The 576716-nt window shown below is 42.3% G+C and overlaps 1 protein-coding gene across 2 annotated transcripts; it reads right to left on the bottom strand.

The window, feature by feature from the left end:
* Positions 1-104866: 104866 nt before the first annotated feature.
* Positions 104867-543893, bottom strand: EBF1 (EBF transcription factor 1). Of its 2 annotated transcripts, XM_069763497.1 has the most exons (17): positions 543210-543893; positions 538842-538998; positions 537921-537984; positions 536160-536215; positions 511011-511084; positions 500717-500785; positions 221806-221887; positions 208431-208572; positions 187037-187167; positions 178336-178462; positions 152908-152996; positions 120933-120998; positions 120159-120336; positions 119858-120037; positions 118845-119039; positions 116694-116762; positions 104867-110391 (listed from the first exon to the last, which is right to left on the bottom strand). In XM_069763497.1, the coding sequence occupies exons 1-16, from the start codon at positions 543341-543343 to the stop codon at positions 116695-116697; spliced, it is 1812 nt and encodes a 603-aa protein (XP_069619598.1). In that variant the 5' UTR covers positions 543344-543893; the 3' UTR covers positions 104867-110391; position 116694. The 2 variants fall into 2 exon arrangements, with proteins under 2 accessions (XP_069619598.1, XP_069619597.1); XM_069763496.1 differs by lacking the exon at positions 116694-116762 and having other exon boundaries at positions 110216-110391.
* Between the last annotated feature and the right edge of the window lie 32823 nt (positions 543894-576716).

Raw genomic sequence — 576716 nt, 5'->3', positions numbered from 1 at the left:
CGGCAGCAGCTGCTCAGTATTGGGGTATCAGGGGCAGTAATAGGGACACATACGGCAGCAGCTGCTCACTATTGGGGTATCAGGGGCAGTAATAGGGACACATATGGCAGCAGCGGCTCAGTATTGGGGTATCAGGTGCAGTGATAGGGACACATACAGCAGCAGCGGCTCAGTATTGAGGTATTAGGGGCAGTAATACGGTCACATACAGCAGCAGCGGCTCAGTATTGGGGTATCAGGAGCAGTAATAGGGACACATACGGCAGCAGCGGCTCAGTATTGGGGTATCAGGTGCAGTAATAGGGACACATACGGCAGCAGTGGCTCAGTATTGGGGTATCAGGGGCAGTAATACGGTCACATACAGCAGAGGCTCAGTATTGGGGTATCAGTTGCAGTATTAGGGACACATACGGCAGCAGCGGCTCAGTATTGGGATATCAGGTGCAGTAATAAGGACACATACGGCAGCAGCGGCTCAGTATTGGGGTATCAGGTGCAGTAATAGGGACACATATGGCAGCAGCGGCTCAGTATTGGGGTATCAGTTGCAGTAATAGGGACACATACGGCAGCAGCGGCTCAGTATTGAGGTATTAGGGGCAGTAATAGGGACACATACGGCAGCAGCGGCTCAATATTGGGGTATCAGGGGCAGTAATAGGGACACATTCGGCAGCAGCGGATCAGTATTGGGGTATTAGTGACAGTAATAGGGACACATACGGCAGCAGCGGCTCAGTATTGGGCTATCAGGTGCAGTAATAGGGACACATTCGGCAGCAGCGCATCAGTATTGGGGTATTCGTGACAGTAATAGGGACACATACGGCAGCAGTGGCTCAGTATTGGGGTATCAGGTGCAGTAATAGGGACACATTCGGCAGCAGCGGATCAGTATTGGGGTATTAGTGACAGTAATAGGGACACATACGGCAGCAGCGGCTCAGTATTGGGCTATCAGGTTCAGTAATAGGGACACATACGGCAGCAGCGGCTCACTATTGGGGTATCAGGGGCAGTAATAGGGACACATACGGCAGCAGCTGGTCAGTATTGGGGTATCAGGAGCAGTAATAGGGACACATACGGCAGCAGCTGCTCAGTATTGGGGTATCAGGGGCAGTAATAGGGACACATACGGCAGCAGCTGCTCACTATTGGGGTATCAGGGGCAGTAATAGGGACACATATGGCAGCAGCGGCTCAGTATTGGGGTATCAGTTGCAGTAATAGGGACACATACGGCAGCAGCGGCTCAGTATTGAGGTATTAGGGGCAGTAATAGGGACACATACGGCAGCAGCGGCTCAATATTGGGGTATCAGGGGCAGTAATAGGGACACATTCGGCAGCAGCGGATCAGTATTGGGGTATCAGGTGCAGTAATACGGTCACATACAGCAGAGGCTCAGTATTGGGGTATTAGTGGCAGTAATAGGGACACATACGGCAGCAGCTGCTCAGTATTGGGGTATCAGGAGCAGTAATAGGGACACATACGGCAGCAGCGGCTTACTATTGGGGTATCAGGGGCAGTAATAGGGACACATACGGCAGCAGCTGGTCAGTATTGGGGTATCAGGAGCAGTAATAGGGACACATACGGCAGCAGCTGCTCACTATTGGGGTATCAGGGGCAGTAATAGGGACACATATGGCAGCAGCGGCTCAGTATTGGGTATCAGGTGCAGTAATAGGGACACATACAGCAGCAGCGGCTCAGTATTGAGGTATTAGTGGCAGTAATACGGTCACATACAGCAGCAGCGGCTCAGTATTGGGGTATCAGGAGCAGTAATAGGGACACATACGGCAGCAGCGGCTCAGTATTGGGGTATCAGGTGCAGTAATAGGGACACATACGGCAGCAGTGGCTCAGTATTGGGGTATCAGGGGCAGTAATACGGTCACATACAGCAGAGGCTCAGTATTGGGGTATCAGTTGCAGTAATAGGGACACATACGGCAGCAGCGGCTCAGTATTGGGATATCAGGTGCAGTAATAAGGACACATACAGCAGCAGAGGCTCAGTATTGGGGTATCAGGAGCAGTAATAGGGACACATTCGGCAGCAGCGGATCAGTATTGGGGTATTAGTGACAGTAATAGGGACACATACGGCAGCAGCGGCTCAGTATTGGGCTATCAGGTGCAGTAATAGGGACACATTCGGCAGCAGCGGATCAGTATTGGGGTATTAGTGACAGTAATAGGGACACATACGGCAGCAGTGGCTCAGTATTGGGGTATCAGGTGCAGTAATAGGGACACATACGGCAGCAGCGGCTCAGTATTGGGCTATCAGGTGCAGTAATAGGGACACATTCGGCAGCAGCGGATCAGTATTGGGGTATTAGTGACAGTAATAGGGACACATACGGCAGCAGTGGCTCAGTATTGGGGTATCAGGTGCAGTAATAGGGACACATACGGCAGCAGCTGCTCAGTATTGAGGTATCAGGTGCAGTAATAGGGACACATACAGCAGCAGCGGCTCAGTATTGGGGTATCAGGGGCAGTAATACGGTCACATACAGCAGAGGCTCAGTATTGGGGTATTAGTGGCAGTAATCGGGACACATACGGCAGCAGCTGCTCAGTATTGGGGTATCAGGGGCAGTAATAGGGACACATACGGCAGCAGCGGCTCAGTATTGAGATATTAGTGGCAGTAATACGGTCACATACAGCAGAGGCTCAGTATTGGGGTATTAGTGGCAGTAATAGGGACACATACGGCAGCAGCTGCTCAGTATTGGGGTATCAGGTGCAGTAATAGGGGAACATACAGCAGCAGCGGATCAGTATTGGGGTATCAGGTGCAGTAATAGGGACACATACGGCAGCAGCGGATCAGTATTGGGGTATTAGTGACAGTAATAGGGACACATACAGCAGCAGCGGCTCAGTATTGGGGTATCAGGTGCAGTAATAGGGACACATACGGCAGCAGCGGATCAGTATTGGGGTATTAGTGACAGTAATAGGGACACATACGGCAGCAGTGGCTCAATATTGGGGTATCAGGAGCAGTAATAGGGACACATTCGGCAGCAGCGGATCAGTATTGGGGTATTAGTGACAGTAATAGGGACACATACGGCAGCAGTGGCTCAGTATTGGGGTATCAGGTGCAGTAATAGGGACACATACGGCAGCAGCGGCTCAGTATTGGGCTATCAGGTGCAGTAATAGGGACACATTCGGCAGCAGCGGATCAGTATTGGGGTATTAGTGACAGTAATAGGGACACATACGGCAGCAGTGGCTCAGTATTGGGGTATCAGGTGCAGTAATAGGGACACATACGGCAGCAGCTGCTCAGTATTGAGGTATCAGGTGCAGTAATAGGGACACATACAGCAGCAGCGGCTCAGTATTGGGGTATCAGGGGCAGTAATACGGTCACATACAGCAGAGGCTCAGTATTGGGGTATTAGTGGCAGTAATCGGGACACATACGGCAGCAGCTGCTCAGTATTGGGGTATCAGGGGCAGTAATAGGGACACATACGGCAGCAGCGGCTCAGTATTGAGGTATTAGTGGCAGTAATACGGTCACATACAGCAGAGGCTCAGTATTGGGGTATTAGTGGCAGTAATAGGGACACATACGGCAGCAGCTGCTCACTATTGGGGTATCAGGGGCAGTAATAGGGACACATACGGCAGCAGCTGCTCAGTATTGGGGTATCAGGGGCAGTAATAGGGACACATACGGCAGCAGCGGATCAGTATTGGGGTATTAGTGACAGTAATAGGGACACATACGGCAGCAGTGGCTCAGTATTGGGGTATCAGGTGCAGTAATAGAGACACATACGGCAGCAGGGGCTCAGTATTGGGGTATCAGGTGCAGTAATAGGGACACATTCGGCAGCAGCGGATCAGTATTGGGGTATTAGTGACAGTAATAGGGACACATACGGCAGCAGCGGCTCAGTATTGGGCTATCAGTTGCAGTAATAGGGACACATACGGCAGCAGCGGCTCAGTATTGGGCTATCAGGTTCAGTAATAGGGACACATACGGCAGCAGCGGCTCAGTATTGGGCTATCAGTTGCAGTAATAGGGACACATACAGCAGAGGCTCAGTATTGGGGTATTAGTGGCAGTAATAGGGACACATACGGCAGCAGCTGCTCAGTATTGGGGTATCAGGAGCAGTAATAGGGACACATACGGCAGCAGCGGCTCAGTATTGGGGTATCAGGGGCAGTAATAGGGACACATACGGCAGCAGCTGGTCAGTATTGGGGTATCAGGAGCAGTAATAGGGACACATACGGCAGCAGCTGCTCAGTATTGGGGTATCAGGGGCAGTAATAGGGACACATATGGCAGCAGCGGCTCAGTATTGGGGTATCAGGTGCAGTAATAGGGACACATACAGCAGCAGCGGCTCAGTATTTAGGTATTAGGGGCAGTAATACGGTCACATACAGCAGCAGCGGCTCAGTATTGGGGTATCAGGGGCAGTAATATGGTCACATACAGCAGAGGCTCAGTATTGGGGTATCAGTTGCAGTAATAGGGACACATACGGCAGCAGCGGCTCAGTATTGGGATATCAGGTGCAGTAATAAGGACACATACAGCAGCAGCGGCTCAGTATTGGGGTATCAGGAGCAGTAATAGGGACACATACGGCAGCAGCGGCTCAGTATTGGGGTATCAGGTGCAGTAATAGGGACACATTCGGCAGCAGCGGATCGGTATTGGGGTATTAGTGACAGTAATAGGGACACATACGGCAGCAGCGGCTCAGTATTGGGCTATCAGGTGCAGTAATAGGGACACATTCGGCAGCAGAGGCTCAGTATTGGGGTATTGGTGGCAGTAATAGGGACACATACGGCAGCAGCTGCTCAGTATTGGGGTATCAGGGGCAGTAATAGGGTCACATACAGCAGCAGCGGCTCAGTATTGAGGTATGAGGGGCAGTAATAGGGACACATACGGCAGCAGTGGATCAGTATTGGGGTATTAGTGACAGTAATAGGGACACATACGGCAGCAGCTGCTCAGTATTGGGGTATCAGGGGCAGTAATAGGGACACATACGGCAGCAGCGGATCAGTATTGGGGTATTAGTGACAGTAATAGGGACACATACGGCAGCAGTGGCTCAGTATTGGGGTATCAGGTGCAGTAATAGGGACACATTCGGCAGCAGTGGATCAGTATTGGGGTATTAGTGACAGTAATAGGGACACATACGGCAGCAGCTGCTCAGTATTGGGGTATCAGGGGCAGTAATAGGGACACATACGGCAGCAGTGGCTCAGTATTGGGGTATCAGGTGCAGTAATAGGGACACATACAGCAGCAGTGGCTCAGTATTGGGGTATCAGGTGCAGTAATAGGGACACATACGGCAGCAGCTGCTCAGTATTTGGGTATCAGGGGCAGTAATAAGGACACATACGGCAGCAGCGGCTCAGTATTGGGGTATCAGGTGGAGTAATAAGGACACATACAGCAGCAGTGGCTCAGTATTGGGGTATCAGATGCAGTAATAGGGACACATACGGCAGCAGCGGCTCAGTATTGGGGTATTAGTGGCAGTAATAGGGACACATACGGCAGCAGCTGCTCAGTATTGGGGTATCAGGGGCAGTAATAGGGACACATACGGCAGCAGCGGCTCAGTATTGGGGTATCAGGGGCAGTAATAGGGACACATACGGCAGCAGCTGCTCAGTATTGGGGTATCAGGGGCAGTAATAGGGACACATACGGCAGCAGCTGCTCAGTATTGGGGTATCAGGGGCAGTAATAGGAACACATACGGCAGCAGCGGCTCAGTATTGGGGTATCAGGTGCAGTAATAGGGACACATACAGCAGCAGCGGCTCAGTATTGGGGTATCAGGGGCAGTAATACGGTCACATACAGCAGAGGCTCAGTATTGGGGTATCAGGTGCAGTAATCGGGACACATACGGCCGCAGCGGCTCAGTATTGGGGTATCAGGGGCAGTAATAGGGACACATACGGCATCAGCGGCTCAGTATTGGGGTATCAGTTGCAGTAATAGGGACACATACGGCAGCAGCGGCTCAGTATTGAGGTATTAGGGGCAGTAATAGGGACACATACGGCAGCAGCGGCTCAGTATTGGGGTATCAGGGGCAGTAATAGGGACACATTCGGCAGCAGCGGATCAGTATTGGGGTATCAGGTGCAGTAATACGGTCACATACAGCAGAGGCTCAGTATTGGGGTATTAGTGGCAGTAATAGGGACACATACGGCAGCAGCTGCTCAGTATTGGGGTATCAGGAGCAGTAATAGGGACACATACGGCAGCAGCGGCTCACTATTGGGGTATCAGGGGCAGTAATAGGGACACATACGGCAGCAGCTGGTCAGTATTGGGGTATCAGGAGCAGTAATAGGGACACATACGGCAGCAGCTGCTCAGTATTGGGGTATCAGGGGCAGTAATAGGGACACATACGGCAGCAGCTGCTCACTATTGGGGTATCAGGGGCAGTAATAGGGACACATATGGCAGCAGCGGCTCAGTATTGGGGTATCAGTTGCAGTAATAGGGACACATACGGCAGCAGCGGCTCAGTATTGAGGTATTAGGGGCAGTAATAGGGACACATACGGCAGCAGCGGCTCAATATTGGGGTATCAGGGGCAGTAATAGGGACACATTCGGCAGCAGCGGATCAGTATTGGGGTATCAGGTGCAGTAATACGGTTACATACAGCAGAGGCTCAGTATTGGGGTATTAGTGGCAGTAATAGGGACACATACGGCAGCAGCTGCTCAGTATTGGGGTATCAGGAGCAGTAATAGGGACACATACGGCAGCAGCGGCTTACTATTGGGGTATCAGGGGCAGTAATAGGGACACATACGGCAGCAGCTGCTCACTATTGGGGTATCAGGGGCAGTAATAGGGACACATATGGCAGCAGCGGCTCAGTATTGGGGTATCAGGTGCAGTAATAGGGACACATACAGCAGCAGCGGCTCAGTATTGAGGTATTAGGGGCAGTAATACGGTCACATACAGCAGCAGCGGCTCAGTATTGGGGTATCAGGAGCAGTAATAGGGACACATACGGCAGCAGCGGCTCAGTATTGGGGTATCAGGAGCAGTAATAGGGACACATACGGCAGCAGTGGCTCAGTATTGGGGTATCAGGGGCAGTAATACGGTCACATACAGCAGAGGCTCAGTATTGGGGTATCAGTTGCAGTAATAGGGACACATACGGCAGCAGCGGCTCAGTATTGGGATATCAGGTGCAGTAATAAGGACACATACAGCAGTAGAGGCTCAGTATTGGGGTATCAGGAGCAGTAATAGGGACACATTCGGCAGCAGCGGATCAGTATTGGGGTATTAGTGACAGTAATAAGGACACATACGGCAGCAGCGGCTCAGTATTGGGCTATCAGGTGCAGTAATAGGGACACATTCGGCAGCAGCGGCTCAGTATTGGGGTATCAGGGGCAGTAATACGGTCACATACAGCAGAGGCTCAGTATTGGGGTATTAGTGGCAGTAATCGGGACACATACGGCAGCAGCTGCTCAGTATTGGGGTATCAGGGGCAGTAATAGGGACACATACGGCAGCAGCGGCTCAGTATTGAGGTATTAGTGGCAGTAATACGGTCACATACAGCAGAGGCTCAGTATTGGGGTATTAGTGGCAGTAATAGGGACACATACGGCAGCAGCTGCTCAGTATTGGGGTATCAGGGGCAGTAATAGGGACACATACAGCAGCAGCGGCTCAGTATTGGGGTATCAGGTGCAGTAATAGGGACACATACGGCAGCAGCGGATCAGTATTGGGGTATTAGTGACAGTAATAGGGACACATACGGCAGCAGTGGCTCAGTATTGGGGTATCAGGTGCAGTAATAGAGACACATTCGGCAGCAGCGGATCAGTATTGGGGTATTAGTGACAGTAATAGGGACACATACGGCAGCAGCGGCTCAGTATTGGGCTATCAGGGGCAGTAATAGGGACACATACGGCAGCAGCTGCTCAGTATTGGGGTATCAGGGGCAGTAATAGGGACACATACGGCAGCAGCTGCTCAGTATTGGGGTATCAGGGGCAGTAATAGGAACACATACGGCAGCAGCGGCTCAGTATTGGGGTATCAGGTGCAGTAATAGGGACACATACAGCAGCAGCGGCTCAGTATTGGGGTATCAGGGGCAGTAATACGGTCACATACAGCAGAGGCTCAGTATTGGGGTATCAGGTGCAGTAATAGGGACACATACGGCCGCAGCGGCTCAGTATTGGGGTATCAGGGGCAGTAATAGGGACACATACGGCATCAGCGGCTCAGTATTGGGGTATCAGTTGCAGTAATAGGGACACATACGGCAGCAGCGGCTCAGTATTGAGGTATTAGGGGCAGTAATAGGGACACATACGGCAGCAGCGGCTCAGTATTGGGGTATCAGGGGCAGTAATAGGGACACATTCGGCAGCAGCGGATCAGTATTGGGGTATCAGGTGCAGTAATACGGTCACATACAGCAGAGGCTCAGTATTGGGGTATTAGTGGCAGTAATAGGGACACATACGGCAGCAGCTGCTCAGTATTGGGGTATCAGGAGCAGTAATAGGGACACATACGGCAGCAGCGGCTCACTATTGGGGTATCAGGGGCAGTAATAGGGACACATACGGCAGCAGCTGGTCAGTATTGGGGTATCAGGAGCAGTAATAGGGACACATACGGCAGCAGCTGCTCAGTATTGGGGTATCAGGGGCAGTAATAGGGACACATACGGCAGCAGCTGCTCACTATTGGGGTATCAGGGGCAGTAATAGGGACACATATGGCAGCAGCGGCTCAGTATTGGGGTATCAGTTGCAGTAATAGGGACACATACGGCAGCAGCGGCTCAGTATTGAGGTATTAGGGGCAGTAATAGGGACACATACGGCAGCAGCGGCTCAATATTGGGGTATCAGGGGCAGTAATAGGGACACATTCGGCAGCAGCGGATCAGTATTGGGGTATCAGGTGCAGTAATACGGTTACATACAGCAGAGGCTCAGTATTGGGGTATTAGTGGCAGTAATAGGGACACATACGGCAGCAGCTGCTCAGTATTGGGGTATCAGGAGCAGTAATAGGGACACATACGGCAGCAGCGGCTTACTATTGGGGTATCAGGGGCAGTAATAGGGACACATACGGCAGCAGCTGCTCACTATTGGGGTATCAGGGGCAGTAATAGGGACACATATGGCAGCAGCGGCTCAGTATTGGGGTATCAGGTGCAGTAATAGGGACACATACAGCAGCAGCGGCTCAGTATTGAGGTATTAGGGGCAGTAATACGGTCACATACAGCAGCAGCGGTTCAGTATTGGGGTATCAGGAGCAGTAATAGGGACACATACGGCAGCAGCGGCTCAGTATTGGGGTATCAGGAGCAGTAATAGGGACACATACGGCAGCAGTGGCTCAGTATTGGGGTATCAGGGGCAGTAATACGGTCACATACAGCAGAGGCTCAGTATTGGGGTATCAGTTGCAGTAATAGGGACACATACGGCAGCAGCGGCTCAGTATTGGGATATCAGGTGCAGTAATAAGGACACATACAGCAGTAGAGGCTCAGTATTGGGGTATCAGGAGCAGTAATAGGGACACATTCGGCAGCAGCGGATCAGTATTGGGGTATTAGTGACAGTAATAAGGACACATACGGCAGCAGCGGCTCAGTATTGGGCTATCAGGTGCAGTAATAGGGACACATTCGGCAGCAGCGGCTCAGTATTGGGGTATCAGGGGCAGTAATACGGTCACATACAGCAGAGGCTCAGTATTGGGGTATTAGTGGCAGTAATCGGGACACATACGGCAGCAGCTGCTCAGTATTGGGGTATCAGGGGCAGTAATAGGGACACATACGGCAGCAGCGGCTCAGTATTGAGGTATTAGTGGCAGTAATACGGTCACATACAGCAGAGGCTCAGTATTGGGGTATTAGTGGCAGTAATAGGGACACATACGGCAGCAGCTGCTCAGTATTGGGGTATCAGGGGCAGTAATAGGGACACATACAGCAGCAGCGGCTCAGTATTGGGGTATCAGGTGCAGTAATAGGGACACATACGGCAGCAGCGGATCAGTATTGGGGTATTAGTGACAGTAATAGGGACACATACGGCAGCAGTGGCTCAGTATTGGGGTATCAGGTGCAGTAATAGAGACACATTCGGCAGCAGCGGATCAGTATTGGGGTATTAGTGACAGTAATAGGGACACATACGGCAGCAGCGGCTCAGTATTGGGCTATCAGGTTCAGTAATAGGGACACATACGGCAGCAGCGGCTCAGTATTGGGCTATCAGTTGCAGTAATAGGGACACATACAGCAGAGGCTCAGTATTGGGGTATTAGTGGCAGTAATAGGGACACATACGGCAGCAGCTGCTCAGTATTGGGGTATCAGGAGCAGTAATAGGGACACATACGGCAGCAGCGGCTCACTATTGGGGTATCAGGGGCAGTAATAGGGACACATACGGCAGCAGCTGGTCAGTATTGGGGTATCAGGAGCAGTAATAGGGACACATACGGCAGCAGCTGCTCAGTATTGGGGTATCAGGGGCAGTAATAGGGACACATACGGCAGCAGCTGCTCACTATTGGGGTATCAGGGGCAGTAATAGGGACACATATGGCAGCAGCGGCTCAGTATTGGGGTATCAGGTGCAGTAATAGGGACACATACAGCAGCAGCGGCTCAGTATTGAGGTATTAGGGGCAGTAATACGGTCACATACAGCAGCAGCGGCTCAGTATTGGGGTATCAGGAGCAGTAATAGGGACACATACGGCAGCAGCGGCTCAGTATTGGGGTATCAGGTGCAGTAATAGGGACACATACGGCAGCAGTGGCTCAGTATTGGGGTATCAGGGGCAGTAATACGGTCACATACAGCAGAGGCTCAGTATTGGGGTATCAGTTGCAGTAATAGGGACACATACGGCAGCAGCGGCTCAGTATTGGGATATCAGGTGCAGTAATAAGGACACATACAGCAGCAGCGGCTCAGTATTGGGGTATCAGGAGCAGTAATAGGGACACATACGGCAGCAGCGGCTCAGTATTGGGGTATCAGGTGCAGTAATAGGGACACATTCGGCAGCAGCGGATCAGTATTGGGGTATTAGTGACAGTAATAGGGACACATACGGCAGCAGCGGCTCAGTATTGGGCTATCAGGTGCAGTAATAGGGACACATTCGGCAGCAGCGGATCAGTATTGAGGTATCAGGGGCAGTAATACGGTCACATACAGCAGAGGCTCAGTATTGGGGTATTAGTGGCAGAAATAGGGACACATACGGCAGCAGCTGCTCAGTATTGGGGTATCAGGGGCAGTAATAGGGACACATACGGCAGCAGCGGCTCAGTATTGAGGTATTAGTGGCAGTAATACGGTCACATACAGCAGAGGCTCAGTATTGGGGTATTAGTGGCAGTAATAGGGACACATACGGCAGCAGCTGCTCAGTATTGGGGTATCAGGGGCAGTAATAGGGTCACATACAGCAGCAGCGGCTCAGTATTGAGGTATCAGGGGCAGTAATAGGGACAAATACAGCAGCAGCTGCTCAGTATTGGGGTATCAGGTGCAGTAATAGGGACACATACGGCAGCAGCGGATCAGTATTGGGGTATTAGTGACAGTAATAGGGACACATACGGCAGCAGTGGCTCAGTATTGGGGTATCAGGTGCAGTAATAGGGACACATTCGGCAGCAGTGGATCAGTATTGGGGTATTAGTGACAGTAATAGGGACACATACGGCAGCAGCGGCTCAGTATTGGGCTATCAGGTTCAGTAATAGGGACACATACGGCAGCAGCGGCTCAGTATTGGGCTATCAGTTGCAGTAATAGGGACACATACAGCAGAGGCTCAGTATTGGGGTATTAGTGGCAGTAATAGGGACACATACGGCAGCAGCTGCTCAGTATTGAGGTATCAGGTGCAGTAATAGGGACACATACAGCAGCAGCGGCTCAGTATTGGGGTATCAGGTGCAGTAATACGGTCACATACAGCAGAGGCTCAGTATTGGGGTATTAGTGGCAGTAATAGGGACACATACGGCAGCAGCTGCTCAGTATTGGGGTATCAGGGGCAGTAATAGGGACACATACGGCAGCAGCGGCTCAGTATTGAGGTATTAGTGGCAGTAATACGGTCACATACAGCAGAGGCTCAGTATTGGGGTATTAGTGGCAGTAATAGGGACACATACGGCAGCAGCTGCTCAGTATTGAGGTATCAGGGGCAGTAATAGGGACACATACAGCAGCAGCGGCTCAGTATTGAGGTATCAGGGGCAGTAATACGGTCACATACAGCAGAGGCTCAGTATTGGGGTATTAGTGGCAGTAATAGGGACAAATACGGCAGCAGCTGCTCAGTATTGGGGTATCAGGTGCAGTAATAGGGACACATACGGCCAGGGCTGCCACTAGAAATTTCGGGGCCCCATACTGGCAAAATTTTCGGGGCCCCCTTGAAACTCCGCCCAGGCTCCACCCCAGCCCCGCCTCCAGGCTCCACCCCACGAACTGTCCACAGTCCCACCACTCTCTCTTGGAAAATCTCCACTTCTCACCTATCACACATTAACAGTTCCCATCACCAGATCACACATATAGCCGGCAGCTTTTGTTTTGGCCAAAAGATTTTTTAAGCCGCCACCACAACAAGGTAGACACTTTTGGCCGGGCCCTACTCTACTGTAACCTACTAAATATTTGTTAAAATATGCAATACAATTTAGGTATATTTTTATTTATTTTTCAATTTTTAAAATGACCTATAATACTACATACAAGGAACAAATACCACAGCACTATGACCAGATGACATATTACCACCACAGTGATCGAATAATATAAAATACAAGGAACAAATACCGCTACACCATGACCAGACCACATATTACCTCCACATCATGACCAGACCACATATTACCAACAATGACTGAATACTACAATACTGATCAGTAATACAAAAAAAACCCACAATACTATCACCATCAGTGCCATTATGCACAGGAGATCTGTAATTAGTAAGCAGTGTCTGTGTACAGGTAATACAGTGATCACTGGTGACATTACACACAGGAGCTCTGTATATAATGTATAGATAATACAGTGATCACTGGTGACATTGTACACAGGACCTCTGTATATAGTATACAGTGTATAGTGTAAGTGTATAGGTAACACTGACTCACCAGTGACGTCTCTAGGTGAAGTCCTTCATCTTTCATCCAGCACAGACCGCCATCACTTTATCCAGCCAGGACTCGTCTCTGCAGGAAATAAAACAGTTATCTCGAGTTCCGCTTGTAGAACACATTACTTAATTTTCCCAACTTCTACATTACACCACATGAAGAAGGCAACATAGTATCACTCTACACAGTAACAGGACCGCCCCCCCATTTAAAACAGTATACTCAAAAAATAAAATAAATACATCACTGCAATAATAATATCCCTTAATTAGCCCCTATGGTAATATTCGCCATCCTGGCCACCGTGTGTCTCATTTCAGGCTCCAGCCATATGTTCTCTCATCCTGCCCTCATGAGTATCCATTCTACCCCATATGATCTCCCCATCCTGCCCCATCTGTCTCCATCGTATCCATCCTGCCCCATCTGTTTCCAATCCTGCACCATCTCTGTCCAGCACTCTGCCCCATCTCTGTCCAGCACTCTGCCCCATCTCTGTCCAGCACTCTGCCCCATCTCTGTCCAGCACTCTGCCCCATCTCTGTCCAGCACTCTGCCCCATCTCTGTCCAGCACTCTGCCCAGCACTCTGCCCCATCTCTGTCCAGCACTCTGCCCCATCTCTGTCCAGCACTCTGCCCCATCTCTGTCCAGCACTCTGCCCCATCTCTGTCCAGCACTCTGCCCCATCTCTGTCCAGCACTCTGCCCCATCTCTGTCCAGCACTCTGCCCCGTGTCCAGCTTTCTGCCCCCCCCGTGTCCAGCTTTCTGCCCCCCCCACCGTGTCCAGCTTTCTGCCCCCCCCCCGTGTCCAGCTTTCTGCCCCGCCCCCCCCTGTCCAGCTTTCTGCCCCCCCCGTGTCCAGCTTTCTGCCCCCCCGTGTCCAGCTTTCTGCCCCCCCCCCGTGTCCAGCTTTCTGCCCCCCCCCGTGTCCAGCTTTACTGCCCCCCCCGTGTCCAGCTTTACTGCCCCCTCTGTGTCCAGCTTTACTGCCCCCTCTGTGTCCAGCTTTACTGCCCCCTCGTGTCCAGATTTACTGCCCCCTCTGTGTCCAGATTTACTGCCCCCTCTGTGTCCAGATTTACTGCCCCCTCTGTGTCCAGATTTACTGCCCCCTCTGTGTCCAGATTTACTGCCCCCTCTGTGTCCAGATTTACTGCCCCCTCTGTGTCCAGCTTTACTGCCCCCTCTGTGTCCAGCTTTACTGCCCCCTCTGTGTCCAGATTTACTGCCCCCTCTGTGTCCAGATTTACTGCCCCCTCTGTGTCCAGATTTACTGCCCCGTGTCCAGCTTTACTGCCCCCTGTGTCCAGCTTTACTGCCCCCCCTGTGTCCAGCCTTCTGCCCCCCCTGTGTCCAGCTTTACTGCCCCCCTGTGTCCAGCCTTCTGCCCCCCGTGTCCAGCTGCCTTCTGCCCCCTCTGTGTCCAGCTGCCTTCTGCCCCCCTGTGTCCAGCTGCCTTCTGCCCCCTCTGTGTCCAGCTGCCTTCTGCCCCCCTGTGTCCAGCTGCCTTCTGCCCCCTCTGTGTCCAGCTGCCTTCTGCCCCCTCTGTGTCCAGCCTTCTGCCCCCTCTGTGTCCAGCTGCCTTCTGCCCCCCTGTGTCCAGCTGCCTTCTGCCCCCTGTGTCCAGCTGCCTTCTGCCCCCGTGTCCAGCTGCCTTCTGCCCCCTCTGTGTCCAGCTGCCTTCTGCCCCCTCTGTGTCCAGCCTTCTGCCCCCTCTGTGTCCAGCTGCCTTCTGCCCCCTCTGTGTCCAGCCTTCTGCCCAAACCTCCCCCCCCCCCGATCGCCGCTCTCCGCTCTCCGCTCTTAATAGAAAAAAAAAAAGTTCTACTTACCTGCCGCGCTCCTGATCTCTCCACGCAGCTGCACTGTGCACTCGCCGGCGACTGACAATGACGTCAGACGCCGGCGACCTGCACGCTGCGGCTGGCGGCTGTTAACTATTGACGTGCGGGCGCGGGCCCGCATGTCAATAGCGTACAGCTGCAGCGCCGGCCGCCGCTAAGGGCCCGGTTCAGCCTGCGGCTGCCGGTAGGGGCCCGGTGAGCAGGTAAGAGGGCCCCCTCTGCTCACCGGGCCCCTTACGCCAGTCACGGCTGTAATGCCCTGATGGCGGCCCTGCATACGGCAGCAGCTGCTCAGTATTGGGGTATCAGGGGCAGTAATAGGGACACATACGGCAGCAGTGGCTCAGTATTGGGGTATCAGGTGCAGTAATAGGGACACATACGGCAGCAGCGGCTCAGTATTGGGGTATGAGGTGCAGTAATAGGGACACATACGGCAGCAGCTGCTCAGTATTGGGGTATCAGGGGCAGTAATAGGGACACATACAGCAGCAGCGGCTCAGTATTGAGGTATCAGGGGCAGTAATACGGTCACATACAGCAGAGGCTCAGTATTGGGGTATTAGTGGCAGTAATAGGGACAAATACGGCAGCAGATGCTCAGTATTGGGGTATCAGGTGCAGTAATAGGGACACATACGGCAGCAGCTGCTCAGTATTGGGGTATCAGGGGCAGTAATAGGGACACATACGGCAGCAGTGGCTCAGTATTGGGGTATCAGGTGCAGTAATAGGGACACATACAGCAGCAGTGGCTCAGTATTGGGGTATCAGGTGCAGTAATAGGGACACATACGGCAGCAGCTGCTCAGTATTTGGGTATCAGGGGCAGTAATAAGGACACATACGGCAGCAGCGGCTCAGTATTGGGGTATCAGGTGGAGTAATAAGGACACATACAGCAGCAGTGGCTCAGTATTGGGGTATCAGATGCAGTAATAGGGACACATACGGCAGCAGCGGCTCAGTATTGGGATATCAGGGGCAGTAATAGGGACACATACGGCAGCAGCTGCTCAGTATTGGGGTATCAGGGGCAGTAATAGGGACACATACGGCAGCAGCGGCTCAGTATTGGGGTATCAGGGGCAGTAATAGGGACACATACGGCAGCAGCGGCTCAGTATTGGGGTATTAGTGGCAGTAATAGGGACACATACGGCAGCAGCTGCTCAGTATTGGGGTATCAGGGGCAGTAATAGGGACACATACGGCAGCAGCGGCTCAGTATTGGGGTATCAGGGGCAGTAATAGGGACACATACGGCAGCAGCGGCTCAGTATTGGGGTATTAGTGGCAGTAATAGGGACACATACGGCAGCAGCTGCTCAGTATTGGGGTATCAGGGGCAGTAATAGGGACACATACGGCAGCAGCGGCTCAGTATTGGGGTATCAGGGGCAGTAATAGGGACACATACAGCAGCAGCGGCTCAGTATTGGGGTATCAGGTGCAGTAATAGGGACACATACGGCAGCAGCGGCTCAGTATTGGGGTATCAGGTGCAGTAATAGGGTCACATACGGCAGCAGCGGCTCAGTATTGGGGTATCAGGTGCAGTAATAGGGACACATACGGCAGCAGCGGCTCAGTATTGGGGTATCAGGTGCAGTAATAGGGACACATACAGCAGTAGGGGCTCAGTATTGAGGTATCAGGGGCAGTAATACGGTCACATACAGCAGAGGCTCAGTATTGGGGTATCAGGGGCAGTAATAGGGACACATACGGCAGCAGTGGCTCAGTATTGGGGTATTAGTGGCAGTAATAGGGACACATACGGCAGCAGCGGCTCAGTATTGGGGTATTAGGGGCAGTAATAGGGACACATACGGCAGCAGCGGCTCAGTATTGGGGTATTAGGTGCAGTAATAGGGACACATACGGCAGCAGTGGCTCAGTATTGGGGTATCAGGTGCAGTAATAGGGACACATACAGCAGCAGCGGCTCAGTATTGGGGTATCAGGGGCAGTAATACGGTCACATACAGCAGAGGCTCAGTATTGGGGTATTAGTGGCAGTAATAGGGACACATACGGCAGCAGCTGCTCAGTATTGGGGTATCAGGGGCAGTAATAGGGACACATACGGCAGCAGCTGCTCAGTATTGGGGTATTAGTGGCAGTAACAGGGACACATACGGCAGCAGTGGCTCAGTATTGGGGTATCAGGGGCAGTAATAGGGACACATACGGCAGCAGCGGCTCAGTATTGGGGTATCAGGTGCAGTAATAGGGACACATACAGCAGCAGCGGCTCAGTATTGGGGTATCAGGGGCAGTAATACGGTCACATACAGCAGAGGCTCAGTATTGGGGTATTAGTGGCAGTAATAGGGACACATACGGCAGCAGCTGCTCAGTATTGGGGTATCAGGGGCAGTAATAGGGACACATACGGCAGCAGCTGCTCAGTATTGGGGTATTAGTGGCAGTAATAGGGACACATACGGCAGCAGTGGCTCAGTATTGGGGTATCAGGGGCAGTAATAGGGACACATACGGCAGCAGCGGCTCAGTATTGGGGTATCAGGTGCAGTAATAGGGACACATACAGCAGCAGCGGCTCAGTATTGGGGTATCAGGGGCAGTAATACGATCACATACAGCAGAGGCTCAGTATTGGGGTATTAGTGGCAGTAATAGGGACACATACGGCAGCAGCGGCTCAGTATTGGGGTATCGGGTGCAGTAATAGGGACACATATGGCAGCAGCGGCTCAGTATTGGGGTATCAGGTGCAGTAATAGGGACACATACGGCAGCAGCGGCTCAGTATTGGGGTATCAGGGGCAGTAATAGGGACACATACGGCAGCAGCTGCTCAGTATTGGGGTATTAGTGGCAGTAATAGGGACACATACGGCAGCAGTGGCTCAGTATTGGGGTATCAGGGGCAGTAATAGGGACACATACGGCAGCAGCGGCTCAGTATTGGGGTATCGGGTGCAGTAATAGGGACACATACGGCAGCAGCGGCTCAGTATTGGGGTATCAGGTGCAGTAATAGGGACACATACGGCAGCAGCGGCTCAGTATTGGGGTATCAGGTGCAGTAATAGGGACACATACGGCAGCAGCGGCTCAGTATTGGGGTATCAGGGGCAGTAATAGGGACACATACGGCAGCAGCGGCTCAGTATTGGGGTAATAGTGGCAGTAATAGGGACACATACGGCAGCAGTGGCTCAGTATTGGGGTATCAGGGGCAGTAATACGGTCACATACAGCAGAGGCTCAGTATTGGGGTATTAGTGGCAGTAATAGGGACACATACGGCAGCAGCTGCTCAGTATTGGGGTATTAGTGGCAGTAATAGGGACACATACGACAGCAGTGGCTCAGTATTGGGGTATCAGGGGCAGTAATAGGGACACATACGGCAGCAGCGGCTCAGTATTGGGGTATCAGGTGCAGTAATAGGGACACATACGGCAGCAGCGGCTCAGTATTGGGGTATCAGGTGCAGTAATAGGGACACATACGGCAGCAGCTGCTCAGTATTGGGGTATCAGGGGCAGTAATAGGGACACATACGGCAGCAGCGGCTCCGTATTGGGGTATTAGTGGCAGTAATAGGGACACATACAGCAGCAGCGGCTCAAGTCACCAGTCATACGGGTTTTGTGCTATCCTATACGGGGGAGAGAGAGACACCACATCTGTGATGACCTTCCGAGAAGCTTATGCAGTAAGGAACTACACCACTACAGCGCAAAGGAAGGCTATTGATTTCCACCTGGACGAGGGGACTCTGAACTTGCCACCAAACCGGCCGGACCCTACCTGCCCTGTGATCCAGTGCCCTGGACTGTGGCTGCTGAAGTCTTCAGTAAACGAGGTAAAGAGACTGCAAACCTGTGTCCTCATTCCTTACTGCACCTCTCACCATTTTACCATCTACACACTGGAAAGCCCTGGGGATATACTTCACCTGTGGGAAGTTATACCATCTAGCTGCCATAACATCACCCCAGAGGACCCCTTAAAGCAGCGTCGGTCACCTTGACCGAATACCACGGGTGGCGTCACGATCATAAACTTTATCCCTTTGAAGACCTTTCCTTTTTACATGGGCACCCAGGGCCACAGACCAGGTTGCAGCCACTGTGACATCTCCCTGTGAACACCGGACCTGGTACCGAGTACCCCACGGCCCTGGCCGGGCGACTATTACTGCACCTGCTGTGTGGTTCTCTCTGCCTTCTAAAGCAACCCTCTATAATATAGTAATGGCGGGTGCAAGTGCCCTCGAAAACAGTGCCCATATTTTGCCCTTTAGAAAGTAATACTGCCCTGTGTGCCCCTTTGATAGTCACAGTAACCTGAGTTCCCCTATAACAATAAGTGTCCACTTTACATTTAATAATGTTCCGAGTCTCCCCCCTATACAGCTCCCCTATGCACAGCATGATGCTCTCTTATACACAGTATAATGCCCCCTCACTGTATAGTACCACCCACACAGTATACTGACCCCTTAGTAGCCACCAAACTGTTTGATGGCTCCAACACTGTATGATGGCCCCTTCACTGTAATCCCCACACTGTATGATGGCCCCCTAGATAGCTTCCATATAGTATAATGCACCAGATCGTCCTAAATATAGTATAATGCACTCCCCATAGGCCTACTCTACATTGTATAATGCACCCCATAGGCAGACTCTATAGCACAAGACAGCACTCCATAGTCAAACTCTGTAGTATAAGGCAGCACCCCATAGGCAGATCCTGTATTATAAGGCAGCACCCCATAGGCAGACCCTGTAGTATAAGGCAGCACCCCATAGGCAGACCCTGTAGTATAAGGCAGCACCCCATAGGCAGACCCTGTAGTATAAGGTAGCACCCCCATAGGCAGATCCTGTAGTATAAGGCAGTACCCCCATATGCAGACCCTGTAGTATAAGGCAGCCTCCATAAAAACAATATATACTCACCTCTTTTCCTCCTTGTTCCAGCGGTGCTCCGAGCTCCCGTTCATCTCCTGACAGCAGGCGTCGGGTGGTGATGTCATCGCGCCCCCTGTCAGTGTCGGTGACATCAGACGCTGACAGGGGGATGATGGGAGAAGGAGCATAGTGCTCTTTCTCTTATCAATGCAGTCAGCTGTATCGCCTAAATGCCAAAACAGCTGACCTTGTGGTGGGGGGGCCCCATAGCGGGCGGGCGGCGGAGCAGGGAGATCGATTTGCTGATACAGTTACAGTAGCGTAGCTCTGGGTGGGCCCCCTCTGAGCTCCGGGCCCGGGGCGATGGCCCCCTCTGCCGCCCGGTAGCTACGCTACTGATCTTATCTTAATGATATTTTTGTCTTCATGGAAACAAACAACAAGCAAACTTAATGTAATCTGATTCTGTCACACCCCCTACTCCCTTCCTGATAGATACTTGTCTTGGGTATCCCAGGTTTCGCTTCCTTCCCCTGGGTCTGCTGCCCTCTGTTGTGCTCCACGTTGGGTTTTGCAGGTTGTCTGGCGTGGACTAGTGACATCATCTAACTAGACCTATTTAAGGTTCAATGACAATCACACCTGTGTCTTAGAATTGAGTCTATAGACTTCTATGTTTGGCGTGCTCCACCATCTGTGCACATTGTGCTTTACTTGTTTCTATCCGTGCTGGCTGCTCCTGATATTCTTGAATATGCTAAGATCTCACTCCCCAGGTGCCTTTCTGTTTCCTGCACCAACACCCGCCGTCTGTGTGCCCACCCGGACCCGAGGCTTAGAGGATCCACCTCATGTGGAGCGCCCTCACATGTCCATTTTTCACTTACAGGGGAGAGATAGAAGGGAGTGTGACTGCAAGATTGGACTGCGTGGGGTTTGTAGTCGATAATCATGGATACAGACAGAGAAGCTCCTGGGCTCCAAAACAAACTCCGTGAAGGTATGTAACCACAATGTTCTTTAGATGTGTGCAAACCCAGTTTTTTAGGAGGAAGATGCTTCAAGATACATCAGCATCTTTTTTCCTCCTTTCGGTCCTTTTTTCCAATTTCTTTTGAAATCATAAACCAGTGAGTCTGAAGAATGGACCGTCGCTTCTTAAAACCGCTCCACGTCGTTGTAAACCTGAAGCAGTTAAAAGAAGCTCCAAAGACTGAACGTATAGGGGATGGGAACATGTTGGGTATTTGCAGCACATTTTTATGCAACCCAAACCAGCGTATTGGCAAGAAAGACGCTGCTCACACTATGCATTTTTTAATAGTTGTTACGTGTGTTTTTTTCCGGTTCATTTGAATAGGTGAAACACGTTGGAAAGAGACAGAAAGAATTAACATGCTGCAGATTTGAAAAAAAAATGTATTGATGGTTAAAAGTAAAAACTAATCACAAGTGCATGAGATGAAACTTCAGAAATTTAATTTATTTTGCTGGTACTTTAAACTTTTCCTGGCAAAACTGTGACATGTGAAGAAGCCCATAAAGGACAAGTTGGTTTTTCTTTGCAGTGAATATGTTTATTCTTTTTACCATTTATTTAGAGCTCTTTAAGAAGGGTCATGGGCAGGGACGGATTATAATGAGGTCAATCTGGGCGGTAGCCCAGGGCCCAGTGGTGTGGGGGGGCCCTGGGCAACCGCTCAGATTGACCGCCGCCATCAGGTCATTACTGTCCTGACTGGCGTATGGGCCTGGTGGGCAGAGGGGGCCCGCATCGGGCCCCATCTCATCTGCTCACCGGGCCCCTACCGATGCTGCGGCAGTTTAACGCTATTGACGAGAGGACGCGCACCCGCACGTCAATAGTTAACAGCCGCTGGTGCAGGACACACTGGGGCAGATTGCTGGACATACTGGGGGCAATATACTGGAGACACTGGGGCAGAATGCTGGACACACTGGGACAGAATGCTGGACACACTGGGAGAGAATGCTGGACACACTGGGGGCAATATGCTGGAGACACTGGGGCAGATTGCTGGACACACTGGAGGCAATATGCTGGACACACTGGGGGCAGAATACTGGACACACTGGGGGCAGATTGCTGGACACACTGGAGGCAGATTGCTGGACACACTGGGGGCAGAATGCTGGACAAACTGGGGGCAGAATTCTGGACAAACTGGGGCCAGAATGCTGGACACACTGGGGCAGAATGCTGGACACACTGGGGGCAATATGCTGGAGACACTGGGGCAGATTGCTGGACACACTGGGGCAATATGCTGGACACACTGTGGCAGAATGCTGTACACACTGTGGGCAGGATGCTGGACACATTGGGGGCAGAGATGCTGGACACTGGGGGGCAGAGATGTTGGACACTGGGGGGCAGAGATGCTGGACACTGGGGGGCAGAGATGCTGGACACTGGGGGCAGAGATGCTGGACACTGGGGGCAGAGATGCTGGACGCACTGGGGGCAGGACTGGAGACAGATGGGGCAGGATTGGAGACATGGGCAGAATGTAGATATGGGGCATGATTGAAGACACGGGGCAGAATGAAAGACATGGGGCAGGATTGCAGACAGAGCTGGCTGGATGAAGTGATGGCGGTCTGTGCTGGATGAAAGATGAAGGACTTCACCTAGAGACGTCACTGGTGAGTTAGTGTTACCTATACACTGACACTAAACACTGTATACTATATACAGAGGTCCTGTGTACAATGTCACCAGTGATCACTGTATTACCTATACATTATATACAGAGCTCCTGTGTATAATGTTACCGGTGATCACTGTATTACCTCTACACAGACACTGCATGCTAAGTACAGATCTCCTGTGAATACTGGCACTTATGGTGATAGTATTGTGTTTTGTTTTCTTCCTAACTGAAGGGTAAATTGACTAGATCAATGGATGTTTGACAGGTTATAGTTTCACTCAGCAACTATTTTTCTGGAATAATCTGGTTCAGGTATATGATGATCCCGTTGCATGACCCCGTCACATGACCGGGGGGCCCACAGTGTCTGAACTGCCCAGGGCCCTGGCTACCCTTAATCCACCCCTGGTCATGGGATGCTCCTGCCCAAAAAAACGTGTGGACATACCCTAACAAGACCACTAATTGTCACTTATAAATAGTACGGTTCTTCTCATATGGGGCAAAGGGAACTCTTTGGTCCTCTTAGGCTTCTAGTATAATTATGACCCTAGTGCTAAACCATCAGGTTGCAACAGGTCCCCCAATTATCACGTCATTAGTGTTGGTCTCCTTATACTGGGCACAAAGTCCTATAATGTCCATTCTTGGTGAAACATCGTTGGCCGAGTGAAATGGGTGTAATGAGCAGAGGGCCTAAACTTTCCCACCAAAGTTTTATACCCACAGAAGGTTTAGAATTCAGACTTTTACAAAAATTATAAAAGCAAAAACTTTTTGTATTGATGCACCAACAATGCTCCTCAAAAATAATATGGAGATCATGTAGATGTAAGATATAAGAAGCCTTGTTTTTTCTGAGCATCAGTCTTCGACTTTCTGGAAATCCAGAGGTATGTATGATAATGCGCTCCGCACAGCGTTACAGAGCAGTACGCAATCTCCCGCTTCTGAAGTAAGACTCCGCACCAGGCTGTGAGGACGGTGACTTCATCTGAGTCCCACAACTAAAAGGCCTCTTGGGTCCAACACACTTTTTCTTAAACTGGAGAAAATTGGCATGTTCCCAGTGGTATAAGGCTTTTCGTCCCTGCAGGCATCTGGCAGCCATTTCAGATCTTCCTTCCCTGAGTTTGCAACACTCGCTCCCCGCTCTCCCAAATAGCAGTGAGGAAGTAGAGCAGGCGGGATGTGTTCTCATGAATTAATCAGCCCCCGCTCGGGGGATGCATTATTGAAGCTCTCTGGTTAGTTCTTCATGGAGTGATGCGAGGAATATAGGCCACTGGTTTATTTATCAGGAAAAAATAATGATTTCTCTTTGTTGTCTCCAGTCTTGCCCGGCACAAGGTGCAAAGCAAGGATAAGACAACGAGAAGATGGTCCAAGGTAAGACACCTCATCTCCCTCCATAACGTCACTGCATCTACATTGGAAAATAAAGGTGTCCTTTTTTTTAACCCTCACCTGCCTGGAATTCATGCCGCCTTCTTTTCTGCTGCCACCATAAATATTTGATTTTTAGTTCAGAGAAGTGGCGGTTCATCTGTTGAGCACAAACATCGAAAGCTGAAAGAATCCTCAGGTTCTAAATTCATAATACAAGACATTATCAAGTCCGAGCAGAATGTATCCTCCATCTAAGATGGCTCTTTTTGGAAGTTGTGTAGATGTGAGGGATGAAGAAATGACATAAGGCAAGTGGGTTTACATGGTCCCGAGTTTCCCTGAAGTGTAAACGGCTTCCACGAATGATGCAAAAATTTGCGAGTAGTCAATGTGGGTAGATGGTACCAAGAATTGACTAGATAGCTGGGCAGGTAGACCGTTTCTAAGAGCGTAGGACATACATACATCTATCCAGAAATGTCTAGGCGACTTCTGGAAAAAGGGCAGACCTCCCAGATTCCTTAAAGAAATGCATAAACCAAAGAGGAAAAGGAGCGGCGGTTCCTGGGCGCCGCCAACAAGTATACATGAAGAAGGAGACAACTCAACTACGCAACACGTTGAATAAAAATCCAAGGTACCCACATCCATTGTCAGTATTTCTCGGCAGCGCCCGGGTACCACTGCTCCTTTTTCTGTTTCCTTTATGCTTCCTAGTGGTGCGTGGGTCAGTGCAGGGCTGGGACAAGGTATTTTTGTGCTCTAGCTACCGCCACCCCGATGAACTCTCAGCACCCAAGTAAAGAAATGAGTCAGAGATTAAGGTAAAGGGACTCCTATCGTATTCCACCTTTGTCACCAAAAGGTACCAGCAAAAGTAAAAGAAAAAAAGTAATGTACTTTAGGGATGAGGCTCAACAGGGAGTGGGGCTGTTTGGTTTCAATTAAAGTGTCCATCATTTGGCAGACGCCCTGATGGAAGCTAAACAGATAAAGGGATATGGCTACCTATGAATGTTTTTAAAGAATCTCTCCTCCTCCCATCTAAATTTGTATCCTCTCAATATATTGCAATCATCATATTATACAGCACAGTGTACTTACAATTGCTCATTTTGCCTTTCTACCCAGTTAATTCTTCCTTTTTACATTAGGACTATGACATCACGTGATTAATTAATGACTAGCTGAATCCTTCTAAGTCAGGCTCATATACATTCACATTTCATGAACCTACAACTCCTAGTATGTCCTTAACAGTAGCTATCCCCACATATGTCTACCATAGCCAACCTCACATTTGCTCCCCACAGCCAGCCCCACATATGTCCCCCATAGCCAGCCCCACATATGTCCCCCATAGCCAGCCCCACATATGTCCCCCATAGCCAGCCCCACATTTGTCCCCCATAGCCAGCCCTACATATGTCCCCCATAGCCAGCCCTACATATGTCCCCCATAGCCAGCCCTAAATATATCCCCCATAGCAGCCCCACAGATGTCCCAAATAGCCAACCCCACATTTGTCCCCATAGCCAACCCCACATATGTCCCCCATGGCCAGCCCCACATAAGTGTCCCCCATAGCCAGCTCCACATAAGTCCCCCATAGCCAGCCCCACATATGTCTCCAACAGCCAGCCACTCTTCTGTCCCCCACATCCAGACCCTCTTATGTCCCTCCCATAGTCAGTCCCACATATATCCCACATAGCCATCCCCACATATGTCCCCCACAGCCAGCCCCTCTTGTCCCCCGCAGCCAGCCCCTTTTATGTCCCCAATAGCCAGTCCCACATATGTCCCCATAGCCAGCCCCACATATGTTCCCCATAACCAGTCCCACATATCCCCGATAGCCAGCCCTTCATATGTCCCCCATAGCCAGCCCCTCTTATGACCCCCATTCATTGGCAAAATATATATATAAAAAAAATAAACTCACCAAATTCTGACTCCCTGTGCACCGCGGCCACTGTCTCCTCTTGCTTCCTTTGCTGCAGTGGACGCTGGATGGCGCGATGATGATGTCACCGTTTTGCGCTATCCGATGTCCCCTACAGAACACAGACCGGAGGTAGTCTGCGTTCTGCTGGAGATCCTGGCACGGCAGTGAGCTGATTACAGCTCCTGTGCTCCAGTCCCAGGCAGCGCGGCTCTGACATCAATTGCATTTGCATCTAATAAACGTGAATACAATTGAGTGCAAGTAGGAAGAGAAGGCCGGGGCGCAGGAGAGAGAGGTGAGCGGAGTCAGTGACTGATCCTGGTCCCCTGTGTGCCGTCACTGTGCTGAATGTCAGCAGCCGGAAGAAGAAGCTGGGCGGCCGCAGTCATTCAGAAATTTCACTTTTTTCCCCCAAGTGCGCCCCCTTCGTGGAGGTAGCACCCTAGGCGGGTGCCTACCCTGCCTGCCCCTTGTCCCGATGCTGGGTCAGTGGCTAGAGCAGCAGCCTTTCCATTGAAGCAATGGCCGGGGGACCACCACGATGCAGGAAGACTACTGTACACAAGATGAGGTGCAAGCAACAAAGGGTAGATTTATTGGAAGGCAAGGAAGGAAGGAAGGGAATGAGGAAGATGCAAACAGGGGTATACAATGGCAAAAGACAATTTACAAGAGTAATAAACTTTATCTTTTCCGTAAAATAGCACTGTGCTCCAGCTATAACAGACTCAAAATATGTCTAGTGAGCAAATGTAAACAATAAACGAGTGATGATGCTACTCTACGTATACCCTCCCTGGCCTTTACTAAGCAGGCCACACGGCTCCCGTGTACTGACTATTGAAGCCTACACTAGGCCCTAACAGGTGCTCCAAACAGGAACAAACTCGCGGTGATGTTGGAGAGTCAGGTCCAGTCCCAGGGGGCCCCCAGCAGTCCAATATGGTGGTGCGCACAGCTTTCTGTCAGCTCTGCGAAACGTAGTCTTCTCCTTGCTTCTGGATCCTAGGGATGCTCCTGGAAACTGTAAATCCATTTCTCTGTATCTTCGTGGTTCTCTTGCAGCTATATCAGGACACAGTTTTTCTCTCTTTCAGCTATCAGCACAAAATGTCCTCTCTGCAGTAGCCTCAGCTCACACACGCTGCTCCAGCTCCACACCTGCACTCTGCACAGAGTAGTTCATTACAACGATTATTGTAGGGGAGAAGCAGAACATTCCATCACACCAGATAAGGGGGTGCAGCCTCTTAAAGTGACAGCGTGTTCCTTACTGTCCATAACAGCACCACCCTCTTACACCATTGTCATGAATACGGAGTTGTGCTGAGTCACAACTTGGGCAGGTGAGTGAATAATTTTGTTTTGCTCGCTGTGCCTGTTGCTGGGGATAGTACACTTGAAGCGCCACTTTTCTCTCTCTTTTTGTCAGACTCCTTAGAGAGGACATGCCACTAACTTAAAAAAAAAATAGAATTAAATGCCCTGTAAAATCTCTGAGACCCCTTTATTTTACTGCTGTTTTCCTTTTTGCGCTGCTTTGGTCCATTACAGAAAAATTCACATTTGTTGTTTGTGGAGTGCAGTATGTGAAATCTCTGCATGTAGTTCAACTGGGTTTTTCTTTGGGGGCATGCGTTTTCACCCCTCCGTACCAGATGCTGCCATTCATTGAAAACTTTTTTCATTAAGGTAAAGGCACTGGGAGATGGCTGTCATTACATCTTCAATAAATCCACAAGTTTATGTTGATATTTTGAGAGATGCCCTAATGTGGCTACCAGGTACACATAAAATTGGCCATTTTTATGCGCTAAACGCTCTCATTTTTCATATTTCTAGTGCAGTAATGCAGTTCAATTTTCGTGTTTCATGTTTGCATGTTTTAGCGCTGCAGTGTGCTGCCTTATTTACTTAACTATATACGAGTTGGCAACTTTAGGTTCAGCACCTGTTCACACTTAGTCTATGTTTGGATGTGACGGTCAGGTTTTTGAAAAATATGTTGATATTTTGGACACTTTTCTTATCCCATCAATTGAAAGGATGTTTGGGGATGATGAAATCATTTTTCAAGACGACAAATGCATCCTGTCATAGAGCAAAAACTGTGAAAACATTCCTTGAAGAAAGACACATAAGGTCAATGTCATGGCCTGCAAATAGTCCGGATCTCAATCCAATTGAAAGTCTTTGGTGGAAGTTGAAGAAAATGGTCCATGACAAGAATCCAACCTGCAAAGCTGATCTGGGGACAGCAATCAGAGAAAGTTGGAGCCAGACTGATGAAGAGTCCTGTGTGACACTCATTAAATCCAGGCCTCAGAGACTGCAAGCTGTTATAAAAGCCAGAGGTGGGGCAACAAAATACTAGTGATGTGTTGGAGGGTTTTTTGTTTGTTGGTTTTTCATGATTCCATATTTTTTTCCCTCCGAATTGAGTGATTCCATAATTTTTCCCCTGTGCTTGGTTAAACAAAGGAACCATTACTGACTACCACATTTTTTGTTCTTGATAACTTTTAGTATTTCTTAGAGCCAGAAAGTTGCCATTTGAAATGACTGTGGTTTTGTGCCATGTCTGTGAATGAACACCCTCCAAGGCCGGTGATTCCATAATTTTTACCAGGGGTTGTATGACCAGTGAAACCTGCATAAGTGCATTGTCTGCTGGCATTAGAGGCAGTCTGAAATCCATTTCTTGTCTTCTGAGAGGCGAAATCTACTTCTCTGCACTTCTCTCAGGCTTTATACTACAGCTCCATCTATCTATTAGAGCTGTGCAAAAGGATTTGCTCATCCTGGTCTGGTGTCCAGTCCAGTCTTCAGGACCATGTCAGTCTTTACTTCTGTGTTGGCATCTTGGGCTTCTCTCATAGACCCATGAACAGTTGCATAACTAGAATCCAATGGGTCCCGGTGCAAAAGTTTGACCTGGGCCCTCACCTCCATGTTTGTCACATGTATGGGCCTTTGTAGTGTTCTGCAACCCCTGGCAACTTTCTGGCTTTAAGAAACACTAAAAGAAATCAAGAACAAAAAATGTGGTAGTCGGTAATGGTTACTTTTTTAACCAAGTATAGGGGAAAAATTATGGAATCACTCAATTCTGAGGGAAAAAATTATGGAATCACGAAAAACAAACAAACAAAAAAAGGAATATTAAAGCCGCTGATACCAAGACAATCACTGTGCTAGCTATGTCAAGACCAAAGGGTCATACAAAAAAATCAAAAAAAGGAAAATAGGTATCACGCTAAAAATTATGGCCCATACCAATATTGCTCACAACTGGCCCTTGTGGTAAAATATCACAATCAAGGCTGCTAGGTTATAACTACATAGACAATCTAATAGAGGATGCAGCTGTAAAGCGCCACTGTTAGGCTGGTTTCACATTGGCGTTTTTTGGGGTGCGTTTTTGCGGTAAAAAACGCAAAAAAACGCATGGTGAAAAAACGCGTGTAAACGCTGCGTTTTTTTGACGCATGCGTTTTTGCATGTGGTAAAAAAAACGCGGCGTTTTGACGCGTTTACATGCGTTTTTACATGCGTTTGCGTTTTTTAAATGCATGCTGAGAAATGTGTGACAGCTGCCAATCATCAAAAAAAAGTAAAAAACCCACTATAAACAGAAACAGTTAGGGTTAGGGTTAGGGGTAGGGATCATAACCCTAACCCTAACCCTAAAGGGATCCTACCCCTAACCCTAACCCTAAGGGATCCTAACCCTACCCCTAACCCTAACCCTACCCCTAACCCTAACCCTAAGGGATCCTAACCCTAACCCTACCCCTAACCCTAACCCTACCCCTAACCCTAACCATAAAGGGATTAGGGGTAGGGTTAGGGGTAGGTTTAGGGTTAGGGGTAGGGTTAGGGGTAGGGTTAGGTTCCCTTTATCACCTTTATGTTGGGGGGTGGCATATCAGTGTGTTTTCTGGTTTTTTAATAAAAAAACGCATGCGTTTTTTACCGCAAAAAACGCATGCACCAAAAAACGCATGCGTCCCCATTGACTCCAATGTATTTTTTGACCCCAAAAAAACGCATGAAAACGCATGCGTTTTTTTTGGTCCAAAAAACGCTTCTAAAAATACTACAAGTAGCATTTCAGAAAATGAACGCATGCAGTAAAAAAACGCATGCGTCAAAAAACGCGACCAAACGCGTACACAAAAAAACGCATGCGTTTTCAATGTTAAAGATAGGGAAAAAAACGCTGCAGACAAAAACGCAAGTGTGAAACCACCCTTATGCTGCGTATAAGTAACACTAAATGACGTATGAATTATATTTAGACAGCCCCTAAATAAAAATGTACATAGGTGTTAGCATTAGATAGTACCGTGGTTATCCCAATAGCCTGCGTATAATGGCTGTGCCCTTGATCTCACTGCCAATGCCACATAAACTTCTAGGCAAAATGTCTGCAGCAGAGCCACTATTTAACCTATTTGGCAACAAGTCAGGTCAGGCGTTCGGTCCTTATATCTTCTTCATAAACTGCAGGTAGTGCGCAAATGGTCGTATTCCTCACTCCAGAGTCTGTGCGATGAGTACACAGAGCCGTGCAGTGCCAGAGACGCCCCGGCCGGTGGCTGCGCTGGATGCTTGGAAAAAAAAGGCGGGGAGGAGGAGCGGCCGCTTACAGCGTGTGACGTCACTAGGCTAAGGAGCCTCGCTGGAGCCAAAAAGGTCTAACCAACGCGTTTCGAAGGATCGCGTCCTTCTTCCTCAGGCTCCAACTTTCTCTGGTTGCTGTTGCCAGATCAGCTTTGCAGGTTGGATTCTTGTCATGGACCATTTTCTTCAACTTCCACCAAAGTTGACCTTATGTGTCTTTTTTCAAGAAATGTTTTCACAGTTTTTGCTCTGTGGCAGGATGCATTATCATCTTGAATAATGATTTCATCATCCCCAAACATCCTTTCAATTGATGGGATAAGAAAAGTGTCCAAAATATCAACATAAACTTGTGCATTTATTGAAGATGTAATGACAGCCATCTCCCCAGTGCCTTTACCTGACATGCAGCCCCATATCATCAGTGACTGTGGAAATTTGCATGTTCTCTTCAGGCAGTCATCTTCATAAATCTCATTGGAACGGCACCAAACAAAAGTTCTAGCATCATCACCTTGCCCAATGCAGATTCGCGATTCATCACTGAATATGACTTTCATCCAGTCATCCATAGTCCACGATTGCTTTTCCTTAGCCCATTGTAACCTTGTTTTTTTCTGTTTAGGTGTTAATGATGGCTATGGTTAAGCTTTTCTGTATGTAAATCCCATTTCCTTTAGGCGGTTTCTTACAGTTCGGTCACAGACGTTGACTCCAGTTTCCACCCATTCGTTCCTCATTTGTTTTGTTGTGCATTTCCTGTTTTAGAGACATATTGCTTGAAGTTTCCAGTCTTGATGCTTTGATGTCTTCCTTGGTCTACCAGTATGTTTGCCTTTAACAACCTTCTCATGTTGTTTGTATTTGGTCCAAATTTTAGACACAGCTGACTGTGAACAACCAACATCTTTTGCAACATTGCGTGATGCTTTACCCTCTTTTAAGAGTTTGATAATCCTCTCCTTTGTTTCAATTCACATCTCTCGTGTTGGAGCCATGATTCATGTCAGTCCACTTGGTGCAACAGCTCTCCAAGATGTGATCACTCCTTTTTAGATGCAGACTAATGAGCAGATCTAATTTGATGCAGGTGTTATATTTGGTATGAAAATTTACAGGGTGATTCCATAATTTTTTCCTCAGAATTGAGTGATTCCATAATTTTTCCCCTATGCTTGGTTAAAAAAAGTAACCATTACTGACTACCACATTTTTTGTTCTTGATTTCTTTCAGTGTTTATTAAAGCCAGAAAGTTGCCATTTGAAATGTCTGTAGTTTTGTGCCATGTCTGTGATCGGCTTTTTTTCTATAAAATTAAACAACTGAATGAACATCCTCCAAGGCCGGTGATTCCATAATTTTTGCCAGGGGTTGTAGATCCTAAAAAGACATATACGGTATGTGTTCACCCTCCATGTAATAATGTGCCCGCTCTGCCACCTTCCTGTAATAACATTCCCCTGTCCTGGTACCTTTCTGTAATAATTTTCCCAGTTCTGGCCCCCATCCTGTAACAATGTCTCCCATCCTGAGCCCCTTTCAGTAATAATGTCCCTTATACTGTGCCCCTTGCTAGTATAATGTCTTCCATTCTGGGCCCTTTCCTGGTATAATGACCCTCATCCTATAATAAAATCCCTCATCCTGAGCCCTTTTCCGTAATAATGTCCCCTAAATTAAGCTCCCACCAGTAATATTGCCCCCCATCCTGGTCCCCTTCCTGGTGTAATGTCACCCATCCTTTCCCCTTCCTGTATCAATGTCCCCATCCTGATATAATATTCCCCATTCTGGGCCCATTTCTAGTATAATGTCCTTGGTCCTGTGTCACTTACTGTACTAATGTCCCATATCCTTACCACTTCCTGTAGCAATGTCCTCTATCATGCATCCCATCCTGTTAGAATGTGCCATATCCTATAACAATGTCCCTTATCCTGTGTCTCTTCCTAGTGTAATGTCTTCCATCCTGAGTCCCTTTTTTGTATAAGTATAATGCCCCTCGTCCTGTAATAATATCCTTCATCGTGAGCCCTTTTCAGTAATAGTGCTCCCTATCCTGAGCCCCTACTGTCAAGGTGAAAAGATATATCTTTATACACTTTTTGTACTTTTATATTGTGAAACAATAAGTTTTCCCCTTTGCTTGCTGATGCAAATGTAACTGTATTTAAAATGGCTGCCAGTATTCACCTATGCCCTAGTTTCATTTCTGCTGAGAAGCTAAATATCGTTTCTGCTGAAGTCGAAACTTGAGATATGTGGAGAGAGGAGGATCCACCAGATGACGTCAGGACTAATCAGAAAGACCGGATACTAGACATATATTGCTTAAACCCCGCCTAACCCCGCCTATTGCACACCTTCCCCTAAAACACTACATAATGCTGTGCATCAGGAAATAAAGTTCAGTTGCTGTGACCGTTGCTAATACTTGTAGAAGCACGAGCATGCACTGAGATTGAACCAGCACTTTGTCTGACTCATTCTTACCCGGTACCAATGCTCATAGTCTAATTTGGGATGACTGGTGAATGAAGGGTATTGTCGTGATGACCCCGACACTACCAGTAATAAAGCCAGAAATAATATTTCCTATCTTGGATCCCTTCTTGGTATACTGTCCCCAACTTGGCCCCTTCTGGTAACAATGTCCGCCATCCTGGTATAATGTTCCCAAACCTAGGCCCATTCCTGATATAATGTCCCATGTCCTATACCCCTTACTGTAATATTGTCCTCTATTTTGGACCCTTCCTGTAACAATGTCCCCCATCCTGTGCCCCTTCCTGGTGTAATGTCTTCCATCCTAGGCCCCTTCCTGGTATACTTCCCCCTCATCCTTTAATAATTTCCCTTATCCTGAGTCCTTTTAATTAATAATGTCCCCTATCGTAAGCCTCTACCAGTAATAATGTCCCCTATCCTGGACCCCTTCCTGTAACAATCTCTCCCATCCTGATATAATGTCACCCATCCCATAGAAATGTCCCGCTTTCTGTGCCCCTTCCTAGTGTAATATCTTCCATCCTGGGTCCCTTCCTGGTATAATGTCCCTCATCCCACGATGTGCTATGTCCTTCTCTATAGCCTGATATTGACTCTGGAGTGCCAGACATGGGTGGTGCATCACGTCACTACCATGCGCTACTCGTGATGGGCCCTCCGACGTCAGTTGCTGGCCTCTGATTGGCCGGTTGTGTGTAGGGCGCCGGCGGGTCTCTGTTCCGCGATACACTTCAGCTGAATGGTTGCACTGGTATCGACGGGTCCGACACCCTTTACGCCCCTGCCCATGACATCAGGACATTGCATGAAGTCTAGTCTCTATTCCTCTTACGTTTTCATGTCCCACCACAAGTCATGACATTGTGAGGCCTAATAAATGACCCAGGATGCCGGCGGAGGATGCTGGCTGGATACAGAGGTGACGACGGTCCTGGTCTGGGGGTCATGGAGGACTGATCGGAATGCCGGACCACCAGCAAGTTCATAAAGACCTATATAAGCATGTAATAGAATTACATGGAATAGCGGCTGTGATAATCTTACATAAAATCTGCTCTGGTAGGAATTTTTTCCCGTTTCGTACACCACTTGTATTTTCATTTATTTACATCCTTTCCTTTGCATGTCAGTATTTATTTCCCGTGCCGCGGTCCTGACGCCGGCACCCAAGTTTTAATTAGAGAGATGCAAACACACAAGCGAGCGGGAAGGAGCTTTAAGACAACGCAATCGTGGCAACAATTTAATTATTTATCAGTGTAAATAAAATTAAATATTTTTCTACCGGGATGTGAAGTAATTACTCTGCCACATTCATCAAAAGCCTTCACCATCAAAATAAAAGCAGTAACTTTGCTTAATAATTCATATTACAAATACCCTGAATCAGGGAGGTGTTACATATAGATGCTGAAGGTGGTAGACATGCTTGATTTTTTTTATTTTTTTTGCTGTCGCTTCCCAAATGTTGTCAGAAACACTATACATTTTTAATTTCAGTTATTTTACATTTCATTTACAGCTTCTGGCACAAAGGGAATTCAAGGCGTTTAGCATAGCGTGAAAGCGTCAAAAATACAATTTTCTTTTTTTCTTTATGCAAGGTAAAAATCAGAGTTCCATCATAGAAAAAGTCAGAGCGGGCCACACTAATAATCATAGAACTAAGTAATACATGCTGCATGGTGCCACCACTAGAGGGAGCTAACGGCCTCTCTCTGCTGTAAAGATGTCTGCACAGTGAGCTCCCCCTAGTGGTGACAAATAGGAGAAGTAGTTCAGGGGTCTATTTGTTAATGACGTTAGGCCGGGGTCACACTAGAGAGGAATATGGACGAGTGAGAGGCGCAAAAACAACGCATTGCACACGGACCAGTGTTTCTCTGTGGGGCAGCTCCCATCAGCCGTATATTTACGGGCTGAGAAAATCGCCAATGAAAGTCTATGGAGGCGAGAAAAATACGGATTACACACGGACCATGCAGCGCTAGATAGCTTAAAAGCCGGTAATTCAATTGCCGGCTTTTGCTATCTCCTTCCCAAACCCGACAGGATATGAGACATGGTTACATACAGTAAACCATTTCATATCCGTTATTTTTTTACATATTCCTCACTACTAATGTTATAAGTGTCTGTGTGTAAAATTTAGGAGCTCTAGCTGTTAAAATAAAGGGTTAAATCACGGAAAAACTGGCGTGGGCTCCCGCGCAATTTTCTCCGCCAGAGTGGGAAAGCCAGTGACTGAGGGCAGATATTAATAGCCTAGAGAGGGACCATAGTTATTGCCCCCCCGGCTAAAAACATCTGCCCCCAGCCACCCCAGAAAAGGCACATCTGTAAGATGCGCCTATTCTGGCACTTAGCCACTCTCTTCCCACTCCTGAGTAGTGGTGGGATATGGGGTAATGAATGTAATGAATGAATGCTAATGTAAGGTGACATTAAGCCTGGTTAATAATGGAGAGGCGTCAATAAGACACCTATCCATTATTAATCCAATAGTAGTAAAGGGTTAAATAAACACACACACACATTATGAATAAAGTATTTTAATGAAATAAATAAAGACATGTGGTTTTAATATCTTTATTGTATGCTCAATCCAACTGATGACCCTCGATCTTCTGAAAAAACAAACAAAAAAAAACAATATCCCATACCTGTCCGCGGTACAGCCATGTCCCACAATGTAAAATCCATCTGAAGGGGTTAAATAATTTTACATCCAGGGGCCTGCTAATGCAGCTGCCCCTGGCTGTAAAGACTGGGTAATGAATGGAATGCAGCTTCGCTGATTTGCGGTGCTGCGCCCCCTGGTGGCATAAACTCCTATGAACTGTAGCGTGGGAATTTTTCTGACGGCGAGTGATCCCCCCGCCTACTTGGGGCCCCGGCACTTGTTTGGGTGCGCCAGATGCTGATGCAGCGCCCCAGAGTCCTGGTCGTTGCACTAATGTCGTTCTTCCACCAAGGGGGAGCGATGTTACGTCTGATGGCACCAAAGGAGTTCACCCTGCCAGGTATCACAGCCACACACACATTTCACACGCCAGCCACCAGGGGGAGCTAAGGGTTCTATCTATTAGGCCACTCCTCACACTTGGGTAAAACTTGGGGTTTGGTTAGGAAGTTAGTCAGTTGGAGACAGAGGGAGATCTGACAAGGAGAGGAGAGGAGCAGACTGGGCTCGGCCCAGGAAGGAAAGAAGGACACGGAGCTGCGCCTGCACCTGATTGCGGCAGACTCCTAAGGAAGGACAAAGAAAGGAAGAGTGTCATAGTGAGTGAGCACCGAAGTCATAGCAACAGGAGTATAACACCAGTGGGAGACCAGCTAGAAGCAGGCTGCATCTCACTGTGCGCAGAGCCGGTGGCCAGAACACCGAGGGAGTAATAGACTCTATGCTTTATTTCAGAGACCGGCAGGACAGTCATCTTCAAGTTGGCTGCCCGACCTAAGAACCTAAGCAGACAAGGTGACAACCCGGAGGAGGGGCGACGCTAGGGTCCCTATAAAATAGCCTCAGGCCACCACTGTCATACGGGTTTGTCCTATCCATTTGGGGGACAGAGAGAGGAGTAACAAGAGGGAGGACCCTATGAGGGCTAATGCACGTAGGGACCTACTACTACGTTACTGTGCGCAAGGGGTAGGCTACTGATTTCCACCTAGACAAGGGGACTCTGGAATTGCCATCAGACCGGCCGGACTCTGCCTACCCTGTGATCCGGCACCCTGGACTGGGGATGCTGAAGCCTTCAGTAAAGGTAAAGAGACTGCACCCACTGTGTCCTCGTTATTCACCGCGCCTTGCACCATCCACCATCATCATCTACACTTCTGGGAAGCCCTGGGGATATACTTCACCTGTGGGAAGGTATACCATCTAGCTGCCATTCCATCACCCCAGCGGACCCCTAAGCAGCGTTGGTCACCCTGACCGAATACCACAGGTGGCGTCACGAACACTTGACAAATTTACATTACCTTTTAATTGGGCGCTCCTTAGCAGGGCCACGGACCGGGTCGGGCCACCGTGACATCCCCGCAGAAGAGGGACTGAAGGACTCGGTACCGAGTACCCCATTGCCCTGCGCCTGGGGGTGCTGCACTGACACGGCTCTTTCTAATGGTATACGAATGATAGCCATTCATCAGTGCTGTGCTGTCAGACATAATCTGTAATATTTATTCAGTGCTTTATGCTTTGGCTCGCTATCTCTATTGCAAAGCAATGAGCTGTGACATCCTTTTACCATCCGATTCATTACAAAGCGCCGCTGCTGCATTTCCTACCTCTGCTTTTATACAGGCTACAATAGTCCCTCTTGATTTGCTGTGCTATTTCATGTGATGTGATAGCTGCAAAGCATTATGGGGAAGCCTGAGCATTCGCGCCTGAGGTCATGTGAGCCTTCCTTGGCTCATACGGTCTTCTGCTTTGTGTAAAATGGCTCTGCAGATGGTGCCATTTTTAAAGACGGAGGATTCACATACCACTAATAGTATTTCTTTCCATACCACAGACAGTTTGGGGACTTTCAATACAGCCCATTGTTGGGGTAAGTGTACCAATGGTTTAATTCACTCTCTCTTTTGGTGCACACTCCAGTCTAATATGTCCAGGAACAGTCCTGACTCTGCAATTTGCCATCCGCTCTTTATAAGTGGGCGTTTCTTCATCAGCATTCTTTCAGCACTATAAGTGCTAGAACTTCCTTACTCTCACTTCCCAGCTTGCTTTGCTCTTGCCAACAAATATAGTCATTTGGAAATTGCTTACTTATCACATTATCTATTAAATGAAGTCGAGTTGTAGGAAAGTCTAGTAATTATTTGATTTACCGCCCCATCTTAGACTATTACAAAGCCATGCTGATGGTCTTATCCGCAGTAGACGGTTAATGCAACCGTACGGATGAAAAAATGCAAATTTTTGCATTTTATTGCTCTGTTTGGTTTACATTTGTAGAAATTGAGTGTCCCGTAGGCTACAAGCACAATAACACTAATATTACAAGCTAGCGTGCAACTCTTATCGCTGCATATCAATGCAGACTGATGTGAGCCCCGCGCTCTCACACACTCCGGGATCTCTCCCTTGGCTAACGGAAAGCTAGTGAGAAGCAGGTCACAATTTTCCATTGTAATAACCCAATTAGCCGCACTGCATGTTTGTTTTACGAATCTCTAAGCTCCCATAAAGCCTTAGGTATCCGAGCTAGTGAAGTAATGAGGGCGAGGTGTAAGAATTAAAGGCCTGTCTCACCGGCTCTTTAAACCTCAGCCCTTTTAACGCCTCTAACACTCTGTCCCCAAGCTTCTGGGACACAACCCAATTAACATCTCAGCATTTTTCGGTGTAGCCCCTTAATTGCATTTTGCTAGCTTTCCTCGTCCCGCTCCCTTTCAAGGTGAGAATCCGTCACCGTCCTCGGGGAATTCGGGAACATGCACACACATGCAATAGAAAGGCTCCGCTCTCATTCATTTGCACAAACGGTTCTGCAAGTAAATTACAGCAGAACGCTGTCCGTTGGCTGCACAACACTGTATTGTTTAGTGGAATGTAATGTATATCGCAAATATCCAACTGCAGAGACAAATGTTTCCATCCAATGGATTTTGAGATTTCGGATTTTTCTGTAAGAGCTAAGAACAAATTGTAGAATAGAATTTTCATTGTAATACCAGGTAAATAATGTTTTCTATTTGTATATGCTTCGAGTTGTCCTACTGGAACAATATGTCATCCGCTTCATACCCATAGTGCTCAAGTGTAAGGAGTAACTCATCTTTTAGGATACTCACATACAGATCAGCATTGAGACCACGATTGATCCTGGTCAAGTATCCAAGCCTTTGGCTGTGAAACAACCTCATATCATCAGGCTTTCTTGATTCGTTAGCCCCTTTTACCTTGTTTCTTCCAGACCTATTTGCACCCATCAGAGCCCAGTCTATTGACTTTCATTTCATCGCTCAAAATTACATGTTTCCAGTCTTCTACTGTCCACTTTTCGTACTTTTTTGAAAACTTGAGCAGATGCTTCTTATGATGATATTGAAGTCAAGGCTCCTTCACCTTTGTTTGGACCATTGAAGAGTTGTGTAACGTGCGTCGCACAATGCTTGCATGGACATCTGTGATCTCATCATTATAAAGCATACAAGCCACCTACATTTCTGATAGACCATGGGATGAGCCGACTTGTTGACTCTGATATTTTGCCTGGACGTCCACCTCTTGGCTTCTGAATGGATGGACGTACTTCATTTTGTCTTCTAACTGTCATGGCGCTCACATGATGCAGTTTGGCAATTTTCTTGGTTGAGAATTGAGTTCTGGTTGCCCTGAAATGCCTCTTCTAAACAGGAGTCAGTCATGAGTGTGTGGTGCTGTGGAATTGGTTCTGTACTCACTGTTCCTTCAGGAGTATCTTTTACCTCGCCGTCCATGGGATCGGGTCTGGCTATAGCTTCAGACAACACAGGAGACCTTTGGTCTGGGTTGACAGGTTCAGCTTTACTTTACTTTGTTACACACGGCTGCAGTATACAGAATAAGACATAGTTCCATTTAAGTGATATTTCCTTTATTTCTTGGCCTATCAGTCTTCATCTCCTTTCTGTCCGAGTTGTCCTTAGCCCAACTATCCTAGCCATCCCTAGGGATTCTCCTCATGACATAACAGCTTCCGTGAGAAACACCATCCTTTCCTTTCTCTGCGACTCGCCTGACATCTTCAGGGGCAAGGGTATGGCTCTCAATACCCCTTCCGGACCTCAAGCCCAAGACTGTCCCAGCATCCAGACGAACTTCAGAATATGTCCTCATGCTGTGGGGAAACTTGTCCTAACAACACCAGTTCAGCTTTGCTGCAGTTATTTTACACAAGGATATTTTCTGTAGTCAGACCATTCGTGTGTTACCTGATAGCTGAACATGAACCTGAAGACCCACCTCTTCCGACAAGCCTACAACCTGCAGTAACCACCGATCGACCAAACCACTGCATGACCAGCTCTACCCTCGTCTACTGTATCCTCACCCATCCCTTGTAGATTGTGAGCCCTCACGGGCAGGGTCCTCTCTCCTCCTGTACCAGTTGTGACTTGTATTGTTCAAGATTATTGTACTTGTTTTTATTATGTATACCCCTCCTCACCCTCTTCACCCCTCTTATTGTGAATAATACACCTGATCTCTGTGAGTTTCTTATTGTTGCTACTCATTTTTTGTTGAAATATTTTTTTTTTTTCTTTTGACTCTGAGTTTTTATTTACAGATATCTGGCACCATGATGGGGGTTAAAATGTTCCCACCATTTGCCAACATCTGTATGACCTGTTTCTTTGTGGTTCGAATCATGCTCTTCTGTTGAATATTACGGTCACTGTATAGACAACCTCCTCATTATTTGATGGGCACGGTATGGCAGACATTCAAGCCTATTTTATTTTTAACTATTTGAATGTACATTTTCTGTTTTCTTCTGATCCTTGTGAAAATGTTTTTCTTGACCTTAGGTTTATAGGTAATAATAATTGCTCCACCAAGTATATTGATACCATAACCCATCATAAACCAGCAGCTGGCAATATTATACACTGTTTGCAGTCCATTGTCTCCCACAACATGTAATTAAAAATACTTTGGTGGGAGAACATACATGTATCAAAAAGAATTTCTCAAAAATGTTTTTGTACTAACGTGAGATCACGGAGTTACAAGATAGATGGTCAGAAAGGGGATTCTCCAAATGGTCTCTTATCCAGACGAAATTTGCACTTGCAGATAAAGACAAGAAAATGCATCTAAGTTACCAAAAAGGGTCCAAGACAACAAAGAAGTCAGTATTCTTCTCAACGACCTATAGCGATGAATTTCCCATAATATTTAATGCAAGTTCTTACTGAATCTCTTTTAGAATCCAGCTTTAACCAAAATTTTGGGTACTGGCTTTAGACATGTCTCACAGTGAGCCAAGACCTTGGGTGGTATTTTATACCCCAATTTTATTTCGTAATTCTCTCTTAAAATCTCACATGTGGCTTCAACAGATGGGAAGCTACAAATGTGGCCATAAAATCTGAGCGTGCTGTGCTGTAAAGAACACATCTAAAACGTTCCCGTCTTTTCTACTTCTTTTTGGATTAAACATTGTATAAAGTGTAATACTTCTCTTGCGATTTACCTTGTATCCTGCTTATTAACTAAACTACAGTAGGTTGGTTGGACCACTGGACCCCTTACAATTTCGAGTTGATGACACTTGTCTGATATACAGTTGTGCTCAAAAGTTTACATACCCCAGCAGAATTTTTGCTTCCTTGGCCTTTTTTCAGAGAATATGAATGATTGATGACACCAAAACTTTTTCTCCACTCATGGTTAGTGGTTGGGTGAAGCCATTTATTGTCAAACTGCTGTGCTTTCTCTTTTTAAATCATAATGACAACCCAAAACATCCAAATGACTCTGATCAAAAGTTCACATACCCCATTTCGTAATACCTTGTATTGCCAACTCTAACTAATCAGTGACAGCTTGAAGTCTTTTATGGTGGTTGTGGATGAAGGTCTTTATTTTCTCAGATGGTAAAGCTGCCCACTCTTCTTGGTAAAAAGCCTCGAGTTCCTGTAAATTCCTGGGCTGTCTAGCATGAACTACGCGCTTGAGATCTCCCCAAGTGGCTCAATGATATTGAGGTCAGGACACTGAGAGGGCCACCCCAGAACCTTCACTTTATTCTGCTATAGCCATGGACAGGTCGACTTGGCCTTGTGTTTTTGATCGTTGTCATGTTGAGCACAACTGTAGGTAGCAATGTCACTGAGATTCCATCAGAATCTCTTCATTTTGTCATCCTTCACAAAGGCAATAGTAAAGGTTTTTTTTCTACACAAGGCACTGAAAGAGTTATTGCTCCTTTAAGGAGGGCAGATCTCTGCCGCAAGGTTTTCAGTCGTGAAATATTTTAGGTTTTTAAATTAGGAACCTGAACTCCAAATGGATGGTCTCAAAAGAAACCAGGATGTAACACTGCATTATTAGAATATCTATCTACCCTACAGGAAAAGTTATTGAATTATGGAAATCACAGGATGAGTAGACATGTTAGTGATATCTAAATTATGAAAAAATGGAAAACAAATTTTCAAAACAACTCGATTTATTCAGTAACGAGTGCAAGCACCATGAGCAGAAAACTCTGCGCTTACAACCTTGGCTGCTATCACTAAGGTTATTAATGGTCGTCTGAGGAATCTTCTGCCACGCTGAATGCATTTGGGCAAATCATCAAGATCCACAGCAGGCACTGCGACCCCTGACATCACAGATGTGCTCAATGGGAGACAAGTCTGGAGACGCTGCAGCCATGGTAGCATGTTTAAGCCACACAGGTTGCTCACAGTAAAACTAGCAAAATGTGGCATGGTGTTACCATGTTGAGAAACAACTCCTGGGATCCTTTCACACTCTCTTGTGAAGGCCTTTTCATGGTGTTGCCCACGTGGTCTCCAGACCAATCTCCGGCTATCATTGAATCCAAGATAAAAGAGGAACCCGTCACTGAAGAGGATAGATCTCCATCTCAGCCTTGATTGCCAACTTGCTCTGAACCATAATTTATTCTCAGAGAAGTGCCATGAGGTCAATGGACACCTGTAGCTGGGCATCTGGCTTGTAGCTCAATGTCATGTGAACATCTTGAGATGGTTTGTATAGACACTATTTGATGGCTTAGGCTCGGTAATTGACATCTAATTTCACTTGCAGAACTGAATGAATCACTAAAAACTATTGCCTGAATCTGACGAGAACACTTGGGAAACGCCATGAATAGGGGGAACATCATCCCGGTTTTACTCCCAGGATTATGGTGTTGGGTGGCATGGTGTACAGTAGCCGGACACCAGGTACGCTAACAGCTCGGTGTTACATTGATTCAGTTGTGGAACAAGCGTGTACGGCCATTTCTCCAAAATGCCCAAAGAGCTATTTGTCAACACAACGCAATGCGGCATGTTGCTCATGATGTTGTGCGCAACCTACATGACCTAAATGTGCAAACATGGCCTGCAGCATCTCCAGACTTGTCTGCCATCAAGCACATCTAGAACCTCATTGGCCAATGATTACACATGAGCTGCCAGTAGCGGATCTTGATGATTTGCCCAAGTGCATTCAGTGTGGCAGAATATTCCTCAACTATTAACAATCTCACCGATAACCGCCAAGGCTGCAAATGCGAGAATTTCGGCACTTGGTGCTCATATTTCACACTGAATAAATTGAGAAGTTTTTTCAAATTTTTCCCCATTTTTTAATTATTAGCATATCATTAACATGTTTATTAATCCTGTGATTTTCATAATTCCACAACTTTTCTTTTTTTGTGTTAAACTTTCACTGTTGACAAGAGTGTACACATTTTATATATATATATGTATATATTTTTTTTGTCATATTTTTATTGCTTTTTATATATTCGTCTACATATTGCAGATTTTCTTTGCATGTTAGGTTTTTCATTGCAACTTAATCTCTTCTTTATGTATTTTTGTATTTCTAGGTTGCCTGCCCTGAATGAATGTTATATAGGATCCATATAGAGTGAACTTACATTTGCCAAACTCCTTCCTCAGCATACATAGATACCTAAGTTTAATTTAATATTGATTGCTTATTCTAGGTATATATTGTTTTGACGTTGTTCTCGACATTTGCTATGACTGATGACACTGTTTATGTTTGAAACACGTTAGCAGTGTTCTTTATTTCTATGCAAATTTTTTTCTCCAGCAAAGAGTGGCGGATCAATGAAATTATTGATTATATATATATATATATATATATATATATATATATATTTATACTTATTTATATATTTGTATGTATATATTTTTACATATATATAAATAAATATATATATATATCTGCACTGATTATGCATATATATATATCTTTACTTAGCTGCGTTTTTCTTGCCATAATACAAATTCTAACAGTCTATTCAGTAGGACTCTCAGCTGTGTATCCACCAGACTTCTGCTCAACACAACTGATGGTCCCAACCCCATTTATAAGGCAAGAAATCCCACTTATTAAACCTGACAGGGCACACCTGTGAAGTGAAAACCATTCCCGGTGGCTACCTGGAATCATCAAGAGAATGTCAAGAGTGTGCAAAGCAGTCATCAAAGCAAAAGGTGGCTACTTTGAAGAACCTAGAATATAAGACATAATTTCAGCTGTTTCACACTTTTTTGTTAAGTATATAATTCCACATGTGTTAATTCATAGTTTTGATGCCTTCAGTGTGAATGTACAATTTTCATAGTCATGAAAATACAGAAAAATCTTTAAATGAGAAGGTGTGTCCAAACTTTTGCTCTGTACTGTATATATATATATTGGCTAGGATGACGGTATAGGTAGAAAAATGTCTAGTGATTGGGTTTGTGTTGTAGCATTGTCAAGGAATACAGTAGGGTTTGGTGCAGGGCATAGGCTAGGGATAGGGTTAGGGGTAAAGATAGGGCTAGGTCATAAAATTGTTACACAAAAAATATAATAAATAAACAGTAAAAAAAAAAATAATGTATGACTATTTTTAAAACTTGATGAACCTTGAGGTTCAAAGAGAAAATTATAATTATATCAGTATCTTTATAAGTATAATTATATCAGTATCTTTATAAGTACAATTATATCTGTGCTTGGGTGATAAGAGGTTTATTAATAGAAGAGACTCGAGGAACGGCAAAAGTTCACAGATTAAGGGGTGCAAAATACTTGTGTTGCCCCGGGTGTTGGTGACCCATGCTATCCTACTGAATCCAGAATAACCCATTTATCTAAAAGGCACGGAGTTTACAATTATATAATCTATTCTTGGTCATGGGACATTGATCTGTAAAGTCAGTCTGTTCTTGAAGAACCTATAGTCCTGACTATTGGATTTGCTCCTTACTTGTCTACTTTTTGGTGTCTGTTATTTACTTGCGCTTTATTCTATTTTTTTTATTTGCCCAAACTCTGTTCTATATGTTCACTTATTATTTTTGTTGTGTTTGTCATTTTGGGGCGGAAGTTTGGGACAGAATGTATGAACTGCGTCTGCCATTTTGAAAGAAAAGTCAAAATACCACAAGACAACAAAAATAAGAAAAGATAGGTTAGAAAATTGCACATGATGACTCTGACCCTATCAGTTAGGGTATGTGCACATGTTAATTATTTGCGGCAGAAATTTTCACACCAAATATGCATGTCTTGGCAAGAAAAAACTCATCAAATACGCTCTTGATGCCTTTTTTTGCTTTTCCTTTGTATTGGTAAAAAAACGGTTGACATGTTGCAGATATGAAACTGCTTGAAATCTGCAAGGAAAAAATAAACTGCGTGTGAAAAAGACCAGAAATCTCATTTATTTTGCTGGTACTGCAGGCGCGAGTACCCAAACATATTTTTGGAGCTCACAAAGACACTGGGTTAGCACCCGAGCATGCGCAAATAACGCCTTATCCAAGCAAGCTCACTCATGACTGGTCAAAAACGCAATTTTTCAACATACCCTTTAGATTATGTGACCAAGATGCATATTTGGTGAGTTTTTGACATTGTGTATTTTTGAAAATCAAAAAACGTGGTATTTCATATCCGCAACATGTCAACTTGTCGCGGGTGAGTTTTATTTGCAGATTTTTTCCGTTACATGTGAAAAATCCATAGGTAAAAGCGCACATGCGGTTTTAGTGCATTCCTGCCTCAAGAGCGCATATAATTCGCACATGACTGTATCAATAAAATGTTGTCAAAGCCAAATACCAGGAAGTATCAAAAACAAAGCTGATTTAGACATCAAACAAAACAATGCAAAAAAAAGGCGTGTAAAAAAACACACTCAAAAAACGCAATGAAAAAACACAAATAATCTAACTTAATGGGTGCAGAAATGGCGGAGAAAATCAACAACATCAAAAACTCCCCAAAAAACTCATCATGGGAATGTAGCCTTAGGTTACGTTCTCACGATGAGCTTTTGTTGCTGCAGAATTTCGACGCCATTTTCGCACCTGATATTTAAATTAGGTTATTTGCATTTTTTCAGTGCATTTTTACGTGCACTTTTTATTGCGTATATCGTGTATATATATATATATATATATATATATATATATATATATATATATATAATAAATATATGTATATATATATACAGTGCCTACAAGTAGTATTCAACCCCCTGCAGATTTAGCAGGTTTAATAAGATGCAAATAAGTTAGAGCCTTCAAACTTCAAACAAGAGCAGGATTTATATACAGATGCATAAATTTTACAAATCAAAAAGTTTTGTTGCTCAGTTAAATTTTTATAAATTTTAAACATAAAAGTGTGGGTCAATTATTATTCAACCCCTAGGTTTAATATTTTGTGGAATAACCTTTGTTTGCAATTACAGCTAATAATCATCTTTTATAAGACCTGATCAGGCCGGCACAGGTCTTCTGGAGTTATCTTGGCCCACTCCTCCATGCAGATCTTCACCAAGTTATCTAGGTTCTTTGGGTGTCTTATGTGGACTTTAATCTTGAGCTCCTTCCACAAGTTTTCAATTGGGTTAAGGTCAGGAGACTGACTAGGCCACTGCAACACCTTGATTTTTTGCCTCTTGAACCAGGCCTTGGTTTTCTTGGCTGTGTGCTTTGGGTCGTTGTCTTGTTGGAAGATGAAATGATGACCCATCTTAAGATCCTTGATGGAGGAGCGGAGGTTCTTGGCCAAAATCTCCAGGTAGGCCGTGCTATCCATCTTCCCATGGATGCGGACCAGATGGCCAGGCCCCTTGGCTGAGAAACAGCCCCACAGCATGATGCTGCCACCACCATGCTTGACTGTAGGGATGGTATTCTTGGGGTCGTATGCAGTGCCATCCAGTCTCCAAACGTCACGTGTGTGGTTGGCACCAAAGATCTCGATCTTGGTCTCATCAGACCAGAGAACCTTGAACCAGTCAGTCTCAGAGTCCTCCAAGTGATCATGAGCAAACTGTAGACGAGCCTTGACATGACGCTTTGAAAGTAAAGGTACCTTATGGGCTCGTCTGGAGCGGAGACCATTGCGGTGGAGTACGTTACTTATGGTATTGACTGAAACCAATGTCCCCACTGCCATGAGATCTTCCCGGAGCTCCTTCCTTGTTGTCCTTGGGTTAGCCTTGACTCTTCGGACAAGCCTGGCCTCGGCACGGGAGGAAACTTTCAAAGGCTGTGCAGGCCGTGGAAGGCTAACAGTAGTTCCATAAGCCTTCCACTTCCGGATGATGCTCCCAACAGTGGAGACAGGTAGGCCCAACTCCTTGGAAAGGGTTTTGTACCCCTTGCCAGCCTTGTGACCCTCCACGATCTTGTCTCTGATGGCCTTGGAATGCTCCTTTGTCTTTCCCATGTTGACCATGTATGAGTGCTGTTCACAAGTTTGGGGAGGGTCTTAAATAGTCAGAAAAGGCTGGAAAAAGAGATAATTAATCCAAACATGTGAAGCTCATTGTTCTTTGTGCCTGAACTACTTCTTAATACTTTAGGGGAACCAAACAGAATTCTGGTGGGTTGAGGGGTTGAATAATAAATGACCCTCTGAAAAGACTTTTCACAATTTAAAAAAAAATAAACAAAGAAATAACATTCTTTTTTGCTGCAGTGCATTTCACACTTCCAGGCTGATCTACAGTCCAAATGTCACAATGCCAAGTTAATTCCAAATGTGTAAACCTGCTAAATCTGCAGGGGGTTGAATACTACTTGTAGGCACTGTATATATATATATATTAGTGAAAATTATACTAATGATGTCTTCTCTTCTTAGGCGCCTGTGATGTCATCGCTGGAAGACAATTAATCACGGCCGCTCGTTACTGCTTGATTAATCCCGCGTCTGCCCCTTTGCTGAGCGTATCACTGATTTAGTGACTATATCCATTTGATTTATGTTTCTCTGGCTCCTAATCAATATTTATGATGAATGGAGGATTTTCACTTATCTCTTGTTTCGTGGCTATATTTTACATATAAAATCCCTTAATTAACTAATGAGACAAAATTATTTTTTCCTCGGGCAAACAGAAGCCAAGAAAAGTCATGGGAGGCTTATTGGGTATAGAGCGACCAAGGAATCTATAGGAGCCATTTATCAAAGTCTCCGTTCTGCAAAACTCGGGCAAAAAGTCATCAAGAAAACATATTCCTAATTAAGTTAACGAGATTTTTCTTCTTTGATAAATCTAGGACGAAATAAATTTGCACTAGTTTTGCCCCAGATTTATTTCGTGCTGCCGTTAATAAATAATATCCATTCTTCTACCTGGTCCATGGTGTTTGGTTCTTTCAATTAGTAAACTCCTCAGTACGAATTACCCAGATCTCTGCACTTGTCCCTGTAATATGGAAAAAATGTAAAGAAAACCCATATTCTAGAGGAAATCTTCTATGGTACTATACCTATGAAATATGTGAGATATTCTTCATTTTAATTAACTATTTAGTTTGGAATTGGCCAAATATCTGGATTCCACAGCTCCACTTCCCAAACCCTGTGTTTGAAGGGGGCTGGCTATAAGGACCATTTCAATAGCTAAGCCAGCCCCCTTCCCTGTCTATCCGTTGGCCTAGACAGAGAGGGAGCTGACAGCTATTAAAAAGACAGTCATTTAGCCAGCCCCAATGACTAGTGATGAGCATGTAATGTGGAGCGGGTCAGTAGCCGAAAGTGAGGCACTCATCTTCAGTGGCTTGGCACGTTACATGAAAGTGTGGGTCCTGGCTGGGCATGTGGACTTGTGCTGTGAGGCTGCAGTCCGCAAGTAACCGATGCAGATCACGATTCCAAAATAAACTCTTTACTGAACGATAATTTTATCCTTTCCCTGTAGTCTACTGCAGGGCCACAATCCAGCTTTAATGCCATAGTCCTGATCAGCAAGTCTCCTTACTTGCTCTTTGGTTCCACATCTTTTTTCTTTCACTACTGGCGCCCTAGTACCTTTGCACTCAGGCCCCTCACTGGTCCCACATACCCAGTCTTGTATAGACCTGTTATATTCTGCGTTACAAGAGTTCATGACTCTGCATCCTTTCCAAGGACCCTTCTCTCGTTAGTCACTTTTCTTAAGGATCTCACTATCCCCTGTCCTTAGTCTCCTCTCACTCCGGATCACCCATAAGGCAGCTCTGCTCACCTAGTTCTCCCAACTCTTTTCCTAAATAACTAACAAGAAGCAGTCACTTGCCCTAACACTAACCCCACCCCTGTGGGCTAGTCCCAAACATTAACTCTATATCACACTATTGTCACTACCTATGCTACATTCAGCTATCTATAGTTATGCACAAAAGTTTACATACCCCAGCAGAATTTTTGCTTTCTTGGCCTTTTTTCTAAAAATATGAATGATAACACCAAAACTTTTTCTCCAATCATGGTTAGTGGTTGGGTGAAGCCACTTTTTGTCATGGTTTCTGTTTTTAAATCATAATGACAACCCAAAACATCCAAATGATCCTGATCAAAAGTTCACATACCCCATTTCTTAATACCGTGTATTGCCCCCTCTAACATCAATGACAGTTTGAAGTCTTTTGTGGTAGTTGTGGATGAGGTTCTTTATTTTCTCAGATGGTAAAGATGCCCACTCTTCTCGGCAAAGTTGACAACTTTTTTAATTAATAAAGCAATAAATAAAAGAAAACAAATCTGTGGAGTCCCCCCAAATTTTGATAACCAGCAGAGGCAAAGCAGACACCTGGGTTGTAATGTTTATAGCCTGGGAAGGGGGTAATAAACATGGAGCTTCCCAGACTATTAATGGCAGCTCACAGCTCTATACTTAGCCTTTACTGGTTATTAAAATGGGGGACCCCCAAAAAATGAGGTGGGGTTCCTCCAATAGTTAATAACCATCAAAGGCTAGGCAGACATCTGTGGGCTGATATTAATTGGCTAGGAAGGGGCCATTGACATTGGCCCCTTCCCAGACTAAAAACATCAGCTCTCAGCCACCCCAGAAATGGCGTATCCATAAGATGCCCCAATTCTGGCTCTTAGCCTCTGCTCTTCCCACCTGCCCTGGTGCTTTGGCAAGTGAGGTAATAGGGTTGGGGTTGATGTCAGCTTTGTATTGGCAGCTAACATCAAGCCCAGGGGTTAATAATGCAGAGGAGTCTATAAGATGCCCCTATTTCTAACTCCATAGTCACATTATAAATAAAAAAAACACCCTGAATAAAGTCCATTATTTGAAAGAAAGACACTGCTACCTTTCTTATCAATTAAAAATAAAAAAGCTAAGTATTATTCACCTTAAGCCCAATCCACTGAAGCCCATGTCCCTTGTAAAAGAATTAAAATAATAAGCAACCATACCCCTCACCTGTCTGACATGAAGATAATCCTTCGATGCCCATGTGTCCTGTAAAAGAGTAAAAACAATAAACAACCATAATCCTCACCTCTCTGACTAGAAGATAATCTTGACAATTCTAGCTCTGCATCATCTATTTGCCAAGCTGAATGCTGGTGTAAAACGAGCATTCAGCCTGGCAGTCAGCAGATACACTGTTCTGTGCGTCATGGCGCAGCATCAGTGTCTCGTGGTGATGTGAGCTGAGTTCTTAGCTGATGAACTTCATTTACCTCACCGAGGTCACCGCTAGGGCTTGAGAAAGTTCTCACACTAGTGGTGATGCAATTGAGGTGAGTGGCACTCATTGGCTATGAACTCCGCTCACATTTCTCATGACATTGTGAGGCAGTGATGCCCAGCGCAGTGTCTCTGCTGGCTGCCAGACTGAACGCTCGCATCATGCCAGCGTTCAGCCTGGTAAATAAATGTAGCACGGCTAGACTCATCAAAGGACAAATAGATTATCTTCTCGTCGGAGAGGTGAGGAATATGGTTGTTTATCTATGATTTGAAACATGCACCACAGGTCAGTTTATGCTGCGTTTTTGATGCATCAAAAATATGAGCAGGGTCAAAAATGCACCAAAAGCTCATGGTGGGCACACAGCCTACAGTTACGTTCCCACAATGAGCTTTAGTTTTTGATGTTGAAGATTTTCTGCACCATTTCTGCACCTATTAAGTAAAATAGGTTACTTACACTTCTTCGAAAATATGCAGAGTACAAAAATCAACAAAAACTTATTGCGGGAACGTAGCCCAAGTGTCTTCCAAATCCCTTTATTTCCCCAGTCTATTTGCCTACCTTCCGATACCAGAATTTACTGATGTTGGCAAGTAAAGGGTCACCACTACTGTTGAGCAACCATGCTTGGAAGCTAATCGAGTGTCTTCAATGTGCTCAAATAATATGTTCATGTCTCATGGCTGTTTAACAGCTGCAACACATGCAGGGATTACCTGTTTGTTAGACAATCCCTGCATGTATTGTGGCTGTCGAAAAGCAGCGAGACATGCAAGTGCGGGGACCCAAACATTTTTTGAGCATGCAGAGGACACTCTATTAGTACACGAAAATACGCGGATAACACTTTATCCGAGCATGTTCACTCATCACTAGTCAGGAACCTGTGCCTTAGGTTAGGGTGACATCCGAGAAAATCGGTCCGATTATGGTAATCACACTCTGATCACTCACTGATTAGTGTGATCAAATTGTGATCTGATTGTCTCGGATGTGACAATTAAAAAAAAAAATTCTTACTTCTCGTCCATTCAGTCTGTCCATGAAAATCGGACTGCACTTGGTCATCACGTGAATGCGGTCTGATGTTTTCCACCCATAGACTTGAATGGCCATGTTTGATTCGATTTTATATTACACAAATTGTTTGTGCTACGATTTTTTTTCCTCTGTCGATTTGGTCAAAGAAAAAAATCGGACATGTGCCCCATTGACGGATCTCACTCGGATTGTAACTACGGTCATCTGCACGAGCCCTTACTCTGAGTGTTCGGCCTATCAAAACAGTCAGATTTTTTAATTTTTTTATTTATTGGAATGAAAACAAATCTCATAATAAAGTGATCTGCAAAGTTTCAAAACATTCTTTTACTAGACAAAATTATTAAAGCTAAAATTGAAAGTTTAGTTACTCTTTAAGTTCACATCTAAAATTCCCACATAATAAAAGTTACAAAATAGATGTGAACTAAAAAAAAACACTGGCTGGTTCCCAGTTCCCTTAATTAAAAGCTATATTTTTTTTATAAGAAGAACTAGAATACTACGGATTTGCAAAATAAGCAACAGAACATACATGAAATATCTTGCACCACGTACAGCTGTCAGGTCTCAAGTGACTCCAGACTACAAATAATGTTGCAGGGTCAACGATTCAAGGAAACAGTCCAGATTCCTGCATTGTCACATATGAGAGAGCCAAAGCCAGACATCTCTGGTGGTGGTTATCCCTGGGAGACCAAAAGGATTGGCAGCACGAAATTGGGCTCTTGGTCTTCCCGACATCATCTGTTGCGGAAGAGTCGGGGGTAGGTTGGGCCCATATGTAATAGGGTGCAGGGTAGACTATGTCACCACGGAACAGACAGACCAACTGTTGAGGAGAATTTATTAACAGGAGTAAGATTCTCCTCGCAGGGAATAAACAGGGGGTTAATAGAGATAAAGCACACAGTAAACAGTTAAGCGGAATCGAAATGGATAACGAGTGTTCTTGTAACTTATCATTCCAGGGATGTCCTGACTGGATGGTCCAAAGGCTAGGCAGACATCTATGGGCTGATAATAATAGGCTAGGAAGGGGCCATGGATATTGGCCCCTTCCCAGACTAAAAACATCAGCTCTCAGCCGCCCCAGAAATGGCATATCCAAAAGATGCCCCAATTCTGGCTCTTAGCATCTGCTCTTCCCACTTGCCCTGGTGCTTTGGCAAGTGAGGTATTAGGTTTGGGGTTGATGCCAGCTTTGTATTGGCAGCTAACATCAAGCCCAGGGGTTAATAATGCAGAGGAGTCTATAAGATGCCCCATCTTCTGTCCAGGGCAGAAAGTCCTCCCCCCAACAACCCAGCTGTCTGACTAAGTGGTTCCAGGTAAAGATCAGGGAAAGCAACCTACTTACATCATTAGACTGTTGTCCAAACATCTCAATATCGACAGGTTTGGTGAGTGTTAAGGTACCGTCACACTTAGCGACGCTGCAGCGATACCGACAACGATCCGGATCGCTGCAGCGTCGCTGTTTGGTCGCTGGAGAGCTGTCACACAGACCGCTCTCCAGCGACCAACGATCCCGAGGTCCCCGGTAACCAGGGTAAACATCGGGTAACTAAGCGCAGGGCCGCGCTTAGTAACCCGATGTTTACCCTGGTTACCATCGTAAAAAAACAAACAGTATATACTTACATTCAGCTGTCTGTCCCTTGCCGTCTGGTTCCTGCTGACTGCTGGCCGCAAAGTGAAAGCAGAGCACAGCCACAGCGGTGAGTCACCGCTGTGTGACTCACCGCTGTGCTGTGCTTTCACTTTCACTTTGCGGCCAGCAGTCAGTGCAGGAAATAGACGGCAAGGGACAGACAGCTGAATGTAAGTATGTACTGTTTGTTTTTTTACGATGGTAACCAGGGTAAACATCGGGTTACTAAGCGCGGCCCTGCGCTTAGTTACCCGATGTTTACCCTGGTTACCAGTGAAGACATCGCTGAATCGGTGTCACACACACCGATTCAGCGATGTCTGCGGGGAGTCCAGCGACGAAATAAAGTTCTGGACTTTCTTCCCCGACCAGCGACAGCACAGCAGGGGCCTGATCGCTGCTGCCTGTCACACTGGACGATATCGCTAGCGAGGACGCTGCAACGTCACGGATCGCTAGCGATATCGTCTAGTGTGACGGTACCTTTAGTCTAATGTGTATGGAACATTTAGGATAAGTCATCAATATAAGATCAACAGCGGTCCGACCTCCAGCACCCCCACTTATCAGATGTTTGTAGCTCCGCTGGCAACCAGGTGTATTCAGTGCGTAATGTGGCGTGGTAGCTGTGGGCATGGTACTCATCTGTGGCACCCTGACACGTTACATGAAAGTGGGGCTCCTGGCTGGTTGTGCTGGCTTGTGCTGACAGGGCGCATGTGACCATTGTTGCGGGTTTGCCAGGACCAGATGTTGAGGACTTCAGTGAGGGAGACCAGAATTAACAAATAAACTCTTTACTAAATGGCCACTTGAGAATGGTTATAAATAAGGGATAGCGGTACAAAGTTTTGTGGACGTTTCCTTTACAATTTGCAGCATCTTCCACACAGTTTCCTTCCTCAGTAGTTTACTCTAGGACTTTCTATCTCCACTCTTTCTCCCTACTTCACCACAATCCAGCTTTAACACAACAGCCCTGATCAACAAGTGTCATCTACTTGTTCTGCGATCCCGCATCCTTTTTTCCACTGCCAGCATCCTGGAACGCCCATGCTCGGGACCCTTACTAAGTCCAACATTCTCAGTCCTGTGCGTCCTCTCCTAGGACCCAATTTTTGAAAGCCACTCTGTCTCTTTGATACATGTCATAATAATCTCGCCATCCCGTATTTTCGGTCTCCTGTCCCTTAGAGTCACCCCAGAATGCAGCACTGTTCACCTTGGACCTTATGGTTCGCTCATTATCCAGTCCGGGCCCTATCTGACTTCCTAACAGGAAACAGTCACCTTCTCTTACACTATCCCCTCCCACTGTGGGCTAGTCCCAACCATTAACTTCAACTGTTCCTACGGTCAACTATACACATTATGCGAATGCATAACATTATTCACATAACATCAGAAAACATAATGACAATGAAACTCGTTTCTTCAAGAGGGAAATGTGGGCAACATGTCCATAGTTTTTCAGGAGAATGGAGCCGAAAATGTATGCCATGTTCTTGGGTACTGCAACTCAGATCACATTCACTTTAATAGTAGCTGAGCTTCAGCATTGCCGGACGGCCTCTACACCGTGTATGGAACTGAAACTGGGGCAGCAGTAGATTGGAGATGTCATAAGGGAGCTGATATAATGTAGTCTGGAGTCTCCAAATCACTTTAAACACCCAAAAGGCGAAACCTTTACCCACTTTTTGGAAGAGGAGTCACGTGGGCTTGGTCCATATGTACAATAGAGGACTTTATATTACTTCGATTTCCCAAGTACCCTTGCAACCGCGACTCACCCAGCATGTTGCATTGGAGCCATGTTATAGAGAGTGTGTTCCCAGCATGTACTCTCTAAGACGTTTGGTGGTTGCAATGACATTTTACAGAATAATCACCCAGCAGCTGTCAGAGCACCGGGAACCGTGTTACTAAATGGACTTTAGTAAATCAATATGAGCTTGTGAATCCACAGCTTGCAAGCTGCCTCTTTAAATCAATGTAATCAAACCAATTAATAAAGCCCAAGTAGAAAAGTTGTGATACATAGGAATTACATCAGCCGGAGAATTAACACGTTTTGTGCCATGAAGGGTTGCGAGAACGATTTACGAAGCACGATTTACACATTCCTCCATTAGTTACTAGTGAGGCCTACTCTGACTCATTAAATAATGGAGGAGAGCTGTCGCTGCTGATAAGCACTTCCGTGCCGTCATTCTACAAAACTGGTCTTTTAATTATCTGGATTAAATGTAACAACGTATGCAGTGATTAGGGCAGCACTGAGATTTACAGTGACACCGAATCCTGGAGAATCTGATATATCAGCTCAAATATCATTATAGGAGTATCAACATTAATGGCTGCTTGTGGAAAACTCCATGGAAAAATAATCTCTGCCTAAATTAGAAAAAATCTGATTAATAATGCAAAGTGAGTTGGTGAATATCATGGTGTGATTGCCGCCAAGCTGCCTTTGGTGCTTCTTCAGGCTCAATTGCTTGAGACATACTGGTTGCTAAGGATGCAATGACTTAAAAATGTCCCTAGCAACCAGATTTTCTAAGGCCTCATTTTGTAATGACCCTTACAGAGGTGCGTGGGGCCGTAATTCACCATTTGCCTTTCGATTTTGGTAATCGCAAGATGTATTCTTCGCTTGAAAACATTACTCAACATTAGCTCCCGCTTGAGTGCCTTACGAAGCTGCAGATGCCGCTTTACAGCCTGCACGTGACTATCAAAGGGAAGATTTGACCCAAAGGACGTTTAAAATAGTTGAAAGCCATCAGAAAAATTAAGGTCATATTAGTCGAGTGTTTGTCAAATTGTGTTATAGTATTGGTAGATGGCTATTAAAAAAATTACAACTTTGGATTTCACCATCGAAAATGAAACCTTTAAAAATATGATGAAAATGTATAATTATAATGTGAGGGCCCAGGAAAAATCAGAATATGGAAGTCTTCTATATTTCTCTCCTCCCTCATATCTGCAACAGAATATTTATCCGAAAAAATCAGATTTTTCCCGCCTAAAAAATTGTGTGACCATGTCCATGGGCTAAACCTAGAGACGAGCATTTCGATTAGGACCAGCATCCAGTCTGGTTCTCTTAGGCAGCAGGTCTTCACTTCTGAAACCGGCATCCTTGGCCTCTACTTTCTGCCTAAAAAATAGTGTGACCATATCCATGGCTAAGTCTAGAGACGAGCATTTCGATTAGGACCAGCATCCAGTCTGGTCCTCCTAGGCAGCAGGTCTTCACTTCTGAACCCGGCATCCTTGGCCACTTTTTCCCGCCTAAAAAATAGTGTGACCATGTCCATGGTCTAAGTCGAGAGATGAGCAATTAAATTAGGACCGGCATCCAGTCTAGTTCTCCTAGGCAGCAGGTCTTCACTTCTGAACCTGGCATCCTTGGCCTTTAGAGTTCCCTAGGTCCTCTGATGTCATATGAGGCCTAGTAAGTGTTAGAGTCACTGACCACAATACTGGGTCAAGCTGCAGAAGTGGAGACTGGCTGTATCGGAGGACTGAAATGTATGCTGAACCTCATCGAATTGATCATCTCTAGTTGAGTCTATAGGGCTGAGCTTTACTACAGCATTAAAGGCTCTGTTTACATCTGCGTTAGAGTCTCCCTTAGAAGATCCCATCATAAATTTCTTAAATTTTAAAGTAAAAATGCTGCCAAATTACAGACATCGGAAAAAAACCTTTCTTACTATCAATGGGGTCAGTCATTTAACAGATGTATGAATTATAATTTTCTTTTCTATAATGGATGCAGATGAGAACAGAGCCTAACGTCTCGTGTGATTGGAGCGGTAATGAGCATGTGCGACCAGCACTCATATAAGTAATGAATCTGGTCACACGTGCTCACTACTGCTCCATTCAAACCTTTTTTTCTTCTGGTGTTCCATTGGTCATCAGTGGTGTTCCATTGGGGGAACCCCCAGCGATCATACATTTCTCACCTATCCTGTGGATAGGTGATATGTGTGCCAAACCCTTAACTTCTCAACTAATTTCTATTCTTCTTTATACTGTATAATGGAATATTTATAGTAAACAAGTCCCAGTAATGGTGATATAATTACTAAATTACTATACTGTCTACTTTCTCTAAACATGATAGTTCAAGGAGTTATGCAAATTATTGGCAGCAACTCTTTGATATTTGCAGAATTGACCTTGCTGATGTGAGGCCCTTTCAACCATACTCCCAGCATGTAGATTAAAGACCCCCATAATGACCTAATGGAATCATAGTCAGTGAGTACTGGCTTTGATTGACAGCTGCTTGGACTGTGCAGCCTGGCACTCCAAATGTTTCCCGTTCTACTAAATCCTGTTTGCATTCTCAGCGCTTGTTTCATTGTCCAAAGAACAAACTCAATCCACTTGACTCTCACATTTCAGCAACAGGTGGCAGTTATAATTAGGCAAATGCCTAGTCTAGATAGGCCTACTGGTTTACATTAGTGCTGAATCTACTATGCGACAGTGAGGATCAAACTGCATCTGACCAGCAGGTCATAAATGAGAAGATAATTATGTGGAGAATTCAGGCGGTAAACTGGCCTCCAGGTGTTTACTGGCGTGGTGTCCGTCATTTGAAAGCTTGGCGGTGAAAATATGACTTTGACTGAGGAGAACATATGCTTGAAACTTGAGCCCATGGACTTTGTCCACAGCTATTGTAGGGTTTGTTGCAGATATTAAAGCAAACCTCCATCCCTAAGCATCCATATTTCATGGACTGAGTACAGAACAGGCATACAGGAGGTGTTGAGTTGGGGTCAGGAGACCTGTGACTAGTCCATGCGCAGGTAGAACGTATGTGTGAAACCAGCCTGAATGTGATCATGTGAGGGACGGCCTGGGCCGTGGTGGTGGCTGAGACTAATGGTCTTTGCGCACACTGGTCTCCCGTTACAAGCAAAGAAGGTACTCCTATGAGGGTACTTACCTCTCTGCTATCTGTACTTTCCGTATCTCTTCTGAGCTGTTTCAGACTCTGTTCACATGAATTGAACTTCAAACATAAATCTTTGCTTGTTTCTTTTCGCAGCACATCCTTTTCAGTTACATTTATAGCAACGGGTTCCATACAATCCACATTTCTCACTCTCCCTGCTTCTCCTCTTTCGGCCTCCAGTACGTGCCCGGGTCATACCGCCTCTTGTGGTAACGCAGCATTCTCCCTGTCCAAACTCACTGCGCTTGGAGTTCCCTCAGCCGTTTTACTACGGATCTGAGGGCAATAAGTTGCGACATTATGGAGTCACCTGTGTCCCCGTACTGTCCTGGCCCTGCTTTAACAGTATGTGATATACAAAAATTACGGTAATTTTACACTATTAGGCCCCATTCTCATGTCCGTTTTTTATATTCTTGTTCTATCCGTGTTTTTAAAGCTAGACTACATACCTCTTAGAGTGTATGGCCCTGTTCACATGTCAATGTCTTTTTGGGGAACAAGTGTTCCCAGATAAAACCCCAAAAGACGGAAACATATCCATATCATGGATCAGCAAATGGAAGCCAACGCCTTAGTGAAAAAACAAAATGAATAACACTCGAATACCATCCATGGGTCATCCAAGTGTAGTCCATTTTTTAGTATCTTCTGGGTAGAAAAAGCTTGGATCTTTTTTTGCATACGAGAAAAGCAGATGCTACACTTACTGTAAAGATGGGCAAACGCCAAAAAAAATGATAATTATCGGCTGTACCGCACTGACAAGAAAAGGTCCAGTTTTTATCATGCGCAAAAATATGGACTTCTGAATGAGGCCTTACAATCATGAGGACAGAATACTGTGAGGGGGGATTTTTGGGATATAATGTTTGAGGGGCTGTGTAGGGACATCATGCTATGTGGGGAGCTGTGTGGGGACATAACACTGTGCAAGGGGGCTGTGTGAGGACATCATTCTACGTTGGAGGCTGTGTGGGTGATATTTGGTAATATAATGTAAGGAGTGTGTGGGGGTACATCATAATGCCTGGGGGCTGTTTGGGAATATAATACTGTGTAAGGGGGCTTTGTGGGACATACTGTGTAGGAGGGCTGTGTGGGGACATCATACTGTGTGGGGGGCTCTGTGTGGATATCGCTGTGTGGAGACATCTGACAGTGTGTAGGTCTTTGTAGAGACAACTTACTGTGTGAGGGGACATCATACCATGTGAGATGGTTTGTGGGGACATTATACTGTGTGGAGGGCTCTGTGTGGATATTGCTGTGTGGAGACATCTGACAGGGTGTAGGTCTATGTAGGGACATCTTACTGTGTGAGGGGACATCATACCATGTGAGAGGGTTTGTGGGGACATCATACTGTGTGGGGGGCTCTGTGTGGATATCGCTGTGTGGAGACATCTGACAGGGTGTAGGTCTTTGTAGGGACATCTTACTGTGTGAGGGGACATCACACAGTGTGAGAGGGTTTGTGGGGACATCATACTGTGTGGGGGGCTCTGTGTGGATATCGCTGTGTGGAGACATCTGACAGTGTGTAGGTCTTTGTAGGGACATCTTACTGTGTGAGAGGATTTGTGGGGACATCATAAAGTGTGTGGACATCAAACTGTTTGAGGGGTTATCATACTGTTTGGGGGGACATTATGCTGTGGGGAGCTGTGTGAGGAGACTGGGGACATTGTATTGTGTTAATCAATTGTGGAGCTGTTAATCAATGTACAATGGCTGAAAAAAAAGGAGCAGAATGATTTACTACTTTATATAAACTTTATAAAAAGCAGTGAATTATATGGTTGATTAGCTGCTACTAGTGATGAGAGAACGTGCTCGGTGTTATCGGAGCATGTTTGGATGCTAACCGAGGGCGTTTGGCGTGCTCTAATAATATGATCGAGTCCCCACGGCTGCATGTCTCGCGGCTGTTCGACAGACACAACACAAACAGGCTATCCCTGCATGTGTTGCAGCTGCCTAACAGCCATGAGACATGCAGCTGCGGGGACTGGGGACACCCAGTTAGGACCCAAGCATGCTCAGATAACACCTTATTCGAAGACATTTGCTCCTACTACAGTAGCAGGGAGTCACAAGACATAATCCTACACAACATTAAGTGATGAAAATTGAAAGACACGCACATATAGTAGAAGTCGTGAGCTATGGGAGGGATTTTAAGCTAATATATTGAAGTCTCGAGTTGAGCTAAATTTTTTACAGGATTTAATTCATACATTACAAAAATCCTGAAGAATTTCAATTCACACTTTGTACTTCTCGCATCTTAACAAATAAACTTCCCAACTTGAACTTACTCTGCCCTTGTGAAACAGATTGTCCTCATTAAATGTTCTATTTAAAACTGATTAAATACGTAATTATGAGAGCGCAATTATCATTCCTCCTGTATAGCTGCGCTCAGCCCCATATACTATTGCAGGATACTTTTTTTTTTTCGAAGTCTCTGCCCCACGTTGCTACTGAAACTGAATGCTGGGATGTCAAAGGCCAAAAGATGTAATCAAACCGTAAAAAGCTGAAAAGACTTAAAATAGATTATAAAAACATTTATTTTGGGAAAACGTAAAAATCCTCGGCTGATTATGGAATGCTGCCCTGGCAGGGGTCAAATTCCTTTCTGCCCCATAAAATGCACGTGGATCACAGGCTAAGATATTTGATTGTATTCTTATTAGCTCAAACTAAGGGGCATTTGTCGAACCAAAGGGGTAAAACTGGTTTAGAAATTGATTTTTTAAAATCAATTATGATTAAATAACATACATTGGAGGCAGTGGCGTAACTTGAAACTCATGGGCCCCGATGCAAAAGCTCCAACGGGGCCCCCAAATATTTTTAAAATTTTAATAGCAATAGTCTTTTTCTATAGCCCAAAGGGACTTTTAGGGCCCCCAAGGCTCCAGGGCCCGGGTGCGATTGCAACCCCTGCACCTGTTGTAGTTACACCTCTGATCAGGGGCCTGTGCTGTTGGAAATATAACTTAAAGAGAATGTTTCATCTCGGATACACCCATTAATCTTAGAGCTTGTTGGAAATAAGATCATCAACCTCAGCTCAGCTTCTAAGGTCACACTTCCGAAATCCACAGTCCAAGTACGGACCTCAATTTCCGGAGCGTCAGCAGGTCTTCAGACCTGAAGCCAACAGCCTTATAGGCTCAAATAATGAGTTGGTGATTAAATTATCACCTGTGCAGTACAAGGAAATCCTGAAAGCATGACCTGTTTGCAGCCCTCGAGGAATGCAGTTTGACACCCCTGCTCTACGGGACCCTCCACTCCTCAACTTCACCTGTCCAGTGCTGCTCACTGCATCTTCAGATCACTGCTGCTCGGTCTGAAATTCTTGGGCCTTTCATGGTGGTCCGGGACTTTCAGGATCTGATGTTCTGCGCATGCACGCGCAAGGACACAGCACGCGCCGTAACCTTATGAGGCTATGAACTTTCACGCTTTCGCAGAATTTCATCAGGGCCCTCGTCAAAACCCAAACTCCAGGCCCAGTGTGATAGGCTCAAGCTTTTCAGCGTGAGCGGAGATGATCTAAAGATTGGGAGAAGACCAGACGGGTAATGCAATTGCAATGAGTATAAGGATTTTTTTATGGCATTGTATAGTTCAGAAATATGGAGGCCAGTGGGTGCATTTTGCTGAATCCACATGGAAGCTATTTCCGAAAACCAAAAAATCCACATTTTGGTGAATTTCTGTAAAATTCAAGTAGAATTCAATTCCACTCGAATATTTTTTCTCATCTGTATTCCTATCTTTCAGGATGAGTTTTCAGCAAGGCTCCGTATCATCAGAGTTAGGATTACAATGACAGGTATCATCTGCGTACTCCGCTGATAACACAGGATCCACCAATCACAACAGGTGATGTCAAAGCTGACCCTGTTCCCCCTCTCTTTGCACATCAGACACTTCAATTACAAAAGATAGGGTCATTGTTGCTATGTACTTACGTTGTTTCCTGCAACAACAGGAAGTTACAGACTAAAAAAGAGTCGGTGGCCAGTGTGAAAATTGCAATATTTCTAATTCTAGATTTAATACAAAAACCCGATTTAAGCAAGTTATTTCCCTTTAAAGATGAAAATTTAGATGTACAATTGCGGTGTTCAATGGAGTTTCCCTTAAAGAAACATTATATTTTCATATACGTAGGATCATATTATTATTCTGTCAAACTGATTATGGGACAAGATTCATGAAAAAAACAAATTTATCACTTTCATTGAATAAAATAACTTATTCTTATAACTTATTCTTTACTAACGTTATGGGTATTCCAAGGATGAAAAAATAGGGTCAGTGTGTTTTGGGAGTAGAGGTACCCTTTGTAATGCTAATGCTGGTATCCTTGCATGTTCCCTCTCTCTCCTCCTGGAAGGGGCACCAACATACTCACTGCCCCCACTGCTCGGCGCTGTCTATGTTCCCTGGGTTCTCTGAGCCTGCCCACATTGCGCAGGTCTCCCAACGGAATGCCTAGTGTGCATGCTCCCCAATTCTTAATGGGATAGTGCACGCACTCTGAATCTGCCCCGGCCAATAACTGGAAGGAATCTTGTATTTAAGGCATGCTCACCTGTAGGGAGGTGCCTGTTCAGCGTTCTCCTTAGTGTTAGTTTGTGTTTGTCTCTGCTAGTTAGTTATCAGGTCTCTGAACCTATTCCTGAATTGTTTCCTTGGCCTGTTCTCTTAGTTTCTGAACTTGTTGTAGAACCTGCTTAGTCTGAACCTGATCCTGTGACCCATGTTATCTAACCCAAAACCTGTTCCCGTAGCCTGAAGGTTGCTTTCACACATCAGGTTTTTTGTTTCAGGCTAAATCCGGCTCTCAGGAGAAAAACCGGAACCGGAAAAAATAAAAACCGGATCCGGTTTTTCCCCCATTGACTTGTATTAGCGCCAAAATGCGCCGGATGGCCCAGCATTCCTTCCGGTTTGATGCCGGATCCGGCGTACACTCGATTCCGGCGTCTGGAAAAACCGTCTACTGTAACGTTTTTTGTCTCCGGCGAAAAAGCCTGAAGCGCTGGATCCGGCGCTTCCAGCTGTTTGCTAGAATGGAAGCCTATGGGAGCCGGAAGGTGCCGGATGCAGAAAATGGCGGATCCGGCGGCCTGATCCAGTTTTTTCAACTGAGCATGCTTCAATTTTTTTTTTATCCTATAATCTAGATAGGCTAGCCGGATCCGTAAAAAAAACGGATCCGTCGCATCAGTTTTTCACAATCTGCGCCGGATCCAGTTTTTCCAACATTCGCCAGATTTAGCCTGAAACAAAAACCTGATGTGTGAAAGTATCCTTACCTGAACCTGAAGCCACTCTGGCTGTACCTGAACCTTAAATTGCTCTGGTGGTACATGAGCCTGAAACCACTCCGGTTGTGTGTGAGCCTGAACCGGCTCCGACAGTACATGCGCCTGAAACCACTCCAGCGGTGTGTGAGCCTAAAACAACTCTGGAGTTACATGAGCCTGAACCGGCTCCGACAGTACGTGCACCATGAACAGCTCTTGCGGTAAATGAGCCTGAAGCCGCTCCGATGGTACGTGAGACTGAAACTGCTCTTGCGGTACATGAGCCTGAAGCCGCTAATGCTGTACTTGAGACTGAAACCGCTTCGGAGGTACGTGAGCCTGCCGCCGCTCCGGCGAAACCTGAATCTGCACCAGTGCCCGTCCTGGCAAGTGTTGCAGGATCCATGCTGTCTGAACCTGCTTCAGTATCCAGTCTTGCCTTGCACTCCGAGTCCGTGTCTGTGATCCTGACCTTTGGGGTCAGCTGCCGCAGTACCGGAGACTGCCCTTGGAGTGGTGCCTGGCGGCTACCTGCAGCTCAAGCCTAACTCCACCATCAGGTGCTATATAGAAAACCGGGTGGACGCTTAGTCAAGACAGTGGCGCACTGAGACCACGATCCACGTGCGTGGCACCCTTTAATTGACTTCAAACCCAAACTTGGGAAAGGTGCAGCACTTTGCCTAGAAGAAAGCAGCCATGTTTTTCTAATCAGCCGTTTTTATTCTGCAGATTACATTGAATTATTTTAAAGCCTCGTTTCGGGTAATAAAGTCTTGGGGCCTGTGTTTTTTAATCCATTGTATCCATGTGCGTGAAAGAGGCAGATAACACTTGCACATTATATATGGACGTTATTAAAATCTGGATCAGTGCTGCTTGTATTTTCCCTTTAAAACATTGAAGCGCCAATTTCCATGTGTGCCATTCCGCTCCGTGAGTCATAAGGGCTCTTCGTCCATATATTATTTACAAGGACATAAACATTATTCTCGCTGCAGGGAAATACGCAATAATGTAAATAGTGACACCATAATAGCTTATTAATGTTACAGCAATAACGTGATATTGTTACACGGCTCTAATCATTTCCTATTATTGGTGTAATTGAGCTGCAGTTATGCGGCACGGAGAAGTATATTAACAGAACGTAAGTGAAAAGTTGTATAACGACTGGATAAAGGATAATGTGCGGGGCCGAGGAGATCTAGAAATGGCAATTATAGTCATTTTCAGGGAAAGCGCTCTCACTCATTGCACAACCGGTCTCTGACATTTGTTTTTCAGCTATGGCTCACATGCTATGGGCCCTGTAGCTCATTACTTGTATATACTGGCAAGGAAGATGTGATCGCCTACACACAATGCCTTCCCGGGGGATCACATTTGCCTTGCCCCATCTTTTAATTGTAGGTACTAGTCACCATTGCTTGCACTGTGGCTGAGAATCCAGACAGATCATTCAGGCTCAGCCCCTACTGCTTGTGAGGGTGGTATATTTTGTATTGCCCCCTTAGGGTTGGCAGAAATTGCATTTTTTTTGTATTGTTTGTTGTACGTGTGATCCATGAATGTTGGTGCCTTGGAATGGTGGACCTAGGTTGCATCGATCGGCAGGCAATGTCATTGCTGTGTCCTGTTGGTGGTGGCCTCGATTCTGTCTGGCAGATAGCAAGAAGAGGTGCCAGGTTTGTAGGCCAAGGAAGAGCCTGATGTTGATTTGTGTGTGGTGAGTGCTGTGATAGGAAGGTCAAAGAAGAGCAGATATAAATATCCATCTTTCCACCAAGGACTCAAGTGACGTTGATCCTTATTGGGTGCCTGGAGAACCTGTGGTTGACTCATGAGACAGTTAGGCCGGGGAATGTCCATTGTGGAAGTGTTGTTAGGAAGCGATCATGGGTTCCAGCACAGTTAGGAGTCGGTGGGCTGAAGGCCTGAGGAAGAGTGACAGGAGACCTGAGAAAAAAGCTACGTCACCTAAGAAAAGGTGGATACTGGTGGAGAGCCATAAGCTAAAACTGCCATCATAGAGTAATCCAGCAAGGACTAAATATGTTCTAGGGCTCTATTTCACCTTATATCAGAGAAAACCCCATACCAAAAGTCAATGATTTGTGCCATCATGCTTATCCACCAAAGGGTGGCATACCTTAAAGGGTTATTCACAAAAAAAACAAGTTATCCTCTATCGTATGGACTGATGATGTCCCGAAGTCTGACCACAAGGACAAAAGATCAGGGCTCTGTTCCCGAGAAAGGAGATCTTGATTGGAACGGAGGCGCATGCATTCATTATATATTGGACAACTGAGTACAGCACTTGATCTTTTTTTGGAAGTACCTGATCAGCACTTGATCTTTTTATGTACACCCCTGCGCTGTTCAAGTCGAGGCTGTAAGACTCAGTTTTTGGGGTTCCAAAGCCCAATCTCAGAATCACTCAGAATCCATGGGGGTCCCCTGATAATCAGCAAGTTATCCCCTTTCCTAAAGGCATTGATAACATGACTTTCTAGGAATAAACTGTTTTGCTTCTTAAGCTAAATCTATAGCAGGACCTCTTGTGTAGTGGAAATTTTTGGTCGCCTCAGGATCCAAGGGCTGGGTGCACCGTGCAAGTGCAAGCTTTAAGCCACCTGTAAGTATGCAACTAGCATGACTTATTTCTGCTTTGGGCTTGACAGAGAAACGAGTTTCTCTAGATATCGAAATGAGTCTATGAGTCCATTTCAAATGCTACTGGTCACCTGCTCACATCAGTATGTTTCTGGAATGTGGGAGGAAACCAGAGTACCTGGAGGAAACTCACGCAAACACGGAGAACATACAAACTCCTTGCAGATGTTGTCCTTGGTGGGATTTGAACCCAAGACTCCCTTGCTGCCCACCGCGGCTAGTTCACTATCATCGTTACGAAAGGCCAGGTGATGCAAATTTCACAATTTAAAAAAAAAACAGACTCCTCTAACCTTGTGCAAAAATACTACAGCTATGGGTTCTTCTAAGCATCTACACTGAAAATGAAAATGGTGGGGGCCCACAAAGCAGAAGGCTATAAGAAGATAGCAAAGTGTTTTCAATTTGCCCTTTCCTCAGTTCGAACTGTAATGGTAGTTAACAGGAAAAGTGGAGGTCAAGATAAGATCTGGAAAACCAAGCAACATTTCAGTGAGAACTGCTTGTAGGATTGCTAGAGAGGCAAATCAGAACCCTCAATTAACTTCAAAAGACCTTCAGAAAGATTTTGCAGACTCTGGAGTTGGGGTACATTGCTCTACTGTTCAGAGACACCTGCACAAATATGGCCTTCATGGAAGAAGAAAACCTCTCCTAGGTCCTCACCATAAAATTCAGCATCAGAAGTATTATTATTATTTATTATTATAGCGCCATTTATTCCATGGTGCTTTACTTGTGAGGAGGGGTATACATAATAAAAACAAGTACAATAATCTTGAACAATACAAGTCACAACTGGTACAGGAGGAGAGAGGACCCTGCCCGCGAGGGCTCACAATCTACAAGGGATGGGTGAGGATACAGTAGGTGAGGATAGAGCTGGTCGTGCAGTGGTTTGGTCGATCGGTGGTTACTGCAGGTTGTAGGCTTGTCGGAAGAGTTGAGTCTTCAGGTTCCTTTTGAAGGTTTGGATGGTAGGCGAGAGTCTGATATGTTGGGGTAGAGAATTCCAGAGTAGGGGTGATGCGAGAGAGAAATCTTGTATACGATTGTGGGAAGAGGAGATAAGAGGGGAGTAGGGAAGGAGATCTTGCGAGGATCGGAGGTTGCGTGCAGGAAAGTACCGGGAGACGAGGTCACAGATGTATGGAGGAGACAGGTTGTGGATGGCTTTGTATGTTATGGTTAGGCTTCTGTACTGGAGTCTCTGGGTAATGGGGAGCCAGTGAAGGGATTTACAGAGGGGAGAAGCTGGGGAATAGTGGGGGGACAGGAGGATTAGTCGGGCAGCTGAGTTTAGAATAGATTGGAGGGGTGCGAGAGTGTTAGAGGGGAGGCCACAGAGCAGGAGGTTGCAGTAGTAGAGGCGGGAGATGATGAGGGCATGGACTAGGGTTTTTTCAGATTCTTGGTTTAGAAATGTACGGATCCGTGAAACATTTTTGAGTTGAAGGCGGCAGGAAGTGGAAAGGGCTTGGATATGTGGTTTGAAGGAGAGATCAGTGTCAAGGATTACCCCGAGGCAGCAAGCTTGTGGGACTGGGGAGAGTGGGCAGCAATTTACTTTAATGCATAGGTTCGTTGGGGGGGTCGCGTGAGATGGGGGAAAGACAATGAATTCTGTTTTGTCCATGTTAAGTTTTAGAACTCTAGCGGAGAAGAAGGATGAAATAGCGGGCAGACATTGAGGGATTCTGGTTAGTAGGGAGGTGATATCTGGTCCAGAGATGTAGATCTGTGTGTCGTCAGCATAGAGATGATACTGAAAACCATGAGATTCTATGAGCTGTCCCAGGCCAAAAGTGTAAATGGAGAAGAGCAGGGGCCCTAGAACTGAACCTTGCGGGACTCCGACAGATAGAGGGTGAGGTGATGAGGTGGTGTGTGAGTCGTAGACGCTGAATGTCCGGTCAGTTAGGTATGACGAGATCCAGGATAGGGCCAAGTCTGTGATGCCAAGGGATGAGAGGGTCCGCAGCAACAGGGAATGGTCCACTGTGTCAAAGGCAGAGGACAGGTCAAGAAGGAGGAGGATAGAGTAGTGTCGCTTGCTCTTGGCGGTTAATAGGTCATTGGTGACTTTAATTAGGGCAGTTTCAGTGGAGTGGTGTGACCGGAAGCGAGATTGTAAGCGGTCGAAGAGGGAGCAGGAAGATAGATGGGAGGACAGTTTAAGATGGACTTGTTGTTCCAGTAGTTTTGAGGTATAGGGGAGAAGTGATATAGGGCAATAGCTAGATACAGAGGATGGGTCAAGAGAGGGCTTTTTGAGGATAGGTGTGATTGAGACATGTTTAAAGCTTGAGGGAAAAACACCAGTTGTTAGTGATAGGTTGAAGAAATGGGTTAGGGTTGGGATGAAGACTGTGACGAGGTTTGGGATGAAGTGGGAAAGGATCGGGTCAAGTGCACAGGTGGTGAGATGCGATCTTGAGAGTAGAGTGGAGAGTCAATCTTCTGTAATGGTGGAGAAGTTGGTTTTGGAGGTGGAGGGCTGGGTAGTTGGGAGGAAGGGCGCTGGGGGTTGTCGACTAAAACTGTCTCTGATGTTCTCAAGAAGTATGCAAAAGAACATCTAAACAAGCCTGATGTATTTTGGAAACAAGACTTGTGGACCTATGAGGATAAAATATAACTCTTTGGCCACAATGATTAAAGGTGTGTGGCACAGAATTTCAGGAAAAGACCATCTTGCCAATCATTAAGCATGGGGGTGGATCAATCATGGTTTGGGGTTGTATTGCAGCCAATGGCACGGGGAACATTCCACGGGTAGAAGGAAGAATGGATTCAATTAAATTGCAACAAATTCTTGATGAAAACATAAAACCATCTGTAAAAAAATGTGATGTTGAAAAGAGGATGGCTTCTAAAAATGGACAATGATCCTAAACACACATCAAAATCCACCATAGATGACCTCAAAAGGCGCAAGCTGAAGGTTTTACAATGGCCCTCACAGTCCCCTGATCTGAACATCATTGAAAATCTGTGGCTAAACGACAAAATAGAAGTGCATGCAAGAGGAACCAGGAATCTCACAGAACTTGAAAAATTTTCCAAAGAAGAATGGATAAAAATCCCTCAAATAATAACTGACTCTTGGCTCGCTACAAAAAGCGTTTACAAGTTGTGATACTTTAAAAAAGGGGTGCTACCAGGTTCAAACCATGCAGGTGTCCAAACTTTTGCATCGTCCTATTTTCCTTTTTTTCTTTATTCTTAAAATGTAAAAGATGGCAATATTTTTTGTGTGCCTAAAATACAAAGGAAATGTGTCCTCTTTAACTTTTAGGCCTTTTAGAGATCATTTTCTCTTTAACTTGCTTAACTGTTCGCAATAACAGTAATTTTGACCAGGGGTGCCCAAACTTTTACATGCCACTGTAGCCCTGAAAACGATTTTTGTTTTAATGGTGCGGCAACGGTATACAAGTATTGCAATAGCAATTAAACCCTGACTATGGTCCCTCACTAATCTAAGGTCTCCCTCTTACATCAACTCTCCCTGAACTGCTTCCAGACGAGAGTGTGCTGAGCATCACGTCACTGGGTCTTATATAAGACCTGAATACGGCTGGCCAATCACATTAATGCCAGTAGCCAACATGGCTATGGCATCACCGTGTATGGCAGGCGATCCCCGCATGTTTATTGGGTGTCTAACAGCCTCGAAACATGAGGGCCGCGCATTTGAGCATGGGACTTGAGCATCCGCGATACTCAATCAAGTAACGAGGATACCCAAGCACTAGACTGTCTCATCACTAATCAGGGCACCTTTCCTAATTCAAATAAATTACATATATTTTTTATTTTAAACACATTTACAATATATTTCTTTCCAGGTGGACAACGCCTTCAAATGATGGACCACTGCAAAAGATGGTGGACAGATCATCTCCAGTCTTTTTTGTTTAGAAGAATTTTCAGGCTTGGACTATAGATCGTAGACACGGCGGTAAGTTGTTACCCAGTAAGCAGGTTACTTATAAATTCTCCAGGTTGTGGCACTTGGATTCCTATATATTATTCTCACCTCTTCATAGCCTAATGATTTCCGAAACGTCCTGTGGTAATAGTTAACGTAATCTGCCAGTTCGTATCTAACGTCTTCCTTCCCTGCTGGGGGCAGATAGTGGATCTCATTATTGCCATCCATCTGCTTGTCTTTACGTCTGTTGTAAATTACTAGCAGGTTTTCTGCTGGTGGAGCAGACATAGATTTACCGAACTCTAGAGTCAGCAAGAAAGGGATGAAACGTTCTCGTGAATATATACCTCGCTGTCATCTGTCCATTTACTCTGTGATTCACCGCATCTGATTTCCGCTTGACCACATTGGAAATGGAAATATTCATGGAACGATTACTACTATAGTGTGGGACCAAAGGTTTAATTTCTCCATTATGAAGAGACGCCATTGTTATAATTGGCTCATGATAGGTAGAACCCTACTATAGGCATAACTAGATGTCAAGACCAAAATATGTAGTAGGACCCCATCTACTGTGCTTCTGGTCAATGTAAAACTGTGCGAATGGATCCCATATAGTGACCTAAGGAGCACTCACAGGCATACCTACAGAAGCTGTTATGGCAGCTCTTCTAAACCCAAAGGAAACGATATAGATTGTACCCCCAACCAATTCTGCCATAACAGTTTCCAATCTTCTGGGATGTCTTTTTAAAAGATCTTGGAAGTGTCTGTGGACATTTTTGTTCATTCATCCAGAAGAGCATCTGTGAGGTCAGACTCTGATGTTGGATGAGAGGGTTGGGCTCAGGGTGTTCGATGGGGTTGAGGTTAGGGCCTGTGCACCAGGACACAGTAGTGCTTGAGCAGAAGAGGTCTTCTCCAAACTGTTCCCACAAAGCTACAATTGTCTAAAGTGACTTGTATGCTGAAACATTAAGATTTTCCTTCACTGGAAGTAAGGGGCTCAGGCTGGCTCCTGAAAAACAAGCCCATAGCATGATTCCTTCTCCACCAAACTGTACAACTGGCACAATGCAGTCAGACGGATAACCTTCTCCTGGCATTCACCATCACCAAATCCAGACTTGTCCGTTAGACAGTACATAGAGAAGTGTGATCCACCACTGTACAGAACACTTTTCCTCCAGAGTCTAGTGGCTGGTGCTTCATACTATTCCATCCAATGCTCGGTATTTTGCTTGGTGATGTAAGGCTGCATGCAGCTGCTCGGCCATGAAGGTCCACGCGGGGGCGCAGTGTTTCTGCTGATGCTAATACCAGAGGAGGTCTGGACTCTGCAGTTATGGAGTCAGCAGAAAGTTGGTGACTTTTCTGCCCTCTGCTCCTCAGGGAGCAAAGGGCCAAATGTTATATATCTGGGGCTGAGGGGCTGGGTGTTACACACTCGGGCCAAGATGTCATAAACGGGGCGAGGGCCTGGATGTGTCATGCCATGTTCCAATGTGGTGTGCGGAAGTTGCCACTCTGCCATGCCAGTGACGACAAGGAAAGTTTGTGACAATTAACCTCTGTTTCTTGGTAGTGTGGTGTAATGTGATGCACTCCAACAAGTGCAGAAAACAGGGAGGCCACACGGGCAGTAGATAACATTTACTTGTTGCAAGAATATAGAAGTAAATAGCGATATATGGGGCTTGAACACACATTCATATCTTATGCTGCAATCACAGTTATATAGCTGCATTACTGCACAGGAAAGTATCAGGTGCATTGACTCTAGAGCTCCTCTTTTGCTTGTATACACAAGCCCTATCACACAACTGCTGCACATAGGAGCTATGGCCACTCTGCTCCCTCATATATAGGAGCTATGGCCACTCTGCTCCCTCATATATAGGCGCTATGGCCACTTTCCTACCTGCTCCCTCATATATAGGAGCTATGGCCGCTCTCCTACCTGCTCCCTCATATATAGGAGCTATGGCCACTCTGCTCCCTCATATATAGGAGCTATGGCCGCTCTCCTACCTGCTCCCTCATATATAGGAGCTATGGCCACTCTGCTCCCTCATATATAGGAGCTATGGCCACTCTGCTCCCTCATATATAGGAGCTATGGCCGCTCTCCTACCTGCTCCCTCATATATAGGAGCTATGGCCACTCTCCTACCTGCTCCCTCATATATAGGAGCTATGGCCGCTCTCCTACCTGCTCCCTCATATATAGGAGCTATGGCCACTCTGCTCCCTCATATATAGGAGCTATGGCCGCTCTCCTACCTGCTCCCTCATATATAGGAGCTATGGCCACTCTGCTCCCTCATATATAGGAGCTATGGCCACTCTGCTCCCTCATATATAGGAGCTATGGCCGCTCTCCTACCTGCTCCCTCATATATAGGAGCTATGGCCACTCTGCTCCCTCATATATAGGAGCTATGGCCGCTCTCCTACCTGCTCCCTCATATATAGGAGCTATGGCCACTCTGCTCCCTCATATATAGGAGCTATGGCCACTCTCCTACCTGCTCTACTACCTCTCCTACCTGACTCACTCTGGCTGAAAAGTCTCCTTCCCTTCACTGCTAGGCCCAGAACCAGGTCATGTGGTCTAACATGTGGCTTTATGACCTTATTTGGAAAGCATAGCTGCTATATTAACCCCTTACCGACCTCCGCCGTACTATTACTGCGCATGTCGTGTCTCCCCCTTTGATGCGGGCTCCGGCGGTGAGCCCGCATTAAAGCCGGGACACGTCAGCTGTTTTGAACAGCTGACATGTGCCTGCAATAGCGGCGGGTAAAATTGTGATTCACCCGCCGCTATTAACTAGTTAAATGCCGCTGTCAAATGCTGACAGCGGCATTTAACCGGCGCTTCCGGCCATCGTGCCGGAAATGCACGCATCGCCGACCCTCGTCACATGATCGGGGGTCAGTGATGCGTCGGCATAGTAACCAGAGGTCTCCTTGAGACCTCTATGGTTACTGATGCCAGCTTGCTGTGAGCGCCACCCTGTGGTTGGCGTTCATAGCACACCTGCAATTCAGCTACATAGCAGAGATCTGATGATCGTTGCTATGTAGCAGAGCCGATCAGGCTATACCAGCTTCTGAAGCATGGCAAAAGTAAAAAAAAAAAGTTTAAAAAAATATGAAAAAAATAAAAAAATAAAAGTTGAAATCACCCCCCTTTCGAAATAAAACAATAATAATAATAAAAAGCATTAACCTGATCGCTAAATGGCGTAGCGAGAAAAAAATTGAAACGCCAGAATTACGCTTTTTTGGTTACCGCGACATTGCATTAAAATGCAATAACAGGCGATCAAAAGAACGTATCTGCACCAAAATGCTATCATTAATAACATCAGCTCGGCGAGCAAAAAATAAGCCCTCACCCAACCCCAGATCACGAAAACTGGAAAATTTTCCTATTGGAAAATTGCGCAATTGTTTTTTTTTAGCAAAGTTTCGAATTTTATTTTTTTTACCACTTAGATAAAATGTAACCTAGACATGTTTGGTGTCTATGAACTCTTAATGACCTGGAGAATCATAAAGGCAGGTCAGTTTTAGCATTTAGTGAATCTAGCAAAAAAGCCAAACAAAAAACAAGTGTGGGACTGCACTTTTTTTGCAATTTCACCGCACTTGGAATTTGTTTCCCGTTTTCTAGTACACGACATGCTAAAACCAATGATGTCGTTCAAAAGTGCAACTTGTCCTACAAAAAACAAGCCCTCACATGGCCATATTGACGGAAAAATAAAAAAGGTTTGGCTCTGGGAAGGAGGGGAGCGAAAAACGAGAACGCAAAATCGGAAAAGGGCAAGGTCTTGAAGGGGTTAACCCTTAAAGAAGTTGTCCACATATGCTACTAAACTTTGGGGTATTACAGATGTTATAATCAAAGGGCCAGATGTTTAATACTGGTGGCGAGGGGCTGAATGTTATACACCGGGGTGAGAGGTTGGATGTTACAGGTGCTTCTCACAAAATTAGAATATCATCAAAAAGTTAATTTATTTCAGTTCTTCAATACAAAAAGTGAAACTTATATATTATATAGAGTCATTACAAACAGCGTGATGTATTTCACGTGTTTATTTCTGTTAATGTTGATGATTATGGCTTACAGCCAATGAAAACCCAAAAGTCATTATCTCAGTAAATTAGAATACTTTGTAACACCGGCTTGAAAAACGATTTTAAAATCTGAAATGTTGGCCTACTGATATGTATGTTCAGTAAATGCGCTCAATAATTTGTTGGTCTCCTTTTGCATCAATTACTGCATCAATTCGGCGTGGCATGGAGGCGATCAGCCTGTGGCGCTGCTGAGGGGTTTTGGAAGCCCAGGTTCCTTTGATAGCAGCCTTCAGCTCGTCTGCATTGTTGGCTCTGGTGTCTCTCATCTTCCTCTTGACAATATTCTCTATGGGGTTAAGGTCAGGCGAGTTTCCTGCGAGTTTCCTGCCAAGTGATACTGTTGTTTTTACACCAGGTATTGGTACTTTTGTTAGAGTGGACAGGTGCCAAGTCCTGCTGGAGAATGAAATATCTATCTCCCAAAAGCTTGTCGGCAGAGGGAAGCATGAAGTGCTCTAAAATTTCCTGGTAGACGACTGCACTGACTTTGGTCTTGATAAAGCACAGTGGACCTACACCAGCAGATGACATGGCTCCTCAAACCATCACTGACTGTGCAAACTTCACACTAGACCTCCAGCAGCTTGGATTGTGGCCTCTCCACTCTTCCTCCAGACTCTGGGACCTTGATTTCCAAATGAAATGCAAAATTTACTTTCATCAGAAAACAACACCTTGGACCCCTGAGCGACAGTCCAGTTCTTTTTCTCCTTGGCCAGGTAAGACGTCTCTGGCGTTGTCTATTGGTCATGAGTGGCCTGACACAAGGAATGTGACACTTGTAGCCCAGGTCCTGGACACGTCTGTGTGTGGTGGCTCTTGAAGCAATGACTGCAGCAGCAGCCCACTCCTTGTGAATCTCCCCCCAATTTTTTAATGGTCTTTTCCTAACAATCCTTTCAAGGCTGCGGTTATCCCGGTTGCTTGTGCACCTTGTTCTACCACACTTTTTCCTTCCACTCAACTTTCCATTAATCTGCTTGGATCCAGCACTCTGTGAACAGCCAGCTTCTTTAGCAATGACCTTTTGTGGCTTACCCTCTGTAACAACTTTGCTGGCATCAGTACATGGCCTCCCATCCCTCACACACCATCTTACTCACTGCTCCATGTCATGTTGTGTTGTGTCTGTTGCCAGCTCCATATTCTGCTCTCTGCATGCTTCCTGGCTGTGTACATAGGGGGGCAGCGCCAGAATTCTCTGGTTCTTATAGAATCAAGGTGCACCTGTCTAATCTGTTCCTGACCAATTACCAAGTGGCCTCCAGTATTTAGGGCAGCTCCACCCTGTGGACTGGGCCTGTGCAATGTGTTAACTCAGTTAGTGTTTTGCTTCTGAGCTGCCAGGCATTGCTCTGTGTGCCTCCTTCTCTGGAGGTTCTACTCTTAGCTTTGCCTTGCTCTTGTTGGTCTGCCCTCCAGGAGGCTGTATATCCTGGTCTCAGTGTCTTTGTCCTTGCTTTGCCTTGTTTTGGTCTGTCCGCCCTCCAGGAGGCAGAAAATCCTGGTCCCTGTGCCTTTGTGCTTGTGCCTTGTCTCGTTCCATTACCTTGTCTGAACTTTGTCCTATCTCTGTCTCCCTGTCTCCTTGTCTGTGGCTTCTTTCCCTGCTGTGTCTTTCCTTTTTCCTTGTGTCGTCTCTGTTTGCTTATGCTCTGCACTCTTGCGGCTCTGCCTGCTCTGTACCCTTGTGACTTTGCCTGTGCTCTGCTCTCTTGCAGCTTTACCTCTGCTCCACACTCCTGCAGTTCTGCTCCACTCCTGTTGCTGCAGGAATCTCTTGCTGCAGCTCCTCTCCACATTCCTTGCGGTTCCGCTCTGCTTAGCTTCTGTTGCTGCTCTATCTCTTGCTGCTCTACTGCTCCTATCTGCAGCCTTGCGGTTCTCTTCCTGTGTGAACAGGTCCCAACCTGTTCCTTCATACTTCATTCCTTTCTGCTTGTTTCCTTACCTGCACCTCCTGTGTGAACAGGTCCCAACCTGTTCCTTCATACTTCATATCCGTACCTGCACCTCCTGTGTGAACAGGTCCCTACCTGTTCCTTCATACACCACACCAACCTGCCCTGTGTCTCAGCCGTGCCTGCCTGCCCAGTGTCTCAGCCGTGCCTGCCTGCCCAGTGTCTCAGCCGTGTCTGCCAGCCCTGTGTCTCTGCCGTGCCTGCCAGCCCTGTGTCTCTGCCGTGCCTGCCAGCCCTGTGTCTCTGCCGTGCCTGCGAGCCCTGTGTCTCTGCCGTGCCTGCCAGCCTTGTGTCTCTGCCCTTCCTGCCAGCCCTGTGTCTCTGCCAGCCCTGTGTCTCAGCCGTGCCAGCCTACTCATCTGAGTTTCAGCTGTGCTCTTCTGCCAGTCCTGCCTGATGCCCGCACCAGTCCTAGTGTTCCTGTTCTCCAAGTGGGATCAGCAGCCACAGCCAGACACCTGTTATGGACCTGGTGGTTAGGAGCACCCGAAATGACCTGATGGTTAAACCGATACAGGACAAGCTCTGGGAAGTGGGAACTCTGCTGACCGCAATCCCTAATCCTATCACACACACTAGAAATAGCCGTGGAGCGTACCTGACATGGCCTAGACGCCTCGACACAGCCTAAGAACTAGCTAGCCCTAGAGATAGAAAATAAAGCCTACCTTGCCTCAGAGAAATTTCCCCAAAGGAAAAGGCAGCCCCCCACAAATATTAACTGTGAGTTAAGATGAAAGTCACAAACACAGAAATGAAACAGGTTTTAGCAAAGGGAGGCCAGACTAACTAAACAGACAGAGGATAGGAAAGGTATCTTTGCGGTCAGCACAAAAAACTACAAAAGACCACGCAGAGTGTGCAAAAAGACCCCCGCACCGACTCACGGTGCGGAGGTGCCACTCTGCATCCCAGAGCTTCCAGCTAGCAAAGCAAAATCATGAAAGCAAGCTGGACAAGAAAACAATGAACAGAAAATAACAATCGGGGACTTAGCTTCTTGCAGGAAGAGACAGGTCACCAGAAAGATCCAAGAGCGAACTGAACCAGTACAGGAACATTGACAGCTGGCATGGAGTAACGATCTGAGTGGAGTTAAATAGAGAAGCCAGCCTAAGAATAACCTAGGTCACCTGTGGAAGGAACCTCAGAACCAGCAACTCCACTCACAGCCACCAGAGGGAGTCCATGGACAGAACTCGCCGAAGTACCATTCATGACCACAGGAGGGAGTTCGATAACAGAATTCACAACAGACACCACCCTGGAGTAGCACCTGGCAGCTGCCTGCCGCACAAGTCTGACCTCACCATCAGAGGCTCCAGTGAAGACCAAGGCAGCTGTCATAGTCACGCCCCTTCCAGGGTAATCTGGTTTGTTGCACAGTGGGGCCACTAACCCCCCGAGCTCACGCCCATCAGTCAGGGCGTGAGCGTGACACTCTCCTTGTGGAGTGTGTCAATGACTGCCTTCTGGACATCTGTCAATTCAGCAGTCTTCCCCATGATTGTGGAGCAGTAGAAACAGACTAAGGGACCTTTATAAATGCTTAGGAAGCCTTTGCAGGTGTTTATTGTTAATTATTCTAATTTACTGAGATAATGACTTTTGGGTTTTCATTTGCTGTAAGCCATAATCTTCAACATTAACAGAAATAAACACTTGAAATAGATCACTCTGTTTGTAATGACTCTATATAATATATGAGTTTCACTTTTTGTATTGAAGAACTGAAATAAACTTTTTGATGATATTCTAATTTTTGTGAGAAGAACCTGTATATTCAGGGGGTGAGGGGCTGCATGTTACACACTGGGGGTGAGGGGATGGATGTTACACATTGGGGGGGGGGAGAGGGGAAGGATGTTATACACAAGGCAAGGGCGAGGGGCCGGATGTTATACACTGGAGGCGAGGGGTCGGATACTATATATCGGGGAAGGGTGAGGGGCCAAATGTTATACACTGGAGGCGAGGGGTCGGATGTTAGGATGTTATATATCGGGGAAGGGAGAGGGGCCGCATGTTATACACTGGAGGTGAGGGGTCAGATGTTATACATCGGGGAAGGGCGAGGGGCTGGATGTTATACACTTGGGGTGAGGGTCCAGATGTTATACACCGTGGGCAAGAAGCCAAATGTTATACACCAAGGGCAAAGGGCTAGATATTATACACTGGGAGGGTGAGGGGCCGCATGTTATACACTGGGTGGAGAGGAGGGGAGTGAGGGGCCAGATGTTATGCATTGGGAGGGTGAGGAACCAGATGTTATACATCGGGGCGAAGGAGGCAGATATTATACACCATGGGTAAAGCAGCTGAGTGGAAAATCTAAATTTCGTGCTTGAGATGTGTGTCCCAACACCTTTGTCAATACAGCGTACAAGATTGGACCATTTATTAGGAAGTCACCACTCATGCATAGCCTCTAATGATAATGCTTACTTGCCAACTTTCCTTGAATGTCCAGGAGGCTACTAGAATAAGTGGAGATCTCGGGAAACAGCTAGCAAATCTCTCGAGTCACTAAAGTTTTCCAAAAAATTTTGAATAAAAAACTTCTCAAAAGGTTTCCTGTGCATGGTGCTCCGGTAGGAGGCTTCCTCCTAAGACAGAGCTTCAGCATTGTGACTCACATGCAGGAGGCGAGAAATGGGGAGTATGGTCTTTAAAAAGGGTAAGATTAGTTGGCAGCCCTCCCAGAATTCCCAGATCCTAATCTCCTACTATGTGCCATTTATATTATTAATGTTTTTGTATGAGGCCAAAGGGAATTTAGACCCTTCAGGCACCAGGCCTCAGGGCCAGTGCTACCCCTCTAACCTCTGTAGCTACACCCCTGCCCCAGGGACATTACCTTGCTATCAAAGGTAGAATTCTAGTGCTACTCTATAGCAGCGTCTGGTACTTTACCCAACGCTACGAGTTGTGGGTCATGTTGATATAGGTTCCAATGCAAATATTATGTCACATATTTAATCTTCCCGTCATCATCACAAAACCTGCTTAAGCGTTTCATGTTTTTTTTTTGTTTGGGACAATTAATAAGCACAAGCCTATATTTATACAATAATACACGTTTCTTGGATGGTCCTGTCAAAGTGCTCTGCGCTGCGCACATAATTCTGCAGATGCCATTATTTCATGCCCCGTGGGGCTTAATTACAATTTAATTGCTATGCCTGAGGCGTAGGAAAATTAAACAAGATAAAAGATCCGGTGAGAGTTGACAATCTAACGTGTGTGAAATGCGTGTCCAGAGAGTGACATTAGCACTGAAACGAGGGGCTCTCACGCGATATCTTATTATTGCATTGTCTGCCATTTTCCCGTTAGATGTAAATCTTCGGGATTATTTGACAGATTTTTTTTTGGAACTTGAATTACGTTTCCATTAACAAGTGTGCGGATGGAGGACGTCAGTAAGAGCAGATCCCAACCTATAACGTACGCTAATAATAGGCAACACTTGATAACTTACAACGTGTAGTCTTGGGCGGAGAAGACAAGAACCTCAGCAGTAAGGAAAATTATAAATTATATAATAATATTTAGTGTTTTTCTTTATGCTTCATGATATTTTTTTTAGCAATATACGGCACTAACATATGTAATATATGTCCTGCGTATTATAGTATTATCTTAACACTATTGGCAAACACAGAAAGTACAGAGCCCCGGTGCAAGAATTGTATATATGCCCCCTCTTGTCCCATAGAAATAGTAAATACTATCACATTACCCACATACATTAAGATGCCTCCCTGACAATTCCCCTCCAGACAATAAAATGACCCCCAACACAAAGTATGATGACCCTTTATTCCATTTTCCCCCAAAGTGTCCCCCATACATGATGCCATTTATGGTTCCCCCTAATGATACGGTTCCCCCCAGATACTTTACTGAATCATAGTGCTCTTCCTCACAGCATAGTCCCCACTCACCCCTACTCGATATAGTGCTTTGGTTAGTAACAAATAAACATATTTAGCCCTGCTCCCACAATGAGCGGTGCTGCGTTTGGCTCGGCGTGATCTCTGGACATCATTGCACCTCGGACGGCATTAGCAAATGACTCCCAGCTCCACCATATTCTTCAATGGTTTCTTCATCCTGGAGACACAGATTCAGTTGACATTGGAACTTGCCGCCGATCTCCCGGGAAAGCTTCTCAAATCTGGTAATATTTTGGTGGATCCGGGGCAGTTGGGAGGTATGTACTAAGTGCCATCATGTTATTACAATGTGGACGATGTTGATTATCTCACGATCACGATTTTATCAGCAGAAGATTATCACTAGAGGACTACTTGGCCTGCTGTTGAGTAGTCCAACCATGCCCCCAATCTACTGATTGGCAGCTTTCTACCTATGCACATAGAAAGCGGCCAATCAGTGGTGTGGGCGGGGTTATACAGAGCTCAGCATTCCGAGAACTGGTAGATCTGCAGCAGATAAATCAGTGATTATATCAAATCTGCAGCCAACAGCGATACATCACTAGAATCGGGGTCTCGGTCTCTACATCATGTTGCTCTCATGTGGTGTAGCAAAAATTAGGAGACAGATTCCCTTTAAATAGGTTATAATTTAGTGCCAAATGTCCAAAATTCTGACTTTTTGAAACCTAAACATCAGATTTGGTTACTAAAAACTGGGTAATTTGTGGTGGCGTCTGGATGGATTAAATACATAGTTTAGTTTCATCATGGATATATAAACCGAGGTAAAGAGGCTTATGCTTTCTGGGAAATTGTCCAGTATTATGGGCTGTTCCATGGAGAACGGATCATATAATTGTGGCAGGATTAGCGATTTTGTACAATAAAAAATATATACAATTTTACACTATCCATAGCTTTAAGAGCTTTGCTTTCTGTCATACATAAATATACTCTACTTGTCTTGTCCAAGAGCAAATGTCACTTTTCTTCTCCAGCAACTTTCAGAATTTCATACACTGAGCAGCAGGGGGTGATAATGAGTACAGAAAAAAGCTCCTCCCACAGTAAAAAGAATTCAAAAACTGTGCTATCATGGGAGTGACATTGAAAATACTTAAAAATTTAATAATTGTGCCTATTGTATTTAATAATTTCCTAACCATGCGCTTCATTATGGCAATATCAATCAAAATAGATATTGACCTTTAAATTGGTTGTCAAATTGATTTGAAGTTTGCCGCCCGAAAATCAGACATGTCATGAAAGTAAGTGATATGGGGGTCTCTCAAAGGTATCTAAAAAAGGTGGAGACATTAAAACCTTTCCCCAACCATGCTCATTCCTTTCATATGTTACACAACTGTCTTGGGAATCTCGGGCTCCGCTTCCTTCCTCTGAGCCCGCTGCCCTCTGCTGTGCTCCACATAAGGTTTTGCAAGATGCCTGGTGTGGATCAATGACTTCATCTCCCTAGGTCTCTTTGAAGCCCATTAAGACAGACACTTGTGTCTTGGGATTTTGTTTCTTGACCTCTATGTTTGGTGAGCTCCATATTCTGTGCATACTGTGCCTTAACTTGCGTCCATCACTGCTGGGTTCCACTTTATCCGTCCAGCTGCTCTATAGATACCTGACTATGCCAAATCTTCACTTCCCATGTGCCTTCCTGCCTGCTTCACCAACGCCCGAGGTCCATAAGGCCACCTGGACCTGAGACTTAGAGGATCCACCACACCAGATGAGCCTAACACCGAGGGACACGCAGACCCCTCCACTATTGATCAGGAGTCTGGTATAATCCCTGACAGTCTACAACTATGCTTATGCATTCTTACACTGAAAAGTATGCAAATTAGCTCTCCTACAAAAGGAAAACTCTTTAGTACCTCTTCTAGGCCACCACCCAGTTGAGGGATGGTGAATGCTTCTCCTGCCGTTTGGCTGAGAATGTGAATTTCTTGGAAATGGTAGAGGTTACAGAGGTCATACCGCTACCTACTGAACAATACAAAATTCAGCTATTAACCCCAAAAATCTGGTTGGACATGTTGGACTTATGTTAAAGAGATTTTATATCTATTAAATTCTGATTCCTAAACCAAGAGACCAAGCCTACATAGAAAACTGTGAGAACCGTCTTCCCCGCGGTCAAGTCAATGTTCACCCAGAGCACAGCTCCCCAAGCTATCGTTATACGCAACCTACACTTAATCATGCCGATAGCTTTGTGCAAATCAACTCTAGTCTCCATCTCTGCAGACCCTTAGATGAAGATACCAGGAGATAAAAGAATAACTCCTTTGACAGCATCAAACCTTCCACATTTCTAAATGATAAATTAATTATTCACAGGTCTTCGGGGGCAGGCTTGAGAAAGCTTAAAGCTGCTGTACAAGGAAAAAAAGAAGGCTCACTGAGCTTCAGATATTAGTTCTCAAAGCCCTTTAAATCCACTTGTTTGCCTGACTTACGCCTCTCAGTTTTTTGCATCTCAGAGGATTCCGGAGATGAAAAGAAAATCCAGACGTTTGATATAACGGCATCAGAACTTAACAAGGGGGGCAGAGGCTCGACTTTTAACTGCGGGAAATTCTAGGGGTTGTAAGATAAAGGAAATGGGTTCTTGACTGGTCAGATCCTGGAGGACAGCTCATTTCACCTCTTATACAAGACTACACCAGGATGGACTGATTCGCCTTCCCTGCATGGTTTAAAGGCACATAAATTATATGTCGGTAATGGCGATCAAGGCGTGAGAAGGCTGGGAAACATCTGGTGTACAGGGCTTGTGGTAGATACACACTGCACTCAGTGCTATAGGGTGTCTGATTAGGGTTACACTCTTTAAAAAAAATGGTATGAAGAAGAACTTGGTTGTCACAAGTATGTCGCTTCCCCCTAGGAGATCTGGGGTTAGAAAGTCGTTACGTATTATGAATCGCAAATCTTCCATTTAGCCTATGTGTTTCATGTTCCATATTAAATGAATTTAGTTTCCTTTTGTGCTGAAGAGGTTAACAACCTTTTCTATGCTGGCTAGAAACATGCAGATCCATCTCTCAGCTGCTCCTGATCTGGTCATTTTCTTTCTCTATAAAAACTGGCCAGACTTTCTCTTCCTTGCCAGTGAAAGTTCTACTTCCTGGTTGCCTGGAGTTGCTTTGCTGAGTTGGAGATCGTTTGTTGCTGCTGGAGATTGTTGTATGTTGTTTTTGGGTGCATGCTTTTCTCCTTGTCCTAGTTTTATTTGGTTTTTAATTTCTCCGCTTCCCTATATAACTCTCTTCCTTTGGTGAGTGTTTTTGTGTGTTTGTGACTTTTCTGTTAATTATGTTTGTCTTATGTGTTGATACACTAACGTTTCTGTCCCGAGCCTCCTGGGGGGGAAAGCTAAGGATATAACAGGAGAGCAGTGAGGCCGAAGGCCCAAACCTCCTCACCTTTAGGGCCCCAGCCCGAGGCGAGGAACAGTGAATGGCCCATTTCTCTATCTACAGTCACAGCATGACATTGGCATTACAAAAGTTAGTAAAGGAACTTTCTATTCTAACAACTCAAAAGAGAATCAAGTGGCGTTACGGTCTGTCACTCCAGAGGTTTGTGAAACTCATTTTAGCTTAAAGAAAAATACATGGGCTGAACCCCGGAAAAGTAGACAAGTAAAAGGGAGAAGAAAAAGAGAAATGGACAATAAAGAGAATAAAGAAAATTGGGGAGGAAGTACCGGTATATCATGAGTTGGGGCAGGGAGTGAACAGAGACGACAACTGTGAGAGCTGGATTGAGATAATAACCCAAAGATAGATAGCTAAGAGAAAAAATTCAAGAAAAGAAGAGGGAAATGGGAAATGGAAAAGAAGATACTGTAGATAACTCACACAAAATTACAGCTTGTTGAGAAATTGATTTTACTTTTTACTGTACTGAGAGATGTTACCATAGTTATTTTCTTACGTATTACACGCATGGAAGGAAATGGAAGAAGCTGTTGATACCCCCCCTTCCTGAAGATCTTATGGTAATATAATGCATTGACCTATGTTCTATGTTGTTTTATCTGTTCCGTGGCCAGCAGCAGTTAGTTAGCCTGCAGACTGAGTTAAATGTTAGTTCAGCCCATCTTAGGAGGAGTTAAATGGGTTTAATGACCGAGTTCCTGTTTGTTAGTTGGTTGGTTGTTGGAGGAAAAGGAGCAGACCAGCTTTGATTAAGGGTGTTGTGTGTGGAGAAGAGAGAAGACTACACCCAGGTAGCAAGTTCTTAAGTAGCTGAGTATCGACAGGCAGAAGTAGTCCTTCATGTCAAGCAAGTAAGATGCCTACAGCTAGTGTTATCTATACTATATAAGAAGGCTGGAGTATAGCCACACCTGAGGGTCAACTGGCCATGACTGGCCAGGTTAGGACACCTTATCTCCATAAGGAGTTGCTGCAAGCCTAAACAAATAAGATGCAGCAGAGCACCTGGATGTAGGTGTCCCAAATGAACCAGAAGTTGAGATTAGTTGTGAGGAGCCGTATCAACCCATCTTGACCCATGTGGCCCTCACAAGAAGAGAAGATGGAGGCCCTCATAGTAACCTGCTCTTTCAAGCAAAATCAGAAATGTCGTGATTCCAACCACTTGTTGAAGAAAAAGAGGTGAATGGCACCAGGAGTTAAAACCGCATCAAAAAGTATACGGGATTCGATCCTTATGGACATGTAAAACACGGTTGCTAATTGCCACTGGGAAATGGTGCTCAGCATGTTACAGCCAAAAGATTGTCCATTGATAATAAAGAAGAGATGTGGCACTCACCCAGTTTGCAGTGGAACTGATGTCTTTAATTTACCATAATCCGGATACAGACATTCACTTGGAAGTGGCAGGTAAAAGTGAGGGTGCGGGGAGTGAGGAGAGGACGATGGCCGTTTCGCACGGATAGCTCTTCTACGGGTCCACATGGATCCGTAGAGGACAACGCCCGTTTCACGCGGATAGCGCTTCTACGGGTCCACATGAATCCGTAGAGGACGATGGCCGTTTCATGCGGATAGCGCTTCTACGGGTCCACATGGACCCGTAGAAGCGCTATCTGCATGAAACGGCCATCGTCCTCTCCTCACTCCCCGCACCCTCACTTTTTCCTGCCGCTTCCAAGTGAATGTCTGTAACCGGATTATGGTAAATTAAAGACATCAGTTCCACTGCAAACTGTGTGAGTGTCACATCTCTTCTTTATTATCAATATCAGAAATGTGCAGCCACACGTAACCATCAAGACTATACCTCTGTCCTGTGCAGAAGATGTATTCTTTACTGTCATGCCTACTACTGGATGTACATATGTTTTGCCAGTTCATTTAAGAAAGAAAAGTTTATTTTCATACTCTTGTCTTTCTCATTCATTTCTACTGCATCGGGTACTGGCCTGCCTTGTCAAGTTTTAACATATGGTCTGCAGTCATGTCTACAAGTGGTGATAACACACACACCCAGCCAGATCCCCTTTTTGGTAGTCTCTTGAGTTAAGCACAATGGCCCTGATTCATCAAAGCTTTTACAATAGTGTAAACAGATTTGAAGAGTTGCAAAATTTTTGTGCAACATGGGACTGCACAAAATTTTGTGACATTTGTCATTTTCATGCCATTTTTGCCTAACACCGACAAAGTGGGTGGAGCTTGGGTGGGACAGGGGCATGGAGGCCCCTGTTTGTCACATTCACAACGAGCTGTTGCTTTACTTACACCACAAAGCATACCCCAGTTGTCATTACTCTGTTGTCTGGTGTTCCGGGACCAGGCGCATCCTTCCTGTCTCTAATGCTAGTGGCACCCTAGCTCTCTCTGTTCCCCAGATTACTTCTGAAGGTGAAGATGCCGGGGCCACGTACCTTGTCTTAGCTCCTGAATCCGCCCTCAGTCTGTACCCTTTGTGAGGGGTTGACTCACTCAGCTGCTTCCCAAGGTAGACACAGGAACGCTTCTTGTGGCAAATCACCTGCTGGTTTATTGTGGAACAGCATAAACCATAGTAGGGTTAAAAAAGAGCCTTTCTGGCATAATGGCAAAACAAAATGATAACGTATAGCAAAGTCAATTGAGGGATTTGCCCTCTGGACCACAATGTGTCTTCAGCTCCACCTGGAGCCACCATTTGGAGTCTTTTCCTCTACAAAACACAACACACAGACTACCTTTCAAGTCCAGCCATTTAACCTCAGACCATGTGACTTCTCACATGACTGTGACATCACGCAGGTCCTGTTAGCACACGGCTGTGCCAACTCTGCAGGTGGAGATAAGGTGGACATCTTCCCACCCACTCTATAGATGTCCACATAAAACCAGCCCATGTATACAACTTTAATTTAACCCTCACAACACGTAGTGGGCTGAAGGAAAATACTCTGGTTTCACATCATTGATGCCATTATGCGCAGTGACACATATCTGCCCTCGTATACCATGCCAGTGACTCGGTCACACCTTCCCCCACCCAGGGAAGAGGGGAATAGTAGTGTACCGTAATACAGCAACCAGACTAACAATTTAATATGAACAGGGGTAACAAAAAATACCAAATATATCACATAAGTAACAGAGGCAAATACTGGGGAGTGGCGGATGGGGTTCAACCAAAGTAGGAGAAGAAAGGGAATTATCACACACTCAAAACCTAGCAACAGTCTCAGAAAAACTTACCAACCGCCTTCTCTTACAAACCACCAACAACCTCCAGCCATGCAGCATAAGCTAACTCTGACAATGAGTGCTAGCCAGGACCCAGATTATATAGGAGTTGGGAGTGACTAACAGTGAACAGCTGAGAGCCTTAATGCAGGAAAGAGTCCAGGAGCTCTCAACTGAGCAGACTAACCCTTGCACTGCCAAAAGAAATTTACACTGTTTAAGAAGGTGAAGTGCTTCTAATCAGTGCAGGAGTAGAAGAAATCAGATGCTGCGGTCTTCTGGATCCTCTATGTCGCGGTAATCCCATAACACCAGTCTTTGACTGGAGTAAGGTTTGAGGCTAGGCACACACAGAGGCACATGTCACTTCGCCCCTCGCCTGGTTCATTAAGAGATGTGCGCCTCTTTATGAATAAGGCACCTCACACCCCGCCCGCTCATCAACGCTGATGTAAAAATTGATGGTCTTGATGAGTCGTGCCCAATGTTCTGTGCAATAGTGTAATCTATTTAGCGGTTTGTTTGCCTCTCACTACTTACTATTTCATGTCTTTGGTATGTGGAAATAAATCTAGTTTCTTATGCTATTTTACACTATGATTGTCACTTTAAAATTAAGTTGTCAGCAGGTTTTGCTGTGCAATCTGAGAGCAGCATAATATAGAGACAGATACCTCGATTCCAGCGATGTGTCACTTACTCGGCTGCTTGCGGTAGTTTTGAGAAAATCACTGTTTTATCAGCAGGAGATTATAACAAGAGGAAACCTTCTTCCATGTAGTGAGGGGCGTATCGATCGCAAGGGCAGAGGGTGAAACCTTGTGTGCCCTGCAGGATTTTAATCCATGACAACGTAGTGTGTTACTAACGGTAATGTTTGAGACTGTGGTCCCAGCTCTCTTCATATCATTGACCAGGTCCTCCCGTGTAGTTCTGGGCTGATTCCTGACCTTTCTCACAATCATCCTTACCCCACGAGGCGAGATCTTACATGGAGCCCCAGACCGAGGAAGCTCGGCAGTCATCTTGTGTTTCTTCCATTTTCTAACAATTGTGCAGACAGTTGTTGCCTTCTCACCAAATTGCTCGCCTATTGTCCTGTAGCCCATCCCAGCCTTGTGCAGGTCTACAATTTTGTCCCTGGTGACCTTAGACAGCTCTTTGGCCTTGGCCATGGTGGAGAGGTTGGAGTGTGACTGTGTGTGTGGACAGGTGTCTTTTATACAGGTAACGAGTTCAGACAGGTGCAATTAATGCAGGTAATGAGTGCAGAGTAGGAGGCTTCTTAAAGAAAAAACTAACAGGTCTGTGAGAGCCAGAATTCTTGCTAGTTGGTAGGTGATCGAGTACTTTTTCATGCAATAAAATACAAATTTAATTATTTAAAAATCATACCTAAAATCCTTATTTTCCTCTCTATATACGTAGAGAATCTATAGAGCTCTTGTGTACAACTGTCACTGGTGGTAATATTAGTGTTAGTACTGCGATTTTTTATAATGATCAGTATGGTGGTATTATTCAGTTGCTATGTGCAGTAACAGGATAGCGGTTATATTTAGACACTATGTGGTGATAATATATGTTCATTGTGTGGCGGTATTTATCATCTTTATTGTTGTTTTTTATGGGTACAATATATTAGTTTTGGTAATATCAGACTTTTTCACGAACAATATGGTGTTATTTATTAACTGCATGACTACTTTTTAGATGTGCTTCTTAAAAAACGATCTTATTGCCATATTTTCTATGAGATTTAGATATTTTATCTGTAGCCTATTTTATTAAAATGAGGAGAGGAGTGAATACAGTATGTCTTTATAGGATTATAAGATCTAGAATGCTACCAGGGCCCATATATCTGACCAACATGCTGGTGGGGCCTGGGTCCAAATTTGGCACCGGGGCCCATTAGACTCTACGCTATTGCATGTGGTCCCCCCATATTCAGGAGCTCTGTATAGGCCAGTTTCCACCATTAGTTGGCAGCTTTATGTCTATGCACAGAGAAAACTGTGGGCGGGTTATTCAGAGCTTAGCAGTCAAAGAACTGGTAGATCTGCAGTAGATAAAACATTGATTTTATCAAAACTGCAGCAATCAGCCCAGTAAGTAACACATTGGTGGAATTAGGGTTTTGCTTCTACATCAAGCTGCTCTCAAATGTGGGTAGCAAAAACTTGGTGTCACTTTCCCGTTAAGGCCGGTTTCACATTTGCGGTTGCGTCTGCAGCGTTTCTTCCGCAAATTTCCGCATGCGTTGTGTATTCCTATATTTAACATTAGGGACGCATGCGTCTGCGATCGATTGCTTTTTGCCGCGTTTGACGACGCATGCGTCGTTTCGGCGTCTGCGGTTTGGCGCGGTAAATGCTACATGTAGTAATTTTAGAGGCGTCAATTTGCCGCCTAGAAACGTATGCGGTTGATTGCGTAAGGAATGCGCCAAAAAAATGCATTGCTGTCTATGTGAACGCATGCGTTCACAAGCACATGCGTTTGCTTGCGTTCGTGAACGCATGCGTTGCACCAGAGAAAAACATGTCTAGACACTGATTAGCCACCCCCCACATACAAGGTGATAGAGGGAGGGAGTGGACAGTTGCAGGTCACTACGCAGCAGACAGAGAAGCTTTCCAGACGCAGCAGACCAGACACAGGAGGGAATCTACACTCAGAACAATGTGAGTATATCCTAGCCAATGCCTTTATTTTCTATTTTCTGTCTCTACATGTCCTAATTTCTGCCATTTCTTTCTATCTGCGTGCATCAGAATGTCTTCTTCTTCTGATGAGGAGCAACGTCCTGGGCCTTCTGAAGCTGAACATGTCAGTGAAGTAAGTATTCACCTCCTAAGATTGGTAAGTATTCACTGTCACATCTACACATATGACAATTTTTGTTTTTCATTTTTTTAGAGCACTTCTTCTGCGGCAGAGTCTGGGCAGGAGCAGCGGACTCACAATCGGGTGGCAAGGCGGCAGCGTGTACAGGGCCGGCGTCAGCACCCGGCGTACCCGGGCAAGTGCTGGGGCCCTGGCGAGACAGGGGGGCCCATTCAGGGCCGGCGCCAGGGGCCCTCAGCTAGTGGCACATCACGCAGCCGCTATGGGGCCTCTGTGAGGCAGGGGGGCCCGCCTGTCGCCAGCGCCAACTCCCCCACCGCATTGAACTATACTGGCGCCTGCCGGTAAAGTTCAAAGCAAATGATGGAGGAGAGAGCGTCACCTGATGATCCCTCTCCCATCATTCCCCACTCTCTGACACTGCCGCTGATGTCATCGCGCACTTGGTGTGTGCCAGGCAGTGCAGCGGCAGCAGCCGAGACCAGAGGAGGGAGCAGCGCGGGCATGTTAAGAGGTGAGGAGTGTTTTTTTTTAACTATAACAGTGAGTACTGGACTATGGGGCCATTCTTGGGGGGAGGGGGGCTGTACTGTATACTTCATGTCTGTGCTATATACTACATGGCTGTGTTATATACTACATGGGCTGTGCTATATACTATATGGGCTGTTATATGCTACGTGGGCTGTGCTATATACTACATGGCTGTTCTATATACTACGTGGGCCATGTTATATACTATGTGGCTTTGCTATATACTATATGGGCTGTTATATGCTACGTGGGCTGTTATATACTACATGGCTGTGTTATATACTATGTGAGCTGTGTTATATACTACATGGCTGTGTTATATAAGATCATGAATCGTGGTATGTGTTAAAGGGGGAGCCCACTGAAACTCTTTCGCCCGGGGCCCTCAAAAACCTGGAGCCGGCCCTGAGCGTGTAAGTATACCTGGCTGGCTGTTTACTGTATCCTCACTTTAGTATTCTTGAATCTTCCTTTCTTTACATTCTTATTTCTTTACATTTTTCTTCTGGAATCCTTTTGTATCTTGACTTTCCTTATTCATGCCAATTCTCAGCATCTGTTTTCTTTCTTTTCCTTATGTTAATGTATCCAACATTAATGTCTGTATTTAATTTTAAGGTTCCAGAACGGGATGAAGACCTCATAGAAAATGACCTCCTCATCTCCCTAGTCCAGAAGCAAGTCCCATTGTGGGACACCCGGGTTCCACAGCACTCAGACAACGTGACGATCCGTCGCCTATGGAATGAGGTGGCCAAAGCGATGTGGGATGGCTGGGACAACGCCCCTAGTCGGGTCCGAAATGCATTTTGTAAGTATTAGAATGCAGTATGAAGCAGCAAAGACCTTGGCCGTGCTCACACAACTGTGTGTGATGAGAGAAACTCTCAGGAGTTTCTCTCATCACACACAGTTGTGTGAGCACGGCCAAAAGTCCTTTTTCTGACCATAATTTTTTGTTTTTTTCAACAGTGCTCAAAGTCAAAACACGTTGGCGTTCGATGAAGGACCGCTTCAACAAGGACCTGCGTCAAGAGAGCCATGTTCCCAGTGGTTCAGGAGCAAGGATCCGAAAGTACAAATACCATCGCGGTCTGGCATTTTTAAGACCGGTCCTTGCCCAGAGAACGTAAGTATTTCTCCCGTGCATTAGGTTGTGCTGTATTGCCATAATCTGTATGTTTCTATTCCACAGGAGTTGGTTAATTTTTGTTATTAATTTTTTTTTCCTTTTTTCACAGCACATGGAGCAGCACTGTTGGCGCAGGTTCTGGAGTGGTCCTTCATCAGACAGCCACGGACCCGTCCCAGCCATCTAGCAGCGCTGCAGCAAGTGGGCCTGCCACACAAACTGGAGACCAGGAAGCTGGTCCATCAGGTCTTCCCCTTCCCCCCCCCCAGTCCTCTGCCTCTGCCCCTTTTTTTTGGGGCTCCTCCCAGCAGCGGTAGAGGGCATCGGACAGGTCCCTCTTGCCCGAGTTTTTGCACTTGAGTTCGGTTTTTCACGAAGGACTCAAGGCTTTGGGTGACCGAATGGATATTTCCCTTAGCCACATGAATACACGTATCCAGGAGTTCACCAAAAGCCTTGACCAAGTAAAAGCCGACCTCCAGAGGCCAGCACATAATTTTTTAACCAAATTGAGCAGGGCATGTCGGATCACCTTACTCCTGATCTCCAGCTTAGTGTCATTCAGGCCTGCAATGCTGCTTACGTGCAGGCTATGCAGCAGAGTCGGTGTTTTCAGCAGACAGTGGCGGCATATCCACCTGTGCCTTCACTGTCACGATTAACCTCAATGCCGACCTCTGCTGCATACCACTGCACGGCCACCTCTATTCTTAGCACACCACGATGCAGCAGGACCCTGGCATGGCCTTCCGTACCACCACCACCACGATGCAGCAAGACCATGGCATGGCCTTCCATACCGCCACCACCACGATGCAGCAGGACCCTGGCATGGCCTTCCGTACTGCCACCACCACAATGCAGCAGGACCCTGGCATGGCATTCCGCTCTACAAGCGCTATGAACTCTGTCATGGCCTTCCGCTCTACGAGCACTATGGACTCTGGCTTTGCTGCATGCTCTACGAGCACTATGGACTCTGGCATGGCTGCACGCTCTGCGAGCACTATGGACTCTGGCATGGCTGCACGCTCTACGAGCACTATGGACTCTGACATGGCTGCCGCTCTACTAGCACTATGGACTCTGGCTTTGCTGCATGCTCTACGAGCACTATGGACTCTGGCATGGCTGCACGCTCTGCGAGCACTATGGACTCTGGCATGGCTGCACGCTCTACGAGCACTATGGACTCTGACATGGCTGCCGCTCTACTAGCACTATGGACTCTGGCTTTGCTGCATGCTCTACGAGCACTATGGACTCTGGCATGGCTGCACGCTCTGCGAGCACTATGGACTCTGGCATGGCTGCACGCTCTACGAGCACTATGGACTCAGACATGGCCTTCCGCTCTACGAGCACTATGGACTCTGGCTTTGCTGCATGCTCTACGAGCACTATGGACTCTGGCATGGCTGCACGCTCTGCGAGCACTATGGACTCTGGCATGGCTGCATGCTCTACGAGCACTATGGACTCTGACATGGCTGCCGCTCTACTAGCACTATGGACTCTGGCATGGCTGCATGCTCTACGAGCACTATAGACTCTGGCATGGCTGCACGCCCTACGAGCACTATGGACTCTGGCACAGTGCAGCCGGACCCTGACAGGTCATCAACCATGACCATGCCACGACATATGAGCCCACTGAGGCTTACCAGAACCCGGCGATCCCAGAAAGGGAGAAAAAATAAAAAACAGCGTACTCTTAGTATTCCTCCCCCCTCACCTCCCTGTGTGTCTGTAATATCAGGTTTGTCTCACCCATCCAGTGCATCTCAGGCCTCTCATGTGTCAAGCCCTATCCCCGAACTACCAAACCCCACAAGTTTCATTGCCCCTTTTCCTGCCACCCCTGCGTCATCCACTGTTAGCCAGGCCTCACTGCTTCACACCCCCCGTTTCCATCACTCTACCCCAAGCAGGCGCAGTTAAATAATAATATTATTTTTAGCCCCCAATCATGTGTGGTTTAATTGTGTATTTCGCCACCGTCAACACACACCGTGCGCCGAACACTTAATTTTTTGGCCACATCATAGCTCCAGTAGTTAGCAAGTAAAAGACTGCAGCTTTGTGTATCTTTAGTATAGAGATATGAGGTGGGCCAAAAAATTAATACTTGTATTATCTCCATAATCTCTTCCTTCTGCTTAGTCTGTGATTAGTGTTGCAGACTGAAGAGAAAATGGCGGGTATACAATGCAGAACTATACTCAACAGGTCAGGTGTCCAAAAACTCATTAGTTAGGACACCTGACCTGGTGAGTAGAGAACTGCCTTGTATAACCTCCATTTTCTCTTCTGTGTACGTAATCTATTTCACACAAAGTGAAGGGACGATGGCGGTCATACATGGCATATCTATGCTCACCTGCACAGGTGTCAGAAATAGTGAATTCATGAGGCTGTTATATGTGCATCATAAATTCATTATTTCTGACACCTGACTTGATGAGTATAGATCTGTTTTGTATGACAGTCATTGTCTCTTCAGTCTGTGTCCAATGGATACTGCAGAACAGAATCAGGACGCAATGACGTCAACAACCTTACCACTAAAACAACATGGCTGCCGTCACAATAACAGTATGTGGGCAGTATTTTATATCAGTACTAGCTGAAGAGCCCGGCGTTGCCTGGGCATAGTAAATATCTGTGGTTAGTTATAGCACCTCACTTGTCTTATTTTCCCATCACGCCTCTCATTTTCCCAATCACATCTTTAATTTTCCCCCTCACAGATCTCATTTTCTCCCTCACTCCTCTCATTCCCGCCTAACACTTGTCATTTCGACCTCACATCTGTCATTTTCCGATCACTACACTATTTTTCCTCACTCCTCTCATTTTGCACTCACACCTTTTCATTTTCACCTCACACCTCTCATTTTCACCTCAGTATATACATGTTTGTCATCTCCCTTATATATAGTATACACCTGTATGTCATCTCCTGTATATAGTATATACCTGTATGTCATCTCCCCTGTATATAGTATATACCTGCTGTGTGTCATCTCCCCTGTATATAGTATATACCTGCTGTGTGTCATCTCCCCTGTATATAGTATATACCTGTATGTCATCTCCTCCTATATATAGTATATACCGTATATACTCGAGTATAAGCCGACCCGAGTATAAGCCGACCCCCCTAATTTTGCCACAAAAAACTGGGAAAACTTATTGACTCGAGTATAAGCCTAGGGTGGAAATGCAGCATTTACCGGTGAATTTCAAAAATAAAAATAGATCATTATTTCCCCATAGCTGTGCCATATAGTGCTCTACACCGTTCATTATTTCCCCATAGCTGTGCCCCATATAGTGCTCTGCACCGTTCATTGTGCCCCATAGCTGTGCCATATACGGTGCTCTGCACCGTTCATTGTGCCCCATTGCTGTGCCATATACGGTGCTCTGCACCGTTCATTGTGCCCCATTGCTGTGCCATATACGGTCCTCTGCACCGTTCATTGTGCCCCATTGCTGTGCCATATACGGTGCTCTGCACCGTTCATTGTGCCCCATTGCTGTGCCATATACAGTGCTCTGCACCGTTCATTGTGCCCCATTGCTGTGCCATATACGGTGCTCTGCACCGTTCATTGTGCCCCATTGCTGTGCCATATACGGTGCTCTGCACCGTTCATTGTGCCCCATTGCTGTGCCATATACGGTGCTCTGCACCGTTCATTGTGCCCCATTGCTGTGCCATATACGGTGCTCTGCACCGTTCATTGTGCCCCATTGCTGTGCCATATACGGTGCTCTGCTCCGTTCATTGTGCCCCATTGCTGTGCCATATACGGTGCTCTGCACCGTTCATTGTGCCCCATATCTGTGCCCATATACGGTGCTCTGCACCGTTCACTGTGCCCCATTGCTGTGCCATATACGGTGCTCTGCACCGTTCATTGTGCCCCATTGCTGTGCCATATACGGTGCTTTGCACCGTTCATTGTGCCCCATTGCTGTGCCATATACGGTGCTCTGCACCGTTCATTGTGCCCCATAGAAATCTCTGCCGCCGCTGCTGCAATAAAAAAAAAAAACACATACTCACCTCCCTTGATTGCAGCTCCCGGCGTCTCGTTCCGGCGCCTCCATCTTCCCGGCGTCTCTGCTCTGACTGATCAGGCAGAGGGCGCCGCGCACACTGTATGCGTCATCGCGCCCTCTGCCTGAACAGTCAGAGCGCAGACGCCGGGAAGATGGAGGCGCCGGCCGGGAAGATGGAGCGGCGCCCGGCGGCTGGAACGAGGACAGGTGAATATGCTATACTTACCTAGTCCTGGCGATCCTCGCGCTGTCCCTCTGCCTGGTCTTCGGTGCCGCAGCTCTTCCTGTCAGCGGTCACCGGCACCGCTGATTAGAGGAATGAATAGGCGGCTCCGCCCTTATGGGAGGTGGAGCCGCTTATTCATATCTCTAATGAGCGGTCCCACGTGACCGCTGAAGAGGGGAAGAAGCTGCAGCACAGAAGCCCGTGGGACGGCAGGGACAGCGCGAGGATCGCTGGGACTAGGTAAGTATACCTCAGCGCCCTCACCCCCTCACCCGCCGACCCTGCCACCCACATTGACTTGAGTATAAGCCGAGAGGGGCACTTTCAGCCCAAAAATTTGGGCTGAAAATCTCGGCTTATACTCGAGTATATACGGTACCTGTATGTCATCTCCTGCTATATATAGTATATACCTGTATGTCATCTCCTTCTATATATAGTATATACCTGTATGTCATCTCCTCCTGTATATAGTATATACCTGTGTGTCATCTCCCCTGTATATAGTATATATCTGTGTGTCATCTCCTCCTGTATATAGTATATACCTGTATGTCATCTTCTATATATAGCATATACCTGTATGTCATCTCCTCCTGTATATAGTATATACCTGTAGGTAATCTGCTCCTGTATATAGTATATACCTGTGTGTCATCTCCTCCTGTATATTGTATATACCTGTATGTCATCTCCTCCTGTATATAGTATGTACCTGTATGTCATCTCCTCCTCTATATAGTGTATACCTGTGTGTCATCTCTCCTGTATATAGTATATATCTGTGTGTCATCTCCCCTGTATATAGTATATACCTGTGTGATCTCCTGTATTAGACCTCGTTAACACGTTATTTGCTCAGTATTTTTACCTCAGTATTTGTAAGATAAATTGGCAGCCTGATAAATCCCCAGCCAACAGGAAGCCCTCCCCCTGGCAGTATATATTAGCTCACACATACACATAATAGACAGGTTATGTGACTGACAGCTGCTGTATTTCCTATATGGTACATTTGTTGCTCTTGTAGTTTGTCTGCTTATTAATCAGATTTTTATTTTTGAAGCTTAATACCAGACTTGTGTGTGTTTTAGGGCGAGTTTCGTCTGTCAAGTTGTGTGTGTTGAGTTGTGTGTGGCGACATGCATGTAGCGACTTTTGTGAGATGAGTTTTGTGTGGCAACATGCGTGTAGCAAGTTTTTGTGTGTCGAGTTGCATGTGACAGGTTAGTGTAGCAAGTTGTGTGCAGCAAGTTTTGCGCATGGCGAGTTTTGCGCGTGGTGAGTTTTATGTCTGGTGCCTTTTGAGTATGTGCAAGTTTTGTGTGAGGCAACTTTTGCATGTGTTGCAAATTTTGTGCATGTGGCAATTTTTCCGCGTGTGCAAGTTTTGCGTGTGGCGAGTTTTCCATGAGGTGAGTTTTGCACTTGTGGCGAGCTTTGCGTGAGCCTAGTTTTTGCATGTGGCGAGTTTTGCGCGTGGTGAGTTTTGAGCGGCGACTTTTGTGTTTCGACTTTTATGTGGCGAGGTTGGTGTATGTGTGGTGAAATGTGTGCTGAGGGTGGTATATGTGTTCAAGCACGTGGTAGTGTTTGGCGCATTTTGTGTGTGTGTTCATATCCCAATGTGTGGTGAGTATCTCATGTCGGGGCCCCACCTTAGCCACTGTACGGTATATACTCTTTGGCACCATCGCTCTCATTCTTTAAGTCCCCCTTGTTCACATCTGGCAGCTGTCAATTTGCCTCCAACACTTTTCCTTTCACTTTTCCCCATTATGTAGATAGGGGAAAAATAGTTTGGTGAATTGGAAAGCGCGGGGTTAAAATTTCACCTCACAACATAGCCTATGACGCTCTCAGGGTCCAGACGTGTGACTGTGCAAAATTTTGTTGCTGTAGCTGCGACGCTTCCAACACTTTTCCTTTCACTTTTTTCCCCATTATGTAGATAGGGGCAAAATTGTTTGGTGAATTGGAACGCGCGGGGTCAAAATTTCACCTCACAACGAAGCCTATGACGCTCTCAGGGTCCAGACGTGTGACTGTGCAAAATTTTGTTGCTGTAGCTGCGACGCTTCAAACACTTTTCCTTTCACTTTTTTCCCCATTATGTAGATAGGGGCAAAATTGTTTGGTGAATTGGAACGCGCGGGGTTAAAATTTCGCCTCACAATATAGCCTATGACGCTCTCGGGGTCCAGACGTGTGACTGTGCAAAATTTTGTGGCTGTAGCTGCGACGGTGCAGATGCCAATCCCGGACATACACACACACACACATACACACACACACACACATACACACATTCAGCTTTATATAGTAGATTTGTAAGCCAAAACAAGGATTGGAACAATTAGAGGAAAATTAAAATAATAACATATCTAGCACCTCAGCTTTTATCACCCACTCCTGGTTTTAGATTACAAATACTGATATGAAATACAGACCAAATACTGCTAGTGTGAGGGCAGCCTTGGTTTGTAGAGGACATACATAGGAGACACAGTCAAGACACCAAAAAATAAAGTTTATTGACGAGAAATATTAGTAACATTTAAGAAAATAACTGGTACAGATAAAATCCCAACAGGACATTTACACAACATTGTCCTGCCATGACACACGCCCAATATCCGAATCAAAAAAGGCAGTAAATTGGTCCCGCATGTGGCCAACTTCAGCTGTTGACCGCAGCGGGTGATGCTGATAATCGGGCAGTGGGTGTGCAACTGGTTCATCCAGTTCAATGTTGGGCCGCTCCTTAGCCATTATGTAATTGTGCAGAACCACACAGGCTTTGACCACCTCGTCGACTGTCTCCATTTTTAGATTAATGGCTGATGCAAGAATGCGCCATTTTGAGACTAGAATCCCAAAGGTACACTCTACTGTTCAAGTCCCGACTGGAATATGGCTTCAGTAGGTTTTCACACATCTGAAAGGCCTCATCACCAACCATAACAAATGGCATTGGTGGACCTTGAGTGTTGGGGAGCGGTCGTGGCCGTGGAAAATTAAAATTTTTGCCATACACACGGCGGCCCATATCAGAGTTCTTAAAAGTCTGCGAATCGTTGCCATGGCCAAAAGCTCCAATGTCCACGGCGATGAAGCGACAGTCCGCATCGGCTATTGCCATGAGCACAACAGAAAAATATTTTTAATAATGGAAGATCCTGTTCTGGCAGGTTTGATAATGTGGATGTGCTTTCCATCCACCGCTCCCAAACAGTTGGGGAAATCACACACACTCCAGAATTTTTCCGCAATTCCAATCCACATGTCCGTGGTGGGTAGGGGTATTGTTATGGACCTGGTGGTTAAGAGCACCCGGAACGACCTGATGGTTAAACTCACACAGGACAAGCTCTGGGAAGTGGGAGCTCTGCTGACCGCAACCCCTAATCCTATCACAAACACTAGAAATAGCCGTGGAGCGTACCTAACACGACCTAGATGCCTCTTCACAGCCTAAGAGCTAACTAGCCATAAAGATAGAAAATAAAGCCTACCTTGCCTCAGAGAAATTCCCCAAAGGAAAAGGCAGCCCCCCACATATATTGACTGTGAGTTAAGATGAAAGTCACAAACACAGAAATGAAACAGGTTTAAGCAAAGGGAGGCCAGACTTACTAAACAGACTGAGGATAGGAAAGGTATCTTTGCGGTCAGCACAAAAAACTACAAAAGACCACGCAGAGTGTGCAAAAAGACCCCCGCACCGACTCACGGTGCAGAGGTGCCATTCTGCATCCCAGAGCTTCCAGCTAGCAATGCAAAATCATGATAGCCAACTGGACAAGGAAACAATGAACAAATAATTAACTAGCAGGGACTTAGCTTCTGCTGGAGTAGACAGGTCAACAGAAAGATCCAAGAGCGAACTGAACCAGTACAAGAACATTGACAGCTGGCATGGAGTAACGATCTGAGTGGAGTTAAATAGAACAGCCAGCCAAAGAATAAACTACGTCACCTGTGGAAGGAACCTCAGAAGCAGCAGCTCCACTCACAGCCACCAGAGGGAGTCCATGGACAGAACTCGCCGAAGTACCATTCATGACCACAGGAGGGAGTTCGAAAACAGAATTCACAACAGGGTATAGACTAATCCCGGAGTAAATTCCACAGAGCCCAGCAGGTGTTTGCATCTATTCCAGACAGGGTGGATGTTCCAAGCCGGTATTGGAAGTGGAGGGATGATAAACTCTCTCCGGTTGCCAGAAATCTGGAAGAAAAAAAAAAAAAAGAAATTACAATCAATTCTATTTATGGTGTTGTTATGCTAAAGACATAAAGGAAAATACCAAAAAAATACATGTCAGAACACCCAAAATTTGCACTGCCATTGGTTTAGATTTGTTACGTACCTTAATGTAACCAGCAGACGTTCCTCTGGTGGAATCGCTCTACGGAGCTGGGTGTCCTGTCTCCGTATGGTTCCTTGGACACGAGCAAGCAAATCCCGGAACGAGTCTTGCGACATCCGGGTATATTCTGGGGATTTGTCCCGGTTGGCATTAAGCTTGCCATATAGCGTGTGATAGGCTCCACGGCTCTCACGTAGTTCAATAATGGGGTGTCTCCAAAAATGTCTACGACGTCTCCTTCTCCGTCTTTCTCGATTTCTGTCTTGCTCCCAAGCAAACGCACAGGCAAGAAACAGCTTTATGTTAAAATCCAGGTTGAAATAAAAGCTCTCCATGCGAAGATCCATTATGACACAGGATACAGAAGCAAAATCTGAAGATTTTAGCTGTTCAAGGGTCTATATATAGATATCCCATAATACACGCCCTCTGTAGTCACATTGGCGGTGTCTGGTTATCTAGATTTTTCTCCTGTAAAATTTGTCACCATGTGCACCAAAAATGCAAAATCAGGAAAAAACGCATTGAGAAGCATGCAAATGCGGCGTTTTTTTAACCGCATGCGTCTAAAAAACGCTGCGTTTGTACGTGGTTATGTGCGTTTTTTCCTGTACTTGCGGATGCGGATTCTAACGCAAATGTGAAACTAGCCTAAGAGAATGGTGGTTTTCTTATGTCTGCTGGAAAACATTCTTCATTAACTGTTGGAGTGCTGAGTTCATCTTCATATCATACATTATTAATTTAGAGATAAGCAAATAAATTTGGAGGACCCAGGTCCAGCAGCTGCGTTTCACAGTACCTACTAACCAGAAGAGGTGCTGGGGATGCCGACAGGTAGAAGGCGGTGAATAGGGCTTCTGTCCAGTGACCACGAAATACTGAAGTGGCCGTTGGACCAGGGTCCTGCGACTTGAATAATTTCTACTCGCTACCCAATCAGAATGTGCTTTAACTACATACAGTCTCTTGTAAATATAGTTATGTCATTCCTTCTGTTTAGGGTCCGGTACTGTTTCTCCGTGTAGAAATGATCAGCTCGCTGACAGTGCTAGCGGTGATCTCATCAAGGTCACTGCAGTTCAGCCTGGCTGGGAATGTAGTCTCAGTGACCGGAGGTAACCTCATTGACGTCACCACTAGTCACTGAACTGCGCTCGCAGCAGCTCATTCCCCAGTCGTTCTCAGTGGTCGCACCTTGGCACCGTCCAGGTTGAAAACTGTTTATTCCCCAGACATGGATTTTGGCCTGGGACAGAACGACGAACAGGTGAGGAATATTGTTGTATTTTATTTTTGTTTTATTACAGGAGAACGAGGGCTTCAGTGTAATTAGGCATTAGGTGTAGTATAACTGTGTTTGTTATTTTAAAATAAAAATTGAAAACGGTGTTTTATTTTATTTCAAATAAAAGACTTTAGGCTATGTGCCCACATTGCAGAATCGTTGCAGAATTTTCCTCATCAAAACCAGACTCCCTTGCCAGGAAATCCGCTTGCATTTTTCTTAGGGTTTTGTCACTTTTTTTGCGGTTTTATCACCTATTTGTTGCTTTTTAATGAATTTTTTTCATGCGTCCCAATACCATTCTTTACCGACAATATCGCTGAAATTCCACAAAATGAATGAACATGCTGCGTTTTTGTCCGCGATGCGTTTCCGCTGCGGAAAAAAACGCAGCATGGGCACAACAATGCGGAATGCCATTAAAAATAATGGGATGCTTTATGTAGGCGTTTTTGCAGCGTTTCAGCAGCGGAAAAATGCTGCGAAAACACAAAAAACCCGCAATGTGGCTTTATTCTTGCTGTGTCTTTATTTACAATACAACTATAGGATTAGTAATGGATAAGTGTCTTATAGACACCTCTCCATTACTAAGCTGTGGGCTTGATGTCACCGGACAATACAAAGGTGACATCAACCCCACAAATATGAACCCCATTTGTCACCACTACAGGGAAAGTGGGAAGAGCCAGGCAAAGCACCAGAATTAGTGAACCTTTTTTGGGCGGCTGCAGGCTGCTATTTTTAGGCTGGGAGTGGGCCAATATCCATGGCCCCTTACCAGCCTGAGAATACCAGCCCCGAGCTGTCTGCGTTAACTTGGCTGGTTGTCAAAAATGGGGGACCCCATGCTGTTTTTTTTAAAATTATGTATTGAATGTTGACAGAACACCCTTTACAACATAGCTCAGGTCAGATAATGCAGTGATAGTGTCAGTTTCCAGTGTATAGTTGTAGAGACACTTACAAGGTTAGCACTGTTGCTCTGCTGTCCTGTGTCTGAATCGAACAAAGGAAAACATCTGTAAGTAATTTATTTGTTCCTCTTACGTCTCTGTGGGTTTTCTTCGGGTACTCCATTTTCACCCTACTCTCCAAAAACCTACTGATTGGTCAATTTAAAATTTAAATTGCGATTCCCAATGGGAATGGGAACCAATGTGAGTGATGTCAATCTCTGTATGGTGCTGGAAAGAATGTTGTGACTATATGAAAAAATAAAATAATAAGAAAACACTACAAGCTCTGGGCGGCAAACAGTGAGCCAGGAAGGAATGTTGGGAAATTTCAGCTCTGGAGCTTTCATAATTTTGTAATTCAGTTTTGTTCTATGAAATAGACTGTAACTCATGAGTTGAAAATACATCATTTAATGCATGTACTAAAGTATATGGAAAGCATAAAATGACTTTCAAAGGTGGACATGTGGTTTAAAGGATTTGGGGCTCAAGTCACTATATGTGACTGCAGACTTGTGAATCTTCACAGAGTGCACATTTCGCGCTGCCAGGATTCTCCGGCGCCAGGAGCAGGTGGTCATGTGACTGATTTGCATGCTTCGGGCTACATTTCCACTAGACGTGCTGGCCTTGCTCAATTCATTTGTATTGAGTGAGGCTGCACACGTCTAGTCGACATGTGACCGCATGTATGAAAACTGCATACTCACAGTCATGTGCCCGCCTGCTTCTGGCATCTGTACTGGACAATCATGGCAGTGTACACTGTGAGGATTCACAAGTCTGCAGTCACCAAGATCACCCAGAGGCTTAAAATGTCTGGGAAGACTGCGTATTTCTCTGCAATGACGTTTTTTAAATAATCTTTGCAGAGTAAACAGTTGCACAAGATCGTACAGCTGCAAGAGAGGAGAGATAGATGTCAGACACAGCCATACTAGTAGAGAAGGCAGAGACGGTTATCTAACAAGACAATGACCCAAAGCATACTGCTAAAGCAATATTCGAGTGGTTTAAGGGAAAACATGTAAATGCTTTGGAGTGGCCTAGTCAAAGCCCAGACCTTAATCCAATTGAGAATCTTTGATCAAACTTGAAGATTGCTGTTCATAGAGACTTATCTAAAGCGACTGCAGCTGTAATTGCCATAATAGGAGGCTCTACAAAGTAATGACTTTAAGGGGCTGAATAGTTATGCACACTGAAGTTTTCAGTTATTTTATCCTATTTGTTGTTTGCTTCACAATAAAAAGAAAACAATATGTTCACAGTTGTAGGCATGTTCTTTACATGAACTGATGCAAAAAACAGTGAAGTTTCAGGTTGTAAGATAGCAAATATCGAAAAATGCACAGGGGATGAATACTTTCACAAGCCACTGTAGCATAGAGCCAAAAATTATGGTCCTGATTCATCATTTGTGTTTGTTTAACAATGATTCTTTTTTTTGTCATGTGGCTTGCGTTGATGTTTTTTTTGCACCAAACTCTTCAAAATGGCTCACGTGGATTATGAATTTTGCACAAAATCAAAAATGCTCTTCATTTTTGTCTTTTACATATTGTGTGACTTTTTAGCGGGAAAAAGTTGTATGTTTTGCTAAAATCATGCAAAAGTTTCATTAAAAAAATGACTCCTGTAGGGAACTGGAGTAAATTTGCACCAAAATTTTGTGACTTTTTAAAAAATTTGTAATTGATGAATCAAGCAGTATTAGCTGGAAATCCCAACCATGGCCACAATGACGAACATGAAAAATAAAAGCAAACACATATAAAATAGACTAAAATAGGTTCAAGTTAAAATGAGAATAAGGCGAAAAACACCAAAAACTTAAAAAAAGAAGCAGCAAATGTAATAATGAATTGGGTCCTATACGCGTAACCTGTGATTTTGGGTATTTTGCATCCCTCTTCGTAGAATTCTATTATTACAGAATGTAGTCTTACATACAAAAGCACAAGAAACTGCAGCACCATCCCCCTTCTCTCCCCTCCTCACTGTTATTTTTTTAGGGCCCGATGAGGCTTGAAATGTAGATTTTATGTGTTCTTCTGCAAGACCAATTACATAGGTATATTTAGGCCAGCACAATTTCAGCATGGCTGGCAGACCGAGATTAATCCGGAAAACTTTATTTAATGAGAAAAAAAAAAGGGAAAGTCGAGATACACAGACAGGAAGTAACTTTAATTAAACATTGTGAAAATCAAAAATTTTTTACAGCTTCAAATTTTTTTTAGCAAAAAAATTAGAAGAATCTCTATTGTTTCATCAGAACTGTACAGTGCTCCTATTTAAAAGGTGAGATTCATACGTAGGATAAAATGCAGACGTTTCCATTGTATTTTGTATATGTACATGATGGAAAAACAACCCCTCGAAACTCAAACAGCCATGTAACATTGTGAGAGCTAGGCCCATGTACGTTTTTGTAAGCATAACCGTGGTATTTGGAGAACCAAAATTAGGTTTTGGGACCACTCAGTATTAAAAGGTTCACATGCTTTAATGGTGACAGCCCCTGTACATAAAAAAGTACAATTATCCTGAGCTTATTTACATTCTTTGTAGGTGTATATACGTCTTGGGGCAAATGACCAATTCTTCTCCTAGCTGTCTCAAGATCGTAACACCCAGAGTACCATGATAGTTGAATGATGATGGGTGGCAGGAGTTGCTATAGAGCCATAGTGTCAACCAACAATTGGCCCATATGGGCAATTTTGTCTACTTACACAGTGACTTTGTAAGGAACTTAGACAGTTCAATAACTATACATAGCAGTTGGTATGGTCCAGTGGTGGGATCCAGTCTTAGATCATGGCCTACAATTCTGTATACAGTATTTATACGGTAAAGGCTATAGGTTCTCTTTTGTTAATGGGGTGTGGGGAGCATTTTATGACCAAATTAATTTCATAAGAAATGACCAACAATAAAGGATGTACAGACTTCCTTTAAGACATCAGGACTAATTCTATTATCCATTGATTACCATTATGTTCTCTTTTACTATCTCCCTTGACATCTATTATCAGCCGATCTATATTGACTCGATCACCTATTAAATACCTATTAAAATAGTATAAAATTATAAATTACTATTTATACTCTTGTACATTGTAGGACGTTGACCTATCTCTGAGCACATGGAACAGGAAAAATGTCTGACTGTTGAATTGTCCTATAAAAAGACAGAAATAATGGTGATCAGGTCTGGACTGAGCAGTTGGCCAACTATAAAGTCCTCATACATAAATAAAGCATACTTGTCAAGTCTCCTGGAACATCCGGAAGGATCTCAAACAAAGAGGAGACCTCTCAAACTTCCAAAATAGTTGGAACATCTTCTTGGCACTGCTGATTCCTCCCAAAATCCCTTGAAATCAGCACTTTTGAAGCGTTTCTTCCATGGAGGTAGCATGGATGTGTTGTGGTGGGACGTAGTATGGAAAAGAGTTGGCAATGGGGACATTGTTTTAGGTCTGCACTCTATATTGCCCGAAAGGGCTTACTCAAATGTCAGCAAGTATGAAATTAAGGGCATTGGAAAGGGACTACTGACTTAAAAAGTGACTGCTATGGGAAACTCTACCTTGAAGATGGATCCCATCTATGACAGGGTTTATGTAGCGCCACGCTTGACCCAGTCTGAGATTATCTCCAGTCTCTCATACAGCTTTTGATGTTTAACCAGCTACAAAACAAGCCTTCGGACTACTTCTCTGTGCGTTAAAGTCTCCAAGAGTTGGAATTTAGGCCTCAAATTTGATGGGGTTGTCCAGGATTTTCAAAAACAATCCTGGCAAATATAGGCTTGTCTCGAGATCCAAAGAGGTGGGATAAACTTGCACAAAAGTTGGAGTTTCCATTCGGTTTGGCTCATTCAAGAGGCGGACATTGGGTCAAGTCTTAAACTTCCTATGATGCGAACCATGATGTTGGTAGGTATGAGACCAATATCAGCGATATGCAAGTTGGCCATTGTTTGGAATTTGTTAATGTGGAAGGGGAATGGTAGTCCAAAATTTCTCATGTGTCTACTTTCTATTTTGAAAAATGGTCGACATCATAATTTACAATTTAGCTCAAAGATAGTTGTCAGATTTTGAGCTAATATATATATTTCATGTCCATTTTTTTTTATCTCACCAATGAACTGTAGCCCCCTTCATCCTGTATTTAATTTAATGAAATAGATCCCACAACAGTGCCTTGCTTATTCATTCCCACCCTAAGTATTCTGTATCTATGAAAAAAAAAATATTTGTCAACTTGCAAAAACATGTTTCTCTTGTGCTTTTCCAGTGGTTTTTGTTCTGGGTGATGGTGGTGATGGGTGAGGGTAAGATACATGTTGAATGGACATGATTTGCATTAAGGCATTTAAACTGCTGGTTTCTATTCATGTGAAAGACACGGGTAAAATGTTAGAGCAGACTTCAGAACGAAAGTATGTGCACCCTTTGTATAAAAAAAAAAACCCTGCCCACATTCTATGAACATGCATATGATGAGAGGGGGGACAAACCAACATTCAGCCCATCCGAGTCATTTGCTTAGTACCTCATTTAGGTGCATTCAGTCTTAGCACAAATGTCTTAAAAATTCAGCAGTATATGACTGTCCAAAGGTAATTTTGCAACTTGAACCAACTGTCTCGCGACAGATTGAGATGCAGACAGTCCGGTCAAAGTCTCTATGGTGACCCTCAAGGCCGAGACTTAAAAAATCTAAGGTGCTTACCTAGCTGTCATGGTCAACTTTCTGTGCTAAGTACTTACTAAAGTATCATTACAGCTTTGTATTTCATGCATAGACATAGAGTGAAATAATTAAATTCTGGCTACTTCCAGGAACCATTAGAGGATACTTAGCTTACGGCACAATGTTCGAAGGGGAATTCTCATCTCAGAAAGTCATGGCTTATACCTAGGATATGCCATTACTTTATAAATGGTGTGGTCCAACCTCTGATCTTAAGGATGAAGGGAACACAGCGCTGGACTAGGGGCTCTATTTCCCCATATCTGGCAGTATTGGTTATTTAAATACACGAGACAGTCTGCAATTTTTTTACACAGTTTGTTTATCTGTAGACCTGCTGTGTAGGGAATATTTAGTAAGAGATGCAACACTAAATCATTTCCCCATCTTCATCATTCTTTGAACCCTTCACAGACCATAAGGTGGTGCCCTGTCCTAGCAATAGACTATAAGTAGAGTTGAGCACAAAGTTTCGCAGGACCCTGTTCCAGTGGCCATATTGGTTGCCGGACTAGAGTCCTCTTCCACCTCCCGGAATCTTCTGATGCAACAGTTGACGTTGCTCCGCGCTCACGAATCAAAAGAGGCGTCAAGTGATGCTGGCAGGTAGCTTTGGTCCGGTGATCACGGACTACTGATGTAACCACTGGACAAGGGTCCTGCAAATCTTTTTGCTCAACTCTAGCCATCACCTTATGACATAAGAAGACCTCTTTATAAAGTAAGCTTTCTATAAAACCATTATTCAATAATCTCTTATCCAAGCGATGGCATCAGATTATTAGAATTATATTACTTATAGGGGTTGTAACCAATCATTGGACCCAGCATTCACATACCGACTGTCCTACCGGTGATTGGCTGCAGTGGTCTTGTGCCAGCCCTGTATCCCCCAATGATTGCTCAAACCAAGGGATAGAAGTACTCAACCTATCCTACAGCGTGAGTACAGCAGTATATAGACTCAATAAAAATACCTATCTAGACTTGGGGCGTATTTTGACTACAACATGGCTTCCGATTCTTCAACCTAAAACAATTGGGTCTTAATGCACCTGAGAAATAAAACTAGCTAAAATTAGACATTTGCATAGCAAAAAAACAGAATGCACCATCAAAGCTATAGCGCTGATATAAGCAACAGAAGCAACCATACAGTACAATCTTTCATCAGCGTAAAGACGTACTAAAGTCAGAGAGATTTCAATGTAAAAAATCAATGATAAAAAAAGACGGGTCAATCTGTGTGTAAAAAAAAAGCTAATTTTGTTTTAACATAAAGTGTAAAATGACAAATTAAGAAAAAAAAAGAAAAAGAAAAAAAAAATTGTTCATCAGGCTTAAGAAACAATAGAAAAAAAAGTAACAGTCGGCACTTTTTCACATTTTAACGCACACAATAAAATAAACTGGGTAAAGGGCTGTACAAATTCCAGAGTTAAATACATTATTTATATGGATATTTTACAAATTCCCCTTAAAATAATAATAAAAAAACAAGATATCTTAAAAAAAATGCTTCCTTTTCTGTTGTGAGGTGTGAGGCAGTGTCACATTTGTTCATTCCTACGTTATATATATTTATATGTTTTTTTTTTACATTTGTTTGTGTTGGCTGAATAGAGAAAAAAGGAAATATTTTTTCCCATATAAATAGGATTCTAACTTTGGCAAATTAAAAAACATAATAATAAAAGGTCATAAAATCATATACATTATTTATAAGTTGATAAAAGGGTCAACATAAAAACTAAAGGGGGTATGAAAAATGAGACATCCATTGACCAGCATTCAACAAAGGGATTCAATTAGTAATCTGCAACCTACTTGATACTCCGATTTGTGCTTAATTTGCCAAAGCTCACTTGCTTTGCATTGGTTGATTAAAAACAAACAAAAAACAAAACAAATAAAAAACAAAAAAAGTAAAAAAAATATTGGCTAACATTCTTTAGTGAATTGCACTTGAACATAAATGGAAAAGGCAGGAAGTTGTAACAAATCATGATACAGAGATATACACTCTGAATAATCCAAGGCTAGGTGGGCAATCATCTAGGTGTCCATGATATGTGGTGAGAGGCAAAGTAGAGGTCTTGACATCTCAGAATTGGCCCACCAAGTAGATGCCCGATACATATTAAAAATAGGTCATAGGAATGATGGTTGACCTCCGTTTGATTAAAAGATGAAAATAAAAAAAAGTCAACCAGATTGAAGTGATGAATGGAAAATATATATTGATGGAAACTTGATTTGAACTATGGAAAGAAATAAAAAAATCGATCCATAGTGTGGAACCCTCTGTTCTGTTTATAACCTAGATTCATTGTCCCAAACCTAAAAAATACCCCCTGTCTCTCAATCTCCATCAACATTTGGAATAAAATACAAAACTCATAGCAAAAAGTGTACTTTTTTCCCATGACCCTTTTATGATCTTCTTGAGAAGATCCTTGGTTTCCTACGATCCATCCATTCGATTGGTTTGAAACTCTTTCAATTGATCAACCACAAGGACATCTTAGAAGCTCATGGTGCATATCTATCCATGGACATTAATAAGTTACTTCAAGCACAGGTAAAATTGTAATAGGAATGTCCAAGGATTTTCTTCGTTTCTGTGATCTTCTTGTGAGACGTCCTCATCACTGAGCAACGTAGACATCCATGATGGTGGTGGCCTGGACAACAAACACTTCTTAGATCTATAAGTCTTGATTTGTGTACATCTGCAGTTTTATGGTTCCTCTGTACAGAGGCCTGAGTTAAAAGTTGCTCTTGGTCAGAGAGAAAAAAAGAGAAACTGAGAGAAGTTCTTCCCAAACCTTTGAGGTGAATTTCTCTTAGCAAAGTACCCCCAGGTGATATCTTCCTTGATTTGTTTCACATGGGTGGTGCAATCATGCCGGAGATAGCTAGAAAGGAGCACAAAGAGGAAAGTGAACATTAGTGATTTTCTTAATACCGAACATTAAAAACCATAGAAAACGTGGCACGACAAAATCACACCCAAATACAATAACCACACACAACAAACACTAATGTTTTAAGGATGTGTAGTGGTGTGGAATTTATCTTGAAACGATTGTGCTCTTCCCTTTCAACAGTCATTGGTGGCCATTAAAGAGGATATCCAATTTTCAGGCCTGTAAATTATATAAAATTACAAAACCAACAATTCTCATCCCTTCTTTTTTTGGAGATCCAACAATGAAGCTGTTTACAATCAGTCAGCCTGTGACCGCTGCAGGCAATCAGAGGCCACAGTCATCACGTGAGGTCAAGCACTGTTTACCAATGGGTGCCATGTTGACAGTACATATTGTAGAGATGAAAGAATTTATTTGAGTAGAAACTGACAAAAATTCGTATTCTCTAAAATGCAGATTTTTAGAAATTTGCTCTGAACAAATTCAGCAAAATAGTGGCCAAGTGGCAAAAGGTAAAAAAAAGAATACTCACCTCATCACTAACTTGTCTTGCCACCCCTGCAGTCCACTGTCCAGTCCTCCGCACTACTCATTTTCATCTTCTCTTGTTGTGCATCCTCTTTGACCTTCTACACTCATGCCAAATAGGCCTCAGGCAATGCATGTCGTAATGTCATGACATCATTACATGCACTGCGACAGCATGGCACACAGTGACTTTAGAGGCCTACATGCCGTCAGAAGCCCTGGCATTGAGTGAAGTGCAGAATGAAGAAGATTCGACTCGGAGGAGAATGAGAAAACAAGTGTTGTGGAGTACCGGACAACCGGCTGTGAGGTGCAGAATGAATAGGATGAGTGCCACAGGAGAAGGAGAGAATGAGAGGAGTACTACACAACCGGCTGTGAGGTGATAGGTTGAGTGCCACAGAAGGAAAGAATGAGAGGTAAGGAGTACCGGACAACTGACTGGAAGATTGCAAGGAAGCCGAATGATGGTGATGATGTAACTTTTTTTTTTTAACATCCTACGTTTATTATGCCCAGAGGTCTGAAGAGTCGCGAAGAGCTTAATAAGGAACACTCAGTTCACAGTGAATTACTTTGACACAAATTGAATTTCAATGTTAAATTTGCGATATCGAACCTCCACAGATTCGAACTTCTCTAACAGCTTTTAACTAGTGATGAGCGAGTGTACTCGTTGCTCGGGTTTTCCCAAGCACGGTCGGATGCCTCCGAGTATTTATGACTGCTCGGAGATTTAGTTTTCATTGCGGCAGCCGGATGATTTACAGCTACTAGCCTGCTTGATTACATGTGGGGATTCCCTAGCCACCAGGCAACCCCCACATGTACTCAGCCTGGCTAGTAGCTGTAAATCATTCAGCTGCCTTGATGAAAACTAAATCTCCGAGCAGTCATAAATACTCGGAGGTCACCCGAGCGTGCTTGGGAAAACCCGAGCAACGAGTACACTCGCTCATCACTACTTCTAACCATTTTGACCCATGATGGAAGGCTGCCATCAAATATTTACAGCTGGAAACAAAAGACAGAAAGGACTAATAGAGCATTGATGTTGGATCGCCAAATTAAAGAAGAGGAGAGCATTGTTACGTTTTTGCGCCAATAGTTTTTTCCACTTTGGTACTCAACTCAATGCATTTCAGCCTTGAACTGAATCTAAGAGTGGTTTCTAGGAACATGCTGCCTCACAACCCCCATAAAAAGCAAGTCCTTATCAACTAACCACATCCATAGCAAGTGGTGGATCTCCAGGAGTGTAACTAGGGGGGCTCTAAAAACCCAATTTTGCTTGCTTAGCATTTAGATATAGGGAAAGGGCAAGAAACTGAACCGTTGCCCAAAGTGAAGAAAATCCAAGCCTGAATTGGTACTATGATCAGAGCCAACTTAAGGTATATGTGGGCACCAGGATAACAGAGTCACGATGGGCCCCTTGTATACTTCACTCTCAACTTGACAAACATAGAGCATGTTTAACCAGATCCCTATGTGGACCCTGCCTAGATTTGCCTAGTTATAATTCTGGCACTGAGAGCATTTGAGTATGAGTGAAGCCATGCATTTACTCTCGTCTTGGCTGCCATTATTAATAAAAAAAATATTTCTTCTGTAATTGACCTTATTAAAAAAAAGTCCATTAGATCACTGATTTGGGTCGGTGGGTCGGTCCGTTATCATTTTGCTTTTAAATACAGATGTAATTGGTCTTGAATCTATTTCCACTTCAGTATGTCATTTCTTCAGATAGATAGGATTAATTCAATGACGTGAAACTTAAATTTAGAAAATGAAGAAAAATATAGAAAGGTGATAATTAGGATTTCTTCAGAATCGTGAGTAAGACAAATGTAAAGGTATTTCATGGAAATCCACACATTTGCCGAAGGTAGTTACTTTTATTTCAATCAAAAACCTATCAAATTACATCAGTGGTAAACTTAAAGGTTTTGTCCTCACATTATGGCGGCACGCAATGTGAGGATTCCCCGATGTCAGCGGCGAGACCGAGTGGTCATGTGACTGCAAGTGTCGGATACACATACTCCCAGCCACAGTCTTACTAGACATGTGCGACCTCACTCAATTCACTTGGATTGAAAGAAGACGTCTAGTCTGAATGTGACCGGACTATGCATATCACACATAACCGTTCACATGGTCTCAGTGCTGGCACCGGAGAATCCCCTTTAATGGCAAAAAATGTATAAACTGGGAACTAATTGAATCAGCCTTATCCTATCAGCAGCACGAGTTTTAAGTGGTGCACCCACTATTGTTTGGCTTGCCCCATCTGTGAGTCCTAAAATATTTTACTGAACAGCAAAGAAGAGATCCTCAAGCGATGATGAGTGAGTATAAAGCTTAATGTATAATCCAATATGTTAAAAGCAGAAAAATGCAGACAAATCCACAGGGATTAATATAACCTAGGCGTTTCGCCGTTATGACTTAGTCAGGGTAGCATATTGGATTAAACGTTAAGCTTTATACTCACCTATCATGGCTGGAGGATCTCTTCCTTATTGTTCGGTCGCTTCAGCCCTGACACCGTGTGATGTCTCCCAGTGAACACTACTTTGGAGAGCTGATTCTCATTCCCTGTTCTCTTGATGTTTAATTAAGAATATTTTACCAACTAGCTGTTAAAGTGGGCGACTTCCTACTTTTTGAGCAATGACAAAACTTTTGCAGTTTGGGCCCCCGGAAAACTTGGATTATCATTTAACAAGTGCTATAGTATATCTGACTGCAGGATTTTTGATTCATTCTTGCCATGGGCCCATAGACACAGACCGAAAACCATAATGGTCAACTTATAGCTAATTAATAGTAGTAAGGTGACAGCATCCTTCTATTCATACTCTGTTTCTATGAAGTTGTCTGGCTTCTATTTTCCCACTTAGATCATAACACTATGATGTCCCCTTTGTTACGTGCACAGGTGCACGCCGCTAGGTTCAGACAGGGGCCGGACAGGTCTCATGAATTCTTTGGAACTCTGAGGGAACCTTTACTCAGTGTGACCATGCACGGTAGCTTCCTCAGGCACAAGATGGATCCACTTGCTCACACAGACACAATTTATAGAGTCCTCATGAACAGATGAGCAGTGTAGTTTAATATCACAGTACGTCCAGTACAATTCAAGTCTCTTAAGCACGGGCTTCATAAACAGTACAGCTACTTCTTAAAGGCACATTGACTAACAGTCTCTTATGACAGCACAGTGGGATGGAGGACGAGGAGGGGTTTGCTGAGGGAGATGATCCATGTGACACAATTCCTTCCAGTCCTTATCCTTCTGCTCCTGATAGACTTTGTCAACTAACAGCACAGGGGTTAGCTCAGCTTCACTCTTTAATTGAATCCTGTGTCCCTATGGTTTTATTGCCTGAATTTTTGTGAGAGACAGATCACAAACCACTCATCCCTTCGGTTGCTGCCAGAATAGTCAACAACTTCCCCGCAATCCCCCCTGGGGCTCTGCTAACCACTCCCTGTCTCCTTTGACTGTGTTCACCCCTCTAGTTGCTGGATAATTTTGAAGCGACAGCACTCAGCACTACTTCTGTATGTCACACCTTGGCATCTTTAACCTTCTGATATTACTTCTACGAGATTAGTAAAACCATCTCCATTTGGTGCCATCACTCCCATTATCTGACTATTTCAAGGAATGGTTTTTATCACTTCTCATCAACAAAAGGGTTGGATACTTTGGCCCCCTGAAAGCAAAAAATGTTGCTCCATGGCAGGGCCGAGCTGGGGCATCACAGGAAAAGGTCCAAATCAGCCTTCCCTTCATGGGACCCGAGCAGCCATGATAACAATTCCCATCTTACCACTTTGATGCCATGGCCGATGTTCACCAAAGCATCTAAAGGGTTAGACAATTGCGATCAAAGCTTGGTCAAATTGCAGCGTATACTGGTGGGTTTCTCCTGTGTAAAATGGCCAACACCTAGCAGTTATGGAGCAGAATCAGAGACTAAAGGGGGTCTATCATGTTTGGAAGCTATTACCTGTCGCTGTGAGTCCTTCAGCTGGGACCTACACCCATCCCGAGAATTGGGGCTACATGTCAATGGAAAGGAGATCGATCATGCGGACTGGTGCTCTAATGCCAAAGACTAGCTGAGTACAGTAGTTGGCGATTTCCGAAGTGGTAGTGCCCACGATCAACCAAGGCTTCATTCACATGAGGCTCTTTGATGCCCCAGTTCTTGGGATTGAAGTGGGTCCCAGTGGTTTCACCCCAGAGATCGAGAAGTTATCCCCTATCCTATCTAAACTTTAAAATACTCCTGTCAGCCCACATCATACAAATCCTCTAGACTTCTACATACACAGCCAGGGCCGGACTGTCCATCTGGCAATTCTGGCGAAGGCCAGAAGGGCCTGTCTGGTTGTGGGCTGCCTTGTGTGCTACGTTGTTAGCAGAATCTGTGTTCTCAAGACACCCATACTGTTAAGAGTTGTGACGGAGTACAAAGTTGCTGACTCCATCATTTACCCCAGCAGGCCACAGGTATCATTAGAAATATTGGTCTTGTGGTAAATCTTGCTTTCCACCATTCAAGGTAATATTAGTAATATATTCCATCTGGTGCTCAGGGGCGGGGACACCATGGGCCTGTGTGATTTCAAATACCAGGGCTGAATTTCAGTCCCAGTCCGTACCTGTACACAGGGCATATTGGGAGATGCTTCAACTTACAGGCCCTATATGAGTGTCATGGTCTGCCACTGCTTCATGGCAAAAGTTAATGTAAATGGATTGTCTCAAGTTAAAAAACATGGTTATTTTCTTCCAAAACAGCACCATATTTGTCCCCAGGTTAGATTTGCTATTACAGCGCATCTCAGTGTGGCCACAGCACATCAACAAGGGTGTCACAAGCGTCATCCCATCCCATCTCCACCTTATGCACATATAGTATACGTGTACCATTTAAACCAAATACATGGTAATGGTCTTGTATCAGTGTTTTTTTTTTTTATGAGGGTCTTAGCTAAACTAACAAAGTCCTTAAAGAAATTGCACACTATGGTAGGTAGAAGATGAAGTTGACTACTTGGATCTTTATGAAGGTTCTAAGTAACCTCCCCGTTTTAACATATCGGGCTCAAAGAAGACCTGTCGCCAGGTGAAAAGTGGACAGTTTTTGCTCTTATTTAATTTCTGCTGAGTATTACATTTTTTTTTTCATTTCAATCCTCCATACGGTTGCAGAAATATGGGACATTTTAGGTACTACAAATTTTTAAGGCCTTAACAAAGGGGCGTAGCTGACAGGATCCTCTGGGGCGTAGCTGACAGGATCCTCTGGGGTGTGTCGTTAGGTGGCTCTGCATCATTATCCTGTGAGGACCTCCTCCAATACTCAGGAGAGCAAAAACTGGACACTTTGACCTGGTGACAGGTTTCATGTAAATCTGGAGATGCAGGGATTTAGGTGACAATACTGGCCACAACCCTGTGTATGACTAACCAATTCATTCTCTGCAACTTTAGAAAGCAACACTGCCAAGTAGTCAGTCCCTCTGTGTCTACTGTTTAACTACAGTCACAAGTTGGCCAGTGAGCCCCCCCAGTGTTAATATACAACCCACAGTTTGTTGTAGGCCTTAGCTACTCTACCAGGCCCTAATAAGTGTATATGTAAGAAGAATACAGATAATTTCTCTAGTCAATAGACACAGACAGAACACAGAAACAAGACAGGAGCAGAAAATGGGAAGAACTGGTCACATACTTCAGGAGAAGGCCAAGCCCTGCAGAGAGCCTGTACTGAGGAACTTGCCAGTGTCCACAAAAGACTGGTCTGATGAGGGAAGACAAAAGGGCAAATTAGTGAACCGGGAAAAATGGCATAATGACAAACCCTGTAAAAATGGGTTTATACTGTGTTCCTGTGGCTGCTGTGTGGAATACGCTCATTCATTCTTGCCATCACAGTACTATTCTAATTGTGTCTTTAGACGACTACTTTCCTAGTATAATAAGCGTTCTTAAAGAGCAAGTCCTGTCAGATGCTTCTCTCCGTTAAAGAAAAGCTGTCACTTCGTGTGAATGCCGTCATTCTCCTGAATCTGGCATTGTTTTTCTTTTCTTCTTACGCCTCTCTGTTCCTGAGATATGGCCATCTATTTCCTGTTTAGAAATCTAGCATAGATAGGCAAGTGGGCGTGGTCCTTAACTCTCATTTGTGGGAGTCTTCTTGAAGATCATGCCCATTTGGCTAACAATACTAGATTTATATACAGGAAAGAAAAGGAACGGATAGGCACAGGAAAAAAAAAGAAAAGCAACGTCGTATTCAGAAAGAAAGCGGTATTTACACCTGGTCAAAAAAATAACCATAAAATTATAGCAGATGACATTTTTCCTTTTAAGAGTCATATTTTTCACCATATTCTACTAGTGCAGATCAAAAAAAGAAAATAGTAAGTTTATTCTTTTCAGCTTTTCAATAGCTGAATGAATGGGTAAAAAGTGACAACTATTCTGAGCTAGAAATGTGCACCAGGCAGTTGTTACTCAAATTTTTGTAAATCCGTATACGCATTATTCAGCAGAAGGCTACAATGAGGACAATGAGCTCCTCCCAAATGTTAATCTAGGCTGTATTGTTGTTTTTTTTCAAGGTACAATTGTAATAAGATTCATAAAAAAAAGCATTAAGCAAAATTTGTATTAAAAAATTCCATTTTATTTAGGATTTTCTTATGGTGCCATTAATTTTAGTGCCAATTACGACTGAAATTGCTCTTTAAAAAAGAGACTTCTGCCTCTAATTACAATGAGGATACTAATATTAATCTAGGTGTATAATCGATAAACATTCTGCTATCCTGTTGTGTGAGATCCTGTGTATCATGACATGATCTGTATTTATTCTTTTGCTAAAAATAACCTTTAGGGTATGTGCACACGTTCAGGTTTTTTCACGCTTTTTTCCCGTTTTTTCACGATAAAAACGCATTAAAAATGCAGACATATGCATCCTATCATTTAGAATGCATTCTGTGCACATGATGCGTTTTTTTTTCCGCGAAAAAAACGCATCGCGGTAAAAAAAAGCAGGATGTTCATTAATTTTGCAGATTTTTTGCGTTTTTCCCGCTATTTAATGCATTGGGAAAAACCGCAAAAAAAGCATCAAAAACGCAAAAAAAAACGCATGCGGATTTCTGGCAGAAATGTCCGGTTTTTGTAAGGAAATTTCTGTAAGAAATCCTGACGTATGCACATAGCCATAAAGTTAAAAGACTGGACAATATTCTACTATCTAACCAGGGTTCTAACGTTCAATGTTTTTTTTAACTATTGGGACACTGGTTATTAAAGGGCCATAAACTACAATGATGGGAATAACTTTCTGAAATCTTTCCTATCATTGTAAAGATCACTTATATATAATGTTTGACATGTACTATCTTATAAGACATTATCTTTTAATAGGAAATTAGAAAAATGTAGAATAAAACCTATACCTAGAACTTTTTGCTTTAGTCCTATGCGTTTAATGATGGTGAACCATAGGCAAATGTCCACCAACCCTAATCTCAGGGTCTTGGATCATCCAAAATAAGGTAAAAATGCATATTTTAAAGTATAATCTTCTAAAAATGAAAAATGTCAACTACTTTACGAGGGCTCCTTTCTGTTTCTGTAGGTTCTAGGTCCTGTTGGAAGGAACTCCTAAATTTTCATAATTTTACTTTGACATATCTTCTTCTTGACAGAAATATTAACTCATCACCATGTGAGGTTCCCCGCCCAAAAGAAATCAACAGAATATTTTTAGATCTATGGACCATGTATTGATATCTATGGTGATCATGGCCTCAATTGTTTCCTCAGTCTAATTCATGAAAGAGTTTGTGCAGAAGTTCCCTCTCACCTTGTAGGCTTGTGCCATTGGAACTGGTACAGGTGGGTGGTGGAGACGCTTGTGGTCTGACCACTGGAGCAAAAGCGCTTTTCTGTTTTACGGCCGATACCATATTGGCTGGGGAGAAGGAGAAAATCCCAGAGGAACTGCTACAGTTGGATGGTAGGCTGGTGGAAGAAGCCATTGTGGGACTAGATGGAACTACTGCAAAAGAAATATAAAAAAAACTTAGCAAGACAATTTGACAAATCTTTAGTTTGAGCCAAGTAATGAAGATGTATTTATAAACAGGGGGAGGTCATGAAGGATCCTGGTCAAGATTGTGGTACAGGCTCTGAAGGGTCCTGATCAAGATAATGGTCTAGTAAATGGCTTAGTATGGGGAAAGGATGTAAGCACCATGAACCCTCAACATTATCTGCTTGACCAAGATTGTGGTCAAGGAAGTGGAGTAGTAGCAGAAAGATATCACCATGGACCTTCAACATTATATGTTTGGCTAAGATTTTGATCAAGCAGGTGGAGTAGTAGGAGAAAGGACATTGGCACCATGAATCCCCAACATTATCTGGTTGACCAAGATTTTGATCAAGTAAGTGAAATTTTAGAGGAAAGGACATCAACACCATGAAGCTTCAACGTTATCTGCTTGACTAAGATTATGGTCAAGTAAGTGGAGTAGTAAGAGGAAGGACATCAGTACCAGGGACCCTCAACGTTATCTGCTTGACCATGATTGTGGTCAAGTTAGTGGAGTAGTAGGAGAAAGGCGATCAGCACCATGAACTCCCAACATTATCTGCCTGACCAAGATTTTGATAATTTAAATGGAGCAGTAGGAAGATGGACATCAGCACCATGAACCCTCATCTTTATCTACTTGACCAAAAACTTGACTAGGAACTTTGATGTGCATTATATTTGTGGACACGTAATTCTTGTGTAAATATAATTTTATCATTTCATACCTATGATAGTTTTGCATCTTATTTTTACCCTAAACTTGTAAAAAAAACACTTACTGGCATAGGGTGAGTTGGCGGCAGAGCCATTAAGGAAACTGGGTGATCCGGCGAGATTGGACATAGCTGTGTTCCCATAGCCATTCATGCTGGTGGTGACGGAGCTGTAGTTGGTCTGTTGAGGGGTGGTGCTGGGGGCATAGCTATGTGGAGAAACGCTGCTTGTATTGCGAGAGAAACCTAAAAAGTGAAGGTATCATGTAATCAATAGTAGAGGTAATAAGGTAAGGTACAAAATGGAGGAGCCTGAATCTGTAATTGGATTGTTAAGCCCTTCTTGATTCGCTTGTTGACTTCTTACCTTGGTTGGTGACTTGTGATGTCTCTGACACGTTAACGGCAAGTTGCCCGCTGAAGGAGTTGACTCCCATCATGCTGGGGTGCACAGAAGAGTTGGCTAGGGTTTGGAGCTGGCTGTGGTTCCTGGGAACACTGTACAACGCCTCGGCAATGTCAGCCGCTCTCTTAAGTATAATTTCCTGAGTAAAGACGCACCACGGTTAAAAAAAAGCAAAAAGGGAACAAAATGGCATCAATAATTATACAATCGCTTCCAAATAAAGCACCAAATGTAAGTAAGTCCCTAAGAGATCCTATAGGGGATTATGGCAGAACATGATGAGAAAGACACGTGGACTTTATTATTTCAGGTGGAAATGTTCTCGGGACCACAGGCATGATGGAACAACTATCCGATTGTGTCTTAACTGTATTGCAATATACCAAACAAACATTTCTCCTGAGGGAATAATATAACATAGGGGATGAGTTCAGATTATATTTATATAAGAATGCCCGATGACGAGCAGTTCAATTTCACGTTTTCTAATAACAGTGATCCAGGAAACGTAAGAAGAGACAGCGAGGGGGGTGATCAAGAACAGGTGGGTTCATGGTTTCTGGAAAGTCCTATAGTCAGACTCAATATTCTCACTAATAAATATCAGATTTGTAAAACCAGTATCCTGCCGCTGTGGGCCCCACGAGCTCGTAGTTGGCCCTTGCCCTGACCTCTTGGAATTTCCAGATTTTTCTAGATAATATGTGCATAATATTGATAAAGTGACTTTTTTACCTGATTATTATGTGGCATCCCGTACAATGCTTCTACCAGATCCGCGGCTCTTTTCAGGATAACTTCCTGCGGAAAAACAGAGGAGGAAATAGTCATTTGATATTTTATTAAGTTAGGTAATAACCAATACGGCTGACATTAAGGGGGCTGTTTCGGATAATGTAGCATATTACTAGGATATGCAGGCTGGGTAGTCCAATTGCTATGACCTCTGATGATAGCTAAGAAGAACTGTGCAATTTTCACAAAAATGTAAGAGTCCATCTTTCTGTTGGGTATATCGACATATATCGACATTAGCGTCAATGTCTATTGACTATCAATACTCTATGTCTATTCTATACTCTATCTTTTGTATGGAAGCCCAGTAATTGCAGTCTTGCCTGTGATGATAATGAGACTGATGAAAAGTTATCAGTACAAAACAGGAAGTCTGAAAATAAATCATTTTGATTTTGTATTGTAATATAGATTGTGATATAGATAAAAACAAAAATAAACATAACATAAATTCACAGTGGTTGGACCCCCACAGATCAGCATTTACACATTATGAGTACCTCTTAGAATCGTTGTATCTACTGTAAAGTGGCCAACAGACAGGTCCTCGAGGGGAGATATGTATCATCGAGGTTGGTAGCCTCGGTGATATAAGCCCGCAAAAGAGGGCTCTAGCACATAGTGCTGAGAGAGTTAACTGGGCATGTCAAGGGCTGGGCTTATGAACAGTCAGACAGATGGGTGGTACTGACTGCTCACATATCCCCACCCCTGGGCGTGGTCCGGCAGATAAAAAGGAGACCAGTGGTCTCATTCAGTGACTGAGAGTGGAGGTGAGGAGTCCTCCTGTGTTAAGTCTCCTGACAGACTATTTTTTTACTGGATGTTACGCTGTCGGGACGAGCCGGAAAAACACGTATGTGCCGTTGTTCTTGGACCACTTTTGTTGATCCCAAACCTAAAATTAGGGTCAACTTGTTAAAGGCTCTCAGTTTCTGTCCCTCAGTTTGTAGCGATCGCTCATTACACTCCCTCTGTACTGCAGTCACTAAAGTCGTAAGTTATAGTGAAAAACAGTGTCGAAAAGTTATCGAAATAAAAAAAAAAAGTTTAACAAGACAAAAAAGAAAGTCACTGCCCTTCCCCAAAAAGCAAATAGTTATTATTCATTCCTTAGCAGTTTCTCATCAGAAAATTGAGATCTAATTGCATTCATTTTGCTGTCACCATAAACCTCTCGCAAACTCTCAGATGACACGCTTTTAGATACATATTAGCATTTCTTCAATTTAAAATTCCGCACCGTATGAAGATGAATTGCTTAGCAAGCTAAGGGAACCGGGCTGGGAGATATAGGAGGGGCGTCTACTTGCCGAGTAAGTACATTCAAAGTCTCCCTCTGCCGTATCCCAATTTTAACCCTTTACTGGTTTCTCTTTCATTGTTAACAAGCAACGTTTAAAGCCCTTTGGGTCATTTGTGTTACTTAGTGCGTCGTCCAATTATTTACTTACGTCAGATATTGAATCAATCATCCCCAAAAGTTAAGGAAGCACTGAGCCTTGAAAATGAACAGGATTGAATGTATTTTTACAAACAAAAAGCATACAGCAGCGCTCTGTACAGGCTGAGATGTATGCAAACTTTGATTTTAAGTTGCATTACTGCTATATAGAGTATACATATAAAATGAAGGTTCAAAAATTGACAAATTCAAGTGTGCCCAACGGCGATGATAAAGCATATCTTCTAGAACGGGATCTTACTGGAACCTACGTGCCTATTAAATTTGTAGGCTTTTAGCATGTTTAATAAATATTAGAACAAATAAATATTAGGTTCAGGGTTCTACCAGAGAGAGTTTGCCTTGTCGTGGGCAGTGGGCACACACAAATTGTGCCCTAACACCTTCATTTTGTATGTCTATTGTTTCTAGAATTAATTCTTCATAGATTTCATATGTCCAATGTTTGCATACATCTTAGTGCTTACAGAGTGCTGCTGTATGCTTTTTCTTGGTTATTATGCAGTCAGGGTTGCGAATTTGACTTTTTATGTTTTCATGATAGCTTATCAAAACAAATAATAGACAGACAATATTTTTTATTGGTACATTGGAAAACCACAATAAATAATTCTGAAGATAAGTGATACATGTCTACAGCTCATGATTCTGATATGAGGACATCAGCTGCATTCACTGTGAAAAGTAAAATTATGATAATTACAGTTAAAATAATTTGTACAGGTTTCTTCAGTCTTATAAAAAATCATTGACAACGCAACTTTTTTTATGGATAGGGCAAAAAAGTGCCTTATTTTAGTTCATTGACCAGGAATTATTTCATACCTCATAAGCCAAAATAGCTGAAGGATTTCCATGAACAAGCTTTCCTACGAATGCTCATTTCAAGATAATCTAGCAGTCAAGATGCCGATCATCTAACGAACAACCAAAATGGTCATTCATCTTCCTTGGGTGAAATGATCTTTAGTGCCAAACAAAAGACTATTGTTCTCAGCAGCACAACGAGGACCTGTGCTGCCGAGAAGAACCGTAGCCTATGTGTCCTGAACGATCTATTACAGATCGCTCAGTAGGCATCTGAAGTTGGGTCGGCCTGTGTAAACATGCCACAAAGCAGCAAACAAGCAGAAGATCGATGGTCATTTAGTGACCCTGATCGGCCCATGTAAACGGGCCACGATTATTCTGGTAGCGGCTCATCCGCCTGCAGAACAAAAGGATTGGGTGGAAAAATTCAAGCTTGACATCATTGGTCAGTGGAGAGTAGGGAAGTTCTCCTACCCATTCGATAGTCAACCGATCACGATGAAACAGTGGATTCCGACAACTTTGAGAATATCCGTTGGCCAAACATTCGTTCCGCAGACAGTTATCCTTTTTAATGACCCCTCACACATTGAGCATTCAACTTGGCCAAGCGTTCATGTGTTTTCAACAAGAAGACAGGAGAAAGCCACCGCCAGATACCTTCACTGATAACAGGAGAATCGGTGTTGAAATTCTAAGAGTCTGATCCTTCCCTCCCCGGCATCATCTGTTGGTGGCGAGTTGGGAGACCCATCAATATACTGGTTGGCCAGTCCGGCCAAAAACAGCAGGTTCCCCTATTTTCATAGAATGCGAATACGGGTCTTTTGGTTGACTGGTGATGCTCCTATGGGCATATATGGCACAAATAGGCAATGCTATCTGATGAGTTGGCAATGAAGGGTCTAGGGATGTGTAAGGGTGCCTTCTACGACGTTCATAAGCCACAGAGGTCCAGCGTATGACATGATCACCTACACAGATGGCTTACCTATAGACGGATGACCACGGGCACCTATTTAGGGGCATATATGTAACAATAGAACATCAAAGTAAATGAAAGTTTGCTCGTGGGCTGATAAAATGAGGCGTATAAATGTGTAACAGGCAGGAGATTTCCTGGATTATTTTAATTAGCAACACCTAATGGGAAGGTAATGAGAATTGCGCGGTGCAGGCTGTATGTTTTTGATCTATAGTTCGGTGCCGTTATCAGTGTATTATATGCAGCCCGGGGAAGAATGTGCGTAAATAGGCTCAGAAAAACGAGTGAATTATAATACTGTGTTGTAATGACAAAACTTTTACGGAAAAAATATACCGAAGCCTCTGACACCTTTTCTTAATCCCTTTTAGAGACATCACGGATAATGATGTCAGGTACCTGGCAGGAAATTTGTGATAATTTAGGTATTATTTTTTGTGATGTATAATTTTTCCACATTGATGCATTTTTTTCAGTTGATGGATCATTTCATGTTTTTTAAAGGGTAAAAAGCTATTTAGAATTTTGTAGTGTAGGATCACTTGTACAAACAGCACTTGCTTGCCCAGAGCTAAGCCTGCCTGAACTAAAAACTCGGCTGTGCATGCACATGAACGCATATAGTGTGAGTGCAGTGGCCAAGCGCACACACGCAGTAGCCAAGCGCACACACTGACACTGCAGGAGCCAAGCATATACACAGACACTGCAGGAGCCAAGCGCACACACTGACACTGCAGGAGCCAAGCATATACACAGACACTGCAGGAGCCAAGCGCACACACTGACACTGCAGGAGCCAAGCATATACACAGACACTACAGGAGCCAAGCGCACACACTGACACTGCAGGAGCCAAGCATATACACAGACACTGCATGAGCCAAGCGCACACACTGACACTGCAGGAGCCAAGCATATACACAGACACTGCATGAGCCAAGCGCACACACTGACACTGCAGGAGCCAAGAGCACACATTGACACTGCAGGAGCCAAGCGCACACACACGGTAGTCAAGCGCACACACACAGTAGCCAAGCATACACACATAGTAGTCAAGCGTACACACTGACACTGCAGGAGCCAAGCGCACACACTGACACTGCAGGAGCCAAGCATACACACAGACACTGCAGGAGCTAAGCGCGCACACACAGTAGGGAAGAGTACACACAGACTGCAGGAGCTTAGTGCACACACACAGTAGCCAAGAGTACACACTGACACTGCAGGAGCCAAGTGCATGCTGCATCAGTGCAGGAGCTGAGAACACACCCTGACACTGCATGAGCTGAGCAAATACACTGATATTGCAGGAACCGAACACACACAGTGTCAGTGTAGCAGGAAGGAGAGAGGGATATGTGCGAGTTTGCTCAGCTGCTGCACTCACATTGTGTTTGCTTGGCTACTGCAGTGTCAGTGTGTATTCTCTGCTCTTGCTCTGACACTGTGTGCATTTAGTTTTTGCAGTCAGTGTGTGTGTGCTCGGCTCTTACACTCACTGTGTGCGGTTGGTTCCTGCAATGTCAGTGTGCACATTTTCAGTTCAGTCAGCGCTCATTCTGCGCAAATGAGAGCTGCCAATCATCATAAGGCGGAATGGTGCACCTTGTGCTTGGCCACACCGAGGGTGCACCGAGCACCACCACCAGCATAATGAGTAAAGATGATTTTCTGGATAACAATATCTGAGAGTCATAGACTAGGGGCGCCATTTTTACAGGGGCAGCTATGACTATTTGCCAAGTTAAAGATTGACTTTTGGGAGAGACCGACTGCTTCCTGTAACTCTTCACGGATATTACTTTTTGGCTTAAGCTCTTGATGTCCGTCCTTATGAACTAGAATGAGCAAACCATGATATCTCAGCGAGTTGAGCCAAACCGTGAAACGCAACTATGTCGAACTCTTTTAAATGACTTTGCGTAAACTTTGGGTAAGAATAAGATTGTCTTTGCCATTGAGGGGAAGAAATTTAAAAAAAAAAAAAATAGAGAACGAAGAAAGACTTAGCAGAGTCGTTTAAGGCTGAATAAGACAGATTGGTACATGCGGTAGTTCTGTAAAGTTAACCAGCGACGCCTGGCTCGCTGCCCTAGAGTATAGTGACCAGAAAATTACAGTCCCTCCGTGTCACCGCTCTCCCAGCGAGGGAACGAAGCCGGAGGCATGTTTGTGTTCAGAAACTAATATATTGCCTTTCAATCAGAGGAGAGAGGCGAGGAACACACAGGCAAAACATGCCGAGTGGGTCAGAAAAGCAATAAAGATTTTTACAGAGCTGTCCAAGGTGCTAAATTCCCTCAATAATGGGATTGGCACTGCAGAGTTAACCTCTCATTTACTGCTGGAGTGCGGAGCCCCGCTCTAATGTCATCGCATGTTTACCCTGAAATGTATATTTTATCACATTATGTTAGTGGATTGAAAGGGCATCGCCGCCGGAGCAATTTCCAGGCCCGGGCATGGTTTATAAGAGCCTGAAAATATTTATGGCGAAGACGGAGAAAGGATTGAATTGTGTTTTCTGACCTTCCAATTACCCAAGGTGATTTCCCTAACCAAGCCATTTACTCCGTCCGCCACTCTCGGCCCCCCCATTTACTCCGTCCGCCGCTCTCGGCCCCCCCCCATTACTATTTATTTAATGTTCGTCGCGGGCTTATGCGGTCCGTACCGGCGATGGTTAATGGCTGCATCTTATTTGCGCTGCTTTTCGGGAACGTGAGAACGGATAAATAGATGGGATCTTATAACATATGCTCTCACTCCCACCCGACAGGGAAAGTAATAAATACAATGGCTTTTTTTTCTCATTTTTTTTTCTTTTCCCCCGGCTTCTTTCCATCAGAATACAATAAACACAGCTGGTTTACATTACATCTAGAATGGGGCATTATGGAAAAGCGGAATCCCAGCTAAATGGATGCGAGTTCTGGAAGCTTAGCTGTATCCCACCCAATACTCGCACCAGGCGGCGGCCCGCCAGATCCTGTGCGCTCAGGGGAAGGAATTTCCCGCGTTGCACCTTCCGCGTGGATAAAGTGCCAGCGATACAAAGCTCTTGGCGCCGCCATAGATTTGACACCGATCTGTGTGCGTTTCTAGCAGACGGTGTTATATAACCCTTAGTGGCTGATTGGACATAAGGGGGGCTAATCTGATCATAATCCCTGGGGGGGCTGAGCCTGTGAGAAGAGAACACACTTATGTATTAGGGAATAGTATAAAAATACAAATATATTCCTGTCCCTTAAAATTGGGATCCTTTTGGGAACACTCTTTATGGAAAAGGATCGCAATTTTGCCTTTCTTCCAGCAGAGGAAAATCCCTGGTGACCATAGTGGCCCCTCCTATTAAGAAATAAAGGGGCTTTCCAGGACTTTAAGATTGATAGGTCATCAGTCTCTGATCAGTCGGGGTGTGACATGTGGCAACCCTTTCGATCAGCTGTTCCCAGTGTCAGCGGTGGTCAGAACTGTTCCGTTACGGAATAGTGGTCACACACTGGTATCCCACATTCACCCCTTAGGCTACTTTCACACATCAGGTTTTCGCTGTCAGGCTCAATCCGGCTAAATTTCAAAAAAACAGATCCGGTGAATGTTGGCGCCGCATCCATTTTTTTCCCCATAGACTTGTATTAGTGCCGGATTGCGCCGGATGACATTGCGTTTCGTCCGTTTTTCGCAGGATCCGGCAAATCTGCCGTTTCCGGTTTCTGGAACAGCGCTTCCGGCTGTTTGCTAGAATTGGAAGCCTATGGGAGCCGGAAGGTGCCGGATCTGGAAAATGACAGATTCCGGTGCCAGATTCCATTTTTTTAAACTGAGCATGCTCCAATTTTTTTTAATACAATAATTTAGGTATGCTAGCCGGATCCGTCGAAAAAAAACGGATCCGTCGCATCAGTTTTCCACAATCTACGCCGGATCGAATTTTTCCAACATTCGCCGGATTGTGCCTGATCCAAAAAACCTGATGTGTGAAAGTAGCCTTAGTAATATGAATAGTGTGCGGATGTACAGTAAACTACTATACAGTTGTCGGAGCTGTGCCGCCTACACCGGGAACAGCTAATTGGAAGCGGTTCCGGATGTCTCACCCCACTCCGATTCTTAGATCCTAAGGATAGGCAATCAATGTTAAAGGGGTTCTCCTGGCATATGGTATTGATAACGTTACGTATCATTACGATAGATCATCTATATCAGAGCATTGTTTTAGTCCCAATGGAGCTGCACTGCACAGTTCCTATGAATGTGTAGCAGCCACTGCCGGGTACTGCAGATCAGCAGCTGATCGTTTTTGGTGCCAGGTATTGGAACCCCAAGGATAAGTCATCAATATCATATGACCGGACAAGTCCATTAACTAAACCTCTGGGCAGTAAAACCCAAAATGTATTTATTTATTTTTTCCAGCCATGTCTCTTTCTTTTACACATTTTTTGGGTCACTTACTGCTTTTGGCTTTGTCTTGTTGATTTTAAAAGGGTTCTCTTGGACTATAATATTGATGACCTATTAGTTATGTCTTATTCAAGTGAATGGGACTCATTCGCAGTACCAGGCATTGGCACTACTTAATGTACTGCGTTGTGCCTGCTAAATAAAGAAGTGTCACAACCACAAAGGTTGCTCCAGCGGACAGTAAAACACACACCAAAAAGAGGATGGGAAAAGTGGGAGGAAGGCCCTAATAGTGGGGAATGAGGGATGTGGCACCTCCTAACTCAGCCTGTGCCTATACCTAAGCTCCCCTAACGCCCTATGTGGGTCCTTCCCCCGCCGCAGTTACATACCTAGTCCCTAGCTGTCACCTTTCTTAACCCTGGTTAGTGCTCTGGCCGGCAAGGACGCTAGCCTCACCACTGCAGATAGTACAAACACAGGGGACAGTGACAAGCACGAGACAGACAAGGTAAATAAACAAGCTACTTAGCTCCAGGCTCCGCTGCCAAGCTCCACACTACGGAGGATACAGAAACAGGACCCAAAACTCCACAGAAGTAGTATAATCAGCACTGACACCAGAGAGCTCAAGGCTAGCATACATAGAAAACTCTATTACCAACAGTCAGCTGATGCATCATGTGACTATTTAAAGGATGGCGGGAGTGGTCACCACTCACATCAGCTGACCTAGCGGAACAACAGTTTCCAGCAAGGAAGACTGATATTAACCCTTGCTGGCACAAAAAAATCCAACGTTTAAATTAAAGCAGAGTCAGCGCTGTCATGAATCCAAAAGTAGATCGTGACAAGAAGGCAGCTGATTGGTGGAATTATTGGACCCCTCACTGATCTAATAGCGATGGCCTACAACAATTAAAGGGAATACTTCAGAAGGTTTGTGTCATGTAATCCGAGAGAAGCATGATGTAGGGGCTGACAGCCTGTTTCAGTGATGTGTCACTTACTAGGTTTTGCGTTTTTGTTTCAATAAAGTCAGTGTTTTATGAGCAGGAGATTATCACTACAGGACTAGGTGTCTCGTGCCTCCTAGTCAACTGGTCTGTATAACCATGCCCCCAACACTTAGCTTGCTACCAACAGTGTACACAGAAAGCTGCCAACCAATCGTGTGGCTGTGTTTATGAACAGCTCAGCATTCTGAGCTTAGCTAGATCTACAGCAGGGAAAACAGGGATTTTATTAAAATGGCAGCATGCAACAAGCAAGTAACACATCACTGGAATCAGGATCTCTGTCCCTACATCATGCTGCTGTCGGATTACACTGCCAAAACCTGGTGTCAGATTTCTTTTAAGGGCATATGTATAAATCTGCATGCATTGTGCTCCCCCTAGTGGTGGCTGCAGGCATGCAGTATTTTATCCTTTATGACCAGAAATAGGGGTTTTGATTTTATATGCAGCCCCTAAATATATATATGGTGCAGTTGAGGGCTGTTGGTGATTTATTTCTGCCGAAAAGAGAGAAAGATGCAACCACTCTACCCAGCTGTGAATACGATATAGTGAAAAGGGAAATTTTGGAGTTAAAACCGCAATCACGCCTGAATTGTACAATTTGAGCTTTTAATTCTAAGCAGTGCAGGGCGGGTATGATGTAAGTACCCAGTGACACACACAACCGTCTGCGCAGAGGTGACAGAGAGTGGTTTAATGACACACAGAGCATGTGGTTTCCGTCATTATATCACCTTTAGTCTCTATTGTGGAAATGCACTTTCCCCCTTTTGCTCCATGCATGGGTGTACAGAGTTATGAGCTGAGGCTGTCAGTGGAGTCTTAGAATTATAAGTGTGAAATCTTGCACCTGTACCCTTTTCTTACATTTTGAAAAATGAAAATTAACTTCTGTTGTGCCAGATTGACTGCGTGAACCAATACTATATATTTACAATGGGTACGGACAGTATTCAGACCCCTTTACATTTTTCACTCTTTGTTTCATTGCAGCCATTTGGTAAATTCAAAAAAGTTCATTTTTCTCATTAATGTACCCTCTGCACCCCATCTTGACTGAAAAAACAGAAATGTAGACATTTTTGCAAATTTAATAAAAAACAAAAACTGAAATATCACACGGTCATAAGTATTCAGACCCTTTGCTCAGACACTCATGTTTAAGTCCCATGCTGTTCATTTCCTTGTGATCCTCCTAGAGATGGCTCTACTCCTTCATTGGAGTCCATCTGTGTGTAATTATACTGATAGGACTTGATTTGGAAAGGCGCACACCTGTCTATATAAGACCTCACAGCTCACAGTGCATGTCAGACCAAATGAGAATCATGAGGCCAAAGGAACTGGCCAAGGAGCTCAGAGACAGAATTGTGGCAAGGCACAGATCTGGCCAAGGTTACAACAGAATTTCTGCAGGTTCCTAAGAGCACAGTGGCCTCCATAATCCTTAAATGGAAGAAGTTTTGGACCACCAGAAGTCTTCCTAAACCTGGCCCTCCAGCCAAATAGAGCTATTGTGGGAGAAGAGCCTTGGTGAGAGAGGTAAAGAAGAATCCCAAGATCACTGTGGCTGAGCTCCAGAGATGCAGTAGAGAGATGGGAGAAAGTTCCACAAAGTCAACTATCACTGCAGCCCCCCACCAGTCAGGCCTTTATGGCAGAGTGGCCCGATGGAAACCTCTAGTGCAAAACATATGAAAGCCGCATAGAGTTTGCTAAAAAACACACGAAGGACTCCCAGACTATGAGAAATAAGATTATCTGCTCTGATGAGACGAAGATAGACCCTTTTGGTGATAATTCTATGAGGTATGTGTGGAGAAAACCAGGGGCTGCTCATCACCTGCCCAATACAATCCCAACAGTGAAACATGGTGGTGGCAGCATCATGCTATCGGGGTGTTTTTCAGCTGCAGGCACAGGATGACTGGTTGCCATTGAAGGAAACATGAATGCAGCCAAGTACAGAGATATCCTGGATGAAAACCTCTTCCAAAGTGCTCTGGACCTCAGACTTGGCTGAAGGTTGACCATTCAACAAGACAATGACCCTAAGCACACAGCTAAAATAACAAATGAGTGGCTTCAGAACAACTCTGTGACCATTCCTGACTGGCCCAGCCAGAGCCCTGACCTAAACCCAACTGAGCATCTCTGGAGAGACCTGTAAATGGCGTCCACCAACGTTCACCATCCAACCTGACGGAACTGGAGAGGATCTGCAAGGAAGAATGGCCGAGGATCCCCAAATCCAGGGATGAAAAACTTGTTGCATCATTCCCAAGAAGACTCATGGCTGTACTAGCTCAATAGGAGCTTCTACTCAATACTGAGCAAAGGCGCTGAATACTTATGACCATGGGATATTTAGTTCTTCTTTTTTAATAAATGTGCTAAATTTTCTACATTTCTGTTTTTTTTTCAGTCAAGATGGGGTGCAGAGTGTACATTAATGAGAAAAAAATGAACTTTTTTGAATTTACCAAATGGCTGCAATGAAAGAAAGAGTGAAAAATTTAAAGGGTCTGAATACTTCACGTACCCACTGTATATACAGCTGAAACCAGAAGTTTCCATATACTATATAAAAAGACACCTCTCACCTCTGCATGTTTTTCTAAATATCTGACATGAAATCAGAATAAAACATTCCCGTCTTAGGTCAGTTAGAATTACCATAATTATTAATATTTGCCAAATGTCAGAATAATGAGAGAGAGAATGTTTTAAGGCATTTTTATTACTTATTACTTTCAGGGATAGGTAATCAGTATCGGATCGGTGGAGGCACCATCACCGATCAGCTGTTTTCAGCTTCGTTACAGCTCCGTAGACTGTAGCAGCCATACTTGCCGCTTAATTGAAGTGAATAGGAGCTGAGCTGCAATATCTGAGACAATATCGAAGATCTGGAGAACTTTCTTAAATTTTACAGGTCTTCGAGCCTCATTCAAGTGAATAGGGCCGAACTGCTATATCAAACCTACCAGACAATGGATTGTTTCTTGAATAAAACAGTCCCTTTAAAATTTTACACAACCCCTTTACGTAGACACCAATAGGATAGCTCCGTTGATATGATAAGCGTCCCAATGGTTTGTATAATACACGAGTTGAAAGTCTTCCATTATATACCGAACGTACATAAGAGCCCAATAAATGCGATTGGCACCAGAACAAGCGGGATTGTTGGAGATGAATGATTTGCTGTGTGATATTATCAAGTTCCGAATTCTGTCCTATTCCCTAGGCTGCTCCCTTCCATCCCTGCTGCTCAATTACTGTCCCGCCTGCAATAATAGACTTGTAAGCGCTGTTCCTTCGATCGGCTGGCCTGTGCACAGCTGCCTGGGACAGATGACTTTACAATGATGGATCACACAGCATAGCCATGGTGCTGAGCGCTCAGCCCCAGGGAGAGACACTAATGAGCCAGAGCTCTGCTTCTAGCCAAGGCAAAGGATCAGCAGCTCAACTAAGCCCCAGAGGTGTCTGTCTCCAAAGACTTCTCAAGAGGAGCAGGTGAAGAAGACGCAGAACCTGCCGTTCGTCATTTACCTTCTGTAATACCGGCTGACCCAATAATCAGGACACTTGTATTCTAATATCAAATGAGCATTTTACCAATAAATTGCATTGACAACAAAATGTGGCGCAAATATTACCTTTTTTTTATATAGTACTGAGCAAAGGTATACATTTAAAGGGATCTGTCAAGACATTTTTACGTACCAGAAGTAGTGGTATGGCTGTATAGTCCCTTATCCCCTAATCAAAATTATACTTTTTTTTCTAGCGATCCGATGTGCCAGTCATGAGAAGTATGGTCTAGAAATTATATGCAAATGAGGTTGGAAGTGTGGGCTTGGAGTGCTTCTTCCTAGTTCATGGACACGCCCCCAGTGCACTAAAAGCCTGATTTCTCATGACTGGCACATCGGATCTCTACAAAAAAGGTATCATTTTAATTGGGGGACAAAGGCCTATATAGTCATTTCACTGTCATAACTAAAAACATAGATTTAAACTTTTTTTTCAAGATTTTGGCAATCCTTACAAAATTTGATAAAAATTATGAAATGAAGAAGAGTTTTATGGAGCAGTTTTTTTTTGCACCCCAATTTTCTCGACACAAAGCGTGTATTTCTTTAGATGATTTCCGTCTCTTGAATTCAGCCCTCAACTACATACCCTCCCATATTTTTGATCATCTGCTATCCCAGCACGGTTATTCCCACCCAGTATATTTATATATTTAATTACACTATAGATTGTCAATTCCATAAACCTTGTTTTTTTGCGGGACGATTTGTACTTTTGAACGACACCACTGGTTTTGCCTTATAGTGTACTGGAAAATGGGAGAAAAATTCAAAGTGCAGTGAAATTGCAAAAAAAAAGTGCAATTCCACAAATGTTTTTTGGTTAGTTTTTTTACCATGTTCACTATGATAAAACTGACCTACCATGATGATTTTCCAAATCATTACGAGTTCGTAGACACCAAACATGCATAGGTTTTTTTTTTACTTAAGTGGTGAAAAAAAAAATCAAAATTTTCTAAAAAAAATAAATAAATAAAATCGCTATTTTTTGTGACCTCGAGTTGGTTGAGGGCTTTTTTTTTTTTTTTGCGCCAAGCTGACGTTTTTTAATGATACTATTTTGGTGCAGATACATTCTTTTGATCGCCCGTTATTGCACTTTAATGTAACATTGTGACAACCAAAAAAATGTAATTCTGGTGTTTTGATTTTTATTTTCGTTACGCCGTTTATCGATCGGATTCATTATTTTTATATATTGATAGATCGGGTGATTCTGAACGCGGCAATACCAAATATGTTTTTTTTTATTGTTTTATTTTGAATGGGGGGGTGTTTGAACTTTTTTTAAAACATTTTTTTTTACTTTACACTTGCTTCAATAGTCTACATTGCTATGAGCACCGACTGTTGGGCGGCGCTCATAGCAGTCTGGCAATGACAACCCCGCGGTCTGCTGCAGATCCTGGGTTGTCATGCCAACCCATCGGTGACCTACGGGCGCCGATGGGCAGGATAAGTGAAGCGCTTCCGAAAGGTGTTAAAGAAGCCCTCCTCCCATAGACGTTTTTATCCTCCTTATATATTGAAATCATCATATTATACAGCACTGTGTAATTATAATTGCTCATTTTGCCTTTCTACCCAGCTAATTCTTCTCTTTTATCTGCTCTATTTAGAAACAGGAAGTCTCTTGTCCCTGCATTTATCATTCCCCTCTTCAACTCCTGACCCAGCTGCTCCCCTCAGGGACTTTTGAAGTGACTCATGACTCATACAGGGAAAATTGACCTCCTGTTTCTACATAGCACTTAGAAGGATTCAGCTAGTCAGTTTTTAATGGAAAAGATAAGAATTAACTGGGTAGAAAGGAAAATGAGCAATTGTAAGTACACATTGCTATATAATATGATGACTGCAATATATTAAGAGGACAAAAACTTCTATGGGAGGAGGGCTTCTTTAACCCCTTTGGGAGGAAGAAGAGGAGTAGGAGGAGGAAGAGGAGGAAGATGAGGAAGAGGAGGAGGAGGAGGAGGAGGAAGAGGAGGAGAGCTTTTTAACTAAATGCCCCCTACTGCACTTTTTGCTTGACATTTATACCATGAACCTGGTATTGCATATATACACGCAACCACTAATGATCAAACTGTGTGCATGTATTCAGACTGGCATCTGCCCACTTCCCTTTCCTGGGCACACAAATTCCTGGCAAGCAGGGAGAAGAAGTGCCAACAGCTAAATGGCTGATTTACCAAATTGCAATGAGTCGAGCTCTCACCCAGGCGTTGTGTTTAAATATTCAGCATGAGGCTAATGTGAACTGATGAACTGAGACTGCAAACATTCCCTTTCAATTGAGACAGAGCTGTATCAGATCATGAGGGCCGGGGAGGTGAAAATGATTTATATTTAAGGATCTTGCTGACGACTTCCATTATTGTAAGGTGGCTATTAATTGGCTCGGAGCTTGAATCGGTAATTCTCCAGTGCATCGCAGACACACAAACACAGAACAAGCTGCCGCTCGTTTCCTCTTATCTCCACTGGCTTGACTTGCAGGAGTTTATTATCCAGTATTTTATATTAGTTGTGTGTTAGGTCGGTGGTGCTACGTTATAGTTAAAATAAAAAATAGAAAATAGCTAGCTTCAGTATAGATGAACAATAAAATCATACCTCCCGGGATCCAGAGGGGGAGTCCTGAATTTAGGGAAGATCAGGGTATGTTAGGGGGGGAAGGGGACCTCTACTTGAACTGAATACAATGGTGGAGTTGGTTGCCATCAAATACTACTACATCAATCTATAATGTATTTGCCACATGGGTTTTGTTTGCCTTCCTCTGGATCAACATGTTAGGGCATGTTAGGTTAGGCTATGGGTTGAACTAGATGGACGTAACGTCTTCCTTCAACCTTAATAACTATGTTACTATGAGACTAAAGGACCTTCAGGTCACGTAATGGACAGCAGAGAGCCACTGTGTGGTGTGCGGGGGAATCATAATATTGGGGGATGTGGGGGCATTGTACTGTTTTGGGGCACTGTGGGAGCATCATATGGTGTAAGGAGGCATTATATTGTTTTGGTGGCGCTGTGGGGTTATCATACTGTGTTGGGGGTCTCTGGGAGCATCTTATTATTAGGGTGAACTCTAGACAACCATCATACTGTGCTGGAGGTGCTGTGGGGGCATCATATTGTGTTGAGGGTGCTGTGGTGGCATCATACTGTTGGGGGTGTGAGTTGTGGGGTTGTCATGCTGTGTTGGGGGCTCTGGGAGCATCTTATTATTAGAGTTCACCCTAATAGTAAGATGCTGCCAGAGCCCACAACACAATATGATGCCCCCACAGCACCTCCCACACAGTATGACGGTCCTCTAGAGTTCACCCTAATAGTAAAATGCTGCCAGAGCCCCCAACACAATATGATGCCTCCACAGCACCTCCCACACTTTAGGGCTGTCATACTGTGTGGGAGGTGCTGTGGGGACATCATATTGTGTTGAGGGTGCTGTTGTAAGAGGGTGAACTGTAGTCCCACTGAGAGGGCACTAGGACCCTGTGGTTTTTGCCTGTTGCAGCAGAGGACAGACCTCCCAGAGACAATGTGTGCTGCGGGGTGGGGTCTAGTGTCTCCAGTGTAAAGTGAAAGTAGGAAGTGAGAGCTGAGAGAGAAAAGGCGGGAAGAAAAGGAGAGGCTGCTGTGAGATCTTAAAAAGAGACTGTGTGGATTTACTGCAAGTGTTTTTGGAGGAAAAGAAGCTTTTGAGAGACTTTTTGTTGCTAACGTTCCCCTGGAGAAGAGCTAACCTTTTGTTTAACTCTGTGAGAGACTTGTGTTGCTAACGTTTCCTGGAGAGGAGCTAACCCTTTATCTAAGAAAAGACGGAGACTTTGCTAAGAACCCAGTACGAATTTGGAAGTCTGTGGATTCCCTGTGCATTGAGTGGAGAAACAAGTCTGGACAGACTGCTGATACAGAGACGGACGGATTGTCGTGGAAGCATTCCTAGGAGCTACAGAAGCAGAGACTACATCGTGAGACCACTAACTAAGTCCCCGGCGTTTGGGCTCGGCATCGGCCGACAAGACAAGAGGAGCTTGCTGTAACTTATTGGCGCTGAAGATATGGACTGGCTACAGCCTGTGCGGATTCCTGCCTGAGAGGAAATCTATCTCAGGATACGGTACCATAGTTATAGATACCCGGGTATCTCTGCTCAGAGTGTTAAGTTGTTACTTTAGAGGTGTATCTTATATTAGAGTTGTGTAAGTTATACTCAATGTGCCATTCCAGGGGCTCCCTTAATAACACTACATTCAATTTACACTTGTTCCTGTTTTTAGTTGTCTGTTAGGTAAATTTCTTACTAGTCTGTTGTAGTATACAGTTCTCAGAAGACCTTTGAGTGGCACAGTGATTTCAGCTGCAGCTGAATTAGTGTATCTTTGGGGTGCATCTGCCTTAATATTCTCCATATTACCTTGATTATTTTGCCTTTGAGTAAATACCGTTGGAGATTTCTGCCTTGGTCTTGGTTTGTGACTCACTGGATCTTATTCGGACCTCTGGTCATTACATTTTTTTGGCATAGTCGGCAGGATCCAGTGTTTGTCATGGACGAGGGCGAGGGTGGAAATGACCCCGCTGTATCCGCATCCTCCTCGGGGGTTGGGGTTCCCCTGGCAGCCGCTGCGACTCCGGGAGGGTATGTGCCTGTAGGAGCTTTACTTCAGCACATGCCGAAATACGATGGGCGCAATATGGCGTTGCAAGATTGGGCTGAAAGAATCCGGAGTATTCTGCGCATGTGTAATTTGAGCCCCGCGTTACGCGCTGAGCTGGCATTAAATGCACTGGAGGGTGATATTAGGCGTATGGTGATGGTGCGCCCAGAATCAGAGAGGGATACATTAGAAAAGATTTTGGAACTGTTAGAGGGGAGTTTGGGGGGCCGAGCGCGTGTGGCCCAGCTTCGGTCCCTATTCTTTAATCGTCCCCAGAGAGAGTGTGAGTCCCTGATGCAGTACTCTAATATTTTACAAGAGATGTTGAATGAGATGCAGCGACTAGACCCGGGGGCCATGGGGGCGTTCCGGGAGGTAGACCGCTTGCTCCGGGACCAATTCATCACCGGTTTAGCCCATAGACTTCTCCGGAACAAGCTGTTGGAAATGGCCCGGGTTGCACCAGAGTTATCTTTCTGGCAGATTTACCGAGCTGCAGTGGAAAGGGAAGAGAAATCAGCCTATGTTCCCGAGGGGTCAGTGAACAGTGCCCAGCTGGAGGAAGGTGTGTCATCAGGGTCGGGGGCAGAGGGGCTTGTAAGCGTGGTACAAGCTTTGCGTGCTGAGGTGAAGGAGTTGAAGCTGAAATTGTCTCAACTGACAGTTGATCCCGCCTCTATCCCCTCACAGGAACCTCCTGCCCCACCCCCTGGAACGGTGACCCCGCAAATGGCCAGGTCGTCCTATCAGAATGAGTCAAGCCCTCGCCCACGAGGAACAATCACCTGCTGGAAGTGTGGCCGCCAGGGACACATCTCGCGCTACTGCCGGGCGCTTACAGCCCCAGAAACCCTGTCGCCGGCTTTAAACGTCCGGCCGCTGCCATGAGAGGGCAAGCAGCAGCGGCCCCACCCACACAAAGCCCTCGACGGAATGAACAAGATTTGTTTGCATGTAGTCCAGTGATAGAAGCAGAGTTTGAAGGGCGGAAGATGAGGTGCTTGGTTGACCCGGGATCCGAATGTACTATAATGCCTCTAGAAGTATATGAGAGATACTTCAGTCGACTAGTGATTCCAGAGGATGGCCGAGTGATACGACTGACCGCCGCAAATAATGGTCAATTGTCAGTCAAAGGGATCGTGTGGATGCAACTAAAAATGTTTGGTCAAGAGCTGGGGCAGAAAGGGGTAGTACTGGTGGATCACCCCCCTAGAAGAGGGATGGAAGTGACGCTCGGAATGAACGTGCTGCGAGATTTGAATCACCAGATGTATGCCAGTGAAGGACCCCGATACTGGGCCCGTGCGACAAGACACCGACCCACACAGAGAATTCTACACCGTCTAGTGCTGAGTTGCGACTTGCTGAAAAGTGCGGTCCCAGGTGGCCGGGTGGGCCGGGTCCGAGTGACTTCGAGGGCCCCGATCCTGCTGGGACCCAGACAAGAGGAACTCTTAATGCTGCCTGTGGGAGCTGCACAGAAATTGAATGGGCTTGAAGTGCTACTTGAGCCCGCCCGAGAGGGTTCCTCATTTGCCAAGGTACATGTGGCCCGGTCTTTGGCGATTGTGAAGAATGGACGAGTGCCGGTCCGATGCATCAATGTTTTAGATGAAGCTGTTGCAATTCCCGCTGGGACCATACTGGCTGAACTGTTCGTGCCGGCAGAGAAGGTGCCGGAAAATGCAGGGTTCGAATTGCGACCAGACCAACAGTCATCCTGGACATTCGCGGTCGAGGTAGGCCGGACTGAACCTCCTACGGAGGAATGGAATGTTCATGTGATCATGGAGCAGATGGGAGTGGATCGGGAGAAGCTGACCCCTGTGCAGTTGGAGCAGTTGGAGAGAGTTTTGTGGGAACATCAAGAGACATTTTCCCGACATGGAGAGGACTTCGGGTGTACCCAGACGATTGAGCATGAGATTCCAACGGGGGATACTCCACCCATTAGAGAAAGATATCGTCAAATTCCTCCGGCGCTCTATCAAGAGGTGAAGAGCATGGTGGCCAGTATGCTGGACAACCAAGTGATCCGAGAGAGCCGGAGTCCCTGGGTGGCCCCTGTAGTCTTGGTCCGCAAGAAGGATGGGACACTCCGATTTTGTGTGGACTATCGGAAATTGAATGCCCACACCGTACGGGACGCATATCCTTTACCCCGTATTGAAGAATCCCTGTCGGCCCTGGGTCGGGCCAAGTATTTCTCAACGTTGGATTTGGCAAGCGGGTACTGGCAGGTCCCAATGGCTGAAAAAGATCGGGCCAAGACGGCGTTTGTCTTGCCAATGGGGCTCTTTGAGTTCAACCAGATGCCCTTTGGCCTCGCTACCGCCCCAGGAACCTTCCAACGCCTGATGGAACATTGCTTGGGCGATCTAAATTTTAAATCAGTCCTGATATATCTAGACGACATTGTGGTGTTCGGAACCTCATTTGAAGATCATCTGGAGAAGCTGCGTCAAGTTCTCCGGCGGCTCAAGAGCTACGGCCTGAAAATAAAGCCAAAAAAATGTCAACTGTTACGAAACCAGATTGAATATTTGGGGCATCTGGTGACCCCGGACGGGGTACTACCTTTAGCCAGTAAGATTAAGGCGGTACAAGAGTGGCCACCTCCTTGTGACCTGCGAGAAGTGCGGGCCTTCCTGGGCCTAGCAGGATACTATCGGCGGTTTGTGCCTAAATTCTCACAAGTGGTGAGTCCCTTGAATGAACTTTTGAGAGGGACAGCGCTGGGTCCTCGAAATCGCCCCATTCCATGGGGGCCCCTACAGAAAAAGGCATTTGATGGAGTGAAAACCGCCCTAACGAGTGCCCCATTGCTGGCCTACGCCCGGTTTGACACCCCTTTTTTGTTGTATACCGATGGTAGTCTTCATGGGTTGGGGGCAGTACTAGCACAGGTGCAGGACGGCCGAGAACGAGTGATTTCTTATGGCAGCAGATCTTTAAGAGACTCCGAGCGAAATCCGGCTAACTACAGCTCATTCCGGCTGGAATTGCTGGCCCTGGTGTGGGCAATGACAGAACGCTTCGCCGAGTATCTAACAGGAGCTGAGGTGCTAGTCATGACAGATAACAACCCGCTAGCTCACTTAGAGAATGCAAAACTGGGGGCGTTGGAGCAGCGGTGGGTCGCCAGACTGGCCAAGTTCAATTACCGCATTAAATTTCGCTCTGGTCGAGAGAACGGCAATGCAGATGCATTGTCAAGGGTGCCCCTTGGGTCATCCGGGGAAGATGTTGACGAACAACTTGAGGATACTGAAACTCCAGCTTTGGGGCAGATACCTATCTTCCAAAGTGTGGTACACTCAATCAAGTGGGGTGGCCACCGGGATGCCCTGTGTCCTGGGTAAAACACCCTCAGATTGGACAAGAGTCCAGGATGAGTGTCCGGACATTGCACTTGTGCGCCGTTGGGTACAAAACAAGGCCTGGGCCAGTGCAGAGGACAAGGCTCAGTTGTCCATGGAAGGAATGAAACTCCTTCGACAATGGGATAAATTGTGTGTGGAGCAAGGTCTTTTGTATCGTAAGGTGTACCTGCCATCGGAGCTGCAGCATCGGTACCAACTGATAATTCCTGTGGGGATGGGGCCAGTGGTCGCTCGTGAGGCGCATGAGAAGGGGGCCCATTTTGGAAGTGAAAAGACACTTCAGTGGTTGCAGCGAGTCCTCTACTGCCCTGAGTTGGGAGGGATGGTGGCCGACGCGTGTCGGCAGTGCCGAATTTGTGGGCTCAACAAAAGCCCTGAGCAGCGGGCTCCCACACAGTCTATTAAGACTTCAGCTCCACTGGAGCTACTCATGATTGACTACGTGTTGATAGGGTACTCTACGTCAGGGTACTCCTATTGCCTGGTGATGACAGATCACTTTACCAAGTATGCTGTAGCGGTGCCGACAAGAGATCAGACGGCCAAGTCGGCGGCTGAGGCAGTGTGCCGACATTTCTTCCAAGTGTTCGGGTGTCCGCAGAGAATACATTCAGATCAAGGGGCCTGCTTTCAGGGGACGCTGATGAAAGAGTTGCACCAGCTCTATGGTATCGAGCAGTCGAGAACAACGCCTTACCACCCTCAGGGTAACGGGGCGTGTGAGCGTTTTAATCGGACCCTGTTGCAAATGTTGAGGTCCTTAGAGAGTCAGCAACAGACATGCTGGCCTGAGTATCTCCCCGAATTGATGTGGGCTTACAATAACAGGGTGCACAGTACTACTGGTTACTCACCACACATGTTGATGTTTGGTAGACCTGGCCGAGACATTGAGGATTTGAACATGCCAGTTCCCTCCTCCGCCCCCCTTCGGACTGCATCCGAGTGGGTACGAGAGCATCGGCGGCGGTTGAGGGTGGTGCATCAGGTGGTGGGCGACCGCCTTCGACAGGTGGTCCATAAGGACACGCGACCTGTACAAACAGAGCTGTTCTCTCCGGGGGACAGAGTGTTGGTGAGGACAAAACGACGGTCAGGAAAGCTGAGTGACCGATGGGAGGCGATACCGTATCTGATAAAAAAAACAGGTGAACCCTGAGATTCCAGTGTACGAGGTCGAACCGGTGGGGACAGGGGGGCCAACCCGTAATTTGCATCGTAACATGTTACAACGGTGCTGGTTTGAAGATTCGGCGCCTACCCCCCTAGAGCCAGAGGCCATGTTCCAAGGGGCGGAAGCTCTGAATGATCTTGAGTTTGATGGTGTGCTTACTCCTGCGCCTGCTTATTTGCCCCCTGTGACCGATCTGGCCTCGGGTGATGAGAATGTTGGGGATATGGAGGATGTTGTTGAGGAGAGTGCATCAGGTCAACTGCTTGGTCCTGACGCTGTATCACAGGACATCGAGCCGCAGGAGGAGACAACTCCACTTACGCCCACTAACACGACCACGGAAGAGACTCTAGCTCCCTCTAAGGTTGCACCTGTTGATGTAGGACTCAGGAGAACTACACGATCTACGGCAGGAATACCGCCTCAGCGATATGCTCAAGATGAATTTGAGTGGGAAGGTATGTCGAGGACGCCAACCTCTAGTGGGGTGGCATGTAAGAGGGTGAACTGTAGTCCCACTGAGAGGGCACTAGGACCCTGTGGTTTTTGCCTGTTGCAGCAGAGGACAGACCTCCCAGAGACAATGTGTGCTGCGGGGTGGGGTCTAGTGTCTCGAGTGTAAAGTGAAAGTAGGAAGTGAGAGCTGAGAGAGAAAAGGCGGGAAGAAAAGGAGAGGCTGCTGTGAGATCTTAAAAAGAGACTGTGTGGATTTACTGCAAGTGTTTTTGGAGGAAAAGAAGCTTTTGAGAGACTTTTTGTTGCTAACGTTCCCCTGGAGAAGAGCTAACCTTTTGTTTAACTCTGTGAGAGACTTGTGTTGCTAACGTTTCCTGGAGAGGAGCTAACCCTTTATCTAAGAAAAGACGGAGACTTTGCTAAGAACCCAGTACGAATTTGGAAGTCTGTGGATTCCCTGTGCATTGAGTGGAGAAACAAGTCTGGACAGACTGCTGATACAGAGACGGACGGATTGTCGTGGAAGCATTCCTAGGAGCTACAGAAGCAGAGACTACATCGTGAGACCACTAACTAAGTCCCCGGCGTTTGGGCTCGGCATCGGCCGACAAGACAAGAGGAGCTTGCTGTAACTTATTGGCGCTGAAGATATGGACTGGCTACAGCCAGTGCGGATTCCTGCCTGAGAGGAAAACTATCTCAGGATACGGTACCATAGTTATAGATACCCGGGTATCTCTGCTCAGAGTGTTAAGTTGTTACTTTAGAGGTGTATCTTATATTAGAGTTGTGTAAGTTATACTCAATGTGCCATTCCAGGGGCTCCCTTAATAACACTACATTCAATTTACACTTGTTCCTGTTTTTAGTTGTCTGTTAGGTAAATTTCTTACTAGTCTGTTGTAGTACACAGTTCTCAGGAGACCTTGGAGTGGCACAGTGATTTCAGCTGCTGCTGAATTAGTGTATCTTTGGGGTGCATCTGCCTTAATATTCTCCATATTACCTTGATTATTTTGCCTTTGAGTAAATACCGTTGGAGATTTCTGCCTTGGTCTTGGTTTGTGACTCACTGGATCTTATTCGGACCTCTGGTCATTACACTGTGGTGGCATCATAATGTTGTGGGTGTGAGCTGTGGGGTCATCATGCTCTGTTGTGGTTATAGGGGCATTTTACTGTGAAGGGAGTGGTGGGGTCATCATAATGTATGGGCGGGCTGTGACATCATACAATGCGGAAGGAGCTGTCGTAGTATTATACTTGTGTTCGGGGTGATGTGGGCGCATTGTACTGTCTTGGGGGGGCCGTGAAGGCATCATGCTCTGCTGGGGGCCTTATACTGTGTGGAAGCATTAGACTGTGTAGGCGTTATGCTGTGTGGTGGGTATTGGGTGCATTATATTGTGTGGGGGCTGTGGTGGCACCATACTGTTTGGGAGCACAGGGGCATTGTACTATGTGTAGGTATTATACTGTGGGTGGAAAGGGAATATACTGTGGGGCATCATACTGTGTTGGTGGGCTGACAGGACATAATCCTGTGTTGGGGCATCATGCTGTGTGTGGAGGCCACTGTGGTAATCATCCTCTGTGGGGGGCTTCGATGGGCATCATATTGTGTTGAGGGTGCTGTGGGGCATCATACTTTGTAGGGGGCATCATACTGTGTGTGGGACTGTGGGGCATAATACTGTATGTGGGGCATCATACTGTGTAGGGGCATCATACTGTGTAGGGGCATCATACTGTGTTGGTGGGCTGACAGGACATGATCCTGTGTTTGGGCATCATGCTGTATGTGGAGGCCACTGTGGGAATCATCCTGTTTGGGGGGCTTCGATGGGCATCATACTGTGTGGGGACAATGTGGGGGCCATTAAAGTGGTATTTTACTGTGTGGGAATACTAATGGGCTTCACCAGAAGCAATATTTTCCAGTCTGCAAATATAAAGGACTGGGGGTGATTAAGGGAGTGGCTTAGAGTGAAATAAAAATTGCCACAATGGACTATATTATGTGTTGTTTGCTGACTTTCAAAGTTGGAAGGTAGGAATAAACAAGTTCATAAGCTTCACAGTGATACCTGAAATGTAGTACCCACTTGTTACCAGGAGGTGTCAGGGTTGTTAATTTATTTTCCTGTTTACAGGTGAGAAACATTACAGGTGACTTCTGCGGGGGGGGAAAAAGCACTAATGTCACTCTATAAGAAAAAATTTGAGCTGCTGCAAAAGGGGCTTTCAAAATAATTGCTACGCATCATGAAAAACCAGCATGGATTTTAAAATCTGCAGACTAAACTTTTGCAGATTTTATACAGGCATTTTTAATGTGGTTTTTTTTTTCCGCAGGCAAAAGACGCCTTGTTAAAAAGCCGGATTTGCCGAGTGTTTGCCACGTTTTTGGTGCTTTTTTTTCCCCTCGTTTGTCAGGGTAAATTTGTCTCTTGGGCATGATTCAGCTTCATTAGGTTTTGACACCAAAAAGGCAGCAAATCCTGATCCAGGCGGTTTCTTTTTGCGGCATTTTTTGAAGCATTGCTTTCAATGGGTGAAAAATGCTGAAAGAAGGGACATGCCGCATTTTGCAAAAACGCAGCTCTTTGACAAGAACAGTCAGGAAAAAAAAAACAAGGTGAGTGCATGAGATTTCTGAAATCTCATAGATTTTGCTGGTACTGTTAAAACGCTTCTGAAAATTTGCATTAAAAAAAAACGCTGCAAAAACGCGTGTGAACAGGGCCTAAGACTTATCTGCTGCAGATTTTCTCAGAATCTCAAAATCAGCACCAATTTATCAGAAAATTGTGACAAGAAGGTCAATTTACGCTGCAGACTCTAAGCCTGAAACGGTTAAAATAAGTGATGTACTCATTCATCGGGGGCTTTCACATGTCTGACTTCACAGAGAAGAGCGAAGGACACAAGACCGACAGTAAAATCGCCGCCATTTTCCTGAAGCGGCTTCACCTGGGAAAACTGAGGGAATGCGCCAGCTTCTAAAAGACGCCGTGCGTACCACGCTGAGGTTTTATTTTCTTGCATTTTTTTCGTTAGACATTTTTTTCAGATCCGCAGCATGTCAACTCTTTCGTCAGACGATGCTCTGTGCTGCGTAATGGGAAAGCTGAAAAAGCCGCCCAGAAGACGATCGGACATGTTTTTGGAGCATAGTTTTTGCTTAAAAAAACACTGAGGGTATGTGCACACGTCAGGATTTTTAGCGTTTTTTTTGCGGAATTTCTCTATAAAAACGCTATAATTCCGCATAAAAAACGCTAAAATTATGCATCCTATCATTTAGAATGCATTCCGCATTTTTTGTGCAGATGTATGCGTTTTTTTCCGCAAAAAAAACGCATACCGCAAAAAATCCGGACATGCTCCATCTTTTTGCGGATTTTTTGCGGATTTCTAAGCAAAAAGGACATTCCAGAAAAAAAAAAAATCCGCAAAATTTCCGCAAAAAATGCGCAAATTCCGCGAGAAATCCGCGCAAAAAAAAACGCGGATTTCTGGCAGAATTCTCAGGATTTGGTCAGGAAAAAATCCTGACGTGTGCACATACCCTGACAGAGTGAAAAAAAAAAGTCCAAAAAACGACAGTATAAAAAAAACATGGGGAACACTATAAACACCCGCCGGCGGCAAAAGTATAGGAAAAAAAGACATAAATGACGCCTAAGGAAAGAAATAAAAACTCCAAATCTTCCGAAAGTGTCATCTGCTTGAAAAACTTGGCAGGTTGTGTGTGGAAAACGCCAGAATAATGGCAGTACCTCATAGCAACCAATCAGAGGGTAGCTCTTATCTCATTAATACGGTTTACAGCATGTAAGAGGTGATCTGATTGGCTGTCATCCATTTTCTCAGAAGTGGAGCTAAGTAGAAAAAAAAAGACCCTCTTTATTAGTGAACAGAAGAGATTGTGACTAGAGGTGAATTCACCAACTAAATATTGTAGGCCTCGTGTATAAATCAGTAAAAATAAAGCTGTGTTCCATAGTTTATTAAGTGGTAAATCATAGCAACCAATCAGATTGTAGCTCTCATCTCCTCAAAACAGCTTACAGCATGTCAGAAGAGATCTGATTGGCTGTCGTCTTTTATGTCAGAAGTAGGGCTAAGTAGAAATAAAAGATCCTAATTATTGGCGAACTTTACTCTAAATACAGTAGGCCTCATGTATACAACATTAAGAGAGAACGTGTTTCCCATAGCAACCAGTTCCTCATGCATAATTTATTTAGTTGTTCTCATAGCAACCAATCAGATTGTAGCTCTTATTTCCTCAAAACAGTTTACAGTATGTAAGAGGAGATCTGATTGGCTGTCGTCTGTTATCTATACCGCCAATGTATAAATGTCAGTAAAATGACAAAATGCTTTTGCCCAAACAAAGAGTTAAGGCGAGAAATGCCAACGTCTCCTTTTTTTATTGATGTTGCGTTGCCATAACGACGTAAATATGGCAGATGACACAAACAGAGATGCTCATCTGGCGGTTCCACTGAGCAGAGTTCACATCCCAGGCTTCCATATGGACGCTGAGTGTATGGTAATGAGCGGACCATATGGTGACGGGAATAAATCCTGAACAATTGTGCTGTTACTGCACCAGTGAGCCGACGGGACAGAATCTCAGCGAGAATTCTCCGCGGCGGAGGCCTGCTCCCGTGTGCGTGCATGTAATCACACATGTATGTAGGAGCACGCCCCGGCGCACAGGGCCGAACGCAACGCTTAACCCTGCGCCATCCAGGCGTACAAACGCGAAAATATTCAGAAAAGGGGGATAAACGGTTAAACATAGACTCCATTCACAACCAGGAGTGACTGCAGTGAATCCCAGCACCCCTTGTCTGCTATATCATATTATACGGGGTCCAGGAACATCAATTATAAGGAGATTTTTTTTTTTAGATTTATTTATTATTTATTTATTATATATTTATTATTATTATTATTTTTTTTATTATTATTATTTTCTTAATTATATTTTATTTCACATCTCCGACCCCTTCCCGAAAAAGGTAATTTTTTTTGTTTTAGCATTTTTTCCTAACATTTTCCCAAGGACCATAAATATTTCAACTTTCCATTGAAACCTTTATTCTTTCTTTCCCAGGGACTAGTTGTATTGAATGACACAACTTCCTTTATTATATTAATTATAATTTCCTTATAGAATGAAAACTCCCAGTGGAGTGAAATGATAAAAGAAATTCCAACAATGTTTTATGGATTTTATTTATGCTGCGTTCATTATGATTCAACTTGAATCTTCAGTTTATTACGATTACGGCGATACCAAATCTTTAAGTTGTGCATATATATATATATATATATATATATATATATATATATATAGTTAAAAAGAAAACAAACGGTTTGTGTCACCATTTTCTGAGACCCCCTACCTTTCATATTTTTCTACCCATGGAGCTGTATGTTTATTGCTTGAAACTTCTTTTTATTGATACCATTTTGGGGTACGTATGATGTTTTTGTTCACTTTTTATTGCACTTGTTTGGAGGGATAGCAACTGAAAAATGGCAATTCAGTTTTTTTTTCCACAGCGCAGGTGAATTATTTTTAAGTTTTCATAAATTGGGCTTTTGCTGAGGTGGCAATATTTTTTAATGTATGTTATGTATTTTTTTATATCGATTGAATATGTTTTTATTTATTTATTTTAAATTTGGAAAGGGGGTGGTGAGGGTGATTTCAGCTTTCATACTTTTTATTTTAATTTAAACATTTTTTTTTGTTTTATTCATTTTACTTAATTTTTTCCTAGGGCTACTTAAGCCTAGGGGGAGGCTTAATTGATTGTGCTATATAATCTATATATTACAGTAAATGGTAGTATATACTGAAAGTACCAAGATAATGCTGATGGGGGCGCTCATTGCCCCATTTCTCTTCCTTGTCTCCTGTAACCGTAACAAACGGGATTGTGATTTTTATTGTTAACTGCAATCACTTGGGTTTTAGGGTTAGCTCACATCTGGGTATATAAAATCGCAGCCTGAAAAGTTGGAATGCCAGGGTTTGTTTTTTTCCGCCAATCATCAGTATAGCATCCATATGACCTGCGTATGCAATCCGTATGCAATTCTTTTTTAACATCAGCTTTTAAATTCTGTAATTTTCATTTGTCATTTAAAGCCTGTTTACAAACTAATAAAGCAATTTTATGTATAGTAGATATAAGATAGATAGAATAACTAGGATAGCTGTCCTGTAGATATTTAATGTCACAAGCCCCCTACATATAATAAACTAGCACCCTTTAGTGCCTTTCATGTGGCACTAAAGGGTCTTTAGCCTTATTTAAAATATTAAATAAATAATTAATGTAAAAAAAAATGACATGGGATCCCCCTTATTTTTATTAACCAGCTGAGGGAAAGCAGACAGCCGAAAGTTGGTGTTATCATTCTGGGAAGGGGCCAATAACCATTGAGCTTCCCAGACTATTAATATCAGCTCACAGCTGTCTGCATAGCCTTTACTGGTAATTCAAAAGTCGGGACACAAAAAAAATAACATGGGGTCCCCCCTATTTTAAATAACGAGCAAAGGCTAAGCAGACAGCTGCTAGCTGATATTAAAAGTCTGGGAAGGGCCATGGGTATTGGCCCCTTCCCAGATTAATAACACCAGCCCTCATCCGCCCCAGAAATGGTGCATCCATTGGACGAGCCATTTATGGCGCTTAGCCTCGGCTCTTTCAATTGTCTTACTGCGTTAACCATCAGAGTAATGAGGTTGGGATTGATGTCAACTTTATAATCTCAGCTGATATCAAGCCCAGGGCTTAGTAATGGAGAGGCATCTATCAGACACCCCCATTACTAACCCCCTAAGCTTCATGATACAATCAAAGCATTCCAGGTTAAAGGGGTTCTCTGCTCCGCTCTGGACAATCCCTTAGGCCACGTTCACACGTTCAGTACTTGGTCAGTACTTTACATCATAATTTGTAAGCCAAAATCTGGAGTGGGTGAAAAATGCAGACGGACGTGTTTCTATTATACTTTTCCTCTGATTGTTCCACTCCTGATTTTGACTTACAAATACTGATTTATAATACTGACCAAATACTAAATGGGTGAAACTGTCCTAATAAGCATATTCCTGCTTACACCCTAGTGATCGTCTACCTGGCAGTAAGTGTTTCCTGCAGCGCCTCCACAGGGTAAATTAGGCATTACACAGTGCTTATTCAAATGAATGGATTGCTTATGTGATACAGTCCTCCAAAGCAAGAGAGACTCATTGTAACATTTCCGACAGTCATGATTAAGACTCTGAACAAATAACGCCCCTCTATAAGTTCAGAATTCCCTCATAGGGTATATTTAATTGCGTTTTGTGAAGTAGGTTTTCCCATTTAAAAGAGTGAACTATTAACAGTATCAAACACAGCATCCCCCCCCCCCCACGAACAGTGTCACCACAATGACCAAAAACCAAAAAAATGATAATCCTGGTGACATGGAAAGCTATCAAAATTGGGAAAAATTCCTCTATGACATTTTTCTGGCATCCATATGTTCACACAATTTGGCTCAATTTGATATTGTGATTTTTTTTTAATATAACTTTTCTAAACAGGGGGTGATATGGCCAAAAAATGTACACTAATGTACACTAGAAAGCTGTTGTGAATTATATCGTAGCTCATGGCTGGCGCAAATGTAATTTTCTGGAGCACGGCCAGGCCCCAAAGATGCACAAAATGTGACTATTCAAGTCTGACATGAAAAGCCAAATCGAAAGCGTATCGGTAGTGTCGAAAATGGACTTATCCATGGTCTCCACATGATGATGATGGCTTGAATAATTGTGGAACCTTAATTTGATATCTGCTTCATTTTATCTATAATTTCGGGAACTATTTATCCTTATTTATACCATTGTTCATTTCCTTTCCAGTCGAGCTATAGGGATGCAGGACTTCTCGCAAGTCTTTCCTCCCGTCAATCTGATAGGGATGGAGGACTTCTCGCAAGTCTTTCCTCCCGTCAATCCGACCTGTGAAGGCTCATCTTCTGAAGCCAACCTAAATCTTGACATTCCAAAACCCTGTCAGCTGGCTCTAATCCCCGGCTGTAATGGCATGTAATTGTATTATGATGTATAATTCATAAAGCGCTCTCTAAAGACCTTAATGCTCTCAATCACCGATGCGCTCCGACTGACCCAAGATTGGTTTGCTCACTGAAGGAAAGGAAGGGGTGTAGGTAGTTATAGCATATATGATGGAGGGATGACAAAAACATATGTAACCGGTGAAGGCAGGACCCTACATGCCGAGGAGTACAGGACTATGGATGTGAGGAGTTGTAGAGACATTGAGTGCTTTGCCTGAGGAGTCTACTGAGACTTCTCAAGAGAAATGTTATTATTGGCAGCAAGAGTTGTAGAGGAACTGGGAAATGATGTAACTTTACCTTCCTTCAAACTGTGGCTAATGATAGTTTCATTAACTGGGTTAAGGGATTCCTAGGATTGGACATGTCAAAAAAAATATGTTTCCAGGGTTGGGTGGTCTGCCAAGATGCTCTGCTGGTGTCCAGGCCTGAATTTCCGGAACAGGGATGTAGGTTTCTTTTGCTCTCTGCTAATTTTTCTTTCATATATTTGATGTATTTTTTTTTCTCTAGTGCACATTTTTTATTTTCTATATTATTTTTTGCAAAGTCCAATTTTTTTTTCATCGACTTTCTTCTTAACTAACAGTGTTGGGTGGTCTTCTGTTAAAAGTCAGACTTCTGAATCCTTACAGCATGCGCACCACGCACGGTGTAAGGGTTCTTCGGTGTTGCCGGTGAGAGTGGGCGATCACATGACTACAAGCATGCGATTTGCATATATGTGGTCACGTGCCGACTAGACTAGACACGTCTAGTTGGAATGTGGCTGGAAGTATGCAATGCAACTGGCAAAATCAAATGCAAAGTTGGAGAATCCTGACGGCATGCACACTGCGCGCTGTAAGGATACAGAAGTATGCAGTCACATCGTCTTTCACCACAAAACCGGGCAACTCCTCAAACGGGGCTGGACAGTACCCCGCTGCTTTGTTCCAAAGACAGCACCAAACTAGTCCTCAGGCAGTGTGTGGTGTCTCAACATTATAACCCACAGACAGATGTACCATTTTTGGAGAAAAAAATCCAACATGTTATTCTAATTCAGGAAACATATTAAAAAATGTTCTTTATCGTTGCCATAAACAGGGATGCACCACCCATAAGACAAGACGAAATGTCAGGCAACCCCCTTCTTGACAGCCAGGGGGCAGCATATTAGCTGATATCCAGTCTCCACTTAAAAAAGTTTAGGGACATTTTTTTATTTAAATGCTTTTTATAATTGGATTTTATTTAAAATTTTGCATCATATGCCCTCCTATAGCCTCTGTGTAAGGCCATGTTCACATTATCAGTATTTGGTCAGTTTTTTTCAATCAGTATTTGTAAGCCAAAACCATCAGTGTAACAATCAGAGGAAAAATATCATGGAAACACGTCCCCACTTCTGTATTTTTCAGCCACTCCTGGTTTTGGCTTACAAATATTGATTGAAAAAACTGACCAAATACTGAGCGTGTGAACGCGGCATTTACGTGAAAAACATGGATAACACTCGTAAGTGAAAAATGAATGTCTGAACAAGGCCTAAGAGGCTTGTATCTCTTTTGTCTGTCTGTTTCTGAGCTCCTCTTAGCAGATTGATGACTACATGCAAAGAAACAAAAAGCCTGTAGAGGCCGAAGGTGCAACTTTTCTAATGAAAGCCAATTCTTCCAGAAAATATTTTTAGTCCCAAACACATGCAATGAAGTAAAAAAAAAAATTCCAGAAGGGAGCAATAACAATGAACAATAATTTCCCGTTACCTTTGGAAGTCTTTCTGGGTCTCCCGGATGCCTGGGTATCACTTTCTGTAGTCTCTGGAAGCCATAGTCAATGGTTGGTTCATTTAGAGCTGAAAGAAACAAGCAGAGTTTCCTCATTCTTATACATTTTTACTCAAGGACAATGTGACGGCAATAAAGCCATATATTTTTTTGGACTGGAAATATTTTTACTACATGTATCATTATTAGTGATGCGTGACCGTGCTAAGGTGTCATCTGAGCATGCTCGGGTGCTAACCGAGTGTTTTCGGCGTGCTCGAAAAAAATTTGTTCTAGTCCCTGCGGCTCCATGTCTCACGGCTGTTCGACAGGTAAAACACACGCATGGAATTCATAAAAAACAGGATGTGGATTGCTCATGCTCCAAATATGACACTGTCGAATCGAAAGGTGTGCAACAATACTTGAAAAAAAAAAGTGGAAAAATAAAACTCTTCAAAAATTGTGTCGGAGCCGAAAACCTTGTCAAAAGCCACATGGATTTCTGATAAGGATTTCTGTTGAAAACAGCATTTAACCAAAAAATTCCACCCACAAAGCCGAGAAATGTTGTTGATTTAACACCGTCTTACTGACGCAGACAAACCTCAGCCATATTGACGGAGAATTTTCCCACATGAAAATTTACCAGTGACGCAGAATTTTTTTTTTTGCTGTGGATTTCCATACTGAAAAAAATCTCCAGTTAAATTCACAAGTAATGTAGTGTTGCAGATGACCCGCGTGTCCCCAGCAAATTTCAGATATTAAATCAGAAGCCTACTTTTTATTATGGATTTTTCTGTAAATTTAGCTTTGCACAGAAAATTATCATTTTGGCAGGATTTCCTTGCTGATTTTTTCGTCAGTGCTTTGGATCCAAGTGTCCTCAGTGTTTTGGATCCCAGTGTCCTCAGTGTTTTGGATCTCAGTGTCCTCAGTGTATGGTGCATGTGTCATCAGTGTTCTGGATCCCAGTGTCATCAGTGTTTTGGATCCCAGTGTCATTAGTGTTTTGGATCCCAGTGTCCTCACTGTTTTTGATCCCAGTGTCCTCAGTGCTTTGGATCCCAGTGTCCTCAGTGTTTTGGATCCCAGTGTCCCCAGTGTTTTGGATCCCAGTGTCATCAGCATTTTGGATCCAAGTGTCATCAGCATTTTGTATCCAAGTGTCATCAGCATTTTGGATCTCAGTGTCCTCAGTGTTTTGTATCCCAGTGTCCTCAGTGTTTTGGATCCCAGTGTCCTCAGTGTTTTGGATCCCAGTGTCATCAGTGTTTTGGATCCAAGTGTCCTCAGTGTTTTGGATCTCAGTGTCCTCAGTGTTTTGGATCCCAGTGTCCTCAGTGTTTTCGATCCAAGTGTCATCAGCATTTTGGATCCAAGTGTCATCAGCATTTTGGATCCCAGTGTCCTCAGTGTTTTGGATCCCAGTGTCCTCAGTGTTTTGGATCCCAGTGTCATCAGCGTTTTGGATCCCAGTGTCATCAATGTTTTGGATCTCAGTGTTCTCAGTGTTTTGGATCCCAGTGTTCTCAGTGTTTTGTATCCCAGTGTCCACAGTGTTTTCGATCCAAGTGTCATCAGCATTTTGGATCCAAGTGTCATCAGCATTTTGGATCCCAGTGTCCTCAGTGTTTTGGATCCCAGTGTCCTCAGTGTTTTGGATCCCAGTGTCATCAGCGTTTTGGATCCCAGTGTCATCAGTGTTTTGGATCTCAGTGTTCTCAGTGTTTTGGATCTCAGTGTCCTCAGTGTTTTGGGTCTCAGTGTCCTCAGTGTTTTGGATCCCAGTGTCCTCAGTGTTTTGTATCCCAGTGTCCTCAGTGTTTTGGATCCAAGTGTCATCAGCATTTTGGATCCCAGTGTCCTCAGTGTTTTGGATCCCAGTGTCCTCAGTGTTTTGGATCCCAGTGTCATCAGCGTTTTGGATCCCAGTGTCATCAGTGTTTTGGATCTCAGTGTTCTCAGTGTTTTGGATCCCAGTGTCCTCAGTGTTTTGTATCCCAGTGTCCTCAGTGTTTTCGATCCAAGTGTCATCAGCATTTTGGATCCAAGTGTCATCAGCATTTTGGATCCCAGTGTCCTCAGTGTTTTGGATCCCAGTGTCCTCAGTGTTTTGGATCCCAGTGTCATCAGCGTTTTGGATCCCAGTGTCATCAGTGTTTTGGATCTCAGTGTTCTCAGTGTTTTGGATCTCAGTGTTCTCAGTGTTTTGGGTCTCAGTGTCCTCAGTGTTTTGGATCCCAGTGTCCTCAGTGTTTTGGATCCAAGTGTCATTAGCATTTTGGATCCAAGTGTCATCAGCATTTTGGATCCCAGTGTCCTCAGTGTTTTGCATCCCAGTGTCCTCAGTGTTTTGGATCCCAGTGTCATCAGTGTTTTGGATCCCAGTGTCATCAGTGTTTTGGATCCCAGTGTCCTCAGTGTTTTGGATCCCAGTGTCATCAGCATTTTGGATCCCAGTGTCCTCAGTGTTTTGGATCCCAGTGTCCTCAGTGTTTTGGATCCCAGTGTCATCAGTGTTTTGGATCCCAGTGTCCTCAGTGTTTTGGATCCCAGTGTCATCAGTGTTTTGGATTCCGGTGTCCTCAGTGTTTTGGATCCCAGTGTCCTCAGTGTTTTGGATCCCAGTGTCCTCAGTGTTTTGGATCCAAATGTCCTCAGTGTTTTGGATCTCAGTGTCCTCAGTGTTTTGGATCCCATTGTCCTCAGTGTTTTGGATCCCAGTGTCCTCAGTGTTTTGTATCCCAGTGTCCTCAGTGTTTTGGATCCAAGTGTCATCAGCATTTTGGATCCAAGTATCATCAGCATTTTGGATCCCAGTGTCCTCAGTGTTTTGGATACCAGTGTCCTCAGTGTTTTGGATCCCAGTGTCCTCAGTGTTTTGGATCCCAGTGTCATCAGTATATGGTCTGTGTGTCCGTTTATGCCAACGGACGTCTGAATGAGGCCTTAAGGAAGAGTCAGTAGGCTGTATAACTTGGACGAGAATCGCAACACAGTGCTTGGACTGGTCATCGGCTCTATCAACCCGAATGTGACAGATGCATATAAATATATGCTGTCACGCTCAGGTCAGGAGTGCAGTCAACCGGTCCAAAGCATTGCGTTCCTTGTCTGAGTTATATAGCCGGCTGACCCTTCCCTAAGGCCTCATTTTTTCGTCAGTGCTTTGGATCCAAATGTCCTCAGTGTTTTGGATCCCAGTGTCATCAGTGTTTTGGATCCCAGTGTCATCAGTGTTTTGGATCCCAGTGTCATCAGTGTTTTGGATCTCAGTGTCATCAGCGTTTTGGATCTCAGTGTCTTCAGTGTCATCAGTGTTTTGGATCCTAGTGTCCTGAGTGTTTTGGATCCTAGCATCCTCAGTGTTTTGTATCCCAGTATTATCAGTGTTTTGGATCCCAGTGTCCTCAGTGTTTTGGATCCCAGAGTCCTCAGTGTTTTGGATCCCAGTGTCATCAGTGTTTCGAATCCCAGTGTCCTCAGTGTTTTGGATCCCAGTGTCATCAGTGTTTTGGATCCCAGTGTCCTCAGTGTTTTGGATCCCAGTCTCATCAGTGTTTTGGATCCCAGTGTCCTCAGTGTTTTGGATCCCAGTGTCATCAGTGTTTTGGATCCCAGTGTCCTCAGTGTTTTGGATCCCAGTGTCCTCAGTGTTTTGGATCCCAGTGTCATCAGTATATGGTCTGTGTGTCCGTTTATGCCAACGGACGTCTGAATGAGGCCTTAAACAAGGGTCAGTAGGCTGTATAACTTGGACGAGAATCGCAACACAATGCTTGGACTGGTCATCGGCTCTATCGACCCAAATGTGACAGATGCATATAAATATATGCTGTCACGCTCAGGTCATGAGGGCCGTCAACTGGTCCAAAGCATTGCGTTCCTCGTCTGAGTTATATGGCCGTCTGACCCTTCCCTAAGGCCTCATTCAGACATCCATTTTTCATGTACGAGTGCTATCTGTGTTTTTCACGGATCGCACTCATACCTACAACAATGAACAGGGTTATTCACATGTCCGTGCTTCTCCACAGACCAAGTGGTCCTTGCAAAATTGTGGAGACATGTCCGAAATTGGTATGAGTGTCGGATCAGAATCAACAATGCAAGGGTATGGGTCCATGGAAAAATCGGACAGCACTCATATGAATCTGAGTGCGTTCTGATTTTCATGGACTGAAATATGATAGGATAGGATAGGAAGAGAATAGAGAATTTTTATTTTGCTTTTCACATACGAGAAAGCCTGATGCCACTCGAACCAAACTTGAATGAAACTCTGACCAAAAATCACTGATGAAACTTGGTCAGTTTCTCTCGTACGTGTAAAAAACAGATGTCTGAATGAGACATTGGGGAAAAGTCAGTCGGCCGTGTAACTGAGACAAAAATTGCAACGCAATGCTCGGGTTGGCCGTCAGCACTCTCGACTCAAGTGGGACAGATGCATAGAAATATAGCTGTTACGCTCAGGTTAGGAGAGCCGCCGGCCAGTCTGAGCATCAGAATCCTTGTCTGACTCTTCCCTTACACTATATTCAAAGCATGGGCAAACTGGACATCCATTAATATGTTTTTTGTCCAGAAGAAGAAGTGTGTAAACTTCGAAACACTTTGACAAAATAAAATACCATAAACCTATCGGTGTATACCTGGATTTACCATTCTACCTATATCCACAACTACCTTTTTATGCGAAATTTCAGGTCTGAGGACCCACGGACCTTCAGCAGCTGGGATTTTATGCCTTAAGATTGTTGTGTGAACACAACCTTAACCTTTTAAAAAAAAAAATCTTAATGTGCTTTTCTCTGCTGCCTATTTTCCTACATGAGCTGGCTATCGGCGCTCTCGACCCGAGCTTGAAAGCTGAATAGAAATATATACTGTCATGCTCGGGTCAGGAGAGCTGCCGGCCAGTCCGAGCATTGCGTTGCGATCCTCATCTGACTCTTCCCTTACACTGAATTCAAGGCATGGACAAACTGGACATCCATCTCTGGCCACAAAAGCTGAAGTTATTTGACCGTGGAACTGTTGACGTTCTCTTTAAGAAGTAACGACTATAATCCGTAACGTTCCAGCGCTGTGCTCTGCCTTCCAGGAGCATAAAGCAGCGTTTCTCTAGGACAATAGGAACGTAGGAGTTATTGCCGCCTCTGTTGGCATGAAGAGGATCTGTGTCACTGACAGCTGATAGAGATCATTTAACTCATCTACTATTAAACACGATTCCGGGGATTGGCGCACTCATCCAGTCTCTTTCACTCCCCACATTTGTCCATCTATTAAACAACACAAGAGCTTCAATGAATTCAGATCTGTGGAATGTAAAAAGGGATTATTAGCGAAATTGTGTGAGATTCTAATTGACCCTGCAGTAATGGAAGGCGTTGTAATATCCCTCCCCAATCTCACTGCCCCCTCTCCACCGACAGGTAGAGAATTCTTCGCCTTTTTTTTTTTTTTTTTAAAAGGACATTTAAATTGAAAGAGACTGAGTGCAAGAGCGTAATTACACCAATAAAATCCTTTAACTTGTCAACTTGAAAATCTAAATGGCGATCAATCATTTCTGCGAAAGAAATAATCCTTAAAGTCGTCTGATTGACAGCTCATACTTTCATATGTAAAAAGAAATAATAAAAAAAAAAAGAGTTAAAAAAAAAAAAAGAATGGAAGCGTGGAATATAGAAGAAAAACTGAAACAAAAAAAAAAAGCATCTCTAGTAAAGTGGCCACAAATCCATTTACAGAATACAATACTTCACATAGGTGACTAAAAAGCCAATAATTACTTCTGTGAATGCGCAGCCATCAAGATAAGTACTGAAAACTTGGCGAAACTTTTTTTTTGTTTTTCCATAAAATGGTTTTGAAACATTTACTATGGATTAACACAACAGTGCCGAGTTGAGATTGTCCGAAGAAGGGTAGATTTGATTTTGCGTGCGTTGAAGCGTTATTCTTGCATTTTGGGGAGATATAGTGATATTACTGCATTTACAGAATTTTTTCTTAATGTGTTAAAAATCACAAACATTTTTTTTTTAAGGTCACTTTGTGCCTACACAGCCTGAAAACAAAAAAATCTATCTAGCTGCGACATCCGTAGGAAAGGCCGAAATTGTCTGATGGATGCGCAGCAACGGGAATGGAGAATGGCTGCGCATGTGTGGCTCTCTGTTCATGTCTATAGGAGTTCCAAAAATGTTCAAATAAACCTGTATAAAGATAACACTAACACTTTAACAACTTCTCAACCTCCACTATACATGTACATTATATGCAGGGTGTAAATCTATGGAGCAGGCTCAGGTGCTGAGCCCGCACCATACCCGGCAGATTATTTAACCTGGCCAGTTCTTGTCTTGAAGAGGTTGTCCACTACTTTTTCATTGATGGCCTATCCTTAGTATAGGCCAGTGTTCCCCAACTCCAGTCCTCAAGAGCCACAAACAGGTCGTGTTTTTAGGATTTCCTTAGTATGGCCCAGGTGATGGAATTGATGCCTGTCTAGATTATGGAGTTCTCACCTGGGCATTACTAAGGAAATCCTGAAAACATGACCCGTTGGTGGCTCTTGAGGACCGAACTTGGGGAACACTGGTATAGGTCATCAATGTCTGATGTGTCGGGGTCTGACACCCGGCACAACCAACAAAGCTCCCCCTATGGTAGTAGGTATTACATATATGACTATGAGGGGTATATATATCTAAGTTATTGGTGGGGGGCATATAACGAGTGAATAGGTTTCCCAAAGCCAAACTCTCCTGTGACATAGGCCCCCAACAGGCAAATTCTGAAATAAACCGCGAGAAGCTGCAGTACAAAATTATGTGTTTTTCTCTTGGAAACTGCAATAGTTAATTATATTTTAGACAATATTACTTGTTTCTTCTTCCAAAATACACATCGTATTGTTCCCAATGATTGCCGCCAAAGCCACTTAGGGGATTCAGAGACAACAACCACATTTTGTAGCCATTATTTCCTTCAGAAACTACAAAAGTGATATGTAGAAAAAAAAATACCTGAACCCATCAGTCGATGATTATGTTGGCATTTGATAACTGGAAAATGATGGTGGGGAGGGGAACAATTTTACTCTAAGTCAATTTTAACAGACTAAAAGTAAGGCCTCCTCCTTCCTCACATAAGAAGAAAGTTTTGCAGTTAAGTTTCAGAATCCATATTGAGTATATAACATGAGATAAGTGAGCTGAATACTCAGGAGGAACAGGGGAGTCTTTGGAGAGATCAATGAGCAATCATTTGGGAGCCTCTTCTGTGTCATAAAATGCGACAGCGCTGCAATCTGAGAAAACGGAGTGTATCTATCCGGTAATGTTCTCACTGAGCTGGGAATTGAGCAATAGTTTTCCATTTACATCTGATCTATCTATCTATCTATCTATCTATCTATCTATCTATCTATCTATTATCTATCTATTATCAATATATCTATCTATTATCTATCTATTATATATCTATCTCTTATCTATCTATCTATTATCTATATCTATTATCTATCCATATATTATCTATCATCTATCTATCTATCGATCTGTCTATTATCTACAGTGAGTACGGACAGTATTCAGACCCCTTTAAATGTTTCACTCTTTGTTTCATTCCAGCCATTTGGTAAATAAAAAAAAACATTTCTTTCTCATTACTGTACACTCTGATCCCCATCTTGAGTGAAAAAAACAGAAATGTAGAAATTTTTGCAAATTTAATAAAAAAGAAAAACTGAAATATCACATGGTCATAAGTATTCAGACCCTTTGCTCAGACACTCTTATTTAAGTCACATGCTGTCCATTTCCTTGTGATCCTCCTGGAGATGGTTCTACTCCTTCATTGGAGTCCAGCTGTGTGTAATTAACCCTTTCACGACATGCGCCGTACTATTACTGCGGAGGCCGGGTCCCCTGCTTTGATGTGGGCTCCGGCGCTGAGCCCACATCAAAGTCGCAACGTGTCAGCTGTTTTGTACAGTTGACGTGTGCGCGCAATAGCAGCGGGTGAAATCGCTATTCACCCGCCACTATTAACCTGTTAAATGCCGCAGACAGCGGCATTTAACCGGCGCTTCCGGCAGGGCAGCCTGAAATGATGTCATCGCCGACCGGGGTCGGCGATGCATCAGGAAGGTAACCATAGAGGTCCTTGAGACCTCTATGGTTACTGATGCCGGACTGCTGTGAGCGCCCCCCTGTGGTTGGCGCTCACAGCACACCTGCATTTCAGCTACATAGTAGCAGAGCCGATCAGGCTATGCCAGCTTCTAGCCTCCCATGGAGTAAAAAAAAAATGTTTTTAACCCCTTTCTGCCATTAGACGTACTATTGCGTCCATGTGGGGTGGGCTTTACTTCCCAAGGACGCAATAGTACGTCATATGCGATCGGCAGCGCTCACGGGGGGAGCGCCGCCGATCGCGGCCGGGTGTCAGCTGTTTATCGCAGCTGACATCCGGCACTATGTGCCAGGAGCGGTCACGGACCGCCCCCGGCACATTAACCCCCGGCACACCGCGATCAAAGATGATCGCGATGTGCCGGCGGTACAGGGAAGCACCGCGCAGGGAGGGGGCTCCCTGCGGGCTTCCCTGAGCCCCCCGCAGCAACGCGATGGGATCGCATTGCTGCGAGGGTCTCACCTCCCTCCCTGCTCCCTCCAGCCCCGGATCCAAGATGGCCGCGGATCCGGGTCCTGCAGTGAGGGAGGTGGCTTCACAGAGCCTGCTCAGAGCAGGCACTGTGAAGCAGCCTGCACTCCTATCAGATCAGTGATCTGACAGAGTGCTGTGCAAACTGTCAGATCACTGATCTGTGATGTCCCCCCCGGGACAAAGTAAAAAAGTAAAAAAAAAAAAATTCAAATGTGTAAAAAAAATAAAAAAAAATATTCCAAAATAATGAAAAAAAAAAAAATATTATTCCCATAAATACATTTCTTTATCTAAATAAAAAAAAAAAACAATAAAAGTACACATATTTAGTATCGCCGCGTCCGTAACGGCCCGACCTATAAAACTGGCCCACTAGTTAACCCCTTCAGTAAACACCGTAAGAAAAAAAAAAAAAAACGAGGCAAAAAACAACGCTTTATTATCATACCGCCGAACAAAAAGTGGAATAACACGCGATCAAAAAGACAGATATAACTAACCATGGTACCGCTGAAAGCGTCATCTTGTCCCGCAAAAAACGAGCCGCTATACAGCATCATCAGCAAAAAAATAAAAAAGTTATAGTCCTGAGAATAAAGTGATGCAAAAATAATTATTTTTTCTATAAAATAGTTTTTATCGTATAAAAGCGCCAAAACATAAAAAAATGATATAAATGAGGTATCGCTGTAATCGTACTGACCCGAAGAATAAAACTGCTTCATCAATTTTACCAAACGCGGAACGGTATAAACGCCTCCCCCAAAAGAAATTCATGAATAGCTGGTTTTTGGTCATTCTGCCTCACAAAAATCGGAATAAAAAGCGATCAAAAAATGTCACGTGCCCGAAAATGTTACCAATAAAAACATCAACTCGTCCCGCAAAAAAAAAGACCTCACATGACTCTGTGGACCAAAATATAGAAAAATTATAGCTCTCAAAATGTGGTAACGCAAAAAATATTTTTTGCAATAAAAAGCGTCTTTCAGTGTGTGACGGCTGCCAATCATAAAAATCCGCTAAAAAACCCGCTATAAAAGTAAATCAAACCCCCCTTCTTCACCCCCTTAGTTAGGGAAAAATTTAAAAAATGTATTTATTTCCATTTTCCCATTAGGGCTAGGGTTAGAGTTAGGGCTAGGGTTAGGGCTAGGGCTAGGGTTAGGGCTAGGGTTAGGGTTAGGTTTAGGGCTAGGGTTAGGGTTAGGGCTAGGGTTAGGGCTAGGGTTAGGGTTAGGGCTAGGGTTAGGGTTAGGGCTAGGGTTAGGGTTAGGGCTAGGGTTAGGGCTAGGGTTAGGGCTAGGGTTAGGGCTAGGGCTAGGGTTAGGGTTAGGGCTAGGGCTAGGGCTAGGGCTACAGTTTGGGTTGGGGCTAAAGTTACAGTTAGGGTTTAGATTACATTTACGGTTGGGAATAGGGTTGGGATTAGGGTTAGGGGTGTGTCAGGGTTAGAGGTGTGGTTAGGGTTACTGTTGGGATTAGGGTTAGGGATGTGTTTGGATTAGGGTTTCAGTTATAATTGGGGGGTTTCCACTGTTTAGGCACATCAGGGGCTCTCCAAACGCGACATGGCGTCCGATCTCAATTCCAGCCAATTCTGCGTTGAAAAAGTAAAACAGTGCTTCTTCCCTTCCGAGCTCTCCTGTGTGCCCAAACAGGGGTTTACCCCAACATATGGGGTATCAGCGTACTCAGGACAAATAGGACAACAACTTTTGGGGTCCAATTTCTCCTGTTACCCTTGGGAAAATACAAAACTCGGGGCTAAAACATATTTTTTGTGGGAAAAAAAAAGATTTTTTATTTTCACGGCTCTGCGTTATAAACTGTAGTGAAACACTTGGGGGTTCAAAGTTCTCACAACACATCTAGATTAGTTCCCTGGGGGGTCTAGTTTCCAATATGGGGTCACTTGTGGGGGGTTTCTACTGTTTAGGTACATTAGGGGTTCTGCAAACGCAATGTGACGTCTGCAGACCATTCCATCTAAGTCTGCATTCCAAATGGCGCTCCTTCCCTTCCGAGCTCTGCCATGCGCTCAAACGGTGGTTTCCCCCAACATACGGGGTATCAGCGTACTCAGGACAAATTGGACAACAACTTTTGGGGTCGAATTTCTCCTCTTACCCTCGGGAAAATACAAAACTGGGGGCTAAAAAATAATTTTGGGGGGAAAGATTTTTTTTTTTAATTTTCATGGCTCTGCGTTACAAACTGTAGTGAAACACTTGGGGGTTCAAAGCTATCACAACACATCTAGATGAGTTCCTTAGGGGGTCTAGTTTCCAAAATGGTGTCACTTGTGGGAGGTTTCTACTGTTTAGGTACATTAGGGGCTCTGCAAATGCAATGTGACACCTGCAGACCATTCCATCTAAGTCCTCATTCCAAATGGAGCTCCTTCCCTTCCGAGCCCTCCCATGCGCCCAAACAGTGGTTCCCCCCCACATATGGGGTATCAGCGCACTCAGGACAAATTGGACAACAAATTGTGGGGTCGAATTTCTCCTGTTACCCTCGGGAAAATACAAAACTGGGGGCTAAAAAATAATTTTTGTGGGAAAAAATTTTTGTTTTATTTTTACGGCTCTCCATTATAAACTTCTGTGAAGCCCTTGGTGGGTCAAAGCGCTCAGCACACATCTAGATAAGTTCCTAAGGGGGTCTACTTTCCAAAATGGTGTCACTTGTGGGGGGTTTCTACTGTTTAGGTACATTAGGGGCTCTGCAAACGCAATGTGACACCTGCAGACCATTCCATCTAAGTCTGCATTCAAATGGCACTCCTTCCCTTCTGAGCCCTCCCATGTGCCCAAACAGTGGTTCCCCCCACATATGGTGTATCATCGCACTCAGGACAAATTGGGCAACAAATTTTGGGGTCCAATTTCTCCTGTTACCCTCAGGAAAATACAAAACTGGGGGCTAAAAAAATAATTTTTGTGGGAAAAAAATTTTGTTTTATTTTTACGGCTCTGCATTATAAACTTCTGTGAAGCACTTGGTGGGTCAAAGTGCTCACCACACCTCTAGATAAGTTCCTTAGGGGGTCTACTTTCCAAAATGGTGTCATTTGTGGGGGGTTTCAATGTTTAGGCACATCAGTGGCTCTTCAAACGCAACATATCGTCCCATCTCAATTCCTGTCAATTTTGCTTTGAAAAGTCAAACGGCGCTCCTTCCCTTCCGAGCTCTCCCATCCACCCAAACAGTGGTTTACCCCCACATATGGGGTATCAGCGTACTCAGGACAAATTGTACAACAACTTTTGGGGTCCAATTTCTTCTCTTACCCTTGGGAAAATAAAAAATTGGGGGCAAAAAGATAATTTTTGTGAAAAAATATGATTTTTTATTTTTACGGTTCTACATTATAAACTTCTGTGAAGCACTTGGTGGGTCAAAGTGCTCACCACACCTCTAGATAAGTTCCTTAGGGGGTCTACTTTCCAAAATGGTGTCACTTGTGGGGGGTTTCAATGTTTAGGCACATCAGTGGCTCTTCAAACGCAACATGAGGTCCCATCTCAATTCCTGTCAATTTTGCATTGAAAAGTCAAACGGCGCTCCTTCCCTTCCGAGCTCTCCCATCCGCCCAAACAGTGGTTTACCCCCACATATGGGCTATCAGCGTGCTCAGGACAAATTGTACAACAACTTTTGGGGTCCAATTTCTTCTCTTACCCTTGGGAAAATAAAAAATTGGGGGCGAAAAAATAATTTTTGTGAAAAAATATGATTTTTTATTTTTACGGTTCTACATTATAAACTTCTGTGAAGAACTTGTTGGGTCAAAGTGCTCACCACACCTCTAGATAAGTTCCTTAGGGGGTCTACTTTCCAAAATGGTGTCACTTGTGGGGGGTTTCAATGTTTAGCCACATCAGGGGCTCTCCAAACGAAACATGGCGTCCCATCTCAATTCCAGTCAATTTTGCATTGAAAGTCAAATGGCACTCCTTCGCTTCCGAGCTCTGCCATGCGCCCAAACAGTGGTTTACCCCCACATGTGGGGTATTGGCATACTCAGGACAAATTGTACAACAATGTTTGGGGTCCATTTTCTCCTGTTACCCTTGGTAAAATAAAACAAATTGGAGCTGAATTAAATTTTTTGTGAAAAAAAGTTAAATGTTCATTTTTATTTAAACATTCAAAAAATTCCTGTGAAGCACCAGAAGGGTTAATAAACTTCTTGAATATGGTTTTGAGCACCTTGAGGGGTGTAGTTTTTAGAATGGTGTCACACTTGGGTATTTTCTATCATATAGACCCCTCAAAATGACTTCAAATGAGATGTGGTCCCTAAAATAAAATGGTGTTGTAGAAATGAGAAATTGCTGGTCAACTTTTAACCCTTATAACTCCCTAACAAAAAAAAATTTTGTTTCCAAAATTGTGCTGATGTAAAGTAGACATGTGGGAAATGTTATTTATTAAGTATTTTGTGTGACATATCTCTGTGATTTAATTGCATAAAAATTCAAAGTTGGAAAATTGCGAAATTTTCATAATTTTCGCCAAATTTCCGTTTTTTTCACAAATAAACGCAGGTACTATCAAATAATTTTTACCATTGTCATGAAGTACAATATGTCACGAGAAAACAATGTCAGAATCACCAGGATCCATTGAAGCGTTCCAGAGTTATAACCTCATAAAGGGACAGTGGTCAGAATTGTAAAAATTGGCCAGGTCATTAACGTGCAAACCACCCTTGGGGGTAAAGGGGTTAAAAATATGAAAAAAATATAAAAGTTTAAATCACCCCCCTTTCGCCCCATCCTAAATAAAACAATTAAAAAAAAAAAAAAACCTACACGTATTTGGTATCGCCACGTTCAGAATCACCCGATCTATTAATAAAAAAAAGCATTAACCTGATCGCTAAAGAGCGTAGCGAGAAAAAAATCCGAAACGCCAGAATTACGTTTTTTTGGTCGCCGTGACATTGCATTAAAATGCAATAACGGGCGATCAAAAGAACGTATCTGCACTTTTTTTGCAATTTCACCGCACTTGGAATTTTTTTCCCGTTTTCTAGTAAAAGATATGGTGAAACCAATGGTGTCGCTCAAAAGTACAACTCGTTCCGCAAAAAAATAAGCCCTCACATAACCATATTGACAGAAAAATAAAAAAGTTATGGCTCTGGGAAGGAGGGAAGTGAAAAATGAAAACGCAAAAACGAAAAAGGGCCGCGACTTGAAGGGGTTAAACTGATAGGACTTGATTAGGAAAGGCACACACCTGTCTATATAAGACCTCACAGCTCATAGTGCATGTCAGACCAAATGAGAATCATGAGGTCAAAGGAACTGGCCAAGAAGCTCAGAGACAGAATTGTGGCAAGGCACAGATCTGGCCAAGGTTACAACAGAATTTCTGCAGTACTCAAGGTTCCTAAGAGCACAGTGGCCTCCATAATCCTTAAATGGAAGAAGTTTGGGACCACCAGAAGTCTTCCTGAACCTGGCCGTTCAGTCAAACTGAGCAATCGTGGGAGAAGAGCCTTTTTGTGAGAGAGGTAAAGAAGAATCCCACGATCAGTGTGGCTGAGCTCCAGAGATGCAGTAGGGAGATGGGAGAAAGGTCCACAAAGTCAACTATCACTGCAGCCCTCCACCAGTCGGGCCTTTATGGCAGAGTGGCCCAACGGAAGTCTCTCCTCAGTGTAAGACATATGAAAGCCCGCATAGAGTTTGCTAAAAACACATGAAGGACTCCCAGACTATGAGAAATAAGAATCTCTGGTCTGATGAGACGAAGATAGACCTTGTTGGTGGTAATTCTAAGCGGTATGTGTGAAGAAAACCAGGCACCGCTCATCACCTGCCCAATACAATCCCAACAGTGAAACATGGTGGTGGCAGCATCATGCTGTGGGGGTGTTTTTCAGCTGCAGGGACAGGATGACTGGTTGCCATTGAAGGAAACATGAATGCGGCCAAGTACAGAGATATCCTGGATGAAAACCTCTTCCAGAGTGCTGTAGACCTCAGACTTGGCTGAAGGTTCACCTTCCAACAAGACAAGGACCCTAAGCACACAGCTAATATAACAATGGAGAGGCTTCAGAACAACTCTGTGACCATTCTTGACCGGCCCAGCCAGAGCCCTGACCTAAACCCAACTGAGCATCTCTGGAGAGACCAGAAAATGGCGTCCACCAACGTTCACCATCCAACCTGACGGAACTGAAGAGGATCTGCAAGGAAGAATGGCCGAGGATCCCCAAATCCAGGTGTGAAAAACTGGCTGCATCATTCCCAAGAAGACTCATGGCTGTACTAGCTCAAAAGGTGCTTCTACTCAATACTGAGCAAAAGGTCTGAATACTTATGACCATGTGATATTTAAGTTTTTCTTTTTTAATAAATTTGCAAAAGTTACTGCATTTCTATTTTTTTCCGTCAAGATGGGCTGCAGAGTGTACATTAATGAGAAAAAAATGAACTTTTTTGAATTTATCAAATGGCTGAAATGAAACAAAGAGTGAAAAATCTAAAGGGGTCTGAATACTTTCCGTACTCACTGTATATATCATCTATCTATCTATCTATCTATTATCTATCTATCTATCTATCTATCTATCTATCTATCTATCTATCTATCTATCTATCTATCTATCTATCTACCTACCTATATATTATCAATTTTAAATACATCTGCTTATTTGCTCAACCTACTGTATCTTATATATGGAGCATGTACTATCTGTCCATATTTTGTTATCTATTCATCTGCTTGTCTATCTACAATCCTTAGAGCACACTGTACTGTAAGATTTAAAAGGAATCAACCTGTAAATATTCTAAGATCCCTCGGTGCAGGGAGATCTATATCCCGCCCATAGATCTTAACGGCTCATTTACATATTAAGAAAAATGTGGATTTCTCTGGTATAAGACATCGGATCGCAGATATCAAGGTATCATTTTATTCAGCTTCCTATGACCTATCTATCATCTGTTTCCGCAGGGTTAAGTCTTCCTCCTCAGTCAAATTCCTCTCCCCAGTCACATTTCCTCTTGTAATTGTTCATCACGATTCTGTCTGGGAGTTGTGACAATGACGGTTATCAGGGACAAGAGTGGAGATGCATGTAGTGTGTGTGATAAACAGGTTTGCGTCCCTCGTACCCCGGCGAGCTCTCTGACACTACTTTTATCATCTCGTTTGTGCTCCGAATGAGCTGAGAGCAGCAATTGCCAGAAAACAGGCAGGCGATAAAGAGCATTGATTTAACACATCTTGTTTTCAATCATGCTCCGATTTTCGTAACTTGCGTTTCTCCTGTTCTCTGCCTCGTTGCTTTTATCTGACGAGCTCAGCCCTTCTCACTGGGAATGAAAAGGTCGCCCAATAAGACATGGTTTGCTGAAACCAGAATGCTCGGCAGGGAAAGTATTTTAGATAAACACTGTCAGACAGAAAGGGGGTGAATTGCAGCAGCACAATTGCTGAGCGACAATACATATTACTCTGTTCTGAGCGGGTAACAAGCCTGTGATGGTTTACTGGCTCCCAGCAAGGCGTACGGTCCCTGAAAGATTATCTACAGAATAAATGTATTTTCTGGTTACAGTTCCACCTCTGAAGATATAACATCTTGTATTCTCCACCTTCCCAATGATATAACTTTCTTCTGTTACCGTGTAATAATATTGTCTAATGCAACGATGCAGAAAAAAACATTTTCTAAAAACATAATTGATTTCACGTTACACAGATTTTACAATTGATAAGGCTGGTGTTCTTACTTAAAGTGAACCTGTCAGCAGGATTTTGCTAAGTAAACTACAGACGCTGTCGGGTTGGCAGTGTTAAACTGATTAAAATGATACCTGGGGTGAAGAAATCCGTCTTGTGGTTCTTGTGTAATCAGTGTTAGAAGTTTTTAGTTAATGAGAAGCTCGTGCTCCGGGATGGGACTGTAAGCAGAGTCTTATCTTCCTGCTCTAAGCCAGTGAAACCAAGGAAAGACCTGTCCACAGGCCGCCCCAAAGCACAAACAGTCTGTCTCTATGATAAGGTTTGTACTTCGGGGCGGCCTTTGAGCAGGGCTTTCCTTGGTTTCTCTGGCCTAGAGCAGGAAGATAAGACTCTGCCACCAGACCACCTCAGAGCACAGGCATCTCATTAACTGAAAATTTTTAACACAGATTACACAAGAACCACCAGACGGATTTCTTCAGCCCAGGTATCATTTTAATCAGTATAACAGTGCCAACTTGACAATGCCTGTAGTTTACTTAGCAAAATTCTGCTGACAGGTTCACTTTTAAACACTCCTCAAAAAAACACCACATCTCCACACATCTAAAATGATTGGCAATTTCCTCAGTGTTCCTCTTCTCTGCTGCTAAACATCCATCTACCTTGCATGTTTGACAAATTCCTCAGTGACCCTCCTCCCTGCTGCATTCAAGTATTGCCCACGTGGTCTCCAGATGGAGACTGTAGGCTAGAATGGAGCAATGGAGGCCGGAATGGAGGTCTATTCTCTTCAACAATGAGTTACACTTTTGTGTCTTGGATGCAACACTAACCAAAGATTGGTGTTATCATTTCAATGTTAAGGAATGTAGATCCGCGTATATATTTGCTTTATGTGTAACGTATATATGTATTCATCAGATAAGTGCGTATATATTTGCATTGTGTATTCATGTATTTGCAATGAATGTATGTATACGTGCGTTATGTGTAATATACAGGGGGTCCGATTCATCATTTGCGAGTCTTTTTAAGTCAAATTCTTTTTTTTTTTACTTGTTTTGCTCCAAATTCATCAAAATGGCACACGCAATTCATGCATTTTGCTCAAAGCCCAACGTTGTTTTATTTTTTCTGCCTTCAATCCTTTTTGTGGCAAATTTTGCACTGTGGCCCCAATTCATCAAAGCTTTTATGCCGTAAAAAAGCTTTGGAAAATTCACAAGTTTCCAGTGCAATGCAGCAATTGAGCCCAATTCTGCAAAAGATATGCGGAACTGGGGCGGGATAAGGGGCGCAGCGGGGGCCGTGACGTCACAGCTCATTTGTTTAATGACTGGAGTAAAATTTGTAACGAGGCGCATGGAAGCGCACGCGATTTATCCGAAGCTCCCGCTTCACTAATGAGTCAGGAGTGTTTGGTTCCAGTTTGCGTTAAAAATCGCCGGTCTTGATCAATCGGGGTTGTTTATGTAACAATCAGAAAACTAACTAAGCAAGAAAAGGCAATATGAAAAATAGCACCAACCATTTGAAGAGTTGTCACAAATTCTTGGTTAGTGGGGGTCCCTTTTCGAGCATTGGGGTCCAGGAGCTTTATTTTTCGTCCGATTTTGCCATAAATCAGTGGCCAAATCTGCTTGTTTTCCATGCAGATTTTATTATGGATTTGACCGTTTGAATTGCAAGTGGAAATTGTGGCACAGGTAAGTTTCCATGATTTTTCTCGGCAGCGTCTGAATGACATTTTAACAAATCTCATCCACTTTGCGGCTACTGCTATACAAGGTTTTTTACGCCCGTAAATCCATTAAAACCATTTACGTTACATTATTATAGCGGCACCTTATGAAACTTAATCTACGCCATTCCAAAAACGTAAGTGACAGTTCATTTCTGCTATAATATAAGAATGTTTTCGCAACAAGCCCCCCTGTCTATCCTGACAACAGCTACGTGGTCTCCTGTCCCCCACCCTTCTCCTTCCTAGTCATCCAGGACCGGTGATATATAATGGTCTGATGTCGGAGCCTCTGTAACTCGAGGAAGCATCTTCCACAGTTTCCTGATTATATTAGCATTGATTTCTGATTCCTGGATCTCATCTGCCCCCAGAACGAAGCGCAGAGCAGACACTTAAAAGCTAAATAATCAGAAGTAATGCTTCTGAGGTTTAAAGTGGAAGACTGACACAATATATTGGGCCTTTGAAAGTGTCTGCGTGCCGGTGAGAATACGCAGCGGTGCATGCTAGAGACACATGTAATGGAGGGCATAATTCCTCGTCTGCACACCTTGTTTAACCCCTCGACACTGGCACCAAACTGGATAAGTGGAAGTCTGGGTGGCTGCCTGTGTTAGACGTCGAAAGTCGGGTCCTCAATTACCCGAACTTACTAATCACCTCTCAAACCGTCTTGACGTGAAATCATTAAACCATCATCTTCAGCTTTGTTCCCAGACACATAGGAAGCGCCAATTTATCCGCTTAACCCTACACTGTGGTAATACCGTGAGCTTCAGTAAATTGGGTTTTTCATTAGTCTAGGTAAAAAGTGGTTCAAAGAAGCCAAAACCAAAGCCCCATCTATTTTCTAGTGTGAGATACTTTGCATGTTTTATTTTGCCTCCATAAAAAGTTGGGTCTTTTCAATCCCCCCTTAACAATATGCCGGGAAAACTCTAATCTGTTATCCAATAGTCCAGAAATTCTTTCCGGCAGGGATAATATGGAGAAGCAGAGGAAACCAATTACGTAACTTCTCTAATGAAAAACAAAGTGATAGAAGCAAATTTGATGTCATCCTGTTGCCTTTTGGCTGCCATCCTGGAGGCTTTCTACACTTCTAGAATAAAACCCAATACATACTTGTAGGAATCTGATAATCCAAAACATTTCATAGTTTGGCACCTATTATATCCCATGAATGCGCTAATGAAGAAATTATAAGTTGTATTGTAATGAGTTGGAATTCAACCATGGAAACATCTGCATGTGTCCTCATAGATTCCAAAAATATAGTCAACACTAATTCTTACCAACTAGAGTTGAGCAAAACATTTTGCCAAACCCTGGTCCTTCGGCCACGTTAGTAATCGCCGACGGACCAGAGCTCCACAAACCTCTTCCTACCTGCGGGTAGCCCAGGCGCCTCTTCTGATTAGTAGGTCCTACTTATCAGGCAGCATCATTTTGCGTCAAGCCTACTAATCGGAAGGAGACACCAGCAGTGCCGACAGGTAGGAAGAGGTTCGCCGTGATCTGGTTTGGATCCAACTCTATTATCAACTCTTCTGAAATGTTTGTGAGTCTTCCAAAAAATGTGGATTTTTTCCGGCTTCTCAGAAAAGTCAGAAAATTTTACGGAAGTTTGATGAGAACTTTTCTAAATTTGAGTGTCTAAGGGAGGGAAAGAGACATAGGTGTGGAGGGAACAGGAAATGGGCATGAACAGGGTATGACTTCTTAAAGGGACATGGCTATGGTCAATGACTTCGCTCACCTCCCTTATACTAGCCAGTAAATGTTGGCATGTACATATGTTTAGGAGATTACATTGGGAGCCATATGGAGACAAATAGAAACAATATGTGATATATTTTGGTAAATATATAGGGATCGCTCCTTTTGGTCGTTTCCTGAACCGCTTTGTTAATGTTTTTTTACGCCAGCAATTTTGTTTAATGTTTGATGAGCGAACATGCTCGGATAACATCTTATCTGAGCATGCTCGGGTATTATCCAATCATCTGGGTGTGGTCGTATATTATGTTCGAGTCCCTGCAGCTCCATGATTTGCGGGTGTTTGACAGCCTCGACACATGTGGGGATTGCATAACAAACAGGCAACTCCCACATGGGTTGAGACTGTCTAACAGCCACAAATCATGCAGCTGCAGGGACTCGAACATAATATACGACCACACCCAGATGATTGGATAATACCCGAGCAAGTTGTTTGGTAACTGTGCCAGGATTCAGACCCTCATGCATCAGATATCGATGATGGATCCGATACCATAGGTCATTAATATCAAAGTATCTAGAAAACTTGTCCCATATTCTGTCTTCAGGAGTGCACTCACCCCTGTCTTCTGGATTCCTGCTTGTCAGGAGGTGGCGTGCTCCTGAAGGCTGACAGTTTGGACCATCGAGATGGCCAAAACAGGAAGGGAGTCAGCATCAAAGGAGCACAGTGGTACTGAAGATGGCCGTATTCGGCAATCCACCTACAGCAAAGAGATTGTAAGTGCTGTTCTCCTTCCCTAAGATTTTGTCCACCTGTGGTAGACTGCAGTGTTGACCGATATCCTACGCAAGAAGCAATAAACTTAAGAATCTGCTTCATGCTTCAGAACGGAGAGGATTATTAACAAGAGGCAATTTGCAAAGTTGCTTGTTTTTACAAACACTTTGCAATTTTACCCCCAGGGTTTTACACCAGTGTGTATAAAATGGCCTCTTTCTGGTGAGAGCAATGCTTTCGACCCAAGAATAGAAGGGCTGAATGGCTATATCACACAACAGCAGTCAGCAGATTGAGGCCATCTTCTCGCCGCGCAGTAGAAGACTCTTAAGACGACATCCCTATATCTCAGAATGCGGCAGACGGATGTACACGCTGTGACATAGACAACTCTCCAGGCAGTTAGATGTTTTATCCTCGCCATTTAGCAGAAAGCAGAAGTGAGAAGTGGTAAAACCTTTAATAAACTCAGGGCAGCCACATTCTGCGAGAAAAGGGGCAGCTGGGAGCCGACAGACAGGGACCAAACGCCAGATTGTAACCGTTTTATTGCTTTCTCTCCTCATAAATTTCACATTTTGGAAGTTAAGTGTAGATTGAGGTTTGTGGCTTGTTTAGAAAAGGAACCAAATTTGGTTTTTAAAGTTTTCAACCTGCGACTAAAAGCGGCAGCTGTGTCTCTGACACTTGTAAAGGGCCGGTCCTGATTTGTGGGCATTGTGAGCCCCGGTACTAGAAGAGAATTGGTCCAAAGTGCCTGATTAGGAAACATCTGCAGATTCGGAGACGAAAAAGCCAGGTGGAGCAGGTAACTAGAAGCCCGAAGACTAAAATGGGCATGAAATTAAGTTTCATGTCATATATAATTTTTGTCATGGTGTACAACTACATTGAGACACATAAACCTATTTTTGGATGGAAACATCCATAAATTTGAGGGGCTGGATTTTGGCATTTCACCCAAAACGAGTAATTGAGAAGAACTAGGATTTTTTTGAGTTGTGAAGACAATAAAAATAAATTGGCCTTCCTCCTGGTGTTGTTAGAGCCCCCAAATCGAGACAAGAGGCTGTGATACTACTTTTATTTATCCCATACTTACCAAAATTAAGGAAAGTCTTGTTGGAAGGACATAAGATACGGCGCACAAAACGGGTGGCATAACACTTTTTCCCCAGAGCCATGCCACTTTTCAGGCCGTTATCTTCTCAGTTTATTCCACCTTCCAATAGCACTGTTTTTGGGGACATCTTAGGAGTATTTGGTGGTTATCAGGAAATGTCCTAAATTTTCCAAGAGTCTGAGTGGTATCGCCTTTACCAGGAGTCTCCTGGACATTTAGGTAGAGTTGGCAAAAATGTTTTAACTCTCCTTAACCCAGTAGCTCCAAATTAAAACTAAATTAGACCCTTGGGACAATTTTCCATTCCCTGTTTTATGGTCATGTTTGAGGAGAAGCTCTCTTTAGATGGACAACTTCCATGATGGTAGGCTCAACTTGAGGTCTATAAAGTCCAGGCCAGTCTGCAAATTCTTTTTACCTCCCATGGATGGAGAATTCTCATTTCCATAAGAGGACATTGGACCTATGTAGTGATATGCCTAGGAAGATGTCAGTGACTGCTGGGCTTTTGGGGAATCCATGGAGATCTGGGTAAGTCTGCCTTATGCTTTTCAAGCAGAGGTCAGAATAGACAAGGGGCCAACTAGGGTAGACCTGAATTGGCCTTGTGTACATCAACAAAGGTGCAACTGGTTGTTGTTCTGTCCTCAAAAAGTTGGGAAATATATAGTGCAATATGGTTACATCATGATTCACTTGATGGTATATTGCCTTATATTTTAATAGCCAGGTTTATAGATTGATCAAGACAAAATCTACATCAAGTTTGGATTTTTTGCCATCTTAGTCCAGATTCATTTCTTGCCAGTGTAAAATCTGCTTAGAAAAAACTTTGTCAAACCTACTTTTACTTCTTTTTGCGTGACCAGCCCACCCTGTAATTTGTATGAGGGCCTCCCAACTCTCACCCGCTAAATAATGTTAGCGGAGAGAAGATTGGGCAAGTTGACTTTTAGCAACTGATCCTTTTATTCTCCTAAAAGATAAAGGTGTCCGTCCGCTGCTTGCGGACCGTCCACATTGACAAAATACGAACAGGTATCTAATATATATGGGCATTTTAAGACTAGAAGTTCTAGTTGGGAAGGGGGCCGTAGAGTTTGTAGTTTACTGTAAGAGCAAAAGGCACAAGAACGAATCCAAGAGTTTGATTAGTTGACATCGACAATTGAACTTTTGATCAAGTTGTCCTCGATCCTTAAACAAGCACCAAATGTGTATTTAACTGGTGCCAACCTTCAATTATTCATTGACCCTTGCGAAAGGCCAGGTCTCCTCTGGAGTGATGGACACATATTCCAGGGGTTTCATCCACTGGGAAATCGCTGTTAGGATGTCAGTGGTATAATTACCCCTATGTCAAGTCAGAGAGGATGAAAAAGGAGCCGTCCTGTCACAGTGGGAAGGTGACAGTGAGTTTGGCCATGGCTGCTTCGGATCTGTTTCCTATTTCTTGGTCAGAGGCTGCGATCCTTCCTATCCACCCCCCTCTCCACCTCCTTCTGAGCGCTGCGGTGTCCATGTAACGAGACCATGGAGCCAAGAGCTAATGAGAAGAAGAACGTGTGCTTCTGTCCTCTGGATCAATACACACAGCAGCACGCACCAGACTACCCCCTTTTCCACCGCTTCATTTTTCTTCTTCCTACAGATGAGTCGTGTTATTATTTTCACGGGGTCGATATCCCTACAACCTTTTTTTTTATTATTTTATCCGCTGCTCTATAAATTTTCTGATTACTCTAAAGAGTGAGGGACTCGGGTTAAGGCTTTAATTCATGTGGAATAACAAAAAAAAAACACCTAAGCCCTATGCAAAAAAAAAAACAACTAAGGCGAATGATATTAACCCTTCTATTAGCATTGGAAAAGTATCTTTAAAATATACTTGGGCTCCATGTTTGGCAAAAAAACGCACGAAAACGGGTAATATACGCAAATTATTATAAGTAAAGCAACAGGTAAGGTTGAACAAAAAAATTTGCATGATCTTGTCCAGTGGTCAGGGCTGGACTGATCATCTGGAAATTCTGGCAAATGCCAGATGGGCTGGTCCAGTCGTGGGCCGCATTGTCTGCTATGCTGTTAACCGTATTAGCGTCCTCAGGGTGCAGCTGAGATGAAGCATCAGGGGGGGAGGAACAACATGGGCCCATGTGCTTTCAAATGCCAAGGCTGAATTTCACTTCCAGTCCGTCCATGCCAGTGGCCACGTCAACAGCTCATGGCCACCAAACCAGGACCTTGAGAACCTTCATCTAACAGCCGGCATCTTCTGATTACAAGGCACGACATCATGCATTCTTATACGATGCATTCCCATTGGATTTACTAATCAGAAGGGGATGCCAGCAGGTAGGATGAGGTTGACAGGGATCGATTACCATCATGGCCTCTCGACCACGATTCTACAATTTTTTTTGGACAACTCCAGCAGCAACCAATTAAATTCTTACGTATCATTTACGTATTATACTTTGTCACTGTGACCCATTTCAGTAAATTTAAAGGTAAATTCTGGTCTCAACAAAAAAAAAATCCATCCTGGTCATTTGCTGGACACAAAAAGTGCACTGCGGTGAAGTGGTTCTGGAGAGACGATACGGTGACTTCGGAGTCTCACCGCAGTCTCCTAGACAGTCGCAGGAGATGGGTTTATTCTCTCCTGAGTCTCCTCGCTCAGATGATGAATGAAGTTTCTACACTGGGCTGTTATTGGCTTTGTGCTTGTCGATATGTTTGTGTTGGCCTCAGCTACTCTATGATTGATCTTTATTTCCCGGCTGATCAGTTATTAAGAGGGAACAGCTAGGGGCAGACGGCGGAAGATACAGAACAAGTGCCTGCTAACTAGTCTATGTATGGGTTATTCGACATGTGTATCCGTAGTGTAGTAGGTCATTTACTGGGATCTAATGTAATGCTGGTTCAAACCACATTGCTATATTCAGTTGTATGAATATCAGCTCTTTAAAGGGATTGTCCTATTCTTAGGATATCAATATCAGATCATTGAGGGTCCAAAACTTGATGTTCTCACTCAGTGTCAGACTAGGGCCCAACAGTAACACAATGACTTTGAAGACCTACTGTTCTACTATATGCAAATACTACATTACTCTCATTCATGCTTCTATATAATAATAAACTGGGTAGTTTGTTAAATGAATGGCGAGTGCTGCTTTTGTCTGTAAATAGTGAATCAAGTGTATTGTAACATCTACTGCTCTTTTAGTGTGGTGAGGCCTACCGGGGGATTGCCCGGTTCCCCTGTGGGCCAGTCTGACTCGGCTTCCTGCTTTTAGTCCTCATTCCGACCAGATGTACATAGTGTACAGAGCCAGAACACCACAGCTCTGCACACTGTCTAGTGGGTGTTCTCAAGTACTGCATCACGGTTCCTATTGAAGCAAATAGGACCTAACCTGAAAGCCATTACACAGTGTACAAAGCTGGTACAAAGCTGTGCAGTACTGGCTCTGTCCACCAGTGGAACTAAAAACATCTGATGGTGCTGGGTTCTGGATGTTGGACTCCCACCGATCTGATATTGATGATCATCAATGTATAAGTCCTGGACAACCTCCTTAATTACTGCACCTCTATTCCCCAAGCATACATATAAGACAGTACCATGACGCTTACCTGTGTAGATGAATCGTCCAGGTGTTCCTTTGCAGAACTGCTTGGATTTGTAGGATAATGTAACTTCCACCACTCCTGGGATATGTCGGGGAGGGGTCTGCACGCGGATGGCATGAGGTGTGATTAACTGTAGAAACAAAGCAAATTACAATGAGCCAATGAAGGGATAGTTGTTATGTTTCCGATCCTCCTTTACGTCTCCGTGACACATCTTTATAAAGAAAGGCACAAAAGACGCAATTAACTCGTCGGCGTTACTTTTCATGTAGCACGTGGGAGACAGTGACAATATAGCTTACGAGCAAAAGTGTTTTAGTGGTGGGCCAACTTTAATTCCATGATAAAATTAGAATGTTTTATCATAAGTTTCGTTTACATGAACTGACAGGCGTCATTTAACGATGAGCAGAGAACAATTGATGATAGATCGTCAAGTGCGCACAGGCTGCCATTATTTCGGCAGCGCAAATCCTGTTTACACGGGACGATGTGCTGACGATAACCACATCGTTGAATGGGTGATCCACTGCTTGTTTAGAATGCAGGATATTCGGGAGTGAGCATTTCTGGAAATGATCGTTCATGACAATTTTTTATTGATCTGCAAAAGGATCGGTAAAGCTGTCTATGGTCAGAAACTAAAGTGAATGTGAACCTTTGACACCATGCAATTTTTAGATACAAGTGATTCTGTGCTGATTAATTTTCTTTTATTAATATTTATATTAGTTGGAGTTCAATTTTTCTGATACAGTAATTTTTTTAATTTAATATTTATATTAGTTGGAGCTCAATTTTTCCGATACAGTAATTTTTTTGTATTAATATTTATATTAGTTGGAGCTCAATTTTTCTGCTACAGCATTTTTTTTTAAATTAATATTTATATTAGTTGAAGTTCAATTTTTCTGATAGAGGTCCAAATCCCCTGACAGACATAGGGTTAAAGGGAACCTATCATTTTGACGGTCCCTAAACCACAGGCATAGTGCTGTACAAAATAGTAACAGCTTTCTAAAGCTATCCCTTTCTGAATGTGCCTTAGAGCATAAATGAAAAAATAAAGTAATAAAATAGCACATAAAGGGTCAAGGAGGCGGTCTTAGTCTCCTACAGAGTCATGCAGTCCTACAAATCAGTTCTAGTATTATCCAACAAGCCCACAGATGAAGCTGAGGCCCGTGTACCTTGCTTCACTTTGAAGGCACCAGATGCCGCTGGTCTTGTTGTTGCACCCATGTAGTCTTTCCATTACAAGTCACCCCCACCTCATTGATCTTTTAAATAAGCCTGGATGATACCAGAGGAGACTAGGGCCACCCCTTTGACTCTTTACACAAGACTGCATGACTCTAGAAGTCGCCAAGACCAAGGAAATTCGGACCAAACCCTTGACCTATGGAGTCGGGTAAAAGTTTGGGCTCCACTGGTCAAAACTACTTTAATTACCTTAATTAGCCTGTTAGAATTATGACTTGTTCACTATCATCGTTAGGAAAGGCCAAGTGATGTAAATTTCCGAGGTTTATTAAAACCCAGCCTCCTCTAACCTTGTACCAAAAAACAGCAGCCATGGTGTTAGGGCTAGCGGAACGCACCGAGTAAATAGATGAAGTTATTGGTGCGTTCGCAGCCCGGGGACCACCGTGTAGGAGGAACCTGCTGCTAGCAAATGGCACTATATGACGGTATAAGCGAACTCTGTTACTTCAGAGTCGCCGACAAAAGAAAGCACTGTGTTAGACTCACAGGAGTACACAGCTAACTGCTGAGCTGATAGCAGTCAGTGGTTTTGCACACACACAAACTCCTCACCGGAGGTGCCGGTATTCTAGGGCTTATTTCAGCCGGGACCCTGAATACATACACACAAAACTCCTCACCAGAGGTGTCGGTATTCTAGGGGCTTATTTCAGCCAGGGCCCTAAATACATACACACAAGACCACACTGGCGCAAAGCACATAACATAGATTGATACTAGTGCATGGCCGTGCGGTCATGCAAACCTTTTATAGCTGCAGCAACTACAGGACCTTCCCAGAAGGGCCAATGGGAGGCTGCCACAGCACTTAAGCATGTGACCCTTGATCTCCAATTAGAGATCTTACCCTCGGCATGCTCAGAAGGGGAAAAGTAGGACTTAGTCCCAAAGACGTCTGCTCAACGCTGACCAGTACTGGCTACAATGGCAGAAGTTGGAAAGGCAGCAGTAACCCTTTGCACAGTGTCAGACTGAGCGAGACTCTAGGACCGACGCCTCCGCTGAGCAGGCTCCACTGTGGCAGGAGAAGAATGGGAGACTGCAGCGGAGATGGCTTGAGATTCCCCCTGTGCAGAGGCGGGAACTTGACCCCTAACACATGGGTTCTTCTAAGCAGCTGCCTAGCACTCTGGAAATGAAAATGGTGGTGACCCACAAGGCAGGAGAAGGTTATAAGAAGATAGCAAAACGTTATCAAGTTACCCTTTCCTCAGTTTGAAATGTAATTAAGAAATGGCAGTTAACAGGAACAGTGGGGTCAAAATAAGGTCTGGAAGATCAAGCAAAATCTCAGGGAGAGCTGCTTGTAGAATTGCTAGAGATGCAAAAGAGAACCCTAGCTTGACTGCAAAAGACATTCAGAAAGATTTAGCAGACTCTGGAGTCGTGGTACATTGTTCTACTGTTCAGAGACACCTGCACAAATATGGCCTTCCTGGAAGAGTCATCAGAAGAAAACCTCTCCTGCATTCTCACCATAAAATTTATTGTCAGAATTATGCAAAAGAACATCTAAACAAGCCTGATGCATTTTGGAAACAAGTCCTGTGGACCGATGAGGTTAAAATAGAACTCTTTGGCCACAATGATCAGGTACGTGTGGAGAACTTCAGGAAAAGAACATCTCGCAAACCATTAAGCATGGGGGTGGATCAATCATGCTTTGGGGTTGTGTTGCAGCCAATGACACGGGGAAAATTTCATGGGTTATGAGTGACTATCCTATGTGCTTTCATTAGGAAGGACCTCGTTTTGCACAATGCAGCAGAAAATATTGGTGCCATATGTGTAAGTCTTTCTTTAAAACTATATATGAGCATAATTATTGTTGTCCTTTCAGAGAACAGTAAAAATTCTTTGCTATTAAAAAAAAAAATACCCAGCGAAGTCTAACAGCATGAGGGACAAAGTGTGAGAATAGCAAAGAGATGAATCTCAAGTTTCACAGCAAAGAACAAGCAGTGCGGATTGCAACCACATGTGAAACAGGATAGGTGGGGGGTCAGCAGAAGCCAGGAAAGCCCAAATGTATCAATTAGCCCACATCTCCAGCTCTTCTCGCCCCTAAAACGTCAGGAATTCGGTGCTCTGAATCTCATTAGCTGCACCCTTTTTTTCTAATAAATGTATCAGAGCCGCGACCCCAACGCGTGTAATGGGTCGAATAACAATGGCGCTCTTAAATCCCGGGAATTGTAAGGAGTTTCCTTTTTAGAAGGCTTTTTTTATGCTACAAAGCTCTCTGTAATATCGGATTTTTGCACTTTGCCTCCCAGTTATATCAGAACTGCTCCCTCGCTGTCTTCACTCGTCTCGCTTGGCGCTGGGTATTGTCCTGCCGGGTGGGGATTTCTGAATGGGATCCTGACAAAGATTTCCCACTGACTAGGAACACAAGACGATTCCCTCTTCATCGCAGGGCAAGACAATGATTACCGTAACTGTAACTGTACTTTTCTTATACAATCTCTTGTGTCGCTTTCTTGTGTCGCTTTCTTGTTCTTAGCGCTTAAAAAATTCATTCTAAAAGGGACAATGGTGTAAAGTAAACTTTCAAGAAACATTATCTTATCTCGTATCGCTCCTATCATATATGTAACTTTATCTACTAGTTTGTAAGAAGTCTCCGATGTCACACACTATGCCCATGCGGAAGCTGTTGGCTGACAAAGTCTCTCGAGACTCTCAAACCTTTTGTTCTCAAGGGAGAAAGCCGCTATCAGACAGCGACTGAGAACAAAAGAATCAATATTTAAAGGGAAGCCATCATCAGAAAATGACCTATTGATTAAATCAGGTTTTTTTAAATTAAATGTATTTTTTAAACTTTTTTTTTTTTACATAGCACGATCTACATTAAAAAGAAAAAAAAATAGTAATCTTGCAATTTTCACACTGGCCACTGTTTTTTTTGTGAATGTTTATTCTTTTTGTTTCAGGAAACAATACATGTACATAGCCACAATGACCTTATCTTTTGTATTGAAGCATATAATGAGCGATTGCAAAGGTCATTGTGAAGACAGGGGGAGCATGGGAGCTGTGACATTGCTTATTGTGATTGGTGGTGAATAGATGTGTTACCTGCCATTTTAATCCTGCCTCTGCTGGTAGCAAAAAACTCCTGTAAACTGTTCCTGAGAGGATAGAAAATATGAACATAAAAAAGCCCCCAAATTGCAAGATTTCTGACAGGAACAACTGGCATTACGTGAAGCTTATTGAATCCTGACTCTCAATGCTAATATCCACATGGTATGAATTACAAGAATGATTTGTTTTTTATTCATTTATTGCATTTCCATTAGTAGGATTTATCATATTTCTTTTTGCTGTTTGGTTTTGTAACACCCCAGGTGACTGGTTGTTACAGTGATATTGCCTTCCTTTCGGGGAGGGTAATATCATGCTTGGAGACAAGGGGAATTCCCTTCACCAGGTAAGGCACCCACACACAACACATTCCAAATCCAGGCCAGAAGGGGGAGCTCAGGACCCGGGTTTAGGGGAGCTTCCCCAGCTTTAAATGTCCTGGTCTGGAGGAGGAATTAGTCAGTTGGTCGAGGGAGACCAAAGAGTTCAGTTGGTGAGAGACAGTGGAGGGAGAAGAAAGTCTGGAACTGAGCGCAGACAGAGGAGCCGTGCAGCCAGGATTTGAGCTGCAGCTCCAGGAAGGAAGGAGAACCCGAGGGGTTGAATGTGGTGGAGCTACTGAGAGAAGGAGTAGAGGAGAGATAAAGGGCTCAGGGGGGAACTGTGACCAAGCACCCTCAGAGCCAGAACGCAGAAACCGGGCATCGGGAGCCCGAGGTCGTGTCGCTCTCGAGGATGCATGACAGAACCGGAGGGCTAAGAACTGTATTTGATTTGCCCACACCACACCTGAAGACACAGCAGCACCTGAAGGGACCGGGTCATGCTAAAATGGCTCAAGCTGCCCATGCAGCGCCCCAGGGAACTGGTCGTTGCAGTAATATAATTCTCCTCTAGGGGGGAGTGATGTTACGTTTGAAGGCAATAAAGGAGATCTCTTTACCAGGTATCACAAACATGCAACACACTTCACACTCCAGTCCACCAGGGGGAGCTAAGCTCCTATTTATTAGGGCACTCGTCACAATTAGGTAAAACTGGTGGTCTGGATAGGAAGTGAGGCAGAAGCTGGCTGGGCTTCACCCAGTTAGCTGCTATCTGAGCTCCGCTCAGGTAGTTGGTCCCTGACAGGGGTAGGATCCTGTCAGAGGCCTAGACAGAAGGCCACGGAGCTGCGCCTGCCCCACGTGCGGCAGCATCCTAAGAAAGAGACACGAACAGAGAACTGTATTGTAGAGAGTGACAAGAAGTCATAGCAAAAGGAGAGGAAACCAGAAGGAGTTCTGCCCTGCACAGGCTGCCTCCTTCTGAGGCGCTGGATCCGGTAGCCAGAACACCGAGGGAGCAACATTCCTTTATGCCTTGCTCCAGAGACCGGCAGGACAGCTAATTTCAAGTTACTGATCTGCTATGATCCGGTGACCTTGGAGCAGCATGAGAACTTTCACTGGAGAAGGTGGTCACTATACTGACCGCAATCCTGAACTTAACACCGCAACTAGAAGTAGCCGTGGAGTGTACCTAACAATCCTAGACACCTCGTCACAGCCGGAGGACTAAATACCCCTAAAGATGGAAATAGGAATACTATCTTGCCTCAGAGCAGATCCCCAAAGGATAGACAGCCCCCCACAAATATTGGCGGTGAGTCGGAGAGGAAAAAACATACACAGGCAGAAAAACAGGATTTAGCACAGGAGGCCGTTCTAGCTAAATAGGACAGGATAGGACAGAGTTCTGTGCGGTCAGTATTAAAACCCTTCAAAAATATCCACAGCAGAATATACAAAAACTTCCTACATCTAACTAAAGATGTAGGAGCGTATATCTGCAACTCCAGTGAATCCTACAATCAGAGCAGGAATAAAACTGAAACAAGTACACAGCAGTGTGCCACAGACACAAAAAACCAAACACTTATCTTTGCTGAATTTGGCAGCTAGCAGGAGAAGCCAGAAAGTGAACCAACACTTCACAAGGAACATTGACAACTGGCAAGGGCTAATGAATCCTGCACACTTAAATATTCCAGTCAGAACAGCAATTAGCAGATACACCTGGCCAGGACTGTGACTCAGAGACAACTGCATTCCCACCTACAACCACTGGAGGGAACCCAAGAGCAGAATTCACAACACTGATCCGCCCTATACCCAGGAGGCACGGTGGCAACTTGTGGGGGCTGGGGCGTGCTAGAGTCCCTGTAAAAAGCCTCAGGCCACCAGTCATACGCGTTTGTTCCTATCCATCTGGGGGACAGAGAGAGACACAACATCTATAACATCTTCAATAGTTGTGAGGACCTTATGAGAGGCTCAGCAGTAAGGTACTACAACACTCAGGCGCTAGAGGAAGGCTACTGATTTCCACCTGGATAAGGGGACTCTGGATTTGCCTCCAAAGCGGCCGGACCCTGCCTGCCCTGTGATCTGGTGCTCCGGACTGTGGATGCTGAAGCCTTCAGTAAAAAGGTAAAGAGACTGTACCCTTGTGTCCTCGTTCTTCACTGCACCTCTCACCATCCACCATCTACTCTCCGGGAAGCCCTGGGGACATACTTCACCTGTGGGAAGATATACCATCTAGCTGCCATGGCATCACCCCAGCGGACCCCTAAGCAGCATCAGTCACCCTGACTGAATACCACAGGTGGCGTCATGAACATTTCCCCTTTAAAGACCTTTCCCCTTTTACAACGGACCTCCCGAGGGCCACGGACCGGGTCAGCCACCGTGACATCCCCCCTTGAGAACCAAAGGACCCGGTACCGAGTACCACACTGCCCTACGGGGGCGCTCCACCCACCATACAGGTACCTATCCCAGGACAGGGGAAAAGAGGGGTACCATACCAGTAAGCTTCAGGCAGCGAGGACCTCACTCACCAGCATTAGTAGGAAAGGCTCACGGATCTCAACTGGATAAAGGGATTCATGTATTGCCTCCAGGCCAGCCAGACCATAGGACACCTGTACCTGGTACCCTGGACTGAGACGGACTGCTACCATCAGTAAACCAGGTAAAGACTATCATACGGTGTCCTTTATTATTTATCGGCATATACCATCATTGCCCATACACCTTGGGAGCCCTGGGGACCCCACTTCACCTGTGGGAAGCCTCACCATCTTGCTGCAACAACATCACCCCAGAGGACCCCTTTAAGAAGTGTCGGTCCCCTCTGACTGTAAACCACAGGTGGCGTCACGTACATAGACTTTACAAATCCCCTTAAAGACCTTTCCTTTTAATTGGGCGCCCCGGGGCCAAGGACCGGGTCGCCACCACCATGACATCCCCTTTAAGACCGGATCGGGTACCGAGTACCCCACGACTCAGTTTTCCTTATGTTTTTTTTTGTGTTTTTCGTATTTACATGCTTATGTTTGTATGCTTCATGATTGTGCTTTGTCTAACGTTTCCCTATTGGTGTTTTGTATCCAGTAGAGTAATTGGTTCCCATCATCTTAAAGAGGTTTCCCAAAATGTATCCTATGATTAATGACAGTAGTCGCGCCAGAAACGCATCAGTTTAAATATTTTTCACATGGATCCACTTGTTTTAATGGAGGGCTAAATAAAGATAATTATTTTTATTTGATGGATTTGCCGCCATATTCCCCTTTCTTCTCAACACTGGTAAAGGGTCTAACGGGCCCATGATGTGTGGCTTGTGGCTATCTACTCATGCGAGTGCCGCTCTTAACTGTACGGCATCCACAGTGGGCATTATTATTTAGTATGGGGCCACCTTGGACATTATTGCTTGATAAGGGGCACTTAAGGGACAGTAATATTTTAATGGGGGCATTATTACTTTATAAGGGGCGCTTAGACCATTACTACTTTATGGGGGGATGCTCAGGGGGATTATTAATTCCTAAAGTGAGATGCTGGAGCATTAATACTCTTTAAGGGGTCATTTCTAGGGGTGGAACTATTACCATGTAAGGGGTCATTTAAGGCCTTATTATTTCATAATGGGGGAACTTGGGATATTATTACTTTATAAGGGGGCACTTGTGACAGTACAAGGGGTCACTCAGGGAATTATCAATTGCAAAGATGCGCACCTTGGGATTCTATAATTCTAGAAGTGGACATTGCTATATTAGTGAAACTTTTGCCATATACTGTTATTTGGCAATAGACCTGATTCTGTCAAAAACTTGACCACAGTTTTTAACTTGCTAATTTTGGTGAAATTGGCTTTTCTATGAATATATTTTAAGATTACTATTACTGTTTTATAACTGGTCACTTTTTTAAATTTTTTTGTCACTTAGGACCTAGTCCCCCTCGCTAAAAAAAAAATCATGTTCCAGTAACTCTTAGGAAACACCTACCTCGCTCCAGACCAGCATGGTGCCGAATATGACCTGTAAGCCATCAAAGAAATTGTCTCCTATAATGATGACGGTGGCGCCTCCGGTGGTCCATCCTTCGCTTGGACTGATCGCTTTGATACATGGTGTAGCTGCATTCCAAAAGACAAAAATCGGGAGAAACAGGAGCTGTATTATTATAACGAGCGCTCAGAACTGTGTATAGTGAGACATTATCATCTACTGTGTATTAGAAAGAGACAATATACTATAAGATGAGGGATGTGTGGAGCATAGGATAGATAGATAGATAGATAGATAGATAGATAGATAGATAGATAGATAGATAGATAGATAGATAATAGATATGTGGATAGGGAAATTCCTTAAAATAAAAAAAAAATAATAATCTTGAACTAGGAGCCGAAGGTTCTAATGGAGGAGTGGAGCAGTGCCTTTTGTGTGTAGTTTACTGTATTTGTTAAAAAATAAAAGAAAAAAAATGTGGGTTTCTATTTTTTATAACCAGCCAAGGCAAAGCAGACAGCTGTGAGCTGGTATTTTTAGCCTAGGAAGGGCCAGATAACCATGGACCTTCCCAGCCTGATCATATCAGATTACAGCTGTCTGCTTTGCCTTTGCTGGTTATGAAAAAATGGTGGGGACCCAAAAAAAATTCGTGGAGCCTCCCCTATTTTTGATAACTAGCAAAGGCAAAGCAGACAGCTGGGGCCTGATATTAATAGGCTGGGAAGCTCCATAATTATTGGTCCTTCCCAGAATAATAAGGCCCGCTCACAGCAGTCTGCTTTCCCTTGGCTAGTTATTAAAAATTGGCTGGACCCCAAGTTGTTTGTTTTAATTATTATTATTTTTTACACGGTTATATAGGCCGGGTCATGTGGTGCACTGGCCAACCAATAGTCGGCATGGTTGTGATGGCTGCAGAAGTGCTCAAAGCCTAAGCCTTTCAAAAATCTTTATTGAGCATCCGAACTGCAAACACTAACACGAACTTCCGGGAGAAGTCTATGTTTGGAGTTCAGCAACAGACACTATGTGTATAGTGCGAACCCCGAACCCGAGTGTTCGCTCATCCCTACAAACTACCAGAAATGTGTGTAACTGTTGCCGAAGTACCGTATTGCCTATACTGGATACTATTGTATCTACTTCTTAGATTGTGCAGATTTGTTGTCCCGAAATGGACGAGTGTTATCATTCACTTACAGGAAGCCGAGATTTTCACTATGGTGCGAAAAGGAAAGAAGAATGGTTGATTGGTCATTTGCATTTTTTTAATGTAACTCTTCTTTCTTTGTCCTTGGTGGACTGGAGTACATTTGCGCAAAAAAAAGTATTGTGATATATTAAAAAGTTGCATATGATGAATCAGCCAAAAATATCTGGAAACTCCAAACCCCGACTAAAAGGATGAGCAAAAAAAAAGCAGGTGATCATATGGAAAACAGACTTTAAAAACAGTGCAAATTAAAAGAACTATAAGGCACAAGGGAAAAACAGGCAAAAGATAGATGCCAAGAACTTGACATAAAAAAAGGCATAAAAGCAAGAATGAATCAGGCCCAAAGTGCATTGGTAAGTGTAGAATGCACAGAATGGAGGATAACACGTAGAACGGTGGAGGCATGACCATCGAGACTCTCACTGATCGTACAAGTGGGCTGTTGCTCTATTCTGCCTTTATGGGACTACCATAGCAGAGGACCTGTCATCAGGTTAGAAGTGACCACTTTTGCTCTTATTTTATTCCTTGCACTCCCCTGAGTATTATGTTTTTTGTTTTTTTTTAATCTGCCATACGGTTCCAGACATATAGACCTTTTTAAAAGTTCACAGGATCCTCGGGGGCGTGTCTGTAGGCTGATCTGCATAATTACCATGTGAGCACTGCCCCCTCGTAAAGACCATGAATAGAAGCACTACATATAAATACCTTTATCTATGGAACCGAATGGCGGATTTTGAAAAAACAAAAACTGGAATACTCAGGGGAACAGTGGGAATAAAATAGGAACAAAAACTCTGATAGTTGTGGGATTTAGCTGTTGTATCCCATCTGATCTACTGGTTATTATTGATCCTGCAGTGACAACTAGTAGTAACTGAAACCCCTTTAAGCTTTACTAATACAGAATTAGAAAACTCTGGTCTAATAAAACTTGTAAATATTGGAATTGGCAACGATTTGGTAAAATAACCTGTTATTTAGGACCAAATCCCAGGTCATCGTAATCGCTAGTACTGTACGGATCCGGCAGGCGTTCCTAATGATGTGTCACTGTGGCTCGGACAGGCACATTGTACAGTAATAAATAATTCTCTGGTAGTCGCGGGATAAATGCTCCAGTGCCTTTTTTTTTGTTAAAACATCAGAGGAGAACCCCCTCCTCTTCAATCTGCGACAATAACATGATTACAGCCACCATTTAGCATAATAGTCCTGAATAGCTGATAGCGTATTGGAGAGTTAAAATGGAAATTATCAAGTAGCTCCTCTTTGTTAAAATAATGATCACTTCACAAATAAAAGCTTTTATCCCAAATGTACCGTGCAGCCGGAAAATGCTAATTTTACCCGTGATGGCTTGGCGCCGCTTATTAAATATTACCGTGCCCTGCCTGTTTAAGGACCCCTTCAGTGAACTGGCTTATGAAAGCCATGTAAATGTCATTTTGTCTCTCCTGCAGCTGATCTGGCGTGTTAGCGTTCCTACGAGGCATCATCAAAGGCCACGAGCCCGGGGATTTGTTAGGCAAATACCGACAAGTGCTAAAAATCTAACAGATTAAGTGGTTTACATTTCATTTATAGGAGGTGAACTTTGTCTAGGGGACGTGTAATATTTACTGGAGTGCAAGAAAAAGGCAGAAAGACGGGGGGATTGAAAAATTAAATGGGCTTAAATGGCGAACAAAGGGGCTTGGTTGTAATGGGGAGTTAAAAAATGGAAAATATATACCGAAGACCACAATTCATGGAATTCAGCATCAATGGAACCTGGTGCCAGATGATCGGTTACTAATGTTCTAAGGCTTCGAGGAGGACCTGTCCACTCCCCTGACATGGCTGTGTTAGAAACAACGGTTCTGGAGAATTCTAGGTTGTGTCTCTGTTATTCTTCCTGAAAATAGAGGATTCAATTTTTTTGATCACTGGCTTTGTCAATGGAGGCTGTCCCTGGTACTGATTAATCATTGCTACAGTGCCAGGCTCTGTAGGGACAAGCACTGTCCACAAGGTGAATGGTGACACAGTCTATGTGACTATCTATCTTAGAGGTGTATCTAGGGCATATGCCCTGGGGGGCGCCATTGGGTCACCTGATGCGGTGGTCCAAAGTGTCTCCTCCGGACTAGGAGTTGGGTATTCTCTGAGCTGGCTCGGCCGGACTGGCCATTTGGCAATTCTGGCAAATGCCAGAAGGGCCTGTCTGGTTATGGGCTGCCTTGTCTGCTACGTTGTTAACAGAATCGGCGTTCTCAAGACACCCATACTGTTAAGAGTTGTGATGGAGCACAAAGTTGCTCCGTCACTTACCCCAGCAGGCCACGGGTATCATTAGTATATTGGTCTTGTAGAAAATCTTCCTTTCCTCCATCCAGGGTAATATTAGTAATATATTCCATCTGGTTTAATGGGAACGGGGACAACTTGGGCCTGTGTGATTTCAGATGCCAGGGCTGAATTTCAGCCCCAGTCCGTACCTGGCTGGCTGTCATCTGACAGCCGGCTCAGAGAAGGAGCAGTGTGCCGCGAGAACAATAGAAGTCAGGGCAATGTCAGCAGCGTGATCAGGACATGTGATCACGCCGCTGACGTCACTTGCTGGTGCGCAAACAAGATTGGTGGTAAGTGCTCCAGTGGAGCTAAAGACATCGAAAATTTTATGAAACCGGGTGGAGGGGTGGGAAAGATTTAGTGAAACGGCGACGTGGTGAAGGTTTTGTGAAACTGAAGGGTGGGGAAGATTTAGTGTAACCGGAGGGAAGATTTGAGGACACAGTTTGAGGAGTGGGAGAAAATTGAAGACAAAGTAATAGGAGAAAGTGGGAAGATGGGGGGCATGTATGAGGAAACAGTATGAGGAGGAATGGGTGCAGACACAGTATAATGAGTGGGGGAATTGGTGCAGACACAGAATGGGGAGGATGGGTGCGGACACAGTATGGGAGGGAATGTATGCCGACACAGTATGGGGAGCGAGGGATGGGATGGTGCAGACCCAGTACGGTTGAGTGGTGGAATGGGTGTGGACATGGTATGAGGAGCAAGGGGAAGAATGTATGAGGACGCAGTTTAAGGAGCGGGGGTGATTTGATGGGTGCAGACACAGTATGGGGAGTCTGGTGGATGTGTGAGGAGGCAGTATGGAGAGTAAATATATGAGGAGACAGTATGGTTAGCAGTGGGGAGGAAAGAAGAGACAGTATGAGAAGAGAGGGGGAAATGTGCAAGGAGAAAGTATGGGGCGAGAAAAGTGTGAGTAACCACAGAATAGAGACTAAGCTGTGTGGGTGTAGGGGTAGCATGAGGTCACAGTCATGGGACAATATGCCAATCCTAACAGTGTGTAATATACTCACTGTCAGGATTCAGCTCTGCTTGCTGGTTCAAGCAGTCATCACATGGCCACTTCACTCATGCGATTTTCATACTTAGTCACGTGACAACAAGCATCTCTCAGTTTTTCATTGAACAACTATCTATCTATCTATCTATCTATCTATCTATCTATCCATTTATTATCTATCTATCTATCTATCTATCTATCTATCATCTATCTATTATATATTTATTTTCTATCTATTATCTATCCATGTATTATCTATCTAGCTATCTAATTATCTGTCTATCTATCTATCATCTATCTATTTATATATCTACTAGATTGTGGCCCGATTCTAACGCATCGGGTATTCTAGAATATGCATGTCCCCGTAGTATATGGACAATGATGATTCCAGAATTCGTGGTCGTGGCGGCCTCGACCAATCAGAGACGCGGGATGTCTACGTCCTTTATAGTGGATGCTTTCCTGAAACGGAAAGTACTTGCAAGCAGCATAATACAAAGAATAGCAGGTTTACCCAGAATCCTTTGCAGTAGGCGGAGCTATGCAAATCATCTCTTTCCACCCCAGTCTAATCCACAGCGCTTGGAACCGCCAAGCGTGCAATGCTGAGGATTAGTTTCTAAATATAAAAAACAAAATAAAATATTACAATAAAATATATGTATTTGTTTTCCCAAAAATTATTTCTCCTACAAAAATTAAAAAAAACCATCAGACCAACAAACTTTACTTTTTATGTGTGACATGCAGTTCTTTTTATGGTCATATTTTCAGACAACGCCATAAAACTACCTCCACCTCGTACTTCTGAAGGATGCAGTTACTGCCATCAGATTATGTATTCCGCCGCTGATTCTCGGCACAGATAAAAATTTTAAAACGTCGCTATCAGCATCAGAATCACAAATAGAGAAGCTGTGCCTGTGCGGCGCCTTGTGTAATTGGATGTGCCGCGTCTGATGATTGGCACCGCCAATTCTGATGCCTGAGGTTATTTAATATAGTAAAATAGTGTAAATCTTATAACTGATAGCCCAAAATGTCTGATATTATGGCACCGGTTTTCGGCACGCGCATCTCTTATCTATCATGGCAAAGCCAAACTGTCCTAGGAGAAATCGGGTCTCACATGTACGGGTGTACACTGAACAGAAGGGGCCTTAATTCCTGAAGCCAACTTATTTAATCACGTCCCTCCATACCAGGACAGCACAGTGCATAATTGCCAACATTTTTGGGGACATTTAAAGGGAAACTGTCAGCAAGGCTTTGTTTTTAATCTGAGAGCAGTGTGATATAGTCTAATCCTGGGAATGTCACTTTCTCAGCAGCTTGCTATAGCTTCAATACAATCAGTGTTTAATCATCAGGAGATTATCACTGGAGGACTAGGCATCATGTGCAAACCAGTCAAACTAATCTGTGCAACCACACCCCCACTACTGATTGGCAGCTTCCTGAACATTGGCAGAAAGCTGCCAATCAGGGATGTGGGCGGGGTTATACACATCTCAGTATTTTTTTAGCACTACAACATCTACAGCAGAGAAAATAGGGATTTTATCAAAACTGCACAAAGCAGACTGGTGACACATCCCTGGAATCAGGGTCTCTGCACCAACATTATTCTGGTCTCAGAATCCAGAGAAACCCATCAATTAGTGCAGAGTTACCATTTCAGACAGAACCAATGGACAGGTGTGGTGCTCTTTCTGGAAGAAGACCTATTTTTCGAATTATAGACCCCAGCCGTTACCCACCCCAGAATCTTCAGTATTATGATGGGAAGCATATTTTGATGAAATTTCCATTATGGTCATGTATAATCTTAGATAACAGATTATATCCAAAAAATATAATCAAGAAAGATATTTTTCAAACAAATTAGTCTCTAATGATAAAGACAAAACAACTAAAAAAGTAAAAAATAAAAAAAAACGTGAATAAAAAAAGAATAAAAATCCAGCCGTGCGCACACCTGTTCATGGTAACACGGGGCAGCAACGTCTGGCACTCAGGGCACCGTGGCATCTGATTAGTAGCCGGAGACGCATCGTACACTGAGCGGAAGATTTAAAACTGTCGAAACGGCTGAAGGCTAAATATAGAAGGAAGGATCCTGTCTGTTTCCTTGTTTGTTACACGATTGCTCGAACATTACCGGCAGCGAAGGGAGCGACTCGCAGCAAAGGTTTTCTTTCCTCATTCATTAAACGAGACTTGTTGCCAAAAAAAAGTTATCCACATTTAGGTGAATCTAATGAATTGATCATATTTGGAAATCGTATAACTAGCAATTCCATATAAGTGAGAACAATCATATAACACTCCGGTCGGGGTTTATTTCAAATTCTCTGGGGGTTTTTTTTTGCATGAGCAAAAAAAAAGTTGTCAAAAAAACTAGGTGGAGTGTCACAACATCTTTCCGCAAAATTTTTGGGCACCTACTGCAAATTTTTGAAAAGTGAGTAGAACTTAGAGGCGAGGGGACCTAATGGGGTACAACCAGAAAGTTATCATAATTTCTGCCACACGATATCTACTCCTGTCCCTTACTAGAGTACACATCATACCCTGGTGCACGACAGCTGAATGATCCACAGAATTCATGAATTAGTGACTTTGGCGAATGAGCGGACCTTTTATCAAGACCGTTGTACAAAATACCAGCCATGATGAACAGGAGGGAGCCGGAAGATGTGAACCATGAAATTGGGGCTGTTTAATTTTGAAACGTTGTGTGACTGTGGGATCCGACTACACAACTAATTGTAGTCTGTAACCATGGAGACAGTATATTTATTTAATTCCATTCTAATGATCGTGATGACATCTGTTTAGAATTAATTGTCCTATCACTCTACTGACAGAGGAACTGGTTGGATTCTTACCACTCCAAACTTTCTCACATTGTTACACATCTGCTCCGGTATCCGAGCTTCGCTCCCTTCCTCTGTGTCCTCTGCTCTTTGTTGTGCTCCACGTCGGGTTTTGCAGGTTGCCGGCGTGGATCAGTGACATGATCACCCTAGGCCTAATTAAGGCCCATTGACAACACACACCTGTGTCTTCGGATTGAGATTCTAGACCTCTGTCTTTGTTGTTCTTAACCTTCTGTGCTTTACTTGCTTCCATCCCTTCGGGATTCCACTTCATCCATTCTGCTTCTCCTGACATTCCACAGTGTACCAAGTCCTCGCTGCCCACATGTCTTCCAGCTTGCTGCATCAATACTTGAGTTTCGTGTGCCCACCCAGACCTTGGGCTTAGAGGTTCCACCTCACCTGGTTTACCTCGACACAAACTCTTCTCCACAAAAAAATGTGGCACCAGATATCCCTCCATGAGTATCTGACGCAGGAAGATAGCTTCTTATTGCGATTTTATTTCTGTGGCTAGATTATACAAATTTAGACAAATCTGTAGGACTGATAGGACTGACTTTAAGAACACTGGAGAAATGACAGCCCTTGAACTATTCATAGGAGGGTATTGGGGCCAGAGAGGAGTATATATTGGGAGGACAGTCAATCAAAATCCCCGATGTAGAAGAAAAGTCAATAGTAAGCTGGACAAAACCATAAAACTAAAAATCAAAAATAAACAAACTATCCAAAATTCTTAAAGGGAAATTGTCAGTAGGATCAACCCTCCTAAGCCGTCTATATGGACATGTAGGTCATAGAGAGCAGAATAAAATAATATCTTGATATCAGTGATCCGATGTCTTATTCCAGATAAATCCATGTTTTTCTTAATATGTAACTGACCTGTTAAGATCTATGGGGCGGACATAGATCTCCCCGAGGATCGGCCTCCTGAGCTTATTTTACATGAAAGGAGGTGTTACATTAATTCTCTTCTCTATACAAGCCAATCTCTTACCCAAGAGAACCAGGGAATCCAAAGCAACCCCCATTAATACCCACCAGTAGGGAATCAATATAACCTCCTTCTTTGATACTAGACCACAAGGGAATGAATATTAACTCCCTTTTTGACCCTAGACTACCTGGGACTATAAATCAACACTCTTTTTTACACAAAGGAATCATATATTAACCTCCACTTACACTCTAGAGCACCAAACAAGGGAGCGTTAACTCAGACCAACAAGAACATCAAATATTAAGCCCCATACTACCTTAGAACACAAAAAAAGATTGCACCAGACCACCAAGGAACAAAATACTATTTCTCCTGTAGAACACTAACAAAGGTTGTATTACCCTACATAACCAAGGAATTAAATATTAACTTCCTCTTCTCGCTTAGCTTACCAAAAAAAGGCATTACCCCAAACCACCAAAGAATCAAATATTTAGCCATCCACTTGTCTAGACCGTTAAAAATTGGGGCATTGTCCCTTCCACTACCTTAGATCACTAGGGAAGTCCCTATTTATCTATCTGAGCAAAAAGATTTGTGCTGCCTTAGTCTGGTGTCCAGTCTGATTCTGGTCAAAGGCAGTCTTCACTTCTCCACCTGACATCTTCAGACCAGAATCCTGGGTTGCTGTTGCTCTTACTAGGCACTGCGATATTATGAAATCATGTGAGGCCTAATCATTACGGCTCATGCAACGTCATGTCAACATTGCGAGGCCTAATAAGCATGAGCGGATCTGGGCAGAAGGATGTATTTTTGAATCTTTTTGTTCAACTTTACTATCTACAGTATCTATCTATCTATCCATCCTCGAGCCATCAATCCATCTATGCGCCATCCATCCATCTATTGAACCATCTATCTATTTATGCCTCCATCCATTCATCCATCTATTCATCCAACAAGCTATCCATTTATGCCTCCATCCATCTATGCCTCAATCCATCCATCCACCAGTTATCCATACATCTATGCCTCCATCCATCCATCTATCCATCCATCTATGCCTCCATCCATCCATCTATCCACCAGTTATCCATCCATCTATGCCTCCATCCATCCATCTATGCCTCCATCCATCTATCCCTCCAACCATCTATGCCTCCATCCATCAATCCATCCATCCACCAGTTATCCATCCATCTATGCCTCCATCCATCTATCCCTCCAACCATCTATGCCTCCATCCATCAATCCATCCATCCACCAGTTATCCATCCATCTATGCCTCCATCCATCCATCTATGCCTCCATCCATCCATCTATCCATCCATCTATTCTTCCATCCATCCATCCACCAGTTATCCATCCATCTATGCCTCCATCCATCTATGCCTCCATCCATCCATCTATGCCTCCATCCATCCATCCATCTATGCCTCCATCCATCCATCTATCCACCAGTTATCCATCTATCTATGCCTCCATCCATCCATCTATGCCTCCATCCATCCACCAGGTATCCATCCATCTATGCCTCCATCCATCCATGCCTCCATCCATCCATCTATCCATCCATCTATGCCTTCATCCATCCATCTATCCACCAGTTATCCATCAATCTATGCCTCCATCCATCCATCTATGCCGCTATCCATCCATCTATGCCTCCATCCATCCATCCAGCAGCTATCCATCCATCTGTGCCTCCATCTATCCAGCTATCCATCCATCTATGCCTCCATCCATCCAGCAGCTATCCATCCATCTGTGCCTCCATCTATCCAGCTATCCATCCATCTATGCCTCCATCCATCCAGCAGCTATCCATCCATCTGTGCCTCCATCTATCCAGCTATCCATCCATCTATGCCTCCATCCATCCAGCAGCTATCCATCCATCTGTGCCTCCATCCATCCATGCCTCCATCCATCCATCTATCCATCCATCTATGCCTCCATCCATCCATCTATACCTCCATCCATCCATCTATCCATCCATCTATGCCTCCATCCATCCATCTATCCACCAGTTATCCATCCATCTATGCCTCCATCCATCCATCTATGCCTCCATCCATCCACCAGGTATCTATCCATCTATGCCTCCATCCATCCATGCCTCCATCCATCCATCTATCCATCCATCTATGCCTCCATCCATCCATCTATCCATCCATCTATGCCTCCATCCATCTATGCCTCCATCCATCCATCTATACCTCCATCCATCCATCTATCCATCCATCTATGCCTCCATCCATCCATCTATCCACCAGTTATCCATCAATCTATGCCTCCATCCATCCATCTATGCCGCTATCCATCCATCTATGCCTCCATCCATCCATCCAGCAGTCATCCATCCATCTGTACCTCCATCTATCCAGCTATCCATCCATATATGCCTCCATCCATCCAGCAGCTATCCATCCATCTGTGCCTCCATCTATCCAGCTATCCATCCATCTATGCCTCCATCCATCCAGCAGCTATCCATCCATCTGTGCCTCCATCTATCCAGCTATCCATCCATCTATGCCTCCATCCATCCATCTATCCACCAGTTATCCATCCATCTATGCCTCCATCCATCCATCTATGCCTCCATCCATCCACCAGGTATCCATCCATCTATGCCTCCATCCATCCATGCCTCCATCCATCCATCTATCCATCCATCTATGCCTCCATCCATCCATCTATCCATCCATCTATGCCTCCATCCATCTATGCCTCCATCCATCCATCTATACCTCCATCCATCTATCCATCCATCTATGCCTTCATCCATCCATCTATCCACCAGTTATCCATCAATCTATGCCTCCATCCATCCATCTATGCCGCTATCCATCCATCTATGCCTCCATCCATCCATCCAGCAGTCATCCATCCATCTGTGCCTCCATCTATCCAGCTATCCATCCATATATGCCTCCATCCATCCAGCAGCTATCCATCCATCTATGCCTCCACCCATCTACCCATCCATCTATCCATCGCCTAATACTATCATTTGAGGATAAAAAAGCTGAAATAAAATCTAACAAATTATTTAAAAGAAACAGAAAAATATTCCATGTTTCTAAGATAATTCTTAAAACATATCCATCAAGAATGGTAGTGTAAGCCTTTTAACCATTTTAGAAGGAGACGCTAGGAAGCTGAGCAGCTGATTGCCATAGCTTCAAAACGAAGCTATAGATCCAAGATATTGACCGTCTCTTACAAAAATAGACAGGGGCCCAGCTCGGAAATGAACAGCCCTCCTGGAAAGTGCTGTGTGTGTTAATCTTGGCCTCAGTCTTGTCTTTCACAGACATTGATTCTGAGCTCCGGATTATCCAGATGGTCATATAAGATTCCTTGTGATAGGATTAACCCGCTCTCCAATCCATCTGGTACCCTTGTCGCAAACTGCAGGGGGCCTCCGTAATGATACGGTCATATGCCGAATGTTTAAACCAACAGTTCTGTCATTAATTCAAGCTTATGGAAATGATGGGAATATTTTAATTTGTACTATAATGACAAGGATCATTATATATCCTATTACATACGCACACCATGGCATCATATATTAGGAAATACCAAATGTCCTATATAATGTGACTGATTATGTTCGGAGCTTTTCATCTATTTTAGTTAATTACCATCCAAGCTGAAACTCCAACTCAGCTTACTCATAAAATAGATTTGTGTAAAACAAGCTTCAAGGGGTTTTTCAAGAGTAATATATGTATATGGGTCCGCCATGCTAAAAGTTCTAAATCTGTGCACATTTACATAGTAACATAGTAACATAGTTAGTAAGGCCGAAAAAAGACATTTGTCCATCCAGTTCAGCCTATATTCCATCATAATAAATCCCCAGATCTACGTCCTTCTACAGAACCTAATTGTATGATACAATATTGTTCTGCTCCAGGAAGACATCCAGGCCTCTCTTGAAACAATTCCAGAAAATGTGGGCAAATTTACAAAATCAGAGCTTGCATATAACCTGCCTAAAAGAGGGTTCCCAACAAATTTTGAGCAGTCCAGAGCGTAGGACTTAAATAGACCTAGTTCAGTAACCCAAAACATACTTAAAGAGCTTTTGTGAGATGTTAAAGGGTCTGCCCTGTTTAGCATGGAGACAAGTCATAGTTGCCAACAGTTCCAAATTTGCCCGGACTGTTCTGATTTTCTTTTAAATAATTGGGCATGTCCTGATTTTGAAAAGGACGGGGGATCACACAAATCTTTCCCAAAATGGGTATTCTACTCAATTTTGAGGTGTTCCTCGGTTGTCCTGAGTGCTGGACTTAAACATCCTTCTGTTATCAATCCAGATGTTGGTAAGTATAGGCGTCAATCACTGCTTAAAGGACCAAGGAAAAGCTTCCCTCATGAATACAGTGGACTCATAGCCATGACTCTTTTGCAATCTTTGCTATTGCCATATAGCATGTTATTTTTTGTGCCACTTGGGCTAACGGGATAGCAGATCTGTTCCTATGTCGCTGTCAAGGCTATGTCTTGTAGTATAGCCTTGAATGACAATGCTGATGGTTCCAGGAGCAAAAATGAGCAAAATCCAATTTAGTTCATATGCTAAGTTTTCATACTGGATAGATATCTCTTTTCACTAAGTAGGACATTATATTAATATAGAAATTTGTTAGAGGGAATCTTTTTGCTATGTTATCTGAGAGCAGCATGATGTATGGGCTGAGACTCTGATTCCGGCAATGTATAATTTCCTGGGCTACATGTGGTCATTATGTTACAATCACTGATTTCTCTGCAGCAGATCTAGCAGTGCTCAGAATGCTGAGCCCTGAATAACTCGGCCCACACCACTGATTGGCAGCTTTTGGTGTACATAAAAAGAAAGCTGCCAATCAGTGGTGGGGGCGTGGTTACACAGAACAGTAGGCTAGGAGGCACAAGACACCTAGTCCTGTAGTGATAATCTTCTGCTGATAAAACATTGACTTTATTGAAACAGAAACACAGAGCCTAGTAAGTGACATATCACTGGATTCCGGGTCTTTGCTCCTATATCATGCTGCTCTCAGATTACATAGCAAAAACCTTCTGACAGATGACTTTAGTACAAGCTTCCCATTCTTTACTTTCAAGATGCCATGACGTTTTATTTTCTCTTTTATGGCCTCGAAAAATAAAAAGCACATCACCTAAATAAAATGATGCCAAGCATGCCCACAAACAGTTGGCAGATAACCTCGAAGGGACTTTGAGCAGTCATCTGTCATCCGCAAACACATCTCTGCTGCCAAACTATGGCAGCTGCCCACATGTGCGGATCACTCGGTTGTGCCAGCATTGTTCCCGATGGGTTCAGGTGCTTCTTGATATCATCCACATTACCTTGAATTCTAATTTTACAAATGCAGATGAGTATAATGTACCAAAACTATCAATCCGCACTTTGGATTTGAAAAATTAGGGAAAAAAAACAACAAAAAAAGCCTAAAGAGTATCGTATAATACAATGGATATATCTATTCACTGCATTAATCATGTATGTAGGACCCATCTCTGCAGAAAATCCTTCGTTCTAAGAAAATATCTCGTTGCAGAAAGTAGACATATGGTATACATTTACGAGGACAGTCTGTATATGAATGTTTCCGGGCGCACTTACACGTAGGGCGTGTATGACAAAGACACAAATAATGCGGCTGATGTAGAAATGGTCCTAGTTTAGTTTCTGGGTGGATCCAGAACTCGATTCCAATTTATACACAGACCCCGAGAGACTCCAGGCTGGAGTCCAAAAAATGTTTTTCACCATTCTGTTTTTCCATTATCCTATGTTTCCAGTGGCGTTGTGGCCCTGAGGGCTTATTTAAAGATAGGTCTGTTGTAATGCAGTCACCGAGCACGCAGAAATAATATCATCTGCAGAAATCTCCGATGACAAATGATAAAAAATTACAGCTGGGTGTCACTTCCAAGGAAACAAAAAAAATTATGCTCAGGTCAAAGGGGCCTTTTTTTTTTTTTAAAAGAGCCTCAGATCCCAGGACGTAATGGAAGAAATGATTTTGAGCGCCAAAATAATATTTACGGGTGTATACTGAAATCAATCAAGAAGGAGCAAACTAGAGGGATCATAAGCTCAGCCGTAGTAAACTAAATGACTTATCCCATCCCCAAAGAGAAATGGACCCAGCTCTGAACATCCCTGAAGCACAGGATTATTTTAACCATCATTGACACTAAGAATCTCACCTTGGGTGACATCACCACGACCAGTATCGTGGTGTCCCTACAAGTTCTTGCCTAAATGTCCCAGAGGGGATAGAAGGTCTGGCATCATGCTCTCTCCCGCACCTGAAATCTGCTGCCTTGGGGTAACTCTTGACTCTGCCCTGTCCTTCAAACCACACGTCCAAACTCTTGCCACCTCCTATCGCCTCCAACTCAAAAATATTGCCAGAATTCGTCCCTTCCTCAGCCCACAATCTACCAAAACTCTTGTGCATGCCCTCATCATCTCCCACCTCGATTACTGCAACACCCTCCTCTGTGGCCTCCCCGCTAACTCTCTTGCACCGCTCCAGTCTTTCCTCAACTCTGCTGCCCGGCTATTCCACCTCCCTCCTCGCTAATCCCCTGCTTCTTCCCTCTGCAAATCCCTCCACAGGCTCCCAATTCCCCAACAAATCTAGTTCAAACTACTAACATTGATCTACAAAACCATCCGCAACCTGTCCCCTCCCTATATCTCTGAACAAATCTCCCAATATCTTCCCTCACATAGTTTTCGATCCTCCCAAGACCTCCTACTCTCCACTACACTTATTCGTTCCTCACACAACCGCCTCCAAGATTTCTCCTGAATATCTCCCATCCTCTGGAATTCCATGCCTCAACACGTCCGATTATCCACCACCCTCGGATCCTTCAGATGGAACCTGAAAACCCATCTCTTCAGGAAAGCCTACAGCCTGTAATAACCATTCTGCCGCCTCACCACCACCCGAGCTGCTGCCTCACCATCAGAGCTGCCGCCTCACCACCACCAGAGCTGCCGCCTCACCACCACCAGAGCTGCCGCCTCACCACCACCAGAGCTGCAGCTCCCCCAACCTTCTGTCTCTTGCCCATTATCCCATAGATTGTAAGTCCGCAAGGACAGGGTCCTCTCCCCTCTGTACCACTCTGTCATTGTAAATTTGTTTACTGTTAAACGATATCTATAACTCCGTACGTAACCCCTTTCTCATGTCCAGAACCATGGAATTAATGGTGCTATATAAATAAATAATAATAATAATAATACCCAAAAATGGCTGTATCCAGAGTGTATTGGTTGGTCACCCAATATTTCCAGTAAGGGTTTGATCACAAGCTTTCTTCATACCATCTGGGCGATTGTGCCCATGTCCAATCCACTGGCAAATATTGTTGCCTTAGTGGCCAGTAGATCAGTTGAGCATATTGTGAACATTCTGGTAGTCTGAAGGTTAACAATCCAGACTATTAAAATATTTTATATCAACCTACACAATTGATGTCTTTTGGCTATCAAGGGCATAGTAATTGCCGAGAAGGGGGAGGGTTGGCTCAGCAGGAGCACAATCTGCTTGCCCATAATTTTTTTTCTATGGAGCTGGAGATCATAGTCTCCACCCGAGTGTGCCAAAAACACAAGAAGCGACACATGAAAATGTGCACATGGATGCCCCTAAGGCTACGTTCACACTAGCGTTGCGCCGCCCTGCGTCGGCGACGCAACGCGCGACGCACGAAAAAACGCGCGCAAACGCGCGCAGAAACGCGCGCGTTTTGCGACGCGTGCATCGTTTTTTGACCAAAATCGGACGCACAGAAAATGCAACTTGTTGCATTTTCTTGCGTCCGACGCTAGCGTCGGAAACGACGCAAGTGTCGAAAAACGCCACCCTAAAAACGCACGCGTCCCCTATGTTAAACATAGGGGCGCGTCGCCGCTGCGTCGCCGCTGCGTCGCCGGCACAACAGCGACGCACATTGGCGGAACGCCAATGTGAACGTAGCCTAATAAACATTCCCATGTGCCTCCAGATCAAAAGGCCACAGTGAGGGCCTGGGATTTATGGGTTCTATTCACCTAAACTTGGAAAGAGTAGAGTATCCAGTATTCACCTGGTCTACCACCCCGGTGGATCTGATCGCTCAGTCTAGTTTGACTCTCCTCCCGAAGGAGAAGCGCATTGAACGTGCTCACCGGGGCAGACAAAGATATTAGAGGGTCTGTGTGAAATGGGCACCCTATTATTAATTTTTTTAGAGCCCGAGAGCTGTTCTCTAAACAAAAGTATGCTTAAGAAAGTGACAAGTGCCACAATATAAGTGAACTAGGACACGGCTAATCGTAATCCTCTCCAACGGGAAAAAGACCCCCAATAAATCTATCCTCATCCCTCCGAACCAGAAGGCCACAGTGAGGGTCAGGGACTAGTGGTCTCCCTTACCCAAAGCCAAGGAAGACCCAATCTTTCTCCCAGCATCTGCCTGGGCTCCCACTCAAGCGAAACTAGAAGCCACCCAGGTCAACTCCCCTCCCAACAGAGGAGAAGCAGGGGTTTTCAGAAGGGAGTGGAACTTGATGGTCACCTCATTAGACCGAAAAGAAGGGAACCTATAAGTTAATTGCATCCGGTGACAAAGACACACGTGCAAAGGGTGACACATAAGTGAAAAACAATTACATAAATATCTTTAATACTAACTGGACCTTCGCCCGGGAATTTAATAGTGTCCCATCCTAGCCAAAATGGTGTGTGCTTAAACAGAATGAAAATTTGAAGTGTACTGCAAAAGTGCCATAAACTCTAGTGGGTTTACCAGGCTCAGTGAGTTAAGTCACCCCAGAGTCACCACTCCTTGAGCACCACGCACTTCGGGCTCTCAAACTTACTCAACCTACTGACCTCGATCCTAGAGGGCCAGAGTCTACACTGGATGACTATATAAGCCACCTGACATACTGGCCAGCACACCGTACCCAGTGTGCATGATGTACCACTCTACTAGGGCAGCCCGAGCCAAACCCACCTTTTCGAACGATACTACACTTGATCTTAGCCAGAAGGTCGAGAAATGATGGTCTCCCTCTTATACCCCAACTAATCCTAAACCACCTACGGTAATTATTTATCTGCAATAATTGTGAATTATGAAGTTTATTAGGTTATGCCCTTACATGAAGTCTTACGGATAGTATCGATCCTACTACTTTTAGGATGACTGTGAACCCCCAAACCTATTAGGCCCCCGTGCACCAATAGTATGTTCACCCATGGGGCTCACACGGGGTCAACATCGATATCTGAAGACAACATCGATTCAATGTTTCTTAAAGTTAATGAAAAGATTATCTTCAGACTATTGAGAAGCAGATGAATGAAACACTATTCATAAGACTGAATACCCCCAAAATCCTGAGGCACCGGAGGATAATCCTTTAAAAAATTAGGTCTTTATTGCATAATATTCAAAATCGCAATAATAGGAAGACAAGACAACGTTTGGGCCACATCTGGCTTTTCTCAAGACTCAAAATAAAGCTTGAAGCTTGAGAAAGGCCAGATATGGCCGAAACGTTGCCTTGCCTTCCTATTATCGTGATTTTATTACTATTATGGAATAAAGATCTAACCTTTATGACATATGACGCCTGGACTTCCTCTTTGTGTTCAACTTGTCCGAAGGCGGAGACAGTGACACCAGCGCTGATTGGACGCCAGAGTCATGTGTCACAACGGCATGGAACGGGAGGTGACTATAGGCTTCATTATTTTATGGGGGCCAAACAATTGGATCAAGATGGGGGTTTTCCTAGTAGTGGACAACGCCTTTAAGTACTATCGAAAAGGACCTGATGACAGCGTAACCGGTATCCTTTTGAACCAAAAAATTTGAAAATAATAATAATAATTAAACGGGATGAATGATAGCGAGCTCTTCAGTTTTTTTTTTTGCCTCCTGAAGGCTATTCTATTTTATTACTTTGGATGCCTCCAGAAGAAAAAAGATTTGTCTGATGTAAATGTATTAATATCGAGCGCGCGGATAAAGAAATCGGCACAAGCAGAAGGCAGAGCGAAATAAATTGAACCGGCCATTTAAAAAGAGGAACATTTAACATCTTGTCAGTCTCCCCTCCGCCTGCCAGGACCTCTTGAGTCTGCTCGCTTTCATTTGCATAAACACTGGGAGAGAGTTCAGCGTAGCTGCTAGCGCTAATGGTACATAAAGTAATTTAGTCACTTCTCCGCGGAATGCTGTCAGGGTGACGAGTTCCCCTGCTTCCCCTTGTAGCATATTCAATCATTGAATAATAATGTAGTGCAGTCGACAGCTCAGAGGGGTCTTGCACTATCCCTGGCTGAGACTAAAGATTTCACTCCACCGGGGGAAAGAATGAGATCCGTCTGCTTCCCCTCGATGGAAATGAACGCTGTGATCTGGAGTAGTTACTGTATTTGATTAGACTTTTTTTTTTAAATCAAAAATTACCTGGAACTTCACAGAAGAAAGAAAAAAGAGTAGCAGGTTCAAAAAAAAAAAAAAAAATTCTATACAGGTTAAAAAAAAATAATAATTTCTATACAAGTTAAAAAAAATGAAATTATTTCTATACAGGTTAAAAAAATTAAATTATTTCTATACAGGTTAAAAAAATGTAAATTATTTCTATACAGGTTAAAAAAAATTTAAATTATTTCTATGCAGGTTAAAAAAAAAAATTATTTCTATACAGGTTAAAAAAATTAAATTATTTCTATACAGGTTAAAAAAAATGTAAATTATTTCTATGCAGGTTAAAAAAAATTTAAATTATTTCTATGCAGGTTAAAAAAAATAAATTATTTCTATACAGGTTAAAAAAAATGTAAATTATTTCTATACAGGTTAAAAAAAATTTAAATTATTTCTATGCAGGTTAAAAAAAATTAAATTATTTCTATACAGGTTAAAAAAATAAATTATTTCTATACGGGTTAAAAAAATTATTTCTATACAGGTTAAAAAAAATAAATTATTTCTATACAGGTTAAAAAAAATTAAATTATTTCTATACAGGTTAAAAAAATTATTTCTATACAGGTTAAAAAAAATTAAATTATTTCTATACAGGTTAAAAAAATTATTTCTATACAGGTTAAAAAAATTATTTCTATACAGGTTAAAAAAAATGAAATTATTTCTATACAGGTTAAAAAAAATGAAATTATTTCTATACAGGTTAAAAATTTTTTATTATTTCTATGCAGGTTAAAAAAAATAAATTATTTCTATACAGGTTAAAAAAAATTAATTATTTCTATACAGGTTTAAAAAAAATTAAATTATTTCTATACAGGTTAATAAAAAATTAAATTATTTCTATACAGGTTTTTTTATTTCTATAAAAATAATTGTTTGATAAGAAATCATTTTTAAATTAAATTGTACAGTTTTTGAGTGACATTATATTCTTCCATCTGTCCGCTATTTCTTGAAAGGAATCTATCACCAGGTTTTCGCTGTGAGCAGCATACTATAAGGACAGAGACTCCGATTCCAGCGATGTGTCACTTACTGGGCTGCTTGCTGTAGTTTTGATAAAATCACCATTTTATCAGAAGGAGATTATCCCTAGTAAACCTGCTGCCATGTAACCCTCCATATTTATGAGCTCTGTATAACCGCGCCCACACCACTGATTGGCTGCTTTCTGTCTATGTGTAGCGAACACAGAAAGCAGCCAATCAGTGGGGTGGGCGTGGTTTTACGCAGCTCAGTATTTAGAGATCTGATAAATCTGCACCAGATAAAACTGGGATTTTGACAAAATTGCAGCAAGCAGCTCAGTAAGTGATACATCACTGGAAATAGAATCTTTGCTTCTATATGAAGCTGATCTCAGATGGGGTAGTGAAAACTTGGTGACTGAGATAAGTGGATCTCTTGGCGAGACCACAGTCAATGTTCCAGGTCAGTAGTATATCTGGTCGTGGAAAGCAGCTGCATGAATTTTCTTACCATCCTACCTTCCAGGTGGGACTTATGATTAGCTGGGTTGCGAGACATCACCTATGACGCACATAGATGACGCCACAAATTTCACCGAATCAAACGCGCGTCGGGGAATCCTGAAGCTCAGGAAATTCGCACAGCTCCTATCCAAGGTCCAGATACTACTGACCTGGAACATGGACCTTGGTCTTGCGAAGAAATCCACTCATCTCTACAGATAAAGTATTCGATCTTTCATTTCTACCAATTTAGTTATTTTCCACAAGACATCGGGTTGACATTTTTATGCTTTAGCCACTAGAGGCACTGTTCTATTAGTGTCCAAGGATAATATTGTCCACGAGTATTGTTGGTAAATCAATATGGCTACCACGATTCGTACTCATAGATTTGTAGTCAGATGTTAACGTGTTAATAGGTACTGAATGTTCATGGAAGAATAGATTAATAAACCAAAACAGGAATGCTGAGTCTGTTTATAGGCTATATTTATTAAAGGGGCTATTCACGACTCCAATTCCCTGATCTTCCCATCGGCGACGTGACCTGTCTATAATTTTCATATTTCCGGAGGTGTCCCGTATTGGACCTATTGGCCATCTCTTCTGGCTTCAGCAATGTACAGGACCTCGTTATTGACATCACGTGAATTCACAGATGGAGAACTCAAGCAGAAGCTGTGCCTGGGGTCAGGTGCATGAAACTATGACTATGATCCCAATATTTTACTGCCAATTTATTTCACCCTGTCTGCATGAAATCTAAGCCCATCAGTTAGAGATGTCACCTAATGTATGTATATTGATTATTTACAGTGAAGCTTTCGGTTCCGATTGAGCAGTCAAGAGAGTAGAAGCTCTATGGACTATCCATCAACTTATGGGACGTGACAACGCTAGGTGGACTGTGGTCGATGAGTCAAGTAATGATACAGACATGATAAAACGACACGTGTGGTATCTTACCGTGTTCGAGATACGAGGGCGTGCCATCCGAGGGGTCCAGCCTGCGCGCCCTTCTCCCGTGCTTTGAGTTGTTGTGGACAAACATATTATCTGATACAGCCAGCACATGTCCATCCACATTGATGGTGGTGGACACCACAACCTGTAAAGCGACACCAAGATGGATGAGTAAAATGTACTCTGAAAATAACAAGGACATAAAGCAAATTTTCAGTGCAGCCCTTGCTTGCTTGACCTCTTTCTTAAAATTTCCTGCATAGATGACTTTCAGCTTTTGACTAAACTGAACGGCCTCTACCCTAGTGTGAACTGTCAGCGGTATGGTGACCAAGAAATAGCAATGGTAATATGGTACTGGATCCTCAATAAAAATCCAACGACGGTGTAAAAATTGTCAAGGCGGTTTTAATCTCAACGCGATTCGAAGTTAACAAACTTCTTCCCCAGGAGAACCATGACAGACAAACTCCTGAGGAAGAATTTTTTTAACTTCGAAACGTGTTGAGGTTAAAATTACATTGACGATTTTTACAACGCCGTTGGATCGTTATTGAGGATACAGTACCAACAGATTACCAATTTCTTCTACTTCTTGATGACCACATTGAAGCCTCAAAGCTTTTGAAGCATATAACCTTTGTTGTGGGCCTCACGACCTCACAAGGTGAGTAGTTACCTTCATCTTAATCCTACATTGTCTATCAGATGAGACCCTATTGCTTTTGTGGTGTCCCCACTGTTTCGCAATATTTTGTTGACCCTTGTGCCAACTTGTCATTTTGGTATGACCTCCATGCTGCCCAATAGTGCTCCATAACTTTTGCTTCCAACAGTAGGTGCCACTCCGAAGACAACGGTAGAGGTTACATCTCCTTAAGTCTCACAAATCTACCCTCTCGGAATTATCCTTGATGATGGACTAACAACATTTTTCATTTTCTGAATATATCACATCAGGGGTGCAACAATCTCTTTTGGAGAGGCAGGACCTTCAACTTCTGTCCCTAAAGTATAGCCGTTGGATACACTCCTATTTGCTGGGACTAACCCAGAAACATTGACCCAGTAAGATGTTAGACTCTTTTCGTATTCCATTAGGCTGTACCCCTAAGGAGTATACCCCAAGTGTATACATAAGGCTCCATTCACCTAATTGAGCACCTAAAAAGAGTCCTTTTGCCAATATCGACGGGTTCGGTCAAAAATCCAACATGTATGGGGGTCCCGGACAACTGAGTGCAGGGAAAGATGTTTGATTTCGGCCTGCCAATCGCTCTGTTCTCCCAGACATAAGCCGCTGACATAAAGATTTGGCTTTATCATAGAGAAGTATTCGAGAGACGGCCAAGGTGTCTGTGGGCTGAACGATTGGCTAAACCATTGCTTGGTTGACAACCTTATAATGTGTACAGGAAGCTATAGTCAATGAATGGAGCCCACTTTTTGAGTTCAGAGCCCTATTTTCAAACCCCATTAATCGGTAAGTTATCCCCTATTCTATGGACGCACAATATTATAACTGTGCACTTTACATTTATATATGTACTATTGGGTGCCTCATGCACCATTATCAACATTTCCGACACCAGCTAAAGCCAGAAATTAAAAACAATTGTGCCCTCCCCCAACCACAGTGCCCTAGACAGCTGCCTACTCTGCCTACCCCTTATCCTGGCCGTGTTTCTATGTTGTGACAGCTCTTAAGAATCCACACAATGTATTCCGATGTTCTGTTACTTGTACTAGCAGAGAAAGCCAGATTCGAAAGCCTCTCTGCTGTCACCACTACAAAAGATGTTACTTGTATCCTAAGGAGAGGAAAAAAACAACAACAAAAAAAAAAACCTCAGCTTCGAAACCTGCTCGGAGTTGAAAGAAGACCCCGGTTGAGTGAAAATACATTGCTTCATGTGCTCTATTTCATTTGTCGGCATAATCTGCGACTCCAGCTGATTTATTCTAAATTGTTAACCCAGTCGAGGTGCGTCGACATATCACAAATATAATAAAAAAAAGTGCTCAATAGATTATGCCAGGAAATAAGCGAGATAAAAATGTGTGTAAATTACAACGGCCATGATTATTCCTCTAAATACTTAATAAAGATAGGGGGGAAAAAAAGATGGTAAAATCTGCTCTAGTGGTGACAATGGCCCGATCTGCGGCGGGGCATGATGATGATGAATAGGAGTGCGGTAAGTAAGGGTCTGCCTGCCACTACTTTTGCAGGCGCTGGGAGATGAGTTTATTCATTTTACACCCAAATATAATAATTATCTGTTAATTGCAACCCTGTCTGGCACTTTGTGCCAACGTACACAATCCTGCAGTTTTGCTCAGTTCTTCTATAATCCACCTATTATGTTGACTAATTAACTTAGCTTGACACTGCACTCTTTCCTCCATTATCAGCTGCTGTCAGCCGCCGGCTCCCGGCAGCGAAGGAGGAGGCGAGGAGCGGGGTGGGGGACTACCGGACTGGTTTGATTGATCACCGATAGATTGACATGCAGATTCATTTAATTAGAACCACCTCACTTGAGATATGAGAGAGAGAGACCAATAGACTGGGACTAATGGATCAGTTACCTAATGCTTCAGCTGCCAGCGCTGGACTATAAAAAAAAGACAACTTTGTGGTAGTCTGGCATTCTTCCCAGGTCCCATTGTAAATCTATCAATGTAGCTGTTCTCCGCTTTGAGTGCCACGTGAAGAAGTGACACGCTTATGAGGTCATCATACTGACCCCACGCCTGCTTGCCGGGCCTGGTTTCTCACCTAATGTCACTCCGGGATATTTTTTTGACTTTTGTTTTATTACTTTAACAGTTTCAGATTCAGATTTTTTTGGGGAAATAGAAATGGTAAAAGTGCAAACTTAGGAACTTATAAAATAGAGCCTGTAGACTTGTCTACTTTGGACACATCGTAGGAAGAGAAGGACATCATGGTGAGAAGAATAGAAGGAACAAGGCGAGGAGGAGGACCAGCAACCCAATGGCTTGATACAATCAAGAGAACGTTGGAGAAGACCCTGGTGGACCTATCTAGGCTTGCACAAGATCGATTTTCCTACAGAGCATTCATCCATCATGTCACCATGGCTTGAGATCAAGCTGAAGGCCATTTTTTAAAAGAAAGACCACTGAGGAAGACCATGTAGCTGGCCTTGGACCAACACTTCTAGGGGGGCCGAGCGCTTCTGAATAATTTGTCTTATTACTAAAGGGGTTGTCCAGCCTCAGTCTTCAGTCACTCTATGTGGTTGCAGACATCTGAATCTTCACATTGTGTTCACACGGCACGTTGTGAGGATTCTTCACTGTCGGCAGTAGGAGTGGACACAAGTCATCAACTGTCTCCTCTGCTTGTTGTGCTAATGGAGGAGATTGTTCTGATAAATGCCTGCAATTTTTTTAAATAAAAATGAAGACAAATTCTCTAAAGAGATTTACATCATTTCATAGCTTTCTATTCTGGCCAGGACTGTGACAGATACGAAATATTCCAGGCAAATTTCGGCATATTCTAGTCTGAAAGGTGGCGGGATTTTTAGTCCACCCAGTAGTGGATCTTCTAGGGAAGTCCTTGTGTGAGACCTAAACATCCATATTTTACCAAACAGGTCAGAAAGCTAAACGAAGACCCCAAAGGAAGCCAATACAAACCCCGCGCAGGTATAAAACTCATGACCCCAATGCTGTTGGGTAACAGTGCTGACCACCATTTTGCCAATGCAAGGTACCCCGTTTACGAGAGTACTGGACTTTATAATGGGTCTAAATGCCATGGCACCTTATTTTTCTACATAGGAAGAGGAAAGTGATGAGGAAGCCATCGGTCTGCCCAATATTTTAGCCATAAGACCCTAACTCCTCAAAGGTGTGTTGGACCAAACTTCATGTAGAACTCTATGGTGGACCTAAGCTCGGTTCAGTAGAACCTTAATGGTAGGGGGCTTGTGGCCATAAAATATCCCATATAATCTACAAATAAAGGTGTGAATAGGTGTTAAGGGTTAATGTATAACCTGTAACCCTACTGTAAGAGGCGTAAGTTTAGGGGGTGTAAAAGCTGCCATCGCACCCGGGTCCAAGAGCCATTAGCGATCCAGTTGGTCTCTTTGGCTTATTTTTTTAATATTGGGCTCCATAGTTTCAAGTTCACAGCTAATAAAGACAGGCTCAGATTTAGTGTCCTATTAAAAATCTGATAACAAAATACAGTTTCCAGAGTCTGGTAGATCATATTTTTTATTTGTTCCCTCGTATCTTCCCATGTAGATCTTTTACACCCTCTCCACAGCGTGCAGCATTACGTCGTCTTTTACTTCTGAAATGCTAATAAAATCCTTTAAAACGATAAATATCCTGATGCTGTACAGGTACCGCGCCAAATATAGGCTGATGACATTATTCTGGATTTGCCGCTGTGATCACAAGAGGATCTTACCACGATCCCAGAATGCTTTGAGAGAAAGTAGGTTCATGACCTCGCTCACAGATCTGTCAATCAAAATCCTTCCCCTCCTCGCACTCCCAGATTCTTTGCATGATAGAGAGATTCTATCAGACAGAGGCGTCATTCAAATACAGCGGATACAATGTCAAAATACTCCGCGGTATCTGATTTCAAGAGCGCGGCTGAAGGCAGGATTATCGAAAACTCTTGTTCCATCTGTTGTAGTAGAAAAGTTGTTTTTGTAAAAAGATGAACTATGTATTATCTATCTATCTATGATAGACATTACCTATAATATTCATAACCGTTATCATCATCATGATATTTATGCATAATAAATTTAATATAATATTTAATATTGTCTGATGTATTTGTTCATGTATAACATTTATAAAAACTATCTATCCATCTATCTCATCTATTTTTTAAATTGTCAGTACTTGTGGGAAACTGTGGTGATGTTATACTGTGTGGTGGGTTTCGTGGGGACATCATACCGCATGAGGGGCTGTATGGGGATATCATACTGCGTGAGGGACTGTGTGAGTCATCATACTGGATGGAGGTCTGTGTGGGGACATCATACTGCGTGAGGGACTGTGTGAGTTATCAAACTGTGTGGCGGGCTTTGTCTGTGTGGCGGGCTTTGTGGGTTATCATACTGTGTGCAGGGCTGTGTGGGGACATCATACTGTGTGCGGGGCTGTGTGGGTTATCATACTGTGTGCAGGGCTGTGTGGGGACATCATACTGTGTGCAGGGCTGTGTGGGGACATCATACTGTGTGCAGGGCTGTGTGGGGACATCAAACTGTGTGAGTAGCTATGTGGGGACATCATACTCTATGTGAAGCTGTGTGGGAACATCATAGTGTTTGAGGAGACATCATACTGTTTGAGGGGTGTGTGGGGACATCATACAGTGTGAGGGGACTGTGGGGGCATCATACTGTGTGCAGGGCTGTGTGGGGACATCATACTGTGTGCAGGGCTGTGTGGAGACATTATACTGCATGGACAGATTTGTTGGGACACAATACACTGTGGGAGCCGTTTTGTGGGGACATCATACTGTGTAAGGGGCTGTGTGGGGACATCATACTGTGTGGGTGGTTTTGTGGGGACATCATACTGTGTGAGTAGCTATGTGGGGACATCATACTCTGTGAAGCTGTGTGGCAACATCATAGTGTTTGAGGAGACATCATACTGTTTGAGGGGTGTGTGGGGACATCATATTGTGTGGGGGGATTGTAGGGGTATCATACTGTGTGGGGACATTATACTGCATAGGCAGATTTGTTGGGACACAATACACTCTGGGAGCCGTTTTGTGGGGATATCACACTGTATGAGTAGCTGTGTGGCGACATCATACCCTGCATGAACCTCTGTGGGAACATCATAGTGTTTGAGGAGACATCACACTGTTTGAGGGCTTGGTGGGGGACATAATACTGTGTGAGGGGACTGTGGGGGCATCATATTGTGTTGGGAGCTAGTGATTGAGGTACAGGGGCTGAATAACAGAAACAGTATAATTTACGGTTGTATGTCAACTTTATAAAAAGCAGTAACTTATATGGTGCTAATTATTTGCTTCAGGTAAGAATACACGTTACAATAAATCATGGTGCATGTGCACATGGTGTCTATTAGATGCCGGCAAACCCACCAACTATTCACAGGCAAAGCAACTTCAGGAAAAAGCCGGGTGACTTTATTCCTGAAATGTTTCCGCAAGTGGTTTTACGATAGCTCTGCCACAGTCGCTTTTACATTATATCTTCACTAAGAGTGCTTGGAAGCTGCCTGAAGAATGAACATATTACTTCTTTTAACTACTCCAAGGTTTCCAAACACTGAAGCCATTAAAAGAATGTAGTGACCAAATACTGGACATGTGCACAACAATGTTGTTTTTTCATTGCTGTGTATTATGTCCATTTTTTGCTTTTCAGCGCTTTTTTAGGTGGATTGAATCCGCCTTAAAAAGACGCCGTGTGCATATAGCTTTTCAGTAGAACCCTGGTGATTTGCATCTTCCTGGAATCCATCCTTTTGACCCAGATCCTCCAGGATAGTTGACTTTACTTCTTTAAACCCAATCCAAAATTGCACTGTGTGAACAAGGCCTAATGAAACAAGAGCGTGCTTTCTCCTCAGTCTTTGGCAGTGAAAACAGTCAGTTCTCTGTTTTTTCGCATAGTATTTGGAAATTAAAAAATAATTTGAAGCTGTAGCGCAGAGCGGCACGGCGGACAGATGGTTATATTTACCGAGGGGAAGCATGTTGCTGTGTCAGTGTTTATAATTATTTGCTCTAGTGCCAGCCTGTTGTTTTCAGATAAAGTGGCATGGCTGTTTAGGAATCACCCGCAGAATGTTCACAGGAACCTGACAGTTATGTAATACTGGGGTCTGTTATAGCTTTGCGGCCAAAATGTACTGTGAGAATTTGACACTGTCAAGAGCTTGAAGGGCTTATTGATATTATTGCCAGGTTAGTGGGCACAGTACATCCCCTGGGTGCTGGCATCCCACCCTAAGCCACTGAGCTATAGAGGTTGCAGAGGTAACAGTGCCATCCAGAAGACTCTCCTAACCCACAAAGAGAAGCCAGTGGTACAAATTGCACATAGCGAATGGGGACAAATTTTACATTGGGACTCAGGAGCTTCAGGTTCTTCCTCTAGTTGAAAGGACATCCAAACCATTGAGGTTACTCATGTAGCTACTGTAGAGTCCATTGCAAGGTAAGACTCAAAATAAGGAATCTGACATCTGATACATAGTGCCCAAATAAATTCAGCCATGTATGTAAGGTAAGACTCAAAATAAGGAATCTGACAGCTGATACATAGTGCCCAAATAAATTCAGCCATGTATGTTTTATTCTGAAATGCTGAGGCTGGAGACCATGCCGCTCAGGAAACTATTCCTAAATTTCAACCCTATCCAACACCTTAGGATGCAATAGAATGGAGATTGTGAGCCCAACCTCTCCTCCAACATCAGTGTCTGGCCTCATAAATGCTCTTCTGGATGAAGGGACAAAAATCCCAAGGCAGATCTCCAAAATCTTGTAGGTAGAAAGTCCATTCCCCTCTAATGACTAATCCTAAACTTCAACCTCATCAGACACTTTGAGATGAACCAACATCACTGTCTGACCTGGATGAATGGGTGAAAATTCAGACAGATACCTCCAAAATCTTGTAGAAAGTCCATGCTTCTCGGGTGACTAGTCCTAAACTTCAGCCCCATCCAACATCTGTGGGATGAACTAAAGTGGAGATTGTGAGACTGATCCTATACTAAAACATCAGAGTCTGACCTCACAAATGTTCTTCTGGATGAAGGGGCAAAAATTCTCAGAGACTTCCAAAATCACCTTGGGTCACTAGTTCTAAACCTAAACTACATCCAACACCTTTGGGATTACCAAGAATGGAGATTGATATTGGAGGATAGGATCTGGCTCACAAATACTTACTTCACAAATTCTCTTCTGGATAATTGGACAAAAAGTTTCACAAACGCTTCCAAAATGTTGTAGAACATCCATACCACTTGGGTGATTAGTCCAAAATGTTTGGGATGACCTAGAACAGAGATTGTAGGGCCCGGCTTCTCCTCCAACATCAGAGTCTGACCTCATAAATGGTCTTCTGGACGAAGGGGCAAAAAGTTCGACAGACACATCTTGTAGAAAGTCTTCCCCGAAGGGTGGAAGCTGTTATATCTTCAAATGGGAAACCAAGTCTATATTGCTCATGGTCTTGCAATTGGATGTGATAAAAGCTCCAGTAGATTTAATATGCAGGTGGCCAAGTAAGCTCCCAGGGCTTAGTCTCGGTGGTAGCTGCATTGTCTGCACGCTCTTGCCAGCCATTTTGCCATTGTACAGACAATGATAAATCACCGGCGTTCCGCAGCATGACATACAGCGATATGATCTCACTTTGCGTTAGTTAACACCTTGTAATAAACAGGTCATTAGCCTTATGATCAGATAGACATCAGGCACCTTCCTCGCCATGGAAATGATGAAGACAGCGACAAGGCTTGTGCCACTCTTTGCATTGGCTGCAGCCTTCTAAATCATTTATTATGGAATTATCTGGGACTGCTGACTTAATGGCGCTTGCCTACGAAGCTGAGGGTACTTCCTGAGCATGGGAGAACATGATTAATTCCGGGGGGGGAAAAAATGCAAAGGTCACCCTAATTGACATGACCTACGTAATTAAGCAATCCCTGTTTACACGTCGCGAGACGGCACTGCTGTGAAGATGGCACTCCTGACAGAATGTCGTTACGGGTCCAGGATCATGTCGCTGCCACTCACCTACACAGATCTCTGCCCGCGGAGAACACTCATGGACCCGGCATCCTCTGAGACATGGCTCATGACTGGAGAATGCCAGCAGGGTGACACGGATCTAATAACAATAGCCATTTGCTTGTAATTATACAGGTGCGCCAGCACCGTGATCGTAATCTAGATTAAAAGCCAGAGCATGCTTCTAATATAGAATAACATTAATCATGGCTTGAAACAGACAGACCACCTTTTCATAGTGACAACCTTAGACTAATAAGACTGGCGCTACCCTGAGACCTCATTCCCCCGCCTCTGTTCTGCCGAGAGAGTGCAATCGGGTAATGAACAATTAACAGTGCATCAGGCTTCAAGCCCTGGAGGTAATATAAACACAACATCTCGTTTCGATGGTCCAGGAACCTATAAGTAGGAAAATTCCTTTACGATGACAGTAAACAGTGCGGCGTCTTCTGCAAATAGGCAAAAATTTTGTCAAAAATTCTAGAATTTGCAAAGGATGGGAAAGTAGATTCCGTCATGGTCAGATTACAACCATGGATGATGCTAAGCAAGGAGGTCAAGACTGAAAAGAACATACCAGTTCCGATTGTTGACTCATATTGAGTTACCCATTGAGATAGGATTTCACATTACCCCCAGGAGCCACCTTATGATAAAGGATGGATTATGACTTGAGCACTAGGTATACAAGTCTACGGTGGCTCAGTAGGATCCAGGACGTGAATCTAACCAAGGGCAACATCTGCATGGAGTTTGCATTTTCCCACCTCGTTTGTTTCTTCTGGATACTCCGGTTTCCTTTCCCCCTCTGAAATAAGGAAAAATCGGATTGAGAGCTATGAGCAGTGGAGACGGCCCCAGCTTTTCTTATTTTACCTGGGCGACTTGAACAAAACCCTTTAATAAAGATGCCTTCTGTCACTTTTAAGACCCCCAAGAAGAGTTGAGCAAAAATATTTGCACTGCCCTAGTCCGGCATCCAGTCCAGTCCTCCATGGTATGCAAACCTCTGTGTGAACATATCTTCAGTGTGTGCAGACAGATTTATTCCAAACTGCAAATATTATCACGTACCCAATGGAAAAGTGACAATTTTTAGTTCGGTATTGGGCTCACCAATTTTGTCTCCTGTTCTCCGATGTCTACACAACCGGTCCAGGGGGAGTTGAAGGTAGTTGGTGGGGTATGTCTTCTTTAAAAAAAATGCATACTAAGGGAATTCTGAGTTAATACACCCTCTGCTAATGAGGAAAGCAGCTACCATGAGATCTAGCATGTCCATAGACTACCGAGACTGATTTCAATTTGAACTGTGCAATGCTTCTTTTCACCTGCGGGGGCACTGCTGGAAAATCGAATACTTACTGATGAGTTATCTCACACTGAAGAGACGATCAATGAAGGACAACTTCTGGAAACAGTGCATTATTTAAAAAAGGGGTATGTATGATGGGGATAACCTTTAATTGCCCCTAATGCTGTATATCCTTATTCCATTCTTATGGAAAGGCCCCATAAATTCCCAGTTAAGAACAAATGACACTTTATAGAGGCCTGTCTTTAATTGCGTACTGTAGTAATGACACGTGGTAATGGAGTCAGCGGGGTCCTTCGCATATTTTCCACTCTCTAAACGTTTAACATTTGAAAAACTGCATAGGTTGTGAAACGAGGCCAAATTACGAGCCGCTCGCATGTAAGAGGAAGGCGAAATGGATTTTAAATGGACTACCGATGATGTCATGCCCATTTAGATTCCCAGCACCTGCTTTGATCTCCAGCAAATTAAAATATTACATTTTTGTTGTAGTTTGCAATTTAATTAACTGCACTAATTGAATTTTCCTAAGTGGCTGAATATGTAGGGGAAAGTCTTCAATGTGTTATGGTGAGGTCCATTTAGAATGGTGGCTCACATACGTAGAAAAAATTCTAGCATAATGCATTTATATACACAGTACAGACCAAAAGTTTGGGCACACCTTCTCATTTAAAGATTTTTTCTGAATTTTCATAACTATGAAAATTGTAGATTCACACTAAAGGCATCAAAACTATGAATTAACACATGTGGAATTATATACGGTACTTAACAAAAAAGTGTGAAACAACTGAAAATATGTCTTATATTCTAAGTTCTTCAAAGTAGCCACCTTTTGCTTTGATGACTGCTTTTATATTAGTTATGTTTACTTTATGACCTTTCTCTTTGGTCTACTTTTAACCAGATCCTACTTCCCATTAATATGCTCTTACTTTCAAGTGATATAAACACGGCTTTTTCGCAGACTGTGGTGTTGTTTATTTTTAGCTCCTGTGCCTCTTGGTTCCTAAGTATATATGTTTTGCAGCTTCCTCATTTCGGCAGTTCTCTGCCACCTTCCCCCAAGGCCACTGCCCTCTGCTGTTCTCCACATTAGGTTTCACAAGTGGCCCTGCCTGCCTTCATTACATAATCTGCCTGGGTTTATATAAGGCCCACCAAGACACACACTTCTAGGCACATGTGTGAGGTCTTAAATAGGCCTAGGTTTAAAAACCATTATTTTTATTATATCATTTTTAGTCATCAGTGTACCAATAAATGACCACTGACCTAGATCTTGGGATCCCTTGTGGTCAGCAGAAAATGTCCATTACAAGTGGCTTTTCCCAATGAAGGGACCTGTATGAAACATAAGGTCTCTACAAGGCCACAAAAGGATCCTGGATAATAATTGGGCTATCCTTAGGAAGGAGTCACTCTATGAAGACAGTACCAGTGTTGCGGGAAACTTATCAGGTTTAGGACAGAGTCCTAAAAATTGCAATACTTTTACACATAAGTCAGGCTGGGCATAGGGGTGTGCAAACTCAGAAGTTGCACATATAAGCTGCCCATCCTGAACGGGTCACTTTTGATTGTCCTGCACCATTGGTTTGTAACCACCACAAATCTTAATGTGTGCTGTATACAGCGTTATTTAGCTGGCACTGTTATCAATTAACATATTTTTGGACCAGTTATTTGGTCACTGTGTGGTGGTATTTTAGTTTTGCTGTATAGAAGGGTTATTTAGCTGGCACTGATTGCACTGTTATCAATTCACATATTATTTTTGGAGCAGTTATTTGGTCACTATGTGGTGGTATTTTTGTTTTGCTGTATAGCAGGGTTATTTAGCTGGCACTGTTGGCACTGTTATCAATTAACATTATTGTTGGAGCAGTTATTTGGTCACTGTGTGGTGGTATTTTTGTTTTGCTGTATAGAAGGGTTATTTAACTGGCACTGTTGGCACTGTTATCAATTCACATATTATTTTTGGAGCAGTTATTTGGTCACTATGTGGTGGTATTTTTGTTTTGCTGTATATCAGGGTTATTTAGCTGACACTGTTGGCACTGTTATCAATTAACATATTATTTTTGGAGCAGTTATTTGGTCACTGTGTGGTGGTATTTTAGTTTTGCTGCATAGCAGGGTTATTTAGCTGACACTGTTGGCACTGTTATCAATTAAAATTATTTTTGGAGCAGTTATTTGGTCACTGTGTGGTGGTATTTTAGTTTTGCTGCATAGCAGGGTTATTTAGCTGACACTGTTGGCACTGTTATCAATTAAAATTATTTTTGGAGCAGTTATTTGGTCACTGTGTGGTGGTATTTTTGTTTTGCTGTATAGCAGGGTTATTTAGCTGGCACTGTTGGCTCTGTTATCAATTAACATATTATTTTTGAAGCAGTTATTTGGTCACTGTGTGGTGGTATTTTTGTTTTGCTGTATAGCAGGGTTATTTAGCTGGCACTGTTATCAATTAACATATTATTTTTGGAGCAGTTATTTGGTCACCATGTGGTGGTATTTTTTGTTCTTCCATTGTGTTTCACTGCTACATAAGCACTAAGGTATATTATTTTGCAGTATCAGTTGCGGTGGCGAGTGTACGGTGGCATTATGTGAGCACCATAAGGTATGGTGCTTTTTCTTAGGTACTGTTTGGTGTGGTTTATATGGACACTGTACCACCAATACTATCCAACTTAAAACTGATCTTGTACTTTGGCGACACCATACAGCAATACATCATACATTTCAGTGCAAAATAATTTGAAGACAACCTCCCTTCTATTAAAGGAATATTCCCATCTCTATTATCCTATTCCAATATGTAGTATATGTAATAATAATAATAATATTAGCAAATACTTTCAACTAGAAATATAGTATAGTTCTTCTGATTTGCTATGTTGCTTAACCTCATGTGCAGGGCCTTGCAGTAGCTTAGGTATCTATGATTACAACCAATAACTAACTGTCACTATATGAGTGGTCGTAACCATGAATACCTAAGCTACTGCAATGCCCTGCAGATGGGGTAAGCGCTTTAGCTAATCAGAAGAACTACTCTACATTTCTAATTGGAGATATTTGCTATTATTATTATTATTACTACCCCTACTACATATTGGGAAAGAATCTTGGAGATGGTAATAACCTTTTAAGTTATTAAATAATGACAAATAGGTAAAAAAGCATATTGTCATTTTTTTACATTTTCAATTAAACTATTAAAATTTTTTTACCTGGAATCTGCGCATGTCTCTCGGGTTTCCAGCATTCTTCAGACAATTTTGGTTACACTTTAGAAAGAATTTTAGGAAGAATCTATAAATGAGAAAAAAGAGAAACATAAGAATTTTTTTTTTAATGCTATCCATAAATAATTTTTTTTTTTAAATCTACACACAATATAACCAGATAATTCTTCCTTCCGTACTAACATGTAGAACTTTTTTCCCAAATTACCGTATTTAAATTGTCTTGGAAGAAAAACAAAAAGTCGCAAGTTACCGAGGAAAATGATGAAAAAAATTATTCGGAAAATCTTTAAATTATGAAAGACGGTTTTAAAGCTTTAAGAATAATTAAAAAAAGAATAAAGATAAAAGTGCACAACAAATGATTTGGATATGCCATGTTGCGGAGAAATGGATACCATTGTTTTATTTTTTTCATAAATCAATAGTACACGTGTAAAATCACAAAATTTCTAAGATGTCTTATTTGAAAAATTAATTTCTTTTTCTTCCTAGACTAAAAAAGAAGCAGATTTCTCTGATCAGATATATTACACAGTTGTTTATTTTAATATTTACTAAGGGAATCTGTCAGCATGATTTTGCTATGCAACCTGACAGCGGCATGATGTGGGGACAGAGACCCTGATTCCAGTGATGTATCACTTAGTTTACTGGATGCAGCAGTTATAATACAATCACAGTTTTTCCTGCTGCAGATCTAGCAGAGCTCTGAATGCTGAGCTGGGTATAACCCAGCCCACACCACTGATTGGCTGCTTTCACTTTGTGTAGTCACAGAAAGTGACCAATCAGTGCTGGGGGCGTGGTTGGACCAGCAGGCACAAGACAACTAGTCCTGTAGTGATAATCTCCTGCTGATAAAACACTGATTTAAAACGCAGCCTAGTAAATGATAAATTGCTGGAATTTTTGTCTCAGCCTCTGTTTCCTAGGAACTCTATTTCACTATATCTATAGATCCCAATATTGGTTGACTCACTAGTATATAACATTGGTAAGTAGCTTGTTGACTTAGGGATGGAAGTGGATGCATTTTATATTAATAATGACACAAAATAAACAATAAATCTATAAATATTAATAAACATTTGATTGACCAATGACTCTTGTCGACAAAGTGGATTATAGCAGATTAGGTGTCTTACAGGACTGGTGACAATTACAGGGTAGTGACAAGACAAGTAGCCATCGCTGCCAAGAGCTAAGGAAAACGGGAAAGGTTGGCATCCTCCTCGCGAAAGAAACCAGTAAGCATGGGGGATATCGTCCTCTCCGGCACGGCGGCGTTGCTGTCAGCGCTCTCTCATTCACAGCCCAACACATAAAGTGCACTGACACCAGATACTCCATTTATCCACAGAGTGAGGTGAGGATCCTTGGCAGAAAGCTGCGCCCTCGTCCCCCTCCTGCAGCCTTGACTTGGCTGTCAGCAGAATGTCTCCATCACACGGAGTAGTCTCGAGCCGCCATAACGAAGCATTACAGGAGCGTCATCTTTAAGCGATGACGATTTTTATTTCTCTTTTTTATTGGATTCTATATTATGTTTGTTTTATTTACATATTAACCCCTTGATCACTGGGCAATTTTCCGTTTTTGTGCTTTCGTACTTTTTCCCCCCTCCCCCCTTTTGTTATTTATCTCCCCACAGCGACATATGGGGGCTTTTTTCTCAGATCAGTTCAATTACAGCTATACCAAACGTATGTGTCACTTGCTCAGCACTTAGCTGTAGATTCAATATAATCAGTGTTTTATCAGCAGGAGATTATCACTGCAGGACTAGGTGTCTCATGCCGACCAGTCCAGTTAATCTGAGTAACTCCGCCTCCATCACTGATTGGCAGCTTGCTAATAGTGTACGCAGGAAGCTGCCAATCGAAGCTCTAGTCCCCGCGGCTGCATGTCTCGCGGCTGTTCGACAGCCACAACACATGGAGGGAATTTCCTGTTTGTTAGGTAATGTGCATGTGTTGTGGCTGTCCATCAGCTGCTAGACATACAGCCGCGGGGACTCGAACATAGTATTCGAGCACGCCGAAGACACACGGTTAGCTCCGATAACACCTTACCCGAGCATGGTCGCTCATCACTAGTCCCTAGAACTTCATGGAAACACGGTTCCATGTAGAAATCGGACCGCACTCAGATGACATCCGATTGTCACAGGCTCTCAGAATGGAGAAGGTGGAGACATTTTTATTTTTATTTCTCTACGTATGAGAAACTAGGATGACACTTGGTCCAAATTTTGACCAAACTCTGATTAGAGACTGATCACAATAATCGATCTTTTTTGGAAAAATCGTACGACTAACAAATGCTTAAACCGAAGTCCTTGTGCAATGTTATGTGACGGTGAGAGACCCTCCACCGAAGTCCTAGTGCAACGTTATGTGACGGTGAGACACCCTCCACCGAAGTCCTTGTGCAACGTTATGTGATGGTTAGAGACCCTCCACCGAAGTCCTTGTGCAACGTTATGTGATGGTGAGAGACCCTCCACCGAAGTCCTTGTGCAACGTTATGTAACGGTTAGAGACCCTCCACCTAAGTCCTTGTGCAATGTTATGTAACGGTTAGAGACCCTCCACCGAAGTCCTTGTGCAATGTTATGTGACGGTGAGAGACCCTCCACCGAAGTCCTAGTGCAATGCTATGTGACGGTGAGACACCCTCCACCGAAGTCCTTGTGCAACGTTATGTGATGGTTAGAGACCCTCCACCGAAGTCCTTGTGCAACGTTATGTGATGGTGAGAGACCCTCCACCGAAGTCCTTGTGCAACGTTATGTAACGGTTAGAGACCCTCCACCTAAGTCCTTGTGCAATGTTATGAAATGGTTAGAGACCCTCCACCTAAATCCTTGTGCAATGTTATGAGATGGTTAGAGACCCTCTAATATTGCGTTTCCCATATTAACCCTCCGCGATTTATAAAAAGAAGTTATGACCGGACTGACGTAGCTCCCCCCCCCCCGTTATCTATCCTCAATGCTCCAGATTCAATGTGCATTTGCGTCTCTGCTCTTCATGCCGAGTGAGGGGTCACCGCCTCGCGAGAAATGTGACGGGCCCACTACTTTATTATCACATTAGCACAGGGAAGAAGCCACATAATTAACAGAACTTATCTTCATTTACTTGCTGAAAGCTGTAATATTCAATCATGCGCTACTGCCTAATTGCTTTGTCTGCCTTTAACCGTTTTTTTTCACAACATGAGATACGAGACCGGGGCAGCGTTGTGATCCGATGGCAGATCCTTGTAAGACTTCTTCCCAATAATATAGGATTAGCGCGACCATTCATGGATCTGATACCCGGATCGGTATTCCAGGATCGACAAGTATATCAGGAAAAAAAAACACTGATATCATGGAAATGTTTCTGATCACACTGATCGTGGTTACAGGGATTATCCTGGACTGTCAGTAGAAACAGTCAGCCTGAAATGGCTGATCACTGAGAACAATAGAGTGCATTCAACTGCATTGCAGATGGGAAGAATGACTTTAGGTAAAATTTCCCTTTAAAAGAAACCAGTCAGCAGGTTTTTGCTATATAACCTGAGAGCAACATAATATAGGGCAAGAAATCCTGATTCAATTGATGTGTCACTTGCTGGGCTGCTTGGTGCAGTTTTCATAGAATCCCAGTTTTGTCTGATGAAGATGTAACAGAGCTAATACTTTAGGACTGTGTATAACCCCACCCACATCCCTAATTGGCAGCTTCCTATGTACAGTGCTATCAAGCATCCAATCAGTGGTGGGGGCGGGGTTATACAAATGAGCTAGACTGCTGTACATGTGAGACCTAGTCCTGCAGTGATAATCTCCTGCTGTTAAGTACTGATTATATTGAAACACCAATACACAGCCTAGTAAGTGACACATCGCTGGAATCTTTGTGTGCTTATTCTTCAGGATAAACCCGCACTTATATTTATGTCGTATTTTTTTACCTCTTTAATCCAAAATTGAAAAAATAAGATCAGAGATCAGAGTGGAGCTTCTTGTGCCGACCATGGAGCCCATTTGGTCCTGACTATTGTCTGTATATAGATACAGGGCTCCTTATATTGGTCTAAGACCAAAGCACAAATGTTCACTTAGAGAGGACGTGGGGGGAGATAGAGAAGATGGCGGATTGGGGGGAGGGGACTGGCTTGGGAGAGTGTGATTCAGAGCCTAGAAACACTTTCACATGTAATCTCACCGTTAAATTATTCATATCCCTATAAATTGTTGGGCTTGTGGCTCTGGCTACTGTTTTATCCTCTATTATTTAGTAGAACAAATCAACTCAACGGTTGAGTTATCACCAATTATTATCACTCCCCCCAAAAAAATTACTGGCTGTATTTTCCAGACAGACCACTTACAATCACATATTAATATTAGATTATGTCTCTTGGCAGAGCAATAACTCTAAGGGATCGTTAGATCCATTCACGTCAGTGGCAACTGGTATCGGCATAAAATGGCAAAAGGCTTCTAGGGGTATAATTATTATTAGTCACCGACTGGTTGATAAATTTCTAGCGACTTAAAAAAAATATATATATATTTGGCTGATTCTTTTCACAAACAGCGCCACCCCTGGTTTTAGGTTGTGTCTGGTACTGCAGTTCAGCTCCGTTAAAGTGAACCATGCCCGATACAGTACATCCCGAGTACGGGTATGGCCATGTTTTTCTAAAAATGGGCAATCGCCTTAATGGAACGCACAACGTACCTTCCCGTGTATTGGGATAGTAACTGATATAACAAGGAGTATATACCTCTAACTTTCAAGTGAGCTTAAAGGGGTTGTCCACTTTCAGGAAAGTGGGTTCCCAAATGCCGTAAAGTACCTAAAATAATAAACTCAGCATGTGCTCACCCTCCCTGGGTCCATCGCCGGTTGCCCAATGCTGCTCTGGTCCCGGTGGTTTGGCTGCAGACGTGATGTCCCCTAATTACTGCTTTGATGCTGCCCTCAGTGCATAAGCCGCTGAGCCCGGTGGTTGGCAGCAGCGGTGACATGACCGCTGCAGCCAAGACATTGAGACCAGAGCAACGGTGGGAAAGCGACGCTTAACCAAAGGAAGATGAGTCCACTTTTATCCTTATTTTAACAAAATGTGCTGAGCTCATTATTTCTTTTTAGTGATATATAACTATTACAATTTTTCCTCCTGAACTTCTCCGTCCAATTTTTTGTATACAAAGTATGTCAACAGTTGTCCTTCCCTCGGCTGACACCTGCATAGGACTGTAATAAAAAAGCATTTGATTTCCCTGCAGCTCCCCCGCAGTAGAAATGAAGAATTACAAGGGCCTGGTCCTCCAATGTGAGAGATGATCTTCGTTGCTATTGGGTAATATTAAAGGGTCCTAACTTGGGCCCCCTCTTTTTAGTAACTAATGCTTTTTCTTACTTTTTTTTAGGAGCAGCTTTACTAACGAATGAAGATTTCAGCGCTGTGATATAGGCTTAGGATCTGATAGACTATTCAGTAAATTGGGATATTAATCGATGCTTCTAGAAGACCATATAAGACATATATATGTGTATATATATATATATATATATACAAATATATATATAATATATATAAATATATATATATATATATATATATAAAAGCTAAATTAAATATATATATACACACATATAAAAAAATAAATATATATATGTATATACATATATTTATTTATTTTTTATGTGTATATATACATATAAAAACTAAATTAAATATATATACATATAAAAAATAAATAAATATATATATACGTATTAACATATATACTTATTTATTTTTTATATGTATACATATATATATAAACTAAATTAAATATATATATACACATATAAAAAATAAATAAATATATATATATTTATATACATATTTATTTATTTATTTTTTATATGTGTATATATATATTTAATATACATATATATATATATTTATATATAAATATATGTGTATATAAATATATAAATATATATATATATAAATATATATATATATATATATATATATATAAAATGTAAAAAGAAGCGATAAACATAGCATTATAACACCTCTCGAAAAAATGTGCCACCTCTGAAATAAATAATCTCACCCTTCCACCATAGCTACAAGTATAATGAATTCCAGTGTGAGAAATATATGGACTGAATCCACTGGTGCTAATATAAATGTTTGCAATAAATCAAAATGAGCAATAATCCAGTCTTCCCAATGAGAGTGTCTCATTCCCAGCTCGGAGTGTCAGACTTCGTCTGACTCTCTGTCTCCTTCTTGTATTAATGGTTACTTGGCAGCCATGTCACATTCTCCTGCCGCTGGGAGGCTGACAGAGCCGATCAGGTGCTGTCCAAACATTTATTAAAACATTTGAAATGATGAATCTATCCAATTACTGCTATTAATGCGGCTAATGCTGAGTAACGAGGGGAGAGACGGCAGCATGCGTTCCCCGTCATTCATTAACCTGCACTTGTCAACAGCTCGCAGCCCCAAACCTAATCACCCGCGCCTGCCCCGCTCGCACACGCGTCACTTTTAATAAGTTGCTATACCGCCAATAAATGAATGGGGACTCATCGTCAGGGTGCCGGGTGGAGAGATGACGCTGGGGAGACACTAGGATCTACAAGAACCGTTCCAAGTCGAAAGGCAAAAATTAAATTGGGGTCCCACACCGCATTAATCCCCTTATTACAATCTATGTCCTGTTTACTTTCATGCCTACTTCATATAGATCAGATCCGACCCCACACGGGACAACTATTTGCCCGATTAGACCAGGCTTGTACTGTATACTGTAATGATAGGGGTGCAAATGTCCTAGTGTCTGCCTAAGGCCACGTTCACACGATCAGTATTTGTTCAGTATTTCACATCAGTATTTATAAGCTAAAACCAGAAGAGGAACAATCAGAGGAAAAGTATAATAGAAACACGTCACCACTTCTACATTTTTCACCACTCTTGGTCTAAAATACTGACCAAATACCGATCGTGTGAACGTGGCCTAGAAGTCCCTTTGCACAAGGACATAGGAAGACGTTAAATAATGGGGGCCTGTTATAGATTTTTCTCTAGGAGCTTCATGTTACGCCTCAGCTGTATAAATTCATCAAAGTATACACTTTATTATTAATATTTTACATTCCTAATTCGCTAAGTAGCAATTATCGCGCATGCGCATCTTTCTTTATTCACTTCTATAGGGGAAACTGGTGAGGAAACGTTCTGCCAATTTTTGGAACCCCCCATACATATGATTGGAGACAGCTGCGCAAACAGTAACACCTCTACATTAACGGTAACATTTAGAACTCCCATTCAAGTGAATGGAGAATGCTGCGCATGCGCGGCCAGCTCTTCATTCCCAGCTGCGCACTATACAGTCCCTTTCTCGAGTTCTATCATAGATTTATGGTTGATATTAAGGAATACCCAATAAAGGTGCAATAAATGGTATCTTACTATCTATCTGACGTGATGGTTACACGTGTCTGTTTTTTCAATTCGCTTGTGCATGCGCAGTGCATCCTTCTTGCTTTACATTTACGAGAGAATATTGTTGCGCAAGCATGCTGCTTGGCAATTTTTTGGAAACCTCGTAGCTGCGCAACTGTGACCACCTCTACGTTACCAGAGTTCTCAGTAACTTTTAGAATTTCCATACAAATTAATGGAGAGAGCTGCGCATGAGCGGTAAGCTCTCGATTCCCACCGGCGCAGTACATGGCCCCTTAATTGAATAGTGGCATATTCTGCTAAAAAGGTTTTTAAGGTTGTCTTTCTCAATTCTATGGGGGAAAATTTGTGAGCAAGAGGACTCCGTGTCAATTTTTGGAAACCACTTAAAAATAACTAGAGAGAGCCACGTAGGCGGTACCCCCTCTACGTAGCATATTAATTTACAAAATCCTGGTCCGTCGGCCACATCGAGACTCCATAACTGCTGGACGGAACCGCCTCCTACCTGCTCCGCTTTTGATTAGCCAGCCTGGTGTAATGTCATTATCAAACAACTTTTCGCCCCGCCGGCTAACCAACAGGAGAGGACAGGAGGCAGGATGCAGTTCGCAAGGCTCCTTTCCAGTAGCCACGTGATACTCATTTGGCCATGGGACCAGCATGTTGCAAATGTATTTACTCTTCTCCACCCTTACACTTTTGTCGTTATCTACAACCTTTAGAATGAATAGAAAGAGCCGCGAGGGCATGGTCACCTTTCCATTCCCACCAGCGTAAGACAGACCCATCTACCCAACATCCATCAGACATTTATGGGGCATCCTATGACTTACCCTTCCACCATATGGGACCCTACCCAACATCCATCAGACATTTATGGGGCATCCTATGAAGTACCCTTCCACCATATGGGACCCTACCCAACATCCATCAGACATTTATGGGGCATCCTATGAATTACCCTTCCACCATATGGGACCCTACCCAACATTTATCAAACATTTATGGAGCATCCTATGAAGTACCCTTCCACCACATGGGACCCTACCCAACATCCATCAGAAATTTATGGGGCATCCTATGAATTACCCTTCCACCATATGGGACCATACCCAACATTCATCAGACATTTATGGGGCATATTATGAATTACCCTTCCACCATATGGGACCCTACCCAACATCTATCAGATATTTATGGGGCATCCTATGAAGTACCCTTTCACCACATGGGACCCTACCGAACATCCATCAGACATTTATGGGGCATCCTATGAATTACCCTTCCACCATATGGGACCCTACCCAACATTCATCAGACATTTATGGGGCATCCTATGAATTACCCTTCCACCATATGGGACCCTACCCAACATCCATCGGACATTTATGGGGCATCCTATGAATTACCCTTCCACCATATGGGACCCTACCCAACGTTCATCAGACATTCATGGGGCATATTATGAATTACCCTTCCACGATATAGGACCCTACCCAACATCCATCAGACATTTATGGGGCATCCTATGAAGTACCCTTCCACCACATGGGACCCTACCCAACATCCATCAGACATTTATGGGGCATCCTATGAATTACCCTTCCACCATATGGGAAGTTATACGTATTACAAATGAAAAATAGGTACATTTATGCCATGTTACAGATTTTGAATCAGGGATCCAAGAAGATTGACCGTAAAAAAAACACCCAAAAAGAGTAAAACCATTCTCCGCCTCCAAGACACGGAATTATCCACGATGCTTTTCTGCTTCCAAATAAGAATCTTGGAATCGTATTCCGGATTAAATCTGTTTTCTATATTTTTTTTATTTTCTACCTTTAGTCCTGAATCAACAACTAAATTATTTCAGCCACATCTTGATTCCGGTAAAGCCCGACAGGAGTTACACCGCTTAACAGCATCTCGACAATTAGCATATTAGAAGTACAAAAAAAAAATGATAAAAAGAGGAGGGGAATGAAGGGGCCACCGCTGACTACCTCCAGTAATATAATTCCACTACTTAATGCAAAGTAAGAGGCATTATCGGGCTCACAATCCTCTTGCTTGGTGTTATCTTCCCTATCAGTAAATGAGACTCACAGTACACTGCAAGCCATAAATAATTCAGGGCTTGAGATGGCAATTATAGCAGCATGCACAACCACCATGAATATTTTATGAAGGCTAAAACAGCTCTCGGAATGAATCACAGATAGATGAACACACAGTACACACACTGAAAGTACACAGAATTCACAGTGACAATGGACACACACATACGTTTTATGGGGGAGGCATAAAAAAAAGGCGTGCAATCTATCCGGTAATAAGTGGCTTACAATGCCTATATTGCTATGGGCGCATTCGGAAAAAAAAATATATATAAATGTCGTCCTTTAGATAAAGCGCCATCCGGTTGCACAGCTGCTGTAATATTTAACCGCTGTAAAGATACTGAGGTTCTCGGGTTTTATGGCGAGGAATATCTGTAATGGCACCAGCTGTTTCTTGGCCAAAGGATTGCTTTATGGCCTCCTTGAAGTGAATGAGTTTTAACATTAAGGATTGGCTGTATCGCCGAAGTGATGACGTCACAAGAATTGGCTTTACTCCAGTCTTGATGACATCACAATAATTGGCGGCACTGATATCTTGATGACATCACAAGAATTGTCCGCATTGATGTCTTGATGACATCACAAGAATTGGCAGCACCAATATCTTGATAACATCACAAGAATTGGCGGCACCAATGTCTTGATGACATCACAAGAATTGGCGTCACCGATGTCTGGAAGACAGCACAAGATTTAATTGCTCTGACATCTTGATGACATCACAAGAATTGGCGGCACCGATGTCTTGATGACAACCCAAGAATTGGCGGCACTGATAGCTTGATGACATCACAAGAATTGGTGGCGCTGATGTCTTGTTGACATCACGAGAATTGACGGCACCGATGTCTTGATGACATCACAAGAATTGGTGGCACCAATGTCTTGATGGCATCACAAGAATTGGCAGCACCAATGTCTTGATGACATCATAAGAATTGGCGGCACTGATATCTTGATGACATCACAAGAATTGGTGGCACCGATGTCTTGATGACAACCCAAGAATTGGCGGCACTGATATCTTGATGACATCACAAGAATTGGTGGCACCAATGTCTTGATGACATCACAAGAATTGGTAGCACCAATGTCTTGATGACATCACAAGAATTGGCGGCACTGATATCTTGATGACATCACAAGAATTGGTGGCGCTGATGTCTTGTTGACATCACGAGAATTGACGGCACCGATGTCTTGATGACATCACAAGAATTGGTGGCGCTGATGTCTTGTTGACATCACAAGAATTGGCAGCACCAATATCTTGATAACATCACAAGAATTGGCGGCACCGATGTCTTGATGACATCGCAACAATTGGCGGCACCAATGTCTTGATGACATCACAAGAATTGGCGTCACCGATGTCTGGAAGACAGCACAAGATTTAATTGCTCTGACATCTTGATGACATCACAAGAATTGGCGGCACCGATGTCTTGATGACAACCCAAGAATTGGCGGCACTGATAGCTTGATGACATCACAAGAATTGGTGGCGCTGATGTCTTGTTGACATCACGAGAATTGACGGCACCGATGTCTTGATGACATCACAAGAATTGGTGGCACCAATGTCTTGATGGCATCACAAGAATTGGCAGCACCAATGTCTTGATGACATCATAAGAATTGGCGGCACTGATATCTTGATGACATCACAAGAATTGGTGGCACCGATGTCTTGATGACAACCCAAGAATTGGCGGCACTGATATCTTGATGACATCACAAGAATTGGTGGCACCAATGTCTTGATGACATCACAAGAATTGGTAGCACCAATGTCTTGATGACATCACAAGAATTGGCGGCACTGATATCTTGATGACATCACAAGAATTGGCAGCACCAATGTCTTGATGACAACATAAGAGTTTTCGACAATATCACAAAGAATGTCTTGAGGACATTACAATGATTGGCTTTTTTGACCTCATCACAAGGATTGTCTGCATTGATGTCATGATGGCATCACAAGAATTAGCTGTAATAACGTCTTGAAAAAGTCACAATGATTGTCTAGATTGAGTCATTGATTAAGCCATACGTGTCGCTCTGGTGTCTTGATGACATCATAAGAAATTTCTGCAATTATGCCTTGGTGACATCATAATGATTGGCTGAATTGAGATACTGAGGAACTCATAAGGATCGGTTATATTAATGTATCAATGACATAGATCTCTGCATTAATATCTTGAAGGCGTCACTAAAATTGTCCACACTGATATTATGATGATGTCACAATGATTGAAAAAACAAACAAAAATGAGCATGTACTCTACAGCAAGTAAATCAGTAAATAGTAGTAGTACAAGTAAATAACACAGGGTACTTAGTTAACAGTATGTTGACAAAAAAATATAAAATCCATCCTGCAGCGACAAGGTGTACCCAAATTTTGATGGTATTAAAACATATCCTTATGTCAGCCGACCTCAGTATAGATGAGGGCAGAGTAGGACCCAGATCCAACTGTTCAGACCCTTACTCATAGGAAGCTATGTAGATGATGAAATATGTAACTAAAAAAATTACACTACACATCTGAACACAAACTTATATCAAAAAGCATAAGATCCATCCCACAGCATCAAGGTGCACCCATCGGGATGGCCTAACCTGAATACAAACTTATATAAAAAAGCATAAAATCCATCCCACAGCATCAAGGTGCACCCATTGGTATGGTCCTAACCTGAATACAAACTTATATAAAAAAACATAAAATCCATCCCACAGCATCAAGGTGAACCCATCGGGATGGTCCTAACCTGAATACAAACTTATATGAGAAAAACATAAAATCCATCCCACAGCATCCAGGTGCACCCATCAGGATGGTCCTAATCTGAATACAAACTTATATAAAACAAAGCATAAAATCTATCCCACAGCATCAAGGTGCACCCATCAGGATGGTTCTAACTTGAATATAAACATAAAAAAGCATAAAATCCATCCCGCTGCATCAAGGTGCACCCATCGGGATGGTCCTAACTTGAATATAAACTTATATAAAAAGCATAAAATCCATCCCGATGCGTCAAGGTGCACCCATTGGGATGGTCCTAACCTGAATACAAAACTTATATAAAAAAGCATAAAATCCATCCTGCCACTTCAAGATGCACCCATCGGGATGGTGCAAACCTGAATACAAACTTATTTTAAAAAAGCATCAAATCCATCCCGCCGCGTCAAGGTGCACCCATCGGCATGGTCCTAACCTGTCTCTAGTAATAAAGTCACAATGATTAGCTGCATTGAGACATGGATGGAATCACCAGAATTGGCTGCATCCCTGTATCTGTAACATCACAAGGATATATTTGTAGCCATTACTTTGCCATTACTGACATTTTGATGATAAGGATTGATGAAAACGACATTGCCATTATAAAATCGTGGCCCTTGGCTTCGTATGGTTTATAATCATCGTCCTATCAGTGACATGGGGCAGGTCGGGGTATGATGCGACTGTGCACACAGATTCATTCACAAAGCGGCAGCCAGCGATGAATGCCTGCTTATATCTGGATGCCGTGTAAATACCGAATGTGAGTGTAACCGTCCATTAAGAAGGAGGGCAATGTGCACAGTCAGCAGGTAATACAGAGGGCTGTGTGTACTGACAGCCATACTAATGTGCTCTGCACAGATGTGTGCAGTGCTGGCGATGACTTATCCATCTCATCTTCTGAGGAATGCACTTGGAGGATGGGAGTTGTAATTATACCTATTTGCAGGTTGCACATGATGATTTCAGACATCAGTATATATTAAATTAAAGGAATTTCATGGGTTTTAATACTGATAGTTTATCCAAGTGTGATCATTGCAGTTCATACTAAAGTGCTTCAGGAGACTTGAACCTGGGATAGCTTGTACCACACACTGCGAATCTGTAATATACCAATGTATTTTAAAATCATTGTTCTATGAAACCCAGTCTTTAGTAACATCATCCAACAGCCCTCACGTCATTGGACGACCATCATATTTAAATACATGATGCCCCTAGAAGAAGCTGGGCAAAACGCGCGTCGGGGCAGCGAGACACAGCCTTACACTCCTGGCTGCCATGATAACGCCATCAGCACCCCATTTCCAACCTCTTAAATGCTGCTGACATTACTGACGGCAACATCTAAGGGGTTATACTGCCTTTAGATTCGGGTGCTTGCTGTACAATACAGCCGGCACCTGTTCTGTTTAGATAGAACTCAACTCTGAGCCCTCTCCGTATATATCTGGCCTGTCAGATGCAGTGGGTGCTGGATGCTGGTGCCAGAGTTAAAGGGGTATTTCTCTCTCCAAGATCCTATCCCAATATAGGTGTAATAATAATAATAATAATATTAGCAGATACCTCCAATTAGAAATTAAGTATAGTTCTTATGATTAGCTAAGAACTCTATTTCTAATTGGAGGTATTTGCTAATATTATTATTATTACACCTATTATTGGTTTAGGATCTTGGAGATGGGAGTACCCCTTTAATCATGCTACTGGAATGGAAGTGGACCCTACATCTATCAGACATTTAGGGCATACCCCGTTCTTTTACAAATAGTGCGCTAAATGACGAACGCTGCTATATCCGTATATGGTTGTTCCTTCCTAGTCAGGGTATGCTGATAGTTGTAGTCCATCAACAGCTGCATATGCCTAACCCCCCTGACGAACACAGCGGGCTACAAGCTCTCCGGCAAGCGGCTGCATTTTCCCACGTCTTGAGCGAATTACTTGACACCGCTGCTAATGTCTGCTCAAATTACCCCCCCCCCCCCCCGAAAAAAAAATGCAGCTGGGTTAATCGGTTATTTCTCGTATTTTGACATTTTCTGTTTACCTTTTGCGAATGCCGTCAGCGGCACGGAGCGGTGTATGAAAGCTAACAGCTAACACATGCAGCGCTCATGCTCGCCAGAGAAACGTCTCCCTGACTTTCCTACGAGCGCCCGTGCCAAGATCAACAGCGCAAGATTGATTTCACTTCTTGCGAATTGACAGCTTATTTATCTCAGGCTGAGAACTTTCGAAAACCCTTTAGGCTTCCACCAGGGCTAACGGCAGAGATCCTCCAAAAAGGAGCAAGGAATCCCTCATCCTACACCTTATGGATGAGCGTTTCACACCCGGCAAAAAGCCAACTAATTACAGAATATTAGTGATGAGCGAGCATGCTCAGATAAGGCGTCCTCATGCTCGGGTGCTAACCAAGGTTCGAAAACTATGTTCGAGTCCCCGCGATTGCATGTCTCGTGACTCTTCGACAAATACAACACCGCTGGGACCCGAACATATTTTTCGAGCCTTGGTTAGCACCTAAGCCTGCTCCGATAATAACTCCTTATCCAAGCCAGTTTGTTCATCACAAGGCGTCATCATGCTCGGGTGCTAACCAAGGTTCGAATACTATGTTCGAGTCCCCGCGATTGCATGTCTCGTGACTCTTCGACAAACACAACACGTGAAGGGATTGCCTAACAAACAGGGAATCCCTGCATGCGTTGCGCCTGTCGAACAGCCGCTGGGACCTGAACATATTTTTCTAACTCCTTATCCAAGCCGGTTTGTTCATCACAACTATTGTGCCGCCAAACAGATTTCATTTGTGGATCCGTGACAGTAATATACGAAGATTCCATTGAGGATTTGCGGTGAATTCATTTTTCGCGTACGAGTTTCTATCTGTTTTTTTTTTTCACCTCGTTCACGTGTCCGATTGACCGAGTGGTGCTAGCAAAATCACAGGGACATGTCCGATATTTAGCCGAGTGTCGGAACAAAATCAGCAACGCAAGACTACGGAGCCGTGAAGATAGCTTCGTTTTTTACCGACGGCCAAATAGGAGAAGATAGAGAAACTTTTTTCTTTCTCTTCTGAAAAAAAAAAACTGATGAAACTCAGATCAAAATCGAGTGAAAATCCAATGAAACTCAACAAAATCACTGATGAAACCAGGACTATTTTTTTTTCGCATGTGAAAGAAAAAAATGGACATCTGAATGAGCCCTTATATATTGCAAAGGGTGAATATCCAAATCAAAAACTGACACTTTAAAATGAATATTTTTTGAAATCTCATGTACTTTGCTGCTACTGAAATTTGTTGATTTTATGGACGATTAATCAGCAGCAAATATCGCCAAAAATCAGTAAAATTCAAATTTTTGCAATTTTTTTGAAGGGTTGAAGGAGGGCAGTTCATTATTATATATTTCCTTTTATTCTGAGAGCACCATCACACAGTGAGCGTCAGCACAAGGCAAATCTACACAGAAGCCGAGGCACAGTGGGTTTTGGGGGTCCCTGGTTTTGAGTAAGGGCTTGTTCAGACGTCCAATTTTCACGCACGAGCCATATCCATATTTTTTTTTACGGATAGAACTTGTACCTGTGATAGTCTATGGAGCCATTCACATGGACTGAGAGGTCTGCGGAAAATCGCAGAGACGTGTCCGATTTTGATCCGAGGTTCGAATCAAAATCGATAATGCAAGTCAATGCAAGTCAATCAAGTGCGGTCTAATTTTTATGGACTGTCACAATGGAGAAGGAGGAGAATTTTTTTTTACACGGGAAAAATGGATGACACTCGGACTACGCTTCGTTCAAAGTCTGATCAGATTAATCGGTCCGTTTTTCTCATACGTGGAAATATCAGACGTGTGAATGATTGTGAACCCAAAGAGGATGTGTTCAGGAATTCACCATAACTCTGTTGTCCAGGGGGCCAGAAATACACCTGAAAACGGTATTCTTCAACACAGTACACAGATGATATTAGTATAACTTAGGAGGCACCATATGGCGGCACACTAATCGTCGATGGATCGACGACAGTGTTGTGTGCGTGAAAAACACACTTTGTAGCATTTTCCGTATCTGCACAATTTGGCCGGAAATTAGAAAATTGGACGTGACTAATAAAAAATTTTAAAAGCCGGTTCCACACATCTCGAATTTGGAACGACATGCCCAAAAATGGCCTCATAGTTCGGATCAAGAGCCCAGACGAACTCAGATAATGCTCACTCACGTCCTAAAAAGTTATTATTATTTTTTTTTTTAAACACAAGTCTAAATGAGATTGATATTTTTGAAAAATTCCGTTCACTTCGAATGGGAAGAATTTTCGGAAAAAAAATAGTCTTGGTGTCTTAAAGGGCCAACCCTATAACTAGCAGAACATTTGCAACCATGTCAGGTATTCGCTAACCGCGGTCTCCATTCACAAAACTGGAATCATGGCTTACTGAAATAAAAAAAACCTATTCTGAGCGCCCTGCACAGGTGGCGGTATTATTTATTCATACGCGGGACTATAATGTCACAGTACAGATGAATTGTAATACCGCTTATCATGCATTTAATGCGTGCGGCTGCCTCCTGACGCGCGCCCCCTTGTATAGATATTCAGTATTTGTTGTCGTTCCAGTCCAGTTGTGTTAAGGATGTCGCCTGCAGCATCTAGTTATCGGCATTATTATTAGTTGTGGATCCTGACAGATAACATGTCACACTAAACCTACGCTACAAATCACTTCTGCAGCTCTGACTCCAATTTGCATCTGTTTCCCACATCTGTATTTAATGAGCTTTTCCCACAGATCGGCCCCCATGTTCCCAGCCCTTGTTGCCTATTTATCAGCCCTAGCATTACGCCTTCATATCTGCATGTTTCCCTGCGCTCGTTTCCTGTTTGGCTTCGTATTGCCTCTCGTTCCCCTGTTGCGCTCATTGATTACATTACAGTGACATGTAATTGTCACACCAATGATTATTTTTTTTCTATGTAGCTTGCAAAAACTTACATAATTGGATTATTGTTACCAGGAAAAGCTGGGAATTCTGTCTTGATCATTAGACTTATAAAACTGTTTTATAATACTGCAATATATTGCTAAATTATAGTGCCGTTATAATACTACCATACGGTAGTCCAAATAATACCACCATATAGTCACACATAACACCGCCATGTACAACTTATACAATGCTGCTCTTCAAAGCCTACAATATACTTTAATTGGCACATCACACCGCTATACATAGCTGAAAAAAATTATACTGCCATACTTCGCACATAACACTAACATATATAACTCGGTGATGCCTTTCAATGAGAAAATAACGCTGCCATATACATTAGTTCTCATATACCACTGCCATACATACCTTACATCACGCTGCCTTTTAATGCTAAATAAATACTACCGTATACATTTATTCCAACATAACACTGTCACATATACAGTAGCTTACTAAAAACTGCCTTTCAATGCCATAATAATACTACTATACTCTTTCATTCCCATATAATACCGCGATATATAACTGAAAGAACGCTGCCTTTAAACTCCTAAATAATACTATTATATTCTGTAATTCCCACTTGATAGTGTTATATATAAAGCTGTCTTTCGATATAACGGAAAAAATGCTGCCTTTCAGCTCTTAAATAATATTACCATATACTGTAATTTTCACATGATGGTGTCACACATAGCTTACACAAAGCTGCCTTTCAATGTTATAATAATGCTACCATATAGTTTAATTCCCTTATAATACCGCCATACATAACTGAAAGAGTGCAGCCTTTCAGCTCCTAAATAAAACTACCATATACTGTAATTTCCACATAATAGTGTCATACATAGCTTAATACCGCCATATATAACTGAAAGAGTGCAGCCTTTCAACTCCTAAAAAAAACTACCGTATACTGTAATTTCCACATGATAGTGTCATACATAACTCACAAAGCTGCCTTTCAATGCTATAATAATACTACCATATACTTTAATTCCCTTATAATACCGCCATACATAACTGAAAGAGTGTAGCCTTTTAGCTCTTAAATAATATTACCATACACTGTAATTTCCACATGATAGTGTCATACATAGCTTACACAAAGCCATCTTTTAATGCTATAATAATACTACCATACACTTTAATTCCCATATAATACCGCCATACATAACTGAAAGAGTGCAGCCTTTCAACTCCTAAATAAACTACCATATAGTGTAATTTCCACATGATAGTGTCATATATAGCTCACACAAAGCTGCCTTTCAAGGCTCTAATAATACTAATACGTATTGTAATTCCCCTATAACACCGCCATGTGTAACTGAAAAAAATGCTGCCTTACACCTCTTAAATAATACTATCATACACTGTAATTTCCATGTGATAGTGTCATATATAGCTTACACAAAGCTGCCTTTCAATGCTACGATAATTCTGCTATACACTGTACTTCCTGTATAACACTGCATAAAAACACCTGCCACATAGTGCCCATGTAATACATCCGTACAATTCCTAAATATTTCTTCCATACATTATCTATGTAATACTGCATGTACTGTACAGTCCATATACTGCCATTTAGTGCTAAGATAACGCAGCCCTCTAATCACACTGGATCCGAACATATGGTGCAGACGATGCAGTATCTGGATAACGCTCCCTTAAAGAGCCATATTCATTAATTCGTACTTTCCATCCATTTAGTTCGTGATCCTATCGCAATCGCTACTTCATGGAAGGCACTGGAAATTGTCGGGAGTATAGAGATCAATGGGACAGAGGAAAATTAGTTGGCACCAGGCAGAGGAACGTAGAGGAACCCCGATGGAGACAAATCAGAGGGGCGTTCATCAGAAGTACAGGACATTTCAAAGAAAAAGGGAATAAAAAGAGATTCATGAGAATATCTTAGAACTTGTCATGCAGCTCCTCTATCACCAGAGTATTAATGACTATATCCTTCTATTCTAGTTTCTATTATTAGATAGTTACTTCTTTTTTTTTTTTTTGAGAAACAGCGCCCCTCATCTGATATTACCCAAACTTCTAAACTTACATGGAAAGCAAACCAGCAGAAAGAGGCATTATGTTAAAGCACACATGTCAAACTCTGGCTCGCGGGCCAAATCTGGCCCACAGAGTGATTATATTTGACCTGTGATGCTGGGGATTATGTGGGGCCATTATACTGTATGGAAGACTATGTGGGTCCTATTATTCTGTATGGAGGACTATGTGGGGTCCATTACACTGTATGGAGGACTATGTGGTGCCCATTATACTGTATACAAGACTAATTGGAGCCCATTATTCTGTATAGAGGACTATGTGGGATCCATTATATTGTATGGAGGACTATGTGGTGCCCATTATAGTGTATAGAGGACGAATTGGAGCCCATTATTCTGTATGGGGGACTATGTGGTGCCCACTATATTGTAGAGGACTAATTGGAACTTATTATACTGTCTAGAGGACTATGTGGTGCCCATTATACTGTATAGAGGACTAATTGAAACCTGTTAGTTATACTGTATAGAGGACAATGTGAGACCCATTGTACTGTATGGTGAGCTATCTGGGGACATTATACTGTATGAAGGACATTGTTGGAGCCATTATACTGTATGGAGGACTATGTGGGGTCCATTATACTGATGGAGGACTATGTGGTGCCCATTATACTGTATAGAGAACTAATTGGAGCCCAAAATACTGTATAGAGGACTATGTGGGAACCATTATACTGTATGGAGGACTAAGTGGGGACCATTATTCTGTATAGAGGACTATGTGGGGTCCATTATACTGATGGAGGACTATTTGGTGCCCATTATACTGTATAGAGGACTTATTGGAGCCCATAATACTGTATAGAGGACTATGTGGGAACCATTATACTGTATGGAGGACTAAGTGGGGCCCATTTTTTTGTATGGAGGACTATGTGGGGCACATTATTCTGTTTGGAGGACTATGTGGGGCCCATTATTCTGTATGGAGGACTATGTGGGGTCAATTATTTTGTATGGAGGCCATTGTGTGGCCCATTATACTGTGACTGTGTGGAGGTCTATGTGGGGATCACAGCTGTGTCATCATACTGTGATGGGTCACCATACTTTGCTGGGAGGGGAGATACTGTAGGGTCATCATGCCGTGTGTGTGGAGGAATTCACTGTGGGGGTATCATACTGTGTTTGCGGGCTTTATTTGAGTTTGACATCCTTTGTTAAAGGGAATCAATCACTAGCTTTTGATACCCCATCGGAGAGTAGCATGATGAAGAGATATACTCCCTGATTACAGTGATGTATCACTTGCTGAGATGCTTGCTGCAGAATTGATAAAATCACATTTTTATCATTTTTCTGAATGCTGAATGCTCTATAAACCCACCTACACCCCTGATTGGCAGCTTTTTGTATACACTGTGCATAGGCAGAAAGCAGCCAATCAGTGGTGTGGGCAGGTTTATACAGATCTCAGCAGTCAAGCTGATCTACAGCAGATAAAACTGGGATTTTATCAAAACTGCAGCAACTGTAAGAGATAGGAGTGGAGGACTACATGGCAGCAGGCTTAATAGCCATCTAGTGATAATCTCCAGCTGACAAAACTATGATTTTATCAAAACCCCAGCAAGCAGAACAGTAAGTGATATGGAGCGCCCGCCAGGGCCTAGGGGTTACTCGGTACCGGGTCCGGTACTTAAAGGGATGTGTCACGGTGGCGGCGACCCAGTCCATGGCCCTGGGTGCTCATGTTAAAGGGAATGTTTTTAAAGGAGTTTGTGAAATAATAAATGTTCGTGACACCACCTGTGGTATTCAGTCAGAGGTGACCGACGCTGCTTAAAGGGTCCTCTGGGGTGATGTTGTGGCAGCAGTGATCGTATAGCTTCCGACAGATGAAGCTGGGTCCCCAGGGCTCCCGATGTATAGATAAAGATGGTAGATGGTGTAGCAAGAAACGGAGGTCACAGGGTTGCAGTCTCTTTACCTTTTTACTGTAGAATTCAGGCAGCCACAGTCCATGGCACCAGATCACGGGTGCTGGTGTGGTCCGGCTGGCTTGGAAGCGAGTTGGGAATCCCCCTAACCAGGTGGGGTTGGAAGCCTTCCTTCTAGCGCTGTGGTGTGCTGCCTTAGGCCTCACACAAGGTCCTCACATCGTCTCTCTGTCCACCTTTAAGTAGGACACTAACCCACATGACAGGTAGCTCGAGCCTTTTTACAGGATCTCTATCACGACCTGGGCTCTCTGTGCTACTGTGTCTTCCGGTCTTTATTTTGAACAGGTGACTTGAAATCAAGCTGTCTGCTGGTTTCTGCTGTGAGACATAAAGTACTGCACAACCTCGGTCTTCCGGCTACCGGTATCTGCGCTGCAGCGTGGAGGGAGCCCGGTCGCAGCTCCCCTTCAGCTCCTTACTCTCCTGTTTTTCTTCTCCTCCTTCACGCTCTCTACAACTTATTCCATCCTTTTCTCTCCTTCTCAGGAACTGCAGCACCTCACGTGGCTGCATGGCCCCTCTCTGCTCCGTTCCTCTGACAGTTAGTTGGTGCCAGACAGCAGTCTGGAGCAGTCTAACTCCTCCTCCAAGCCAGAATATATATCTATATTTAAGGAAGCTCCCCTGAAACCGGGTTCAGAGCTCCCCCTTCTGGCCTGGAGTAAGAACATGTTACATGTTTGTGATTACCTGCCAAAAGGAATCCTTCCTCGCTTCCAAGCATGACATCACTCTCCCCGTGAGGAAAGCAATGCCACTGTAACAACCAGGAACCTGGAGTGTTAAAGATACACCGCTGGATTCAGGGTCTTTGCCTCTATATTATACTGCTCTCAGATTAGGTGCCAAAAACCTACAAACAAGAACCCTAATATTGTGAAGTCTATATCAAGGCCCGTCCATCTACTATGTGTCGTTAATAATACTTCTCATTTAGTGCACTCTCAGACACCAGGGCCTGGGGGTGACTTCTATAGCTACTCTATGGATAGTATAGAGCCCCCTTGGCTACGGGTCCCCTATGCAGCAGCACACGTAGTATGGCCATCCCTTACGGCAGCGCAATGGATAATTTGGATGCACGGATGGAGCAGAGAAGCTGAGCACCCATTAATTGCCGGATGGCACATGCAGAACTAGGATCATGGCATATTCAGCGCTAAGTAATGGTCCAATAGGGGATGAATTGCAAAGTAAAGGCCTCTGTGTTCCTGGGAATAGGAGCGAAAACGTATGGCCCCGGGCTGCAGACTTACATTACTTTACATTAGAAACATTTCATATTCATACCTGTAATTGATAGCCCTGATGTGCGCTGGGAAAGGCCCAGACACTGCGCTGTCAATCATCCCTCCCGTGCTGGGGAGGAGGAGGGGGACGCGTCACTACAGTAAGACCCTGTGTGTATTTTCACCGCGGCGCCTCCAGCTATTCTCAATGGCAGCTCCAGCAGGGACCTTGAAATCCTCACAGTACATTTGATGCTGCACTTCATATACAAGTATGAGGTGTTAATTTGGGTGAAAAGAGGAGCGAGGGTGACTACAGGGCCCAGATAAACACTACTGACAGGTACACAGCCTGCACACTGCGATGGAGCAGAGCGGAAGGTGTTGGTTAACTCCTCGGGGGTTGGACGGCTATGACAATATAACCCTCTGCGGACCTAAGTAATGCCCTGAAGATCCACTGTGCCGTACAATGAGCTACTAAGGCTATGGGCAGTCAGCTCAGAGAATTCAGTCATGGAAATCACGTTCCGATCAGAGATATGGAGAAGATGGAAACTAAATTCTCTATCTTCTCCATTCTGTGAAATTGGACCGCCCTCAGATGTCATCAGGGCGGGACCAGAAGTGAAAGTCAGCCCTGGCAGTTGAAAGCACATAGGCCTATATCGTTCATCCCCCTGATGCTTCACCTCAGCGGCACCCTGAGGACGCCGATACGGTTAACTGCATACCACACCATGAGGCCCACGACTGGAGCGGCCCACCTGGCATTTGTCAGAATTGCCAGACGGTCAGTCCGGCCCTGGATGTCATTCGAGGGCAATCTCATGGTTTCCACGGAACTCATAGACTTGCGATCCAAACATCAGATAAAGCTTTGGCCTGCTGAGATTTGTTTTCTAGATCTGGCTCAGTCTGAGGAAAAAAATCTGATATAGGATAACCTTGGTCTGAGTGCGATACAATATTTTGTCAGGTCACACTAGGACCGATGTGCCCCTCATCAGGGCAAAGTATGAGATCTGATTTGGCTAGGCGAGAGGCTCTGGACTGAGGTCTAAGGGGTAACGTTTCTCCTTGTGGAGAGTGACATCCCGGCTCTGGCATGCCAATTTAAGGAGGCTTAGTCGCTGGTTTCGCTTCCATACTCTTCCAAGAAGTTACTCTACAGCGTGCAGTGTCCGGCCATTGCTGCCACCACCTTGGGTAACTCAGACCACTGACAATACTTTCCAGACAGTGGAGAGCCTTTAGATTTGGGCGGATTAGGAGTTAAACCCTGGTGAGCACTGCATTATAATCCCCAGATCTGCCACGCCACATCCCCAGTGCAGAAATACTGTATTTTCAATTACCACACATGTTTGCTCCTTAGTAAGCCAGCTTAATTCTTTACAAAGCCAAAAATATTACAGCTTGTCCCAGTGTTGGAAAAGAAGAGCAATCTTAGTGCCCTTGTAAATAGTTTAGCCTACGGCGCTGTTAAATCCCAAAACACCAAGCAAATCCTTTCCTAGGCTTCTAATATGTGGTAATATTTATTACTGAAAGAATCTGTTCACTTAATCTCCTCTGCAGGTCAGGATTCCGCCGTCTAACGAATGAAAATGAAATCAGGACATGTGGCATGAAAAGACATTATTACGCTAGCGGCAGGACGGCTCAGGAGCATGCAGAGAACCGCCACGAATGGTGGCTGTCAGAGCGCTGCTAGCCATGAGAAGAGTGCAACAAGCGAGCCATCGCCACCGATCCCACATCCCTGCAGATAGGGATCTAGAGAAAATGTATGGAAAGTGGCAAAAAACATCCCTCACATAGGTATAAGGCTTTCTTTCTTTTTTTCTTTCTTTCTTTCTTTCTTTCTTTCCTTCTTTCCATCTTTCTTTCTTTCTTTCTTTCTTTCTTTCTTTCATTCCTTCTTTCCTCATTCCTTTCCTTTTATTGCTTTCTTTCTTACTTATTCTTATTTTCTTCTGGTTTCTTTCTTCCTTTATTTCTTTCTTCCTTTTCCTTTCTTTTTTTCTCCCTTTCTTTTTCCTTCCTTTTTTCTTCTCTCTTCCTTTGTTTCTTCTCTATTTCTATTTTTTTACTTTTTTTTAACTTCCTTATCTCTATCCTTCCTTTCTTATTCTTTCTTTCTTCTTAGCTCCTTCCTTCTTTCTCTTTTTTCCTTCCTTCTTTCTTCCTTCCTTCCCCCTTCTTTCTTCTTCCTGTCCTTCCTTCCACCCTTCCTCCCTAATTTATTTTGTTTCCTCCTCCCTTCCTTCCATCCTCTTTTCCTCCCAGCCTTTCAATCCTCCCCTTCTCATCAATCCCAGCTCAGCAATCCAAGCTCAGCAATCCCAGCTCAGCAATCCAAGCTCATCAATCCCAGCTCATCAATCTCAGCTCATCAATCTCAGCTCATCAATCCCAGCTCAGCAATCCCAGCTCAGCAATCCCAGCTCATCAATCCCAGCTCATCAATCCCAGCTCAGCAATCCCAGCTCAGCAATCCAAGCTCATCAATCCCAGCTCATCAATCTCAGCTCATCAATCCCAGCTCAGCAATCCCAGCTCAGCAATCCCAGCTCATCAATCCCAGCTCATCAATCCCAGCTCAGCAATCCCAGCTCAGCAATCGCAGCTCATCAATCCCAGCTCAGCAATCCTAGCTCAGCAATCCCAGCTCATCAATCCCAGCTCATCAATCCCAGCTCAGCCATCGCAGCTCATCAATCCCAGCTCATCAATCCCAGCTCAGCAATCCCAGCTCAGCAATCCCAGCTCAGCAATCCCAGCTCATCAATCTCAGCTCATCAATCCCAGCTCATCAATCCCAGCTCAGCAATCCCAGCTCAGCAATCCCAGCTCAGCAATGCCAGCTCATCAATCCCAGCTCATCAATCCCAGCTCATCAATCCCAGCTCAGCAATCCCAGCTCAGCAATCCCAGCTCATAAATCCCAGCTCAGCAATCCCAGCTCAGCAATCCCAGCTCAGCAATCGCAGCTCAGCAATCCAAGCTCAGCAATCCCCGTTCAGCAATCCAAGCTCATCAATCCCAGCTCATCAATCCCAGCTCATCAATCTCAGCTCATCAATCCCAGCTCATCAATCCCAGCTCATCAATCCCAGCTCAGTAATCCCAGCTCAGCAATCCCAGCTCAGCAATCCCAGCTCAGCAATTCCAGCTCAGCAATCCAAGCTCATCAATCTCAGCTCATCAATCCCAGCTCAGCAATCCCAGCTCACCAATCTCAGCTCATTAATCTCAGCTCATCAATCCCAGCTCAGCAATCCCAGCACATCAATCCCAGCTCATCAATCCCAACTCAGCAATCCCAGCTCATCAATCCCAGCTCAGCAATCCCAGCTCATCAATCCCAGCTCATCAATCCCAGCTCAGCAATCCTAGCTCAGAAATCCCAGCTCATCAATCTCAGCTCATCAATCCCAGCTCAGCAATCCCAGCTCAGCAATCCCAACTCAGCAATCCAAGCTCAGCAATGCCAGCTCAGCAATCCCAGCTCAGCAATCCCAGTTCATCAATCTCAGCTCAGCAATCCCAGCTCAGCAATCCCAGCTCAGCAATCCAAGCTCAGCAATCCCAGCTCATCAATCTCAGCTCATCAATCCCAGCTCAGCAATCCCAGCTCAGCAATCCCAGCTCAGCAATCCCAGCTCAGCAATCCCAGCTCATCAATCCCAGCTCAGCAATTCAAGTTCAGCAATCCCAGTTCGGCAATCCCAGCTCATGAATTCCAGCTCAGCAATCCAAGCTCAGCAATCCCAGCTCAGCAATCCAAGCTCAGCAATCCCAGCTCAGCAATCCCAGCTCAAGAATCCCAGCTCATCAATCCCAGCTCAGCAATCTCAGCTCATCAATCTCAGCTCATCAATCCCAGCTCAGCAATCCCAGATCACCAATCTCAGCTCATTAATCTCAGCCCATCAATCCCAGTTCAGCAATCCCAGCTCAGCAATCCCAGCTCAGCAATCCCAGCTCATCAATCCCAGTTCAGCAATCCCAGCTCAGCAATGCCAGCTCAGCAATCCCAGCTCACCAATCTCAGCTCATTAATCTCAGCTCATCAATCCCAGCTCAGCAATCCCAGCACATCAATCCCAGCTCATCAATCCCAACTCAGCAATCCCAGCTCATCAATCCCAGCTCAGCAATCCCAGCTCATCAATCCCAGCTCATCAATCCCAGCTCAGCAATCCTAGCTCAGAAATCCCAGCTCATCAATCTCAGCTCATCAATCCCAGCTCAGCAATCCCAGCTCAGCAATCCCAACTCAGCAATCCAAGCTCAGCAATGCCAGCTCAGCAATCCCAGCTCAGCAATCCCAGTTCATCAATCTCAGCTCAGCAATCCCAGCTCAGCAATCCCAGCTCAGCAATCCAAGCTCAGCAATCCCAGCTCATCAATCTCAGCTCATCAATCCCAGCTCAGCAATCCCAGCTCAGCAATCCCAGCTCAGCAATCCCAGCTCAGCAATCCCAGCTCATCAATCCCAGCTCAGCAATTCAAGTTCAGCAATCCCAGTTCGGCAATCCCAGCTCATGAATTCCAGCTCAGCAATCCAAGCTCAGCAATCCCAGCTCAGCAATCCAAGCTCAGCAATCCCAGCTCAGCAATCCCAGCTCAAGAATCCCAGCTCATCAATCCCAGCTCAGCAATCTCAGCTCATCAATCTCAGCTCATCAATCCCAGCTCAGCAATCCCAGATCACCAATCTCAGCTCATTAATCTCAGCCCATCAATCCCAGTTCAGCAATCCCAGCTCAGCAATCCCAGCTCAGCAATCCCAGCTCATCAATCCCAGTTCAGCAATCCCAGCTCAGCAATGCCAGCTCAGCAATCCCAGCTCATCAATCCCAGCTCAGCAACATACAACATGTGTCATGGAATTCATGGGAATAACTCTTTAACTCATCTGTAGCCTCCAACTAAATTCCTAGAAAGTGTTTGTTCTAGATTTCGGTGGCACATTATTATCCTAAACCCTTCTCGTGAATTTGACAAGCTGCGACCCCCAACAAAAAGTAATACAGTAAGTGGCATTAAAAAGCTGCCCTAGTTCAGCACTTGTTAATCCATTCCTGGTCCCTGTGTCCAATCCATTTACATCTGTTCCCCTGTATCTTATTACTGGTCCTTCTTTTTGCTCCATGTTTGGAAAGTGTGAAAAGTTTCCTACTTAATGTCATGTTAATGAACAAATGCAGACAGCTGCTCTAATCAGCTCCACGCCTCGTACGCTCATGTCGTCGCCCCCCACCACCCCTACAAAACAGGAGCTCGGCGGTAGCACAGTCCATCTATTATCAGGCAGGAATGGCGAGGTGAGGAGCATGAATAGCCTTTCATTGCTCTGCACTTAAGACACCATTGCTGGTTAAATAATTCCTAATAGAAGCTCTTGTGAAATATTGCTGGAAGCACAGACTGGGGCTGAGAATATCTAAGAATAAGTTTCACTCACGCTTCCGTAATTCTCCGTTTTTTGACTCCAGACCCTGACTATATGAATGTAGATCAATATATCTATCCACGTTCAGTTGATGGTCCATAAGGTTGGTATGGGCTGATGGGTCTTTAGGGCTGGAGTTAAGGTTTGGCTAGGTAGACCGACATTCCTAATTCTGCAAAAAATTACCGTATTTTTCTGACCATAAGACGCACTTTTTTTCCTCCAAATTTGGGAGGAAAGTGTGGGTGCGTCTTATGGTACGGATGTAGCATGTGGGGAGGGGGGCAGCAGTGAGTGGGATCGCACTGTTATCCCACTTCAGGATGTCCCTGCTGCCCGGAATCAGTGCTGGGGAAACCATGTGTTCCCGATGATTAAGTGCAGTGAATATTCATTAGCTACTCTCCGCCCACCTATCAGCTGAGCAGTGAGCTGGGAGAGGCAAATGAATACTGCACTTAAGCAGGGACACACATGGCTTCCCCAGCGCTGATTCCTGCAGCAGCTGGGGAAATCCGTGTGTCCGGGGCAGGAGGAGGCAGCAGCAGCAGGGTCTGGGGGAGAGGAGATTGCTGTACCTTCCTGGGCTGGAGCTGAGTGCTGTGCAGTGTGCACAAGGAGGACCTGTGATGATGTCAGAAGTTGGCGGGCTGGAGCATCACATGGCAGCACAGAGCCCTCCCTCTTCTTGACATTATCACAGGTCCTTCAGACTCCAACACTAGAATCTGCTGGCTTCCATTACCTGTGCTGTGGAAAGGCAACAAGAGGGAGGGCTCTGTGTGCAGTCATGGGATGCTTTTACTTCACCACAGTGTGGCTGGCTGCCACAACTAAGAGGTTAGTCTTTCCAAAACTCAATAAAGCACTCTGCCACTTCTTTAGTGAACTATAACTCCCAGCATGTCATAGGATCTGCAGGACATGCTGGGAGTTATAGTTCTCCCATTGGATTTTAAAGCAGCACTCCAGTGTTATTTTTCAGTGCTGGAGTGGTGTTTTAAATATAAGCCCTGTGCCCCCATTCTTATACTCACCCTCCAGCATCTTCATATAGTACTGTACAGACACCACACTGGTCCCGAAGCTTCCAACATAATAACATACTATTATATGTGGTGTTATTATATATAATAGTATGTTATTAAATATTTTACCACATTTTTTTGCTTCAAATGTTTTTTTCCCTATTTTCCACCTCTAAAACCTGGGTGCGCCTTATAGTCCGGTGCGTCTTATAGTACGAAAAATATGGGTACTTCTCTTCAATAAGAGATAGCAATGATAGGTAAATGGCCCAGTTTTACTATCTCTGGTGTGTACTGTATGGAGTATCTTTTTCGCCAACCCCTCTCCACTGTGCCACTATGCCAATTTTTACTTCTCTGATATTAGAGAAGGTCTTCTTCCATCATGTATAATTTTACTTAAAGGGAATTTATCAGCAGCTTTTTCTATGTAATCTGAGAGCGGCATGATGTAGGGACAGAGACCCTGATGCCAGGGATGCATCACTTACTAGGCTGCTTACTGTAGTTTTGATAGAATTTTTGTTTTCTCTGTAGCATTGCTAAGAATGCTAAGCTGTATATAACCCCGCCCACACCACTAATTGGCAGCTTCCCGTTCATCGCTACCAATCAGTGGTGGGGGCGGGGTTACACAGATCAGGCTGACTGGCCTGCACATGAGACCTAGTCCTGTAGTGATAATATCCTGCTCATAAAACAATGATTGTATTGAAACTAATAAGATACACCATCACTTTATGATCGATGGAGATTTGAGTTCTGAGTTCCCAACTTCATCCCTTCATGATTTTTCCTTGAACATTGACACCACCAAGGAAACTGTTGCCAGCCCCATTTGCTTATATGGAATGTGTCATCTGAAAATGACCTAATGTTTGAATCAGTTTTGTTTGCGAGCTGTAATTTTCTTTTATATGTTGATAACGTTTTTTTTACCGTTTTTTCATATTATGATCTGTATTTAAAATAAATAAAGAAATCTTGTAATTTTCTTACTGGCCAATAGAGCTATTTTAGACTCAAAATTCCTGGCTATTGTTTACAGAACACTTTTCAGAAATCTCATTATCATCAGAGACAGGATTGCAATGACAGGTAATAGCTGATAACACAAGATCAACCAATCACAATAGGCAATGTCACAGGTGACCCTGCTCCCTCTCCCTTCACAACGATTTTTGCACACACTCATTGGGTGCATTAATACAAATGACAGGGTCTAAGTCTAACGCTCCTAATGTACATGCGCATATTTGAAAGAATAGGAAGCGTGAGCAGGGCCCTCACTCCTTTTTGTATTTTCTGGAATGTGTTGACTCTACAGAAATAAAATTATTATTACTATTTAGTAAAAAGTATTAGTTTAGAATAGCCCCAGCGGACGGTGTGAAAATTTATATTTTAAAAAAAATATATAGATTGTGATATGAAAAATTTAAAAAAAATACGGTACTAATTTTTATTTAAAATCATACATTTAACATAAAAATCCTCCCTTTTTTTACCCCAGTCAGTAGAGTAATTTTCAGAATAATATTCCTTCTCCAATAACCGTAAAATGATAGCGTACCCCAGCTATATACCATCTCTCATTGCTCTGGTTCCACTATAGTTATGATGCACTGTTTGTGGGCTCAGACAGGTGCCTCAAGGAACTGACAACTACGGGAGGCGGCAAAATGTAGCTGCTGGGGAGATACCTTTCTCCGCCTCCTTGCCGGCTGCGCCCTAGGCACATGCCCTGCTTGCTCCTCCCCTTAGACACGCCTCTGAGGAACAGGGATGATGGCCTATTCTAACCATTGGTCTTTTTCTAATGCACAAAGGATCAGGCAGACCCGTTTGTGCTCTATATTAAGCTGCATCGTCTATCTATGACAATATTGCGCTGTCTGGCATTGCGGAGACTGAAATAGTTAATATTCTGATTGTCTTAAAAAGGTCAATGACGTCCTTCCCGTCACCTCCCTGTGACTGATGTTCTGTTCAGCAGCGGCAGTGTGGAACTGTGACAGATCTTTCCCTGGGTGATGAAATATAATCAAAATGTCTTGTAAGCAAAATAGTAATTATTATAAGCATAAACCTTCCAAGTTGTTGTAGCCGCACAAGGGCTTCCAAATAGCTAATGCTGCACCAGGGGACTCATAACTCTTTGTATGCTGCTCGGGTGGGCTGAATTCAGGCCTAGACTGCTCCTTTCTTTGCAATGACATCCACATATTATGCTAATAACAAGATTCATAAGTCAGCGTTACTCTAGTGGGAAGCCGAGGTGGCTGCGAAACGAGCCATTGATACATGGATGTCACTGATTACCTTTAATGGGGCCCTTGGAAAGAAAGGGCACTGCCCCTTTGCTATTGAGTGGTAGAAACAGGTACAAGACCCCTCTACACGGAAAATGTTTGCTATTTACACCCTAATATGGTGTTTGCCAACGTAGTATGGCGCCACCTGGTGTTCAAAGTGTATAACCATGTGCTTGTCCTAGCTGAATGCTGGGGACACACATGCTTAACCACATATCTGCTGATTGATGCTCTGTTCAAGTGAACGTTCTCCTTCCTGCTTGTTAGGGAAGGAGCCTCTTTAGTAGCATGGTGGTAAGCCGAAAAGGCTTCTTCCATAGGGGAAGTAAGAAGGGATTATGGGGTCAGCTGCCAGATGCGGGAGGAGACTGATTTTGCTCAGAGTCCATCACGAGCAACATTAAAAGGGACACATGGAAAAAATGTGATGTTTGGTAATAAAGTTATTAATGGGATAACCTGGAGTTCAACATGTTTAACAATGTGCATTTCCAACTGATGGGGGACACATATGCTGCCAGAGGGAGAAGGAGACTGATTTTGCTCAGAGTCAACATTAAGAGGGACACATGTAAAAAAAAGACATGATATTTGGTATGTGTATAGCAAAGTGTATTTTCAACTGCTGGGGGATACATCTGTGCAGTTACTCTCTTTAACCATATTACTGTCTGATGATGCACTTTTCACTGCAGGGCATCCAATAGATATAGTTTTATGGAAGGAGGAAGGAGCTGAGCTTGGGAAGAAGCATGGCAGTATAAGTGAAATGACTACTTCTTAAGGGAGAGTAAGATGGAATTATATTGTCAACTGCCAAGGGGGAAGTAGACTGATTCTGTTCAGAGTCCGCCCACAACAACACCAGGAGGGACACAAGTATGAAATTATCTCTTAAAGGGAATTTACCCCCCAAAAAAACTATTTATAAGTGCATGTAGCTCCTTCAAAGACAAGTTCAGCAATAACTTTACATCTCCAGTCCATTCCTCCGGAACAAAGAAATCAACAATTGAAACTATATGGAACTTAGAGTATGGTAGATCTGAAGCCTCCGTCACTCCAACTCTATTTCCCGCCCAGTGCCACATACTGCTTCACAGACAGCTCCTTTGCTGAAATCACACAGCATAAAGTGTGTCAGTAAAGCAGGGGGATGCGGGGCTGGGTGGGGAATAGAGCTGGAGTGACAGAGGCTTCAGATCTACCATAGCTCCAGCCTCATTTGCATATTATTTCAACGCTGATTTCTTAGTAACAGAGGAACGGACTTGCCATGTAAAGGTTTTGCTGGACTTGTCTTATATACGGGGGGGCCCTTATTCACAAATCAATTACGGTAGTAATGTAAGACACGCCCGGATGTCATAACTCGGTGATTACAATGTCTTCTCATCGCATCTTGGCTGCTGTCTATGTAATTAGCTCGGCTATAGATCTACACGTCTTATCTGTATGCAGTTTTCAGCTCCGCTGGCCACGTATGGCTTTCACGGGAGCTTAAAAATGCATTGAAAGCAGCCGTGTACGGGCATATTTTGGTGCTGGAACAAGTGAAAAATAAAGACCATTAATCAACACTCAAAACACATGAAAACATTGAGAATAACTAATCCTTATTCCATGACACCGGCTATGGCGGCAATAAGAAAATAATCAGTCTATGGTGTTGGAAAAAGCTCCAATAGCACTATGTAGGTTACACAGGTCTTATATATGCCTCCAAGACACAGAGGATGTGGCGCGCACCCTATATGCTCATCCATTAGGATGCCACCCACTCTGATACCACCCCCTTGCTTATCAACGCCAGACCCAAAGGCAGAACCAATGATCTGTAAGAACTGCCAGAGGGGGAAGGTGACTGATTCGGCAGAACCAATGATCTCTATGGGCTGTCAGAAGGGGAAGGAGACTGATTTGGCAGAGCCAATTATCTCTATGGGCTGTCAGAGGGGGAAGGAGACTGATTTGGCAGAACCAATGATCTCTATGGGCTGTCAGAGGGGGTAGGAGACTGATTTTGTTCAGAGTCTGTTCCCGGCAACATCAAGAGATGATGTTTGAAAAAAAAGATAAAAAAGATATGATGTTTGGTATGTGTATTGCAATGTGCATTTTCAACTGCTGGGGGATACATATAATCAGACAGACACCAATTCCGCCATGTCCCTGCCTGATGACCCTTCTGTTCACTGTAGGGCAATCAAAAAGAAATAGTTTTATAGCTGCTTGTCAGGGAAAGAGCGGAGCTTGTGAAGTAGCATGGTGGTACAAGTAAAAAAACCTAGTAAAATGGGATTATACTGCCAGAGGGTGATGGAGACTAATTTTGCTCAGAGTCTGCCTATAGCATCACCAGGATTGATAAGAGAGGAAGAGGGAGCATTACTGTGATGAGGAAAGGGGGACCCCATTAACAAAATATATACTAAGTGGCTCTGGCTCTTCTGCATGCTTCATAGAAGGTGGAGTTATTGAGGTGTTCTTCCGAAAAAGAAAGAAATGTGCCACCATATAGTCTCCATGCGCACTGCTCCTCTGCATTAATAGGTTTTCCTAACCCATTACATAAAAAGTCCCCCTTAACTTCAGCACATGCTGAATTTGGGGTACAATAGTAGTTTGGTTGGATTCTATACAAAGAAGCCTAATCTGGACGTGGTCGGCTCGCCCATTGTGTAGGCAGCGTGGCCTCTCCGCTGTAGACCTGGCAGTTGAATACCGGAGCCCCCCCCTCCCCAGACACCAGCTGGTTCCTGGTGGTCTGCTACAACTGATACTTGGGTTTTCCATGCAGATAGATCACATCATGAACTGATCACTTGTGTGGTTATTGCTTCAAGATGACAGCGGCATTTAGCTGCGTTCACAGGAGCCCCAGCTGTTGTCGGCTTCGGGCTCCAGTCCCAGGTTTGATCCTTTCTGCAAATGAGAAACTCGTTGGGATTTTTCTTCACCCCCCCCCCCCCTTTTTTTTTATGACGTATTGTTCGAGTACATCGGTTAAATTAGAATAAGACCTTCACTTTTCACGGCCACGGACATGACCTGCATGATGCATAAATCAGAAACATATTGATGAATCAGAAAGCAGGTTTCATTCATTAGCCCCCCGGCCCCCGTGCGTCGGACAGTTTATCACCACTTTAATGGGACTGGAATCTTTATGATATGCTGTGATATGGGATTGATTGCCTATGGTGGGAAATTCAACACTGTAATTGTCGCGGGGGACTAGTAGGGCACAACAATGCCAATTTCTTACCCTTCTTTATAATAATAATAATAATTCTAAACCTGCCCATTCCCTTTAGGTTAATATCATCAAAAACCAACAAATTGTACTAAACATCTAATATGTGCTAGAGTCCTATGTCTGAAGTCCGAAAATACAAGGATTGGGTTTATTCCCCATGGGGGTAATCTACCGCCAGAGCCAGGAAAGCTAGTTACCCCTAAAGCTCGATGTCTTGTTTGACTAAAAATTTTGGTCATGTTAAAGGGCTGGACACTGACTTTAAAGGGAAGCTTCATCCGGTAGGTAGCCCTAACAAGACATCCTTCTGGCAGAGAACATTTTCATGAAGAACCTATAGACTATTATAAGCCTATACTGTACCTCTGTATTGTTATACACAAGTAATCTTCATGCGTTTTTCATCTGCTGCACTAAGTTTCCTTGCCTGACCACTACATCTACAGTTCTCAACGTTGCCCACTCCTGGGAAGCTTCTTCAAACAGCTGGAACAGAACATCTTGAAACCCCAACCTGATTTGACGCTTTTCGCCTGGGAGAGACCTTGCTGATGCAGTATAACTAACTTGTGTCTTGTTGCTGTGCATGATCTCACCATGGTGTATGACTTACGTACGGCATGAAACTGTCTTCCACAACCTCACCTTTGTAGCAGAATTTGGCTGTTCCTCACCCAGTTTCAAGCCTCCTACACAACTGTTTCTGTTTTAGTTTAATGCATGGGTTTTAACCTACATATGAATCTGATGATCATTATCAGCTGTTTGGCATAATCGGTTACTCATACACCTGACAATAATCCTACAAAATCCCTTGTTTTGGCATCAAGTTTTCTAGGTGCACAAAGGGCAATCACTAAATAGTGATGTGATTTAGATTTCTCCTTTGTTCATTCATTCGTGCGTTTTGCATATTTATATATACAGTATATATATATATATATACAGTGGGGCAAAAAAGTATTTAGTCAGTCAGCAATAGTGCAAGTTCCACCACTTAAAAAGATGAGAGGCGTCTGTAATTTACACCATGGGTAGACCTCAACTATGGGAGACAAACTGAGAAAAAAAAATCCAGAAAATCACATTGTCTGTTTTTTTAACGTTTTATTTGCATATTATGGTGGAAAATAAGTATTTGGTCAGAAACAAAATTTCATCTCAATACTTTGTAATATATCCTTTGTTGGCAATGACAGAGGTCAAACGTTTTCTGTAAGTCTTCACAAGGTTGCCACACACTGTTGTTGGTATGTTGGCCCATTCCTCCATGCAGATCTCCTCTAGAGCAGTGATGTTTTTGGCTTTTCGCTTGGCAACACGGACTTTCAACTCCCTCCAAAGGTTTTCTATAGGGTTGAGATCTGGAGACTGGCTAGGCCACTCCAGGACCTTGAAATGCTTCTTACGAAGCCACTCCTTCGTTGCCCTGGCGGTGTGCTTTGGATCATTGTCATGTTGAAAGACCCAGCCACGTTTCATCTTCAATGCCCTTGCTGATGGAAGGAGGTTTGCACTCAAAATCTCACGATACATGGCCCCATTCATTCTTTCATGTACCCGGATCAGTCGTCCTGGCCCCTTTGCAGAGAAACAGCCCCAAAGCATGATGTTTCCACCACCATGCTTTACAGTAGGTATGGTGTTTGATGGATGCAACTCAGTATTCTTTTTCCTCCAAACACGACAAGTTGTGTTTCTACCAAACAGTTCCAGTTTGGTTTCATCAGACCATAGGACATTCTCCCAAAACTCCTCTAGATCATCCAAATGCTCTCTAGCAAACTTCAGACGGGCCCGGACATGTACTGGCTTAAGCAGTGGGACACGTCTGGCACTGCAGGATCTGAGTCCATGGTGGCGTAGTGTGTTACTTATGGTAGGCCTTGTTACATTGGTCCCAGCTCTCTGCAGTTCATTCACTAGGTCCCCCCGCGTGGTTCTGGGATTTTTGCTCACCGTTCTTGTGATCATTCTGACCCCACAGGGTGGGATTTTGCGTGGAGCCCCAGATCGAGGGAGATTATCAGTGGTCTTGTATGTCTTCCATTTTCTAATTATTGCTCCCACTGTTGATTTCTTCACTCCAAGCTGGTTGGCTATTGCAGATTCAGTCTTCCCAGCCTGGTGCAGGGCTACAATTTTGTTTCTGGTGTCCTTTGACAGCTCTTTGGTCTTCACCATAGTGGAGTTTGGAGTCAGACTGTTTGAGGGTGTGCACAGGTGTCTTTTTATACTGATAACAAGTTTAAACAGGTGCCATTACTACAGGCAATGAGTGGAGGAAAGAGGAGACTCTTAAAGAAGAAGTTACAGGTCTGTGAGAGCCAGAAATCTTGATTGTTTGTTTCTGACCGAATACTTATTTTCCACCATAATATGCAAATAAAATGTTAAAAAAACAGACAATGTGATTTTCTGGATTTTTTTTTCTCAGTTTGTCTCCCATAGTTGAGGTCTACCTATGATGTAAATTACAGACGCCTCTCATCTTTTTAAGTGGTGGAACTTGCACTATTGCTGACTGACTAAATACTTTTTTGCCCCACTGTATATATATATATATATATATATATATATATATATATATATATAGCTGATGTGCATATGGCCTGTGCAGTCTCCTCTCAGACAGATTCTGGTTCTAGTCATAGCTAACTAGGTGCACCTAATGAGGACCTGTGGTGCTAGGATTTAAGCCCTAGCCTACCTGGTTTTCCTATAATATATATACAGTACAGACCAAAAGTTTGGACACACCTTCTGATTTAAAGATTTTTCTGTATTTTCATGACTATGAAAATTGTACATTCACACTGAAGGCATCAAAACTATGAATTAACACATGTGGAATTATATACTTAACAAAAATGTGAAACAACTGAAATTATGTCTTATATTCTAGGTTCTTCAAAGTAGCCACCTTTTGCTTTGATGACTGCTTTACACACTCTTGGCATTCTCTTGATGAGCTTCAAGAGGCAGTCACCGGGAATGGTTTTCACTTCACAGGTGTGTCCTGTCAGGTTTAATAAGTGGGATTTCTTGCCTTATAAATGGGGTTGGGACTATCAGTTGTGTTGTGCATAAGTCTGATGGATACACAGCTGATAGTCCTACTGAATAGACTGTTAGAATTTGTATTATGGCAAGAAAAAAAGCAGCTAAATAACGAAAAACGAGTGGCCATCATTACTTTGAGACATGAAGGTCAGTCAGTCCAAAAAATTGGGCAAACTTTGAAAGTGTCCCCAAGTGCAGTGGCAAAAACCATCAAGCGCTACAAAGAAACTGGCTCCCATGAGGACCGCCCCAGGAAAGGAAGACCAAGAGTCACCTCTGCTTCTGAGGATAAGTTTATCCGAGTCACCAGCCTCAGAAATCGCAGGTTAACAGCAGCTCAGATTAGAGACCAGGTCAATGCCACACAGAGTTCTAGCAGCAGACACATCTCTACAACAACTGTTAAGAGGAGACTTTGTGCAGCAGGCCTTCATGGTAAAATAGCTGCTAGGAAACCACTGCTAAGGACAGGCAACAAGAAGAAGAGACTTGTTTGGGCTAAAGAACACAAGGAATGGACATTAGACCAGTGGAAATCTGTGCTTTGGTCTGATGAGTCCAAATTTGAGATCTTTGGTTCCAACCACCGTGTCTTTGTGCGACACAGAAAAGGTGAACGGATGGACTCTACATGCCTGGTTCCCACCGTGAAGCATGGAGGAGGAGGTGTGATGGTGTGGGGGTGCTTTGCTGGTGACACTGTTGGGGATTTATTCAAAATTGAAGACATACTGAACCAGCATGGCTACCACAGCATCTTGCAGAGGCATGCTATTCCATCTGTTTGCGTTTAGTTGGACCATCATTTACTTTTCAAAAGGACAATGACCCCAAACCAAACACACCTCCAGGCTGTGTAAGGGCTATTTGACCAAGAAGGAGAGTGATGGGGTGCTACGCCAGATGACCTGGCCTCCACAGTCACCAGACCTGAACCCAATCGAGATGGTTTGGGGTGAGCTGGACCGCAGAGTGAAGGCAAAAGGGTCAACAAGTGCTAAGCATCTCTGGGAACGCCTTCAAGATTGTTGGAAGACCATTCCCGGTGACTACCTCTTGAAGCTCATCAAGAGAATGCCAAGAGTGTGCAAAGCAGTCATCAAAGCAAAAGGTGGCTACTTTGAAGAACCTAGAATATAAGACGTAATTTCAGTTGTTTCACACTTTTTTGTTACGTATATAATTCCACATGTGTTAATTCATAGTTTTGATGCCTTCAGTGTGAATGTACAATTTTCATAGTCATGAAAATACAGAAAAATCTTTAAATGAGGTGTGTCCAAACTTTTGGTCTGTACTGTATATATATATATATATATATACATATATATATATATATATAATATATATAATTGCCTAGAATACTACTTCCTGCAATTTGTGCCAACTTCCTGTCCGGAGCTAATGTCCGGAGCTAATGTCCGGAGCTAATGTCCGGAGCTAATGTCCGGAGCTAATGTCCGGAGCTAATGTCCGGAGCTAATGTCCGGAGCTAATGTCCGGAGCTAATGTCCGGAGATAAGTGACGTCAACAGTGTCCAGTGTCTGATTGGTTGCCGCCTGCTGCGAGCGACCAATCAGAAACGTGCCGTACTGTGACACACTCCGCCCGCCATTTTGGTGTGATTTTTGAATTTTTACCTCACAGCAAGTTTCTACTGCGTGGAGGCGGGCCCAGTGACATTGCTCTTCAAGCTCCTGCCGAATTTCGTCAAAAAAATGATAATACCATTTACCAAAACTATATATATTTAGTTGTGAAGTGGTTCAGTGACATTTTCACACCAATTTTGAACTTTTGTTTGGTGTTTTCTCCATATACTGCCTATTATTCACTGACTGTTATACTGAGAGACTTCCGTTTATTAACCTCTTCTTTGCCACATTGGGTATATTGCTCTATTATTTGCCACATAAGGACATTGTCCATTATTGCCCAGCAATTTCTTAAATAACAAGAATTGTCAAGAGCTGGTAAGTGCAGCCATTTTTTGTTCTTTCTTACTATTATTTATTAATTGTATTATTCTTACATTTGAATAAATAAAGTATATATGGATTCTAGACTCCCGATTCTTTAGAATCGGGCTGCCATCTAGTATATATATATATATATAAAACACCTTTCTCTCTGTATACAGTATATGTGTATTATGATGAATGATATATGTATCTAATATATAATTGCCTAGAATACTACTTCCTGCAATTTGTGCCAACTTCCGTGGCTTTGTCCGGAGCTAATGTCCGGAGCTAATGTCCGGAGCTAATGTCCGGAGCTAATGTCCGGAGATAATGTCCGGAGCTAATGTCTGGAGCTAATGTCCGGAGCTAATGTCTGGAGCTAATGTCCGGAGATAATGTCCGGAGCTAATGTCCGGAGCTAATGTCCGGAGCTAATGTCCGGAGATAATGTGAGGAGATAATGTCCGGAGCTAATGTCCGGAGCTAATGTCCGGAGCTAATGTCCGGAGATAAGTGACGTCAACAGTGTCCAGTGTCTGATTGGTTGCCGCCTGCTGCGAGCGACCAATCAGAAACGTGCCGTACTGTGACACACTCCGCCCGCCATTTTGGTGTGATTTTTGAATTTTTACCTCACAGCAAGTTTCTACTGCGTGGAGGCGGGCCCAGTGACGTTGCTCTTCAAGCTCCTGCCGAATTTCGTCAAAAAAATGATAATACCATTTACCAAAACTATATATATTTAGTTGTGAAGTGGTTCAGTGACATTTTCACACCAATTTTGAACTTTTGTTTGGTGTTTTCTCCATATACTGCCTATTATTTTTGTTCTTTCTTACTATTATTTATTAATTGTATTATTCTTACATTTGAATAAATAAAGTATATATGGATTCTAGACTCCCGATTCTTTAGAATCGGGCTGCCATCTAGTATATACATAAATATATATCTTCACTGATTTTTGGACTTAAAATTGGAAGTGATCTGCTCAATGTAGAAAGGCCATATACGCGACCCACAAATCTGTTTTAGATGTAGGTGGTCTTTTATAAGCGATGGTCTCTTGGTGAGGTCTTACAGTGTGTATATATATAAAATCTCACCCCAAATACCACCTTTTAAAGAAGACAGCCTACATCTACACCAGTGTTTTCGGCAGCGGGTTACCAAATCTTCTATCTTCTGTGCATTTGGCCTTTCTTCTTTGAGTAAACTCTCCCTGCCCCCCTCCCCATTAAAAGTACATTTTTCACTGCAAATTTAGGTGGTCTTCTCAAAGAGGTCTCATTGTGTGTGTATTTCTCTTCTTACTTCTTTTGAGATCAGAGCTGCGAAAACCAGCGAAGTCAGCTGGCGGTCTCCTGGGAGAGAGCTGTGATTCAGTGACCCAGAGCGAAGACGTAGAATCTCCCTGGAAGTCACGATTACATTAGCGCAAACAGTAGAGCGAAAATATTAGCAAAATAAAACATGTGCGCTTTCTCATAACCTCCTCCTGCACTGGAACCTTTGTGCAGCAATCAGCTCGGCGCGCGCCGTTATACAGTCACCTAGTTTCATCGCTACTAATTTACTGAGATGAGATGTCTTCTACTGGGTTCATCCTTCTGCAAATAGCCCCACAGGGGATTTCTTGGCGATCAAACTCCCCAGCTGCCAATCTCCTCGTTCCTGGTGAATTTTCTCTCTCTCTCTGTGTATCTGGATTTATACTTTCCAGCTCCTGAACATTCTTTGTCAGGTTGAGCGTTGTAAAATGTGTAATGCAACAGGCAGAAGCCTTTATGTTGTCCGTGTGAGGAATAGCGAACAAGCCGAAATGACAGGCTGTGTTTTATCACTTCCAGATCTGTGCGCCGCTTTTATCCCCCACCCTCCTTCGATTTCAAAGTTAGTGAGAACGCTTAGGGGATTTATTTTATAGGATGGCTATGGCGCATATTGGGGGTAATGGCACACGCGCGTCGGGGGGGGTAATGTCGCACGCGCGTCGGGGTGCTCAGCAGCTGATAAATTAGTACACTTGATTGAGGATCGTCTTGTTTCGGAACTTTGCGTTTCCTCTGTTATTCCTTTGGAAATGTATGAACACTTTGACAACTGGAGGTAAAGATGCCGACCACCCGATGAACGTGCAAAATGCTCATTTATTGGGTAAAATGATCTTGTTCGTGTGCGTCAACCTGTGGCAGCTAACGCGCGCCAAGCGGTCTAGTATAGTTCACTCAATGTGCATCGTTTGCTTTGGTCTGCCTGTGTAAACAGGCATTTAAACGACTGCCGATCGGTAAAAGTTTACTGATCTGCAGTCATATCGTGCCGACGGTCGATCCATACAAACGGATTCTTATAGTCCTCCTTATCAATGGGATATATGCTACTGACAAAGGAAGCAGTAATATCCAGTGATCAATATACATTTCCAGGAATATTGAATGTGCTCTTATGCATTGCACATATACCAACTTATGATCCGGCTCATTTCTTTGGTTTTGCTGCAGTTTCTTGTACTATGTCATTTCAGTAGAAAGTAAGGGCTGCTTCTCTCCATGGGAAATATAAGGATCGGATGGGGAATAATTGGAATAGAATGTTGGTACATTCCTACGGAATCATAAGGATCTATCAATTTCCATGACTAGCTTTAGACAACGACAATCCTAATAAAATATTTCCAACATCATCGTGTGGATATACAATGGTATAAACTACCCAGAATTATCCTTCCAGTGTAGAACCTTCCGCATTCTTAACTTAAATTATTTATTATATTTATTTTGTATGAAGAATATTTTAAGTGTAACCATTTTACATTGATTTTTAATACATTTTATTCATTTATTAACATCAATGAATGAAATATCTTATTAGCTTAAATTCTATATTTTAAAATAAAAAAGAATTTGAATATTTTGCATCTATGCTCCTTTTTTTATATTAACTAATAATTAAATATTGCACTATATATTTTTAAAACATTTATTATACTTACGCAATTATTACTTTGCAAAGACACCAGATTAATTTCTGCCTCCATTCAATCATTATCCTTTCCCCATAAAGAGACATTGACTTCAGTCCATATTATTATCAATACTGGTTCAGCTAATGAAATGACTATGACCTTCATTACCACAGTAGTGAAAAGGTGTTGCATCTTAAAATAAGTTGTCACTAGTGATAAATATGTTTTTTTTTTCCTGATGTAAATGCCGCTGTTCTCCTGAATCCGGCGTACTTTTTCTTGTGGTCCTGCGCCTCTCCGTTCCGGAGATATGGCCCCTTCTTACCTATAAACAAATCTAGTTTTTAAAGGTAAGTGGGTGTGGTCATCTCTTTTTTTCTGTGGGCGTTTTCTTGAGGACCACGCCCACTGCATTAAAAAGAGTAGACTTATGTACTAGGAAGAAGTGGTCATATCTCAGGAATGGAGAGGCGTGGAAACAAAAGAAAAACAGCGCCTGATTCAGGAGAACAAGAGCATTAACACTACATACAAAAATGACACATTTTTGGCAAATGACAGGTCCCCTTTAAGTATAAAGGTCTTCATTTTTGTGGTCTATATTTCAGACAGGAAGCTGGAGCTGTCAGTGACCTACTCCTTGTCTCAAACTAAAGACATATACATAGATATATATCAGATAGATAGTTAAATAGATAGATATGACATAGATAGATAGATTTACTTCTTTAATATTCATTTGAGGATAAAGATAGTTGGCCCAAAATGAGTGTCCATTGAGGGATTCCTCTTTGGAACCTGGGTATGGAGAAGAGCTTCTTATTCTGTCTGCAATCGAATGACATTGCACTATAAATGGGCACCCGGGGATTAAGCCATCCCTCAGCTTTCCTTGGCAGAGTCCTTTATTATATACAATATTTACTTCAGGGGAAGGCTTGGCGTTTGTCATATTTATCTTGCTGAGAAATGGCCAGTGAGAGCCGCTTGGCTCCCTAACACAGCCCAGCCTTGTGCCGCTGATTGAGCTGCTGAACTGTGTAATTCAGGCACCTCTATACAGGAGCAACATTTGTCTCCTGCTTTATTAAACAGCCATAAAACCATTTCTCTGGCTCGTTATTGAGGCCGGTGTAGGAAGCCGTGTACGGATCGCTCAGGCCCAGGATTAATCCCCCCTCCTGTCCTCGCTGCCAGGAGCATGCAGGAACAGCCTGACAAACTGGGTTTGGGTCTCAATAACAGGCTGACCCTGCATGGCTGTTTTATGGGCTCCCCAAATAATTACAGAAATTAGTTATCTTTATGGGACTCTGTCAGTGAACGTAATGTATGATTACAAAGGGCAGCAGAGCACGCACAATAAATACTGCAAAGGCAACGCGACATTAAAAAAATGCGTAAACTTGCCAACAAAATTTATCACAATTATCCGGATACGGCTTCACATCGATCCTATTGGAAAGTAGAAAACAACTAAAGCATCCGCAAAGCAAACAACGAATTATTATCAATGTATCCATTCATCTATCGATAGCAGGAATGGAGCCGCACAATGGACATGATCCACCCGGAGCGCGGCCGCAGTCACCGAAACACTGGCTGAGATTTACAGAAAACAAAAATACACAACACCCCAAAAATACCCCAAAATAGCCGACTTCATTAACTCATATACGGCATATGTGTGATATGATATGGGCTAATAAAGTCAGCTATTTCTGGAAATATTTTATAGAACGCTGTCTATTTTTGTATTCTATCCATCTATTATCTATCTATCTATTATCTATCATCTATCTATTATCTATCTATCTATCTATTATATATCTATCTATTATCTATCTATCTATCTATCTATATATCTATTATCTATCTATTATCTATCTATCTATTATCTAACTATCCATCTATTATCTATCTATCTATCTATCTATCTATCTATCTATCTATCTATTATCTATCATCTATCTATTATCTATCTATCCATCTATTATCTATCTATCGTCTATCTATTATCTATATATCTATTATCTATCTATTATCTATCTATTATCTATCATCTATCTATTATCTATCTATTATCTATCTATCTATCTATCTATATATCTATTATCTATCTATTATCTATCTATCTATTATCTATCTATCTATCTAGCTATCTATCTATTATCTATGTATCATTTATCTATCTATCTACAGTAGTTTATATATACTATGGGTCTGTCAATTCATGTTGCATCTATACAAGTAGAGCTCTAGCCATATCTCAGCCATTACCTACTTCTAGTCTCAGGGCACAGGAATGGTATCACTGGTTTTAAATGTCACAATACAAAACAATCCCATGGATGGTTCCATGGGGAATATAATGTGCACAACTAGGTCTGCCTGACCTTGTCCTTGCAAAGTAGCTAAGTCATCACCTTTCCTATAACCACACAATCCATTCAACTCTCCCTCCCCAATTCGCAAGTTGAAGTGACCTAGGAATTTTTTAGAATACTCTTCTCTGTGGAAATAAACAGATGCAGCAGAGCGGAAATCTATCTATATATCTTTTATCTATCTATCTATCATTTATCTATCTATTATCTACCTATCATGTATCTATTATCTATCTACCAATCTATCCATTTCTTATTCTATCTATCTAAATAGGAAAAAATAAAGCAGCATAAAATGAAAAATTGTTTTTAAAAAACTCACAGTGTAAGCCTCCTGCACTTCCAATCCCACAGTTAGATATAAAGAGATAAGAAGAGGCAGCTCTCCATTATTAGGCAAAAAAAGGGTGGCTTCCATTAGCCCATGTGGCAACGTTTCGGTCCCATCACAGAGAATGGTTCTGTGATAGGACTGAAACGTTGCCACATGGGCTAATGAAGGCCACCGTTTTTGCCTAATAATGGAGAGCTGCTATCACGGGTGTGTGAGATACTACAAACAGTCGCTCTATATCTGGCTGCAGAGGGTCTCTGCGATTGGCATTGCAGATGCCTTCTTAATCCTTCTGACTTTTGGACCCAGTGGCAAACTCCCTCTGCTTCTAATTGACACACCTGGACCTGTGTGTTTATAGACTCCCAGTTTGCTTCAGGGAGTCGCCGGTGATATTCACATTTTCCCCTGTGAAGGCTTGAAGCTATAGCAGTCGGCTAACTTCCTCTCTGGTGCTGTTGGAGGACGTTTGGTGTTACGTCTCTGAGTCTGCTCAGGATAAGTTGTTCCCCCCTTGTTTGTCTCCCTTCTTCTCTTTAGTGTACAGTGGGGACTGACCAGTGCTCATCTCCCCCTTCCCTATCCAGGGCTTAGCTCTAGGGAGATACAGGGCTTAGGTTCCTGCTCGGCGATTGGTGAGGAACCAATATAGGGATGTAGGGTGCTATTAGATCTGCCTAGGAGTCTCCAGTCTCCCTTTACCTAGCGTTTGGGCTTCGTTCCCCTCGTGTTGCACTTAGTCTTCCCACACTGTGTGTGACAGCTGCCTCTTCTTATCTTTATCTATCTATCTATTATCCATTTTCAGATTAACTTCCAGTGGTCACTTGCAAAATTGCGACGCATGGTCAGATTAACCTCTGACGGTCTCCAGCAAAATGGCGCTTTTGGCGGCGCATGCGTAGATCGAGATCTCAGTTCAACATTGAACTAATATCCCAATCTGAGCATGTGCCACCTCTGTCTCCATTTTTCTGGAGAACACTTGGACATGAACGTGTGAAAGGGCGGCAGAGACAAGAGAGGCACAAGAGCGAAATTTAGAAGAGGAGGCTTGTACAAATGCCTCAACCACAGTCCCACCCCACAGTCCACATGTCACTGCACCAAAACTACTATGGTGAATTAAACAAGAACCAGGCTGCGGATTTTTTCACTACAAGTAGCCATTAAATCAGTATAACAGGACCATTATGGCCATACCTTTACTTTATCAGATTAAGTCATGATGACAGGTTCTCTATAAGGGCACTAGACAAATAATAAAAGAACTGGGCATTTTTGTGCTGTTTTTCTTCGCTTTTGGTGAGTTTTTGGTCATTGGGTCACGCTCTTGCCATGGCATTATTTTATGCTATTTCCGATAGACTACTTTTCTAAGACTAAAAGGAGCATAAAAAAACAAAATTTAGCCGCAAAAATTGCAAAAAAAATAAAAAATAAAATTTACAAAGTGGCTTTCAAGCAAAAAAAAAAAAATTTAAATATGGAAATAAATGTGATGGAGGGCTTAAACCAACAGCGATGTTAATTATGGCACCAAGGTGTAATGGTAATATCGGACCTGCGGCCTTAAAAATGCATTGATTAGGGCTGCCCACTGGCCCTGTACGATCTGCAAACGATACTATTAATCCTTATCTTCATGGATCAAAAGGGGTTAAACTAGCATTGAAACCTCCATCCGAACGTTAATGTGATCACGGCCCCCTATGCGGTGTCGCAGCTGGAAACCCACTGAGTGCTTTAAACCCAAACTTAAAGTGGGGGCTGGGATAGAAACGATAGATACATTTATAACGGCGGCTGCGCTGGTGGGTAAAGGATTGGTGTTTAAGATGATTTGCCGGAGTAGATATTACTTATCGCAGCGAGGGGTCGGTAGGAGCAGTAGTTATACTCCAACACATATAATTTCTGAATAGGGGTTGTTAGTGGGGAGGAGGGAGCGGAGCGGTGGGCGCTCGAGGGGTGCGCAGTCAGGTTTATGCTGCAGAGAAGGAACTGCAGAATCTGATACTGTGGGGCTGCTAAACAAAGTTCCATGGGTGGGACAAGTTTAATATATGCCCCCCCCCCATACAGGCCCCATAAGTATGTTCTGTTATTGTCAGAGCGGGAAGATGTAATAAAGAAAAGGTACGTTGTGTTATAAAAAGAAGGTCTAAAAAAATCCACTTACCCCCTGTAATATTAAACATCAGATGTAATGTCTATAATCCAATGGTTAAAACTAAGGTACCTGATTAATAGATAATAGATGATAGATAGATAATAGATGGATAGATGATAGATAGATAATAGATGGATAGATGATAGATAATAGATAGATAGTAGATGGATAGATGATAGATAGATAATAGATGGATAGATGATAGATAGATAACAGATAGATAGACAATAGATGGATAGATAACAGATAGATAGGTAGATAGATAATAGATAATAGATAGATATATGGATAGATAGATAGATAGATAAGATAGATAATAGATAGATAATAGATAGATAGGTAGATAGATAATAGATATATATATAGATAGATAGATGGATAGATAGATAGATAGATAGATAGATAATAGATAGATAGGTAGATAGATAATAGATAGATAGATAATAGATATATATATATATGGATAGATAATAGATAGATGGATAGATGATAGATAGATAATAGATGGATAGATAATAGATAGATAGATAGATAATAGATAGATAATAGATAATAGATAGAGAGATAGATAGATAGATAGATAGATAATAGATAGATAGATAGATAATAGATAGATGATAGATAGATAATAGATGGATAGATAATAGATAGATATATGGATAGATAGATAGATAGATAGATAGATAGATAGATAATAGATAGATAGATAGATGATAGATAGATAGATAGATAGATAATAGATAGATAGATATATAGATAGATAGATAATAGATAGATAATAGATAGATAGATAGATAGATAGATAGATAGATAGATAGATAGATAGATAATAGATAGATATATAGATAATAGATAGATAGATAGATAATAGATAGATATATAGATAGATCGATAATAGATAGGTAGATTCTTTTCAGTCTCTGTGTAGCTGCTTCTATGTTAAGGATATTGAGTCTTTCCGTTTGCTTTGCCAACTGTCCAGAAAGTCCAGGACAGTCCGTAAAAAAAATATAAGATGTATGATTTTTTGAAGCTGAGGAAACTTATAAAGATTAAAATGAAGGCACTGTAATTATCATCATTTCATGTACAATTTACAGTGAAGGCAGCTGATCTTTACATCTCAGAATCATGGTCTGGAGACACGGATCACTTATAGTCATAATGATTTATTATGGTTTTCCAATGTGTCCATAAAAAATATTGTCCGCAATTTTTTGATAAGTCGTCCAGAAAAAATAAAAAGTAAGGTTGTCAGCCCTGCCTCCCATGCACTTATCTATGACCTCTCCCCTGAGCAGATCCCTCCATCGCTTCTGTGACTCCCCGCAGCGCTGAACTTGCAGTGTTGGGGTCACTGATGCTGGAGACGCCGTCCTCCCGCCAGCGAATCACAAGAGGCTGTAACACTGCAAAGTGCTGACAGTCCCTGGAAAGGCCTATATTTTATTTAAATGTTATTTCTTTGTCTCCATGAATAATTGATCAAGAACTACCTGCTAATCTCCGCACTACCTGGATGTTTTGTCTGCACTTGAATCACTTTCTAGAACAAAACTGATGGATGAATTCCCTGATCCTTCTGTGTCTGGTGGAACGCACAACATGTAGATGTATGAATCCAATGTGATTAATGGCTTGCCACAGCGCCATCAACAGGGCAATACAGGCATTGCAGCATTAGGCCCAGGCATGATCTAAGGGGTTGTGTACTGGCCGCACAGGGGTCCCATTACACCCCATATGTAAGATGAGGCCCAGAACAATACAAGCATGCTGCTATTTATCTTATTAGAGAAATCTTCCTCTTTCTCCTCCTGGACTAATCTTTCATTTTCAAAATTCTCAATTTCTGGATAAAATGTGTGTTCAGTAAATGCAGACAGATGACAGTTGGTGCTCATAAAGTTCTATGAAGAACTGTAACTGTCAATTGTCACTTCTAGCTCCTCCCTAGAATGTCTGTTTCTGCCTCTAGCTCCTTGCTAGAATGTCTATATCTGTCTATAGCGCCTTCCTAGAAAGTCTGTGTCTCTCTCTAGCGCCTTCCTAGAATGTCTGTGTCTGCCTCTAGCTCCTTCCTAGAATGCCTGTGTCTGCCTCTAGCTCCTCCCAAGAATGTCTGTCTGCCTCTAGCTCCTCCCTAGAATGTCTGTCTGCCTCTAGCTCCTCCCTAGAATGTCTGTGTCTGCCTCTAGCTCCTCCCTAGAATGTCTGTGTCTGCCTCTAGCTCCTCCCTAGAATGTCTGTGTCTACCTCTAGCTCCTCCCTAGAATGTCTGTCTGCCTCTAGCTCCTCCCTAGAATGTCTGTATCTGTCTCTAGCGCCTTCCTAGAAAGTCTGTGTCTCTCTCTAGCACCTTCCTAGAATGTCTGTTTGCCTCTAGCTCCTTCCTAGAATGCCTGTGTCTGCCTCTAGCTCCTCCCTAGAATGTCTGTCTGCCTCTAGCTCCTCCCTAGAATGTCTAAAAAATTTTCTTCCCTGTTCTGTGGTTTTCTTAGGGTTCACTTGAGCACCGAGGTTTATCCCTCCCCTAGTCCTTTGTGTTTGTTATGTCATTTAGTGGTAGTATTTTTTACTTATATACCTAATAAAGGTTAAGTTTTATCCAATAGCTATTCTTTATAATTTTTTCTTGGATTAATTACCCAGCACATATATATCCCTAGAATGTCTGTCTGCCTCTAGCTCCTTCCTAGAATGTCTGTGTCTGCCTCTAGCTCCTCCCTAGAATGCCTGTATCTGACTCTAGCTCCTCCCTAGAATGCCTGTGTCTGCCTCTAGCTCCTCCCTAGAATGTCTGTCTGCCTCTAGCTCCTCCCTAGAATGTCTGTGTTTGCCTCTAGCTCCTCCCTAGAATGTCTGTGTCTGCCTCTAGCTCCTTCCTAGAATGTCTGTGTCTGCCTCTAGCTCCTTCCTAGAATGTCTGTGTCTGCCTCTAGCTCCTCCCTAGAATGTCTGTGTGTGCCTCTGGCTCCTCCCTAGAATGCCTGTATCTGACTCTAGCTCCTCCCTAGAATGCCTGTGTCTGCCTCTAGCTCCTCCCTAGAATGTCTGTCTGCCTCTAGCTCCTCTCTAGAATGTCTGTGTTTGCCTCTAGCTCCTCCCTAGAATGTCTGTGTCTGCCTCTAGCTCCTTCCTAGAATGTCTGTGTCTGCCTCTAGCTCCTTCCTAGAATGTCTGTGTCTGCCTCTAGCTCCTCCCTAGAATGTCTGTGTGTGCCTCTGGCTTCTCTCTAGAATGTCTGCCCCTAGCTCCTCTCTAGAATGTCTGTTTGCCTCTAGCTCCTTCCTAGAATGTATGTGTCTGCCTCTAGCTCCTCTTTAGAATGTCTGTATCTACCTCTAGCTCCTCCCTAGAATATCTGTGTCTGCCTCTAGCTCCTTCCTAGAATGTCTGTTTGCCTCTAGCTCCTTCCTAGAATGTCTGTGTCTGCCTCTAGCTCCTTCCTAGAATGTCTGTGTCTGCCTCTAGCTCCTCCCTAGAATGTCTGTGTGTGCCTCTGGCTTCTCTCTAGAATGTCTGCCTCTAGCTCCTCTCTAGAATGTCTGTTTGCCACTAGCTCCTTCCTAGAATGTCTGTGTCTACCTCTAGCTCCTCCCTAGAATGTCTGTGTCTGCCTCTAGCTCCTCCCTAGAATGTATGTGTCAGCCTCTAGCTCCTCCCTAGAATGTCTGTGTCTGCCTCTAGCTCCTCCCTAGAATGTCTGTGTCAGCCTCTAGCTCCTCCCTAGAATGTCTGTGTCGGCCTCTAGCTCCTTCCTAGAATGTCTGTTTGCCTCTAGTTCCTTCCTAGAATGTCTGTGTCTGCCTCTAGCTCCTTCCTAGAATGTCTGTGTCTGCCTCTAGCTCCTCCCTAGAATGTCTGTGTCTGCCTCTAGTTCCTTCCTAGAATGTCTGTGTCTTCCTCTAGCTCCTCCCTAGAATGTCTGTGTCTGCCTCTAGTTCCTTCCTAGAATGTCTGTGTCGGCCTCTAGCTCCTTCCTAGAATGTCTGTTTGCCTCTAGTTCCTTCCTAGAATGTCTGTGTCTGCCTCTAGCTCCTTCCTAGAATGTCTGTCTCTGCCTCTAGCTCCTCCCTAGAATGTCTGTGTCTACCTCTAGCTCCTCCCTAGAATGTCTGTGTCTACCTCTAGCTCCTCCCTAGAATGTCTGTGTCTGCCTCTAGCTCCTCCCTAGAATGTCTGTGTCAGCCTCTAGCTCCTCCCTAGAATGTCTGTGTCTGCCTCTAGCTCTTCCCTAGAATGTTTGTGTCTACCTCTAGCTCCTCCCTAGAATGTCTGTGTCTGCCTCTAGCTCCTCCCTAGAATATCTGTTTCTGCCTCTAGCTCCTCCCTAGAATATCTGTGTCTGCCTCTAGCTCCTCCCTAGAATGTCTGTGTCTGCCTCTAGCTCCTCCCTAGAATGTCTGTCTGCCTCTAGCTCCTCCCTAGAATGTCTGTGTCTGCCTCTAGCTCCTCCCTAGAATGTCTGTGTCAGCCTCTAGCTCCTCCCTAGAATGTCTGTGTCTGCCTCTAGCTCCTCCCTAGAATGTCTGTCTGCCTCTAGCTCCTCCCTAGAATATCTGTGTCTGCCTCTAGCTCCTCCCTAGAATGTCTGTGTCAGCCTCTAGCTCCTCCCTAGAATGTCTGTGTCTGAATCTAGCTCCTCCCTAGAATGTCTGTCTGCCTCTAGCTCCTCCCTACAATATCTGTGTCTGCCTCTAGCTCCTCCCTAGAATGTCTGTCTGCCTCTAGCGCCTCCCTAGAATGTCTGTGTCTGCCTCTAGCTCCTCCCTAGAATGTCTGTCTGCCTCTAGCTCCTCCCTAGAATGTCTGTGTCGGCCTCTAGCTCCTCCCTAGAATGTCTGTGTCTGACTCTAGCTCATCCCTAGAATGTCTGTCTCTAGCTCCTCCCTAGAATGTATGTGTCTGCCTCTAGCTCCTTCCTAGAATGTCTGTGTCTGACTCTAGCTCCTCCCTAGAATGTCTGTGTCCGCCTCTAGCTCCACCCTAGAATGTCTGTGTCTGCCTCTAGCTCCTCCCTCCTCTATAGAATGTTAAAAGCACCAACTGTCATCTGTTATCAGGCTAATATGAACATCAGTCTTCACTGAATACAAATTTAATCCATGATTTGAAAGTAAATGATTGGTCCGGGAGGAGAAAGAAGCAGATTTCTCTCATAAATTATGCTACAAAGTTTCTTATTTTCATGTGTACTATTGATTTATGAAATAAAAATTAATATAACGGTTACTCTTTAAGGAAAAATCCTTTAATCCGACATGTGGCGGATTATCAGAAATCGTGGCTTCCATGTCTTGTCTTGCTTTGTATCCATTGTACGAGGCTAAGCAAAACCATACCCAAAAGTGGGCAGTTAGAGCCTAGGTTTAGTAATTATTCTGAATTTCAAGGTACATCCTTTGAAGGGTCATCAAAAAGTGCGGGAATCAAGGACATCAGCTCCCTTATCTCTAACACAGAAATGAAAGCAAAAAAAAGGAAAATAATTGTCCCCAAAAGTGGACAATACCTTTAAAGGGAATTTATAATCAGGTTTTTGCCACCTAATCTGAAAGTAGTATAATGTAGCGACAGAGACCCTCATTCTGGAAATGTGTCACTTACTGAGCTTGCTTGCTGTCTTTTTGATAAAATCACAATTTTACCATCTGGAGATTATCACTAAAGGATAGTGCTCCAGCTCTGTATAACCCCGCCCCCACCACTGATTGGCAGCTTTCTGATTATGCGCAGTGAACACAGAAAACAGCCAATGAGTGGTGTGGGCGGGGTTATACAGAGCTCAGCATTCCGAGAACTGCTAGATCTGCCGCACAGAAAACAGGGATTTTACTAAAACTCCAGCAAGCAGCCCGGTAAGTGATACATCGCTGGAATCAGGATCTCCGCCTCTATATTTTGCTGCTCTTGGATCGAGTTTCAAAATCCTGGTGAAAGATTCCCTTTAAGATTTAGTTAGCTCAACATGAAGTGTCCAAGGTCACGAGAAGTTGTGACAAGTTTTGACTTTACATTTTCTCTCCTCTCTCCAAGGACTGTCCTTTTATTCCTACCCTGCAAAAAAACTGGGCGCCTGCCAAACTCCAGCAGCCCCCATTCTACAAAACACGTGCCAGTTCGTGTTGATAAAGCAGGGTCTATAAATAATGCTTTATGTAATGGTTTTTTTTTTTTCGTTCTCTGCGGCTTCGGCTAGGTACTTATTAATATTAGCAATTTTTTTATTTTTTTATTTTTATTTTTTCTCCACCGATCAGCAAATAAGACCCTTGTTGGCGTGAGTAATGGAAACGGCGCGGCCTGTGCGTAGTTTGTGCCTGTGCTCCAGACAGGTTCATTTGTCACGGGAAGGGGAAAGGTTCACGCCGCACGAGGGGGGTAACTGGTTGATGTTACAAGGCTGACGATTATCCCCCTCACTGTTCCACATGACACTGTGAAGGACTCCTACCAGCAAACCGTAATGCCGGCTTCAATGTCTTCAGGAAATTAATGAACACGCAGCTACTTTGGCAGAGCATTTCAATCAACCCCGAACAGCTGTGCCCGAGGAGGTGAACATTTTTTTTTTTAATTTTCACTTTTTAAAAAAAAAAAAATTGGGGTCTTTTTTTTTTTTTTAATTTAAGGAGACATAATGGAAATTTTTTTTTTAAGGAGACATAAGGGCATGTTTTGGTTGATCATATTAAAACCTGCACCGTTTTCTTTTGTTGTTTTTTCACCTGCTGAAGTAGCACGGCTGCATATGGCCCAGAAGTTAAAAATAAGGAAATATGCATACATTACCATATTTAATGGACGACCCTCTCCATTTAATATGCAAATTTCCTGAAATATTACTGAATGCCTTCTGTTCTAAATGAATAAATTTGAATCGCAATTAGAATAATCCTTTATAATTAATGAAAACTGTCAATTTGAGTTCATAAGTAATTTGATTAACAGGATGATATGACACTTGTGTAGTTCGGGTGTCCTGTTTGCCGACGCCGAGGACAGATCTGAAGCCCTGCTGGAGAGCGATCCCATAAGTAAGAGCAGAACAAGGATTTTGAATGGGTTGTGTTAGGTTACGACAGCCTTTTTTTTTTTCCATTATTGTACAGGCTGAGCATATTGTATGGGGAATTTCCTTGGCTCCGCTGTAATTTTGTCATCTCCCAATGGCCCCATCTGTGGCAAGAATAGTTCTCTCCACCTGCTGTGCCCCAGAGGGCAATTCCTTAATAACTGCTTTTGGGTGCCTTTCTGGTAATTTCCCAGATGACCCCGACCATGGTAACAAACACGCGTCACGGTGAGGGGGGTCTTTGTAAAAAAAAAAAATTATTGTACCCAAATTAATATATTATTATTATTTATTATTATAGCGCCATTTATTCCATGGCGCTTTACATGTGAGGAGGGGTATACATAATAAAAACAGGTACAATAATCTTGAACAATACAAGTCACAACTGGTACAGGAGGAGAGAGCACCCTGCCCGCGAGGGCTCACAATCTACAAGGGATGGGTGAGGATACAGTAGGTGAGGATAGAGCTGGTCGTGCAGCGGTTTGGCCGATCGGTGGTTACTGCAGGTTGTAGGCTTGTCGGAAGAGGTGGGTCTTCAGGTTCTTTTTGAAGGTTTCGATGGTAGGTGAGAGTCTGATATGTTGTGGTAGAGTTCCAGAGTAGGGGTGATACGCGAGAGAAATCTTGTATACGATTGTGGGAAGAGGAGATAAGAGGGGAGTAGAGAAGGAGATCTTGTGAGGATCGGAGGTTGTGTGCAGGAAAGTACCGGGAGACGAGGTCACAGATGTATGGAGGAGACAGGTTGTGGATGGCTTTGTATGTCATGGTTATGCTTTTGTACTGGAGTCTCTGGGTAATGGGGAGCCAGTGAAGGGATTGACAGAGGGGAGAGGCCGGGGAATAGCGGGGGGACAGGTGGATTAGTCGGGCAGCAGAGTTTAGAATAGATTGGAGGGGTGGGAGAGTGTTAGAGGGGAGGCCACAGAGCAGGAGGTTACAGTAGTCGAGGCGAGAGATGATGAGGGCATGGACTAGGGTTTTTGCAGATTCTTGGTTTAGGAATATACGGATCCGTGAAATATTTTTGAGTTGAAGTCGGCAGGAAGTGGAAAGGGCTTGGATATGTGGTTTGAAGGAGAGATCAGCATCAAGGATTACCCCGAGGCAGCGGGCTTGTGGGACTGGGGAGAGTGGGCAGCCATTTACTGTAATGGATAGATTCGTTGGGGGGGTCACGTGAGATGGGGGAAAGACGATGAATTCTGTTTTGTCCATGCTAAGTTTTAGAAATCTAGCGGAGAAGAAGGATGAAATAGTGGACAGACATTGAGGGATTCTGGTTAGAAGGGAGGTGATATCTGGTCCAGAGATGTAGATCTGTGTGTCATCAGCATAGAGATGATACTGAAAGCCATGAGATTCTATGAGCTGTCCCAGGCCAAAGGTGTAAATGGAGAAGAGCAGGGGCCCTAGGACTGAACCTTGTGGGACTCCGACAGATGGGGGGCGAGGTGAGGAGGTGGTGTGTGAATGGGAGACGCTGAATGTCCTGTCTGTTAGGTATGACGAGATCCAGGATAGGGCCAAGTCTGTGATGCCAAGGGATGAGAGGGTCTGTAGTAATGGGGAATGGTCCACTGTGTCAAAGGCAGAGGACAGGTCCAGGAGGAGGACTGTTATGAAAGGCAATTCAGTACCACAATGGACATAGCGGTCAGAGCACAAACAGTGATCTGACAATAACCCAAAATCATAGAACGAGCTCTGAGACGTGGGAACTCTGCAGACCGCAATCCCTAATCCTCTCCAAACAACACTAGAGGCAGCCGTGGATTGCGCCTAACTCTGCCTATGCAACTCGGCACAGCCTGAGAAACTAACTAGCCTAAAGATAGAAAATAAGCCTACCTTGCCTCAGAGAAATACCCCAAAGGAAAACGCAGCCCCCCACATATAATGACTGTGAGTTAAGATGAAAAGACAAACGTAGAGATGAAATAGATTCAGCAAAGTGAGGCCCGACTTTCTTAACAGAGCGAGGACAGAAAAGGTAACTTTGCGGTCTACACAAAACCCTAAAGAAAACCACGCAAAGGGGGCAAAAAGACCCTCCGTACTGAACTAACGGCACGGAGGTACACCCTTTGCGTCCCAGAGCTTCCAGCAAAAAATTAGACAAGCTGGACAGAAAAAATAGCCAGATCACCTGAGGGAGGAAACTCAGAAGCCGCAGTAACCACTTCCCTCCACCAACAGAAGCTCACAGAGAGAATCAGCCGAAGTACCACTTGTGACCACAGGAGGGAGCTCTGCCACAGAATTCACAACAGTACCCCCCCCTTGAGGAGGGGTCACCGAACCCTCACCAGAGCCCCCAGGCCGACCAGGATGAGCCACATGAAAGGCACGAACAAGATCGGGAGCATGGACATCAGAGGCAAAAACCCAGGAATTATCTTCCTGAGCATAACCCTTCCATTTAACCAGATACTGGAGTTTCCGTCTAGAAACACGAGAATCCAAAATCTTCTCCACAATATACTCCAATTCCCCCTCCACCAAAACCGGGGCAGGAGGATCAACAGATGGAACCATAGGTGCCACGTATCTCCGCAACAATGACCTATGGAACACGTTATGTATGGAAAAAGAATCTGGAAGGGTCAGACGAAAAGACACAGGATTAAGAACCTCAGAAATCCTATACGGACCAATGAAACGAGGTTTAAACTTAGGAGAGGAAACCTTCATAGGAATATGACGAGAAGATAACCAAACCAGATCCCCAACACGAAGTCGGGGACCCACACGGCGTCTGCGATTAGCGAAACGTTGAGCCTTCTCCTGGGACAAGGTCAAATTGTCCACTACATGAGTCCAAATCTGCTGCAACCTGTCCACCACAGTATCCACACCAGGACAGTCCGAAGACTCAACCTGTCCTGAAGAGAAACGAGGATGGAACCCAGAATTGCAGAAAAATGGCGAAACCAAGGTAGCCGAGCTGGCCCGATTATTAAGGGCGAACTCAGCCAAAGGCAAAAAGGACACCCAGTCATCCTGATCGGCAGAAACAAAGCATCTCAGATATGTTTCCAAGGTCTGATTGATTCGTTCGGTCTGGCCATTAGTCTGAGGATGGAAAGCCGAGGAAAAAGACAAGTCAATGCCCATCCTACCACAAAAGGCTCGCCAAAACCTTGAAACAAACTGGGAACCTCTGTCAGAAACGATATTCTCTGGAATGCCATGTAAACGAACCACATGCTGGAAGAACAATGGCACCAAATCAGAGGAGGAAGGCAATTTAGACAAGGGTACCAAATGGACCATCTTAGAAAAGCGATCACAGACCACCCAAATGACTGACATCTTTTGAGAAACGGGAAGATCAGAAATAAAATCCATAGAGATATGTGTCCAAGGCCTCTTCGGGACCGGCAAGGGCAAAAGCAACCCACTGGCACGAGAACAGCAGGGCTTAGCCCGAGCACAAATCCCACAGGACTGCAGAAAAGTACGCACATCCCGCAACAGAGACGGCCACCAAAAGGATCTAGCCACTAACTCTCTGGTACCAAAGATTCCAGGATGACCAGCCAACACCGAACAATGAACCTCAGAGATAACTTTATTGGTCCACTTATCAGGGACAAACAGTTTCTCCGCTGGACAACGATCAGGTTTATTAGCCTGAAATTTTTGCAGCACCCGCCGCAAATCAGGGGAGATGGCAGACACAATTACTCCTTTCTTGAGGATACCCGCCGGCTCAGACAAACCCGGAGAGTCGGGCACAAAACTCCTAGACAGAGCATCCGCCTTCACATTTTTAGAGCCCGGAAGGTACGAAATCACAAAGTCAAAACGGGCAAAAAACAGCGACCAACGAGCCTGTCTAGGATTCAACCGCTTAGCAGACTCAAGATAAGTCAAGTTCTTATGATCAGTCAAGACCACCACGCGATGCTTAGCTCCTTCAAGCTAATGACGCCACTCCTCGAATGCCCACTTCATGGCCAGCAACTCTCGGTTGCCCACATCATAATTTCGCTCAGCAGGCGAAAACTTCCTCGAAAAAAAAGCGCATGGTTTCATCACTGAGCAATCAGAACCTCTCTGCGACAAAACAGCCCCTGCTCCAATCTCAGAAGCATCAACCTCGACCTGGAACGGAAGAGAAACATCTGGTTGACACAACACAGGGGCAGAAGAAAAACGACGCTTCAACTCTTGGAAAGCTTCCACAGCAGCAGAAGACCAATTGACCAAATCAGCACCCTTCTTGGTCAAATCGGTCAATGGTTTGGCAATACTAGAAAAATTGCAGATGAAGCGACGATAAAAATTAGCAAAGCCCAGGAACTTTTGCAGACTTTTCAGAGATGTCGGCTGAGTCCAATCATGGATGGCTTGGACCTTAACAGGATCCATCTCGATAGTAGAAGGGGAAAAGATGAACCCCAAAAATGAAACCTTCTGCACACCAAAGAGACACTTTGATCCCTTCACAAACAAAGAATTAGCACGCAGGACCTGAAAAACTGTTCTGACCTGCTTCACATGAGACTCCCAATCATCCGAGAAGATCAAAATATCATCCAAGTACACAATCAGGAATTTATCCAGGTACTCTCGGAAGATGTCATGCATAAAGGACTGAAACACCGATGGAGCATTGGCAAGTCCGAATGGCATCACCAGATACTCAAAATGACCCTCGGGCGTAGTAAATGCAGTTTTCCATTCATCTCCTCGCCTGATTCGCACCAGATTATACGCACCACGAAGATCTATCTTGGTGAACTAACTAGCCCCCTTAATCCGAGCAAACAAATCAGATAACAATGGCAAGGGGTACTGAAATTTAACCGTGATCTTATTTAGAAGGCGGTAATCTATACAAGGTCTCAGCGAACCATCCTTCTTGGCTACAAAAAAGAACCCTGCTCCTAATGGTGACGATGACGGGCGAATATGCCCCTTCTCCAGGGATTCCTTCACATAACTGCGCATAGCGGCGTGCTCAGGCACGGATAAATTAAACAGTCGACCTTTTGGGAATTTACTACCAGGAATCAAATTGATAGCACAATCACAATCCCTATGCGGAGGTAGGGCATCGGACTTGGGCTCATCAAATACATCCCGGTAATCAGACAAGAACTCTGGAACCTCAGAAGGGGTGGATGACGAAATTGACAGAAATGGAACATCACCATGTACCCCCTGACAACCCCAGCTGGACACCGACATGGATTTCCAATCTAATACTGGATTATGGGCTTGTAGCCATGGCAACCCCAACACGACCACATCATGCAGATTATGCAACACCAGAAAGCGAATAACCTCCTGATGTGCAGGAGCCATGCACATGGTCAGCTGGGTCCAGTATTGAGGCTTATTCTTGGCCAAAGGTGTGGCATCAATTCCTCTCAATGGAATAGGACACTGCAAGGGCTCTAAGAGAAACCCACAACGCTTAGCATACTCCAAGTCCATCAAATTCAGGGCAGCGCCTGAATCCACAAATGCCATGACAGAATACGATGACAAAGAGCAGATCAAGGTAACAGACAGAAGAAATTTTGACTGTACCGTACCAATGGTGGCAGACCTAGCGAACCGCTTAGTGCGCTTAGGACAATCAGAGATAGCATGAGTGGAATCACCACAGTAGAAACACAGCCCATTCAGACGTCTGTGTTCTTGCCGTTCAACTCTGGTCAAAGTCCTATCGCACTGCATAGGCTCAGGTAATACCGCCAAATGGTGCACAGATTTACGCTCACGCAAGCGTCGACCGATCTGAATGGCCAAAGACATAGACTCATTCAAACCAGCAGGCATAGGAAATCCCACCATGACATCCTTAAGGGCTTCAGAGAGACCCTTTCTGAACATAGCTGCCAGCGCAGATTCATTCCATTGAGTGAGCACGGACCACTTTCTAAATTTCTGACAATATACCTCTATCTCATCCTGACCCTGACAAAGAGCCAGCAAATTTTTCTCTGCCTGATCCACTGAATTAGGTTCATCGTACAGCAATCCGAGCGCCAGGAAAAACACATCGATATTACTCAATGCAGGATCTCCTGGCGCAAGAGAAAATGCCCAGTCCTGAGGGTCGCCGCGCAAAAAAGAAATAACAATCAAAACCTGTTGAACTGGATCACCAGAGGAGCGAGGTTTCAAGGCCAGAAATAATTTACAATTATTTTTGAAACTCAGAAACTTAGTTCTATCTCCAAAAAAACAAATCAGGAATAGGAATTCTTGGTTCTAACATAGATTTCTGATCAATAGTGTCTTGAATCTTTTGTACTCTTGCCGAGAGCTGATCCACAGATGAAGACAGACTTCTAATGTCCATCGCTACACCTGTGTACTGAACCACCCAAATGTCTAGGGGAAAAAAAAGGCAAAACACAGTGCAAAGAAAAAAAAATGGTCTCAGAACTTCTTTTTTCCCTCTATTGAGAATCATTAGTACTTTTGGCTTCCTGTACTGTTATGAAAGGCAATTCAGTACCACAATGGACATAGCGGTCAGAGCACATACAGTGATCTGACAATAACCCAAAATCATAGAACGAGCTCTGAGACGTGGGAACTCTGCAGACCGCAATCCCTAATCCTCTCCAAACAACACTAGAGGCAGCCGTGGATTGCGCCTAACTCTGCCTATGCAACTCGGCACAGCCTGAGAAACTAACTAGCCTGAAGATAGAAAATAAGCCTACCTTGCCTCAGAGAAATACCCCAAAGGAAAAGGCAGCCCCCCACATATAATGACTGTGAGTTAAGATGAAAAGACAAACGTAGAGATGAAATAGATTCAGCAAAGTGAGGCCCGACTTTCTTAACAGAGCGAGGACAGAAAAGGTAACTTTGCGGTCTACACAAAACCCTAAAGAAAACCACGCAAAGGGGGCAAAAAGACCCTCCGTACCGAACTAACGGCACGGAGGTACACCCTTTGCGTCCCAGAGCTTCCAGCAAAAAATTAGACAAGCTGGACAGAAAAAATAGCAAACAAATAGCAAAGAAGAACTTAGCTATGCAGAGCAGCAGGCCACAGGAATGATCCAGGGAAAAACAAGTCCAACACTGGAACATTGACAGGAAGCCAAGATCAAAGCATTAGGTGGAGTTAAGTAGAGAAGCACCTAACGACCTCACCAGATCACCTGAGGGAGGAAACTCAGAAGCCGCAGTACCACTTCCCTCCACCAACAGAAGCTCACAGAGAGAATCAGCCGAAGTACCACTTGTGACCACAGGAGGGAGCTCTGCCACAGAATTCACAACAGAGGACAGAGTAGAGTCGCTTGCTCTTGGTGGTTAATAGGTCATTGGTGACCTTAGTTAGAGCAGTTTCAGTGGAGTGGTGTGACCGGAAGCGAGATTGTAAGCGGTCGAAAAGGGAGCAGGAAGATAGATGGGAGGACAGTTCAAGATGGACATGTTGTTCCAGTAGTTTGGAGGCATAGGGGAGAAGTGATATAGGGCGATGGCTAGATACAGAGGATGGGTCAAGAGAGGGCTTTTTGAGGATAGGTGTGATGGAGGCATGTTTAAAGCTTGAGGGGAAAACACCAGTTGTTAGTGATAGGCTGAAGAGATGGGTTAGAGTTGGGATGAAGACTGTGGCGAGGTTTGGGTTGAAGTGGGAAGGGATATTAAACAATAGTTGGGAAATATCGACCGTTAATTCTCATTTACATCTGTCTTTACAGACAGTTTTAAAGGGGTTTTCCAATTTTCAGAAAACTCCCTTTAATAGTCCATGGTATCCTTTAAAAAGAGCAAACCGAGTATTACTTACACTCCGAGGGTCTGCACCACTGCCCCAGTCTCTTGTTTGCCTGCAACACTTACATGACATCGACGGCGCTGCAACTAATCAGTGAGATCAGAGCTGCTGAGCTCACTGATTGGCTGCAGCGATGTCAATGTAATGTCAGCTGTGGAGTCAAAAAATGCTGGACCAGGTAATGCAATATGATTAGCGCAGCCTATGAAAGTGAGTTTTTTGAATGGGGTCATTGATTTTAATGTACAGTGTGTAATGCTTCATTTGTCCTGTGGGGGCACTGCAGGGAAATTAAACACTTGCTGCTAAATTTACTCCCAGATTCCAACTGATCACTGATTGTCGGAGCAGTGGAACAATTTGTAATTAGCTTAGTTTTCTAACCAGATTGTCCAAAGTTAAAATGCAAAAACCCCTTTAACTGCCGTGTCAACAGATTGACCACCACCATTACTGTTTTAGAACATTAGCTTTTTTTGGGAGGGGGGGGATTTACTATGTTACATGTCTCATAATTGTGAAGCTTTTTGCACTAAAAACTGTCTTACATGCCTTGCATCACATTTATTAGGTGCGTTAAGCACATTTTGTAACTTAAACGGAAAGGGGTGTGGCTTAGTGGGAAAAGGGTGTGGTTATTTTTGAAGGGGTGTGGTAGTTTCACAATTACCATCAATCTTGTTGTACTCTTGGTAATTTTAGGACCCCTGCCATAGTTTCTCCATGAATTTTGTGAGCCTAGCCCTTTTTGTTTCTGAAAAAATGGGGACAGTCCTGGCAAATTTTGGATGGTTGGCAAATATGCTATTTAAAAGCCTGTCATTGGCTACAGCAGAACAAAGGGAAGGTTCTGGAGTGGCCATCTCAGTCTCCTGACCTCAATATCATTGAGCCACTCTGGGGAGATCTCAAGCGCGCATTTCATGCTAGACAGCCCAGGAATTTACAGGAATTTTTGCCAAGAAAAGTGGGCAGCTATACCATCTGAGAAAATAAAGAACCTCAACCACAACTACCATAAAAGACTTCAAGCTGTCATTGATGTTAGAGGGGGCAATACACGGTATTAAGAAATGGGGTATGTGAACTTTTGATCAGGATCATTTGGATGTTCTGGGTTGTCATTATGATTTAAAAAGAGAAAGCACAGCAGTTTGACAATAAATGGCTTCACCCAACCACTAACCATGAGTGAAGAAAAAGGTATATATATATATATATATATATATATATATATATATTCACAGTCATGGCCAAACATGTTGACACCCTTGAAATTGTTCCAGAAAATGAAGTATTTCCTCCAGAAAATAATTGCAACCTTTAAATTGTTGATATTGTTCAACGATTTTGGTCCTCAGACAGTCTTCTTTTCTCTTTCTGTTCTCGATGCTTAGTGTGGCACACACAGACACACAATGCAAAGATTGAGTCAACTTCTCCCCTTTTAATGCGCCCAAAAATGGGCCGGACAGAATTGTTGGCAACTTTCCAAAATTGGGCGTAAACCTCTTTATTTCAAGAATGTGATACTCGTTCACGCTCACCTGTGGCAAGTAACAGGTGTGGGCAATAGGAAAATCACACCTGAGCCCTTTTAATCTGGGTTCAGGTGTGATTTTCCTCTTGCCCACACCTGTTACTTGCCACAAGTGAGCGTGAACGAGCATCACTTGCTTGAAATAAAGTTCTTTACGCCCAATTTTGGAAAGTTGCCAACAATTTTGTCCGGCCCATTTTGGGGGTTTTGTTTGAAATGATGTCCAATTTGCCTTTTTTTCTCTGTTTTTTTTTTGTGTTGGGCCAATACACACAAGGGAAATAGACGCGTATAAAAAAAACATATATAATTGCAATAATTTTCTGGGAGAAATACTTCATTTTCTGGAACAATTTCAAGGGTTCCAATGCTTTCGGTCATGACTGTGTATATATTTATGTATACATTCTCTACTTTACAGGACATGTAATACGCTGCATACAAAGTATGTATGAACGATGCCTTAGAGAAAAATCTGGAGAATATAATACGACTTCTGCCAAGATTTGCCTGCATGTATTTTGTGATACTGCCCTGCGAGAACATTAGTATCAGTGATATTTGTCCCCGAACCTCCAAAGTCCTCATTTGGCTCGCGATCTGCAAACAGCTGACACTAGAAATAATGAATAACCTTTAGGACCTGCATCTGTTCCTCTGGTATCGTGTCAAGGTTTTTAATTGGGCTATTTTGGCGCTGGGAGACAATAGCGAGGTGGAATCACCTTCTATTCATATTTCAGAGGTCAGGACACGAGGCCGCCTGACGGAATTTAATAAATTACTGATGGGGTAATAATCAGAGCAGGAACTCGTGTGAATGACGATTACACCGGGCGGCCGAGGATCCAGCCCGAGTGCTCGATGGATGGATATTATCCTAACCCCGCTCTTATTTCGATGCTACATATAATTTATAGGGAAATGATTGCAAGAATAATTTCGCCGCCACCTTATAAGGTGTAGTAAACGCCTTATAAGGTGGCGGTGAAATTATTCTGCATATTATATATTATTATTATTTTGCATATCGAGTTTGTCAATCAGGATTCTCTTCCGCGGGGGGATTTGGGTGTGGGTGGAAAATGAGGAGACATAGGGAGGTGACACGGGGATTTGAACCAGGTTCACTTCCTCCCTACATGGGTTATCCAGTGATATTCCTCTACACTAACTCATCCATTCAGAGTTTACTCAATTCTGGACTATATTACCGCCATATAATGCTCTTGTTGTACCTATGGGTCAACGATATGGAACTGTGGTGCCACTATAAAGGCCCTGTCAACACGGTTTTACAATGAACATGAGGTCTAAGTACAAACTTGTTCTTTCAGAAATTGCACATGTACATCAGCAGCATTTAACCGTAGCTTTTAGATTGAAGCATCTAATGAGGGTGTGCAAAAGTCATTTGTGAGCTGTGACATCAGTTGCGATAGGTGGATCCTCTGCTATCATAAGCTGTGTATAGAGGTGTTACCTGGCATTGTAATCCTGCCTCTGATGATAATGAGACTTCTGAAAAGTCATCTGTAAATTATATATATATATTAGCAGAGGATCCACCTATCACAACAGCTGATATCACAGCTCACAATGACCTTTGCACACTCTCATTAGATGCTTCAATCTGAAGACTATATATATATATATATTAAAAACTAAGCAGAACACGTAAAAAAAAAAGATAGATTTAAGATAAAAGCCTGATTTTCCCTTTCACTACATAACAGAGACCATCGGCTACTACTCAATTATTTAGATACAATAGACATGGAATGTTTGGCGGTATTATATAAGATTTTATTATGTGTTGGAATAACAAGATGCCAGATATGAAAATTTACCCTTCAAAATTTGGTACAAAACCCCAAAAAACACATAAAATACGCTTGATAAGTGCCAGCTATGTCCCTAAACATTTCACCAACTCCCCTAGTAAGTAGCAGCTGCGGTTTTCTCCATGGAAAGTACCCGCCGTGCCCTCTCCGTCCTCCTACAAAAAAAACAGCAAATGTTATCCAGCAAACTTTGCCACCAATTTTTGGCACGCATTAGTCATGTGGACCATTTGCGAAGGAAAACTCTGGCACATGTGATTTCTTCGGCAGGACACAAGTAAAAGCAAAGACTCCGATTCTGCTATAGATTTACTGTATGCATGCGATTATTAATATAACTAAAATATCTGCGCTGAATTCACGCTTTCATTGCCCAAAAATATTACTCACTTGATCCCAGACTCCAGAAGGTGGCGCTATTCTAACTTGAATTTTTCTTGTGCAAAACAAAACTTAAAATGCGCATTAAATCCACAAAAAAAAAAAAAAATCTTATGAAAACTATGGCATTTGATCTACTACCTAGGCCAAAATGAAGGTTTAAAAGTCATTAATGCAATTTAGATGTAAAATTCTACATGTCGGTGGCTAGAAATAATAGAAAATGCAAGTCAGTGTGTCAGGATGTAAGGATTAAAGGAGTCACCTACTTCAGCCAGGTCACCACCCCAGCAGTCCTAGGCCATCTGTGTCGCACAGACTTGCAACGGACCCTGTAATTTCCCCATCTGTCTGCAGAATCAAGTGATCACAGGCTGCCATAATCCGTTCTGGGAAATTCTGTCTCCTTCCGTCGCGGTAAATTGGAAGGAGATGGTTTGAAATGCTGATATTCCTTTGATTTGTTGTAATGTGTTATTCTGGTTTTACATAGGACTGCTGAACAACCTAATGCATCACCTTGACCTTGTGATCATGGGGTCAGCCAAGATTCAAACTAAGGCCTCATTCACATGTCATTATTTTTTATCAATATTTCATGCCTCCAAAACACAGAACAAGCGTCAATCTTTCTTCCAATTGTAGTTTTTTCTGTAAGTCCCACTCCTGGGTTTGGCATACAAAGACTGGTGCAAAAATACTGAAGTGTGAATGAGGCACTGAATAAGTTGTTTTCTCAACATTATTAGGTTACCTGTCACAATACCTTTTTTTTAATCTGATGAAAAAGCCGCTGTTTTCCTGAATCTGGCGATATTTTTCTCTTGTCCCTGCGCCTCTCCGTTCCTGAGATACGGCCTCTTCTTCCTTGTATATGAATTTAGTCTTGTTTAGCGAAGAAGGTGGAGTCCTAAAAGAACACGCCTACTGAAAAAGATGAGTGCCACGCCCACTTGCGTGACAAAACTAGACTTACATACAGGAAAGAAGGGGCCATATCTCAGGAACGGAGAGGCGCAGGAACAAAAGAAAAACAGCGCCAGATTCAGGAGAACAGCGGCATTTAGATCAGGGTAAAAAAAATACATATTAATGGGAAGTGACAGGTCCCCTTTAAATGTCTGTAGGCCATAGGGCTTCATGTATATAAATAATTTGGCATGCCGGTGGCAACTGATCATATGCAGACCTTCTAGTACTCCTTAAAATGAAAACTTGGTGATGACTAGGTTCTTTTAGTTATGTGTCTCTCAGTATGTGTGGGTGACAGATGTAGCAGAGCCGAATTTGTCTCATTCGTTCGTTTGTCACTATAAGTTCCCCCTGCTCTGCTGAGCCTGACAACCTCGGCACAGCTATATTTATGGCACCCACTGTGATTTTTTTTAATTTAAGGAGGCCACAGGGGTCAATATACAATGATGATATACAGAGTATCCAGCTCTTGTAAATTGATTGAGCCGGCTTGATTTTTGGATATCTCTTCCTCGCCTGAGCATGAATATTGACAGCCCCAGACAATCCCTATTTCTCCTGGAGCTGTATCGTCTGCTCCCTTGCCTCCCTCCCTTCCTTATCCTCCGAGCTAGATTTACTGTCCTTCAGGAGGCCTAAGTGGGAACCTCTACAGAAAGATTTAAGTTAAGTGACTCTTCTGCAGTCCTTAAGCTCATTTATTATTGAATTAAGTTTTCATTTCTCGGAGGAGGTGGAGGGAGAAATTAAAAGAGAAGAAGCTGCAGGAGCAAAAGGAAAGAACGTTAAAAGAAACAAACGCCTTCAAATCTGCTCAGCGGCTCTTCTACAGATGGCTCTGACTTGTGGGATCCGGATATACTACCCTATTCATTTCCATATTATCGCTTTAACTTTCCAGATGAGAGTTATAGTTTCAGGTGGTAATATATACTGGAGACAGAAAGGACTTATAGCATTCTGCCCAACGAACGATTCGATTTTTGCTTTGGCGCAACGTAAAATTTGAAGGTAAATATAAAAAGTCAGTCCAGTGTTCTTTTCAATAGGAGCAGAACATAAAGTCGTATGTACAGTCCAACAAAAACCACCGTATTCTATGTACAATGTCTGGAAATCATTATTTAAAAATAAATTTGGCAAATTTTTCAAACTTTGACTTTGCAAAAAAATTGACTCAGAGTCCACGGCTAGTTCTCCAATTTTGCAATGGTGGAAATATATTTCCTTAAAGGAGGTTGATCATAGATGATAAATCTATGATTGCTGGGGATTTGATTTCAGGGACCCTTACTGATCACACAGCCGCTCTATTCCCACAGGAGAGTTTGGATCCCGATTCTTGTGATCTTTGAGGATTCCAATAATTATATATTTATCACCTATCCTGTGGAAGGGTGATGCAACTTATGATGTTTATGAGACAACCCCTTTAAAGACTCCTCCCAAAATTGACTTGAACCCTTGAGAGTGTACTGACCTAACTGTGATCCTATTGTTACACTGTGTCGGTCTTCAGTAAGGGAGGGGGGCCTCAAACTTTCTTTGGAACTGGGACCCTAACTATCCCTGTCCCGAGGGTACTCTTGATGGTAGAGAGGCCTGTGTCTCCAACCTAAATATGCTCCCGTTAATGTCTTCAGCTGTTCCCTCCCCCAACCCAGGAGGCCTGGAACAGATATGTTGGTGTACAGACATACAAGACAAACAGGGATAACAAAAAGTAGCTTACATAAAAAAACACTCACCAAGGGCCCAGAGGAATTTAAAAAAGGAAAGGATAGGAAGGAACAAACCAAATGGGAATAGGATAGTGGTGAAACCTTACACCCAAAAACAGCAGACAACAATCTCCAGCAGCAACTACGAACTCCAACTTTAGCACACCAACTGCAGCAAGCCAGGAAGTAAACTTTCACTGGCGAGCATGAGAAAGTCTGGTCTGGTTTTTATAGAGAGAAGAAATGAGCTGGTCAGGAGCAGCTGTGAGATGGAGCTGCATGTCTCTGACCAGCATACAAAGAGTCGTTAACCTCTTCAGTGCCAAAGGAAACAATATCCATTGAGGAGCAAAACACACATGCTAAATGGAAGATCTGCAATTAACAATACGTAATGATCGTCTGACCCCAGATCTCCCAGGAGGATGTGACACACTTGTGACACCTATGTTCATCTCAGTAGCACTTTTTTTTTATGGGTGGCAGGATCCAGGTCTCGCAGCCACATGTCAAACTAACCGGAGACCAAAGATACTAAATCCAACAACAAACCATTATAAAATTTGGAAAGAGTTCACAGTCAAGAATGTGCAGTAAAATTCCTGTAATCAAATGTGCAGCAATATTATTTCTTATAGGAAAAGATCTGATCGAATCATGAGAAAGTCACCAGTGTGATTGGAGCCGAACTGAGCATGTGCGACCACATCTCCATTCACTGTCTATAGGAGTGGTGGTCGCACATGCTCAGTTCTAGTCAATCCGCACAAGAGAATTTGGACCCCTGTGCTTGGGTTTGTGGGTGGTGGTCTCTACAGCCTGACACCCAACAATCATAAATACATCATCTATCCTAGATAGATAATAAAAATAATTTATAGGACAACCCCTTTAATAATAATAGTAATAATAATAATAATTTTTTATGTAAAATCTGGGAAGACAGCAACCAATCAGATCACTTTCCCAACCTGTCCTAAATATGTGGGCATTAGCTTTTATACATACCGTATATATATATTCCCATAGATATTTATGCTTTTTTTCCTGTTTCATTCATCATTATTTTTTACACCTTGCTCTTTTTCAAGTGCAAGCAACAAAGTTTGCATGACAGCCTCCAAACCAAAGACGATAAAAAAAAATTTAAAAAAAAGGTCCCTTCCCCCAGTATTTTCCCAGAAAAACTGCTGACTTTCCACCAGGTGAGGCTGGAAAACCAGCGAGCCTCAGAATAAGCTGAGAACAACAGAACTGTTTCATTATAAATTCCGATACACGCATTTAACTCTACACGTTCCAGAGAGGTCCACACATCGGCCACGTGAGCCCTCGGACATATTCACTTGCCGGCAAATATGACGGAATCTGTGACTCCGATGCAGATGTAAACCGAGCCTAAATGGCTAATTAAAGGGCGCTCTACATGTGATATTCATTTGTTTTTACTAGCATTTTTAACTATTTTTACACACGTGTTTTTTATGTTTTTTCTTTTTTTTATTACAGAGAAAGAATTAGGAAAACACTTGAAAAAAAATGCCATATCTGGAAAAACGCTCTCGTGACCCCTAAAATGACAAAGAAGTTTGAAAAAAAGCACCTAAAAAATTTGTGTTTTAAATACTTTCTTATGTATACCAAATATCTAACTTAACCCCTGGGCCATTTTCCGGTTTTGCGTTTTCGTTTTTTGCTCCCCTTCTCCCCAGAGCCATAACTATTTTTATTTCTTGGTCAATATGGCCATGTGAGGGCTTATTTTTTCTGCGGGACGAGTTGTACTTTTGAACGACACCATTTGTTTTAACATATCTTGTACTGGAAAACGGGAAAAAAAATTCCAAGTGCGGTGAAATTGCAAAAAAAAAAGTTGTTTTTTGTGTTTTCTATTTACCATGTTCACTAAAAGCTAAAACTGACCTGCCATTGTGATTCTCCAGGTCATTATGAGTTCATAGACACCAAACATGTCTAGGTTCTTTTTTATTTAAGTGCTGAAAACAAAATTCTAAAGTTTGATAATAAAAAAAAATTCCTGGCGTTCTTAATGATATGATTTTCGGGCAGATACGTTCTTTTGATTGCCCGTTATTGCATTTCAATGCAATGTTGCAGCAACCAAAAAAAAACGTAATTCTTGCGTTTTGACTGTTTTTCTCAATACGCCGTTTAACGATCGGATTAATTCTCTTTTCTTATTAATAGATCGGGCGATTCTGAATGCAGCGATACCAAATAAAGGTATGTTTGATTTTTTTATTTTATTTTGAAAGGGGGGTGATTTCAACTTTTATATTATTTTATCTTTTTTAATATTTTTAAAAACATGTTTTTTTACTTTTTGCAGCTTCAACAGTCTCCATGGGAGATTAGAAGCTGCAATTGTCTGATCGGTTCTGCTACATACAGGCGATGATCAGATTGCCTGTATGTAGCAGAATTACTCACCTGCTATGAGTGCCGACCCCGGGCAATACACATAGCAGTCCGGCAGTGACAACCATAGAGGTCTGCTGGAGACCTCTGGTTGTCATGCCAATGCATCGGTAATCCGCGGTCAAGTGACGGGGTCATCGATGGGCAGGATTTCCGGCAAGCTTGCCAGAAGTGCGAGTTAAATGCCGCTGTGAGAAACTGACAGCGGCATTTAACTAGGTAACAGCCACGGGTGGATCGTGAATCTATCTGCGGCTGTTACGGGCACATGTCAGCTGTATATATCAGCTGACATGTGCCCTGAACCAAACAAGGTGAGTCCGACATCGGCGAATTATTACGCCCAATGTCAGAAAGGGGTTAAATGGGCAATCCAACTTTTGGAGACAACTTTTTTTCTACCTAAATCCATGTATGTTTGGGCTAAAAATCATTTTTCCTATTTGGTTTCATTAAACATTTTGCACCGTTTGGCTTTTACCGGCTGTGTGTTTCAACTTTGATGTGGTCTGTGGTCATAAATCAGCAAAAGGAGATAAAGAAAAGACATAGAGGAGTTACAAACTCCCCGCTAGAATGTCATGGAGAGCTGTCTGATAGTTTCTCAGTTAACTCATTCTACAACAAGCAATAAACAGTGTAAGGCCTGTTTGGCGAGAATGCGAGAAATACGGCCAAGTTTCGCATGTTAATATCCGGCATTGCCGCCGTCACTCAGGAGCGGAGCGTGCGGCCGCATAGCAATACATGACGGCGGCAATGCCGGGTATTAATATGCGAGACTCAGCCGTATTTCTCGCATGTGTGATCCCGGCCTAACCCAGAGGTTATGAAGGCAAACTTTTTAATGAAACCCAATTGCAAAAATGTTTTTTAGTCCCAATTACATTGCATTCAAGTAAAAAGCTTATTTTTTCTTAAATTTAACTGATGGTTCGCGAAATGTGTTTGGTGTAAATTTGTATGGTCTTTTCCAAGGGGGCATGGCTCACAAGATGTTTTGAGGGTCAAGTCTTTAAGCACAGCCTCTTTAAAAAAAAAAAAAATAGCACTAAATGGAAAGGTTTAGATCTCTTTAGCCATAGGGCGGATTTAAAAAAATTATAATATACTCAGGGGAGCAGTGGGAATAAAATAAGGGCAAAGTCTGTCTACTTTTTTACATAGTGACCATGGGAAAAAATGTAAAATTTTAGGAAAGAAAACCTTGAAAACATGGTTGTAATTTTTTTTAAGCAACTGCTGGGCAGTCCAGCTCTTTTTGGTGATCTGGATTACTTGGGTTCGTTTGCCAAAAAAGAGTCTGCTCTTTTTGGATCTTAAATGGATCACTATTAAATATGTGTTCATCACAGGTCGTGAACGACCCATCACTACTATGATACATATTCCATATACTATACTGTTCCCCATTGAAGACATAAATGTTATTGTTATAATATAAAGTGTAATGTCATGTGTCATTGTGATGGAAATGTGTAATATGAATTGTAATGGTCATGTAATGTTTTGCACTATACTGTGAGAAGCTGAGCAAACAGACAGTGGGTAGGGTAAGACATAGTTAAGTGTTGGGACTAGCCCAGAGACAGAGGGGCTATGCAGCAGGATCAGAATGGACTTCCTGGTTGTGAGTCAGACAGGGCCTAACTTGGAGCTATAGCAGCTGTTTGTTCTGAGTGGTCAGCAGGTATGCATGCAGTGGGTGTCCTGTGGCAAGAGATAAAGGAGACCGGGACAGAGATAATGTGATCCTGAGGAACAGACCGAGACAGAGAGAGAGTTACAGAGACGCAGAGAGAAGAACAGTGCCAGATCAAAAGACTGACCTGAGAGTGGAGTAAAGGTACCGTCACATTAAGCGACGCTGCAGCGATATAGACAACGATGTCGATCGCTGCAGCGTCGCTCTTTTGTCGTTGTGTGGTCGCTGGAGAGCTGTCACACAGACAGCTCTCCAGCGACCAACGATGCAGAAGTCCCCTGGTAACCAGGGTAAACATCGGGTTACTAAGCGCAGGGCCACGCTTAGTAACCCGATGTTTACCCTGGTTACCATTGTAAATGTAAAAAAAAAAACACTACATACTTAAATTCCAGTGTCTGTCGCATCCCCCGTTTTCAGCTTCCCTGCACTGTGTAAGCGCCGGCCGTAAAGCAGAGCGGTGACGTGTGAATCCGGCCTTACACGGACGCACTAAAGTCAATGGGTCCGTGTAAAACACGTACCGCACACGGACGTTGTCCGTGTGCAGTCCGTGTGCCGTGCAGGAGACAGCGCTACATTAAGCGCTGTCCCCCCACTGGTGCTGAAGCCGCGATTCATATCTTCCCTGCAGTAGCGTTTGCTGTAAAGAAGATATGAATAATTGTGTTTAAAATAAAGATCTATGTGCCAATATCCATAGGGGTGGAGCCGCATATTCATTACTGTAAATGAGCGGCCCCACGTGACCGCATACAGGAGAAGATGCGGCCAGGACAGGAAGCAGCGCCGGCGAGGGAGCCGGGTGAGTATTTTTAGAACAGCGGGGGGCGCACAGGGGGTGGGAGGGCGCACAGGGGGTGGGAGGGCGGGGGGCACATAGATCTTTATTTTAAACACAATTATTCATATCTTCTCTACAGCAAACGCTGCTGCAGGGAAGATATGAATGGGGCTTCAGCACCAGATGCTGGTACGTGTGGTACCCAGCACGGTGCGTGTGGTACCCAGTGGGCACACGGGCGGCACACGTGTGCCGCACGTGTGCCACACTGATGTGCCACAGAAACGTAAGGGCACACGGACACGGATAATTCCGGTACCGATTTTTTCCGGTGCCGGAATTATCTGGACGTGTGAGACTGCCCTAAGGTGAATATTTCTTTCATAGTTGACGTCTGCTAGGCAGCAGCTATTGAGCCGTTGCCTAGCAACACGTATTGCAGGCGGTAGGTGACTACTCTGGACTAGGCCGAACACTCATCAGTTATTTTTCATGAGATCTTGTAACGTTTACTCACGATACACTCCCAATATTGTGTTTTGGGCCTATTAAATAAGTTTCACACTGGACTTTGGAACAATAGACATGGCACCACCCATTGGGTGTTATTTGCTCCCTGTCATGATACCCTTTCTTCTCCTTGGTCAAACACATTGCCAACATCACAAGGTGTTATGGTGGAGAGCGTATATTCTATATTTCCTCCTCGATATCACTGCTGCCCGTCAGCATAGCGGTGACTGTTACATTTCCATGTTTAACCTTCATTTCCCTCAACCTAAATCGTTCTTTTAATTTCTTTTGTATGTTTTTTTTTTTTAATCTTTTTCTTTTGGCCTCTGACACTTCCAATGCCGCCATTAAAAGAATCCTGGGCCTGACAGGATAAGTGGCTCAGGAGAGCGGCCTGACATTTACACATATTTGTATGTGCTGTGTGTTCATAATGACACCCGGCTGCCCACATTGTATTAGCACAAGCTCCGACTTACAAGGGGAAAAAAAAATGGAGCTCAGCTGCTTTTCGTATTCCCTCAGGTATAACAAGCAGTCTTGAAGAGGTTACCCTCCCTCAGGCGATAATTCACAGCCTGTGCCCTAACAAACAGTCACCATTTGTATATGTAAATCCAGCAACGCTGCACAAAATGGCCTCCGTCATCTTCCCAGCTACAGGTTTATAACATGGTACCACATGATATTTCTCCGGATGACAGGAAATGCTGGATGATATGAAGTAATAGCTGAAATAGACCCAAGTCTCATGTCTGTCAGATAAAAAGCCTGAGTCATTATTGCCTGTGCACCAAGTTTTGGTGTTTTTCGATTGCACCTTTTTCTCGTTTTACTTTACGCCAATGCTGTCATAGAATGGAGGGATTTCCTGTACGCTTGAATTTTTTGCTCAATTTGGCTACATTTTGCCATAAAAAGGCCACAAAACAAGTTAAAGTAAAAAAAATAAAGAGAATTTTTTATTGTGCGCAAAATTCATGAACCGTGTGCACCAATTTTAAAAACATCAATAAATACCAAAAGACAGAAAAAAAATTGATTTAAAATTTTTTTTTCCCAAAACCCAAAGTCTTAGGCTCTGTATGTACCATATGTCGGAAATATTTTCCCACAAAACCCATTACAATGTAATAAAAAATATGGTGTTTACGTAACCGTGTGCCTCCATAAAAATTTGGAGGCACATGGAAGTACAGAATTGCACCCCATAGTAAGGTATGGGTGCACTTTAACATGTCCATATACCTAACACAAGGATACACCTTTAAAGAAGGCCATACACTTGAGATGGCTGTTGGAAGATGCTTGTACTGCTGACAGATAACTTTCCCACTTCCTCCACATGCAAGAATATTCCATTTGGCCACTTGTTGATGTGATTTTGATGAGCACATGGAGGGCTGTGCGGCCCTCCAAAGAAATGCCACCCCACACCATTACTGACCCACTGCCAAACCGGTCATGCTGAAGGATGTTGCAGGCAGCAGATCACTTTCCATGGCGTCTCCAGACTCTGTCACGTCTGTCACATGTGCTCAGTGTGAACCTGCTTTCATCTGTGAAGAGCACAGGGTGCCAGTGGCAAATTTGCCAATTCTGGTGTTCTGTGGCAAATGCCAAGCGTCCTGCACGGTGTTGGGCTGTGAGCACAACTCCCATCTGTGGACGTCGGGCACTCAGACCATCCTCATGGAGTCGGTTTCTAACTGTTTGTGCAGACACATGCATATTTGTGGCTTGCTAGAGGTCATTTTGCAGGGCTCTGGCAGTGCTCCTCCTGTTCCTCCTTGCACAATGGCTGAGGTAGTGCTCCTGCTGCTGAGTTGTTGTCCTCCTACGGCCCCCTCCACATCTCCTGGTGTACTGGCCTGTCTCCTGGTAGCGCCTCCAGCCTCTGGACACTACGCTGAAAGACACAGCAAACCTTCTTTCCACAGCTCGCATTGAAGTGCCATCCTGGATTAGCTGCACTACCTGAGCCACTTGTGTGGGTTCTAGAGTCCGTCTCATGCTACCACGAGTGTGAAAGCACAACCAACATTCAAAAGTGACCAAAACATCAGCCAGAAAGCATTGGTACTGAGATGTGGTCTGTGGTCCCCACCTGCAGAACCACTCCTTTATTGAGGGTGTCTTGATAATTGCCAATAATTTCCATCTGTTGTCTATCCCATTTGACCAACAGCATGTGAAATTGATTGTCGAGCAGTGCTGCTGCCTAAGTGGACAGTTTGATTTCACAGAAGTTTGATTTACTTGGAGTTTCATTCTGTTGTTTAAGTGTTCCCTTTATTTTTTTGAGCAGTGTATATCATGGTGGAGCCCAGTATAAGGGACATATATACCAGGATGGGGGATAAATATACCAGGACTGGGCCCAGGATAAGGGACATAATACCAGGAAGGGGCCACGAAGGGGAACATATATACCAGGATAGAGAAGATGTGTATATACTAGGATCGGGCCAGGAAATGGAATATATATACCAGGACATATATATGTGTATATATATATATATATATATATATATATATATATATATATATATCAGGATGAGGGACATATATACCAGGATGGAGGATATATATACAGTGCCTACAAGTAGTATTCAAACCCCTGCAGATTTAGCAGGTTTAATAAGAAGCAAATAAGTTAGAGCCTTCAAACTTCAAACAAGAGCAGGATTTATTAACAGATGCATAAATCTTACAAACCAAAAAGTTTTGTTGCTCAGTTAAATTTTTATAAATTTTAAACATAAAAGTGTGGGTCAATTATTATTCAACCCCTAGGTTTAATATTTTGTGGAATAACCTTTGTTTGCAATTACAGCTAATAATCGTCTTTTATAAGACCTGATCAGGCCGGCACAGGTCTCTGTAGTTATCTTGGCCCACTCCTCCATGCAGATCTTCTCCAAGTTATCTAGGTTCTTTGGGTGTCTCATGTGGACTTTAATCTTGAGCTCCTTCCACAAGTTTTCAATTGGGTTAAGGTCAGGAGACTGACTAGGCCACTGCAACACCTTGATTTTTTGCCTCTTGAACCAGGCCTTGGTTTTCTTGGCTTTGGGTCGTTGTCTTGTTGGAAGATGAAATGACGACCCATCTTAAGATCCTTGATGGAGGAGCGGAGGTTCTTGGTCAAAATCTCCAGGTAGGCCGTGCTATCCATCTTCCCATGGATGCGGACCAGATGGCCAGGCCCCTTGGCTGAGAAACAGCCCCACAGCATGATGCTGCCACCACCATGCTTGACTGTAGGGATGGTATTCTTGGGGTCGTATGCAGTGCCATCCAGTCTCCAAACGTCACGTGTGTGGTTGGCACCAAAGATCTCGATCTTGGTCTCATCAGACCAGAGAACCTTGAACCAGTCAGTCTCAGAGTCCTCCAAGTGATCATGAGCAAACTGTAGACGAGCCTTGACATGACACTTTGAAAGTAAAGGTACCTTACGGGCTCGTCTGGAACTGAGACCATTGCAGTGGAGTACGTTACTTATGGTATTGACTGAAACCAATGTCCCCACTGCCATGAGATCTTCCCGGAGCTCCTTCCTTGTTGTCCTTGGGTTAGCCTTGACTCTTCGGACAAGCCTGGCCTCGGCACGGGAGAAAACTTTCAAAGGCTGTCCAGGCCGTGGAAGGCTAACAGTAGTTCCATAAGCCTTCCACTTCCGGATGATGCTCCCAACAGTGGAGACAGGTAGGCCCAACTCCTTGGAAAGGGTTTTGTACCCCTTGTGACCCTCCACGATCTTGTCTCTGATGGCCTTGGAATGCTCCTTTGTCTTTCCCATGTTGACCATGTTTGAGTGCTGTTCACAAGTTTGGGGAGGGTCTTAAATAGTCAGAAAAGGCTGGAAAAAGAGATAATTAATCCAAACATGTGAAGCTCATTGTTCTTTGTGCCTGAACTACTTCTTAATACTTTAGGGGAACCAAACAGAATTCTGGTGGGTTGAGGGGTTGAATAATAAATGACCCTCTGAAAAGACTTTTCACAATTTAAAAAAAAAATAAACAAAGAAATAACATTCTTTTTTGCTGCAGTGCATTTCACACTTCCAGGCTGATCTACAGTCCAAATGTCACAATGCCAAGTTAATTCCAAATGTGTAAACCTGCTAAATCTGCAGGGGGTTGAATACTACTTGTAGGCACTGTATATATCGGACTCTCCTTACGCCACTGTATGGGGTCCAGGGTGACACTGGGTTGTCAAGGAATCACAGTATAATTCCATTAAACCATGGCCTTGGGGCAATTTTAGGCATATGAAGGTTGTATTTTGGGAGCGATGCTTGGACTTTCCATGGTTTAAGTTAACTGAACTAAGCTTCCATAGCATCCAAGGGTGTTCTTATTTCATTTCAGTAGAATCAGGGGGTGCAAAAGTGGAAGTAGAGCCAAAGTCCTGATGTTTGAGGGCCACTTTGCCACATAAGCAGACTCCAGTTTAATAAATGGAACATGGCAGGTTGGAGGCCTGTTATACATTTTGTATTTGGTCCCAAGAGCTTGAATTTACCCCTTAAGTATAAGCATGGGGGGTGTTACAGTTGCAATCTGAATCCTAAAATGTAACCTAAAATTAGAGATCGTTGTCAGGAAAACATAACACATCACAGCCCTGCTCACTGCCTAATTATCAAATTATGTTGAGAATAGCCTCTTGCTAATTAGTGCTTATTACGCTTTTTCTCAGGCTGAACATTTCATTATTTTTTAAATGCTTGAGGTCCATGTGGAAGGGAAAAAAACTCAAACAAAAACACAATATTTTGCTTTAATTGATCAATAAACATTAGAGATTATTAAAAGGTAAATTTTCTGCTGGCTGATTATGTGTTTGATTAAAAAAGTTGCTGTGTTTTAGATTATCTCCTGTGTGTTTGCAGGGAGAAAGGTCTATAATTGGTATTCATTAGCAGCCTCTGATATTTATCTGTTGCGGCCCACCCTCCCTCGCTCCGCTTCTCCCTGGCTGCCTCCTGCATCTTCTCCTCTTCGGTCCACTTTTTTTTTTTTTAATTTGCCTCATCCTTTTTTTTTTATATTATTTTTTGTGCCAGCACCAACATCAAAGTCAAGAGCAAGAAGTTTTAATTAAGTGACACTAATGAGGTCGTCGAAAATGATACTTCAGCAAGTTAACACGCTGTTAAATGTGTTTATTTTATAATGTCATCAAAGGTGAATGTTTTTTACTCTGGAACATTCAAGTCATTAATGGCAGCAGTATAAGGTGATCTATATCTATCTATCATCTATCTATTATCTATCGATCTATCTATGTATTATCTATCTATATGTTATCTATAATGTATCTATCTATTATTTATCATCTATTATCTATCTGTTATCTATCTATTATCTATTATCTATCATCTATCTATCCATCTATCTATTATCTATCTATCTATCTATCTATCTATCATCTATCTATCTATCTATCTATCTATCTATCATCTATCTATCTATTATCTAGCTATCTATTATCTAGCTATCTTATCTATATATCATCTATCTATTATCTATTGATCTATCTCTATCTATCTATCTATGTATTATCTATCTATATGTTATCTATAATTTATCTATCTATCTATTATCTATCTATCTATCTATCTATCTATCTATCTATCTATCTATCTATCTATCTATCATCTATCTATTATCTATCTCTCTCTCTATGTATTATCTATCTATATGTTATCTATTATTTATCTATTATCTATCATCTATTGTCTATCTATCTATTATCTATCTATCTATTATCTATCTGTTATCTACTATCTATCTATCTATTATCTATCTATCTATCTATCTATCTATCTATCTATCTATCTATCTATCTATCTAGCTATCTATCTATATATCTATCTATTGTAATTAATTGCCAAGGAAATGATTAATGTAGTATGAATTAACTTTTCAGTCAGTTTCTGTCTTCTGTAAACTGTTATGAAGTTGTCTACTCTAGTCCTTATCCTTAGTCTTCTTTGGGTGTGTTTTGGGAAAGCCGTAAAGCCTCCTTACGGGCTATCACTCCCTGACTATGGGAACGAGGGACCTAATGCTATAACTAGTACGAGTCCATCTGAGCTGGGAGAAAAACTGTAATGAAAGCCATATTATTTCTTCTCCAGTTTTCCCCCAAACAGATAAACGTGATTTTTAACATAAATTCTAATAATTTTAGAAATGCACCCAAATCAAAGATGTGAATACATAAACACATTTTTTCTAGTAGGACCCCCATCTCCTCATTTACCCCCAAATCTGTTGTCTTGTAAATGAGTAGATTAGATTAGGCCGAATGCTCCTTATCTGCCGCCCATTGGTTTGTTTCTATACAAATGGAAATAGAGCTTCATGCGTCGCCCGCAACCTTCCCGACAAAACTATGAAGCCCCCTCCAGCCCCCTACTATGACAAAAACACACAGGACTTCTGCCCAAATCACCAGTCGCCATCAACAGACACCACCAGTCTGATCTCAGAAGAGAAAAATAGGGCAGGAAAAGTGAGATAATATTTCTTCTCCGTACGAGTGACTTGAATAGGTACATTGGACTCTTACCGCTGCCGAGTCCCGGGGGACTATATGACCCAGAATTCTTCAGGATGGGGACGGAGGCTTATAATACTTGATACATGCCACCTATTCAGCACATTCTGTATTGTGGTTCATTCAAAGAAGCAGATACATACGGCTTTTTCTTGGGCAGACAACCCTCTTTTCTCTCCCCCTATTCAGGCCTAATCTGTCCCGGCCGGCCCCTGCTTTGATTGACAGGTGACATTCTGCCTGTGCTAGGATTGACGCAGGACTCTGATGGTTATCGGCAGTGAAATGTTATGTCTGAAGATGTTTCAATTGAGCCATTAGCCTTTTGTGTGGCTTTATTTGTGTCTGGATTTAAGTAACTGAGACTTTGGCAATGTAAAAGAACAGGTCGGCAGCAGAGCAGCTCTAAAAACAATACTTTTTTAAACAATTTTTTTTTCCCCTAAGGAACCCATCATTGTTATGATATGCTGCCCAGATTCAAGTAAATGTCTAACTCGATTAAAAAATTATCGCCTTGAGTTGGTGCAAATCAACCGATCCATCGGCCGCGGCTTGCAATCGATTCGCACCAATTCTATTCTCCACTGATTCATTTCTTACAATATCCAGTGGATGAGCTTCCATTTCTCCAAAATCTCCTGCCTTCTAATAAATATCTAATTTGTCAAGTTGCTTTCTCCAGAATTCTTGAGAAATCTATTCTGCTTGTAATGTCGCACAACTTTAATTTCAAAATTGGGCAAAATTTTTGTAACTTTTGGTATTTCAGCTCTTAGTGAATTTGGCGCCTCTTACTTCAGTATTCCTTTCATTAAGGCTGGTTTAGAAAACTCAGATTTTAATCAATTGGGGCTGTGGATTAGACTGGGGTGGAAAGAGATGATTTGCATAGCTCCGCCTACTGCAAAGGATTCTGGGTAAACCTGCTATTCTTTGTATTATGCTGCTTGCAAGTACTTTCCGTTTCAGGAAAGCATCCACTATGTATTTCCTTTAAGTAGAGGGCTTTTCGGTCTCTTTCGTCCCGCTACATTTAGCCCAACTTGGGTCTCTCCCTAAGGTGGCTAGCATATATGTATCGCTTGCTCACCGAGCCCCACTCCATACAGCCAACCAATTCCAGCCCTGTGCTGATGAGGGCCTAAAGCCCGAAACACGTGTCCACAGGTAGGAATTGGTTGGCTGTGTAAATTTAGAAACTAATCCGCAGCATTGCACGCTTGACGGTTCCAAGCGCTGTGGATTAGACAGGGGTGGAAAGAGATGATTTGCATAGCTCCGCCTACTGCAAAGGATTCTGGGTAAACCTGCTATTCTTTGTATTATGCTGCTTGCAAGTACTTTCTGTTTCAGGAAAACATCCACTATGTTTTATCAGGTAATCACAAACATGCAACATGTTTGTATTCCAGGCCAGAAGGGGGAGCTCTGATCCAGATTGTGGGTGGCTCCCCTATATATATTCTGGTCTGGAGGGAAAGTAGTTAGTTACTGCCAGACAGCAGTCTGGAGTAGTCTGCCAGAGACAGACACTGAAATCAGTCAGTCTGTCAGAGGGACAGAGGAGAGAAGGAGGAAGGGGAAGTGAAGCGCAGGAGAGCTGGGAGCTGGGGGTTAGCTGCGACTGGGCTATCTCCATGCTGAGCGCAGATACTGGTAGCTGGAAGACCAAGGTTGTGCAGTACTGTACATCTCACAGCAGAAACTGGCAGGACAGCTGGACTCCAAGTCACCTGTCCACCCCAACAACCGAAGACACAGTGGCACAGAGAGCCTGGGTCGTGATAGAGATGCTGTAAAAGGAGGACAGAGAGACCATGAGGACTTTGTGAGAGGTCTAAGGTAGCAAGGGACTTCACCACAGCGCTGCTAGGAAGGCTTCCAACCCCACCTGGTAAGGGGGATTCCAGATTCGCTTCCAAGCCGGCCGGACCATACCAACACCTGTGATACAGTACTCTGGACTGTGGCTGCCTGAATTCATCAGTAAACCAGGTAAAGAGACTGCAACCCTGTGTCCTCCGTTTCTTTCTACATCACCTACCTCCTGCCCCTACAACACCGGGAGCCCTGGGGACCCAGTGGGAAGCCATACCATCCATGCTGCCACAACATCACCCCAGAGGACACCTTTAAGCAGCGTCGATCACCCCTGACCAAGTACCACAGGTGGCGTTACGAACACAAACAGGGCCACGGACCAGGTCGCTGCCGCCGTGACACATCCCTTTAAGTACTGGACCCAGTTCCGAGTACCCCACGGCCCTGGCCAGCGTTTCACGACCACTGGGACCTCTACAGTCGGCAAAATGGAAAACTTATCCGTGTTAAAAAGGAGCGGCAGTGCACATGCTCGACCTCTGCTTTGTTCATTGCCTATCAAGCGACCAAGCTCCGCGCTCGACTTTTCCAGAAGCTCGATAAATAATAAGTGTAGTGATAGTCAGGAGTCCAACCACCCGCTCCATTTTGTAATGGGGATAAAAGTTCCCAGTAGGTAATAAAAATTCCCCGATCTTCTTATTGTATGGATCCCAATGATAGGGCACCAACTGATCAACAAGTTATAAACTATCGATAACTTGTTTTAACCAGACATCTCCTTTAAGGTTGAATTTAAATGTATAAACAGTACACAATAAGCTACTATGCGCCCCCTAGTGGTGGCTACAGTCAGACAGATTATTATCATTGAACTCTATGTCTGACTTTTCTATGCAGAGACGCAGCAGAGCTGAGTTTGTCATTTTACATAGTGTGCCGAGAAATCATGATGGACCATTGCTGATTTTCCATGACTTAGCAGAGTGACAAATTCAGCTCAAACCCAAACCTACGAGACATTTCCTAAGAAACTTTACCATCTCTTTATTGAAATATGCTATCAGAATAAAATACATCAACCGCACCACTAATTGAGCTCAGCAATGTTGCTTTTTCAGAAAGAAGCAAAAAAAAAATAAAAATTAGCTTTGAAGAATTTTTGATTTTTTTTTTCAAGATCCACCCTTGAATTCCTGGTTTTAGCAGCCTGGTGCAATTAGCAAGTTATTAATGAATAATTAATTGCAGATACCACAGCCCGGAGAGGATTTTTTTTTATCCCTCTGCAAATGAATTATTTAAACAGTAAATATTACAAAGGGATATGCATTCTCAGTGACTTATTACCGAACATTCAGAAGTTTTACGAGAAAAAAAACCTTCTTCTTGGGACATTAAGTATTCAGAAATTCTTGAAAAAGTAAGAGAGTCGTTTGTGTACCTGCATTTATCTTTTTTGTTGTCGGTGCATTATACCGCGGTAATGATCAGCATTGTCATCAATTTCATCATCTGGCATATATTGGAAAGAAAGTGTGAATTTACATTATGTTGTTATGTACATCTGTTTATGATAAATCCAGGTGAGGTGCTCTACGTTGGTCATCAAATATGAAGCTTATAGAGACAATGACAGAGGGTTCGCTGATCCTCGGGGGCAGGGCTATTGTGGAAGAAGATAAAGCAGTTACTCTGAGGTTGGTGAATTGAGAAGGAGGTTTATTTACATCTGGATATGAGAAATCCAAGAGAGGTATGTTCTACATTTTGCTATATAATGCTCATATAGAGAAAAACATTAGGATTGCTGGCCTTCAGGGGTGGGGCTAATCTTGGAAAATGTGAATCAGTTGCTCTGGAGCTAGGCATTTGATTTAGGGTGATGTACATCCAATTATGATCAATTCAGGGAGAAGCGCTCTACTTTTTGCTATTAAATATGAAGCTTATATACAGAAGGACAGAAAGATTGATAATCCTCAGGGGCGGGGCAACTTCTGGTAAAAGTAAAGTAGTAACTCTGGGGCTGGTCATTTGAGAGATGATTATATAGATCTAATTAGGTGATGTGCTCTACTTTTTGCTATCAAACATGAAGGTTATATAGAGAATGACAGAGGGATTGCTGATCTTCAGGGGAAATGCTACTGCAAAAGAAGATAAAGCAGGTACTCTGAGGCTGTTGACTTGAGAAGGAGGTTTATGTGAAAAATCCAAGAGAAGTATTCTCTACTTTTTGTTATATAATGCTGATAATAAGAAAGACATGGGGATTAGTGATCTTCAGGGGTGGGACTAATAATAGAGAATGTGAATCAGTTACTCTAGGGCTGCTCACTTGAGACAGAATTATGTTCATCTGATTATGATATATTCAGTGAGAAGCTCTCTATTTTTTGCTATTAAATATGAAGCTTATAAAGAAAATGTCAGAAAGATTGATAATCCTCAGGGGCGGGGCAACTTCTGGTAAAAGTAAAGTAGTAAATCTGGGGCTAGTCAATTGACAGATGATTATATACATCTAATTATGATAAATTCAGGTGAGGTGCTCTACTTTTTGCTATCAAATATGAAGCTCATATAGAGAATGACAAAGGGATTGATGATCCTCCGGGGTGGGGTTACTGTTAGAGAATATAAAGTACTTCATCTGAGGCTGGTCACTTGAGAGAACTATTTCTGTACATATGCTTATGATAACTTCAGGTCAGGTGCTATTACTGTATTCTATTAAATATGAAGCTTATATAGAGAATGACAGAAAGATTGCTGATCTTCAGGGGCAGTGCTACTGCTGAAGAAAAAGCAGTTGTCATGATCCGTTCCAGGGTTTATTAGTGTCTGCCCTTTTTTCTGGATGGATCATGTCAAGGGTTAACTTTGCTCTGCCTCATTCTGGGTTAAGGTATTGCTATTTAGCTCCCATGAATCTTGATGGCATTGTCAGCTATAGTTCTGCCTTCGGCGTGTTAACCTGACCCTGCTGGTAGCTCTTGATTTGCCCTGCTGTGAACCCTGACTTGTCCTGTGTTTGTTAACTCCCTCTGTCTGCCCATTTCCCAGTATTTCTCTGTCTGTTTGTCTGCTTGATTCTCTGGTTCTGATCTCCTGGCTTGGTTATTTACTTCGTTGCTGTTTGTCCCTATTGTACCGTATATTGCCCGTTCTGGTTTACTGATCTCTGGCTACGTCCTGACCATCCGTCTGTCTAATCCTATTATTATACTGTTGTGCTATCTCGTGCTTTTGACTCGGCTTGTCTGACCACTCTCTCGCCACTTGGTGGCGTCTGTTCTGCTGTCCTGTCTCACTTTCCTCTCAAGCTCCCCCTGGTGGAGGTTGCGCTGTACTGCAATGCAGCAGCCTGACAGCAGTTACTCTGAGGCTGACGACTTGAGAAGGAGGTTTATGAACTTCTGGTTATAAGAAATCCAAGAGAGGTATGCTCTTCTTTTTGTTATATAAAGCTGCTATTAAGAAAAAGACGGGGATAGGTGATCTTCAGGGGTGGGGCTAATGATAAAGAATGTGAAGCAGTTACTCTGGGGCTGCTCACTTGAGACAGGATGATGTTCATCTGACTATCATGAATTAATTGGGAGGTGCTCTACTTTTTTCTGTTAAATATGAAGCTCAGGGAGAATGACAGAGATTGCCGATCCTCAGGGGCGGGGCTACTGTTGGAGAATTAAAGCACTTATGGTAATCTGGGGCTGGTAACTTGAGAGAAATGATTATGCACAACTGATTGTGCTAAATTCAGGGGAGGTGCCGTACTTTTTGCCATTAAATATAAAGATTATACAAAGAATGACAAAGCGATTACTGATTTTCGGGCAGGGGTTACTGCTGGAGATAAACCAGTTACTCTTAGGCTGGACAACGGAAAAGGAGGAACGAGACATATCATCATAGTAGGTGATAAGGAGAAACATTAATGAGTGACCTCGGTAATTAGTATGAACCCACCATTTTATTGTAACCCTCTTACTTACCCCTCCTGGTGTTTTTAACAAAATCAGTCATTGATGCTAATAAAAATGATGGCTGTGACTCTCATTATAATATGTGATCAGTAAAAAATGTTTAATAATTTACAAAACTATTGTAATCATTTCAATGTAGTAGATAATTGTATGGATAAAGAAAAACAAATGAATAATGTACGGAGCATTATCCCTGCACCTTCACTGTGTACTCTGTGTACCTGGGCCGAGCAGATGGCAGGAACATCTTGAAGGTTTTTGTGCGAGTCATCATTATATACCCATGGAGTTATTAATCCTAAGATCCTCAGGCTGCCGCGCCTGACCTGAGTCTTTTGTATGCAGCTAGAATTGGCTTTAGGCTCATCTACTTGTAATACTGATAGCAATAATTTTACTTTAAGGGGTTTACATCAGTACAGTGGTGTCCTGAAACTCGTAGGTCCCCAATGCAAAATCTGTACTTGCCCCCGATCCTCTCCCCATTCACTTCAATAGGAGCTGAGCTGCAGTAACTGAGAACGGCCACTACATGGTTTATGGAGCTGTTGTGTCCCATATACCGTGTACTTCTGGCGGCCACGGGACCTGGTAACAGCTGATTGTGGGCCGGCTGGATGCCAAAACTACATCGATCTGATATTGGTGACCTATCCTGAGAATAGACTATCAATATCTAAATCATAGACAACCCCTTTAAAAGATTGCATTGAATAAAGGCATTGGAAGCAAAGGGACATGCATATGCCACATTGGGAGTTGTAGTTCATATGAGATTATATATTTTGCCTGATAATTTACCATAATCAAAGGTAATATGTCACCAGGTTTTTGCTTCCTCATCTCTGATCACTGTAATATAAGAAAAGAAAACCTGATTCCAATGATGTATCACTTAGTTTACTGGGTGCAGCAGTTTTTCAGCAGAGCTCAGAAAGCTGCTCCACCCACACTACGCTTTCTGTGTACATTGTCTATTGACAGTGAGCTGCTTATCGAGGGGGTGTGGTTTAACCTCTTGGGATGTGGGAGGTAGTCAGGGCAGTAATAATCTTCTGGTGATAAAACATTAGTTGTATGGAAACAACAACACACAGCCTAATAAGCGACACATCCCTGAAATCTGTATCTCAGCCCCTACCTCATGCTGTCCTCAGATTACATAGCAAAGACCTGCTGACAGATTCCCTTTAACCAATTATATACAGTGGGGCAAAAAAGTATTTAGTCAGTCAGCAATAGTGCAAGTTCCACCACTTAAAAAGATGAGAGGCGTCTGTAATTTACATCAAAGGTAGACCTCAACTATGGGAGACAAACTGAGAAAAAAAATCCAGAAAATCACATTGTCTGTTTTTTTTAACATTTTATTTGCATATTATGGTGGAAAATAAGTATTTAGTCAGAAACAAACAATCAAGATTTCAGGCTCTCACAGACCTGTAACTTCTTCTTTAAGAGTCTCCTCTTTCCTCCACTCATTACCTGTAGTAATTGCACCTGTTTAAACTTGTTATCAGTATAAAAAGACACCTGTGCACACCCTCAAACAGTCTGACTCCAAACTCCACTATGGTGAAGACCAAAGAGCTGTCAAAGGACACCAGAAACAAAATTGTAGCCCTGCACCAGGCTGGGAAGACTGAATCTGCAATAGCCAACCAGCTTGGAGTGAAGAAATCAACAGTGGGAGCAATAATTAGAAAATGGAAGACATACAAGACCACTGATAATCTCCCTCGATCTGGGGCTCCACGCAAAATCCCACCCCGTGAGGTCAGAATGATCACAAAAACGGTGAGCAAAAATCCCAGAACCACGCGGGGGGACCTAGTGAATGAACTGCAGAGAGCTGGGACCAATGTAACAAGGCCTACCATAAGTAACACACTACGCCACCATGGACTCAGATCCTGCAGTGCCAGACGTGTCCCACTGCTTAAGCCAGTACATGTCCGGGCCCGTCTGAAGTTTGCTAGAGAGCATTTGGATGATCCAGAGGAGTTTTGGGAGAATGTCCTATGGTCTGATGAAACCAAACTGGAACTGTTTGGTAGAAACACAACTTGTCGTGTTTGGAGGAAAAAGAATACTGAGTTGCATCCATCAAACACCATACCTACTGTAAAGCATGGTGGTGGAAGCATCATGCTTTGGGGCTGTTTCTCTGCAAAGGGGCCAGGACGACTGATCCGGGTACATGAAAGAATGAATGGGGCAATGTATCGTGAGATTTTGAGTGCAAACCTCCTTCCATCAGCAAGGGCATTGAATATGAAACGTGGCTGGGTCTTTCAACATGACAATGATCCAAAGCACACCGCCAGGGCAACGAAGGAGTGACTTCGTAAGAAGCATTTCAAGGTCCTGGAGTGGCCTAGCCAGTCTCCAGATCTCAACCCTATAGAAAACCTTTGGAGGGAGTTGAAAGTCCGTGTTGCCAAGCGAAAAGCCAAAAACATCACTGCTCTAGAGGAGATCTGCATGGAGGAATGGGCCAACATACCAACAACAGTGTGTGGCAACCTTGTGAAGACTTACAGAAAACGTTTGACTTCTGTCATTGCCAACAAAGGATATATTACAAAGTATTGAGATGAAATTTTGTTTCTGACTAAATACTTATTTTCCACCATAATATGCAAATAAAATGTTAAAAAAACAGACAATGTGATTTTCTGGATTTTTTTTTCTCAGTTTGTCTCCCATAGTTGAGGTCTACCTATGATGTAAATTACAGACGCCTCTCATCTTTTTAAGTGGTGGAACTTGCACTATTGCTGACTGACTAAATACTTTTTTGCCCCACTGTATATATATAACATGCTTTGTAAAAAAAAAAAAGTAACTGTCACTAGGTCAAAATTGTCCAGTTTTAGCTCTTATTTTATTCCCGCTCCTCCAGTGAGTATTCAATATTTTTCGTTTATTTATTTATTTATTTTTAATCCGCCATATGGTTTAAACATATGGACCATTTATGTTTCTTGTTCATTTTATAGTCTTTACCAAGGGGGTGGCGCTAGGTTATAATACAGAGCAGCCTAAAGATACGCCCCAGAGGATCCAGGAAACCACGCCCCTTTGTACAGATGATAAAAATTGCCACAAAATAAAAAGGCCCATATCTCTGAAAACATATGGGAGATTATAAAAAAAAATAATAATAATAATCAGGGAAGTAATTGGGAATAGGATGAGTTGATTACATGGTCAAACTAGATCAATAAGTGGCATGCGTAATGCATGGCATGAAACGTTGCTGCCTGGTAAAGGGATTCAATAACCACAAAATCATGGCATGTCGGGAAATGAAAAACGAAGTGGCATAAACTCCTTAGTATTTGGGCTACTGAAAAACTACAAGAAGATCCCTGGACCCATGGTAGCAAAAAAATGCATTTAATCCTTAAGAGTCAAGTATTAAGTCGTATTAGGTTATAATATCATTATATTATTGACAATAACACGTTATCTATAATATATAATATCGAGAAAAGGTCTGATCTCAATGACTGAAGGGGAAATGTATTTACGGCGCCAGACCCGTACTTGTTGTCGCCAGTCGTTTCCAGCAGGGGGGGCTCTTCTTTACCTATCGATCCCTTTATTAGTGTTAGACAGAGGTCAAGGACCATAGGGAAGGATCAGGGGAGTCAGGAGCTGTAATTATTTGCTGGAGCCAATAATGTCTTTCAGACGCCAGTTGTGTATAGCCGGAGTTAGCTGTGACAGCGAATTACTTCCAGGACGCTCATTTGCAGAAAGAATCTATTTCATGGATGGAAAACATTTGCCCGTGTATGAAAAATGTGTCTGACCAGTCACCTACTTAAATGCTAAATTTATTTATTTATTTATTTATTTTCCGGCTTGTCTCTTAATGATAAAAAGTCATTTATGTCCAGATGAATTATTAAAATTCAATAATTTCTTATTTGTAGAGAACATAAATATGAAGCGGAGAATGGTCCATTTAATTGACTCATGGAAGATACTAATATACCACTAGCGGATCGTAACCTACTCACCCACCACCGGTTGCTCAAGGTGCCCCCTTTTGGTTATCTAGTAAGGTATCTCCCATTACTTTCTTCCAGAGTCATTTATCCATGTAAATTCAAAGGGGTTATCCCAGCAATCTCATCTATGGGGCCACACAAATCCTAAGAACAGGACTCCGAGGATCCCCATTTGAATGGATCAATGGTCGCACGTGCGCCCCACCACTTCGTTCTTTCTCTATGGGTCTGCCTCAGATAGCTAAACACTGTACTTGCTAAGGTTCAAACAATTCCTTTAAGAAACATGGTGTCAATAATGGTTCAAACATATAATATGTGGAGAAAAGAAACATATATACACCCTATTTTGTAGTTATGACCTAGGGAGGTTCTCTGTATAGGATCCTCACCTTTTGACCAGAGTTGAGACCAGCTACAGAGAGAGTCTCCATCTCTGGAGGACCCATCCTGTCCTATATTACACAGACAACCCATTGATTTAAATAGACAATGTGTAATGCTCAGTTTCGCCTCTGGAGGTGCTGCAGGGAAACTGAACACTTACTATCAGGTTCCCGAACAGATTATGTCTAAGCAGGTAACAAGTAGGAATTACCCCAAAGTAAAGAAACCCTTTATTCATGTCCTACACCACTGAATGTCATGCTTTTCTACCCCCTAAAAAATAGCTGCTCAAGATAATCTCTTCTCTAAAAACAGACACTCAATTGGTCAACTGTCCATTTTCTTGGCCAAGGCAAGTCTTCGGGGTATGGTTGCACCTAGCCTCATAATTTGTCAGTGCTGAAGGGGGAGCCACTGGTTCTAATGTCCTGGCCACTCAATACCCCATGAAGATATAAACTGCCCACAATATAGGTTCACTCCCTACTGTATTGAGTTACCAGTGTTAGTTGTATGATTATATCATATGGACACTCTATGGTTGATAACAAAGGGTGGGCACCCACACACATCCATATCGGGGACCAACAATCCTAAGGCTAAGGCCGGCTTTTTTCTCAATCCCCATATACTGGACGGAAAACTTACCACACAAGTCTACCAACCATAGCAGTACTTTATGATTGTGCCAGCTAAAGAAATTCCCACACAAAAGCCTTCTGAGACTTCTCACTGACGACAGGACATTTCTTTGGCCTCAGTCAAGAGACCTTCGAGCCCATCTAAGTATATGTAGAACCCTAATCTATAAGCGTAAGGTACCAAAGGTGGTCCGAGGCTTCATTGGAAGTTTATGGCCGTAACGCAGCCAATACAGGTTCAATTTTTTTAGATTAGAACAAGTAAAGTATTTTAAGGTTGATCTTCTCGAGGAGGAACTGCGCCGAGAGCAGGAAGACACCTGAACGGTTGTCTGTTGGCTTGTGCAGCCGTGTATGACCTGTTAGACAAGAATTATACATTGATAAGTGGCACATCTGGGGATCCCTTTGGCCAATCCATCTGTCCCTGCACCAGTAAGCAGACAGCCTGTGAAGCGTGTAGTGTAACATCCATCACAGGCCCTTCCTATCACTGCTACAGGCCTTCCGTTACCACAACCTCAGCTCGGGCCCGTCTGCATTCAATTTGCATGGGTTAATAATAGACCTTACAGTGGCTCCCGTCAAACGGCTCATTCAGTGAAACAGAACACCCAGAGATGTACCTTTCTTGCTTTAGTGGGTGACGTTGGGTTCTCCTAGTGTTATGTTTAGGAATAAAACAGAGATTTTGTGTAGTAAATTTATGGTACCGATCAGTGGAATAACATGAAGCTCAAAAGATCTAATGCCAAATCTCCAAAACACTTGATCTAATCATATGGGCCAAAGCGAATTTTTGATCTTCACTGTAAGCCCCAGGAGCTTCTCTTGCCACCACTATAGTTATGTCTTTTTCGAGCTAACGACGTATCATTTGTGTTGCTTGTCTGCCAAGTGACAGTAAAAAATAAAGGAGTAAAAAAGCAAACAAGCCCCATGCGAGTTGTAAATCGCGCATAACATCCAACTAAAAATTGAAGAGTTGGATTATTTGTTATGGTCATTGGTGTTGTTGATACACCATTAGATGTGATTTTTCAATGCACCAGTGCAATCTTCATATTTCCAGTATTATTATTATTGTTTGTTATTATAGCGCCATTTATTACATGTGAGAAGAGGTATACATAATAAAAAACAATTACAATAATCTTAAGCAACACAATTCACGAGTGGTACAGGAAGAGAGAGGACCCTGCCCACAAGGGCTCACAGTCTACAAGGGATGGGTGAGGATACAATAGGCGAGGGCAGAGCAGTATCATTATTTAACCCCTCCTCGTACACTTTAGATAGCTGCCAGCTGATCGGTCAACCGGCAGCTATCTTCCCTGCCTCTACCATACAATGGGGACATCTTTTGGAGGCAAATTATCTCTTAGAGAACAAGAAATCAACAGTCCGAAATCGGTCTATTAATTGTTAGGTTAGAGTCTGGGGGATGGACCGTTGGACCATATATGGTTTACAGTGTTGGCCAAGTCCGACAATATTGGCGGGTTTGGCTGACATTAGTCTAATGTGTATGGGGGCTTTACTTTGCCCTGGTAACTGGACTGATATGGCCACTTAGCTTTTAGACTGGTCGCATTGGTTGGATATATATTAGTCACACATCAAACTTTCGAAAACAATTGGGTTTGGCTGGCACTGTCTATGACAGTAGTCAATAGTAATAAAGATGGACTGTTTAGGTGTGTTTTGCAACCAAACCAGTCCTTTCTTCATCCACGACACATTATACTGGAGGTATAATTGTCACTTACCGTAATTGGGGGGGTTCAGTGAAATAACCTCAGAACCTATTAAGGGCCAATTAACCACCAGTGGCCTCACACAGATTGGCACAGCTGGCACTGTGGTAGAGAAGGGTTAATAGGAGTCTGATTCTTACCATGGGCCCTGCTCTCTGCTGCCGGTCTCTGAGGGAAGTGAAAGCTGATTTATCTGTTGCACGGATGCAAATAGCAGAATTTTCCACCTGATTACACATCATATTTTTTCTGGGTTCTACGAGATGCAGCAGCAGCAGCCGGCTACGTCTGGGTGGTTGAGTTTCCATGGTGGGATTACAGGAGCTTAATCTGAAGCACAGAAAGTGTTGGATATAATCCCCTCCATACAATGGAAAGTGTATCCACAGGAGATGTGATACTCAAGAGCAAAGGGATCACTTATAAGTAGGGACGCTTTCCTGGGTTGAAAATAAAGACCATTCAGACAGATTTTCTCAAACCTCTCGTATCAGCCCAGTGCAACCCCATTTATGGTGCGTAGTTTCATGTCTCCACTTCAGACGTGGTGGTGCCTGCTCAAACGGGTTGTCCAAGCCTAGAAAATGATGGCTTTCTTTCTGAAATAACACCACATCGGTCAGTAGGATGTGCGATTGCGGGCCAGCTTCATGTTTTTGTAGTCTTCTAGTCCTAGTGGCCATTCATTTTCATGGGTTGTTGGTCAGTCAACAGCTGCTCTTTTGGACTCCCCCACATACAGAAACTTCTGCTTGACACGTCTGATAGTGGCTTATCTTTCGTGAGAGCAAAAGGATGGGTCATGTTGAAGTCTAAGCCAAACAATCATTTTTTTGGGGGGCGCCCCCATAAAAATAGACAGTTTTCTGTTTTCGATAGTCTGTTAGGCAATCCCTGCATGTGTTGCGGTTGTCGAAACATAAAGTCCTCGAACATATTATTCAAGACAATCTGAGCACATTCGCCCATCACAAACGTGCCCCTGATACCACCTAGGACATCCTATAGTTGGCGCCATGTGTTTTCGAAAAGTTCCAAAAATAATTTAGGGTTCTGTTAGCTTCTATCAGAAAACAAATTCTCCATTCACCATTTTAAAGACTAAATAATGACTTTAACACCCCTCCCCACACTGACACTTTTTATCCATGAGCACAAAGGTCGTTTTTACTCTTTATTGCCCCTTTAAATTCATCCACGTCTCAGCTATCCACTGTTGCCCTTTTATGTGACCCTTTTGTTTGTCTAAGTAACCAAAATCCAGCAGAAGTGGAGTGGATAGCAGGACCGGTTGGATGATGGTGGGTATCGATATCCTGCTAATTTTCCCTTTCCAGCCCCTTCTCCTCCTCTCGCATCTCCTCGAAGAGTAAAAGAAGAATTAACAAAGCCCATGGAGGAGATTTATTTGTTTATGTCACACATCTGTGCCAACGATCAGACCTGTTAACCATCCTTTCAAGCAAGCCCGCAGAATGCCAGTTGTGACAGATTTGAAGTAATGTTGATGGTGCCCTGGGACTTGGTAGAAGTAATTTGATAAAGTCAGGAGCAGCTTGTGGGGCGGGGACACAAAGCGGAGATAAACAAGGCTGTCAGGCGCTCGGCCCATCAATACACGCACAAAAAAACACAATAGGCATCCATACAAACCAATAATGGAACAAAAGTGTGCCGCCGCCGCCTTCCTGACAAATCCTTCATTACTAACGACAGTCGTACAGATATTGTACAGCTCGTTGACCCATGAACAAAAGTGACACAGGCAATTAAAAAAAAGCCAAGCAGGTATATTGATATGCTGGGGCATGTGATTATTGCTTAATTCAGATTATATACCCCCCTCCCCAAGATGGGAAAACTGATTTAGAATTAGAACGATCGGAGCAGATGTTACTTATGCACTAAATCAGTTTAGCGCATACGCTCTTCAGCCTGATGTCTAATTTGTGATGTCCACCAAGGAAGAAGATACAAGGAACCCTGTCAAGGTCGCAAGGTTCAACCATGTTTGGTCTTTAAAAAAAAAGACCTCTAGATGTAGGATAGTTGTAGGATGGCTGAATTTGCCCCCTGGCGTAATGTGTTATAACACCATGCTCCACTGTGGAGGCGTCTAAAGCCAAGGACCACGTTTTAATTTATACCCCTATCATCTACTTTGTAGGGGGCATAGCTGGGCGAAAAAATGGGTGTCAAGGGGGGCACCAATAAGCCATTTTGCCTTGGCCAGGGTGTTAAGATACACTGACGTTTTTCGCCCTGGTGAAGGAAAGCCTAGTCACACACAACGGGGCAGATCCATGACTATATTTGGGGTCAAGGACGTAAATAAAGGACTTGAAGGATCAATATATAGACAGTAATTAAAGAGGACTTTTGAGTTGTCGTAAATATGTACTTATTAATCCGGTGTAAAAGCCGCTGTTCTCCTGAATCAGGATATATTTTTCTTTTGTCCCTGCGCCTCTCCGTTCCTGAGATATAGCCTCCTCTTCCTTGTTGTCTTTTTAGACAACTGGGTGTGGTCCTCGAGATGATGCCCACAGAGAACAGATGTGGACTACTCCCACTTGGATAATAAAACTAGATTTATATACAGGATAAAGAAGGTCATATCTCAGGAATGGAGAGGCGCAGGAACGCAAGAAAAACAACGCCGGATTCAGCAGAAAAACAGCTTTTATATCAGAAAAAAATGACGTATTTATGGCAAGTGACAGGTCCTACTTAAATCAGTAGTATTAGATTACAAAAAAAAAGATTTTTTTTTTCAGAAACAGCGCCACACTTGACCGAAGTCTGCATCTTGTATTGCGGCTCACGATGACAATTCAAGTGAATAGGGCGAAGCTGTAATTCTAAACATGGCAGTGACACTTTTCAAAAAGAAAGGAGTCATGTTTTTCTATTCATCTTGATGACTTTTCGGGAGTGGCAAGGTGGGAAAAGATGGAGCCTCAACCAAATTTTACACGACCCATGAGAAAGGGCAAATGTGACGAAACTGAAATGGGCCCCCCACCGCCATAGGACCCATAAAACTGAAACGGGCCCCCTACCGCCATAAGACCCGTAAAGTCAACTTTTTGAATGCTAGAAATCAAATACAAGATATATAATGCATAAATAATAAAGAAATAGTAAAGAAATAGATGAAATTCCCAGATGGATCCTAATCACCCTTCGTCAATGATAAGACGATGCACAGTTTACGGCATTCACGATCCTCCTTTTTCTCGGGCGCGTTTGACATATAGCACAATGTCAGGCGGGTGTCTTCCAGGTTGTAAGCGCTGTGAAAAATGCTTATAAATAAAGAGCACTGAAAGGAATATGATTCAACCAATTAGACACAATGCTACAAATGAGGACATCAATTCCCAGCGATGGAGGATACGGTGTCAGCTTGTTCCGTTTCAGATAGAAACACATCTCTTTCTAACGACGAGACGCCGATTGTAGTATTACTCACGAGGATGTCAGCTCCTCGGAATAGATTATAACGCACGCCAAGAGGCGTCTTCGCTCAGGCAGATGAATGAAAGACGCGTTCTGCTGATAGGAACGTATGTAATATCCCTGGATGGATTTCCCCCTCTTAGAGGTTTTTTTGGGGTGATACAGTGCCACACAAGTCCGCAGGTCGTGTCCGGTATTGCAATTTAGCTCCATACACTTGAATCAGACTGCAGCCCGTGAAGAAAAATGGCACTGATACTGAGAAATCAAGATTTCAATTGATATGCAAATGAGGCTGAAGAGCTATGGTAGATCTGAAGCCACCGTTACTCCAGCTCTACTCCCCGCCAAGCACCGCCTCCTGCTGCCTGACTGATGACTCATTTGCATTAAGTCAAACAGCATAGAGGCCATCAGTGAAGCAGCTGGATGTAAAATAGAGCTGGAGTGACAGAGGCTTCAGATCTACCATAGCTCTTCAGCCTCATTTGCATATGAATCAAACACTGATTTCTCAGCAACGGAGGTACAGTTCGGCCATGTAAAGGTATTGCTGGACTTGTCTTTGAAAGAGCTACTATATAAATAGTTTGTGGTGTGAAATCCAGTGGACAGGTTCCCTCTAAATATTATTTATTAGTGTTATTTTTTAATTGTGTGATCCTGATTCAGTCCTAATATTGCTAATAATTTGACACTAGGCTATACTATATTATCACGGAATACATATATGAACCCTAAAGAAATTAAACACTTCCTAAAATCCACATTATCATCCACAGTTGGGTGCGTTGAACCTATATATTTTTTTTTTTTTACAACATGTCCGTTTTACAGGACTAGAAAAAATACTAAAAAAAATCTGACTCTAATCAGATACATTACGGAGCAGCGCTTGTTTTAGTGGGTCATCAGGCATGAAATATGTATGTGGCGCTCCAGCTCTTAAATTGGGAATAGGCAAGAGGCCAAGATATTACATTTTCCCTCTTTATCGTAGACTATTACCATGTGATTTACATGCTACTGCCATTATTTAAGGCTGAAGTGTTTTTTTTATATTGGGTCTTACATATTCCAATGAGCATGGACAGTTCGAGAGGTCCAGGGTTAGTTTTACCTAGAAAACCTTGGCTGGATAGTAGTCGCTCTGACTTGCAGAAAACCAAAGGTCCACCAAAGGTCCGCCAAAGGTCCTCCAAAGGTCCGCCAAAGGTCCACCAAAGGTCCACCAAAGGTCCGCCAAAGGTCCTCCAAAGGTCCGCCAAAGGTCCTCCAAAGGTCCGCCAAAGGTCCTCCAAAGGTCCGCCAAAGGTCCACCAAAGGTCCGCCAAGCCTCCAGCAAGACGTTTTGCTATTAAACGTGAGATGAATATAAAGGGCAAGGAGTACATTTTCGCTTTGCTCTAGCAAAGTCCACATTTCCGTAGTGGATTTGTTCCCAGGCTTAATAAAGCTGTTAAGCACTTGCACTTTGGCTATAACCTCGTGTTTCTGATCAGACCCATATGTAAATCTCACAAGGTACTGTTTAGTGGCATAATTAATCCCTACTTTATGTTATGAGAAATACTTCATATTCCCGACCCTGCAACGTCCTTTAGGAAGATCCATGTTCTAATTAGACTAGCCCATCGGCGTCTTTTAATGAGCAGATTAATCATTGCGATGGGTACTATGGTGTCATCAGAGGTTTTAAATATGATAATCTCTGTTCTAATGGCTCTGCAAAAGCCAGGGCTGAGAGGCGAGGAGGAAAGTCGGAAATGAGCCTGGTTACTCTCTCCTGTTCTTTCTCCTTTGGTGACAAAGTGTTCCCAGATTCGTGAGTGATAAGGCGGATGCTCCAAGGAGGCAGTTTGCGGACACCAGGGCCTCTAACAGCATCATAACTCACCTCTGATTATTATAGAGCTGGACAGACAAGTCCCTGGGTCCCCAAAGAGCTTCCTTGTAGCTTCCGCACCCTGCTCCTTTATCCGAAAGGGAGACTCTAAAAGTCCTTATCGGAAATAAGGGTAAAAGGTTTCCCTTTCCTCATTTAGGATGTCCTCTCCAATCTCAAACGTCAACGTTTTATCCCACAATTAGAAAAAAATTGATCTCTATGGTCTACAAAAACGAGGTGACATTGATTGAAGGGGCCATAAATATCCAACAATGAAGGATTGTAGGGATCTATGGCCCCAAAATGTATGGTTTTGGGTGATGCCCGTAACATTAATTATTATGAGTGTCTTGGATCTAGAGTACAATATTAAAGTGGCACAGGATTAGAATCAGAGCTGAATAGGTAAGGGGAACATATATAATAAGGCATTAAAATACAAATGTATATTCTATATAAGGGTCCGAAGGTCCAGATTGACATCTGTGGAGCTCCTTAGATAGGTAAGTTGAGATCCCTCTCCAGTCCCATTTTTTTTAAAGGGGGAAAAATGGACAGAAATGGTACATAATATCACCCAAATAGTGCTGATAAATAATGCCAAGATTGAGAGCAATACAGTTGTAAAAAATGAAAAGGACGTTTTTGTCTTTTTGGCATTATATTATTGTTAAACTAATTGCCCCATAGGTAAATTTATCAACTGTCATAAGACGTATAATAAATGTCAGGAAAGCGACTGCTTAGAAAGCCGCCGAACCTGGGAGCGGGATACCTAAAGTCCTCTGTGTTAATGGAGTAATAGTGAGCATGTGCGACTACTGAATGGTGCAGTGGTCACACATGCTCACTACTGTTTCATGAACACAGACAACTTTTGGCTCCTTTACTTGGAAATGATTGGTGTCATTTCCAAGTATAAAGTTTATATTCCAAGTATAAAATATCAGATAAGTAGAGAACAGGGAAACACAAATGGATATAGTAACAAGTTAAAATACATATATATATATATATATAGTGCATAATACTAACCAATACTATGAATAAATAATACCTCCGTACAGTGACAAATAAGAGTGTCATAAAATGACTAGACAATAGCGCTATACTATAACTAAATAATACTACCATAGAGTACCAAATAAAAGTACTAAAAAGTGACTAGACTGAAGCACCACATCATGCTTAAATATCACCATATAGTGCCAAGTACAATTATCATGACAGGACAATAGTGATATATTGTGCCTAATTAATACCTTCATACTGTAGAGTGCCTAATAAAAGCATCGTAACTTGACTACACCATAGTTCCATACCGTGTCTAAATAATAACTACAGTGCCAAATATAAGTAGAATAAAATTATAATAAAATGACGCTACAATAGTGCCGCAGTATTCCCAAATAATATTGCCATACGGTGCCAAAGAAAAGTGTAGTAAAATGGCTAGACAATAGTGCCATATTGTACCTAAATAATACCTATATTAGAGTGTCGAGTAAAAGTATCATAAAATGACTACACCATAGTGCCATACTGCGCCTAAATATTACCTTCATACAGTGTTAAATAAAAGTATCGTCAAATAACCAGACAATAGTGCCTTGATAAATAAATACCTAGATCATTTTCTCATACTAAGTCTAAATAATAATACAATACAGTGCTGAAAAGCAGTAATAGACAGTGACTACATAGTAGTGCCACGCTGTGCTTAAACAGCAGTGGTGCTGTACTACAGAAGGTGTCATGATATAAGTCAAACGGGAGCCAACAAGGACTTTATGCTATAATCCAGCCCTAATGAGCCATAAAAAGCTAAGTTACCACCCGTATGGCCACCTGTATAGCCACCCTTATGGCCACCCGTATGGCCACTAATATGGCCACTTGTATGGTCACCCTTATGTCCTCCCTATCACCAAATGTATGCCCCCCCTAGGCCACTCTTATGGCCACCCCTATGGCCACCTTGATGGGAACCCTTATGGCCACCTGTATGGTCACCCTTATGGCCACTCTTATGGCCACCCTTATGGCTACCTGTATGGTCACCCTTATGGCCACCCTTATGGCCACCTGTATGGTCACCTTTATGGCCACTCTTATGGCCACCATTATGGCTACCTGTATGGTCAACCTTATGGCCACCCCTATGGCCACCCTTATGGCCACCCTTATGACCACTGTTATGGCCACTCGTATGGCCACCCTTATAGCCAACCTTATGACCGCCCTTATGGCCACCTGTATGGCCATTATTAGTTGCTACCCACAATGTATTACTCATGTAGGAAGCTAAGAGGTTTAATACAATAAGAAATTACATCTTGAGAACTTACATTTCCTTTTCTTATCATTAATTTTACATCATCTGGACGTGAAGGAGCTACAATAAGACGCCATTTGCACTACATACACCTAGCCGGCGGTGCGGCACTACCGATACCGTTATAGTATATCTTATCTTTTAAGCACATTAGTACAGCACTAGATGTTCAGGCCACTATACATCACCTTAAAATCATAAGATAATTCCTGAAATAAGATTATGATTGTGCATCTGTAAGAGCCAATAACATAATGTGAGCTGGATATGATCTGCGCGAAGCACTTAAGGCGTTAAAGTCATTGCGCTTTGTTTACATCCGTCCTTTATCTTGGCACTCGGGAGGCAGGACTTGTGCACACTGAACCGCCATAATCTGTATTTATTGCTGCCCACTTTGTGAGTTCACAGTTTAATTTGCCAGCAATGGTAGCACTCAGCTGACGCGGTAAAACAAGATAACGTTAAAATGTCAGAGGGAGAGGGGTGCAGCGGTGATACATTACTGGGACTGTCACGCCTATCTTAAACACTGACAATAGCTGTCGGATGACTCTCGGAGAGCTGGAGATACCCAAAGATATAATAAGCTTCTGGAGAGGCACTCCTTATAGACAAAGACATTTCGCTCCGCTATTAGGGGCATAGCTACTGGTGGTACAGAGGTAGAAATCGCACCCAGGCCCTGGTTCCTGAAGGAGGCCATAAGCCCTTAAGCTGATCCTAGACATTAGATAACTTTTGCTCGGTTGACATCTCTCTCCTGCCTCTTCCATACACAATCCTCCATTAACCACCCAATCCTTTTGTCCTCCTGACATAATCTGTTGAGGAATACAGTAGTTGGGAAGCCTCCTTAGATGGTCAGCCTGTCCCAGATATGAAAACACAATGTAGGGTTTGTTCACACTAGCGTCATTGTTCCAGTTAATCCTACAATCGCGTCTATTGGAATCGCATTTCATAAAAATGTCAACTCTCCTAGATTATCCTTGAGAAACCCTGAAAAAGTAGAGACTTCTTGGACTCCCGGAAGAGTTGGTAGATCTTCCAGATGTGGAAGATGAGGAAAATGATTTACAAGACCAAGATCTGTGGCAGAAGGACTGGAGCACGGCAAACGTCCTACTACCTGTGTCATCCCTGGCGCTTCTTCTGATTATTAGGCCCTGTGCCTCTTCTGGTTAGTTGGCGCTTTGACATCATGATGTAGTCACACATACTCATGACATCATGGTGGCCTACAAATTAGAAGAAGGGTCCAAGATGCCAGCAGGTTGGAGGAGGCTCACAGTCTTCTGGTCTGGCTGCCACAAAGTGCCAACCTAGTAGGGAACTGGGATGTGGGAAGCTCATTCACGGTAAAAAGGGCATATTTTTGCAAAAATACATTTTTCATTTTTCACTGTTGAAGAACTTGATGGAAGGTCTAACAATGGTAATGTTTGATAGTAGCCCACCAGTCTTTTCTGGGGGCAAGGAGAGTGGAAAATGAAAACCAAACTTAAAGGAATTATGTGCCACAAACAACGCCAATAGGTGGGATGTCAGGAGGATTATTGATTGATGAGAATCCCCAACCGAGACTCCTTTACATAGTGGAACACCTGGAGAACATGCTGGATTGGGAATCTTCAGTATGTACCCTATGGGTCAACCTCATTTTGGCTCAGTTTGGGCCAACGTAGCCTTTGACGCCCCTGAATACCATATGGCCTTTGCAATTGACAGCAATACAGTCGCCTTCTCGAAAATACGTCCCGCCATTCCTCCTACATGTCTCGGAAATGTTCCAAGTCATTATTAACCCACTAATGAACCTTTCATTTTCTCCAGGGATCTGAGCTGTCATCCTCGGTGGGACCCAGCTATGAAGTGTGCAATGTAATCCAGACGTGTGATAACGCCGCCGCTTTCCACTGTTTATTTCTCCCATAAACTACTGGGTTTCGTTGCAAGTCATTAGCATCACCTGTGTTAATTACACCAGCTAACCAATCAACAGCTCCTCACTAATTAGGTTTTCTTTATTAAAGTCGGAAATTGGCAAGAAGACTATAGTCACCTAGGGAAATTATGTGAAATGAGTGTTTATGCTAAAAAGCCGCCTTATTTCACAATATATGTAATGTATAACAGCTCCGCGGAACATAACTGCCTGGATGATACGTAAAAGTCCATGCACCGGCTCATCGTATGCTTCATACACATGGATCACTACACAAGGACATGTGTAGGATAGAGTGTGCGCTCTGGAACGCAGGGTAGGCAATGGGGTGAGAAATGGTAAGCTTTGGGGGAACGGATATAGGCTGCAGCACAACTATCCGGGAAAACAAGGCGACATTTTACTTGGTCAGATCCAGTAGTATCACTAGAGATAAACGTCATCAAAGGTGACCGACGACAGCTTGTCCCCTTCTCCTTACAGCTCGCTTTACTTTTATCCGTCAAGTATATGTTTTTTGTAATTGTATTATTAGTAATTTCTTGTTTTCACAATGTAAGGCGTCATGAAAAACTATTAGATATGAAATAAATAATAATTGCAAGTAGAATAACGTTATGATGTGTAAGAGAGAAAGATGATAGGGATAGATAGGAGACAGATAGATACATGTGAGATAGATAGATAGATAGATAGATAGATAGATAGATAGATAGATAGATAGATAGATAGATAGATAGATAGATAGATAGATAATAGATAGATATACAGTACAGACCAAAAGTTTGGACACACCTTCTCATTTAAAGATTTTTCTATATTTTCATAACTATGAAAATTGTACATTCACACTGAAGGCATCAAAACTATGAATTAACACATGTGGAATTATATACTTAACAAAAAAGTGTGAAACAACTGAAATTATGTCTTATATTCTAGGTTCTTCAAAGTAGCCACCTTTTGCTTTGATTACTGCTTTGCACTCTTGGCATTCTCTTGATGAGCTTCAAGAGGTAGTCACCGGGAATGGTCTTCCAACAATCTTGAAGGAGTTCCCAGAGATGCTGAGCACTTGTTGGCCCTTTTGCCTTCACTCTGCGGTCCAGCTCACCCCAAACCATCTCGATTGGGTTCAGGTCTGGTGACTGTGGAGGCCAGGTCATCTGGCGTAGCATCCCATCACTCTCCTTCTTGGTCAGATAGCCCTTACACAGCCTGGAGGTGTGTTTGGGGTCATTGTTCTGTTGAAAAATAAGTGATGGTCCAACTAAACGCAAACCGGATGGAATAGCATGCCGCTGCAAGATGCTGTGGTAGCCATGCTGGTTCAGTATGCCTTCAATTTTGAATAAATCCCCAACAGTGTCAGCAGCAAAGCCCCCCCACACCATCACACCTCCTCCTCCATGCTTCACGGTGGGAACCAGGCATGTAGAGTCCATCCGTTCACCTTTTCTGCATCGCACAAAGACACGGTGGTTGGAACCAAAGATCTCAAATTTGGACTCATCAGACCAAAGCACAGATTTCCACTGGTCTAATGTCCATTCCTTGTGTTCTTTAGCCCAAACAAGTCTCTTCTGCTTGTTGTCTGTCCTTAGCAGTGGTTTCCCAGCAGCTATTTTACCATGAAGGCCTGCTGCACAAAGTCTCCTCTTAACAGTTGTTGTAGAGATGTGTCTGCTGCTAGAACTCTGTGTGGCATTGACCTGGTCTCTAATCTGAGCTGCTGTTAACCTGCGATTTCTGAGGCTGGTGACTCGGATAAACTTATCCTCAGAAGCAGAGGTGACTCTTGGTCTTCCTTTCCTGGGGCGGTTCTCATGTGAGCCAGTTTCTTTGCAGGACTTGATGTTTTTTGCCACTGCACTTGGGGGCACTTTCAAAGTTTTCCCAATTTTTTGGACTGACTGACCTTCATTTCTTAAAGTAATGATGGCCACTCATTTTTCTTTGCTTAGCTGCTTTTTTCTTGCCATAATACAAATTCTAGCAGTCTATTCAGTGGGACTATCAGCTGTGTATCCACCAGACTTATGCACAACACAACTGATGTTCCCAACCCCATTTATAAGGCAAGAAATCCCACTTATTAAACTGTGAAGTAAAAACCATTCCCGGTGACTACCTCTTGAAGCTCATCAAGAGAATGCCAAGAGTGTGCAAAGCAGTCATCAAAGCAGAAGGTGGCTACTTTGAAGAACCTAGAATATAAGATATAATTTCAGTTGTTTCACACTTTTTTGTTAAGTATATAATTCCACATGTGTTAATTCATAGTTTTGATGCCTTCAGTATAAATGTACAATTTCCATAGTCATGAAAATACAGAAAAATCTTTAAATGAGAAGGTGCGTCCAAACCTTTGGTCTGTACTGTAGATAGATAGATAGATAGATAGATAGATAGATAGATAGATAGATAGATAGATAGATAGATAAAGATAGATAGATAGATAAAGATAGATAATAGATAAATAATAGATAGATAATAGATAGATAATAGACAAATAATAGATAGATAGATAGATAGATAGATAGATAGATAGATAGATGAATAGATAGATAGATGAATAGATAGATATATGATAGATAACAGATAGATAGATAGATAGATAGATAGATAATAGATAGATAACAGATAAATAATAGATAGATAGATAAATAATAGATAGATAACAGATAGTTAGAAGATAGCTAGATAATAGATAGATAATAGATGGATAGATTATAGATAAATAATAGATAGATAGAAGATAGATAGACAGAGAGATAGATAGCTAGATAATAGATACGGCAGATAATAGATAGATAGATAGATAGATAATAGATAATAGATAGATAGATAATAGATAGATAATTGATAGATAGATAATAGATGGATAGATAATAGATAGATAATAGATAGATAATAGATGGACATATAGATATGAAACAGATATAGTAGCACTGCACTTTTCAGATATAGTCTAAACCAGGATTTGCATTAGTTCAGTTGCTTTTCCCATTGCCATCCATGTAAAGACTGTAAGCTCTTCGGGTCAGTCTTCCCTGTCGGAGCAGTATTGCATGAAATAAATGATTTTTGCCAGTTTGCCCCGGGGGATCTCTGGCTCCTGTCCCCTTGGCTGCTGCATCTCTTCACTTTGTAACAGGAGCTTTAGAAAGTTAATGTTGCAGACAGACTGGAGCTAATGGCCTAGTTCCTGTGTCAGAATGGACACTTCCTGGCTCCTAATGGGCTGGCGTAGAAGTCAGAGGTCCTTTCAGTCCCTGAAGCTGATCGTTAATAGACACCAAATGCTGGGTGCAGACAGGAGAATAGGTGAGAGGTTTAGTATTCTCTGGACATTGGCCTGGAAAGTCAAAGGATGTGACTAGTGAGCAGTGGCCGCTTCTTACCAAGCACGCATCAGTGTCAAACAGAGGACATTAGACGCAATCACCAAGATCAATAATGTTACGTACTAATACTTTTGGTGCTGATTAAAAAGTACCTTTAACTAGGTTTTTGCTAACCTATTTGAGAGCAGCATGATGTATGGGGCAGAGACCCTGATTCCAGTGATATGTCACTTACTGGGTTACATGCTGTAGTTTTGATAAATCACCATTTTCTCTGCTGCAGATCTCTGAATGCTAAGCTGTGTATAACCTCGCCCACACCACTGATTGGCAGCTTCCCGTGCATTGGGAATCTATCAACAAGTGTTTTGCCTCCTAATCTGAGAGCAGCATCATGTAAGGACAACAGATCCGCAGCAGATAAAGCAGTGATTTTATGCCTAGTAAGTGATACATCGCTGGAATCAGGCTCTCTGCCCATACATCATGCTGTTCTCAGGCGAGGTAGCAAAAAACCTGATGACATATTCCCTTTAACAATCATTTAAATGCCGCTTTCACAGATCGACAGTCACATTTAAAGTGTTAAATGGTTAAACAATAGCTATCGGCGCTAGTTCTGGTTGCCGTTGTTAGAGGCAAACGCTGCCTGTATAATACATATATGATCCTGCGCCTGTTCCATACATGCGGACTCGAGCTGGGATGAAAGTATATACCAGAAGTCATTAAGGGGTTAAAAAGTACATATAATACTGCCATATCAAAATAATACCGCCACACACTGCTAAACAATACTGGATAGTTTGTTGTCTTGGGTTGCTGTAGTCAGGGACCAATAATCCATAGGCACCTGGGACAATTGTACAGTTTGCCATCCTTTGGCCTAAAGTGCAAGAGCTCTCATTTTATTCCTACAGGAGAGGTCTCATTTCATTCCTACTGTTCTGCTGAGTTATCAATTTGTTTTTTTTTTTGTGTCCGCCATACGGTTCCAGAGATATGACCTTTTAATTTACTGCTATTTTTAAAGGTCTTTTCAAAGGGGGTGTGGCTCACAGGGTTCCTCGGGGGCGTGTGCTTATGCTGCTCTGTGAGCCACACCCCTAAAGACCATAAAAATTAGTACCGAATACCATATCTCTGGAACCGTATGGCGGATTTGGAAAAAACGAAATATGTAAAAATCAGGGAAGCAGTGAGAATAATATAAGAACAAAAACTGACCAATTTTGACCTGGTGACGGGTTCTCTTTAAATCAATAGACGGAGAGGGGCTTAGGTGTCTATCTTTTTTATACATGGGAATCATTGTACTAGCCTGAAGTATGTTCTACCAAGGCCAATAGTAGATATAATTTATGCAAAAAAATAAAGGCATTAAGCATGGAACCGCATCAGCACCATTTCGTTTTTCAGTTTTCCGACTTATTTGCTAAATGATTGTAGAGTACGAAGTTTGGAGACTTTTTTTTTGTGTTTGGAAAAGTTTTCATACCGCGTGGCGACAAAATCTGGGTCAATATCTTCCATACATTTTCATACAAGATCTATTTTAAAATAAGCGCTCGGCGCTCACAAAAGTTGCCTGTAGTTCTGAGAAGGAATTGTCGTGATTGAACTACTTGCACCCGCTGAGGCACATTTATACCAGGTTCCTTCTCCGGATTTCAATAAGTGTGGGTGCTAAGATAACGTTTTGTATATTTTCGCAGTGGAATGAAAAAAAAAATGGGCAAAAAAAAAATTAAAAATACAGAATTCAAGAATTTACATGCGAAGTACGTATTTTTGGTTTAATATGTAGAATTTTGGCCTGGTATACTCCATTTTGTACCTCTCCCATAGCATACTTGCCAACAGGCACAATTTTGCCTGGACTAACCCGATATTTCAGTCATGGCATATATGTGACGTCCCTAGCCGAAAAGGCATGGGTTTTACACAAACTCTGTCCATGAAGAGGCTTTTTTCTTTGAGGAACTATGGTCAGGACTAAAACATTCCTGAATAGCCAATATCTATATTATATTATATCTATATTATTATCTAAGGCCCAAATATCACATATTTATCAAAACTGGCCTAATTGCCCATAGCAACCAATCACATCGCATGTTTCATTTTTTCAGAGCAATCTGAGAAATGAAAGGTGGGTTCTGATTGGTTGTTTTGGGAACAAGGCCTTTTTGATAAATGAGGCCTACTGAGGGGGATTTTAGGAAACAAATTGTGGAAGAAGTAGCAGCAAAAAGTGGAGTAGTTGCACATGGCCTAGTTGTCCATAACAACCAATAACAGTGCAGGTTTCATTTTTTTCAGCGAAGTGTAAGAAATAAAAGATGTGTTGTGATTGGTTGCTATGGGATACAAGGCCTTTTTTGATAAACGAGGCCTACTGAGGGGGATTTATGAAATAAAATGTTAGAGATATTGTCTTTTTCCACATCTCCGAGGTTCTAAAAATTTCTGAGCTACCAGATTTTGTTTTTTTTTCTTCTGATTTTCACTTTACACCGTATTACATGATGTCAACACTTTAGAAGACTACATACATACTGTTACAGTAATAGATGGCGTGGTAATTTTGACATTGGCACAGTTCTGTACGCCATGTACATGATATATCATCTTGTCAATATGACAGGTCTGGTGAAAAATGAAGTCCTTTATGAGGAAGACGTCTCCATATTTTTTTCTTAATTACACATTTTAAACCACAGCAGCCTCTAGGCCAGAGAATATTTTATTTTTACTACTAGATATGTCATATGTTCATTTTAGTGTTTCAATATTTTGTATTTTTTAATGGCCATTCATCTTGATTGGACATACAGTACATGGCAATTCTTCCAGAACGTCCAAAAGGAATCCTGGAAAAAGAAGAGACTTCCCAAACTTCCAGGAAGAATTCGGAAACCTCCATGGTTCCCCAAAGAACTCTCAGAAACCCCACCCTTTCTGATTGTGGGGATGCCAAGCTTTGGGGTCCATAAACACATTTATTCAATGGGGTGTAACCCAAAGGAAAGTAGACATGGTTACGAAATTGTCCCCCGTGAGACAATTTTGAAAAATTGGCGGGCATGATCTTATTCTTGGTTAATAGCCATAATAGTTGAGTTTTCCATAACATCAATTAGATTACAGTCTTAATAGGTGAAATATTAGTTGCCATGGGCTTCAATTTTTTTTACACCCATAACATCGATATATATTTCATGTAAAGAAGTTTCGGAAAGAAATCATGGTTTCAAAGTAATAAAATGAGGCTTATTTTCTAGCTCTAAGCCCCACAGATCACGTGCCGGTTGCTCCGGTGGTCGGCACCAGGACAGGAAGTGATGATGTTTGGTTCGTTGGTCACCTAAGGCTACGTTCACATTAGCGTCTTTGGGTGCAGCGTCGTCGACGCAACCCAAAACGCATGTCAAACCGCATACACAACGCAGCGTTTTTTGACGCATGCGTTTTCCTAAAATGTTATTATTCTTGACACAATTGAAGATAAAATACGCCCAAAAAAGTGTCTAGACACTATAGAGAAAGATCACCAATGGGATAGAAGAGGGTGGGTGTAATGGAATTTGTGTATATATACCCTTACAGAGATGAATTCCTCCCATTTTGCTTGTGTTTCCAGCATCAAGATGGAGCGTCCCATGGAGAGTATCTACATGAATATGGAGTTGGATTTTGCCTTGGCTAATGCTCTTGTCACTGTCTAGACACTTCATCACTTGTTTTTTACTCAAAAGGCGCATGCGTCGAACAACGCGGGTCAACGCAAGCACCTGCGCCCTAACTAATGTGTTTTTTTGGCGCATTTACGACGCAAGTGCAATGCATGCGTTGTTTACCGGAAATTTAGCACAGGAAAAATGCAACATGTAGCGTCGGCAGCGCCCTGTCTGGTGCGCCCAAATGACGCATGCGTCGTACAATGCTTGACAACGCACACCGGCGCATGTCCATGCGCCCCCATGTTAAAGATAGGGGCACATGACGCATGCGTCGGTATCCGTCGACGACGCTGCGCCCAAAGACGCTAATGTGAACGTAGCCTAAGCGATGCAGATAATCACAGAAATCAACGATCAGGTGATCGAAGAAGGAGATGTCAACAGTTCCTGTCCCAAAAGGAGTTAAAGCCAGTGAGTATGCCCAATTTTATTATTCTGAAACCATCTCTACAATTTGGAATTTTTAATTAACATAGATAATGAAAGTTTTTTCTTGGTGGCTTGGGAGGTTTTGGTCTTGTCATGGATAAAGGGGGGCATAATTTAGATCTGAGCCATAGTCAAATTACTGACCTCTTACAATGGCCCTGTGAGGTGATGGCTCTTCACATTACTGCAGACTTCTCTAGCAAGGTACCAGTCATGTGAAAATTCCCCAGGTAGAGACATTTGTTCCCAAACTGTCCGAATATGGAACACTGATAAAATAAAACCCACATCTATATGTGGAACATGTACGTATCTTTGCCAATTACACTTTGTTGCCACAACAAGTATAAAGCCTCTAGATCTCCTCTTCCCTACCGGTGATATAATGAAGCAATTAGGATGGAGGAGGAGGTCAAAGGCCAAGTTCTTTGACAATGTACAGGTCCCTCTAACTGGAATGGGGTCATAGAGCTAAGAAAAATTACCACAGAACCTGTAGGAAAAAAATATATAATAAAGTTTAACGTAGCACCTCTTAGACAATGGGGACCTTCGAATTCAGTAGGTATCATGTTTCGAAAGAAGAAACAAAAATTTAGTCTGGAAAAAATATGTCTGGAAACTGAACACTCTCTCGCTAGATTAGTATTTCATAGACGTTATGATGTTCTGTGTACATTTCCATAACAATGTACCTGTCTCTTAACTAACGTTTAGGGGTTGTCCACTACTGGTCGAACCCGTTTTAATGGCTACATGTAGGTGAAAGCCCCAGTTTAAAAAAAAAAACAATTCTCAACTTCTGGTACTGCACCACTCCTCCTACATTCCCCACCGGTCTCCTCGGATCAACATCCAGTGGGGGCTGATGATTGACTGCAATGGTGCCCATGCCAGATGCTCATTCCAGGAGACCAGAATACAGAGTAGCAGCACCAGCCAGTCCATAAGTATTTTTTTCACCTCCCATGGCCCATTAATAAGGGATAGTCCAGTAGTTGACAAGTTTTTAAGGTAGCCATACCTAATAGGTTAATGTCTGCTGAACCTGCCATTTTTGGTGGGACCTTCCACCCATTTTATGTGTATAAGGGTATCCCAACTTCTGTTGACAAATGTCCAGAAACTATGGATAGGGCTGTTGTATCTCCATATGCCCTATAATTTTGTTCTTAGGGAAAATAGGCTATTTCCCTCTTTCTATTCAGAATACGTACAAGTTCACTCAAGTCAAATGTCTACAAGTATTGGTTGGTTGGAAAGAATTTTTTTTCCTGAACGAGCTATGTGAAGAGCATGGTTATCTTTTGGACCTGCCAAAAAAAGCTTTCACTTGTTAGAAGATGCCTGGGACCTCCACCGTTTTACATGTCTCTACCACTGGACAAAGATTTTCATCACTTGGACTTTTTAAGCAATTCACTCAAAGCCATTGCTTCTTGATTTCGAAGATCTGAGTTCTGTTTGCTGTGACAAAAAAGCTTTATATATGGCAATTCAATGCAGAGTGTCTCTTTTTTAACATAACAGGGGCTAAGAAACAGAGGTCAAAATTTGAGTTAATGGGCTCAATGAACGATAACATTGGGTCTTTGGCCCTTCTGGGTGGGTTTCTATATCTGGCAGAAGATATGAATTGATCCTTATGTGTCTACAAAAAAAAATGACATTATGGAGCTCCAGTGGGACAGGGAATGTTGTCATTGACCACATGTGTAGGGGGCTATGAGATATGTAAGGGCTACATACATGACAAAAATGTTGCCAACTCAAAAAAGTCAAAAGCATAATGTAAACTACACGGTTTAACAAGGGTCTCTCGAAGTCGATGAAAGCCTGACAGTGTTTTAGTCGTAGACACAAAGGCGACTGATAAGTTAGCATTTCTCAGCACTTGTAGCTGTTCCGGTGTGCTCCATAATGAGTTGGCAGCCACGGTACAGAGTCTTCTTGCGAATGGCTGAAGGGAGCACAGAAGCGAGGAGATAACTTGTCTCAGAAATGAAGTGCGGATGCTAGGTTTGTCATATCCAGTGCAAAAACACAGTCTTATGCTCTCGTAGCCCTCCCAGGGGTTAAATGGCATATCTAATACTTTTCACCTAGCTTGATTTGACAGGTGCCTAACCTCAGCTCCCGAGTGGAGACAGCCTGATGGGCCTTTTCCATACAGGGGGAACATTTTTGATGCTTCCCACTTATGACATGATTGATTTTCTTTCAACAGCCCTTCACTTTTGGATGTGTGGGAGGAGGGGGTATGCTTTACCACACTCCCCCTCCCTTTCCAGCTCGCCCTGACCTCAGCATATGGGCACTGCAAGGCTGAAGACTGATGACGGCAGGAGCCTAAAAAATCAATAGGCCCTGTCAGTCAGGCAAAGAACTGGAGCATCTTTTAAAACCCCAATCACGGATGATGCTGAATGCACACAGAATATCCTCACTACAAAACACAAGGCTCCTTCCAATTTCAGGTGCCTTCCCGTACTTAATATTATTTCTTTATCCCTATAACTCGTTGCCTCCGAGTAATGTCATTAGTGGTCCCTGAGAGAAGACGAGCCGTTAACCATTAATGATGCAGCTCTTGATTCTACTCAGTCTTTAATGGCCTCACGTGCTATTTGCCGCACACATAAATACTAATTGTATGACCTTTATGCCTGTATTTGCTTTTAGCCGTTTGGTTTTATTGTACTCTTCTATGCTTCTCTTATTCATTCGTATTTTTTTTTTACTTTCTTGTATTATTAGCTTCTATTTTTCAATTGTTGTAACATTGTATATTTGAGAACCTTAAAAGGTCTTTGCGTCGACGTAGTACGGAAATATCATGGCATACATAGTCTTCACACTGGCTAAAATGGTTCCAGGAGTTCATCAAAAGGTGAGATATGCGAGGTAACTTACAAATTGTTCATGACTTTATGGCTGAACTGGATGTAAAAAAAACCCACACAATTCTAGTTTTCCTCAACTCCTGAGTGAAGTCCTCTCGATGACCAACAAAAGAAGTATTTAGAAGAGGATGGGCCAGCTAGCCATCATGAATGTAGTAATAGAGTGAAAATATTCCTGGTCATAAAACTATGGGCTACTCCTTGGCCATCTCATCAATACTTAGAATCTCCTTTTCTCTTTGCTTCAATCATGCCTCTAATCCAAAGCAAGACTTTTCACCAAGCGCAGAAAAGTCAACGACCAAAGAGAGATGTTCTTCATATTGGTGAGTCCAGAAGTGGAAGGCTTTGGACAAGAGGCTGAGATGAACATTTCACTATTAAATGTAGGAATTTTAGTCCATTGTCCTCTTTGAAGGAGTTCGGTGGTTGACATTGATAGAACTCAACTTATAGGTTGAGGGGAGAGGTTCCATTATGATATATTTTCGCATCTAATCCAAAGCAAGACTTTTCACCAAGCTCAGAAAACTCAACGACCAAAGAGAGACGTTCTTCATATTGGTGAGTCCAGAAGTGGAAGGCTTTGGACAACAGGCTGAGATGAACATTTCACTATTAAATGGAGCAATTTTGGTCCACTGTCCTCTTTGAAGGCGTTTACGTGGTTGACATTGATAGAACTCAACTTATAGGTTGAGGGGAGAGGTTCCAATATGATATATTTTCGCGTCTAATCCAAAGCAAGACTTTTCACCAAGCTCAGAAAACTCAACGACCAAAGAGAGACGTTCTTCATATTGGTGAGTCCAGAAGTGGAAGGCTTTGGACAAACAGGCTGAGATGAACATTTCACTATTAAATGGAGCAATTTTGGTCCATTGTCCTCTTTGAAGGCGTTTACGTGGTTGACGTTGATAGAACTCAACTTATAGGTTGAGGGGAGAGGTTCCATTTGGATATGTTTTCGCATCTAATCCAAAGCAAGACTTTTCACCAAGCTCAGAAAACTCAACGACCAAAGAGAGACGTTCTTCATATTGGTGAGTCCAGAAGTGGAAGGCTTTGGACAACAGGCTGAGATGAACATTTCACTATTAAATGGAGCAGTTTTAGCCCATTGTCCTCTTTGAAGGCGTTTCGGTGGTTGACATTGATAGAACTCAACTTATAGGTTGAGGGGAGAGGTTTCGTTATGATATGTCTTCTTCACTAATACCTACAATGGTTCACTAATCTAGTAGATCTAAATTCTACATTGTTGCCAAAAATGTTTGCCATTTTCGAGCTTGGTGGATTTTGGCCAAATAGGGTGCCCCGTCATATATCTGTGTGCCCTAGTGTTATACTCCATCCTCACACTGTTATATTATGAAAATAATGTGTAGTCCAATTGACTGTGAAGGCCATTTTTTTTTTCAGATCCATACACGATTTTTTTTTACCCGCCTCCCCTTTAAAACAGGATCAATTCTCTACATTTTGCTACATCCGCTCCGTCGTTCTCTCTCTGCTTCGTTCTTGTGTTCTCTTTCACGTTTGGAGAAACATTTCCTGGAAACTATTACGAGGAGGTACTGAGTGAAAAATAATAATAAGACACATAAAAAGTCTTGTCATGGTGCCAAGAGAAATATTGCCATTATTTTCGTGCTACATTTTCTGGAAAGAGTTTGAAGCCTGCAGATTAGGCCGTGTGTGCGTATGTGTGGGACTTTATTACTCTGATTGTTTTAACGCTAGATTGTTTGTATGGGCGGTTAGTAACCATTTTCCTGGTGAAGAATAGCGGTAAATTGCGATAGAAGCTTCGTTTTATCTGCAGAAACATGAATGCTTCTTTGACGACTTCTTTCTCCCTGGGTTTGGGTCAAATAATGAAAGCAACAAAAGAACAAAAAAAGAAAGACACTCAAAAGAACAAAAACTGTCAATTAAGGTGTCGAACAAGGAAACAAAGTTGACCCAGTTTTCAGTTCAAGGATATTTAATCGGGATTGAACCTAGCTGGCCATAGATCACCATTGAAGATGGTGGTACCTTCTTCAAGAAGGTGACCGTAATTCGACATGTTTTCCTACGTTTATTATTAAAGACGTGGTCACGTGTAGCACAGCCAATCCTGTCATTGAAAGATAATCTGTCACTAGGTTTTTGCTATGTGATATGAGAGTATCACTTACTGGATGCTGCAATCTAGCAGAGCTCTGAATGCTGAGATCTGTATAACTCCGCCCACACAACTGATTGGCAGTTTTCTGTCTACACTGTGCATAGACAGAAAGTGGCCAATCAATGGTTGAGATGTCGTTAGACTATCTGGTAGCACCCCAGATAGTCCTCCAGTGATAATCTGCTGATAAAACAACAATTTCTATAAATATAAGTAGCCCAATAAGTGGCATATCACTGGAATCAGGGATGTTATTTACCCGTACATTATGCTGTTCTCAGATTAGGGAAAAAAATATGGTGAGAAATTCCCTTTAAAGGATTATTCTGGTAAGAAGTTATCAACTGGTGCTGTTCTCAGCTATCTCTAATGTCTGTAGATTGGTAGAAAGCCAGCTTGATTTCTGTAAAGGAGGTTATAGTGCAGGAGAAGCTGAGCAGATTGATATAAAATTTAGTATTTCGTATTTTATTAATTTAAAGCTCTTCTCTTTCTAAAAGTCCAGTGGGCAGTACTAGATGCTCCGCCCACTGGACTCCTAAGCATAGAAAGAGCAAGGATTTCAATACGTTATACTAAATATTTTCACTCTGAACTACGTATATATCAATCTGTTCAGCTATTCCTATTCTATAACTTGATTTCACAGGACTGAACTCCATTTTTAATATGGCAGGTCGTTTTTTAAGGGTTTTTTTTGTCTATTCCCACCCTTTAACTTCTAACTAGGTTGATATTTGTACCCACCATATTGGTAACTGGGATATATCGTGTTCACTTTTGGCAATTCCTAAAAAAAAAAAAATGGTTATAGCTCAAATCTTAGGTTTAGTAGTGCGTCTAGTTCATATGTTATACTGGCCGGAAGAGAAGGGCGCCCCCTTGTGGCCAAACTGAGATGAAAAATACTTAAATATTTCAAATGTAAAATGTGATTTTTCAAATGTATGCACGTTTCTAGGGTTAATCCGTCCTGTACGGACCTTGTAAATATTGGCTGAGGGAAGGGAACAGGGGGCAGGGAGGGCTTGCCACACATGGGACAGCAAATTCTCTTATTGTTTTCCAGATACCCAGTTGCACTGTGGGTAGAGGCAGCATTTAATGTAATATTAATGAGTCTGGATGCAGGGTCATAAAAAGTGATAGGTTTTTGCGATGGTAAATTATAAATCGATATTGATTTTTCCCGGCACTAATGCAGTCGGCTTATTGTAAGACACCACAGGCAGAGAGCACTTTATCAGATTAGGCAGGAGCCTGGTATCAAATATACATGAGCCAAAGGAGACCAGACTCTCTCGTTCAAGACATACACACAACATACTGGGAAGCATTAATAGGAAACGTATAAACAGATTGCAGAACTGGGAAGGTTTTCTTTGTAATCTCTCGCTGGTTCCAGACGGCGGGCCAAATGCAATTCTGATTCCATATGTCATTTCTTTTTTTTTCTTTTTTTTAAAAAAAGGGGCTATTCATTTTTCCGTCTCTGCTTGCCATTGTTTGCCTCCCGCTCGCCTCTGTAGCATCGTATTTGTAAACTACACAATGAAGAAGCGTGTTCTCGTTCTGCACGGGGTGACCCGCACCGACTACTCAGAGCCTGGGAGACAGCCTTGCTTTAAATCCCATTGAAGAGAATTATTCACGCTTTTTCTCGGCGGATCGGCCAACTGATTTTTACTGGATGTTTTTCCATGTCAGGATGGTAAATATCCAGTGACATCTTAACAAGGAACACAGGATATTAACTTAGCCCACTTTCCGAAAATGGATCCCCCTAATGACCCCTAATGGTGCTTCTCTAGTGGAAGAAAAGAATAGTATTACCCTTTAGCTTCACACCCCCCACCTTACTTTTTTATATTACTGTGACTCTGGGGAAAATGAGCAGCAAATCCTTTAAAAACGTTGGATAGACCGAGATAAACACCATAGCTACTGAATAGGCCTAACTTAATTTATATTTCACCTTAAAGAGGACCTTTAACTTGCCATAAATATGTATTTTTTTTACTTGGTGTAAATGCCGCTGTTCTCCCGAATCCGGCAATGTTTTTCTTTTCTTCCTATCCTTCTCCGTTCCAGAGATATGCCCCTTTCTTTAGTCTTGTGGGATCTCAATGCTTCCTCATGGGAGTGTTTTTTGAGAACCACACCCAGTTGGTTAACAAGACTAGGTTATATATTTAGGAAAGAAGGGGCTGTATCTCAGGAATGGAGAGGCACAGGAGCAAAATAAAAACAACGCCGGATTCAGGAGAACAGCGGCATTTACACTAGGTAAAATCCGACAATGTTTTTCTTTTCTTCCTATCCTTCTCCGTTCCTGAGATATGCCCCTTTCTTTAGTCTTGTGGGTTCTCAATGCTTCCTCATGGGAGTGTTTTTTGAGAACCACACCCAGTTAGTTAACAAGACTTGGTTATATATTTAGGAAAGAAGGGGCTGTATCTCAGGAATGGAGAGGCACAGGAATAAAATAAAAACAACACTGAATTCAGGAGAACGGCGGCATTTACACTAGGTAAAATCCGGCATTGTTTTTCTTTTCTTCCTATCCTTCTCCGTTCTTAAGATATGCCTCTTTCTTTAGTCTTGTGGGATCTCAATGCTTCCTCGTGGGAGTGTTTTTTGAGAACCACACCCAGTTAGTTAACAAGACTAGGTTATATATTTAGGAAAGAAGGGACTGTATCTCAGGAAGGGAGAGGCACAGGAATAAAATAAAAACAACGCCGGATTCAGGAGAACGGTGGCATTTAGACTAGGTAAAATCTGGCAATGTTTTTCTTTTCTTCCAATCCTTCTCCATTCCTGAGATATGCCCCTTTCTTTAGTCTTGTGGGTTCTCAATGCTTCCTCATGGGAGTGTTTTTTGAGAACCACACCCAGTTGGTTAACAAGACTAGGTTATATATTTAGGAAAGAAGGGCCTGTATCTCAGGAATGGAGAGGCACAGGAACAAAATAAAAACAATGCCGGATTCAGGAGACCGGTGGCATTTACACTAGGTAAAATCCAGCAATGTTTTTATTTTCTTCCTATCCTTCTCCGTTCCTGAGATATGCGCCTTTCTTTAGTCTTGTGGGTTCTCAATGCTTCCTCATGGGAGTGTTTTTTTTGAGAACCACACCCAGTTGGTTAACAAGACTAGATTATATATTTAGGAAAGAAGGGGCTGTATCTCAGGAACGGAGAGGCACAGGAACAAATTAAAAACATCTCTGGATTCAGGAGAACGGCGGCATTTACACTAGGTAAAAAAATACATATTTATAGCAAGTGACAAGCCCTTTTTAAATCGCTGCACACCAATAACAGATTTTGGGTGACCCTAATGACAATTGGAGGTGTCCATTACAGTAATCATAGGAGCATTTGACCAACTTTACACAAGCCCTGAATGGCATTTACATCTTTTACCTGCTGCAATGTGCACAGTTTTTGTAAACCTTACCCACCTTTCGGGTTGGTACACGACCAAAATTTGTCAAGTATGTTCATGAAAATGTGAGACATTTCTAGTAAATTCAGGCATTTATTGATAAAAAAAAAATGGGCAGGGTTACAGGAGCGCCACCAAAAGTCGCCATTTTCTACTGATTTGGGGTGTTCTGGGGACAGAATGTAGACATCTTTATTTTACTATCCCATACATTGGCCATTGTGTGTCAGTCTTCACTGTATTTGTGGCATTCTGTTCATGAACTAGGCTGATTAGGATGAGCAGAGCTGAGGGATGATATTCTCTCAGTATCAGTTCAGAGGGCGAACCTAAGGAGGCCTGGAATTTTTGAGGAAAACTAGCGATATTATAGTGCAGATGTCACCTGTTATGAGTGCCATTATATACAGAATGAATATGAATGAGGATGTGGCCTGTGTTATGACTCATGTATCAATCATATCAGTAGTTTCTGTGAATTGCTAGGCAAAATCCCAATGTGAAAAGATTAACCTCTCATTTCCCGTAGTTACAAAAATATATATAAACTCAGCAATGGAGGCGCAATAGTCATCCTGCAACTTGTGTGTTATCGTCAGGCCACTTGTCGGCCGTAATGCCAGCACATTCAGAGTCATTATGACGCCATGTAGCATCACCATAGTGCCACCGTTGGCTGTGCAATGTGTTTTCCTGATTTTAAGAATTTATTTATAGCATTAGTTCCTATTAGTGATGAGTGAATACGAATATAGTCGTTACTCGAGAATTCTCGAGCATGCTCGGGGGTCCTCTGAGTATTTTTTAGTGCTCGGAGATTTAGTTTTTCTTGCCATACAATACTATGTAATACTGCCATGCAATAATACATAATACTGCCATACAATGCTATATAATACCGCCATACAATACTATATAATACTGCCATATGATATTATGTAATATTGTCATACAATACTATATAATACTGCAATGCAATACTACATACTGCTGCTATACAATGCTACATAATACTGCCATACATACTGCTGCCATACAATACTATATAATACAGTCATACAATACTACATAATACTGCCATACAAAAATACATAATACTCCATACAATACTATATAATACTGCCATACAATAATACATAATACTCCATACAATACCACATAATACTGCCATATAATACTATATAATGCTGCCATTCAATACTACATATTGCTGATATACAATGCTACATAATACTGCCATGCAATACTATGTAATACTGCCATACAATACTTTATAATACTGCCATTTAATACTACATACTGCTGCTATACAATGCTACATAATACTGCCATACAATACTACATAATACTGCATACAATACTACATAATAATGCCATACAAAACTATGCAACAATGCCATACAATACTATATAATACTGCCATTTAATGCTACATAGTGCTATACTGCTGCTATACAATGCTACATAATACTGCCATACAATAGTATGTATTAATGCCATACAATACTACACAATACTGTCATACAATGCCAAATACCGTAATACAGATATATACAATACTACATAACACTGCCAAACAACGCCACATAGCGCAGATATATAATACCACATAATACTGCCATACGATGCCACAAAATGCAGATATACAATACCACATTATACTGCCATGCGATGCCATATAATACAGACAAACAAAAGCACATAATACTGCCATACAATGCCAGACAAGGCAACATTCTGCAGGATCTTCCATAGTACAGACGCCACAGAGATATCCACACCCGCATCTACCGCTGTGGGCATCACTGCAAAGAAGAGGTGGTGCAGAACTGTAAAGCGCTGCGGAATATGTTAGCGCTATATAAAAATAAAGATTATTTAACTACATTTCACCCTTTGCAGCATATTTTGAGGTGCTGCGGACTGCTCCTGTCAGTTTACACTGCGGCTGTATTTTTCAGCACCTGCATGAGATCTCTTGAAATGTCACACCTTGTGCTGTCTCATATCTCATCAGGGCCTACATCATACTTCCATATAGTGACCAAGTAATAGTTCCGCAGCTCGCAGTCATGATATTGGTTTTGCTACCCTCATAATGTCCCTGGCTATCCAATTGATGGGGGAGGTTGGGATCTTGGGCAATTGCCCAGTCACCCACTTCTTAAAACCAGTAAATTTGAGGCCTAGTAAATTTCTTGAGGCGACGATTATTCCACGTGTCTTCTGAGCCCGTCTCTCTACCTCCGACTTCCAGGGATCTATTCTCAGCCCCCACCCTACGCGGAAGAGTCTCCATTAAGGAGCCTGTGGGATAATTGACGGGAATTACTTTCTAAATACAAGATATTATTGCCTCCTCAGCGCTGGGTGCCTCATTAACCACTTCAGCAAAGCACAAGGGTTTTTAGATGTAAAAGGCGCAGCCTAAAGATAGTCGAACCAATTACCCGTGCCAAAGGCAGTCATTATTTGTGCCTCTCCAGGCGATCTTACACACAAACACGCGCGGGGTCTTTAGGATCTCAAAGAGATGGATATTCACAAGCCTCCCTGCAGGTCCTTGAGTGACTTTCTGTCCTGAGAATGAAGTGCTTGTCTTTGTGTTGGGGGAGAATGTTAACAACTGCGTTTTCAACCACTTTACAAGTGCCCGGTAATGACTACTGCCTGTCTCTCCGGTAAACAACCAGCCCATGATTCTTCTGTGACGTTTCGAGAGGTCGCTGCCGGTAGCCCGGGGTGTTTACTCACTGAGCCAGGGCAAGGCGTAAACAACAATCAAATCTTGACACTACGCTACGGCGACGCGCGTCGCGATCGTGGCGAATTGTTTTCCCTTTTCTCCATTTCCCATGTGCTTATTGACAGTTCATTAACAAACATCAAACTGCCACAAGCTGTTTACAGTGCGCCGCGCAGTCAACGGAAAAGTGTTAATATAAATAGGCAGCAAACTGAGAAAGCGCCGGCAAAGGGGAAGGAATTCTCTGCGGCTCCACTGCAAGCAGGCGGGGTATTTTCATGGGTGACACCCATGCTATTAGTACCTCAGCCATGTATAGGTACCGAGTAAAAAGAGGGATGCACACTGATAATATATCCACCAGTACAACAATAATATTTAATATAAGGCATGCCTCAAATTTAAAGACGACGCTCACTTTAAGAAATCTCCTGAAATCCATTGATTTTTATGATCATAAATGTACAATAAGGTAAAGAAGAGAATCCAAAATGTGGAAATCTCCACAAAAAGGGGCTTTTCAGGCATATGAGGGTTAGGGGCACTGGTGGTGGTCCACAGCTAATAGACCACTGAGACCACCATAGATCTTTTTATGTAACATATCTGAGTGCTACAGTAAATCTATCTATTATCTATCTATATCATCTATCTATTATCTATCTATCATCTATTTATATTATCTATTATCTATCTATCATCTATTTATATTATCTATTATCTATCTATTATCTATCTATCTTTTTATCTATTATCTATATATCTATCTATCTATCTATCTATCTATCTATCTATCTATCTATCTATCTATCTATCATCTATCATCTATCTATTATCTATCTGTCTTTTTATCTATTATCTATCTATCTATCTATCTATCTATCTATCTATCATCTATTATCTATCTATTATCTATCTATCATCTATTTGTATTATCTATTACCTATCTATTATCTATCATCTATTTATATTATCTATTATATCTATCATCTATTTATATTATCTATTATATCTATCTATTATCTATCTATCTTTTTATCTATTATCTATCTATCATCTACCATCTATCTATCTATTATCTATCTATTATCTATCTATCTTTCTATCTATCATTTATCTATCTATCATCCATCTATCATCTGTCTATCTATTATCACTATCTATCTATTATCTATCTATCTAGGCGACATTTCAGTTCCATCATATTTGGTTCTTTTCTCAAGCAAGCTTAAAGGGGTTGTCAAGGACCTTAACATTGATGGAATATCCTTAGGATAGATCATGAATGTCTGATTGGAGGGGGTGTGACACCCGGCATCCAATCGATCAGCTGTTCCCAGTGTCAGCGACCGCCAGAACTGTTCAGTTCCGGAATAGTGGCAGCGACCGGGTACTGCATATCCACCCCATATTGACCTGAATAGGGCAGATGTGCAGTACCCAGCTGCGGCCTCCATACAGCCTATGAAGCTGTGCTGTGCAGCTCCGTAACAGAGCAGTTCTGGCTGCGGCTGACACCAGGGGTGTCGCACCCGCACCGATCAGACATCGATGATCCATCTTACGGATAGACCATTAATGTACCGGACAACCTCTTTAGGAAAGGTTCTGTGATGGAACCGAAATGTCACAATAAAAAAGATCTCCTTCTTGCACAATCTATTGAAGTGCTGACTACTTTTTTCTTACAATATTGAACAGGACCAATGGGGTATGTGTCCAAGAAGCTTTGCACCCGCTACGTAATATTATCGGTGCTGCTATCGATCTATCGTTCTTTCTATCTGGGGATAGAAAAATAAATACATTACATTTCATGCAAAATAAGTGCAAAGCTCCCAAGGATATTGCCAAAACCTCCAATGCCCAAAAACTCTATCTTTCTAACATTCCAAAAAAAAGGGGGATTGAGCAGCACCAATCAAAAAGTGCGGGTGCGAGTCACAAAGTCCGGACGACTGGAATATAAAAATACAGACAATGAGGAATGGCAGGACTCCCATTACAGAAATTTTTTCATTTATTCCAATCTATCTATCCATTTATCTATCCCCTATTTATTAGTTAGGCGGCAGTTGGATGAGCACCTTGGGAAATGGAGTTTAGTGATAACTACTGCGCCGCCCATCATTGATCTACATTGATCTGTTACTCCCGGCACTCGCATCCTTTATTGCCTGCACTCAATGTAGAATTACAGAATATGACTCTGTTCTATCAAAGTAATAGACCATGTGATTATTAAAGACGGGGCGAGACAAGCACATCTGAATTTAGGCTCTGATTTATTTTTATCTGTTAGGAGATCTTAGACCGACTTCTTAACCTAAATATCCTTGTGTAATATTGTTATGATGGTTATGTCTTTCCTAGGCCTGAACTCATTTTTTTAAGATATATATTCTATCTGTAGGGTTCCAAGTGCAATTAGCGGCTGGAATGGGGGGATACATCATGGCCTGTGCGTTATTCAAGATTACCGCCACTTATAAAAGCAAAATCCAGTCTTCCTGCAGTCACCACTAGGGGGAGCTTGTGGCATAAGTATGCAGGATTCTCATTAGCTCCCTCTAGTGGTGACATCAAGCACCAGAATTGTATCATTAAGGGACACTTCTCTGTGATTCAGGAATGTAAAACCTGGAGATGGAAGGAATATTGATCCCGTGGGTGAGATGACCTAAAACATGGTCAGAAGGTCATTAGAGCATTATGCGCCACGAGAACAACACTGAGTTCTAGAACAATTCCATCCATCAGTGGCGCGTTTTACAGTTCCACTTCTGTTCTTTCTTCTTGATAAGCTGAACTTTTCATGACTGTATCATAATTTATTCTGAAAGCTCCCAGATGGAATTAACCTTCCCTGCCTGAGAAACCTGTGTCAGGATGATCAGAAATGGGAAATACTTTGATGATAGAACTGAATGTTAAATTATTTATTAGCTACATGGCATCACAGTGGTGTACTTCACATACATCCGTCTTAACCCCTTCACTGGTATAATGACAATCTGTTGTTTTTTAGTTGAAAGCTGTGATGTGTCCTCCTGTAACTTGCCGAAAATTTAGTTATAAGGACTAAAAAATTATCATGATGAGAGTTCAATACGTCGTCACGACATTTTAGCAAAATTTGTGCGATAGACATCAGAATTACGTGAAGGCACAAGGGTGGCCACGAATAAACACATTTGGCATAAATGTCTCCTGACACGAGCATCATAAAATCACCTTTTTTTAAAAAAAAAAACAACAACCTTGTGCTGCTCATCTCGGGATACGTTCAGCCATTGTAAAGCTTATAAATTAATTATTATTATTATTATTATTATAATTATTATAAATTATTATTGTTTAAGCTTATAAATTAATATCTGCCAGTGAGTCATGGTGACCATTTTGTTCCTTAATCCAAGAGATAAGTAGACATTTCCTTTAAGATATACCCAATGCCCAAAAAGTTTTTACAAATACAATTCAGCATTTTCATTGTTGTTTCTGTGAAAGTTGAGTGACTGGATCGCCAGCATAACAGAATATAGGTCTAGTGTGGGCACCACCAGACATATCTGGACAGATGCCAGGGCCCGATAGGTTGGAGATAAAGATGCAATGTTCGTAGTCCATAGGACATGTTAGTAGTTCGTGTCTGCCTAATAGGAGCCCTGTGAACCTTTTCCTAACCTGTCGACATCCCGCGACAATGATAATGTCACGCTGGGTCGGCTAATCCAAAGACGAGCTGGAGATGCCATCACGCAGGAGACGGTTGGCTAGGCTTCTATTTGGCAGCCATGAACTACTGACTTGGCCACTGGGATTCGATTTGATCATTTGCTCATTGCCCCAACATGTCCGGTTATCCACCACATTTGGATCCTTCAAACGGAACCTGAAAACCCACCTCTTCGAAGAAGCTTACAGCCTGTATTGACCACACGGCCACCTCAACACCATCGGAGCTACTGCAACCCTCGACCTACTGTCTCCTTCCTCATAATCCTGTAGAATGTAAGCCCGCAAGGGCAGGGTCCTCGCCCCTCTGTTCCAGTCTGTCATTGTTAGTTTGTTTACTGTAAGTGATATTTGTATTTCGATGTAACCCCTTCTCATGTACAACACCATGGAATTAATGGTGCTATATAAATAAATATTAATAATAACAATAATTTCTAATTAGAGCACGTGGCATTTTTTATTAAAATATTCTACATTTGTCAACCTAAGGATGGGTTAGAGCTGTAGTCTGTGGCGGACACAGCCAGAAGAGGGCCGCTGTGCAAGAACAATATATTGGCCCTTTGTGGCCAAATAACTCATCAAAATGCACAATTCCACCTGCTTGGGAGGTAGAAGTGGGACCCTTCTTTCATCTTATCTAATCTGGTCTCCTCAGGTTGTCCCAATGATATGCCCGTCCCCGCTTTGTAGCTCGCATTTGACAGATGATAGCCTATTGTAGGTGTACTTGATTCAAGGAAAATCTAAGGCTTTGTTTAAGGGGTTGCCAAAGACTTTAAAACGTTGACCCATAGGTCATCAATTAATGATTGATGGGGCTCCGATTTCAGGTATTCCCACCAATCAGAAGCACCATCATTGTTTACCCCTGGACAGCGTTGTACATATAGCTGTGACTTGCCTGGTGCTGGATCTCAGCTCTGTTCGGCCCTTTTCACCTCTATCGGCCTAGGTATAGTACTAGGCACCCTTGTTCTGCAGATCATATATTGATAGCTTATTCTAAAGAAAGCCTATCATTTTAAACTTTAATGAGGCATATGCTCTCATAAATAGAGATGAGCAAGCCCAACCTTAAAGGTTTGTACCAGACAATTAGGGTCTGGTGCTAAACACCAAACATGGACTTCTCCCGGACGTTAGTTGCAATGTTCCTGGAGAAGGAGAGAGAGAGAAATTTCCAGCTCAAAAGTTTGGGTGTACATTGTTTTTAATAAGGTTTGGGTTCTGGTTCAAGTTTGAGACCCAAACTGAACTTTGGAATAAAGTGTGGATCAGGTACCAGAACCCAAACGTCTATGGGTCCGCTCATCCCTACTCATAAAGTGGTGGTATAACCCCAGGGTATATCATCAATTTATGATCGAAAGGGTTGAACCTCTGAAGCCTCTACCAAATAGTGTTACATCCCCTTCACTGTTTTATCCCAACCACTGGTCACTTGGAGCTAGGCTGCACAGCCAGATGATACTACCATGCAGGGATGACTGCAACAGTGCTGGAGTGCTTGGGCCCTATTATTATTAGGATCGGCGAGGATCCTGGAATTTGAACAAATAACGTTGGTGCCAATCGATTTGCACGACCCGATCCATCGACAAGGTCAGTAATGGCCGATGGACAGGAGGCATAAGAATTGCCTCTTGTTTGCCGGCATCCACGGCCTCTTCTTTTGGAGTGAAGTCATCTGTATGTGATGAAAATGCCCCTTTAATACCCCAGTATTGACCCAATGGTAGGAGAAGATGAACAGATAAACTGGTCAATACAGAGAAGATACTGAAGCTCTTCTCATTGCTTACCACTTCATTACTATTCCGAGCTTTGAGGACATGACTTACGACTTCTACTTATGAGCGAAACCTATGAGGAGTACGTGTAGATATCAGAAGTAAATCAGCTTTATGGTCTGCCGCCAATAGAGGTGCCCACTGCTGAAATCAAATTACCACAGGGGATGCATGTTCTCTGTGCCATTAATTGGTGTGAGATGGAGCGAGAGGAGGAGCTGAGCTAATTAAGCAATTATTTTTCTGATCTGCAGGTTTCATCCTTTGGAAAGTGACTACAACCGTTAACAGAAGATTTGCTCTCTGGTTTGTGCAATCTGTATTCTTACATTGCTGACGAAAGCTGAAAATCCACAGAATGTTTAGACCCTTCCATTAACTCCTACAACATGAACTGTTACTTTTTGTTTTTTTTCTATTCTGCTACGTCTCCACAGAGTACACCCCTGCTTAAAAGGGGTTATTTGGGACTCTTTTATTGTTTTCCTTTAAGCTTAGAGAACTTATAGGCAGATAGTTGCTAACTAATTGCCTATTCTGCCCAGAACCGATTTTTGCAAGCTCAAAGCGGTCACGGACCGCTCCTGCTGGTGATTCTCACGTCAATAGAGAAGCTACTTATCTTCTGCTCTTCTCTGCTCTATTGATTGTCGATGTCATGCTGATTGAAACCTGGCTCCCCGCTTCGTAACTGTCAATCAGCATGACGTCAGCTGTCACTCCTCGATGACAGAGCAGAGCGGAAGAGCTGACTTGTTGAAGTGAGGTCAAATAAAGCAGCTGAATCACCGGCAGGAGCGGTCCGTGACCGCTCTGAGTAGGTGGTAGGCAGAACAGGTAGGTAGTTAGCAACTATACACAGTAACACTGTGTTCAGCCAAGTGTTCCATGCGAGAATCTTATCTCCCCACCGATCAAAAGAATCAAGAGATTAAATTCCAACTTTCTGATGTTTATGTCCTCCAACATAATTTGGGAGTACTCAAGACTTTAGATGGTTGTTCGACCACCCAGAATTGGTGGGTTTGGTCAACTTTTATCTAACGGGTATGGGAGACATACTTGCCTCTCCTTTTGCTTTGAAAGATATTCCACACACCAGGAAAGCAATGACGAGCCACCTCTAGAGGCATCTGACTTGTGATGACATACTATATCTATAGGATGTCAATAAAGCCAGTAGGAGGACTGGAGAACATGACTCTTCTGAGGAGTAGCCCCACCTCCATGACTCCTTACAACTCATTAGACTATAAAACACGCTGTACTTTTTGATGTTGTATTGCATCATTCAGAATCTAGAATATCGTTCTCAGCCTAGGTAAAAAAGAAGTTGGTGTTGGCTTGGAGGCCACATAGGTTCTCAATATCAATTATCCTCAAACCAAAAGCTTTTTCCCGCAGTCCCCTAGACAATGAATAGAGCAGAGGTCAAGCATCATGGCGCTCTGCAGAGCCCAGGTCACCAGATCCAGAACCCTTTTTCAATAATTATGTAAAAGTATACATTTATGCATTTTTTATCCTTTAATTACCCATCATAAAAGGCTTAGCAATCTGCTATGGTTTCTGTTATAATGTTAAATCAATAGGGGAAAAATGACCTAAAAAAGTATTGTGCCTGCCCACAAGAAAAGGCTGCTTTCTCCACGTATAAGCTAATCAGGTACCCAATGATACATAATTCCTACATTCATAAAAATATACCATCAAGGCTAATAACATCGATCTAATATATGTAAAACATAACGTCATGTTTTCTCATAACTACATGAAAAATCTCATCTGTCCCGCTCGCTTGTCAAAGAAAATCGACGAAAATACGTCTTGCATAAAAATGTTATGGATGATAACATCTGGCAGCTGTGTAGAATTTGTCATTTTACAAGAATTCAAGCAAGACCAAGAGGAAAAAAAAAGAACTAAACTCTTCAACATTTTAATTCCCAAACTGTGATTATGGCGGAGTGATTAGTTTATAGCGAGCGCCGGGCGTAGAATCAGTTTATACAACAAGCCAAGGAACATGACTTGTTGTTGTCTTCTAATGAAATGAGAACCTTCGCTGTTAAACGTTTTGGTGGAAGTAATATCTCTGTTTTTATTACTGCATTGTAATGCCGCTCGAGCCAAAAACAACATTCACAACTGGACATATTTTTCACTTTAATTGAAAACATTTACTAACGGAGCACTGTGACTGAGGCCCTCCAGATCCTGTCTGAGGATCGCTCCAACTGTGAGCTTATTTCAACATTTAGAGAACAAATCTGAATGTGAGGGCACCATTAGCTCCATATTCACGTATGTGACAGGTCTTGTGGTATTTATTAGTTATCCTCTTTGGACTTTTAAAAATTAAACTGGTTACAAATTGTTCTCCTGCTTTGATCATCAATGATTGACTCTAATCTTGGGTCAAACTTCGAAGTAAGTGTTTGATTTCTCTGCAGCACCACCACAGGTGAAACTAAGCATTGCCCAATGTGCATTCAAATTAATGGTTTGTCTAAGTAATGTAGGACAGAACAGGTCCTCCAGGGCAAGAAAAACTCTTTCTAGGTGCTCCGTGCTTTGGCCAAGAGATGAGAAAGCTAAACAGACCAAACCATTACCTTCCATGTCACAGTTGAAAGCTGTGAAACTCCAAGAACACAACTCAATATCAAGAATATCTTGGAAATAGGGTTAGTGCAAATCGATTTGTTGCAACCTCCCCACTTTCACATTCCATGTAGAGAAGATGGATGACTTGACTATCGAGCTTGTTTCCCTCTCTGAAAATATGATGTTTTTAGAGAGGAGGACCTTAATATGGCTCACAAAACTTTAATGTCACAGTTGAAAGTTGTGAAGCTCCAAGAACATAACTCAATATTAGGAATTTTTTGGAACTAGGGTTAGTGCAAATCGATTTGTTGCAACCTCCCCACTTTCACATTCCATGTAGAGAAGATAGATGACTTGACCATCGGGCTTGTTTCCCTCTCTGGAAATATGATGTTTTAATAGAGGAGATCCTTAAGATGGCTCCCAAAAGTCACAGTTGAAAGTTGTGAAACTCCAAGAACATAACTCAATATCAAGAATATTTTGGAATTAAGTTTAGTGCAAATCGATTTGTTGCAACCTCCCCACTTTCACATTCCATGTACAGAAGATGGGTGGATTGTTTCCCTCTGGGGAAATATGATATTTTTAAAGAGAAGGACCTTAATATGGCTCACAAAACTTCCATGTCACTGTTGAAGGTTGTGAAGCTCCAAGAACATAACTCAATATCAAGAAGATCTTGGAACTAGGGTTAGTGAAAATCGATTTGTTGCAACCTCCCCACTTTCACATTCCATGTAGAAAAGATGGATGGCGTGACCATCGGGCTTGTTTTCCTCTCTGGAAATATGATGTTTTTAGAGAAGAGAACCTTAAAATGGCTTACAAAACTTTCATGTCACAGTTGAAAGTTGTTAAACTCCAAGAACATAACTCAATATTAACAATATCTTGGAACTAGAGTTAGTGCAAATCGATTTGTTGCAACCTCCCCACTTTCACATTCCATGTAGAGAAGATGGATGACTTGACTATCGAGCTTGTTTCCCTCTCTGAAAATATGATGTTTTTAGAGAGGAGGACCTTAATATGGCTCACAAAACTTTAATGTCACAGTTGAAAGTTGTGAAGCTCCAAGAACATAACTCAATATTAGGAATTTTTTGGAACTAGGGTTAGTGCAAATCGATTTGTTGCAACCTCCCCACTTTCACATTCCATGTAGAGAAGATAGATGACTTGACCATCGGGCTTGTTTCCCTCTCTGGAAATATGATGTTTTAATAGAGGAGATCCTTAAGATGGCTCCCAAAAGTCACAGTTGAAAGTTGTGAAACTCCAAGAACATAACTCAATATCAAGAATATTTTGGAATTAAGTTTAGTGCAAATCGATTTGTTGCAACCTCCCCACTTTCACATTCCATGTACAGAAGATGGGTGGATTGTTTCCCTCTGGGGAAATATGATATTTTTAAAGAGAAGGACCTTAATATGGCTCACAAAACTTCCATGTCACTGTTGAAGGTTGTGAAGCTCCAAGAACATAACTCAATATCAAGAAGATCTTGGAACTAGGGTTAGTGAAAATCGATTTGTTGCAACCTCCCCACTTTCACATTCCATGTAGAAAAGATGGATGGCGTGACCATCGGGCTTGTTTTCCGCTCTGGAAATATGATGTTTTTAGAGAAGAGAACCTTAAAATGGCTTACAAAACTTTCATGTCACAGTTGAAAGTTGTGAAACTCCAAGAACATAACTCAATATTAACAATATCTTGGAACTAGGGTTAGTGCAAATCAATTTGTTGAAACATCCCCACTTTCACATTCCATGTAGAAAAGATGGATGGCGTGACCATCGGGCTTGTTTTCCTCTCTGGAAATATGATGTTTTTAGAGAAGAGAACCTTAAGATGGCTTACAAAACTTTCATGTCACAGATGAAAGTTGTGAAACTCCAAGAACATAACTCAATATCAAGAATATTTTGGAACTAAGTTTAGAGCAAATCGATTTGTTGCAATATCACCTCTTTTGCATTCCATGTACAGAAGATGGGTGGATTGTTTCTCTCTGGGGAAATATGATATTTTTAAAGAGAAGGACCTTAATATGGCTCACAAAAGTTCCATGTCACTGTTGAAGGTTGTGAAACTCCAAGAGCATAACTCAATATCAAGAAGATCTTGGAACTAGGGTTAGTGCAAATCGATATGTTGCAACCTCCCCACTTTCACATTCCATGTAGAGACGATGGGTGACTTGACCATCGGTCTTGTTTCGCGCTCTGAAAATATGATGTTTTTAGAGTGGAGGACCTTAATATGGCTCACAAAACTTTAATGTCACAGTTGAAAGTTGTGAAACTCCAAGAACATAACTCAATATCAAAAATAGTTTGGAACTAAGGTTAGTGCAAATCGATTTGTTGCAACCTCCCCACTTTTACATTCCATGTACAGAAGATGGGTGGATTGTTTCCCTCTGGGGAAATATGATATTTTTAAAGAGAAGGACCTTAATATGGCTCACAAAACTTCCACGTCACAGTTGAAAATTGTGAAACTCCAAGAACATAACTCAATATCAAGATTATCTTGGAACTAGGGTTAGTGCAAATCGATTTGTTGCAACCTCCCCACTTTCACATTCCATGTAGAGAAGATGGGTGACTTGACCATCGGTCTTGTTTCCCGCTCTGAAAATATGATGTTTTTAGATAGGAGAACCTTAAGATGGCTCACAAAACCTTCATGTCACAGTTGAAAGTTGTGAAACTCCAAGAATATAACTCAATATCAAGAATACTTTGGAACTAAGGTTAGTGCAAATCGATTTGTTGCAACGTCCCCACTTTCACATTCCATGTAAAGAAGATGGATGACTTGACCATCAGGCTTGTTTCCCTCTCTGGAAATATGATGTTTTAAGAGAGGAAGACCTTAATATGGCTCACAAAACTTCCATGTCACTGTTGAAAGTTGTGAAACTCCAAGAACATTACTCAATATCAAGAATATCTTGGAACTAGGGTTAGTGCAAATCGATTTGTTGCAACCTTCCCACTTTCACATTCCATGTTGAGAAGATGGGTGGCGTGTTCATTGGGCTTGGTTCTCTCTCGGGAAATTTGATGGACCTTAAGATGACTCACAAAACTATGAAGAAAGTGAGATAGATATGAGCTAGTGCCACAAACTGTTCCTAAATTGTTTCTACGCCCTAAATTTATTGAAAACATTTGATAAAATACTAAGTTATGTCATTGCAAACAATGAATTACTCTATATGTCGTGATCAATAAATCGTATATGCAACACTTTCGGCAGTCAGTTTTCTTTAATTAAGTGACCATACCTATATTTTAAAGCGTTTTGGTTAAAATTAAGGTCTCGCATGATGACAACTTCATACACATCCAATTCATCACCAGGAAAATGACGTCACAACAACCAGACAGAAGTAATCACAGTTTTTAAAAAAAACAAAAAAACTTTTGGTCGCCACTGTAGACCTCCTTTTTTTTTAGCAGTAAATAGTCAAATTGCTACACCTTTGAGAAGTTTTATTGTTGTTTTGTTGAGGTTGTTATAAATATATTACCGCTAATTGAAGATTTTTTATTTTTTTAAAGTTTTTTAAGATATCATAAAGAATTCTGTAGTTTTAACACTTCTTGTGCAGTTTTTCAGATGTGTTTCTTGGCAAATAATACCCCTTGTTCCATGTGCTGGGACACTGTTACTCCATGCTGCTCAAGACTGTGGTCCCATTCATGTGAATGAAGCTGATCTGTCTCCTAGCGGTGTGGAATACTTCACCCTGAATAGGGCCTATTGTGTTTACTGCCCTTATGATTCAGCGCTCACACAGTATGACTTCTGAGCCCAGTGAAGGTGATACAGAGGTATGATGGGGTGTATGGAGTCGGGAGGGGGGTTTATCTCAACTTCCAAGTCGGAATAAAAATTACAGAATGTCTCACACTGCTTCTCGTTTGTTAACTATCTGTAAACTAGAAGGAAAAAATAGAAAATCATGTTTAGGGCTTATCGATGTGGTCGTGACTACAGAAATTTTTGAGCCATGGAGTGAGTGATACTGTTATATATATACATATTTTTATTATGGCTCCTGTTAGAGTATTCCCTGGTAACACTACACCCAGATATAAATGGTACTTTCCTACTTTTTAGAAATGGCATCTGGGATGAATACCCACTTTCACACCAAATTTTTACATACAGTATATGGCCACGTCTCCAAAATGCCCCGAGCTTCAGTTATAGCATGAGAAGTCACATGGCGTGCGCCCTTTACACCTCTACATCCTCCAGTCCCCAGCACCCGTCAGATGCTAGCACCCATTAGACCCTAGCACCTTTGTGGTCTTAGTATGCTTTAAATCCCCGGAGGTCTTATTCAGATGTCAGCACTCTAGAGACCCAAGAACACTTGATATCTTAGTACATTTTATGTTAGTACTCTTCAGACCCTAGCACCGTTCAGGTCACAGTACTCTTCAGACACCTGCACCGCTCATGACATAGTACTCTGTAGATCTCAGCACTCTTTAGACCCCAAACACTTCAGATCCTAGCATCCCTCAAGTCCTAGTACTCTTCAAACCTCAGCAACCCTCAGGTCCCAGTACTCTTCAGATCCCAGCACCCCTCAGGTCCTAGTACTCTTCAGACTCCAGCACCCTTTAGAACCCAGAACACTTCAGATCTTAGAACATTTCAGGGCCTAGTACTCTTCATGCCTCAGAATCCCTCAGGACCTAATACTATTCAAACCCAGACACGCCCCAGGTCCTAATACTCTTCAGACCTCAGCAACCCTCAGGTCCTAATATTCTTCAGACCCAAACACCCCCCAGGGCCTAGTACTCTTCAGACCTCAGCAACCCTCAGGTCCCAGTACTCTTCAGATCCCAGAACCCCTCAGGTCCTAGTACTCTTCAGACTTCAGCACCATTTAGAACCCAGAACACTTCAGATCTTAGAACATTTCAGGTCCTAGTACTCTTCATGCCTCACCATCCCTCAGGACCTAATACTATTCAAACCCAGACATGCCCCAGGTCCTAATACTCTTCAGACCTCAGCAACCCTCAGGTCCTAATATTCTTCAGACCCAAACACCCCCCAGGGCCTAGTACTCTTCAGACCTCAGCAAACCTCAGGTCCTAGTACTCTTCAGATCCCAGAACCCCTCAGGTCCTAGTACTCTTCAGACTTCAGCACCATTTAGAACCCAGAACACTTCAGATCTTAGAACATTTCAGGTCCTAGTACTCTTCATGCCTCACCATCCCTCAGGACCTAATACTATTCAAACCCAGACACGCCTCAGGTCCTAATACTCTTCAGACCCAAACACCCCCCAGGGCCTAGTACTCTTCAGACCTCAGCAAACCTCAGGTCCTAGTACTTTTCCAACCTTAACACTTCCCAGGTCCTAGTACTCTTCAGACCACAGCACCATTTAGACCCCACAACACTTCATACACTAGCACATTTCTGGTTCTAGTACTCTTCAGACTCCAGAACCCCTTAGGTCCCAGTACTCTTCAGATCCCAGCACCCCTCATTTCCCAATACTCTTCAGATCTCAGAACTTTTACACCTCAGAACACTTCAGACCTCTCATATTTCAGGTCCCAGTTTTCTTAAGATCTTCCACAAATTTTTGGATCTGTGCACCCATTATATGAAAGAAGAAAGGCTCAGCGCCCTACATATCCTAATACCCTTTACGTCCCAATTCTTTTTAGATCCCAGTAAGCACTTTTTAGATCCTACCATTCTTTAGATTCTAAATCCCTTTGGACTGAAGCATCCTTTTCGCTCCTTGCACCCTTAAAGGGAATGTGTCTGCAGGTTTTTGCTATGTAATCCGAGGAGAGCATGAAGGAGCAGGTAAGACATTGAATTCAACAATGTGTCATTATTTGGGCTGCGTGCTGTTGTTTGCTTACTATGAAGGTTTTATCACTAGGAGATAATCACTGCTGGACTACAGCAGCAGGAGAGCCCTGGTCTGACCACACCCCCTCCTCTGATAAGTAGCTCACTGTCAACAGACAATGTATATAGTCTGGTGTGGGTGGGGTCAGCTTTCTGAGCTCTGCTGCATCTCAAAACCCAGGCTGTGTCACAACTGCAGCACCCAGTAAACTAAGTGATACATTGTTGGAATCAGGCTCACTTGTCCTATATTATGCTATTCTCAGATTAAGGCCGTGTCCACTCTTTCAGTATTTGGTCAATATTTTACAATACTTGTAAACCAAAAAATGGGTGAAAAATGCAAGAAGTGGGGACATGTTTTTGTTATACTTTTCCTCTAATTGGTCCACCTCTGATTTTGGCTTACAAATACTGATGTAAAATACTGACCAAATACTGAACGTGTGAACATGTCCTGAATAGCAATAACCTGCTGATAGATTCCATTTAAGAGTAACTTTCAGATAACACAAAGACCCCAGAAGTCATCAGACCCCATAACATAAACAGATACTTTTGATTTGGCCGATAGAAACCTATATATGCAACAATCAGGGTGTTGTCTATGTAAGATACAGTTCCAACCAATCAGATCACTGCTTTCGTGCTCACATTGAAGGTCAGAAAATGTAAAAACCGATCTGATTGGTTGTTACAGGCAGCGGCTCCCCTCCCTCCATTGTTTTGTCTTCGCTAGTTTTTTTTTTAAGTTTGTTTCTACTGCAGGGGGTTATACAAAATTAACTTCTCCTAAAATAAAACACCACAAATACTTTTATTTATATGTATTTTTTTTTTTTTTACAATTATTTCTTTTTTTATTTCATTTTCAATCCCTTCACAATCTGAGGTCTGTGTAATGGAAACCACATGTCTGCCCAGAACTAAATAATTACAAAACAAGAATCACAGGCAGTGCCAGGAAAATGGGTATTGTCAGAGCAATTATATTTTATTTACGGCTTTCCCGTTTCTGGATCGCAATGTTCCTGTTTTTATGCTGATGCGGAGTAAAGGAAAGGATGATCGGTGGTAGACACTAAAGTTAGGGGGTCTCTTTTGTACTATTATAGGTGAGGGAAGAACATTAAAAATAGGGGGTTCTGGTATTTTTGATTTTGTAAGTATTGTGAACAGCTGGAATAGCAGCAAGGCAGGCATTGCAATGGTTTTATCGTCCTATCAGGTTGGTATCAGAATAAAAATGGGTAGTAAAGAAAATCAATATTTAATAATTAGTTGGCGCTGAGGGTGGCTACAAGAAAAAAAATAATAAAAAAAAAACAATATTTTCCCTGTGTAATACTTAATTTCCCCTCTGGAGGCGCTGCAGGAAAATTATACACTGGGTTCTCCTGCACATTGCAGCTGATCGCTGCATCATGTGATCAGTTCATTTAAATGGAACCCTTTCAAGACAAAGCTAAAAAAAAAAAAAAAAAACCATAGTAGACATTATTACTAGAGATGAGTGAACAACGTTGGCTCCCTCCTTATTTGGCAAACTATAGCACTTACGGAGAAGCTGCAGCGGGAACCCGGATACCTGGAGCGCTCCCGATGATCAACTGTCCGGCACTGCAGCGGCATGTGTCACGGCTGGGCGACAGTCACAACCCGTGCACGTAGAGGATGTGTGCTGTGACTGTCACATGCCGCTGCGGCGCCGGACAGCTGATCATCGGGAGCGCTCCAGGTATCCGGGTTCCCGCTGCAGAATCTCCGGTAAGTGCTATAGTTTGCCAAATAAGGAGGGAACCAACGAGTTCTACACGTATTGGAGGTTTCAAACCTCTACAGTTTGTAAAAAGGCAGGACGTGGGAAGAAAGGAAGGAAGGAAGGAAGAATGGATGGATGGATGGAAGGAAGGAAGGAAGGAAGCAAGGAAGGAAGAAAGTATGGATGGATGGATGGAAGGAAGAAAGTATGGATGGAAGGAAGCAAGGAAGGAAGGAAGGAAGGAAGAATGGATGGATGGAAGGAAGGAAAGAAGAAAGTATGGATGGATGGATGGATGGAAGGAAGGAAGGAAGGAAGGAAGGAAAGAAGGAAGGAAAGATGGGAGGAAAGAAAGAAGGAAAGATGGGAGGAAGGAAAGAAGGATGGAAGTCCAAATTTCAATGTTTTTGACCCATTATGGCAACGCAACGTTTCATTCAAGCCTTGAAAAAGTTGCACTCTTCGAAAGAAACGTTGCATTGCCACAATGAATCAATAAACCATGGAAAATTGGACTATGGAGTGCTGCCTTTATCTCTTTATTTTTGGATATTCTAAGGTTTAGTTTTGCCTGAGAGGTTTTTTTTGCACCCAATTTTGTATATTACTGTGTCTTCGCTAGTGCTGCACCTAGATAATAGATAGATAGATAATAGATAGTTAGATAGATAGATAATAGATAGATAGATAGATAGATAGATAGATAGATAGATAGTTGGATAGATAGTTGGATAGATAGATAATAGATAGATAGATGATAGATAGATAGATAGATAGATAGATAGATAGATAGATAGATAATAGATAGATGATAGATAGATAATAGATAGATAGATAGATAGATAGATAGATAGATAGATAATAGATAGATGATAGATAGATAATAGATAGATAGATAATAGATAATAGATAGGTAACAGATAGATAGATAGATAGATAGATAATAGATAGATAGATAGATAGATAATAGATAGATAGATAGATAATAGATAGATAGATAGATAGATAGATAGATAGATAATAGATAGATAGATAGATAGATAGATAGATAGATAATAGATAGATAGATAGATAGATAATAGATAGAAGATAGATAATAGATAGATAGATAGATAGATAATAGATAGATAGATAGATAATAGATAGATAGATAGATAGATAGATAATAGATAGATAGATAATAGATAGATAGATAGATAATAGATAGATAGATAGATAGATAGATAGATAGATAATAGATAGATAGATAATAGATAGATAGATAGATAATAGATAGATAGATAGATAGATAGATAGATAGATAGATAATAGATAGATAGATAGATAGATAGATAGATAGATAGATAGATAGATAGATAGATACAGTAGATAGATAGATAGATAGGTAACAGATAGATGATAGATAGATAGATAGATAGATAGATAGATAATAGATAGATAGATAATAGATAGATAGATAGATAGATAGATAGATAGATAGATAGATAGATAGATAATAGATAGATAGATAGATAGATAGATACAGTAGATAGATAGATAGATAGATAGATAGGTAACAGATAGATAGATAGATAGATAGATAGATGATAGATAGATAGATAGATAGATAGATAGATAATAGATAGATAGATAGATAATAGATAGATAGATAGATAATAGATAGATAGATAGATAGATAGATAATAGATAGATAGATAGATAGATAGATAGATAGATAGATACAGTAGATAGATAGATAGATAGGTAACAGATAGATAGATAGATAGATAGATAGATAGATAATAGATAGATAGATAGATAGATAATAGATAGATAAATAGATAGATAGATAGATAGATAGATAATAGATAGATAGATAGATAGATAGATAGATAGATAGATAGATAGATAGATAGATAGATAGATACAGTAGATAGATAGATAGATAGGTAACAGATAGATAGATAGATAGATAGATAGATAGATAGATAGATGATAGATAGATAGATAGATGATGTGGGGTAGATGATATAGTTGTATATACATGGTAGGTGGTGACATATAACACTGAACAAAGGGACAATGGCGTCACACATGGCGGCCTCGGCGCTCAGGTTCGGGGCAGCGCTGCCTCGCCGCCTCTAATCCCTACATGTTATTTGTGGCTTGGGTGTTAGTGTTTTGCCAACTGAATGTGCTATAAACAGCCAGCAAGAAAAAAAAATCAATCTGCCATCCGCCGACATATACCTCTCTTTTCCGCTCATTGTCAGCCTCTGATTGATGGTGTTGTTCATTAATATGGGGCGATTGTCAGCTTTTCCTGAATAAATATAAAAAGTAACAAAGACAGACCCCACCCTTTCAGGCCTCCTATATTATTTCCTATCCCCCACCTCTGCTCTGAGCAGCTGCCAGGGGGGAAACTTCTTGTCAAGCAGAAAATCATGTCTCTTGGTTCTTAAAGGCAGGGAATTGTAAAGGGAGCAGGTGGAGGGTACAATGAACCTGCTCCATCGTATCATACGCCTTTAGCAAAATGAATTTATTTTAGTCTCGCCGCCCCGGTCCTGGAGGGGCTTAAGGATTTAGGGACATAAAAGCAGCAAGTTCATCAATGACAATTCTCGGTTGTGCAAAGTCAATGACGTGCGGTGCACAGGTTTTTACTATTATGATAGGAAACGCAAATTTAGGAACTAATGCCTGGGACTTTTCTATAGAAGAAAATAAAAAGCTGCCATACAGTGCCAGTCATACTTATATAACGTGGCATGGATGTCAGAATTTTATATTTCTTGTAAATGTATGAATCCATAAGAAACATACGGTGAGATCCATGAAGATATAGTACAGGTCCATAGCAGGCTCCTTTAAGGGCCCCTTTAAATGATCAATGTCCTGATGGCAGAAATCATTAGCACAATGAAATATAATAAACTTATATATATCTTATCAGAGAAATATGCTTCTTTCTCCACTTATGAACCGCTTCTTTACAACCACTCTGGAAAAAAAAAACGCCAGCTCAAACCTATATTGGTTAAATCAAGATGGATGGCTGGATCACTAAATAATCAGGTGACAGATCCTAATAAAGTCTATGGAAAGGGGAAGGGTCGGAGGAGTGAGAAGCAGACACAGGTAGAGGCAGCTCAAGCTTCAAGCATTCAAGCACCTATTTTATCAGACTTCGTGCCTGGATTCACAGTTACACTGCTCAGTACTGCTGTATAATGTCCTACGTGCTGCTGCTGCTTTCCTGAGTGGGTTACAGAGCAAGAAAAGCAGGAAAACCCTTATGTCTTTGTGTGTGAGAGACATCATAGCAGCTAGTCTCAACCCACCAGCTCAGAGGGAACTGAAAATTAGAGATAGAGTATGGCGAGGGGAGACTGGGTGAAATATGCAGGGAACAAGTCGTATTATATTCCAAAATAGTTATGCCTCATATATGTACATGATGGCTTATTCTGAAATGTCACCTGAAATGTGAGACATATTTTAAGAATGTTAAAAAGGACTCTTTGTAAACTCATGTGTCCAGTCAGAAGCACTTAAAGGGTTAATAAAAAGTCTTTACCTGTCCTTAAGATGTCCATAAACTCTCAATAGCCTGTTTGACCAAAATGTATTCACTTCCCCCTTACACACGCATGCTCGGCCATATGTGCATGTGTTCTAAAAGTGAAGGGAGGCGTATAGTTCTACCAGTTACCTTCAAACACCTTGGCATCAGCTCTTTTCCCTCTGAAAAAAAAGGATCAGGCATGTTGAAATCCAACAGCCTGATCTTCAGTATTGAAGGAGAGCAGGCCTCTGTTCTTGCGATTGATGGAGGTTCTACAATGTTCTACCGGGTGCCAGCTCAGCGTGGTCATGGACTGCTCCTACCAGCGATTCTGCAGCTATTCTTCTTCCTGGCTGTTCCGTCATGCTAATTGAAAGCCTGCTCCCCGCAGTTCAGCAGCGGGGAGTCGACTGTCAATCAGCATGACATCGACAGTCACACCCCGTCAACAGAGCAGAGCAGAAGAGAAGCTGCTGCTCTATCGATGTGACATCAGTGGAAGCTGCAAAATCGACGACTCTAACCTGGCAGAGATCGGCGAAGGGCAGAACAGGCAGGTAGTTTAACCTTAGGCCAATAATAAAAAAATTAGTCCCAGATAACCCTCTTAAGGTCAGTCAACCCAGTTGCTCTAATCAGTGACAATGCGGTAACATTTTATGCGACTTGAAAAGCTAGGCCAGAGTCATGATAGCGCTCTTTGGATAGGTAAAAAAAAATAATTTTTGGACAAAAAATAATTTTTGGACAAACTCCTATTTAATAAATAATAAGTCCCTGATAATTCCGACATAAATCTCTACTTGCTACGTCACCAGCCCTCTATCATAGTAACTCTGGAAGAATCTTTCCTTCCTGTGTGCAAAGTTTGAAAAAAAGGAAAAAAAAAAACTCTTTTGCCTTAATTTTCCGTTAATTTTAGAACCAATTATTTACCTTGTGCTAAAGTTGTTAGACTAAACAATCGGCAGTGAAGTGAATGTTCTGGTAACGACCGTCATTTCTTTCTATTTTGTCAACGTCAGCTACAAACACAACCAAATAGATGGCTGCGGATCGCTAGCTACAATTTACTTGCCTTTCAACTCTAGTTCGGGAATGACTTTTTAATTACCCAGGACTGAATACCACATGTTGGCTACAGTAGCCAAAGTCAATCTTTGCCACATTCGCAGCATATTCTTCTCTCGCAGGTGGACAATTCTTTCTTTGGATATTTGGGAATCTCTTTGTAACGAGGGATGAGCGTGAAAGTTCGGGTAGGTCGGGTTTGACCGAACTTTAGTTCAAAGTTCGGTTCCGGTACCAGAACTCTACCTAAACTTGAACCTGAAGCCCATAAAAGTCAATGGAGACCCAAACTTTGGTGCTGTAAAATGGTTGTGGTAAGGGCTAGGGGGAAGAGTATCTCTCTCCAACACAGTCCTGCCGGAACTCCGAACACTAAAATGGTCTACCGGTAGAAGTCCATGTCCGGAGTGCAGCACCCCGAATTTTACAGTTTGGGGTCACTCATCTCTATTTATATCCTAACCATCTTAGAATAACTACCCCATGTAGATTACAGTAGTTCCCGTCCAGTTATAAAACTGCTTAATTTCCACATTTTATTTTTACTAATTTAATTAATGAAAAATGCTCATACTGAATCTGATAAATTGTTTTGTAAGGTAAGAGGGAAATGTTATTTTTTCCTTTAAAAAAGATCTACTTTAAAATACCCATTATCACAAAATCTATTAAGAAATTCTAAATTAATAAGGGGGGAGACACAAGTTCAGAATCCTAATCTACCAGCCAAAATACAAGGTACAGCGCAATTCTCTCTGGAGGACTCATCTTTGAATTTTGTGTTATTCTTCATTTCCCCTGTGGGGGCACTGTAGGGAAATTAAATACTTGATTATAAGTTTGGTAGAAGATCGAGTGATCAGCTTAGTTATCATTAAAGCTACTATTTGAGCATCACAACTATAAATTCTAACCAGTGAAATAAAAATATTCAAATTTTACTATCTTTCCCCAAATTCCATCTATGGTAAAATCATTTCTATTGTCGTAAAATATTTGCTTATGCATGAACGATTAAATACTAAAAATCATTTTTCTCATTGGCGATGGTGTTACTATTGGGGGTGCAGAGCTATAGCGAGGCTTTCTTTCACCCAGCGCACAGGATCTATTTGCTGCCCCTAGTCTCAAATCTAAATATCCTGACTAAGGCAAAATTGCTTGCTAGCGCACCCTTACCCTCAGCCGTGCCTGTACCAGATGCAGACATAGCAGTGGCGCCCAAGATTAGTAATTAGGAAAGTTGATTATGGAAAAGAGCAAATCAATGGAAAACGAATCAAATGAATTTCACATTTCCTCAAAATTTGTGGATTTTGGCAAATCTGAATTTTCAGAATGCCATTTTGCATTCAAAGTAAGGGGATGAAAATAATAAAATATCATGATTGCCTTGCCTCTTCCCTGTTCCTGGCACCACAGCTCACCATCTAGGCCTACACTTGCTTCCTAAGAAACCTGCTCCTGCTCACCACAGCTCCCCATCTAGGCCTACGCTGGTTTCCTAAGAAATCTGCTCCTGATCTCCACACCTCCCCATCTAGGCCTATGTTGGCTTCCTAAGAAACCTGCTCCTGTTTGCCACAGCTCCCCATCTAGGCCTACGCTGGCTTCCTAAGAAACCTGCTCCTGATTGCCAAAGCTCCCCATCTAGGCCTACGCTGGCTTCCTAAGAAACCTGCTCCTGATTGCCAAAGCTCCCCATCTAGGCCTATGCTGGCTTCCTAAGAAACCTGCTCCTGTTTGCCACAGCTCCCCATCTAGACCTACGCTGGCTTCCTAAGAAACCTGCTCCTGATTGCCAAAGCTCCGCATCTAGACCTACGCTGGCTTCCTAAGAAACCTGCTCCTGCTCGCCACAGCTCCCCATCTAGGCCTACGCTGGCTTCCTAAGAAACCTGCTCCTGCTCACCACAGCTCCCCATCTAGGCCTACATTGGCTTCCTAAGAAACCTGCTCCTGCTTACCACAGCTCCCCATCTAGGCCTACATTGGCTTCCTAAGAAACCTGCTCCTGCTTACCACAGCTCCCCATCTAGGCCTACATTGGCTTCCTAAGAAACCTGCTCCTGCTTACCACAGCTCCCCATCTAGACCTACGCTGGCTTCCTAAGAAATCTACTCCTGATCTCCACAGCTCCCCATCTAGGCCTATGCTGGCTTCCTAAGAAACCTGCTCCTGTTTGCCACAGCTCCCCATCTAGGCCTACGCTGGCTTCCTAAAAAAAAACTGCTCCTGCTCGCCACAGCTCCTCATCTAGGCCTATGCTGGCTTCCTACGAAAACCTGCTCCTGCTCACCACAGCTCCCCATCTAGTTCTATGCTGGCTTCCCAAGAAACCTTCTCCTGCTCGATGATCTTGTCTCTTCCTCACTCTTCGCTGGACCACAAAGCGTGTTCTAACATCATGACGTCATAGCGTTTGCCGACCTAACTGATCACATTGGGCAACGCTTGTCATGACGTGCGTCGAGGTTTAGCCGGCCCTTGAAGAGCCATAAAGAATGAAGAGCAGACTGGAGCAGGAACCGGTGGAGAAGTTGCGGTTTCATGGACAAATAAAGGTCGAGGTGAGTATGATATTCGATTGTGTTTTTTTAAAACCTTTTGCGAATCAAGTTTCTCGAGTTCCGAATTGGAATTTTTTGCCGTTTCGACCACCTCTAAAATTGATAATATATCAAGTCTCCCTGAACCACTGTCATTAGCAAGAGAAAATCCCTGAATGGGCGGTAGGTAAAGTGACTGGCCACTGTGACACGGAGAAGGAATTACTTTCCTCCAGAGCCTGTAAGAAGATTTTCTTATCAGGAAAATGAATGACTTCCTTACAAAGAAAGACAGCCAGTGCAGAGAAGGCGAAACATACACAGAAAGAGCGAGAGCACGCCGAGAGAGACAGATTTATTGAGGGTGAAGATAAATAGATGGATACAGAGATGAATACATTAGTATCACAGGTAGCCGGGCAGACAGACAGAAGAAGAAGAAAGAAGGAATTAGTGATTGTGCCGCCCGGGTTATCATACACAGTTGGATGAAAAATTGATTGGAAATTAGGTTGCACAAGAAGATTATCTAAGGGCTCCTGTTCGTGGACCATATTCGACTATAAATCTATGGGAAGCGATGCCCGGGAAGCGGAGCATGAATAACGATGGCTAATTGTTTACTGTACAAATAATGTCAGAACAGAACCCATATTTCTTGTTTGGATGACTTACTTCCAAGTCCCAGGGGAGAGAAGAGGATTCAGGTCACTGATTATAGTTTTCAATTTTGGGGTCACCTACCAGGATTTCTCAGCTTTTAATAATGAAGGCTATCATTACAGGCACCAAGATGAGAAATGTATTCAAGGGTGATTTTTTTATGTATGGTTCTACATTGGTTATTGCCTGTTAATATAAATCATGCAGAATAGAAATCACTGATATTGTTATTCCTCTAAATCCATGGCTCTAAAATGTTGCCTAGCATTAAAGAAGCCCTCCTACTCCTCTTCCTCCTTCTCCTCGTCCTCCCAACAAAGTTTGTATCGTCTTAATATATTGCAGTCATCATATTATATAGCACTGTGTACTTACAATTGCTCATTTTGCCTTTCTACCCAAATAATTCTTCTCTTTTCTCTGCTCTATGTAGAAACAGGAAGTCTCTTGTCCTTGCATTTATCATTCCCCTCTTCAACTCCTGACCCAGCTGCTCTCTCCTCCTCCTGCCATAGACTTTTGCAGTGATGACTCATGCAGAGAAAATTGACCTCCTGTTTCTACATAGATCTTAGAAGGATTCAGCTAGTCAGTTTTAATAATGTGATATCATAGACCTAATGGAAAAGAGAAGAATTAGCTGGGTAGAAAGGCAAAATGAGCAATTGTAAGTACACAGTGCTGTGTAATACGATGACTGCAATATGTTATGCTAACAATTTTGATTGGAGGATGAGTGCGTCTTTAAGGGGGAGTTTGTATGAGTTAGAAAAGTTTGTTTTTCTTTAAAGAAACAGCACCCCTTTTGTGTTTGGTAGTGTTGGGTATTGTAGTTGACAACACAAGAAACGGACAGCGTTTATGGAAGAAAAATGGGTTCTCCGCTTTATTTTAACAAATGCATTAGGGGCATTACCAACACATTTGTAAAAATTAAGATAATGCGGACAACTCCTTTAAAGTCCGGGACTTTTACGTTGTTATTATTTATTAGGCTTTATTTATATAGCATCATCATAGTCAGCAGCACTTTACAGAAATTATCATCTCTGTCCCCATTGGGGTTCTAAATCTACATTCCCTTTCAGTATGTGACCACAAACATGTCCAAAGACATATTAATTACAGAGGAACTTTCAGAATAATAGTGATTTCCCAAATATAACAACACCAGGGGTGTGTTGAAAATTCATGACCAAAAAATTTGGATAACAAGTATCCGGACACACCACTCACAAAGAGGTATAATATAAAAAAGTATACATTTCAGCAAAGAGTATATAGCACAAAAATTCATAAAAATGTTAAATAAGACACATAGGGTAAGAGGAAAAGAGTGGACTCAAGTAAACCACACGTGGTAGAGTGGAAAAGTAACGGGTTATGGGTTAGTACAAAGACTGATTAACACGGATCTCTCCTAAGAAAGATAATATTTTGCAAATTCTCAGTATAACAGATCATAAAGTGCAATTAGTGCCAAAAGTGCAAAGCAAAATATCGTCTAAGACATACCCATATCAAATTAAGTGCCCGTCCACAGTACCACAGACGCCCCGACGCGCGTTTCACGGATGCTTTCTCGGGGGGGGGTATCTCTGGAGTGTGGGAGGAAATTGGAGAACCTGGAGGAAACCCACGGAAACACGGGGAGAACATACAAACTCCTTGCAGATGTTGTCCTTGGTGGGATTAGGTAATCTATATATGATTGGTGGGGTGCGGCACCAGGCAAGACCGCCGATCAGCTGTTCCCGGTGCAAGAAGTGGGCAGCGGTGATTAGCTCCATCGAATGTATAGTGGTCGCGGCCGGGTGATGCACATCCACCCCATATTTGAATTAATGGGGGGCAGATGTGCAGTACCCGACCGTGGTCTTTCTACAGCTGACTACCCGCTGGTGGCACCGGGATCAACTGATTGGCGTAGGTGCCGAGTGTCGCGCCACCACTGATCAGATATTGATGGCCTATCCTAACGATGGGCCATCAGTGTAAAAGTCACGGACAACCTGGGGGTGCACAGGTTAAAGTTGCATTGAGGCCCTTGACCCTATTAGGCTACGTTCCCACGATGCTTTTTTTGGTTTTTGGTGTATATTTAAAAAAAATGAAAGTACCGGTAACCTATCATCAAAAATGATGCAGAAAATCTGCATTAAAAACTCACCAAAAGCTCATCATGGGAACGTAGCCTTATAGGGTCCACGTCAGATACAGAGTCGGTGTCTATAAAAGCACATTGCTCTTTATTACCCATACAGTAGTAGCCCGAATGTAATGATTTCCGTGATTTGATCTTGTCCGAGGGTCAATGGGACCATTATTTTTACGTCGGTAATGCGGCATCATTTGCATGCCATACAAAACACACCGACTGCGGATGATCGGAGACCACGAGACTCCGTTTACTGTCCCGTTTTATTAAGTTGGACTGAAAAGTGTTATGAATACCAGTGCGCGGAGCAGGAAACAGGCAGCGGCGAGGAGAGCTGGCTCCACGCCACAGGTTGAAGATTCAATCTGCTTGTAATAGGAGGTGATTATTGAGGACTAGCGGGAAGATGACGGATGTTTTCCTGTTAAAATGACAGCTTGGGCAGAACTGCAAGCTTAGAAGACTTGCTTGCCAGCCCTGGAATTTCACATGTCACGGGACGGGACCATTATTAATGGCTTAGAGGGTTTGTTTGGTTCATTTTTTTTTTAACTACCCAATTAGTGAATTCTGAAATTATACATGGGGGTTCACAATTGAGGACCCTCATCTATTATCCAGAGCAGAGAGTGAGTGCAAAAAGTGTCCCTCACTCTGGAGGACCCAACATGACCATGGATTATATAGACAGCCCACAGATCTTAATGGAAATTGTGTAATGCTTGATCTGGAGTAACTGTTTATTAGATTGATTAGGAGTGAAGTTTCTTAATTTGAGAAATTTGGATAACTCCGTGCTCCCAGACTCAGACTGGCCCAGAGGAAAATAGGAGAATCCTCCGGTGGGCCCCTATGCAAGAGTAAGCCACTTGAGCAGTAGTTGGCCAATACATTAATTAGCTATATACAGACAAAAGCAAAATCCCATCATTCATTCAACAAACTACCCACTTTATTTTTATATAGAAGCAGAAGCAAATTTGTGAAAGAGGGTAACATAATATATGCATGAAGTCAAACAGAAGCCCCCCCCCGCCAAGTCAATATTACTGGTGGGCCCTTGCCACCCCAGTCCGACAATGCATACACAGTAGATAGCTATCAACTGAATGATCATTTGGGCGACAGCTATCTCTCCCGATCTGGTCCAGTGTAGTCTATGAAAGAGCCCCTGCCAGACTCTTCTGGCGGCGACTTATCTCCTGGAGAACCAAAGAATCGGCCATTACAAGTTCAACGTCCTGGTTCCTTCTTTCCCCCAACATGATGTGTCAGGAGGAGGCGACAATACACTTTAGGGCTCACTTAGACATCAGTTTTTCACATACCAGTTCTATCCGTAACTCGTAACTAGTATAGACCCTGGGGCTGTTCACATATCCAAGTGGTCAGTGCAAAATCATGGAGACATGTCCAATATTGATCCGAGTATTGGGTCAAAATCAGAAATGCAAGTGGATGGGTCCTTGATAAAAACTGGACAGCTCTCGGATGCCTTTTTTTTAGTGATGAGCGAATGTGCTGGGATAAGGTGTTATTGAAGCATGCATGGGTGCTAACCGAGTGTCTTCGGAATGCCCGACTAATATGTTCGAGTCCCCGCGGCTGTATGTCTCATGGCTGTTCAACATCCGCAACACATGTAGGGATTGGCTAACAAACAGGAAATCCATGAATGTGTTGCGGTTGTTGAACAGCTACGAGACACGCAGCCGCGGGGACTCGAACATATTGCATGTTGAAGACACTCCGATAACACCTTTTCCCAGCACATTCGCTCATCACTTTTTTTTTCACGGACTGCTATATGGGAGAAGGTAGAGGAACTGATGAACCTTGGACCAAACTCGGAGGAAAATCTGATGATCAAAATTGCCGATGAAACTAGGACAGTTTTTCTCACGTGTGATACAAATGGACATCTGAATGAACTCGTAGGCTGATCGCTATCAGCAGGTTAGACCTACAAAAGGTTGTGTATGTGTCCCGTAAAATCAACTTTGTAGCTGATACAAGGTGCCCAAACCACAGCCAGGTAGATCTGACTCCGAAACGCTACGACGTTTCGGAGAAAAACAGACTTCATGAGCCGCCAAAGACAAAGCCATGCTGTAGTCTAGGCGGATTATGGATAGGTGGATCCTTGATTACTTCTACCATACCGCTGTCCTGGACTGATAGGCCCTTCTCAAAAAGTGCATGTAAGAAGAGACCTGTCCATCCAGCGGGCAGGGAGAAGCCATCGGGGACTCACCTATCTGCCTAGTCTATAGAGTTTATAGCGCGGCTTGGTCCTCGGCGGCTCTTAAAGTATGTAAGGCAGATGTGGTTGGGAGTAATGTCTATGGACAAAGGCATCATAGAATCTCCTGGGTCAACAGAAGTGGTCTACTTATATGGGACAATGAGTCCATTTTTGGCCGCCTTAAGCTCAAGGACATGAGTACAACTGCAATCTCTTCGCCCCCTATTGCGACAAACGTGCTCACGGACATCCAGGAATAGCCAGGTGTATGGTATAAACATAAAGCTGTGTGGTTTCTGTAATCCTTCTGAGACTTTTACTACAATTAAGCACGCACGGAACTTATTAAGCACCATCTTTAATTCAGACAGTGCTGCGCTTGCACCTTCTCCCTTTGTCTGCTTGCTGCGAGATTTTTTTTTCCTTTGCAGATACTGCTGACGAGATGTTTTCTAACGCAACCATGGGGGGGAGGAATTAAACATTTACGTGAAAATAAAAGGATTTTCCCACTTACAAGCACCATAGTAGTGTAATAGGTTATCAGCTGCAAATCGTAGGTGAAATTGTAGGGTTCAGTTATCGAACCGCGTTTGTAAAAATTGCGCATGATATTTAAGAAAGTGCAGAATTTATTAACATGCAAAATATATATGTTATTCCAAAAATGTATTTAAAAAAGTGGAAAGGGACTGGCAACCGCTCTGGAGGACCCAGCATGTCTGTGTATTACAATGGCATCCCATTGATTTTAATAGGTGGCTTGTAATACTTCTTTTCCCCTGTGGTGTCACTGTAGGGAAAACGCACACTTTCTGCCTGTTTCTCTTTCAGATCACAGCTGATCACTGGGGGTTACATTAAATAAGAATAAATGTTATCAGCTTATTTTTGATGGATAATTCTAGCAACAACAAAAAAGTATAAAAAAAAGTGTATAATTCCTTTGAGGAGCTGGTGACATCTGTATATAGAAACCATCAGAGAAAACAAAATTGCTGAGCTAGCTGATGAAGCGGAGCTCCCTGGGAACCGCATACAGTAGTACGCTCGTTGATGCTGGATTTGGCTGTAAAGTATATTTTCGGAGACCATGTAAATACATAATTTAGCTTTGTAGGACATGAGTAAATGGTGAATATTGTGTATAGCAGAAGAAAAAAGAAAAATATATATATTTCTGTCACTATTCAGAAAATAAGAACACATTTTATAGTGATGGGTAATTGAGAATGTTTCAGGCAATGTGTTTGATATTAAGAATATGTTTTATATGTCATATACTTAGGCTACATAAAAACACATAATAATAATAATAATAATAATAAATATTACTATTAAAATAATATAGCAACAGTAAAAGAAATAAAATGATACAGTAGCAAAGTGCTAATATATTAATATAATATAAAATAATATTTTCTGTCAGTATTACTCGTATTAGTAAATAATTATAACCTAATATATCATTATATTGATTATAACATAATAAGTAAGAATAATATGCATAACATAAACATAATAATTAAAAAAATGTATATTACTAGCAAGTAGGTAAATTAATTTCCAATGCAAATAAATTATATTGATTAAAGACGCACAAGTTTATAATATAAGAGTAGACACTGTAGTATAAGAGTATATAAAATAAGAGTAGACACTGTAGTATAAGAATATATAGAATAAGAGTAGACACTGTAATATTGAGTACATAGAATAAGAGTAGACAGTGTAGTATAATTTATAGAATAAGAGTAGACACTGTAGTATAGAGTATATAGAATAAGAGCAGACACTAGTATTTGAGTACATAGAATAAGAGTAGACACTAGTATAGCGTATATAGAATAAGAGCAGACGCTAGTATTAGAGTACATAGAATAAGAGTAGACACTGTAGTATATAGTATATAGAATAAGAGTAGACACTGTAGTATAAGAGTATATAGAATAAGAGTAGACACTGTAGTATAAGAATATATAGAATAAGAGTAGACACTGTAATATAGAGTATATAGAATAAGAGTAGACAGTGTAGTATAATTTATAGAATAAGAGTAGACACTGTAGTATAGAGTATATAGAATACGAGCAGATACTATTATTAGAGTACATAGAATAAGAGTAGACACTAGTATAGCGTATAGAGAATAGGAGCAGATGCTAGTATTAGAGTACATAGAATAAGAGTAGACACTGTAGTATATAGAATAAGAGTAGACACTGTAGTATAAGAGTTTATAGAATAAGAGTAGACACTGTAGAATATACAGAATAAGATTAGACACTGTAGAAGAATATATAGAATAAGAGTAGACACTGTAGTATAAGAGTATATAGAATAAGAGTAGACACTGTAGTAGAATATACAGAATAAGAGTAGACACTGTAGTAGAATATACAGAATAAGAGTAGACACTGTAGTAGAATATACAGAATAAGAGTAGACACTGTAGTATAAGAGTGTATAGTGTAGGCCTCATTCAGATGTTAGTCATTTTTCTCGCAAGCAAAAACGGGTCCAATTTTCATCAGTGTTTTTGATCTGAGTGTCATAGTTTGGTCAGTGGCAGATTTTACGATTGGTCCGAGTTTCATTAGTTTTAATCAAATGCGAAAGAACCTGGTGAATGTTTCTTGAGCTTCTCCAATCAAGCAGTCCGTGGAAAACGGACAGCACACAGAGGGCATCCGACATTGACATTGACATTGACATTGATCCGTGACAAAATTGGACAAGTCTCTGAGATTTGGTGCGGACCACTCAGTGCAAAAATTCACAGATATGTGAGCAGCCCCTAAGAGAGTGTTCACACTGCAGCATGTTTATGTGTTTTTATTCATTCGCATTTAACCATATGGAAGAATTTCAGAAATTTGCGTAATAATTCTGTCATGTCGTTTAGGCCATAATTTTATGCCAATAACATTTGGATTTTAATGCAGAAATTCCACTAATTGCTACAAATTTCACCCTTTTTTATTGCAAAGAGTAAAATCCGCAGCGGTTTGGTGGCATTTTAGTATTAAACTCCATATGTAAGATAATAGATTTGTCTATAGTGGAAAATTACAATTTGTATGAATCCATGTTCACACAGGGAGAATAAATTGTGGATTTTCCAGGTGTAAAATCCACCGCATATTACAATACCAGAAAAGTGGGTGAGATTTTAACAAGTGTCATTCACACGCCATATAAAAAAAATCTGTACGGAAATCAGATTTATCACTGATTTATTTACTCCCAGTGTGGATATAACCTAAGGCTTCGTTCAAACTATGCATATTTGGTGAGTTTTTGATGTTGCAGATTTTCTGCAGCATTACGTAGTATCAGGTTACTTTTTTGTGTGTGTTTTTGACGCAGTTTTTGTCTCTTCTTGATATGTTCTACTAAGTTTTTGATACTTCTAGGTACTTGACATTGACAAAAATGTATTGATGAACTCATTTCGAACGTACGCAGTGTAAAAAAAACAAAAAGTCATTGTGAGAATTGAAAAAAATCGTCGTTAGTTTATACCGAGTTAGAAAAAAACCCACAGTGGGCAGGAGATTTTTATAAATCCCATCCACTTTACTGCTTTTTTTGTGTGCAGTGAAAATACACATTTTAAAAAATTCATCATGGCCTCTTAAAGGGGATTTCCAAGACTATATTAGTTGCCAACTACCGGCTTGTTCTATCCGGTGCAGGCTCAGAGTGGTCACCGACTGCTCCTGCTGGAGATTCAGCAGCATCACGTCAACAGAGCAGCAGCTTCATTTCCGGGCTGCTCTGTCAACAGGACGTGTCTGCCACTGTCATGCTGATTGACTGTAGGCTCCCCGCAGTTAGGTAGTGGGGAGCTGGCTATCAATCAGCATGACGTCAGCAGTCATGCCCTGTCGACAGAGCTGAGGGGAAGAGAAACTGCTGTCCTGTCGACATGACGTCAGTGGAAGCCGCAGAATCGCTGGCGGTAGATCAGCGCCGGACACAACAGTCAGGTAGTTAGCAACTACCTGCCTATCAGTGAAAAAAAAAATAATATAGTCCTGGATAACCCCTTTAAGCTGAGTATTTTCACATGTTCTGCAAAATGCTGAATTTCACCCTGTATAATACAATTTAATAGCGCAAGGCGGCCGAATCCGCAAGTAACGAAAGTGCATTTTGTAGCAGATTCGCGGCCAAATCTGCATTTGGAAATTTTTGGCAAAGTGTGAACATAACCCTAATACTAAATATTAATCCCCATCTTTGTGCGTTCTTGCAGGATGGCGGGTGAGGCACTACCGCACGTAGACGATTAAGGGGAGAAATCCGTATTACACACGTTCTCATTATAGGGCGATTATCGTATATTCCAATGTTGTACCCAATTAGCGCCCCGTTCTGCCGGGAGACAGGGAGACTCGGGCGGGCGCAGGACGTCAGGTGCGCGGAACTCATCGCGGCTATCAGTACGGAACGTCCATGTTCATTTTCCTGAAGTAACAACCTCTCAACCTCCCGCTTCACTTGATCCATTACAAGGTTTAAACATGAAAGCCCCATAGAGAATTAAATTAGCGAGGAAGCTCAGAGGGAGCGGGATTTGCATCTATCCCACTTAGGAAAGGAGATTAGCTGACCCCTGTGTGAGTCAGCCGGGGGGGAGCGCAGGGCAGGTTCTCTGTCAAACACAGACAAACCGTGTTATGGAGGCAATCAAAATGGGAAGGTTAACTGCATCCGAAAGAATAAAAAAAAAAAAAAGATGTAGAAATCCTGGAAGGGCTCACGTTCACTTCCCATGACATCAGTAGCCAACTTTAGACCTGGGTATCGGTCCTCTAAATCCTTGCCGGTGGTTGTTTTCAATTGTTTTTTATTCATACATCTCCAACATATACCATAGAGCTGTATGTCGGTCACTCTTACTAGTGAGGGTCCAAATCTAATTTATTTTTTTTTCTGCACAGATTTGTCACAAAACCTGAAGGGATTTCTCATGCCAGCAAAATGAATGAGAATGTTGAAGTCTCATGTACACTTTGCTCTTTTTTGACTTGCAGATTTGGTGCATTTTTATATTAGCAGAACGTCAAATCTTTCAGCGTTTTTGCTGCAGATTTTACTCATAGGGCCGTATAACCTAATGCCAATCACATCGCAGTGCTTGGACTGCCCATTGGCTCTCCTGACCCGAGCGCAATGCTTGGACTGACTTGCGGCTCTCCTGACCCAAGCGCAATGCTCGGACTGGCTTGCGGCTCTCCTGACCCAAGCGCAATGCCCAGACTGGCTTGCAGCTCTCCTGACCAGAGCGCAATGCTCGGACTGGCTTGCAGCTCTCCTGACTCGAGCGCAATGCTCATACTGGCTGGTGGCTCTCCTGACTCGAGAGCAGTGATCAGACTGGCCGGTGGCTCTCCTGACCCGAGTGCAGTGCTCAGACTGGCCAGAGTTCTCCTGACTCAAGTGCAGTGCTCGGACTGGCCGGTCTGCTGACTCGAGCGCAGTGCTTGCTAGGACTGGCCTGTGGCTCTCCTGACTCAAGTGCAGTGATCAGACTGGCCAGTGGCTCTCCTGACCCAAGTGCAGTGCTCGGATTGGCCGGCGGCTCTCCTGATTCGAGCGCAGTGCTCTGACTGGCCGGTGGCTCTCCTGACTCGGGCGCAGTGCTTGGACTGGCCGATGGCTCTTCTGACCTGAGTGCAGTGCTCAGACTGGCCAGCAGCTCTCCTGACTTGAGCGCAGTGCCCGGACTGGCCGGCAGCTCTCCTGACTTGAGCGCAGTGCCCGGACTGGCCGGTGGCTCTCCTGACTCAAGCGCAGTGCTCAGACTGGCCTGTGGCTCTCCTGATTTGAGCGCAGTGCTTGTACTGGCTGGTGGATCTCCTTGACCCATGCACAGTGCTCGGACTGTTGCACGGCTCTCCTGACCCAAGTGCAGTGCTCAAACTGACCGGCGGCTCTCCTGGCCAAAGCATAGAGCTCGGACTAACCAGCGGCTCTCTTGACCTGTGCACAGTGCTCGGACTGCTGCATGGCTCTCCTGACCCAAGCGCAGTGCTCAGACTGATCGGTAGCTCCCCTGACCCAAGCGCAGTGCTCAGACTGTTGCACGGCTCTCCTGACCCAAGCGCAGTGCTCAGACTGATCGGTAGCTCCCCTGACCCGAGCGCAGTGCTCGACCTGGCAGGCGTCTCTCCTGACCCGAGTGCAGTGCTCGGACTGGCTGACGGCTCTTCTGACCCGAGCATGACAGCTGCATAGAAATAAAGGCTGTCACACTCAGGTCAGGATAGCCGCCAGCCAGTTCGGGCATTCCGATTCGATCGTTGGGCTGTAATATATGGCCGTCTAAACTGCGCCCTGACTAATGAAATATGTAACAAAAACGCATGTAAAAAAAAAGCATCAAAAACACAACAAAGACTCGCCTAGTTTGTGTTTTTCCTTCCAACAGATGCAGAAATTTATGCTCCAAATTCTTAATGCGTGCACATACTCAAAGAAGGTGTCACATTTGCCCTAAGTCCCGGATTCCAAGCAACAGCAGTGTGTTACCATTAGGTAGAAAAACTCATAAAGAATAATTTTGCAAATACATAAAAAGGCAGAATTTTATGACCATTTTCAATCTTTTTTGCCCAGAAATCAATATTACAAAATATTGCAAAAGTCTACAAAAAAAAAAAAGAGATTGAAAAAAGAGAGGATGTAAGTGGGCACAACAGCTCTGGTCCCTCTGGGGTACTTACATACAAGTCTGGGGTGACCTTACAGAGGGTGCAGAAGTTGCAGTCGCATCCAAGTTCCCCAACACCCGGTGAGCCATCATTTTGCCGATTACTGCCCTACACTACAGGGGCCAACAGTCCACATTTGTCTCGGCTATCCCCATAATTGCCATCATTGCTGTTGGCAATGTAGGGACATTTTAGTTCTCAGAACCACCCCATTGCCTATTTGGGGCTTTTGTTTGGGTCAACCCTGCCCTTCTTCGACATTTCGGACACTGCAAATTTATACTGAGAGCCTTTCTGAAAAATCATAACTCTCCGGGCAAATTTGGGATGATTGAAATATATGTGCTTCACTTTTTATGGATACAGTCACGGTAAACTTGGGGGCTGTCCCAGGTGGAAAGGGGTGATGGGAAGGTGTATGTAAAAAGGGGATTTGGGAGTCAGGTTGGACGCCTGAAATGTCTCTATTTTGTCAAAAGCAATTAAATTTAAGCTTTAAATATATGTAATAGTTGCCTTAAAGGGAATCTGTCACCAGGTTTTTACTACCTCATATGAGGGCAATATATTGTAGAGACAGAGACCCTGATTCCGGCGATGTGTCACTTAGTTTGCCGGGTGCAGTAATTGTCATACAATCAGAGTTTTTAGATGTAGCATACAGCAGCGCTGAGAAACCTAATCCCGCCCACACTACAGCTTCCTGTGTACATCGTAGCAAGCTGCCAATCACAGGAGGGGGCGTGGTCAGACCAGGGCTCACATGCACTGTAGTCCAGGCAGTGATTAAACATTCATTGTATGGGAACAACAGCACACAGCCTAATAATTGGCACATCTCTGAATTCAGTGTCTTAGCCCCTACACTATGCTGGTCTCAGATTACATAGCAAAAACCTGCTGACAGATTCCCTTTAATTCACACGTTTATGTGACTATCATTTGGCACCACTTACATTTTCACCCATAACATCATGTGTCACCTTTGGTTTTACATAGGACTGCAGATACACTATTGGATTATTGCAGTGCGTTCATGATGCTACATCCGACGCCTGGTGCCAACGTTATTTTTCTTTTTTTTGACCATTTTCATATTTTCTATATTTTTTCGTAGATATTTACGGGTCACTTGTACACGATGGTCTATACTTAGTGACTTGGTCATAAACTCCCCCGTCCTCATCGATTTAATAGGAACAGACGTGGCATTTAAAGGGTTAGCCCGTGTCATCCTGTAGTCCCAGAGATTCTCACGCCTCCCGGCTCCCTTAAACGATGCAGCAGATGTAGGACCGATGCTGGAGAACGGAAGCCCGGGGTTGAGGCTCACTGCTGTGACAGACTCCCTTCTCTCTGGGCCGCATCCTTTGGAGCATATTTTTCTTAGCTTGCTGCCCGGAAACTCTCTGATGCACCATTACTTCTATTAAACTGGGAAGACTTTTTCCTTTTTTTTTTTCTCCCTGGGTCTAATGGCAGCCGATACTTTGTTAGTTTAGGAGGTGGGCAAGGAGGCCCCCGCGCTGGTACCGGCCGCTTCCCCTAACAAGAGCCTGTTGTTCTTGTCCGTTTACAGCAGTGAGCGGTTTTCCTGCGCTGAAAGGGTTACTCCTGTAAGAATAGTAGACTGCATTGATGATGGGGTCTATAAGGGGGCGATATCGATGGCTTCCTAAGATCCGTACGTTTTGGGCTACCACTTCATGGTGGACGCCAAATTAAAGGCCCCCAAAAACATTAACCCACAGATTTTGGAAGACCGGACGACCATCTGATGGTATTTTCAAATACCCTTTAAGGGTAAGTTAACAAAATTGGACCCCCAAATTTCGGATCCTCGTCCATCGCTACGAACATGGAGAATTTACAAAGATCTCCTGCCCTGGAGGACCCAGTACATCCGAGCATTAGAGGGAGTCTATGGAATCTGTGTGTAATTCTTCATGTCACCTGCGGAGGTGCTGCAGGGAATTTGAACACTTACTGCTGAGTTTCCCTGTATAGCACAGATGATCGCCGAAGATTCCATCAAGAGGAAACTCTATGATCAACCTATGGTAGGGAGAGAAAAAAAGCCATGGTCCAAACAGGAGAACCCCTTTAAATAAAATGGAGTTGAACTAATTAATAGAGACCATCCCTTACATTTATTTAATTGCCCCAATGAGTATAATTTATCAAATTTGCTTGGTATAAATAGACTTTATTATCATATATGCACTTTTCGGGGAAGATGGTAACGTATTGGAGCACCGTGGGTAACGTATAGACACCATTAAATTCTCCCAGTGCCCTGTCTGTGCAAGTGTCAGTCTTAACTGGACTTGCATTCCGTGCATAAACCAGGAAGCTCAGGATGAACAAGACAATGTTATATAGCCCCAAAAATATCTAAAATATTTTGAAAAATCAACTATTTATACATTAATCAACCAGGAAGCTCAGGATGAACGAGACAACGTTATATAGCCAGAAAAAAATATCTAAAATATTTTTTAAAAAATCAGTTATTTATACATCAATAAATAAGAAAGCTCAGGACGAACAAGACAATGTTATATAGCCCCCCCCCCCCCCCAAAAAAAAAAAAAAAAAAATATTTAAAATATTTTTTTACAAAAACTTAGTTATATATCAATGAACAAGGGAGCTCAGGATGAACAATAATGTTATATAGCCCCCAAAATATCTAAAATATATAAAAAAAATAAACTATTTATATATAGTTATACGTTATACAATGTTATATAGCCCAAAACTAGTATCTAAAATATTTTTTAAAAATCACCTATTTGCACGTCAATGAACCAGGGAGCGCAGGATGAACAAGACAATGTTATATAGCCCCCAAAAAATCTAAAATATTTTTTTGAAAAAAATCACCTATTTACGCGTCAATGAACAAGAGGGCTCAGGATGAACAAGACAATTTTACATAGCCCAAAAAATATTTAAAATATTTTTTTTTAAATCACCTATTTATACATCAATGAGCAAGGGATCTCAGGATGAACAAGACAATGAACAAGGAAGCCCAGTATGAACAATAATGTTATATAGCCCCTCCAAATATCTAAAATATAAAATAAAATAAACTAGTTATACATAGTTATATGTTATACAATGTTATCTAAAATATTTAAAAAAAAATCTGCACATCAATGAACCAGGTAGCTCAGGATGAACAAGACAATGTTATATAGCCCCCAAAAAAATCAAAAATATTTTTAAAAAATCATCTATTTACACATCAATGATTATTTTCATCTACAAAAGACTAGGTGAAAAAAAAAATAATAAAATCTGCAACAACAACAATAATAATAATAATTAAAACTCTTTTTCCTTTAGCGTCCACCTTCCCAACCTTTGCTGGTGCGAGAGAACACAAACGGGTTTTACAATTATCCCAGCGCTGTTAATTAGTCCTAATCCTTTTTTGCATACGCTTTGATGATTTCATGACTACGAGGCCGCCGTCTATATGAATAATACAGCAGACATTACTTGAAGCGATTATTGCAAACTTCTTTGAAGACTCAACTGGAATATTATAGCGGGGATCAAGTGGGGGAAAACTGCTTTTATTCCGTGTTTTGGCATCATTTATTTATCTGCTGACGCGGTGATACTAACAAGCCTGTTATTGTGTTTACAATGATTATTAGTGTATTTAGATCTGCAGAGTGATGCGAAACGCGGCCACCCCAGCAGGAGGCGAAACACACCGGCCGACAAATGGTGTTTCTTAAAGGGATAAAAATGAATGCTTAGGGTACTGATATCCGCACTGGCAGTCTTGCAACTGGATTCATATTTTAAGGGAATTTGTCAGTGCAAAATAACATATTGGTTAAACTAGATTTGTGTGATAATAATAAAAATTGGCAATCTTTTTTTTTTTCATATCCCGATCTTTTAAAAAAAAAAAAAAACACCTAAATTACTAATCTTGCAATTTTCACATTTTTAGTCTCGCGCTTCTTGTTCTTTGTGGACAGTTTTTCAGCAGGCTCGCTATCATCAGAGTCAGGATTACAATGATTGATAAGCTGATAACACAGGATACGCCAATCACAATATTCGATATTGAGGGGCGTAAATAGAAATCATAGGGCCTCATAGCAGAAGTTCTATTTTGGCCCTACCCCTCAAAAAAAAGCACTTAATATTCGGTCGGGTCACAGAAGAACATATCTCACAACTTTGCAAGCCTTGCAAAGTCATTTTCCGCCTATATAGTTATTCATACAGTATTATAACCACCTCACAGTCCTCCATACAGTATTATGAGCACCACATAGTCCTCCATACAGTATTATGACCACCTCACAGTCCTCCATACAGTATTATGAGCACCACATAGTCCTCCATACAGTATTATGGGCCCCATGTAGTGCTTCATCCTGTATTATGGGCCAATATAGTACTCCATACAGTATAATGGGCACCACATAGTCCTCCATACATTATTATGGGCCCCATATGGTCCTCCATACAGGATAATGAGTCCCATATATTGCTCCATTCAGTATAAATGGTCCCACATAGTCCTCCATACAGTATTATGGGCCCCATGTAGTGCTTCATCCTGTATTATGGGCCAATATAGTACTCCATACAGTATAATGGGCACCACATAGTCCTCCATACATTATTATGGGCCCCATATGGTCCTCCATACAGGATAATGAGTCCCATATATTGCTCCATTCAGTATAAATGGTCCCAGATAGTCCTCCATACAGTATTATGGGCCCCATGTAGTGCTTCATCCTGTATTATGGGCCCATATAGTCCTTCAAACAGTATAATGGGCACCACATAGTACTCCATACATTATTATGGGCACCACATAGTCCTCCATACAGTATAATGGGCACCACATAGTCCTTCATACAGTATAATGGGCACCACATAGTCCTCCATACAGTATAATGGGCACCACATAGTCCTCCATACAGTATAATGGGCACCACATAGTCCTCCATACATTATTAGGGGCCCCATATAGTCCTCCATACAGGATAATGGGTCCCATATATTGCTCCATTCAGTATAAATGGCCCCACATAGTCCTACATACAGTATTGTGGGCACGATATAATCCTCCATACTGTATAGTGGGCCCCATATAGTGTTTCATACATAAAAAATAAATACACAAATACTCACCTCTCCCTGTTCTCCCACTGCTCCGGTCTCTGCAGTCTCCGGTCTTCAGACCCTCTGCTCTGCTGGGCACAGAGGGAGTGCTATAGTGAGGTCAGACACAGGGGTCAGATGCAGAGGGGGAATGATGGGAGAGGGAGTGTAAGTCTTCCTCTACCCTGTATGTAAATCTAGTCTTTTTTTAGCCAAGAGGGCATGGTCTTCTACTCTCCTCTGTGGGCATCTCCCTAAAGGTCACACCCATTTGGCTAAAAAAAGGCAACATTTATATACAGGAAAGAGGAGGTCATATCTCAGGAACGGAAAGGAGTAGAAAAAAAATGAAAACATCTCCGGATTCAGGAGAACAGCGACATTTACGACAGCTAACGAAAATGTCATATTTGTGAAAAGTGGCAAGTCATCTTGAAGAAGCAGCAGTAGCTCTTCTTTGAATCGTGTGGTGACACAGTGAAGTGTTTTGTAGTCCTCCTTTAAGTAATGTGTTAAGTAACTGGGTCAAGTCAGAATCTGCGCAACTGTCAGGAAGCTTAGCAGCTGTTAAACGGCGCCGAAAATACCTGGTGATTACAACTGGGAGTACTGTTGATACCTGGACCCATTTTTTTTTAATGTTGAGGTGCTTGCTGCAGCATTCTTTAAATAGTCTCCGACTTCAGCATCCTGGGAACATAAAATGTCACGTTCGTGTGTGCCGCTCATTAATTAATATCCCAGCCTCTCTCAGCACAGGCCGAGGTAAGAGTACTGTAAATATACATGAAAAATAAGTAATAATTCATGAAACCTGATTTGCATTTCTAAATATAAAACGTGTAAAATCCAGCTAATTAGCGCAAGTGAGGGCTAAAGGGTTTCTATAGCAACTCTGAAATATGCTAAATTATCTTTTTTTTTCCTCTAACGTATAGTTTCGGGGTTTCTATTGTTTTTAATACCTTGATTTAATTGTGATGATGTGGCGTCGTCGTCTTGGTGGAATATTCCGAATTTCCCTTTGATAAGGAGATAGTTCTAAAGTTGGATATTGTTCTATGACAATGGTCTCCCTAAAGAGGGAATTGGTCGTACTTGTGTGTCAAAACTGTGGGCAATTTAAAAAATTGATTTTTTTAATTTTATGTAAACTGAGCATCTCCGCCTATTGGTGCTGCTCTGCTGATTCTGGAACAGTTTTCCTTTTTATTCTGAGTCCTTCCATTCCAAAGTTATGCCTCCCTGTAAAAATGGTGCAGATTTTCCCTTCACCTACTGGGCTTGAACCACAGAACTTCTCTGTGGGCATTTTCTTTTCCTCCTTTAACTCTGGCCAATCAAAACACAGCCACGCCCACAGAGAACTTTAGTTCACCGAAGGGAAAATTTGCCTACTTTTTTCTGAGGGGCATAACTTTGGAACGGAGGGGCACAGAAGAAAAAGAAAAACTGTTCCGGAATCAGTGGAGTAGCAACAATTGGGATAAGTATTCAGTTTAAATAAAACAAATGCAGTGAAAGGTCCCCTTTAAGACGAGAACGGATGGTGATTTGTACTCATAGAGATAAAAATAAATAAACTGTCAATAGGGTAATATAATAAAAGCTCGCAGTCACCTAATATAGAAAATCCATGAAGAAATATTTACACGACTGTTCTCGCCAATCTTCCGAGATGTAGTAAATTCTACTTTTACGCCGTCCAATAATTGCTAACAGGGAGCCATTTATTTTTTAGTGTGCAAAACAGCGTTTAGATTTATATTAATCGGCTCAGATGTGCGATCTGATTGATCATGAAAGCTGAGGGCTACATTGTCATACATTGTAATTATGTGACTCCATGCTCCGCTGGATGCTGGATGCGAAGGAGGCGGCTGAAACAGAGAAGGGTTGGCTGCATTTTTTTTTCTCATGGCATTTTTTTCTCTGACTGACCAGCTGGTGTCATATTTTTGACACCAGACGTATGGTGATAGAACAGGCCTGCGGGCGCAGCAACTTGGGCAAGCTCCAATACGCCGCCAATTACAAGGAGAAGTCTTCTCTCTTCAGCTGACTGATGTGCTGGGCTATCACACACAGCTTGTCTGACTCCATCAAATAGTAACATAGTAACATAGTAACATAGTTAGTAAGGCCGAAAAAAGACATTTGTCCATCCAGTTCAGCCTATATTCCATCATAATAAATCCCCAGATCTACGTCCTTCTACAGAACCTAATTGTATGATACAATATTGTTCTGCTCCAGGAAGACATCCAGGCCTCTCTTGAACCCCTCGACTGAGTTCGCCATCACCACCTCCTCAGGCAAGCAATTCCAGATTCTCACTGCCCTAACAGTAAAGAATCCTCTTCTATGTTGGTGGAAAAACCTTCTCTCCTCCAGACGCAAAGAATGCCCCCTTGTGCCCGTCACCTTCCTTGGTATAAACAGATCCTCAGCGAGATATTTGTATTGTCCCCTTATATACTTATACATGGTTATTAGATCGCCCCTCAGTCGTCTTTTTTCTAGACTAAATAATCCTAATTTCGCTAATCTATCTGGGTATTGTAGTTCTCCCATCCCCTTTATTAATTTTGTTGCCCTCCTTTGTACTCTCTCTAGTTCCATTATATCCTTCCTGAGCACCGGTGCCCAAAACTGGACACAGTACTCCATGTGCGGTCTAACTAGGGATTTGTACAGAGGCAGTATAATGCTCTCATCATGTGTATCCAGACCTCTTTTAATGCACCCCATGATCCTGTTTGCCTTGGCAGCTGCTGCCTGGCACTGGCTGCTCCAGGTAAGTTTATCATTAACTAGGATCCCCAAGTCCTTCTCCCTGTCAGATTTACCCAGTGGTTTCCCATTCAGTGTGTAATGGTGACATTGATTCCTTCTTCCCATGTGTATAACCTTACATTTATCATTGTTAAACCTCATCTGCCACCTTTCAGCCCAAGTTTCCAACTTATCCAGATCCATCTGTAGCAGAATACTATCTTCACTTGTATTAACTGCTTTACATAGTTTTGTATCATCTGCAAATATCGATATTTTACTGTGTAAACCTTCTACCAGATCATTAATGAATATGTTGAAGAGAACAGGTCCCAATACTGACCCCTGCGGTACCCCACTGGTCACAGCGACCCAGTTAGAGACTATACCATTTATAACCACCCTCTGCTTTCTATCACTAAGCCAGTTACTAACCCATTTACACACATTTTCCCCCAGACCAAGCATTCTCATTTTGTGTACCAACCTCTTGTGCGGCACGGTATCAAACGCTTTGGAAAAATCGAGATATACCACGTCCAATGACTCACCGTGGTCCAGTCTATAGCTTACCTCTTCATAAAAACTGATTAGATTGGTTTGACAGGAGCGATTTCTCATAAACCCATGCTGATATGGAGTTAAACAGTTATTCTCATTGAGATAATCCAGAATAACATCCCTCAGAAACCCTTCAAATATTTTACCAACAATAGAGGTTAGACTTACTGGCCTATAATTTCCAGGTTCACTTTTAGAGCCCTTTTTGAATATTGGCACCACATTTGCTATGCGCCAATCCTGCGGAACAGACCCTGTCGCTATAGAGTCCCTAAAAATAAGAAATAATGGTTTATCTATTACATTACTTAGTTCCCTTAGTACTCGTGGGTGTATGCCATCCGGACCCGGAGATTTATCTATTTTAATCTTATTTAGCCGGTTTCGCACCTCTTCTTGGGTTAGATTGGTGACCCTTAATATAGGGTTTTCATTGTTTCTTGGGATTTCACCTAGCATTTCATTTTCCACCGTGAATACCGTGGAGAAGAAGGTGTTTAATAGGTTAGCTTTTTCCTCGTCATCTACAACCATTCTTTCCTCACTATTTTTTAAGGGGCCTACATTTTCAGTTTTTATTCTTTTACTATTGATATAGTTGAAGAACAGTTTGGGATTAGTTTTACTCTCCTTAGCAATGTGCTTCTCTGTTTCCTTTTTGGCAGCTTTAATTAGTTTTTTAGATAAAGTATTTTTCTCCCTATAGTTTTTTAGAGCTTCAATGGTGCCATCCTGCTTTAGTAGTGCAAATGCTTTCTTTTTACTGTTAATTGCCTGTCTTACTTCTTTGTTTAGCCACATTGGGTTTTTCCTATTTCTAGTCCTTTTATTCCCACAAGGTATAAACCGCTTACACTGCCTATTTAGGATGTTCTTAAACATTTCCCATTTATTATCTGTATTATTAGTTCTGAGGATATTGTCCCAGTCTACCAGATTAAGGGCATCTCTAAGCTGGTCAAACTTTGCCTTCCTAAAGTTCAGTGTTTTTGTGACTCCCTGACAAGTCCCCCTAGTGAAAGACAGGTGAAACTGTACAATATTGTGGTCGCTATTTCCTAGATGCCCGACCACCTGCAGATTTGTTATTCTGTCAGGTCTATTAGATAGTATTAGGTCTAAAAGTGCTGCTCCTCTGGTTGGATTCTGCACCAATTGTGAAAGATAATTTTTCTTGGTTATTAGCAGAAACCTGTTGCCTTTATGGGTTTCACAGGTTTCTGTTTCCCAGTTAATATCCGGGTAGTTAAAGTCCCCCATAACCAGGACCTCATTATGGGTTGCAGCTTCATCTATCTGCTTTAGAAGTAGACTTTCCATGGTTTCTGTTATATTTGGGGGTTTGTAACAGACCCCAATGAGAATTTTGTTACCATTTTTCCCTCCATGAATTTCGACCCATATGGACTCGACATCCTCATTTCCTTCGCTAATATCCTCCCTTAAAGTGGACTTTAGACAAGACTTTACATAGAGACAAACCCCTCCTCCTCTCCGATTTTTACGATCCTTTCTAAACAGACTGTAACCCTGTAAGTTAACTGCCCAGTCATAGCTTTCATCTAACCATGTCTCGGTTATTCCCACTATGTCAAAGTTACCTGTAGATATTTCTGCTTCTAGTTCTTCCATCTTGTTTGTCAGGCTTCTGGCGTTTGCAAGCATGCAGTTTAGAGGATTTTGTTTTGTTCCAATCTCCTCGCTGTGGATTGTTTTAGAAATGTTCTTACCTCCCTTCTGAGTAAGTTTTCCTGGATCTTCTTTGTTCAAGCCTAATGTTTTTCTTCCCGTCCCCTCTTCTTCTAGTTTAACGCCCTCCTGATGAGTGTAGCGAGTCTTCTGGCGAATGTGTGTTTCCCAGGTTTGTTGAGGTGTAGTCCGTCTCTGGCGAGGAGTCCATCATACAAGTAATTCACACCGTGGTCCAGGAATCCGAATCCTTGTTGTCTGCACCATCGTCTTAGCCAGTTGTTTGCATCAAGGATCCTGTTCCATCTCCTGGTGCCATGCCCGTCTACTGGAAGGATAGAAGAAAAAACTACCTGTGCATCCAGTTCCTTTACTTTCTTCCCCAACTCTTCAAAGTCTTTGCAGATTGTCGGTAGGTCCTTCCTTGCCGTGTCATTGGTGCCAACATGTATCAGAAGAAATGGGTGGACGTCCTTGGAGTTGAAGAGCTTTGGTATCCTATCGGTCACATCCTTGATCATCGCACCTGGAAGGCAGCATACTTCTCTTGCAGTTATGTCCGGTCTGCAGATGGCTGCTTCTGTGCCTCTCAGTAGTGACATGAAACCTTTACTCACACCCTGACTCCCTAAAGCGTAACAGGCTTGTATGACAGCGGCGGTCAGTATATGGCAAAGAAAGCTAAGCCGGATACACAGCAGACTCATCAGGTGTTTGTTTGGGAATGACTGAGACGTGCAAGGTGCGTCGGCTCGTGTCGCGTCTAAAGGTGGCCACACGCTTTAGGTAGCTGCCAGCCAAACGCTAATTTGCTCATGGTGGCTAATCTTCCCTGAGATCAAAAGGAACAAACATGTTGAAATTCATCAGCCCGATCCTTCTTTTTCATACAACTGGGGAACAATTCATAAGCATAGGATGGTCGACCCGTTATTCCAGTCTTAAAAGTATCTTAAGAACATCAACAATGCAACACATCATACCCATCAATCTTAAGGACATGTTCAGACGTGACAAATTTGCAGCAAATTTGAAGCACATCCATATATGGACTTAAGATCCCCGTAAATATTAGACTAAAGTTAGCCGATATCGACAGTAATTTATATTGAGTCCCCGACAGATCTTTGTGAGGGGTATACACATCCTGCATACCTGATTTTGGACTGCCGATCCTTTCATTCTCTAAGATATAAGCCACCGCCAGAGATGTCTGGCAGTGGCTCTTTCATGGAGAACACAAGCACGAGCGCTCCTGTGTATGGGAGAGTCGGACGAGATCTTGGTGAGGGCGATACATATGCTGCATGTCAGATTTTGGACTGCCGATCCTTTTTTTCTCTAATGTATAAGCCACTGCCAGAGATATCTGGCAGAGGCTCTTTCATAGAGAACACAGGCGTAAGCGCTCCTTTGTATGGGAGAGTTGAGCGAGATATGTCTCTGCCGAACACCTAGCTAACGTGTATGGGGGGTTTAACCCTAATGGGGAAATCGTGCACAAAGTGATCAAAACTTTTCATAAGGAATGTGCAGAGAAAACCTGAAGCAACAGTGGACTATCCTACTAGGGTTGCACCATCAAACAATTTACATCTGTTGTGGGCTACAGTGATGTCTCCAGAAGGTCATTACACAGTTCCTTTTATTTTTTAGACCTCTACAGTTTCCTGCAGTATAGGAAGAGATCTAATCTTCAAGGCTAAAGGACCTCATGCACGTTAGATTAAATTTGATGAAAATTAACAATTTTAACCAAAACGATCGTTCGGTGGGCAAGAAAGCAACATACCCAATAAAAAGCTGTCGGCTGAACAAAGGTTCAATTCCAGCTATCTCTCCCGATTCCACCATATTTAGAAGCGCTTGCTCTGACGACTTCTCCTATGTTTTCTATGAAAGAGTCACTGTCAGACTTCTATGGCGGCGGCTTATCTCACCAAAACCAAAAGGATCGGCAGTGCAAAATCAGAAATGCCAGGACCTAATTTTCCCCAATATTATCTGTTGGAGGAGAGTTCGGAGACCTACATACACATTCAGGTTGGGCTGTCATAAGTCTGATGTGTAGGAGGAACCTATAGTTTGTAATGAAGTCGGCCATGTTTGAATTGGGGGGGGGGGGGGCAAAGATGGATGAAAGATCTTTATTTCAAAGAAAGATTATTGGTCCATGAAGACTCTGTCGTTTCAAGAATATTCCGAGAATGATCGTTCATTCTTCATCCAGTGTCACAGAAAAATGTGTTGGCACGTATACCAACTTATAGTCCGGCTCAGTTTTTTTGGTCTTGCTAATATTGGAATAAAACACAATACAAAATGTAAATCTTGTGGCTGGCTTGTGACAGTAGTGCCTGATAATGGTGAAGATAGTATGGATTAATTTATCTAGACAATGGGGATGTTTCTTAACTGCCGGCCTCCCCTTAACCCTATTAGCCTCAGCAGGTTTCTGTCAAGTTAACATCCTCCATTACTCTGCTGGGATTAACAGGAGAACTGACATGGAACTAATAGCTGCCCTTTTACACAGCAGCCGCCGGGGTCTCGCCCAGCTGCCGCCTATTTTACAGGTTTTCCAGACTGTGTTGTCCTAGATTTAAATCCACTTTGCAAAGAGGGATTCCTTCCACAGCGAGAAAGTGTCAGATCTGCTTTAAGGACCCTGAAAATGGCCGCCGATAAGGATATCTTGGTTTTGAATGGCTTCCACAATAGGTTCATCATTTTTAGCATTTAACATAAGAAATTTGATGTTCAGCTAATGGTCACCGAGCAATAAAATGGTAACTAGCGTACGGATCAATTTGTTCAATGGCCGCCTGCTGTGCTATGAGCCATATCTCGTTTCTCATTATCCTGGTCGAAACGTCTGGAACGCGTCACACCTTGAAATATGTGATCTTTATCGAAGTCAACGGGATGTGAATCAGTGATGACATTTTCATTTTTGTCTTATATAAACTATTTTATTAATGTATATCAATACAATTTCTCATTTCGGACACCTGGACTTTATCATCCATTAATATTAAGACTTAAAACCTGTTGGCCAAGACCAGAAATTATCTTTTTTTTTAATCCTTTTATTACTGGATCTAATAAGTGTCAAAAGTGCTGATTTTTGCCGAAAAGTCTAAAAGAAAATGGACAATAAAATGGGTGTTAAAATGATCATCCGTGGAAGTAAAAAGTCAGCGATTTGTAGCACAAAGGATGCATTATCCATAAGGTTAGGAACTGACCATAACAAATAGACTGTAGTGACAATTAGACATGAGCGGATCATATAATATTTTGATTTGTTGACTTCACCAAACTTTTCCCAAAAATGTGATTTGTGGAGAATACATTTTCATACTGGAAAGCTTGTAATTGCTTGGAAAATACATGTGTGAGAGAAAGGACCCCACTGACCATAAGAGCTTACACTCTACAGGAGAGAAAGGACCCCACTGACCATAAGAGCTTACACTCTACAGGAGAGAGAGGACCCCACTGACCATAAGAGCTTATAATCTACAGGAGAGAGAGGACCCCACTGACCATAAGAGCTTACACTCTACAGGAGAGAGAGGACCCCGCTGACCATAAGAGCTTACACTCTACAGGAGAGAGAGGACCCCACTGACCATAAGAGCTTACACTCTACAGGAGAGAGAGAGGAACCCACTGTCCATAAGAGCTTACACTCTACAGGAGAGAGAGGACCCCACTGACCATAAGAGCTTATAATCTACAGGAGAGAGAGGACCCCACTGACCATAAGAGCTTACACTCTACAGGAGAGAGAGAGGACCCCACTGACCATAAGAGCTTTCGCTCTACAGGAGAGAGAGGACCCCACTGACCATAAAGGCTTACACTCTACAGAAGACGGAGGACCCCACTGACCATAAGAGCTTACACTCTACAGGAGAAAGAGACTCCACTGACCATAAGAGCTTACACTGTACAGGAGAGAGAGGACCCCACTGACCATAAGAGCTTACACTCTACAGGAGAGAGAGAGAGGACCCCACTGACCATAAGAGCTTTCGCTCTACAGGAGAGAGAGGACCCCACTGACCATAAGGGCTTACACTCTACAGAAGACGGAGGACCCCACTGACCATAAGAGCTTACACTCTACAGGAGAAAGAGACTCCACTGACCATAAGAGCTTACACTCTACAGGAGAGAGAGGACCCCACTGACCATAAGAGCTTTCGCTCTACAGGAGAGAGAGGACCCCACTGACCATAAGAGCTTATGCTCTACAGGAGAGAGAGAGGACCCACTGACCATAAGAGCTTACACTCTATAGGAGAGAGAGGACCCCACTGACCATAAGAGCTTACACTCTACAGGAGAGAAAGGACCCCACTGACCATAAGAGCTTATAATCTACAGGAGAGAGAGGACCCCACTGACCATAAGAGCTTACACTCTACAGGAGAGAGAGAGGACCCCACTGACCATAAGAGCTTACACTCTACAGGAGAGAGAGGACCCCACTGACCATAAGAGCTTATAATCTACAGGAGAGAGAGGACCCCACTGACCATAAGAGCTTACACTCTACAGGAGAGAGAGGACCCCACTGACCATAAGAGCTTTCGCTCTACAGGAGAGAGAGGACCCCACTGACCATAAGGGCTTACACTCTACAGAAGACGGAGGACCCCACTGACCATAAGAGCTTACACTCTACAGGAGAAAGAGACTCCACTGACCATAAGAGCTTACACTCTACAGGAGAGAGAGGACCCCACTGACCATAAGAGCTTTCGCTCTACAGGAGAGAGAGGACCCCACTGACCATAAGGGCTTACACTCTACAGGAGACGGAGGACCCCACTGACCATAAGAGCTTATGCTCTACAGGAGAGAGAGAGGACCCACTGACCATAAGAGCTTACACTCTATAGGAGAGAGAGGACCCCACTGACCATAAGAGCTTACACTCTACAGGAGAGATAAAGGACCCCACTGACCATAAGAGCTTACACTCTACAGGAGAGAGAGGACCCCGCTGACCATAAGAGCTTACACTCTACAGGAGAGATAAAGGACCCCACTGACCATAAGAGCTTACACTCTACAGGAGAGAGAGGACCCCACTGACCATAAGAGCTTATGCTCTACAGGAGAAAGAGACTCCACTGACCATAAGAGCTTACACTGTACAGGAGAGAGAGGACCCCACTGACCATAAGAGCTTACACTCTACAGGAGAGAGAGAGAGGACCCCACTGACCATAAGAGCTTTCGCTCTACAGGAGAGAGAGGACCCCACTGACCATAAGGGCTTACACTCTACAGAAGACGGAGGACCCCACTGACCATAAGAGCTTACACTCTACAGGAGAAAGAGACTCCACTGACCATAAGAGCTTACACTCTACAGGAGAGAGAGGACCCCACTGACCATAAGAGCTTTCGCTCTACAGGAGAGAGAGGACCCCACTGACCATAAGGGCTTACACTCTACAGGAGACGGAGGACCCCACTGACCATAAGAGCTTATGCTCTACAGGAGAGAGAGAGGACCCACTGACCATAAGAGCTTACACTCTATAGGAGAGAGAGGACCCCACTGACCATAAGAGCTTACACTCTACAGGAGAGATAAAGGACCCCACTGACCATAAGAGCTTACACTCTACAGGAGAGAGAGGACCCCGCTGACCATAAGAGCTTACACTCTACAGAAGAGAGAGGACCCCGCTGACCATAAGAGCTTACACGCTATAGGAGAGAGAGGACCCCACTGACCATAAGAGCTTTCGCTCTACAGGAGAGAGAGGACCCCACTGACCATAAGGGCTTACACTCTACAGGAGAGAGAGGACCCTACTGACCATAAGAGCTTACACTCTACAGGAGAGAGAGGACCCTACTGACCATAAGAGCTTACACTCTACAGGAGAGAGAGGACCCCACTGACCATAAGAGCTTACACTCTACAGGAGAGAGAGGACCCCACTGACCATAAGAGCTTACACTCTATAGGAGAGAGAGGACCCTACTGACCATAAGAGCTTACACTCTACAGGAGAGAGAGGACCCCACTGACCGTAAGAGCTTACACTCTACAGGAGAGAGAGGACCCCGCTGACCATAAGAGCTTACAGTCTACAGGAGAGAGAGAGGACCCCGCTGACAATAAGAGCTTACACTCTACAGGAGAGAGAGAGGACCCCACTGACCATAAGAGCTTACACTCTACAGGAGAGAGAGAGGACCCTACTGACCATAAGAGCTTACACTCTACAGGAGAGAGAGGACCCCACTGACCATAAGAGCTTACACTCTACAGGAGAGAGAGAGGACCCCGCTGACCATAAGAGCTTACACTCTACAGGAGAGAGAGAGGACCCTACTGACCATAAGAGCTTACACTCTACAGGAGAGAGAGGACCCCGCTGACCATAAGAGCTTACACTCTACAGGAGAGAGAGGACCCCACTGACCATAAGAGCTTACACTCTACAGGAGAGAGAGAGGACCCCGCTGACCATAAGAGCTTACACTCTACAGGAGAGAGAGAGAGGACCCCACTGACCATAAGAGCTTACACTCTACAGAAGAGAGAGGACCCCGCTGACCATAAGAGCTTACACGCTATAGGAGAGAGAGGACCCCACTGACCATAAGAGCTTTCGCTCTACAGGATAGAGAGGACCCCACTGACCATAAGGGCTTACACTCTACAGGAGAGAGAGGACCCTACTGACCATAAGAGCTTACACTCTACAGGAGAGAGAGGACCCTACTGACCATAAGAGCTTACACTCTACAGGAGAGAGAGGACCCCACTGACCATAAGAGCTTACACTCTACAGGAGAGAGAGGACCCCACTGACCATAAGAGCTTACACTCTATAGGAGAGAGAGGACCCCGCTGACCATAAGAGCTTACACTCTACAGGAGAGAGAGGACCCCACTGACCGTAAGAGCTTACACTCTACAGGAGAGAGAGGACCCCGCTGACCATAAGAGCTTACAGTCTACAGGAGAGAGAGAGGACCCCGCTGACAATAAGAGCTTACACTCTACAGGAGAGAGAGAGGACCCCACTGACCATAAGAGCTTACACTCTACAGGAGAGAGAGAGGACCCTACTGACCATAAGAGCTTACACTCTACAGGAGAGAGAGGACCCCACTGACCATAAGAGCTTACACTCTACAGGAGAGAGAGAGGACCCCGCTGACCATAAGAGCTTACACTCTACAGGAGAGAGAGAGGACCCTACTGACCATAAGAGCTTACACTCTACAGGAGAGAGAGGACCCCGCTGACCATAAGAGCTTACACTCTACAGGAGAGAGAGGACCCCACTGACCATAAGAGCTTACACTCTACAGGAGAGAGGACCCCGCTGACCATAAGAGCTTACACTCTACAGGAGAGAGAGAGAGGACCCCACTGACCATAAGAGCTTACACTCTACAGGAGAGAGAGGACCCCGCTGACCATAAGAGCTTTCACTCTACAGGAGAGAGAGGACCCCACTGACCATAAGAGCTTACACTCTACAGGAGAGAGAGAGGACCCCACTGACCATAAGAGCTTTCACTCTACAGGAGAGAGAGGACCCCACTGACCATAAGAGTTTACACTCTACAGGAGAGAGAGGACCCCACTGACTATTTAGGACTGTCCTGTGTAGGGCTCAAACCAGTAGGGGACCCTTCAGCTTTTAGGCATGAATTATATTAGTAAATTGCATGACTTACTAATTTAAGCATATTTAACTGCAATTTTTTTGCTTTAAAAAAATTTAAACAAGAAATGTACAATTCTCCCATTTATAACTCCATATATTTTCCATGAGATAAACCAATACTACCCGCAACCCAACACAAATATGAGCAGAAATGAGAACCACATGGTCGCTAATTAAGGCTTTCCACATTAATCACCATGTCTTCTGGGGTTTTTTTTCCTCTTGGTTTAATAAACATAGAAATAACCGGGTTATTCGAATGATCTCCGGCTCTGGCAACATGATGACACGTTCGTCGCACGGTGAACAACAATGTGCCAGGGGGAACAGATTTTGCTTTAGATCTGACAATGTGAACGAACTTAGCCGCATACGAAAACTAAAGCGTGAAATGGAGAGTTTAAAGTTTTTTTTTTATAAGTAACTATTTAAGTGGAATTGTACATTTCTCACTTCCCCCCATCGTCTCTGCTCTCTTCTTCCTCTCTCCCAGCAATGATTGGAACGTGAGCACTGAAGAAACCACAGCCCCGCAGTGATCCCACTCTTGAGCTGGCAGTATAAAGATTTTCCCACACAGAGCCTAGCTCTGACCTCTGTGCGAAACCTTTGAATTTATATAAATAGATCTGCTGGAAAATCTTGCTGTATTTCAACAGAGATCTGGACTTTTTTTCTTCTTCCCCCTTCAAATAACAAATTTAAATTGCACATTGCGAATTTGACTTTTATTTATAGATCACAGCGTTGCTAATCACTGCTCCTTCCAAGTTCTCAAAATAATCTTCTTCTTGAACCAAATTTGTGGAAACCTGAGATTGTTCTGAATTTGAAATGATGGGACAAGTCAATGGTCAGGTGGGACAAGTCAATGGTTCAGATGGGACAAGTCAATGGTTCAGGTGGAACAAGTCAATGGATCATGTGGGACAAGTCAATGGTTCAGGTGGAACATGTCAATGGTTCAGGTGGGACAAGTCAATGGATCAGGTGGGACAATTCAATGGTTAAGGTGGGAAAAGTCAATGGATCAGTTGGGACAAGTCAATAGTTCAGATGGGACAAATTAGTGATCCGGTGGGACAAATCAATGGTCAGGTGGGACAAGTCAATGGTTCAGGTGGGACAAGACAATGGTTCAGATGTGACAAGTCAATGAATCAGGTTGGACAAGTCAATGGTTCAGGTGGGACAAGTCAATGGTTCAGGTGGGACAAGTCAATGGTTCAGGTGGAACAAGTCAATGGTTCAGGTGGGACAATTCAATGGATCAGGTGGGACAAGTCAGTGGTTCTTCAGGTGGGACAAGTCAATGGTTCAGGTGGGACAATTCAATGGATCAGGTGGGACAAGTCAGTGGTTCTTCAGGTGGGACAAGTCAATGGATCAGGTGGGACAAGTCAATGGTTCAGGTGGAACAAGTCACTGGTTCAGGTGGAACAAGTCAATGGATCATGTGGGACAAATTAATGGTTCAGGTGGGACAAGTCAATGGTTCAGGTGGAACATGTCAATGGTTCAGGTGGGGCAAGTCAATGTATCAGGTGGGACAAGTCAATGGTTAAGGTGGGACAAGTCAATGGATCAGTTGGGACAAGTCAATAGTTCAGGTGGGACAAATCAGTGATCTGGTGGGACAAATCAATGGTCAGGTGGGACAAGTCAATGGTTCAGGTGGGACAAGACAATGGTTCAGATGTGACAAGTCAATGAATCAGGTTGGACAAGTCAATGGTTCAGGTGGGACAAGTCAATAGTTCAGGTGGGAAAAGTCAATGATTCAGGTGGGACAAGTCAATGGTTCAGGTGGGACAAGACAATGGTTCAGGTGGGACAAGTCAATGGATCAGGTGGGACAAGTCAATAGTTCAGGTGGGACAAATCAATGATCAGGTGGGACAAATCATATGGTCAGGTGGGACAAGTCAATGGTTCAGGTGGGTCAAGTCAATGGTTCAGATGGGACAAGTCAATGAATCAGGTTGGACAAGTCAATGGGTCAGGTGGGACAAGTCAATGGTTCAGGTGGGACAAGTTAACGACTGTGATTCATCCTTTGTGACTTTTTGAAATACCTTTTTTTTTCTTTTTATGTCTTGTGGTATATGCTGAAATTCTTACTCCAAGTTCTTGGTGCACATGGTTCCAGAACTTAAATTTTTTTTTTAATTTTGCACTATGTCTGTAACCAGTTTTTGAAAATTTTCAGCACCAAAAAGTCGCAAAACCTTTAAAAAGTTTCACATTTGTCTAAAACTGCACCAAATTGAGAACTCAACAAGAAACTTTACTCCAGGCAGGGACTAGAGTGAAATGCATAAAAAATGAGACGTTTGTTGAAAGTTGAATTTCAGAATTTCATGGATCTGTCTAAAACATTTGGACAAGCAAAGTTGACAAAAGTGACAGACAACGTAAAAGTAAGGAACGAATACTAAAGCTACTAAGAAGGAGCAATGTACTGGAGAAACCACAATGAAGAATCTGCATTAGAGATTAGAAGATCGATTCACGGAATTCCAGTCCAGCATCAAGGTACTGGATCCAGGTACCCCACAGATAGATGATTGACAAGAGTCCCTCATAACTCTTACTTTTTGGCATACCTGGTGTAGAATTTGATTTGTCAGGGCTGGCGCATCTGCCCGGGCTGGCATGACATCTGGGCTACATGATGCAAAGATGACATCATACATGCCTTGGCTAATCATAAGGCACACCGAGGGATGCCGGAGGGTAAGAGATTTGCAGACCTTCCGTCTAGCCACCAGTTACCGCTGATCTGGACGCTGACCAGAGTCCCGCAAATGGATCAGCTCATCTGTGTTTATTCATCACTTCTATTTCTCCAGTATTTTGGACTAAATTGTTCCCTTTTAGTGGCTCTCCACTCATTTCTAATCGGCACCCATGTCTTTTTTCAATTTCATTCCATGCATTGGATGCTTGGTTTGTCCAGAGGTTTTGGATTCGATTCATTATTTGCATTTTTATTTTTAAGTCACTTTTCATTTTTTACCTTGCAATATTTGTTGACATATTTCCAAATTCTTCAAAATGGCACACGTGATTCATGAATTTTATGCAAAATTTAAAATTTTCTTTATTTTTCCCCTTCACCTATTTGCACCTTCTTAGAGCGAAATGTTGCATGTTTTGTTAAAATGTCTTATAATTTAGAGTGGGGAGAAAAATTCCAGGCATACATACAAATACTCCATGGAGGTACTGGAGAAAATTAATAAACATATATGGAAATATTAAGGACTGGAGTATCAGTTCTTGTATAAGAAAGTTAAGGTCTTTTGCTGAATATGATGGGTGGACGTAGTTAGTTACACTCTGGCTCTTTCCCAACTCTGGCCAATTTTGGAATACCAGCTTCAAAGTGATGTGAAAATGCAAAAGTTGCAAAATTTTGCACCTTTTCAAAAAGTTTTACATCAGTTTTCTGCCATAAAAGCATTGATGAATCACTCTCTGTCTTGACATGGCTTTAAATTCTCTTCTCTAGATGGTCATTGGTCAAAGACTTAAATTTTAGATATTTTCTGAGGATAACTTCCATTGGTTTGAATTGCTGGACAATTGCTCGTTTCCAAAGAGTGTGAACATGGATTCCCAAGTCTTGGGTATTAATATGATAGATGATAATTCCGTCATAAAGTCATCCCATATATCCATTCTTGGACCACCTGAGTTAACAACATCCCATTCTATTAGAATATTAGTCAATGGTTTACAATGGTGCTTTATCTACATCTGTTGATTCCTCGATCGAACAACAAACCTGAAGACAATTGATCTATTTCTGTCCAACTTTGTACGATGAAGATGTCCATGTCCATATCCAAGAGGTACTATATAGCCAGGCCAGGATTCCACAATGTCAAATTAGATAAATCCAAAAATGATATTCTTTTGAGAAGGAGAGAACCTTACTCGGATAAAAACTGTCTTTCTACAACTCCCCTCATGTCTTGTAGGAGAAATCTGCCATCAAACCCTTCTATCCTTCCCTTGTTTGCTAATATTGCTGTGCCAATGGAAAGAAAAAGTCATAGATTTACACTTCCTAAGGAGAAAGATGATGGGGTCAGTCTGCTGTATATGGGACCTATAGACAGATACAAGGGGCTGCCTTAAGACTAAATTTGCTCCGATACTTTACATTTGTTGTCTCTACAAGCGACGTTCTACCACAATGGCAAAATGACTACATTTATATTATGATCCATGATATGCAACATAAACATGGAATTTGTGCCGTAGGGCTATGATTATGGGACTTTTCGAGGCCCAGCTTTTCAAGACTTTTCGAAAGAAAGATATGGCCATATGTTTATGCGGCAGTGCTCGAAAACCGCTGCGGTCCAATGTTTATTCAAATGCTGCATGAGATACTCAGATATCCACAGAGACCAAATAAAACTACTTCTATAGTGCGGCTAAGCTATAAGATGTGGTGAAAGACCACAATTACAATTCCACTTTACCTCTCTCTAGTGACCCTTGGTTAACCAGAAATAACTAAAAAATTTGGTACTGTCAGATTAGGTTTTCTACAGGGGATACAATATTACCATTGTGTTTACCATGTGCAGATGTGTAGGATAAAGAATATGCAGGGCAGTCGATAGGACACCTGACAGCGGTGGGAAATGAGAAAATGGGGATTTGTGTTGTTGTATCTATTCTATAAGGTCCTCTTAACTTTTTAGTAGGAAATAGCCTGATACGCACATTTCAGGAACATTTGACCCAAATCAGTTTTTGGATCTGAGGATTTAGTGTGGTTGACAAATATTTTTGTCCATAATTGCCTTTGTTTCCAATATTTTCAGCACTATAATAATATACTGCAATGGTGATCTGAGCAGTTGCATAATAAGTAATAAGGTGGAGCCGGAAAGATAGGCTGCTAAGACATAGATGCTCCATATGTTCTTGTGGTTCTTCAACTTCAAAAATACAGCTATCAGCAAGCTTTGCTTTCACTAGTGCCATGGGTTGGAGACTACTACCGTAGACAATGGTGGATCAACAGATGAAACTGGAAGAACATATACCAGCATGAAACGCTGTCAAACATTAGCCTCTGTACTTTAGTAAAGTTTTGCAGCAGGTGGAGAACCATAGGATGGAGACTATTCCCGTGGACAATGTTGGACCCATATATGAAGCTTTTGTTAATGTCTTTATTGGTTAGAAGCCTGCGATACACATTAGTTTGGTCGATCGTTTGGTTGGCAGCCATATCAGTTGGCTCTTCCATACACAGAAGAGCTAGTTCATCTGAGGACTCCGGTGTTTCATTTAGGAAAACTGTCGGCAGACAAGTCTGATGGTGACTAATCTTCTGGAGAACAAAGTGATCGTCAGTCTGAAATCGGAAATGCCTGATCAACTTCTCCCCTGACAAATAGTTGTCTGGTGTCTCAACACACATTAGACAGTCAACAGAACCCATCAATATCGGCAGGTTCAGCCGATATTAGTCTAATGTGTATGGGGGACTTAGATTATGTTTTGAGGTTTTTTGTAATCTGCAAGTGTGAAATTGTTGAATTTTTGCATATTGCTGCCCTTGCACCATGTTCTTCGAGTAGAGACCAAAAACCAGTGGTCAAGGACTATATTGGACAGCAGAAATATGACTCACAACTGGGATATCTGATGTTCAATAATCTATGTTTGCCAGATATTTGCTCTCCTGATAGGTCTATGACCTTCTGGGAGAAAGTTTTCATTGGTCAGCAGTTGTCTACGTTTGCTCCCAAAATATAAGCAAGGTGGTTGTCCATTGGGTATGCCCAATAGTCTTCAAAATAGTATCAACATGTCTCGATGGGTTTGGCTAGGCCTTATTTCTAGGAAATACATGCAAGTAGAGTCTTTGTTTCAAAACTGAGTCATATATGGTAAAACAATATGAAATTCAAGCATTGATATTAAGCAAAAAAAAAAAAGCACTCATTCGAATCCCAACACCCGGTTTCCGCACATTATATTGTAAAACAGAGTTTTGTGCAGCAATTTATCTTTATCTCACCAAGACAGGACCTTTCACCTTATACATACTTAAAAGCAGCACTTCAATCGCATTTACAGTTTCATGACAGATTTTTTTTCCTTCCATGTAACAATAGAGGAAACGGCAGGCTGTTCAAAAACACAACACCAAACCGGAGGCCTTTGCCATCTGTAGGTCACCTCTAACCCCAGATCCTGGATAAGGAGCTCTTGGCCATCTACAAACATAAGCTAATGTTGACATCATCTCCTTCTTTCCGTCTTACTGCACCGTAATGTACATGTGTCTTCCTATCCTTATAAAAACACTATCACCCTTCAAAAAAACAAAACAAAACAATGCCGTAAGATTTTCGAAGGATGTAGCCAGGAAGGTCAGTATGCATGGATTTAGGAAATCTTTCATTTCGTTGTGTCTCAAGAAGAAGGACGTAAAAGTGAAAAAAATTGCTAATGGTGCCATGAGGACACAGTTGAAAAAAGTTACTTTTTTTAATACTTTTTTTTTTAAATAAGAAAAATATTAAAATTTGATTAGCTCTGACCAATTTCAAGTCTTGTTCTTTAAGTATCTACCAGAAAAAATACTCACGCCTCCTCCTTTCAAAATGACTGCCTCTAGTGTGCGTAGGCAACGGTGAACTTAACGAGTGTAATACCGGCTAAAACTTTAATTAGACATTTCCAAGGTTTTAGTTATAAAGTGCTATGAGCTTTTTCTTACAACATTCATACATATGTATCTTCTAATATAAAGTCTAATGATAAATTTGACAGTCTTACCCTTTTTCCCAATTTACCGTCCCCTGAGCAGCTGTCTGCGTGTATGATTAGTCTTTTCATTTTATCAAGTTCTGACGTTTAGATCTTTTGATGTCCTGATAATTTGAGCCTTTGATAACATTTGCTTTTTTTCTCCCATTAACATTTCTTTTTTATCATTAATGATCTGCAGCTGACATGGCAATATAAGTCTATATATTTTTTGGCCCCTAATTACTTTGAGCTAACTTGAATTAATTTCATGCTCTTGTTTAAGGGATTGAATACAACCAGCTAATGATGTTCTAAAGACTTGGCTCAAGTCGTGGAAATTTCTGTGACCACTATTGAGATCTGGAACATCTAGACTAATTTTAAAGAGCATCTAATGACCAATCTTTGGAAGTATGGTGACTGTATTTGCTTTCATATCGATGACTCACATCCTTCTTCAACATTTTTACTACCACCTTAATTGAAGAACCAACCATACTAAGAGCAGAACAAAACTATTTTGGTCTCCTGGGCGAGGGTTGTTCATCACATTGCAGTCAACCTAACTGATGGTTTTACCATTAGGTTCTACAATTTGCCTATAGTCGAAATCTGAAGGCAAAATCTCTAACAGAGCCCCCAATTGCCATGTGTATACATGCTAATAGTAAAGATTTTGATGGGAAAATCTCACCAATCTGATCACAAAAAATTATCCAAAATTGGACCCAAATTTACTATTTTTTGGCGATCTTGGGATTGGGACTTAATTTTAGTGATATAAATGATTGTGAGTCCAAATCTGCAAAATCTTTGACCCCCATTTGCCATGTGCATACATGCCAACAGTACAGATTTTGGTAGAACAATCCGGCTAATGGAATTGCAAAATTATGGTATTTGCCGCAAAAAAAGTTTAGCCTTCATGGGTGTTTACCTAATTGCCCTAATATTAATTATATACATGTTGGTAAGTGCCCATGTTCTAATATTGACGTCTTCTTATTTGGAAGCCCCATGAGCAAATGCAGCTCCCAATAACCACAAATCTGTCCATTGTGCATGGACTGGGAAAACTATGTCAAGTGGCCATTGACGGGCTGGGGATAGTGTAGCCAACCCTTTTTTATAACAGGTTGACCTCCATTATGGTGGTTATACCATCTAAGAATGCGTCTACAGTGTACTCCCATATTAAAAACTGAGCACACATTTTATTGAATAAGTACCACATGCCTAATGCAATATATTACAAAATACTAAAGTCTATCACAGTACAAAGATGAGCAAATCTTTTGAAAATCAGTTCGCCAAATTTACTGAATTTTGCCAGAAAATTTGATTTGTGAATTCCCTTAAGAAATGGCACAGTGACTCTCCTATAGCATTTACCGTTAATTATATCTGTATTATTCTCTTTTCCTCAGGCATTGATCTTCTTTACTGTGGGCTGTCACACACTATCTGTACAGTTTTTTCAATATTTTACGGCTTTCTCTATCTCTATTGTTGAACTGTGACGTCCTCTCGCTATCCAGATTCACCGTAAAACGGCTGCTGCATTCCCTGCTTCTGCTTTTATACAGACTACGATAGTCATTCTTGATTGTCTGTGTTATACCATGTGATCTGATAGATGCAAGGCATTATGGGGAATCCCAACAGACTGATGCAATTTTCAGCAAGGTATAAAAATGGCAGTGGCCATTTTACGCGATTTGCACAAAGCAAAAAATCAAATCGATCCAATTCATCTGGTTTCGCAATTCCTAAATATTTGATGCAAATTCAATTGACATCAAATTAATTTGCTCATTTCTGTTATTGCCATTTAATTCTATATAAAAAGTAAAGCACGGTAACTTTTTTTCCGAATTGGTCCAAAAAGTCCAATGTGCGTATTGTAAAATATAACAAAATTCTGTTGCATATTTTTGTATAATCCTGCACAAAAAGTAAAGCAACTTTTTGGTAAATGGCCAACAAAAAGTTCTATGCGTCTATTATAAAATATTAGAAAATACTGCAGTGTCATAACATATAAAAATTAGGCAACTTTTTAGCAAATCGCCCAAAAAGTTTGTAAATTAATAAATGAATAAAATTAAGTAATAAAATATTAAAGAACACATCAGCACTGGAAAAAAAAAACGTATGTAAATAAGTCAACATCATATTAAACATTTGATCCTTCTTTCATGCCTACAAATGAGAAGAAAAGACCTCTCGCCGCGAGCGTCAAGTGATTCAAAGAGATATCTTAGCGGCGCACATTCGGATCCTGCGAGTACCTGACAGTTTTAAGTTTCCTCTTTTATGCGTTACATTTATTTTCCTTTCCCTATTAACAATGCGGTTGTGTTTAATATGACAGGTACGGAGTCTGAATTTCGGGACGGTGGAAGGAGGGTGGTGTGGGATAAAATAAGGATTACAAAGTGGTTGGGAAGACGATAGAAGTGACAATGGTTTGAGGGCAGCTCTGAAAACTTCATGTATAGATACAAGAGCCAACAAAGGGCGTCTTTACTGTATAATAGAACCCAAACACAAAGCCAGAAACCGACGGAGCCAACTGATGAAATCATGGAGAACGCGGCAATGTTTATTTTGGAAATCTAAGCCCTCGATTATCTATAAATCTTCCCCACGTCAAGTTTTATAAACTTGGGTTGGATGATGATAATAAATAAATCAGAAAATGTGTTCATTCCCAGGGTTCTCTTAACGCTACCGTTCTAACGAAGCCGCGGAACGGTCGGGTTAATGAATTATATATTTTTTCACGTCATGTTAGTGCAATTTTTTTTTTTTAACCTTTTGGGCTCAACAAATAAATACTAAGTGAATTATTCAAGCCAATAGCTAATCAATAACGGTTCTGCGATATATATATATTTTTTTCGTGTGTTCCATGAAAGGTTGTAGACGAAAAGGCAGTGAGCAATTATGGAAATTGGAGCCAGGCAGCGTGCACTTCTCCTCCCTGCGTACAGGCACCACCTTGACAGATAATCGATTATGGTTCCTCTGCTGCAGCTCAGTGACCCTTAACCTTTCCAGCTCAGTCTGACAGCTCGGAGACTAGTTTATATTTATTTTATTGAATTAACTCGATCTTGCCTGGCTGGTACATCACACAGGGAGAGGCCCGGCGTGGAGGAGACACACTGGTGTGGGCTTTGTCAAGGATCTCTATTGTTCAAGGCTCGAGATTCTTTTGTTCGGCATGGCACCCTGGGTCTTAAGGACAAGTCTCCTTTTCGAGGGGCATTGTTGTCAAGGTTTGTCCAACTCTGGCTGCCAATATTGTTGGGCAAACAAGCAAAGAGAAAAGAAAAGAGCATGCTGTTGACACCAAGATGAGACCTAAATGACACCTCTTGCTACAAACCACGTGACCATGGAGGCGCGGATTAATTTTCCTGTCCATTTTGTGATGAGCAATCTCTCTACCTATCTATCTATCTATCTATCTATCTACTGTGTATATCTATCCATTTATCTATCTACATCATTTTTTTTAGAATTTGCTGAAACTGGTAAATATGAATAATATTTGAAACATTTTAGGAGACTGCATCAGCCAGAGAAGAATCAGATGACCCCATGGTGTGTGTGTGTGGCAGTCGGGCTTACCCATAATGTCATCACATGGTATAGCACAGCCGATCAGGTGGGACTATCACAGCCTGCAGAGGCAGGGAATTAAGCAGCCATTTTGTGGTGACTCTGGATAGTGAGAGGATGTCACAGTTCACAGCTTATCCAAACAGAGAGAAAAATTCATAAAACACTGAAGAAACTTTACAGATAGTATGTGAGAGCACAGCAGTGAAAGGATTAGTGAGCAAGGGAATGAAAATTATACGGATTTAATGAATAGGGAGTGAGCCTTAGTCTCTGTGTCTGTGAGGCAGGAAAGTAACTGTGTCTGTGAGGAAGGAGAGTTACTGTGTCTGTGAGGCAGAGGAGTCACTGCATCTGTGAGGCAGGAAAGTAACTGTGTCTGTGAGGCAGGAGAATCACTGCATCTGTGTGGCAGGAGAATCACTGTGTCTGTGAGGAAGGAGAGTCACTGTGTCTGTGAGGCAGGAGAGTCACTGTGTCTGTGAGGCAGGAGAGACACTGTGTCTGTGAGGCAGGAGAGTCACTGCATTTGTGGGGAAGGAGAGTCGCTGTGTCTGTGAGGCAGGAGAGTCACTGTGTCTGTGAGGCAGGAGAGTCACTGTGTCTGTGAGGTCGGAGAGTCACTGCATCTCTGAAGCAGGACAGTCACTATATCTGTGAGGCAGCAGAGTCACTGTGTCTGTGATACAGGAAAGTCACTGCATCTGTGAGGCAGGAGAATCACTGCATCTGTGAGGCAGGAGAGTCACTGCATCTGTGAGGCAGGAGAATCACTGCATCTGTGAGGCAGGAGAGTCGCTGTGTCTGTGATGTAGGAGTATCACTGTGTCTGTGAGGTAGGAGAGTCACTGTGTCTGTGAGGCAGGAGAGTCACTGCGTCTGTGAGGCAGGAGAGTCACTGTGTTTGTGAGGCAGGAGAGTCACTGCATTTGTGAGGCAGGAGAGTCGCTGTGTCTGTGAGGCAGGAGAGTCACTGTGTCTGTGAGGTAGGAGAGTCACTGTGTCTGTGAGGCAGGAGAGTCACTGTGTCTGTGAGGCAGGAGAATCACTGCATCTGTGAGACAGGAGAGTCACTGCATCTGTGAGGCAGGAGAATCACTGCATCTGTGAGGCAGAAGTCACTGCGTCTGTGAGGCAGGAAAGTCACGGTGTCTGTGAGGCAGGAGAGTCACTGCGTCTGTGAGGTAGGAGAGTCACTGCGTCTGTGAAGTAGGAGAGTTGCTGTGTCTGTGAGGCAGGAGAGTCGCTATGTCTGTGAGGCAGGAGAGTCACTGTGTCTGTGAGGCAGGAGAGTCACTGTGTCTGTGAGGCAGGAGAGTCACTGTGTCTGTGAGGCAGGAGAGTCACTGTATCTGTGAGGCAGTAGAGTCACTGTGTCTGTGAGGTAGAAGAGTCACTGTGTCTGTGAGGCAGGAGAGTCACTGTGTCTGTGAGGTAGAAGAGTCACTGTGCCTTTAGATGTCGGGAGTTGGACCCCCACCTATCTGATAATGATGACCCTATCCTAAGGGTAAGTCATCATTATTTAAGTCCTAGACAACCCCTTTAATTTAACCTATTGTTTGAAATTATTTCAATTAAACTATAAATTCGATGAAAATCAATACTAATAATTTAAGACCATTTGCCCCTATTTAAATTTCCATCTTAAATAATCATTTTTTGATTTGCGTCAAGTCGGTAAATAACGTTTGAGGTTACAGAGCCTGGCAGACTCTATAATAGTTTCTCACCCTGTATATAATGCATCCAGGGAAATGGATTTTAATACTTGCCTAAGTGTATTTTGTTCCTGGATCACATTACATCTTTTACCGGAACCATAGCTAAAAGCCATAAATCCCGTTGCCAAGGTAATTTAGAAATAAACAGATTTCTTTTTTCCTGTCAGAGAAGTGCTGAAAATAAAAGGACCACGTGATCGCCAATCAACTGAGCCGGATCACACAACATCTTCTGCGTGGACCAGAAGTCACTTTATGTATTGCTATGAAAACCTTCATATGAGTCTCTTAGGCTTACATTGAGAAAGTGACTTCCGGTCCACAAAAATGACTGCCAGATAGTCACACACTGACAGTCAGATGGTGCGGAAAGAGGACCGGCATATTGGAAAGTATATTAATGCATACATTGTGCACAGAACTACAGCTAAAAGGCTAAAATTTGAAAAAAAAAATCACAAATATTACTTTAAAGGGGACTTGTCACCAGATCAAAAGTGTCCAGTTTTTGCTCTCATTTTGTTCCCGTTGCTTCCCTGAGTATTCAGGTTTCCACCTTTTTAAAATCCGCCATACGATTCCAGAGATATGGAGCTTTTTATTTAGAGCGGTCTATACTAAGGGGGTGTGGCTCACAGGGTAATTATGCAGAGAAGCCTAAACACGCCCCCAGGGAATCCTGTGAGCCACGCCCCCTTTTTTAAGACCATGAAAAGTAGCACTACAGAAAAATGCCCATATCTTTGGAACCCTATTTCGGATTTAAAAAACAAACAAAAGAGAATACTGAGGGGAGTGGCGAGACTAAAATAGGAGCAAAAAAATTACCACTTTTTAACTGGTGACAGATGCCCTTTAATCTCGTGTTTTGCTCATTTTTTTGTACCTAATGTGTTTTAGCACATCAGGTAATGTATTTGCTCTCTCATGATAAGAGAAGGCAGAAATTTGGGAATTATATTATGCATCTGTGGTCCTTCTGTGGTTTATTTAAAATATTTTTAGGTATGACAAACAGATAATAGATAATAGATAGATAATAGAAATATAGATAATAGATAGATAATAGATAGATGATAGATAGATAGATAGATAGATAGATAGATAGATAGATAGATCGATCGATATTATGGGACCCTCTCAGATAGATAGATAGATAGATAATAGATAGACAGACATAGATCTATAGATAGATAGATAGATAATACCGTAGATAGATAATAGATAGATAATAGATAGATAATAGATAGATGATAGATAGATAATAGATGATAGATAGATAATAGATAGATGATAGATAGACAGACATAGATCTATAGATAGATAGATAGATAGATAGATAGATAGATAGATAGATCGATATTATGGGACCCTCTCAGATAGATAGATAGATAGATAATAGATAGACAGACATAGATCTATAGATAGATAGATAGATAATACCGTAGATAGATAGTAGATAGATAATAGATAGATAATAGATAGATGATAGATAGATAATAGATGATAGATAGATAATAGATAGATGATAGATAGACAGACATAGATCTATAGATAGATAGATAGATAGATAGATAGATAGATAGATAGAGCCCAGGTGCAAACTCTGCACCCACTATAGTTATTCCACTGTTCATACTATCCCTTTAAATTATTCAAAATGATTACTCAATACAAAAACCATTGCAGATGTCTGCAGTGCAGAAGCACTTTAAGAAGAAAACATTTATTAACTATGAATATTTGCATTCCGCTTTTGAAACTAATAAAATAAACCATCACTTTCAATTTTTTTTTCATCTGCTTTTTAAGGATATCAGTGAAAGTTTGCATTACAAGACTATAAATCTAATAGGGCCCATAGAGCTCGTATTCATCCTAGTATTTGCATATCATTATTTTGGCTGATGTGGTACCAATACGTTTTCCGGAGATGACATTTCTGGTATAAGTTAGCATTACGTATATATAGAAGCATATAAAAGCATTGTATATTCAATTCCATCAGATTAATTTGAGATGTACCAAAAATGCAATTACAGATTCCCTTGTTCTAAGACTTAAAGGGTACCTGCTACCTAAACAATAAACAGGTGTTGCATCTGCCATTCATTGCCTATTGTTCTGCTTGCTTTAAACTGAAAAATATCCTCTCTGTTATTCCAGTATGTCTGGTAGGCAAGACAGCAGGAGTGGATAGATAAAGACAAGCACCCACTTCCTTGAGAGAGAGAAAGACACCCCCCCCCACTTCCTGTAGTGAAACAAAGACATGCCCCACTTTCTGTAGTGAAACAAGGACATGCCCCCACTTCCTGTAGTGAAACAAAGACATGCCCCACTTCCTGTAGTGAAACAAAGACATGCCCCACTTTCTGTAGTGAAACAAGGACATGCCCCCACTTCCTGTAGTGAAACAAAGACATGCCCCACTTCCTGTAGTGAAACAAAGACATGCCCCACTTTCTGTAGTGAAACAAGGACATGCCCCCACTTCCTGTAGTGAAACAAAGACACCCCCACTTTCTGTAGTGAAACAAAGACATGCCCCACTTCCTGTAGTGAAACAAAGACATGCCCCCACTTCCTGTAGTGAAACAAAGACACGCCCCCACTTCCTGTAGTGAAACAAAGACACCCCCCACTTTCTGAGGTGAAACAAAGACATGCCCCACTTCCTGTAGTGAAACAAAAACATGCCCCCACTTCCTGTAGTGAAACAAAGATATGTCCCCACTTTCTGTAGTGAAACAAAGACACCCCCCACTTCCTGTAGTAAAACAAAGACATGCCCCCACTTCCTGTAGTGAAACAAAGACACCCCCCACTCCCTGTAGTGAAGCAATGACACGCCCCCACTTTCTGTAGTGAAACAAGGACATGCCCACACTTCCGGCAGTGGAACAAAGACACCCCCCACTTCCTGTAGTGAAACAAAGACATGCCTCCACTTCCTGTAGTGAAACAAAGAAATGCCCCACTTCCTGTAGTGAAACAAAGACACGCACCACTTTTTGTAGTGAAACAAGGACACGCCCACACTTCCGGTAGTGGAACAAAGACACGCCCCTACTTCCTGTATTGAAACAACGACACGCCCCACTTCCTGTAGTGAAACAAAGACATGCCCCACTTCCTGTAGTGAAACAAAGAAACACCCCACTTCCTGTAGTGAAACAAAGACATGCCCCACTTCCTGTAGTGAAACAAAGACATGCCCCACTTTCTGTAGTGAAACAAGGACATGACCACACTTCCGGTAGTGGAACAAAGACACGCCCCCACTTCCTATATTAAAAAAAGACACGCCACATTTCCTGTAGTGGAACAAAGACACGCCCCCACTTCCAGTATTAAAACAAAGACACGCCCCACTTCCTGTAGTGAAACAAGGACATGCCCCCACTTCCTGTAGTGAAACAAAGACACCCCCACTTTCTGTAGTGAAACAAAGACATGCCCCACTTCCTGTAGTGAAACAAAGACATGCCCCCACTTCCTGTAGTGAAACAAAGACACGCCCCCACTTCCTGTAGTGAAACAAAGACACCCCCCACTTTCTGAGGTGAAACAAAGACATGCCCCACTTCCTGTAGTGAAACAAAAACATGCCCCCACTTCCTGTAGTGAAACAAAGATATGTCCCCACTTTCTGTAGTGAAACAAAGACACCCCCCACTTCCTGTAGTAAAACAAAGACATGCCCCCACTTCCTGTAGTAAAACAAAGACATGCCCCCACTTCCTGTAGTGAAACAAAGACACCCCCCACTCCCTGTAGTGAAGCAATGACACGCCCCCACTTTCTGTAGTGAAACAAGGACATGCCCACACTTCCGGCAGTGGAACAAAGACACCCCCCACTTCCTGTAGTGAAACAAAGACATGCCTCCACTTCCTGTAGTGAAACAAAGAAATGCCCCACTTCCTGTAGTGAAACAAAGACACGCACCACTTTTTGTAGTGAAACAAGGACATGCCCACACTTCTGGTAGTGGAACAAAGACACGCCCCCACTTTCTGCATTGAAACAAAGACACGCCCACTTCCTGTAGTGAAACAAAGACATGCCCCACTTCCTGTAGTGAAACAAAGACACGCCCCACTTTCTGTAGTGAAACAAGGACACGCCCACACTTCCGGTAGTGGAACAAAGACACGCCCCTACTTCCTGTATTGAAACAACAACACGCCCCACTTCCTGTAGTGAAACAAAGACATGCCCCACTTCCTGTAGTGAAACAAAGAAACACCCCACTTCCTGTAGTGAAACAAAGACATGCCCCACTTCCTGTAGTGAAACAAAGACATGCCCCACTTTCTGTAGTGAAACAAGGACATGACCACACTTCCGGTAGTGGAACAAAGACACGCCCCCACTTCCTATATTAAAAAAAGACACGCCACATTTCCTGTAGTGGAACAAAGACACGCCACCACTTCCAGTATTAAAACAAAGACACGCCCCACTTCCTGTAGTGAAACAAAGACATGCCCCACTTCCTGTAGTGAAACAAAGAAACACCCCACTTCCTGTAGTGAAACAAAGACATGCCCCACTTTCTGTAGTGAAACAAGGACATGCCCACACTTCCGGTAGTGGAACAAAGACACGCCCCCACTTCCTGTATTGAAAAAAAGACACGTCCCACTTCCTGTAGTGAAACAAAGGCATGCCCCACTTCCTGTAGTGAAACAAAGAAACACCCCACTTCCTGTAGTGAAACAAAGACATGCTCCACTTCCTGTAGTGAAACAAAGACATGCCCCACTTTCTGTAGTGAAACAAGGACATGCCCACACTTCCGGTAGTGGAACAAAGACATGCCCCCACTTCCTGTATTGAAAAAAAGACACGCCCCACTTCCTGTAGTGAAACAAAGACACGCCCCACTTTCTGTAGTGAAACAAGGACATGCCCACACTTCCGATAGTGGAACAAAGACACGCCCCCACTTCCGGTATTAAAACAAAGACACGCCCTACTTCCTGTAGTGAAACAAAGACACGCCCCACTTCCTGTAGTGAAACAAAGACACACCCTATCTTCCTGTATTGAAACAACGACACGCCCCCACTTCCTGTAGTGAAACAAAGAAACACCCCACTTCCTGTAGTGAAACAACGACATGCCCCACTTTCTGTAGTGAAACAAGGACATGCCCACACTTCCGGTAGTGGAACAAAGACACCCCCCACTTCCTGTATTGAAAAAAAGACACGCCCCCACTTCCTGCATTGAAAAAAAGACACGCCCCATTTCCTGTAGTGAAACAAAGACACGCCCCACTTTCTGTAGTGAAACAAAGACATGCCCCCACTTCCTGTATTGAAAAAAAGACACGCCCCACTTCCTGTAGTGAAACAAAGACACGCCCCACTTTCTGTAGTGAAACAAAGACACCCCCCACTCCCTGTAGTGAAGCAATGACACGCCCCCACTTCCGGTATTAAAACAAAGACACGCCCTACTTCCTGTAGTGAAACAAAGACATGCCCCACTTCCTGTAGTGAAACAAAGACACACCCTATCTTCCTGTATTGAAACAACGACACGCCCCCACTTCCTGTAGTGAAACAAAGATATGTCCCCACTTTCTGTAGTGAAACAAAGACACCCCCCACTTCCTGTAGTAAAACAAAGACATGCCCCCACTTCCTGTAGTGAAACAAAGACACCCCCCACTCCCTGTAGTGAAGCAATGACACGCCCCCACTTTCTGTAGTGAAACAAGGACATGCCCACACTTCCGGCAGTGGAACAAAGACACCCCCCACTTCCTGTAGTGAAACAAAGACATGCCTCCACTTCCTGTAGTGAAACAAAGAAATGCCCCACTTCCTGTAGTGAAACAAAGACACGCACCACTTTTTGTAGTGAAACAAGGACATGCCCACACTTCTGGTAGTGGAACAAAGACACGCCCCCACTTTCTGCATTGAAACAAAGACACGCCCACTTCCTGTAGTGAAACAAAGACATGCCCCACTTCCTGTAGTGAAACAAAGACACGCCCCACTTTCTGTAGTGAAACAAGGACACGCCCACACTTCCGGTAGTGGAACAAAGACACGCCCCTACTTCCTGTATTGAAACAACGACACGCCCCACTTCCTGTAGTGAAACAAAGACATGCCCCACTTCCTGTAGTGAAACAAAGAAACACCCCACTTCCTGTAGTGAAACAAAGACATGCCCCACTTCCTGTAGTGAAACAAAGACATGCCCCACTTTCTGTAGTGAAACAAGGACATGACCACACTTCCGGTAGTGGAACAAAGACACGCCCCCACTTCCTATATTAAAAAAAGACACGCCACATTTCCTGTAGTGGAACAAAGACACGCCCCCACTTCCAGTATTAAAACAAAGACACGCCCCACTTCCTGTAGTGAAACAAAGACATGCCCCACTTCCTGTAGTGAAACAAAGAAACACCCCACTTCCTGTAGTGAAACAAAGACATGCTCCACTTCCTGTAGTGAAACAAAGACATGCCCCACTTTCTGTAGTGAAACAAGGACATGCCCACACTTCCGGTAGTGGAACAAAGACATGCCCCCACTTCCTGTATTGAAAAAAAGACACGCCCCACTTCCTGTAGTGAAACAAAGACACGCCCCACTTTCTGTAGTGAAACAAGGACATGCCCACACTTCCGATAGTGGAACAAAGACACGCCCCCACTTCCGGTATTAAAACAAAGACACGCCCTACTTCCTGTAGTGAAACAAAGACACGCCCCACTTCCTGTAGTGAAACAAAGACACACCCTATCTTCCTGTATTGAAACAACGACACGCCCCCACTTCCTGTAGTGAAACAAAGAAACACCCCACTTCCTGTAGTGAAACAATGACATGCCCCACTTTCTGTAGTGAAACAAGGACATGCCCACACTTCCGGTAGTGGAACAAAGACACCCCCCACTTTCTGTATTGAAAAAAAGACACGCCCCCACTTCCTGCATTGAAAAAAAGACACGCCCCATTTCCTGCAGTGAAACAAAGACACGCCCCACTTTCTGTAGTGAAACAAAGACATGCCCCCACTTCCTGTATTGAAAAAAAGACACGCCCCACTTCCTGTAGTGAAACAAAGACACGCCCCACTTTCTGTAGTGAAACAAGGACATGCCCACACTTCCGGTAGTGGAAGAAAGACACCCCCCACTTCCTGTATTGAAAAAAAGACACGCCCCCACTTCCTGTATTGAAAAAAGACACGCCCCATTTCCTGTAGTGAAACAAAGACACGCCCCACTTTCTGTAGTGAAACAAGGACATGCCCACACTTCCGATAGTGGAACAAAGACACGCCCCCACTTCCGGTATTAAAACAAAGACACGCCCCACTTCCTGTAGTGAAACAAAGACACGCCTCCACTTCCTGTAGTAAAACAAAAAGAAATGGGGAAACAGTATGCAGTAAGTCCCAAAGCTCCCCCTAGTGGTGACTGCAGGAATCAGAATATATGTTTGAACTCATATAGACATTGACTTCGAGATAAGTTGCCCTATACATTACCGCCCTATTTTATCACTAGGTCTGTATATATAAACCACGTACAGTGAGCCATATACATATAGTAGCGTTGTATTACAGAGGTATGATGTAATAATTTTAGAGTAAATTATCTCCAGATTGGGAGACCCCGCTGTTGCTATTTGCACTAGTTTTCATGTCTCATTTATCTGTATTATTTCTCCAGGAAAACTTATTTTCTTGACCTAATTCTTTTTTAATCCCTCGTATAAAAAAAAAAGGCCTGTAATGATCCCTGCAGCTCCGTACTGTTTCCAATTATTTGTTGTTGTTTTTTTTTTTTTTTTAAATTGATGATTTCGAAATATATACGTCGAGGGATTTTGTTGGAGGGAAATGCGGGCGCACCCTTTACCGACAGACGCCGAAGTCAGAACCTAATGCCATAAAAAAAAAACTCGTTTAATGTCTTTATTCAAAATCCTTCCGGTGAAAGGAAAAATGACGCTGCATTTCATAACTCATAAGAGAGAGACAAGGATGGAATCTGAAAACAATTGTACATATATTCACGGTCATTGCATACACCCCGAGGCGTAACGTATGGCTCCTGGGCCTCAACCCAAAATCTGGAACAGCCCAGTCACCGCCCCCATTTATAACATTAATTTCTACTAATACAACTGAGGGGATTTTTGAGCTCCTTCAGTCACCAGTGTCCAGTGGATGAGACATGTACCCCTACTTCCAATAGCTACACCCCTTCATACCGCACCTTTATTCTACGTCTTGGATTGGAATGGTTGATCTGTCCGCTTTGTTGTTGCTAGGCAGCCGTCAATTTTAAGATGAAATAATGCTTTTCTTGTCTGTGGGACTATGCACGAGTCCTAGAAGAGCATTGTAACAGTACAATAGGTGGTCACACGCACAGCAAGCAACAGGTCACTGGCGGTTTCTCGGCTTTTACAAACTATATCATCGTAAACGAGGTGCTGTGAGCAAAAAAAAATAATACTTTGACCAAATGAGGATTTTTTTTGGGGGGGAGGGGGATCAGATTGACCTATACTTTCGTGAAAAAAGATTCTGTATAACTTGTATTTTCTTCATTTAAATCCCTGTTATTTTATCCTTAGGAGTCCAGTGGGCGGTCCTTTTCAGTGACTATAAATTTGCATAAAATCTAGCCGTCAATTAATAAGAAGGACCACCTACTGGACTCCAAAACATTTCATCTGGTCATGCCATTTTTTTTTTTTAGTTCACAGCACCTCAAACTATACTAATGCAAATCGTAAAGGCAGAGAAAACGCAGGTGACCTTAAAATATAGCTGTCAATCACTAAAAAGGACCGCCCACTGGACTCCTAAGCAAGAAAAAGCAGGGATTTAATTAATAATAATATGTCATACTGCTTTATTTGGGGGGGAGTCAGATTGCCATATAGTTTTGTAGAAAAAGATTCTGTGTGACTTGTATTTTCTTCATTTAAATCCCTGCTCTTTTTATGCTTAGGAGTCCAGTGGGCGGTCCTATTCAGTGATTTTATAACTTTGTATAAAATATAGCTGTCAATCACTAAGAAGGCCACCCACTTGGACTTCCCCCCAAAAAATTTCTCATTTGGTCATACCATTTTTTTTAGTTCACAGCACTTGGTCTATACTGATACAGATCGTAAAAGCCGAGAAAACGCAGGTGACCATCACTAAGAAGGACCGCCCACTGGACTCCTAAACCTAGGGATTTAATTGAATAGAATACAAGTTATACTGCTTTATTTTTTGGACATTTAGTTTTGTGGGGAAATATTTAGTGCAACTTGTATTTTCTTCACTTCAATCCCTGCTTTTTCTACACTTAAGGGTCCAGTGGGCGGTCTTTATAACTTTGCATAATATATAGCTGTCAATCACTAAAAAAAGGGACCGCCCACCGGACTCCTAATTATGGAGAAAAATACTGGTTTAAATGAAGCAAATGCAAGGGAGTATCGGTCTTTTCATATGAGCCAAAAGTATTTTTCTGCCCTTCCAGGGCGACTGCAACCCCTGCACCTACTGTACTCACGCCCCTGATTATTATTATGCAGAAAGTCAGAGAACATCCTCAGACTCTAGATTGTAAAGATCCTTTGGTTCTGTAATACTAAAACCCAAGGTTTTAAGAAAAACTCTGTACTTCCTTTGTGCTATTTTTTTTTCTTTTTTTTTTGCTTTGCCCTTTGCGTCCTTCGTCCTTACACTGGTTGCAAATAGAAGCAAATACTGTAAAAAAATAAAAAAAATAAAAAAAAAATAAAAAAAAAAATACAGTAAAATCCAATTAGCAAGATGTCTGCAAATAGAGAGATTTGCATATTTACATTTTGCCAGATGACGCTTAATGCGGCTAATACTTAGCTCACAGCGACTGATAACGAGCCCCGCCGAGTTACCCATCAGCCCCTGAGAGGCGCGAGGGGAAGTGTGTTAAGGTCCTTCGCTGAGCGCGACTTTCAGGACAAGTAAACCTGCGTATTTATACAGTCCCTTAAAGGTGTCTCGTACGGAGGTGTACTTTATTTGCAGGTTTAGTGTATTAGAAGGGTTTACCATTATTTTGGAACTTTAGTTCCCACTCATAATGTTATGTGACCACTGCAGCCAATTAGCGGCACTTGATTGGCTGCAGCAGTCAAGAATCAACTTTTCCAGCAGCCCAAGTTGAAGTTAATCAGCCCAAAGGTAAAATCTATCCCTGCCATACGCCATTAATAATACTGCTACTTCTGCGTCCCCCATAGCTAAGCCCGTGTATGCGTCCGTCCGCCAGTGTCCCCATCCCCTTCTGTATGATCCTGCGTCTAGTCAGACTTTTCCATGTCTTAGTCTTGGCATAAATCTCTCATCTATCAGAATTATATCACTATAGCTTTTCATTTACCAATAATTCTCATGTCACTACTAAACGCACCGGCCAATCTACAGCCATAACGGAGCATGATTCTCATAGCCGAAAGAGAGCAAAGCAAATGAAGTTACAGTTAATAATTCCCACTAATGTCACTTTAAAAGAATCCACCTGTCCCCGGACCCTCAAATCGCTTTAAGACTTCAAGAGAATGCCCACCAATGTCGCTAAAGCCGTGGAATAACCCTGATGCCACTTTATGAGAATGCCCTCCAATGTCGCAAATGTCCCCCAATGTTGGTTTAAGAGAATGCCTCCAATGTCGCTTTAGGAGAATGCCCCCTGATGTCGCCACAGCCCCCTGATGTTACTGCTAGAAAACACACCCCAATGCCCCGTGATGTTGCTTTAAGAGAATGCTCATTGTCACTTTTTGACAATGCCCTTCGATGTCACTTTAACAGAATGCCCCCCAATATCATTTTAACAGAAAGCCTTCGGTGTCAGTTTAAGAAAATGCCCCCTTATATCGTCACAGCCACCTGATGTTACTTTAAGAGAAAGGTCCCCAATGTTGTCAATGTCCCCTAATGTCATTTTGGAGATGCCCCCAATGTTGTTTTTAAAAAATGCCCCTTGATGATGCATAAAGAGAATACTCTCAATGTCGCTTTAAGAGAGTGCCCCCACTATCGTCAATGACCCCAGATGTTGCCACGGAGGTTGTTCAGCCACTAGGTCGCAATTAGGACCAGCAACCCTAGTTGTGGCATCGTTAGCTCTCCTCTGTTTTTTGGTACATTACAAAAGCCCCTCCTTTTTAATTAAGCCTCTCCTTTTTAATTAAGCCCCTCCTTTTTAATTAAGCCCCTCCTTATTAACTAAGCCCCTCCTTTTTAATTAAGCCTCTCCTTTTTAATTAAGCCCCTCCTTTTTAATTAAGCCTCTCCTTTTTAATTAAGCCCCTCCTTTTTAATTAAGCCCCTCCTTTTTAACTAAGCCTCTCCTTTTTAATTAAGCCTCTCCTTTTTAATTAAGCCCCTCCTTTTTAATTAAGCCTCTCCTTTTTAATTAAGCCCCTCCTTTTTAATTAAGCCTCTCCTTTTTAATTAAGCCCCTCCTTTTTTACTAAGCCTCTCCTTTTTAGTTAAGCCCCTCCATTTTAATTAAGCCTCTCCTTTTTAATTAAGCCCCTCCTTTTTAATTAAGCCTCTCCTTTTTAATTAAGCCCCTCCTTTTTAATTAAGCCTCTCCTTTTTAATTAAGCCCCTCCTTTTTAATTAAGCCCCTCCTTTTTAACTAAGCCTCTCCTTTTTAGTTAAGCCCCTCCTTTTTAATTAAGCCTCTCCTTTTTAATTAAGCCCCTCCTTTTTAATTAAGCCTCTCCTTTTTAATTAAGCCTCTCCTTTTTAATTAAGCCCCTCCTTTTTAATGATCAGTTCAATAAAGCCTATGTCTATAGTAGGGGGGTCTTTGTCTTTTGTTTTTCTGAGCCCCAATGGGGACAATGATGATAATGTCTGTAAGGTGGTGTGGGATTAATGGCGCTATATCAGATAGTAAAATAAAAAGAAAAAAGGCAATGAAATTTTGCCCCCGGCGAGTGAGACCGGTCACCCATCATTTCCTGTGTCTGGATGTAAGTTCATCTGGGAAGACGCCATTTGTCTCACTTGTTGGACGCTGTCAGACCATTGTATTTTACGTACAGCAGATTTCCAGCCCTTTTCTGTGTCTACGAGGGCCGGCCGGCCATGATTCGGTCTGTATATACTGTAGGGTTTCCGACGTGAGGGCCGACCTCTGTCTGTCCATTACCTTTCTGCATTAATTATTCACTTCCTTCAACTCTGACTATTGTAAAATGAGAGAGAACAGGAAATCAGACTTTGTGTAATAAAATCCTAAAGTAAGAATGTCATTAGTAAGAGTCCCATGAAGCCTCACATGCGGAAAACAGATGGGGTCAGAATTTTAGATTTTCTAGAATATTAAACTCTACGAGAATTAATGTCATCAGGACCAAGGTTTTATTTTTAATGAGAATTTCCTAATTTCTTAGTGGGCCCCAGAGGACAGGAACTGGAACAAACTATTATTTAGCCGCGTATGGTTCTAATATTTGGAAACTGGCATGTGGGCTCTTTAAGGGAAATCAGTAACCAGGTTCTTGCTGCCCTATTTGAGAGCAGCATAATATAGGGGCAGAGACCCTGATTCCAGCAATGTGTCACTTAGAGGGCTGCTTGCTGAAGTTTTGATAAACTCTCAGTTTTCACCAGTTCTCTCAACGATGAGCTCTGCCTAACCCCGCCCAAACCACCTGTGTATAGGCAGAAAGCTGCCAATCAGTGGTGGGGGCGGGGTTATAGAGACAGTTCCCTGAATGCTGAGCTCTGCCTAACCCCGCCCACACCACCTGTGCATAAGCAGAAAGCTGCCAATCAGTGGTGGGGGTGGGGTTATAGATACAGTTCTCTGAATGCTGAGCTCTGCCTAACCCTGCCCAAACCACCTGTGCATAAGCAGAAAGCTGCCAATCAGTGGTGGGGGTGGGGTTATAGAGACAGTTCTCTGAATGCTGAGCTCTGCCTAACCACGCCCACACCACCTGTGCATAAGTAGAAAGCTGTGGTGGCGCGGGGTTATAGAGACAGTTCTCTCAATGCTGAGCTCTGCCTTACCCCGCCTACACCATGTGTGCATAAGCAGAAAGCTGTGGTGGGGCGGGGTTATAGAGACAGTTCTCTGAATGCTGAGCTCTGCCTAACCCCGCCCACACCACCTGTGCCTAAGCAGAAAGCTGCCAATCAGTGGTGGGGGTGGGGTTATAGAGACAGTTCTCTAAATGCTGAGCTCTGCCTAACCCCGCCCACACCACCTGTGCATAAGTAGAAAGCTGCCAATCAGGGGTGGGGTTATAGAGACAGTTCTCTAAATGCTGAGCTCTGCCTAACCCCTCCCACACCACCTGTGCCTAAGCAGAAAGCTGCCAATCAGTGGTGGGGGTGGGGTTATAGAGACAGTTCTCTCAATGCTGATCTCTGCCTTACCCCGCCTACACCATCTGTGCATAAGCAGAAAGCTGCCGATCAGTGGTGGGGGTGGGGTTATAGAGCCAGTTCTCTGAATGCTGAGCTCTGCCTAACCCCGTCCACACCACCTGTGCATAAGCAGAAAGCTGCCAATCAGTGGTGGGGGCAGGGTTATAGAGAGATTATGAATATGGAGGATTATTTGGCTGCAGGTTTACTAGTCCTCTAGTGATAATCTCCTGCTGATAAAACTATGATTTCATCAAAACTATAAAACACAGCCCAGTGACACATACCTAAAATCAAATTCTCTGCTGCCAACCTTATACTGTTCTCAGATGGGGCAGTAAACACTTGTTGATGGATTTCCTTTAAGGCAGTATTACATAAATACTGAATATAATTATTTGATCATAATATGGAGGTATGTTGTGTGTTAACATTGCACACAGGAATGTAGGTATACTATACTGTCTACTGTGCTCAGGTTTCTAATGGTGTAAGACCTATGTAAAATAGCTGTCTTCCATAACCTCACCTTTGTAGTGGAGTTTCGCTGTTCCTCACCCAGTGTTAAGCCTGCCACACACCTGTTTCTGCTTCAGTTAATAGGTGTGTACATATCTAGTATAGATGATTATTTTGTTATACTGCACATAGTATTATACATATACGGCACACGTAGAATTCGGCATCTACGCTTCACGTTCTCCATATAACGGTTCCTCTCCAGCGCTCGCGGTAGCTGATCCCAGGATGATGAGGAATGTGGAAATGGTGAAACAAGTATAACAGGATAAGGGATTTCCAAAGGAAATCTTTTAAGTCTTCATTTATGGAAATCTCCCTTATCTGCAGGACATACAGAGTGAAGGATCTGAATTCCAGGAATAAAGGACTTTAGGCACTTAGAGAGTTTTTTCTTAACCTTCTCGCTGCCACATGTGGATCCGGGCTGGACGGCGCTGGGAATGAAAAGGCCTGGTACACAGAGTGTAGAAAAAACATTCACTGGAAAACTGCTGTTATCCAGATGTCACTGGACTATAACTCCCAGCATGCAAGCATCCACATTAAGTAATTAGTCAGTGTGGGTGGGGGAGGAATAGTCAGCTACCATAAAGAAAACCCATTGAGTCAACCGATCTGCCATCCATGACCTTGAATGACCTTGTGTACGTGCTCGCTTCTCCACCAGGAGTGGGACATTCTAGTAGATGTTTTCTGGGAGAACTTATTCACATCATGGCAGGCATGCAGTACCCTAATCCAGCCACTAGGTGTAATCAAAGAGATGGCATGACCCTGTAAGTAAAGTATCCAGTTCCAATGGGGTGGGGATGCTGGGAGTAAGACCGGGTCTCCCTAAGCTTCAGCTACGGGAGACCTCACTGTGATTATTTCTTCTGGAAAAATGGGGAAATGTATTTTTTTGGTGGCCCGTCTCCTTTTGTAGAGGGTTGTGATAGATGGCATCCTTCTGTACATGAAGCTGTCTTCCACAACCTCACCCTTGTAGCAGAATTTAGCTGTTCCTCGCCCACCTTTAAACCTCCTACAAATCTGTTTCTGTTTCAATTTTTTTAAGCGCTATTAAAACGAAAAATAGAGGCATCCCCTGACCCACCTACAGAAGATCAACTTACCCACTATCTTTGCCCCAATCGGCCATCACAGATAAGGAGGTCTGTCTGGTCTAAGGGTATGTGCACTTAGCGACTTTAAGAAAAATGCCAACGGTTTGCCGTCATTCTTGCTTTCGGCATCTTTCACTCTATACCGTGAAGTAAGAGCGCGCCACAACACTCCGCGTCAGGGTTTCCGAACCATAAAGCAGTTACAAGAGGTGACATAAGACGGAACATGTGCACCGCAATGCCGTTTTTACATTGCTGCGCATTATGTTCCCTTTTTGGGGTGCTTTTTCATGAATATTTTGGGCGGAATCCACCTGAAAAAGGCATTGTGTGCACATACCCTAAGAAAGCATGTTTTGTCATCTAGACAATTATCAGTCGAAATAGAAAAAAGGGCATCCCCGCCCCAAATTATGGGCATTCCTGGGTGGTTTATGGGTGTTCCCAGGTGGGTGATGCTTTAATAAAAATTTGAAGATGAAAATGTTGGTAAGCATTCCTTAATAAAACTAGTATCACAGTACAGTCCTATTAACTATGACTGAGCTGCAATACCACGCATAGCCTATTGACGGAGGTGGCGCTGTTTCTAAAGAAAAATAAAATTTGACTTTTATCGGCCAATTCTTTAGTACAATGTTCTGAGATGAAGAAGGTTGTGCATCTACATAAGACAAGTCTTAAAATCATCCACTAAAATATAGAACCGATTCCTCGAGAAGCATCTCCGTGTAAAATAATGTCCCATATAATTTCATGTGCCTTCCTATGGACTGCAGCATTGCAAGGCTTTCCTGCATGCAACAGGTTAATCCCATAGTCGAGATTCTTCGGAGTGTAATGTTTTATACGGCCCTCTGGCATCAAAGGGAATGAAATAGTAATCTTATAATAACTGTGCATTTTATGTATAGTCTTCTGAGCTCCGGCGCACACTAGGCCTCCGTCAGGGAGAAGACAGAGCATTCATCATAACATGTTGTAGGAACAGGAATTACACGAGATCCCGATGCTGAGAAGCCATTAGCACAAGGAACGGATCTTCTCCATATCAATTCCTACAAGTGTAGCGCTGTACAAAGACACTTCATTAGAGAGCATCACTGTGGGTGGCAGGGTGGGCTGTCTGCAGGGTCCCTAAGATAACTTATTATTAGGGTTTTTTAAAGTTTATTGTAACCATAGTTCTATGATTATGTATGCTCGGGTCAACAGAACGGCTTCGTCAGGGGGTACTACATCCTAATACCACCAATAGTATTGGCGACCAATAGTACAATGTATTGGGCCCAGTACAAGATTTGACATACCCACTCCATGGGTTCAATGTCATGAAGATCTAATGTCATGTAATATGTTAAAAGAAGCCCTCCTCCCATAAACGTTTTCATCCTCTTAATATATTGCAGTTATCAGATTATACAGCACTGTGTACTTACAATTGCTCAGTTTGCTTTTCTACCCAGTTAATTCGTCTCTTTTCCATTCGGTCTATGACATCACGTGATTAAAAACTGACTAGCTGAATCCTTCTAAGCTCTATGTAGAAACAGGAAGTCTCTTTTCCCTGTACGAGTCATCAAAGGAACTACAATTCTACATCACTGCAAAGTCTAGGACAGGGGAGTGGAAGGGAGCAACTCGGTCAGGAGATGAAGTTGCAGTGGAGCTAGGAACATAAACTTCTTGTTTCTACATAGAGCTTAGAAGGATTCAGCTAGTCACTTTTTAATCACATGTCGTTATAGACCTGATGGAAACGACAACAATTCATTGGGTAGAAAGGCAAAATGAGCAATTGTAAGTGCACAGTGTTTATATTAATAGAATAAAAACTCTTGATGGGAGTGCTTCTTTAATCAAGTAGTACCGTAACCTAAATCATCATGGTGCCTTAACTCTAACCCTAACCTAACTTAAATCAACACGTTGACCCAGAATCAAAATCATCTCCGTGCCCTTGGAGCTTTTAGCTTTTTACCATGTGCCAATTTATTTTTGCGTGGTTGAAAGGACCACCCCCATCCCTCTGCAGACAATATTTTCCAGTTTTCTTGAAATACTTTCGAAATTTTCAGAAAAAGGAGAGACTTCCAAAATAATTGTTACATCTCTCACATGCTGTGGAAACCTCCTGGAAAGCATTACTTCCCCAACTTTTTAATTGCCAATATACTGAGTAAGATTTGGGGAAAAAAAAGAGTCCATGAAGACCCAAGAAGACGTGCGAAACCGGCTAAATAAGATTAAAATAGATAAATCTCCGGGTCCGGATGGCATACACCCACGAGTACTAAGAGAACTAAGTAATGTAATAGATAAACCATTATTTCTTATTTTTAGGGACTCTATAGCGACAGGGTCTGTTCCGCAGGACTGGCGCATAGCAAATGTGGTGCCAATATTCAAAAAGGGCTCTAAAAGTGAACCTGGAAATTATAGGCCAGTAAGTCTAACTTCTATTGTTGGTAAAATATTTGAAGGGTTTCTGAGGGATGTTATTCTGGATTATCTCAATGAGAATAACTGTTTAACTCCATATCAGCATGGGTTTATGAGAAATCGCTCCTGTCAAACCAATCTAATCAGTTTTTATGAAGAGGTAAGCTATAGACTGGACCACGGTGAGTCATTGGACGTGGTATATCTCGATTTTTCCAAAGCGTTTGATACCGTGCCGCACAAGAGGTTGGTACACAAAATGAGAATGCTTGGTCTGGGGGAAAATGTGTGTAAATGGGTTAGTAACTGGCTTAGTGATAGAAAGCAGAGGGTGGTTATAAATGGTATAGTCTCTAACTGGGTCGCTGTGACCAGTGGGGTACCGCAGGGGTCAGTATTGGGACCTGTTCTCTTCAACATATTCATTAATGATCTGGTAGAAGGTTTACACAGTAAAATATCGATATTTGCAGATGATACAAAACTATGTAAAGCAGTTAATACAAGAGAAGATAGTATTCTGCTACAGATGGATCTGGATAAGTTGGAAACTTGGGCTGAAAGGTGGCAGATGAGGTTTAACAATGATAAATGTAAGGTTATACACATGGGAAGAAGGAATCAATGTCACCATTACACACTGAATGGGAAACCACTGGGTAAATCTGACAGGGAGAAGGACTTGGGGATCCTAGTTAATGATAAACTTACCTGGAGCAGCCAGTGCCAGGCAGCAGCTGCCAAGGCAAACAGGATCATGGGGTGCATTAAAAGAGGTCTGGATACACATGATGAGAGCATTATACTGCCTCTGTACAAATCGCTAGTTAGACCGCACATGGAGTACTGTGTCCAGTTTTGGGCACCGGTGCTCAGGAAGGATATAATGGAACTAGAGAGAGTACAAAGGAGGGCAACAAAATTAATAAAGGGGATGGGAGAACTACAATACCCAGATAGATTAGCGAAATTAGGATTATTTAGTCTAGAAAAAAGACGACTGACGGGCGATCTAATAACCATGTATAAGTATATAAGGGGACAATACAAATATCTCGCTGAGGATCTGTTTATACCAAGGAAGGTGACGGGCACAAGGGGGCATTCTTTGCGTCTGGAGGAGAGAAGGTTTTTCCACCAACATAGAAGAGGATTCTTTACAGTTAGGGCAGTGAGAATCTGGAATTGCTTGCCTGAGGAGGTGGTGATGGCGAACTCAGTCGAGGGGTTCAAGAGAGGCCTGGATGTCTTCCTGGAGCAGAACAATATTGTATCATACAATTATTAGGTTCTGTAGAAGGACGTAGATCTGGGGATTTATTATGATGGAATATAGGCTGAACTGGATGGACAAATGTCTTTTTTCGGCCTTACTAACTATGTTACTATGGGATCTGGCCTACTGCAAAAAGGGTGTTTTGATGCACCTCAATACTACATCTCACAGGGGAAAACTTGAAAAAGTTGACAATAGTGATGATAAAGCACTGAAATGCTCTAGTCATTGGTGGTCGAATCGACCACATCGGATGCTCGGACGGGCTTGACTCGAGTAGACAGCATAATGGAAGTGAATGTGAAACTCAAGCATTGTTCTGGAGGACTTGGACTTTCTCATCTCTGAGAGTCCAGCTGACAGAGGAACACAGCTCAGATGATTCAAGTGACCTTATGGGGACCTGAGCACTCAAGGACCAGGTGATACTCGGCACTGCTCGATATTCGAGTATCAAGCCATGCAAAGCACGCTCGCTCATCACTAGTTGACAAGTATAGCCTAGACTAGCTTATCATTCTTGCCCTAGCCAGTGAGGTTTGGACAAACCTTTTTCACATTACTAGGTCAAGTAGCCCCATCTGAAACTAAAGAGCCAATTAAAATATTGGAATCTAATGTTTACATCGTTCTCAAACTACGGCTTTATGAGTGTTAGAGTAAGAAAGTGATCCTGCAAAATCTCATATGGTGGATACGGTAGATCTGTCGAGAACTGTTCCGATCAAAGGTCTGATTATGGTTGGGACTAAGTTAGATGTACGGAGGGAGCATCTTTCACTTATTAGGCAGCTACGTATTCTTCTACTTATTATCATGTAAGAAATGCCTAAATTTATACATAGAATGCATACAATCTTGAAGGGTATAAAAGAAATGAACACTCCCTTAAACATTGGAGATTTTTGGAAGTCACAATCCTGTGTAATTCTCTGTTCTCACCAGCTCTCGACTATATCCCAGAAACAGAAGTTGGAGTCACCCCTAGTCTAACAATGAGAAACTAAATTAAGTTTCCCAACCCCACTGATTGCAGGACAACCTTAACCCATAAAAAGACGGAACTGCATTCTAAAGTAGATCTTTCAAACCTAGCCACCCCAAACCGAACATCCAAAAGTTCTGCATATTTGTGTTTCTATTGTATATATTCACTCATATGTATGGCAATATAATTTCTAAAGTGGTTAATGTTCAAATTTCTGTGATTAAAAGTGTAAAAAAATAAAAAAAAACAATGCCGGCAAAGTTATTTTAATATTTAGAGGAGCTTTTTTTGGCAGTAGCTACAGGCCATAGGTCTTCTGTGAGTGATTTAGGAGCAGACTCTGGGTCCGAAGACAGGTCATCACACTATACCATTATTTATATTCTCCTTCATATTTCATGACCTGAAAAAAAAATGTGCTTCTTACAGCCTGAGGGGTAATCTATTCCAGGCAGAGAGTAAACTATGGCCGGTGACATGTTTAGAGGCCCAGATTCCATCTGACTGATGCCGTTTTAACTGCAATCTGAAGTATAAGCTCCCCGATTTGTTTATTCGCAGTGATCCGAGCCACGGTAAGGGGTTGCTTTGTCTGATGTCACTTTTTTTTTTTTGCTTAGCATCCTTGTATCTTCTTTGTCCCAATCATTTTAATAGTCACAGCTGTCATGAATGGGAAATAAATAGGTTAGCGCGGAGATGTAGTGCGCGCCTGTGATGCTATAATGCAATCCTACGGTTGGAGCCTTGGATCTTTTCATTACGCAATCAATTCATTTCGGAAAATAAATCTGTCATCAAATAAGTTAGAATCCAATTTACCTTTAAGCACGTCATTTAACTATTGCCAGTGTTTTATATTTTTTCACCTCTGTCGAGCTGAGCATAAAACAGCATCAGTGTGACAGCTCGAGCCGGGGAATACAGCCAACAAACAAAAGAACATTTGTATTTGTAGACCATGTACCTGAAACATTTGGAAATCTTATGGCAAGGGGGTGAAGGGTTCAGTCTAGGATGGAACTTTTTCTAAAGTTTTTGGATCTTCCCAATATAAGGTAGAAGGAGACCTTGAATTAAAATTGGTCCAAGCTGCATGACCTGAGACCTGAATCTAGATTAAACTCATTCTTAAAAATTAATCTGCTGCTTGCCAATATTATATCTTGTGAAAATGCTGCCGTTCTCCTGAATCCAGCGATGTTTTTCTTTTGTTCCTGCGACTCTCCGTTCCTGAGATATGGCCCCTTCTTTCCTGTACGTAAATCTAGTCTGGTTAGCCAAGGGGGCATGATCCTAAACTCATCCCTGTGGGCGTTGCTATGAGCATTCCACCCCGTTGGCTAAAAAGACTAGATTTACATACAAGAAAGAGGAGGCCATATCTCAGGAATGGAGAGGCACAGAAATAAAAGAAAAACATCTCTGGATTCAGGAGAACAGCGGCATTTTGTGCAGATTAAAAAAATACATATTTATGGTAAGTGACAGATTGTCCTTAAAGGGATACAAAGCACTAGATTACTAGGGACAAAACTGCTATTTCTGCCATTCTGAAACTTGGGAAAGAAAGTCCTCCTAGTCAATAGTTAAAGAGGAATATAAAAGGAGAAAACTAAAAAATAGAAAACATTTTAATTCCTTTAAGCCCCTTAACAAATTAGATAGCTGTCGTTCGGCTGACGATTGCAGTATCAGCACTGACTCCTCCATATTTAGGAGTACTTGTCTAGGGCTTGGACAACTTTAGTCTAATGGGTATGGTGGCCTTTACTTTGGCATTTTGAGATAATAATATGTTTCTTGTGGTCGGGATCATTAGCTATTAGTGATATCATCTTTAGCTCCACATATAAGTATTACAGACCATTGGTTTTAATGCGCACCATGTATTGTTTCTGCAGCGGCGCTGCAGAGAGTCTCGTAACTGGGGACTCAACTGTAAGACAGGCCATCATTAGACCAATGTTTTGAGTGAATAATCTCCTTAAACATTTTGCTAGAGAACTATCTTTATAGGAGAGTCAAAGGGTGCTTTCACACAGCGTTTTTGCCTACGTTCATTGGCTTACGTACGGACCACCCCACATAAACTATAATGGTGCATCATTTTCAGGTGCAGTCTCCCACATCTGGGTGTCCATCTCCAGTAGGCATATACAGTCGAAAATGATTCACATCGACTCTGTTGACACGATTATAGTTTATGGCCACCGTCATACGCCTGGATCCTGTTTTGCGGGGGGTCCGAGCATAAGCCTCAACAAGACCACTGAATATGGTCAAAAACGCTGTGTGGAAGCACCCTAATTTAGACAATCAAACAGAGAGGTTTTAGGCTGGGTTTACACTGGCCAATGGCAGCCGTTAAGCTACCGCCAATCAGTCACATGTTTGCTGATCGGCGGCCATTTTTTAGTCTTTTTAAACAGGCTGGCAACCCTTCCTATACTCCCCGAACGATCGATAATAGTCTGTAATTGTTCTCGGAAGCACATGTCATCTTTACATGGGACATATGCGGCCAAGAACAAGGATTTTTAAATAAACTTATACAATTATTTCACCCAATAAAAAAACGCTACTTTTGCTCGTTTGTAGGGTAATTGACAGCCTATTTACACTGGTCCGCCAATTATTCCCAGGAATGCTCATTCCCAATAAACACTTGGCTTAAGAACATTGATTAAGACTTTTGTTGCTCCCTATATCTCCTGCAGGCATGACAGTGGCCACAATCTTCTTGGTGTCTTTTAGTTGTTAGTATATTCGCCAAATTTAACTCTCCAAATAACAACTATCGTTTAAATACTTTTGGGGAGGTTATTAGTATTTCTTTTTAATTTGGGTAATTTTTTTTTCAAGTCACGATCTTTATTAAAAATGTAAATGAGAAATCGTGAACTTTTCACATTGGCCGCTGGGGATTTGTAACTTCCTGTTGTTTCAGGAAACAATACATGTAATTAGCAGCAAGGAACAGACTTTGCATTGAAGCATTTAATGAGTTTGTGCAAAGGTCATTGTGAAAGGAGATGGGATAAATGTAAATTGTGACATTGTCTACTGTGATTGGTGGATCCTGTGTGATCAGCTGTTTATACAGGTGTTATTCATCATTGGAAGTTTGCAACCATGACTCTGATGATAAGGAGCCTGCTGAAAATTCTTCCTGTATGCGTCTGAAACAACCCCGGTGGCCACAGTGAAAATTGCAAGAATACTCTTTTAGTAATAAGGAAAAATAAAAACATTGACTTTTTTTTTTATGTACATGTAACACCAAACCGGATTTCGACAATGGGCTATTTTCTGATTAAATATTTCCTTTAACTCCTAGAGCCGGAGGATCATTTTAATACTGCTTCGAGGCGGAACGTCACTTTAAATTAAGCAATGAGTCACCATTGTAAAAATCAACATAAGATTACAGCCAGTGATAGCGTCCAGTTCCCAGTTCATTAAAGTCTTAAGAAAAGATTATTAATAGATAAACTATCTTGCTATTTCCTTCCACGAAATCATCTCTCGCCCCGTAGTTCCCACAATAAAAAAAAAAATAATAATTCCCATTCCGTCCAAATCTTTTTTTTTTTTTCATTCAAAAGAAAGACGATATTCGACCTTTCGGATATTATATTGCTGAGTAGATTTCCTAAGTTGACCGAAACTTTAGTGGTCTTGCAGCAATTATCCTAATGCTGGGAACGTAAAGGGGTCGTAGGGGGGCTATTAAATCTTCATCCACATATGTACGTTGTTCACTGCATTTTCATCTTCTTCTCCGAAAATAGGAAGATCGTTTTCGATAAAAAAAAATTTTTTTAAAAATTTAGCGGAACACGATCCTAATTGATCGGTTAATTTATACAATTCCCGTTTTCCCTGTTTTCAATAATTTGATCTTTTTTTTTTCTAAAGTGAAGCTTAACCCTAAAAACATATCAGTGGGTCTGATGACAAAAACAGTCTTTCACCGAGCCCATTAATTCCTACACTTCTTCGTGGCGCTACTTGCCTAAATCATTCATAATTTCGCTCACCGGTGGCGTCTCCTTGCGAGTCTGTAAAACCCAGGCCGGAGCTGACTAATTCATCAAAGTAAAAGGTGTTTTTCGTTCTGCTGATAACAGTTTTGACAGCAATGTTCCCGCAAAACAAGTGTTGGTGTGAATTTATGCGCCACATTTTGCAATACTTTTTTAAGAAATGTAACACTTCTAAGGGTAGAATTCGCAATCTACTTTGTTTACGGTTTAGTTGATATCTAAATTTAAGATAAAATTATATGAATGTTCTATGTAAAAAAAAAAAGCATCTTTAGAAATCCACGTTCAGAAGATATTTTCCAGTTCTGTAGACACCATAATTAAAGGTGACTTGTCACTAGATCAAAAGAGGCTGATTATTGCTCTTATATTATTCCCGTTGCTCCCCCGAGTATTCGGCTTTTTTCTTTTTCAAAATCCGCCCTACGGTTCCAGAGATATAGGCCTTTGTTTTCAGCGCTACGTCTTTATGGCCTTTGTCAAGGGGGCGTGGTTCACAAGGCAATTATGCAGAGCAGCCTGATGACACACCCCCAGAGAATCCTGTGAGCCACGCCCCCTAGGAAAGACCATAAAGCTAGTACTAATAAAAAGGCTCATATCTGGTGTAAATTTGGAGGAATTTTCTGTCATGTTGGCCCCTCGAAATCACTTAAAATGTGATGTGGTCCAGGAAAAAAAATGGTTTTGTAAATTTTGTTGGAAAAGTGAGAAATCGCTGGTCAACCTTTATCCCTTCTAACTTCCTAACAAAAACAAATCATCTTCCAAAAATTGTGCTGATGTAAAATAGACATGTGGGAAATGTTATTTATTAACTATTTTGTGTGATATGACTCTCTGATTTAGGGACATAAAAATTATAAGCTTGAAAATTGCAACATTTTCAAATTTTTGGCCAATGTTCCCACTTATTCACAAATAAACGCAAGTCATATCGAAGAAATGTTTCCACCATCATGAAGTACAAGATGTCACGAAATAACATTCTCAGAATCACCGGGATCCGTTGAAGCGTTCCAGAGCTATAACCTCATAAAGGGACAGTGGTCGGAATTGAAAAATTTGGCTTGGTCATAATGTTGAAAGTAGGCTTGGGGGCGAAGGGGTTAAACTGCTGTTGACGGAACTTCTATTCTTGTTTGTGTCTTGTAATCAGAATCATATAAAAGCCAGGATAAGATCTGTCAGCAGCAACTAACCAGCTTGTCAATGGTTTTCAAGGGGCAACATTGCAGAAATTGGGAAAATGGGCAAAAAATTATGTAATGAAGATATAGTCCACATATATACTAGAAGGTATATATGTGGACTATATATTTAATTATTCATCAGGGGTGTAATATTACTTTAAAAAGAAAAAAAAAACAAGAAGTTGCTTAGATTTTAGCACTGGTAATTCTCACATAGAAAGGTATAAAGCTGATTACCATGCCCATCAAATTCTTAATTTCTGCCAACTTTTATCCAGTATTTCTGGTACAACGATTGACCAGATTCCCACGGCTTAGGATGTATCACTTTGTAATGATAGATATATGGAGGGTGCATAGGATCATTGAATACCCATCAGTGATGTGGTACCCTAGGTCTAGTGAGCAGATAACAGTGGTGCATGATGTTTTCTTGGGGCATGGTCAATGAGATGGTATTTGTTAATATCGGTAAAATATTTAGTTGGTCCCCTTGAGACATACTTTCTCGCTGGTAGTAGTAGTTGTCATGGGTTTACCGCGACAGAGAGGAGCCAGAAGACCGCAGGGTCTGATTTCTCCTACTCCTGCGCTGTTTAGAAGCACCTCACCTTCATATCAAATGGTGCACGTTTCTTTTAGCAGTGCAGGGGTTAACCTGCTCAGTTGAGAGCTCCTGGAAGCTTTCCTGCATTAATGCTCTCAGCTGTTCACTGTTAGCCACTCCCATCTCCTATATAATCTGGGCCCTGGCTAGCACTCATTGCCAGAGATAGCTTATGCTGCATGGTTAGGAGATGGTGGTTTGTGGTTATTGTTTGAGAAAGTGTTTGGTAAATTTATATGAGACTGTTGCAAGGTTTCGGTTGTCTGCTAATTCCCTTCTTCTCCTTCTTTCTTTTTTTCCCCCATCCTCCACTCCCCAGTGTTTACCGCTGTTGTTCATATGAGTATACTTCTATTATTGGTATTTTCCTTTATCATGGTTTGTATTACCTTGTTAGTCTGGTTGGTGTATTAGGGTACACTACTACTCCCCTCTTCCCTGGGTGGGGGAAGGATACAGACTGAGGACGGATTCAGGAGCTGAGGCAAGATACGTGACCCTGGCGTCTTCACCATTAGAAGTAATCCGGGAACAAGGCAAGCTATGGCGCCCATAGTGTTAGGGACGTGGAAGGAACTTCTGGTTCCGGGATACCCAACAACAGATTCGTGACAGTAGAAATAGAAAATATAGGTTTTCAAAGGATTTTGTAACCAGGACTAAATTCTCAATTCATCTAGGATAAGTCCTCTTTAAGTCATATTTTTCAAATATTTTCAATTTGCTAGTGAAATAAACTATTGGTATTGACTTGATTTAACCTAAAGCTTTAAAGGGAGTTTATTACCTTCAAAACACTAATGAAACTACTTATTCAGGTATGTAGGAGATTCAGCCCCTTAAAAAAAATCATATCTGTAGCATAGATTTTAGTGGGTTAATTGCCACTGCCATTGTACGTAAATAAGTGGGCTTGGGTGCACCATTGCTGTGGCCAAGGGCTTAGTGCACCATTACGCCCTCTCAATTTGCATACTGAGCACTTTGTCATATATTGACTGTGCGCGACTGGCACAGTGTCAGTGTGCACTCTCATCAATGGTTCCTGTCTGAGGCCGCTTCTAGGTACTGAACTGCAGAGAGGAGACTAGGTGAGCACGGCTGGGTTCCCGCAGGGTCCAGAGGTGCTATTTTAACACTCTTTAAAAGGGATAGTGTGGTGAGAAACCCCATTTTACTACTTAGAAATTGTAAGTTAATTGAGGAGGGTATCCTTATGTAATAAGGCCCATATACACATTATTTAAAAGTCGATAAAAACATTGATTTTAGCGGGATTTGGCCAACCATCTGATGTCTATGCGGAGGTCTTCTGTCTCTACTCTTACAGCTGATGTCTGAAGAAAGAAGGATCGGGTTGTTGGAATTTAAATAGACCTTCCTTTCAATTTCAGTGGAGATAAGTCACTGCTAGGACAGTCTGGCAGCAGCTTTCTCTTGTCTTCCCAATGAAAACACATTTTGGTTGAGCTGAGTGCCTATGTATATGGAAGACTCAAGAGAGATATCTGTCTGCCCAATGGTTATCTCTTGTGTATGGCCGGCTTTAGTAATAACTAAGAGAGCCTCTTCGGGAAGTTTTTTTGCTCAGGAGGGCTTAATTTTATCTATGGTGGCACTGCCAAAGAAATTAAAGCTGGCCATCATTTGCTTTGAAAGGTTGTTTGTGCAACATTTATTCGGCCAACAGTTTAGTTTTCCTGGACACTTGCATGTTTGGCCAGCTCGCCATGAATGTGTTCCCACTGGCCAGCCAAGGGTAAGCCAAAATTCCGATCCCCGTAATCTGCCTTCCCAGGAGAGTAGGGATGTCCCAATACACATTATGAGGTCAGCCAGTCTTGCCCAAACTGGCCATTTTGGGCACACACGTCTAAAATCATTGAATGCCAAAATCGGACCACCAATTCATATTAGAAAAAAAATCAACCAAAAATAGGGATAGAAGACAACATGTAGTGATCTAAAAAAAACTGATGCACAGAAGAAGTGATAGCATCCTGGATTTACAGTCCTACTTCCTCCACGTTGGCTGCTCTGGTAGGGTTATGCGTTAAATCGCCCATTTGGACGGCAGAGAACGGATTATGACTATTTATAAAGACATTCTCTCTATAATCCAAGCTCCAAAAATAAAGTATGGGTGAAAAAAATGTATGTTGGCTTCAAAATAAAGTTTGTACAGGCCACCAGTTGTAGGAGAAGCCCCATTACCCCTTGGCCCCTTCTGCTGTACATACGTGCAGAACTGAGGCGAGTAAAGGGTTTTTCCCCCTCTCTCTCAACATGTTCGACTTGTGTTTCTGTTCTTTTTTTTTTTTTTTAGCTGGCGACAATGTGGAGCCAGTCTTTCCGTTCATCTCCGAGCAGCTAACAACAACACAAACAGTGGCTGCCCCTCTCTCTCTCTTCTGTGCTGTGTTTCCCGCAGTGTGTTTGCTAGGCCCGAGCTGGGATTTATAGCAAGGAATCCGTTCCTCTCAAGGGCTAATTCATGCCTACCTACAATGCCACTACTGAGGGACAAAACTACAGGTTCAGTGTTCTCTCGGTTGTGTTCTCCCTCAGCCTCGCTGCTAACTTGTGATTTACAGCTCGGCACAATCGCTGCTTCTGCACACTCCATTAAATTCACAACACATACAGTTTTCCTCAATTAATTCCATCATAAATCAAAACAAAATCTGCTTCTTCCTTCTTTTATATTCATTCCTATTTGGATTTTACTTTATTTTCTTTTTATAATTTGCACTAAATGAACCGTACGTAGGGGATCTTATAGCTCTGTTGAGTGGACCCAATGTAGGTGATCTTGTGGCTGGGCCGACTGAAACCTACATAGCTGATCTAATAGCTGTGGCGACTAGACTCTATGTAGGCGATTTTATAGCTGTGCCAACTAGAGCCTACGTAGGTGATCTTATAGCTGTGCCAACTAGACCCTACGTAGGTGATCTAATATCTGTGCCAACTAGACCCTACGTAGGTGATCTTATAGCTGTGCCAACTAGACCCTACGTAGGTGATCTTATAGATGTGCCAACTAGACCCTATGTAGGCGATCTTATAGCTGTGCCAACTAGACCCTACGTAGGCGATCTTATAGCTGTGCCAACTAGACCCTACGTAGGTGATCTAATATCTGTGCCAACTAGACCCTACGTAGGTGATCTTATAGCTGTGCCAACTAGACCCTACGTAGGTGATCTTATAGATGTGCCAACTAGACCCTATGTAGGCGATCTTATAGCTGTGCCAACTAGACCCTACGTAGGCGATCTTATAGCTGTGCCAACTAGACCCTACGTAGGTGATCTTATAGCTGTGCCAACTAGACCTTATGTAGGCGATCTTATAGCTGTGCCAACTAGACCCTACGTAGGTGATCTTATAGCTGTGCCAACTAGACCCTATGTAGGTGATCTTATAGCTGTGACAACTAGACCCTACATAGGTGATCTTATAGCTGTGGCGACTAGACGCTACGTAGGTGATCTTATAGCTGTGACAACTAGACCCTACGTAGGTTATCTTATAGATGTGACAATTAGCCCCTACGTAGGTGATCTTATGGCTGGGTCGACTGAAACCTACATAGCTGATCTTACAGCTGTGGCGACTAGACCCTATGTATGTGATCTTAAAGCTGTGACGACTAGACCCTACGTAAGTGATCTTATAGCTGTGACAACTAGACCCTGCGTAGGTGATCTTATAGCTGTTGCAACTGTACTCTACGTAGGTGATCTTATAGCTGTGCCAACTAGACCCTACGTAGGTGATCTTATAGCTGTGGCGACTAGACCCTACGTAGGTGATCTTATAGCTGTGACGACTAGACCCTATGTAGGTGATCTTATAGCTGTGGCGATTAGACCCTACGTAAGTGATCTTATAGCTGTTGCAACTGTACTCTACGTAGGTGATTTAATAGCTGTGGCGACTAGACCCTATGTAGGTGATCTTATAGCTGTGACAACTAGACCCTACGTAGGTGATCTTATAGCTGTGGCGACTAGACCCTACGTAGGCGATCTTATAGCTGTGACAACTAGACCCTACGTAGGTGATCTTATAGCTGTTGCAACTGTACTCTACGTAGGTGATTTTATAGCTGTGACAACTAGACCCTACATAGGTGATCTTATAGCTGTGGCGACTAGACCCTACGTAGGTGATCTTATAGCTGTGACAACTAGACCCTATGTAGGTGATCTTATAGCTGTGCTGACTGAACCTTACGTAGGTGATCCATTAGCCGTGCCAACTGGATCCCAGGTAGGTGATCTTATAGCTGTGTCGACTAAACCCTGCGTTGATGATCATATAGCTGGGCCAACTTAACCCACATAAGTGATGTTACAGGTGTCTCGACTGTACCCTACATACATACCCTGTGCTAACTGGACCCTACACAGCTTATCGTATAGGTGTGCTGACTAGACACTTCATAGGGGATCTTATACATGAGTCGACTGGACCTTACGTAGGTGATCTTATACATGTGCCGACTGGATCTTACGTAGGTAATCTTATACATGTGCCGACTGGACCTTACGTAGGTGATCTTATACATGTGCCGACTGGACCTTACATAGGTGATCTTATACATGTGCCGACTGGACCTTACGTAGGTGATCTTATACATGTGCCGACTGGACCTTACGTAGGTAATCTTATGCATGTGCCGACTGGACCTTACGTAGGTGATCTTATACATGTGCCGACTGGACCTTACATAGGTGATCTTATACATTTGCCAACTGGACCAACTTGTCATCTTTTAGCTGTGCCGACTGTACCCTACGTAGAGGATATTATACCTGTGCTGACTGGACCCTATATAGCTGATGTTATAGCTGTGCTGACTGGACCCTATATAGCAGATGTTATAGCTGTGCCGACTGTACCCTACGTAGAGGATATTATACCTGTGCTGACTGGACCCTATATAGCAGATGTTATAGCTGTGCTGACTGGACCCTATATAGCAGATGTTATAGCTGTGCCGACTGTACCCTACGTAGAGGATATTATACCTGTGCTGACTGGACCCTATATAGCTGATGTTATAGCTGTGCTGACTGGACCCTATATAGCAGATGTTATAGCTGTGCCGACTGTACCCTACGTAGAGGATATTATACCTGTGCTGACTGGACCCTATATAGCTGATGTTATAGCTGTGCTGACTGGACCCTATATAGCAGATGTTATAGCTGTGCCGACTGTACCCTACGTAGAGGATATTATACCTGTGCTGACTGGACCCTATATAGCAGATGTTATAGCTGTGCCGACTGGACCCTACATAGGTGATCTTATAGCATTGCCGACTGGACCTTACGAAGGTGATTTTTTTAGTTGAGTCAACTGTATCCTACGTAGATGATCTTATAGTTGTGGCGACTGTACCCTACGTAGGTGAACCAATATCTTTTCTGCCGTATACTTTAATTATATCTAGTGGCTTATTATTCTATACATTAACCCCTAGAGAACCAAAAGCCTCAGCGGTGCAGTAAAGGCCTAAAAAGGAATTACGTAGCAAATTTTCAGCCTCCCTTGCCTTCTGTAGCATCAATGCACAGGCTAATTGCTCTCAATTTACTGCTCATAAACTGGAGACCTACCTCCAGTTTAGCTCTGCTCCTAAGGGACCGGCCTGTAAAACTAGAGGGGAAAAGTGGCAGGCCGGGGCTCACGTCATTAAATAAAATAGAAATAGCTATTAAAAAAAGGCATTCACTCCTTCTAGTGATTAAAAATAATCACATTTAGAGCAGGTACGATAAACCATGGCCCCTGGTAATAATAACGCGCGATTTACTTCATTGGAGTAAACCTATTATTAAAAATCGTATAACACCGGGAGACGCATATGGTTTATTTAAAAGCGAGTTTTCGTTTTTATTTACGCCAAGAAGCAGTTTAGGTTTCGGCTTTAATGGATGAAATAACATAGTAGGTATCCAAGGTAAGCAAAAAAAAAAGAATTTCTACTGTTGGTGTGAACAGGTACAAGAGTAGCGCTCTTTAACACTTCTTAAAATTAGGAGTTTTGACGACAAAAGGGATCATCTTTTTTGGACATTTTTAGATAACATTTTGGAAATGATAGTGGCTAAATAATACGTCCATATAGTGTCCAAATGACATAACTATATACTGCTCATGTAACATAGCTAGTTTTTTCCCTCAATAATTATTTTTGGTCTAAATAATACTGTACAATGCCTAAATAAAACCGCCTTATGGTATCCAAATAATACAGCCATATTTTGCAAATGCAATATCGTCATTCAGTTCCAAAAATAAAACCACCATTCATTGTCCAAATAGTGCCACCATACAATGCCTAAATATAACCTCCATACAGTATCCAAAGGCTAGAACGATATATTGCCAACACAATGCTACCATTGCATTTTCACTGGAATACATCTTTCATGGTACAAATTATAGCACCATACAATGCAAAAAAAAAAACTCCTATGTTGAGCACATCTACTGCCTAAATAATACCACCATGTAAAAATTGAAATAATACCTTTATTCAGTATCCAAATGATACAAGCATATATTGCTAACAAGATACTACTATTACATGCCTCCCAAAAAGCATTATTCATTGTCCAAATAATACCCCTCTACAATGCAAAAATAATACTGCTATATCGAGCACATCTATTGTATAAATCAGAGGTCCCCAACTCCAGTCCTCAAGGCCCACCAACAGGTCATGTTTTCAGGATTTCCTTAGTCTTGCCCAGGTAATAATTGCATCACCTGTGCAATGCAAAGGAAATCCTGAAAACATGACCTGTTGGTGGGCCTTGAGGACTGGAGTTGGGGACCTCTGGTATAAATAATACCACCATGCAACGCTAAAATAATACTGCTATGTGGAGCACATCTATTGTATAAGTAATACCACATGCAACGCAAAAATAATACTGCTATGTGGAGCACATCTATGGTATAAATAATACCACCATGCAACGCTAAAATAATACTGCTATGTGGAGCACATCTATTGTATAAATAATACCACCATGCAACGCTAAAATAATACTGCTATGTGGAGCACATCTATGGTATAAATAATACCACCATGCAATGCTAAAATAATACTGCTATGTGGAGCACATCTATTGTATAAATAATACCACCATGCAACGCTAAAATAATACTGCTATGTGGAGCACATCTATGGTATAAATAATACCACCATGCAACGCTAAAATAATACTGCTATGTGGAGCACATCTATTGTATAAATAATACCACCATGCAACGCTAAAATAATACTGCTATGTGGAGCACATCTATGGTATAAATAATACCACATGCAACGCAAAAATAACAGTTATGTCGAGCACACCTATTGTATAAATAATACCACCATGCAACGCAAGAATAATACTGCTATGTCGAGCACATCTATTGTATAAATAATACCACCATGCAACGCTAAAATAATACTGCTATGTGGAGCACATCTATTGTATAAATAATACCACATGCAACGCAAAAATAATACTGCTATATCGAGCACATCTATTGTATAAATAATACCACCATGCAACGCTAAAATAATACTGCTATGTGGAGCACATCTATTGTATAAGTAATACCACATGCAACGCAAAAATAATACTGCTATGTGGAGCACATCTATGGTATAAATAATACCACCATGCAACGCTAAAATAATACTGCTATGTGGAGCACATCTATGGTATAAATAATACCACCATGCAATGCTAAAATAATACTGCTATGTGGAGCACATCTATTGTATAAATAATACCACCATGCAACGCTAAAATAATACTGCTATGTGGAGCACATCTATTGTATAAGTAATACCACATGCAACGCAAAAATAATACTGCTATGTGGAGCACATCTATGGTATAAATAATACCACCATGCAATGCTAAAATAATACTGCTATGTGGAGCACATCTATTGTATAAATAATACCACCATGCAACGCTAAAATAATACTGCTATGTGGAGCACATCTATGGTATAAATAATACCACCATGCAACGCTAAAATAATACTGCTATGTGGAGCACATCTATTGTATAAATAATACCACCATGCAACGCTAAAATAATACTGCTATGTGGAGCACATCTATGGTATAAATAATACCACATGCAACGCAAAAATAACAGTTATGTCGAGCACACCTATTGTATAAATAATACCACCATGCAACGCAAGAATAATACTGCTATGTCGAGCACATCTATTGTATAAATAATACCACATGCAACGCAAAAATAATACTGCTATATCGAGCACATCTATTGTATAAATAATACCACCATGCAACGCTAAAATAATACTGCTATGTGGAGCACATCTATTGTATAAGTAATACCACATGCAACGCAAAAATAATACTGCTATGTGGAGCACATCTATGGTATAAATAATACCACCATGCAACGCTAAAATAATACTGCTATGTGGAGCACATCTATGGTATAAATAATACCACCATGCAATGCTAAAATAATACTGCTATGTGGAGCACATCTATTGTATAAATAATACCACCATGCAACGCTAAAATAATACTGCTATGTGGAGCACATCTATTGTATAAATAATACCACCATGCAACGCTAAAATAATACTGCTATGTGGAGCACATCTATTGTATAAGTAATACCACATGCAACGCAAAAATAATACTGCTATGTGGAGCACATCTATGGTATAAATAATACCACCATGCAACGCTAAAATAATGCTGCTATGTGGAGCACATCTATGGTATAAATAATACCACCATGCAATGCTAAAATAATACTGCTATGTGGAGCACACCTATTGTATAAATAATACCACCATGCAACGCTAAAATAATACTGCTATGTGGAGCACATCTATGGTATAAATAATACCACCATGCAACGCTAAAATAATGCTGCTATGTGGAGCACATCTATGGTATAAATAATACCACCATGCAATGCTAAAATAATACTGCTATGTGGAGCACATCTATTGTATAAATAATACCACCATGCAACGCTAAAATAATACTGCTATGTGGAGCACATCTATGGTATAAATAATACCACCATGCAACGCTAAAATAATACTGCTATGTGGAGCACATCTATGGTATAAATAATACCACCATGCAACGCTAAAATAATACTGCTATGTGGAGCACATCTATGGTATAAATAATACCACATGCAACGCAAAAATAACAGTTATGTCGAGCACACCTATTGTATAAATAATACCACCATGCAACGCAAGAATAATACTGCTATGTCGAGCACACCTATTGTATAAATAATACCACCATGCAATGCAAAAATAACACTGCTATATCGAGCACATCTATTGTATAAATAATACCACCATGCAACGCAAGAATAATACTGCTATATCGAGCACATCTATTGTATAAATAATACCACCTTGCAACGCAAAAATAATACTGCTATGTCGAGCACATCTATTGTATAAATAATACCACCATGCAATGCAAAAATAACACTGCTATATCGAGCACATCTATTGTATAAATAATACCACCTTGCAATGCAAAAATAATACTGCTACGTTGAGCACATCTATTGTATAAATAATACCACCATGCAATGCAAAAATAGCACTGCTATATCGAGCACATCTATTGTATAAATAATACCACCATGCAACGCAAAAATAATACTGCTATATTGAGCACATCTATTGTATAAATAATACCACCTTGCAACGCAAAAATAATTCTGCTATGTCGAGCACATCTATTGTATAAATAATACCACAATGCAATGCAAAAATAACACTGCTATATCGAGCACATCTATTGTATATATAATACCTCCTTGCAACGCAAAAATAATACTGCTATGTTGAGCACATCTATTGTATAAATAATACCACCATGCAACGCAAAAATAGCACTGCTATATCGAGCACATCTATTGTATAAATAATACCACCATGCAACGCAAAAATAATACTGCTATATTGAGCACATCTATTGTATAAATAATATCACCATGCAACGCAAAAATAATACTGCTATATTGAGCACATCTATTGTATAAATAATACCACTACATAACGCCTAAATAGTAACTTAATTTATGATTCACATGATAAAAACATATCTTGCCAACACAATAATGACATTCAATGCCAATAATGAAACCGCCACTTATTGGCAATGCCTAAGTAATTCCTCCATACAGTATCCAAATGATATAACCATATATTGCCAAAACAATGCTATCATTAGACGTCTCACCAAAAGCACCACCCTTTGTCCAAATAATACCACCATACAATGCAAAAAAAAAAAATACTCATATACAGTAAAACAATAAAAGTTTGTGTAGAATACTGAAACTATCATTGGAACTGAAAGCTTTTTTACATCACTCCCAGGTTGATTTTGGGGGGCTCTCTTAAAAAACTGAAGCACTGGTGAATTGCCCATTCTGCCGCCCCCTAAAACTGACTCTAGGGCAGGGGTGTCAAACTGCATTCCTCGAGGGCTGCAAACAGGTCATGTTTTCAGGATTTCCTTGTACTGCACAGGTGATAATTTAATCACCAACTCATTATTTGTGTAGGTGATTAAATTATCACCTGTGCAGTACAAGGACATCCTGAAAACATGACCTGTTTGCAGCCCTCGAGGAATGCAGTTTGACACCCCTGCTCTAGGGTACATGGGCGTACTATGACGTTGGGTGTACAAGGGTGTACGCTGTAGGATGTCTGCATAGCCATCTTAATAACGTTATTAGCCGGCATTATTAATCATGATTTCATCATATAGATCACAATAGCTCTAAACATAAAAAAAATGTAGCTGCTGAGCAAAAGGATAAAAAGTATAAAAGTGCAAAAACACCGTACTGGCTTGTAGATTGCCATTAATGGAGTCCACCTTCGCTACAAATGGTGGTGAATCGGTTAAATTAAGCCGCCGGACCCCCTCTTTTCATTCCTTCCCAATGCGCAAAACCATGTAGTGACTAATCAGCAACAACGGAGCCGGCTGGTACGTGCCCTGACTCCTGGAGAGTTAACGACAACGATCTCTAATAGTATTGATCAGGAGCTGCTCCTGATTTAATCAGTTGAAGGCCTGTGGGGAACTTTACCATAGGTTGGCTGAAAAAAACAGGAGAGCTGTCAATCACGGAGGCATCAGCTGTTCCATTGAGGGCTCAGTCTGTTTGCACTCTCACATCGCCAGGATGTCTCTCCTTATTGTAGCTCTCTTGGCAGGTTTTTTATTTTTTAATTTGGGGAGGGCGGATCAAAATTTCTCGTAGAAAGGACCACCGTTTTCTGTGTCAACAGAGAAGGATGTGTATACAGAATCTGGAGGTATATGGTATATGCCATGTATACCAAATGATGTCGCCCCTACAATAAAAACAGGAATGTGTCACTTAAAGAAGAGGAAAGCGAGAGAAAAGGAGGGAGATGAAGCTGCAGTGTTTGCCTCAACTTTGCGTGTGAGACTCATGCTGTGAGAGGGGGAGATGAAGCATCAAAGGGAAAACATTTAACAGGTCAAACCACTGCTCTCCAGCATGATAAGAGGAGGACTCTACCCATTTAGAAGAGAGAGAGAGAGAGAGGGAGGAGGGAGATGAAGCTGCAGTGTTTGCCTCAACTTTGTGTGTGAAACTCATGCTGGGAGAGGGGAGATGAAGCATCAAAGGGAAAACATTTAACAGGTCAAACCACTGCTCTCCAGCATGATAAGAGGATGACTCTACCCATTTAGAAGAGAGAGAGAGGGAGGAGGGAGATGAAGCTGCAGTGTTTGCCTACTTTGTGTGTGTGAGAGTCATATTGTGAGAGGGGAGAGGAAACAAGAAGGGAAGACATTTAATTGGTCAAACCACAGCTCTCATTCACAAAAACAGATGAAGTATACCAATTTAGAGGAGAGGAGAAAGGGAGAACAGGAGGGAGATGAAGGTGCAGTATTTGCTTCAGCTGTGTGTGAGACTCACGCTGTGAGAAGGGAGAGGAAACAACAGGGGAAGATATTTAACTGGTCAAAACACAGCTTTTCAGCAAGAAAACAGGTAGAGGGTACCGACTTAGGGAGAGTCGAGAGGGAGAATAGGTGGGTAGGAGGGAGATAAATCTGCAGTGTTTGCCTCCTCTGTGTTTGTGAGACTTACGCTGTGAGAGAGGAGACGAAACAAGAAGGGAAGACATTTAACGAGTCAAACCACAGCTCATCAGTACAAAAGCAGATAATAGAGTGTACCGATTCAGTAGATAGGAGAGAATGGGAACAGGATGGAGATGAAGCTGCAGTATTTGCCTTAGCCTTGTGTGTGAGGAACAGGAGAAGACATCTGATTGGTCAAACCACAGGTCACCCGCATGATAAAAGGAAGAGTCTACCCATATTGAGAAGAGGAAAGTGATGAAAAAGGAGGGAGATATATGTGTATGTGAGACTCATGCTGTGAGAGGGGAGAGGAAACAAAAGGAGAGGACATTTTAACTGGTCAGACCACATCTCTCTAGCATGAAACAAGTAGAGTCTGCCCATTTAGAGGAGAGGGCAGAGGGGGAACAGGAGGGAGATGAAGCTGCAGTGTTTGCCTTAGCTGTGTGTGTGAAGATCAGGAGAAGACATCTGATTGGTCAAACCACAAGTCCAAAGCATGATAATGGAAAGAGTCCGCCCATATAGAGGAGAGGAAAGTGATGGAAAAGGAATGAAATGAAGCTGCAGTGTTGTCGAGAAGGAGAGAGATGTTTGTCTCAGCTGTGTATCTGAGACTTATGCTGTGAGAGGGGAGAAAGACCTGCATCTAATTGGTGAAATCACAACTATCTGGCTTCAGTTAAAGAGACATTTAACATATAACACACACACATATATATATATATATATATATATATATATATATATATAGTATAATAACACATTTAATTGTTTTATTACAAAGACAAAGGCAAAAACAGAATCAGAGTGTATCGTAAGAGTGATATATCGGGGGCAAGGACCCCCCTGTAACACTTCAATCCTGTTATGATACACAGTAAGCATTACATGTGTGGTTTCTTTACGATCGGTCTGTCAATAGATAATGGATAATCCAGATTTTATGTCCTGTACCCGAGAGGATCTTCTCTCCAGCCCTGAACTCTGCGGCTTGGCATATTAGCAAGGTTAAATGGCCTAACTATATCTAAAACCAGGATCTGAGTGGTGCAGCTTTAACGAGTGATGGATTTGTGTTTCTAAGCGAGCTGCACAGATCGGTCGCTGACGGAATGTGTTTAATGGCCAATCTAAGGCGCTGTACACATGCTTCTCCTGTATAACTTATTTTCAAGGGCTTTGCCAAACATCAGGGTATATTAACATGGTCAGCGGCTGGCTCCTCTCTACACACGAGTTTTGTCTTCCATGGACTCCTTGTGGTTAGGGCAGTTTTTCTGGATCTCCTTAAAGATTGAACTCACTGATGTCCTGAAATGGATTGTCCTTCAGTCAAGCCAAGGGCTTGTTTCTTTAAACTAGGAATCTGGTCTAGATTTTCAACCTTTAATTTAAAGGGAATCTGTCATCAGCTTTTTGCAATGTAATCTGACAGCAGCATGATGTAGGGGCAGAGACCCTGATTCCAGCGACGTGTCGCTTAAAGTTTACTGGGTGCAGCATTTGTGATTGAATCACAGTTTTCTCTGCTGAAGATCTAATAGAGCTGGGAATGCTGAGCTGTGTATAACCCCGCCCACAGCACTGATTGGCTGCTTTTTTACACTGTAATCAGTGGTGGGGGCGTGGTTGGACTAGGAGACACGAGACACCTAGTCCTGTAGCGAATAATCTGCTGATAAAACGCTAATTTTACTGAAACAGCCTAGTAAGTGATACATCGCTGGAATCAGTATCTCTGCCCCTACATTATGCTGCTCTCAGATCACACAGCCAAATTCTTGTAACAGATTTCCTTTAAGGTTTTGTATTATGGAGCCCATGACAGTCATGGTGCTTCCATAGGCCACAGTATTCTCCCCTAGAAGTAGACAAGTTCTGATAAGGGGTAAACAGCAGGAAGATTTTACAAAACATTTGACAACATGCAGTCATATTCCGAGTTTTGATTGGCAGGCGTTGCTCCCAATAAACACACAAATAAAGGGGGAAAATCTCTCAGCCAAGTGCTACTCTCCTTGGAGACTAAAGATGGGCTCCTTAAAAAGTGTATGAACCCATTTTCAGTCTGAAAGTAGAGTAGCACTTGACTGAGCACTTCCGCTTGTCCTTTTTAGCTATCGGTGGGGGTCTCAGAACTTTTACCCCCTACTGATTAATTCTATTGACATGTCTCTATGACAAGTCAAAACTTTTTTGAAAGTGCAGTTAATATTTAAAGTGTAACTGACGTTCTGGGAGAACGTACAGCAGAATGTCTGTGTCTGCCTCTAGCTCCTGATCTCTCCATAGAATCTTATGGGCACCAACTGTCATCTCCTTTCTCAGTAATGGGGAAATCTGTCTTCACTGAATACAGATTTTACCCCTGAATTGAGAGTGAAAAATCAGTCCAGGAGGAGAAAAAGAAATGCTGGTTTTTTTTTGGAGTGGATAATAAATTTCAAAGCCAAGTTGGTGGGGAAGAAGTGGCTCATAAGTGGAGAAAGAAGCATCTCATAAGTGGAGAAAGAAGCAGAATTCTCTGATAAGATATATCACAAAGTTGCTACATTTTATCTGTACTATTGATTTATGAAATAAAAATTAAAACGCCGGTTTCTCTTTGAGGCATTTTAAGAGGTTCTATCCCAGATATACAGTAGAATTCACCAACTTGATGGCTGCAGCATGCTCTGACGAGTGTGCCACTCATTCAAGGGTGATTAGATCGACAAATAGGATAGTTTTTCATGGCACACTGCAGGATTGGACGCGGGTCATGAAGTTGGGAGTTCCTACCGATTCGGAGAATAAGGGTCCACAGATGGGCAAATCTTTACTGTATCCTTCATAGACTACATAGAGGTCTATGTATGGCCAACTTCGGAGACAAGGCCCCTCTTTTCAGTATTAGTAGGGGGCACCTGCAGTGAGTCGCCATCGGTGACGTCAAGGTCCACGTTTGATTCCCCATCACTTATTAGGTCGACCAACACTGACATTTTTTTTTTGTGACAGTTTGGATGAATGCTCCACATAATGTGCCCACATGTGCCCCATGTCTATGTATGGCCAACTGCAGACACAAGGCCCCTCTTTTCAGTATTAGTAGGGGTCGCCTGCAGTGTGTGGCTATCGGATGAAGTCAGGGTCCACATTTGATTCCCCATCATTTATTACAGTAGGTCAACCAACACTGATTTTTTTAGTGACATTTTGGATGAACGCTCCACATTTTGTGTCCACATGTGCCCCCCGTTTAATACGGTCTCTCCTCCGTACCACGCTACACAAAAATGATAGACCGGAGCAAGTTGAGAACGAGCACAACAGCTGAACCTGCCAGAAATCCCAGCGAACGTTTAATTAAAAAGATTGTGAGCCGCTGATGAGCGGGGGGCCGCGTCGGGGGGAGAGGAGATTGGACGATTTGGCTGGGTTCATTAAAAAGCCAGAGAGTATAACCCTTAGCGGATTCTGCTATAAAGAGATGGGCCATTGATTTGGTGCACATATCAGCAGATAAAGAGGTCTCATCGCTCCTTGTCACTATGGAGACACAAATGGAGATACTGGTCCTGCAGCAAGGGCGATCGGGTTAACCCTTGCAGCCCCGCCAGTGCAAATGGGCAAATATGTCAATCATAAATCTACAAAAAAAAAAACATAAAATGTCCAGTGATCACAACTGGAAAACCTAAGCTATTCCCAGTCTCCTGTTCACTTTTCTAATGACTAGTCTATATTGCATAAACTGTAGGATGAAGAACATATAGGATTGCCATCCACTTCTGCATTAGTTATAGAGATAATTGGCATTATTACACAGGGGGTATCACTGGGCACCCTAGTACTGCCCCTATTAAATACTATTATATGTTAGCATTCCTGATACATTGTAATGGTTACATTCCCATTGGTATCTTTATATGCCAAGAAGAACACATAGGATTGCTATCCACTTCTGCATTAGTTATGGAGATATTATTACACAGGGGGTATCACTGGGCACCCTGGTACTGCCCCTATTAAATACTTTTATATGTTAGCATTCCTGATAAATTGGAATGGTTAAATTCCCATTGGTACCTTTATATGCCAAGAAGAACACATAGGATTGCTATCCACTTCTGCATTAGTTATAGAGATCGTTGGCATTATTACACAAGGGGTATCACTGGGCACCCTGGTACTGCCCCCATTAAATACTCGCATATGTTAGTATTCCCGTTAGATTAGGATTGTTAATTCCCCACTGGTATCTTTATATTTTAAGAAGAACATATAGGATTGCAATCCACTTCTGCATTAGTTATAGAGATTATTTCCATTATTACACAGGGGGTATCACTGGGCACCCTGGTACTGCCCCCATTAAATACTTGCATATGTTAGCATTCCTGTTAGATTGGGATTGTTATATCCCCACTGGCATCTTTATATTTTAAGAAGAAAATATAGGATTACAATCCACTTCTGCATTAGTTATAGAGATCATTGGCATTATTACACAGGGGGTATCACTGGGCACCCAGGTACTGCCCCTATTAAATACTAGTATATGGCTTCCTGTTTAATTGGGATTGTTATGTCCCCACTGGTATCTTTACATTTCAAGAAGTTACACATTAAAAGAGAATAAAAGGCATTATATAAAAGTAGAGGTGTAGCATAAGTTGCCAAATTATTTTGTGCCCACTAACCCGCGGATTGTTAGCATTCCCTACCACCAATCCCGTATTGAATCCCTTACCTTCAATTATATTTTAAGAAAATAAAAATATAATTATCATTTACCCCTTGGCCCTCTAGGTTTATACGTTGTTATAATATATATTTTTGTACTTTTTTATTATATTTTTTATGCAGCTATTTTTTCACCCAATCCCCAACCCTAATCATGTCCTTAGTTAGGGTTAAATAAAAGTATATAACAATATATATATATATATATATATATATATATATATATATATATATACAGGGGACACATTTTTTAATTTGGAAGAACTCTCCCACTAGATCCCTGGGACTGCAGGGCACAGCAGTGGAGACTTTGTCATCGGCTGCTGAGCTCTGCATAGGCAGAAACCGAGATGACAAAGCCCACTTCATTACACTGAGAGCTATGGAATACAGAGCCGGAACAACACCAACAGTAACCCAAAGACCACAGGACTAATTTGTCCACTTCTCCCTCTTTCTCCTCTCCTGATTAGGCAGGGTGTTGCAAATTATAAGGGAAGGGGGCTAGGGGGCTGAAATATGAGAAAGCCAAAAATTACACAGGCATATTATTTCACTTTGACCCATGGCGCAGGTCAGGCCTGCGCAGAATCTTTGGTGGATGATGGGGAAAGCAGTAAATGTTATTTAAAGCACAAAGGCCATCCCGGGATGATTAAAAACAACAAATATACCAAGAAATGCAAACGTTAACCCATTCCGTGCCACGCGGGACCTCCGAGCGCTCCAACAAGGCCCCAGCGCCACTTTTATATACTCGCGTTCCCTCGGTGTCTTTTTATTTCTTCTATTAGTATTCTGGTAAAATCCATTAATAGGAGTATCTTAAACTGTCTGATTCCACCACAGCTTTATGACTTCTAAGAAATACCGACATACAGATGGGAATGGGAATTGATTCTGAGCGTCCGCGTAATCGGCGCTTACCGCCAAAAAAAAGGGGCGATATGAAGTGATTGCAGAAACAGATCACTAACAGATCTTCACCAAGCACCGTGTGCCGGCTATAAAGGCCAAGAGGTACAGGAGCCACGGGCAGGAGGATCTATACCTCACCCAAAATGGATGAACCTGGATGATGATAATATTCAGTCTATTCTGTCACTAATATTGATATTTATTTCAAGTGTCAATCTGGATACCTATATTAGATAGATAGATAGATAATAGATAGATAATAGATAGATAATAGATAGATAATAGATAGATAGATAATAGATAGATAGATAATAGATAGATAGATAGATGTTAGATAATAGATAGATAGATAGATAGATAGATAGATAGATAGATAGATAGATAGATAGATAATAGATAGATACTAGATATATAGATAGATAATAGATAGATAGATAATAGATAGATAGATAGATAGATAGATACTAGATATATAGATAGATAGATAATAGATAGATAGATAATAGATAGATGATAGATAGATAGATAGATAGATAGATAATAGATAGGTAGATAGATAGATAGATTATAGATAGATAGATTATAGATAGATAATAGATAGATAATAGATAATATATAGATATATAATAGATAGATAGATAGATAATAGATAGATAGATAGATAATAGATAGATAGATAGATAATAGATATATAATAGATAATAGATAGATATTAGATAGATAGATGATAGATAATAGATAGATAGATTATAGATAGATAATAGATAGATAATAGATAATATATAGATATATAATAGATAGATAGATAGATAGATAATAGATATATAATAGATAATAGATATATATTAGATAGATAGATAGATGATAGACAATAGATAGATAGATAGATAGATAGATAGATAATAGATAGATATTAGATAGACAGATAAATAATAGACGCCTCTTTATGCTGAGCACACCCTGCGCCCTCTCAGCGGGTGATAGACGGTGCCATGACCGTGTGATGACGTCGCTGTTACTTTCTGTTACATCTGAATCAGTTCCGTATTGTGAATTCACAAAACCTGTTTCCAAATATTCTGCCAATCTGCACAGGCGCCTAAACACTGTGTTCATTAAAATGATCTCCATTCATCCACACACACAGCAGCGAGCACAGGATCCGGGCTGCACTGATGAAACCGATTCCCTTCATTTTAATTTAACCCTTTGAAGCATTAATCAAAACCCTCACTAATTACATGAATTAAGAAACTAAACAGTGGAATCTTCTAAAAGACTATGCAAAAAAGGCAGTTTATACAATTACTTTGTGTAGATGTGAGCTTTAAAGAGCAAAAACATTTCTGGAGTAATGAAAAGGGTCTCGGAAAATTAAATTAACAAGGGGGAGCAGACTGATATGAAACTAAATTAGCATCAAATGCAAATTACAGGGTACTTAATGGTAGAACAGGTGCAGAGAAGGACCCTAAATGAGATGAATGAATAAAGCATCCTTTTGCACAAATGTGGAAGCTGACACAAAGTCAATGATATGAATAATGCAGCAGCCTTCACGCTGCTGCCGGGGTCGGCTTTCCTTGACCTTTGAAACAGGAAGTAAAATTTGGTCCAAAATTCCACTGAGTGGCAACATGATTGTCATTTGCTGGAAATAAAAAATACAATATTTAATATTTTTTTTTAAATACATCATTCAGTATATATTTATATATATATATATATATATATATATATATATATATATACATATATATCTGCATATATATATATTTATAATATATATATATAAATGTATGTATCTACTATATAATTGTCTAAGGGTCACTTCCGTCTTTCTGTCTGTCCTTCTGTCTGTCACGGAAATCCCAAGTCACTGATTGGTCGCGGCAAAATGGCCACGACCAATCAGCAATGGGCACAGTCCGGCGGCAAAATGGCCACTATGCAGCATCAATAGTAAAAAGATCTAATGTTAAAAATAATTAAAAAAAATAAAAAATGGCTGTGCAATATACTACGTGACTGTGCAATATATTACATGGCTGGGCAATATACTACGTGTCTGTGCTATATACTACGTGGCCTGTGTTATATACTGCATGAGTTGTGTTGTATACTACGTCTCTGTGCTATATACTACGTGGCTGTGCAATATGCTACGTGGCTGTGCAATATATTATGTGGCTGTGCTATATACTACGTGGCTGTGGTATATATTACGTGGGCTGTGTTATATACTACATCGCTATGCTATATACTACGTGGCCTGTGTTATATACTGCATGGGCAGTGTTATATACTACGTGTCTGTGCTATATACTACATTGCTGTGCTATATACTACGTGGCTGTGCAATATATATTACGTGGCTGGACAATATACTACGTGTCTGTGCTATATACTACGTGTCTGTGCTATATACTACGTGGCTGGGCAATATACTACGTGGCTGGGCAATATACTACGTGGCTGAGCAATGTATTATGTGACTGGGCAATATACTATGTGGCTGGGCAATATACTATGTGTATGTGCTATATACTACATGGCTGGGCAATATACTACGTGTTTGTGCTATATACTACGTGTCTCTGCTATATACTACGTGGCTGGGCAATATACTACGTGGCTGTGCTATATACTACGTGGCTGAGCAATATACTACGTGGCTGAGCAATATAGTACATGGGCTGTGCTACATACTACATGGCTGTGCAATAAACTACGTGGCTGGGCAATATACTACGTGGCAATTTGAACCACGCTTCGCTAATTGCTCGCTGCCGGCCGAATCCTGTGTGTAAATTGCATTATTCTGAAAATTTTGTAAATAAACTACATACATATTCTAGAATACCCGATGCGTTAGAACCGGGCCACCATCTAGTTTAGATATAAGTACATGTATATACACATTCATCTCTATATAAATTCTATGTATACCGTACATAGATATACAGAGGGATAGATCCTGGTAGATAGATAGATAGATAGATAGATAGATAGATAGATAGATAGATAGATAGATTGATGATAGATAGATAATAGATATATAATATTTCAATAAAAAAGCCTAAACTGCATATAATGTATAATCTATCTATTATCTATCTATTATCTATCTATCTATCTATCTATTATCTATCTATTATCTATTATCTATCTACAGTATTATCTATCTATTATCTATCTATCTATCTATTATCTATATATACACTGCTCAAAAAATAAAGGGAACACTAAAATACCACATCCTAGGTATCTCTGAATGAAATATTCCAGTTGCAAATTTTTATTCATTACATTGCGGAATGTGTTCAGAACAATAAAACATAACAATTATCAATGTAAATCAAAATGAATATTCCATGGAGGTCTGGATTTGGAATGATAATCAAAGTGGAAAATCAAATTACAGGCTGATCCAACTTGAGTGGAAATGCCTCATGACAAGGAAATGATGCTCAGTAGTGTGTGTGGCCTCCACGTGCCTGTATGACCTCCCTACTGTACAATGCCTGGGCATGCTCCTGATGAGGTGGCGGATGGTCTCCTGAGGGATCTCCTACCAGACCTGGACTAAAGCATCCGCCAACTCCTGGACAGTCTGTGGTGCAACATGACGTTGGTGACTGGTGCGAGACATAATGTCCCAGATGTGTTCAATCGGATTCAGGTCTGGGGAACGGGCGGGCCAGTCCATAGCTTTAATACCTTCATCTTGCAGGAACTGCTGACACACTCCAGCCACATGAGGTCTGGCATTGTCCTGCATTAGGAGGAACCCAGGGTCAACTGCACCAGCATATGGTCTCACAAGGGGTCTGAGGATCTCATCTCGGTACCCAATGGCAGTCAGGCTACCTCTGGCGAGCACATGGAGGGCTGTGCGGCCCTCCAAAGAAATGCCACCCCACACCATTACTGACCCACTGCCAAACCGGTCATGCTGAAGGATGTTGCAGGCAGCAGATCGCTCTCCACGGCGTCTCCAGACTCTGTCACGTCAGTCACATGTGCTCAGTGTGAACCTGCTTTCATCTGTGAAGAGCACAGGGCGCCAGTGGCAAATTTACCAATCCTGGTGTTCTGTGGCAAATGCCAAGCGTCCTACACGGTGTTGGGCTGTGAGCACAACCCTCATCTGTGACTTTGGGCACTCAAACCATCCTCATGGAGTCGGTTTCTAACTGTTTATGCAGACACATGCAAATTTGTGGCCTGCCGGAGGTCATTTTGCAGGGCTCTGGCAGTGCTCCTCCTGTTCCTACTTGCACAAAGGCGGAGGTAGCGGTCCTGCTGCTGGGTTGTTGCCCTCCTTCGGCCCCCTCCATGTATCCTGGTGTACTGGCCTGACTCCTTGTAGCGCCTCTGGACACTACGCTGACAGACAGCAAACCTTCTTGCCACAGCTCACATTGATGTGCCATCCTGGATGAGCTGCACTACCTGAGCCACTTGTGTGGGTTGTAGAGTCCGTCTCATGCTACCACGAGTGTGAAAGCACAACCAACATTCAAAAGTGACCAAAACATCAGCCAGAAAGCATTGGTACTGAGATGTGGTCTGTGGTCCCCACCTGCAGAACCGCTCCTTTATTGAAGGTGTCTTGATAATTGCCAATAATTTCCATCTGTTGTCTATTCCATTTGCATAACACATGTGAAATTGATTGTCAATCAGTGCTGCTTCCTAAGTGGACAGTTTGATTTCACAGAAGTTTGATTTACTTGGAGTTAGATTCTGTTGTTTAAGTGTTCCCTTTATTTTTTTGAGCAGTATATTAATATATCTATATAAACATAAGTATATAATATTTAATTCTAATATTTATATATATTGATATTCAGACATCGCTATGTATATTTTTTATGCTTTTTTAGACTCTGCAGGCTTTTTACAATCATAACTTTTTTCTTTTTTTTTTCCTATAACTTTTTTCTTCCCCCCAAAACCCCTAATTCTCAGTAATTCTCGCTTGTTTATCCAATATACATTACGTTGATAAGATATACATATCACATATACACGAAGTAACAATATAAAGACGTTGTGTATCAGAATTACCTTGCACTTGAAAAATGTGCAAACATTAAAAAATGAACGGTAAAGAAAATAAACTTCCCTTCGCCCAGAGACGACACATCACGCTTTAATGGCTGACTCTATGAGCATTATGCAAATGATGAAAGCCGGTAATGTGTTATTGTTGCAGAAAGCTGGAATCCTCTTAGGCTTTATGTCTAAACTAGCGATGTCAGTCTTGCCTGTATCATTTACCATGAGCTGGAATAATTATAGGAGATAGTACCCAGTGTTATTATTATTATTATTATTATTATTTTAGTAGTATTATGTTTCCTAGCATGGAGAAGGTTAATGAATTCTGTCGGAGGGGTCTACTCTTGGGTTAAATGAGGTAATGGGAATTTGACAAGGGACCTCTTGAGATACAATTATAACAAGGTGACCAGACCTCCCCTTTAATGCTCTATGCCACCAAGTAATTAATACTGTGAGAATTCACAAGACATTGGAGCCTGTAGTGACCATGTATGTTCTGCATCAAAGGCTTTGCCTGTCTTTCTTTCTAGACATATTACATGAGTCTTATTTAGAAGGAAAGAAGGAAACTCCTAACTGCGGCAGATCATTATTTTTTGTTTGTAAAGTTGTAAATAAGAATTTGGGAATTTTTTGGAAACCTTTATTCATTTTTAACAAAATCTCGGGCACAGAGAAGAGTGCCGTTGCAGTGTCTTGAAAAAGTATTCATACCCCGTGAACTTTTCCACCTTTTTTCACATTACACCCACAAACGTAAATGTATTTTATTGGGCTTATATGTGATATATGAACACAGAGTAGCCAGTATATGTGAGGCGTAAAGGAAATGATACATGGGTTTTCTAAACATTTTAATACCGTAATTTAAATCTGAAAATTGTGACATACATTTGTATTCAGTCCCCTGTACTCTGACGCCCCTAAATTAACTCCTGAGTGACCAATTCCCTCCACATAATTAGTAAGTTGAGTCCACCTGTGTGTAATTTATTCTCAGTATAACTTCAGCTGCTCCGGGAAGGCCTCAGAGGTTTGTTTGAGAACATTAGGGATCAAACAGCATCATGCAAACCAAGGAGCACACTGGACAGGTCAGGGATAAAGTTGTGGAGAAGAGTAAAGCAAGTTTAGGTTGTAAAAAAATAGCCCAAGCTTTGAGCATCTCATGGAGCACTGTTCAAAAATGGAAGGAGTATGGTACAACTGCAAACCTACCAAGACATGGCCGTCCACCTAAAGAGGTGCACCTAGAGAAGCAGCCAAAAGGCCCACGGTTACTCTGGAGGAGCTGCAGAGATCCACAGCTCAGGTGGAAGATCTGTCCACAGGACAACTATTAGGCCACATTTATACCTGCAGTATTTGATCAGTATTTTATATCAGTCTTTGTAAGTCTAAATCAAGAATGGAACAAACAGAGGAAAAGTGTAATAGAAACACGTCACCACTTCTGCAATTTTCACCCACTCCTGGTTTTGGCTTGCAAATACTGATGTAAAATACAGACCAAATACTTAACATGTGACTGTGGTCTTAGTGGTATACTCTCCAAATCTGGCCTTTATGGAAGAGTGGCAAGAAGAATACCATAAGAAATTCTGTTTACAATTTTCAAAAAGCCATATATAGGACACAGCTAACATGTGGAAGAAGGTGCTCTGGTCAGATGAGACCAAAGTAGAACTTTTTGAGCTAGAGGCAAAACGCTATGTGTAGAGGAAAACTAACACTGTTCATCACCATGAAAACACCATCCCCACAGTCACACATGGTGGTGGCAAGCATCATGATGTGGGTAAGTTTTTCTTCAGCAGAGACAAGGAAGCTAGTCATATTTGATGGGAAGATGGATGGAGCTAAATACAGGGCAATCCATGAGGAAAACCTGTCAGAGACTACATGCAGTGTCGGACTGGCCTTCTGAGGTCCCACCAGTAGCATTGATACTAGGAGCCCACTCTATAGCTAGATGCAAACATTACCTATCTCCAGTTTGCACGTTTCCAGCCAACACATTGGCTGTCTTGTGAAAGAAGCCACATCTCCTCTGAAATATATGGAGAATGCAGTGGGGTGGGATTGGTGGACCCTCATCCACCTGATAAATGAAGATGCCAGAGTGGGCACTTATGACAATTTTAATGATACATGTTCATACAGCAACACTTGTATATAGTGTATCAAATGTACTGTACTGTGCTAAGCACTGCTCATGAAGGGGGCCCACCGGTGATTCCCTCATTCCCCCATGGGCCAGTCCATGCCGGCCTACATGGATATGTGTATTTCTTTCATTATACATTTTCATGTAACAATATTCATAATTTGAACCTTCATTCAACATTTACATGCTAAAGCCGTCCCCCCAAAAAAAATTGATATAACTTAGTTAAATGTTAAATACAACGCCAGACGTTGCAGCCGGACTGCAAATTAACCATTTTCTTTGTTTTAAATGTCAGCTGAGATGTAATTGAGAAAAATATACATTCTCCTACAAATGATGATTTTCCAACAATGTTTATCATCTCCGACAGCTGCTACAATTGTAAAATTTTGCGAATCTGTGTTTAGGAGCCGACTAGACCCATTTAGTATTGTCAGTCTACTTTATAATGGTAATGTTAGTACAATGAGATACATCTGGAAAAGAAAAGGGGAAAAAAGGAAAAAAACGGAGTCTGGGAACATCTGAATTGAGTTAGGATGTGGAAAGCTGCAGATGCTGTCAATTTTTCTCTTTTACCTGCCCACCACTAGATAGGAATGCCCACCAAGCAAACTCCGAGCAAAGGCCACAGATGACAACAAAGGGGCTTTTGTGAAAGACTTAGCCCCCACAATTTGAAGGTAGGCAGGATTCCTGTCGAAGCAACAGGACAGTAGGAAGGACTAACATTGGGCCACACACAGACAGGAAAGCAGATTTCACAGAGAAACATCTTATCCTGAAAGGGCTTCAGCCGTGTCACGTAGCGTTGGAACTGCAACACAGGGTATGTGTGATACGTTGACCGCACGCAGGAGATCTCGGCGCAACCCAAAACGTTGTCGCTTCCATAAATATATTGCATTATGAAAAGGTCATTAATGAAGGTGTTTGTGGTACGCCAGACCAATGTAGAGAAGAACCCAAGAGGTCTTGGTTGGCCATACACAGTGGTGTTGTCAGATATTTGCTTCTGCTTATGTATACAAGTCCCTGAAGAACGCCTTTACACCCGCATTACCAGTTTGGACATACCACAACCATCAACCATGGACTGCTATCATAACATATGGACAAGGCTTACAAATAAAAAGTTTTATGCGTACTTCTGAAGCCACACCATCGTGGGCCTTCAGGGCCAGTGGGCCAGAGATTGCAATAATCAGAATACAAGCAATAGTAATATTATTGGCCAATGTTCTGTTGGGTTGGGGGGCGAAATCTGATGGCATCTTAATAGGTTACAGTTGCTGCAAAAGATAAAAAAGAGACATGCACAATGAACTCAATAAAAGGTGGTGATATAGGTAGATTGGTGGGGGATGCACTCACCTCCTAGGGTGGTGCAATTACAGGCACAATCCTGGTAAAGGCTTTTGAATTACGGTCCATCAGCTGTGGCTTCGTTCCTGATCGATGATGGACAACTATGCAGGATACACAATAATATAGGAAAGACCATCCAAAAAGTAGAAGATGTAGTCAAGGTTCCTTAATTGGCAAGGCTTTTAGGCTACGCATTTCAAAAACCGAATTGGTATTGACCTGGTAGAGATACCAATTCGGTATCAAAACGCCAAGCCTGAATGTCTTACCAATAAAGGAACTTTGGCTACATCTTCTATTCTTTGGATGGTCATTATCGGAAGTTCTGGTGTCCTGCATATTTTTATATATTGCTGTGTATCTTGATGGGTTGGCAGATATATATTCTCTTCTTAAGCTCAATACTTAAGTGGGAAGAGCTTAGACGTTCAACTAAGAGGTCAAGTGGTGGCATCACCCCATGCCTCACTTTCTTCTATACAATGGTCACTGTCATTAGGTTTTCTTGAAGGCACCAGTTATAGCCAACAAGGCATCCTTCCAGTAAGGGGGACAAAATACTACAAATTCCTATCAAAAGGGAGTAACAACATGAACTTAATTCTTTAATTAAGGGTTTGGCTTAGGCGAGGATATCTCAGCTTCCAACTTTTGGTAAGAAAACTTAAAGGTGCATTCCTCTTTTGACTTGGAGTCTCACATTAGGTCCAGGTTTAGATCTAATGTGGTCTCATTACAACTCTGTTGTTGATGCCTAAAAGCTGAGTGATATCTGTAATTTTTGTGGTGGCTGTTCCAATTACTGAGGCTTCATCCTATTCATTTAAATAGCACTCAGCTGCAGTAAAGGTCACAAACCAGAGTTCTGAGGGTCCCTTGGTTCAGCTAATTGGTGGTGGTTGTTGTTGGTCACCCCACTTATAAACTGATATTGATGGCCTATCCTAAGGATGGACAATCAGTCTGAAGGTTCTGGAAACCCCTTTGATTTATTACTTTCTAAATTCACAATATACCGACTATTCTGGCATCAACTAGGCCTCTGAGGTCATCAGGCACCTTACGTTGAAACGCCATGACGTCAAGACTAATGTTGCAACGGCACGGAGCACTGTGATGTCAGAAGCTAAGTTGGCACCAAAAGCTACAACATAGAGTGCAGCAGGTTCAAGGGGGAAGTCAAAAGGAAGAGACGTGGAGGACCGGACAGTGGACTGCAAGGGAGGCGGGACAGGTGAGTGGTGAGGTGAGTATTATTATTTTTTATTTTACCTCTCATGTTTATTATGTTGGCAATCATTTTACTGAATTTGCGACAAGCCCATTGCAAAAAAAAAGCATATTCTGGAGAAAATAAATTTTTCCAGGAAAATTCAATACATTTGCTCATCTCTAGTCCTTCATCTGTCTGGGTTTTAAGGCTTCTTTGTCTCTTCCTTCTTGCCATTCAGCTTTTCAGAGTTTAAAGATGTTGTCCACCACTTTAATAGTAGGATAGGTCACAAATATCAAATCGGTGGGGGCTAGACATCCAGCATCCCCACCGATCGGCTGGGCCCTATGCCAGCAAGATGGGATCAGTGGAGGAGCGGAACAACGTAGCTCCATCAACTGTATAGTGGGCGGCTACTGCTGATCCATTACCTATCATTCCAATAGGGGTGGATTTGCGCGGCCACCATACAGTTGATAGAGCTGTGAGGCACAGCTTCACAACTGATCACATCCACCCAGCATTGGGAACAGCTGATCAGCGGAGGGTCTGGGTGTCACATTCCCCACCGATCTTATATTGATGACTTATCCTAAGGATATTTCATCCATATAAAAGTATTTTATTAATTTTTATTAGAAATACATAATAATTATTAATTATTTTGGTGAATGACCTAAGTCATATTAGGCTAGCTAAAATATTTCCAATCAAAATTACGGTGGAGAAGACCCTGGTGGACCTATCTAGACTTGCACAAGATCGATCTTCCTCTTAATTCATCAAGTCACAAAGGCTTGGGACAGAGCCTAAAGTCGCTAAGAAACCAAAATCTCCAAAACATATGTTTTGATTGCCTTCATGACCTGGTTTGGTGCATAGAGATGGACCAAAAAGTTACTTACGGATGTGCGAAATGAAAACCCAGCCTTGTAGATCGCACCGTGCCGGCTAAATACGTCAAGGCTGTTTGGTTGAGTGGAGGTAATATTAGACGTTCCTCCACTTTTTCGTTTATTGTTTGATGGGGCCTCGAGCTTAGAAAACGACACTTCCTTCAGTAGGGGTTGAGATGTGAGACGGAGAAGAGAAGCTAACCAGCTTCTCACAGCTTATTGTCGAATTTGGCCGGTGTGAGAAAGCGGTTCTGCTATATGACAGCTCTGAGCAGACAGCTGCTTCTCATTTTGAAATGGCCAAGTTTCTCTAGTTTCTCCATCCCCGCAAGTGCAAAAGAAAATAATCTCGATTCTCCCCGAGTGGATGCTTTTCACAGGGATTTGTGGCACGAGGGGGCAGAAAAAAAAAGAAAAAGAAAGTAAGAGGAGATAATTGAATTTATTCTTCCATATTCTGGGGGGCTAAACTACGGGCAAACAAATAAATATGTCCCTACTCGTCGTTATTGCAAGTCGGAGTGAAGGTAGTGGGGGGGTAGTGAGGATTGGTAAAAGGCATTTCGGATGGGACGCTTAGGAACATAAACAGCCTAAAAACATGAAGATAATGAGTTAACCCCTCGCTGCCTGCGCCGGGCCTGTGATGCAGTGAGATGTCAAAGTCACGGCAACAGAGGATTAAGATGGCTTTAGAACAGAACAGCGAGATAGGCTGGATATACCTTATTAAAGTATGATTCGTCTGAGGCTGACACAGAGATACGGTCAGATTATCTTCCCTCTCCTGCAGAATCCACTTTAGCAAAGAAGCCCTTACTATTGATCCATGAATCACTGCCATGCTTTCCCTTACAGAAATGAACACGACTTCAGATATACTCCTCGTAAGAAATTTCACACTGGGCATATTTTTTTTTTGTTGCTTGGATTAAATCGGCATTATATACTGTATACAGCTTATTGTGCTCGGGATTTGCTGCCATGTTGGTTGCCACTTGGCTTTCTAATAAACAAATAGAATTAAAGGGTACAGACAACTTCACCAACATTTCTTTCGTCTATGCTTAAATGCATGTATTTTGGGCTAAAAATAATTTTTGTAATGGGTTTCATTAAAAATTTTACACAGTTTGGCTTTTACGGCGCTCTTTGTTTCCGTGTACATTGCCCGCTGCAGAATGAGTTAACTGGGAATCTATTTGGGAGCTTATGGGAAGTGTGTAGCCCTAGTTTCTGAATGGCTCTGTGCTGATTTGTGAACACAGACCACATCAAAGTTAATCTGAACTTCGATGTGGTCGTAAATCAGGTGAGAAAAAGGCAGATAAAACAGTTATGAACTCATGCCATTTAACCCGATTTTCTCAATGCATCAGTGCTGATTGGCTAGCACAGACCACATCAAAGTTGATCTGAACTTCGATGTGGTCGTAAGTTAGCTGATAGGAGCTGAGAAAAAGACAGATAAAAGAGTTATAAACTCATGGCATTTAACCCTATTTTCTGAATGACTCAGTGCCGATTGGTTAGCACAGACCACAACAAAGTTGATCTGAACTTCGATGTGGTCGCAAATCAGCTGATAGCAGCAGAGAAAAAGACAGATAAAACAGTTATGGACTCATGCCATTTAACCCTATTTTCTAAATGCCTCAGTGCTGATTTGCAATCACAGACCACATCAAAGTTGATTTGAACTTTGATGTGGTCATATATCATCTGATAGGAGATGAGAAAATGACAGATAAAATAGTTAGAAATTCATGACATTTAACCCTATTTTCTGAAAGCTTCCGCACTGATTTGTTAGCACAGACCACATAAAAGTTGATTTGAACTTTGATGTGGTCATAAATCAGCCGATAGAAGCTGAGAAAAAGACAGATAAAACAGTTATGAACTCATCATGGGGTCTCACTTAACCCTATATTCTAAATGCCCCTGTCATGATTTGTTAGCACAGACCACATAAAAGTTGATTTGAACTTTGATGTGGTCATAAATCAGCCGATAGAAGCTGAGAAAAAGACAGATAAAACAGTTATGGACTCATGCCATTTAACCCTATTTTCTAAATGCCTCAGTGCTGATTTGCAATCACAGACCACATAAAAGTTGATTTGAACTTTGATGTGGTCATAAATCAGCTGATAGGAGATGAGAAAATGACAGATAAAATAGTTAGAAATTCATGACATTTAACCCTATTTTCTGAAAGCTCCCGTGCTGGTTTGTTAGCACAGACCACATCAAAGTTTATCTGAACTTCGATGTGGTCGCAAATCCCCCGATAGGAGATGAGAAAAAGACAGATAAAACAGTTATGAACTCATCATGGGGTCTCACTTAGCCCTATATTCTAAATGCCCCTGTCCTGATTTGTTAGCACAGACCACATCAAAGTTGATCTGAACTTTGATGTGGTCATAAATCAGCTGATAGGAGATGAGAAAATGATGGATAAAATGGTTAGACATTCATGGCATTTAGAAGAAGAAGGTGATAACTGGACCTCTTTTTTTCCCACTGGTGGGACTTCTATCAATCACATATTGGTGGGCTATCCCTAAGAAAAAATAATAAGTGTAATATCATTTAATACCCATTAATAACGGCTGTCCCAAGGGAAAAATATATTTAGACAAATCCTCCTTCTTGTTCTTGGGGTAGTGACCCTGTGTTCATAAACCAATGCAAACGGATTCTATATTGTCTGCAAGGGAATGGCCAGAGACGATGCAGTAGTAATATAGAGCAAATGTTATTGAGCATTAGGTTGTCATTAGCCTGTATTTATGACTGCCAGAGGGAGAAGGAGACTGATTGAAGTCCTAACATTTATAGCTGCCAGAGAGGAAAGGTTAAATGGGAGCTAACTGAGGACTATATTTACAGCAGTCTTTATAGTGCAATTATTAGCTAATACTCTGCAACTGATCCTAGTAGGGACCAATATTTATTACTGTCAGAGGGGGAAGGAGACTGATAGAAGACCTGCCATTTATAGATGCCAAAGAGGGAAGAAAATTAACTAAGAGCTAACTGAGTGAGGACTATAGTTGTGTTTTCTAGGCTTGAAAAAAGCTAGATATGGCTGAAATGTTGCCTTGTCTTCCTGTTGTTATATTTTTTAATATTATGGAATAAAAGTTAAGTCTTATACAGTGATGACTCTTTGGTGCCTTGGGCTTTTGGGAATTTTTATGTTTTTGACCTAGTGGGAGGCCAAACCGAGCAAGCACAAAATCTATTAATGGTGCATGAGATCCATTCACTTAACTGAGGACTATATTTGCAGCAGACAAAGAAGGACTAAATGGGAATGTACTAGGGACCTTATTTATGGCTGCCAGAGAGGTATGGAGGCTTATTGGCAAACTTGTATTAAGAACTGCCAGATGGGAAAGGAGACCAACTGAAAACTTACTGAGGACTTTAGCTTCAGCTCCTAGAGGGGAAAGGAGACTTATTGGGAAGTTACTGATGATTTTATTTATAGCTGCCCGAGGGGGAAGAAGACTGACTGGGGAACTTAAAATTTACAGCTGCCAGAAGGGTAAGGAGACTGACTCGGAAACTTACTTTTGGCCTTATTTACAAATCCAGTTTGGAAAATTAGATTGGAAACTTGCCCATAGTGGCAGATAGGGGGGGGAGATGAAAAAATAAGTATATTTTTGAGATGCATATAGCGCTGCAATAAAAAGGAAAGACAAGTGATGCTAATATTTAATAATTTGTACGCCCCGATGAAGGATTGTGAAGAACTAGTCGCTTTCCTCGTCTCCTATGTACGAGATCCAGCAGCGGCTCAGCCACTTATAAATGTCACTCTCCTTTTTGACTCAACGAGGCGGTCACGGAGAGACAGTGTTATGAATTCGCTCCCTGTGTTAAACCGCTGTAATGATATCTCCTTCTTATTAACAGCTCCATTCATCTGTGGCGTGTCTCTGTCGGCAGCGGCCTTGACAAAGGGTTAATAATGTGTGTCAATTTTTTTTTAATTTTTTTTTTCCGCTATCTGCCTCTGCCAGGAAGGAGGAATCGGCCTGCTGAGTGCTATTTGGGAGGCCTCTCCATTAAACTGATTAGCGCTTACGGGAGGCAGCTTATCAGAGAATAAAGACAAAACTGCTTTCCTTGTAGCGCGGGAGAGAGCATGCGAGGTCCTGGCCTGACACTTACAATCAGACATGCTGCCACTTGGAAGGATTCAATGGAAATGTAGCCTTATTCTGGCGGCACAGGCCAGCGCAGACGCCGACCTGCGCAATTATACATATTCTCGCTGAGCGGGGAAGCGAGGCTGGAGGGCCCTTGTCAGAAATTAATCAAGGCAAATGTTATGGAATCTCTTTCCACTTTACAATACTGGCAGAAGAGAAGTGGTAACACAACGCCGTACTCACAGCTATTAAAGGGTACGGACGCATCCCTTCCGCGCATACGGTATAGATAACATCCACGTGGTTTAATAAAGGCAAGCGGTATCCAACGATAACAATGGTCACTTTAAGATAGATTTTACTTTTAGTATTTTTTTTTTTTTTTTTTGCTCTATTCAATTAATTCAGAATCAAATTATCGAATGGAATAAACAATAAAAAAAAATAAAATATAATAAAAAATAAAAATAGATAACGCTAGATCTCTCATTTAAAGATAGATTTTCTGTTTTTTTAATTTTATTTTATTTTATTTTTTTTTGCAATATTCCTTTAATCCCGAATCAAGACAGACAGCAAATTATTGAATGGAATAAACAAACAAAAAAAAAAAAATATAATAAAAAATACAATCATTCTAGCATAAAATAGATAACGCTAGATCTCTCATTTTAAGATAGATTTTACTCTTTTTTTTATTTTATTTTATTTTATTTTTTGCAATATTCTTTTAATCCAGAATCAAAACAGACAGCAAATTATCGAATGGAATAAACAATAAAAAAAAATATATATATAATAAAAAATACAATCATTCTAGCATAAAATAGATAACGCTAGATCTCTCATTTTAAGATAGATTTTACTCTTTTTTTATTTTATTTTATTTTTTTTGCAATATTCTTTTAATCCAGAATCAAGGCAGACAGCAAATTATCAAATGGAATGAACAATAAAAAAATATATATATAATAAAAAATACAATAATTCTAGCATAAAATAGATAACGTTAGATCTCTCATTTTAAGATAGATTTTCCCTTTTTTTTTTTTTTTTTTTTTTTGCAATATTCCTTTAATCCAGAATCAAAACAGACACCAAATTATCAAATGGAATAAACAATAAAAAAATTAAAAAATAAAAAAAATAGATAACGCTAGACCCCTCATTTTAAGATAGATTTGACTCTTTTTTGTATTATTTTATTTATTTGTTTTTTGGTTTTTTTGTTGCAATATTCCTTTAATCTAGAATCAAGACAGAAACCGAATTATCAAATGGAATAAACAATAAAAAAATAATAAAAAATACTATAAGTCTAGCAAAAAATAGATAACGCTAGATCTCTCATTTTAAGATAGATTTTCTCTTCTTTTTTTTTTATTTATTTTTTTTTTAGCAATATTCCTTTAATCCAGAATAAAGACAGACACCAAATTATCAAATGGAATAAACAATGAAAAATAACAAAAAATACAATAATTCTAGCATAAAATATATAACACTGGGACCCTTATTTTGCTTTAATGGTTATTTAAATTTTTCGTTTTTCAGAATCTGATGGGTATGAAGTTGTATGGAAGCATTCAGAGTAAGGAAAAAATTGAATATATTTATATACCTGGTATGTTATATATTTTACAAATATGGGTACTATTAATACTGGATTTTTAATACTGGACTGTGAAGAACAAAAAGGGAGCCTAGGTCATTATCATTTTCTCAACAAAAATTTCCCCAAATTCATCAATGAATTTTCGCTAGAATTCTAGCAGAAAACTCCTTGAAATCTTGAAAAATGTTTGAAATGCTTGAAATTGCACAAAAATGTTTAAACTTTAGGTCTTTTTACTCTAGTCCCTGGGATCTACTAGAAAGCAGCACCAACTGTCTGGTGTGAACCTCTTCTTACTTCAGCAGTCTTAAAGGGAATCATGTCAGAAGGATTTTCCTATATAATCTAAGAGCAGCATGAGGTAGTGGCAGAGATCCTGATTCCAGTGATGTATCACTTGTTCATTAGCTTGCTGTACTTTCAATACAATCAGTGTTTTATCAGAAGGAAAATATCACTAGAGGACTATGTGACGCATGCCAGATAGTCCAGCTAGTCTGCATAACCACACCCTTACCACTGATTGGCAGCTTACTGACAGTGTACACAGGAAGCTGCCAATCACAATCAGTGGTGTGGGCGGAGTTATACACAGCTCAGCATTCCGATATATTTACAGAAGAGAAAACAGGGATTCTATCAAAACTACACCAAGCAGCTCGGTAAGTGACACATCGCTGGATTCAGAGTCTCTGCTCCTACATCATGCTGCTCTCAGATTCCATAGCAAAAACATGCTGATAGGTTCCTTTAATGATTCCGGACTAACTGTTTTTTTTTTTAAATTTATGTACATAACTGAAATTACCAGTCTATTTTACGAGGAAAATTACAACTCTGTTCCAAGTGAACATGTGATTTTATAGGGACATGGGGGTAATCCGCTCCTCAGACTCTTCAGCAGCCACTGATCTCCCTTAAAAATCAAAGGATTGAGTGCGGAAGTTCATCTGTCCATGAAAACCCCGGAAGCCCCCTTACGCGCAAGGTAGTTGTCCTGCTACGCCGAATTTGGCAGGTTCGGCCGACTTCTCACTAAAATGTATGAGGACCTTACCCTAGTAATCATAAATGATATCAGTGTCCGAAAGTCCAGAAAAATCCCTTCCCTCCTTGGTTTTAGGTCCCATATCTCCATGATATGAGACCCGTCGGATACATTGACTCATTATACTGTTCTTTTAGAAGACGCTATCCTTACACCACCATAGTTGGACACTACAAATGGAGCCTACATTTCCTAGAAGCGATCACTGGCTACATTACCGCTGTCCGTATCAGGTGGATTATTAAGAGGGAAATGGAATTTCTACGAGAACTATAATAACACGATTTCCAGAAAGCCGTCTACTAACAACGGCAGCTATCCATTACCAGGATCTTTTAAACTTAAAAGCATTCTTATTTTTTAATGAGAAGCAGCTTTTCTTCCCATCGCATTCATAGTAGGTATCTGTAAATCATACAGTATATGTTGAATTGAGACATATTAACTCATTATACAGAGTTCAAAAGCATACCTTTCTTCAGAACAAGCCGTCCTGTATGTGTACATGAAGAATATCGCTATTTATGCCCATTATCTGACTTACTTCCTGAATTTATCCCCTGTTTTTCCCTCTACAGGCTCTATCTCTAATTTTCAGTTGTCTCTGAGCTAGTGGGTATAGACTAGCTTCAATGATGTCTCCCGTATACAGCACACACAGGCATGATGAGATCCTGCTTCTCTTATCTCCGTGTTCAGAAACAACAGTTGCATAGAGGAAATCATTCAGCAGAACTGAGCAGTGTAGCTGTAAATCCAGCTCTGGGGTGAGATAATACACTTACTAGAAAGCAGCACTAACTGTCTGTACCTCTGTTTCTAGCTCCTCTTATAGATTTCAATAGGTGTCTGTAATCTGATCTCTCAGTGAGCTGGCCGTCCTTCTTACTGCAACCAAGATGAATTTGACTTGTCAGAGTGAATGATGAGATCAGAAGTCATGGAGGGGTAGAAGAATTGGCTCATAAGTGGAGAAAGCATACTTTTCTGTTAATATATTACAAAGTTCCTTATATTCTCCTCTATTGCTTCAAGTTTATTGAAACAACCGTGACAATTTAAGTTTTTTACTGTTCTGTAAGCCGATAAATAAATACTGTATATATATATATATATATATATATATATATATATATATATATATATATAGCGATTCGGAGAATAACATTCTTTAAAAGCCGCCAGTGATCGAGACTAGTCGGACAGACAGGCAGGTTCCCCTCCCAGTGCCCTTGAGTGACTGGACTCTCCCTGTATCATGTACATGGAGAGACATATCACTCCAAGGGAGAGGGCAGGGGCTCACCTGTCTGACTAGTCCCCCGTGCAGCTCAGTCACCGACAGCTTTGGAAACATGTACGCCCCAGTGTTCCAGAGCCAAACATGGAGACAGTTTCTGGTCCATGCTGCCTGTAGATTGGGCACCAAGTATCAGTTGTCCGGTTCCCTTTAAAGGCATTGCATGGTCAAGATATGACATATATTTCTGGTTGATAGATACAACCACTGTGGCCACCATAAATCTGTAAAAAAAAAACCCAAAGTGGCACAGTCCTACAAAAGTGCAGTGCCATAACTTTATATCTTCCATATCCCGCTATGTACCAAGGTCACAAGAATAGACCATCACAGTTAGAGGTCAACCAAGCGACTATCCGGAACCATTGATAAATGATGTCGCAGATGCTTAGTCCAAGAATAGAAGCAGTAATTATATTATTTATATGGGCAGCATTTCCAGTTTATGCCTGCACTAGCTTTCATACATGAGACACATTGTTAGACAACTTTTCGCATCACCCACTGCATTTCATCTCCTATAGACCTCCTGTATCGACTCCCATAGACCTCCTGTATCGACTGCCATAGACCTCCTATATCGACTCCCATAGACCTCCTGTATCGACTCCCATAGACCTCCTGTATCGACTCCCATAGACCTCCTATATCGACTCCCATAGACCTCCTGTATCGACTCCCATAGATCTCCTGTATCGACTCCCATAGATCTCTTGTATCGACTCCCATAGATCTCCTGTATTGACTCCCATAGACCTCCTGTATCGCCTCCCATAGACCTCCTGTATCGACTCCCATAGACCTCCTGTATCGACTCCCATAGACTTCCTGTATCGACTCCCATAGACCTCCTGTATCGACTCCCATAGACCTCCTGTATCCAATATTCAGATGCCAAAAGAAATTGCAACATCATTCCAAAAGCTAAACATCGCAAAAGTCTCTTTTCCCCTTTTCTGATAAAGCAAAGTAACAAGCTGTAGACTTTCATTCCGACTGTCTTCCCCTGTACGGTGTTCGCGATCATTTACATAAAACTTCAAGTCAAAGAAAATCACATGCCTGAACTAGCTTTCATACATGAGACCCATTATTTGACAACTTATTGCATCACCCACTGCATTTTGACTCCCATAGACCTCCTGTATTGACTCCCATAGACCTCCTGTATCGACTCCCATAGACCTCCCATAGACCTCCGGTATCGACTTCCATAGACCTCCTGCATCGACTCACACAGACCTCCTTTATTGACATTCATAGACCTCCTGTATTGACTTCCATAGACTTCCTGTATCAACTTCCATAGACCTCCTGTATCAACTCCCATAGACCTTCTGTATCGACTCCCATAACCCTCCTGTATCGACTCCCATAGACCTCCTGTATCGACTCCCATAGACCTCCTGTATCGACTCCCATAGACCTCCTGTATCGACTCCCATAGACCTCCAGTATCGACTCCCATAGACCTCCTGTATCGACTCCCATAGACCTCCTGTATTGACATTCATAGACCTCCTGTATCAACTTCCATAGACCTCCTGTATCAACTCCCATAGACCTCCTGTATTGACATTCATAGACCTCCTGTATCAACTTCCATAGACCTCCTGTATCAACTCCCATAGACCTCCAGTATTGACTCCCATAGACCTCCTGTATTGACATTCATAGACCTCCTGTATCGACTTCCATAGACCTCCTGTATCAACTCCCATAGACCTCCAGTATTGACTCCCATAGACCTCCAGTATTGACTCCCATAGACCTCCTGTATTGACATTTATAGACCTCCTGTATCGACTCCCATAGACCTCCTGTATCGACTCCCATAGACCTCCTGTATCCAATATTCATGTGCCAAAAGAAATTACAATGTCATTCCTAAACCTAAACAACGCAAAAGTCTCTTTTCCCCTTTTCTGATAAAGCAAAATAACAAGCTGTAGACTTTCATTCCGAAAGACGACTGTCTTCCCCCTCGTACGGCGGTGTTCGCGATCATTTACATAAAACTTGAAGTCAAAGAAAATCACATAAAAAGCACTTCTAGAAGCAAGGAGCACGGGAGCGGCGGGGATCTTGTGTTGTCTGTTTACAACTCAGCAATTTCGACTCGAGCAAAAAACTCAAGTGCAAATCAGCAGCCACAAAAAAAAAAATTGGGGTAAATTCAATCTGAAATGTTTTTCAATTGTGAAAATTAGTGTAATCATTTCTTAATGTGCCGCGGTCCCCCCCCCCCCTCCTTCATTACGTGCTAATGCGGATCATGAAGGTTTTGCTAGCATAATGATGGGGGGGGGGTGTAATATGTCAGATCTTCTGTAAATAAGAAGCACTTAAGACATAAGCAAATGATCTTATTGCTGCCTCCCGTGTAGTCTGAATGCATCTGGTGAAGCTGAGAGCATTATTTATCGGAATACATGAAGTCAGGAGGAGAGGATGAAAAAAAAAGGAAGAAGAAGAAGCCGTCATATCGTTTCCAGTGTGTGCACTGTTACTGCAACAGTGCCATCTACATACTTAAACAAGTAGAGTTATGTGCCGGCATCGTACAAGAAACGTCCTCTATGGACAAGCCAAGGGCTTGTTTATTTTGGAAAGTTCCCAGAATGCGTCTGTGTCAAGTTTTAGTAGGGTCGACTTGCAAAAAAAGCAATGAATGGAGACCAGGCACTGGAGAGAGAGGTGTAAAAAGGGAAAAATAGGAACCTGTATTATAAATGGCATGGGAAATTTTGCAAGGATATTTTGACGAAAGAAGGGAATGTGCCGCAAGAGGAGGTGGACAAAGTAGGGATGTCGGTACACTGGTGGACACAGACAAAAGAGGGTCCCTGTGCAAGAACAGTGTAAGAACAGTGGGCCCTTTGCAGTTTAATAACTTTTCAGAATTAAAAATTGCACCTACTTTTGGAGCTGGATGTGGGCCCCTTACTTATTGGCCCCTAAGCTGGCCCAGTGGTATGTCTGCCCCTGTGTCGGTATAGTATGTGTCAGGATTACAGTCACATATCGCCTGGGGGAGATGTCACTGCCATATTATAAAGCTATCGGTTTTCTAAATGGCACTAAGAGCGTTCCCAGCACATTTATCAAACAATCCCCAAGGCACAAGAAGCATGAGAGTGTCCTCTGTCAGGATGGTATACCTCTGGGGTAACCATTTTTGCTATTGCAGTACACAGTTTTTATCATAAGTATCTAAGTGTGTTTGATGCTAATGTATGCTTATATAGATTCATCCATCAGAGGTATACTGTACATCAGGAATCGCCCCCCACACGTCCCTCCGGTTGAAAACTACCAAGGAAAAAGAGCTTTAGAAGATGTAGACTGTATTGAAAAAAAATAGGAATCCCTCATGGTTTTAGTTTAAAGGGTTGTCAACCCCAAGCAAATTTTCAGCAAGCTATGGAGCATTCTAGATCCTAACGGTGTGTGATATACACAATGTTAGGATTGAGCTCTACTGACAGGTAATATACACACTGATCAGATTCAGCTTCACTCTCAGGTGATATACACACCATTAGGATTCAGCTCCATTCGCAAGTAATATACACACTATTACGATTCAGCTTCACTTGCAGGTAATATACACATTGTTAGGATTCAGCTTCACTCACAGGTGATATATACACCATTAGGATTCTGCTCCACTTGCAGGTAACATAATGTTAGGATTCAGCTCCACTCATAGGTGATATACACACTATTAGGATACAGCTCCACTCTCAAGTAATATACATGCCATTAAGATTGAGCTCCATTCTCAGGTGATACACACACCATTAAGATTCAGCTCCATTCTCAGGTAATATAATCATCATTAGAATTCAACTTCACTCTCAGGTAATAAACACACCATTAGGATTCAGCTCCACTCTCAGGTAATATACACACCATTAGGATTCAGCTCCACTCTCAGGTAATATACACATCATTAGGATTCAGCTCCACTCCCAGGTAATATACACATCAATAGGATTCAGCTCCACTCTCAGGTTATATACACATCATTAGGATTCAGCTCCACTCTCAGGTAATATACACATCATTAGGATTCAGCTCCACTCTCAGGTAATATACACATCATTAGGATTCAGCTCCACTCTCAGGTAATAAACACATCAATAGGATTCAGCTCCACTCTCAGGTAATATACACACCATTAGGATTCAGCTCCACTCTCAGGTAATAAACACACCATTAAGATTCAGCTCCACTCTCAGGTAATATAATCATTATTAGGATTCAACTTCACTCTCAGGTAATATACACACCATTAGGATTCAGCTCCACTCTCAGGTAATATACACACCATTAGGATTCAGCTCCACTCTCAGGTAATATACACATCATTAGGATTCAGCTCCACTCCCAGGTAATATACACATCAATAGGATTCAGCTCCACTCTCAGGTAATATACACATCATTAGGATTCAGCTCCACTCTCAGGTAATATACACATCATTAGGATTCAGCTCCACTCCCAGGTAATATACACATCAATAGGATTCAGCTCCACTCTCAGGTAATATACACATCATTAGGATTCAGCTCCACTCTCAGGTAATATACACATCATTAGGATTCAGCTCCACTCCCAGGTAATATACACATCAATAGGATTCAGCTCCACTCTCAGGTAATATACACATCATTAGGATTCAGCTCCACTCTCAGGTAATATACACATCATTAGGATTCAGCTCCACTCTCAGGTAATAAACACATCAATAGGATTCAGCTCCACTCTCAGGTAATATACACACCATTAGGATTCAGCTCCACTCTCAGGAAATAAACACACCATTAAGATTCAGCTCCACTCTCAGGTAATATAATCATTATTAGGATTCAACTTCACTCTCAGGTAATAAACACACTATTAGGATTCAGCTCCACTCTCAGGTAATAAACAAACCATTAAGATTAAGCTCCACTCTCAGGTAATATAATCATCATTAGGATTCAGCTCCACTCTCAGGTAATAAACAAACCATTAAGATTCAGCTCCACTCTCAGGTAATATAATCATCATTAGGATTCAGCTCCACTCTCAGGTAATATAATCATCATTGGGATTCAGCTCCACTCTCAGGTAATATACACATTATTAGGATTCCGCTCCACTTACAGATAACATACACACTGTTAAGATTTAGCTCCACTTGAAAGTAATATGCACACCGTTATGATTCAGCTCCACTTGCAGGTAATATACACAACGTTAGGATTCGGCTCCACTTGCAAGTGATATTCACATCTTTACGATTCGACTCCACTCACAGGCAATATACACATCCATAGGGTTTGGCTAAGCTCGCAGGTAATATACACACCATTAGTATTCAGCTCCACATGCAGTTTCCAGTAGTAGACACATGACAGTACTAACTTGATTTGCATACTTACAATCACGTGCCGACTAGAGTTTCTGCCGCTTCGTTTAATGTTCTATTTGGACTTTAGGTGACATGGGACTGCAAGTATGTAAATCACATGCTTGTGGTCACGTGACAATTACCGTACCCTACAAGTGGAGCCGATTCCTAATGGTGTGTAGTGGTCAAAATGTACTCAAGCGTGGACAACCTCTTTAAAATGATAACCTCCATCACTGGAAAGGAGAGTCCGGAATGTCTTCTTCCAACCTGTGACTTTCTCCAAGACCTTACTTCTCAGTAGGAACTATCAGACTGCCTGTCAAGGTCTATTGTCCATAAGATGGAGGTAAAGGTCAGAGTTGTACATCTCATCTTTTTAAGATAAGACAATGTAGGCCATCCGTATTGTCCAGGTCATAATAAAGATCTAAAAATGCATCTTGTACCCTATTTCTTTACCAGAGGGTCAAATAAAATGTTCTGCCAAGCTTTAGGAACCGAAGTTTGAGACTTCCTCGGGATTCAAGTTACAAGATACTTCGATAGTTGGGTCTCAGCCCTGAAAACAGCATCGGACGGGCATCTCCCAAACCGTAACCGTCAGCAATATACACTTTACAAAAACGGAGCGCTGAGTTTTGAAAAAAAAACCAAGTGAGCCCTTGTCATGAAGATGGAAGATCAATAAGAAACACGCACAGAGAATGGATTAGGGACAAAAATGCATCAGAGAAGCTTAACTTCAAATGTGTCCTCAATCTTTGTTTCCTCTTCATCTTTAGAAGAGAAGATCTCTCCGCTGGATGTGGATCTCCGAGCAATTCTCTCCTGTGAAGTTTCAGGAAAACAAATTGTTTTCAAGGTCCCACTTAGCGGCATCATTTAGAATGATAATTCTGTTAATGCGCTTCGAACAACAACAAAAAAAAATTAGAGCAAATTTTTTTTTTAACATGGAAAAGAGTTTACAACCATGTTAACTTTTTATTAGCTTAAAGGGGTTGTCTGGCTAATCAAATTTTTGGTTCAAAAAGGGACCAAGTGGCGTAAAAAATGTCCAGAGGAATCAATAATTAGGTCCATTGGTCCCTCTTCCCCCCAGATCTCATTCCCATACTATCCGCGTCCTACTTCCCGATCCCATCTCAACACACAGGAAATGCCAGGAAAAGCCTACCCAGCTAATCACAGACCACAACAGTGACCAGCCTCTCGCAGCGATTGGCCGAGCAGGATTTTAAGAGAGAGCAGGAAGAAGAGACCGGTGGAGTCCTAACGAAATGGGAGCATGTCTCGAGGAAAGAGGGCACTGCCACCCATCCTAGGGTTTACACACCCCACTCTTTTTGCGTTAGATGAATAGTGTCTTTTCCTTGTGTTCCAAACTCGGGCCATAAAGTCGATGTTAAATCCCATAAAGTATAACTTAGTATCTGGTGTCATTATTTTGTGCAGCCTGGTGCCTTTATATGGTCACAGAATGTCTATTTTCTGATCTGCGCTGGCTTTTCTGTAGGAAAGCTGTCAGGATGCCGATGAATCTGTCATGTAGCTGCCATCACATACACGTCCTTATAACAGAGCCACCTGTCTATATCATCTATACGAGCCACAATTAGGTGGCTTCCTCATTTAGTTTGAAGGACAGGTTATTTAATTCCAAGTCAGGGGTGTATGTACTATAGAGCAGGGGCGGACATACACTGTTCAGCCGTACATGTGCCCACTTTGACCTCCAAAACTGGAGAGGGCCCATATATTGTTACTGCATAGAGACCCATTTGTGTCTGGTTCCGCCTGTGCTATAGAGTTAGCTCTTGTTGCCCCTGGAAAAAATGGTCCCCATTTTAATCATTGCTGTTATATCCTTATGTATTATTCGAGATAGTAGACAAAACAGCATTGTCTACCCAAACCCAACCTTCTCGGTAAAATTGTCTAACCAGCAGTTGAGTTTGAGGTCTAACAAGACCAAAACCCATATACATGCAGCTTTTATTGACAATTTAAGGCATTTTTTCCTTTCGATAAGTCATCGATATCCAACTATTGACAGTTCTCCAGATCAACCGAGTATTGCGACCATCAATGGTGGCTCTTTTCCACAAGTGAATGGGAGAGATCATGCAGCGTTACACAAAGTGTGTAACTACGCCACTCCCGGTGCACCGCCGCCCCTTCAAAGTTTTGAGTGCTTATACTAATGACCTATCCTAAAAATAAAACATCATACTTAAGGTCCCAGAAAGTGCAGAGCCAAAGGTTGACCTTCTCCAATCTGCATTGTAGTCACTGATGAGTGTAAGACCTGTTACGCATTATAGGTTGACCAACTACACCGATGGCACAGTAGACCATATGAGCTGATGAATGGTATCATCCATATTGATAATGTGGGATTCTGTAGGGGTTTGTTGAAGATTATTTCCACTGATCCAATTAAGTTGAGGCTATATACTAAGTATTGGAAGGCTCAACGATAAGATGTTATTCCAAAGTGAAAAAATGGCCGCCTCTTCTGTGTCTCGTGAGACACATTCCCAGAAACAGTCTGATATCGCATGTTGAAATTTCTTTTTCCTGTACTGATCACGTCAGAGCCTTATGACCCCTGGTACAGCGGCAAAATGGTTAAAGAAAACAATAAAAGACACAGGGGAATGGGAGAATGGGTAGGATTTACTGGCGTTTACTTTTAATCTATGGCGCTTTTTCTCTGTAGCTTATCAGCCCTATGTCAGCTTCCCTTTCCTCTTTTTATACTCGACGCATCGCCCCCCATGCTGCTGCTGGGGGGACGGGACCCGAGTGTCTGTCAGCTTTTTGTCAGGGGGAAAAAGGAGAGAAGAAAAAGAAACGGAACAAGAGGCAAAGCAAAGCTAAGAAGAATCTATTAGATGTCACTGGGCTTTTGTATCCATGTCAATGATTCAGGATTAGAGTGTTTGAAATAATCTTATTGAGGGGAATCAAAGGAAGCGGAGAGACGAGGCAGCCTCCGAAGCATATGGCAACAGCCTGGACAATATCTTATTAGGGATGTGTGCCCTGGCACCATTACCTCCGCGAAACATTAGAAAACCAGCCATTCACCAACTTCTAGGTGCTACTGACACAGAGAAAAAAAGTTCTCCAAAAAAAAAAAGAAGAAAAGACTAAGGAAGAAATTCTTTCGGCAAATTGCTACGTAATGGAAGGCAGGGAAAAGTCGTTGACTTGCACAGTTGGGGTGAAAAACGTGATAACAATATAGAAAAAGTTCTCTGTGCCAGTCGTAGCTCCATTAGTGAGCCTTGCCGAACCTCAACTGATGCCACGGCCACCTGTTAAGAAAAACACTCATTGTGTCAGAGGTTTGTGTGGAAACTGAGGGGATCGCACAAAAGAAACTTTGATTAATTGCTGAGCTACCCAAAAACTCAGATCAGCACCTGAGGAGGGGTGCGGTATCACTCCAAACCCTAATGGCTGATTATCCCTATAAGCTGCCAGTAGTAGTTAATAGTAATCAGGTCATGGAGCAACATTTTGCTAATAAACTGAAAAAGTGACTGTTAGTCGTTGGAATAGAATCTGGAGGAAGTTTTTCAGACTTTTCTTGTGGAAAACACAGGAGCAGATAAAATTGCTTTCGCGAAGGTCCTATAGAAATGTCCAATGTGTTCTACACACTGTATTTTATTTTTTAGAGTTGTTGTCCAGACTGGAATAAAACAATAAAAGAACACCCATCCTCACCAGTCCCATGCTGCTTCCTATCCAACACTTATGCGGTCATCTGCAGGGTTTGGCTGAACAGTGGAAATGAGAGGATCTCTTGAAATTTGAACGTCGACAAATTTTCCCAAAATATTAGATTTGTGGCAAATAAATTTGTGTGAATATCAATACTGGAAAGCTTGTAATTGCTTGGAAAATATATGTGGAAGAATGAGAGAGAGAGAACCCTGCTTAACATAAGATCTTACACTCTACAGTAGAGAGAGGACCCACTGACCATAAGAGCTTATACTCTACAGGAGAGAGAGGACCCCGCTGACCATAAGAGCCTAAACTCTACAGGAGAGAGAGGACCCCGCTGACCATAAGAGCTTACACTCTACTGGAGAGAGAGGACCCAACTGAACATAAGAGGTTACACTCTACAGGAGAGAGAGAGAGAACCCCGCTGACCATAAGAGCTTACACTCTACAGGAGAGAGAGGACCCCACTGACCATAAGAGCTTACACTCTACAGGAGAGAGAGGACACCACTGAACATAAGAGCTTACACTCTACAGGAGAGAGAGGACCCCACTGACCATAAGAGCTTACACTCTACAGGAGAGAGAGGACACCACTGAACATAAGAGCTTACACTCTACAGGAGAGAGAGAGAACCCCGCTGACCATAAGAGCTTACACTCTACAGGAGAGAGAGAGGACCCCGCTGACCATAAAAGCTTACACTCTACAGGAGAGAGAGGACCCCACTGACCATAAGAGCTTACACTCTAAAGGAGAGAGAAGACCCCACTGACCATAAGAGGTTACACTCTACAGGAGAGAGAGGACCCGCTGACCATAAGAGCTTACACTTTACAGGAGAGAGAGGACCCCACTGACCATAAGAGCTTACACTCTACAGGAGAGAGAGGACCCCACTGACCATAAGATCTTACACTCTACAGAAGGGAGAAAGAGAGGATCACACTGACCATAAAAGCCTACACTCTTCAGGAGAAAGAGGATCCCACTGACCATTAAAGCTTACATTCTACATGAGAGAGCGAGAACCCCACTGACCATAAGAGCCTACACTCTACAGGAGAGAGAGGACCCTACTGACCATAAGAGCTTACACTTTACAGGAGAGAGAGAGGACCCCACTGACCATAAGATCTTACACTCTACAGGAGAGAGAGAGGACCCCTCTGACCATAAGAGCTTACCCTCTACAGGAGAGAGAGAGGACCACACTGATCATAAGAGCTTACACTCTACAGGAGAGAGAGGACCCCACTAACCATAAGAGCTTACACTCTACAGGAGAGAGAGAGAGGACCCCGCAGACCATAAGATCTTACACTCTGCAGGAGAGAAAGGACCCCACTGACCATAAGAGCTTACACTCTACAGGAGAGAGAGGACCCCATTGACCATAAGAGCTTACACTCTACAGGAGAGAGAGAGGACCCTGCTGACCATAAGAGCTTACACTCTACAGAAGAGAGAGAGGACCCCACTGACCATAAGAGCTTACACTCTACAGGAGAGAGAGAGGACCCCACTGACCATACGAGCTTACACTCTACAGGAGAGAGAGGACCCCACTGACCATAAGAGCTTACACTCTACAGGAGAGAGAGGACCCCACTGACCATAAGAGCTTACACTCTACAGGAGAGAGAGAGGACCCCACTGACCATAAGAGCTTACACTCTACAGAAGAGAGAGGACCCCGCTGACCATAAGAGCTTACACTCTACAGGAGAGAGAGGACTCCACTGACCATAAGAGCTTACACTCTACAGAAGAGAGAGGACCCCGCTGACCATAAGAGCTTACACTCTACAGGAGAGAGAGGACCCCACTGACCATAAGAGCTTACACTCTACAGGAGAGAGAGGACTCCACTGACCATAAGAGCTTACACTCTACAGGAGAGAGAGAGGACCCCATTGACCATAAGAGCTTACACTCTACAGGAGAGAGAGGACCCCACTGACCATAAGAGCTTACACTCTACAGGAGAAAGAGAGAGGACCCCACTGACCATAAGAGCTTACACTCTACAGGAGAGAGAGGACCCCACTGACCATAAGAGCTTACACTCTACAGGAGAGAGTGAGGACCTCACTGACCATAAGAGCTTACACTCTACAGGAGAGAGTGAGGACCTCACTGACCATAAGAGCTTACATACTACAGAAGAGAGACTAACTTAGTGCAGTGACTCTGGAGATGGAAAACGACTCTGCCATACAAACTGGGATCCACTGAGAGCCTCTGATATGTGAAGGCTCAGGTCCTGACCCCCACTGTACAAGGTATGATAATCCACCAGATGTCTCAGCTGCTGGGAATCATGGTGATACCTATGCGGCCACAAAAAATGACCTTAACTGGCTCTCCGATACTTCAATAAAGAAGTGGTGCTAACTGTTCGAATTCACTTGAAATCACGAATGTCAGGAAATTAATCTTGTACGCTGTTTTCTGCAGGCCGATCTCCTCATTTTTACTGAACAGGACCTGTGCTGCTGAGAACAGATCTATTACTGATCGTTCAGTGCGTATATGAAGCACAATCTGAGCACAGAAAAACAATAAACGACCGCCGATCCGCACACAATCAGCAGATTGGCGGTCATTTAGCACCGCCGGTCGTTACATATGCTTTAAAAAAAACATGCCAGAAAACAAAAACATGGGTTACATGAGCAAAAAATGGCCTGAAAATATCAATGCCTACAGCATATTCTGCTACTGTCTACTAGCGCTCAGTGATACATTTTTTAGCATCCAAAAAGACAGACAAAACTACACAAAACTTCCCAGTTTGTAAAACTTCTACAAGAAGTTGCAGAACACCCATGATTGAGGACTTGCAGTAGTCTGAAAAGCGTTGGAAAAGAAAAAATTGCATATTGCTTGGATAAACCGACAATTCCAATTTTTATCAAAGTTTTTTTGGAACTTTTGGACACGTTTTAATAAAAGAAACGGCTGGATCATCATTCATTGTTTGTGCCGAACATACATCCAATACTACACTGCATTGGATACATATGATTTTAATCTTGGCTTTCACTTAAGACTATGGAGACTTTCACATTTCCGCAAAATCAGTATTATTATCCGGCTATTGGCTTCCTCTTCTGGAACTATTTCATCTATAGTCGCTTTGAATTTTTGGCAGCCATTTTGAACTCGTCCATGGGAAAACGAGACTGTTATGATTTCAATTAACTCAGGAATTATGATGATAGGGGTCGACACGGTCAAAAAAGAAATTGTCTGGTCACGATTATGTAGTTAGTGAAACAAATTTTTAATGAACGTACGGTCTTGAATAAATTTTTAATAGCATAGAAAAAAGATCTACAAATTACTATTTATTAGATACGCTTTAAAAGGATGAGTATCATTTGATAACAGACGTACATACATTGAAAATCTTAACCATAGATATAGATGGTCACGATCATGGGAAACAATGAGACTGTCACGGGGCTACCGCGACAGAGAGGTTCCAGAGAACCGCAGCACTCTTGGCCTCGTTCACACCCAGTGAACAGAAGCTCTTCTCCTGTATTCTGACCTGGCTGCTTTGTGCCAGCAGTGCAGGAGTTAACCTTGTTGCTGAGTTGCTGTGAGCTGGGTCTCTCAGCTGAAGTGGATTTTGTAATCTTCTCCTCTATATAGACCCAGCCTTAACTACAGCTATTGTCAGTGATCAGTTCTGCTGCCTGGCTTGGAGGTTGAAGGAGCGTGATATTAGGAGCTTGGAGGTTTATTTACAGAGATTGGTGTCTGCTGTTTTGGTTGCATGTTAAACATGTTTTCCTTCCTAGTTTTTTCCTTCTCTTCCCTTCTCTGTGTTACCTCTGTGGTTGTGTGAGCATTTGGTGAGTTTGAGACTTTTAGTTACCTTGTCTGTACACCCTGTTATTTGTTGTATTAATACACTGGAGCAGTCCACCTACCTTGGGGGGAGAGGGGGCCACTGATAGGGTTTGCACAGGAGACAGGGATACGCTGGTGGCTCAGGCCTCCTAACCATCATAGGTACCCCTGAGATAAGGGAAAGCAAGGGCCCCTTATAGTGGCAGGGACAGGTGCGGGTCCCAGTACGCCGTCCTGCCCCTTTATCGCCGTACACTGCGTGACAGAGACAGAACGCAAACAGTGGTGGTTATTCCACCCCGGCCATTTTCTGGGCATGGAATCTTGGAGGGTTCAGCTGGATGTTCGTATCTGTCATTGCGAGAAGTCTTGAAAGCCGAATTCAAAACTGATCTCCTTTCCTGCTTTGCCATCGTCTTCTTTTTTTTTTTTTTTGATACTTGCGCTGCAAACCTAATTAGCAAACTCACTCATTAGTCTTCTAGAAAAATTAGCACAGCTTATGCTAATTACTCCAGTAAAATTTAATAAACTCTTTGAAATAGGGATAGACTAATGAGGTTTTATTTATTGAACTAAAATAACGGTAAGGAAAAAGGTTAGGACACAGGGATACCCATTGTGGTAATAAAACCACAATTTATTCCATTCCGGCACAGGAATTTTATAGCTGCGCTTTTAAATTCAAATATGAGTTACAATTCGGATATTAAATCAATCCCGAACTTAATTTAAAAGAAGAAATTTCCCCCCCCCCCTTTCCAGCCATGATTTGCTGCTCGGAATAACTTCTCGCTTTTAATGGGGGGTAGTGAATTTGTGTCCACGGAAATAGCTCCTTTCAAATGACATCATTGGATCATTAGACGGCGTTTCGTTTCTGAGAAATCGAGAGTCTTTGGACATATTCACGGCACCTTACGAGCTGAGGAAACACAAACGGGGGGTTCACAGGAGAGACGACGTACGCCTGAGCGCTCGCCAAAGAGGCTCAAGACGTTACATAGGCTTAAAAAGGTGCCTGGAAAAATCACACCTCTCATGTACTTAGCAACGGCACCAGGGCATCCCGAATGTGAGATGTAGGATTTGATTGACTGTAAGGTTTTGGTACAGGTAGGGAATTCGGATTCTTATATGTTAAGACAATTGTGGTCCACTGATAGCACATAAATATAAGGACTTGAGGTTACAAGAGTTTTGTAGGACTTTGGGTGGCCTGTTCTTAGGATAGGACTAAGTTTACGCTTGTGATCAGCTGATTGAAGTAGCTGGATCTTTATACTTTACAAGATATACATTTTACTAGATATACAAGATATACATATACATCCAATAGTGGCTGTCTTTGGTATTACAGCTCTCTATAGCTCAGTCCTAATCAGGGCCGCCCCTGGTAAACAATGAAGAGGTTGCAGCTCTCACCAGTGATCTGTAACGCCTTCAATTGAATGATCAGTGAAAGTTCCAGGAGTTGGACTACTACCGATCTGATATTGATAACCTATCCTAAGGATTTATTTTTTAATAGTTTTGAGCCATGGCAACTTAATGGATGAACGATCTGAAGAAGACTAGATGGGTCCACCAGGATCTTCTCTGCCATTATTGTCATAGAATCAAGCCAACGGATTGCTAGTCTTTCTCTTCACCTTGTTCTTTCTATTTTTCCGACCATGATGTCCTTTTCCAGTGATTGCTCTCTGCATATGATGTGTCCAAAGTAGTCAAATTGTATCTTGCTGATTTCTGCTTCAGGTGACATTTCTGGCTCGATTTTGATTGATTTGTTTGTTCTTCTTGCCATCCATGGTATTGATATCCTTCTCCGGCACCACATTTCAGATACGTTGATTCTTCTGTCTTGTTTCAGTATTAACACCTCTCAAAAAATATCCAAGTATGACAGTGGCAGACCTTAATATTCTCCTGCTGACCATGTTAAACTCTCCAGTATCTAGGACGCTGAGATATGAGGAGACAGTTTGTGGATTCTCCATTCAGGAGTTGATTTTCGAGTCATCATATCTTGTTTCGACATGGAGGAAACAAGCTGGTCTTTGATTTCTTGGTCCAGATGAGCCATAATTAAAAGTAGACTTTAGTGACAAGACATTTACTCTAAGGCATCTATAAATGGGGCCTTCTTCTATTGAACCTTTAATACTCTTCTGTATTAGAGGGCCATATTGCATGAAGGCCTAGGATCACTGAAGGATCCTGTTGGGGACCAGTTCTTCAACCCCAAAAGCCCCCAGGGAGATTCTCTAGTGTGTATTGGGGCCCCCAACTGATGATTGTCAGCAGAAATAAGGATCCAGCAGGTTTGATCTTTGACCTGCTGATCCTTGTGTTCTCCAGATTTAAGCTGATGCCAGAGATTCTTATAGACAACACGGGAGCATTCGGTAGAGTGAATTCTCCTGTGTATGGGACATTGGGTGACATAGCTGCAGGCTGAACAATTGTCAGAACCAATGTTTCATTTATAGTTATCTAAATTATATGGGGGCATGGGCGTAACTACCGTATAATAGGTTCAGGGTCTGCAGTCGCCCATGGGCCCTGAAGCCTAAAGGTGCCCAAATGGTCCCTTTGCCCCATATTAAAATACCAATGCTATTACATTCCCATGATAGTAAGGAGCTCTGTAGGAGATTTTGCATTGGCGCCCAAGAGGTTCAAGATAACCTATGATCATTGCTGTAGATTAATTCCCAGATCCAACCCTTCTATAACCCATTGACCGTAATAAAGGAGCCTACTTATAAAATGTATCTCTCCCTTGATCACAGATAAGCCATTTCTTAATTAAAAAAAACACTCTGTCCCACGTAAAATGAGATCATCTATGTATCTACTCATTTATGGGGTGAGTTTTATGCAGATCACTGGGGTTATTCTAATTATAGAGGGGATTTCCAGAGCTGCTGAGAAAAAAAAATAGTTGTTACAAGGAAAACAACTCTCGATAAGTAAAGTTTCTGCCATATCTCTATTACAAGTTCTGAAACCTTACTGAGAAGGGGAATCATAGTTGTCAGAGAAGGAAGGGACCTTCTCGGTATTCTTCGTAATGTCAAAAAAATGTAAAAAAAATGTTCTTTCATTCACATGATATTGTAAAGTCACTTAATTGTGACAGATCAAAAACAGGTAAAAGACATTGGTCTTGTTGACATGATGTCTGATCAAACCCAAACCAAGGCTGTACAGTATCTGTTCCTGTTTTCTACTGCAATAAGAATTGCAGTTTTAAGAGTACACCCGGGAGCTTCTGTACAACATCCGGTGCTGCCACCCTTCCCAGTGTCACCATAGACTAATGCTGAGAGGGTCCCGTACTATCTATCAACTATCTATCTACCTATCTATCTATTATCTATCAACTATCTATCATCTATCTATCTATTAACTATCTATCTATTATCTATCAACTAACTATCTATTATTTATCTATTATCTATTTATTCTCTAACATCTATGTACAGTGGTGCTTGAAACTTAGTGAACCTTTAAGAATTTCACACATCGCTCCATAAATCTGATCTAAAGCTACATCAGATTTTAGATTTTGTCAATTTTTAAATGATTCAAGGAAATTGATGCAATATCCCATGTCTGTGAGTGGCAAAGTATGTGAACCTTTCATGTGGCGTGACCCCCTTGTGAAGCAACATAACCGAGCTGAAGCTGTTTTGTAGGGTGACATTTTAGCTCTTTCCTCCCTACAAAACAGTTGCAATTTTATTAAGTTTCTGGGTTTTCTCCCTTGACTTGATCGCTTCTCCTATAACATTTCTATAAGGGACATTCCAAAAACTTATGAAGAAATATGGAACATTCTGAAGGGGTCACAAACTTTTAAGCACTACTGTAGCGCTCTATCTACAAATTTTACCTGTCTTGCCAAGCATAAACAATAAAGCAAAATCTTTTCCAGCTATATAGGTAACTATGACTAATTCCTGTACACCGTAGGAGGGTGCAAGAATAGTATGTATGTTAGCCTATGTCCTCTTGCTTTAAATATACTTTTTGCATCATTGAAAATTCAGATTTTCTAGAAAGGGTTACCCATGAAAGTAAAAGAAGCGATGCTAGTGACGAATAACAGAATCAAAAAGCCTTGAATCAATAAATATTATAATCTAAAATTATTTTATAAAGAACCTTCTAAATCCACACAAATCTTTGTTAAAATTGTGCAAAATATGACTATTTATGCTACATAGAAAGGGCATCAATGGCCCCTTTCAAAAGGAAATGTGATGCATTTCAGAGCCAATCAATTCCAACGGGGCTCACATTGAGTTTACAAATTACGGTATTATATATATATATATATATATATATATATATATATATAAATATATATATAGTACAGACCAAAAGTTTGGACACACCTTCTCATTTAAAGATTTTTCTGTATTTTCATGACTATGAAAATTGTACATTCACACTGAAAGCATCAAAACTATGAATTAACACATGTGGAATTATATACTTAACAAAAAAGTGTGAAACGACTGAAAATATGTCTTATATTCTGGTTCTTCAAAGTAGCGACCTTTTGCTTTGATGACTGCTTTGCACACTCTTGGCATTCTCTTGATGAGCTTCAAGAGGTAGTCACCGGGAATGGTATTCACTTCACAGGTGTGCCCTGTCAGGTTTAATAAGTGGGAATTTTTGCCTTATAAATGGGGTTGGGACCATCAGTTGTGTTGTGCAGAAGTCTGGTGGATACACAGCTGATAGTCCTACTGAATGGACTGTTAGAAATTGTATTATGGCAAGAAAAAAGCAGCTAAGTAAAGAAAAATGAGTGGCCATCATTACTTTAAGAAATGAAGGTCAGTTAGTTCGAAAAAATTGGGAAAACTTTGAAAGAATCCCCAAGTGCAGTTGCAAAAACCATCAAGCGCTACAAAGAAACTGGCTCATATGAGAACCGCCCAAGGAAAGGAAGACCCAGAGTCACCCCTGCTTCTGAGCATAAGTTTATCCGAGTCACCAGCCTCAGAAATCGCAGGTTAACAGCAGCTCAGATTAGAGACCAGGTCAATGCCACACAGAGTTCTAGCAGCAGACACATCTCTACAACATCTGTTAAGAGGAGACTTTGTGCAGCAGGCCTTCATGGTAAAATAGCTGCTAGGAAACCACTGCTAAAGACAGGCAACAAGCAGAAGAGACTTTTTTGAGCTAAAGAACACAAGGAATGGACATTAGACCACTGGAAATCTGTGCTTTGGTCTGATGAGTCCAAATTTGAGATCTTTGGTTCCAACCACTGTGTCTTTGTGCAACGCAGAAAAGGTGAACGGATGGACTCTACATGCCTGGTTCCCACCGTGAAGCATGGAGGAGGAGGTGTGATGGTGTGGGGGTGCTTTGCTGGTGACACTGTTGGGGATTTATTCAAAATTGAAGGCATACTGAACCAGCATGGCTTCCACAGCATCTTGCAGCGGCATGCTATTCCATCCGGTTTGCATTTAGTTGAACCATCATTTCTTTTTCAACAGGACGATGACCCCAAACACACCTCCAGGCTGTGTAAGGGCTATGTGACCAAGAAGGAGAGTGATGGGGTGCTGCGCCAGATGACCTGGCCTCCACAGTCACCAGACCTGAACCCAATCGAGATGGTTTGGGGTGAGCTGGACCGCAGAGTGAAGGCAAAAGGGCCAACAAGTGCTAAGCATCTCTGGGAACTCCTTCAAGATTGTTGGAAGACCATTCCCGGTGACTACCTCTTGAAGCTCATCAAGAGAATGCCAAGAGTGTGCAAAGCAGTCATCAAAGCAAAAAGTGGCAACTTTGAAGACCCTAGAATATAAGACATAATTTCAGTTGTTTCACCCTTTTTTATTAAGTATATAATTCCACATGTGTTAATTCATAGTTTTGATGTCTTCAGTGTAATGTACAATTTTCATAGTCATGAAAATACAGAAAAATCTTTAAATGGGAAGGTGTGTCAAAACTTTTGGTCTGTACTGTATATATATGTATATATATATATATATATACAGTATATATATATATATATATATATATAAAATAATAATTATTATAATAATAACAAATATTATTTATATATATGTAGATATATACTGTATATAATATATATATTTTTAAATAATAATAATTATAATAATAAATATAATTATATATATATATGTAGATATACATATTATATATGTAATTAATAATAATTATAATAATAATAAATATTATTTATATATGAAGATATATATTATAGATTTTAAATAATAATAGTTATAATAATAATAAATATTATATATATATATATATATATATATATATATATACGGTAATAATTCATATTATTATAATTATTATTTTAAAAAGTTCTTAAAAGATCTGAAAACAAAACAAGCAAGGGGAAATTGTCCAGGCTGTGATAAGATTGGTACGCCCAAAGTGAGGGGGCGAAGTCGATCTTAGGAGCTTGGATGCTTTTTTGAGTTTTTTTTCTTTTGAGGGTCACATGACGCCCCCTTGTTATCAAGAATTATTTATATGAACCTCATAATATTATCTAACATGATAAGAATTGATATAAAAACATGCCAGGAATATAACGACACCCTATAGTGCACATGTAGATAAATACTCCGGTCTGTATAACTCTTACCATTATGATGGAAATAAATCACTGACTAATGCTGCTGTTATCACATTGACTTCAGTTCATATGTAACCATTATCAAGTGGTCTTGAAAAGAAAATAACACAGCCACACCGCTTTATGTTGGAGTGACTCATTCATTGCACAAACTTGGCAGTCGACCAGCTTAGCATATAGCCTTTAAAGTGCCATTCCATATTTATACGTACTGTATATCCAACCAGCATTCATGTATAGAAAGGGTTAACTGATATTAGCTGAAGCATTTAGGTTTTTTTTTCCCCCAGAAACAGCGCCACCCTTATCCATAGGTTGAATGTGGTATTGCAGTTGAGCCCTTTTCAAGTAACTAGGCTGTGTTGCAATACCAGAATCAACCTATGGGCAAAGGTGGCGCTGTTTCTATGAAAAAAGCTTACATATTCTTCTAATCTAAGGCGTAAAGCATATATTGATTGTCCAAAGCAGATAGCCCCTTTAAAGTCCCCCAGACATATTCAACTAGAGTCGTCCGAATCCACCCATATAAATGAGTTGAAATGTACGCGAAAGTGCGACTCTCCACCGACAGATGATTTGATTTTTAACACCTGACCCCTTTGCTCTCCATGAGACAAGTCACTGCCTAGCAGGGACTTCTTTACGCTCCGATTTGAAAGTTTTGGTCAAGTCGGGCATTTGTTTGTATGGGAGATATGGGAAAGATTGCTGTCAGCCAAATGTGTGCTCAGCCATTAGCAATCTCATATGTATGGGGGCCTTAAAGGGAAAAAATCTGCAGTATTTCACCCCCCAAATTAAGTATTTGTACATGTAGCTCTTTGAAAGACAAGTCCAGCAATACCTTTACATGGCCGGTCCGTTCCTCCCTTCCTGAGAAATCAGTGTTTGAGTTGATATGGTACTACCTATGGATCTACCATAGCTCTTCAGCCTCATTTGCATATCAATTCAAACACTGATTTCTCAAGAACGGAGGAACGGACCGGCCATGTAAAGGTATTGCTGGACTTGTCTTTCAAAGAGCTACATGTGCAGACAAATAGTTTTGGGGGTCAAATCCTGCTGACAGCTTCCCTTTAAGATTGTGAAATGATAATCGCTCCAAGTCTAACTAAATAGTGCAGTTATTTCATACAGTACATACAGAGATCTCAGTTAGTAAAATAGGAATTTTTGAGTCCCGCCCCTGAGGACCACATAAAAACACCCAAAAACAGGCAAGAACATTTTTCGGTGGAGTATACATAATTTCAACCCCTTGAATTTCCCAAAATTGTTCTGAAAGTTTGAGACAGTTCTGGTAAATTCGGGATTGTTTGGAACAATTATTGTTACTAATTATTTTCCTTCTCTGACCTTCTGACCATTATCTTGACTTCTTATGAAATTCTGAGGTTTCTATAATTCAGAAAACTTTGTAAAGCCATGTCCATTTAAAAAAAAAAATCAGATAAAAATGTGAAAATTAATTTTTCTTTTTCCTTCCCATTGACACATGTCGTGTTCCGTTATCTTACAGCAGATACAATTACATAGAACTCATGCCATGGAGGTATGGTTAATTTAAAGGAACATACAGTCAAACTAAGCTATGAAAAATCTACATTTTATTAATGATGTTCAACAAAGCCCCTGCAAAAATGTCAGCGATATCTAGAAAATGTTATATTATTTCACAGAAATCCCCCCAAAATCTTACATAAAACAGAACAAAATTAACAAGCTGATTCGGGTTTGCTAGTTGCAGAAAGGGACGCATATCTTAAAAAGTAACAATTTCACGCCCTAATGATCCGGGCCTCTTTACTGTCAGTCCTCGTTAACGCACAGTGCACTCTCTACACTCAAAGGAGGGTTAATACACAGAGAGCGGTAATGAGAACAGGACAGTGCGACGATATATCCAATTACGTAAGGCCTAACTAAAAAAGCAGTGAGAAGCCCGAAACAGGAACTAATAACTACCCGGCATAAAACAAGGGGAAAGAGAGGAAGAAAAATAATAAACAAGCGAGGAGCAGAAATTATAGGTGGAAAATCAGCTGGAATGTAGACACAGAAAAAGTTGTGATAAGAAGATATATAGACAGATAATAGATAGATAGACAGATAATAGATAGATAATAGATAGACAATAGGTAGATAGATAGATAAATAGATGATAGAAGATAGATAGATAGATAGATAGATAGATAGATAGATAGATAGATAGATAGATAGATAATAGATAGATAGATATATAGATAGACAGACAATAGATAGATAATAGATAGATAGATAGATAATAGATGGATAGATAGATATATAATAGATAGATAGATAATAGATAATAGATAGGTAGATGATAGATAATACATAATAGATAGACAGATAATAGATAGATAGATAGATAGATAGATAGATAGATAATAGATATATAGATAGATAATAGATATATAGATAGATGATAGATAGATAGATAGATAGATAGATAATAGATAGATAGATAGATAGATAGATAGATAGATAGATAGATAGATAGATAGATAGATAGATAATAGATAGAGAGATAATAGATAGATAGATGATAGATAGATAATAGATAGATGAGAGATAATAGATAGATAATAGATAGATAGATAGATAGATAGATGATAGATAGATAATAGATAGATAATAGATAGATAATAGATAGATAGATGATAGATAGATAGATGATAGATAGATAGATAATAGATAGATAGATAGATAATAGATAGATAATAAATAGATGATAGATAATAGATAGATAGATAATAGATAGATAGATAGATAGATAGAAGATAGATAATAGATAGATAATAAATAGATAATAGATAGATAGAAAATAGATAATAGATAGATAGATAGATAGATAGATAGATAGATAGATAGATAGATAGATAGATAGAAGATAGATAATAGATAGATAATAGATAGATAGATAGATAGATAATAAATAGATGATAGATAATAGACAGATAGATAATAGATAGATAGATAGAAAGATAGATAGATAGAAGATAGATAATAGATAGATAGATAGATAGATAATAGGTAGATTGATAGATAGATAATAGATAGATAGATAGATAATAGATAGATAATAGATACTGATAGATAATCTAATTCCAGGCTTGAGAAAGGCTTTATTTAGCAAAGCAGAAACATGGCAGATGGGTAATTCCCTTTTTTTTTAGATTTATAGGATGGGCCCTTAGCCAGTGGCCCTCAGGAGCTTTACACTAATTTCTGCACTGTTTTTGATTTCCACGTTTCCATTTCATAACATTATATATATATTTTTATACCACACACGGTGTTTTATATACAAATATAAATTTAAAAATATACTTAAACTTTTAGCCCATGTAAAAAGCTGCCATTTTTATGTAGACATAATTCGGATTTTGCTTATCATTAAACGGGTATACGGTGGATTTTCTTAGAGCCGAGGCCATTTCCTCCAGGGATTTTTTCGCAGATTAGTTCCTTACACAGACCATTCCTACGCGTTGACAGACACATTCCATAAACCAGTGAGGCCAGTTGAAAAAAAAAAAAAATCCATCAACTTTGGACTGAGATATTCCACGTTCCAGCAGCAGCCGGTAATATATTCCGTCCACATACATGAATGTAGAGGTGCACAAACTAATTCACAATGTATTTATTAGGGAAAGAGTTGTCGATGTCAATGAACGGCTAATTAATTGCCAACATCTAATTCAAAGTGGCCACTAGGAAAAATAAAATGTAGATTTGTTCACAAGCTGCTGAGTTTCTAACAACCTGGGAACAGATCGGGGCGGGTACATTCACGCTGGGTGAAAATGACCTTAAGATAATTGCACACTTTTTGCATTAATTTTTTTGAAAATTAAAATAGAAAAACCAAAGTAATATATAAAGAAGTATATTTAATTCATAGAAGAACAGGGACATATGTAAAATAGTGAGGGATCCTGAGCTGAAAACGTGCGGTAATTGAGCAACACTTTGCACCTAGTTCACACCACACAAATCCCCAAATCAAAACCTGAGCGGCTCAGTGCTTATTTCCCCATCCCACGTCATCACAACGCTATTTCTCTTCCCTTCCTAGAGGCTTAACATGGATCATGTATCAAAAGCAACCCTACCCCATCTATAACCCTAGCCTTACCCTAGTAGTAACTCTAGCCCTAATCCAAGTAATGGTAAGAAAAAGTGGCGTAAATCTAAAAAGCAGCTCTTAAAGAATGAGGAAAATATTGAATCACATACAATGCACATCATTCCATTCTTTCTTTTTCTCTCTTTCTCTCTTTCTTTCTTTCTTTCTTTCTTTCTTTCAGAGCCTCTTTTAAGTTTTAACACTCTTTTTGTAACCCCAACTAAGGTAAGGGCTAAAGTTACCACTATGGTTAGGGCTAGAGTTAGGATTAATGATAGGGTTAGGGATAGAGTTAGGATTGGTGATAGGGTTAGGGATAGAGTTAGGATTGGTGATAGGGTTAGGGATAGAGTTAGGATTAATGATAGGGTTAGGGATAGAGTTAGGATTGGTGATAGGGTTAGGGATAGAGTTAGGATTAATGATAGGGTTAGGGTTAGAGTTAGGATTGGTGATAGGGTTAGGGATAGAGTTAGGATTGGTGATAGGGTTGGGGGAAGAGGAAAGTGCAGTGGCCGTAGCAGCGGAATATGTCAGTGCCTGCCACAGACTAAGAGGAGCCTGATATGTCATGGACTCCCGTACCCCAACACTGGACATATCCCTATCCCCCGACTAAAGAGCCCGATATGTCATGGACTCCTATACCCCACCCTGGAAACATCCCCTATCCTCTAAAAGGAATTTGATATTCCCTGGACCTCTATATGCCCCCCCTCCCCCACCCCAGTATTTTTACCATATGCTTTGGCAATGTTAACATGTACTTAGTCCTGCCAATAAAGCTCATTTGAATTGGGTTAGGGATAGAGTTAGGATTGGTGATAGGGTTAGGGATAGAGTTAGGATTGGTGATAGGGTTAGGGATAGAGTTAGGATTGGTGATAGGGTTAGGGATAGAGTTAGGATTAATGATAGGGTTAGGGATAGGGTTAGGATTGGTGATAGGGTTAGGGATAGGGTTAGGATTGGTGATAGGGTTAGGGACAGGGTTAGGATTGGTGATAGGGTTAGGGTTAGAGTTAGGATTGGTGATAGGGTTAGGGATAGAGTTAGGATTGGTGATAGGGCTGGGATTAGAGTTAGGATTGGTGATAGGGTTAGAGTTAGGATTGGTGATAGGGTTAGGGATAGAGTTCGTAGCAGCGGAATATGTCAGTGCCTGCCACAGACTAAGAGGAGCCTGATATGTCATGGACTCCCGTACCCCAACACTGGACATATCCCTATCCCCCGACTAAAGAGCCCGATATGTCATGGACTCCTATACCCCACCCTGGAAACATCCCCTATCCTCTAAAAGGAATTTGATATTCCCTGGACCTCTATATGCCCCCCCTCCCCCACCCCTGTATTTTTACCATATGCTTTGGCAATGCTAACATGTACTTAGTCCTGCCAATAAAGCTCATTTGAATTTGAATTTGAATTTGTTAGGATTGCTGATAGGGTTAGAGTTAGAGTTAGGATTGGTGATAGGGTTAGGGATAGAGTTAGGATTGGTGATAGGGTTAGGGATAGAGTTAGGATTGCTGATAGGGTTAGAGTTAGAATTAGGATTGGTGATAGGGTTAGGGTTAAAGTTAGGATTGGTGATAGGGTTAGAGTTAGGATTGGTGATAGGGTTAGGGATAGAGTTAGGATTGCTGATAGGGTTAGAGTTAGAGTTAGGATTGGTGATAGGGTTAGGGTTAGAGTTAGGATTGGTGATAGGGTTAGGGATAGAGATAGGATTGGTGATAGGGTTAGGGATAGAGTTATGGGTAGGGATAGGGTAATAAAATAATTCCTTAAAAAAATAATAAAAAGTTTTAAAAAAATCATTAAATAATATCCATTGTCCACGGGTGAGGGGGCATAAAATATTCGCCTTGCAACTTGTTGTATGTCACTGCTTACAGTGTCCATGAAGAGGTACAGCATTATCCATTGGGAACCAGGAGGAGTCAGATCTAACTTGGGACCGTCCTTCTCTACGCTCCCATAAAAGTCATCTGGTTAGTATTTTTTTATAGAAGTACATGTTATACTCAAGTATAAAGTAACCTTTTTTTTCAAAAAACATTTTCAAAAACATTCTAAATAAAAATAGCATCCAAACATATAAACAATCGCATAAATCATTTCTTTGCAAGCATACATCTAGTTAAAAATCAACACATGAAATAAATACAATAGAAAATAAATAGACAAATAAATTAATATTTTAAATTCCAGCTTGGCAAACTTCCCCCAGAGGAGCACCAATGCCTATGGTTTTCAACATTTACCAAATGATGTTGGACCTTAAAAAAAATCATTATGACATTTCAGTGCAGATGGGGTTGCTCTGATTCTTTTTATAGGGTTGTCCTACACAACATATATTACCTACGTACTGAATAGATGATAAATGTATGTTCGCTGGGGGTCCATCTGCTGTGACCGACAATTCACGAGAACGAGGACCCCAAACTCTCATGTGTGAATGGAGCAGCTTTGAGCATGTGCGACCTCTGGCATCATGCATGCGCACTATCACTCCATTCCCATAAGAGATTTTAGGGCAGGATCAGAGGGTCTCAAGAAGCTGGACCCCAAAAAACATACATTTAGCTCCTCTTCTGTAGATAATTAATAAATATTTTTTGTAGGACAACTCCTTTAAGTTACGGATTTGTGCCGAACGCTTATTTAGGTTGAAAAAATTAATTACAACATATGTTAAAATAATAGGCACCGAAGAAGACCCTTCAAGGGATTTTTTTTTCAATTATATTGAGTATCTCCTCCAATTCCAGCTGTTTCACTGATTCTGAAACAGTTTTTCTTTTTTTTCTGTGCCCCTCCGTTCCAAAGTTATGCCGCTTGTTAATAATAGCGCAAATTTTCGCCTCTGCCGGCTGGGCGTATACCATAGAATTTCTTTCTTTCAATTTGTTTCTTTTCTTCTGATGCTGGCCAATCAAAACATGGCCACGCCCACAGAGAAGTTCTGCATTACACGCCCAGTTGCTTGAGGGGGAGATTTGCTTCTTTATTACTACTTTATTACTTTATAACTTTGGAATGGAAGGGCGTAGGCAAAAAAGGAAAAGTGTTCCAGAATCAGCGAAGCTACAGCATTTGGAGGAGACACCTGATTTGTATTAAAAAAATCCAGTGAAAGGTCCCCTTTAAAAATAATTTTTTTTGCTATGTGCAGTATTGTGGATTTTTGACCTGAGGATCTCTGAAACACATAGTTTTACTTAACATATTTATATATATATATATATATATATATATATATATATATATATATATATATATATATATACCCCTTTATATACCGTAGATGATGTTCGAGTCATGACAATATTTTTTCATGAAGTCAGATCACCAATAGTAAGACAGAGACATATCACATATCAAGTCATTTAGCGTATATTATCTACCCAGGACTTGAGTTAGAATGCCGAAGTTTCCATTATTATAGACAACTTCAAACTCTTACATGTACTTTGGTCCATATTCCAAAACCAATGCTTAACCGTGAAATACAACAATAACAAACCCAAAACCCTACTGTACCAGGCACATAGAGACAATATACTCTTCGTAGAATTTAATCATGCATCATATTCGGAAACAGAAGATGGGACAAGAAAAATAAAAACAACAAGATCTACTCATGGCCTGGTGCCGAAACCCAGCAAATGAGCCTGATGGACCTTATCTCCAACCCTAGACATCCATGAAGACACAGACATGACATTCCTCAATCAAATGTGATCGAATCCAAACAGGCAATTCAAGCCCAAAGCGTATATTGTAGGTAACAAAAAAATATCCGCCACCCAATGCCAAGAAGACGGCCATTTTGTTGGCCAAGTGAACACCCCCAAAAATGGTTTAGTCCAGAAGATGGATGTAAATCATGGGTTGTGTTCAAAATCCAGTTTAGTCCTGATGACAATTCGCCCCTGGAAATTTGGTTGAGGCCACAAAATAGCTTCTTCAGTCGTAAGCATTGGGTGGGTTTTGCCCTCAAAATGAAAGCAGCAGTGACTTTTTCTTATGTGTCCAAATTTAGGTAGAAGGCAGGAAGAAATCATCAACCACAATGGAAAGGACTAAAAAACATTATCTAGTAGTAACTATTAAAATATCAAAAGGGAAAAAATAAAAATAAACACACTAGTCCTTCGCGTTTCGAGCACTAAGGCTCTTAATAATGCCCTAAGGCTCGAAACGCATAGGAAAAATAAATATAATCCCAGTAGGCCTACAGAATTTGAGCAATAGGCTTTTAATAATGCCTTAGTGCCCGAAACTCGAGGGAAAAAATAAACACACTATGCCTACGCATTTCGAGCACTAAGGCTCTTAATGATAAAGATCCTTAGTGTTCGAAATGCGTAGGCCTACTGTGTTAGTTTTTACTTTTTCCCTATTGATATTTTAATAATTACTAATAAATAATGATTTTATAGTCCTTTCCATTGCGGTTGTTGTTCCTGCCTTCTACCTGATCATTTTCGTGATCTCTGTCTGTGCACGGCACCCTTAATAAGATTGAAGGATATCTGGACAAGGTGAGCTGATGAGCTGATGTGATATTTTTCTTTGCCTTTATCCAAATGTAGGCTTGTGTTTTTTAGTAAAGGATTTTGTACATGGGTTCAGGGATATCCTATTTTACAGACCAGTTCTTATTACAACACTTGCGGTTCCTACTCCGACCAATCAGCATTTTCATTGGGGACATAGATATGGATGATAGATATTTTCTCCTGACGTGTCTACTTTAGAAATACTTCCTATTAAAACAATTCTGGATCATTTGAGTTTTGTTCTTCTTCTTGGTTTTTGTGTTAAATATATTTTTTATTTTTTTTGCTATTATTTTTCACCATACTTTTTTTTTCCGGTATTACAATCTGTATTAAAAATATCAAACATATACGTTGCAATTCTCATACTGACCACTGGAGTTTTTTTTTGGCTTATACTTCCTGTCCTTTCAGGAAATGCACATGTACATTAGCCACAATCTACAGACTCTAACAACATCTTTTGTAATGAGGCATCTAATGAGTGTGTTCAAGGGTCATTATGAAGCCTGGGGTAGCAGGGAAATTGGTGGATCCTGTGCTAACCTGTCACTGTAATCCTGCCTCTGCTGATAAAGAGGCTGTTGAAAACTCTTCCTAAAAAGACAGGAAGTATGAGTCTAAAAAAAAGCCCCAGTGGCCAGTGTGAAAATTGCAAGTTGATTCATTCCGTTTTTTAATACAGTTATTAAAAAACATTGCCAAATTAAAGAAAAAAAAACTACATGTAACATAAAAACCTAGGTCATTTTCTGATAATAGCCTCCACTTAATGTGTGCATACCAGCTAATAGTGAAAGTTTGCTTATGGGCATAAATTATTTTGTTCTATGATCCCAATTAAAATAGTGGCCCTCTCGGAGATTCCCCTTTAAGTAGTGTACATCTAGGTATGGCAATTAAATAGATCTGATCTCCGAGTTACTTTACTCATTAGGAGAGAAGTCTAATGTGAATATCATATATATGTAGCTGTGTATTAAGTTGTGACCCCCAGCTTTGATTAATACAAGCCACCACGGTGAGTTTGGCGGCCCCTCCCCCCCCCCCCCCCCCCCGTTTTTACGGTAAATTCCAATGATTGGTTTTGGAACCTTTATTAAGTTTGAAAAGCAATTAGAGATTGTGCGACATTACGGAACAGATGTTGGAAAGGGCAGAGAAGGTGTTATGTGGTCGGGTGCTCGCTCGTCTCATGGCACTACAGTGTGCCGTACCCAACCGTCACCGCTGCTTTCATCTGCCCGACGCCCGCACCGAGAAGCGGCATGGGGCAGGTGTTTCATAGTAATGAGGTTCAGCCAAGGAGAAGAAAATAAAGGCAGCTCCAACCTGTCAATAATCACCGGATCGGATGGCGTCTCGTTCCGATTCCCACAGCTCTTCTTATCACAACAGCGACTGCGGAGAAAAAACAAAAAAAAAAGGAGAAAACATCAGTATTATGGCTGTACCGCAAAATTCAGCCTCATTGAGACGACGGGTTCCAATTGCAGCGACATTAGCGGAATCCGAGCTACCTGGAAGCTGTGTCAGAAAACACGTAAAGCCGCATGGGGGCTAATTACTCGCTGGAGCCTCGGCCAGCACAGCTGCCGGCTTATTAAAGCCTAAGAAATCAGCAAATGGATCCCCCGAAATACCGACTTTACGCCTTTTCATAGTTTCCGTATATCGAATTTAGATATTGCTTTCAAAGCATTTAAATAAAATTTACTGGAGAGCGTTAAGAGAAGCCGTGAATAACGTTTTTTGCTGGTTGAAAAGTCACAGAGGATTTCAACCCCTAAGGCCATGATCACACATGGAGGATTCACAGTAAATTTTGCCAATTTATAGTACAAAGCATTTTCATACGTATCACTATGGTGCAAAAAAAAAAATCCAATTTTAACACAAGGAGATTTTCAGCGAGATCCAAAATGTAGTGAGAATATTCCTTCATTACCTGGCGGACAAAGATAGAGGCCCGTGGGCAAGAGCGATATATGGACCATTTGCAGTCCAATAGATCATGGTCATAAACCATTCCACCCTTTTTGGAGGTAGAAAGGGGCCCCTGGTTGCACCAATGATGTGACCCACCACTGCCTTCAAGGGGTTGTCTACCTTTTGAAAACTTTTACTGCAGCCCAGGATCTGTTGGTTGCAGCGGTGACATCACATCGATCACTAAGCTCAGTAGCTCACTAATGCACCGTTCAAGGATTGGCTGCAGCGCTGTCAGTACCTATATACAATCACCGGAGCAGCACTGGATACACAGTGCTTGACCCAGGAATAGGGATGAGCGGACCAGTGGAAATTCGGGTTCTGGTACTCAACCCGGACTTTATTCCAAAGTTCGGTTCAGGTACCAGATCTGTACCCAAACTTGAACCAGAATCCCACTGAAAACAATGGGGACCCGGACTTTTGAGTCTGAAAATTCTCTGAGAATGGGAGTTTCGAATTATGGAGGAAGTTACATGATAGTAGAACGTAAATCATGGGTAGAGGGTGAAAAATAGAGGCGAGAAAGGAGATCACTGGATCCAGTCACCTGACCACTGCAGCCAATCACAGGACTCAATGAACAGGAAATTATCGCATCCAGCCGAGCACAGTAGTCTTTGGTGGATCCATGGGTGTTACAGCAGATAAGTAGGCCTCGGTTGATTTTTTTTTTTTTCAAAACATCCACATCAATCCCAGAATTTTTTTTACAAGTCAGACCACACCTTTAAATGCTAAGAGTATTTGTTTTCTTCTAGGATGTCATCTATGCGGGGGGGTGAGAAGGACTCCTGAAAATAGGTCCATGCTAATCAAGCAGGCTTTCTAAGCCTTCGAAATTAAATAAAAATTCTACAAAACTTAATATCAAGAGCACAATCCATCATCAATAATTACAATGATAGCTAAAATAGGAAATCGAGATTTATGGGGTTTGTTTAGTAGAAGGCTCCTGCACATTTTCCATATAGCATGGTAATTCAGGCCTCCGACACTGGGACAATTGCATATTTCATTAATCTTTACAGTGAAATAAAACTAGTGTACTTTTCCAGACGAGTCGTTTAGGAAAGTCATTTGTCCCGGTGACTAGAACAGTGGAAAGGTTTTGATTTCTCATAATAAATGATGGTTTCATCTAGTGCAGATCAAGCCTCTGGCTTTGCAAAGAAGAGTCCTGCTTCAAAAATAAGATACCCCCTGCCAGCTGGACTAATGCCACTTTGTGCCCTGCGGAGTCATCTCTACAGCTGCCCTTGATCTCTCATACAATGCAACCAATTTCTACAAGGTCGAGCCATATGGGACACGTTGAGTTTGTGGACGGCCACATTCTTCTATGACAGGGACGGAGAGGGTTGTTCGGAAAATCAGAAAAATAGAACAGTGTGAAAAATTAGAAAAAGGAGCTTGCATCTGGCATTGAGGAGAAATGAAATATTTGGAGAGTTCAGACAATGCATGGCTTAGACCTTATGCCCAGCTCAATAGAAATATGTCCTTCCTACCTTTTCTCTTGGCTTGAGATATCCTTAGCCTCAATTAAAAAAAAAAAAGAAGATTTTGCAATACTCCTACGTTTTTCAAAGTTGGTTATCTCATGACTGCCAGCTCTCCCAAAATGTCTGGGAGCCGTCCAGAAAAAAAGGCGATACCTCCAGTCTTGTAGGAGTTGGAAAGTCTCCTGGGCACCGCCAAAGACTTCCAAAACCTCACGGAAAGGAGCGTCTGCAGATTCAGTGGATGTGGATGGGGTATGGACAAGGTATGTATAGGGATGAAGGTGGCTGACAAAAGAAAAGGGAGGATGATTATACAGAACTTGCCCCAAAAGGTTGCCACTAAACTCAAGATATCTCAAACTAAGAGTTAAGGAAGTACACAAGCTCCGTGTTGTACAAAGAAATAATGTGGCACTCGTAGAAGTGTATGAGGCCATTAAGAATCTCTGTTTGTCTCAGGTATTATCAGTGACGTAACTTGAAGCTTGTGGTCCCCAATCCAAAATCTCCAACAGGGCCCCAACCATCATAGGTCATTAATGGAATTGGTCTTCTCCTATGGACGAAAGGGATATTGGCTCCAGGACTGGGTGAGACTGCATCACCCGCTCCCAATATAGTCATGACTATGGATATTACATATTGCTGTCTTCTTATGTGGCTATAAAATCCTTCAGCCTCCAGAGTAAGCCCTGCTTTCTTTGAAGCCCATACAGCTACACCCATGCCATTAGCTGTTATACAGTCTGCATGTACATGGCACAATGGAAACTTATATTTCCAGGCAGTTGTTTCAATTTGAAGGGGTTGTCCAATAAATAATATCACATATCACCCATGAACAGGATAAGTCACAAATGTAGGGTCACTGGGATTACAAAAACAGGGGCCACAAAGTCGCGGATAAGTTATAGATATTGTTTATGGTACAACCTCTTAGGCACAAATTTTTTATTGATGGCCTATCCTTAAGATTGGTGGGGATGCAATACCCCGTCACCCCTGCCAATTAACTGTTACCAGCGCCAGAAGGTCTGAGATGATGCCGAAACACAGCAGCTTCATCAAAACTCTAAGGGGCCGAGGTCGGATACTGCAGATCCATCACCTTTTAATTTTTTATAGGGGGGTGGATCTGAAGTACCCGGACTTCAGCCACTATAGAAATGCAGGAGCTGCTATGTTCAGGCAGCATCTGAAAACTTTTGGCCGATGCCGGTAACAGCTAATTGGCGGAGGTGGCAGGCGTCATATCTCCACCGATGGAAGGGACATCAATAAAAAAGTAGTGGCCGACCCCTTTATGTTAAATTTAAGGTATGATACTAGATGTTTCTTGCTAGCACCTGTGTGGCAGCAGATCCAGCCAGGTTTTGGTCTTTGCTTTGCCGGATCCTGAAAGGCATATATGGACGGTTTTGCAAATATTGTCGAAATTGTTGAATGCATGCATCAGAAAGCCTCTCAATAGAGGCCGCTTGGCCACCTCGCTATGCCTAAAACCGGTACAACGATGTAAAAGGCGACCACTCTTGAATCCACTTGACCCTTCGATCCTCTTTACCTGTTTGTAAAGTAAACCAATCATCTCGCGGCCAAAATACCCACTCCACATCTGAATTCAAAGCGCTACCCATAGGAATGTTTTAGTAGCCCATAAATTTGTTCCCTTTGTCACATAAATGCAAAGCTTTATTGCGCTGTTAGTCTTGACAGAAAGCCCTGCAGAAAGTTGTTTAGGGATTAAATCTCTAAAACAAGCCATTTCCAAACAGAGGGCTTTCACTATTTCATGTCTGGTTACAGAGAATTTCATCTTAGGGGAAGCGGGCTGTCTCTCACACCATATGGCAAATGGCCGTGCATAGCAATTAGCCCGGCTGATTAATGGTGAGCAGACTCTAATTTTATGCTCATAACCAAAGCTCCATGTGCAAAATCAGCACTTCCCCTGATCCTCTGATTTCGTACTAACGCATCTTTACCTTCTCTGGAGGAGGAACAGAAGATTTCTGACCCGTATCCAATTCTAATATATTGTAGCCGAAGAAAGCTATCTTCCATAATGACCAATTAAGAGGTAATCAGTCAATATGAGACTTGCATCCTAAAATTGAGCAAAATTTAATATTTTCGAGTTCGAGCCCATTTTATGTCACATTGATAGGTAGTTCTGTTTTTTTTACATATTTTATTGATCTTGTTATTATTTTTTTTACTTTCTTTAGCATGTTTTAAGTTATTTATTACTGACCCATGCAAATGGACAGTAGATAAAAGCTGAGCAAATCTTTTGCTTGCCAAGATTTATGGGGGTCCCAGTGATCTTTTTCACACTTCCGATCAGACACACGGTTTGTCTGTTCCATTTTTAGTGATAGACAAACGGAATACTATAAAAAAAAGGATGACTGATAAAAACAGAAGTATAGGGTCCTTATCATGGTTTCTGTAGAGTAGAAGATAAAGATCTGCAAGATGTGGTTTTTCTTCCGATCTAAAAACCGGAAATGATCCGGTAATACTCATTGGTACCCCTCCGCTTCTGTTTGTCTAAAATGGATTCGTTTTTACGTTTTTCCATTTGTCTGTTCCTAAAAATGGAAAAAGACAAGTGGAAGGTGTAAAAGGAAGTGCAAACACGGCCTTAGTGGAGAGAGGAGAAGTAACTTTAATAGCTGCCTCTACTTCTAGACGGAAAAACAGGGAATTGTCCAATAAAACCTACCATGATCAATTCATTCTCCCGCCTGTTGCCCTCATGAGATCCTATAAGTCATTGGTCTTCAACCTGCGATTCTTTCATATGTCCACTTGTGATGAGTGAACGTGCTGGGATAAGGTGTTATCCGTCATGCTTGGGTGCTAACTGAGTGTTTTCGGCGTGCTCGAAAAATATGTCCGAGTCCCCGCAGCTGCATGTCTCGTGACTGTTCGACGGCCACAACACATGAAGGGATTGCCTTCATGTGTTTGCGAGACTTGCAGCCGTGAGGATTGGAACATAGTATTCAAGCACGCCGAAGACACTCGGTTAGCACCCGAGCATGGCGGATAACACCTTATCAGAGCACGTTCGCGCATCACTAATGTCCACCTCTGACCCTGGGATCAAGAAATAACTTCATACAGCCCTCCAAAAAAATGAAATAAAATTGCAAGCTCAACAGAGATAGACTAGGAAGAGAAGGGGAAAGTAGACATTCCCAACTATTAAGGTCCCAGGAGCCTAAAGGCAGTGTTGTAGTGTAGGAGGGGAATGGATAAAGGGGTGGTGTCGAAATGTTGCACCCATTAACAAGTGGCATCCTCAATGGCCATGATCCGGGGCAGACTTCCGGTTGGGTGGGTGCCCCTTATTTTTTAGATAGTGTCACTGTAAACTATGTCGGTGTCAATACGACGATGATACACTTAGATCTGGTGGTAGACAGAGCAGGACCGTGACTCCATCTTTAAGGCCACAAAATATCAGGATCCTGGCAAAGGGTGGCAGAATGACTTCCCTCCATTAACCTCTGTGTGCAGGGTAAAAGGGGTCTTGGTCACTTAGATTAGGTGAGTAGAAGCTTTACTTTTTTTATGGGGACCTCTCAATGATGACATTAATACTTTTAGAAGGGGGCACTCAGAGGGCAGCAATAATTGGGCGCTAAGGGGGCATTAATACTTTTTAAAAAGGGCACTCAGATGACATTATGTGTGTAAAAGAAGGCTTTAAGAACATCAATATTGGGGTAGGAGTCAAAATACTTGCCTTGCCCTGGGTACTATGCCACTGCCTAAGGGGGCCCTCTGCTCTATAGGCGAAGACCCTGTTATAGATGTTGCATTGGATCCAAGAAGCTTTAAGATATGCCTTTGGGACAGTCTCTTTGTATGGTGATATAAAACAATTACATCATACTTATTTTCACCTGTAAATTGCATTTTTAATTTAATTTGCCGTAAAAAAAAAAAATCTGAATATTGTTCAGATTTAATCTCTTTCAACGGCTGATTGGCATTTTACAGCGCTGAAAAGGTTAAACAAATAACATTGGCGGCGCAGAAGTGGCAGCTTTGTTTAATGCCCGGCCGCCAAGTAAATAAACAGCATCTCTTACCGGTCTGTAGGCAGCGAGGAAAATGGTAATCTCCGGTATTAGCCGCCTGACATTTTAAATATGGCTTTTCTGTCTAAAGTATACTGTACAAATAGCATAATTTGCCTTCAACAGCTTCATGATTCTCCCGCTGTGAGTTGTGGATTTTTCTTTTCTCTTCTTTGTATTTATAAAGGGAAAATCCATACCATCAGTAAAGTAACCCAACAAGATGGTAAACACTGCGAACCACACCGGGAGCAAAAAGCAAAGGATGCATTAGGGTGGGGGGGATAGGAGCGCGAGCAGAAGTGGGCGCTAAGTGCCTGTCAATCCAAACTGTTATTGTCCATCTACATACGTGCAGAAGTGAGTATCTCTGATCACTGTGTATAGTATATAGGGGGAATCCTGCCTGGTGGTATACAGAAAAAACATCCTCATCTATACAAGAGTAAAGGAGTCTCGAGACAACTGAAATGATGAGAACGTTATAGGATAGATAGATAGATAGATAGATAGATAGATAGATAGATAGATAGATAGATAGATAGATAGATAGATAGAAAAGCGTAATAAAGAAACACTGAAATATCACATGGTCATAAGTATTCAGACCCTTTGCTCAGACACGCAAATTTAAGTCACATGCTGTCCATTTCCTTGTGATCCTTCTTGAGATGGTTCTACTCCTTCATTGGAGTCCAGCTGTGTGTAATTAAACTGATAGGACTTGATTTGGAAAGGCGCACACCTGTCTATATAAGACCTCACAGCTCACAGTGCATGTCAGACCAAACGAAAATCGCGAGGTCAAAGGAACTGGCCAAGGAGTTCAGAGTCAGAATTGTGGCAAGGCACAGATCTGGCCAAGGTTACAAAAGAATTTCTCAAGGTTCCCAAGAGCACATTGGCCTCTATAATCCTTAAATGGAAGAAGTTTGGGACCACCAGAAGTTTTCCTAGACCTGACCGTCCAGCCAAACTGAGTAATCGTGGGAGAAGAGCCTTGGTGAGAGAGGTAAAGAAGAATCCCAAGATCACTGTGGCTGAGCTCCAGAGATGCAGTATGGAGATGGGAGAAAGTTCCACACAGTCAACTATTACTGCAGCCCTCCACCAGTCAGGCCTTTATGGCGGAGTGGCCCAAAGGAAGCTTCTCCTCAGTGCAAGACATATGAAAGCCCTCACAGAGTTTGCTAAAAACACATGAAGGACTCCCAGACTATGAGAAATAAGATTCTCTGGTCTGATGAGATGAAGATAGACCCTTTTGGTGATAATTCTAAGAGGTATGTGTGGAATAAAACAGGCACTGCTCATCACCTGCCCAATACAATCCCAACCGTGAAACATGGTGGTGGCAGCATCATGCTATGGGGGTGTTTTTCAGTTGCAGGCACAGGATGACTGGTTGCCATTGAAGGAAACATGAATGTGGCCAAGTACAGAGATATCCTGGATGAAAACCTCTTCCAGAGTGCTCTGGACCTCAGACTTGGCCGAAGCTTCACCCTCCAACAAGACAATGACCCTAAGCACACAGCTAAAATAACAAAGGAGCAGCTTCAGAACAACTCTGTGACCATTCCTGAGTGGCCCAGCCAGAGCCCTGACCTAAACCCAATTGAGCATCTCTAGAGAGACCTGAAAATGGCGTCCACCAACGTTTCACCATCCAACCTGACAGAACTGGAGAGGATCTGCAAGGAAGAATGGCTGAGGATCCCCAAATCCAGGTGTGAAAAACTTGTTGCATCATTCCCAAGAAGACTCGTGGCTGTACTAGCTCAAAAGGGGCTTCTGCTCAATACTGAAGACTTATGACCAAGTGATATTTCAGTTTTTCTTTTTTAATAAATTTGCAAAAATTTTTACATTTCTGTTTTTTTTCAGTCAAGATGGGGCGCAGAGTGTACATTAATGAGGAAAAGATGAACTTTTTTGAATTTACCAAATGGCTGCAATGAAACAAAGAGTGAAAAATGTAAAAGGGTCTGAATACTTCACGTACCCACTGTAGATAGATAAATAGATAGATATAGATATGATAGATAGATAGATAGACAGATACAGTAGATAGATACAGTAGATCCATACACGATCTAAAAATCTATTTGATCTAGACTCAGTAATGATGATATTTTTCTGTATAAATGCATAATTAGCACAAATTTACAGTCAGATCCAAATAAAGCAAAAAATGAAATTACACTGGTAAAAATAGTATTAAAATGTAATTTAAAGATATGTAATTTTTTTTTAAATAAAATTGAATGCTCTCTTTCCTTTTCTTTCTGTATATAATATTTCACACATACCATTGATACAACCTGTACAGCCAACAGGTGGAATTGTGCATCATGATGAGCTTTGGAACTGCAAAGAGCCCAAATATTGTTCTTGCACATAGGCCCTCTTATATATACACACAGTCATGATGGAAATTCTTCTAAAAAATTAAGTATTTCTCCCAGAAAATTATTGTAATTACACATATTTTGTTATACACATGTTTATTTCCTTTGTGTGCATTGGAATAACACAAAAAATAGAGAAAAAGGGCAAATTGGACATAATTTCACACAAAACGTCAAAAAATAGGCTGCAAAAAATTGTTGGCATCCTCAACTTAATATTTGTTGCACACCCTTAGGAATAAATAACTGCAATCAAATTCTTCCTTTAACCACCAACAAGCTTCTTACACCTCTCAACTGGAATTTTGATCCACTCTCTTTTTGCAGACTGCTCCAGGTCTCTAATATTTGAAGGCTCCTTCTCCCAACAGCAATTATAAGATCTCACCACAGGTGTTCAATGTGATTAGATCTGGACTCATTGTTGCCACTTCAGAACTCTCCGGAGCTTTGTTTTCATCCATTTCTGGGTGCTTCTTGAAGTATGTTTGGGGTCATCCTGCTGGAAGACCCATGACCTAGGACGCAAACCCAGCTTTCTGACACCGGGCACTAAATTGTCACCCAAAATCCTTTGGTAATCTTAAGATTTCATGATGCCTTGCACACAGTAAAGACACCCAGTGCCAGAGGCAGCAAAACAACCGCAAAACATTATTGAACCTCCACCATATTTTACTGTAGGTATTGTGTTCTTTTCTTTGAAGGCTTCATTCCATTTTCTGCAAACTGTAGAATCATGTGCTTTACCAAAAAGCTCTATCTTGGTCTCTTCTGACTACAAGATGCTTTCCCAGAAGGATTCTGGCTTACTCATATATTTTGGCAAACTGCAGTCTAGCTTGTTTACGTCTCTGTGTCAGCAGTGGGGTCCTCCTGGGTCTCCTGCCATAGCTTTTCATGTCATTCCAATGTTGACAGATACTTTGCACTGACACTTATGCACCCTGATCCCGCAAGACAGCTTGAATTTCTTTGAAAGTTGATTGAGGCTGATCATCCACCATCCAAACTATCCTGCGTTGCAACCTTTCATCAATTTTTCTCTGCCGTCCGCATGCAGTGAAATTAACTACAGTGCCACGGGTTGTAAACGTCTTGTTTATGTTGCGCGCTGTAGACAAAGGAACATCAAGGTATCTTTAGATGGACCTGTAACCTTGACATTGTTGATATTGTTCAAAAATGTTGACCATTCTCTTCTCTTCATGCTTAGTGTGGCACACACAGACACACAATGCAAAGATCGAGTCAACTTCTCCCTTTTTATCTGGTCAGATGTGATTTACATATAGCCCACACCTGTTACTTGCCACAGGTGACTTTGTATGAGCATCACATACTTGAAGCAAAGTTGTTTACCCACAATTTTGGAAAGGTGACAACAATTTTGTCCGGTTCATTTTGGGGGTTTTGTGTCCAATTTGTCTTTTTTTCTCTGTTTTTTGTGTTGTTCCGATATGCACAAAGGAAATAAACATGTGTATAACAAAACATGTGTAACTGCAATCATTTTTTGGAACAATTTCAAGGGTGCCAACACTTTGGGCCATGACTGTATATATCATCGTGTTACAACAGCTTTCAGTCTGGGGTAGCTCGCACACATTATTGTTGTTGTTACCTGCACATGATCTCATGTGTGAGCAGAACGCGGCACATTTCGGGGTTTTTATCTTGTCCTTCATAGATGATAGCCTGCACAGAGAGATAATATAGGAAAATAGGTGAAATTCAATGGAAACCATCTATTTTTTTCACTCTATATGCCCATAGAAATGCTGAAATCTTTGAAGTATAATAATAATAATAATACACACTCAATTTCTGAAAATATTTCCAGGAGGAATAACAAAGGAATGGCACAAAGAGGAGCTGTAATTATTATATTATGGAGAATGCAAGAATTTACTTGATTGACATTGTGTAATAAGGGTCAACGACACAACAAATGTGACTGTCATGGTTGCCCACAGCAAGCAATCATTGTGTGCGGCTTGCATTTCTTATAGCGCCCTTTTAAAAAAAAAAAAAAATGTAATCGGTTGCTATGGCCAATAAAGGCAGTGATAAATGATCTTTGTCAACTCTTTACTGTACACATTCTAATAAAGTTATTTAAAAAAAGATGTGTCCAATCAGAATACACCTCTCATTTCTATGAGGCAGGCTGTGAAATGAAAGTAAGATTATGATTGGTTGCTACGGGTAACTCCATCAAAGACCTTTGGCTCCATTTTTTCCTTTATAAAAAATGGTTCCTTTGTACAGACGGGAAACAAGTCGATGCCTTAATAACTTTCTTATTGTTATAAAAAGCAGTTTCTGAAGTGAAATTGTGAGCAGTACAGGAAACACTTGTGCGTTACAATACAAATTCCTCCTCCTCGGCCTTTTTTTTTTTTTTTTTTCACCACAATGCAATAACAAGCCTTCTAATATACACGCCGCACAATAAAAAATATATTTTTGTAACTTTGTTGGGGTTTTCAAAAGAAACAGTTATTGTTATAATAAAAAAAAAAATCGGGTTTAATGGCGGGATCCAGAAATAGAAATGCCTGAAGTTTAACCTCTCGCATTGTTATCAGTGACTGGTAGGAAAAAAAATGAGCAATTGTGGTTATATATCAAAGCGTATAACAAACACAGTAAAGTCAAAAGAAAATAGACTAGATAGGGACGGCGCTGAACCCGGGGCGGGCGATGGATTGTGTCTTTGAAGTGGGCGAATAGAAGTGTATTGCCAGTTATTAACTGGGTCAGCTGTCGACGGATCGAAATCAAAAAGCCAATTATTAATTCTGAAGTTCTCATAAATAATTTTATGACTAAAACTGCAAAATAAATCAAAGATTGGAGACCCCAAACTGGCCGTACGTGGCACTATATGGCACCACAGAAGGGCGCTTGATGTTTTCATTTGATTTGAACCTAGAATGAAAGAGAACATCCACCAAAAACATATGAATGGAGTAATAGCAGAGCGCACCGCGCCGGACAAAGTTTGGTGAGTGTAGTTTAATTGCCATTTTGTCATTTGGTTACAGCAGTCCCTGAGAAGTTACTTAAAAAGTCACTAATATGGCAGTAGATCTTGTTGTCATTGGGAAACACTTTAGGAGGAGAGGAAGGAAGGAAGGAGGGAGGGATGGAAAGAAAGAAAGAAAGAAAGAAAGAAAGAAAGAAAGAAAGAAAGAAAGAAAGAAAGAAAGAAAGAAAGAAAGAAAGAAAGAAAGAAAGAAAGAAAGAAAGAAAGAAAGAAATGGGGTAGAAAGAAGGAAGAGAAAGAAAGTGAGAAAAAGAAAGAGGGAGGAAGGTGGGAAGAAAGACAGAAGAGAAAGAAAGAGAGAAAGAAAGAGGAAGGGAGGGAAGGAAGAGAAAGAAAGAAAGAAAGAAAGAAAGAAAGAAAGAAAGAAAGAAAGAAAGAAAGAAAGAAAGAAAGAAGGAAAGAAAGAAAGAAAGAAAGAAAGAAAGAAAGAAAGAAAGAAAGAAAGAGAAAGAAAGAAAGAAAGAAAAGGGGGAAGAAAGAAGGAAGAGAAAGAAAGAGAGAAAAATAAAGAGGGAGGAAGGGGGAAGAAAAACAGAAGAGAAAGAAAGAGGAAAGGAGGGAAGGAAGGAGAAAAAAAGAAAGAAAAAAAGAAAGAAAGAAAGAAAGAAAGAAAGAAAGAAAGAAAGAGGGAAGAAAGAAGGAAGAGAAAGAAAGTGAGAAAAAGAAAGAGGGAGGAAGGTGGGAAGAAAGACAGAAGAGAAAGAAAGAGGAAAGGAGGGAAGGAAGGAGAAAAAAAGAAAGAAAGAAAGAAAGAAAGAAAGAAAAGGGGGAAGAAAGAAGGAAGAGAAAGAAAGAGAGAAAAATAAAGAGGGAGGAAGGGGGAAGAAAAACAGAAGAGAAAGAAAGAGGAAAGGAGGGAAGGAAGGAGAAAAAAAGAAAGAAAAAAAGAAAGAAAGAAAGAAAGAAAGAAAGAAAGAAAGAAAGAAAGAAAGAGGGAAGAAAGAAGGAAGAGAAAGAAAGTGAGAAAAAGAAAGAGGGAGGAAGGTGGGAAGAAAGACAGAAGAGAAAGAAAGAGAGAAAGTAAGGAAGGGAGGGAGGGAAGAGAAAGAAAGAAAGGAAGAAAGAAAGAAACAGAAGGGGGAAGAAAGAAGGAAAAGAAAGAAAGAGAGAAAATAAAGAGGGAGGAAGGGGAAGAAAAACAAAAGAGAAAGAAAGAGGAAATGAGGGAAGGAAGGAGAAAGAAAGAAAGAAAGAAAGAAAGAAAGAAAGAAAGAAAGAAAGAAAGAAAGAAAGAAAGAAAGAAAGAAAGAAAGAAAGAAAGAAAGAAAGAAAGAAAAAAAGAAAAAGGAGGGGAAGAAAGAAGAAAAGTAAGAAAGAAAAAGAAGGGAAGAGGAAAGAAATAAGGGAGAGGAAGAAAGAGAGAGAGAAAAAAGAGGGAGGGAGCAGAGGGGGAAGAAAGAAGGAAAGGAATAAAGAAAGAAAAAAGGAAGAAAAGAAAGAAATAAAGGGAAAGGGGAAGAAAGAAGGAAGAGAAAGAAAGAGAGAGAAAAAGAAAGTGGGCGGGAAGGGGGAAGAAAGAAAGGGAGGGGGAAGGAAGGGAAAGAAAGATGGAAGAGAGGGAAAGACCGAAAAGAAGGGGTGACTGGGGACAAAGAAGGAAGAGAGAAAGAAGGAAAAAAGTAAGAAAGAAAGAAGGAGTGGGAATTAAGAAGGAAGATTAATAAAGAAAGGAAGTGGTTGTGACACTTATTTTCCACTAAATTTAGGAAGGCAGAAGGAAGAAGGAGAGAAAGAGAGAGAGAGAAAAAAGAAAGGAAGGAAATAGTTTCAAATGAGAATTCCTGAGTTAAATAAACCCAAGGCCCGCTATATATTGGCCATGTCGTAGTGGTGTGTTATTATTAGTACACATCAGCCATGTATGCCCTTCATATAATACGGCTCTGGCTAATAAAGGGGCATGCCAAAAACATGTTCAATTCTTTCTACTGTACACTAAATGATGAAAAAAAGAATTTTTTTAATGATGAACAGTAATCTAGGATTACATACACCAGTTCCTTATAATTCAAGACTGAAGTGCTAGACCACACAATAGGAATTCTCTTCTTGGGGGACACGAGCTAAAATGTTGTTGTAAGGAACTACCTGGTTCACGTAGTAGCAGAGTTACTGGTTTTTCGTACAGGCGGTTGTATCTTCATATAGAACAGGTGTGGTTTACCGTTTACTGTTCCTCACTTTTTTGCATGTCTTTCTTTGTGGAGTGGCAGTGCACTCGGTTGGTTGCCCCATGCTGTTTCAGTAAGCATGCAAGGCTTATAAAGGCTTACTACCTAAAGAGATATTGTTAGCTGAATCATCCTCTTAGATTGGATGACAGTGAAACATCGTCAACGAACCGGGCAGATCTGAGCGTTTTACAAGAGGATACTGCTAATAATTGTATATCTCTTCCAAGCGAGTGGCATTTGATCGCTATGTTAAGCTTACATTCCCAGCAAGCATCTTATTAAACATTTGTTATGAGAGAACAATGCACCTGCAGCAGACAGAGAGTGAAAGCGCTGACATTCCTGTCATGGCTTCTCCTCACAGCTCACACCTCCTGATCCCAGAACCAAGTCAGACTACCGACAAGACATGGGCAATTTTCCTTTCAATTCCGACATCAGAGCACAGTAAAAACATGAAACTGTAACACGTCTGGAGACCCAATCCACTTTACACTGGCACATGTGTCTTTTTATTCTGATGTTTGCTGTATGACGGCAAATCATGGAATTACAGTGTCAGACAGGCTCACAAAGAGACATCAAGCCAGGGGGTGATTGTAAAAGTTAATGATACAGACAGTCTACTGGTATAGGGGTGTTTAATCATGTTCAAAGATAATTCTTGGAAAATTAAAAGTGATAGATGACAGATATATAGAGCGAAGAAAGAAACAGAGAAGAAAGGAAGGAAGGAAGCAAGAAATAAAGGAAGAGAAAGAATAGAAAGAAAGATGAAAAAGAATGAAAGAGAAAGAAAGAAAGAAAGAAAGTGAATGAAAGGAAATATAAAAAGAAGAAATAAAGAAGGAAAAGAGGGAAGAAACATGTTACAATAAATGATAGATAGATAAATAGATATATTTATGTTCAAAAAGCAACAGACAACACTTCAAAAGAAAGAAAAAACGAAGAAACTAGATAAAATATTACATTATAGATAGGCAGAGACAGATAGATAGTAGATATATAATAGATAGATAGATAATAGATAGATAGATAGATAATAAATAGATAGATACATAATAGATAGATAAGCAGATAGATAGTAGATAATAGATAGGTAGATAGATAGATAGATAGATAGACAGATAGATAGATGATAGATAGATAGATAGATAGATAGATAGATAGATAGATAGATAGATAATAGATAGATAGATGATAGATAGATAGATAGATAGATAGATAGATAGATAATAGATAGATAGTTAATAGACAGATAATAGATAGATAGATAATTAATAGATAGATAGATAGTAGACAGATAATAGATAGATGGATAGATAGATAGATAGATAGATAATAGACAGATAATAGATAGATAGATAATAGATAGATGGATAGATAGATAGATAGATAGATAGATAGATAGATAGATAGATAGATAGATAGATAGATAGATAGATAGGTAGATAGATAGATAGATAGATAGATAGATAGATAGATAGATAGATAATGGATAGATAGAAATTAAATAGATAATGGATAGATTCATTGCCCGCCACTATGGACTTTTAAACCACTCTTCTTTTGCCCTTCTTTAGATAGATGATTGCAGTTTACTATGTATTAGGCCTCTTGTATTACTTACTAAACTGCCCAGAGAAAGTATCTGCTACCTCAGGGGTGTGTAGTTCGGTGACTGGCCAGTACTGACACACGAGTGCTATGTATTTTTCATATTGTGTTAATTGTCAGAAATAGAACATTCCTTTTCAGTACATGTGAATTACTAGAGACACTTGTTGTTGTTCTACTCTTCCATTCTGATAATCTGTGATGAGGTACATTATACGGCTGCTCTGCTGCACCCGGCAGTGCTGCTACTGACAGTATTGTACTAATGTAATTATAGGTCAGTTACTGCGATCCAGGCCTGAGCACTGCAGCCTGTCGTAGATATGACATCAGCCCTGCTATGACTAATAAGGGGCTCTTTGCTTGGGCACATGATACTATCAGCTTCTCTGCATCTGACCGGTCTCACAGTGTATTATTCTGTTATAATCCATCTCTTTATTTCTAGCCAGAAGATACTGAAATATCCAGAAAGACATTTTGAAAATCATTATGGTCCTATCTGTCAGAATTAACTTCATATATCTTTGATCTTCAAAGCTCTCAATGATACTTCTCTAGCACAGAGAACTGTAACCCCTCTGCTATGCTCAGCTCTCCCAAGGGAGTCCCCTCCCCGTACATCGCACTACTACTCCCTTTTTGAATTTACACTCCAAGCATCATACCAGCATTAATGGAGTTAAAATCTTTCTCCTCTCTGTGTGTAAACTTTAAGATGCAATTGCAAAATCCTTTCACTTCCGACAGGAACCTGATATATCAGGCGCTGTTTGTAGGTAGCTTCATACTTTACCGCTGTTCCAATTGTCCCTGTCCTATGGAAGATATATTGGAATATATGGGCGTTTTATTACCCCAAGTAATGTTTACCTGCAGTCAACCCCAAAATCCCATTACCCCCCTATTTTGACTCACAATGGATCCTGGAAGTTGAGATATAAGGAGCTGTTTGGTGGTTGCCTCATATTTTATGTTCTTATTCTACCTTTGCCCATGACATAGAGAAAAAAAAAACAGATATTTTATTATCTCAAATAGCAAAAGACAAAACCCCAAGTTCAGACTGGCCCACTGGACAATAAGAGAAATCACCAGGTGGGCCCCCCAAGCTCTAAATAAGAAGTGCTTGGAATACTTCACTTAAAGCAACTTGTATAAACAAGGAAAACATCTAATCATTCATTTAACTACTCAGTTTATTATCATATATGAGCATAGGAACATTTAGGAACAAGGGTCAGTTGATATTAGCTAAAAAATGGGCCCCAAAGAATCAATGTCACTGGTGTGCCTTTTGAACTCCAGTCTGACACTGCAAGACCCCATAATTCACTTGACCCCACGGCGCTGTATTTTCAGTGTTTTCTTCATATTACCAGCTGGGTTAGCTCTAAATTATGAGGACCATGAGACAGCTCCCTATGCCTCAGCTTCCTGGGCCTCTGTGTGCTTTTAGCAAAGGATAAAAACAAAACAATACCACTCCATACAGAAATGGGGTTTTTTCTGCGGGTCAAATATATTTTGCCTTTTCATGGGGGATTCCCAATATTTTTTTTTCCAGTACCCCTAATGGAATGATGGAGAGAACAATCTATGCATTATAGTTAAAGGGAATCTGTCACCAAGTTTTTGCCACCTAATCTTAGAGCAGCATAATGTACAGACAGAGACCCTAATTCCAATAATGTGTCACTCAATGGGCTGCTTGCTGTATTTTTGATAAAATAATTGATTTATCAGCAGGAGATTATCCTTAGAGGACTAGTAAGCCTGCTGCCATGTAGTCCACCACATTCATTAGCTGATTATAACCACACCCCCACCACTGATTGGCAGTGTTCTGCCTATGCACACAGGAAGTTGCCAATCAGGGGTGTGGGCGGGGTTACACAGAGCTCAGCATTCCCAAAACTAGTAGATCTGGGCAAGCAGCCCAGTAAGTGATACATCACTGGAATCAGGGTTTATTCACCTACATCATGCTGCTCTCAGATAGGATAGCAAAAATTGCTGACAGATTCTCTTCAAACGTGGAGTCAAAGTGTCGTCATCAAGAATGATATCTTATGTTATCACCAAGCAGTAATGGCACCCACCACCTGGCCAATTGCCTTTGGAAAGCAACTCTTGCCCATTTCAGGCACACTGGCGGGCACGTCAATGGGAAACAAATAAGACCCTACACATGCCAGATTCCTGCAATTCACCAATTTCATTTTTGGAGAAGACATGATTCTATTGTAACCCCCTATGAGAAAAAATGGCGGAGAAGAAGTGAATCACTCATACCTATCTTACTAAGGCCCAATGGGCAGTTTTATGGTTTGTTTCTCTTTATAGAATATTTATTCTCTTTGTTCATAGAGAGCTATTGGAAGATAGTAACCAGTTGGTGCAGAAAAATGGCGGAATATAAGAACATACAGATATTCTCCTGTTAGATTAATCGTGTGAGTTTAATTGCAAGACCCGTCTGTTGTTTAGCTCGAGCTTCTCAATTAGCACGATTTAGGCTTCGTAACCTATGGACACGTCTTTCAGCTAATTAGCGGATACACAGGATCCCATTACTGAGACCCAGTGAAAAAGAAAAGGACTATAATTACCAAACATACCCTAAGACATAAAATTCTCCACCCCCAAAAAAATTGAAAACAGTTCTTGTTACAATTTACAAACTTTTCCGCCCAATCTAAAATCTGGAATGGACAGTCATTATTGCATGCTGGGATGGTATAGTATCTAAGGAAATCGTATGACCCTCCCCAATCTTAAGAATGGGAATGAGGAAATTCTGCTGATGTTTTTCTTTTTTCTTAAATTAAGGCTATAAGTGAAAAAGTGCGATCCAGCTCACTCACGTTGAAGTAGTGAGCGAATCATCGGATCTCATGAAGAATTACTTGGTAGCCATAGGAATAAGGTAGGGATAGCCAAACTTTTTTTGGATAAAAAATTGGAAACATTGTTATTTGTAGAATTAAGTAAAACAGAACATACCAAGTACTATCGAAAAATATTAATGTCAGAACTTTTCCCACGAATTTCGAACTGAATCTTAGTCCTTACTGATGGATCACTCCAACAGTTATGATCCTCCTTTTGTGAGACTGTTTTCTAAAAGGAGGATCGAAACTGTTGGAGTGATCCATGAGTAAGTGATCAGTTGCTAGGCTCCTTTCGCACAGCGTTTTTGCCCACGTTCATTGGTCTTGTCGGGACGGACCGGGCCATAGACTATAATGGTGCAGGCAGAGTCAACGTGTGCTCTGATGTGCAGCATTTTCGGGCGTATACGCCTACTAGAGACAGACACCCAGGTGGAGAAGACTGAGTCTTGGTGTCCATCTCCTGTAGGTCTATACACCCAAAAATGATACATGTCAAGAACACACACTGACTCTGTCGGAACCATTATGGTCCGTGGAGCTGTCGGTGGATATGCCCAAATCCTGTTTTGCGGGATGTAAGCCTCAACTGGACCAACGAACGTGAGCAAAAATGCTGTGTGAAAGGAGCCTAACGACTGAGAATTAGCTTGAAATGCGCAGGAAAATCTGTCATATTTATATTTTTCTATAGCACTGCGAATGTTCTGTTTTACTTAATTTTAGAAACAAAAACATTTGCAATTTTTTTTATCCAAATAAATAGCTGGATATCCATATCTTATTCCTATTGAAAAAAAGGACATGTGTAGCTGAAATGTTGCCATGTTTGCTTTCTGCATAATTTAAGGTAACATTTAAGGATGATCTGGTGCCTTTGGAAATCTAAAGGAACATGTGCATATGTCGGTGAAGACATTTCTGCATCTCTTGGAAGAAAAACGCAGCAGCAAAAAATGTGCCCCGTGTGCTGTCAATTTGCTGAATGCCTGCGGCCAGGGGAAGTTGCTGGGTGGCCGCAGGCATTCAGCGATATCAATTTTTTTTCTCTGGCCCTGGCACACGTTAAGTATTTGATGCAGAAATGTTTGCACCATTTCTGTATCTCTTGGCAGGAAACAGGGAAGAGCAAAAATGTGTTTTTTTTGCCTAGTTTTTCCTGCATTTTTTTTACTTGTGTTTTTGAGGCAGATATTTCCCGACTCATTATTATAGGTGAAACCTGCAGCAAAAACGACAAAAAGAACTGGCACGTTGCAGATTTTAAGCAAAAAAATAAGCAATGTGTGCACAAGACTCCATTCTCATTCACTTTGCTGGCATCAAGAATCGCTGGGGAAAAAAAACGCAGCAAAAATGGAACGTGTGCACACAGCCTTACGGTTGTCATTCAGTCTTATGACTTTGTTTTTTTTTTTTTTACTTAAGCAAATCTTTTCAAGGTGTATGGTAATATATAAAATGAAACCTAACTGCTATCGACGTTATGAATCTGTACGGCAATCGTAAAAAAAAGAATAATAAAAAAAAATAATATTGAATAAATGAAAAAGAAAAAAACAACAACCATTTAATTATAGAGGATCTAAGCTTTATTTGTAAAGGATATATAAAAGTTAGAAGAAAAAAAAGAAAAAGTATTTGCAAATATAGCAAAGTGTTGGGAATGTATAACTACTAGCACATGTTAAATTAAAAACTGCGGCTTTGTGTAAATGGGAAGGCCGTGCAAACCCGATGGACCTTTAATCCTAAGCTGCAATGGTTTTCATTACAGTCACATTAAATAGCAATGATTATCTTGAAAGCGCGCAGCTCGCAGTTTTCGCAGCCAGGTCTCCCCTGAGGACCGTTCTGCAATACCCAGGGTAAGATGATGTCATACCGGAGCCGGTGCAGAATGGATGACATCACCCATTGTAAAGAGAAACAAGCCACACTCTGCATTATCGCTAGAAAATACAGGGGATCACATTACCGGCTGGAAAACAGAACTGCAGCCGGTGTGGAAAACAGGACCCAAGAGATTGAAAATTAGGAGCAGATTAAAATACATGTGAATCAGCACAGCTCTCAGCGCCACTCTCACATTGCCATCGAGTCTATTATGTGCGGAGACCTCGCTGATGTTTATAGCCGCGTTCGCCATGGGGCAGAGGGCCAAAAGCAGTCATGAAGTTTCACATAAAAAACAAAAATACAACCTACGTTGCATTGTGTCAGTAAATGATAGAAAACCTTGATACAATATTCACACACAGCTAAACTCTCATAACCAGGCACATTTTATTTAAAAAAAAAGACATCCGTTTCCACCATAATGGAGCTTAGAGGCTGGTAAAGGTGCTAGGGTCCACATTCTTCTTCAATTTAATTTGATATAATACAATATTTAATTTAAACCGGGATAAGTTTTCCAATACAGTCCCAAATTATTGTGAAAAAAACCCATAAATAATTAATATATATAAGAATTACTAAAGATAGAATAGATAGATAATAGACAGATAATAGATAGATAGATAGATAGATAGATAGATAGATAGATAGATAGATAGATAATAGACAGATAATAGATAGATAGATAGATAGATAGATAGATGATAGATAGATAGATAGATAGATAGATAGATAGATAGATAGATAGATAGATAGATAGATGATAGATAGATAATAGATAGATAGATAGACACCCAGGTGAAATTTCTGCTGTATGCAGATGACCTCGTGCTGTTATCACCAACTGAGAAAGGCCTCCAAGATCATCTGAAAATCCTAGAGACCTTCAGCAGCACATGGGCACTGCCAATCAACGAGAAAAAAACTAATATCATGGTGTTCCAGAAAAGAAAGCAGAAACCCACTGGCAATCCTACCTTTATGATAGACAACCGTCCACTTACTGAAACCAACAGGTACACCTACCTGGGCCTAGAACTCAGCCAGTCAGGGAGCTTCAAGCAAGCCATAGAGTCACTAAAAGACAAGGCATCCAAAGCCTTCTATGCCATCAGAAGGCGTCTGTACCACCTCAAGGCACCAGTAACCGTATGGCTAAAAATTTTTGACTCCATCATTGCCCCAATTCTTCTATACGGTAGTGAGGTCTGGGGCCCAGTCTCATACCCAAACTGGTCAAAGTGGGACGCTGGGCCGACAGAAATATTCCACCTAGAGTTCTGCAAGCATCTTCTCCAAGTCCATCGGAGCACATCAAATAGCGCCTGCCGAGCAGAGCTGGGCAGATTCCCACTACACATCGCAATAAAGAAGAAGGCGCTGTCATTCAAGGCTCATCTACAAAGTAGCAGTCCCAGCTCCTACCATCACAAAGCCTTCCTACACCAGGAAGCCTCAGGAAGCCTCCCAAGGAAAAGTACCCAAAGCCAGTCTGACCAAGCCATCAACCTCCATGGCCTGACAAAAGGTGAAATCCAGAAAATGGTACACAAAGTCAAAGAGGAATATCTCAGCATCTGGAGGAACGACATAAACAAATCCCAGAAACTGACAATATACCGGAATCTACAGAGGGAGTACAAACTGGCCCCATATCTAGAGAAACTAGAAAACCCCAAAGATCGACAGATCCTGAGCCGGTACAGACTGAGCGCCCACAGCCTACTCATCGAATCCGGGCGGCACCGACAGAACTACAAGCCTCGAGAGAACAGACTCTGCCAGCAGTGCCCCCAGGAGGCCGTGGAGGATGAGGCCCACTTCCTGCTGAGGTGCCCCAAATACTCCGCAGTGAGGGACACTCACTTCAAGAGGCTGTCTGATCTCCTCCCAGATTTCACCTCCAAGGAGGAGGAAGAGAAACTGCCGATAATACTGGGGGAAGAGGAAAGTGCAGTGGCCGTAGCAGCGGAATATGTCAGTGCCTGCCACAGACTAAGAGGAGCCTGATATGTCATGGACTCCCGTACCCCAACACTGGACATATCCCTATCCCCCGACTAAAGAGCCCGATATGTCATGGACTCCTATACCCCACCCTGGAAACATCCCCTATCCTCTAAAAGGAATTTGATATTCCCTGGACCTCTATATGCCCCCCCTCCCCCACCCCCGTATTTTTACCATATGCTTTGGCAATGCTAACATGTACTTAGTCCTGCCAATAAAGCTCATTTGAATTTGAATTTGAATTTGATAGATAGATAGATAGATAGATAGATAGATAGATAGATAGATAGATAGATAGATAATGGATAGATAGATAATAGTTAGATAGATAGATAATAGATAGATAGATAGATACATTTAACTGTAGGCTAATAGCTCAAGAGAGGTACAGTGCCTTGCGAAAGTATTCGGCCCCCTGGAACTTTTCAACCTTTTCATGCTTCAAACATAAAGATACCAAATGTATATTTTTGGTGAAGAATCAACAACAAAGGGAACACACTTGTGAAGTTTAAAGAAATTTATTGGTTATTTTAAATTTTTGTGGAAAATCAAAAACTGAAAAGTGGGGCGCGCAATATTATTCGGCCCCTTTACTTTCAGTGCAGCAAACTCACTCCAGAAGTTCATTGTGGATCTCTGAATGATCCTAAATGCCTAATGATGATAAATATAATCCACCTGTGTGTAACCAAGTCTCCGTATAAATGCACCTGCTCTGTGATAGTCTCAGGGTTCTGTTTGAAGCACAGAGAGCATCATGAAGACCAAGGAACACAACAGGCAGGTCCGTGATACTGTTGTGGAGAAGTTTAAAGCCGGATTTGGATACAAAATGATTTCCAAAACTTTAAACATCCCAAGAAGCACTGTGCAAGCGATCATATTGAAATGGAAGGAGTATCACACCAATGCAAATCTACCAAGACCCGGCCGTCCCTCTAAACTTTCATCTCAAACAAGGAGAAGACTGATCAGAGATGCAGCCAAGAGGCCCATGATCACTCTGGATGAACTGCAGAGATCTACAGCTGAGGTGGGACAGTCTGTCCATAGGACAACAATCAGTCGTATACTGCACATATCTGGCCTTTATGGAAGAGTGGCAAGAAGAAAGCCATTTCTCAAAGATATCCATAAAAAGTGTTGTTTAAAGTTTGCAACAAGCCACCTGGGAGACACCAAACATGTGGAAGAAGGTTCTCTGGTCAGATGAAACCAAAATCGAACTTTTTGGCAACAATGCCAAACGATATGTTTGGCGTAAAGGCAACACAGCTCATCCCCCTGAACACACCATCCCCACTGTCAAACATGGTGGTGGCAGCATCATGGTTTGGGCCTGCTTTTCTTCAGCAGGGACAGGGAAGATGGTTAAAATTGATGGGAAGATGGATGGAGCCAAATACAGGACCATTCTTGAAGAAAACCTGTTGGAGTCTGCAAAAGACCTGAGACTGGGACGGAGATTTGTCTTCCAACAAGACAATGATCCCAAACATAAAGCAGAATCTACAATGGAATGGTTCACAAATAAACGTATCCAGGGGTTAGAATGGCCAAGTCAGAGTCCAGACCTCAATCCAATCGAGAATCTGTGGAAAGAGCTGAAAACTGCTGTTCACAAACGATCTCCATCAAACCTCACTGAGCTCGAGCTGTTTGCTAAGGAAGAACGGGCGAGAATTTCAGCCTCTCGATGTACAAAACTGATAGAGACAGACCCCAAGCCACTTGATTCTTCACCAAAAATGTACATTTGGTGTCTTTATGTTTGAAGCATGATATGTGGGAAAAGGTTGAAAAGTTCCAGGGGGCTGAATACTTTCGCAAGGCTCTGTATGTACAGTACAACGGGGACCCATCAGAGGGAGGTCACCTTGCCATTGTTGATGGGCACACATGAATTGGTCAATTTATGCGCTAAGAACCTTCATTTTTGTAAGTTCACCTTACTGAATAATAACACAGTTTAGATTCAATGTTTTCAGTGTTTGCCTATATCTTGGCTTTTATAGAATGCTGCTGTATTTTCTTTTTCCAGATAGATAAAAAGAATGTTGGCCAGATAGAACAGTAAATAAATATGAGATACATAGAGAGTTTGTGTGTTCTCCCCGTGTTTCCTCTGGGTTCTCCGGTTTCCTCCTGCATTCCAAAGACATACAGATAGGGAATTTAGATTGTGAGCCCCAACGGGGACAGTGATGATAACGTCTGTTAAGCACCGTGCAATTAATGGCGCTATATAAGTGAGTAACCTAAATAAATAAATAGTTTGATAGATATTTTTTGGAAAATACGGTAGATAAATATTATTTTGGATAGATAGATAGTATACAAAGAATGAAGACAGCACTTTTTTTTTTTTAAGAAAAAATATGGTGGTTTACAACTAGACCATACGGGTTTCTGCGACGTTTCGGCAGCCTTTCTCAAATTTCATGCCATGTCATATTCACTGCGGACTTCCAATCGAAGGTATCAGTATTTGGACTCTTGATTACGAGGGAGGTATTTTTAATAAGTTTCATGAATGTTAAAAAAAATCTCATTTATAATTTCTCAACTGTAATTATTAATTACAATTACAGTCATTCTGGACTCCTGGGGTTTCGCATTGGCACATACCATGATGAAACTGATGAAATTTACATGTGTATTTTTTTTTTCTGTTAAATATATATACACAGATTTTTTTTTTAATTGTAATACAGGAAATTCCCATTATATATATATATATATATATATATATATATATATATATATATTCATATAAATGTATTTTGAGCGCAACAATAGATATTGTAGGTGCATTCTGTATCATTTTCTACCAAAAAGCACAAAAACATAAGGAAAAAAAACAAGGAAAAATGCCCAATTACAAATTTCACATCTAAACGTGTTCAATATTCCGAGGGAATAGCGCGATCGGTGCTTAACTATTCTAAGCCTCCCGCAACCTGCGCCAATAGACTACAAATCCGCTAATCTATATTCTGAATTCACACGTAATTTGGCGCTGGCACTTTGCCGACATGGTCAGGAAGTCATTGGCTGCGTAAAATCAAAATATCATCTTGGGATTAATAAAATACATCTCTGCTAATATGTTCATTTTTAAGGTAGTTCAAACATTCACTTTTGAAGCAGCTCTAGCGTAAATATCCCAGAACAAATGGCGGGATGTAATACAGGAGGGAGCAGTTGGGATGCCAGACTGAAAAATACATTAGGCCATCTGGCTGAGGCAATGTCTCCAAAATCCGCAGCTTTGTGTTCACCCCAGACTCAAAACAACACATTTTCCACTGTGATGCGCATACATTTTCCCCAAACTGGCCCTGATCATGCATGCAAATTCCAAGCTTTGTGTTTACATAATTATTTTAATTAATTTGCTGCCATTACAAAAATAAATAAATAAAATCTAAAAAGGCGTCGTATTTATATGGAATGCTTACAGCTTTATACAATGATCAGTCATGTAACGTTTCTCTAGTGATTTATATATAGGGCTAGATAATGTTATCATCTTCTAGGTATAATGAAAAGATAGATAGATAGATAGATAGATAGATAGATAGATAGATAGATAGATAGATAGATAGATAATAGATATAAGATAGATAGATAGATAGATAGATAGATAGATAGATAGATAGATAGATAATAGATAGATAGATAGATAGATAGATAGATAGATAGATAATAGATAGATAATAGATATAAGATAGATAGATAGATAGATAATAGATAGATAATAGATATAAGATAGATAGATAGATAGATAATAGATATAAGATAGATAGATAGATAATAGATAGATAGATAGATAGATAGATAATAGATATAAGATAGATAGATAGATAATAGATAATAGATAGATAGATGATAGATAGATAATAGATATAAGATAGATAGATAGATAGATAGATAATAGATAGATAGATAGATAGATAGATAGATAGATAGATAGATAGATAGATAGATAATAGATAGATAGATAGATAGATAGATAGATAGATAGATAGATGATAGATAGATAATAGATATAAGATAGATAGATAATATATATAAGATAGATAGATAGATAGATAGATAGATAGATAGATAATAGATATTAGATAGATAGATAGATAATAGATAGATAGATAGATGATAGATAGATAATAGATAATAGATAGATAGATAGATAGATAATAGATATAAGATAGATAGATAGATAGATAGATAGATAGATAGATAGATGATAGATAGATAATAGATATAAGATAGATAGATAATAGATAGAAGATAGGTAGATAGATAATAGATAAATAGAAGAAAGATAGGTAGATAGATAGATAATAGATAGATAGATAGATAGATAGATAGATAGATAAAAGATAATAGATAGAAGATAGAAAGAAAGAAAGAAAGAAAGAAAGAAAGAAAGAAAGAAAGAAAGAAAGAAAGAAAGAGAGCAGTCCAATGGGAATTGATTGGACTGGTATTAATAGAATTAGCGCCCTTGTTACTGTTAAGCCGCGATGTCTTTATAGCCATAACCGGGAATATTCTCCTGGATAACCTAATAATGGCAGAATTCAGCCAGACGCCACCGCTCCTAATTGCCTTCTCCTCTTAGCATTCTACATATGTGAAACACAAATCCATCCAGTCATCCTGAGTCACGGAGTATGAAGTCACAATTGGGGGTAATGTATGTATCAGATAACGTATGTAAGGGGTGCGCTAATGGCGAGAAGAGGACAAGACGATAATGGAAGCCTGAGACAGACGAGAAGGAGAACGTATAGATAAAATAATGGAGGAGCTCCGGCCCTTTAACATTGTAACATCATCAATGTGAAATCAGTGTTTCCATTAGAGACATACAGTCATGGTCAAAAGTATTGACACCTCTGCAATTCTGTCAGATAATACTCCGTTTCTTCCTGAAAATGATTGCAAACACAAATTATTTGGTATTATTATCTTCATTTAATTTGTCTTAAATGAAAAAACACAAAAGAGAATGAAGCAAAAAGCAAAACCTTGATCATTTCACACAAAACTCCAAAAATGGGCCAGACAAAAGTATTGGCACCCTCAGCCTAATACTTGGTTGCACAACCTTTACCCAAAATAACTGCGACCAACGGCTTCCGGTAACCATCAATGAGTTTCTTTCAATGCTCTGCTGGAATTTTACACCATTCTTCTTTGGCAAACTGCTCCAGGTCCCTGATATTTGAAGGGTGCCTTCTCCAAACTGCCATTTTTAGATCTCTCCACAGGTGTTCTATGGGATTCAGGTCTGGACTCATTGCTGGCCACCTTAGAAGTCTCCAGTGCTTTCTCTCAAACCATTTTCTAGTGCTTTTTGAAGTGTGTTTTGGGTCATTGTCCTGCTGGAAGACCCATGACCTCTGAGGGAAACCCAGCTTTCTCACACTGGGCCCTACATTATGCTGCAAAATTTGTTGGTAGTCTTCAGACTTCATAATGCCATGCACACAGTCAAGCAGTCCAGTGCCAGAGGCAGCAAAGCAACCCCAAAACATCAGGGAACCTCCACCATATTTAACTGTAGGGACCGTGTTCTTTTCTTTGAATGCCTCTTTTTTTCTCCTGTAAACTCTATGTTGATGCCTTTACCCAAAAAGCTCTACTTTTGTCTCATCTGACCAGAGAACATTGTACCAAAACGTTTTAGGCCTTTTCAGGTAAGTTTTGGCAAACTCCAGCCTGGCTTTTTTATGTCTCGGGGTAAGAAGTGGGGTCTTCCTGTGTCACCTACCATACAGTCCCTTTTCATTCAGACGCCGATGGATAGTACGGGTTGACACTCTTGTACCCTCAGACTGCAGGGCAGCTTGAACTTGTTTAGATGTTAGTCGAGGTTCTTTATCCAACATCCGCACAATCTTGCGTTGAAATCTCTTGTCAATTTTTCTTTTCCGTCCACATCTAGGGAGGTTAGCCACAGTGCCATGGGCTTTACACTTCTTGATGACACTGCGCACGGCAGACACAGGAACATTCAGGTCTTTGGAGATGGACTTGTAGCCTTGAGATTGCTCATGCTTCCTCACAATTTGGTTTCTCAAGTCCTCAGACAGTTCTTTGGTCTTCTTTCTTTTCTCCATGCTCAATGTGGTGCACACAAGGACACAGGACAGAGGTTGAGTCAACTTTAATCCATGTCAACTGGCTGCAAGTGTGATTTAGTTATTGTCAACACCTGTTAGGTGCCACAGGTAAGTTACAGGTGCTGTTAATTACACTAATTAGAGAAGCATCACATGATTGTTCGAACAGTGCCAATACTTTTGTCCACCCCCTTTTTTGTGTTTGGTGTGGAATTATATCCAATTTGGCTTTAGGACAATTCTTTTTGTGTTTTTTCATTTAAGACAAATTAAATGAAGATAATAATACCAAATAATTTGTGTTTGCAATCATTTTCAAGAAGAAACTGAGTATTATCTGACCGAATTGCAGGGGTGTCAATACTTTTGGCCATGACTGTATTGAGGAACCTGCCAGAGATATCTGATGAGCTGTGAGTCCACTTCCGGAACTTCCACTTTTCTGGTGGATGGGGGCCGCATTTCCCTACTTAACACTACAGATTTTTTTTAAAAGAAAAGGCCATCGGGGGACTACGGGTAATCTCCACTATCACCACTATATTATCTATCTATCTATCTATCTATCTATCTATCTATCTATCTATCTATCTATCTATCTATCTATCATCTATCTATCTATCTATTATCTATCTATCTATCTATTATCTATCTATCTATCTATCTATCTATCTATCTATCTATCTATCTATCTATCTATTATCTATCTATCTATCTAACTAGGAGCTACTTTTATTAGCCCATCTCAGGTGAGATGGGCTAATAAAAGTAGCTCCTGCTTTTTCCACCACTAATGGTGTGCTGCCTCTGTTTTTTGGATTCCTGCAATTGAGGTTTGGTCTATGCCTGGGGGGATTTCCTTTTTTTCTGCTCTTTTTGTAGTTTTTGTGCTGCTCTAATATTCTTTATCTATCTTTCTATTACCTATCTATCTTTCTATCTTTCTATTATCTATCTATCTATCTATCTATCTATCTATCTATCTATCTATCTATCTATCTATCTATCTATCTATCATCTATTCTTCTACCTTCATGTCCATAGAGTACACCATGTCAGCAGCTGACCTTGGTTCATGGTGGTTCCTTTGCCTTCTGCACAGATAACTTTCTAGTTACTAGTTCATGTAAAATGCATCAGAGGCCTCAGCTTTTCACAGATTCCGCTCTAGTCACATCTGTCAAGTCTGTGAGACACTAATTTCAGAAAAAGGCAAACACAAAACAGCGGCTGCTCTACTGAAGATCATGGAAACTGGCTGAATCTAGTAGTCACCAATTCATAAATTGCTTAGCATTTCTGCAATAGGCATCCCCTTAGATAGATAGATAGATAGATAGATAGATAGATAGATAGATAGATAGATAGATGATAGATAGATAGATAGATAGATAGATGATAGATAGATAGATAGATAGATAGATAGATAGATAGATAGATAGATAGATAGATAGATAGATAGATAATAGATAGAAGAGAGATAATAGATAGATAGAAGATAGATAGATAGATAGATAGATAGATAGATAGATAGATAGATAGATAGATAGATAGATAGATAGATAGATAATAGATAGATAGATAGATAGATAATAGATAGATAGAAGATAGATAGATAGATAGATAGATAGATAGATAGATAGATAATAGATAGATGATAGATGATACATAGAATATAGATAGATAGATAGATAGATAATAGATAGATGATAGATAGAAGATAGATATAGATAGATAATAGATAGATAATAGATAGAATATAGATAGATAGATAGATAGATAGATAGATAGATAGATAGATAGATAGATAGATAATAGATAGATAGATAATAGATAGATAGATAGATAGATAGATAGATAGATAGATAGATAGATAGTTCTCTTCATGGGCCGAAATCTTGCCATGATGGGCTATTAAACTTTAACACCTTCAAAACCTAAGCTACAATGGTGTGCTGCCTCTAATTATGATAATAGATAGATAGATAATAGATAAATAATAGATAGATAATAGATAAATGATAGATAGATAATAGATAGATAGATAGATAATAGATAGATAGAAGATAGATAATAGATAAATAATAGATAGATAATAGATAAATAATAGATAGATAATAGATAAATGATAGATAGATAGATAGATAGATAAATAATAGATAGATAGATAATAGATAGATAATAGATAGATAATAGATAATAGATAGATAATTCTTCTAAAACTGAAGTCCTAGTTACCAAATTTTCTAATGAAAAGTAACAAAATGAAATGTGGAGATTTTAAGTTACGCAGCAATAAAAAGCGCATAAACGCAAAAAGAAAAATCCATGAACCAGCAAAGCATTTTATCATCTTCTTAAAAATGACAATAAAAACGTTAAGGAAAATGTGTCTAGAAATCTCCTCATCTGAATACATTGTGATCACTTTTATTCCTTGTTATATTCACGGCCCATAAAAGCGCAGCAGCATTATACAGTATTGTGTAATCATCTGACACCATCATATATTATCTTGCGCCAATAACCTTGGTTTAATTATATGTATCCTCAAAATATGGCAACAAATAGTCAGAATATTATCTGGCAGGTGAGATTGGGTTCCTGCAGCTTTAACATTACAGTAAATGTATAGCGAATGCTGGATATGGACACAATGATCGTAGAATTGCAGCAATGACAGTGTGCCTGATAACAGCGTCAAAACATCTATCTGATGTCACAAGAAGATTTTTTTTTTTTTTAAAGGAAATGCCTGGGGTGTCTGCAAAAAGGTCCAAAAATAATATGTGAACTGCATAACATTGCCAGGAAGGAAGGAGGTTACAATGAGACTGGTGTGTTTGCTGACAATCTCCGAAAACACATCCACACATACTGACACAAGTACACACAGAGGTATACACACATACAGCGCACAGAACATACACATAGACACAACTATTCACATACACACATGTATATACATATATACAAATATACACACATACAGTGCACAGAACATACACATAGACACAACTATTCACATACACACATGTATATACATATATACAAATATACACACATACAGCGCACAGAACATACACATAGACACAACTATTCACATACACACATGTATATACATATATACAAATATACACACATACAGCGCACAGAACATACACATAGACACAACTATTCACATACACACATGTATATACATATATACAAATATACACACATACAGTGCACAGAACATACACATAGACACAACTATTCACATACACACATGTATATACATATATACAAATATACACACATACAGCGCACAGAACATACACATAGACACAACTATTCACATACACACATGTATATACATATATACAAATATACACACATACAGCGCACAGAACATACACATAGACACAACTATTCACATACACACATGTATATACATATATACAAATATACACACATACAGTGCACAGAACATACACATAGACACAACTATTCACATACACACATGTATATACATATATACAAATATACACACATACAGTGCACAGAACATACACATAGACACAACTATTCACATACACACATGTATATACATATATACAAATATACACACATACAGCGCACAGAACATACACAGACACAACTATTCACATACACACATGTATATACATATATACAAATATACACACATACAGCGCACAGAACATACACATAGACACAACTATTCACATACACACATGTATATACATATATACAAATATACACACATACAGCGCACAGAACATACACACAGACACAACTATTCACATACACACATGTATATACATATATACAAATATACACACATACAGCGCACAGAACATACACATAGACACAACTATTCACATACACACATGTATATACATATATACAAATATACACACATACAGCGCACAGAACATACACACAGACACAACTATTCACATACACACATGTATATACATATATACAAATATACACACATACAGCGCACAGAACATACACATAGACACAACTATTCACATACACACATGTATATACATATATACAAATATACACACATACAGCGCACAGAACATACACATAGACACAACTATTCACATACATACACATGTATATACATATATACAAATATACACACATACAGCGCACAGAACATACACATAGACACAACTATTCACATACACACATGTATATACATATATACAAATATACACACATACAGCGCACAGAACATACACATAGACACAACTATTCACATACACACATGTATATACATATATACAAATATACACACATACAGCGCACAGAACATACACATAGACACAACTATTCACATACACACATGTATATACATATATACAAATATACACACATACAGCGCACAGAACATACACACAGACACAACTATTCACATACACACATGTATATACATATATACAAATATACACACATACAGGTATGGAAACAAATACACAGCTATACACAAGGATACAATGATACAAGACAGAGAGAGATTCACAAATACACACATTCAATTATGTGTATATCTACTGTATATACAGTGGGTACGGAAAGTATTCAGACCCCTTTACATTTTTCACTCTTTGTTTCATTGCAGCCATTTGGTAAATTCAAAAAAGTTCTTTTTTCCTCATTAATGTACACTCTGAACCCCATCTTGACTGAAAAAACAGAAATGTAGACATTTTTGCAAATTTATTAAATAAAAACTGAAATATTACATGGTCATAAGTATTCAGCGCCTTTGCTCAGTATTGAGCAGAAGCTCCTTTTGAGCTAGTACAGCCATGAGTCTTCTTGGAAATGATACAAGTTTTTCACACCTGGATTTGGGGATCCTCGGCCATTCTTCCTTGCAGATCCTCTCCAGTTCCGTCAGGTTGGATGATGAAAGTTGGTGGACGCCATTTTCAGGTCTCTCCAGAGATGCTTAATTGGGTTTAGGTCAGGGCTCTGGCTGGGCCACTCAGGAATGGTCACAGAGTTGTTCTGAAGCTGCTCCTTTGTTATTTTAGCTGTGTGCTTAGGGTCATTGTCTTGTTGGAAGGTGAACCTTCGGCCAAGTCTGAGGTCTACAGCATTCTGGAAGAGGTTTTCATCCAGGATATCTCTGTACTTGGCAGCATTAATGTTTCCTTCAATGACAACCAGTCGTTCTGTGCCTGCAGCTGAAAAACACCCCACAGCATGATGCTGCCACCACTATGTTTCACTGTTGGGATTGTATTGGGCAGGTGATGAGCAGCCCCTGGTTTTCTCCACACATTCCGCTTAGAATTATCACCAAAAAGGTCTATCTTCATCTCATCAGTGCAGAGAATCTTATTTCTCATAGTCTGGGATTCCTTCATGTGCTTTTTAGCAAACTCTATGCGGGCTTTCATATGTCTTGCACTGAGGAGAGGCTTCCGTCGGGCCACTCTGCCATAAAGGCCCGACTGGTGGGGGGCTGCAGTGATAGTTGAGTTTGTGGAACTTTCTCCCATCTCCCTACTGCATCTCTGAAGCTCAGCCACAGTGATCTTGGGGTTCTTCTTTACTTCTCTCACCAAGGCTCTTCTCCCACACTTGCTCAGTTTGGCTGGACGGTCAGGTCTAGGAAGACTTCTGATGGTCCGAAACTTCTTCCATTTAAGGATTATGGAGGCCACTGTGCTCTTAGGAACCTTGAGTACTGCAGACATTCTGTTGTAACCTTGGCCAGATCTGTGCCTTGCCACAATTCTGTCTCTGAGCTCCTCGGCCAGTTCCTTTGACCTCATCATTCTCATTTAGTCTGACATGTCTGACATGCACTGTGAGCTGTGAGGTCTTATATAGACAGGTGTGCGCCTTTCCAAATCAAGTCCTATCAGTTTAATTAAACACAGCTGGACTCCAATGAAGGAGTAGACCCATCTCCAGGAGGGTCACAAAGAAATGGACAACATGGGACTTAAACATGAGTGTCTGAGCAAAGGGTCTGAATACTTATGACCATGTGATATTTCAGTTTTTCTTCTTTAATAAACTTGCAAAAATTTCTACATTTCAGTTTTTTTTTCAATGGAGATGAGGTGCAGAGTGTACATTAATGAGAAAAAAAATGAACTTTTTTGAATTTACCAAATGGCTGCAATGAAACAAAGAGTGAAAAATTTAAAGGGGCCTGAATACTTTTCGCATCCACTGTATATAGATGTGTAAACAATATATATAACACATACACATATCTTACATGCAACTTACTCATGTATATATACACATACACACATATACATATGTACACAAGCACACACACATATATATACACAGACACATATATACACACATATATACTGTATACACACATATATATATATATACACAGACAACACAGACATATATATATATATATATATATATATATATATATACACACACACACATATATGCACACAGATACATACATAATGCCATACATAAGCATTTACACATACACCCATACACTGCACTGCACACACATATATGTATATACAATATTCACCTTAAACATATTTTAGACTTTGTTCAATGAGAAGAAATCCATGAAGTAAGTTACGCTGGGGATTGTAGTTCCTCCACAGTTCCCCCTGGACCCTTTATGTGACAGCACACACACATCACTGGGGAATGTCAGCCTGTGCTGCAGAGGGCAGGATCATGTTTTGCTGACCTTCCCATCTGTCATCATCCAGAATGACCCCCTACCCACTGAGCCACGTTAGAGAAACAAACACAATCCACAACTTCCCAAGCTCCACATTACACCGAGCACACAGCTCCATTGTCCGGGGAGGTCTCCTGTTATCATCGCTTTTATTTTACTGTCACCTGATCAGATGCAGGAATATTTTATATTTACATATCTGTAGGAAATCCCCGACCCCCAGCACGGTTATTAAGAGTCATATACCATTATTAGTAAGCATTGTTTGCTGGGGCACTTACCTGCTTAGTCATGGAGTCTATTAACCGCACATAGAAATCCTGTTCTGTTCTAATGCCTAGGAGATAAGAGGGAAGAGGGCAGGTTACTGGAAGAGAGAGAGAAAGAAAGAAAGAAAGAAAGAAAGAAAGAAAGAAAGAAAGAAAGAAAGAAAGAAAGAAAGAAAGAAAGAAAGAAAGAAAGGAAGAAAGGAAGAAAGGAAGAAAGGAAGAAAGAAAGAAAGAAAGAAAGAAAGAAAGAAAGAAAGAAAGAAAGAAAGAAAGAAAGAAAGAAAGAAAGAAAGAAAGAAGATTATCGATAGATAGATAGATGATAGATAGATAGATAATAGATAGATAGAGAGATAGAGAGATAGATAGATAGAGAGATAGATAGATAGATAGATCATAGATAATAGATAGATAGATAGATAGATAGATAGATAGATAGATAGATAGATAGATCATAGATAATAGATAGATAGATAGATAGATAGATAGATAGATAGATAGATAATAGATAGAAGAGAGATAGATAAAAGATATCAGATTGATATTACACTGGTGAAAATATACACTCGTTTGACAACAGATGTATTCCATTATTCCATAAAGAATATAACATATATATTACACTATTTTTCTTGAGTGCTTCCCACACTTCTTTGGAAGGAAAGAAGGAAAGAAAGAAAGAAAGAAAGAAAGAAAGAAAGAAAGAAAGAAAGAAAGAAAGAAAGAAAGAAAGAAAGAAAGAAAGAAAGAAAGAAAAAATAGAGGGAAGGGGGAAGAAACAAGAAAGAAAGAAAGAAAGAAAGAAGAAAGGAAAGAAGGAAAGAAAGAAAGAAAGAAAGAAAGAAAGAAAGAAAGAAAGAAAGAAAGAAAGAAAGAAGAAAGAAAGAAAGAAATAGAGGGAAGGGGGAAGAAAGAAGGAAGAGAAAGAAAGAAAGAAAGAAAGAAAGAAAGAAAGAAAGAAAGAAAGAAAGAAAGAAAGAAAGAAAGAAAGAAAGAAAGAAATAGAGGGAAGGGGGAAGAAAGAAAGAAAGAAAGAAAGAAAGAAAGAAAGGAAGGAAGGAAGGAAGAAAGAAAGAAAGAAAGAAAGAAAGAAAGAAAGAAAGAAAGAAAGAAAGAAAGAAGAATGGAAGGAAGGAAAGAAAGAAAGACAGAAAGAAAGAAAGAAAGAAAGAAAGAAAGAAAGAAAGAAAGAAAGAAAGAAAGAAAGAAAGAAAGAAAGAAAGAAAGAAAGAAAGAACTAGAGGGAAGGGGGAAGAAATAAGGAAGAGAAAGAAAGAAAGAAAGAAAGAAAGAAAGAAAGAAAGAAAGAAAGAAAGAAAGAAAGAAAGAAAGAAAGAAAGAAAGAAAGAACTAGAGGGAAGGGGGAAGAAATAAGGAAGAGAAAGAAAGAAAGAAAGAAAGAAAGAAAGAAAGAAAGAAAGAAAGAAAGAAAGAAAGAAAGAAAGAAAGAAAGAAAGAAAGAAAGAAAGAAAGAAAGAAAGAAAGAATGGAAGGAAGGAAAGAAAGAAGGAAATAAAGACTCAATGAAAGAAGGAAGGAAGAAAGGATGGAAAGAAAGAGAGAAAGAAGAAAGAAAGAAAGAAAAGTAGACATTATAATTACTTTTATTCATATCGCTTTTTATAGGATTAATAAGATAAAAGCTTTCCCCAGCCCCCTGTAATCCCATGGGTGACAGATAAGTGCCCACACTCTGACCCCCGCTCTGTGCTGCCACTTTCCTTCCATGCCCCGTGGAATGTTCCATGCCCTGGCAGCGCTGCCGACACTCACCGTTGCTGTAGAGCAGCTGCAGGCGGTAGTGGATGCCATTATTTGTCTTCTCACTACTGGTTTCCTGATTGCAAGAATACATTAGAGAAATCTTAGATGGCGGCATTATATTAGTGCATTGCAACCTGTGGATTGACAGCTGCTGTTACACTACTACCCCCAGCATGCCCAGTAACGTGTGTTTGTGATTACATGCTGGGAGTTTGGAGAAAGCTGGAGGGAAACCTGTCCCCAGTTGTACATTTATTATATTAGATCACAACCTTAACCCAGATATTAGCTTTGATAATCTTGCAATGCAAAGAAATAAAAAAAAAGAACTATCATTACAATTTTTCTAAAAGCAAAAAAATAAATAAATAAATGAAAGATTAAAAAATAAAAAAAGTAAAAAAGATTAAATAAATACAAATAAATAATTAATCATGTTTAATAAATACCATTATTTTACATAATGGACTAGAGAATATAACAATTTAAATAAAAATAAATAAAAGAGCAAATATTAAAAATGAATAAAAATGAACTGAAATATATAAGAACATGTAATACATAGATATAAATTGATAAATGCATAATAAATAAGACAAAAGTATATTAAAATGTTTGTCTTATTGAAAGTGATTAATAGAACAGGATAAAAGCAAATTCTCCAATTGCTTTATTATAATAAAATTAATAACAATAATATAAAAAAAAGAGAAATTGGTCAGATTAACAGATCGAGCCAATCAAATCAAGAGTCTGAAATTGGAGATTTGTCAACAGATATAATGATGTTAATGAATGTGCCTATGATCAGGGGGAGTGAGATTATAAGGGTTGTGGGGGGCAAGATGATGAGGATGATGAACTGATGGAGTGACAGGTATCTAAACAATCCTCAGGAATAATCATAATTTTGATGTGATTTTTTCCTACCTTGTCTTTCTCCACGAAGCCTACGAATGCTGTCCTCTCGATCTCCACGGGCTGCCCCTGCCGGTCATACAGAGCCAGGACGAAGTGGAAGAAGTTGGATTTTCTTAAGTTAGAGGGGGGCTGCTTCTCAAAGTGTGCCCGGGCCAGACCCACACCACTGCGGGCAGAGAGGAGGGTTAGAGAGGGGCGAGGGGAGACCTCCACGGAAAAGAGGGAGCGGATTAGTCCTCTTTCTTCCTCCCTTCCTTGATTTTTCCCTTCCTCTCTCTCTCTTTCTTTCTGTCTTTCTTCCCTCTATATATCTGTCATCTATCACTTTGAGTTTAAAAGAAAATATTACCTTATTACTTTATCTATTATCGATCTATTATCTATCTATCTATTATCTATCTATCTATTATCTATCTATCTATCTATCTATCTATCTATCTATTATCTATCTATCTATCTATTTATCTATCTATCTATCTATCTATCTATTATCTATCTATCTATCTATCTATCTATCTATCTATCTATCTATCTATTATCTATCTATCTATCTATTATCTATCTATCTATCTATCTATCTATTATCTATCTATCTATCTATTATCTATCTATATATATAAATGTATCTACTTTAAGTTATTTTGTCTTTCTTTCGATCTATGCAATAGTATAGTAGATAGTATCTACTATCTATCTATTATGTATTATCTATCTATCTATCTACTATCATTTATCTATCTATTATCTATCTATCTATCTATTATCTATTTATTATCTATCTATATATTATCTATCTATTATCTATCTATCTATTATATATCTATTATCCATCTATCATCTATCTATTATCTATTTATTATCTATCTATTATCTATCTATCTATTATCTATCCATTATCTATCTATCTTTCTATCTATCTATTATCTATCTATCTATCTATCTATCTATTATCTATCCATTATCTATCTATCTATCTATCTATCTATTATTTATCTATCTATCTATCTATTATTTATCTATCTATCTTTCTATCTATATCTATCTATCTATGAGTTCTCCATTTTCACACTCAGGACTGTCTTGCTGTGACACAGGCACTTTCCCCTGTAGGAACCTTGTACATGATGGGTTTTGTGTGTTTACAACATAAAGTGCTAAAGTATTTTATGGATCCCTTTAAATCAGCTGAGAGAAGAGAAGGGATGAGAGTGTTGTGCCCACGGGGGATACAGATGACAGGTCTGTGGGGTCAGCTGCAGAATACAGGAGAGGGGCTGTGTGGGGGGCGAGCAGTGGGGTCTCACTGGGGAGGCTGCAGGTTATTATTATCCTAGAAAGAAAGTGAGGGATTGTGAGCAGCGGGGTCTGTGTACTGGGGACGGGACGAGGGATGAGGGGTCGGGTCGGGAGCAGACAGGGGGCTGTAATGCTGGAATTCAAATTAGGATTAAATGACCAAATACATACAAGATGTAGCAGAGCTGAGCTTAGCATTTAACTCTTTGTTGCAAAATTGTAAAGTTTGACTATTTTTTTGTAGGTAATAACTGAAGATAGACACAGAGAAATAGAGTTACTTCTACATATCTTTTTCTATCTATTATCTATCTATCTATTATCTATTATCTATCTATTATATATCTATCTATATCTATTATGTATCTATTATCTACCTATTATCTATCTATCTATTATCTATCTATCATCTATTATGTATCTATTATCTATCTATCTATTATCTATCATATATCTATCTATCTATCTATTATCTATCTATCTATCTATTATCTATCTATCTATCATCTATCTATCTATCCATCTATCTATCTATTCATTCATTCCCTTTCCTTTTTGCCAGATATCCAAAAACACATGTAATGTCACTACAAGTTGTGCCAAATGACAAACTCATGTTTTTTTGTTTATTTTATTTTATTTTTTTGCAAATTCCTACTTCTTCCAGCACGAACACGTTCAGCTCTGCTACATCTCCACCCATACTTGATGCTTTTCTACACAAAAGTGACGTTTGAGAAAGTTGCCCAGAACTTCCCACCTCGACTACATTAGTTCACATGGAGTTAATCTCCCACTTAATTCATTTTCTTCCAAGTCTATGAAAAGTTTATTTATTTGTGGATTGTGGTTGAACTGATTGGAAACACATTGCTCCGACACTGCAGCAGATTCCCATCATCCTAAATCAAGGACTTAGCAAAGCAGACACTTCCCAAAGTCTATTTCATTGGGCCTGTTTAATAAATGTCATTTATTAGTGTGTATGTAGAATCACCCCCAGTCTATAAATCCTATCTCAGCCTCTATAGATCAGGCCATGCCAAGATAATGTGCAAAACACAAGAGGGTGATAGATGCAGGGATGGATGAAGACACAAGGGGTTATCTAAAGTAAACAGGATTTGAAAGGGGGTAATACCTGTCATATATTAGTGCTGGAGGAGGGTGATAGGAAGGTGGATGTACAGGAGTTAATAGTGATGGGCAGAAGTTAAGTGGTGTGTATACTGATATAGGAAAATATAGGAAAATAGATAGATAGATAGATAGATAATAGATAGAAAGATAGAAAATAGATACACATATAATAGATAGATAGATAGATAGATAGATAGATAGATAGATAGATAGATAATAGATAGAAAGATAGAAAATAGATACACAGATAATAGATAATAGATAGATAGATAGATAGATAGATAGATAATAGATAGATAGATAATAGATAGATAGATAGATAATAGATAGAAAGATAGAAAATAGATACACAGATAGACAGATATAATAGATAGATAGATTGATTGATGGATAAATAGAGGATAGATAATAGATAGATAGATAGATAATACATAGATAGGTGAATAAATATTTTATTTTGGAGCTAACTACTATTTTATGTGCTACTTTCTTAAAGTTAGTGTACAAAGTGAACAAATTATTTAAAAAATGTTGTAAGTAACCCGCCATGCTATATTATAATTTCTATATTTCTAGATAAATATGGAATATGAATATCCCATTATATTTGGAATGAGATAGTAATGTAATAATGTTATCTTATGCTGGTAACATTTCTAATAATTACTCATCTATTCTGGAAGTTAACTGCACTGCACGGTCTAAACTAGAAGGCCTCCTATAGATAACACTACGCTGCTGTGTATTGATGATCTGCTACAAATTGGACTAATATGATAGTAAAAGATGCATTATTACAAGGTGTACTGCATTGTTGGATGGAAGAGGAAATCATCGATCCTCGGATAGTTTGATTGATTGATAGAAACAAAGACAGATATATACATGATGAATAGATAATAGACAGATACATAGATACTAGATAGATAGATAGATAGATAGATAGATAGATAGATAGATAGATAGATAGATAATAGACAGATGATAATAGACAGATAGATCGATACATAGATAGATAATAGATAAATGGATGTTAAAGGAAGAAAAAAGAAAGAGAAAGAAGGAAAGAAAGAAAAAGAAGGGAAGAAACAATGGTAAATAGATGAAAGAGAGTTAGTTTAGATAGATAGATAGATAGATAATAGATATATAATAAATAGATAGATAGATAGATGTTAAAGGAAGGAAGGAAAAAAAGAGAAAGAAAGAAAGAAAGAAAGAAAGAAAGAAAGAAAGAAAGAAAGAAAGAAAAAGAAGGAAAGAAAGAATGGTAAATAGATGATAGAGAGTTAGTTTAGATAGATAGATGGATAATAGATATATAATAGATAGATAGATATAGATAATAGATAGATACATAGATAATAGATAGATAGATACATTATAGATAACATATAGATAGATAGATAGATAGATAATAGATAGATGGATAGATAATAGATAGATAGATAATAGAACGATAGATAATAGATAGATGATAGATAGATGATAGATAATACATAATAGATAGATAATAGATAATAGATAGATAATAGAAAGATAGATAGATAATAGATAGATGATAGATAATAGATAGATGATAGATAGATAATAGATAGATGATAGATAATAGATAGATGATAGATAATAGATAATAGACAGATAGATGATAGATAGATAATAGATGATAGATATGAGTTGCAGGCAATCCTGGGACTCCATCCTGCCTGCTGTGTGTATGTAGAGACCCCCAGCAGACCGCTGCCCAGCAGACCTCTCGGTGCCCTGTATTGGGGGCCCCTGCAGACCTCTCGGTGCCCTGTATTGGGGGCCCCTGCAGACCCCTCGGTGCCATGTATGGGGGCCCCTGCAGACCTCTCGGTGCCCTGTATTGGGGGCCCCTGCAGACCCCTCGGTGCCCTGTATTGGGGGCCCCTGCAGCCCCCGGGGGCACTGTCCTACCTCTGGGCGGCGGTGTTGGCGTCCAGCACCCCGGCTCCCTGCATCCATGTCCGGACAGCATTCATCCCGCTGCTCAGCGGCTCCTCCTTCATGCTGCTCCCGCTCCGCTGAATGCTTTCCTGAATGCCAAACATGAACACAGCCTGGTGCTCCCCGTGCCCCTGCTCCAGCCCTGGCACTGCACGGACCCCCTAGATCTCCGCTCAGGGTCTGGCTGTATGGCCGCTGCTGGTAGGATTATTCCACGGCAGGAGGAGTCCACCAGGAAGAAGAGATGCAGGCAGTGATGAGGAGAGGCTGCTGGAGGTCCACACTCCCTGGGCGATGATCTCACATCAATAGGGTGAAGGACCAGACATGGACCACTGATGGTCACCTCCTTGGTGGCAGCTCAGGACACAATGCAATGAACTTGAGGAGGCAGCTCTGCTGCACCAAGTGTCATCTTCCAAGAGATGGATCCAAAAATCAGTTATTCCTCCAAGAAGTCACACCGCAAACTGTAGTCCTGTGTTCTCCTGTCCTGCAGAGAGGGACAGGAGGAGGATGAGAGCTCTGCTCCTCTTCAGGGTGTAGGAGGGGGGCAGTAGTTGTAGATTGTGCCCTCTTACAGAAGAGGATGCTGTGCTTCTTGTAGATGCCCCCTGCCTGGCTGTGTCTCTGCTTCCCTGTGGAATCCAGAGTAACTATCCCCAAAGCTACACACGCTCCCACCACCAGCCAGCTTAGGCAGGGGGAGTTACATGCTCCCATAGTCAACACCCCCTGATTTGCATGCAGCAATTCTTCCTCCAGCCCTGCAGCCACTGGCAGGCAGCAGCTCGCCTACATCACTCCCCCCTTTGACGCCTACTTTCCCTTTTTTTTTTTTTTTGCTTCCAGGGGAGGCTGAGAAAGTTGCTTCTGGCAAGATGCTTTGCAAGAGGACAATCTCGCTAATGTCTATTGTTAGATAGATTTCATCAATTAGTTCGGAATCAGGACATTTGACGTATCGCGAGCCCCTAAGGGAGGTTTTATTGGTCAAGAAGAGGAGTCGAAATCTATTGTGAAATGAGGGTGATTAGCATGTTCACGAATACGATGCTAGGTGAGACCCAAACATGTCACCCGGCGTCGTGGCAGATGACGAAGCCTTCACAAAAGGTGTGGGCATCGAAAATGCAAATATTTTCAAGGTTCAATAACCTTTCCAGATGTTCAAAGTTATAAGGTCGCATTCACACCTGCGTTCCGTCGCAGATTTTAATTAAAAAAAATGATGCTTATTAGGCAGGAACCAAAAACAGCAGGTCTGCACCTGTGCACGAAGGGATCCTGGGGCCCCATGTGATCCCAAAATTGGACTTATTGGTTATTGATCCCTGCAGAATTACAAGTGCTGCCAAAGAAGCTCAAAGTCTAAGGTGTCCTTTCAGAGGAACACAAGTCTCAGAAAAACCTACCCTGGCCATTTGGTTAGGCTACTTTCACACTAGCGTTAACTGCAATCCGTCACAATGCGTCGTTTTGCAGAAAAAACGCATCCTGCAAAAGTGCTTGCAGGATGCGTTTTTTCCCCATAGACTTGTATTGACGACGCATTGCGACGGATTGCCACACGTCGCATCCGTTGTGCGATGGATGCGTCGTGCTTTGGCGGACCGTCAGGAGCAAAAAAAGGTTCCATGTAACGTTTTTTGCTCCTGACGGACCGCTTTTTCCGACCGCGCATGCGCGGCCGAAACTCCGCCCCCACATTCCCGCACCTCACAATGGGGCAGCGGATGCGCCGGAGAAATGCATCCGCTGCCTCCGTTGTGCAGTGCGTTAAACGCTAGCGTCGGAATCTCTGCCCGACGCATTGCGACGGGGAGATTCCGACGCTAGTGTGAAAGTAGCCTAGCCAAGTATTTTGCACCCTGTGAAGATTTAACACTCCGAGTCCCTTTCTCCAGTCCAGTATTTCACATGTGTCGTAATTTGAGAAAAATATGGATGTAATTCATGTTTGTGCTTTCACCTCTTAATTTTTTTCAGATTTTTTGCTGAATATAATTTGAAACATAAAATGTGTATATTGATATAATTTTTTTACTTTTCATTTTTATGTTACTTTTTCTTTGTAAGAATTGTATTACTCTAGCCTTAGCCTTACTGATAGCCCTAACCCTAACGTTAACCCTAAACATAACGCTAACCTAACCGTATACATATACATTGTTATATTTTTTTTTCTTTTCATATTTTTGGTTAATTTTTTTTTATTAAGCCTAGCCCTATCTCAGTGGTCCCCAACTCCAGTCCTCAAGAGCCACCAACAGGTCATGTTTTCAGGATTTCCTTAGTATTGCACAGGTGATTGAATGCTTGCCTGTCCAGGTGATGCAATTATCACCTGTACAATACTAAGGAGATACTGAAAACATGACCTGTTGGTGGCTCTTGAGGACCGGAGTTGGGGAACATTGCTCTATCTCTAACCCTATCCCTTTCCCTAGCTGTAGCCTTATGCCTAACCCTATTGTTAACCCTAACCTTAACCCTATTTAGGGTTTGATAGGTATAAAACCGTAAAAGAAGCATATGATTCAATACCGTCTTCATTTATTAGCTGCTCATCTTCTTTGTTGCTGCTTATGCAGAGCGCAGTAATCGACACGAGTTTGTCATAGGCTGCCGAGCTCTCCATAGGCAACAACCAAGATGACAAAGCTCACTTCATTATATTGAGCTTTGTCATTTCTGTTGCTGCCTATGCAGAGCGCAGCAGCCAGTGACAAACTTATTTCGTCTGCCGCGCTCTGCGTAAGCGCAGAGTTGGGACTCACTCTGGCGATCCAAGATAAAGGGGGAGGGGTGGCATAGCAGTACAATTTGTGCCCTTGTAAACTTTGGCACCTGGGGCAATCACCCCTGTGACCTACCATGCTACACCACAGGTCCCACCATTTATTGGTAGATCTGATGCGCTAAATTTCTAATTTAATTTTCAGAGGTGTAAATGAACACAGTACCTAAATAATGAACCTATTCAGTGTCCAAATAAAGCACTCATATAGTGCTCACAAATACAACCCCTGGCAAAAATTATGGAATCACCGGCCTTGGAGGATGTTCATTCAGTTGTTTAATTTTGTAGAAAAAAAGCCGATCACAGACATGGCACAAAACTGAAGTCATTTCAAATGGCAACTTTCTGGCTTTAAGAAACACTCAAAGAAATCAAGAACAAAAAATGTGGTAGTCAGTAATGGTTACTTTTTTTTAACCAAGCATAGGGGAAAAATTATGGAATCACTCAATTCTGAGGAAAAAATTATGGAATCACCCTGTAAATTTTCATACCGAAAAATAACACCTGCATCAAATTAGATCTGCTCGTTAGTCTGTATCTAAGAAGGAGTGATCACACCTTGGAGAGCTGTTGCACCAAGTGGACTGACATGAATCATGGCTCCAACACAAGAGATGTCAATTGAAACAAAGGAGAGGATTATCAAACTCTTAAAAGAGGGTAAATCATCACGCAATGTTGCAAAAGATGTTGGTTGTTCACAGTCAGCTGTGTCTAAAATCTGGACCAAATACAAACAACATGTGAAGATTGTTAAAGGCAAACATACTGGTAGACCAAGGAAGACATCAAAGCATCAAGACCGGAAACTTCAAGCAATATGTCTCCAAAACAAGAAATGCACAACAAAACAAATGAGGAACGAATGGGAGGAAACTGGAGTCAACGTCTGTGACCGAACTGTAAGAAACAGCCTAAAGGAAATGGGATTTACATACAGAAAAACTAAACGAAAGCCACCATCAACACCTAAACAGAAAAAACAAGGTTACAATGGGCTAAGGAAAAGCAATCATGGACTGTGGATACTGGATGAAAGTCATATTCAGTAATGAATCGTGAATCTGCATTGGGCAAAGTGATGATGCTGGAACTTTTGTTTGGCGCCGTTCCAATGAGATTTATAAAGATGACTGCCTGAAGAAAACATGCAAACTTCCACAGTCGTTGATGACATGGGGCTGCATGTCAGGTAAAGGCACTGGGGAGATGGCTGTCATTACATCTTCCATAAATGCACAAGTTTATGTTGATATTTTGGACACTTTTCTTATCCCATCAATTGAAAGGATGTTTGGGGATGATGAAATCATTATTCAAGATGATAATGCATCCTGTAATAGAGCAAAAACTGTGCAAACATTCCTTGAAAAAGACACATAAGGTCAATGTCATGGCCTGCAAATAGTCCGGATCTCAATCCAATTGAAAATCTTTGGTGGAAGTTGAAGAAAATGGTCCATGACAAGAATCCAACCTGCAAAGCTGATCGGGCAACAACAACCAGAGAAAGTTGGAGCCAGATTGATGAAGAGTCCTGTGTGACCCTCATTAAGTCCAGGCCTCAGAGACTGCAAGCTGTTAGAAAATCCAGAGGTGGTGCGACAAAATACTAGTGATGTGTTGGAGTGTTTTTCTGTTTGTTGAGTGAGTCCATAATTTTTCCCCTATGCTTGGTTAAAAAAAGTAACCATTACTGACTACCACATTTTTTGTTCTTGATTTCTTTTAGTGTTTCTTAAAGCCAGAAAGTTGCCATTTGATATCAATTTAGTTTTGTGCCATGTCTGTGATCGGCTTTTTTTCTACAAAATTGAACAACTGAATGAACATCCTCTAAGGCCGGTGATTCCATAATTTTTGCCAGGGGATGTACTTGTACACAGGACCCAAAAAAATACACTCATAAAATATCCAAGTAATACATTTTTACAGTGGCCAAATAATACAGCTCACTATTGTCTATAGAGTGAGCAAATAAGGCACATATATTTTTCTCACATAATACAGTCACATACTGCCCAAATAATAGGCTCATACTCTGCCTAAAGATACACTTACAAAGTACCCAAATAATATACTTATACAGTACCCAAAATAATACACTTAATCAGTGATCATATAATCTTCTCATACACTGGTCAAATAATACATTTATATAGTGCAGAAATAATATACTTATGCAATGCGCAAATAATAAATACAGGCAAAAGAAAGCATGTGGCTCAAATAATACAGTGGCCAAAAAATGTGCTCATACACTGCCCAAATAATACTCTCAAATAATGGCCAAATCATACACTGATACACTGCCTAAATATGACACTCACATAGTTCTCCAATAATACACTCTTATAGTGCCCAAATAATACACTCGTATAGTGCCCAAATAATACACTCATATAGTGCCCAAATAATACACTCATATAGTGCCCAAATAATACACTCATATAGTGCACAAATAATGCACTCATATAGTGCCCAAATAATACACTCATATAGTGCCCAAATAATACACTCATATAGTGCACAAATAATGCACTCATATAGTGCCCAAATAATACACTCATAGAGTGCCCAAATAATACACCTATATAGTGCCCAAATAATGCACTCATAAAGTGCCCAAATAATACACTCATATAGTGCACAAATAATGCACTCATATAGTGCCCAAATAATACACTCATATAGTGCCTAAATAATACACTCATATAGTGCACAAATAATGCACTCATATAGTGCCCAAATAATGCACTCATATAGTGCCCAAATAATACACTCATATAGTGCCCAAATAATACACTCATATAGTGCACAAAAAATACACTCATATAGTGCCTAAATAATATACTCATATAGTGCCCAAATAATGCACTCATATAGTGCCCAAATAATGCACTCATATAGTGCCCAAATAATACACTCATATAGTGCCCAAATAATACACTCATATAGTGCACAAAAAATACATTCATATAGTGCCCAAATAATGCACTCATAGAGTACCCAAATAATACACTCTTATAGTGCCCAAATAATGCACTCATATAGTGCCCAAATAATGCACTCATATAGTGCCCAAATAATACACTCTTATAGTGCCCAAATAATGCACTCATATAGTGCCCAAATAATACACTCACACAGTGACCAAATAATACACTCATAAAGTGCCCAAATAATACACCTATATAGTGCCCAACTAATGCACTTATATAGTGCCCAAATACACTCATATAGTGCCCAAATAATACACTCATATAGTGCCCAAATAATACACTCATACAGTGCACAAAAAATACATTCATATAGTGCCCAAATAATACACTCATATAGTACCCAAATAATACACTCAAATAGTGTCCAAATAATACACTCATATAGTGCCCAAATAATATACTCATATAGTGCCCAAATAATACACTCATATAGTGCTCAAATAACACTCTCATATAGTGCCCAAATAACACACTCATATAATGCCCAAATAATACACTCATATAGTGCACAACTAATGCACTCATATAGTGCCCAAATAGCACACTCATATAGTGCCCAAATAATATACTCATATAGTGCCCAACTAATGCACTCATATAGTGCCCAAATAACACATTCATATAGTGCCCAAATAATACACTCATATAGTGCCCAAATAACACACTCATATAGTGCCCAAATAATACACTCATATAGTGCCCAAATAATACACTCATATAGTGCCCAAATAATACACTCATATAGTGCCCAAATAACACACTCATATAGTACCCAAATAATACACTCATATAGTACCCAAATAATACACTCATATAGTGCCCAAATAACACCCTCATATAGTGCCCAAATAATACACTCATATAGTGCCCAAATAATATACTCATATAGTGCCCAAATAACACACTCATATAGTGCCCAAATAATACACTCATATAGTGCCCAAATAATACACTCATATAGTGCCCAAATAATACACTCATATAGTGCCCAAATAATGCACTCATATAGTGCCCAAATAATACACTCATATAGTGCCCAAATAATACACTCATATAGTGCCCAAATAATACACTCATATAGTGCCCAAATAATGCACTCATATAGTGCCCAAATAATACACTCATATAGTGCCCAAATAATACACTCATATAGTGCCCAAATAACACACTCATATAGTGCCCAAATAATACACTCATATAGTACCCAAATAATACACTCATATAGTGCCCAAATAATGCACTCATATAGTGCCCAAATAATGCACTCATATAGTGCCCAAATAATGCACTCATATAGTGCCCAAATAATACACTCATATGGTGCCCAAATAATACACTCATATGGTGCTCAAATAATACACTCATATAGTGCCCAAATAATATACTCATATAGTGCCCAAATAATACACTCATATAGTGCCCAAATAATACACTCATATGGTGCTCAAATAACACACTCATATAGTGCCCAAATAATACACTCATATAGTACCCAAATAATACACTCTTATAGTGCCCAAATAATACACTCATATAGTGCCCAAATAATACACTCATATAGTGCCCAAATAATACACTCATATAGTGCCCAAATAATGCACTCATATAGTGCCCAAATAATACACTCATATAGTGCCCAAATAATACACTCATATAGTGCCCAAATAATACACTCATATAGTGCCCAAATAATGCACTCATATAGTGCCCAAATAATACACTCATATAGTGCCCAAATAATACACTCATATAGTGCCCAAATAACACACTCATATAGTGCCCAAATAATACACTCATATAGTACCCAAATAATACACTCATATAGTGCCCAAATAATGCACTCATATAGTGCCCAAATAATGCACTCATATAGTGCCCAAATAATGCACTCATATAGTGCCCAAATAATACACTCATATGGTGCCCAAATAATACACTCATATGGTGCTCAAATAATACACTCATATAGTGCCCAAATAATATACTCATATAGTGCCCAAATGATACACTCATATAGTGCCCAAATAATACACTCATATGGTGCTCAAATAACACACTCATATAGTGCCCAAATAATACACTCATATAGTACCCAAATAATACACTCTTATAGTGCCCAAATAATATACTCATATAGTGCCCAAATAATATACTCATATAGTGCCCAATACACGCATATAGTGCCCAAATAATACACTCTTATAGTGCCCAAATAATACACTCTTATAGTGCCCAAATAATACACTCTTATAGTGCCCAAATAATATACTCATATAGTGCCCAAATAATATCCTCATATAGTGCCCAAATAATACACTCTTATAGTGCCCAAATAATGCACTCATATAGTGCTCAAATAACACACTCATATAGTGCCCAAATAATACACTCATATAGTGCCCAAATAATATACTCATATAGTTCCCAAATAATATACTCATATAGTGCCCAAATAATACACTCTTATAGTGCCCAAATAATACACTCTTATAGTGCCCAAATAATACACTCATATAGTGCCCAAATAATACACTCATATAGTGCCCAAATAATATACTCATGTAGTGCCCAAATAATATACTCATATAGTGCCCAAATAATACACTCTTATAGTGCCCAAATAATGCACTCATATAGTGCCCAAATAATATACTCATATAGTGCCCAAATAATATACTCATATAGTGCCCAAATAATACACTCATATAGTGCCCAAATAATACACTGACCATCTAATACCCTCATACAGTGACCAAATGAAATTGCAGTAACAGAACTAGAGGGAGCTGCCCATGCCCGGCGTGTTCCGGGTGCCACACTACGGTGGTCAGGGATTTTAGAGACGGGTCTTGGGCAGAACATTGATGGAAAGCTCGGCTCACCTTGGTCAGCAGCTTCTGCTCGTTACCAGCCCCCAATGACTGTATATTGGCCAGTTATTATTGACATGGCTAGTGGTTTGAGAAAATGGCCGAGACGTTCACTTATGAAGAAGACGGCTGTTAACGTCAGACATTTATCAGAGATAATGACAACGTAAATGTCTGCCGGTCACGGGGGGGATTGAGTATTGAGACCATTCGTAAACCCACATGGCGACCATCGACTTGGAAGCATGGCCTTCCCCAATTACCAGCCGTCAACTCCATGGGTCACTGCCTCCAATAACTCAGCCTCCATTGTGCCGCCATATTATGATTCGGTGTAATAAGGGAGATACGCTGAGTGATGTAACGACCAGGACAGGAATGGCCATTACCCTCCGGTAATTGGGCGTCACGACCATCAAGTGTCTTTACCTTCGTTACGGCCCTCGCCTACGGCGGCGATACATCAGCCATATGCTGCTCTTCCATCATGGTGCACGAGCCTGCTGAGACGTCAGGATACAAAGGACACAAATCAGACATAATACGAAATGGCATTTTAATGGGAGAAAAAAACCCGTTGATACTGTCGGGAGATTTCTGAGTTGTGTCAAGCTAAAATATTAGTGACGGAGCTGTGAGATTACACAGCATCGAGACGTCAGCTCCGAGCCTGAGCTAGAAATCCGCTGAATAGTCACTATCTAATAAGTAGATTTCTTATTTTGTGTTTTTTATTTATTTATTTTTTTTACCACTAGTGGAAACCATCAGCAAGTTGTTTCCTTCTAAAATCATCAAGATGGACCATGATGATTGGATTTTCACTTTCCATACCTGTACATGCCCACAATGCCAGGGGGAATGTTGCGCTCTTCATCGGATGATATATTGCAGGTTTTCATTACAGTGGAGAATACGGCTGTAATATAGAGCACTATATGGCGGCACACGGAGAACTGGGGCTCCATAACACTTTGCCACACTGCCGTCTCTGTCACCTCTGCTCTGTGCATGAGGTCAAAGAAGGGAAGTGACGAGCTATCTCTCAATGTCATACATAGGACAATGCATCTCTGTGTGCTTTACACTGCCACCTAGTGGCCATATTTACCTGAAACTAAAGGTATGTTTAGATGGTTCCTAGTGGAGTAACTAAAGTCTGATGGGCCCCAGTGTAACATTTGATCCTGGGCTCCCAGATGCATGTTGGTCAGATGTATGGGCACTGGAAGAGTTCTACATCCTATAAAGACATGCATGTTTGCCCCGATGTCATAATGCCCCCATTCTGGCTCCTTCCTGTAATACTATCCCCTTTCTGTAATAATGTTCCCCATTCTGGGCCCTTCCTGTAAAAATGCCCCCCATCCTGTGTCCCATGCTATAACAATGTCCCCCATCCTGGGCCCCTTCCTGTAATAATGTCCTACATCCTTGGCAATTTACATTAATGATGTCCCATTGTGGTCCCTTCCAGTAAAAATGTCACCCATCCTGGGTCTTTCCTGGTATAATGTCCCCCTTTCTTGGCCATGTGCTAAAACAATGCCCCCCCCCATCCTGGTCCCCTTCCTGGTATAATGTTCTTTATCATGTTATAATGTCCCCCATCCTGACCCCTTCCTATAATAATGTCCTCCATCCTGGACCTTTCCAGTAGTAATGTCCTCAATCTTGGACCCTTCCAGTAATAGTCACCTATCCTGGGTCTTTCTGGGCATAATTCCCCCCATTCTTGCCCATGTGCTAAAACAATGCCCCCCATTCTGGTCCCCTTCCTGATATAGTGTTCCTCATCATGTAATAATGTCCTCCATCCTGGCCCCTTCCTATAATAATGCCCTCCATCCTGGCCCCTTCCTATAATAATGTCCTCCATCCTGGCCCCTTCCTATAATAATGTCCTCCATCCTGGCCCCTTCCTATAATAATGTCCTCCATCCTGGCCCCTTCCTATAATAACGTCCTCCATCCTGGCCCCTTCCTATAATAATGTCCTCCATCCTGGTCCCTTCCAGTAATAATGCTCCCCATCCTGGCCCCTTCCTATAATAATGTCCTCCATCCTGGCCCCTTCCTATAATAATGTCCTCCATCCTGGCCCCTTCCTATAATAATGTCCTCCATTCTGGCCCCTTCCTATAATAATGTCCTCCATCCTGGCCCCTTCCTATAATAACGTCCTCCATCCTGGCCCCTTCCTATAATAATGTCCTCCATCCTGGTCCCTTCCAGTAATAATGCTCCCCATCCTGGCCCCTTCCTATAATAATGTCCTCCATCCTGGTCCCTTCCTATAATAATGTCCTCCATCCTGGTCCCTTCCAGTAATAATGCTCCCCATCCTGGGCCCTTCCAGTTTTAATGCTCCCCATCCTGGGCCCCTTCCTGCTTTAATGCCCCTTTCCTTTTTTCTCCAGCATAAATATTCTTACCTTCTCCGGCGTCCTCCTCCATAGCTGGCACAGAAGCCGGCAGCTGGCTTCAATGTGCCAGCAGCGGGCAAGCCAATGTCTACTGCCGGCCTCTGATTGGCTGACAGCATGTATTCTGTATCGCAGTGGCGGGAGCCGGCGATCAGGAGCACATCGAGGTGCAATTGGTGCTGGCGTCGTTGGGTCTCCCTCCAGCATGGACCCTGATGCTGTCGTACCCTCTGTGATCGTTATGCCCCCTGGTGGTCCAATATACATTTTATAATAAAAAAGTAAATAAATGTAATGCATTAAAGGTACGCTGCCCTACTGTGAGGATGTAATGGGGTCACAGGTAGGTGATATATAAAGGAAATACCTCCTGGCACATCCCCTTTAAATCCCTTTGGCAACGAAAATAAAAGTCAAATGAAAAAAAGCAGTAAAATTCTGCCTAAAAACCGCGTACATTTATTATGTGTTTGTATATGTAGCGTTTTGCAGGTACACCACACAAGATGCAGAACTGGGGTTTTACTTACTGGATGAATTGCTTGCTATTACCTGAAGTGTCCACTAGGGGGACAAAGCTTTAGCTAAAAGTAGCATGAACCAAGTTTATTCTTTTTTTTTTTCTTTTCTTTTTTTATTCTGCAATTTATATTATTATGTAGAACTATAAAAAATGTTAATTATCTGTAGATTAAGAAATTTTGTTTTTGAGAGCAGTAAACATGGAAGAGATCACATTAGTATATAAACGGGTTTATGAAGTTCGGGAAAACTTTGCGTCAGTTGCTAAGTCATAAAATTAGTTCCAAACTGATGCAAATTTAATTTCAGCATGTGGGTATTTTTTATTTATATTATTTTTAATTATACCATAAATATATAATGAAGGTATTTGGCCTAAAAATAATTTGGGGCAAAAAAAACAAATTGAGGTTGTGCCCCATTCACCTTCCATAGCCTCTATGTTGCATTATCTATTGCAGGCTGCACAATGAGTTACAGTAGCTGAGAATACGAGCAGTGCTGGAAGAAGCCGTCCGGTGGTGGCGCTGGACTTCCCTTGTCCCGGGCTTTGGCTCATGGACGGATCCCCTAACTATGTTTTCTCTAAAACGCCAGAGTATTTCAGAAAACAATATACCCGGCTGCATATGTGTAGCGCAGTTATTCAAGTGAGAAGTTCCCTTTAAAAGGAATCTGTCAGCAGTTTTTTTTTCAGCTTGTTGTATGAGGCTGAGATCCTGATTCCAGTGATGAATCACTTATTAGGCTGTGTTTTGCTATTTCAATACAATCAGTGCTTTATCAGCAGGAGATTATCACTACAGGACTAGGTGTGCCTTCTGGTCCAAACACGCCCCCAGCACTGATTGGCAGCTTTCTGCCAATAAACAGTGTATACAGCTAATCAGTGGTGTGGGCGGAGTTATACACAGCTCAGCATTCCGAGCTCTGCTAGATCTGCAGCAGAGAAAACTGTGATTCAATCACAACTGCTGCACCCAGTAAACTAAGTGATATATCGCTGGAATCGGGGTCTCTGCCCCTACATTATGCTGCTGTCATAGTACATAGCAAAATCCTGGTGATAGATTAATATTGCTCTAACTGAATTTAATGTAGTGAGCTCCCCCTTGTGGTAATAACTGGCAGTGTTAAAATTATCATGTAATTGTATGGATTTAAAGGGAAACACAGGCCTTTGTATGGGAGGGCACAATGTTGACACTATTGATGCAGGCCACAGCTGGCAATATTGATTAATTGGATCATTTTATTCCAATACATCACTTTTCTGGCCCTAATCTTTGGGGCACTGTCTGCCAGCACTTCATATAGAGGGTAGTGTATATCTTTATTTTTCGGAAAGTCACGAGCCAGTAACGAAAACCCTCATCCAAACAGCAAGATGGACGACATACAGAGAATTCTTCCCGTAATTTCGTCTAAGGCCGATTTTGGCCCAATATCCCTGAGTAATACTTCATTACCATAAAATAGATGGCACATCTGGTAACATGCGGGTAATGTGAAAGTCGATCACCCATGTAACATCCTTCCCGCAGGTTTCAGCCTTTAGCGTAACATTGGCGATTTCTCAGCAGTCTACAGGACACATTGTTCAACAGCTACAGATGAAGAGGATATACATCCTGCGGAGGTGATAGATTTATTACTACCTATGGTATATTCCTGTTCTGCGCAGCGATATTGTCATCAGGATAACAGAAGGTTTTCTTGATGATAATATCACAATTTTTTCGGTAAAGTGCCCGGTCATTGTAAGGGGTCACAGAGACTGTTTTATACCCCAAGCACACCCCGCTTAAACGTTGTTAAATGTTGCTACCTGTATATGTTTTAATACCTTATGCTATGTATATTATGCTGTAGATTAGGGTAACTGCAGTACCTCAAGGTGGACACTAGATGGGGGTACATTAGTGTACATAGTTAACATAGGAGGAGTCAACTGTGGGATAAGATAGTGAGCATTTCCTGTATTTAGGCAGTAGGGCCTGGGAGCCCAGACAGCCCAGAAGGGCCAGGGAGCTCAAGGCGTCCTGTAGGGCTTTAGAGACCTAGACAGTGCAGTGACTCTGCAAACGTTCAAGTTAAGAGCCCAGTTGGTCGAGGGCTGGATAGTGGCCAAAGATTACAGCAGAGATGAGAGCAGCAGTGACAGCAGAAGTCACAGCAGAACAGAGACGCAGGTCTCTCCAAGATGTAGCAGCTTACTACGTGGGCACATGCCCTTATGGATCGCCCCCAAAGGGCAGTGGGATACTCGGTACCGGGTCCTTCGGTTCTCAAGGGGGATGTCACGGTGGCTGACCCGATCCGTGGCCCTAGGGGCATCCGTTGCAAAAGGGGGAAAGGTCTTTAAAGGGAAAATGTTCGTGACGCCACCAGTGGTATTCGGTCAGGGCGACCGACGCTGCTTAGGGGTCCGCTGGGGTGATGTTATAGCAGCTAGATGGTATACCTTCCCACAGGTGAAGCATATCCCCAGGGCTTCCCGAAGTGTAGATGGTGGATGGTGTGAGGCGCAGTGAAGAACGAGGACACAAGGTTGCAGTCTCTTTACCTTTTTACTGAAGGATTCATCATCCACAGTCCAGGGCACCAGATCACAGGGCAGGCAGAGTCCGGCCGGTCTGAAGGCAAATCCAGAGTCCCCTTATCCAGCTGGAAATCAGTAGCCTTCCTCTAGTGCCTGGATGTTGTAGTCTCTTACTGCTAAGCTTCTCATAAGGTCCTCACAACTGTTGTTGATGTTATGTCTCTCTGTCCCCCAGATGGATAGTAACAACCCGTATGACTGGTGGCTTGAGGCTTTTTACAGGCACTCTAGCACGCCCCGGCCTCCCATCGTTGCCACCGTGCCCCCTGGGTAAAGGTCGGGCAACTAATATGGAATTAGCTGTCCTGCCGGTCTCTGGAGCCAGGCTTGGAGACGATGACTCCCTCGGTGTTGCGGCTACCGACTTCTGCGCCTCAGAACGGAGGCAGCCTTTTACAGGGCAGAACTCCTTCTGGTTTCCTCTCCTTTTGCTATGACTTCGTTTCTCACTCTCTGCAACACAATTCTCCTTCAATGTCTCTTTCTTAGGATGCTGCCGCATCGGTAGGCAGGAGCAGCTCCGTGGCCGTCTCTCTAGGCCTCTGATAGGATCCCACCCCTGTCAGGGACCCACTGCCTGAGTGGAGCTCAGATAGCAGCTAACTGGGTGAAGCCCAGCTCGCTTCTGCCTCACTTCCTATCCAGACCACTCTACAGGAGAGAGAGAAAGGACTCCTCTGACCATAAGAGCTTACACTCTACAGGAGAGAGAGGACCCCGCTGACCATAAGAGCTTACACTCTACAGGAGAGAGAGGACCCCGCTGACCATAAGAGCTTACACTCTACAGGAGAGAGAGGACCCCACCAACCATAAGAGCTTACACTCTACAGGAGAGAGAGGACCCCACTGACCATAAGAGCTTACACTCTAAAGGAGAGAGAGAGAGGACCCACTGATCATAAGAGCTTACACTCTACAGGAGAGAGAGAGAGGACCTCACTGACCATAAGAGCTTACACTCTACAGGAGAGAGAGGACCCACTGACCATAAGAGGTTACGCTCTTCAGGAGAGAGAGGACCCCACTGACCATAAGAGCTTACACTCTACAGGAGAGAGAGAGAGGACTCCTCTGACCATAAGAGCTTACACTCTACAGGAGAGAGAGGACCCACTGACCATAAGAGCTTTCACTCTACAGGAGAGAGAGGACCCCACTGACCATAAGAGCTTACACTCTACAGGAGAGAGAGGACCCCACTGACCATAAGAGCTTATACTCTACAGGAGAGAGAGGACCCCACTGACCATAAGAGCTTACACTCTACAGGAGAGAGAGAGAGGACCCCACTGACCATAAGAGCTTACACTCTACAGGAGAGAGAGAGGACCCACTGATCATAAGAGCTTACACTCTACAGGAGAGAGAGAGGACCCCACTGACCATAAGAGCTTACACTCTACAGGAGAGAGAGGACCCCACTGACCATAAGAGCTAACACTCTACAGGAGAGAGAGAGAGAGGACCTCACTGACCATAAGAGCTTACACTCTACAGGAGAGAGAGAGGACCCCACTGACCATAAGAGCTTACACTCTACAGGAGAGAGAGAGAGAGGACCTCACTGACCATAAGAGTTTACACTCTACAGGAGAGAGAGGACCCCACTGACCATAAGAGTTTACACTCTACAGGAGAGAGAGAGGACCCACTGATCATAAGAGCTTACACTCTACAGGAGAGAGAGGACCCCACTGACCATAAGAGTTTACACTCTACAGGAGAGAGAGAGGACCCACTGATCATAAGAGCTTACACTCCACAGGAGAGAGAGAGAGGACCCACTGATCATAAGAGCTTACACTCTACAGGAGAGAGAGAGGACCCCACTGACCATAAGAGCTTACACTCTACAGGAGAGAGAGGACCCCACTGACCATAAGAGCTTACACTCTACAGGAGAGAGAGGACCCCACTGACCATAAGAGCTTACACTCTACAGGAGAGAGAGGACCCCACTGACCATAAGAGCTTACACTCTACAGGAGAGAGAGAGGACCCCACTGACCATAAGAGCTTACACTCTACAGGAGAGAGAGGACCCCACTGACCATAAGAGCTTACACTCTACAGGAGAGAGAGGACCCCACTGACCATAAGAGCTTACACTCTACAGGAGAGAGAGGACCCCACTGACCATAAGAGCTTACACTCTACAGGAGAGAGAGAGGACCCACTGATCATAAGAGCTTACACTCTACAGGAGAGAGAGGACTCCACTGACCATAAGAGCTTATACTCTACAGGAGAGAGAGGACCTCACTGACCATAAGAGCTTACACTCTACAGGAGAGAGAGAGAGGACCCCACTGACCATAAGAGCTTACACTCTACAGGAGAGAGAGAGAGGACCTCACTGACCATAAGAGCTTACACTCTACAGGAGAGAGAGAGAGGACCCCACCGACCATAAGAGCTTACACTCTACAGGAGAGAGAGAGGACCCCACTGACCATAAGAGCTTACACTCTACAGGAGAGAGAGGACCCCACTGACCATAAGAGCTTACACTCTACAGGAGAGAGAGGACCCCACTGACCATAAGAGCTTACACTCTACAGGAGAGAGAGGACCCCACTGACCATAAGAGCTTACACTCTACAGGAGAGAGAGAGGACCCACTGATCATAAGAGCTTACACTCTACAGGAGAGAGAGGACTCCACTGACCATAAGAGCTTATACTCTACAGGAGAGAGAGGACCTCACTGACCATAAGAGCTTACACTCTACAGGAGAGAGAGAGAGGACCCCACTGACCATAAGAGCTTACACTCTACAGGAGAGAGAGAGAGGACCTCACTGACCATAAGAGCTTAAACTCTACAGGAGAGAGAGAGAGGACCCCACTGACCATAAGAGCTTAAACTCTACAGGAGAGAGAGAGGACCCCACTGACCATAAGAGCTTACACTCTACAGGAGAGAGAGAACCCCACTGACCATAAGAGCTTACACTCTACAGGAGAGAGAGAGAGGACCTCACTGACCATAAGAGCTTACACTCTACAGGAGAGAGAGAGGACCCACTGATCATAAGAGCTTACACTCTACAGGAGAGAGAGAGGACCCCACTGACCATAAGAGCTTACACTCTACAGGAGAGAGAGAGAGAGGACCCCACTGACCATAAGAGCTTACACTCTACAGGAGAGAGAGAGAGGACCCACTGATCATAAGAGCTTACACTCTACAGGAGAGAGAGAGGGCCCCACTGACCATAAGAGCTTACACTCTACAGGAGAGAGAGGACCCCACTGACCATAAGAGCTTACACTCTACAGGAGAGAGAGGACCCCACTGATCATAAGAGCTTACACTCTACAGGAGAGAGAGAGGACCCCACTGACCATAAGAGCTTACACTCTACAGGAGAGAGAGAGGACCCCACTGACCATAAGAGCTTACTCTCTACAGGAGAGAGAGGACCCCACTGACCATAAGAGCTTACACTCTACAGGAGAGAGAGAGGACCCCACTGACCATAAGAGCTTACACTCTACAGGAGAGAGAGGACCCCACTGACCATAAGAGCTTACACTCTACAGGAGAGAGAGGACCCCACTGACCATAAGAGCTTACACTCTACAGGAGAGAGAGGACCCCACTGACCATAAGAGCTTACACTCTACAGGAGAGAGAGGACCCCACTGACCATAAGAGCTTACACTCTACAGGAGAGAGAGAGGACCCACTGATCATAAGAGCTTACACTCTACAGGAGAGAGAGGACTCCACTGACCATAAGAGCTTATACTCTACAGGAGAGAGAGGACCTCACTGACCATAAGAGCTTACACTCTACAGGAGAGAGAGAGAGGACCCCACTGACCATAAGAGCTTACACTCTACAGGAGAGAGAGAGAGGACCTCACTGACCATAAGAGCTTAAACTCTACAGGAGAGAGAGAGAGGACCCCACTGACCATAAGAGCTTAAACTCTACAGGAGAGAGAGAGGACCCCACTGACCATAAGAGCTTACACTCTACAGGAGAGAGAGAACCCCACTGACCATAAGAGCTTACACTCTACAGGAGAGAGAGAGAGGACCTCACTGACCATAAGAGCTTACACTCTACAGGAGAGAGAGAGGACCCACTGATCATAAGAGCTTACACTCTACAGGAGAGAGAGAGGACCCCACTGACCATAAGAGCTTACACTCTACAGGAGAGAGAGAGAGAGGACCCCACTGACCATAAGAGCTTACACTCTACAGGAGAGAGAGAGAGGACCCACTGATCATAAGAGCTTACACTCTACAGGAGAGAGAGGACCCCACTGACCATAAGAGCTTACACTCTACAGGAGAGAGAGGACCCCACTGACTATAAGAGTTTACACTCTACAGGAGAGAGAGAGGACCCACTGATCATAAGAGCTTACACTCTACAGGAGAGAGAGGATCCCACTGACCATAAGAGCTTACACTCTACAGGAGAGAGAGGACCCCACTGACTATAAGAGTTTACACTCTACAGGAGAGAGAGGACCCCACTGACCATAAGAGTTTACACTCTACAGGAGAGAGAGAGGACCCCACTGATCATAAGAGCTTACACTCTACAGGAGAGAGAGAGGACGCCACTGACCATAAGAGCTTACACTCTACAGGAGAGAGAGGACCCCACTGACCATAAGAGTTTACACTCTACAGGAGAGAGAGAGGACCCCACTGAATATAAGAGCTTACACTCTACAGGAGAGAGAGAGGACCCCACTGATCATAAGAGCTTACACTCTACAGGAGAGAGAGAGGACCCCACTCATCATAAGAGCTTACACTCTACAGGAGAGAGAGAGGACCCCACTGATCATAAGAGCTTACACTCTACAGGAGAGAGAGGACCCCACTGATCATAAGAGCTTACACTCTACAGGAGAGAGAGGACCCCACTGACCATAAGAGCTTACACTCTACAGGAGAGAGAGAGGACCCCGCTAACCATAAGAGGTTACACTCTACAGGAGAAAGAGAGAGGACTCCTCTGACCATAAGAGCTTACACTCTACAGGAGAGAGAGGACCCCACTGATCATAAGAGCTTACACTCTACAGGAGAGAGAGAGGACCTCACTGACCATAAGAGCTTACACTCTACAGGAGAGAGAGAGAGGACTCCTCTGACCATAAGAGCTTACACTCTACAGGAGAGAGAGGACCCACTGACCATAAGAGCTTACGCTCTACAGGAGAGAGAGAGGACCCCACTGACCATAAGAGCTTACACTCTACAGGAGAGAGAGAGGACCCCACTGACCATAAGAGCTTACACTCTACAGGAGAGAGAGGACCCCACTGACCATAAGAGCTTACACTCTACAGGAGAGAGAGGACCCCACTGACCATAAGAGCTTACACTCTACAGGAGAGAGAGAGAGGACCTCACTGACCATAAGAGCTTACACTCTACAGGAGAGAGACAGAGGACCCCACTGATCATAAGAGCTTACACTCTACAGGAGAGAGAGGACTCCACTGACCATAAGAGCTTACACTCTACAGGAGAGGACCCCACTGACCATAAGAGCTTACACTCTACAGGAGAGAGAGAGGACCCCACTGACCATAAGAGCTTACACTCTACAGGAGAGAGAGGACCCCACTGACCATAAGAGCTTACACTCTACAGGAGAGAGAGGACCCCACTGACCATAAGAGCTTACACTCTACAGGAGAGAGAGAGGACCCCACTGATCATAAGAGCTTATACTCTACAGGAGAGAGAGGACCCCACTGACCATAAGAGCTTACACTCTACAGGAGAGAGAGAACCCCACTGACCATAAGAGCTTACACTCTACAGGAGAGAGAGAGAGGACCTCACTGACCATAAGAGCTTACACTCTACAGGAGAGAGAGAGGACCCCACTGACCATAAGAGCTTACACTCTACAGGAGAGAGAGAGAGGACCCCACTGACCATAAGAGCTTACACTCTACAGGAGAGAGAGAACCCCACTGACCATAAGAGCTTACACTCTACAGGAGAGAGAGAGAGGACCTCACTGACCATAAGAGCTTACACTCTACAGGAGAGAGAGAGGACCCCACTGACCATAAGAGCTTACACTCTACAGGAGAGAGAGAGAGGACCCCACTGACCATAAGAGCTTACACTCTACAGGAGAGAGAGAACCCCACTGACCATAAGAGCTTACACTCTACAGGAGAGAGAGAGAGGACCTCACTGACCATAAGAGCTTACACTCTACAGGAGAGAGAGAGGACCCCACTGACCATAAGAGCTTACACTCTACAGGAGAGAGAGAGAGGACCCCACTGACCATAAGAGCTTACACTCTACAGGAGAGAGAGAACCCCACTGACCATAAGAGCTTACACTCTACAGGAGAGAGAGGATCCCACTGACTATAAGAGCTTATACTCTACAGGAGAGAGAGGACCCCACTGACCATAAGAGCTTACACTCTACAGGAGAGAGAGAGGACCCCACTGACCATAAGAGCTTACACTCTACAGGAGAGAGAGGACCCAACTGACCATAAGAGCTTACTCTCTACAGGAGAGAGAGAACCCCACTGACCATAAGAGCTTACACTCTACAGGAGAGAGAGAGAGGACCTCACTGACCATAAGAGCTTACACTCTACAGGAGAGAGAGAGGACCCCACTGACCATAAGAGCTTACACTCTACAGGAGAGAGAGAGAGGACCCCACTGACCATAAGAGCTTACACTCTACAGGAGAGAGAGAACCCCACTGACCATAAGAGCTTACACTCTACAGGAGAGAGCGAGAGGACCTCACTGACCATAAGAGCTTACACTCTACAGGAGAGAGAGAGGACCACACTGACCATAAGAGCTTACACTCTATAGGAGATAGAGAGGACCCCACTGACCATAAGAGCTTACACTCTACAGGAGAGAGAGGACCCAACTGACCATAAGAGCTTACACTCTACAGGAGAGAGAGAGAGGACCCCACTGACCATAAGAGCTTACACTCTACAGGAGAGAGAGAGAGAGGACCCCACTGACCATAAGAGCTTACACTCTACAGGAGAGAGAGAACCCCACTGACCATAAGAGCTTACACTCTACAGGAGAGAGAGAGAGGACGCCACTGACCATAAGAGCTTACACTCTACAGGAGAGAGAGGACCCCACTGACCATAAGAGCTTACACTCTACAGGAGAGAGAGAGGACGCCACTGACCATAAGAGCTTACACTCTACAGGAGAGAGAGGACCCCACTGACCATAAGAGCTTACACTCTAAAGGAGAGAGAGGACCTCACTGACCATAAGAGCTTACACTCTACAGGAGAGAGAGAGGACGCCACTGACCATAAGAGCTTACACTCTACAGGAGAGAGAGAGGACGCCACTGACCATAAGAGCTTACACTCTACAGGAGAGAGAGAACCCCACTGACCATAAGAGCTTACACTCTACAGGAGAGAGAGAGGACGCCACTGACCATAAGAGCTTACACTCTACAGGAGAGAGAGGACCCCACTGACCATAAGAGCTTACACTCTACAGGAGAGAGAGAGGACGCCACTGACCATAAGAGCTTACACTCTACAGGAGAGAGAGGACCCCACTGACCATAAGAGCTTACACTCTACAGGAGAGAGAGAGGACGCCACTGACCATAAGAGCTTACACTCTACAGGAGAGAGAGGACCCCACTGACCATAAGAGCTTACACTCTAAAGGAGAGAGAGGACCTCACTGACCATAAGAGCTTACACTCTACAGGAGAGAGAGAGGACACCACTGACCATAAGAGCTTACACTCTACAGGAGAGAGAGAGGACGCCACTGACCATAAGAGCTTACACTCTACAGGAGAGAGAGAACCCCACTGACCATAAGAGCTTACACTCTACAGGAGAGAGAGGACCCCACTGACCATAAGAGCTTACACTCTACAGGAGAGAGAGAGAGGACCTCACTGACCATAAGAGCTTACACTCTACAGGAGAGAGAGAGGACCCCACTGACCATAAGAGCTTACACTCTACAGGAGAGAGAGAGGACCCCACTGACCATAAGAGCTTACACTCTACAGGAGAGAGAGGACCCACTGATCATAAGAGCTTACACTCTACAGGAGAGAGAGAGAGGACCCCACTGACCATAAGAGCTTACACTCTACAGGAGAGAGAGAGAAGACCCCACTGACTATAAGAGCTTACACTCTACAGGAGAGAGAGAGAGGACCTCACTGACCATAAGAGCTTACACTCTACAGGAGAGAGAGAGGACCCTACTGACCATAAGAGCTTACACTCTACAGGAGAGAGAGAGAAGACCCCACTGACTATAAGAGCTTACACTCTACAGGAGAGAGAGAGGACCCCACTGACCATAAGAGCTTACACTCTACAGGAGAGAGAAGACCCCACTGACTATAAGAGCTTACACTCTACAGGAGAGAGAGAGAGGACCCCACTGACCATAAGAGCTTACACTCTACAGGAGAGACAGACATAGTCACTGACACTCTAGATGGAATACTCCTCTGCCGTACACACTGTGCTCCGGTGGGAACCGCTCATCTGTGATGCCCGGGTACCACTGTACAAGGTGTGATAATCCGCTAGATGCCATAGCTGCAGGGAGTTATGGGGAGGCTGCGTGGCCCCCAAACAGACATTAGCCCTGCTCTAGCAGTGTGGGAAATGGCCCCTGACGAGTTTTTTTTGTTGTTGCAAATCTCAAACTGTTCGAATTCACATATGAATTTATATAGAGGGTCTAGGGCTGGTTTGTCGTTTAGGGGGTCTGAATTATTTTATGGGATCTGTAATTATTAGGATGTCAGGTCTGGGGTCTATATTTATGTAATATTTCTGGGCGTCTGTTTTTGTTTATAGGTTCTGATCAGTGATTTGTATACATGTTTATTTTACGATGTAGTGGCTCAGTGGTTAGTACTGCAGTTTTGCAGCGCTGGGGTCCTGGGTTCAAATCCCACCAAGGACAACATCTGTAAGGAGTCTGTATGTTCTCCCTGTGTTTGCGTGGGTTTCCTCCGGGTTCTCCGGTTTCCTCTCACCCTCCAAAGATATCGTGATAGGGAATGTAGATTGTGAGCCCCAATGGGGAGATGATGTCTGTAAAGCACTGCGGAATTAATGGCCCTATAGAAGTGAGTAAAATAAATAAATGTGATGCATGAGGGCATATGTGGAGATGAGCAAACCTGAGAGAGACCATTTTACTAAACCAAAGTTTGGATCTCCATCGACTTCTATGGAGTTCGGGGTACTAGTTCTAGTACACACACTGATGGTTTAAAGTTCGCTCGAACCCAAACTTCCACAGTTCCACTCTTCCCTAGTCATACAAGTCACTATCGACCTTTTAACAAGCCTTGCAATATAACTTAGGATAAAAAACAAACAAATCAGAATCGCAATTTGCAGAAATGGTGAAATTTTGGTAAAAAATTTGTAAAAAGCTGCACTTCCACTTTACACAAAACTTTTCAGTATCTCCCAAATGTCCGTTTTCAAAAGTTAGCAAGTATGATGTAAGTACGGGGGTCGCATTGACGACATTCAGTGTCCTGTGCCTTTACACGCAGGACAATATACATCCCGCCCGGTAAACATTCTTGAGCATTCTTGTAAATATTGCCTCCCGGCCCCTCCGTCAGCTGTTTTCCTTTCACAGAGAACCAGAAAGGTTATTAATGGATTCACAGACATTATTTTTAGGATTAATAGGTCTAAAAAATGCTGATTTTGTGTTTGTGGAGTTAAAAATTATGAATACCATTACAATAGAGTCAAAGCATCCTGCATACTAATCTTTCTATATTCCTTTTTATTACCCATAAACATATATTCACTGAGACATAATCTGCTATGTTATGAGACAATAAACTTCAGCATCTCTAATGGATGGCAGCATAAGCAGAAATTGTCTCAAAGGAGGAAAAAAGGAATGTGTGAGACGAGCATTGTGAGCCGATCCGACCTTACAGGGGAACTCCACCTGGATCTTACCGCACATTCCACCGGATAAGGTTCTATAAATGATGAGAACGGCTTCATACAAGCCCTGTAATATACATTACTTTCCTACGCTTAGGTTTTTATTTTTTTAGCAGAGGCTGCATTATATCTCCTACCCCCAAAAATGCAGCTCCATGTAGAGGATCCATATGGCGGCACGTTAGAAAGGCGGCGCGTAAAAGTTATGACCCATAGTTCTCAGGCTCTTCCATTCAGTTCTGATGGATACATGAAAGCTGAGAAAATGTTAAAGGGATTGTTCCCTGATCGGTATTTATCACTTTAACACGGGTTTAGTGATAAACGTATAATTGGTGGGATTCCGATTACTGTGACCACCCCAGATCCTGAGAAAAGGGGTCCCATGTCCCAATATGGGTTATGGCCAGGTGTAGGGTTAGGGATATTGTTAGGTTTATGGCCAGTCATAGGGTTAGGGATATTGTTAGGGTTATGGCCAGGTGTAAGTTTAGGGATATTGTTAAGGTTATGACCAGGCATAGGGTTAGGGATATTGTTAAGGTTATGGCCAGGAGTAGGGTTAGGGATATTGTTAGGGTTATGGCCAGGCGTAGGGTTAGGGATATTGTTAGGTTATGGCCAGGCGTAAGGTTAGGGATGTTGTTAGGGTTATGGCCAGGTGTAGGGTTAGGGATATTGTTAGGGTTATGACCAGGCGTAGGGTTAGGGATATTGTTAGGTTATGGCCAGGTGTAGGGTTAGGGATATTGTTAGGGTTCTGACCAGGTGTAGGGTTAGGGATATTGTTAGGGTAATGGCCAGGTGTAGGGTTAGGGATATTGTTAGGGTAATGGCCAGGCGTAGGGTTAGGGATATTGTTAGGTTATGGCCAGGAGTAGGGTTAGGGATATTGTTAGGGTAATGGCCAGGTGTAGGGTTAGGGATATTGTTAGGGTAATGGCCAGGCATAGGGTTAGGGATATTGTTAGGGTTATGGCCAGGTGTAGGGTTAGGGATATTGTTAGGGTAATGGCCAGGTGTAGGGTTAGGGATATTGTTAGGGTAATGGCCAGGCGTAGAGTTAGGGATATTGTTAGGGTTCTGACCAGGTGTAGGGTTAGGGATATTGTTAGGGTTCTGACCAGGTGTAGGGTTAGGGATATTGTTAGGGTAATGGCCAGGTGTAGGGTTAGGGATATTGTTAGGGTTATGGCCAGGTGTAGGGTTAGGGATATTGTTAGGTTATGGCCAAGCGTAGGGTAAGGGATGTTAGGGTTATGGCCAGGCGTAGGGTAAGGGCTAGAGTGACAGATACCGCTAGGGGACGATCAACATGATCATTGCACATATCATTTAGCATCCCAGAAATGATACATATAACTGACGCACATATAGTACATGCAAAGAGAACACACCTAATAATTTATGTCTTTATTCACATTTCCTATAGTAAAGCCATCTTGGATGGTTATGGCTAAAATGGGCATGGGAAAGAAGTCCATTTGCTCATATATCCCCTACTTTCACACTACTTGTCCTAATGGTGAGGAGCATCATTGTGTCCAGATCTTATTCTCCTTGTGCAGATCCTACCTGTCCTTACCAGTCTCCCCATCCTGCAATGAATACAGCAGCAGGAGCGGAGTGTGTTGGCCTTGCAGGTGGCAGTGACCTAGGCTATTAATACATAATATATGTGAAATCTGTGTATCCATCACCAGCACTCATCTCCCCGTATCTATCCTTTATAACTTGCCTTACTTGAGTGCATAACCTTACATTTGTGCGCATTATGGCCCATCTGCTTCTTCCATGCTTAATTTGCCAGGGACTAGTTAATCAATAAAGGAGCCTGGAAAATCAATAAGAAAGTCTAATTTTAATGGTAATGGTGCACTACTAATAACCGTAACCATTTTTAAGATGTCAAATAGTTATTGTTTCATTATGTATCATATGTTATATAGTCCTTCATAGACGGACATGTAAAGTGCAGCTGGAGAGCCGACCCGATCAGCACAGGTTTTTTTTTTTTTTTAGGTTCACTGTTCTGTTTGGATTCATTTTATTTTACATACAATATCTTTGTAGGCAGGGGTGGACCTAGCCACACTTCTGCCTGAGGCGAACTTCAAAACGGCGCCCCCCCCCCAAACACATATACAGTACAGCCCCCCTATAGGGCTCCCATCTCATATACAGTCCCCCCATACATTACATGAGTGATAACTATTATACATTCTACAATTGGTCAAAAATCAAACAGTATAGTCCTCCATACAGTATTCTGGGCACCACAGTGCTCCATACAGAATAATGAGCCCCATATATTGCTCCATACAGTATAATGAGCCCCACATGATGCTCCATACTGTATAATGGCCACACAGTGCTCCATATTGTATAATGGCCACACAGTGCTCCATACTGTATAATGGCCACACATGATGCTCCATACTGTATAATGGTCACATGATGCTCCATACTGTATAATGGCCACACATGATGCTCCATACTGTATAATGGCCACACATGATGCTCCATACTGTATAATGGCCACACATGATGCTCCATACTGTATAATGGCCACACATGATGCTCCATACTGTATAATGGTCACATGATGCTCCATACTGTATAATGGCCACACATGATGCTCCATACTGTATAATGGCCACACATGATGCTCCATACTGTATAATGGCCACACATGATGCTCCATACTGTATAATGGTCACACATAATGCTCCATACTGTATAATGGCCACACAGTGCTCCATACTGTATAATGGGCACACATAATGCTCCATACTCTATAATGGCCACACATGATGCTCCATACTGTATAATGACCACACATGATGCTCAATACTGTATAATGGCCCCACATGATGCTCCATGCTGTATAATGGCCACACATGATGCTCCATACTGTATAATGGCCACACATGATGCTCCATACTGTATAATGGCCACACATGATGCTCCATACTGTATAATGGCCACACAGTGCTCCATACTGTATAATGGCCACACATGATGCTCCATACTGTATAATGGCCACACATGATGCTCCATACTGTATAATGGCCACACATGATGCTCCATACTGTATAATGGCCACACATGATGCTCCATACTGTATAATGGCCACACATGATACTCCATACTGTATAATGGCCACACATGATGCTCCATACTGTATAATGGCCACACAGTGCTCCATACTGTATAATGGCCACACATGATGCTCCATACTGTATAATGGCCACACATGATGCTCCATACTGTATAATGGCCACACAGTGCTCCATACTGTATAATGGGCACACATAATGCTCCATACTGTATAATGGCCACACATGATGCTCCATACTGTATAATGGCCACACAGTGCTCCATACTATATAATGGGCACACATAATGCTCCATACTGTATAATAGTCAAACATGATGCACCATACTGTATAATGGCCTCACATGATGCTCCATACTGTATAATGGGCCCACATTATGCTCCATACTGTATTATGGCCACACATAGTTACTCCTACACACGCGGCTGCGCTCCGTGCACCTTGCACACACCCTGCTCTGCTCCATAGACCTCATACACACCTGGCTCCGCTCCATACACCTCATACACATGCAGCTCGCTCTGTACACTGCCACTGTACACTGCCAAGGCAAACAGGATCATGGGGTGCATTAAAAGAGGTCTGGATACACATGATGAGAGCATTATACTGCCTCTGTACAAATCCCTAGTTAGACCGCACATGGAGTACTGTGTCCAGTTTTGGGCACCGGTGCTCAGGAAGGATATAATGGAACTAGAGAGAGTACAAAGGAGGGCAACAAAATTAATAAAGGGGATGGGAGAACTACAATACCCAGATAGATTAGCGAAATTAGGATTATTTAGTCTAGAAAAAAGACGACTGAGGGGCGATCTAATAACCATGTATAAGTATATAAGGGGACAATACAAATATCTCGCTGAGGATCTGTTTATACCAAGGAAGGTGACGGGCACAAGGGGGCATTCTTTGCGTCTGGAGGAGAGAAGGTTTTTCCACCAACATAGAAGAGGATTCTTTACTGTTAGGGCAGTGAGAATCTGGAATTGCTTGCCTGAGGAGGTGGTGATGGCGAACTCAGTCGAGGGGTTCAAGAGAGGCCTGGATGTCTTCCTGGAGCAGAACAATATTGTATCATACAATTATTAGGTTCTGTAGAAGGACGTAGATCTGGGTATTTATTATGATGGAATATAGGCTGAACTGGATGGACAAATGTCTTTTTTCGGCCTTACTAACTATGTTACTATGTTACTATGTTACACTGTATACACACCAGGCTCCGCTCCGTACACCTCATACACCGTGGCTCCACTCAACACCTCGTACACATTCAGCTCCGCTCCATACACCTCGTACACACTCAGCTCCGCTCCATACACCTCGTACACATTCAGCTCCGCTCCATACACCTCGTACACACACGGCTCCGCTCCATACACCTCGTACACATTCAGCTCCGCTCCATACACCTCATACACACACGCGCCGCTTCATACACCTCATACACACACTGACCATGGCAACCAGCACAGCAGAGTCCTGCAATCCATGGAGGTCCCGATCATGTGACCTGTGACTCCTCCCCTCCTGTGACCTCATCACAGGTCCTGATTGGACAGAGCAGCCTATATGTGATGTGCTGCTCTGCGGGTGCAGGGATAACTAGCTGATATTGCACACCGTGGGTTGTGAGCAGGGGTGCGCGCACCGCACTAGTGACAGCAGATGTCAGGGATAATGTAGAGTTGGCACCAGGTGTTCTGACCGCCGCTCTGCTGCCCCCTATCGTTCAGTGAGGACTGCCGCCTGAAGCAAAGGGCTCAACTTGCCCCATGATAGCGGCGCCCCTGTTTGTAGGCATCCAAAGTCCAAATCATTGAGACAGAATTAAATGCTAATATTCTCAGCACCACTAGGTGGCGTTTAGGAATTTTCTATATACTTCTTTCTTATTGCTTTCAATGGATGCAAAGTATATAGCAAGCCCTAAAGTGCCCTCTAGTGGTGACTGAAGGATGCCAGAAATCTGATAAGATTAAAGGGAATCTTTCAGCAGGTTTTTGTTATGTAATCTGATAGCAGCATGACATAGGGGCTGAGACCCTGATTCCAGGGATGTGTCACTTACTAGGCTGTGTTTTGCTGCTTCAATACAATCAGTGTTTTATCAGCAGTAGATTATCACTACTAGGTGTAACATGCCTCCTGGTCCAACCACGCCCCCAGCAGTGATTGGTTAGTTCCTCTCAATATGCACTGTACAAAGTATTGCAGCCAATCAGTGGTGTGGGCGGGGTTATACAGAGCTCAGCATTCCGAGCTCTAATAGATCGGCAGCAAACTGGGATTTTATCCTTTCGTCGAGCATGACCACTTCCATAGCAGAGTGCCAGCTTCCTGTTATCTTTACCAAAATACCAGCATGCAGCCCAATAAGTGACACATCACGGGAATCAGCCTATACATCATGCTGCTCTCAGATTACATAGCAAAAATCTGCTGATAGATTCCCTTTAAGCAATGCTATATAATAAAGAAATAGCCAGAGCTATCCATCATTCACGTGATCACTGCAGCCAATCACGTACATGTTCACTATTGCCAATAATTGGTCGCAGAGCTCTCATAAATAGACAAGACGCACCACTTCTAGAACATTGGGGGATTTATGGGGTAAGTAGTAGAGATTTATTCCCTTTATAACATTCCTTTAAAACATAGATGACTTCTTTCAAAAACAGCGCCACACGTGTCTACTGGCTTTGTCTGGTATTGCAGCTGAACTCCATTGAATTAAATGTGGCTGAGCTGCAATCCCACATGGAACCTGCACACAAGGGTGGCGCTATTTTTGGAAGAAAGCATTCCTTTTCAGAATTTAATCTAGCTCACATTGTTGGCTCATATACTGTTCTTGCACAGGGGCTTTCTTCTGTCTGTATCCGCCCTTTTGCGCTGGTTATAGAAGAGGACGCCGCATGTTGTGGGAGCAGGGTAAGGTAAGAATTATTTTTTTTAATTTTTTTTAAAATGTTCTAGAGAAGAATGGAAGGGACCTTGAATAGGGCGCACTGTACCACGAAGGGGCCCCAGATGGGGGACATTATACCAGAAAGGGGTCCAGGATGGGGGACATTAAAACATAAAGGGGCCCAAGATGGGAAGCATTATTACTGGGAGGGCCAGGACGGAGAAAATTATTACTAGAAGGGGCCAGGATGGAACATTATTACAGGAAGAGGCCCGGATGAGGGACATTGTTATAGGATGAGACCCAGGATGGGGGACATTATTACAAGAAGGGGCCCAGGATGGGGGATATTATTACAGGAAGGGGTCTAGGATGGGAAAATTATTAAAGAAAGGGTCCTGGGTGGGGGACATCATTACAGGAAGGGGCCCGGGATGGGGGAAATTATTAAAGGAAGGGGCCCTGGATGGGGGACATTATTGCAGGAAAGGTCCTAGGATGGGGGAATTATTAATGAAAGGGGCCCTGGATGGAAGACAATATTAAAGCAAGGGGTCCATAATGGGGGGACATTATTACAAGAAGGGGCACAGGATGGAGGACATTATTACAAGAAGGGGCCCACGATGGGGGACATTATTACAGGAAGGTGCCCAGGATGGGGGACATTATTACAAGAAAGGGCTCAGGATGGGGGACATTATTACAGGAAGGGGCTAAAGATGGGAGACATTATTACAGGAAGGGGTCTAGGATGGGGAAATTATTAAAGGAAGGGGCCCAGGATGGGGGACATTCTTACAGTAAGGGGCTCAGGATGGGGGACATTATTACAGGAAGGGGCTAAAGATGGGAGACATTATTACAGGAAGGGGTCTAGGATGGGGAAATTATTAAAGGAAGGGGCCCAGGATGGGGGACATTATAACAGCAAAGGTCCTATGATGGATGGGGAAATTATTAAAGGAAGGGGCCTTCGATGGGGGACATTATTAAAGTAAGGGGTTCATAATGGAGGACATTATTACAGGAAGGGGCCAGGATGGGGAGATTATTACAGGAAGGGGCCAGGACAGGGGACATTATTACATGTGGGCTGAACTGTCTTTAGGATTTAGAATGCTACAAGGGCCGATACATCTGACCCACATGCAGGTGGGGTCCCAGGTCCACATTTTTCACTCCAGTTACACCACTGTGACCTGTATTTAGGACACGAAAGATGATGCTGCACAAAATACGTACCATGAATAATATAGGTCATAGACAGCGGGGTCTGTTTTCTGTTGTGCGGGGTTGGGGGTTGTTGGCCATCCTGGAATCTCCTGACAAGCGTTCCCTGGAGAGGTCATACTGCAAATTGCAGCTTTATCCTTAGACTGGCTGCCAAAGGCCCATTAGGAATGATGTATCTGCGGAGGGGACCTGAGAAAGGATTTACACACAATTTAACTGGATGATTTCATCCAGAAAGCAGGAATGCTCTATTTTGTATCGAGACTCCAGAATCAATACACTTTAATAACTCGGCACCGTCCATTGAGTCCTCCTCCTCCTTCACCTTCTTCGGTGGCTTGTTAAAAAAATAAATGTTAATCAAATCAGATGGGCACAAAGTGCTAATGAAAGAGACCCCGCCATGGAGGAAAAACTGCGCATTGTAGATAAAATAGCTACGGATCCAAAGCAAACACTAAACGACGGCATATGTGCAATTAGGAGATGGATGACCCGCCGGTGGTAGGCCTCGCCTCACACAACGCTCCTTCACGCAAATGGGATCTTTACACTAGATGTGTTTCCAAGCACATTTGCTAATGTTACACCGGGCTGAACGGTGAAGAACTTCCCGCGTTTAACGGGTGATTTATCTTCCACTACTCGGGAATTCGAAGTGTCATTCATTGACGTATGACTTATTTTTTAGGACTAATTAGGAAATGTGAACTGCTTGGGCCTAAGTTGCCCCAAGAAATATAACCCTTGGGGCAAATTACTGTAGAGCTTTAATTCCAAGCTTTTTGTGTCCCGTAGGGTAGTACTTTATGGGTCACCTGGGCGATTTGACGGCCATTAAACAACCACCAACCGGCTTCTTTCTTGCGTAGATCGGCAAGTCCACGTACACGTAAGACATCATGTTCTCGGCAGCACTTACTGAACAGTGGGCTACCGAGTGAAGGTGAACGTAGGAGCATAGCTGGAGGGAAACATGAGGTTAAGTTAGTAGGGAGAGGCTTACCAAGTTGGAGACCGGTTGGGTATAGCCGGAACCAGAGTCCTTTTAAAAGGTGGGCTTGAGTTTACCGTGTCCTAATCAAGCTGGGCTGAAGTTGTCCTGCCCCTCAATTTTGGATATATTTTGGGCTTATATGGATGTTAGTGAGAAGTCACGTGTCATAGTAGCTTCTAGTGCAAGAGATGTGGTCAATAAATGGTTAGAGAGATGAGAAGATTGGTGGATTTGGGTTCCTTGGGCGAGCTCAAAAATGGGTCGAGTGATGAGAAGATTGGTGGATTTGGGTTCCTTGGGCGAGCTCAAAAATGGGTCGAGAGTTGAGAAGATTGGTGGATTTGGGTTCTATGGGCGAGCTCAAAAATGGGTCAAGAGTTGAGAAGATTGGTGGATTTGGATTCCTTGGGCAAGCTCAAAAATGGGTCGAGAGATGAGAAGATTGGTGGATTTGGGTTCCTTGGACGAGATCAAATATAGGTCGAGAGATGAGAAGATTGGTGGATTTGGGTTCCTTGGGCGAGCTAAAAAATGGGTCGAGTGATGAGAAGATTGGTGGATTTGGGTTCCTTGGACGAGATCAAAAATAGGTCGAGAGATGAGAAGATTGAAGGATTTGGGTTCCTTGGACGAGATCAAAAATAGGTAGAGAGATGAGAAGATTGGTGGATTTGGGTTCCTTGGGCGAGCTAAAAAATGGGTCGAGTGATGAGAAGATTGGTGGATTTGGGTTCCTTGGACGAGATCAAAAATAGGTCGAGAGATGAGAAGATTGGTGGATTTGGGTTCCTTGGGGGAGCTAAAAAATGGGTCGAGAGTTAAGAAGATTGGTGGATTTGGGTTCCTTGGGCGAGCTCAAAAATGGGTCGAGAGTTGAGAAGATTGGTGGATTTGGATTCCTTGGGCAAGCTCAAAAATGGGTCGAGAGATGAGAAGATTGATGGATTTGGGTTCCTTGGGCGAGCTCAAAAATGGGTCGAGAGATGAGAAGATTGGTGGA

This window comes from Ranitomeya imitator, chromosome 4, assembly GCF_032444005.1.
Source record: "Ranitomeya imitator isolate aRanImi1 chromosome 4, aRanImi1.pri, whole genome shotgun sequence".
NCBI classification, from domain to species: domain Eukaryota; kingdom Metazoa; phylum Chordata; class Amphibia; order Anura; family Dendrobatidae; genus Ranitomeya; species Ranitomeya imitator.
This window is presented reverse-complemented; position numbering and strand designations above follow the sequence as displayed.

What these genes read in the sequence shown, in the direction of transcription:
- EBF1 (XM_069763497.1), bottom strand. Translation starts at nt 543,343, where the DNA reads ATGTTTGGCATTCAGGAAAGCATTCAGCGGAGCGGGAGCAGCATGAAG. An exon ending in GCCAACACCGCCGCCCAGAG is followed by an intron (nt 538,999 to 543,209) that starts GTAGGACAGTGC and finishes CTCTGCCCGCAG; the next exon opens with TGGTGTGGGTCTGGCCCGGG. An exon ending in GCTTCGTGGAGAAAGACAAG is followed by an intron (nt 537,985 to 538,841) that starts GTAGGAAAAAAT and finishes TCTTGCAATCAG; the next exon opens with GAAACCAGTAGTGAGAAGAC.